We start from the raw sequence: 469,404 nt of genomic DNA, 5'->3' as shown, positions 1-469,404 counted from the left end.
GTGCCGTGACTGTCCAAAGATAATCGTAAGTGTCCTCACAGTGATTGCTGCCAGCTCCCTCAGTGCTTGTGGGTGTATTCCATCATGGCCCATGGATTTGCGCATGTCCAGCTTGTTTTAATGCCTAACCTGAGCCTCCTCCACTGACGGTAAGTCTTTATTGCTCCATTTGACAGTGAACAGATCCCAAACTTTGAAAATGAACTACTCTCAGCCAGCTACAACTGCACTTAGTGCTGCCGCTAATCTGTTTGTATGCACCCTCCATTCGCTCACAATTAAGTCATTCCCCAAGCTCTGAGGACAGTAGACATTGCAACAATAATTTAGCTCACTTATTTAAATAAGTTAAAATTTCAGGGCATGTTGCAGGTGGTAATGCTAGCTTGATTTTTTCCCTGTCACTGTTTTTTTCCAACAACTTGACCCTAAAAATCAAAATAAAGCCCTCTTAGAGAGCTTAGTGTTTCTGTCTGAAATGTGAGCACAGGACCGAAGCCTTCCCGTACGTTTGCAGGAGACACCGCGCTGTGGGGCCATTCCTGAAACAACCTGCAGCAACTCTAGAGACTTACTTTCCTCCGAGGAATACTTTACTTCCTTTGAGAGCTAAGCACATGTGCTTAGCATACGCAGGGCACCTTAATGAGCAAAACAACTCCCTGGTGTAGTCTTCCATTGCTAAGCACTGAGCCAGCCATGCTCACGCTGGGAGCTGGCGGTGCAGGGTGCGCTGGCAGATCCGAGCCAGCCACGTTGAATATACATGAACGAGGTAAATGGCTGCTCCTCTTCACCAGCCTGTGGTGGAGCGATTAAGCAGTAAACCAAGCGCTCGCTGCCTTGCCATCTCACAACTTGGAGCATTTGTAGGCTCTTGATAAAGAACTGCATTGCAGAGCTCATCACGCGGGCTTCTTCAACTCAGAGGGGGCGAGTTTCTTTAAATTTGTCTCTCTCCCCATCCTCCAGCCTTGGCTGGGCAGCAGTGCAGCCCTGCTCTCTGAGGCTTGAAACACGTTTGTACAGCGACAAAGCCAGCATTTGAAATGAAAAAGTGTTGAGGCAGGAGTCCCTCACGCCGTGTGACCTGGAAGGGGAAGACTGGCCAGGCACCGAAACACAGAGCCCGGGGAGCTGGCAGGGTCCCTGTGGTTGCTGTGGCAGGAGAACAGGGAAGGGAGAGGTCTTCACCAAGTGGTGGGTGGGCTGTGTCAAAGCTTAGCTCTGCCTTGGGTGTCTACAAACTGCTTGTGGGGCAATTCGTTCTCAAACGAGTGAAGCACAGGTAGAAGGAGGCCTCTGAGAGGCAGTCTGGAGCAGCAGCAGTGGCATTTTCTGTGTCTTGGGCTTAGGGCTTCAAGCAGACGTTCAGAAAGGATCTTTAAAAATATCACAGCACCGTAGTACTAGTATTTGTTTGCACATTAATACAAAGACACAACATAGTTTCTGCTTAATTAAAGCCCAAAAAATCTACCATGTAAACTGACCTTTTAGTAAAAAGAAATTAATTATCCCTTCACTTACACATTCTAAATCTGAATCTTAAATGCTTTGACTTCTTTGACTGTGCGGTCTGAAGAATGCGTTTCTTCCTGATACAAACAAACCAAGAAGAGCTTGACCTTGCATCTGTGGCATGCCTGAAACATATTTCAGAAGCACCACATCCTGAAAAAGAAGAATATTTTAATAGGGCACAAGTTACTCAAATGCAATGCTGCCTGCTATGTTTCAGATGTGCTGGACAGCTTTGGGCAATTGCTTCATCTCGGTGCCCTGGTGTATGCATATGTCAAGCGGAGATTGCACAGCCTCCTTCAGAAAGCATTTTGACACATCTGGATGACAAATTCCACGAGAACTGAACAGCATCGCCTCTAATCGGCGTTTGCATGTAAGAAAATTGAAAATGCATGAAATTAGATGCTAAAAAAATACAGTGGTTTTTAAGATCTACCCACAAAACTGGGGTATTACTTCTCCAGTCTTGAATTGCCCACCACCCTGTGGCAGTCAGCAACACAGGAAATCTGTGTCCTGCTTCCAGGATCAGGATTAGTTGAGCTGCACAAAGCTAAATCAGTTCCTCATACGATGGGAGTGAAAAAAACTTCAACAGTTTTCCTAACTGGACACAAAGGAGCCAGGTTCAGCCAAACAGTTGTCATTTTGTGTACACACAGCACAATTCCCCTGGATCCACAAGGACCTTGTGTTTGCACGTTGTGGTGGAGTGTTGTTGCCTCACATCCTTTCAGAGGAATGACCAAGAGAGTGGAAAAAGCTCGAGCATAGCTCAGGCATCTGGCTTTTTGGGGAAACGGTTCCTTGGGAACTGAGCACCATGGGAGAGCATCATTTAACACTGTGCAGCTGCCTGGAGCGGAGATTTGCCTCCTGCCTGGCAGCTCCTGCTCCCTTTCCTTCCACCTGCCCCAGCCTGGCACAGGTCAGTCTCTCCCATCTGCCCCCACCAAGCCTCCTCCAGGGCACGAGGCCACACACCGAATTCTCAGAGCAGCAGCTCCACGCGCCCCTTCCCATCCAGTACCCAGCATTTCCTCCCCGTCCTGCCAGGAGCCCCCGGGTGCCCCTCGCTGCTCCAGCAGGACACGAGTGGTGACCACCACCACTGCACAGCAGCTGCTGTTGTGTGCCGGTGCTACTCCACGATTCGATTCTCCCCACTGAAAGGACCCTGCCCAAGTGTTCAACAGCCCGTCGGTGCTTGGTGCTGAGTGCACGCGATGTTAAATGGAAGAAGAGCTAGAAAATGTTATGAGAAACTTCCAAAGCTCTGGCACAGCTGTTTGATCCTTTGACAAACAGCAGACAGATTACACTCTCTCATTTCCTACAGGGAGAACGAACATCAGGATTACAGAAATGAAGTAGTTTCACAAGGAGCAGTCCCAACCAAGCAAACAGAGATTTGCAGCAATGATTAGGACAAAATGCACAGAATGAAATGTACAGGATTAGTTTAAGTGGATGGATGCCGGGATTGCAGTGATTGCAGGTGGCATTTTTACAGTGCTCTAATTTCCTTTAGATTAAAGAACAAACAGCTGTTGAAGCTGACCCCCTTGGTTCACACACAAGTGCCAGCAGCTCCACGCTTTTGGGAGCAGAAGACCCATCACGATGTCCTCCCACCTCATATCACTTTAGGAACCAGTCTTCAGGGGTGGCAGATGAAGAATTGCCTCGCTGATGCAAACTACACTTCCAGCACTGCCAGCGTAAAGGGCTGCTGATGCAGTGCCTTCCATGCTGCAATCCTTGCTTGCTATCCACTGTGCCTGCCCACCAGTGACATGGCACACACATCAGCATGTTCGCTATTTACTGCAAGAGCTAAGGGGAGAGATGCAGAGATGCTTGAATGGTTTGGCCCAAGCAGCAGGAGGAGTGGAGGGCAGCTGGGCGAGCTCCTGTCACCAGTACCTGGCACAGACAAACCAAAAGCTGTGGTGCAAACCAATCCTGACTTAAATCCCTGTGCATCCTGCTCTCGTGCACCTTCTCTGTGTACCATTGATCGCTCTTCTGCCTGCTTGACATTTTGCTGGCTAATGAACAATGTGCCTGGCCTTTTCCTAAGGAAGACTGAGCAGCACAGCCCTATCCTACTATATCATGCAATGGCAAAAGGAGACACTATCACAGACTAATTTAGAAACATCCAAGTGTCTCTGGCTGCAGCAGCATAGCCTCCGTTCACATAAAGGGTTCTACTTTATAGAGGAGCAGCCTTGAGGAGCAGAGCTACAGAAAGGCTTAATGACTCATCTAGTGACAGACTGCATCTTCAGAATGCAGATTTTTGGTTTTGAGTGCCTTTGGGTCAGCATTCAGGGCTGGCAGTCATCACTGGGCTGCCCAGCGAGGAGTCTGTCATCACCACAGACTGTGCTTGTATCATTGCTTGTTAGGTAAGGGCATGTGAATACTGATCAGGAAGGAGTATATTTACTCTGCAAGTGAAATAGCTACTGCGAAGGAAAACTGGAGAAATGACTATATCACCTTGTGAAGAATCAGTTTATTAATATGTACACATCGGTATCTTCCAAGATGATTATGAAGGGGCAAATGAAACAGGAAACTGTTGGTTTTGGACCAGCAGTTTCTTTAGAGCAAAACAAGCAAAAATTAAATTGAGGAAAACAGTAGCCAACAGTACAGTTAATAAAATAACATACTGTATTCAAGTGAAAAAAAAGTGAATTCGCCTGAGGAATAAAGACTACCCATTCATGCCAAGAAAATCGTGTGCAATACAGCTCCCTAATTCAAAGTGCAGGCAGTGTATGCCATCAAAGTCTTTCTAACAAGCAGATCCTATTCTTTCTCCAAAGGGAGAGAAAGAAAAGGCTGGAGAGGCTTCATCAAAAGCATCACTAACTCAGAGATAACCCATTCAGTACATGCCAGGATTGCTCATTCCTGTGTGCCTCACTATGACTCAGAGCTTCAAAACGCAAGGGACCTTCCTGAGGGGCCTGTCATTCGTGGAGGCATCACCTGCAAAAATCGCGGTGTGGGGGAGGAAGGCAGATAAAGCAAAGGGGGGAGAAAAAAAACACACAACAACAACTCCAAGCAAAGCCTCAAGGTTCGAAAGCACAAACCATGGATGTTATGTGTCTGGTGCTTTGAAAACCCCAAAACTTAAAGAAAGAAATAAAGAAATTGAACGTGTGAATGCAAGGATTCCCACAAGTGATGTCTTTGCTTGTGAATACGCAGGCCTTCTCGCACGTGGCACAACAAGCATTGAACGCAGAGCTGGCTGTGTCCACGAGCCTCTGGAGTGAGACCCTGAGGCGTGCCAAGGCTGTAGCTTTATCACTTCTGCTGCTCAGCGAAGCATGGCCATGATGGAGAGCGAACGTCAGAGTGGGAGCACCGTGACCGTGGGGCACCGTCACACGTGGGGACAGACCACAGCTCTGGCAGCTGGGACACAGTAACTCTCACCATGGCCACCACCGTCCCACTGGCTCTTACAAACGTGTCCCCGTGTGAAAGTCCCCTCAGGAGGTGACCTTTCTCTGTCAGCTTTGGTGTCCCCCTCAAAAAAAAGATTGCTACGAAGAGCCCCCAGGTGAATGGAAAGAAGTCTCAGAAGGCCCTGCCATACCAGGGCCCATTGGAAGCAGCAGTGACACGAGGAAGCTCGCTCCCTTCGCCCTTGGCCTCCCTCACTCCCTCGCTCGGTTGCAGGCCGTGCTGTCCAGCCAGGCTCTCACACTCGGCCCCCTTCCTGTCCCTGTCCGAGTGAGGCCCTGCACAGGAAAATGGAAACTCTGGGTGGCTGCCAGACACGTCTGGGGTGAACCCAGAGCAGCGCTTCCCCCCGCGCTCCTTCCTGTCATGGAAATCTCCTGGAGGGGCCTTTTTGGGTACAGGAAACCATCAGGGCTTCCTGCCGCTCTCTCCTTCTCCCACGGAGAAGCTCTTCAGGTGCACTCGTGCTCCTGAAAGAAAACCCACTGTTCATGTGCTACGTCCCCGGGCCAGGTAGCTGCTGTGGCTCTCAGCAAGTGTCCCAATGGCCGGTAGCGGTGAGTGGGAGCAGAGGTGGATTTCTGGGCTCCTTTGAATCAGCAGTGCTGACACGGCTGTGGAGACAACCTTGGGAATAGCAATAATAATAAAGATAATAACAATAATAAAGATTCTTTCTGCATCCTTCAAGCTTCATTTCTGCTCTGCAATTTTCCCTGAGTACTCGGCAAAACTATTCAGGTGCTTGGACTCTACAGCAAGAAAAAAAGGAGGCTGGGATCATCATTTGTCTCGGGTTAGTATTTATTGGTATTAGTGATTTATCTCCAGACACTGTTTAATCACCAACAACATTTACCCTAGCAATGGGCACATCAGCTACATTATCAATGCGGTAAGGAATTTTTCCTCCTTTAGCTGCCCTGTTCCTCTTGCAGAGACAATAAATAAAGCATTTAAAACCAGCCTTTGGTCCTAATTTATCTCCATAACAACAGCTGTAAACTTGTTTTTCCCGATGGTAAGCACGTGTGCGGCTGGGTCAGCTGGCCAGGCTGACCTGCCCAGGCTCCTGCTGGTGTCTGACAGCCGGCCGCGGCGTTGCACAGCCAGCACTTGGTTGGGGAGCACTGCCCTGTTCCTGCTGGGAATGGCTGAAAATGGAGACACGGGAGGTTTACTCAGCTTACCAAACCCTGGGTTGCAATGCAAGGGGAATGATACCTATAGAGGGGAAGAAGGGAAGAGAAGCAGCTTGTCAGGAGCATGCATCGTGCACACTCATTTGTATAGCAGACTCAGTCTCTCCCTTGCTGAACGTTTGACCCCTCTGATGAGGCATGGGATAAAGAACGGTGAAGTGCAGAAAGGTGTTCCTCCCAGGGGGACGAGCACTGTGCTCTGCTCTCTCACAAAAAGAGATCCAGCAGTTGTGCAGGATGACCCAAATTTCTCTTTTAAAAGATGCATGAAGCTTTAATCTTTTTTTTCCCCCCTGACATTTCATTAAAATTCAGAGCAATGGAGGTGTCTATATTCTGACAGACACTCAGCCTATTTCATTCAAAGATATTCATAAAATATTTCACACACTAAAGATGGCTGTCACTACAAAGAGCAATTCCTACAAAGCAGTAGAAGTTATTAAGTTAGCATGGAAATTTATATATTATTTCACTTTTTTTTTTTTCCTTCCCAGGCTAAAGGTGGTAAAAGAAAAGAAAGTAGTATCGGACAGGAGTGGAAATGACTTCACACTAAATACCTAAGTCTTCATCCTGTAAGTTACCGACAAAATTTAACCTATTCGCTCTTCACATCCACAATGGACCTCTCTGTTTTCAGCCACTGTCTGGATAGTCCTGGAGGCAGGGACAAGGTCTGTGGCTGCCCACCTCCAGCAGCTGAATGCAGAGAAACAGCCACCTTGATGCTGGCTCCCCAGCTGGACCTGGAAAACCTTGTGTCCTGGACCACACTCACAGCGACTCCCGAGGTTACGTAGTTACTGGTTTGCAGACTCACCTAGGGTACCAGGGTAAAGATGGTGCAAATCCACTTTGACTCCGAAGAAGGCAGAACACAAGATTTCCAAGTCCCAGGCAAACGCCCTTAGGTTGTTACAAGGGAGGAGGAAAAAAGCAAAACACAAAAAGCCAAGCTCTTGCCTCCTTATTACAGAGCTACTCTGAAGATTCATAGAGGTGTGTTTTGTGAGGCCTTGAACCAGGCAGCTGTTCAGATCTATTTCCAAGCCCAGGACAAAGTTAGCAGAAGGCATCCATGAATTCACTGCTTCCAATTAGGTCAGTTCATGGCACTCACTCTGTCTGTGGGCAATTTCACCCCTGACATGAGCATCTCCATCATTCCTAATAGCTTCCAGGAACTCTTCAATTCTCCATTGGTTATACACATTACCCGAGCCGCATCCACATTTTCAAATAGTAGAGAGAGGAGCTCTGAACTGGTAAATATATCTAAGTCCAGTCCCTCTGGACTCAACAACCATGGTCAAAAAAAAAAGCCATCTAAAATCCATTACTTTTAAATCTACGTAACTCAATGTAATTGAAATGCAAATCTCAGCAATACATCTTGGCTAAACTAATGAATTTCTCACATGATGATGCCATTCTTACAGAACAGTATTTGACACAAAGCACACAGGTTCTGGGGACCTCAAAATCTACCAGCACTTAAGCTTATGTATGATAAAAATTGCCACATCAAAACATGAGAAATGAATTGCCACTTGCAGCAGGACTTGTCTGATGTATTTAATTTAAATTGTACATCTTTCAGAATCATAAGCATTGCTCATCTAATGGGCTTGTACATATGTCATGGTTTTGGCTGGGATAGAGTTAATTTTCTTCATAGAGGCTCATATGATGCTGTGCTTTGGATTTGTGATGAAAATAGTGGTGATAACATGCTGATGTTTTTAGTTGTTGCTGAGCAGTGGTTGCACAGACAGAGCCAAGGATTTTGCACTGTAAGGTTTAATTAAACAAAAGTAAACCAGCAACTTTTAACATGATTCAGAGATTCTTGGATATATATATATATCTTTATATAAAATATATAAAGATATATAAAGATATCTTTATATAAAATATATAAAGATGCTTGAGTTCCTATTCAAAAGCTATAGGACATTTGGATGTTGGATTGCTCTGTATTATTTATATGGTTATATCTAATATTCTTTTTCTTGTTTTAAGGTCAACACCTGAAAATCTCAAAGGCAAATTCTTTGCACCATATCTTTAAAATGCCAAACCACACTGCACAGCTCAGTCCTATCCAAGACAGCCCCCAAGCTGAGGAGCTAACAAACCAAACAGCCAAGATAGTAAACAAGCAGAAGGAGGGAGTATGGTTACTACATACAAAAAACACAAAGGCAGAATTCCTTAGCTGTTACAGAGCAGCCAGGTGAATCCGAGTGTTGCTTAGAGCAGATCTAGTATATTAACCACTGTGAAATCATCTTTCTTGCCTAGATGGAAAGAGAATTTGCACTGACTGTCATTCAGGGCATTTCGTGAAGAGTACTGCCCAAATTGGAAATAATTTACTGTCATATGGCATTAGAGATGTAGGTGAAAAAGCACAACCTGTGCTGGACAATGCCTGGTGCTCATGATAGAGGACTTTGAAATTGAAGCTGGAATCAGAAAAAGAAAAAGAAAAAGAAAAAAATGTTAAATTATGCAGAGATCCTCAGAGGAAAAATGATAGGAACTACATTTTTCAATAATAGGATATTGATTTTTCAATTAGACTTTAAAGTGCTAGAAAACACTACAAATTCATGTCCTACAAGTGGGTTGTCTACTTGACCTCATGCTCCACAGTTACTTTTTGTGCACACAGTGAGGGAGCAAACAAGAAACAGCAATCCTGACCTGCAGAAAACAAGCTCCCACAGTCACAAGAGTCACACCCACAAAAGAGCTTGTGGATGAAACCATTGCAGTGCTGAGGAGATACTGAATCTACAGAAAAAGAGCCCTTTAGCCAAGATCAATGGAAAGGCTTCCACTGACTTCCCAGCTAATGAATGTTTGTTAGTACGTTCCAAGAGAAACAAGCCAGCTGTTGATCTCTGACTAATGAGATGTTCACGTCTCACAATAGAGGTATTGTATATTCCTCAATATCCACTTTAAAACTTCTGGGACTTTTTTGACATCTGAAAGGCATGAAATAGATCAGGGCAAATTCACCTGTGGTGTAAGCCTATTTATTTCATTCGATTTAGATTAGATTTGAAATTGGTTCCTGCTGGGATTTTAAATGATGATTAAATTTGAAATGTCACTATCAGGCCTCAGAAAAGCGAGTGCTCCTGCACACGTGTACTGCCCAGGGAAGGAAGTGGTTCAGAGCCACTTGGAAAACAGCCATCCATCTTTGTGAAAGAAAATCATTAAACTCTTCAACCAGAAGCTTATCGAGTTACAGGACTTTTAACAGAGTAGTCTTCTCAGTATCATACTTTGTCTCCCTGAGAACAGAAGTTGCCAAATTTCGTTACAAAAGGGATAAGGTGGTTGGACCTTGTGTCCAACGAGCTGTAGCAGCTGTACAACACCTGCAACAACTGCTGCTGGTAGCAGCACGATTGCTCACTTCAGTGCTGCAGCTGGCTGACAAATTCATGGCATGGCTGCAGATGTTGGCAGACAGCTGTTGAGCAGTGCTCGGGGTGGAATACAGTGTGCAGATGTTCTTCTGGCTTGAGTATCTTCAGCCACAGCGTCAACCTCTGTCCACTCTCAGGCAGGCAGCTTTCACTGTAGTGCCTCACTGGTGTTCATCAGTGACACAGGCAGGAAGGCAATGCAGTTGTGACTTGGTTCAGACGGTTGCTCAGCATGACCCAGACTGCAGCTGCATTCTTTGCACGGTGAATTAGTCGCTACTGGGGAGAGGAAAATGCTGAGACCTAATGATTGTCACTCCATGCCCCAAACTTTTAAACATGCTCTACTTTACTAGGAAGTGAAAACAATGATAAAACTTTTTAAAAAATTGATAAAACTCCTGCCTTTACAGCCCTATTAAATCACTGCCCACCCTAACCTTTTGTGACAGCAAGTATTGGAAACTTGGTTTCAGTATCTCCTTTTCCAAATAAAAATTAATTCTCCTTCTTGTGTCAGTAGGCTGTTATGTTTCCCTCCCACTGAAGATTAGATCTGCTTTTGTGTGAACACATTACCCCCAGCTAACGGCATCATGGGTTTGCACTATGCTGCATATTTCAAGTGCCCGGTCATAACCCACCTTGCCTTTTCCATGAAGCTGAAGTATGTGTTGCAGAGCAACTTAATGTACCATAGATTCATGTCTAAGCTTACTGCTTGCTCGTAAGCCACAACAGAGGCGTTTTTTTTCCCTTGCCGAATGTTATTTCATCCTTGCTGAATGCTGAGCAGCTGCAGGCTTTGTTGCTTCTTTGCCAAGTGCTGGGTTGTCAGTAGTGAAAGGTTTTGGAGGCACAACTGCCCATTGCAAAATGGGGAGTCTGAGAAAGAACAAATAATGGGCAGATGGGAATGCTAGGGTGATGGCAGTAGATGGGGAGACCCTGCTTCAGCAAGGTTTGTGGGAATACGTTTTCATAGAATCATAGACTCACAGAATGGTTTGGTTTGGAAAGGACCTTAAAGATCATCCAGTTCTACCCCTCTGCCATGGGCAGGGACGCCACCCACTAGATCAGGTTGCTCAGGGCCTCATCCAACCTGGCCTTGAACATCTCCAGGGATGGGGCATCCACAAAATATATTCAAAATATATTTCAAAACATATTCAAAATATGTTTCAAAGTACAGTCAGGGACTGACAGATTATGGGTTAGTATTTGGACTAGAAGTTTTCAAAAAGCTCTTTGAAGTTGGTGCAATGCTGCTCCCTATAAAAATGAGAGCTTTCTCATGAACCAGGATAGGAGAGTAGCGTGAGGTCAATGCTTAATTCATCTTGAAATGGTGCCCCAGGGAGTATGGAAATAGCCTGGCATGGATAGGTAACTTGTTAGAGGACGTGAAACAGAGGGCAGAGCTGAAAAGGTATTTTCCACAATAGAGTGAGATCTCACATATATCTGTGCTCAAGCTGATAGCATATAATATATCCACACATGATTTGGAAAAGAAAAAAGTTAAAACGTTTTTCTTCCGGTGCTAGAAATCAAGATATTATAGATGGGGGTCAAGAGAAGAACTGTAGAGGGCTGTTAGAGGACTTTGTGATGATGAGCAATTGCATTATGGAACAGAAGATGAAGTGCAGTTTCCCGCTAGAATGTCAGCCCAGTAGTAGCGCCAAAAAAAAGGGGGGGGGGGAGCGGGGCAGGGAGAAAAGAAAAGAGTAGACAGAGTTATCTGGAACAGGATACAAGCCCCAAACAGACAGCTGGGATAAATGGGTGCATCTGTACCCTGACTCCTGTGGGAAGTTCTTAAAGATGGCAAAGTAAATCTGGGTAACGTTTCATAGGAGGACACTCAAATGTGTGGTGCAGCTTTCAGGTGAGGAATAATTAAAGTTACTAAGACTCTTTAATATAGGAAATAAAAAGAGAGACAGAGAGAGAGAACTGTCATCTATAAAAACACAAGTGTTACAGAAGAAACAAATAGGGATATTTGCTGTCCCTTCCAATACAAACAAATGTGGCATCAACAGACACTATCAAGTGTCTAGCTCAAAAACAAACCACAAAGAAGAGTATGATCCTCACACAAAATGGAGACAAGATAATAAACTTGATGAGTAGTACTATGGATGCCACTTCTGGACATTCATTATGGATGTCAAAGCTTCTTTGGGCTCAAAAAAGCATGTGGAAAAACTGGCTGAAGAAAAACCTACCATGTTCTATTATATACAAGTTACCGCCTCTGAGTCAAAGTCCCCACACAGCATTTCTGCCTGTGGCTAGAAATATGTTCTGGGAATTATTGGTCCTGGCTTACCCTGCCCTTTATCCTCTCCTCTATGCATCTGCTGCTGGGCAGGAAGCTTGGTTATGGGTATTTTTGCTCTAACCAAGGAAAGCCTTTCTTCTTCTCTGATTAGTCTAGCCAACAGTAAGCACAGTACAGACCTGTCCTAAGAAGAAAAATAGCGAGATGCATAAATACAATTAAAGAAATCTATTATCCAAGTGCAAGACAAAAGACCACATTGCATCCATGAAGCACCACGTAAGCAGCTTCTGTTTGTATTTCTAATCAGCTCCATTTTCATCTTTCACTTTGGAGTCTCAAACCCATTACTAAATTTCAAATAGGATACTAATCACTGGAACAGGGTAGATGTGTAATTTTTCCAAAATGGGTCAGAAACAAGTACAAAGAAGGTTAGTTGGTGGTGTATATTAATTACTCCTTCTAGTGGCAACCTTATCCAGAAGATGTCACCAAAACACAAGTAGTGCTCAGCATTCCTAGAACAAGGAACGTAAATGGAAGGACTTTGAAACTGTATAACAACGACAGAAAAATCAAGATGGATGTTGAACAAACACCTTAAATAAAATTACTGTTTTTCAGGGAGAAGATTAAACCCTTATATCATCATAGCAAGAAGTCTGGAATATAGAATCCATGTACAAAGGGCAAGTCAGGCACACAAACTATCATGATGTTTTGAGCAGAGATCACATTCTTGTCAAAATTCTTCCCTTAAATTGACAAAACAGAGGCATGGCAGCCAGAAAGCTGATTGCTCTATTTTTCTACCCTCACTAAATCCTGTCACTATTTGTCTTCTCTGCTTCCCCCTTATTGATACCTTCCTTCCATCAGGGACTTGCATAGTAACAATGTGCTATTTCAGCTACTGTTAGGGAGTATATTCACACACATACTGAGTCAATACTTAATTGCTGCAGTATAGTGATCAGCTGCACGCTCCAGAAGATCGTGTTTGCCAACTGGAACTCTGTTTTTGCTATTTGCCCTTGCGCGGTGACTGTAATTTTAAAGTACTGAAGATAGTCTTTGTCTGAATACAAACAAAAATCCAGAAAAAAAAAAAGAAAGAGATTTATAACCTGAAGGAAAGCAAAATGCAGCAAGTAAAAATATTAGTTAACACAAATTCAGAGCTATTGTAGTGGTACCTGTTGTTAGTTAAGGCCAAATCAGTGCTTGGAGCTAAGTCTCTCTTAGCACTTCCAAGAGATTGGTCTAGAATGACAGAAATGTCACTGCTCTAACCTCAAGCAGATAGCAATCAGCCCCTGATATCTGACAAGTAATTATCATTTCGTGTCCTTGTGACAGCCAAGCACAGGAATGAGCCAGCATGGGTCGTGTTAACTATGCTGACTGTGGCTCGGAAGGAGATGCTATTGTGGGAATAGGTAAAGCATAAAGCACATGGATCAGGACAACAGCATGCAGGAATTGCCTGAAATCTTGAAATTTGTGTTTAAAGGTTCTCTTGACCCTCTCTGGCACCAGAAGATAACCCCATGCCACGATTCTTATCCTTCTCTAAGAAGAAACCAAACCAAATCTAGCTGGCAATGACAAAATCCATAGATCCTTTAGGAATGACTGTAAGGACAAGTCATGCTGAGTACCAGTTTCCATGGATATCCCTGATGAAGATGTTCTAGGAGCAATAACAGAGCATGAACCACAGAGCTTTTAAACTCTTTTATTCAGATTTTGTTGGTGACTGCCTAAATGATTTACACCATTTTGAGCATGAAGCTAAAAATAATACTTGGTCTAGTGGTATTTGCACTGTTATAGGAAGAAGTTTTATAAGAAGTGCTGCTAGATAATAGGTGCATAATATGAAGAGTAACAGTCTTATAATTCAAATTGATGGATTTAGCCTAATCTCTAGGAACTTTAACATAATGGAAAGTATGCCCTTTCTCATTTTGGATCAGACAAAACAATGGAATGGGGCCAGGTCTATACTAAAAAAAGTTTGTTACCTTGAAATCTGAAAGAATTTCAGCATGAAGTTCCAGTGTCCTGATGATACCTGTAGTCTAGACAGATTTTGTTATAGGCTTCAAGATTATATACACACTGCTAGGAACAGTCCATTTTCTATAATTAGATTTTCCATCTATCCAATGTAATATGCAAGTCTTCAATAAAAATAAACAATAAAGTCCAAACATCTAGCACCTATTGAACAATAAACGTTTTTCTTTTTCAATTTCTAAAAGTTAAAAAAAAAAAAGCCAGTAATGAGGAGAAATGAGAACTCTTCTTAAAGAGGAATTTATTTGGATTTCAAAAAATGAGTAGTATGCTGAAGAAGTTCACAAAGCAGACAGAGTCCTTAGAAAAAATCAATGCATGGAATCTAGCCTTGTTGCTTGTGTCTGAGCAATTAGAGCACTGGTTTGTTCCCAGTAGAAAAGCAGTTTCCCTAGCAATCTGTGGAAGTTAAAAAACACAGAAACAGAAAAAAAGGTTTAGTGGCATACATGCTTAAAGTAGTAATAAAAATGCAATTGAACTTTACTAACACGTTGAATCCCAAGTCATGACTAACAGATTAAATCTGCATCTAAGACACCACATAGTCCCAAGCTACCCCGTAGCATAGAAACTCGACAAGGAGAGAGGGTCAGGAAGTTAAAAGCAATCCCTGCAGAAGTCAATGGTGTTATAAATGTCATTCTCCAGTGCTAGTGGCGAGCACTTGTCTGGTTCAGAGGGTCCTCTTCAGAAAGGTCTTCCGATTTGCCTCTGTCTGTAACAGGAGTTAGGGTTGGTTTTTCTTAGTGAGAATAAACAGAGGTGGAAAAAGGGGGGTGAGCTGCTGTTTTAATGTAAGCTAGGACTGGAGATCAGGTTCAGTTACTGACAAAGATTCTTCTTTCTGTCACACATTAAGAAGATCGTATAGCTTTATGTAAGGGTAAATTATACATCAAAGTCCAACGCCTGATTAGATATAATTTAGGAAGTCAGGCAATGTGAACAGATATCCAGCCTGACTGGGTGGAACAAAATCAGAATTTCATGCTCTGGAAAGTTCTGTTTACAGATCTACCAGGCAATATGTCACTGGAAATGCACAGCTTTGTTTGTTTTGTTTTGTTTTGTTTTTGACAGAAATCCTCCTCCATCCCATAAAAACAATTCTTGTCCCTTTGTCATAGCCTAAAAGAGAATGCTCAACAGTAAGCACACTTCTCACTAATTTGCTGCAGTTTGTGCAAAACCTTTCTTGCCACAGGCTTGGAAAAGCAGTATGGTTAAGAAATTAGATGTTGAGACCAACCAGAACTGACGTGGTTATCGGCTGGGTGACCGCTGAGATCTCTGCAATTTCTAAATTCAATAAGCTTTCAGTATATACTTCTATGAGCAAAGATATTGCTACAGAGCGATGAAAAAAAGCCAGCAGATGCTGAAATCCACTTTTTTTCTTCTGTTATGTTGCAAATGGATCTGTGTCCTGCTCTCTGTACACATCACACTTGGGTCTGCTGGTAGAGCCAAAGAAGGTCTACCACCCTAACACACACTGTGGGGAAAAAGTGCTTCCATATGTAACAGAGAGTAATCTGAGCTACTGTCAACTAAAAGCAGTTGAAAAGTCACATTTTACTTCACATGCTGATCATTTAGTCTTCTGTATTTTCATCAAGTGCTTAGCAGTATTCACAGGCTGTCATACACATTGCAATTAAAAGAAGACACAGTTATGAGAAAATTACTAGTTCTTTACATCTACTTTTAGTTTCTGAGCTGTTTTCTATGTCGGTAGAGAATACAACATTACATATTGCTCTTTTATCAAATTCCATCAAGTAGCATTTGCTGGTACTGATTTCTTATATCTTAAAACTCTTCACGTTCTAGGAGCTACAGTCATGACATTTCTGCAGCTGGCATACCCACTGTACTGATTATTTAAAAATAGGATGGAAAACGTGATTGCATAAGTGTACCTTCAATTTCCTTCAGAGCCCTCCTCTTGTTGAGGGACCAAGGTTAGGTTAAAGCTGACCTCCTGGCCTCTTCTCTGAATGTTTCTCTGCAGGCAATGGAGCAGAAGTGTCAGTTCAGAAGCAATACCATCGTGGGAATGATGGTTCAGTGCCAAATTTGGCACTGGTGCCAGTGACAGAGATTCAAGCTGACACTAAGACGCAAGGTCTTTTAAATTAGTTTGGCGTCAAACATCCAAAATGTTTGTCATCATTGCCCTGTAATGCAAACAAAACAGCCTGGCAGACACTAAAGGCTGTGGTGTTTTTCTCTGTCAGTCTGGTTTCTCAATGTTCACTTTTCAAATATACGTCCTTTATCTAAGTGCCTTGTTGGAGCTCTCAGAGGATGGAGAGATGGTTCCTACCCATGGTACAATGAGCAGGACTCTGGGTGAGCTTCCCCCTGGTTTGTTTCCTTAGTTGAAACACTGTGTTAGTGATTAGAAACGGCATACTGGAGAGAAAGATATGAAAAATCCGTATTTCTCTGACGAAGAGGGACAATGGCCCAGCCTGTGATGGGATGTGGTTCTTACAGCCACCACCCTGGCAGTGGCACCTCCAGCTCCAACCTTCTGCCTTTAAATGAGGAATTCCTCAGGGGCAGGTATCTCCTCTCAGTGAAGTAAAAGCTTTCTGAACAGCACTGTACCTAATTAGATGCTATTAGTAGGGAAAATGGAAAAGGTTAACTGAGTTTCTATCACCATTTAGATGCTTAAGGACTTGCTGGATAGAGGCTGGATAGCTCTCAGGCTTAACCTGAAGTATATAGTTAAGTACATGTCTGCATGAAGACCTGTATCTTTAGCTGCTCTGAGTCACTGGGTGCATCCTGGTATTTATAACACTTTGTGATACTGAAAACTAGACTGAAACCTTAGTTTCTTTTCCAAGCAAGCCAATGAAGGAACTTTGATTTTAATGATTTTCTGTTAGCATCTATGTAAGATGGGTTTAGATAAATCACAGTAAATAGCAATGCACTAGACAGCCTGTATCTTTAGCCATCTCAATTTACATGTCTTAAAATCAAAAAAAAAAAAAAAAAGAAAAAAAAAAGTAGAAATATGCAGGAATGCGGGATCGTTCCTTTCTCTCTTTGGTAAATGACAGCGCTGTTTCATATTAAACAACAAAAAGAATCAGACTGATCAGCCACCCACACACTTTCTTTGAAGCTCTCATAAATTGGATCAACATTTAGAAAGCACGGCAAGTACTGGCATTTAAGTAATATTATAAAAACAGTCAAGCTGCGATAGTGAATATGTATCCTTCCTTCGTACATTAGCTTCCCTGTGCACACATGATGTTATGAGACACTGCTCAGCAATACAAGAACATGATTTTTATGGGAATTTTGCAAACAGAAATCATATCTTCTTTTATGTACATGAGAAATGCAGTTAATCTCCCTCTCTCCCCAGCACCAGCTATTCACAAAGCTGCTCCCTCTGGTTCTCTAGTGTGCTCTGAGCCCGGCATCTGCATCTCCCAATGCAGGAGGTTAGCCAGGAGCTTCTGTGCACAGCCTACTTCTTGGTCCTCCCACGCCTCCATTTAAACTGGATTGGATCCTGACATGCCTTGGGAATAGCTACAGCTATTGCTGCGCCATATTCTCCCCTCGTCGAAAGTGACGGGCAAGTTCATTGCTTCATTGGTGGTATGTATCCTCTGCTTCCAAAGAAGGACAAATTAAATAGAATGAAACTGTTTTAAGATTTGTTCAAAATGAAGACACAAAGCTGCCTTTTCATCCTTTTTTTTTTTTAATAAACAATGCAGCTCCTTGAAAACAAGCTTGTGTCGTTGTTTTCCCTCAATGATATTTCAAGGAAAAGTTGCTGCGAACAGGCAGTGGCGGTCTGTCATTCTGCTCTTCTGCCTCGGGCTGTTATTTATGGTTTATGTACACACACACAAAAAGATTTAGGATGATCTCTTTATCATAAAGAGGCTGGTCAGATGCATTAATATCCTTTAAAAGAACACCTGGTCTTTAATTTTTACCCTTTTTAATGCCAGTCCCTCCGTAGCACCAGTCTCATCTCCATTCAGAAAGCATTAGTTTTGCTGTTGGGACTCTTTTTTTTTTTTTTTTTTATCCTTGAATTTTCAATAGAGAGGAAAGTTAGCAAGTTATTGTGACCTTGTTCTTATTTCAGCTGAAATCCTCCAAGCCAGCGTGATGAACCCTCGTGAATGCATTGTCCAGGAACGTGCATTGGTGGCCTCCTTCTGAAGCCACCCCACGGCTGGCTCAGAAACTCACCATGTGTGCAAGTCCTAACACAGAACAAAGCATTACCTTGTGCAAGAAATACGTCAGTTTGAGTCTCCAGCCACCTCACATTTGAAGCCAGGATATATAGGTTAGCATAGGATATATAGGTTAGCATAACATATTGCAATCACTTGAATTGTGAGTTTTCCACCAAAGTCCTTGCCATCCCACATGGCGCACGTTGGCTCCTAAAGGAGGGCAACCAGCAAGGTTTTGAGTGTAGGGAAATTGCTTTCTATGGAGACGGGTGCTGAATCAGTCCACAGCTGAAGAAGTTCGCAGGGCTCCCTTTCTTTCAGCTTGCATGCTGATGCCGTTTGTTAGCCTGACTGCTTGCTGCAGCTGTTTGCCAGCGATCACCAGAAGTCATAATTCTGATTTCTTTGGTCTGTATCATCTGACTGCCTCATCTGTGCAGTCTACGGGAGCCAGGCAAACGTGCACTTCCCATGAGGAGCCATGGCACACGAGACTTGCTTCCCCCCTTGTAGCAGTCAGCGTGCTGAATGAAGGGTTCACAGCGTGCAGAAAAGGCTCACCCCAAGGCGGTCAGCGTCTCTGGGCAAGACAGTGCTTCCTCCCCTCCGTCCCAACAGGCACATGGATGCTTTTTGCCTGGGAAGACCTCTCCAAACAACTGTTGCTTGTGAAAGTTAAGGAACAGACCAGGCCAGGGAGCATTTTCTCTTCAAACAGAAGTCACGATGCCCGCAGTGTCATGCTGGATCCTATCTTCTGCCCTCAAGGCAACAACATTTATCCGCTTATTAGGTGGCCCAATAGATTTGGTCTGCTTGGGCTAAGCAGAGACCATGCAATTCATTTCACTCCAAAGTGGAATTTAAAGCAGAGTTTAAAACTGCAGATCCAGAAAATTGATCTTAAAAAATCCACTCAACTCTGCAAAGAGCTCGTAAACCTAAAATTAAAGCTTTAAAATAAATGCAAAAGCCATCATCTCCTGCATTATGTTTCTCAGTTATACCAATTTGAAATTTTCACACTGAGATAATCAGAGCAGCCCAGCTCCGTGTCAGCAATATCACCTACACTAATGCCCTGCAAGCACCGTCACAAACCCTCTCAGGTGGGAGGCCAAGTGCCAGCATCAGCTACTGGACTTGAAATCAATTTTTTCTCTCAAGTGTAACTTCATTGTTGTACTCTACGAATCTATCACTGTGTACAGGGACAGCTGTACACACATTTTACAGAGATAAGTGAGATGAAACCACTGACAACGAATTCACTTTTTGTAGATGCGCAGTACTTCTCCCCTGTGCATCTGTAACACAGTGCAGGACCGGAGCAAAGTAATGCAAAGCAGGAGGAAAGCAAAAGCAAAGAGATATTTAAGACCTGTTATTGTTTCTTGCTCTGGAAGGGAGCTCTGTTTCCCTCTTTTACACTTTGCTGTCTTAGTGAGGGATTGTTCTGAACGCTTTCACCACTGTTGTCTCAAGGGGGTTGACCCAACCCAAGCCATTCGATGATGATGATGATGATGATGATGATGACTATAGTCTTCAGTTTCTCACTGCTGTCACCCATGCAAGCAGCTGGTATTTATATTCCCAGTTCTCTTCTCCCACATCACGAAGGTTTACCTGGTCTTTAAAGTGCCCCCAAATAAGCTGGACTTGGAGGAGCCCCTGTAGTTTCCCAACAACAGGAAAAGTACAGATGAACTACATAATCCTCTGAGTTAATAGATGGAATTAATTATTTCCAATACTGAATCATGTCATATGAATTCACTAACTAAACTGTTACTTGAAATTAGAGGGGAAGAGAAGAAGGAAGAAAAAATGTTTTCAAAATATAGAGATGGCTACAGAGGCCAGCAGTTAGTGCTCTGTTGATAGCAGGCTGAGTTATCTGCATTTATTCTAAAATGTAGCAAAATGTGAATAAGCAAGTTCTAATGTGCTACTGAAGCAGTAGAAAATACCCTATTACAACCTTTTTTAGTCTTATCATTAATAATACGAATATCTTCTTTTTTCCTCATGTTAGACCATTTGAGCCCAACCAGAAATTCTTCGAGGGTCTTCATTCACCACACGAGCTAGCAAACGGCTCTCCCTAGCTCCAGGGTCACAGATCTCAGCTCAGTTCAAGATCACGCTTTTGGCAGAGGTAACCCTCCCAGCAGGCAGGTTTGCTCACCGCTGTGACCATTTGTCGATCCTGGAACAAGCAGAGACGTTTAGGCAGAAGTGCTGTGGTCGTCTTGTTCTAATGCCTTAGTTATCTGGCATGATGCCTGGCATCTTTTGATGCCTCGTTATCTTGTAAAAGCAGAACAGCCGCACACGTGGTGCAGTTTTCCAATGAACGAGTCACAAGACTCTTGGAGATATAGCTGGTGAAAGACTGTTGAAATGCTCTTAGAATTATAATGACAACTTATCAATGCTTGGAACAAAATCATCCTTTTACTGATTAATTCACAGGCTCTGGGAAGAGTGTCTGCTTGTGAAATCTCTTCTGCTTTTTTTTTTTTTAATTATTATTTTTTTACTGGTGATCTGTAAGAAGGGAATGTTAAGAAGAGCACAGCTGTGGACTCCTCTAAATTTAGCTCTGATATCAGACAGCTGTCTTGGGAGACATAAAAAAAAAAAAAGCAAAAGATAAAAGCAAAACATGACTTTTCTCACCAAATAACAACTGCTTTGACATACACAGCTTTGAGAGATGAGCTGCCTGTACATGTCTTCATCTCCAGACCTGTGATCTTTATACTGCGGCTCTGTTGCCCACTGGGTAGCCAGCTGTACAATGTGGGCATCGGACCACCTGTAGCCATGCAGAAAAGGAAGCTCTTTAGGACTCTTCAGCTGAGCAGAGGTTCCCTCGCATTATAGCTAGTAATATAGAAGAGCTCTAGATGAAACTGCACCTGGCTTTTATCAGCAAACAATAGTGAGAGCCTGTATTTCAATCAGTAGCCAGTAATGAAAGATTCCTTTTCCAACTTACTTGACCTCAGGCAAAAAATAAAAATCCAAACCTGTATCGGTCATTAGCAGATATCCAGCTGATGAACAACCATTTTTAGAGATGCCACTCGCTAAAAATTACACTGTAAGAAAATAGAGACGAGCAGAAGAAACTCAATATTAGATACATTTACACATGGAGAACTTCTGTGTCTGACAGACCTGAGTCACACTCTTGGAGGACAGACAACTCTGCATCTTTCCAAAATAAGTTACAGCACAGCTTCTTTCAAACAGAGGAATGACTCAGAGGCACCCACTGTCACCATGTCTGGTGGTGAGTCCATCAGAAGTCACGGTGACACCCCCTCTGGCTTTGAACACTGGACAACAAAAGCCAGAGCAATCTTCACACTTCAGGCTGCAGAACAGCAGGTGCTTTGCATTTGTATTTAATCTGGTACAACCGCACATTTAATATAAGCCCACACAGCTGACACATACCCATATGATAAACCAAAAAAAGCCCCAGAAGCGCTCTCTTCCCCTTCATAGGCCCATGGTAAGGACTATGGTAGCAAGGGTCCGTTCAGAACAGCCCCAAACCCTGACACCTGGTCAGTCCCAACACTTGTTTTGTTTGCAAGTAGATCACCAAGAGAAGAAAAGGACAAAAAGGCATGTTTCTGAGGAGGCAGATTAAGAGCACTAAATCAGTGTTTGCCCTGGTTGGAAGAGGAAGTGTGCCACAAAGATGTCTCAGATTTTATTCATTGCACTCCTACTTGTCTTTTGCATGGGAAAATGTCTCTTGCCCTGAGGTCAATACTACAAGGCAACCCTATGGTTACCACTAGGCTATCAGAAGTCTCTTGCTTTAAGTAGTGCTTTCTGCTTCTGGTCCAGCTACAGCACAGGATGACTGTCCCACCTTTTCTCTCTCTCTTGCTAAGCTCCTGATCCATTTCATTTTGGTCCATTTTAGCAATTGACTTCACTTTCAATTTCAGTTACAAATACCCAACACTACATTTTTGTTTCTTTGCAGAAAACCCTCTGTTTGCTGACCATTATCTATCTAGGGTAAATTGTCTGCAGATGCCCAGTATGTGATTATGAAAGATTAAACAAACAGTATGGGGACAGCTTTAGGAATCCAAAATGCCAGTGCTGACGATGCATACAATCATGGCTTTATTATTGAAGGGAACACAACATCAGTTTGAGTATTGAATGCTGCACAGCCTCAACAGATCTTACAAGCTACAGTGGCTTTGTGCTAGTGTCTCACAGTGGTTCAGGAAATGAGGGAGATGCTTTTCTACCCAGCAATACATAATGGAAAATATATATATATGCAAAAAATAATGTCCTTGATACTTATTACTTCTCTTCGCTACTTACAAATGTGTGATAATTAGTAAATACTGGAAATATATTAGAAGTATTTGAAAATAGCAACACCTCACTAGAAAATCTTACTTGATGATCCTATTCCCTAAATTTGAAGGGCTTCTTTGATTTCTAAATTCCTAGTAATCTTAAATAAAACCAACACCTTTCTCAACACTCAAGCCAGGTCCCTTGAAGGTGAACAGTGCTGTCACAAAATATATATATATTATTAATAATAATCTATGCATTCATAGGTTAGAAAACAAACAAGCAAACAACTCTCACATTTGTAGGATTAGCAACAGTAATTTCTCCCAGACTGGTTTGCTCATTATCTTTTCTGACATCCACACAATATGACAAGATGAGCAAAATCAATTCTGCCTTTTGCTGAGTTATGCAGCAGGTGGTTCTCTTTGGAATGTATTGACTGTCTCCTCATGCTTCATTTGCTTCTTTAGACGTTTTGGCTAGGTGGATTTTATGGATGTCCTTCAGAATAAGAGATATTGGGTGAAAGAATAAGTCTACAGTTGAAGAAAGGAAGGTAGAGGAAGTTGCATTTTCTCTACGGTGACAGAACTCATAGGAAGATAATCTATGCTGACTCAAATGGGGTCACCTACAGCTTTCTTTTTTGGCCTTCCCTTTCCTGAATCTTCTTTACGCAACCTTTGAAAAGTCTATGATACGATGACACCATATTGATAAGAATCACAGAGAACAAAGTGACTTAGTGGGCACTTTCATCTCAAAGCTGTTTCCAAGAAATGGAGGTACATATTGATTAAGATCAAAAATTACACTCTGCCATTTGAACACTGTACAGTTGAGAAGACGGAGGAAGGAATTTGTATTTATATACTAAGATCAATATTGTTTACTTGCACTTTACTCCAAAAGATGTCAGTATGAGTAGGATTTTTATTTTTTTCAATCCCGTTGGATCAGCTTATCTATAAAGAGAGGTGCTCCGGAGTCCAGAGCAAAGGGACTCACGTGGGCAGGGTAGCTCCAGAAACAGTTCTACATCTTGAAAAGATGTTCCCTATGGTTTAAATGGATTTTTTTTTTCTTTTTGGCAATAATTAACCTCAGTAAACTGCAAGAATGAATCAACTCAGTAAAACACTTGGTAAGACAATAGTGATGTGGCATTGCTAATGGGGAAACACATACATTGCATTAAGATATGAAATGTTTTGCACATAATCTGAAACTCACAGCTCACTGCTGACTTCTAATGAGGTTTTGCAATTGTGCCAGAAGTTTCCTCAACAAGGGAGTAACATTCTGAGCTGTTTATAATTTACTAATACATACAACTGTTAGAGACAGCTTCTTCAAAATCTAATATTGTAATATATATTTTGACAATGGTAATCTTGGGATAAACAATACTGAACATAATGTGATTAGTAGATGTAATTTCCATTTGATGTGAATGCAATAACTCTAACTCAAATCTAAACCAGAAAATGAGTAACTATGACGTTTTTGGCCAGCCAGTCCTGGAGATACAGTTAAAGAGAGTACCCATCTCCATTCGGAAATGAACTGAAGCTATTGAAACTAGATCAGTTAGATCCCAAGAAATATCCCTTCCAATAAGGTCCATATAAATAGCTCATACTAATTTAACTGTAAATTACATAGGATGTTTTTGTTAGCAGAATAGGGAAGAACTTTCCAAAGTCTCTGACTATTTCATACTGTATTAGCTAGCATAGGAAGAAGAACTGATTCCCAAATAACGAACATGTTATTATTGCCAAACACCACTCTTGGAAATCAGAGACAACAAGCACCTGGTAGCTTATTGATAGTGTGGTCTAGTCAAAGAGATTTTCTTATCACATTCTTTCTTTCAGTTTTTATTCTTGAGGGTTTTTCTTATATAGCTTTAAGCATGCTACTTAATGTGGCTTCTTCAGCATGTTTTTGGAATTCATTCTAACTTGATAGGTAATAAATCCAATTTATCTGCAGGCTATTTTTTTTTCTGTTAATTTAATGCCATTGATTTCAAAATATCTCCTTCCTATGGGACTGAAACCTCTCAGGTACTCAGGAAAGCTCCTATCAGTGGACAGATAGTGTGTTTTTGCCCACTTTTATAAAGCGTTTTTTTCTCCCAAAACAATCATCCCACATTTCAGACATTTCTGACAGTCCTTCAAGACTTCTTACCCTTTCTGCAATTACTCCAGTTTGCCAATACCAATTCTTTGGAAGTCAGGGATCAGAGTCTGGTCTTCATGCAGCTGTACACAAACTAGCCCTGGCTGAACTCTGCCTAGCCATACCATGCAGCACACATCTGAGGAAGAGAAAAATCTTTATGGGAGATATTGTTTGTTTGTTTGTTTGTTTTTAACATTTTTTTTCTCCAATTTTTCTCAAAGTCTGAAATTGAACAAGAAATTATTACTTTCTTAGGGACATAGTTGCTATTGTGGAGTGAAATTTAAAAAGCCTCAGAATTGAAGGATATGTACTGTAAAACACAAGATGAATATGAGGAATGTACAAAAGGTTTCCAGTGGTGTAAGATGTTTCATTATGCATATGATAACAGATTGCAGGTAGCTGTTCAACCCTAGACATAAAAGGTCCTGTGAGACCAGCAGCAAAAGACAGTTTATCAATTGTCCTGACTATTCATAGCGTAGAAAAGTGACATTAATGACTTTGACAAATTGTTATCTAAGGACACAGTCAAGAACTTTAACCTGGGACCAAAGCCTTACATAAACCTGCAATGTACTCTAAATGTAGGATAAATTAATCTTTATTTAATAAACATGTTGTGTAGTCAAGCACACAGCTCAAGTATCACCTCATTCTTATGCATCACTTATTGAGCTTTACAGCAAACCACAAGCACGGTTAATTAAAAGAAAAAGAGCAGAACCATTTTGTAGGAATTACTTTGAACATTTTCAGGTAACAGATGTGATGTCCCAGCTACTGCTGCCATTCCCAGAGTGCACACCAGAGTCCTCTTGCTAACTGCAGTACACACACGCTGCCACTACTTCTGCCTTGCACTTTATGTTCAGCTTTTTCTCAGCCTCATGGGGCACATTGTGCTGTGTCTCAGGGACCCCATACCTTCTGGTTGGGGACTTGCTGGAAAACAGCTTATGGAAACCACAGGTAGAGAGAGATGGCGCATGCCAGACCTTGTATCGGTGCGGAGTAGAGGTGTGGGTAAGGCATGCCTGCAACCAAAGCACCTCTGACTCCTGGCTCAGACAGAGCCTCCTCCCATCTTCCATTGCTTCTTCTCTCCCGCCATCTTTTTTCAGAAGATGCCTTTTTATTCTTATTTCTCCCCTCCTGTTGTTGTCTCCGCCCCTTCACAAACAGTCATGTGGTGCTTGAAATGAGCAGGTAGAGCATGCATCCATGTGGTGAGCTACTGCGTATCCTTGCATGGCTGAAGAGAAAGAGGGGAAATACACATACTCACCCTCTTGTATAAGGAATATACTCCTTACCTATCCCATGAGAACCAAGATAAAACTCAGATGCTATATAGTTGCACTGCACAGAAATGCAAGAGGCCATTTTGTGCAAGAGCTGCTGTGTATCTCTGAGATTTTCTTTCATGTTTAACATTTAAAATCAGTTAGAAAAATCATTTTGTTGACTCATTTATATCTAAATGTCAGTTGTCATAAAGGCTTTAGCTACTTATTTCACTAAGAAGAGATTCTCTACCTAAGTATTTAAGCTTTCTGTTGCGTTTCTATTAAAAACAGTTGTAACTATAGGACACTAGGGTACTCATTCACGAACGTCTTAAGGGATAAATCCTCTGTTTGAATAATTGCAAATGAAAAGTTAAATCCTGAAATTCAATTGCAGTCTAAGTTTTCACTGAGCGCCAGAATGTTCTAATAACCTAAACATTAGGAAAACTGAAAGATCTACACAGCAGTGTAATTTCCATGGAGAAAGGAAACTTCATATTCAGCACAATCATTTATCTGTTATGACACATCTTGTTTGAATTTTAATTTGCCATTGTTAACCCTATGTTAGGTTTTTTAACAGAATGAAGTGCTTACAAGTAAAAGAAAAAAATAAAAGCTACCGTTTGATCACATAGTAAAGCATGGTCCCATTGCAGCCACTGTGGTAAACAATCAGATGTAAACACGGATAAATTCAGATTTAACCTCCTCTTGCCTGCCTTTAACCCACAGATGATTTGACAATGATTCAGACTGAACAGCTAATAGACAGAAGTTTACGGAATGCTTTCATTAATGCACAACAGTGTCTTCAAACTACACACATCCCAATGTGGGGTCAGAAGTTGAAAAGATATTGAAGTAAGGGAATGGAAACCGATTGTTAATTCTTTTTTTGTAGCAAGAGCAGGAACAATGCTTTGGATGGAAGCATTGGAAGAAATTTATAATCTCCAAGGATGTAGAAAATAGACACACAATAACTCAAATATGGCAACTAACCACTGCATGGCAATTTATTTATTTATTTATTTATTTTTCTCATAAGCAGATAGACCAAGCAGAAATAGTGAGTTCTGGAGAGATGTAAACATGGAGAGAAGACCTGGCTTTAATGACTTTCATTTTGAAGTATTAGACTTTATAATAAAGGTGTTTTATTGGTGATGGATAAGAGTCCAATTCTTACATACAAAGACTCCAAAAGCCCTGAAGATCATTCTAAGGTATTTATTCATTTATAAGCCAGAAAGAGTTCTAGTAGATAGGAGCAGAGAATGCTTTAAATTGATGGGGTGAGGGAAATGGTTGAAAAGACTTGTGATGAAAGAGACCTTAATGGCTCAAGCTTTCAATATTTCACTGATTTTTTTGGGCTTGTGTTAAGAGCCAGAACTTCAGTCTTGCAGTTTAGTTCAAGATAAGGAAAAAAAAGAGAGAAAAAAAAAAACGGCCTTTAAACTCAAATAAACAAAATTCCTACAGATCTTGGAAAGTTTAGAACCAAGACCCACAGGAGTGAGAGCTTTGGATGGGCTTCTAATCATCGCTCTCCATATCTGCAAAACAATAGTAAAAATATTTTGGTTGAGAGAATGACTATATTGTCAACCTGCAAACGGACAGTTTAAGAAAGTCAGATTGGAAAGAGACACAATGTACATGTTTTCTGTCAAGAACACTGCTCTAATTATTTGATTATTGTGAAATAATAAGGTCAGAACCAGATATTTCATTGGAGGGAATGGGAAAATAATGCTACACAGGTCAGGACAGTGGATAATGAACATCCTTCTATTTCTCCATGCATGAACACCTATGGTATACATATCTTTTTTTGATGGCAATTTTTAATAGGGTCTTACAGAAGGGAAAGTATAAAGCAGGCAGGTAAACAACAGAACAGAGCTGAAAGTCTACACATCTGGTTTATACTGGCAAAAGGCCAAGTGACCAAAATAAACTATTATAACTGCAAAATTTAGTTCTGCTTTGTTATTGAGACTGTAGGTACAGAAATATCAGTAACAGAAATGTCAAGATTTGTCTGAATGAAATATGGAGGAGATGCCTGTGTGTGTGAGGACACCCAAAGAAACTGAAGAGAGGAAGGGTTAAAACATTGGCATATAGCAATAGATAACTGAGTATGCAGCAGACAGCAACCAGACTTGTATACCTGGGATGTGTTGCCATCAGAATGCATGTCTGTTTGTGTAGATGAAAACAAGAGGGTGGCAATATCACACGTACCATTCCCACTCCCGTCACCCAAGCAGAAGTCAAGTAACAGCCAGAAAGGTAACCAAAACAAGGAACTAAAGGCAATGGACAGCAACTGTGTGTAAGACTAATGGAAGACAAGATAAACAAGGTCCAGAGTTGAAAGCTCATTCCATGGTAACTGTAGAGTCCTAATGGGCATATCAAATCTATCAGGAAAAAAAAAGAAAAAAGTCTTTTTCTCCTGAGAGATGTGTTCAGGACTTGGAAGGTGAAGTCATCGTTCTTGGTGTTGCTCGCTACTGATCCTGGCCACCTTGTGAGGGTGTGGGTGTGAGACAGTGAGTGGGTCTGATACCTGCTTTTGTTTAAAGTATCTCCGTACTTTACACAGACTCCTTCCACATTAATTTGCTGCAAGATTTCAGTTAATAGAGGATTGTTCTACTGAAAATGAAAGAAGCTACTAGCATCCTTGAACTAGGGAAACCTTTAAAAAGAAGCCCAAAATATCACCTATTTGTCTCATGCCAGGTGAACACACTTCGGTGATAAGACTGAGAAGCCTCTGCTGCTGGAAACACTTGTGCTAATTACTTCCTCCCTTAGTTATCTGTAACAGAAGCATAAAAGAAGTGGAATTGATCTCTAAAGTGCTGTAGCCAAAGAACAACCTTTAAGGAGAAACTACTTTAATTAAACCAAGAAGAGCTGCAGCGTTTCCTCAGGACAAAACTGCACACCCATCCAAAGGAGCGGTGCCTGCAGGACTGCAGAGTTCACAGTAATTAAGAACAGAGATGAGCAGCTCAAATGGGAAGAGACTGAGCAAAGCTTAAGACATGCTGTCACCCACAAAATGATATTAGAGAGGCCAGCTGACAGTTTAATCTGGACAGAGAATACTGACTTGAACTAGAGAGAAAGATCTGGGAGTCACTAACATTCCCCTGGCAGAGAGTCTAAGAACAAGTTTGAACAAAGGATAAGATGCAGAAGAAAGAAGGAAAGCAACCAAGGAAGTAAATTCTCCAAGACTTGAGGAGAGTTGGAGGGGGCACAGTTAAGAGCATCCAGAGGATTGTTCGAAAAGCTGAGGAGACGAGCCAAAAGAATGATAAATTTCTAGATCTCAGGAGAACATACAATTGCCAAAGAGACTTGCTGGATGATGTCAAGGTGCTTGCCGGTCAAACAGGGTGAGAAAGTACAGGATCAGAGATGTGTTCACATAGATCATCCCAAGGGCTGGGCAGGAGCCATCCCGAAGCTTCAGCAACATCTGGCAGCTGGGCAGAAGGCAAGGGGATCAGCTACTGCCTAGTGATTACACAACACACCTCCAGAAAAGGTCAACATTTGCAGCTGTCTGTTATTAAGTAGGCTTCCGCAGAAGTTGTTCCATGTGTATGGATGCCTTAAGGTGTCATCAGGGGATGGGAATGGGGGGCTGGCATTCAAAATGAGAAAACCCATTCAAACAGAAACATTGGTTGATAGCTCAAGAGAGCACTACCTTTCAAGAATAATCTGTACGTTTTTTTACAGCAGTCCTCTTTTCTGCTTAATGCAAAATCTATTAGGCTGCTGCTATGTTTAAATGCAATGCATAAAACATTTCTCCATTTCATTGGAGAAACAGGTATAAATGTGAAACACCCTCAAGAAACCTAAGTAGGAGCAATTCAGCACTTATAGCATTAGTTTTAAATACAGCAGCATGATCAAATGTTGAGAGCTCTGCCACATAAAACTGAGAATGAACAAGCGTATTTCAAAAACTTATTCCATTTATCATTTTTAATTACGTCCTTTAAAGGCTTTTAGAGGTATAGGGCTGTTGAACGTATCCCCAGCAGAGATATAAACACATGAAGAAGTTGAATATTAAGTCATGACAGTGTCTGTAATTCATCACCACAGCAAGACCAAGAAACAAGACTTGACTCTGCCATTAGCACTGATCAGCTGTCTCAGCAAGAAGTATGAAGGCAAATGGGCATGGTATGAGTGTCACTCACAGGATACATTAAGCAACACTGTGTATACATAGCTCTACTACACACAGATTCTAACATACGGTTTTGCAAGCATAACAGAATCATCCAGGTCTAATTGTAGGTACCAAGTTTCTCCATGTGACTAAGTCAAAGTCTTAGACTCCACAAGGAACAAAGAAAATATTATTTCTTTTGAAATGCTACTGGATAGCACAAATATCTACAACATGTGAGTGAGCATCCCCTGCCACATCCGCAGCAGGCTGAAAATTATTTTTGCTCATATCTAATATAAATAAAAATAACCGTACGTTAAATTGATAATGTGAAAATCACCTGTACATAGGCAAAGCCCAAGCAACTGATTGCATTCAGGTCATCAAATGTAAATGAAAGGCCCCTTGGAAAAGGATTTTTTCTATGGGGCTGTGGATAAATACAAGTAAAATACTTTAAAGTACTTGCCTGACAAGTAAAGCAACTCCTATGGAAGTTGTGCTTTCATCCCCAGTAGGTGCTATTGCAGCCTGGGTTGTTCTGTGCAGGTATTTTCAATTTGGGGATTATACATTCTGCAGTTGTGAATGGATGACGTGACCGTCTGGTTCATATTCTGTGTACGACACCGTTAATTTCATGGAAATCAGAATACCCAAGCATTGTAGCTGTGTTATTTTTTTCAAAATGCATTAGTGACAATTACAGATTGAAACAACTCTTGGTTAATGGTTATAAGCTTCTGTTCAGTGCAATCTCGTGCTTTTTTCCTTTCTTCTCTCTATCAAATCTGTGTAACAAAATGGTCCACTTACACTCTGCTGTTAAAGACACTGGCACATCTCTAGGTTTGGCGAGGAAGGAGAGGAAGAGTCCAGAGCAGCCGCAGCTGTTACTGCTTTATGAATACACAGTTACAGAGGTGAAACTGTCACACAAAAGCCCAGATCCCCAACAGTTTTTCCTCCCTTTATTTCTCTCCCCTCATCTTTTCTCCTTTTTGCAGAACGAGCAGTGAAATGGGTGACACCTTTTTTTGCTAGGCCTGTTGCAAGCCAAGTACAAAGCAAACAGGAGGGGAAATGTTGAACATAAAATCTGGAAGTTGCTTTTGTCCAGAAATGTTGATATAATCAGATTGAGGTATTTAAAAAGTCTTAAAATTCTTCCAAACAAAATATTTTGAAATAACAAACAAAAAGTGCCTGGCACTTCTCATTAGATTAAATTGTCACTGGCAAACTCCAGACACTCCTCTTACAGAGCCTCAAATACAAATAGTTACTAATTGCCATTCAGCTTTTGCAAAGGAAAGCCAGAAGACAGCCAATATCAACACTGTAAAATAAAGAAAAAGAAACTAGGGTGGGTTATTTTCCCTCCACTCAGACATTCTGGCCATCTCTTATGTTCACAGAGCTGTCAACTCCCCAAAAAACATCCAACACAGCAAAAACTTTCCCTCATATGTTAATATACATTTTTAAAAGTCATTTATGGGTGGGGAGCACTGGTAGGAAAAAAATAAACACAAACCCAGCAAGAAGAAGGGAACTTGAATACCTTGTCTGATAACAAGAATAAAGTCCCTTCCCATACTGGTGTTCTTGTTTGAGGGATTTTTTTTTCTATATATTGCATATCTGGGAGGGGCTGCATTGGCTTTGGAAGTTTCTGCATTAGGTAAGCACACATCCAACACAAACACCTCAAAAAACAGCTTGTAAGGAGGAACCGCCTCCAAGTGCAGCTCATTTTTATTTCTATCTTGATTTCAGAGAGGGACAGCTGGAAGCCCTGAAGAACAGTCCGGGTTACAGTCTGGCTGGAGATCCAGGCCTTCAGGTGCAAGGGGAAAAGAAACAAGTCCACCGTCAGGACCCACCAAGAGATCAGGTTAGCTGCAGCTTGTTTTCTTACAAGCCACCACCACAAAGCCCTGTGAAGCTGTTAGTGAGGGGCCAGGCCCACAGCAGCCCGTAGCAATCGCAGGGCAACTCCTGGAGGTGCTGAGGTGGCAGCCCCTGGGCACAGCGCGGCTGTGCAGGGCGAATGGCAACTCCAGGGCACTATGCAAAGTCAGCATGAGCTGCTAAGAGCAGAAGTCCCTACTTTCCAGTGTTAGCAGAAGTTGACAGAATCCACGTTACGAGGCGTCTTGGTAAAATCAGGAGAAGAGTCACAGCAGGCTGCCTGCGTGCAGGGAAGGTGCTCTGCTGGCGGGCTGCGCTAACACCTCGGGACATTGCAGCATGTGGGTAGTAGGCAGGGGGATGAACCATGAACCCCTCTCCCAGCCCTTTCCAGTCTCCTAGATGACCCCCCAGGTCACAGCCCCTGTCCCCACCATTTGTCTCCTGCATTATTCACGTGTCTTCACCAATGCTCTTCCATCCCAGGGAGACCCTCTCACTTTCCCCACAACCACCACTTTTATCTCTTACCCACTGACATTTCTTTCCCGTTCCCCTGGGGGTCTCTCCCAGCTCCTGCCCTGCCTTCTCCTGCCCCTCCCGCTGCCTCCTCTCCACCCATGAGCTGATGGCCACAGCCTCATACCCTCTGTGCCTGCAGCAGTGCCCTCAGAAGTGCTCATGTCTACAGTGTTCCTCCTGTCCCCAGCTCCCATTTGTGCCCTCAAACCTCGCTTTTCTCCCCTCAGCCACCCCACTGCTCCTTCCATCCCTTCTGCCATTGGGACTGGGCTTGGTTCATGGCCATGGAGGTGCTGACCTGCTGGCCTGGCCAGCACCCAGGGGCCAAGCAGGGGTTTGGGTCGCTGCTCGTGTCTTCTCCCTCACTATCACAGCGTACTGCAGACCTGGTCTTGCAGACACAGTCTTGCTCTCAACACTCACTATATGAGCAAGGCTCAGGACTGAACTGGCTGTTGGTGGGGCTCCCAAAGCCTTTTTTTGGCCTTTGAGTATCAGCATTTTGCTTCAAGTCTCTAACATTGATGTGGAAAAGGTCTCTTGGCATCATGTGTGGGCAAAAAAACATGGTAAGCTCACAAGAAAAGTGTACAAATTAAAATGGGAGAGCTAGGGTATATTTTTAGTGACCATGTTGCCTCTCACAGATATTCCATGTTGTACATTCAGAGCAAAGTATACTAGTATTCCCTTGTCATAATAAAATACCCGTGCTGTCGCTGGCAGCGATGTTTCCCTTTCCTCAGTAATGGAGACAAGCCACTGCTGGTGCAGCGGCTGCAATTACTTTCTTTAGCTCAGCAGTTTACAACAGTAATTCTCATTAAAGTAAACCTGTGGAAGGTGCCAGACTGCTGGCTCTGCTGAGCACAGCCCTACATGTATCCACAAAATTTGAACTCTAGTTGCTTGTAGCAGCACAAGATTTCTCGCGCTGTCTTCAGCACACATCCTTCCCCACAAGCACTTAGGAAATAAAGAGAACATGTGCTGAGTTTACATGATCAGTGGGATCAATAGGATCATGTAACAAAGGAAATAAAGAGAAAGAGCTCAGCTGGTTCTGTATCTCCCTTCTCTCTCAAGAAGTGAGGTCTGCACTCCAAGTGAAGGTTTAGGTTTGGGGAATGAGCATTCACAATCCTCCTCACAGCCTGTGATGACACATGGCAGCTCACATTTGTACCAAACACAGCTCAAAGGTGGCACTTGTACAAGAAGGAGAAGCTGAGAGTTATCAGTTTTACCTTGGATAAGCCCTGTTTTTATATATTTTTTTATTTTCCTTTAAAAAAATACTTTATGGAATTGTTTCCTTGGTGCATCCAGCCACAGAGCAGCAGCAGAGGAAAACATGGGCTGCAGGAGAGAAGACTTGGGAAGGCGAAACTGGTCTCCATGTATGTGAATGGATAGTCAGTGCCACCCCTGTAATTAATTTAAGTCCTTACAAGCAGGAGAGGTATTTTGCTATTTATATTTGTTTCTCTTTTCCACTAAGAAGGGATGATGTAGGTTACCACCACTCTTTCAGTCTAAATGTCACTTCACAGCCTGAAATAATACGTCTTTTTTTGTTACTGCCTTGTTAGAGCCAATGACTTCAGGGATACCTGTGGCTCATCCTCCACCATCCACCCCTCTTAATTTCAAAACTGGAGACAGCTTTAGCAAGTAAGAGAAAAGTAAGTAAGAAAGTTTCACCTTCTCTGTTAATCAAATGGCAGGCAAAAAGGACATTTTTATCAGACTTGTTTTTTCAAATCTTTAATAACTGGTTGCATATCATATTGGTTTACCATCGGCTGAATATCGTATAGCAGAATTGTGTTGGGGAGGTATTTTAATTTATTTTGGTTTATATTTTATTATCTCCAGTTGGAATGGAGCGTGGCTGGAATCTGATGTCCATACAGATACTGAAAGAAGCTCCTGTTTAAATATTCTATGCCCTGCTGCCTGCATTGTGAGGCCAGAAGCCCATTTTGGTGGGCTCCACAAGCAACAGAGCAGCCAGATGTCTGTCTGAAAGGCCAGCCAGAGGCAGAGGACCCACATGGAGGGGCAGGGGTGACAGGGGCAGTCAGGAGGGAGAGGCAAGGCAGCTAAGGGTCTTTAAGGTATAAACAAATGCACTTGGATCAGGGATTCAGAAGGTAGTGTGACAAACTTAGAGTAAAAGGGCAGAGAAGATGAGCTTGGTGGTTGTCTTAGCTATGTGGGCTTAGGAAGAAAGCCTGTCAGACCAGCTGGGTAGCAGAGCACAGGTATTAGGGAGCTAGACAGTATTCTCTTTTCTTCCAGTACATGGCTGTTCACTTTAAAACCCAGCTTCCTTTTGTAATATGTTGTATTAAAGCTCAAGACTAAAATAAAGGTTATTATTTTGCGTGTTTTTTTTTTTTTTTTTCCACGTGCCCTGCTGACCTGGGTGTCCCCTCGCACTACAGCAGCGTGCCGTGGGGCTAGGCCGCAGCGGGAGGTGGTGTGCTCCAAGGCTCAGTGTGGGTCCTGCAGCTCTAATGCTCCTCACCAACTTGGTTATTAATTGAATCCTGCTGATAACGTGAACTAAGGTGTCATCCTGTTTTGTGCGTACTCTCTTTTTCTTTTTAATTAAAGCGTAGACTCACAGAAGAAGTCTGGGGACATAAAGACCTATGAAATTCATTCCAATGGTTGCATACGTGTGTGACCTAGTTAGCATCTGCAAATCTGTTTAATGCCAAGAACTACATTAGATAATTCAAGCAAAAGCTCACAGGGAGTCACATAATGAGACTGTTCAGATTATTGTTGTGATTAGTCCAGTCCCTTCCCCCTTCTCACTCAGGAATATCATTTAGGCAAGTAGTCATTTTAAGAATATGCAAATGTTGATCGCTAGTTTGCTATGAATCTGGCAAAAAGCCAGTCTTCTGTGAAGCTGGCCACCACAGGCAGCATGACGTTAAATATGCATGACCTTGCATAATGTTGATCCATGGGCTTGCAGGCATCCTGCACCTGTAAAGATTCAAGCCTACCAACTATCAGAGTCCCTATTCTGTATGCAAAGTGTCTCTAGCATCGTAGTTGAATTGCTTAGCATTTCAGTGCTCAATGATCATGTAAACTCAGCACATGTTCATTACTTCTCTCTTCTTTGGTAAGTTCTTGAATAAAAAAGTCGCGTATTTATCCATGGTAAATGCAATACTTTGCTCTTGACAAAAATATATGTATTTCACATGGGGCGGGTGGGAAGATTTCATACTGAAAACATCTTTGTGGTTATATTAAAATTGGATGAGTCCAGTGTTATCAAGACAAGGAGAGTAAAATGCAATAGTTAGTATAAATTATGTATTTGACAGTGAGGAATTAATGATGCATTATTAAGATCAGGGTAGCACTAGGCAATTGCCTGAGGGCATTGTACATAATCAGGAGTCACAGAAAAGTCAACTCTGGCTCAGTGTTATAAATGATAATCTAAAGTAGAACAAAATTTATAAGTCCAATAAAATCAACTTCACCTAGTCTCAATTTACAAATATTTGTCTTGCATATGGGATTGGCAATATGTATTCTTTAAAGAGGTTCTTTAACATTAGACTATAAAGGGCCAAATTCTGATATTTTGAATACCAGAGGAACTCCGTGAATAGTTTTGAATTAAAAATGGAACTTCTAGGATAACAACAACAACAAAATGCTGCCAAGCAATGTCACAGTTATTCTTTTACAACAGAAAGGTCTGCACAGAGCGCTGACTTCCCACTCTGAACCTCATAATTTACTTGTAGCCAAATTTTGCTTCCTCCCTGTGGTTGCTTTACAACATCAGGAGCTCTTCCTTGCCTAAAGGAAACTCTGGTGAGAAGATCAGCAACACCTCCCTGCACCCAACAGAGAGACCTCACAGGGCCATGGGCAACCCGTGGTGTTTTCCAAGGCTAATCAGTGAATTCCTAGCCCTATGGAATGGCCTTCCTCCATACAGCTGAATTTTTTATTAATAAGTACTGTAGTACTTATTATTAACTTACCCTGCACTTCAGGCTGGAGCAGGAGGATGACATTTCCAATGCTCTTACTCCAATGTCATCATCACCGCTGTGTTGTTAGCATGCCGTACCCACTTTGCAATTGCTGTGGCAACAGGTCAGTGGCTGCACAAACAGAAGTGTGCCCTTTTGCAAAGTTTCTGCATATATTTTGTCTTAAATTGAGGGGCAGACTTAGAATAACTCTTATACCTGTAAAAAGTATTGCTTCCTGAATCATATGCTATAGCATATTGCTGTTAAGCAGGCAGTATTTCCAGTGTTTTGGGGAGCTAGCTCTAAACAAACAAAGCCAAAAGAGGACTGGTAGTTTTAAGGTGAATGTGTGTCCTTCAGTGTGGAACATTTGTTGTTAAGTAAATAAACATCTATTTATACCTATTTATAATCAATTGGTAGAGTGATTTCAAGCAATTACTGTTGGTATGACTCAAGCACCCAGGCTGAATTCTAGACAAACAATAAAAGGATTTTTTTTGTAATGCTTGACGGGTTCTTGAGCAGAGTTGGAGGAAAATACAAATCAACTGTTAGCATGATAAAACCATGCACAGTAACTCTACTTCTGGAGCTCTTGATGACTTAGGAGACATTCACACTGGAAAAAGAGATATAAACCAGCATATTGCTGCAGCACTGCTGGCTTTGCATTGTGTGGGACTCCATCCAGTCACGGTGCAGAGGGAGGCTGGAAACGAGCTCACCAGTCTCCATTCCCTTTTCTACTCTTCGGCAATGAAGTATGTGAGAAATACTGATGTGAAGTTTCTGCAGAGACATCAGGCAAAGCTGGATGGACAGATGCACATGCTGACAAATACTTTTTTAGAGGTCAGTATGTGTTCACGAAATCCTTTGCTCTCACATACTCATGCTCTTCCTTTTCCTTCTTCTCAGACAGACTTCAAATGATCCGAAGTCTTGTTTTATTTCTTTCCCCAGTTCTGCTCCTCCTGGCACACCTCTTCCCCCTCTTTTTTGTCACCATCCTTTCTTTCCCTGTTCCAGGACTCTCCAGGGAGCAGTGCTGTGCAGGGCAGAGAGGCTGAGGAGGGAGAGCTGGGCAAGGTGGCTGCAGATGTTCAGTAACCACAGCTCTCCGGCATCACACACACAAGTACATTGCCCCAGATTAATTCTAGCATGATTAACCATTTCAAGAGGACAGTAGTGGAGCACTTCTATGTCTAAATGAGGGTGACTAATATCAGGATATTAGAGGTAGCCATAGAAGCATGGCAGAGACAGAGGAGACCGTGTATCCTTCAGGAGCAGCACCTGGGGGCCAGGTAGGATACCTAAGGATGTCTGATGGCACATGTTTAGCACCTGAATTACACCTTTGGAAGGAGTTGTACCTTAACTACTTCTCAAGGGAAAGAAGTCCACAACACACCAATTATACCCTGCAGTCAAGATTTACACTTCAGAAAAAATCATTTGAGGCTAAGAAACCAGTAAGGAAGCAGACAAATAAAATAATAACCCTGCTTTCATAAAGCATTTATTTTTTTTATTTGAAAACATTATACAGGCATTACATTGCCACAGCCAGTCCATATAGGAGCATGCAAATATCAAAATGAAGAAAGGTTTGTTCAGCTTTTTGATGCAGGATTTGGGGTTGGGATTCTGTTTGCTTGGTTTTGTTTTTGGTTCATGTTCCCATCTGCGGTGTCAAGATTAGTGTGCTTTATTATGGCATTTAACAGTAAAATCCTACCCATGGGGTAAAATTTATATTTGTAGCTAGCTTAGGAATACTAAATGGTTTAAAAAAAAAAGAAAACAATACTACACGCTTGTCAAAATGTTAATAGCACAAGTTAGCAATCTCTACACTATACATTGAAACTTTTTCATATGACACAGTGGTGCAAAATTTTCAATTGCTTGGTCTTTTGTTGTGTTGTTTGGAAAGTTTATAGGTGGAACAAGGACAAGTTCTGTCTCCCAGTGAAGGTTTTCATCCAGTAGCAGAAAATTACATCGGTCTTGCAAAGGGCTGCTCAGTGCCAGCAGTATATCAGGGTTTCAGTCTGTTCAGGCAAGAATCTACACAAAACTAGTGATGTCCTAATGCAACACGGAGAGTAGCTGCCAGTTAGATAGCTGAACCTCTGCTGGTGTGTACTGAGGTCTTGAACTGCAGGAGACAAGCAGGCAGAAGTAATGCTTTCCTTCACTAGACCTCAGCTTTTCAGTCAACACAGTTACTTGTAAAGCTATACTACTGTCTTCCTTTGAGGTCCATTGCTCAGCACACTGGTGCTAATTGAAGTTCACACCTTTCTTAATGGGAGATGCAGAAAGTGAAGCAGCCCCACTCTGCACGTGAAACTCCCCCTGTGCAAGTAACACAGGGGATGGTGGCTGGGTGCAGAGTGCACACCCAAACATTCACAACTTATTTCCGTACAACAGAGCCTTTTAAAATAGACTATAAAAACAGCTCTAGATGGCATGCCGCAGACACCCATGGTTTGCAAACACTTGTGTGTAAAAACTCCCAGTCTGGTGAACTGCCCAGGACATGCCTTCTGCCCAGCTCTTTCTGAGGAGACTCCAACAAACATCTACAAGTTAGTGTCAGAAAAATGAAGAGGGGTAGGCGGAAGGACTACAAACATTTGGCTTGAAAATAAATACTAATAATGAAATAAACCAAAACCATAATGCAAAATGAAGGAACTGTAAACATGGAACAAACACACACACCATCCTCAAAGGTCTCAAGACCAACATGGGGACTAATGTTCAGAGAAAGGTATTTAATTGGTATAAAAGGTAGCAAAAAGACTTAGATGACAGGTGCCCACCAGAGTGCCTCCAAGCACCTGAGAGAGCCGTGGTAATTGTGACCAAAGCCCCTGCTCCTGGGGAAGGTATGAAACCTGCCTCAGGTGGAAGCCCTCCCTGGGCTTGACCCAAGGACGTTTGCTGGCCCACTGTGCACAAGGGCTTCACCCAACCATGCGCTTCCACATGGGTTTCCACCCTGCAAACCTCACCCTGAAGTATCAGGTGATCATTCTTGTGTGGGGGTGTTTTTTGTCTTGTTTTGTTTTCTGTGAATCATGTAGTATTTAGACTTTCCTTAACACCTCCAGAAAAGGTACTGTTGTTTCTCTGTGGGAATCCTCAGAGCTTTAAAAGAAAAAAGAAAAAGCTTGGGAAGATGAAGGAGGATTGAAGGAGCAGGGCTTGATGATCCTTGTGCGTCCCTTCCAACTTAGGATATTCTATAATTCTATGATTCTACGGATGCTAAAGAAGATTAAAAAAAAACTGAAGGCAATGAAAAAAAAAAACAACCTACAATTGTTATGATTTTAAAACCAGGCAATCTTAATAGAAGATTCTGGAATGTTTTGGGGCATGGTTCAACAAGACCCTTCCCTCAGCTGCAGTGGGAGCCTAGCAGGCAGCCTAAACACAATGGGACAGAAATCGACTCTTCTCCTCACCCACAGCAAGAGTAAGATACAACATACATCTGCTGTTCAGTAGCATTTTGGCATTTGTCACTTCACATATATTTTTACACATACTTTTCCCAGTCTGCTTCAGGGAAGTCCCTTCTATATTAAAGCAGAACAGAACTATAAAAGATGGATATTACCTCAGCAGAAATTCATCCTGCTTGGTTGAACTGCAGCCTTTCTAATCTCCAGAGTACAGATTTTTCTTTTTTAAGGAGAAATAGGAAAGTTGTATTTTTCAAACATGAAGACCTACATTTTCACTTTAGACAGACTTCTTCAGCAGAATGACATTCAAATCAAATTCATCTTATATGCCCACAAGCAAAATATTCGTCAGTCCTGCTGTAAACCCCATTTTCAAATACAATGAATATATACATGCTTTTACAGCACTATTGTGTACTTCTTAAACTCCTTTCTTCTAAAGATCCTGAAACATTCTAAAGTAACTTGGTCCTATAGCACCCCTGTGATATAGGTCAAATATCTTTATTCCCTTATATACAGACTGGGAAATGCAGCCACACAGAAGGTAAGTCATGCCCAAGATGATGCAGAGATGTGGCAAATCTGTGAATAAAACCAAGCTCTCCTGGATCCCTTTCCTCTCTGTTAGGTATAAGGCTATCTCCCTTTCCTTAATTTTAAATTAAAAATAGATGGTGGAGGTTGAAATAACCATTTCCTTTTATTGTGCTCTCAGAAGAGCGAACGTACAGGCAGATATGGATTCTCAGGGCTGCAGCTAAGATTTCCCCCCTTCTGATAAGGCTCCTGGAGCAGAAGTGCAGTTGCAGAGCACACCCTTACTACTTTCACATGTCACCAAAAACACAAGAAAACTGCTGAATTATTCTGCTAGTTTTGTAGTTAACGAAAGATAATTGGCTACACCCTGCCGGTATGAATGTCTTTGTGCTACTGAAGCAATACCAGCAGATGGTCCAGTCTTTCTATTCATGAATTCCTCACATAATCTTCCCGATTTTTACAATTTGTGGGTTTTGGTGAAAAACTGTCACATTTCTAAATAGTTATTGTTAGAATAATGAACCACAGGAGACTAAGCAAACTGGAACGGCAGAAGGCGCCCTCGATGCACTGAGTATCTAAAATAAGTGCCCTGATCCACAAGATATGTCATCTTACCATGGAGAGGTACAATACATAGGAAACTAGAAAATGTATTTTTTTTTTACAGATTAAAATTTAAAAAGTAAGAAATCTGTGTTAATCATGACTACAGAGAAATTAACTCCCTGTCACCTGATGCAGAACCTCAGCCGCTAGGAAATCTGCCATGGATCATAGAGAGGTCAATGCTTGAGTACTTCACTTCTGCAAATATAGAAAGGCTAAAATGCTCGCCTTATACCTATTCCTAGAATAGAGACGGATATTGTAAGTTGTCCCTCCTCTGGATTCATGGAACAGATTACCTAGAAAGGGCAACTAGATAGCACAGATGAATTTATTGTCTCCCTCACCAAATCCAAGGTGCTAGCAAAAATGTGTCAGGGGGTTGCCACCGTGAGTAACCCATCTATTCTGTGCAAACAAAGAAATCTTAGAGAGAAATTAACAGTGACTGCACACATGTATTTGCTGTAAAAAGGTGGCTTGTCCACAACTGGTGTGGCTTAGGCATAATATCTCTCAGTGGGTGCAAAAACACCCTTCGGTTAATTTCTTCTCGTAATTTCAGCTTATATATTGAATAGCTTTCCCAGGCAGTTTGACATTAACTGATTCATATACAGCAGTTTGTATGGCAAACATGCTGTTAACATCATAAACGAGGGACTGGCATCTCCTTGCAATGAACACCCTGGAACAATTAATTTTATTTTTATGAGCTTTCCTTATTTGCTACCTTGCAGCTCACCGGTGTAACTGCATCTGGTAAATACCTTTCTCTATGTACAATACAGAGATAATGGATATATGAGCTCCACTGAATCATCAGCAGGTGATCAACGGCCCTGGGTTTAGGCAACTCTAATGTGAGGCTCCTCTTCTGTCTCCTGCCCCAGGCTGGTGTATGTTACCGAAGGCTCCAGCTGGCCGGTGGCTGGCAGGTCTACAACAGGTCCTGAAGGGTTTCGAAATTGCTTGTACACCCGAGGATCTTGGGCTACGTAGGTGGACGTGGAGGAGTAGAGCACCAGCCCAACAAGGATGGTGAAGAATGACAACAAATAAAGTCCTGAAAACTAAGCAGAAAGAAGAGTACAGTCATTAGACATGGCACTGCTCATCCTGAACTCATGAAGACCCATGGACAGAGGTAGGCATAGATCCTTGTTGTGGCATGCACATCACAAAACAAGCCTCCTGTCACCAGGATGGCAAACTTTTGGGGGAACATCTCTTTTTTAAGTTGGTTTGCTCCAATTAAGTCCCCTGTCTTCCATAGCTGGTACCTCCCCATGGCCCAGGCTATTGAGTATTAGGTGGGACGTGGGAAAGCTGGGCTCTGGTCACTGATCCTAACCTGAGTTTGTTGTGCTTTTAGCCAAGTTAACTACCTCTGTGAGTGCAAGTGTCTCTAGCTCCAGTGTGGGGTACCATCATCTTCAGAGTTTTCTGTCAGGTGGCAGCTAAATACAAAGTTAATTACAGCTAAACCATGTTAGTGAAGTATACTATGCCACCCATAATATAAAAATACCAATAAAATAATATAGATAACATTTAAAGCATATACTTTTTTTTTCTTTTAATTACTTTAATAAAGGTCCTTAAGAAGGCCACCAGCAGCTTCTTTTGCTTGTAAACTGAAAGCAGATGACGGAAGATTTAGTGTGAGTTAGAACAGGACAAGATTCATCTGTGAAACATGCTCTGGGTTGACCTCAAGAGGTTTGACAACACTTGTGGAAAGCGGCTAACTGAAAGGTTAAGCATGCATATTTTGGCACAGAGCACCACTAGATCAGAGGTCAGCCTGAATTTTCTGACATGTCCAGACACAGCGTGCCTGGACTGGGAATATAACACAAATAACTATTTTTGGCAATATGTTAGTCCTTATGAGTAAAGGTAAAGCCATGGATTTAAAAGCACAGACAAGTGAATAGGAGCTTTAGATACTGTATGTGTCTCCTGCCATGGGGGACACAAAAATGGCTTTAAGACCATATGACTTGTCTCTTGATCCTAGATTACAAGTTATTCTTTCTTGTATGTTGTGTGTGAGAACCTGTGATGGACAAATTGTCCAGCCAACTTGTTGGTGGGAATATAGAACAGATTTGTAGTCACTGGGACTTTAGAAAGTGCCTGTGTTCTGCATACTTCAACACCAACAATTAGCTGCAACCTGTGATTAACTGCTTCATGCTTCATGACATGCTTCATTTTATTATTTTACATAGAGGTGTCTGAAAATCCGTTCTTTAATCCTAACTTATATGGTGCTATGATGGATGCCCAATTTGTCTCCTTTGGACCATTTCAGCGCGGCACAAAGTGGATTGACCACGCTGTATTATCTTGGCAGAAGCTTTTGAACAATTCTGCTTCTAATATTTAAAGAAATAATTATTGTGGTAAAAGTGAATTTTACTGAATTTACTTAAGTTAACTTAGTACTGATGCTGATTTGGTGCAGTTTAATAGATCTGCAGAACCTGTGTACAGAACCTGAGGAAGCATTTGGCTTTTTTTTTACAGAATCTGAATGATCTTCAAGAACTTTGGACAAATAACACACGGTGACATATGTGGACCTGTTTTTGTTTCCTACAGCTGGTATGCACGCTTTAGAGGGAAAGCACCATAATGGGGAAAGTTTAGAGTATGTCAGAAGGATTGCTGTGTAGGAAGAGTGCTGCTTTTCATCAGTTGTTAATTGTTTTTTTCCAGGAATGTCACCGGGTCTTCACATGTCATCTGGCAGTGTGATACGAGGTAGTCATCCCACTGTCCCATCAGCTGTGAACCCATTGTTGAGTGTTACAGTGAGTCTGCTGAAGGATTCCTCCTGTGTGACGTGGCTCTAAAAAGGCTGGGTTAGGCTTAGATCTCCCCCATGTGGCAATCAAACCAAAGTCAATCATTTCAAAGCATTTTTCCAGTGGATTTTTCCCCCCTTTTCAGTTTAATTTTTCTCTCAGCACTTTCCCCTCCCCTTCATGAACTTGGGTAGCACAAGGCAGCAGTGGGTTAAATTAAGCATAAGCAAAACTGAAGAGCAAATTGTGTCTAGTTTCCCAAACTGGGAACTAGTTCCCTGGTTTCCCATTGTCCCTCCTTTCTACCTTATGCCTGAAATTCTCACCCAGGACAGCCAGCTGGCTTGCTCTACCATATAACCAGAGTGCCAGCCAGATTTGTGATTGCCTTGTGTCCTGCTGCGAGGAATCCGTGGGGCTTCCAACAGCTAAATGTGCCCTTATTCTTGCTCTGGGAGCTGCCCAGCCAAAACCAATTCACTTTCTCTTTATTCCATGGCTTCAGCTCTGCCATATCCCCCTCCTCTTGGCCATACCTCTCATTCTCCTCACTGCGGCTGCCTGCCAGTGGGCTCTTTTGCCTGATAATATTCTCTCCATGGCAGTGTGTCCCCCAGTGGCAGTTCTCCAGCCTGGGAGAAAGGCTTTGGATGTAGCTGGGGGAAAGCTAAACAAAGGCCTGCGAATCATTTGTCTTTGGTATCTGTGCACAGCTATTGCAAAGAGACCTGGATCCTGCCAGCCCTATACCAAGACCAGTCTTTACCTTCCTTTCTTGATTAGAAACGAGTTAAGGCTTCTTTCTGCAGCAGCTCCCCACAACTCTAAAGTAGAAGGGTTGTTAATAAGGTTAATATAGGAATATATACTGTAGGCATAGGAAAAATCTCTGCTTTTTCAATACTCTTTCTGACACAAAGTCCCCTGAAATCGATGGATGTTTTCCTTCTGTTAAAATGGCTGTGAACCCAGCAGCGTGACGGGAGGGTGCAGACAGTTCATCAAATACAAAATCTGTTAGTCACTGTACTGTGTTCTTCAGACTCTCTAGCTGAAATCTTTGTGGTTTATTGAAGATAGTGTTTCCAGCAGGCATACTCTACTGCTACAGCTACACGTAGGTTGTTTTTTTTTCCCATCTTGACCTGCAAACCTCATCTGCTGAGACTCACTATTAATAGACAGAAAAAAAAAAAAAAAGAAAAAAAAAAGAGATTTAAAAACAGCAGGAAGAGCTGCTTCTAAGAAATGAAGTGAGAGATCATTTTGCATTTCTACCCTATGCACAACTGCACTACCAAACTGCAAGCTCTTGGGTAGTGTGCAATTCCTTTCTTTGACTAAAATGTTAGTTGACAATGGGACTGTGCTTCATGTTTCTAACTTATCTCCCACTTTCTACAGAAAAATATTTCCTCTAAGAAAAAATATTTTAAAAATATCCAGATTTGTATGTCTCTCCAAATTCCACCTCCCTCCATGCTACACAGGATACCAGCAAGCTGTTCAACCTCTTGCATCCTGGGATTGCTTTTTTTCCCTTATATGAATTTCTTTTGTGAATGAAAATGATTTTTAGATGACCCTCAGTTTCTTACCCATTTAAAAAAGACAGTAGCACTTGGTTTCTTTTTTTACCTGTTCACTCTACAAAGTAAAGAACCAAACTGTCCCACATCACGTCTATTCAATAGTCCCTAGAAGAGTAGGATTCAGCTACACACCAACAAAGAAAAAATCAGAAAAAATCCTGTCCTTTCACTTAGGATCTTAACAAAGATGGTAGACATAAGAAGACATATAAGAATTTCCAGCTGAGAAACTGAGACATACAAAGACAATTATTCAACCCCAGATCACACAGGAGCATATGGCAGAGTTAGGCAATGAATTCAGCATTCCAGAGTATCAATCTAACTCCTTAATCTACAGACTTTTATATTCGACTGCTTATATATATTACATATTATTCTGCTAGATGAAATCCTCTGACAGTCATATAAGTCACACATGGCTGCACCAACGTGTAAGTTCTCTGCAAGCAAGAATTTATCTTAAAAGTAAATGATATTTACCAATTAACATTTTCCGTGCTAACTTGCTTGTATAATACATTAATTAAACACACTGATACATTGCATTTAGCTTTCAGCCTGGACTGAAGCAGAGATCACCACAAAGTCAGGAACCAGGGACTCCCTGTGTTGCTGCATAATGCCCAGTTTTGCCAAGCAAGAAATATGCATGTAAAGAACAGTGCTTCTGATCACCTGAATCAAAAGAAGGGAGATTAACTTGCTACAAAATAAGGAAGGGAAACAGGGACATCAGCCTCTGAAGGGAAGACAGATCTCCTTTTCCAGAGAAAAACTGTTTAGTTACAATAACATTTCAGATCTTATCACTGACATGAAAACTTACTGAATAGTCAGATCAAATAGTTCGATCAGCACAGCACGTCTCAACATGGCTGCTCTGCTCTGCTCTAAGAGGGTGTCTATAAATGCTTTCCCAGTCACATGTATTCAACAGGGAACACACAAAGGTATTTACAACAATTAAATACTAGAAGGACAAAAAAGATGTTGTCTCTAGACATTATTTAGTACCTGCAGTTAAAAAAGCTTGTACAAAACGACTGTTAAGTTTCAGCATATCCATTTTAGGTGTCTGTCAATTTGAAGAAAAGCATACAAAGCAAAAACTAGACAAATGCAACAAGATAACATGTATATCAAGAGTTGCTCAGTCTATCAAAAAACACATTGATTCTGGGTGAGTGGATGTTTCTGGTATTTATCTAAAAGATATTCCTTAGGGAACCAGTAGTTGAATGCATTCACTCAGCCTGGCTTAGCAGAAAAATTAATGGCATCGGATGGCATAGCTGCAGGAGCAGGGACCTAGCTCCTCACCCTGAGATGTGCTAATGCAACCCTGTGCAACCCTGCCAGAAAACCAGTGCAGCACTAAGCTCTAGCTGACCACAGAAAACACACGGTAAAACCAGTCCTGCTTTCTGTTATCCACGCACAAATTCATTTACATTAAGCAAGAACAAAACCCAAACATTTCTGCAGTGATTTAAAATACATATACATAACTACAGTGCTAGATGCAATTATGGATAGATTTTATAAGGATTATTTGCAACTTCATTTATATATAGTATCTTTGTTCCAAGTGACTCAAAATTGGGCATTTGGGGAATAAGTTAAGCGTTACAAAATTTCTAAAATGAAGAAGAAAAATATAAAGGCACCTGAAAACCTATTTTTCTTTTTAAATCCTGAATGGACTATTAAATCTTTCAAAATTTACCTCCCCACACACACTATTTCCTATTTCCTACTTCTAATTAGTCTCTCTGTGCAAAACTTGTCTTTCATAGACCTGTAAACCTTTATGACTAGAACACTACTAGTATTTCCACTTGAATTTCTTGTGCTTTAAAGTAACCCAGCTTAAAAAACTGGTGCAAAAGGAACTTCTTTATGGGGAGCAAACAGTGCACCTGAGCATCATCTTGAATAGTGATAAGACAATGACGGTAGAGGAAAATACAAAGAAAGAAAAACTGTTCAGAAGACAGCAAATTCCAGTCTAGTTCAGGAGAGAGTAAGGCATTCTTCATTATACAGACCATGATTTTAGGAAGGAAAGCAGGAAGAAAGGGGATATCAGAATCCTTGTATAACAACTAGGAATTGTTGCACTGTCTGCCTCTGCACAGGGAATTTGCAGGCTGGTATTTCTGACTGTCACAGATGTCCACATCCATGTTACCATTGGCACAAGGGCAAAACAACATCTACAGCGACAAAAACAGACAGATGTGAGTCTGCAGAAAAGCCCATGCTGACAAAGGAACTCAATGATTTGCTAATTTTGGTTTTTCACTAAGCTATCATGGTAATGATCATGACCGTTATTACAAATGGTTATGAAAATGCAAATTCTCTTTCACTCGGTCCATTGAACTGGAAATAGTCTGTGAGAGCAGATTTTTCAGCTGTGGCACTCTAATTCCATTTGTATTTCACAACAGCAGCATAGTCTGAATCTCTTGGCAGGTAACACAACTCCCAGCTCCTAACTATGGCAACCTAGCTGTGCTTTGTAAGTCTTAAAAAGGATTTTTTTTGTTGTATGACTAAATGAAAACCTAGAATTACCTAGTTTCATATATTAACTGATAAACCATGAAGTGAAATAACTACATTTTCCCTTATCTTGGCTACAAATTCTCCACATTTTGACAAACATGAAAAAAAAGAAATCAGGCCTATTAATTCTACTTTTAAACCTTCTTAAAAAGCCATCTCCTAAGAACTGCGCTCATGAAGAGGGACAAAAATTTCCATATCGGGGGAATTCATTTAGTCCCATATTCCTGTTGTCATTCTCCATGCTTTCCAGACTGGTATTTCCCATCAATGTTTTATTCCAAGCAGTGGGTCTGTGCAGCCTGATGAACTTTTCTGTTTTCCAAACCAATTCAGCTTGTAATGTACGCTGCACAGCCAATCAAATCCAAGGCCAATGAGGGTTCCCACACCGGCTTATGTCTTTTCCCTCGGGTAATTTCACACATGACTACCTGAGCGGGCTGAGCTAAGGGAGCTAAAACCAAATTTCTCTCATTATCTTTTATATAGCAAACAGACATTTTCACTTGGTTTGATGAATCGATTGAGAGACTGAGCTTCTTTTCACACAGTTTTCTATTTTCACCTCAAATATAGCAAATGAAGTTCACTGTGGCCAAGTGCAGCAGTTGCACTGCAGGATGCACATACTCTCCAGTCAGTAGGAGTACCAGGAAGGGTGAATGCTCAGAGGGCTATGAAGTCACACAGTCCTTCCACTTGCATAGCTGGATATTATAGATATATTACTTTATTAATAGGAATGGGAGGCAGTATCCTTGTCATAGCTCATAGCTCTCTCTGATGATTGCCTCAGCTCAGCCTCACAAAGATCTGACTAAGTTGGCCATAGTCTGGGACTGTGACTCAAACTGTGGCTGACTATTTTTGCTCCATCCTGGAAGGGAGATGTTTCTGTTTACTCCTAATGAGAAGGAAAGGATGATCCCTTTGGGATTCAGGGTTTACCCTGCTCTTTATCAGGACAACAGCCTGCTGGTTCAGCCTGTCACTGCTCTCTGTCTTTGTCTGATTACTGATCCCAGGTGAGAGTTATGGGCAGAATATTTCCTCAGGATTCCCAGACATCTTTCCAAGCGGACTGCAGAAATAAGCTCTAGGCAGGTGATGATACATATTGGTCATCAGCAGAAATTGGGGCTGCAACCCCTATCTTATAAAAACCACATGGCACCAAACACCAAGAAGGATCGTTGTGACCTTCCACACTTGAGCCTTTATATGTAATGCTAGATCCCTCAGCTCTTTAATCTACAGATCTCTAGGGGGACTGAAAATGCTCAGATAAGGTTTAGCATGTCTTATCAGCTCTCAAACTACGTAAGATTGAATGTCCAAGCAGAGATGTTGGTTACCCTGCTGAGAAAGGTAACAAGGGGTGCTGGCTAGCTTCAGTAATGATGCCAACTCCTGGACTGGGAGTCTGTCCACTAGCAGCAAGATTAAATTATTGTCACACTTCAATGACCTCCATCTATTTCCAAGGCAAACTGTGAGGATACAGTCTTAAGTGATGACTTAAGGCCCAATCTTGCCCTCTGAACTCATGCAAAATGAAATTTATAGCTAGTTTCTGCACATATTTTTTCTTTTCTGTCCATTGGCAGTCTAATGAGAAGTTTTTCACTGGGTGAAGGAGGCTTGAGTTGCAGGGCATGTCTCAACCCATCACTGTTGCTCATTCCAGCCATAATCCAAAGCAAGAGACATTGGGTTTGCTTCAACAACAGCACAAACCTGACATCAGACTCGTTGCTATTTGGTTGAAACAAAGAAGCCAAAGGAAGACTGGCCCCTGCCATTTCAAGGATGAAGAAAGGCCATATTTTTCTCTTCCTCCTGCCTGCTTGCATCCTCAGTTTGCTTTAAGTCAGATGAAATGGAAATATTTCCTTAATGTTGTGTGAATTTTTTCTCCTCTGTATACAGATTGTCAGGGCTGTGGGTGCATTCCCCCCACCTGGGGATTTGTCTGCCTGCACTCAGGGTCAGCTCAGCCAGGGTGCATGTGTCCGGCCATGAGAGGCCTCAGCAGAGGCCTAGCCCCATCCTTCGGAGCTGCTGAGAAGCTCTTCCCCTCGGTCATCGCCACTATGCCCATGGCCAGACTCATGCCTCCCTCTGACCTAGGCTTGGCATCCCAGCTTGACCTTGGCGCTGATCAGTTCTTTGTAAGCTGAGGGTGTCTATACAGGAGAAAATGGGGAGATGGTTACCAGAAAACTATCATCACAAAGTCCAGTAAAATTTGGGAAACTTCATAGTTTTCCTGGAATCCATTTGCGGAATAAAACAAACTCATGGTCAGAACTGATCGTATTTAGAAAAATCCTCAGAGGTTGATGCCAGAAGCTGTAAAGCAAATGCTTGTTTTGCACAAATCTGCATGATTTCATGCTTCTCAAATGGCATAATTAGAAAAATGTTATAGTAGAATGTCCTTCCTAAATACATGCCTGTTAGGGCAAAACGTTTGCCTGAAACGTCTTTTCTTGCTTTCCTGGATGCTGGGATATATGGGAATGCTACTTTCTCTTCTGCTTCCCTTTGTTGCCTCCACCATTAGATGTGGAGAAAAAATAAGCCTGTGTTCAGTACCCCTGCAGTACCAGCAGTCTATCTAATTAAAAAGTGCAAGGTAGAATGAGTCCTGCAATGTTTTAATCCTTTCTTATCTATATAGGAAAGACATTTTAATGTGAAGTAAAAACAGTTATATTATAGTGCTCTAATTTCCTGTCAGCATCTTTACTGTGGTATAAAGAGGCTTCAGCTCTGGTTATTTTATATCAATCACTTGGCAAGAATATTTTAAGATAAGCTGGGAGGGGGGGAGCCCACTCTTACAAGAATAAGCCGGCCCACATAGGAAAGGGGTTACTATGTTCATTCCATATGCATAGTAGACCATCAGACCATGACAAATTTAATCAGTCTGTGCAGAAAATCAGTGGTAAGGCAGTTATCCTTTTAAGTCATCTTAATATTAAAAGGAGGAGCACAACAGAAATACTTATAAAAATAAAAGTAATTCACCATCCCCACTATAACCTTTCAATATTTGAAAGATTTATCAGCCATCAGTTGCCACGTGTCTTTTCATTTTTGTGTGTAAATATTTAATAAAGTAGCAGCAGTCTGCTGTACTTGATTCTGTATAAATGTATATGAGGCTAATTGTGTTCAAAACAGAGGTTACAATAATTTATTCAGCTTGGATCCTTTGTCTATATTTTTTCTGCTGAGTCTATCAATATATTCATGTAGTCATGCTCTCCCAGAACGGCATTCTTTTATCTCAGCCATACAAGCAGGGAGCATTCCTGCCCTGAGAAGCAAGGTATATGCAGCTGTGATTACCTTTAACACGAGTAACTATGTAAGCTGTCTGGAGAGAGTATGATACTGCTATTTCTCATCAGGGTGCTGCGTGGTCTGCTGTGTTTGCTGCAGGCAGCACGAGGCAAAACTTCAGGAGCTCCAAAAGCTCTCAACTGAGTCAACTCACCAAACAGGCATACCAGGGAATCAGCATGGAAAGTGTGTCCTAAGCCATCCAATCCAATCCCCCATGGCTGTGTGCAGCTAGGTCATATATTCTATCTGGACAATATGCCCTGTCCTCCTGTAAGCACTATTAGGGCTTTTGTCCTGTCCTCCTAATTTATCTGAAGTCTGTTCTTGAACCTCCCTGCTGCTATAGCCAAAAATCCCTCTCTAATTTCTATTCCACATTTATACCTTCTCAGTTTCTATCCATATGTTCTTATGTTGGCATTGGTCTTTAGCTCAAATAATTTTCCTTTCTTCCTTGTGTATTTATAGATTAATTTGTATATGTTGAATATGTCCTATTTCAGTTTGTCAGGAATCAAAGCTATGCTACATATGACAAACATTTTTTAAGATTTGTATATCCAGTTTGTTTTTAGAGGATACATGGTTAGTCTGCCAAGGCTTTAGACAATACAAGAGAAAGAGGTCTGCTGGCCCTCTTGGGCTGACCAAAAACCTCCATAGCTACAGCTAGCAAAGTGCTGTCCTAGTAAGCAGTGCTGTCCTATGGCATTAGCATTTCCCCATCATTACTAGAAATACCTGGACTGACCCATTTGGAAACAACTACACCACAAATGCATTCAAATTCCTCCCATCTGTTGCCACTGACATAACCTTGAAGTTCATGCGTCATAGCATTCCTCAATGTCATCCAGTTCTTGTCTGATATTTCAATCCTCCTTCCTGCTGAAGGTGCCAAACTATTACTACAGTCACTACATAAGACCAACTCTTTGGGAACTCCATCAGTAAGCTCCTTTTAGCAGACTGTTTCTCCTGGCACATTGCTTTTCCTTTATCCTCATAAGCATGTCTTACCCATCTTACAGTCTTCATAGTGCTAACCCTGTACTTCAGCTTAATTAATAATTTTCTATACCGTACCATACAAAAGCCTCAGAGGTTAGATGTACCATTTGTCTACCCTAGGCCATGGGTCTGAAAGCTTCCAGTTTAGTGGAAAGGGGGAGTTTACTCAAAAAGAAGACGATTTTTGAAGACTTTCTAACAGTGACTAAAATACCCTACTGCTTAGATCGAAAACGTGTAAGTGAAGTCTTCTGACTGATGTTATGTCTGCCTATTGACCCAGTTCCTTGGTTTTATTTTAGGAAACACAAGGTCTTTTTGAGACTTTAAAACTATCTGCAGCATTCACTGATTCGGCTGGCAGGAGGCACAACTGGACTAAGAACTTCAATCTAGTTAATCAAAACATCAGGTTTTCTTCTCCTAAACCAAATAAAAATTCTTGCTACATTGTCAGGAGTTTCTTCAGACTCAAGCAAGTCTCTTCCATGTCCCTGGCCTGGGTTACTGAATCTTGCAAGTTCTTCTATACAGCTATTCCTAGATGAATTCATTCATTTGCCAATTTCACACGTTTTTCTTCGGAGTAGCACATGGACCATGTAGATGCACAGGCATCAGTCCTAACACACTTCCTAAATATTTCTACCTTCTTTCCAAGTCACTTTTGGAAACAAGGAATTACTCATTTCCATATGAAATCTCCAAGTTTATAATACAGGTATTGCATTTAACTCTTACCATTCACTTTCAAATTGATTCCTTCAATCTCTGTCTTTGGCTAACTTCCAGACTCTGTTTTCATGTGCTAAGGTGGAAATAATATTCAATTTGCAGAGTCATAATTTGAAAATCTTTGTAGATTTTTGGTAACTGAACCATATTTAAGCTTTTGAATGCTGCTGCTGCTTTACCAATTCATGACCTTTTTTGGCTTTCTCCTTTGGGCTGCAAATGATTGCTGAGGTATGTAACTCAATACTTTCATTGTAGTTGTCTTCAAAAGTGTGCTTGACTTGGGAAATGCTGAGGTTCTCATTTAGTTTGATTTTTTTTCACAATTAGTTATGAACCTAAGCCTCTTGGGCTTTGCTTTCATATTCGTTGAGTTTTCATTTAGAAACGGTATGTTGTTGGTAAGATCCATCTCATTTAATAGGATGTCTTCATTATGTTTTTCTCTCTGCATTTTTTATTATAATAAAGTAGAAGGCAGTATTAAAAAGAAAAGGTTAGAGGATGCATATGTGGTTGTTGTGGTTTAACCCCAGCAGGCAGATCATCACCACACAGCCACTCGCTCGCTCCCCCCAGGTGGGATGGGGGGAGAGAATCAGAAAGGTAAAAGAGCCAGAACCTGTGAGTTGAGACCAAGACAGCTCAGCAAAAGCTGAGCACAAGCACAGCAGAACAAGGAATCCATTCACTGCTTCCCATCAGCAGGCAGGGGTTCAGCCACCTCCAGGACAGCAGGGCTCACCCCACGGCAAGGCTCCTTGGGAAGACAAACGCCATCACCCCAACGTCCCCCCTGCCTCTTCCTTTCCCCCAGCCGCTATCGCTGAGCTCGGCGCCACACGGTGTGGGACATCCCTGTGGGCAGCCTGGGCCAGCTGTCCTGGCCGTGTCCCCTCCCAGCTCCTGGGGCACCCCCAGCCTCCTCGCTGGCCGGGCAGCACCAGGAGCAGGAGAGGCCTTGGCTCTGTGCGAGTACTGCTCTGCAGCGACTGAAACATCCCTCTGGTATCACTGCTATTTTCATCAAAAATCCAAAACACAGCATCATAGGAGCCTCTACGAAGAAAACATACTCTATCCCAACCAAAACCATGACAGGGGTTGACACAAGTGGTTTTGTTACAACATTTTTTTGTTTTCTGCAGTTCATCCAGACCCTTTTCTTGTTTTCTGTTTTTATGGATTTGTATTACTTCACTCCCCCCGTATTTCCTTTTTCAGCCCCCATGTTCACCAGCACCTTCAAAACACATACAGTTTTGTTAAAGCTTTACCATGCAAAAGTTAACTATTTTCTATAACAGGAGGAATTCTGCTAATATGTCTGCACTTTTGTATTCAGTAGAAATTAAGAACGCTTCACCTTTACTTTCCACTTGACTCATCACTACTTTTTCCAAAACACTATTTATTTCCTTTAGGATGTGAGAATTAATCTTCATAACGTAATCTGTGGTATATTTAAGAGATCTCTGAACAACTTTTCCTTTATATTGAAACCCCAAACTAATTTCAAGTAATTTGAGGTAACTGTTTTTTGGCTCCAAGTGTTCAAAGCCCATTATTATGGTACTTTGCTACTTGCATTTAAGTCAACAATATCCAGTTATTAACTTGAAATGAAAATGATTGATGGATGGAGGCTTTACTGCTAAAGATATTGTTGCATGTCCCACCAGTATAATTCTGCTGCTTCCCTTCAGCTGCTATTGTGCTCATGTGTCTGGAGTGTTGTTCATCCTGAGAGCAAAGGTGGGGACAGAAAAGTCTGGTGGGACTGCCTCTTCTGGCTGCAGACAGCTGTGACTTCAAATTACATACAAAATAGAACAGCACCTAAATTACACACGGCCCCCAGTTCTGTAACCATTTTTCACTAGTTCCCTAAACACTGCTCCTCCTTTTCTACCCCTGCCAACAAAACAGTGAGGACTTGAGGGGCTTCAATATTTATTCTCAGTATTTATTCTGCAAGGTGTTGAAAATCCAAGTCCCATGATAGTGATGTGAATTGCCTTCTTCAAGCAGTTGAAGTATATTTCTGTTTATTTATCCATGCTCAACTCACTCTCCAAAGACAATTCTAGGAGTTCTTGTTCAAGACACTTAAAAAGGACTATTTTATAATAATAACTGAAAGTAAGCATAAGACTGTACAGAGAAATGTCAGTGTTAGAAACTTATAATCCTGTGGTTCCTCTTCATTTTGTATTAAAAAAAATGGAGGAAACTAATAGTTTCTATGCTAGGACATATTTTTCGTCTGAAAAACAACAACTTCACACTATAAGGTAAGTAAACCACTTTCCTAGTGCCTTATAGGTCAGAGCACTTAAGCAGTTCATTGCAAACAAGCCTGACCATCAATTTCAGTAGATTGCCAAGGCACATATACTGGCTCTTTTCTTTCTCTGGGGACTGTCTGTGGACAGGCCGATTTTATACACTTGTTTACTACACTTAACATTTAAATTCTGTTTTCATTCTAAGTATTCTTTTGAGTAGTCAATATCCATTAGGCACTTCACTATCCAATGTAATTAAAGGCAGAACTCAGTCACGTAGCAGTGCTTTTTCTCCCCAACTGGCTGGATCATCAGTTGAAACTACTTCCTTCTTCATTCTGAGATATGTTCTATTGAGTGATTACACGAGTTTCAACTGGCCTCAGACTCCTTTTATACAAATGAAAAGTTACTTCTATATTTACTTTGTGCGGGTAATAAGAAAAAGTACAAATGTGTTGAATTGAAGTGCTCTTTTGAAACGGCAAACAAATCTTCTAACATTTTAATACTTGAGCTATGTAGGGACTTGTGATGCTGAGATATAAAAAGACTTAATTCAAATGTTACACAATAAAAGGGGTGGGGGAGAAAATGGGAGAAGAAAAGAAGCATTATGACCATTTAATCATTGACACAAAAAAGCAAAAACCATTCAGCGAGTTGACAACCAGGTGTGGAGCAGCAAGGCGCAGAACAGTGCTGTTGTCAGTAAACCCTGTTAACCAGGCATTCACTAAGAATATTAAGACATCTAAATTATAAAGTCAAGAGAATAAGAACCCAGGCATGGGTAGGAAGATCAGATCCTTGCCATTATTTTTCTGTAATTATGAACTAGTTCTGGCTAGGAAACCAAATCTTTGTTCTGTAATCAAAGGAAAAAACAAGCAAGCAAACAAACAAAAACCTAAACTAAAATGAGATGAGAAGTAAACACTGAAGCTCTTTCAAGACACCAAATGCTGTTGTTTCTGAAACAAAGTGTGCTTGCTGGAGACAGGCAACTGACGACTGCATCTGTTATGAAGAAGCTTCACTGCAGAAGCCTGGAAGCCCTAAAGGCTCTTCCTTGGGGTTGTAGGCTGCCTAATGCAGAACTGCTTTCTCATGACCGAGATCTTCCAGTCCCAGAACACGTGGCCAAAAAGTTTGGAAACTATGCTCTGCTGCAATCTATTAGATGAGCAGGCAAAACAGCAGTCAAGGTCTGAGAAATGCTACACTGTGTTTCGTACTGAAAATAATTTTTTCCTTTAGCATTTCTGTTTTGATAATTAGATATTTCCAAGAGGAATGAATTTTGCTGGAAAACTCCCAGTTGGTTCTGTTGTGAGCAGTCTTTTTACACGAGAACAATAAAAAATATATAAATATATATATAAATAAATAGATAAATAAAAACAAGCTAAAAGCCCTGAAAACAACCTGCATACTGTGACATTCATGATGAGCTAACAATGCCTGAAAAAATATTCTTGAAATTGAAGCCTCCAACACGCCTTCTGCAATACAAATGCCACTTTTACTCTCTTTTTTGATGGGTCCAAATGAGTGAGTATCCATATTTCACTGTTCCTGGATTGCAACTATTGATTCTATTGCAAGGTGACACTGTGAAGGAAAGAAACACCCTTTAACAATGCAGTATTTTAAGAAAACTGCCATAACAGTGCTATGCTGTTAAACATCTACTGTCAGACCATGCAGTATCTTGGCAGCAGTAATTTCCTTTCCTAGCTTCTACTCCCATGTGTCATTTTACTTCAGAGTTTTTTTATTGCATGGCATCCTGCACACTCAGACAAAGGGTAAGCGGATGTGGCCCTTTACATATGTATACACCCAAGTGTGACTAAAAACACACCTAACACCCTTCGACCTCAAGGTAGCTCTTTGAATACAGATGCCTAACTTCTCCTCTCAGAACTACTTCGTAATTGATTACAATTTGTAGGAGGATATTCAAACAAAGAAGTTAGTAAATTTAAGAACATGTGAAGAAGCAGCTTTCAAAATGGCATTTAGACGAAAGGCATGCACACTGCATAGCTTCACCGGAACCGAGTTGTTGAGAGCGAGTCCCCCCTGTAAGAAATGTCATTGGAAAATCTACACTTAGGTTTCTGCAAATCACCAATGGCACAATTATTTGGCAATGTGATTTATACTTGTTATTATCAAAGGCTCAGAAGCCTTCACCAGTGTAACAGCCTTATGAGATTAAATTCCATTCAAATGGAGGATTTATGGATCATGCAGATGGCATACCTGATTTAACTGGGGAAAATATCCTGACGTATATGGCTGAGGAAGTAATACTGTAAAAGCCGGTTGTTTAGCCTCCACTACCTGCTCTGTTTGAAATAATGATGTACCACTGACCACACCACTGTCAAAGTTTAAAATATGCAGGTGTCAATCCCTTAACAAGTGCAAGCAAAGAAAAGGCTCTTACTGACTCCAGCTTATACTTGCAGATGAGTTAAAAAAGACTGAGAACATTATTTGAAGTATTTGCTCAGCTTGGTCAGATGATTTGAAAAAATCTCTTAGATGTTTATGGTAAAAGTAAAACCACCAAGTAAAAATAAAAGTAATAAACAAAAAATCATCCCACCAAACCAAGTCTACCTCCTGCTCCCAAACCACTAACAGCATAATAAAACCAGGACTGTCTGAAAGCACTGTACTGTCCTTTAGAATTTTTCTTTAGGAGGCAAAGACAAAATGATTCTTTAAACTATGTAGTTGACTATTTGCTTCTTTCAGACTGTTCATACATTGACATGGAGCATATGGAGTCACAACAAGGCATGGTCTTTATCTCCACAGCCATTAAGCTGTGAAGCATTTTTAAGATTATTCTTTGAGGGGCAGACTTTCCTTATTTAGGAAAGTGAATTAAAGCCCACTGAAGTCAGCAGAAAACCTCATACTGGCTTCAGCAATCTTGGATCAGGATAGTAAAGTACACAATTTTAAAGGAAGCTCTTAATACTTATTTCCAGGAAGGGCCGAATTCTCATCTCAGTGAAGTCTACGTAAATCCACAATTCATGGTCATTGCTTAGGATCCACACTGGCAAAAATGAAATTGGAACCTAGTGCACTACTTGTACTCACTCCTCTCCATTATATTAAAAACCACTCTCCTTTATAGCTTGTTTCTAGATGTAATGGGGAGGTTGTCATCTGCTCCCTTCCATTGGAGGGACTCGGCTGTTAGAATAAAGCCATTTCTAGAAGTACCAGTAAGTGAGGTTTCAACTGGCACCACTTCAGATTTCTAGTGATGAAAGTGTTTGGGTATCATGTTTATTTGTGCAGCCAAGTCCTTTCACAATGTTACTTGCCATGATTCTAAATCAAGATATATGACTTCATTGATTTATTATGAAATATATGCATTTTCTTCATTTGGAATTTGTTACTATATGCAGAAATTCTGATTTTTTTATAGCTAAATCTTGGATAAAATAATGAATGATTTTGCCAAGACAGAATATAATTGATGGTGCTTGGCTTGCTAGTTAATGATATAATATAGTGTGACTAGACCTGCTGGTGCAGAGCATAATCAGTATGCATGCTCTAGCTGGTGGAAAACATAAAATAAGCTGCTTAGATTATTTAGTGAGAATGCAATTTGCTTAGAATGACTAAAGCCCAACATATGGCTTGCAAATGAAAAGTATGAACTTCAAAAACTCACTTTAAAATAAAGCTAAGGCTGAGAATAAAACATAAAAATGAATACTTCCCAAGTGAAAAAATAACAAAAGTTATACTAAAGCTCCAGCCCCTTAAGACTGGAGAGTTGGCCCCAAATTTCCCAGAACCTTTAGAGTGTGGGAATAGTATAGTGCTCGGTGCACTATACTACTGCAGCCTCTGACAGGGCAAGATGAATGCTGTGATGGTATAGGTTAAAATAATAATAATTAAAAAAAGATCGCTTTAGGGCTCTGATAGCCTTTGTTTTTCAAAGCATTTAGTTGTGCTTAAGAAAAAGGTGAAATAAGAACAGATATCTAGAGAAGTTTTGACCATCAAAATTGCAAAAAATATATAAATATGGTGAGAATTAAGAAAAAGGATATGGACCTTTATGCTTAAATGCTATTGCAATGGCCAATATTCAGCCACCAAACAGGCTAGATGCCTTTCTCCACCCACTGGAGAACTAAAAAGTGAGTTTTGATTTGGGGGATGCAAATAAACTTAAGAATGAATCAGTACAACCTAGTCAGTATCTAACTTAAGATGAAAGTCATAAATCTTTATGTTTTGATAAAATAACTTTGACAATTAGCATGTTGAATTACGAGCATATTACCAGAGCTGTGTCAAGTTAACATGCTGTATTTCTAGCTTCCACAGGCTGGGGAACTGTTTAATGCACTACAAAGATATTGGCACACAAGATAAAGAATATAAATGCAGCTGTTTACAAACTTCCTGTCCTGTATGTCATGATGTTACAAGTCTGTATAATAAAAAAAATGAAATGATAACTAATCAAAACACTTCAAATGCAATCTTCTCCTCAGTTTGGTTTCAGAGGCTCTAAAGCCCAGTTAAACTAATTTCCTGCGTTTTCCATGGATTTTTCATAGATTTACTGCTATAGGTGCAATAAACCTGTCTCGTAATAAAAGTAGCAGCAGAGAGAAAAAACTGTAACTGTTTCTTGAAAGCCTCATAAAATTATATTCTGTAAGGGGCACTAAACCACTCAGTTGATCCTAATTCAGTATAAAACCATTTGCTTCCCAGTGAAGTAGGACTTTGCCCATCGGTCAGTGCAGCAATAAGCAAAAGGAGCTGTGCATCTGAAGGAGGTCTACAGCTGGGCTGGGAATGAAACAGCTTTTCTGAAGCCAGAAAACAAGGAAGAGTACACAGGCTTAGGAGGGGAATAAATTTTTATCATTTAATGTTAACGCACTAGACTTCATTATTGAGTGCAATATTCACAATTCCACACCGTCACATTAAACAATACCTGATATTAAAGAGAAAGAAAAAGAGGAGGTGATCTGACTGAGGATAAAAATATTAGCTAAAGAAGTGACCACATAACTGAGTGAGCTTTTAGATCTAGATGTTCTCTGAATATAGACTCTCTTTTTGAATTTCTACAATGTGAGTTTGAAGGGCATGAAAGGAGACACTGACTGCTCTGGAAGTTGATACTACATTTCAGGTAAAGGTCTTTCCGTAAAGTCCTAACAAAGGTCTTCTCTTATCAGCAGTTTGGCTGGGAAGAACAGAGGATAGACACACATGAGTTATACAGACTGCAGGATGCATACAAGTCACAAAGGAAAAGCATTGATGAAAAAAGTACATACGGCATTAATATTTACGGAGTAGCATGTCCTGGAGAAAAGGAAAGACAAGAGCATTGCACGAGGTGCTGGCGGGGCCTGTGCTGCTTCTTGAGTGGAAGGCCCTGTCTCAGGAAGGATGAATTCCCAAGGTGCAGAGGAAAACAGAGAGGTGCTCAGGGGAGCAACTAGCCCGTCAAAGGAGGAAAGAATGAAAGACTGTGGCTTGCCCTGACTACACAAGTCGGGTCTGAGAGGGATACTATTGCTCTCTACTGATGAACCAATGAAGTAGAATGCTAAGGAGAGGAGGGGATTCTTCACGCTAAGGATACCTGTGGCGCAAACAATGAGTGGATCTAAACTAGCCACAAGTAAATCTATACTGGAAATATGAAGGTTTCTAACTGTTGGAGCAGTGATGTTCTAAAACATCAAGGAAAGCAGTGGAGGGAAAAACAACAACAACAACAACAACAACAACCAAACCAGAAAATTAAATAGGCTGAATAGGCTGAAGAAAGAGTTCGATAAGAGTTTTGAGGAAATCTGCATGAGAAGATGACCTGTGGGAGAAAGAGATTTTCAAACAGCTTTCTAATCAGCGGAGTAAGGGCCAGAGGAGACCAGACTACTTCAGAGGTGGAACTCAAGGGTTTTATCAGGACAGATGATGAAACCTTGCTTTCAACCGTAAAGGTTTCCAGTTGTGAGCCTTCTCTTCCTGAGCACTTTTTCAGTAGGGGCTCTTAAAGAGAGGCCAACGTGCCACTGTGCTCAAGAGCTGACATGCACTCACACTAGAAAGATAAAGTGTCCATGAGATTGGAAGTTCGTCCTTCTTGTCTCTTCTAATGTACAACAATTAGACACAGGGAAAAAATGAAAGCTTTTATGCACCTTCTGCCTTTCAACTGCCTGAAGTTTAAGGTTTACTTTTGCAAAATTGCCCTTTTTTGTCATGTCTGAGTAACACTGAGCAGAAACCCATCCAACTCATGCTGCCTTTTGAGTTTCTCCCTCTAAAAGAGTTTAATTTTGCTAAAACACCACCACCACTATTTTCAGAATTAAATTTGTCTATCTTTTATTGTGTAATATAAATATTTTTCTTAGAAACACTGGACTAACACCACCTTTTTGTGGACTAATACTACCTATTTTGCTATGTCTATCAAATAATATAATTTAATAAGGAATAATAATTTTCAGCTAATACCTAATTTCAAATACTTTGGATTTGAAGTGTGGGTCAGAACCAAATTGCCATGAGTCAGACATGTAAAGCAGAAGATAATCTTTAAATTTCAGTTTCTATACTTGCTATTCTTCTGTCTGAAGAAAATAAGAAGCAATGGGGAAAAATAATTTTGTTTTGGACTCTTAAGTTTTTAATTTTCTCTGTCTCTTTCAGATTCATTCAGGTGCCATTAGTACCACAAAATCTGATTTGTTTTGGATAGCTAATCAGTATTGTAAGGCTTTCATTTACCTAACACTTCTCAGGGCCACCATTTTAGCTATCAAGTAACCTTCCTCTTATGAATAAATGATGATACAAAGCAGTTGCCTCCAACATCCCGATGCCATTTTCATAGGATGGCCACTGAGGGGATGTTTGTGAATAATGCAGTGCAGTTCCTTGCTACTGGAGACCAAATGTTTGCCTGTACAACACAATGTTTTAAATATTAGACGACCTGAGAGATAAAAATTTAACTTCAACACAAATCTGCCACACATTTTGACTTTTTCACACTAACAGGCGAGCCATCGGTTTGGCTGACTAGAAAAGTGTAATTCATGAACAGTTATGAGACATAATTTCAGAATCAACGTGAAATGAAACAACCCTGTTACTGGTCAAAAAAATTCTGAAGAATTTTTGGAAGAGTCCTTCTCTTCCTGATACTGCCCTGGTCATAGCAGCTGAAAGTTGCCTCTGATCAGTAGAAGGAAATTAGCAATACGAACGCTTATGGACAGGTACACAAACCTGAAAAATCATAAGACTGAATTAGCTCTCTTTAAAATTTGTTATATAAAATATTATATATATATGTATATACAGCATATATATTATACTTTGTATAAAATTAATTATAAAAGTATTTTTTAAATCCGTGTTTTTACTGTGTAGATCTAGCAAAGTTTGGAGATTTCTCTTGTTTCATTGTTCTGCATTACTGTTTCTTCAGGCATACAGCTATTACTCAAACACATCTCTTATTTCCACATACCTTGTAGTGGAAGAGGAATAATCCACAGAAGAGGCTGTACAGGTCAGCTGTGAGTAAGGAGAGGTTGACAGCAGTAGCACTGGTTTTCTTTATGACTACTGGCATAAAGCTGTAGAGGCCAAACATACAGGCACTAAAGCCGACATACAACAAGCCTGCAGAAGAGAAGCAAGAACAAAGAGTGACCTTCCACAGCGTGCAGAAATGACCTGTGTTTTTAGGAAGAAGGCTGTGTTTTTAGGAAAGAATGGAGAATACTTTTTTTAAAACACAGATTCGAATTATTAATATGTGCATATATATATATGTATATGTATGTAGACTAAGAGCATAATTCTAAATACATATGAAAACCAGTGAAAACCATATCCATACAGCAGTGGACATGCAGTCTCCTCTCTGTGGTTCCCATAATAGCAGTGCTGTTTTAAATCAGTCTTATACTACTAACGAGTATCTTACATCCAACATAAATTTGGATGAAATAATGTATCGGACATGTCAAATCTAGTCTTTTAAGAGATGATTGTCCGCAACACCCACTGTGTTCAGCTGAGTTGGAAGGAGCACACGTTTTCTAGGAATGGGCCCACAGGATGAATGTAAAAGTACTTTCACAGGAGTTAATGAGCCGACAGACAAATGCATGACAACAGCATTCAAGTGACAGAGGTCCTAGTCTATTTTGCCCCCAAACTTGACAAATCACTTCACAGTTTTGAACCTCTGTTCTTCTACCACTTTTTTCTGTCTTCCTTAATAAGGCTTTCTGGAGCTGAGACTATTTCTTGCTACATGTTTACAAAGTGCCTCACGCAATTAGATTGTTAGACACTAATATAATAAAAATACATTACAGTAAACATTTAATTTCATTTTAAAAACTAAATGACTTACTGGGAAGGAATTCATTCCTTCAGTTATTGCTTGATAAATCCCAAGACAAATAAATCAATATGAAGTTAAAGAAACAGCAAACACTTCACTCATCTGCTCTCATGCAAATGATAATTCTTAGGCTGATGTATGCTGCAGAATTCCCAGCTGATATATGCACAAGCCTATATTTAGACTCACACCAGCTCTTCAGAGCATGTTGTTATTGACTAAAAGTTGCAGAAAATCTGATTGCCCAAGTTCTGAAAGGAATTAGCAGAAAAAACAAACCAAAACAAAACCCAAAGTCCTTATGATTTGTGTCTGCTTGTTGATCCACTTAGTTAAAAACTCTTTAGAAAAGCCAGCTAAATGACAAAAACAGCAGTTGCAATTTGAGTCCATCAGAAGCATCTGAACTGAAGTGTACATTCACCTGAAACAAATATAGCAGTCATGAAATGTCAGTAGCAATATATCAGTTGCTATGGCATGATAATGAATTTGACTTTATATTCAGAATATGGATAATCACGGCAAGAACTACTTTTATTAACAAGCAGCAAATTTTTAAAGTGTGTATTGCATGTGGATAACTACAGAATCAGTCTTAAGCAGTGCTTGAAAGAGTTGTTGTATGCAACTCTGCAACTCTTCTGCAGTAGGCCAATGACTGCATCAAGTGGAGCACAGTTATTAATAAGAAATTGTTTGCAGACATCACCATTTTATGTCAGCTTTTCTTCCAGGCTTAAATTAAGAATAGATCAGGCACTAAAGCCATTCTGGACTCCAAGTCGACATTCTCAAAGTAAAGTCTGCAAATCACCAGCTGGCCCATCAAATCCCTTCTAGTCATTGTGGATTTAATAGATATATTCAGGTGCTTTGGTGGGTTATGCTCTTAATTATTAGCATTATATTATGGTGCTGTCTTGGTGTTCATATTCCTTGGCAGGCAGCTACATGCACTTCACAGATTGCTTTTCCAAAGGGTATTCCAGTTCCAGTGGAAAATTGCTTAAACTGCATCTGTCCTATCAGAAGTTAATGTAGAGCAGCATTTCATTTATGTCTTAAAACACATATAATACCTACCACCTGGATGGCATCTACTGGTGACAATAAGCAAGCTGGAAATAACATCACTTGATTTTCAGATACTGTTTCTAGAAGACCAGTTTTCAGAATAGCCTTGGGAATCACCACTAGTGCTGAAGTCCCAGGTGATGGCACCTGTTCCTAACCAGGCACTGAGTTATCAGTACTCATGGCTTGGAGCAGATATCGGAAGCAAACAAACTGGGAAGTTAGAAGGTACTTTTGAAATGATCTGCTCATGAGCAGGTCTGTGTTAAAGCCTGATAAACTCATCATTCAAAACTGTATGCTTCGATGCATCGTCCTAAAATGAAGGCTTGATGTGTATGAAGACCATTGCAGGTAGGATTTATTACACCTAACTCTGGACATACACTGAGGCTTGGTGCTCAGTGAGGAGATTTGGAAATTTTACAGTGCAGGTTGTCCAACCTCTTTTAGACAATAATGTTAGCGTAGTATGACTTGTATCATGCCTATTTATTTCTGCTGATGATAAAGGGAGTCTGTTTAACTAAATCAGATATTCACATCCCAGATATCTAAAACTGGTGAAATAAATCCCACCTTTTCTTTCAGTGTTCACTCTGATGGGCAATGTCACCACTTTTGCATGATTGGGTGTGAATGCCTGATAGGTGTCTAAACCGGGCACTTAGGATCATAGGACTGTGGGGCAATTCAGGCTAGACGAGAGCTTGGAGGTCTCTAGTTCAACCCTTGCTCAAACCAGGCTCAGCTGTGAGATCAGACCAAATTGTGCAGTACTTTGCTCAGCCTGGTCTTGAAACTGTTGAGCACGGAGCCTGGACAACCTCTCTGGGCAGCTTGTTCTACTGCCTGCCTGTTCTCAGAGGGAAAGAGATTTTCCTTTTATTCAGTCTGAATTTCTTATTTCAATTTCTGCCCATTGTCTCTCATCCTGCCATACACCAATATGAAGACCTTGGTTCTGTCCTTTTGATAACCTTCTTGTGGGTAGCTCTTCGAAGCTTTCTGTTCTGGAGGCTGAAAAAGCCCCAGTCCCTCAGTCTCTCCTCACCCATCTTAAGACAGGCCATCTTTTCACTAATGGGCAGGAACTCCCCCCATGGACTGCTCTAAAGAGTACCACCAAAATTAACATGTCTGGGGAACTTCTGTTTTAGCTGCTTGAGCATGCTGGTTGAATTTTGCATGTTTTAGATCTGATATTTTTACTCCAAAAGTTATTGTTTCATTGACAGGAAATAGACTCAACTATGATTTTTTTTTTATATTGTCTTCCTAGAATAAAAACTATTCAAAAACATTCAGAGCCTCTGTAACAAAGGACACTTCCTCAGAGAGTCAAACTGGCTTTTCTCTTAAACAAAGTTGATGTTTGTTTATTTGTTATTATTTCATGTGTCATTCTACAACTGTGTCATGGTCTCAAGTGAAACCACTCAATCAGCATGGTACAATCATTCTCCTTTTGGTCAGATTGTCAGCACTTAAACTTTCAAGGATTTAAGCAGAGCTACACTGATTTATACTAGCTGCAAAGATGATACTATGCACCAGGGGAATTTCCAAAATTAAAAACAGGAGGGCCACAGTCTGTTTTAAACATGGTAGACATAACAGATAGACTTTAGATCTCAATATTTGAAAATCATTTGCATTTTACATCAGCTGAAACGTAGTTCATACATTCTTAATGACACAATTATGGCAGATGGCAACAGGCCACCTTGAGTTATTTATCAGGTTGCCTGCTGTGACTTTATCACTACCATTCAGAAGGCTGATGATTTAACTCAGCTGGACTGCGGGCTTGAGTCTGCCGCAGTGGATAACTATTCAGGACAAGGCTGTGAACACCCTGACATAGAGTTGTCAATAACTACTTGACAATCTTGTATTACTGTTGAAGCAACGGAAAGCACACCAAGTAGATGTGCAGGAAGACAGAGAAGAACAAAAAGCTACACATTATTGTTGTCATTTTATCCATGTTTAACTACACCACACTTTCAATTATCATTTTAACAAAACAAGTACATATGATGCTCTTGCTATGATGATCTCCTACTGAAGAGAAGGGACTCTTTGTAATTACTGACTAACTTTTGATGACATTTTGTCATCACAGACCAAGTACGACTTTATTTTAATGGCACATTTCACTAATATTATTACAACAGAACTCCCATGAAAGTATATATGACATTTACATGCATAGTAGATTAATTCACTATGACCATTGCTAGTTTCATCAGTACCAGATTAATTATGTCCCTGAGCTCCTTATCATGAAGTATTAACAAACACTGATGCAGTTATGCTAATGACCACAGATTAAAGAAGGCCAATACACTTATGGGATGCAGCTGAGAGTGTTTCTCCATAGACACGTTAAATTGATGTCATTTAGTTTTACAGCTCAACCATCAAATATCCAAGACTTCTAGGTAGAAAGTTTTGTGAAAGATGCACTCTTTTCATTAAGCTTTAGTGTGATAAGAGGAAATGGTGAAGGAAGTTTAACGAAAACAATGGTGTATCCCATAAATTGTATCTCCAGTCCTCGGGGATTCCCAGATAATCAGTTGCCTTTGCATGCTTCTGAGCCGTTATTTTGACATTCATTATGAGACTAGGTAACAAGCTATTGTCAATGGATTGCCAGAACTTGAATTCCCTGCTATGTGTATCAGCTATTAGCACTCTTTTATTTTTTCTATTGTTGTAAATACTAAAGGAGTGATTATAGGGACTCTCGTTTCCTAAATGTTGATTTGCTTTTAAAGCAAATAATTTGTTGGACTAATTAGGAAGGAGTCTTAGATCATAAACTCAGCTTTGAAACTGAAATAGGAAAATACGATCCACTGCATAGCAAAACACCATAAGAGCTTTATTGTGCTCGATGCTACCTAAACTTGTCTAAAAGACACATCTGCTATATTCCACCAAGACTACTTGGAAAGCAATTAACCATTTGCATACAGAAATGCTCCCCTTGGAAATGAGTTTATGGGGCTATAATACGCACTGCAAGAACTTTTATGGTTTTTGTTAGGTTCCATTTTCTTTCTTTGGCATCCATTGAAAAGGTTTGGCTCTTCATGACTACCTCATTTATTTGTCTCAGTGTTGCACTGAATCTTAGAACAGAACCCTATTATTGTTTTACTTCACGGCTGTCTGAGTAATTATCTTATGACATTCATAAGCACTTCTTCAGTGCTTAACCTAATGGTGCAAGATAAGCATAATATGACATTGGGAGGATGGATTATTTATGAATGGTTATGAGGCAAGTGGTTCAACCTTTGGCAGACACCAGTGGAAAAATCACAAACATTGGCTTCCATGAAATTTTCTTTCTGCTTCCCCAAAGGTGGGTTGTCTCCACACCTCCTTCAGGAGTGGTCTTCAATGAGGTAAAGTGTTTTCTTACCTATTTGCCAATCCCAGGGAACTTTCAAAAGCTCTTTGTGTTCCATGATTGCACTGGAAGAGAAGAGAAGGCAAAATTTGATGGAAGAGAACAGAAGTTAAATTACTTCCACTCATTCAATTCAAATGCTGGACAAAACAACATAAATAACCTTATAACAAAAAATGCAATCAGACTTTGCTAATCCACTCTGGCATTAGCCTTGTTCCTTTGTGTTTGAAAGATCTTAGGGCAGTAATAAGACGTGATAGCATACAATTTGCATTGGTTTATTTCCATCTCTCTGAATATCTGCCCAAAAGTGCCCATCCCTCCACACATTCAATCCTCTTGTCCTCTTAATATTCTGAAAGCTTTTGAACTTTAATGATTAATAATGTAACTGTCTGAGTTATTCACCCTTCAGAGTGGCTCTGCAGAGTCAAATAAATAGGGAGCTGAGTAAATCACTGACATGAGGTGGCAGATATCACAGGCTGGGTTTGAAGAGAGTACTGTGATTTGTTACATGCTGAGACAGTTCAAATAGTCACAGCAATGAAAGTCATGAAACAAAACTAAGGATGGGGCAAGCTGTAAAAGTCCACTTTCAATATCTTGCAACTCTTGTATTTTACATTAACATCAAGATCCCAGATACAGAAAATTCTAAGGTGGCAACAAGCTACCTTCCCAATTCCGTTCTGCTCTTTCCAGTCCAGGGAAGAGTAGGAAGCTCACTCAGCCAACTGTTTTTTTCTGCTCTGTGATTTACAGATAACTGCTGCTGTGCAGAACTCTGCATGTTAGTCTGGGCACTGTTTTTAAAAAGTATAAAACATGGAATTACACAGATCGAAAAACAAAGTACCTAGTACAAAAAGTGGTATGTGGGAGACCAACTCTAATAGTAAAACTACAGGAACTCAGTGATTTCCACATTAATATGGTCTAGAGAGTTGCATCCTGGAAATTCTAATTTGCTTGCTGTTGATGTGTGGCAAATCTAATACTGTAGTAGAATAATGAGATTATTTTGTTTGCAGAATAACTAAATTATAAGTGTCTTTGCATGCATAAGGCATATGTCTCTTTTGTCAGCAGTTCTTGAAAAAATATCATGAAAACAAACTGCAGTGTCTCTTGCTGTGGCAAGCAAATTTTAATATAATTTAAATATGTGAACATTATTTTCACACATTGCATATCCAATACAAAGAAAGTAGAAAACAATATGCTGTGATCTGTGATTCATTATGATCTGTGAAGCAAAGAGGGGTAAGAGCAACTTTGCCATAGGGCTTCATTTAGTGATGCCTGATTCATCAGAGAATGGAACCACTATGATCTTCTAAAGGTTGATGTGACTGGAAGAGGTCCCTAAGAACTGAAAAGAGACAAATGCAATGTTCAGTTTCAAAATAGGGAAGGAATTATAGCCTGGCCAGCCTTACTCTAGACTTTGGGAAGATGATGGAGCAAATGTTCCATTTCCGGGAAATGAATGATGAGGAGATGACTGGGAACAGCCAGCACAGATTTATTAAGAGCAAACCATACCTGACCAAACTTACTGCCTTCTATGATGAGATGATTGGTTCAGTAGATAATGGAGAGGGAACAGACAAGAGGATGGAGTGTAATCTGTCTTTCTTTGCTAAAAAGCTTTCAACATGATTTCTCAAAAGATCCTTAGAGATTGAAGAGATATGGATTGGATTTGAGGACCATCCACAGGGGCAATGGAAAACTATACTCAAAAAGTAGTGATCAACAGATTGAGTCTTCTGTGAACTGGTTGGTGTTTTATGTCTTCATTTACAATCTGGAAGATGGGATGGAATGCACACATACCAAGTTCACAGCGGACAACCCATGGGAGGAGCAGTAGATGTGTTGCCATTCAGAAAGACTAAATAGGCTGGCAGAAACCTCATGAAGTTTAAGAAAAATAAATCTGTACTCCTATACCTGGAATGGAATAACCCCATGCAACACTACAGGTTGGAAGCTGACTGGATAGGAAGCTGCTTTCTAAAAATTAAACTCCGAGTCCTGGTGGACATGAGTCAGCAATGTGTCCTTGCAGTGGAGAAGGCCAACAGCATCCCAGGCTGTGTTGGCAAAGAGTTGAGCCAGAAAGCTGAAGGAATTGATTTTTGTGACAGCAGCTGGAGTACTGTATCCAGTTTGGGGCTCTCCAGAACAAGACAGACATTAACAAATTGGAGGGAGTACAGTAGAACTTCATCACGATGGTCAGGTGGAGCACATGATGTAAGAGGAAATGCTGAAAAAGCGGGGGGTTTTCAGTGTGAAGAAGAGAAGGGTAGCCCAAGGGGAAGGAGGATGGGACAATATACTTGCTGTCTTAAGTACCTAAGGGGTGGTTATAGAAAAGATGGAGTAAGACTTTTCTTGGAGGTGCACAGTAAGAAGATGTGAGATAATGGATACAAGTTGCAACATGGAAAATTCTGATTAGATATAAGGAAAAAAATCTTGGTTAAACACTGGAATGAGTTGCCCAGAGAGACTGTGGCATTTCAATTCTTAGAGATGTTCAAAAAATCAACTGTACAAGTACTCGAGCAACCTGACTTTGAATTTAGCTTTGAGTTGCTCTGTGTAGGGTTTTGAACCTGATGACCATCAGGGATCTATTACAAAGTAAATTATTTTACAATTATGTGATTCCACCAGACAGAATTATGTCAATTTTCTGTGTAGTTACTATATCCCCAACTCTTGTAAACTACTTTTGTTTTGTTTTGACATTCTGTTCCTCCCCACTTTAATCACATTCAGCCCACTAAACCTCACCTTCCACAATGCCTGGGTAGTTAGCCAACACTTTTCTTTACTTCACTGTTGAACTTTCTGATGCCTTAGCACTTCCTTTGCTCTCCGACAGACATTATCTGACTTTATTCTCTGTTATGGTCTAATATCGAGCACACTTGCTAAATGGTTCTAGAAAAAAACAGTGTATTTCTTGAAAGTCCCTTTGGAGACAGATCCCTCTATTAGTGTTGAAACTTGAACTAACATGAGTTACCCATACTTATGTATATATTTTTACACACAAAAGGTAAATACAACAGCTTTTTGCTACTGTATGAATTTGATATCAGTGCATGCCAATACAGGGAAAATTCACTTGTGGATACTATTTTGCCTTTCCTACAGTCAGCATAGTTCTACACATTTTTCAATACCTTCCCTTCTTCAGAATTGTACTGCTTGCTCCCTGTAAACCCCATGAACCTGAGACCTACACCTCCAGATGTATCAGCACAAATATATTCTAAATCTCCACTTTGTGGATGCCAACCAAACTTTGACCAGTGCTTTTCCTAGCATGCTAGTAAATGGTCCTATTTCTGAGATATTCCTTCCCTGGACAACTTCAGTTTATAAGACCTAAAGGTCCTATTTTGTACCAAAGTGGCCAGTAATCTTTCCAAAGAAAGATTCTGCCATTGTAACCTGGGGTGCTGTCTTCTAACAATTGGTATATTTAGTTAGATTTAACCTCTGTGAACTCATAACTATGTGACTGACACCTGTTCATTATTACAATAAGAGATAAGAAAGAGCTGAATTGCTTCATGGAACCAAGTAGCAGGAACATTAGCGGCCTTTTCCAAAATGCAAGCTTTTGCCATCTCATCAAAAAGGTCCATATGTAAGCAAAGTGTGGGCAGGGCTGCAAAAAGTGCCACAATATCACTGGCAGCAAAAAGCTGTACAGGCTGGGGAGAAAAACCTGTTGTCAAGAACTTCTGGGCCAAAGGTTGACTAGAAAAACCTTAGAGGTTTCAGCAATGAAATGGTGTTTTTTTGTTTCCTTCCAGTTGTGTCCTCCATATACAAAGATACCTTGTTCCAGCACCAGCTTCTTACCAGCAAAATAAATCATAGACTGAATTGTGACTATCTTCTTGAGTCAAGGAGGATGGTAATGGTACTATAATTAAAATCAGGAATACGAGACATATATTACTGTTTCAATGCACAGAAAGACAAGAGGACTGTTGTGATACTTTCAGAATCAGCCAGTACCTACCTACCACAAATACTCTAGGTAACAAAAATGCTTTATCCAAAGATACTAGGTGCATTTACATGATCTTGCATTCTCTCTCTCTATATATATATTTTAAAGAACTGTTTGTGTGTCAGGCAGTTAATATAAATCCTTTTAAGTCATGTTTTCAGATCCCACATAAATATAATTAGCTTTCTGGCTAAAGAAACAGAACTAATTAAATGGAATTAATGGGTCATTGTTTTGATGAGTCTCTGTTCTTAGAAGCTGATTAGCTCAGATGTGCAGGTAAGCAACTTGTTTTTGACTGATAATCAAAAGTTATTGTGTGTGACAAGTACCAGTGATGGATCTGTGTAAAATGTGACAATCTTGCACAGTGACTTTTACTACACTCTTATCAGTCACAGTATTGCAACATTGGAAACTACCTCCCAGATCCTAGGCCTGCAGATGAGGTGCTCATTAGGTGCAAGTGGATATAGATATGACTCAGAAGATCCTAAAATCCATGTCATAATCTTCTGAGTACTAAATACTTCAACATGACCAAATTTTTAAGGATGTTTTCATTATATCTGCCATATCATAATGTAATTAATTGCACAGAACAAACCAAACAGCAAAATACCTTCTGAATACACGTTTCCTACCTGTTTAGAAATCTAAGTGATTTTGCAAAAGTGTGAAACAGAACTTAGAGAGTAGTAGAGAGTTTGCTGTTCGTAGACCAGACCAATATGAAGTATTCACTTGTCTTCAGGCAATAAGATGGTAGGATATGTCTGCTACTCCTCCCCCCCGTGTGACTACTTGAGGAAAACAGTGCTTGAAACAGAGTACTAAGCTACAAATTTGTGTAACTGTATTTGTACTCAAATCCAACTATCTCAAATATTAAAAACAATGCAAATTCCAAAATTAGCAGATACCTAGTCTCCACATGAAATGGCTACCTTCGGAGAGAGGGGTACAGTACCTCAAAGGAGACCACAGCTGCACTTATTTGAATGACCTTGGAGCTCAAACCTGCTCACTTACAGCTGAATTCCACTGAAGAAGGAGCCAAAGAGTCCAATCATGCCCAGGAACTCCACTCGACTTAGATTTCGGACGATGTATTCCTCACAAACATTCGAGATGCCGTATAGTGTTGCTCCACCCAATACTAAGAGATCCCCTATTAGTTTATTTTCACCTAGAAATAAACAGGGGGAAAATCAGAATGTCCCAAAACAACGACCTTTTGTCTAGAACTGTTGCGAGTTCTGCCCCATGGGTTAGAATCCTCAGATACTAGGTAGCCCATATCTGGGTCAATAGGCTGAATGCAAATGTTTTTTCATTCAATTATCCCAACAATATCTAGCAGAAGTGAATGGAGAGCATTATCCTTGCCGTGGATAAGAGAATCTGAAGGATAAGAACATGTTGTAAAAACTAAAGAAACCATGTGGTACTCTTTAGTGACTAAAACTTTTTATTATTATCACATATTTTTCCAGATGGAATGGGTCTCAGCTATACAGAACAGTTTGCATCTTATCTTGAAATTTAAGCAAAAACAGATCTAGTATTTGGATAGGAAAACAAGTGAAAAATTCTGTGTACCTGTGAAATGAATGAAGACATCATTACGACCCCACAAGTGACCTCATTCTCACATGAAGCCATTTGACAAGAAAGAGAGAAGGAAGGATGAGGTGTAGACAGGGTGATGATAATGACAGAGATTTTTAAAGGAGGCTCAATTAACATAATAACCTAATGCATAAAATGAACAACAAAATCTATTTTCAGTACCTTCAGGTATATATAATAACGAAAACATTGTGTTATCAAAGAATGTTTGAAACCTTTCTACGTTTTGGAGTCTTTTATTACTTGGGGACAGGGTGAGCTGCAGAGAGATTTGATCAAGATCAAGTTTCAGTTTGAAAACTGAGGCCCAAGTTTTGAAGCCTAATACATGCAATTTCCTCTGTTGAATGATTCCTACAAGAGCTACAGCTTCACAAAGCTGCCAGATATTGTTGCAGAACCAGAGAAATCCAGAAGAACTGGTTATAAAGGATTTTCCTTTGAAAAGGTTCAGTAGGAATCCTGAAACATTAGACTGCATTTCTTTTGAAAGAAACCTTGTTTTCCTGTAAAATGGCTCAATTAATTTACTGATTAACAAAATACACTTTGCAGTAAATAATAATGGAAGGAAAATATTCCTATTGGTTCAAGGTGATCTTTTCAAAATTTTTCTTTGTGGTGTTCTTTTAAACCTTCAATTTTCATTCCAGCTCACAGCTCTGAAATTTCCAGTGAGGAGGAATTTATGAAAGTAAGAACAGTCATAACAGGGCAGACCATAAGGGTTCATTTATTCCGTATCCTGTCTCCAACACTAGCTATAAGCATCAGAAAAGTACATGTTGCTTAGGGACAAATAAGAACAGGGCAAATATTTAACACACTCCTACTCTACGATATCTTTTGACTCAGAGATGTATCCTCTGTGTATTTAGTAAATGCTAGTATTTACTACATTTCTCTTTCATGTACCTCCATTCTCACTGAATTTCTGTTTGCAAGTAATTTGACTAACAGCAGATTTATATTTGACAATTTATCTTTTTAAGATCCGGTACTCTCCTTTTACCCTTTTGCAATCAGCCACAGAAGATGCCCTTAATTTAAAATAAATACTAGCACTTTATAAAACCTCTTCTTACCCCTGATGCATTCCATGTTCCACAGTGGCTCTAATCACCCCTCACTGAGCTCACTCATTTGGTATTTGTTACAACTACTCACTGGCACTTTGGGGAAGTACTGCTGAAAAAGCTTTTGACCTTAGAGTTTGGCTGTGCTGAACTGCTGAGACAAAAATATCATCCTTTGCATGTGCGAGGCAAAGACAACTCTGAGGCTGAGCGTTTTCACACAAACAAGATGGACCCAAGCACCACCTTGTGATGGCTCTCCCCAGACCTCACTCGTGCTTGGTGAGCCTCAAACTTCAGAGCTTTCACAGATGAGAATGCCAAAATCTGGTCAGAGCAGTGGTATGACTAGCCCAGGAGCCACCTCTGGCACGGGGAGCATAGACTGCCTGAGGGAAGTGTAAAGAAATAGGGAAGCACTGAGTGCTTCTCGGCAAATTAGGGATTTTCTGAAATTGAAGTTGCATTAGACCATTGAACTTATTAGATCCTGATGGATTTTTTATTAATTTGTGTAAAGTCTTTTTCAGACCATGTATTTTTGACCTCTGCAACAGCCCGTGGTAGTAACTTATGCAGTGTAAGTATGCACTATTAAAAAGTACTTTGTGCTTTTAGCTTCTCAGCCTGATACCAAAATCATATTGAGAAGCCCATAACTTCTGTATCTCAAAAAATATTTAAGAATCACTCGGTATTTACCTTCTCTATAGCACTGAAGACTTTATGCACCTTTACCATATCCTGTCTCTTTCTTGTCTTTTTTAGGGGTTGAAAAGTCCCACTCTGCCTATGGTCTCTTCATTCTGAAGTCATTATATGCCCTTGAACAGCTTTTTCACCTTTCTCCATTCTATGGGCTTTTTTTTCTGTTCATTTCTTTTTGAGATTAGATGACTGGAGTAAAACATGGTATTCAAAAGGCAAGTGCATCAGTACTTTATACAGTGGCATAACAACATTTTATACTATGTTTTTTGTTTCTTCCCTAGTAATTCTTAGCATCTAGGTTGTCAAATGCTTTTTCTTTGCTTCAAGAGGCTGACTTTGGAATTTTCCCCCAAGACTAACGTATCCTAACAGAGATATTTTCATGGCTATTTTCATAGCTGTAAAATCCACATGCATTTGCTGTTTTTTTTTCTAAGGAAATACATATCAACTTCATAGGGGCACTCTAAAGACATTTAGGGTAATACAGTTTTACTCGACCAATCTAATGGCACAGGTCATTCTTCTGAAGAAACACAAGCGCAAATTGCCAAAACAAGCTTTGCATTATTCATTGTTAGGACATCGGATGTTCTCTGGAAGCAGAGGTCAGACAGTCCAGAGAGGAGTTTATGTTTTGGGGAGTAGTTATTGCACTGAAGTTTAACATAAATAATTTATATTTGAATTATGTTCTCACACAATCGCTTTTCAAACCCTATCTAGGCCACTTTGCCACATTTTCACCTTACCCTGAAGCATTAGAGGTGGTTCTCTTTGCTTTTGATTATAACTACTGATGATTATAACATCTAAAAATCAGACTCCACGTCCCATTTTAGACTAAACACTGATGTTCAGAGACTGTGGTCAGCTAAAGCCCTGAAGTGCTTTGAAAATCTGGATGAAACATTTAGATCCCTGTGACTTAGGCCCCTGTGTACTACAGGAGCACATGTGCCAAGGTATCTTGGGGTAATAGGTCAGAAAAAAATGTTATTTTAAGGTTTACTTGGCATGTAAGGTGACAATGCACCAACTACTTGGTAGTAACTGCTTTGCCCTTCAAGAAATGTGCAAAACACGAGTCAGGGTACAATAAAAAGAGGTAAATTATCGTATATTTACTGAAAGGTGAGACCATGCCTGCAAATTATACCTAATTCTTGCAGACAGTTTGGAAAATACCTGTTAATCTCTTGGTGATGCATTTTAAATCCATGTTTCCTTGCTGTACTGGTTTGCAGGCTAGATTGCTGTATGTGATGGATGCCTAGCAGAGACTTAGGGCACTTCTAATGTAGTAAATACTAGGGTTAACAGGGGCAAACAGGTGTCAACAGTTCTTGTCCTCTAAAATATAGAAATAACAAAAGAATTGAGTGAGGACTAATGCAGATTCATTGTTTTTGGTGTATTCCTTTCTTTTGTTTGCCCAGTCTTGAGAAATATCATATAAATGGCGTGGAACTATTTAATGACGAGTTTCTTGAAATCTTTCCTTTTGCTGCCAGTATTTATTTTATTTGCATTTTTTTAATGCATAGCTTTACCCTTTCAGCCAGCTCAACCAAAACAGTTTAACTATTTTATTCTGTTAAAGAGAATATAGCAATTTGGAAATATACTTTTACATTTTAATAACACCCTTCTGCCACTTAAAAAAGCTGCAGTCTCTGTCATATGTGGCTTTCTACTATATTTCTTCTCTGGGTGTAGAAATAAGCGCACACAAATTTTCATATGTAGGTTCAAATTAAAAGGCAATAAAGTATCTTAGCAGATTTTTCTGGACATATTACATAACAGCTATACCCCTGCTTTAGTAATGAATACGGCAAATAATATCTAATTATTGCAAGTAGACTGCAAAATGTAAGTGTTTTTCATTCTGTTCCTTGTCCACCTTTCTGCTGAAGTCCATTGCCTTACAGGCTACTGCTGAACCACAACTCACGTGCCCTAGCATGTTATTCCCTAAATTATAGGGACACAGGATGTTTCTCCCAGAACCCAGTGTTGAAATCCCAATCCTTCTGAAATCAGTCATTCCTAAGGCAGCTTTGGTTTGCTAATTACAAAGTACAGAGTATATTCTTTCATTTATAGGTTGGACAGAGCTATTTCTGGAGGATTGCAATGAACTAAAAGTCTTCAGAACAGGGATAAAAGTGGGCAGGAAGATATAGTGGGTACTGTCCCAAACTTCCCTGTTTTCTTGAGTAGCATCCTGGCAAATGCAGTTCTTAGAGCACTTGCATTTGTATTCAGAAAGAATTTTAAATCCCAGTGTATTATGTTCAGCTCACTATTCAGTGCTTTTAATTAAGAATGAAAACTGTGCCTAATTGACAATCTCTGAAAAGAATTTCTATCCTTCCCACATCATTTGGGTTGGCCCTAGAAAAATCAATGTGACAGAGGAAGTTGATCAATGAAATCTAACTCTGTCTAGCCTGCATTAATAGCCACACACACATTATTTGTTTGATGCCACACATAAAAAAGAACATTTTGTACACAAGAAGGTGCTTTGCAGTGATTATGCGGGCAAATCCTAAACCTTTACTCTGAGACTGTGTGCATAGCCCAGTTGGTACAGTTAGTATGTAGGTTAGGTGTCTTTTAGTACCTAACCAGTGACCTTGTTTCTGTACAAAATAGGGAGCAAAGTTGAGAGGTAGGCATACACAGTGGACAGGAGAGGTGGTACATTCAAAGATATAGCCAACTTGGAAAAGAAGCAACTGAGGTTTGTAGTCAAACAACTATGTCTAAAGAGAGTGAAGCCACAAGAGTTTAGCATGTCCCCCCAGCCTGCATGAAGGGTGATACGCATTGGAGACACAGGGCAAGTCCGTTTACAATAGTGCTGACTTCTAACTGTTGACCCATTTTTGTTGTCTGTCCATTCCAAAAAAGAATGCCATTCACCCCTGAATGGTGCAGTGCTTTGGATCCATGAACACACAGGATTTCTCTCCAATTTCCCCTTTTCTTTGTCCTGTTCTGAAATGTTCTGATCAACAGTTTTTCTGAACAGAACTTGGTAGTACAACATACCCATCATTACTCACCTGCTCCTTGCTGTCTGCCAACAAGGACATCTGCTCCTGCCATGCAGCCCATGCCCAGAATGCAGACCACGATACCAATGAAATGTACTGCCTTGTATCGTACCAGCAAGAAAAACCAGGAGAGCAGTATCACCACCGGGATGACAAAACAATCTAGGAGCTGTCAAGAAAGAAAAAACAAAACAAAACAAAACAAATCAACCTGCTAACACTTTACCCTAAAATGCTAGGGTAGGTTCCAGAAGACAGGAGCAGGTTATTTATTTAGTAATAGCAGATACCAGATAGAAAATACATTCAAGTGCTTGTGTCATCCAACAGGCAGACAACAAGACTATATTGTTCATGACTATTCCACTAATTCAGGAGAGCTGTTAATATAGCTGTTGTAAGACCCAATAGAACTGCTTTGCTCTTTGTTTCAGGTGCATATTCCAAATCCATGGGAAGGAAATCTGGGCCAGAAGAGCGACACGCTATTTTCCATCTGATCTCCACCTCTGGTGATTAAGGGACAGATACTGAGCACACTTTTCCTGCAGTCTAGACATATGCTTTGATTCAGTCATTTCAGGTCCAATAACCAGGAATGTTCATAACACACAGATTTTTTAAATCTGGCCATCAAGGGATTTCTGCATGCAGAATACTTATGAAAAACCTGTCCCCTGTGGGGACTGTTAGCTCCTTGGAAATATAGTCCCATATGCCTCTAAAGGAAAAAAATAAATAAACACCTTGCCTGCAGTGCAGGAAGCTCAATCTTTTTGCCAACAGACCTTGGGTAAGAGCTTTCTCAAAGAAGTGTTATGAAATACAATCTTTAATGTTTCTTTTCAGAGACACCCAGCAGTAAACCCAGAGAACCAGTGACAAAAAAAGAAACAGAATTAAAGAATTAAAATTACCCGTGATTAAAAAAAAAAAAAAGAGAAAAGAGAAACATAATTTCTAAGATGAAATTGTATTTTAGAAACTACCAATGCATCACCAGGAAACAAAAATCCTGAGTAAGAACCACCCAAAGAAACTTGAATTTAAGAACCCACTTCCCACTGAATCCCACTCCTAAAGGCATACAGATGTTGAGATTCTGTTGACTAACAATGAGATTTAACAAACTGTGTGGCATACGCTACTATTCAATGTCAGTTGATATAGCAGGAACCAGATCTATATGGTTGCATCTTCTTCCTAATGAAAAGGTTTGGCTTAAAAAGTAATGTGTCTATAGTTCTGGGAAACTCTTCTGGATTTTGTGAGCTTAATTTTAGATGATGCAATTGGTTTTTTCTTCTCTTTGGGCCTATTATCTGATGTTTGTTCTCTCAGTGTGATTTGCCACTAAGCACACTAAGTACTATCAAATAATGATCATGCCCCTTTCAACTTCTTTGTCTGTTCATGGGATTATCTGAAGAGAAACATAATTTTGGATGATTTGAAGAATTCAGTTATTAGAAAGTGTACCTCTCTTTACATGAGAGCTACCCACATCATAAGTACTAAATTTAAGAGTTTAGCAAAAAATTTAAAGCTGACTTTCCCTGAAACTTTACTTGAAAAACAAAACTATGCAGTAGAAATGCATTCTTTGAAAAGATTCCCCAGACAATCAGTGCAACAGCCTTCAGAAAAGAAAGGGTTCACGAGCAGGACCACACAAGCTCTCAGGTGGCTCAGGCAGTCCCAAAGCACAGCAGAAGTGATGAGGAAAACTACAAATTGGAAAGGACCAAGCTGAAAGAGTGTTCTGCATTGAAAATGAGAGCTAATGATCTAAAAGGCATGACAAAGCCATTTTACAGTGAAAATTGCCTCCAGTGGTCCTCACAATGCAGTCCTTTACAGACCAAACACAAAAAGGAGCAACGGCTGAAAGACCATCATAAATTGTGAGTTCCTTGGTTTGTACAGGAAATCTGCTTTGCCTCTGAAGAGCATATAATGTATACAGCATACAACAGACCTAACACTCAATATCTTTTCTGTTTTGTAAAAACATACTTGAGAAATATAACTTATACACTAGAAGTTTTTTGTTTGTTTGTTTGTTTTTTTCATAGACAATTTGCAGCCTATTGGAATAGTGTTTCCCTGCTGTGACCTTATCTCTCACTGAGGGCTCTTTACCATCCAGGCCTGGATAAAACAGTGGCCAGCTGAATTCTTCCGACAGCCAAGCAACTGTGGTCTTCTTGGTGGCCACCACTTGCCCTGGGAGGCTCTCCTCTATGGCTGTGCACTTTTTCACACAGAGAGAGGCCGAGTTGCCCTGGTGTGCCTACCTAAGCAGCTCTTATGGCCTACGGCCCAGGTCTGACAAGAGCCCCAAAACCTGGACTTCAAGGACAAGCTTCAGAAATTTGAAAACACAGAGGTGTTTTAAGAAACCACTTATAACCCCTCCACTAACAGTTACTAGCTCCTACTGAAAAGTCAGTAAGTGTCTGCTGGTTTTATTTTGTGCAACCATCACTAGGCCAAACATTTGATTTTGCAAAATCAGGAGCTCCAGTCACTTACAAAAACAGCTTTTAAGAACAGATTTAACAGCTATTAACTACTGTCTTTCAAGAGACACGGAGTGATTCTGTGGATATTTTTAACCCCTAACATCTGGAATATAGCCCTTGTTGACCCTCACACAAAGGACATGGCACTACATGTTCATTGTGGGCAGCAGCTCTGTTCTGGGTTGATTTATCTACTCTGGGCTAAGCACACAAAAAGAACATTTCCTTGTGAATATGAGGTATGCATTAGGGTGCTCGTGTGATTTCCACAGCCAGTTTTAAAAATTGTTTCTACCTGCAGCATGTGTATTTCAACATGCAAATTCCAACTAAGAGTCTTTTTGAGGAAGATTTAAAAAATTCCTCTCATTCCATGAATATTTAAACACACCTATGCTTTCAAGTATAGAAGATGTCTCTTTCAAGCACTAACTTCAAGGGAAGCATGAAAAGAACCTGCAACAAACAGGTAATGCTGACATCAGTGTGAAAACGTACATCCCTTTGGGACTAGTAGTCCAAGGTCTGACCCACAAACTGCTATTTGCAATACTGCAGCATCAGCAGATATAAACAGTGAATGCAGGTAATGTCCATTGACATTACATAGTTCTTGAATTGTGCTTAGTTTATACCTGTAATTAAACAATGGGGTAGACAGAATACCTTAGTACAATATGAGCATCAAAATAACCTAGGGTATATTGCTTAACTACCCTTCAGGTATAGGTTTTCATTTCAGTTCTTCCAGACTGACTTCATTCTTTCTTTTTTCCTCCGATAAACCTGTCTAGCAGGAGAAAAAATGCACATATATGCTACAGACAAAAGATGTGCCATCATGGATTACCTGATGTGTGATAAGGCTTTCTTATGCTCTTTGTTGCTTTTTCTTTTGTTTGTTATTAGTCTTTTCAGCTATTAGTAAAATACATTATACCTAATTGCTATTTTTCCAACTATAAAGCTTTTATAATAACTAAGATAAATTATGCTTTGCTTGAATTTCATTCACAGTACATAAAGGTCAGTCATTTACCAATATTTCACTAGGAATCATCTTCTGTATTTTCCTTCTTTTTAATTGCTTATTCAAAGGTACTGAATATACCCTGTCATTATGTTAAATTAATGAGTGACCTGATTTTAGTCAAAAATACTATTTTAATCACACAAGTTTTCAGATCTCACTGAACTAAAGGAAAACATGCTTCCTATTTTGCCATTGAAATACATTAAAACTGAAATCAAAGTGTGGTGCAGACAGCTTGAACATTCTGTACAAGGAAAAGCAGAACAGCTCTTTGCTTTGACCCTGCCATATTTTTCTGTGGTTTCCTTTACTAAGAGCTCTGAATTGGGTCACTTCAGAAGGCAGGATATAATAATCTATAATCTATTGATATATCATTCTACTGCAACTACCTTTTATTATAAAAATGTTGTGTTGCTTTAGAGATTGGAGTCTTATTTGATTCTAAAAGATATCACAGTGCCTCTGAGGCTGTTGATACACAACATCAAAATTATTTTCTCTGATTATTTGTTTGTTAAAGTACACTCACTTCATTATACTTGTGACTCACACACAAATACTCTCTTGCTAACGATAAATACCCAGTCTCTGATCTCACAAATTCAGCATGTGCCTGCACGTACAGAGCAAGAACGTGCTGCTAGTGGTTGGAAAGGAGAGCTGGCAAGCTTTAGAGAAAAGGTCTGTAGTACAGAGGGTGAACTGCTGACCTGCAGCAATATCAAAAAAGAAAAAAGCTGGTCAGCAAGCTTCCTGTGGGAGCAGCTGAGCTGAATCTTCCTTTTTAAACATTCATTATTTTTTTTCCTCTGGTTATAAGCCCTTTTTTTTTTTCACATTAGGGGTTTCTCATTAGTGCTGCCCTCAAACTAATCATGCAGAGAATCAGCTGCACCCTCCATTCAGCTGGCTCTCCAGAGCAGCGAGATCAATGAAATCAGTGTCACAACCGCCCAGCTTTGTATTGTCAAGTAGATGTGATGGCTACTCAAATGCAGTATGAGAACTGGTAAGTTTAATACAACAGCAAGTGCTATATCCAGGAAGAGATGCACCTTCTGACACATATTTTGCTTTTCAGTCAAAAGAAGAAACGGTTTGCCATCCACTCCAGCAGTCTCTCTGTTCCAGTTTTCCCACTGCTTTCACAATACCACACTGTCTTGATTTCACTCTATGTTACACGTGCACAGAACCAGCTGAGACATGAAGCCTCATGGAGCTGGCTGCCAGCTGCCAGGGGAACTGCTCAGCAATTATGCTGACCTGAAACCAAAACCTTTTGTGAGGAAGGTGTGGATACTGGTGATGTTTCTGACAGATTTATTTTAAGCAATTCAAATAAAGAGCGAGCATTGTTTTTACCTTTTGTTTTCTGTTGTGTTTCTACCCGTTATTACAACTTTACTGCTTTCCTGAATGGTTTTATATAACTACAGAATTAATTTTAAAAGTGTTAATGCTTTCATTAAGCCAAAACATAGGATACTGTCAGTAGATAGATTGGTGAAAGAAACCATTAACAATGTCATTTGTTTACAAAAAATGTAAAAAAGGTTTATTTTCACGACATGGAAGAAACAAAAGCCATAAGACTGCTCCCAGTCTGAAGCCTCTTTAAATTAATATTTGGCCCACAAGATCTCTTAACTAGTTTTCTTTGGGCCACATGACTGGTGTTTCTATAACTGTTCTCATCAGTTCCTTTAATTCTTTTCCAGGATTTTCTCTTTTTCCATGCAGACAGTGAAACTCCCTCAAGACTTTCACTAGTGAAAGAATTTCACCTACACCTGCCTTGCATGCACCAATACCTGAGATGAGGATTATTATGGCTCCAGCTTTTTGTGTACATAAGAGGAATTCATTGAGGTCTTGCAGTCATTTTAAGTAAAGAGCGGTGGTCACATCCAACCCACAGTTCCTCTACTATTGATCCTTTATGTGCACCCTCTTTACCACCAACATGAATAATCTCATCTTGACTCATTATTATGTATATATTAGGACACACCTCTTCATCCTTTCCTCTCATAACATGCACTCTAGCTATGCTTATGCAAGATCTGCTCAAATACCACAGTGAAGGAAGAGTACAAAAAAACTGGCTACTGAAATGGCATTTCCTTTATCCAACTTCCTCCTTTGACTGTAGCCACCACTGGCAGAAGAAGCCATTTTAATTCTAAGAAGCCATTCTCTCATTCTAAGACAGCAGACAGCTGCCCCAGCAGTCACATACTTCTGCAGAAAAAAAAGTCTTCTGCTTTGCTTCCCTCCAAGTAAGAAGACTGAATATGGGCTTTGAAAGCCATTTTCTCAAGGTTACTTATTAGAAACTTCTCTGTGTCACCAGTTGCTGTAAGCTATGCAGAGGATTAGATCCTGACATGGCCTAGGAAAAATCATGGATGTCTCCCACAGCAAATACTCTGCTTTTGTATTTCACATGCAAGAATATGCAAAATAGGCACAGAACGCCAAAATCTCTGTTTTTGTAATGGGCACAGCTTCACTGACTTTAATGAGATTTTGCATATTTATGTTAGTGAAAAGCATGGCTTGGGGTGAAAGGCAGGAGCTCTGGATACCTAGAGTTAAGCTTACTCCAAAACCATGTAGAGAGACTGAAGGGGGCTGGTCTGTGAGCTATGGGTTTATAACAGTTAAAAGAAAAGACAGAACAACAACTCAAAATATGATAAAAAACAAATGCAAGATACACCCCACAGACCCTCACAGTATAAATGTATGGTAGGCACAACACCATTCTGCAAACCTGATTAGCATTGCACTATTCCTTCACTGCCCTGAAGCAAAACAGGAAAATATGGTCAATCTCACATGCATGGGATGCGGGGAGGAAGGGAGGGAGTGGAATTTCTCTCTGTTACTGCGATATTTCACATTAGTGAGCGCTGGGCAAGGTGGATCAACAGCTTCAATATCACAAATCCCCTGCTCATCACCTCCCAGATTTGCTTCAAAATTATCTCAAACCTTCTGCCTCAACGCACATTGAGTCCCTGGGGACCGAGAACAAAGCAAAGCCTATTGCCAACCAGCACTTCTATAATAAGCACCTACCGCTGACTTCTTTCCTTTTCTGGTGGCAGTTGTTGAGGTATGAAAACTGCCACAGGTAATTGGAAGTATGATGTACTGCTGAGGCTCACAGTGATCTAAGAGTAGCTGAGAACATCAGCACCGAAGTTTTATCGTCTGTCTCTTGGTGTCTGTAAATCCCAGCTTTTACTACCTTTGTTTTCATCATGCCAATCAAAAGCTTGAATGCCCAAGGAAAAAATTACCACATAAATCACTGTTTGGAAACATTGCCCTGTCTTTGACAATGCCTTTTTTCTGTGACACTGGATGCATATTCCACAGTTCCACTTTGAAAGACATTGCACAAATAGTCTGGATGATGTCGCAACACAGAAAAAGGATTACAGTACCACTAGACAGACCAACACAACAGTGTAATATGCAGGTGGATAGAATAGTGTATTTGCAGAAAGGAGAACTAATTACTGTGAGGACAAAGAGAGAGAAGGGAGAGGACAGTCTTCCTCATAATGCAGCCTGATACGATGAGAAAACTCTTATATGGAAGCCATGGTTACAAATGTTGAAGTCAAAGTCCAAGCATAGTTTCAAAAAATAAAATAAAATATCTAGATCTAAATAATTGCAAGAACTTCAGAATCTTTTAATTCCCTCTGGGGTAACTAATTTTATTTTCTGCATAAAAGATGTCTCTAACAGTAGTTATAACATCCTTCTAAAATAGTTATTAAACCTTCCACAGGCCTACATCAGAGTTGTGTTAAAAACAGTTAGGTCAAATGTGGAAGGCATTACCAGAGGCAGTGCTGGAACGTAGGTGTATAGTTTTAAAATAAATCTACAGGATCTAGTTCTAGTATACAAGGGACTGTTTACTGCACTTCTGCAACTGCTACTACTGATGTTCAAGAAGACTGCAAAATCTAGTGCAAGTTAGATCAACTGCATCAAAGAGAAAATAAAAATAAAAGTTTTTGGCTACCTGGGAATCAGGACAAATGCACCCAAGGGCATTAAGTGTGGCCGATCCCTGGCAATTATTGAACTATGTGTTTTTGGAAGTCTAAGTTAATCCCTGGACAAACTGCTTCACCTTTTACATGGTGTATAATTAGTCTTCTTTAAAGCACACTTTAGAAAACAGTCTTCACTTACCAGGTTGGTGTTCTGAGCATTTTCCTGGATGTGGGATGGTTGAGTTTTAGTCCCCCCCAGGTGAGATGGAATTAACTCAAGCCCCTTATGTCAGCTACTGTTTTAACAGATATGACTATATGTAAACAGTGGCTCTACCCTTGTAATTTGGAAAGCGCTCCAGACTTTTTGTAAGCACTTGAGGCATGCTAAGATCATCTCTAATAAATTGAGTTCTTCAGGCTACTTTGATGCAGGAATACTTAGCTTTTGAATTTTAAAATGGGGGCAGGTGTTTAGGTAGCAAGATCCATCAATACAGAAGCACTCTACGTGTGCAATGAATGAACATGAAGCTACGAAGAAAGAGCAACCTGAGAGATTCAAATGCAAGTTTTCACGTCCCAAGAACATGCTCTCAGCACCATGTTAGTATACACCGATCAAGGAATGCTAGCTGTCCACAGCATTTTAGATATATAAAAAATTAGGTACCTAAAGGGTACCTTGGATTTTATCCTTAGCTGAAACCTTGGAGTCTGAAATTAACAATGGATTGGTATTCAATTTGATTATTTTATGTCACAGTTTATAAGTGAGGGGTTTTGTTTGTTTGTTTGTTTTTTGTTTGTTTGTTTTTTAAGGAAAATTTTGCATTTCTAGGCTGTACAGTTCTGTTTTCATCTCATGGTGGAGCTGAGTGCCACATTCTCAGACAATAATTATAGAGTAACCAAGGATTTGAAATAAACAGAAGTACATCCAAAAGCAAAGGTCAGGTACCATGTAAATCTCTGACTTATGCCTGTGTATCCTTGCTTGCTGTGGTTCTGAAGGAAACTGGTGAAAGACTTATAAGAAACTTTATCAGAAAATTCTGTTTTCCCAACTCAAAATCTCTTAAAGTAAAATTTAAAGTAAAGTTTAGGAAAGATTTGGGTGCAAAATAGCAGGTAGAAGTAGAGCACCATTTTCAGTCTTTTTCTGCAACCATGATGAGATAATGTCTAGGGATGGAGGGGGCAGGGTTGTGAGATGGAGTTAAAACCAGAAATATTGACACTACTGAGTTCAGAGCTACTTGGCTAACAAAGTTGTTGAGTGCTTGGAGTTATACAGTGAAAGCAGAATTGCAAAACAATTGCAATAAAGGTATATTTTTACAGTTAAACTTTTAAATCTTTGGCTTGTAGCTGGGAGCAGCTTGATGTTTTGTGCCTAAAAGCACCACAAGTCCAGTACATTCACATGTTAGTTTTGGATGATGGAGCAGAGATATCATGTGGAAAAGGTATATGCTGTAAAATTGATTTCCTGCTGAAATGGTCCATGTACCACCACTATAAAAACACTGCAAAATTTCTCATTTATAAATTTCAATCTGTTAATAAGTCTAAAAAATTAAGAACTCTTATTTTCTCCCCATCAAAAAAAACTTGGTGCCTGAGAGCATTTAAGGCCTCCTACATAGTGCTCTGGCAGGATGAGGTCTTTCAGAAGATCCTTTCAATAGCGTGGTCTTGTTTGCTTCTTCAGAAACCAGATTCTAGGAGCAGCTGGCTATTTTACATCTTTTACTTTCCATTTCATACCAGTTAGACTAATGTTGTTTCAGGCTGAATAATCTCCTGAGCTCCTTCTGTTTCATCGCCAGGTGAAATAGGGCCTTGTTTGTCTACAACTCACCAAACATGTGATTCAACATTTTAACGTGTTAGCTCATACTCTAACCATTCTGACCATGTCTTGAGGTTTCTCTATACTTAGAAGCCCATCCAAATTATGGCATGAAGTGAGTTTAAAATGCAGCATATATTCCTGACTCACTCCACGTGTATTTGAGCAATCAAGGACAGCTGTGGGAAAAGGAGACTTTGCACTCCTCACTCCTGGAAAAACACCTGATGACATTTGATCTTCTACCTCTTCCCTCTTTCAAGCCATAGGGGAAAGAGAACCGAGTTCTCTTGCAAACTTTATGTGGAAGAGGTCTAAATAGGAGACGAAGCTGCCTGTATCGTATGACAGTTCTCATCTTCCATCCTTCCTCTCTCTCAGGGGCTCATTTCAGCTAACAAATTCAGCTGAGACACTGGTAATGCCCTTAAACTGTCCTTTCATGGATGCAGCCAGACAGACCTCTGAAACACGCTTGTTGGTGGCTGCAGGAGATGGGATTTAATGACCTAGATTGCCTTGCTGAGGCCATTATTCCTACATGCTATGAGTGAACATGCAAAAGAAGCAGTTCAGCTTTTGCTTTTCTATTGGAGGCTTTTAGTAGCTATAAAATCAGACAGTATTCAGTTGGATTTATGTTTTAATCTGTACTGACTAATCTGATGCAGAACAGTGTTAAAAGTGTTATTAAATTGTCTGGGAATGTTTCAAAGAATTCTCAAACCATGATTCCGATGGTAGAGGCATTTGTGAATATTTAGATTAGATCTTAGATTCAGATTCCTTGGATTTATAGTTTTCTTCTGGTTTTGCTTCTTATTCAGATAAACATGCTCAGTGTTTTCCAATATCACTTGTTCAACTGTGGAAGAGATATATTCCTAATTAGCTTTGGTTTTGCAGAACTTTGAGTGCTGCTCCATTATTTTACTGGCTCTAAAGCAAACTTCAGGCAAGTAAGGTGTAAAATAACCTGAACACTATCTAGGGTTACCCAGTGATTTAGAGATAATGTAAAAAGGGAGTATGTTTGTTTTAGAACAAGTAGCAATGAAGTATGTAATGATTTCCCAGGACAGACAATTTCCATTTTCTTAAAAATGTTTCTATTATTCACTTCTGCATTTCCAAGGGAAGAAGACTCAGTCTTTGGTGCCTGCATTTAAAATATACAGGTTAGATTTTTGGAGAAGTCTCTACCCTAGTTTTTGTTCACTGCATGTACATTTTTTTAAGGGAAGGTACACTTTTGATAGCTGCAATTAAGCAGTTATATAACATAATACACCAAACTGCTTGTGTAAGACTTCTTCATCACATCTACATTAATTTTACTTAATGACAAGTTTTACACTCAGACCTGATTACCAAATTCTAAAAGAAGTTATTGTATTGTTTCCAAGTACAATAGAAATGAGAAGAAAACACCACATCTTCCTATCTGAAAATACTTCCTTGAAGGAACAAATTAAGAAGGTTAGGTCAAAAATGTGAATATGTGTGGTTTAGCACAGCCCAATAACATGAAAGCCAGTGAGTTTTTGTACAGTTTGGAAAATACTGAGTAATAAAACTAGTGCAATATGAAAAAATGTCTTGTGAGATGTCATTAAAAAGCACAGAGAAGACACAGGAAGGAACCAGCTGTCAGTGTACTGAAGCCAATGGAAGCGGAAACATTGATCACATCGAGCCTGTTATATTACCTCAAAAAGAGAAAATCCTTTGTGTACTTACCTGTACGCTAGTAAGAGTGGTGTACTGATAAGCTTTGACAACCAGGTAATTGGCTTCTATATCTATTATCCCTAGGATCATGTACTTCCACCATCTCCTTTTCAAAATTGCCAGCAAGTTTTCTTCTCCTGTGGTTAAAAAAATAAAAGAAAGAGAGAAAAGAAGAATTATGTAAAAGAGTTAGGTTTATATGCACAAAGTACCTGCATGTCAAGAGAAATTATCTAGAAGGTATCTTGCATTTACAACATGTAGCTGAAAAGCACTATATATTACTAGGTACAGCAAGGAGGTGAAAACTAACACACCCTGCTTGTCTTGCAGAAATGAAAACAGCCAGCTTGGGAAAGTACGTTGCGAAGGCCAGACTGTCGCTTCATTTGAGATGTAAACAACGTCAAGAAAAACAAGGGCAACTCGGGCAGGCTGTAGAAGTGTTCTTAGTTTTACTTTTATACACACATATATATACACACGTATAAAACGCTAAAGAATAGAGCTGTTATTACCTACACTTATACTTTCCACACATACTGGTAAATGCTGTATTACACATGATGCTTCTTGCCAGAAGTGGGAGATTACCAGTATTTGTAACTATGATGGGATATGAGGGCAGGCCAGCAATAGCAAAACTTTTGGGCAGATGACAGATCCTGATCAAAGGATAGCTACTAAGATCCTAGGGGTCCAAAGTATCGGACTTGTTTGGAGAAAGGCTGTGCTGAGAAGGACAGACTCTGCATGACAGGTTTCTCTGCTCCCAGGACCAGCTTCTGAAGGAGGCAGGTTTGCTCTGTGGTGCCTTGCATGGGAGCCCTGCCAATCACCCAAGACTTAATTTCCACCATGTGAAGACTGACAGTACAATACAGCCTGCAGATCAAACCCACAACTTTCAAAAGGTCAAAGCAGTCCTCACGCTAGGCTAGGGATTATTATCGCTCTCAGTGAAAAAGAAGCCAGCTCATTAGTGAGGGTGGGCAAACCTGGTACTTATTTGCATGACAGTACGCTCCAGTCACGATGGGACCCTGCTGTGAAAGGGGCTGGGCAAACTGATTGTTAGTGAGCACGGTAAGATTTTATGTCTTTGAGAGTGTGCAGCCCTAACAGGGATCTAAGTGGGCTTGACCTGTGCTGTGAAAGAACCAGAAACAGAATTTGAACTGTCCTGAAAGTTTAAAAAGAAATCCACTATCTTGAGAATTTTTCCTTTTGCTGCAGCCTTTCCAAGTGTCTGTGATCATCAAAACGAGCTGTGGAAAATACAGAAGAAAGGGAACATTATTGTCAATTGGCACCAAAACTTGCTCAGGCTTCCCAATTCTCCCTCATCATTTTCCACCATTACAAGTGTGTTCGTTCTTGGGTTCAAACAGAACCTGGTGGTATGTGTACTGTGAGACTGTAAGAAATGGCAGGCTCTCCAGAGCACAGGATTATCTCAAATCTCATGAATGCAAACAAAGAAAAATGGATAATTACTTCAGAAATTCATTCAAAATATGAGCTGGTAAAGCTTGGCTCCACCGACTGACTCGAATGGATATTTACCTGAATAAAGCATCTGAATCATCTGATGTTTGTTCATTAACAGACACTCACATATATCCACACATCTAGTGGAATATCATTAGGCAACAACCTAATTATTACAGTGATAATGACACTGAATGCACAACTGTAAATGCTAAAAAGCTTTATTTCCTGTCCTTCCTTCTTTCCTGCCTTTTTTCTCTTTTTCTCCTTCTTTCTCTCTCTCAATAAGTTGAAACAAGATGGTGAGTAGGCTAATTATTTAAGACCCTAAATAAGAATGAGTCAGTACATTCAAGTGTATCACACTCTCCTGTTACCGCCAACTCACAGGAGAACTTTCACTAAAAAGAAATTCCCACCTCTTTTTTGCACAGTGGTTCAGGAACAATGCATTTCAGGCATGAATTATGACTAAATTTGTGTATTTGTTATGATGATTTGAGCAAGCAGAAAGAGGAACGTTTTAGATCTTATTTTTCAGAACATTTAGGGACGTATTTTCAAAAAAAGCATTTGAGATTAGATGTCCTAACTCCTACTAAAATCAGTGTAAAACATGCAGATAAATCCTTCCCAGGTACTGAAACTCTCTCTCTAATTTTTATGCTGCCTAGATAACACCTTTAAAATACCAACTGAAAAACACCAACACAATGGAAAGGCATTTCAGAGCAAATTTTGAGAATGCTTGAAATACAAAGACATCAAACTACTGGGCAGTACAGAGCTCTCAGTGTCACAGCAGTCTTTATTCCAACAGCAAAAATCCCACTTAAGTCTGGTTTTGATACTTAGCCCCCTACCTACAAAGCAGACAGAAGAAGCAGGCTCAAGCTCTGCGCCTGGCATTAGGCTTCCTGAGCAAGGACTAAGGACAAATCTCAGGGAAACTGTGGTGCCTTCGGTTTGTCAGTGCTTTCCTTCTCCAGATTCAGCTTCCAACCACAGGTCACTGTACTTTTCAGATGTAGCCAAATAAGTTAGCTATGAAAAGCAACGTATAGACATAAGTTCTGGCTAAAGGTTAAAGTCAGAGTTTCCAGAGGTGGAAATTAAGTGATCTGCAACTTTAACTGACATTCATAATTCTCCCTTTTGTTTTCTCAACCCTTGCTGGGCTAATGACAGAAGTAAGAAAAATATTTGGCAAGTGGTATTCTATCTTTGATATAAAGCCCTGGGATGTTCCCAACTGCAAAAGATCAGGTTGAGCTGAGAAGGCTCTGCAGAACAAAAAGCACTGACAAAATGAATTTATGCAGGCACCGTGCAGCTCTGGTGAACATTGGTTTAGCTTCACAGCAAGTGTCTTTGTCTCACCCAGTGGAAAGCAGAGAGATGTACAGGCGTTCAGTATGACAGAAGTAAAATAGAGAATTTGTTCCTGGAAAAAAATCTTGTGCACAAGCTGCATCTTTCTCTGTGGAACACACTTTGTCTTTGCTTCCATTCGCAGGCTGCATTTCCTTCTACTTGGCACGTGAGAAAGGTCTGGTTTCTGACCTGGGTCCCTTTGTTGTTGTTGTTATTATTATCATTACTATTATTATTATTTATTATTATCTTCTAGCATGTTTAACACATTGTTAATTTGGGGGCTGTTACTTGTCTACTCGCCTCTATTTCTTTGGCATTGCCATCAAAATTCATAGAGGCAATGAATTTCTCTTAAAGTGGGAGGCTTTCTGTGAAGAGAGTAGGGGAAAGATGAACATCTGTAGTGGGTTTCAATCCAAAGCTATGGACAAATCAAGGAAGAGGTGAGTGGAGTCCTGGTTTTGAGATGGGGCTGAAATAAAGCCACCATATTGACATGTCACACTTCTACAAGAGAGATGAAGTAGAAGGCAATGATGCAAGACAGCCTGGAGAAGGTGCGGGCTGCCAGCAGGAGAGGACCTCTGGACAATCATCACAGATGGCATCTTCTGTGAATACAGTGACAACACAGAGAAGGGAAATGGGATAGCAGTTAGGTAGATAAGCCTTTACTTAACTTGCAGAGACTCAAAAGAGAACCAGAGGGCATCAAGAGGTTCATTCAAAAGTCTACAGCCCAAGTAGGAATAAACATCACCTTTGCCTTAGACCCAAACAAAGAGGGGAAAAAAAAACACCACACCATTCAATTACAAACAAAACAAAAAGAGGCATTCTCTCTCTCTCTTTTCCTTGATGACAAATCAAAGCAAGTTCATTAATTGGGTATTATGAGTTGTAAGCATTGTAGGACAGAAGGACCAAATGTAGATGCCTAAATCTGAACTAGCTGGTAAGGCATTTTAAAGCATTATTCACCTGACATATTCCAGCTGGATTGTTTAGGATGAGATAACCAGTGTTTTGAAAACAAACATCTCTCCCACTGAATGTAAAGGCATGAGAGATTATGTCAGATTGTGTGTTTTTGTTATTATCTCAATAGGGCTGTGACTAAGGCTTCCAGCCAGTCATATAAACAATAAAACAGACGGGTGCAGGTTAGCTTAAAGGCAACACTTACAGCAAGCCAACAGAACATATTGGTGTTGGTGAACATGCATTTATGTGGGTGCACAGAGTAATGCCATCTAGAAAGTGCCATTTTGTGATAGAGATCGCCTTTCAAAAAACAAAAACAAAGCCCTAACTTCTGTCAGTGCTTGAGCTTTTGAGAATTTGAGCCTTCATATTCAGTCTAATCCAAATGTACTGTAAAGTTAAAAGCAAACTGCATATTAAGAACGTTTTTAGATTCAGAGGTCTAACATACTGTTAACACAGAGAAATACAAACCCTCTCCTTTGTTCTTTTGAGAAGGACAGGTTTGGTTTTCTTTTGTTTGTTTTGTTTTTGTTTTTTACTAATTTTGCAGTGAACCACACTCTTGACAGTTATATATATACAGAGGAGCTTTAGTGTTTGAAAAAAAAGCTACAGCTTTGCCTCTGCTGGCTCAAATTAAAAATCAACAAATAAGCTGCTTTGTAGAAGAGATGATTTTACATCATATAATAAGGATTTACCCCTGGGGGTTTACAAAATTAAAAATAAATTAGAGAGAAAATTAAAAGAGGCTTTAGCTGTGCAGCATCTACCAAAAATGCATATATACATGTGCAAAAACCTTTTCGCATTCACCCACACAGCCACAGAGGTACAATAATAAAAAAAAACAACAGCCATTAAGACAGCAAATTCCCAATTATTTGTATATGGGCTTGGGACACAGGTGGAATAACAGCACTGCCAGACCAGAATATAAGCATATTGCTTCTCTTTCATCTGCTGCAGTCTCTCCCTTTTAATTCAGATGACAACTTGCTATTTAGATCAGATCATCAAAGGCACTATGCTCTCCTTCTGCATTACAGCACGGAGCTCAGCAGAAGAGATCTAAATGTATGCAGGAGACTTGCGAGGGGGAAGACAAAGTAGGTGTGCAGAGAGGGAACTCTGCCTGGCATCCTGTTTCTCTGCTGCCCTACCAGGAGTGCCAGAGTCAGGCAGTAAAGAGGCAGAAGTCTCATGGAGGATGAAGATTAGAGCAGAATGTACTTACCATCATCATTGCTTTGAAAAGCAATCTCAGTTAGAAAGTACAGTTATGGGATAATTGTTTCTTTTCCATTTTCACACATTACAGCAAGTCTTGCAGATAAGGAACTTGACCAGTACCAGCACTGCTTCTCCACAGACTTTGTAGTCATCCAGCCCTGCTGCAGGACAAGGGAAGAGAGGCAAATGGGGCAATGCCCTGCAGGGGTAATAGGGATCTACTTTGCTTTACTACATTGTCTAAACATAAGGAAGCACTTCTTCACTGTGCAGGTGATGGGGCAGTGGCACAGGTAACCCAGAAATTGGAATCTCGCTCCTTGGAGTTCTTCAAAAGCCACCCAGACATGGTCCTGGGCATCCTGCTCTAGGTGTCCCTGCTCGAGCAGGGGGTTGGACCGGGTGACCTCCAGAGGTCCCTTCTGACCTCAACCATCCCGTGATGCTGTGACAGGACCAAGAGGCTCCCATGCCTGAAAAACAAAACCTTGCTTGTCTTCTGCTTTGCTGAGATGCTGGTTCAGTAGATGCAAAGCCTGTTGTAGATGGCTTTCAGCTCTCCATAAAGGTCAAAAGAAGTGTCCCTCTTCTGTGAGATTTTAAATCCTTGACCCAGAATAGTTTCTTATTTCCTTATATCTATCTGTATTACTGATGACTACTTTATGGTAGTACTGTTGCCTGAAGGCAAACCACTACTACTGCTTAATTATTCACACAACAGAGAAAATGTCCTCTTACAAGGATGCTCCTCTGATCTTCCTTCACAAAGCACCTAAGTATACTCCATTCACTGCATTTGTTCTATACCATGTTTTCAGCAAACCTTTGGAGAGCCTAAATAACCTTAGCTCTTTCTGCCTCCTCTGAATACTCAATCTCATCCAGCCTGATCTTATCCAGAGCTCCTTTCTGCTTCCTCTCCTGCAGTGAGAGAGGTGCAGCTGCCCCGTGTTGTGGCCGCAGGCAGCTCGCAGACCTCCAGCTACTGTCCACCACTCCTGCTGCTTGCCCGGTGCTGCTGCTCGCGGTGGTGGGGCTGCACAGTGAGCCAGACCAAAGAACTGCTGACAAACTGCCACCAAAGCTGTGGGTGCGCCCAGTGAGCTTTCAGGTTTTCCTGTCATACATACTGAAGGAAATCTGCAACAGATGGTGCTGCTGAGGTGGGACGCAATCACAGGACACCAGCTGGCTGCAGACCCAGCACCAGGGGACAGCTATGCCATGGGAACGTGTCTTCACCTTTGTCTGGAGTAAATCTCATTTACCAGTCACAAACAGAACTAGCTCATCGTAAGTGTTCAGATTTGCTGTTTCCCTTTAGACATTCTGCACATTAGGCTGGAGAGGTTTTGGCTACATCAGAAAGAGAGACAGAACTGGCACTTCTCCTTTTGCCTCAGCCCTGCATGTAAATCACAGTAACTGAAGTCAGATCTAGGAACTTGAACATGCATTTTCACAAAATACGATTTATTTTTGATGCCTTGATTTTGATCCAGCCCAAGCTCTGTAGCTAGATCTGATAATCTTCAGATGTTTTCTTATTTCAGAAGATTACAAGCGTCAGGGACTGACCGCAGCCCTCATTCCCCATTCCCCTGCACCCCTTGGGGGGAGGAGGTGGAAGAGGGTGGATGGGTGGAAGGTGTTTTTAGTCTGCTTCTAGTTTCTCACTGCTCTGGTCTGTTAGTAATAGGCAATAAATTACATTAATCTCCCTATGATGAGTTTGTTTTGCCTGTGACAATAATTGTTGAGCGATCTCCCTGTCCTTATATCAGCCCTTGAGCCCTTTTCATCGTATTTTCTCCCCCTTTCCCTTTGAGGAGGGGGAGTGAGAGAGTGGGTGTGGATGTGGTGGAGCTTGGCTGCCCAGCTGGGTAGAACCACCACAACAGCCTGTGATGAGAACCATGCTGAACCTGAGGAAAGCTCTGAAAAGCACATTGTTTCAAAAGGAATGGGCCTCCAAGCACTCAGCCCTTTAAAATGTCAAGATGTTTAATGACCTCCAAGATGCTTCTAGTACACAAACTTTTCACTTAAGTTGTTTAACCTCCTAGCCTAAACTTGGGTAAGCACCCTTCTTGACCTGGCAGCTTGCTTCCTGGGAGAGGCACTTGCACTGACTTAACGCAGGGGTACACAAGTGCTCTGACAAGCTGGAGCCTTTCCTCAAACCTGAGCTTTCGTGAGGTCATTATGTCCCTGTGCATGATATTTTCAAAACTGATTTCTGATCCACAGTACTCTTGGATTTAAGTTAACTCTGAGCTAACATTCTGGTCTGCCAGATTTCAGGGTTAAACCTGGCTCTGTCTCACACAGAAATACTTCAAAACAAACCTATTTCTTTACCCTGTAAGCTCTGCAGTCAGGCACTTTTTTGATTGTTTAGCCTATTTTATCTAGTGTGAAGCTACTTATAGCACTGCAAAGAAAGCATTTGAAAAGAAAAAAAAATATCTCACTTTCAAATATACCAGAGTGTTAGTGAAGGTAAAGAAATCTGTATACATCTCTGTGTCTTATTTATAAATGTGTAATTTGCATGAATAATTTATCCTCCTGGATGATCTTAGACGTATTAATCATATTCATAAGACTTACTCAAAGTCAAATAATCTTAAAAGAAATAATGTTCATTGTTTAAGGTAGAGGAATCAGTTATGATGGATAGGCTTTCTTTTTCTTCCCCTTTTATCAACTCATTACGAAAGGTTGGTCCAGCCATATACCCACTCTGTGACATTTGTCCCTCTGCAGAAAGATATGAATAATGGATTATCTACTTATTATTCATGATTTCTATGAAGTTTATTCCCCAAAGCATGAGATTTCCCTGAGATAGTCAGAAACAAAAGACAGAATGCCAATTGGCGTTATTATTAACCAGCCATAGATCAAGCAGATCCAACAGAACTTGAATTCTTAGCCTGTCTTTAAAGGCGTAAGGAAATCAAGGAGTGTGTATCTTTCTCAGCTCCCCATCAATAACATTTGAAAACAGTAATCCAAAATAATTTGACACAGACAGAGTGCAAAGCTGTTAGTTCCTACAGTTTTACTATGAAAAGGGAACTGAGCAGGAAAAGAAAACCTAACACCACTGCCATAAAGAAAAGGCTTGGAGGTGAACTCATTATTAGACACCAGAGAGCGGTCTCTGTATCTTAGGCAGCAACTCACTCAGCCCTGAGACATAAACCCCTAAGATATCAGGTGATGCTGGGGCTCCCAGAGCTGCTGCTTTGCAGCAGGGGCTGGCATGACGTATGGGCAAGGACTGTACAGAGCATGTGGTACACAAGAAAAAGAACCTGCTCTCATGGACTAAGAAACCTAGAGAGCTACTAAGAAAGAAACCTTTCTGATGATGAATACCAGAAGGACAGTACTATAATAGGCTGCCCAGGGAAGTGGTTGAGTCACCATCCCTGGAGGTCTTTAAAAGACGTTTAGACGTTGAGCTTAGGGATATGGTTTAGTGGAGGACTTGTTAGTGTTAGGTCAGAGGTTGGACTAGGTGATCTTGGAGGTCTCTTCCAACCTAGATGATTCTGTGATTCTGTAAAGAGGAAGAAGGCTACTGGTGAGTAAGTGAAAATGGGAGCATTATCTGTCGTGGTATGAGCACTGAGGGCACATAGGCATTCTGGTACGGTGACAGTTCTTGTTAGTTTAGCAGTAGTGTTGAGGGACTTTAAAGCAGAATAGGATGGGACATGGATGTTAGACGCGCTGTTGGCAGAATTAAAACTTTATCTGGAGTCAATAGTGTTAACTGAAAGTATGTAAAATGCTATTTTTTGCACCATTTCATGTCATTGCCCTGGGCCAAGGGCAGAACTGCAGAGTTCAGAATACATTAGGGCTGGGTATCTCAAGATGAATTTGACTTTACAGATGGTCAAAGATCTCTAGAGGTATTTCGGTATTCTTCTGTGTTAAAAGGCTGCCAACATGCACCCAGTCCTCTATGGAATATCTATTTGCAGTAGCAGCTGTTGATGGTTGGACCAGATGATCTTGAAGGTCTTTTCCAACCTTAAAGATTCTATGATTCTAAGAGCTAGCAGAATTATTCCCATTCCGGGACTTTCTTCACTCCATTGTTTTTGAACTGTAATAAGGTTTGCTAAACTTCCAAATTAAATATTAAATATTATCCCTGGAGGAATACAAAACCTTTGGGAATGTGTCACCATCATGGGTTATATTAAGAGCCTCACATCAGAACCACCACAGATTATTCAAGAAACTCTGCAGATCACACACAAAACAGAAAATGTAGGAGTGTAAAGCAATTGCACAGCTGGATACTTTCCCATCTCCAAGGGTGACCAGTCACAGAGGCTCAAGAAAAGCACACAAGACACACCAACTCTTTCACCGTTGGCCACAGCATGATCGCCTTGTTTAATTCATGGTAGAAATTACAAAATGCACCACAGAGGAGTAAACCCAGCTAAGAAGAGAGAAAATGCAGGCACGGGGATATAGAAATGCCTGAAACCCGATGACTATAAATAACACCCAGAGCTGGCACATTCAATAATTTGCCTATTTCTTGATACTTTCAGGATTTGTGCACACCAGATATCGCAATGCCATGTCTATAATTATCAAAACTACTTTAAAAAAAGCTGTTTAGATCCTATGTATCATGACCATCTTCTGAGACATGTTACTAAAAGCATAAAACTTCACAGAACCATGCTGATTTATTGTCATAAGGCATCACATAACTACCCAGCTAGGCAATTATAGGCAATTCATCTGAAGAACTATCTATTCTTTATCACATAATCCTGAATAAATTACCCAGAATGATGATTAAGATTAGAAATCAGGCCAGATTATTTTTGATGGGAAGCTGTTTGGAGCAGGTGATATTTTGTTGTATCTGCAGTGTACCTAAAACAATGGGGTCTTCACAGGACCTCTGGAAATCTAACAATCTTGAATATTGAATAATCAGATAAAAAAAAATAAATCAGCATTATACATCCACGTATTAACATCAAGGAGAAAGCAATCTGGGATACAACAGAAACAATGAAGAGCAGCCCTCCATCCTGGGTAAAGAGAGCGTAAAGCTTACATTTCTATGCATATGGAAACAGATAATGAGGATTCGGATGTGAAAGCATTTGTAGAGTGACATGACAGCTAACAGTGTTGTGAGCACATATTACTGTCTGCCACCCCTGTCCATGCACAGGCATGCTAATACAGCCCAAATGTGGCTCTGCTACAATGGATAGATCAAAATCAGAAAGTTTCAGTCCACCACCTATAGCACAGTTTCACTGGATGATCTGATAGTCCTTTCTGCAGCAGTGTACAGACACACACATCACCTCAACATCCCTTGTCTCATCAGGACATGCACATTGAGAGAAGCCTTGCAGTACAGTGCTTTGTTTTGATTCCTTCTGCCAGCATAGACAACCCAACATTAACTAGGCCAACAAAGAACTTTCTTCTCTTGGTATGGCCACATCCACACCCAGGCATTGCCTGAACATCAGTTCTGCATCTCCACGTGGGGTGCACTTCTTAATTCCTGAGCTTGAAGATCTGGGCTGAAAAACTACAGCTGTGTCATTTCTGACAAGAAAATCATAACTTTTCCATGATTCAAACTCTGCAACAAGACAACTTATAGGTTTATGAAGCACTTCTAGCACATGTATATTCAAAGTAGTACATTTTCTTGTATTTATTGCCAGCTTTCACATGCACAGTTGTCAGAACTAGCACATAAGTGCAGTCCTACCCAGGAAGGTGGGGAGTTGAGTTGTGGACACTGATGAAATTCAATTCAGACCCTGTAAAATGCTCTAGATAGAACATTAAATGTTAATTAAATGCTGAGTGTCTATCAGCTTAGCTTCTGTAAATTGGTCAAAGCAGCTTTGTAGCAGGGACTGAAACTCACCTGGTCTTGTTTTTAAGCAAAATAATGACTGGCATACAAAGTGAAAACCAAGGTCTTGTACAGACAAAGGAAATTTCATGTCCCTGCCTAGCAAAGTCTTAAGCTATTTTATGAAGTCTGAAAAATGTAGAATCTAATTATTGTAGCTGTGTAACTGAAATAATGAGGAGATTGAGACTAGGACTGATAAGCATTTAGATGCTACACTAATAAGCTGGAGGTCTGCAGTCCATCAAAAGTCTAGCAAAAAATTACCTGCACTGGGATGTACAAGCTGCGAAATACTCATTCAGTGCTATTACAACCTGAACTAAGCACCTAGTGCTGATGATGACTGAAGATCGTGCAAAAGCCTAAGGTATCCAAAAAGAAATTAACTGTATATAACGTATTATTTTTCTGTGGTAGAAGATGATAGCCAACAAGAGCATGATAGAGAATTCCAGGGTCTCATTAAATATATAGAATAAAAATGATGTGTAGTTCAGATCCTCCGGTATTACATTTCAGGAGTGCTAAATTCACTGTGCTGCTGCTGCTTAAAGAATGAAAAACTAGAATTACGCTTGCTGCTTGCTATACTACCACAACAAAGACAAGTAATTCATAACACTATTAAACTGAACTTCATATCTTGGAAGAGGTAAGAGATAAGAAATAACTTGGAAGAGTTAAGAGATAAGCAGGTGCTTCCCAGAATGGTGGTTTTGGGCCCCTTTGGGTTCAGTCCCAGGAGAGGTTGGGGCAAGAAGAGATCAGTGGGGAAGGGAGCTGCTAGAAGAAGTGGCCAATACCCACATTTTGCCTTCAGGGTGAATGCAAGTAGATCACAATGGTGTCTAAAGATCCTCCCTGAAATAATCAGCACTCACTGACTCTGAAACTTTAAAGCACTTTCTGTAAATTCTGCTGCAATATGTGATACTGCATCATATGGAATTCAGCAGAGCGCACTAAAAGTTAAATGTCTTCCACTCCTCCCCACCAAGAATTCAGGAGAAAGCATATTGGAAAACACTGCTGAGGGATGCAAGAACTTGACACAGCAGCTGTGAAGAGTGACTGGTCCTCTCTTGTCCCAGCTGACTGCCACAAAACTCAAAAAATCATAGCAATGAAAAAGCAGAGATAGTTGCAACAAGCAACCTTATTACAGAAGTGTTTCCTTTACAAGAATGCTGATTTTTAAGCAAATTGCTGAATACCTATCATGTTGTCTGAGCTTTAACAGTAATTGACACAGAAGTCTTTCCACAACACTGAGAAATAACACCTAATTATAAATGAGGCCAACGTGTTTTTTTTTTTTTTTTTTTTTAAGGACTGGAATCATAAAATCATAGACTAAGGTGTTAGTAAGATATTTTGGCTGATAACTGCTACCTGAGGTTCTATAATGTGAAACTGCAGGGCTACAGTAGGAGGAACTTGCATCATGCACAATTAATATTCATGCTGAAATTCCAGCAACTGATGAGGCACCCAACCATTAACATGTGAATTATGACCACATATCCCAACTACAAGATACCCTTTCACATATCCAGCTTGTTGCATTTATGCTGGTATCACCAATGACCATTTCTTCAGCAGCATGTTTTCATATGCTTACACACATGCATATCTGACTCAGACACTATTGATGTTCTTTGACAATTTCATCAGCCCAGTTGTGTATGTTAAACAAGACTCACCATTTTATTCCCTTCCTCTTATTTCACAGTCCAAGTCCAGAGGCAGTTCAGTCATGCAACAACTGCTCAGCACATAAAAGTTCAGACAATGCACCTCCATAGAACAAGCTGCTGACACAAGCGACAGAGCACTGAGGGCTGCAAAGTGCAGAGACAGAGCCTTTTTGATATTTTATATATGAGAGTGCTGTACTGATGCATCTAATATTGAGCAATGTATCAGTACAATGCTTCGAGAAGAGGAAACCATTCCAAAAGTAGGGGTCACCTTACCAATTCCGTTTCTCATGGAAAACTCATCAAGACCAGCAGGATGAAGGTATATCACACAAGATCAGACAGTCAGAAAGCATGAGCAGGCTGTCTGACCCTCTCAGAGAAGAGATGCTACCTCAATTTCAGTGTTGGAAGACTCAAACTTCATCATAAAGGAGATGATGGATAAGTATGAATTCTTGTTTGCCAGCAACAGTAAAACAGCCTCATACTGTGAGAGAAGTGGAATAGTAAGCTTTCAGGAAATGCAGTTAATATAATCATTCTCATAAAACACTGGGTGGCGTCTAGCATCAAGAAAAGCTTCATGTTGTAAAGAAAAGCTGGATGGAATTTTTTTATGGAAGACAAATCACAGGTGATGAACCTGCATGCGAACTTGATGGAAAAGGAGGTAACAGCTGCAGCTGATCACTGAACTACTGAAGGGAAAGCTGAGGGTTCTGCAAGCCCATCAAGCAAGAATGAATATCCTGTAACTGTTCCTCTTCTTTGATACTTAAATGCACATTCGTACTTTTTAAATTTATGACCTTGATATTCTGCAGCCATGTGCCTAGTGTGCATAGCCTGGGCAAGGATGAGTTATATCTGCTTTGTCCTGTATGCTAATGCCTCCACGAAGTGCATGACAGTAGGGAAGCTGAGCTATCTGTGATGTTTCCAGCTTACAGATCTATAAATTGTAAAACGTGGCTCAGCCCTTTCAGCCAACTTTACCACTGACAGTGAGATAAGCTATGTAACATGAGCACAGGTTTTTACGGGAAATTTATGCAGGACAGCTCAGATCAATTAGATTCTTTTGGATGTTCACACAATTGTGGGTTTCTAGTTGCAAGCACTTGGCTGAACACTTCTAGTGAGAAACTCCGAAAAAGCAATCAAAATGTGACTACACAAAGCTGACCATGCTGGACAGATGGCGAAGGAAGAGGAACGGCATGAAGGTAGTACTGGAACATAGCAATGCTGCTTGGACATACGCATACACCTGCTAAAACCATATGTGCAGTACCTGCATAAGAGGACGGTGCTTATCCACCTTGTAAGCAGTAACACAAAGCTTACACAAGAACCAAGAACACATTGCAGAAGCCTGTGAGTCACCATGATTTATAGGCTCATCATGAGATCTCTGTCAATCCCCAGGCAAACACTGTAGACAACTGTGGCCACAAGCCCACACTACTAGGAGGCTTCAAAAAGCCTTTAATTTAGCTTTCCACTCTCCATTTTTCCCCTCTAGCTATCAAGGTTTTCATGGAAAACCATAGAGAACCTTCCCACGTTCTTACAGAACGGATCAATTGATCACTGTGCTCTTTGCCATTTTGCATGTTCATGCAATAATGTGCACATATCTCCAGGAATTCCAGCCTGGCAAATATTCATGATTTGCATAAAAGACCTATGCTACTCTCTTAAATGAGCTACAAGACAGCTCCAATGGGATGATTTAGGCCTGTTTATGAGGTTAATAATAATTTGCTTTGGTTTAGGGATGTAGATTTAGCTTTGTTTTCTAGACAGGGATAAATAACAAGCCATTCTTAGTTCAGTGACGTATTCTGTTGTGACAGCAAAGACTACAGAGCTCTCCTGACAACCTCTGCTTCTATTTTTTGGTCTCTCCTTACACCTTGCTCTAATTAATATAGCTGAAGAGGAATACATAATATTTTTGCATAAAAACACACAAGTCCTCCTCTAAGAGATGATAAGTTACTTTAGAAAGAATGGGTCAGTATAGTTCACTTACATTACAGCCATGATATTACATAATTAGATATCTCACATTTACATTTGTATCCATGCCCATTACAGGTAGCTTCCTGGAAAAATAGCTTGAAACAAGCAAACAAACAAACAAAACCCTCAAAAATGTTGGTCCAGGAAAGCATAACCTCAAAAGTAACCAAGATTTACATAAACATGTACTTCACAACCATAACCACTTTGATTTATGCACTAGAACGTACACACCACACAAATGATAGCACACACATATTCTGTTGTATGTTAGTTTAGGCAAGATATTGAACTACACAGGCTCATCTACTGCCAAATTCTGAATTTCTTAAATGTATAAAATCCATAGTACCTATTCAGGTCTGCTACACATCTCCTCTATAGGATTCCTTTTTCAAAATAAATTATTGCATTTACATCTGGTTATCAGGTTATATATCTTGCAAATAGGAAAGGCTGAAACAATCTTCCTAGGATCTGGACCTCTGCATCAATTTCACCAGTCAAAAAGCAATAAAATTTGCTTAGATGAAATTAACATTTTTTAAAATGAAAATTAATGGTATCTCCAGTGAGGAGAAAATGTAAAAATGTTTTCAGTTGAATTCTCATCTATTTGTTTTAGAAGTTTGAGATTTTATTTTGATTTTTAGTTAATGTATTTTTCATGCTTTTATTATTTATATACTTTTTAAACATTTCATAGCAGGTCAGGAGCAGCAATGTGGACTGAGGGACTCATGGTCTGATACTAGCGATATATAATCTATCAATATAATAGTTGAAATACTTATTTTTATTTCATGATCACTATTTTTTATTATCATAGAAACACTTTGACTTCAAAAAGAAGATAAGAAGCCCTTAAGAGGTATGAAAATATGCTAAAATTGAATAAAATGATATTGCAACTAATCAATAGTCAGTATGTATGGCGTATGTTCTGTGATGAGACTTTACATTCTCAGCTCTTGCTACAAACCTTCTGCCTTATAGTGTGCAGTCCTCTATGAGAAGAAGGGTTTGAGGCGGATGGCTAGTGATACTAGCCATTTACAACATTATTTTTTTATCATTCTTACTCTGTGATACCATAGAGATCTTCACCTACCGCACATGTAGCTTTAGGTAAAGAATTAAGACTAGCTGTTGGAAAGAGCCCTCTTTTGAAAGAGAGTCTGACACCAACAGGCCTTTAACTGCTCTTGCAATTGGAGTATTTTGTGACTTGGAAACACACATACAGATGTCTCCCAGTGTTGGTTTGATTTGCACTCTGGAAAATCCCAGCACTTGAATCCAAAATATCCCTCCAAATAATTATGCTCTCTCCCTCTTTTTTCCACTTCCATTGCATATTACTACCCTCCTTTCTACACTTTCTCCTGCATTCCCTTTGCAGCTTTACCTTTGCCTTGCCAACATATTTTGTTAGATCCAAGTATGAAAGCATCCTATATCCCTGTGTCTGCCCTGGCATTCAGCTGGAAGCTGTTCAGGACAGCACCTTCCACCATGCTGCCATATGACAACGTTCAGCAAGTGGCACAAGCCTTCAGCCAGACATTTTACCTCCTGCACTATTTCCTAGCATGTTGCTTTATGGTCACACTTATCTGCCTCCAACAGAAAACAGCAGGGACAATGACATGCAACTTCTGCAAGAAAAGCAAAATCTCCCCTTGCTTCTGCAAAGCGAAAGTACACTGTGCTTTTTATTCAAGGGAATAAATGCAACACATATTTCCTGGCCTGGTGTACACCATATATGCCCATATTTTCATGCAAATATTTATTGTTTTCCTAGTCCCCTCAAAAGTCATTTCAGATCACATTTTTTTTTTTGTCTTTCAACAAAAGATAGTGGGATTTATGCTAAGTGCTGGTTGGTGTTAGCAGAAACTATGAATTACACCCCGCACAATATGATTATTCATTTAATCTTACACACACACAGCAACATATGCACCTTTACTCTCCTCATATTTGGTGTATTTCTGTCCTCTTGCAACAATGCTCATTCATTGTACAAGTGTTGGTGTAGCGCATGAGTGAAGGAGTGCGGTGACAAAACACACAGCATCCCTTCCTCCTCTGGGGCTCTTTCAGCTCCCCTCTGCATCCCTCTTTCCTCCCCTTATTGCTGTGCAGATGATCCTCTCTCTACTGACACTTAACAACAATCCAGGGCCCTTTCAAAAAATCAACTGAAAAATAAAGTTTTACAGCCAGTGGAGGTCAAATGACTCAGCCACTGGCAATATTGTTAGCATCAAGAGTGCCACAAAAGCTTCTGCTAACTCTGTGACCCCTAACTTCCTCACCCATGCTGCTGCTGCTCTTGAAAGCCAGAGGAAGACACTGAGACCTAGCAATAAAGCAATAAACACAACTGTAGGAATTAGGACTTTGTTATGTCATTTTAAGAGCACTTTCACAGATACATGTGCTTATACTCACCCCAGCACAATATATCAGTAGGTGCTTAAAAATCAAGATATGGACAGGCAACACTTCTCCTACCAACTGAAATGATTTTCTCCCAGCTGACTTCAGATGGGATGACATGTTGCTGTTTATTACTCTGGCATAAACTCACAGACGCTCCCTTGGATTTAAACTTCATCTATGTTTTTGAGGGAAGGATCGGACAAGTACTTTTGGACAAACTCCATTGCAAGCCTGCCTCTCCCTTGTCTGTAGAAGAGAAAATGTGAACTGAAAAAGAAGCTGTAGGGCTGGTGAGCTGCAGCTGGGACTGGAGCCAGGAGAATCAAGACAGGGAAGAGGTTCCTGCATAACCATGGGGTACCCAAACATTAATCCAAAATGCCTTCCTTATTTTTATTCTTCACATTTCTACTTCTGTAAAAGACGGAGGGTTTTCCTTCTCCTTTAATCACCGTTTCATGCTGTAACATGAAAACCTAGAAAAGTGTGGTTTCACACATACCTTATTTAGATACGAGTGAAAGGAGGTAAAGGATAACACCTCTGATTTGAAAAGTGACTCAGAGAGACTCAACTACATTTCAAATACTGCAACACATGAATACCACAATATTTTGATAGCCAGCACTGTAACTTCCCCATATTAGGTGACTGCACGGTTTCATATCTAACCACTGCTGCTTTGCAGTCATGTTTTGCTTGAGGCCAATCTGGACATGAGGAAAATGAACAGGCGGGAGCCCCAGTTCCCAGGCGTATGGTCTAAAAAGTAAAGATTGCTCGTTGTACTGGTCTGATCACATGGCAATGAAACCCTGATTGGAAAAATGCATGCAATCAAACCTCCTGCCAGGTGAATTTCTCAGGTCATCTGTCTTATAAATATTTGAATAAACACATTCCAATTTTTCCTTTGCCTTGGTTTAGCATCTCCTCGCACAAAAGCTGTCCCTGTGGAAATCTGTCCCTCCAGGATTTCCAGCAATGGCTGCCTGAAAAAGCCATCAGCCTGAACCCTTTCCATGTCTAGGAATTGAAAAGCTTTTTTGCTGTTTCTTGCAATAGGTATATGTACTCTTGGAATACAATGTTGTCAGCCCAGTGCTTGCTCTGACAAGGGTTTGATCTGGATGTCTCCTGCTCTTCCTCACCGCAAGGTCCACTGCTGCCTGCTGAAGCTGCTGGTCCACCTGCCCTGTAAGTAGCCTCTTGTGTCTACTCTCCCATCCATCCCTTCCCTGTTTTTTTTTTTTTTTTAATTTTTTTTTTACTAAAACCTCAGAAATTGCCCTCTTCTCATACGCATATTTAATTCCTCACTCTTAGACCTGCAAGGCAGATGACTAAGGAGGGATGCAGGCATCCCCCCTCACCCACCTGCATGTCCATCACTCCAATGGAACACAGAGATTGACAAAGTCAAAAAGTGCCTTCCCAAATATTGCTATGCTTACCTTATATTTTTACATCTAACTTACCTCCTTGACCATCAGCGTGGGCTTCAAGGTGCAATTCAGCTGAACTGCCGGCATTTATATACAAGCTGCTAGTATAGCTTGGTCACTCTTTGGGGAGGGACAAGTCAGCCCTAACCATAAGAGTCATATTTAAGGAGGGAAAAGATTGTGATGGGTGTGTTAGTTTTCCTTAATAATATCTTTCAAGAAACACAATAATAGTGCTCTAAAAATCCTTCATATTTCAAATTCTCACCAACTATATAACTGAGTCAGAGCATTAGCCAAAGTTTGAGCTGCTCATCATCTCTGCTATGTTCGTTTACCTGCTTTTGGGCTTGACACTGGATAATATGGGCTAATCCAACAACACTTCGTTTGATATGGTAAAGGCCTGATTCTTTAAAGACATTCCACATCCTCTTTTTTTGCCCACCTATTGCCTGGAGGTATTCAAACGGCATGTAAATGTGGTGCTTAGGGATATGGTTTAGTGGTAGACATGGCAGTGTTAGGTTAATGGTTGGACTTGATGATCTTAGAGGTCTTTTCCAACCTAAATGATTCTATGATTCCATGATATTTCCAGTGTTTGGTCTATTATAACCTAAAAAAGGCAAGCAAACGGCAGTTGGACCAGAAAACACCCCAGGTCACATTTTCCCACTGGGATTCACAGCCACGTACGGTCCTATTGAGCAGCATGGTGTGACACATAGGTCCCCTCTGAAAAACATTTATCCGAACCCTTAGGAACTCTTGTAATCTGCTCCTTATTTACCAGCTGCCTACATCAGGCAGGTGGGCTAATGTTGCAGGCATCAGCAGTGTTCGTGGTTACTAAAGGCGGTTGTTTAGGGTCCGTAAATTAATTCAGTAGAAAAGGATAACATTGTTTTGGACTTAAGGCTGACATTCACCTCTCCTCTTGTGATAAAGAACACAGTAACTCTGTAGAAGACAGTTAACAGCCTCTCTTTATGATTTATGGAAAACAAACTTATTTTAAGATGTGTGATATCATAAAAACCTTTCAATAAAATGCACATCAGAATACGTAATGAAGATTGAATGAAAAGCAATAGAACATTTATCTAGTTATATCTTTAAAATTAAAGTGCTAGCTTTACTGAATAAATATATACAGAATATACAGAATCGCTGAGCCTGGGCAGGAGTGTTAATTATTTTTACTGCTATTAGTCTGCAGTGCCATTTATATGACCAAGGAGTAACTTCTGGCCTTCTGCAGAGCATCATACTAATTCATCTCACTTTTATGACCATGGCAACGTCACTGACATCTGCTGTGTTCCTTTCAAGAACGTGAGCCCTAGTAAATGGTAACATTGGGAACAAGTGGAGCAGAGGTGCCAGGCATGTGTGTTGGTCAGGAAAGTAGGTAGCAGCTTAAGAGTGGGATTCAACAGGGTGGCTGGCCATGAAGAGAAGTGTACAATCAGTCACGTATGCAGGTAACACAAGAAGCCCCATATTTTCAAGCATCAGCACTATTTTACCCGTGAATGAATGGAAGAGAAAGACTAATTGGAGCATATGCAAGCAACCATGACAGGTATCATCTCCATATTACAACTTTTTCCACTTAAAACATATTTTGCAATGCGGCTAAGTATTTCTTTACTGTGTATTTTCCCAGTGCCCTTAGCATCATTAGGAGGAATGCCAAGACTAATGGCAATTCTGTCTCTGCAAAAAAAAAAACACTTAAAACTCACCCGGGCAGCAATGGGCCTTTATGCAGTGACTGCATGCACTGAAGCATTCAGCACAGGGAGATGTAGCCTGCAGCAGTAAAAGCACATACTCTTTTTCAGTATGCCAAGTGCAGGACTGTACAAATATGTATTAACAGCAAGTTGTAGTAACTTACCGTTTATTTTCTACTCTTGTTCCCCTTTCCCTGAGATGCTGTGATGCAGGCTATGCCACACACTGGGCAGGAGAGATTTTTTGCTGGTGCCTGGCAGACTAACTCAGGGCAAAAATCAAGAAGTGACCTTTTTCTATTATACAGCTGGTTATGTGTCCTGGATTAAAACACATAGGAGGCAGTAACATATATGCTGTTGTACGTGGATAGATATGGGGGCAGTGATCGCACCCTATCTGAAGACTTGGTGTCCCTGCCCTGACATTCACACCACTGAGATGTATGGGGGGAAGCAGGCTTCTGAGGCACCTTTACCTTTTTTCCCTGGGGGTTTGTTTGAAGGAAATAGGAAAGCGATCCCACATTGGTTACAGCACAGAATATAAAACTGAATGGGGGAGAAAATGAGCTAATCTCTGTCCTTACCTCATCTTTTACAAGCAAGAATTAAAAACTCATTTAGATTATTTCACGTTTGGACTTCATGCTGAAAAGAAGGCAAGTAAATTGCATCTGGCAGGTCAAGGTTCCCATCCCCCAGCCCCCAAAATCACCAACCCAAATGTCACTTGTCTGTGTGAGTTCTCACAGAAGGCAAACCTTATGTTACATTCCCAGTGTCCATGCATTTCTGCTGCCCCTAAATAGCTGGATCCCCAGAACTGCTGCTTGCCAGATTTTGGTTCTCTTCCAGCGCCGAAAGGCAGAGGGTAGGAGATGTCCTGCTGCTACTCTCCTTTCATTTAGAAAATGGAGAGGTTGTCTGGCTGCCAACCTGTCAGTGCAAATAAGTCCCCTCTGTAGACCTTATCAGATGAATCTCAATGCAAAAACTTTTTACATATGAATTGCTTCCCAAGGAATGCCTGACTCCTTTCAGAACAAATAAAGAAAGGAACAAAATAAAGGAAATGAAAAAGTAAAGGACCTGCACTGAAAGGTCACTTCAAAGGAACAAAAGTCCACATGGCTTCTTTTTCCTGTTTTCTTTCTTTCTTCACGCTTTGCCTTCCAGCATCTACATGCTGCTCACCTAACTGCAAAGGACTTAGTCACCACAAGCCTCATCAGTGCACAATTAATTACACCTGTTAATCAGAACGGAAAGACCAAAGGAACTAGAGTGCCCAGCAGATCAGTAATGGATCACAGTGCTCTCATCAGAGCCAGAAGTCTATTGACAGCCTAGGTGAGCAAAGACAAAAACAGCTAACAGCTACCAGATTTTTCAGCAGCACAGGCAGACTGACTAGCTGAAGGGTGAGTTTCTGTGTGTAGGAGAGGCAGAGCTTATCTTGGAAAATCACCAGTGCTGTAAATGGTAGCCAGGACTGTTGATTACATTAAATCAATATTGTTAGTTACATTATTAAATATTAATCTGAGATATAAAAAACTGAGGGTTCTTCTGTCTCTGCCAAAGACATCTGGCATAATCTTATGCAAATCACTCAATTTCAGTTCGTCTCAAATTCCCATCTGTAACACTGAGATAATAATGCTTCCCATCTCCCACCTTCTGCAGGTCTGCCTCCCCAGGCAGGCTCCCTGGCTTCCTCTCACATTACGTGTGTATAGCCTCCCGGAGGCTGGGACCTCTAGAGGCCACTGTAATGTTACAGATGAAGAGACATAGCAAGGAGATGTCACACAGCTTGCACAGAAACTCAAGAGTCTCACATGCTCTTGCTGGTCGCAAAGGGGAAACAGCTTGGACTAGAAGAGCAAAAGGAGAGATTGGAGTGTGTTAGATAAATTGTATGTCTTAAAATCAGCTGACACTGAAGAGCACTGTCCTCAGATGCTTAGAAGTGCTGTTGACACAGTCACTGAATTATTATCAGTTCTCTCTGAGAATTCATAGAGTGTAAGCGAAGCTAATACAAGGAAGGGCGATGCTGACACATCTGTCAAAAACAAACCATGTAGGACCAAGCTTATTTCTATCTCAGGGAAAGAAGTGTTACGGGCAAGAGAGAAACAACAGATGTCACATATAGATGTCAGCAAGGCTCCCGACAATATTACCGTGCCACCGCAGGTCTCTTCCAGCACCTGCTTTTGACAATACTGTGCTGAAGGTGCAAGAGAAGCAGAGGGAGAAACATGGGAAATCCTAATTCCTGTTACAGCCAACACAATGCTCTCACCCAGGTCAGTGCACCCAGTTCCACTCTGTATTTCCTACCTTGTCAGTTCATTCCTTCCTCCTTCAGTGCTTCATTATCTTGAAGAAATTTTCTAGAGCTCTGAGTATGAACTGGGATCATCTGTGTTTGATGAACACCATCCGCCTGCTCCAAGTAGGTATTCCAGGCACACAGTCCAGTAAACCACTCTCAGTACCAAGCCTCAGAGTCAGGGCACCTTGTAGCAAGACTGGGCCATTAGATAATGAAGTCCAGCAGCCACAAAGCGAGTACCAGTACAGTCCCCACAATTACAGCTGTGACTGTGTTAACCAGCCTTTGTCCCAATATGGGGATTCTGATCAAGTGTTAAGCGAACTTCATTTTGCTGAAGTGAAATGGGTGAGCACCAGTAGGTAATCCAAAAGGACTGGTGCACCTGCCCTGAGTACATGCATCAAACGAACAGGTAACACTGTTAGGCTTCATCATATTGTTTTTCTCGTTAGAAAAGTCAACCTGAGGTAATACTGGGCCAACGTTAGTGAAAGCACACATAAATGCTTCCTGCGTGTGAGCCAAAAGGATTTTGAACAGGGCTAAGAAAAGGTAAAAACCAAGATTGTTGTTAAGAGTGAGATAGAAATGAGGGAAAGAAAAACTTCAGTAATAATTACTTGGAATAATGAATAGGAAAGACTGCAGTCCTCAGCAGTTAAATGTGTGCTGGAGTGCTCTTCTGAACCGGGGACAGGTATGTGTGAAAGAACATAGATGACACATGGGATTAAAACACGTGGGATGCCTAAACTCCTGACTGGAGTTAAGCACATGCTTAAATGGTTTGCTGAATTGAGATGAGCTGATGAAAGGGGATCCCAGGACATAATAACTGAAGGACAGGGAAAAGTTAAGTCTAAGCAGATATACAGAAATCATGTTCTTCATGCTCTTGACAGATTCCTGTGCCATGTTCACTTTTGTCCTCAGAAGTACAATTCTGTGATAATAGAAAAATAAAAAGCAGGACCACACTCTGCTCACTTTGGGCTCAGTGAAAAGCACCTGCACACCAGTCCTTCAGGTGCCAATAATTTGGATCCCTTTTCCTGGCTGGATGGTGAGCCAGGTGAAGTGATGGTGGCCCAGCAGAAGGCCACTGAGGAGGCAGTGCCAGCACTGGTTGCAGCGTGGCATGGTGTGGCTGAGCTATTTGACCACTCAGCAGTACCACTGCATCCATCTTCAGGCTTAGATTGCAGCTTGCCTGGAGGGCAGACTTGGACTTCCTCGTGTTTCTCTAATGGGTATTGGGCGAATAATAACAGATATAAGTAATAACAGGAAATTGCTACTACTGAATATGGTGCTGTTGAGTTTCACAACTGATTGAAGTCTATCACCAAGTCCAACATGAAGCCAGATTTTACCACTATTAAAGCCTGAAACACAAAATGGAAGCTACTGTATAGAGAGCAACCAGGTTGACAGGTTACTGTCTAAGGAACGAAGTCTCGTATTATTATGCAAAAAATCAACCTTTCTTTAAGTTCATCTAATTTGTTCTGTTTCTCTGAAAATATTGCCATTTGTGTTTTTCTATTTGATCTTCATTCCCCTTTTAAGGCTGGCCTACTACTTCCTGGTGGTTTATGCTAATTTATTGAACTGTATTTTATTTAGGTAATAGTTTAATGAATTCTTTAAGAGGATAATGACTGATACAGACCATGAGGCTGTGTGGAGATTAGCTTTCTGTGGAAGTCATATGCTCACACTGACCTACCCCATGGCAGAGAAACTGCCCAAGGAGATGCAAGCTTGGAAAGCTATGGAGAGCAGTAACACTACAACAATGCCTTAGGATGCTGAGCACTGCAGTTCTCTGGAATCCTGTTCTCCAGGATTTTCTGATCTCATGGTGCATTTGTAGTCACAGATTATTAAGAATGATGTAGAGAAAGGAAACAAGAAAAGGGGCACTGTTGATGTGTTACTGTTACCTTCTTTACTATGGGCAGCCCTGTCCATTACAATAGATCTGAGGCTGAACAGAATTAAGCAAGCTGATGGCTGTTATACAATCACCGCCAGCTTGGCATCCACTGGGACTTCAGAAATCTGTATGTAAGAGATCTAAATCATAAAAGAAAGATTAGTTTTCATTAAATCTATGCTAACATGGCAATTTCAATGGCTAATTATTTTCTAGCATGTTTGCCATAGGCATCACACAGAATTTATGTTATATCTTCCAGCCAAGAGTCTCACAAACACATATGGCAAGCTTTGTACGTGTTATTAGGTTTTATCTGCAGGAGAGGATGGATAATAACAAAGGTTTCAGAAATAGCTATTGATGGGGGGGTGCTAAAACACTCAAAAGTAAGAGTATGAGTTCTTGTAGGTCAGTGAAAGAAAATTTTGGCCACCATTACCAGTAGTTGAAAAAAAGCCTGAGTGCAGGACCTGAACTTCAGCTTTAACTGGAAAGTCCCAGTTATTTGATGACTCCACAGCAGACAGAGTCTGGCTGTTCCTAGTCCTCCGCAAGGGGCAATGAACTTCTCTTCTTTGGGGAGCTTCTATAAAGGAAATAGGGGAGACGCAGGACTGATATCTCACCCAGGGGAAAGTCAGTAAGAATGAGAAAGGTTGCGGTGTGCCTACACCGACATGAAACTATGGTTCTTCCCATGTGTGGGGGACCCTCTAACTGGGAAACTGTTGTGACACTGTCTTTGTAGGAAGGTGACTTTCAATGCAAAGGCTGTGCCACATGGACTCACCTGAGCTCATGGTTTGTTAAGAAATGAATACTTACTTTGGGTGTATTTGGAAGAAAAAGGCCATAAGAAGAGCAGTACCAAAACCATGCATTGACAAGCCTCGGTCCTGCAAATACACCCTTCTGGGATGTGATGGCAGCAGTGCAGAGGAGAAGGCATCTGTGTTCCTTTGGAAGGCATTGACCACTGCTCTGGATCTCTTCCTCGCAGCCAAGAGAGCAGCAGGCACCCTCACATCAGGACGACAGCTAGCAGCCATGCTGATCCAGCCCCGTTTTTGTGAGCACACCTTCCCGCAGCTGCTCCATCTGCACTTGTTGGACTGCCTGCTTGGCTCTGCCCACTGCAGCGCCAGGACTTGCTGCCCACCGGTGAGGTCCCCGAGCGCTGTGGTGGGAAAGCATCAACTTGAAGGGACTTCACTGAAGTCAATGGGATTGCAACAGATGTACCTCAGAACCAGTCTTATTTCTACCACTCACTATATTTAGCAGATAGTATATTATTTTCTGTATTGTTTTCAGTTTGCCTCAGTCCTACCTGTAGGGGTAACTAATTAGATGCACTTGCAAATGCTGGGCCAGACTTTCAGCCAGCCCTTTAAGACCTAAAGGGTTATTCCTGCCTAATAAAATCTTCTTTCTGTATAGAAAATGACAACTTTCAATCTGCTCAAGTGACTCCAGGAGTAATCCTGACTTGGATATCAGCTGTTTTGCTGCTTTCTATCAAGACAAACAACAGAACCAGAGACCACTTTTGCAACTAAGGACTAATGCAATTTCCCCCCAGGTTCTGTTGTTCTGTTCAGTGTAATGCTTCCTTACCATGTATTAAATTTTTCAACAGATTGACTTCTATTAGGGGTGTCTGCCAGCTAACTGCTACCCCTAACACAGCATCTGTATGCTCTGTGTCAGCCTTTAATCAGTTCCCCAGTCCATCATGACAGCATATCATCAGTTCTTGTACCCAAGACATCATAAGCAGCATCTGAAATTGGAGGAACCTTACCAATACCCTGTGTTAAACATAAGCAGTGAGATCCAGAAAACGTTTTACATTTTTTCCCTCCACCACCTCCTTGTTCCCCCCAGCCTGAAACGTGAGGCAAAGCGATAGCCAAGCAGGTCTCCTGTGGGACTGCAGCCCTTAATTGGGAATGGGACTGCTTGCCTTCATGGCTGTTCTCTGGGGAGAGAAAACCCCAATTCAACTCTTGCTTCTCCCTGAGTGAGCCACAAAGAAAATGGAGCCAGGCTAAACAACAATAGCTTCAATCAGCCACACACGCACTAAACAAAGGGATTTTTTTTTTATTTTTTATTTTTGCTGCACAGCCAGAAGAGGAGGGGTCTGATTGGCATTCAGGCTTTGCAGCATCTCACTGTGGGAGAGAGGTCTTCTGCAGTCATTACTCTCCTATGGTGCTTGTTATTGACAGCACTTTCCACTGACTCTGGCAGAGAACAAAAGTATCCCTCTCAGTAATATCATTCACTTCCCCCGATTGCTGTTCCTGCTTTCTGTGCTTCATCCAGAGCACATGTGCAGCTGAGACAGAGTGATCATGGTGACCTCCTCTGAATATGCATAAATGCTAAGAATCTTCTCTCTCTCTCTTTTTTTTTTTTTTTTTTTTCCTTTGCTGCCATGGCTCACTGAAGCAATAGCTTGGCCAGCAGTTTGCTTGTGAAAGAATGCAGTACTTTGCAACTGTTAGCCCACAGATGGTCAACTTCTGGTTCTGGCATCCAGACCTTGTATTTAGTGTCACACATAATTTAGAAAGCATATAGTTAAATCTGATGAGACACTGATGTTCAAATAATGTGCACCTGCTTTTATTTTCTTACAGCCGTTTGGGAGATGGTCAATGAGCTGAGCACGAAGTAGAAGCAATTTAAGGGAAAAGAAGATTAATGCTACCAAATGATTTTTTAGAATTTAGCTCTCTAGTGCTTGGCAGTTGCACCCTTCATGACTGAAGTGTACTGGATGTAAACATAAAGATCAGGCTTTATTCCCACCATAGCATGTAGATACAACTCTGCCAAACTTCTGTAGGCTATGCAAATGAAAAGGGTGGATTCACCATCTCCATTCTTTTAAAATCCCAATGGGGTTTGCTCCCCTGAGAGCAAACACAATTAACTTTTGCTCATAATTGTTAGTCACAATGCACACAATTTGCTTTTTGCCCTTTATCTTATGGTCTTATTTTAAAGCAGTTTCCTTATCCATGAAATGTTAAAGGCTCACTTTTTGGTTTTAACAGAAATTGACTGGTACATTATTTTGACTTTAGGATCAGAATTTTTCAAATTAAATATGAATCACTGAATGGTTGAGGTTGGAAGGGACCTCTGGAGGTCACCAGGTTCAACGCCTCTCCTCTAGCAGGGACACCTACAGCAGGATGCCCAGGACCATGCCCAGAAGGCTTTTGAAGAAAGCGGTTAAAATACCAGAAGAAACACTATGGCAGAATACAGAGATAGGTCTGCTGAGGCCTCTTTGCTTTTCTAGGGATTGATGGGATGAAGACAACAGAAATAAACGGTGCCATTAGACCTGCCTCTGTATGCATTGTCTTGCTGTTGTAACACACTTGTCTGATAAGTGTGTTTGCACAGGATTTGCTTCAAGGACCTTATAGCACAGAAATAAGATTTCAAATAATCACAAAGTTTTAAGAAATCAGTAAGTCAGTTAGGTATTTGAGAAGGTAATGGTACATTCATAATTCATGCTCTGTCTTTGCAGGGTTCAAATCATTCTTAATTCATTTTTATATTGCCCTTATCCTCCTCTTATCAGAGATGTTCCTAAATTTTTTATGTTCATTTAATTTGTATTTGTATTTGTATTTTTACTAGCAAGCTCACGTTATTTTCTGGACACAGGCTCCTTGGCTGTTCTAGCTGGAATAACATTTCCAAATGACTGTAATCACCAGTGCCACTGATAAACAGAGCTGCAACAACTTCACTCTTCATAGGTCTGTGATGCTGATTGCTTGCAACAGGTCTCCTGTAAACACCACCAAACACTCAATTCTCAGCCAATAGAAATCACTGTAGCTGAATTAAGGTAAGTGTTGATTTATACTACTTATTTTACACTGGTCTTGAAGTCCTAAACACAAATCCCCCTGGGAGCAGCCAGAATAACAGAATTTTCCTCTGCAGAAACATTAAAAAAAAAAGGTTTCTTTTATAGCTTGTTTGTCATTGCTTTTGAATCAAAACCTTGGAGCTTTTATAATGAGAAGGTGTTTAACAGAATCAAACATAAGCATATCACAGCACAGAGCAGGGATTAAGGATCAGAAATCATCCCTGATTAGTGTTATTGCTAGTACCTGACCCATGTCCTAGAGAAATGAAAACACTCTGCTGCCCAGTAACAGAAAGAGAACAAAGCAGGCAGAGGAATAAAAGGAGGGGGGAAAAGGAGCATTTGTTGTGGTTTGTCTCAGGAAATAGAGGTTAGAAATTGATCAGCAGTGAGATCTTTAGTGAGCTTTTGGCAAACCTGCTAAAAGCCCCAGTTAGTTAGATGGGGAAAAAACAACCAAACAAAAAAGAGCTTTGCTTGTTCTATGAACAGTTCAATGAAAGATGTATTGGTGGCAGAGCTTTACACTGCAGAAAGAAGTGAGGATCTGATCCTGCACCTGTGACCCCAGGAGAGAGCTGTCCTCTCAGAGTCAGCATTGCAAGGGCAAGGTCTAGATCAGATGCCTAACAGTGGTAGCATTAGCCATTGCTTCTGGAAGACTTGGGAGCTTGGAAGAAAAATAAAAGAGGAAAAAAAAAAGACATAAAAATAAACATAAAGTAACAGACACAATCTTCACAGATAGGAGTGTTAATTACCAGTACTAAAACTGATTTATAACTTTACTAGAGAATTCAGTATGGATTCTTCTTTAACTGCTATGCTGCCATAGAAATTTCTGTGGTCACATGGCATTTCCTCTGCTTTGTAGCAAATTGGGGAAAGAAAGGAAGGAACGGAAGGAAGGAAGGAAGAGCTGAGTTCTGCAAACAAACCCTGGGAAGTGATGAGAAATTAAATACTTAATGCTTTAGTCCAATGTTGAGTATATGACCAAAATGTGTGAGATGCCATACCATGCATGACTACATAGTACTTGACTTGAAAGAATGTGCTTGCAATTTATATTTATGTAAAAAGGATGTATTACAATGCAAAAAGTTTAGAAAACAATTACTTTGTGATGACACTGCACTCTGATGTGTATCTAATTCTCACTATTTTGATATATCTCATGATTTAAATAGGTAATAAACAGACTTTTTTTAAAAAATGTGACCAACTTCAGAAAAGAGCAAAAAGACATTCAGTATTGAAGATCAACATCTGAAATTTCAGTTTGTTTGTTTGTTTTTAAAAGGTATTTGGGACTGAAGAAAATTTAAAGTGTTTTGATTTGTTAGTTTGATGATATGTTTTCAAATAGAATTGCATTATTCTTAGAAATTAAATCATTTCACATTCAGAACCAAGTTTCATTTTCAAAAACGTTGTAATGGTATTTTTGGACTTCTACAGAATTAGTGTGAAATATTTGACAAAAAAACGACAAAATCCTAAATTTCTTTGTGAAACACTGCATGCACAAAAACCTACCTTAGTTCTATCTACCATATTTCATATTCATTCAATATATAGTTTCTGGTATCAATTCATTTTGCTTCTGTTTGAACACCAACTAAACCTGAAGATATGCACTCACTCTATGCAGCAAAACCTGAAAATTTGGCTTATGCTCATTCTAAAATATATTATTCTTAGAAATCAAGGTTTGTTTTAGTTTTATTCTGGTGTTTGGTTTTATTTATTTGTTTGTTGTTGTTTTTTGTTTCTTTCAAAGTCAATAGTATGGTATTTGAATATTTAAAGCTGACAAACCTAGTACTGTAAACACAACAGACATAAAAGTTCTCTATTTCGCCAGGCTGTAAATAAAAGTTGCTACAGAAATTAATTAGGCCTTGAAGTTTATAAGCGAGGCATAAATAAGCGTTGCCTTCCTAGAAATAGTGACCTTTGGGAGTACTGAGAATGACCTTTATACTATCAATAAACTTTCTGTACAGTAATAATTTTTGAGGGGGGACTAAACTCTGTACACACCCAAATTCCTTTGAATGGAAACAAAGCTGAAGTCCAGACTTTGTTCTTCAATTCATATTTTAATTAAAGAACTCAATGAAATACAGACAAGTGAAAAATATTTTGTGTATACACATACATATAAATTAAATCCTGTCTGTAATCTAACAAACAATGCAAACCAACCAGATCTATAAAATACTTCTTCTACTATACAGCTGCAAAAGTTTTTTTTTTTTTTACCAGAAGGAGATGAAAAAATCGCTATTTAAAGCAACACTTGCTTATATCTTCAAGCGCAATTTTTCATTTGAATTGTTTCTTGTCACAGCTGGTTGTATTCAAACACACAAGTAAATTAAACAGGTGAACAGAAGTAACTCAGCTTCCAAAAACGACTATGTGCAAATTGTTCCTGTAATTACTGTTAACTGCAAAAAAAAAAGGGGGAGGAGAGGGGAGGCAGAGGGGAAGGTGATTTTGAAATCAAGGGTCAGGACTATTTGTTGCACAATGAAAAAACAATCCTTATGGGATAAGTCTGATATTTCTATGATGAACCTGACTAAGCCAAATCTCTGAGTAATCTCTGTGGTCAGAGCAGCTACAGAATATTTATATAAACATCTGAATAACAGCTCTTGATAAGGCTGTTAAAAAAAAAAAAAAAGAAACAAATATAAGGCTTTTTTTTTCCTTTATTTATTTATTTCCTAAAATGGGGCAGTTTTCTCTGCTGAATGTGTGATTAATGGACCTGTCACTAAAAGGTGAAGGCAGGATTTTGGTTAAGAATATGTGGAACCAGGACTGGGCTCAGCCTTGGGAACAGCTTTCCTGCTTCCACAATGCAGGATCCTCCTCGTGCATACATCAGACAGAAGATGAAGTCTTTTCCTAATATGAGTAACCCGAGCTGATACCAGCCTTCACGCAGGAAGAGTGCAAGAAACGGGAAAGACAGGGCATTACTGAATTTGACATAGGAAAGCTTACCCAGCAATGAAGGCATTTTCTTCCTGTCTTCCATGCTGGGGAGCAGTAGATGTAGCTACGAAGTTCTGGGGAACTATTTTAATGCAAAAAATTTGGATTCATACCTGTACTGCCTTAATGCCCCATAATGGCCACGGTTTTGCTTATGTGGTGTTAACGTGCTTTCCCGACCCATGATGTGAAGAACTATATTGTGCATGATTTTCTGGTTATATTACATTATAGAAATTTGCACTGCATTAACACAGAAACAAAGTGCTTCAGAGCATTATTTGAATAGGCCTTCCCTTTGTATTTCAGACATATTGCATTCATTGTTGTTAGCTTACCACATATTGATAAATTTTGGGGATATTTCCCACTGTTTTGTCAAACAAGCACTACTGATATTTATTGCAAAAACAAATGCATTTTATTTTCTTTCAGTATTTATCCATTATATGAGCAACATTCGTTAGATGCCTATGATCTAAATTTAAATAGGTATAGCAATGTTTATTGCTTTAGTCTTGGAGAGCTTTAACCGATGGGACAGCTGTAAATGGAAAACCACCCAAAGAAACTTATGCCTGGTTTAACTAAGTGTGTCCAACGAACCACTCCAGAGCAAGAGGAAATGTTTTTTTCTCTGTGCTCATAAAAAAATCATAGTGTATTAAGCAGCTATACTACATCTGAAATCCAAAAGGAGCCTGCCAAACTGCAAACCACTAATAATCCTAAAGGGAAGTTTCAGAATTTTCTTTGTAATGCAAATATGCGTGAACTACATGTCAATAGTAACTGCCTTTTTCAGTCTGTCCCTTCCTGTTTGTAACAGCATCACATCTGTTTCAATTAGAGCAATAGCTTTCACAGAATACCTGTATGAGAAATGCAGCTGGTTTTACTGAGCGTTTTGTCTTGGAAAGCCTAAATGGGCTGGTTTATTTTGCTCTATATTTCATCTCCGCTCCCCCACTACTCTGTATCCCTCAGCGCAGAGTAATTGCACAACATAACAAGCTCATGGAGAGAACTCATTGGCTCTCACTCAGCCACAATTTGTTGACTTTTGTATTAGTGTGCACAAGGAAACTCTGCCAGAAATGCCCCAAAACAATTAGGGCATTGGCTGTATCAGGAAGCCCCGAGGCATTACAAGATATCTTAGCATGACACCAATTTATGGATGCTTCAGTTGTAATGAACCAGAAATAGAAGCGAAAACTAAACAATTTAAAAATATTTAAGCTTTTGGAGCATGCTCTGAGATAAGGAAATTTGTATAATATTTTCCCAGTAGCAGAGTACTCTATGACTCAAGAAAGGGCTTGTTTCTTGAGAAACTCTAGAAACTGCTCTAAAGTTAAATGCTCCCATACAAAAGCCAAAAAACAGGACTAAGCTTCGAAGCAGCAGGGGACTTAACCCCCATTCAGGACTCCACAAGACCTAAGAAACTCTAGGTAACCAAGTTGAATTCCAAAAGACAAGCTGTCAAACAAAATCTCAAATAAGCACTAAAAGAGGCTGAACAGCAGACACCACAGCAGAGGAAGAAATGTAATGAAGTGCAAGCATCCAGCAAATGCATTGAAGTCAAAAGTTCAACTTTACCTCACAATTTATGCTATGATAATCCTGCATCATGATGCGTTCAGAAGCGTAGTAGCATCATGGACAAATATTTTTATGTTTTGAATTTGGCTTTCTACTTTTTCTGATGCAAGTATCAAACCCTGACTGAAGAAAGAGATGGATGTTCTTACAAAACACATACCAGTAGTTTCACACACCCAAACAAAATTAAACAACAGACCAGGGAGTTCTGCAAGGCCCTCAAGAATAGAAGATATCAGGAAGAAGGAGCATCATGAAAGCATTTATGCAACTGAGCAATAACCTCAAAAGTCAGAAATCTAAAAGACAGCTTCTATGTTCTTTGATATTAATATTTATCATGACCTTGTGAAAAATACTGTAAAAATGGTGCTCTTAAGTACAACAGAAATTGAATTCTCACACAGATCTGAGTTTTTTATGGGAGATTTAGAAGTATTCCTGAGGGGGCTATGATGGAAACTGTTAAATAAATGACCGAAGATGAAAGTTGACTGCTTGTTTCTTCAGAGAGCCCTTTTCTTGAATAAAAGTTTTAAGAAAGTTCTCACTGTTGAAATTTCCAGTGAAACAGATAGAAGAACTGGAATGTTTAGTGGCAAATATGGCTTTAGCTTAAAAAGGATTAACAGAGAAAATAATTAGAAATTGCCCAGATTTTGAGACCATCTCCTCCATGTGGGTAAACTAGATTTACTACCTAAATATGAGTTTTGTGCTTAATGTTATCTCACCCAGAGCTCTGGGGAAGAGCGGAAAAGACCTGGGTGCTTAGGAAGGCCCTATGTGAGCTTACCTTGCCTTGGCTGTCTTATTTCCACTCGTCAACTTCAGCAACCTAAGGATGGACCAGCCTGTAGATATATGCAGAGCCAGGGGCAGTACAGACTGAGAAAGTTGAGCACACCCATACAGAGTTTCATTTCAGGCTGCTTAATTACATTTCATTTTATTTTGTTTGGAAGATGAATATTGACCATTTTGCTTGCAGTTAGTTTCTGGCCTATTTCACTCTTTTAAATTCCTGCTGACCAGCACGCTTCCTCTGGCTTTAACACTACACCCTGTTTTTTTGCAAAAAAAAAAAACCAACGTGTTCTCACTGGAGTTAAACAATGGAATTACCGTTGGACCAGCTGACTTACGCTGGAGGTCCATATACAGCAGAAAACATCATTAGATGATGGTGTAGTCCAACTGGGTAAGATGCTGGAGACACAGAGTGACACACAGAGGGAGTAACCATTCAGACTCCTCTCCACAGGGCACAGAAACAACCTCAAAATTTGTTTGCAAGGCACAGGGTCTATGCCCCTCAACTGTGGGACATTTCTCCTCTCTACTCATCAAGGTACTGTACCTGACAAACAAGTTGAATCTTCTCTTCCCCCAAATATTGTCGTGCTCATAGACAAATATGAAGTCTACAAACCAGCATGAAATAAATGCATGGCAGAAAGGAGCTGATCTTAATAATCCTCTACTGAGAACACCGTAATGCTGTTAGAAGAACACCTTTGATTTGCAGAAATGTGCCACAGACTGATAGTCCCCAAACTCTTTGAATCTTTCTTGCTATTGCCTAATTTACACCTGTATTAGCACAGAAGTTAGTGGAGTCAGATTAAAGAAATGTGAGAAGGATGGAAGCTTTATGACCTTGTTTTCTACTAGAGAACTCTCTAAAGAGAGCATGGGAATAAGTACCCACAGGAGAGGAAAAGCTTTAGGATCCCCTACTTCTGTTCACAAAGAGCACTCACTAGAGAGACTGAAATGCTTGTGTTTCTACAGTGCCCTTAAGCATTATTACTTATTATCATTTATGTGAATACAAGCTGTGTTCACAGCAATAAAATAAGGATAAGCTTGGGTAGTATTAATAGCCCAACTAATTACAGTGCTATAAAAGGTTTATAGGTGATATAAATTTCAATATTATTACTACCATACCATGACATGGCTTTATCTAAAGGAAGGTGTTACAAAGCTTATCTCCATGCGCTCTGTTTTGGCTCTAATTCACAAAGAATTATTAAAGACAAAAGGATATGGGAACACTCTCACCTGGCTACAAGGCCAACTCAGGATGTCTAATCCTGCAGTTACAGTAAAAAAACATTATCTCTCCGGATTCCTGTTTACGGATGGAAAAGACCAAATTTTTTTTTTATTTTTTATTTTACTAATTTCCATGGTCATTTAAAATTCCAGCAGCATTCCTTCAGCTGTGCCCATCCTTGTCAGACATCAAGAACAGTCTGAGGTATTCAACTGGAAAATTAAAAACTCTCTAATCTTCTACTTTGGTAATTTCTTGTTAATAAGGAGACATGACCCTTCTATTATCTAGACTCTGGGAATAGCAGAAGATCTGTTCGGGCTAGATACACACCAGCCTTCATGATACTGCTTTGTGGAATACTTCACTGGTTCTAGGTCATATTATAGATACGTTCAGAAATCTCAGAAATATGCTATTTGTTTTTAGCAAAGCCAGAAATCTTCCTAGAGATTCTGGCAGCCCCTTGAGTAAAAGAAGGCAAGAGAAGGCAAAATATTATGGAAGTAAATGTCTAGGTTTATAAATGATGTAAGAAGAAAGGATCTGAATTTGTTCAACATTAGTCCCCTTTTCCTATCAAAACAGAGCTGTATAAACTGTGTAGTTGCTATTTCTTCAGAAGGGGAAGTCGTCTTCTAGCAGGTTAACTACAGTTGCAGTGGGACACTGGAACCAAACAGAAAGAGAAAAATGGAAACACAGGAGTGCCTCTTTATCGGGTGGCTTTTCTTCCAAGTTACTGTGATACTTGAGCTTCCTAACGTGATGAATTTAACAAGGCAACTGGGAACAGCAGGGAAGGAGGGGCTGCTCACTTACTGGAGCCAAAAGACAAAAGGCAGACTGCCAAGGCCAGGCATAAAAATATTGATGGTGATCATCCACCATCAAGAAATGAGGATTCATCTGTTACTGGAAGGAATACATTGCCACATACTGCTGCTGGGTGAGAGGGTGAGGTGCTAAAGCCGTCACAGCTGGTTTTAGAAACAAACAACTGTGCCTGTTGTTGGGCATCAGGCCACTGAAGACTGAAAGGACCTTGGCTAAATTGAATTGAAAGTGTGTGTCATCCAGTGCATAGCTGGGTCCACATGAGCCTTTCCAAGGCCAAGGCTGAAAGATCCACAGAAGCTTTTGGTATGGGATTCCAGCTGAAGTGCCCGGTGACCATAGTATCTATGCAGGAAAGCTTACAGACCCATCTGCGTTATCCATTTTCAAACCAAAGACTGACTTCCAAATCATCCTTTTAAAGATGCTTATATGGTTAATCAAAAGCTGGGAACAGATAGTAGGATGGTATTTGGGAATTTGTTGTTTCAGTTTTGGGGAAAGGGTCTGCTTTCTGTTTTTTACAGAAGGGGCTTCTGTAAAGGGAAAACCTGCCTCAGTAACCTGCTGCAGTTCTGTAAGGGTGCCAATAAGTGTGCAGCTACAAGGAATTGAATGGACACAGCATATTTGGATTTTAAAAAGTCTTTGACAGGGTTTCACACCACAGGTTGTTAAAGAAACAGCTGCCACAGGACTGGTGGGAAAGTGCTCTTCTGACTGCATACGTCCATTGATCACTTTTCATGCCGGAGAAGTGGAGCTAAGAAGGTACAAATAGGCCCAACTAATCATTAGAGGGATGGAGCAGCTGCTTTAAGAGGAGTGATCAGATGAGATGGAACTCTTCAAACAGGAGAGAAGAATGGTGATGAGTGAAAGTACATTTATATGCAGCATATGGTGAATTTTTGGAACTTGCTGCCACAGGAAGGTATGAAGAAAAACAGTACCAAGAAGTTCAAAATGGATTAGACAAATTCCTGGGCATTGGGTCCATGCTAAAGAATTCAGGCCCTGATATTAATCTAACATCCACGATGCAACAACTGTGGCAGATATGAGGGAAAAAAAGACCACAGAAATCTCATGCACCCCCTAAAGAGGTGTCTCTTTATGCCACTTCTGAGACAAGGTGGACCTGAGGTGGACCATGGGGTTGACCCAGCTGGGTTTGCAGTATGTTCTTAAGAGACATTTGTCTGAAGTGGCAAACAGCATCTTGTCCTCTTTCATACTCTGTACTTGCTGTCAGTAGGCTTTCTTCCTTTTCCAAGCGGAGGGAGCGGAGAGCCACCATGACTAAGCAGGCCATGTGTTGTGTGCCAGTTTTGGTGGCATGGGTCCCCTCTGCACTCAGAGAAGACTGTACAGTAAGTACATCACACTTCTAGAAGCCGGGATCGGTGGGCAAGCCGCCATGTACCGCGTATAATACCAGCAGCACTGTTTCTTATATTTTCCTTTCTCGTTTGTCACTACTTTCTCTTGCTCTGGCCAAGAAGAACATAGGCAAATATAGTTTCTTCTTAAGAGCAGCAAACTACTAAATTTATCAGTCAGGCATGTTCTATTCTCAGCACAGCCAGCCAGATTTTTTTTTTCAAAATTTCTTTGAATTAGATATTCTAAATTTGCGAGTTTTGGGAATCACACTATGATGAACATACTAAACTTGAGATTAAAAAAAAATGAGTAAGAGATTCCATGTTTGAAAACTTTCTTTACAGCTACGTAAAAACATACTTCTTGTAAAACTTGGAGGAGATATTCTTGTTTGACAAAACTATATGAGAGTTTTAAGAAAAAATACACTTCGTCATAACTCTCTTTAAATTACAAAAGTATTCTATAAAAGTTGGCAACATGACTTTATATGAAGCACAATCTTTGTAAATTTGCTTCACTGCCTCTGCTGATTTTCTTTCCTGTCCACAGCAGAAAAACAAGAATAAGATTATACTTTAAATAACTTGTTCAGTGTTACACACTGAATCAAATTTATAAGTAGAATTTTGACACTTTAAATGTGTTGTTTAATATATATGAACATATGGGGTCTAAAATAAAATAGCTTTTAAAGGCACTCAGCTACCACAGTAATGGATGGATGGACAGATATATAATTTGTGTGCTTTTGATGTGATTTACTGCCTTCAAGGAACCTGTGCTCTACAGCTCTGAAACTACAAATTCCCTAAGACTCTGTGCTTGACTGAACTCTAACCACAAGGGGCATACCTTCCAAACATAACTTTATTGGTTTCATTTCCATGGCAGCAGCTGTGAAAAGGCTATCCCACTCAAACTAACCACAGCAATAGTCGTGATGAAATGTTTGATCATCACAACTCTATAAATTACTGTTTATATTTACTTGTAGTTCAAAAAGATAGAGATACATTTTCGTCTTCCTTATTAAAGCACATAACTCAAAAGCTGACTGGAATCTTCTACATTAATGAAATTCCTGACTTGAAAGGAGTGTTTTTTTCCTCAATATTCACCTATTAGAAATATTCTCAGCTTAAACCTAAACCAAATTCTTTTGAAATTTCATTCAACTACTGTCTCTATTTTAGATATGGATATAATCAATTACAGATATAATAAAAATGCAACTCTGTAACTGAGAAAGCTTCTTGTTCCAAAATGTAGCTTCTTTTTCTTTTTCTCTTGCTCTTCACTACATATCTCTTCCCTATATTACGACTGTTTCAGACAAAGCCCCTGAGAGATGGTGTAAGAATTTGGTCTTATTGTATCATTTCCATTGATAGCAGAGTGTCTTGTACAACCCACTATCACAGCTCTGATGTTCATTTCATTTCTCTTACTAAAAATAGTAAACAAGTTGCCTCCTTATGAAACCATATTAGAATAAAAATTGTTACTGACACGCTAACATGAAGTAGGTGGAAAAGAAGCTAAAGCCTGACTCAGAAACAAATGCATCACTCAAGGATAAATTCAAAGATGTGATCAGTTGAGAACCATTTTCCATCTATAGGTAATATTTGGAATAAATGATAAAAATGTTTATAGAATAAGGCAGGGAAGCAGGGATTTGTGCCTAACATTACAAAAAGACTCAATAAAAAAGGAAATCAGAACATCAGAAATACGAAGAGAAAAAGCTTTGGATGGCACTGATAGTAGAGACAAGCAGCATAAAAATAATTTTGGTATGATGGGGAAAATTGGAATCAGCAGGGAATTCCCCTGATCACAAACTCAACACAAGGCTTTCAAATTAAGCAGAGGATAAGAGCTGCTGTTCTCCAGGCATGCTGACTCACTCATCTTTCTGTAAGCCTGCATCCATGTTTTGGTCTCAACTCCCACTGCTTATTACAGCCTTGCAGTCTTGATTTATGTGCCTGTTTTTCTGTTCATGAAAACTGTTCATAGATTTCTCTGTATTGGTCTTCAAATTGCCCAGAAGGCAACATGAAGATCATACTGTATTTACGTTCTGAACTTAAAAAAATAAACCACTTTCTGCTGCACTTTGCTTTTTGCCTGGTCCATTCAAGTCCATGATAACCCTAAATTCCACCTTCACCCTTGTGGTCATTTCTTTTTCAGCCTCTATTTCATTTTGTCATTTCAGCTGGAACTGGACAGGATCAAAATGCAAATTTTCTCTTCTTCCCTGAGGGTGTCAAGGAGTTAGAAAGGGGTGTCATCAACTCTTGCCCTTAATTTGAGCTGTTGCCAAAAAAAGTCACAAATCTGTAGTTTGGATAAGGATGGTCTACTCTGTAATAGCATAAAAATCATATCTGACTGTCCAAAGAGCCAGCCACCACTCTTCCATCTGGAGACAGTGCCATCAGCAAATTCAGACATCCAGAGCAGAAGGTATCACAGTCTGCACCTGGTCATTGAGTCTAATGGAGGTAAATCACAGATACATCATGGAATCAGACTTCTACTTCCAAGTGTTGGAACTGAAATCCTTCCTGTTCCCCTAGGCCGTTTCACCACTTTTTCACATGAGAAAATTTCCATTTACACTGCTTAGTAATATCACAGAACTTTTGTGACTTTGGTGTCATTCTGAATTGGGGAAATGGTGATCAGATCTCTAGGAAATGTTCTTGAGGAACTCAACGTTCTTGAGCATTTAAGTGCTCCTATTTTCAGTTCTTTTCCACAGCAGTTCCCTAACAGCATCCTTTTGCCAATCTAACTGGAAAAAAATCTCAAACAACCCTTTTCAACAGAGGTGATTTCTGCTATACACATATTATCTCTAGAAGACATTTTTCAAACACTAGTTTATAAAACTGAAAAGTGTTAAAACCTTCACTGGTGACTGTTGATGCAGTGGTTCAATTGAGGGGCACAATATTCCCTCCAATTTTAACTCAGGAGGTGTTTTTATTTATACATATATTTTTTTGATCATATAATTATCACCAGATGCTATAATTTTGGAAGAAAGTGAGGAAAAAGAACCCTTTCTCCCAATCATTTATAGCTCTGAAATAGTTATAATCAGTGTATCAGAACAGTTATTGTCTTTGCTTTGAAGTTAGCAATATTAATAGGTAATAGAAATATTTTTAAATGAAGAAATTGTGTTACTAAATTCCTTGAAAGGGGATCGTCTATTCCTGAATACCACTTTGCAGCTAATCTGTTGGTATGTGGTATTATTTTCAGATGAAAAACACTATCAGTAATTTGCTCAAAACTCTTCACTAATGATATAAATATCATCTTGTACAACTATTCTTGAACTTCCATTCTGATAAATTTGAAGCTTTGTCTATGAGATTGCAAAAGGCAATGACCATCATCAGTGCTATTGATCCTGTTGACCGTTACTTCCTAATTCTACAGCTTTTTAGTCCTGCCAATAAGCTCTCTCTCAGTACCCAGGTTTTCATGAAAAAATCTGCTTCTTTTCAGTGTTGCTTACTTCTATAACCAACAATATGTTCAGTCCATTACATACTGATAAATCCACGACAGATTAAGTCCACAAAATATTAAACACAATTCAAGGAAGTACAAAATAAAAGAAACATTGGGAAACATTAATAGTGTGGTAGATTTTAAAAAAAATGAAGAAATTTACTCAGGCAGATTTTCTTTCAGTATTGTCATTAACAGAAGATGATAGGCTGATCCCTCACCAATGCAGGATTAGCAGAAATTATGGAAATAAACACAAGCCTCACTGAAAGTATGAGAAGAAATGCCTCTGTAATGAATGTGACAGACACAGTTGAAAACGAATTGCCATTTTTATTCCACTTTTCAAAATATTAGGAAATAAGGAGATGACATTTCATCACATTACTGACAAAATATGAAATATATTAACAACGATTAAAAAAATGAGCCTTTTGAGAAAAGTGAGAAAGAAAGTTGAATGAACCTTACAATTTGCACTAAGCAGCTTCCATTTAGGAATGAATTGCTGCTGTACTGTCAAATGTGTACATAACAAATAGAAGGCAACTGTGAAACTTTTAGGAAGATACATCTTGTTTAAATTTGAAAGAAGTGATTTTATTTCTTGTGTAAACTGGCTTGTGTTTATTTGACTGTTTAATTTAGAATTTCAGGTGCATATACTTATAAACACCCCTTTAAATGCTTGTTGTGTACATTTGCTTAGAAATAAGTATTGATGCAAAAGTGTGCTTTTCTATACAAGGTCGTTGACACAGAAGGTCTACATTTTAGACCTTCCTCCTTTTTCCATGGAGAGGTCTGTTACAGTCTTTGCTGCTTGACAAATGAAACAAGCACCATGCTTTTATATCAAGATCCTTTTTATATCTGGATTATTTTAAAGAAAAAGTAACCACCTGTAAAGACGATGTCTACACAGATTTAGGCATGGATGCAATCATTTTAAACACGCATACTGAGGTACAAACTATGTATGAAATAAGTCAGCCCAACTAGAAATGTTTCTATCATCAAAGCTCAGTTTATGGCGCAATTCTTTCACAGGCACTTGTGCACGTGTCCAAACCTCTGTGTTACCTAGTATCTTGCATTTATCTCAGAGTCCTGCACTAGAAAATGTTTTAGTGAATGTGATCTCTATTTTGAGAAAGGATCTTATTCAACAGCCATTACGTTATTGTCAAAATACTACTATAAATACTATAGTCATTTGTCTTCTTAAAGGCAGGTTGCTCTGGGATATGACTTAAATTTTCTCACACTGAAAAGCGTATTACTTTTCTGCAGTGTGCAACACCTTTTAAAGAAAAAATAACTCTACTTTTTATTTTAAATTAGTTTTATTTCACTACATACTTCAAATAAATATTCTCCTGATAAAGATGAATTATTTTATACTTTCTAAGCAAATAACCATACAAAACCTGCACACATTCAAAATCCTCACTAAATTCAAAGTGACTGGATTCCACATTTCCAATACTCCATTTACCAGACAAAAAAGCAGGTGTTTCTGTGAGTGCAGATCTCAGACCACCACACACTGCTGACCCATGAGCTTCCCAAGTATTATTATCCATGCAATTTCAATGTTAAAGCTGCCATGTGGGCAGCAAAGTTATTTATTTATTTATTTATTTGTTATTGCCTATCATTATCAGACTAGAACAGTGAGAAACTAAAAGCAAGCTAAAATCACCTTCCCCCATCCACCCTCTTCTACATCCTACCCCCGAGCAGCACAGGGGAATGGGGGCTGCGGTCAGTCCATGACACTTTGTCTCCACCGCTCCTTCATGGTCACTCTCTGCCCCTGCTCCACGCGAGGTCCCTCCCACGGGATGCCGTCCTGCCCGAACTGAGCCTGCGGGGGCTGCCCACAGGCAGCAGCTCTCCAAGCACTGCTCCCACACGGCTCCGTACCACGGGGTCCATCCCCCAGGAGCAAACTGCTCCAGCACGAGTCCCCCACAGGCGGCAGCTCCCCCCAGACCCCCTGCTCCTGCGTGGGCTCCTCTCCACGGGCTGCAGCTCCGGCCCGGGGCCTGCTCCTGCGGGGGCTCTCCATGGGCCGCAGCCTCCTCCAGGCCACATCCACCTGCTCCACCGGGGGCTCCTCCACGGGCTGCAGCGTGGAGATCTGCTCCGTGTGGGACCCATGGGCTGCAGGGGGACAGCCTGCTCCACCAGGGGCCTCTCCACAGGCCGCAGGGGAACTGCTGCTGCGTGCCTGGAGCACCTCCTGCCCTCCTGCTGCACTGACCTGGCGGGCTGCAGGGCTGGTTCTCACTTCTCTCTCTCCCAGCTGCTGTTGCTCAGCAGGTTTTTTCCCCCATTTCTTCAATCTGTTCTCCCAGAGGCCCACCCAGCATCGCTCCCTGGATCAGCTCTGGCCAGCAGCAGGTCCCTTTTGGAGCCAGCTGGAGCTGGCTGTGATCTGACCTGGGGCAGCTGCTGGGCTCTGCCCGCGGAGGTTACCCCTGCAGCCCGCCGGCGACCAAAACCTTGCCATGTAAACCCAATACATGATCATACATGTTTGTTTGTTTGTTTTTGTATATGTGTATATATTTGTGTGCATGTATATTTTGTTATGTGTGTTTATGGAAAAGCTCTTAGGCTCTGGCACTCCATAAGGGAAAATTACTATAGTTCTTTAAAATGGAGCCAAACTACTTAGATGCCAAACAGGAAAAAAGGGCACTAGTTAATTGTTCTTCTTGCACGCCAATTGGCTGAAATTTTAATAGGACACTCAAGAACATATTCAAACAAAACATTTCAAAAAGCAATGAAAACAAACAGAATATATCATGTTTATATTATTGTTGGAGTAAATCAGGGCAGATCCATTTAATTGAAGTAATGACAGTTCACCTTTACCCTGGGCTTTAAAACCTCCTTTACAATTAAACAAAACAAAACCGGGTATCAGATCACAGACAGAGAATCAGAGAAAGATAGATAAATTATATCGTTTAAATATTCTAGCACCTGCACAGAAGCTAGTTCATGAATATTTAACTCAGAAAAGGTACAGATGCTTAGTTGTCCATTGAAACCTCATTTGCTCCATTTCTGTAACAGTTTCAAAAATATCCCTGTGAATTGACTGTCACTACCCTATTACTGAAAACTAAAGGATAAACGCCCTTCTGAGATATGCACATGATCTCTGCCTCCCCCATGTATTTGGAGAGCTCACTACTGCTGTCAGCAGAGCTCCCACCTTCCCTCAAAGAGCCCTCCTCCCATCAGGGGAAATGTGTGCAAGAAATGGATGAGGCTGCTAGACAGCGTATATTATCTTTCTCCTTTTTAATGCTAAATCAGGAAAAGATAATGTCGAGAGAGGCTCTAACAGAGCCGGCTGCTAACGACCTTGTGCTGAGAGGGAGCACCTTCACAGCTGTATTCAGCAGCCACCTGTAGCTAAAGGGTTTGTGAACCAAAATTTCAGCCAAAGGATGACCTAAGCCAAGATTTGAGTCCCCAGGTCCCTGAATTTTCATCATCTTCCAGAAATGGCTCTGTGCTCCTGCCTGTTCTCACCAGCTTGTGAGCAGAAGGGAGAGAATACAGCACAACTGCAGCTTATACCTAGAGTGCTGAATTTGTAAACAATTTTTCAGATGAAGCTGCAATTATTATTATAGCACTGTTATGTAGAAAAGCAACAGGAATTTGAAGTAACAGCATGATAATGGCCAACAGCTCAGCTAAATAAAAAGGAAAAAATGCTTACAAAATGGTGGAAACAGGGTATTTGTACTTTTTTTACCTGAACAATGCATTTAGTTGTAACAATAATTATATGGATTACACTGATAATAATGGAGATGGAGGAAGAGGAAATTATGAGTTGTGTTATGGCTTGGTATTAAATATGAACTGTAAGAATAAGCTGAAAATTGAGCTTTCTCCCACTGACGTAACTTTTTTTCCTGGATTCATACTGCCTTCCAGTCCTTATTTTAGATAAGGCAGTTTACTTAGATAAAGTTTTATCGTTGTGACTGTGAGTTACCTGAAGCATCACATATGCTCTCTGCTCTTTTCTTTGACCCAGTACCATCTTGCTAACAGAAACTAATAAAATCCAGAAAAGAAAATGGAGAGGTGGGCTATTTTCTGTGTATGAGAAATACACTGCATTTTCCAAACCTCCAGAAAAGATGTGATCTTCATAGGAACTTTGCTGTGAGAACTGTGTACAGTTTACAACTGGGCTCTGCAAAATGGGATGCTGCTGAGTCTTTGATTTAATGAAAACTTAGGAAGGCAATCCAATTCACTGCAGGGGCTGCTTTGTTCTTTCATTATGACTCTTTTTTAATGAGAAAGACGATCGCAAGGATAAACTCGATTCCTCTGAATTTTTACACTAATTACATACAAAGCACCATTCTTGCAGAGCAGGACTTATCTCCTTCAGGCAATACAGTTATCATCTTGTAACCACACTTCAAATCTCCCGTATGAACGCTGGAGCTACGTGCGCTGCATGTGGATTTGACTACCCTGGCTAGCTGCTTGAATTGATGAATGTTTAAAGATTCCATAAATCACAGGCAAATACTGATACTGCGTGAAATGGGAGAGATGACCCTTGCATTCTGCTTACAGCTGTAGGATCAAGGGTACACTATTTTATCAGAACCATTAACTTTCCTCATTGTAGTGGGAAGGGATGGATGGTTTTGTAAACAGCACTTGAGATGTTTATGTATTAAGGGGGGAAAAAAGAGTCAAATCCATATACTAACACTACAAAGGACAGTTACCTCTTAATTCTACATAAAATAGACTGTTATGCTCTGTTTGTGATTCAGTTCACATCCTTAAGAGACAATTTATTATTTGACAAACTGTAAGGCAATCTTGTCTAGATAGGGTGCTGCTTTATCATCAAATAAAATTACCACGAATGACATTCACCCCTGCACAATACTGTGATACTACAGGACAAATTTCCAAGCTCAGTGTGTGCCCACTGCCATGGTACTCAAGCACTTCCAGGAATGTACTGAGAAACACCTGGCTTTCTACACGCTCAGAAGCCTTCATTCTTTAACCTATATCATCTGTGCCCGTATTTGGATCTGTGGCACAAATATGAGTACGTGTTACCACAGCTGCTGAGATGGGAACACAAATCAAGGAGCTGAGAAGTGCAAGTGTTCAAATGGCACTTTCTAAGAGCTTCCTCGAGCCTGCCTACTCATGCCTCCAGTGACAAGGTTTCTCTTCTCAAACAGGTACCCACAGACTTGCGTGCAGATTAGCATCATGTTTGAAAGGCTGGCATGGTTCCTGGAAAAGTGTGCAAGGAGGGAGCTTCACAGGCACAGCAACAAATCCTAAATCCTGATCCAAGCCTAAATGCTTGCAAATATATGTTTCGAGTTTGCCCGAAGACTACGATTTTGGTGCTGGAATAAACATGAAAAGCATCACAATGTAAAACGCTACAGTATCATCAGTGTTTTGATTCTGTTAAATCCCACTAGCTACCTGTGATGTTGCAGCTGTAAGCTGAATAAATGCATCACCTCCCATTTTATTGCATCTCTGCTTTCTATTTATGGACTTACTGGCAAGGAATGGCCACATCTGGCTAAATGTTCCTAAACAGGAACCTGTATGTACATTTACCTCCAGGGCAAAACTGCTTCATTATCAAGTAGTACATTCAGTATAGACATTTCTTCACAGTGATGGTGCAGCATCTTGATGCAAACATGGTCTATCGCCCAGGACTTCAGCCAGCCTAAAGCCCCTTTTATGCTCACTGCACTTAGTGCCTGTAAGGTTTGCTTTCATAAACTACGTACCAGTCTTTGAATCATGGTGCAAATCTGCATGCTCTTTCTAGAAGAAACTGGTTGATGGCATAAACCCGGTAGCCAGAAACATGAACGTGTCTGAACTTCCTGAACTGAGTGTGACTGGTGCTTCTCACCGCCTAATCTAAATCCTCCAGGGATTTTGTTATGAGGAGAGGTACCCCTAGTTCATATGCAACCTTAGTAGAAATTCATTTATCTCTGTAGACAGGACCTTCCATTTCCTCATTTAGGTTTAGAGGGTGGTAAGAGATTTCTTTTTCCTCTTGGCTAAGTCAGCAGACAGGAAAAATGAGGTGATCAATGCCCTTTTGCCCAACACTTCTTCTGTCTTTGATGGCACAAAGAATACTTCTTTGACCAGCAGAGCTATTTTGAAAGCAAACCAGTAAAATAAGAGGCATCTCTGGACTCTGAATGGGCTGCACCAGGAACCACGGGTTACTACTACAGAGAATGCTACAGCATGGATGCTTGATTAGACCTGGCCTTCATGGCTTTGGGGTCACCGCGAGTGGGTTAGTGTTTGCATCATTAAACCATGGCACACTGAGTTCATGCTTAACTGCTGCTACCTGCATCCTAAAGGAAAAGTACTGTCCAATTTTCAGTTTATATGTGCTGTGGGATGTACACGATTTATTTGAATATGATGCAAGAGGATAGACTGTGCTGCTTTCTCTAGGAGTAGCAGAAAGGTACACATTTTGTAACATGGCCTGCATGCTGTGGGTTTGGATAGCAGGTGCCTAACCTAACAGTGAGGAGGCAGGACTGAGAAATTAAAATATGAGAAAGAGATGGCTGAGGTTTCTTTTGTGGCATTACCTGCTGACACCTTTTCACTACATTTGGGGCTAGGATTCACCTCCATGTTTATTCGTAAGTTGTTAAACAGCTGACAAAGCAGAACGCACCTGATGAAAATGAAAACTGACTAAGCCCTGAGAGGCCTGGTCCCTTGTGTAGGTGGACAGAAACAGCAGAACCAAAGCAGAAAGCTTCTGCATGTTGGTTAGTGGAACAAGGCAGCTGACAATGAAAAACCCTAAGGGTAAAAAAAATAAAAAATACAAATAAAAAAAATAAAAAAACCACACCCAACATCTCCACTAGGAACAGCAAAACAAAACAACAAAGGACAGAAAGGTCAAGTTTATTGTTTTTAACCCTGCCTTCTTATCATCAGCTTGGTCTATTGGTTTTTACCCTTTCTTCCTTCCTGAGATGCATCACCAGAGGAATGGCCAGCAGGTCAAGGGAGGTGATTGTCCCTGTCTGCTCTGCTCTTGTGAGGCCCCACATGGGTCCTGCATCTAGGTCTGGGGCCCCCAGCACATGAAGGATGTGAAGCATTTAGAGCAGGTCCAGAGGAGGGTCACGAGGTTGTTCAGAGGGCTGGAGCACCTCTCCTATGAAGAAAGGCTGAGAGAGCTGGGGATGTTCAGCCTGGAGAAGAGAAGGCTCCAGGCAGACCTTACAGCAGCTTTTCAATACTTATGAGGGTTTATAAAAAAGATGAAGAGCGACTTTTTGCTGGGGCAGATAATGACAGGACAAGGGGGAATGGCTTTAAACTAAAAGAGGGTAGATTTAAATTAGATATAAGGAAGAAATCCTTCACTCAGAGGGTGGTGAGGCCCTGGCACAGGTTGCCCAGTGAAGCTGTGGGTGCCCCATCCCTGGAGGTGTTCAAGGCCAGGCTGGATGGGGCTTTGGGCAGCCTGGTCTGGTGGGAGGTGTCCCTGCCTATAGCAGGGGGTTGGAATTAGATGGTCTTTACGGTCCCTTCCAACCCAAACCATTTTGTGATTCTGTGGTTCCTACCAACAGTGTGGAATAAATCATACTCTGTTGAAATTGTATCTCTTTCTGTATTATGGCTGAAGAATGCAATAAGACTTAATTGGACTAAGAGGGGAAATTCTGTGGTTTTGGGAAACTGTCAAAAAGAATAGGATCCCAAGGTCCTCTGAAGACTACACATACAGGAAAAGTTTAACACCTCTCCGAATTGTAACCAACTACAGAGTAGAACAATAAAGGCTCATGCAGTGGAGAGGGCAGTACCATTCAGCATTTCACAGCAGGAGATTTCAAAAATAATCACTTGGAAATAGAGAGAAAATTTAAACAGAAACAAAATAATTATGCAAATGGCACTGAACAGAAAACTGGATCTATTCATACTGTTTTTTTCTAGTTAGGTAGCTCTGGTGCCCATGATGTGATAGGAAAACCCCAAACACACAGCAAGTCATACTTCTTGCTCCTGTGCATGCTATCCAAAACAGAAAATTGCAGGTTACAAAAAAATCTTCTCTGCAATTTTTACTGTCTGTAAATCACCAGAGTTTTATTTTAATTTCTTCCAAAGTGCAGAATTCCCTCTGAATATGAAAAGGGCTCTTCAAAGCCTAGACAAAAGGACTGTTTGGCTGACCATTTCCATAATAAACATACCCCACACAGTTTGGCATCCCTAATTAGAAGCCCAGAGTAATTAGGAGAAAGTACACTGCAGACTACAAAGCTCCACACAATAGGGAGAATATGCAGTACAGAGAATACCAAAGACCAGAATGTCACAATTTTTCCTCATCCCAAGCCATGCTCATTGTGATGCTCCTTTTTTACAACTTGGTTATCCTGGTCCCTTGCAGCAAGAGGGCCAGGAGGAGCTATACCAGCTTGATACTTGCTTCCCCCAGGTTTCAAGGGGAATACGATGTCTGCAACGTGTTTGCAAGCCTGAGCATGGGCTGGGTCCCGGCATCACCACCACCTTCTCCTGAGGGACTGAGGGCCACTTCTGTCATCAGCAGAGAGGGCCATGAGACAGCAAGTCTGGAGCTGTGCAGGTTTTGTTCAACACTGGGGGCATAAACAAGCTCTTTGTTCTACAGCAGAGGCACGAACGTGCTGAGGAAATGGAACGACGATGAAATGTATCTTTTCTCATCAAAATCACTCCCTGTCATCCTAAGTGAACAGGAAGTCCCATATTTCTGAAGGCGTCTCATTGAACATGCTGACAGGATCGATGCTTTTCTAGAAGACTTTTCATCTCAATGGTACAGCACATATTGCCCGAAGTACTTTATATCTAATATAGTTTGATCAGGTTAAGTCATGTACTCTCCTTGTTTCCCACATATGTTTTTATCTGCAGTCAACAAACTAGGTGTTAATATTGAAGAAATTCTGGTATGTCTACCAAAGTTAACTGCATAATACCAGCTTCAGCTTTGAGTTAATATAACATTGCTAGTGGAATGAAATTGAGTTAAAAAAGAGACATTTATCCCTTTATCATTCAATAGATAGCTGACAACCTCTTCAGTAAAACAGAGCAATGCCTATATAGTGTTATACTTGCTTTCAAGTTGCCTGATTCAGTTTTTCTGGGGAAGTAGGAAGGATATTAGGGTAGAGTTGTTTGTTTTTTTGTTGCTGTTGTTCTGTTTTGTTTTGATTTGGTGGTGTGTTGTTTTTTTCATGTATCTAAAAGGGGATACATGTTTGAATAGCAGGTAAATCAGGATATGATTGAGATACTAAGGTCATAAACAAATCCAAGATAGAAATGCATTAAAAATGATATTCCAGTGACATGACTGCAATCCTTAATAGTCTCAAGGGATTCTGTAACTGACTTAGGGGCACAGATCAGATCTGATTATGTGTCAAATCCGAGACATTACAGTTACTCTAGTGAAAATCGTATTTGCATCGATATATGCTATAACCTCATTGCTTAGTCTAGAAGCAGAACTCATCCAGACATACAGAGATTCATAAAACCTTTTCTGAACTAGCAAATTATTGCCAGCTCTAAATAATGGTGGCCTGAAAATACAGCGTAACCTGTTGCACTGAAATTAAAGGAGCAGTTGCACTGTGGAGCGCTACTCGTGCAGAACTTGGCCCTTAAGGCTTTATGTTCCCCTTCTGTCCAAAACACATCCATACTGCTCCCTCATCCCTTGCGTTCTAGAATAACAAAAAACAGCAGTTTCACATTTTCTCTTTTTTCTTTAAATGAGGTCTAGTAGATGTGTTGTATTCATTTGTAGCATATGTGAGGTGGCTTTTAGAAGTAATTTATTTTTGGTTGCAAGCTGCTGATGCTTGCACCCATGTTGACTGTTAGTAATTAACACCTTCTGGTCCACTATGGACAATTTCCTGCTTACTGCTTTTTAAGGTGCTAAAACTAATCTCCACCAGTTCTGTGTCCCATAGCTCCATTTCACTGAGAGAAATCTTTTCTTCCTGATAGCTAAGGCTTTTCTTTTCCTCATTTAGTAATAATATACAACCCAAAGGGCTATCTGGAAGTGTCCTGACAAGATTTTGCTAAGCAGAATCCTCTGTTGACAAGGGGACTGAGCTGAGATAATATGTGTTAAAACCTTCTTCTCAAATCAGAGGTGTTACCATGGACAAATACAGGTTTTGGCTGTAAAAACAACAGGCATGAGAGGAAGTTACCTCAAGAGTAAGAACTGAGGGTTTCATTATTATTCTTTTTTTTTTTTTTTGGCATATCAGCCAGATAAAACATAATGATATTCATTGCCTGATAATGCTGCATAAGTGACATTAATTATATAGCAATGTTTTTATACAAAAAAAACCCACAACCAAACAACAATAAAAAACTCCTGAATAATTATTATATTCGGACCCCAGCGTCTCAACACTAGTGCATTAATGAGCATTTAACTGGAAGCTATAGATGGTACATAATGTATTTGTGGATAAGTGGCTACCGGCATCTATGCATGTGTGAGTGTGTGCACACCTAGCTGTGAAGAACTTCTGCACTCACATCTTCAGGAAAATAATACATTCAACTTCAATTTACATATAATATTTTTTTAAAATAAGCTCAAAAATATCCAGAATAAAAAAAGATAATTATCTAGATACCAGACACATCATTTAACAGAAACTTCAGAGCTCCTTATGTCTCAGAAAATTATAGTTTTCAGTCCTACAGTGAATTGAGCTTTTTTTGGCCACCACAAGTGACTGCTTCTCAGTGAGTACATTTCTGCAAAACCTCAGAGGTTAAGAAAGCAAGCAAAGAAAAAGACAAAGGGATGCAGTTATTTTTGACTACCAGCCAACTTATGATGGTCTGATTTCTGAAGGACAAAGAGGGTAATTTAAAAAATCTTAAATCTTGCATGCAGAGTAGGAGAACAGCACTTTAAAAAAAAAAAAAAAAAACAAAAAAAATGAAAAAAGTCTTCTGATGTTCCTGGCACTCAGAACAGAATCAGCCCATATAAAATTAATATAATTATTATGTGATTTCCATCTGCTAACGAAGCCAAACGATTAGAGCTGCTAGAAAAACTGCCTTAGTGGAACAAACACAGATAATGAATTTGAATAAATACACAAGCAAAAACACAATGTCAAGCTCAATCATTTGGCAATATTAAATGCTGAGTAAATGAGTTGGCTGTGTATTGCTCTACCATTCAGCAGAAATGTTATGGTGAGTGATTGGATCAAGGAGTTCATTGCCTCTCTGGTCTTTTTTCTGGATTTTTTGGACCCTACACCAAACCATCTCTCTGTTTTTGACAGCTCCTTTTCCAGACTATTCCACTGGTCCCCATTATGTTGCACTCTGGTTGTTTGTACACTCTGTGTTTAACTGCAGGCCTGTTCAAACATCTTCTCCAACCATTCTCACTCATCCAAAGCATGTTTTTGACCTGTCCCTAAGACTTTCCCATTCAATTCCCAAACCTATTGTACTGGAACAACAGAGATCTCCAACAAACTCTCTTTAATCAATCACTATATTATAAACAGAGATAGAAAATTATTTGTAAAAATTAAATAGATCCTTTCTTACAAGTATGTTTATATGTGTACAACATAGTGCTTGATAGTGGGTTTGAAATGTCAATATATACTGGTGTCAAACAGCACTGTAACCAAAGCCCTGTAATGCACAGCAGATTTCTAGCCTATATATTATCTCACAAGACAGCATTTTCAAAAAAGCAAAATCTATTTAAAAGTCATTGGGACTTGGCTTCCACAAAATCTAAATCAGTCCCGAGGAAGACATTTCTGGGATAGAACTTGCGAACAGCTAGGCAATCCTACATTCAGAAAAATTATTTTTAAACTCAGTTCTCCAGAAAGATGCTACTAATACACATTTTAAGCCTTTTGCAGAGAAAAGCACGTGGTGATGCTTCCCCCTACACAAATTGAAATTCCAAGACAGTGAAACACTGCCTGAGCAATCTTTCCTTATGTAAGAGCTGACATTTCCTCAGCAGACTGGCCTCTGCTGTTTCTGAAAAATGTCAATGGAGACCAAGTTTTGTAAAACTCAAGCTGTAATACATGTAAGCACTTTGTGTTGCAGGACAGTGGTATATTTTTAATTTATTTTTATTTATTTATTTATTTATTTTCATGGAAGTGAAACCCTTACTGTTTTGGAACTTCATATGTTACAGTCTTGTATCAGATACCACACTGATGGAGGAACTTAAGCTTCAGAGTTGTTCCCAAATCATTTAAAGATGTAACATCAAAGACTGATTCAAAATATTTGCTCCTGTAAGAAAATGTGAACCCCTCAGTATGCTGATAGATGTACTGGAGCCTAATACATGTTCTATCTTTTCCTTGACAGAGCCCTTCCCTCTTTATGTCAGGAGAGCGCAATCACAATAGTAAATGATATTTTTGCTCTTTTATTTTGTTTCTAATCCATGTGTTCTGCAAAGGTGAATAAATAAAACAATTATGAAAAAATGAGTGGGTAAGAAATGTACTTAAATGCATTCACCTCCCACACCTCATCTAGACATGAAATCTCAGAGAAAGGAGGGATGGGCAGGAAAGGCACAAAAAAAATGTATTATATATAGGCTGTCAAACGGAGGATCATTTGACATATGGTACTGAAGTGCACTTGAATGCATTTCTCATTTTGGCAGCCAGATCACTTATACGAGCCCTGTCCCACAACAGTGGCAGGGCCGTAGAGCTTCTCTGCCCACTCAGCATTTCACAGAGACAGCATCCCAAATTCCCTCCTTTCATCTCCTACTTCCAAAACACTAAAATCTGGATGCTATTTTTTGCTAATAGTGAACTACTGAGCTGCCTTGATGAGCAACTAGAATGAACAAGCTCTTCTTTGCTTGCATCTGAGCTCTCCTTAACCTATGTAGCTTGTAAAGCATACTATTCCCCAGCAAGATATGCAGTCATCTAAAACGGACCCTGAATGTGTGGTTGTGGTATCACAGTGGCAAGCCTAAGAGGAGTATTGCCATAAAAATAGTTAGGATGTGAAAAGTACTGATGTTTGGTTTTTTGCTTATAGGTAGAAGCCCTATCCTCGAATCTAGCCCTAATCATGAATCTCCTAATTCATAATTTGTTAGTGAAGATCTGTTTGTTTTTTTTTAGTTTATCTAATAGGTATTACTAGGCAATATAAATATGTTACAAATGTTAATGGGATATGTGTCTAAATCACGGTTAAATATAACTCATTTATTATTTTTCTGCAAAAGCTTTATCTTCACTGTCTTATACAAAACAGTTATGCGTTTCAGAGATGGACACTTACCTTGTCTGACAGCTAGTGTTGTCGTGTAGACCAAGAATAGAAGGATATAATTGAGGAAGCTCTGAAAAACAGGTGTGTTGGCATGGAAATCTTCTGACAAATACTTGCTCGTGAGGCCAATGCCACAGATAAGGAGGGAGAGTACCTGGCCAAGAGCCACAGACAGCAAGAGATCCCTAAAAGGAATGAGAAAAACACAGACCTTAAACACTGAGCCTTCTCATGCTCATCCTCCTCCAGAATCATGGTTGAAAGTGTTAAGACACAGAAGAAACACGATGCTTCAGTCAGTGAGGTATCTGCTGGGTGTAGTGATGTAACGTTCCATTATTTCTGCACTTATCACTGGCTTCAACATCCCCCAAGCACACAAGCTTTTACTCACATATTAAACAACAGCAGATGGTAAATCTCTACCATTTAATTTCACATTTCACTAAGGATAAATGATAGTTTAAATGCAACCAAAATACAGCACCTTTTTCTTCAAGCCTCTTCCTTAATAGAGAGACCCAGGAGTATCATTCAGCTAAAGCTGGAATTACAGCTCCTCCAGGACTTAGTAGCCAGAGAAAAAAAAGCAGAGGAAGGATTTTATCGTGTTCCACCATCAACATGAATTTACTGCGCAACTTCATTGCCCTCATTTCATTTCCATTTCATTGTATAAACTGTTCTTTCCACCCACTATGCAAATGTACATATCTTTTCTTTTGTCTTCGTTACCGCTTACTTTCCTTTCTGTTTGGAGAAAGTGGAAGGTTCTGCTTTTTTCGTTCCTGTCTCCTTCTGGTTCTTAAACCTGTATTTCCTGATTTGGCTTCTTGCTTTAATCTGTTTTTCTTGACCTTGATCTCCAGTCTCTGCTGTTCTCCTATCTAATGTTCCACATTCTCTCTCCCCACAGGTCTCTAATAGTTTTTCCCTTTGTACATGTTCTCTGTCTTCATATAATTTTCTCCTCCTTACTCAAGAAACTGCTGTATCTGAAAGCCCACTCTTTTATGGTACATATTCTTTTTATGTCCTTTCTTCAATCTTTTCTGTGATAACCTTTTCCATTCCAAGTATCTGTTTCTTGTACTCTTCCATCAGAACTGTACAGCCATATTCAGCACAAACAACCCTCCTTTTCTTATTTGTTTTTAGTCACAGGATATCCACAGCACAGGCATATATGTGCTTTTAAATTACCCTTTTCCCAGATTCACTGTTGGTCAGTACTTCTGTGCTGATCAAGCCTGTTCCACCACCACCCTTGTTCCATGCAAATGCACAAAATGCATCACGTTGGTATGGAGCAGGAGCAATAACAACTGCTGCCAAGGCCTGGAAAAGGACATTAGAAGGGGACAGTTAGTCCAAGTCCTCCTGGCTGCTGCTGTCACTGTCATCAACCTCCAGAAGAGACTGTAGGTTTCTCAGGAAACCCAGGAAGGAGAAGGGAAGCACGTTCTGCACATGTCTCATTAGATCCTCATACGAAGAAAAAGGCATTAGGCAATCCTAAGGATGTAAAGGAAAGAGGGGGGCTCTCTGCTCAGCTGTAGCAATATTTCATATTTCATGTGTGTTCTCTTCTGCCAGCCCATAAAAAAACATTGCTTCAAGGCTGCTTTGCTTTCCCTGACAGATTTCCCTGACCTCAGCTGTGAGTATTTGGCAGCGATGAGCATGTGTGCTCCAGCAACAACTTCCCTTGTAAACTCAAGTGTCAAATTTGTTTCCCTTTTTCTCATAAACAATCCTCCCACTAATGTGTCTCAGTGTCAGTCATGGCGTGATTCAACCAAGCAGACACTGGAAAGCACAGGAGGCTGGGTAGTTATATTCATCTAACATACCTCGCTGACAAACAGTCTGACACAGATAGTAAGAGAACAAACTTTATTGTGCTAAATCCCGTGTTTTGACGGGAGACTGCTGGATAAGTAGAAACTATGATTCCACAACTACTGCCTCCACTTTTACATTACCTACTCTACTGCAAAACATAACCGTGGGAAATAAACACACTCAACAGAGACGACATCCGACACTAAGACATGAATGCTGTGGAAGCGTTGGATCCTCAGCTCCTGCCACTACCTGCAATGCTCTTGATGTGGAGTAAGAAATTTGAATAGTGACTGCAATTTAAATCCACATACTAACCTTGTAAACTTGTATATAATTCTTCAACCAGTTGGGTAGATACTGGTTTTTATGTTTTTGTCCTACAGGGAAGGTTCATGCAGTGCTATCCTCTTGCCTACTACTATTTTTGTAGTTTTATTTCATTAATAAATTGAATTTTTGCAAATTTGTATCTCTAAGTGTGTTCCCTGCTTCGCACAGGATGCAGGTGGTTATTAACAGTCCTCTATATCTCAGCCATGCCCGTTAGCAAACGTTGTATTACATCCATTGTAGTACTGCCTCTATTCTGGAAAGAAGCATCTTGGATCCTACTTGGATTTACAGAAAACTAAATATATCCTCACTTAATCATTCATGAAATGATTTTTCCAATAATATATTCCTTGCTCCATATGGCAGCTGGCTGTTGGACATCACTTATTACTTTTTTAGGGGATCAAAAATTCCACTCACTATTGTATTTGTAGACAATGTAGACAAAAAGTAATTAGGAATTCAGCAAAAGCAGCCATGGACAAGAATCAACACTACGAACCTGAACACCTCCAAGTTTGTAGATAAAGTTTGTTTGTGGACCAGCATACAGTCTCTGTGGCTTGAGAGAGCATTTAAGTAAAAATTGTCTTTTGAACTAGAGTTTAAAAAATATAGGAAATTATTTATCAGAGAACCATGGAAGTAGCCCTGCAAATTCCACTGACTTTCAAAACATCAGCTACATAAATGACATTGAATACATATATATTGCTTGCCTCTAGTTTTTGTGCACACTTGATTTTTTTTTTTTTTATTGTTTGAGAAAACTCATTCTGAAATCAAGCAGTTGTGTTCCTTCTCTGGTCAGAACTTAGTGGAATATTTCACACGTGGTATATGACACAGAAGTACACATTTCTTCTTTTGTCTCTTCAGCATGAAGAGAAGCATAATTTAGATATTTAAACAGAATTAACTCAAAGGTCCTCAGATATCAAGCAAGGATTACACATTTTATACAGTGTCATTATTTCTAAGACTGTGCCCACATTAACTCTTCTGCCATACTTGAAGACAGCTCCACTACTGACGTGAATGCCATGCAGAGGAGTTGGTATGTTCCTCTCCCCTCATCAGTGTAGGCCACAACTGATGCTAACTACTACCATGAAAAACAGGTGAAATGAATAAGTAAGAGAAACCAAAACATAAGATTAATAAAATGTGAATGAAAGAGAACAACTCATCTCTCTCCAAGCAGAAAAGCAGAAACAAATCTCAATTTACTGGTTTTAACTAGTGACAATGTCAGACAGAGCAACAAAGAATAATGTAACATTTGGATAACCCTAAAAACCAACATAAGATGCCTGAATTGTACAGAAAATGCATGATAGCATTATCTGTGTTCCATTTTTCCTGCCAGCAACGATCTAATAATACAAGAGTCTTAGCTCCCAAGTCTTTAATACCTGTACAAGAATAATAACATACCCGTTCTTTTTTTAAGAAGAATGAATTAGCAAACATTGAAAAGAAGCTTTCAACGTCTGTGGAAAACCTACTACTTCCTTCAGACAGAGGAAAAAGCAACTAACCCACTGCTGTCACCTCTGGTACTCACCAGACAGTATCTCTCCTAAATATCATGCTGGCTATTTCAACACTATTATATTATATATCCAACATATCTGCATCAGTTTTCCCTGTTGGTTTTAATACTCTTCACCACTCAAAGTCAGGCACAAAGAGGGTGATTTCTTTCCTAAGCCTTTGGTCTGTCACGTTGGCTTTGGCAGTATTTTCATTTACTGACGAAGTGCCATTCACTCACGCCTTGAAGAAAAGTTATGTGGTTTGAGGGCATTCAAAGAAAGTACTGAAAAGACTCACTACAGAAAGCTTCGTAACATTGAGGTTTTCTACCTGTTGGAGGCCAATTTTGCAATAGTTGAGTGTTGATCTCCCACTAGGATCAACAGCCAAGTCCCAAGCCAAGTTAAAACAGGGGAAAATCTTCAGCTTAGCTCTGAACTTCGATCTCATGAACTCATGACACTCACTTACTGATACAGAGCAAATAAAAGACATTCTTCTGTCTGACATCAATTTAAGACCTGTTCCTTTAATTTTTGCTGGCACTTGAATTAACATTCTGTATCAGAACCAATCAAATCAATTTCAGTTTAGCCACTATTGCTAGATAATGCCTAGCACTTGCTACTGAGTCAGACATGTATTTTGAAGTAAGAAGTAGGTCAGAATTGCTCCTCGGCTGCCAGATGTCACACTGCTAGGCATCTATCATGGGTGTTTCATGATACGCTAGCAGAGATTAAACAATACTTCTTTATAGCCTCTTTAGAAATAGTGCCAGAAGATAAAGCCTCATCTTTGCATTGGGAGCCATTTAATTCTGTTTAAACGCCTGGGCTGGTAGCTGCTGTGCATTACTTTTACTTGCTCCTCCAGGCATATGGAAATGTCTATCAGTTGAGTTGCTCTGTGTTTATCAGCCATGGTAACACCACAAACTTCTGGAGGCAGATATTCTCATATCTAAAAACCTCTGAAGTTTGTGCTCGGTTCCTAGCACATACACGCTGGCATGAAATAAGGTACTAAATACATACCATCAGGTTCTCCAGTAATTATTTTTCATGAGGTTAGAACCCCATTAGCTTTGACTTGGCTTTGATTGCCAGTCTATTTCCATGTCCTCCCCAAAATATTAAAACACCATTTATAACACAAAATCAATGCAGTACAACGTTCAGAACAGGCCACACAACCACGGTTGCTGTATGCTGGATAAATCAGTGACTTGCAAAGAGTGACTATGTGATTTAAACATCTGGGGCTGTTTTATTCCTACGCTAAATCCTGTGCTAAATCTGATACTCTCCATGTCAGATTTCTTTTAACTTAATTGCTTTCCCTCCTCTCTTTTGTACTTTATTTGATCTCTTTCCACTGATAGGTCCCCACTGCATCAGTTAAAAGGTACCTTAGAGGGTAAAGAAAAGAGGCAACCAGTACTTTTAATCTCTAGCATGAGGTGTGTTAATCCTTCAGCATGCCACAGGTTCCAGCAGACAACAGATTAGCAGTCTATTTCTTGAGCTGAGATTTCACTAGACAAACACATCTGTACAAGCTGCTCTATAGCACTGCTAGAGCAGGCCTGCAGGCGGGACGACGCTTTCTGCGTGATGATAATGACTGCTATACATAGTTATCTTTCCAAATGTTCCAAGCGTGTATTTAAAAAAAGAAAAGACAGACACACTTCATTTAGAGACTGATTGCTCTTATGCCATAGCTAAGTTGATGATATCTGTCACAGGACTGTGATTTTACCAGGCTTTTTCACTTGAGTGCATTTTAGTGTGTTTATATAAAAGTAAAGGAAAAAATAAAACAAGGTCTTAAAAACTTTACTTTGATTCACAGCGAGCTGAGCTTATGCCCCTATGAGAATCAGGTCAAATTTATTTACATGCTTAAAGTTGGATACGGAATCTCAAACACCCATCAGTAGAAATGTTGGCACACATTACTGTAGGAAAAGATGGAAAAGCACACATCTAAAACTCGAACTCCGAAACCCCCAGGATCCAGCTGCTTCTTCTGCAGCTCAAGTTCCAGCACCATAATGCATTTGAATGGCTGCCTAACGAGGATATGGACGTTGCTTCCACATTTTGCTGTTTGCAGTTAATGCACATAGGCAGCTTGTAAAAGAATAAATTAACAAGATTTGCTAAAACCTTTTCCAGGAGAATCGATTGAGATCTCATTGAAAGCTAAAGCTTCAGATTTTTTTAATAAGTCTTAAGCATGTGAAGCCTCCTATTTGTCCGGCATTGCTCTGGAATTGATTGCACACAGAGAACAAGACTCTGCACTAATTTTGCACAGAAACTTATCTTTTCTTATTTTCCCATCATTCTGAAATGTCTGTTACACAGGTGAAAAAATCTATATGTTAGCATGTGCAAACCTTCCCTCTTCTCTACCTCTTTTAATAACGTAAAGACTGCAGCAACGATCTTCAATTAATGTATTAAAGCATCTGCATGACGCTTTATAGTAATTTACAGAAGTAGCCACAATATTCTATAATAAAAGTTCATGGCACTAAAGAGCAAGTTCTTCCACATATACACTGATAATAACTCTATTGGCACATGTACATTTATTCTATTAGTCAACTGCTCCTATAATGTACATTCTCCATGATCATACTGGATAATGTCTCAAGAAAACATAATAGTCTTGAAGACCAACACAAAAGATTTATCTGTTTTTAATACATTTCTGGCATAAAAGAACAAATCAGCCTAAAATATTTTCAGAATATAGGCATCAAGCATCATTGAAGAGTGAAATGCCAAAGCTTGAATCCCAGCTAAACCCATATAGTGAACTAGAATATAAGTAAGTCTATTGACCTACAAATCAGAGAGTGAAACCCATGCAAGACCAAGCCTATCCATCACTTAATTCCCACTGAGTCATTATTTTGAAATCTTCAGTCGCATTTAAATGATGTACAGGCTGTATACTTGATCTCAGCACAAAGGGTGAAATTTATCGATGGTTAGTTGCAAAGTACCTCAAGCTCCCACTAACGCTCAAAAGAAATGCAGATTCCTTGCAGTATCTTGAGCGGATTAGCTCTTTATTTTCCAAACATGACCACTTTAATCTCTTTACAAGAGGACAGCACTGTAGACTCCATGCAGCTCCAATCTTCAGGCTGGTCTGAAAAGCTCCAGGCCTTGAAAACCTAGGCCTATTTTTCTCAGTGAAGAAAAGCCAGTAGAGGAGTAAAAAGCTAACCAAGAGTTCCTCATCTCCTCATCTGTTTTCTGCTCTGTATCCTCAAAATAAAAAATACTTTTTTTTTTTTTAAACCCAAGGCTTTGAGCCCTTCCAAGTGGCCCAGAAGTTCAAAACTCATTCTTTTCATTACGTTACTAAGTTTAAAGTCTTTATGCCTTAAGATGGGGAGAGAAGTTCTGTGCCTTGTTACTGTCTTCCTCTCTTCCCACATCCCCAGTTGAACACCTTCTTACTTGCATTACAACTCTGGACAACAAGAACCAAATCTTCTAGATACCTTCCCCATTGAAAAGCAGCTCTATATTGCACAGTGTTGGTTGTGTCTCTAAGTTCCTCATCATCCATTACATTTCTGCAAAGTCGCTGTCTCAGATGGGCTCCAAAGGAGGGAAATGCGATTACAAGAAGGACATCGAAGTGCTCAAGCGAGTCCAGAGAAGGGCAACGAAGCTGGGGAGGGGTCTGGAGAACAAGTCTTACGAGGAGCGGCTAAGGGAGCTGGGATTGTTCAGCCTGGAGAAGAGGAGGCTCAGGGGCGACCTTATCGCACTCTACAGGTACCTTAAAGGAGGCTGTAGCGAGGTAGGGGTTGGTCTATTCTCCCACGTGCCTGGTGACAGGACGAGGGGGAATGGGTTAAAGTTGTGCCAGGGGAGATTTAGGTTGGATATTAGGGAACTTCTTTACGGAAAGGGTTGTTAGGCATTGGAATGGGCTGCCCAGGGAAGTGGTTGAGTCACCATCCCTGGAGGTCTTTAAAAGACGTTTAGATGTAGAGCTTAGTGATATGGTTTAGTGGAGGACTTGTTAGTGTTAGGTCAGAGGTTGGACTTGGTGGTCTTGAAGGTTTCTTCCAACCTAGATGACTCTGTGATTCTTTACATCAGTGGCCCTGGTGAGAGGGCTGTTGGGATGGCAAGGCACAATAGGCAAAGGAGAGCCCCAGCATGAAACTGAAGCATGCAGGACATGCCGTGAGGAGCAAGGAACAGCCAGACAGACCTGGTCAGGTGGATGGGACTTCCCAAGAGCTGGAGAAGCCCAAGTGGTCACCAAGCCAACTGGAAGGACAAACTAGGCAGGAGGAAAGCACATTTTTTATTTTTTACCTTTTCGCTTCCCTATTTCAGTGTTTTTTTCTTTTTGTTGTTTTGTTTTGCTATTTTTCATTCCTTATTTTTATTTGAATACAAGCTGGCTTGAATTTTAGAGCCTTTTGGGGGAGCTCACTAAAATTCAAAGTCTAGGTATATCTATTTCAAAGCAGTGGCTGACTCAGGCTCTGCTTCTTTTAGGTGACAGCTTGAGGAGCCGGCATAGATTGGGTTCTGATAAAAAGAAAGCAGAATCATATATTCAACAAGTCTCAAGAGTCTCTAGAGCAGCTGCTTAACATGAGATTTTACCTAATAAATTTCCCGAGTCTTGTGTATTGTCAACTACAGCAATTCTTGATAATGCATTTCATTTATTATAAGATTTTATACAAGTTCACACACGCACTCACAACTACTTGTGTTTTATAACTCTTTAATAATAAAGGAATTGGAAATGCTTTAAGACTATTCTTATAAAACTTACTCCTTCATTTAATATTTAGAAATACACTGCTGAGACAGTCTGTTGCAGTGACTGCAAGTGCAAACGAGGGTCTTCTCATTTTTTAATACAAAACACATTTTAAAATAGCAAAGGAAAGTGCAGAGAGAAAATTTTCAGGCAGTTATTTTGATGGAGCCCAGTAGTAAATCATTAGAAGCAAATTTGTGTTGGTTTTGTTTGTTTGTTTGCTCGTTCTTTGAATGCAACTTGCTAATAGTCAGCTTCATTCACCAGTCATACAACAAAGAAAGAAAAAGGAAATTTATCCTAAGAATATGCCTCAATTTTGAAACAGACAGCTGGCTTCCAACTAGCAATTTCCTAGTGCTTTTCCAGCTACAAATCACAGAAGGACATTGGGAACCATGGGCTTTTTCCCTTTAAAGATGAAGGTCTCTCCATATACGCTCTTGGCAACTTCCCAGTCTAGAGAGTACTGGATAGACTGAAAATATTCCAATCTTTCTGATGCAATCAAAAATATAATTACAGATGGCCATGGCCATACAATAAAAAAATTCTATTTCAGGCTATTCTGGCAAATAAACAGACTGAAGCTAACTGCAGCCTATTAACTTCTATAAATTGGTACAATGTACCCCCATATGACTACAGACATTACCACTCCTAAATCTAAAGATTTGGTCTAGGCCAGAATAATAAATGACAAAATTATCTTTCCACGTGAAAGCTGACAAAAACAGTTACAAACACTAATTGATGACTACAGTACTTTTAAACAAGTAACTCTTCTGCCATAATCTTCCAGAAATTAATTCAAAAAGTGAGATTTGCAATCTGTTTATAAATAGAATCCAGGAATCAAGTATGGGTTATGGTGAGCTGCAGTTTCCCAGGCTAGAACTCCAAGTAAAATATGAGAGCTGCTGCAAATACTACGTTTTAGCCTATGAAAACTAGTCAGAGTCACTGGGCTGCTGGAAAAGTTTGATCACCATTATTTTTATAATTCAGGAATAAAGCTTGTAAATAGATGGCTTTATATGGGAAAGATTTGCTCTTACTCTGTTCCAAATGTACCAGTTTGAGCTTTCAGTTGTTAGAGGAAATTGGGATGTGGAAGGACTGACAGCTCTCTCTCTTGGAGAAAATGAAGTTCTCTGTCACATTTTATTAGTTCATCTCACTTGCAGTGGTTTTTATGCCTAAGGCGCAGGACATTACAAATACAGTGATGAATATTTTTAGATAATGTGAGAAACAGTTTTAAAAGTTTCAGTTCAGTTAAGATCATCATTAGCTCCTAGTTTTCTCACAGGAGCTCGTAGCCCACAGTAATAGACCTGGATGATTCCCAGCATCAAGAAAAATAGCTCACTAGTGCCCTAAGAAGTACAACATCACTTCTTATTGCTCTCTTGCCATTACTGTACAGTGCTAATACAGTTTAAACTGATGGGAGTTTATGGACTAAGTCTTACAGCTATTGAGAGACAGTTGATAAAGCAGCAGGTGAAAAGCATTACAGTTCTTGCCGTACCCCTGCCACTGATAAGCCAACCTTGATTGAGTGCTTTGATTCAAAACAAGTTAAATGACTCAAGATTCCTCAGGTGCCAAATGCTAGTGTAACTTAATTCAGCGTTGCCAAAAACAAGAAATAAGGGCTTGGGAAATTAGGTTGAGTTCCCAGAAAACTGCATATATGTGAGTCAGTATGACGGTATGAAGGATGATGTCAGATTCTTCCTGATGCTCCTGAAAATTGCAAAAGTTTTTCCTAAATTTCTGTCCCTGTAAAATGCCCCACTATGAACGCACGTACACCTGAGGACTGGCTGTGCATCTACAATTAGGTGCCTGAAGTGATTACACTTTATTTGTTTCTCCAATAAAAATAAGCAGGTTAAAAAAATAGTAGGTATGAATATTGAAGGTGCAAAGGTACATCTGTAAAGGTGATAGATAGCTTTCGGATACACAGAACTACTAGTTTAATTAGTGCAAGATAGAGATATATATATTTTTTTTTACATCAGCATATCTGCAAACTGCAGATATTAAATTACAATGACTTCATTCTAGAGAGCATTTAATATCTAATGTAAAAATATAATTTAAAAATTGAAATTATTTGTCTTTTGAAAAATCTTTTCCTTGGCTAAAACTAAACATACTTAGTTCCTCAGACCACAACTGTTTTTATTTATTTTATTTATTGCAATTTTATGGAAGTTATTGGTAGCATTTTCAAAACACAGAAAAGTTGAAAAATCCCTGCTTCAGTGGGACACATTTTCTCCCCAAATAGATATGCGCATTTCCCATAAATCTGAATGTTTTTACTGTAAATTCCAGCTATCTACATGCTTAAAACAAGTAAAATAAATTTTAAGAAAAAATGCCCTTAAATTGGCCCCTTAATTGTATCACTGGTGCTGAAGTATGAAAGATATTCACATTAGCATTTCACCTGCGATGGCACTAAGCTGCTACACACTTTCCCAAATCTCCAGCTACTTCAAAGGAGAGATGCCTGTGTGCCTGTGGCTCATTATGACTTCAACTTTTCGAGGCCTTGACTTTCTTTCACGATCTCCCATCTGTGGGTTGCTGCTGCCTCACTTTGCAGCCCCTCAAGCAGCAGTAATGCTCAAAGTTGCTTGCTCATGGATAATATGACAAATGCAAGGACATTAAAATTTCATGCATTTTTTTTCCAACAGTTTTTTAATGCATGGAAGCCAGGATTTTTCCCTTTTTGGTGAACATCCTCCTCTACATTCTTCTTGCCTGTGAAGACTGCATACTTATTTTCATAGCAGCACAACTTCGCTAAGGATGAACTGGAAATGCCCTTGTCAGACCTAGCTCTAATCTGGCACCAAATAAATATGCCACAGGAGGTAGAAGACATGAGTTCAAGCTCTTCAGAACAAGCTGACCACTGGAGCTTCTTAGGCAAGCACTTCAAGGGTTAGGCTGTTTCACAAAGCTGGGTACCTTCTTCTGGACAAGACGCTTGTATGCTAGCTCCAAAGGGTCTCCTGAGGCACAGCAGGAGGCTCTGGAAAGTGAATACCAATTTTAAGTAGGTAACTACCCCAGGGCTGCAGCAGTGTGGGATTTCAGTAGGCTACATCCTTCCTGGCCTAGCCGGTTTCCCTTAATAGGGAATTAGAGTGCTTAACTCAGGTTTACAAATTCTGCTGCAAGAGTTATGACATAAAAATTACAGTAAAAAAGCTCAACATCAGCATCTCTAAATCCCTCCGCGGATCTGGTAAAAGTCAGTATTTTAGGGAATCAACTAATTTTGGATGTCCTGCTTACAGGACGTGAAAGGTGTTACTGGCTTTTCCTAAAAACAAGGTCCTTTTAAGGAGTTTCAAGCTGGGTGTCCAGAGCTGATGCAGTGATAACCCACAGGATCTTTCACAGGTCCTCTCTGCCTTCCTACTTCTGCAGTTCCCCAGGCCTCCAAGAAAGGAACCACTCGGTGACAGGGGCCACTATAAAGTCACTGTCCTCAAAGGATAACGGAGTGCAGGTACTTCTCCCACTCCGTGCTTTTGCTGTTCACTCACTACTCAGCCATGATGGCCAATACACAGCCAAAACTACATGGGAGGCCCAAACTTCTGCATCTGTTTTTAAATTTATATTCTATATAATTCAAAAAGGAAAAACATTATTTTTAGCAGAAGTTACAATCGAAGAGAATTCATCTCCCGCTAAATGAGAAGTCCAGCTATTTGCAACATAGTGCTCTTCATTTGTAAGTATGAGATGGTTCTGGTTTACTGCTCCTCCCTTGGGCTCCAAGATATCTCTCTCCTTTCCTCTTCCTTTCCATTCAATGGAACAGCATGATGGTCTCTGTCAACCACACAGACCTTACACACAATGGTGGAATAGACTCAGTTAAAATGAATAAATAAATAAATAAATAAATAAATAAAATTGAGAGTAATCTGGGAAAGTGTCACCTGCAGATTTTCAGAGGGTCAGAACAGAAATTCATGGCCTACAGGATCCTTCTGCAGTGCCAAATGCATTACCAAAGCCACTGATCACCTAAAGGATAGGAACAATGACTCACATAAAGCAAGATAAAACCTGTGAAGCAAAGTGAGCCATAAGGTCCTCTCACAGGAGATAAACCAGGTCTGACATTTTGGCAGGGTACTTACCTGCCTGTACTCACTGCTTCCAAGATTGCTTTACAATTTCTCTGCAATATTAGCACCTGTACTTTAGATATGCAATGAAAGAAAACATCAATCACATTCAGTAGACTTTTTTTACCGGGATAGGGGTACATTTTTGCCTTCCAGGCACTGAGCAGAGGAGTAACACACAGGTGATAGATAGTGGGCCTGTGACCAGGCCACTGCAGCTCTCCCAGGTGTGTGGCTGATACACCACCTCCCTCCCACACACTGCGTGGTGGCGGGCCAAAACATACTGCCGAGCCAGCAGAAAATGGACCAGAATCAAGGTCCAGCTGCAGTACCATTTTCTGCTGGTTCAGGAGTGAGTTTTGGCCTGCTACCATGGACTAGAAAACAGTCTGCACAAGCCCCCATATGTCTAGGGGAGGAGCCCTCTGAAGAAGTCCATCCCCATGAGGACGGCCCAGGGAGATGGTCTTCCAGCCAGGACACCTCTCCAAAGCTACAGCCTCTCAAAACCTCCATAAACTGCCCTCTGGCACCACACGGCTTTCCTTCAGCAGGTCGCAACCTTCAGCTGACAAGCTGACTTTATTTCCCTCCTCAGCACAGTTTGGATCAGGCTTGGTGCGAGGACAGCAGGGGGTCAAGCTGACAGTTGAAATGAAGAGTGTGAGGGAAAAATCAGGTATTAAATAATTTTCTGTGCATGCCTGGCATCTGAGACACTCTGTACTAGAGCTTTACACAGCTACTGGTACAAAAATACATAAAAAAAAAAAAAACCTACCATTAGCATTAAAAAGAAGAGGAAGTATTTCTGTGCTATTCAATAGCAGTTGCTCTCCAGAAATCACCTGTGTGAAAGAGGATTGTCAGGCTGCAGTTATAACTAAGAATGAAATCCCAGCCTTAACTCTGGATTTCCTTGCCTTTCTGAATTGAAGTTCGCCATTAAATAGGATTTCACTGTAACAATATGCATTTCATTTTCCATTGATTTTTTTTCTTAGAAAAAAATAAAAGAGACAGAGAGACGGCAGAAATTCTCTGCTAAGCTTCATGAGTGAATCAAATGTCATACCTATCATATACAGCACACATACTGGTTTAATGAATTATATTCAGGCAGGCCGTTCTGCAACACAAATATAGGTACCTTGAACATCGTTATGGAACAACATGCATTGGTTAATTATGTTTGGAGTAGATTTTCTTAAAAGGGCAGTATAGGGCTTTAAAGCAACTAAATACTTCATTGATGTAAAAAAAATAAATTACCTTTTCATTTCAGTCATTAGTTTACTTATGGATTAAACTAGAACGTTAACTAAATTGCAGCTAAATTACTCTGTATAGGTCAAATGCTTTTGTTTATAAAACGCAGTGTGAACACACAGACCCACGTTTACACCCGAGTTGGGCAGGTGAAACTCATCCAGGTGGTCTCACCTCTGGTGACCCGAGGCAGAGATGGGCTCACTGTGACTTGGGAGTGGGCTTTCCTAAGGCCACCACACTGACACCTGAGTGCACTCCCCAGGAATGTGGCTGCAGGTCAAAACATCACCATGTCTGCTCAAGCAAGAGCGGGGAAATCCAGAAGAATGAAAAGTTGTTGAGGCTTCTGCAATACAATGAATATAATTTACCCAACAGGGTGTTGATCTGCTTTTTCAGACTCTGTTCTGCATAAATATTTCCTTGGGATGATGGATGGAAAGGAAAGGACACCATAGAAGACTGTTTGCAGCTGCAAAAACATCTTTACCCATGAAAACCAAATTTGGCATGACAAGGGCCCTTCAAATGTTCAGCTTTACACGAAATTAATGAAATCAGTTTTCATTGTGACCATTTTCCTATTGCTCCCTAAGCCTGACCACTAGGCCAAGTGCCTGGTCAGACAGCAGAGAGCTTCATAGGGGAAATTATCTGAACAAACAGTGGTAGTCAGTGAGAATGTTTTGGTATCACTGGTTGTCACAGCAGATCACACTGCTGTTACAGCTTCCTCACTGCATGCATCTGACTGTGTAAAGGTAGATAGCATATGGCCTTTCAAACATCAGAGAAATCTGAGATCCACATACTATTTTTGCAGTTTTTCTGTTTATGCTGTTGGAAAATAGCACACTTCACCAGTGTGCACTGTAACAACATGATGTACAGAATATCATCATTATTAAATTAAGGTGTGCATATAAATATTTTCATGCTCTTCTAATATGATTATGTATAGACAGGCCTGCTTGAGAGATATCATGGGACCAGATAAGAGACATTAATCTTGTAATTAATTGCATGTTTGCATTTAATTTCTATGCTTTTATTATTTAGTACCTGTGTCAACCACTTAATTTGCCTGCAAATCATTTTCTTATATAATATTAATGAAAAATACTATACTGAAATTCATCAAACTAAGGAAATTAGAGATTAGGAAGGCTCATTATATCATTAATTTATCCTCTTCTAACTTAAAACAGTTCAAGAGCTATGGCTTCAGTACCATTTGCAGCAGAACAGACTATGTTTTCTTACAGTAAGTCATCAGAATTAAAAATCTCATTTCCATTGTGGAACAAACTACTTATTGGACTCTAAACTTCATTTCTTTCTTCAAAAAATTTATTTGAGAAGAAATAATAATGACAATAACATTCATTTCAACACAGACATTGCACAAAGGTCAATGTTTTTTATCTCTGTACCTACAACATTCTGAGCAAATGAACATCATGAGATTTATATGATAAACATACAGATTTGTCTGCCCAACCTGCTCAGAACAATTCATGCCTAAATATGAAGACGCTTGGGGTATTGAGGGACTGCTGACTGAGCACAGGGAAAGATCAAATCAATGAGAGGCATAAAAGTAATTGGATGCATCCTTGGGTTAGTTTAATCTAAGTTTAGGGCACTCATGGACTACCTGGTTGGGAAGGTGCACGGCTGCATTTTGGAAGGAATATCTGAGAGTGAGAATGGCTGGGAATTGGCACTGTTGCAAGCAGGCAACGCAACTGCCCAAACCAGAACAACCTAGCTACAAGATCCTTGGGAACAGAGTACATCTTGCTGCAGATGAATGTGGGGGAACACCAGCAAGCCTCACACAACCCCAGGTGCAAAGCCTTACCTTGAGCCTGTGACTTGATCAGAGGGAACTCTGCCTGTGATAGACGCTGAGAAATTGCAAAGTGGACCCACAGTGAGGCCAACCTGCCTGCTGAGTTTGTGCCATACCAGTGTCAAGCAGTTTAAAAAAAAAAAAAACAAACAAACACAAACATGACCCTGCAGCTTCTGACCCTCCAGCAAGCATCTGTTAGGGCTTTCTATTGTGTCTGACTATTTCTGCAAAGCCAGACAGAAGAAGTACACCAGTAGTCCAGCCTGGGTTGTGGGATACAAATTATGGACCTTGGTCCAATGATCTTACTCTTGCAGTGGGGATCCAGAAAAGCAGGCAGAGCTGTAGGTTTTTCTCTCCAGGGTCTGTTCCCAGTTCTGCCATAGAACTACTGTGGATATCTGAGGAAATGGCCTCAAGCTGCACCAGGGGAGGCTTCGATTGGATATCAGGAAGAATTTATTCACAGAAAGGGTTGTTTGGTCTCTCCAGGGAAGCGGTGGAATTGCCATCCCTGGAGGTATTTAAGAAGACATAGAGGTGGTGCTTAGAGACATGGTTTAGTGGTGGACTTGGTACTGTTAGATTGATGGTTGGACTTGATGATCTTTAGGGTCTTTTCCAACCTAAGTGATTCTGTGATTCTATCTGCAGCTCTCTTTGCTTCAATTTACTCTCCAGTAATGACTGTTCTGTCCAGGTCATAAAATCTCAGAGAAAAGATTCTACTGTCATACACTAAAACAGCACCTACCAGAAAACCTTCCTTTATGTAGGAAGCAGAATAAGAACTGAGAGGTGACACAAAATAGCTTCAACAAGAAAACCCTGTGGAACACGTCCACTAGTGCTGGTGTTTCCACCTCTCCTAACTCCTTGTGAGTAAGACCTTCCCATTCCTTAAATAAAAGTATATTATATTGTCTTTTTGTAACTGTAGTTTATTTTTCACAGTTTTCTTGAAACTGCCGAAGCCTTTAACTGTCCTTGTGTCCATTTTCAGTCAACCTTGCGTTCTGTGGCAGCTTTTGGTTCTTTGTAATAAAAATGCTTTCATTGCCCAGCTATATTGATTTTCAGTTTCCTGAAGCTTTGTGCTTTCCTTCTCCTAAAGTTTTGCTGACCCAGCTTAGGCTGAGTCTCACACTCCATTTCCCCCTCTCCTGACTGAAGAAACTGTTCTAACTGGTAGAAGCTCATCAAGCATTTAAAAATCATGCCTGTTGAGCTCAACCCTCCTGTTTTGTTCATTCTTTTCATCTCTTCCTTCTTCCTCCTGATGTATCAGGCCAGGAATTGAATGCAATTCCAAAAATGTGTTTTAAAAGTAAAGCTTTACCTTGGTGAATCTGTTCTGCAGACAATTAGGCAGCTACATATGTGATCTATACACATGGGGCTTTAGAGGTAATTTTTTTCTTACCGATATGCATGTACTGAGATCAGAATGTAACGCACAGAAGAAATTTACACTGATAAAATTCAGAGATGGCATGTCCAATCTCAGTAGAGGTGAACCTCATGCTAAGTTTCTGTTTCTTTTTTCAATCAGTTGAAAAAGGACACAGAGAAACCCAGATGCTTTAAGGGGAAATCAGAGTTAGGCTTGAAAGCCTCAGCAGCTAAACATTCTCATTTACCGTTGAGAATTCCCCGGAGATAATGACAACTCAGATTTCCAGTGTAAGCACCTTTTTGTTTCATTACTGAGCAAACATCAAGTATAATTTCATACCCAACGTATGCAGGGTTCACAATTTGAGAAGAAAATCCCAGAGAGGAAAGCTTCATACATCAACTAACTTCACATCTAGTACCAATAAGTAACATTTCCATATTTTCATATTCAGTAGGTTTTCACTGACCACCTGCTAGTGACTTATTTCAAGCTCTCCTCCTGTACCTACTACCTCAGAACTTTCAACGTTCAATGTAATATTTAGTCCTAAAGTCATTTTTGAGAAGAGTAAATCATCACAGCATAGATGCAGACAAAACAAAAGGCAACATCCAAATTATTCTTACATTACATTGTTTTTACATAATTTCTGCCTATTAGTTCCTTAAGAAGTCTGTCATATGCCTGTTTGTATTCATTTTTCAGACAAACTATTCTAGCATTCAGGCAGCTTCACATCAAACAGCTAACTTGAACTTTATCGTATATTTACAAAAATATATGGTTTGTTAATTTTCATGCTGTGCTATTAAAACTAAAATGGAAACAATCCATTCAGGCAGTCTAAGCCTGCGTATATCACGGACCAAAACACTCTATGCAGTAACTTGAAGATCAAAATCAGTACTTCTTGTACAAGAACCTCTTTCAGAAAGTCTGACTTCAGGGCATAGAATCACAGAATGGTTTGTGTTGGAAGGGACCTTAAAGACCATCCAGTTCCAATCCCCCTGCCATGGGCAGTGATGTCCCCCACCACACCAGGTTGCTCAAAACCCCATCCAGCCTGGCCTTGAACACTTGTGATGGGGCATCCATAGCTTTCTCTGGGCAACCTGTGCCAGTGCCTTACCACCCTCTGAGTAAAGAATTTCCTTCTAACATGTAATCTAAACCTTCCTGCTTTTAGTTTAAAGAGCCATTACTCTTTGTTGTGTCACTATACTCCCTAACAAAGAGTCCCTCCCCAGCTTTCCTGTAGGCCCCCTTTAGGCACTGGAAGGCCGCTATAAGGTTTCCCTGGAGCCTTCTCTTCTCCAGGCTGAACAACTCCCTCAGCCTGTGTTCACAGGAGAGGTGGTCCAGCCCCTTGACCTTTCAAATTCCTAATTAAGTTGTTTCAAAAAAATATTATTCGCACTTTATTTCTAGCCTGAATTGTTGTAGCTTCAGCTTTCCGCCACCAGACCGTACTATGTTTTTTTGTCAGCTATTACACCAAAATAAATTAAAACAGAAAAAAAAGAATCTACCAGTAAACTTTAAGTTTAGTTGAAAGATGGGAAAATATAGTTCAAAATACACTGAAATGAAATTAGCTTCTCAGAAGACCTTTCAGAGGTATGAGGTTGCCCATGTAACCAATTGTGCTTGGTGTTAACTGGCATCCTGGCTAAGCTGCCTCTGGTTGGGAAGCTACCACAGAATGCATTTTTGCAGACAAAGATATTTCGTATGTATTTGTCTGTTACAATTCCAGCTAACACACAGTAGAGGGAAACTCAAATACAATTACTGCAGGTACTTATTTAAGCCTTTTTTTTTTTTTTTGAGTAGCTTGAGCTCTATCTAAGTTCCAACAAAAGAACATAGCTATAACAAGTTAAAATGTCAGCAGGGATCCACATGACCATTTAGTTTGACCTCCAGCACAACACAGGCGATGAAGCTTCTCAGGATTAATTCCTGTTTGAAACAGAGTACATATTTCATAAAGGCATCCAATATTTTTCTAAAAACATCCAGCGAAGTCAGGAGTCCTGACAAGTTGCTCCGGAGATTAATTACCTCATTATTAAAAATCCGTGTCTATTATTTCTAGGATTAATTTGTCCAGTGTCCTCTCTTATTATACCACAGTTTCCTAAAGTTCTATTACCAACTTTTGCTTAACATATGTAAAACTCGTCACATCACCCTGTAGTCTTATTTTTGTTTAATTAAACAGGCCAAGTTTCTTCAGCCTTTCATTAAATAGCGTGCTTCCGTTTAGTGTTCTTGTGACTTTCCTCTTGAATTTCTATAGTTTATCAGTTTATCATTATTCTTCAGTCTTGAACAACAGAACTGGAAGCAGGGTCCCCAAACTAGTCACACCATAAACAGAATGAGTGCTAAGAATATTTCATTGTTCACATACTTAAAAATCTCTTTTGCACCACACAACCGTAATAGGATGTTATACCCTGCTCATTACACACTTAATGTCTCAGCTTCTTCTAGGACATTCTAGGATACAGTCAGCCATCCTATTGGCATGGCCTACATCATTTATTCCTACATATGGTCCTTCTACTAGGCCTCATACAAACTCCTGCATTTTTGCATTTTATCCATAGCAATCAGGGCAGCCCACTTGGTACAGCACCTTGTTCTTTAAATTATTTATCATCTTCTTTAACTTTGCAAACTTTAACCTGCAAACTTTATCTGGAATGATTTTCTTTTTTTGTTTCCTCATCCGCTGACAATAATGTTAAGTAGCATGCAATTCATCATCCTGTTTGTTCAAGAAATACATTTAGGTTTAGGAACTGTCACTAAACCAGTTTTAGAGCCCCATGTAACATGTGTACAATGTTGATTTTGGATCATTCAATTTTCTTAATCAAAAAGTTGTGTAATACCAAGTTGAAAAGACTGGTAAGAGTTGAAATACACAACTTCAAACTGTCCCTAAACTAGAAACCTCTTCAAAAAAGGCATTAAATTATTTTGACAAAAAGTATTCATCATAAACCCACATTGATTAGAACTGATTACTTTAACCTTTCCTTAACATTTGATTAATCAGATTCCAAATCTGCTGTAATTTCACATCAGTGGCAAGGACAATGAATATCTGGATCATCTGTTTGGCCTTTACTAAAGTAGCACAAGGCTAGTTTTCCTGTTCTCTGGAACCTCCTCACTGCAAATCAGCATTAGAGACACTGAGATCTCCTCTGGATGCAGATAGTATTGCCTTGCTGATTTACTAGTATCCACCTTCAGTTTTATATCTTTTTAATTTAATGTTGGAACAGAAAAGTATATCATCGTATATAATACCTCATCTTTCTCAGAATCCCTCTACTTTTCTGATTTCTCTCTTGAAACAAAATGAATTAATTCTCCCTTCCTCCCAAAGACAACACGAACAACAAACCCCAAGCAAAGCGAAATCAATTCATAGAACCATAGAATATCCTGAGTTGGAAAGGACCCACAAGGATCATCGAGTCCGACTTCTGGCTCCACACAGGACCACCCAAAAATCAGACCATGTGTCTGAGAGCATTGTCCAAACACTTCTTGAACTCCATCAGGCCTGAGGCTGTAACCACTGCCCCAGGGATCGTCTTGGTGAAGAACCTTTCCCTAACACCCAGCCTGACCCTCCCCTGTCCCAGCTCCATGCCGTTCCCTCGGGTCCTGTCGCAGTCCCCAGAGAGCAGAGCTCAGCGCCTGCCCCTCCGCTCCCCTCGTGAGGGAGCTGCAGGCCGCCATGAGGCCTCCCCTCAGCCTGCTCTGCTCTGGGCCGAACAAACCAAGTTCTCCTCCTGCCTTACACCTCAGCTCCCCACATACATTTTCTACAGTACATAGGTTTTGCTGCACACAAATTCCTATCTCCTTTCCTTTTCTTTCATTCTTTATGCATTTTAAGTCTTTTTCTTGATTTTTTAATGTAGTCATAAAAGGATGACTGACTAGAAGGTAGAATATTTTGGGTGTTCATTTAAGAAATGCTATGAAACACTTTTCTGAAAAACTAAAAAGGGAACACCAGAGAAATATCTAAAGAATTCTTGCACTCAATCAGAGAAATCCATTCAAACGCAAGTAATGCTGGGACTGATGGCATTTCTCAGCTCCATTAAATATCAGTAAACTTTCAACCCCTAGAAAACTTCACTGTAGTAGAAATGAAATTTCATTTCACTGTTACCGACCTGTCCTGATCTTTCACTGTGCTGACTAAATATTGTTTTCCAAAAACCAAATGGCATAGGGGTGAATATTTTGCTATACTGATCAATGGGGACTGTGCTTCTATAGCTCAGACTTTGAAGCTTTTAAAGACATGCAAGAATAATATTTTTTAACAGTTCCCCATAGCATGTAAAGAATGTTTTAACTGTGAGAAAGCCTATGAGAGTTACATGAGTCTAATTGATCTGCCGTGGTAATAAAACACTCGTTTTCTGTTGGCAAACCAGAGGTTCTGCACCTGAATATGCTAGAAGTCTGTACTTCTTTAAATCTATTACAAATGGAAAAATTCACCTTTGCACAAAGAACCAGCATAATTAAATTAAAGATACTGTTTGGACCATCAGAGAAGGACTTAAAAGGAAATTAATTGCTACAAAGTACTTTTGGGACTCTTCATGCTATTGAATGAAATCTTGGCTTCACTAAAATCAATAAAAGAGAAATCAATACTGATTATTGAACGATGTTTTTAGCTCCTTATTATGACCCACATTGCCTTTTGAATGTCATTGTAACAACAGCTAGCTTCAAATTAAAATCACTCTCCCTGTTGCCTCACTGAAATAACGGTTGTATTATTCTTCAGTGATACAAGGGAATAAAACTTATCCTCACTATTAAAAAGGCTGGTACTTTATCAAACAAAAATGTGTGTTGATTCTGGTTTACTTTTTTCCTGTAAAAAAAAAAAGGCTTCTATTTTGATCTTTGAGAAAGAGCGTGTAGTGAAAATGTATAGTCTATATCTTTTTATTCAGAAAGCTGCAGAATCATAGAAACATTGATTCAAAAAGAGCTCTGGAAGTCATCTAATCCCACCTCCTGCTCAAAGCAGGACTATCACCAACTGATCAGATCAGCCGTGGCTCTGCTTCTCCTAGATTTAAAAGCCTCCACAGATGGAGATCCCTTAACTTCTCTGGATAACCTGTTCCTATACTACAGTACCCTCTTGGCAGAGATGTGATCTCTAATGTCCAGTCCAAATCTACCAAGCCATAACTTCACATAGAAGCTCGAGTGAGTCAATGTGCTAGAACCAAATAAGGTGCTTCATGCCACAGGACACAGCTTGTCCCACCCATGCTGAGGTAGTGGGAATTAAAAAACACTCAACTTCTTAGCAGAAAGTACTTGTTTGTGTGTTTTTGTTTTTTTTTTTTCACTGGATTTTTCCATAAAAAACTATCTTATGATTCAGTAGTACGCATTATTTAGCATGCATAATACAAAGGACTGTCAGTCCGTGTTTCTCTCCTTAACAACTACTGGATCTAAGCACTATACTTCCATACTTCCCAGTCAATGCTACACTACGGATAAGGTGCAGAGCTGGGCTCCATGTTTGTTCTAAAAAAATGGCTTAAAAGACCGACAGCCTTTTTATTTCATTCAGATATCGATGAATAATATCAATTTCTTCAACTGCCAGGCAGAAAATTACAGATGGTCACCTTCTGATACACGGGTATGTGTGGGTCATAGCTTAAAAGTTATAGCTTACTTGCCTTACTCATGCAAATAAATGCTCTTGACATAAGTGAATAAGTATGGCCCTATACATGCCTTATTCTCTATTTTTGTCACTCTTAGTTCAGCTTGCTGGCATGCACTAAAGGAAAGAAATAACATGCCAAGATGTGGAAACCCATAATCTTGATAAAGAGGATGTTGTTCAGCCTCTATGGGAAGTTTAGCTGCTGGAAATAAAAAGGAAAAAAAGCTTCTTTATTCCTTTTTTATTTTTTTTTTCAAACTGTGCCTGTTACAAGGCTATACAAGGCTACCAGTAAACGGATAAAAAAATGGCAAGGAAATGAACCAAAGGGCACCCATGCAAGTCTTATAATGCTATTATTTAGAATGTAATTAGAATTATTTCTATTCCTGATTTGAGCAGTCCCAGGAAGCAAATTTCCCCTCTTAACACTCTCAGCTTATTGTAGGGCTAGATATACACACAATGAATTTTTCATTGCAGCCTGGGTTGATAGGCCTTCCTCAGCATTGCTTCCTGCTAATTTTTTTCCTCCTTTTGCAATAATCACTTCTTCAGACAGTCCACAGAGCTGAACAGAAATAATATAAAGGATATGCTTGCAGGGTGAATTAACCAAACATTTAAATCTTTATTTATCATAGAAAAGGGTGTTGAAGATGAAGGCAACAAGAATTATGAAAGGACATTAAAATAGATGTGATGAAAGGAGGACACAGCTCAGCCATCCCTGCCACATTGCTTCCAGGAAAAACCTCCAGCACTGGATGGGTCCTCTCCTGTCTTGTCAGGTAATCTGCTCCAAACCCGTTCTCAGCTTAGGAACTTTAACTTAAGGAACTTTTCCACTTCGTGCATATCATTATGAAAAGGGCCAAGACCCACTTTTTCTAGAAGGATATACAACGTGTTCCTGCTTTTCTTCATCCTCTTGACCTTGCATCTATCTCTAAAAGTAAACATGAAGTGACATGACATAGGGGGAAAGATAACTGATTAACCGTGTCCTGGATGAATGACTGGCAGCAGTCACAGAATCACAGAATGGCTGAGGCTGGAAGGGACCTTCGGAGATCCTCTAATCCAACCCCCCTGCCAAGCAGGCCCACCTAGAGCACGTGGCACAGGATCGCACCCAGGTTCTGAATATCTCCAGAGGAGGACACTCCACAGTCTCTCAGGGCAACCTGTACCAGGGCTCTCTCACCCTCATGATAAAGAAGGGTTTTCTCATATTCAGCTGCAACTTCCTGTGTTTCAGTTTTTGCCCCTTGCCTCTTGTCCTGTCACCGGGCACCACTGAAGAGTCTGAGATTTCAGTCAATGAAGTGCACTTACACATACGAAGTCTATCACCCAGATTTACTCTTTAAGTGTGATCTAAATGGCATCTAGGCTTTCTGACTTTGCTTAGCACTTCAAAAGAACGCTGTAGTCCACCTTAGAAAAAGCAAAGAGACTTGTGAGGTAATTGCCAGTTGGCAACTTGGGAGAATCAGCAAATGAAACAGGACTGCTCCCTGCGCAATATGAATCCTACGCAGCCATGAAGCCCTCTCTTTTCAGTTAGCAACAATAGCTCTTTGTGTGGAACACAGCAATATTTCAGTGAGCAAAACTATGAATTTTCCTTTTGCTCTTGGTGAAAGGTAATGATTTTACTGGATGAATATGCCTTTGACATTTTAATGTTTAAGGGAAGGAGGTATTTGCATCTACCCCCTATTTGCATATACTGTTCCCCAGGTTTCTTCCTGTTTCATGCCATGCTCTGCCATCCCCTGTCCTCAGGCAATTCTTGGCACCTTTCTCTTGTCTCTCCATAGTCAGTCTTCCCACGTTGTGATCCACCCATCAAAGCAAGGCTTTCTGGTCTGAAAAGGGAATCTTTCCACTTAGGAGAAGGATGGTAATTATGTTAAATGAATGTTAACTTCTTGCTAATGAATACATTAAATCTCTCCTAAACATTTCTGGTAAAAGAAACAAGCAAAGAAACAGAAAAACAATCAGGCATACCATTCATTTACCAGAAGTATTAATTACAAGTAATTAGAAAAAAGTGATTCATTTTTGAAGTATATAAGACTCCTAAAAAGAAATACAGAGGTTTCAGCAATAGATGAATAGATGCATCTGTACCAAGTGGATAACAGTGTGTAAAATAAAACATTGCATACACAAAGGCTTTAATTTTGAAGGATGACATTTCCAAAAATAAAAAATAAAAATCCAACCTTGACTTTAAAATTTCTAGCAATAGCAATCTACATCCACCATAAACTGTATCGATATCTGATTGCTTTCACTGTTCAAAAGATGCATCTAATTTCTAGTTTGCGTTTTCCCTCACTTACCTGCTCGTGGATATTGTCCACCCTTGCTAGCCCAAAGATTTCCCTACCATTTACTTCCTGCTCTCTAGGTCTCTGCTTACAGGTAGCCCTTAAGTAGGTTATCGTCTTTTCTCCCTATGGCTTCTCCCTTTCAGCATGTATTGGGTACAAGAGAGAGGTAAGAAAAAAAAAATATTCCTTTTTTTCCCCCTTTGAATGCTGTTGCAAGTTCCCACAGAATTTTAGTAACATCTGCTATATTTAGACTATGAATTTCTACAGCTGCTGAATCTAGGCAAGAGCTAAACTGAGTGCACTGAATTCATCAAATCTTTCCTTTTAATATAACATATAACATATAAATAATCTTTCTTCTGGGTCTTTTCTGAATCACCTCTACTGTATATCAAAAGCCTGTCTGAGCTGTTGCTGCTGACCCCCAAAGCCCAGCTCCCTGTAGATATAGGTGACACTGAGATTCACAGCCTGGCCTCCAGTTCTGGTCCTCAGCAATAGCTCACTTTCACTGAAATCCCTCATGCTCTTACGTGTGAGACGAGGAGGATGGGAGTCCCAAGTTTCCTGACCTGTAAAGCACTCACTCAACACACACCTTTTCTCCTTTTTTACCACCAGACCACCCTATCTGGAAGGCCTTGGCCCAATTTTTGTTTTGCATGCGTAACATTTTTAATCCACTAGAACACCAAACATTTTCAGCAACGGTTGAAACATAAATAGGTATTAATAGCTTCACCTTATTAAAATCCATTACCCACCTCTGATGTGCAACTATTGAACAGCACTCAGGAGCACTACAAAGCCAATTAGGAGAGAAAAATACAGACTATGCAAAACTGAAACTGATAGGGAATTCAGCTAGCGAGGCTGTAATGAATAACAGCCCCTCATGGCTCAGCCTCTGTGGTGTCTTCAGTGACGGAGAAGGAGGCTGTATAACTCCTCAAAAGGTGGCACCAAGGCACCCCTACTCACGTGTACCAATGAACCTTTAATGGCTGTTCTCATTTTATTGAATGTGAATTATATTGCTGCATGTGAATTACATTGATACACACCAAACAATAATGGTTTATGTTCTAATATTCTTGTACTTCAATTTCTATGTACAGGAGAGAAAAATAAATGAGGAGACTGGAGGAAAATTGCACTTAAAAAACAAATTTGTCAAACTAAATTCCTTTATTATAATACACTGCTGCAGCATAATTTTGCCTTGGATGTGACACAAAATAAAATACCCCTGCATGGCACTGCAAAGGGGAAGGAGGCGATCATTTTATTGGCTCTGCAAGTCCTTAGGGCTTTATTCATTGCATGAAGAACCTGCTTTAAAATGGCATCACCCTCTTCCTCAGAGGTCCTGGTAGGAACAGTAAATCTCTTTTACTAAAGTGCAAGATGAATTCCCAAAGGTGTTAGAGACAGTTCAGAAAATGTTGCAGTCTACAGTAGCATATATATATATATATAGTTAAGTTCTTAAAGTACACATGCAGCAAAATATTATACAGCTTTCATCATACATTCATATACGTATACTCTAAAAATTGAAAAGAAATGTGGAAAACAGTTAAGTAATGGCAAATGCAAAAAGGAGGGAAATGGAAACATCTGTAGAAGCCTTTATATCATTGATGGTTATTTTAACCTCACCATTTATCTTAACAAAAATGTTTTGTATTGTAAATGAAGTGTGTGTTTCCAAACTATATTTAAATGTACCAGAGCCAGATTCAATCAGGTTGCTCACAGCACTGCCATGCATGGCACTGTGATATCCATTTGGAAACCTTTATTCTGTCCTGACTGCTCAGAGAGAATAGAAAGGCATTATCTGACATAAAGAAAGAGATCTACATTTGATCCTCAATAAATCTGAAGGAATAGGGTTTCTCTTCATGGTTCATTGCCTTTATCTGTGAGGTTGGTTTTCCTACATGCAGTTTTATTTGTTCAGCAGTTTAGGATGAAAGAAACACTTTAAAACCATCCTTAGAGAAAGATGCACACAGTCCCTGAAAGGCTTCTCCTGTCATATTCTCTGCCCCAGAGAAGGAATGAAGTCTGCAGGATGAAGATTTGCTTTGGAGTCTCACTGCATCGGGCCATCCTCCTTTGATAATTTACCAGCATCAGGCTGCATACTTTGAAATAGTTTCCGAAAACTGCACATACTTGATGAGTGATCACAAAAGAGTTTATTTACAATCTTGGCTGTCAACGCTCCCGTCTTCTTGCTGCGGTATCATCCCTTTCATGTTGCAGAGGGACACTGTTTTGAGAAGATCACATAAACATCCCTGGGCTTTTGTCAGCTAAAATACTTGTTTTCACTTTTTTTTTTTTCACTTGTTTCTGCTTTTTTACTCCTCAGCTTACCTGCCTTCCCCACAATCAGTTACTGTCAACTTGGCTACTTTGAAGTTCTGTAGTCAAAGCCCTGAAGACATGAACAAATATTTGTATATGCTATCAATGAAATTCAATTCTACTTTTTTTGACTGTTATTTATCAAATTCTTTCCCTTACGCTAATGTAATTTCTCTGCTAATGTTGTGGGTTTTTTTTTTGTTGTTGTCTTGTTTTTCCACCCCCCCAATCTTTTACAGTCTCATGATTTTTTTGGTTATACATCTCTGCTAGACATTGTATACAATACGTATATGGGTGTGCATGTATTTCTACATATCTATGCACACTAGATATCTAAATTCAATTTATCTTCCCATTTCTTACAGTAAATCTCATTATTAAAAAGACCAACATGAATCTCTATTCACTCTTGGACCAAAAAAAGAGAAAAAAATAACTAAATATAGAAGAAAACATAACTCTCAGTTGAAATATGCCAATAGATGAAAATATGGTCTTAAAGTTTCACTTTAATAATTAGAACTGTTTGTTAAAAAAAGCCTTTAATTTCATACTCTGAAGGAGATGACTGTGATAAATGCTATGTGTAGTTTACACATTGATAAAACTTTGCTGTTCTCTAGGGCACCCTCAGGGCAGTATAAGGATGGATTTCGATGGACAGCCAGGGTGCATTCATGTTGGTGGCTAGCATATCTCCTAACCAGCTGCCTTCCTTTTCACAGTTTATAAAGCAGAACACTGTAGGCCAGGTTATCAGGCTTCACATGTACAGAGCCCACGACTAGGTGCATGATCTCAACTTCATCCAACTCAAAAATCCTATCGTCTTTCTTTTATTGACCATTAACTGACCTTGCGAGATATGAGTTATATGCTGTGCACGGAAAGGATTAATGTAATGATACTTCGTTCACACACTGCAAGTGTGTGTGTATGTTCTGTGATGGACATGCAGGTGGCTCTAGACCTGTGGCTGCCTTTTTATTGAAAATAGAGTCCGTATCAAATTCCCCCCATTTGTTAAGCAGGACAGTCTTAGGGTCTTTAGCATCACCAATGCATGTTCAAAAGGGAAAGATTTGAATAAAATCACAGATTTTTCTCTTTTTGCCTGGAACAAGGGAGCACAACTTCCCTGATGACCTGTCCTATTAGCAAGCACTGAAACTCTCTGTTAAGCCACAGAGGCTCTGCTGACACACCAGGGCAGACTTTGTTCATTAGCTCTGCCTTGGGTACAAAGCAAGCAGGAATAATTCCCTCAGCTGGGCAGTGAGGGTAGCTGAGGGTCTTGGGAGAAATCTTTTGGATCAGAAAGTATAAGGCGGCAAAGATATACAGTAAGGATGATGTAGACCTCCAAAGGCCTAAGGAATTATATATACACGTCTAATAAACAGGGTGAGACAAAACTGAATGCTCATTTTCAAACTACAGCTCAGTTGTAGTACACTTCTCACCCAGCTCATGCTAAGTTGGACACCCACCTCCTTGTTCATCTGCAAAGCTCTCTAGATCACCCCAGTTCTGCATTTAGGTTATCCCAGAGGGCCCTAATTTACTAGTTGCCTGCTTGCAGTCTGCTAAGCTAAAGGTTAGAGCACACATCTATGATGTGACAGAGTGGAGCGTGATCCCTCCTCAGCCTTGCTGCACCATCCCTCCTGGACACAGGCATCCTATTGCATGATGCAGAATTAAAGGTATATATAGGAAAAACAATAACAACGACAGCTCAGAAAGTGATAGAAGGTCAGGTTATCCCTTTGGGTGCACTAAAATTTCTTTCACACGTGGGTTTATGGGATTTCTAAGTCATATTTGAGATTCCTTTTAATGTGACCACTCTAACCCTTCCTCTTCACAGGTGGCATTGCATGTACCTTAAGTTATTCTATAGAAGAATAATATACCAGAAGCAATGAGTACTAAGAGACCTTAAATTTTGTCTTGTTGGTATATTACACAATAAATCCTATTTGCACATTCAGAGCACTATACATAGCTGTGCAAAACAAAAAAAACGGCAGTTTGAAATATACCTGAGGCAAAAAGATTTAACTTTAGAAATCCAGTATTATGACAGTTGTGCATAGTGGCTTCATTCAACTCACTTTTTAAAGCTATGCCCTTCATTTTGTCTGTGAGTGGCCAGCTTGCTTTAGAAGAAACTGAGCACCAGCTCTATTCTTTTCTCTAGCCCTTTATCTAGCTAAATCAAGAACTAATTCTACATCTGTTCTGCTACATCTTTTGGCCAATTTTGCAACTGATGTGATACAATTAAGCAATAAGACATGGCAGGAGTATATCCACTGGTTTCACTATCATACCACAGATGGCAGGATAAAACATTAAATTATAACCTTTCAAGAAGTGCAGAGAAATTGTTTGAATTTCTTATGTTATTATTATGAAGTGGAACCTACTATACTTTGAAAAAATTAGGAAGACTAGAAGTTTGTATAATATACCTTAGCTATGGGCGTGATGACTGGTTCAACTGTTTCAGAACAGGCAGTCAGTGAGCTCTTTTTTTTTTCCTGTAGTGCCCAGCTTAGCTTTCAGGAATTGCTGCACAAATCCTTGACTTGCACCTTCTCTGAAAGGCCCACCAGAAAGTCCCACATTGGGCACATGAGACTCAAGGCACACACAACTGTCAATAATCAGGTTTTAAATTCCTACTACGTGTTTCAGCTAAAGCATTAATGATGGAAAGTCAACGGCTTCACAGGACATGGTATTTTGGTTGATCTTTCTTTTTTATTTCTGTGGGCTACTGCTATGCGGTGGTGAGACCACCATCACTGCCCTTAGGGGGTGCAGGAGGGGTCTGGCTGCAGCCAGAGGGGAGGAACTGGAGCTTTCCTGGCTGGGGCGGCTCGCTGGGCAATAACACAACTTCAGGGAGAGGGAACCCCATGCGAAAACTTCACCTCAGTCAATTCACAGTGACAGCAAGACAACAGTTTTGCTTGTGGAAGGGACACATAGGTGGGCTGGATGCGCATGCCTTGCCCCACGTTGCCTGTGGGAGCGTGGACTTGCTCCACAGGCTGTGTTCGGTGTCAGAGCACAGCCAGTGAGCAACCCTTAAACGTGCCACCACACAAGTAACCACAGAGAGCAGGCAATGACAACGTGAAAGCATAGTCCCTTAAAGTCTTCTGAGACCAAAATTTTAGCATGTTTGCTCTCATCCAGAACCTCAGCTCCTCTCCACTTGCTTCAGTTTCTTCTTAAAGCAGCTATTTTTCCTGGCCTTGTCAGCTTCTGATATGCTTTCTGACAGAAATTCCTCCCTACTTCCAGTTTAGCATTACATCTGTTTTTATTGCCTTTTAAACACAGCTATCATTACATTTCTAAAGCCCATACTCTCTGAGGGCCTGAGATTCATGACCGACATACATTGCCACAATTCACAATGAACTTTAAGAAAGCCTGCTGTATTTTTTCCAGGGGCTTTGCAGGCGGGCAATGGAAGTGGACCCATTTTCTTCCCCCACCTGGTGGTTTCCTATAGCATCTACAGCAGCTCTGACACTTGCAACTCAAGAGCCTCATCCACTCTCCAAGGCAGCTGAATTTTCTCACCACATCCCCCCTAGAAAATCTTACAATAGCACAGAAGATGGCATTTGCCAACACCAAGATAAAATATCCTGATGATAAGCCAGATTGTACTCAGGCATTCAGAGTAGCCAGAAGAAAAGAAAAGAAGAAAAAAAAAAAAAAGCACACCCAAGAGACGTTCCTTTTCAGGATCTCACAGGCAAAGAAAGCTCCAGCAGTCAATGTCGAAATGCCTGCTTTGGAGAGCTGGCATGTAGGCAGGCATGGGGGAGGGCCCTGACTTCTAACGAAAAGAAGTAAATAAACAACAAATGCAACAACGCTATGAAAAGCATAATTTTTGTAGTATAGGAAAAAAATATTAAACATTCATTATAATTTAGAAAGTAAAGCTCATTTTTCCAGATACAATAGGAGCTGGCCAAACACATGAATTTGGAACACCAAACTGGTCATTTTCAGCACATGGACTAAAAGCACAGTCTAATCCGATAGCTACAGATGGAAAGAAACCCTGAGCAGCTATAGTCAATCTAAGGCCTTCTTCAGACAAATTCTGAAAAGCCACTTCACATCCTTCCATACTATACAAAGTGACAGGATATACACCCCAAAATACACGCAATGCATGATATTTTTATTTGCTAATTTTGGCTTCTGTTCTTATTTTAATCCAATCTTAATTCCTGTTCTTAACTTAATCCAATCCACGCAACACCTGCAGCAAATTTGTGACTAGACTTTTATTTTCTGGTGGTGATGGTGATGAAGAACCATGTTGGCTGCCCATCCCAGTTAGAGCACTGCCTCAGAACAGGGTTGCTCTTTGTTCAGTACTGCTCTGCCAGCTCTTGACCCCTGTTTCTGCACCCGTCAGTGTCGATACAGTCTGTCCAAAATTACTGACTGCAGCTCTCCGCCCCCTTATACTGTTTTTGCATGGCTGTAGCTTCATTGATGTTGACAGACTCCTCCCAGTTTTCATAAGCAGAAACCAGGGGACAGTCCTGTCAGTTATGGACCAAATACACAGAGTACAAATATAATTACTCATCTGACAACAGTGGAAAAGCATCAGATCATGCAAACAGAGAATTTGGTCCTCCATATGAAGTTATCTCATAACTGTAATGAAACATCTGTCCAGATTCTAGTAGGCTTTGATTTGGACTCTCATTGCATTGAATAAATGGATAGTATTGTCCTAAGTCTGCGATCTCCTTACATTTCAAGTCCTAATTTTCTATCTGCCAAAAAAGCCAGCAGACACGGAAGATTAATTTCACAGGAGTCAGAGAAATGTTCACTCTGAGCACTTCTGTCTCACACTTTTTTCATATTTTTTTTTTCAGGGACTACTCAGACAGCCATTTCATCTACCCTAATATCCACACTGCCTTCAGAAGAGGATGAAGAAGAGAGATTAAAATAGCCAAGTAAGAAGGCATTGCAAAATGAACCTAGAATCCATTGGGCAATGTGTATTCAAGAACACGGGATAAGATTCTTGCAATTTTACTACTAAAGAGAAAATAACCTTAATTAAGGTTATGTCTTTTCCCAGCCTACCCAGACTCCCCTGCAGTAGTGGCTGAGATGCTACCCGCCCTGTTAGGGACAGTTTCTCAGTGAGCTCGTTCCAGTTATGCTCAGTCTGGCCTTTACTCTGCTGGTGTGGTGCACACTGCTGCCATATCTTACATCTGCCATCCTCAGATACACTTGTGGCTTGGATGGAATAAAAGTGACCACAGTTGGACCTCTTCCTTGCTGGAATTATGAATAAGAACAGGTCTCCCACCCCAGTATGATTCTGGAAGGGCTGTGCATGCTTTTTCTGGTTATTATTTAATGAAGAGCAGCACATTTTTTGGTGAAAATTTACCTAATCTTAATTTGCAGTAGAGAATATGCCTGTATTAGACAGGAGAACTGGAAAGGAGGTGCAGAATGTGTGAAGTAGCCAGTGCTTACACTGAAAAGCAGCAGGAAAAGCCTTGCACATAACAAATTTAACATTTGGCACCACTTAATTAATTTTCTTATCCTAGCTAACTGCAGTCAAAAGTGGAGTACAGGCATCTGCAGATGCTCTAAGCGCAGGCTTGAAGTAAGAGCAGTTACTATGAAGTGGAGCTGTGCAGGCTCTGAAAACAATTTGTCCAAGAGCTATTGATGACAGAGTTCTTGTTGCAGAGCTGAGGCTCTTATTCTTCATGTGAAATTAAAGTATTTTACTTGTGATATCAAGCAGAGCTTTGAAAATACAAGTTTCAATTCACAAACATAGTGTCTTTTAAATTTTGTTTCCACCAGAAACTCATTTCATCTGTGCATCTAATATTATCAAATATCTTTCCTGATCTTTCATAAATAAATACTTAGATTTACCATTGCAAAACCCAATCTGATATAGCTAAAGGGATTATCAAGACCTCAAAAGAGATTGATCATTTACCATAAAATACATTAATTTTTTGATGATCATTTAATGAAAAGACAAATAAACAGAATAAACTGGGTCTGATCTCCTCCTCTGCTTTCAGAAGCGAAGCATGCCTTCCAGTATATCTTACCCAGGTTGTATGAAGAAACACTTCCCCAAAGCACTGTGTTCCCCTTTCGCTTAGGAGAAGTTCCCTCATGGATCATCCAGGGCAAATGAATTAGATGTGTATAGAAAAGAGAAACAGATACAGGCAATCTTCTTTAGAGCACTCTCTGTCTTGAGACAACAGATTCTTAACCAGATATTGCTGCCCAAGGACATAACTGCTTTAACGCAATCTTCAGCTTAGACTCCATTCTTTCCCTGCTGTCACAAAGAAAGGATGGACATGTACAGCACATGGTGGTGGAAAACTGGGTTTGCAGGAACAGTGTGAAAGGGCCAGAGATGTTCAGATAAAGCAGTATTTTGAAAGCTAGGAGCCTTTGGGACAAATCTCATCATACAGACAAGAGAGCAATGCCTGAATACTTCGCTGCTTATTTCCTACCCACCAAAAAAATACAGAAGGGAGATATTACCTTCATGTTCAATTTACTGAACCTAAACATCACTGTGTTTAATTTCAAAAATAAAATTATCTAGTGGATTATTCCAACTGAATTCAGGAACAATTCTTTTTACAACCAAAATTTAATTTTTGATAAACTTATTATTTCCTTCCTTTCCAGTGCTATGTGTCTCTGATTTGTACACTTAAGTATCTCAAGTCTCCACAGCCAGAATCAATGGGATTTGAAGGCTTCATCCAATACCTACAAGCTGGGCGTGTAGCTAATACACAGGAAAGGAAAAGGAATAAGGAAGGATGCGGTCAATTATCCATGCTGCCAGGAGCATGGATGCTCCCACTTCTTTAGGGCAGAATCCAAGAGTTTCCAGTATTTCCATAACAGGATTTGCTTTACCAATTGTCATTAATAAGAGATCATTTGAGAACTGAAGCTTTCTAGGGTCAATCCTGCTCAGACTCCTACAATGGAAAGATTATCATCATCTTCAGTAAGAGTGGAATTAAGTCTTCTATTGACATAAACATATTTATTCTGCTGAAAACTTCTTTCTTTCCAATCATATGTTTGTCTAGAGCACGAGTAAATATTTTATTACATGAAAAACCTCCCAACAACAACAAAAAAGTTCTTAATAAGATGTGACCTGCACTTGATTTGCTATGAGAATGCTGATGTGTGTATATACATTTCAAACATTTTTGCTGTTGAAAATGAGCATACATGGTCCCCATACAAATATGCACACCATGATACCTATCAAGATTATTACATAAGAAACAAAATATCAAACAGAAACAGACTTCCATTTGTGCCTAATTCAAATGGTTCTTGATTCCTCAGATTTCTCATTTGCGTCACTGTTGGTTTTGGTTTTCCCTGAATATGAGAATGCTGACCCAGGATTGCTTGGTTCCTCTCCTTTGCCATTTTACATGCTGATTTTTGCTCCTTATATGTGGGAAAAGGAATAGGTATGGCATTGCACTGGATTTTGAGTCCAGACTTAGGCCAGACCCTTTGACGTTTCAGTGGGAGCAAGGACAGAGTTGAGCACGTGCCGCTGCTGTGAGTTTGAGATGCCAAATGCCTGGCAGCTGAAACACCTGCTGCTTCTCCAACCCGTCAGCACCCTCTCACCTCAGGGGAGTCCCTCCTGCCCAGCCATGCCCCAGGTTGGAAACCCTAGGTCTGCTGCTGGGCTCTGCTCCTCATGGGCTGGAGGGCAACCAGCTCCTCAGCTCTGCTGTGGTACCCAAGCGGCCCTGGCTACGCCATGACTAAGCCACACTATAAATGCTTGAACTCAAATATCATTTTTTTCTGTTTTTCCCCAGAACCCTGCATCTGGATGACTCAACAGCAGCAGACTGTGGTGCTCCGAGTTGCCTTAAAACTTGTGGTCCTCTGCTCCACTTGGGAGGGCCAGAGAATGAGAGGAAGAAATGGGCCCCCCAGCCTCCCCAAAGGCAGCTTGCACCATCCCTGGGTGACACACGGCTCAGCTGGAGGGTCACTGGACATCTGTAAGTCTTCCCGGTGTGCGCTAGATGCCACTGTGCAGACTGCTTTTAGTAGCCAAACAGCCACTGACTCCTCAGGCAGCCACACTCTGCCTATTACAGGTCCATCGTTGCCACTTGGATGGAAGTTCAACACGCTTGGCCTAGCAAAGCTCCTGTGAGTTAAGGACAGGACTATCATCATTTTATGGACAGGAAACTGTGGTGGAATTGCTTGATTTTCCTGTTTTTTGGCTATGGTAAGGCTGACAGAGCATGGACTTCAGCAGCAGTCACCTGTGCTCACACCAGGCTAAAGTCCCAAGGAGGAGACTTGTTGCCTCCCTCCAACTACTGCTGCTGAAGCCAGATAAGGATGGGAGATCAACAGGGAATCAGAGCAGAGAGGACAGGCAACAATAGCCGCAATACTAGTGACAACAGCAACATTACCAAATACCAAGTTGCAAATAAATTCAAGTGAGGTTCCCATGGCCAACCTCAGTTTTTCAACCTCATTTCACCTGCCGAGCCTCCTGGGGTGTCTTCTGCTCAGAAGCCACCCCAGCAGGTCTCACGGCCAGGCAAACTTTACACTTCGGGCACATCTGCATGGTCCTTCAAGAGCAAAACTTTCTGGTGATAAGGACGGGGAGGCAGCAGGAGCGATCTCCTCAGAAGTCTAGAGAATCTGCATCACTCAAGGTTTTTAAGAGTAAATTGGTAATTGTAAAGTACAATAAGGTCTTCCCTGAGCCTTCTTTTCTCCAGGCTAAACAACCCCAGCTCCCTCAGCTGCTCCTCATAAAACTTGTTCTCCAGACCCCTCACCAGCTTCGTTGTGCCTCTCTGGACACACTCCAGCACCTTGATGTCCTTCTGGTAGTGAGGGGCCCAAAACTGAACACAGTACTCGAGGTGCGGCCTCACCAGAGCTGAGTAGAGGGACACTCACTTCCCCAGTACTGCTGGCTACACTATTTCTGACACAAGCCAGGATGCTGTTGGCCTTCTTGGCCACCTGAGCACACTGCTGGCTCATATTCAGCCGACTATCAACCAACACCCCCAGGTCCCTTTCCAACTAGCAGCTTTCCAGCTACTCTTCCGCCAGCCTGCAGCGTTGCATAGAGTTGTGTCCCAAGTGCAGGACCCGGCACTTGGCCCTGTTGAACTTCATACAGTTGGCCTCAGACCATTGGTCCAGCCTATCCAGATCCCTCTGCAGAGCCTTCCTACCCTCAAGCAGATTGACGGCCCAATTTGGTGTCGTCTGCAATCTTACTGAGGGTGCACTCAATCCCCTCATCCAGATCGTTGATAAAGATACTGAAGAGAACACAATATCTTCCAGCCTTACCTTGCTTTGGTTCAGGGAACAGTTATGCAGTTCCTCCTCACTGCAGACACACAGAAGGCTCTGACCCAGACACAGCAGCTTCTCGCAGATGAATCCAACCACCCCAGACACCTTCTAGCATCCCAACCCCTCTGTTTCCACCACTGTGTGGCACTTTCTCAGTAAACTACTCTGGACAGACATGCTAAGCAGTGTACATCTCCTTGTCCTATGCTTGCTACAGTCAGTAGTAGAGCATTCTCACCGCTAGCTGCGGGCTATGCAACATCTCATTTATAGTCTCTAATTCAGCTCATTGGGAACAGCTGATTATTGTTGCTGAGTGACCCGGTGCCACCAGTACCGCAAGGGCCATACCATTCCTTCCAGCTGCTGGAGCAGAGTACATGAGCCCTGGCTGGAGGGAGCAGCTTTAAAAATGCCACGTGCTGACTTCTGCTTTCAACCCCTCAGCACAATTTAAGCTCTTTCTGAGCACAATTTAGGCTCTTGTCTGAGGACAACCCAGAGAAGACCACTATGTGTTAACCCAATGCTGAGAAATGTGGCAGCACCCCAGCATCAGCTGTGAGCATTTGCCTACCTGTGCTGCCTTTTTTTTTTTTTTTTTTTTAAAGCTCACCCTGCCAAGTGAGCTCATTTGCAAATTCTGTTTTTACAGCAGATTTTACTGGCTTTCTGAAGCTGAGCAAATAAAATTAAGGACTCTCTGACAGAAGCAGGTTTCATCCCTCGAACAAGCTGTATGAAATAGGAAACAACTGCAGATTCTAAATTGAGGTCTTCCTTGAGGTCTAAATCAATTAACCACAAGGTCTGTCAGGGTTAAATCTACATTACAAAAGATTCAGCTACGATAAATACTTCTGTCAGCCCTTTGCTTTCCCAAACAGTGAGCTTTAAAAGTTACTGTTGTGGCCATGCTTGTTTTCAGTTCTACTTTTTTGAAATAGCACTTCTTTCTGGTGGTGCAATGAACTACTCTGCTCCACCTCTGCGGCACTTTCCTTACCTCTGCTTTTTTCTCCATAAAGCCCACAAGCAGCTTCTATTGGTGCAAATGGATGTTTCCATGCCTGAGTGGAAGACTCGGATGGCTTGCCTCTTCCTACCTGCCAAACCTCTTGTCGAATCATTTTGTGCCACTGGGAATGCCCTGGTGTCCTGGTTTCAGTTAGGACAGAGTTAATTTTCCTCCTAGTAGCTGGCAGGGTGCTATGTTTTGGATTAGGATGAGAAGAGCGCTGATAACATGCTGATGTTTTAATTGTTGCAGAGCAGTGCTTACACCAAGCCAAGGACTTTCCAGCTTCTCGCTCTGTCCTGCCAGCGAACAGGCTGGGGGTGCAGCAGGAGCTGGGAGGGGACAGGCCCAGGACAGCTGACCCAAACTGGCCAAAGGGGTATTCCATACCATCTGACGTCATGCTGAACAATATATAGGGGTGGCTAGCCGGGGTGGGAGGGCCGGCTCCTCGGGGATAGGCTGGGCATCGGTCAACGGGTGGTGAGCAATTGCACTGTGCATCACTTGTTTCGTACACATTATTGTTAGTAATACTATCATCATTATTATTATTTTCCTGTCTTAATAAACTGTCTTTATCTCAACCCACAGGCTTCACTTTCCCATTTCTCTCCCCATCCCAGAGAGGGAGGGGGGAGGGTGAATGAATGGCTGTGTGGTGTTTAGCTGCTGGCCAGGTTAAACCACAACACCTGGATTGCCCCCTTCCCCTCCTAGACCCAGTGGAGCAAGCAGACATTTGACAGAGCCCAGAAGCTGGCTGATGCTCTGTAATCACAGCTGGAAGGTCACTGGTGCGGTGTGGTTCATCCTGAACTGTCCTACCCACTCGCAGGGAGACCCACATTTCAATGATGCTCCACACTCTTGGAGCTAGTCACAACATCTCAAGCTGGCAGACAGCATCGTTTGAGGACTTGAAGGGCACAGAAGCCTTTGGTTGTGCCACAACTTCCCAGCCTCACAAAAAAATTCATTAGTTGTCTATATCCAAAGCCTCCAAGTTGTCACAACAGGGTTTAAATCTGCACTCTGGAATAATTACTGCGTAATTGGTAATTTTTTTCAGATGATTATTAAAGCTTTTACCTGAGTGTTGTTTATTTTGTGGATTAACATATTCTGTTTAGTTGGTGTCAAGTATTTTTGTTGCACGTTTATCAGCTATTGCTTGCTGCCAGCTGAGTAATTCTGTAAATGAGATTTGTATATACTCTCCCATGTAAGTAAATCTACACACTAAAGTGTCATCCCATTAAAGTTATCTACCTCTTGCTAGCTAGCTAGTCTGTGTGCGCGTACCCGTCTGACATTTAGGCCATAAACAGCTCTTGACTCTCAACAGGGGATTGTGGAAAAATACAAAGAAACCTGTGGCAATGCATGTAGTAATTTTTAAACCCATAGAAGAAAGAAGGCAAAGGAAACAGGGAAAGCCTGTCAGCAAATATTCTTGAGTAAAACAGAGAGCAAGAGATGGAGTAGCTACTGGAACAGTTACCGGTTTTCTTATTCTACAGTATTTCTAACACCAAGCATTCAAATTAGGCGTTAGACCTCCCAAAACCAAAAGACTGGCTACAAAAATCAAGAAGCTTTAAACAAAAATATTCAATCTGTTATTATTATTATTTTCTCCACCTTTTGAAAGTTTTATGGTTAAATTTTTCAAGCTTTATTCTGAAAACATGAAGAGTCCAAACATGACCATGAATCTTTTAACGATTACTCTTGGGACTTAAACAGAAATGCTAAGTATTCTGACACAATAAAATTGTGGTCACTGATAGAAATGGCTATTATGGCGCCTTTTTTTTTTTTCCTTAATGCCAAAGATAGATCTTCTATACACTAAGTACATTTCAGGAGGGTACAAGTACCTTCTAAAGGTATGCTGGGGTATAAAGTTAATCCATGGAAACAAACAGAATTTCCCAAAGGCAGCAGGGCTGTTGCAGTATAAAAAAGGCATTGAGGTGTGGGATGAAATGAAGAATGTGGGTAAACTAACATAAATTCAGGATGTCATTGCATACGGAATTTGGTCATTATTCCAGCTGAAAAAATATGAAATCAATTAGACAAGGTACACTTAGAAATCCTACTGAAGACAAAAGATGTGTAGGAATTACACATTTATGCTTAAGAATAACTTTATACATAGATCATTGACTGATACTCCTTAAATACCATTTGACACCTTCCTGATCAAGCTTCACAGAGTTTTTGAGCAATTCTCCTCAAAGATGAAAGGCCTGGCATTACTTTCTCAGGCTAGCATTGATTTTTAGAAGCTTAATATTGCAACAGTAACATTTATAGTATTTACATCTTTCATGTTATTTGCTAAAATTTATTTAGGAGACAGCTTATAAAGCTTGGTGATGAGTTTGTGGGTCATTGATTTGAGCCCTATTGTAAAATCTTTAATTCCAAATATACAAAAAAGGATTTTTTTTTTTTAAAAAAAGGCAAAAAAATCTGTCAGGTTCCTAGTAAGTTTTCCAAACTTTCTTAAAAATAAGGATGTAGATATTTTCATTTTTAAAAAAGAAAGCTAAGATCTCCTTTGAATCCAAGTATTCCAGGAGCTTTTAAAAAATAAATAAATAAACTCACCTCCCTACAATAATTATTATAAATACCTCTGTCAAAATATGGCAAGTTGTAAATTGTAGAACACGTTCTACTAACATGCAAAGATACTGAATGACTGCTTTCCTGTCTAGAATTAAACTGTTTATTTTTATGCCGTTGGACAAATTGAAAAGCTATCTGCTACAGCAAGTCTCTAAAATGAGTAATTTTATTACATTGACTCAAGAGATGAGAAAGCAGCAGCATACTAACTCATCTGATCTAGGATGCTCCAAAAATATGCAACTAGCATCTGCCAAAAATTCAGAGAAATCCTGGTAGAGGTTGGAGAGAGATGTAAAAGATTTGTTACTGTCGTGCACTGGCAAATGTCCCATTAATACATGCTGTTCACTTTTCTGTGTCTCTGCTGTCTTTTTTTGTTTGTTTGTTTAAAGAAAAAAAGTTTTCTTTACAACATTCTTTACAAAAGTTTTCTTTACACAACCAAAATTTACTCTTGGTTCTACACCAAATGTCCTGAGTATACAAGGTTCAATTATCCACAGCATGTGTGGGCACAATTACTGATTTATTTATTTTTTTAATAAGTGAGAGAATACTATTACAAATCATTAAGAATAAGAAAATCATCAAGAATAAGAAAACATTCTTTAGTTAACACAGGTGTATCAAGTCACCAAAACATACTGGGTCTCTGGTGGAATCATAGATCCTCAAGAAGGTACCTTCAATATCAGGCAGTATTCATTGCAATTAAGTTCCAGTGAGGGATTAAAGTTAAGTCCATTTTTAAGTGTTTTCCTGAGCAGGAAAGATCTATCAAATCAGGATTGTTGGGGAAAAAAAAAAAAAAAGAAATTTTTGATAAGTTATAAAATTATTGCTGATCAGATAAACAACTTACAGATGTAGCACAGATAAATGTAATAGTTTACACTCACCTGCAATGAATGTGCTGATGTATGCTTTAAGATCATCCATGCATAAACAATATAGCTGTTAAATCATTAATGTACGTATATATTGGAAAAAATATTGAAGGTGGAGATGCAATGCTCCTTAATGATCATGCAATCCAGCTTTTCTATTGGAAAAATTCCCGGTTTCAACACTCAACTAACACAGGTCTTTTGATGATAAGGAAAAAAGCGTGACAATCTGCAGGTAGTCAGAAAGAACCATATTTATTCCCTAGACAATGTCAAGACATTTAAATTTGGGGAGAAAGACTGAAATCTCTAAATTTTCACACAGAGAATAATTGCAAAATATTCAATTCTGAACCCACGGGAATGTTTAAATATGTATTTTGTAAGATAATATTGTAATATCCACTAAGGTAATTTTATAGATTAAATGTGCTGACTGAATCTCAAGGAATGATTGGAGTAATTTATTTCCGAAACTTTAAATACAATTGACATATTTCTACAAAATGTTCCAGTCACTTGAATAGGAGTTATCTAATGGTAAACTCTTTCATGAGCAGATGTGCTGTCAGTTGCAGAAGGGACCGAGATGGTTTGCACAGCAGGGGAGGAGCATAAAGCCAGCATATGCAAACCTCAAGTCTGACCATGCTGGAGTGTCCCTAGGCACAGGCACAATGAAATAGGTTTTAGGAAATTCTGTAATAGCCTGCTTGAAAACAAGCACTGCCAAACAAACAAACAAGCAAACAAACAAAAAATCATTCGCGCCTCACACACCCAGAGCTCAAAATCAACGTAATCCAAAATTTCCAATGGCAGTCTATCAGTTCTCCCCGACTACTGAAAGCACTGTTCTGAGTGCCTTCTGTAGCGTAACCAACTTTTACGAAAGCGTTACTCTGTGTATTACTGCATGGCAATACTTAAATCAATACCTCTTATCCGCCAGTGCTAGCCACAGCAGATGAGCCCCATCTGGGAAGACGCTGCAAGGACTGAGGGCTGGACTTTGTACAAGCCTTTGGCTCCAGGCTGCAATGCACATTAGCCATAGAAATGGCTAGGAGCCCAGGCAAAACAGAACAGCCTCCCACCTTCTTCTCAATCACCATTTCAATCACAGAGCAATCACCAGCATATGCTGCAAGCACTTCCATGTCATTTCAAACTTGGCTCAGCATCTAATAGCTTAATTAGGACCAGAAAAGCTGCTATAGATCAATCACAAGAAATGCTAGCATTGAGTTTCACAGCTCCTTCCAGCAGCTGCCTGCTTTATTGTACTTTGGCGTACTTGCACCTTGGAGTCCATACATTCAGTAAGGACACGCAGGTTAAGGCCAAAGAAAACCTTGCACAGCACTGGGCTTGCCCGGCATGGGAAAGAGCTGGTTTGAATCATGTTCTCTTATTTGCATTTATATTCTGGCATGTAAATTTCAGCCCCAGAATGGGCAAGACTCAGATGAGGAGCACCATCCTCTCAGGAAAGATGCCTGTGTCTAGCCAGGTGATGGGGCAAAGTGTTTCTTTGCAAAAACATTTCTGAGAGAGAGGCTCATTTTCAAAACTGTAACCTGCAATGACCACAGTTTCAATCAGACTTTCAAGCTACTCCTGTAACAGCTTTGATAATTCTAGCGCTCGCTGTAATTTTATTCACTGATTGATCCATTTAGAGTCCAGACTTGCTTCTCTAAGGACTGACTGTACTATAGGCTTCTCTTTTTGAACATTGTTATAGCTGTATCTTGCTTTTTTGTCCTTATTTAAGTGAACATACCTGAAGAACTAACTTGCTACGCTGCTGACCTTGAAGAGGGCTTCTGCAAAACCATTTCATTTAAAAGAAAGGAAAGAGAAAGATTGGCAATCTGAAAATCACCCCTACAAAATAAATATTAATTAAAAAATACCTCAACACCTGATGACATTAAAGAAATCCAAATGAGTGGATTTTTTTTTTTAGGTTGGATGTTAGGAAGTACTTCTTTACCGAAAGGGTTATTAAGCATTGGAACGGGCTGCCCAGGGAGGTGGTGGAGTCGCCATCCCTGGAGGTCTTTAAAAGACGTTTAGATGTAGAGCTTAGCGATATGGTTTAGTGGAGTACTTAGTGTTAGGTCGGAGGTTGGACTCGATGATCTTGAGGTCTCTTCCAACCTAGAAATCTGTGTCTGTGTCTGTCTGTGTCTGTGTCTGAGTGCTTTAAAACTACCAGATGTCACTTGTTAGTGTACTTCTGAACTCAGGTCAATGTAGAGGTGTATCATTTATTTATCATGTATTTAATTGCGTGTGGAGGTTTGAACTAGAAGAAGCCCTTTTAAATGGAGTGCAAGACTAAACCAAGACTAGGAGTGCATTCAGTCAGACAAAAAAAAAATTAAGAAAAATTCTTCAAAAATAATATCTGTTGGAGAACAAACTTATTTTCATTGCTGCCGTGTGAAATGCAACTAAACTACTTTCTTTTCTTTTGGCTAAGTGCGTTGCTATATAACGAAGAAATGCAAGTCTGTATATAGGCCCCAGCTCAACACAATATCCAAGTTCGTACCTAGATGATAGCGACACATTAGAAAATCTACTAACCGGATGTCAGAGGCTTCATGCAACCAACCAAAGACAACGATGACTATACATTGTATGTATACATACACACACAAACACACATGCCAGATTATTCAGTGTTTTCCTGTTGGTGCTATTTGCACACCTAATTGTAGCATTAGTCATTTTAACATTTTCATTACACTTTCGAATGCAGACTGGGCTGCAGTCATGTAAGTCATACAGCTCCTACAGGAAAAATGTGGTTTATGGGACCGCTGTCTCTAGTGTACAGTTTAATAATGTTAAAAAGATACCAACATAAAAGTAATGGGTACATTTTTCATGAAGGGAGCATTACATTTCCACTTAATGGGGGTTTAAGCAGTTATTTCTCTATTATTACTATACTGCTAAACCTAATGCTCAGTAGCCCACTGTACGATTTGAAGGAGAATCCAAATTACTATCAGTGCTAATGATAAATATCCTCAGAGAGTAAATAACTTCTGAATGTGGTGGCAGTCCTAATCTGACTGATTGCATTTCAGCTAGTGTAGTGAAATACTTTTTTAGTGAAATTTTTAGTGAAATTTCTTCACAGATATCTATTTGCCATTTCACATTGCCTCCTCTTTCTTCACCGTTCACATTTCTTGTCTTAAAATACTCTCCCTAAAATATTAAATATATCTTTTGAACACATCTGCTTTGGATCAGCCACAGCGAACATAAAAGGGTCTGAGTTTGGGTTCAGTGTTCTGGTTGAGAGCACAGGCAGGCAAATAATGCAACCGCCAGAAGGAAGGGGCTGTAATGTGCAGGCAGGGATGTGGAGGAGCAGACACTTGGGAAGGGAAAGCAAGGCAACAGAAGCTTTCCGCACATTAATTTGCAAAGATTTACTACCTAGGTCACCGCGTACACAGCCTGTAGTTCCTCACCTATGTTTGTAAATAGCTTTTCAAGGTTTTTCATGACAACATGACAAATATTTCTCCCAAATTTGCATTCTCTGGAGGATGACTTGAAGGTTCTTTTGAACATATAGAATAACACTTCCCCCACTTTTTGTTCAATATTTGCTTTTATCTGACTTGTTTTCATGCATCATATTTCACAATATTGATAGATATAATTTGTCCATCACTGACTTAATCACAAAAATTTCCTTCAGTGCCTTGGCCCAACATAACATTGTCTGGGATCCAGCTGTGCACGATCACAGAAAGCCTTTACCCACGTTGCTCATGGGCAGAGCTGTACCCATGAATAGTTAAACATTCATATATGGGTTTATATACTTGTCTCATTACTAACAAAATAGAAAGGTTTTATTGAGTAAAACATGATCTATGATTTACAAAAATGTCAGAAACGAACTTTTTAAACAATCATTGAAAGATATATTCCATTCCAGGTAAGCAGATAGCAATTTGATTGCAGGTTAATGTGACTTAAAACTTCCCAAGCCTGAGTTTCTTACTGCACGTTACCTTTGCTGATTTCTGATAAAAGATCCAGGGTTAATGCCAGTGCCCTTAAACTGGCACAAAAGACATGTACGATCACCATGTTACGTAAAAGCTGCCTTAAGAAGCAAAAAGATTCTACCCACAAATTTCAGCTGGCCTCTTTCCCTTGACTTGCCTGTACCGGGCTCTAGAGGAAGGCATGAAGTTCCCTGCAGGCTTGAGAAGAGTGAAGAAAGGAGGCGTATATTGTGCCCAAAATGTACAGTTAAAAATCTGAGAAGGAAGATGGGCAGTGAAGTTGTACTAACTGTACAGCCCTATTCAATAAATGTATCATACTCCTGCCTTATATTTCCCACTTCTTAAAATTAACATTTTTATATGGGAATTTAAGAGAATCCCCAAGGCACTTGAGGGATTAGCCATTGTTCATTTTTTATTAAGTTATAAAAAGAAAATAAAACGATCTTTGTGGCCATTTCAAGATGCTTCAGACAGGCTGTAAAGCAAGGGGTCCCTTGAGCTATTCCTTTGTCTAATGGACCATTTGTTTTCTGTGGTATTTTTCTTCATAGCATGGAGCATACAGCTCAGATCCCCTTTAATTCATCTTGACTAAACCATAAGTCAGTCCCTGCACTGTGACAGAGTCATGGGAAGAACAAATCATTGCAGAAAACAAGTGATAATTATGTTGCAGCATAGTTACTGGTTTGGATGTCAAGTTACAACCCACTCCCCAAATGTCCTTCTGCTGCTTGCCATACATGTTCCTACAATAAAATCAAAGACCTTCAAGTCCCACCAGAGCGCTTGAAAAGCTGGCAAGCCATGCCAGACTGCCTGCAAACTTTACGGGGTCCATGAGGCAGGCAGCAATGATAAGATGACACTATCTGTAAGGGATAAGGATGAGAATTTCCTCTGTAAACCAGACACGCACAACACCTGTCCAAACTCAGCTCTAACCTAAGGGTCAGGCTTTTAGGAACTGTTTAGGCTTGTAAGACAGTCCTCCCACTGAGAGAAAGGATGACAGCAAGGACGAACCTACAATGACCGATGCTACTGCATTACCTACCATGCCACTAGGTGCTGGTGGAATAAGGAAAGAGGAAAGTGGAATAAAAAAGTCAAGCTCTTGGACTTGTGAGAGAGTTGTGCCCATGGATGTTGGAAATAGCCCAGCTATGGACTTAAAATCAAGTAAAATGACAAAACCTACAATCTAAAAAGAGCAACCCTTTGGTCATGTCACTCTGTCTATGGCATTACTCTGTCTTCAGTGGGAAGGAACCAGAAGATAGTGGGGGCTGCTGGCATGTCTGTCCCCTGCAAATCCTGTCCCTGCAGTCCTCCTCATCACAGCTCAGTCAGCCTTTGCCTCACCTAAAGTTCAAAATGATGATGCCGCTTGTAACCCTGAGAGAAAACCCAGCTACATAAAAATATACAAGCAAGAGATGCTGTTGCCAAGCATTTTATACAATTTTACAGTAAATGACAATTCTAAAATATTCTACAATATTATGTCTGTGCTGGTGTAAATCTTCATTCACATAGCGCAAATTATATTGCATGCTCTTTGGTCTTATAAGCTATTTGCAGTGTTAAACAAAGATTGGAGCAGCTCTGAATTTAAAAAAAAAAAGAAATGAAAAGGAAAAGGAAAAGGAAAAGGAAAAGGAAAGGGAAAGGGAAAGGGAAAGGGAACGGGAACGGGAACGGGAACGGGAAAGGGAAAGGGAAAGGGAAAGGGAAAGGGAAAACCAACTTTCAGTCAGGAGTTCCACAAAGACCTGGGATACTGGAGACTGTTCAAGACATTTCCATCATTTGCCATCACTCTTTGTAGACACTTCTCATCCAGTCCTGGGAGCAGTGCGATAGGAAGCTGGCACAGCTATGCCACCTGACAGGCTGAGAAACACTTGCTGCCAAATCAGTCACCAGTAGCCCTGGGGAGAGATGACTTTTCCTCCATTTTATACCATACTGTGTCTGTGCCTAAACGTTCAGACAGCAATGGCAATTTTTTTTCGCCATGCACCCTACCTAGCAAGTGCCGACCAGCAATGTCTGTCTGATCAGAAAGGGTACAACTATTAATCAAAACAAAAGTGTATCAGGCCAGCTGACAGCAAGACAGGAGGAAAGAGCAATGTCTCAACCATGAAATAACACAGCAAGAAGTTTTATGTATGGCTTCATTTGCTAAAGTCCTTTTGCCCGTTGACATTTAGATCTTTTTCTCTAGCTTAATTTCTTATAACATGAGAACGTGTCTTCAAGTTTCAGGATCAAGGGGAATGTGTACTCTTCGTGCTCAGTTCAATTTGTTAACCTTCTCTCCTGTGGATGCAGTTGTACTAATACGTGTTATTTTCTTTTTTTTTGTATACTAAGAGCTGGTACAAAATGTCTTTGTTGTGGTATAGCTGCATTCACATAAGCAACACAAACAATTTAACCATATCTGTAATACATGTTGCTGGTATGAACAAAGTTTTGTAATGACAATGAAAAGGAATAGAACACAACCTTTTATTTTTAAACCAGGACCACTTTAATAGTTAGTCAAGACCTCACAAAGTAATTAACTACATGGGAAATAACTGGCATATTAACTTGAAAAAAATACTTCCAAACAGACTTACTTTCTATGGTAATTCCCCTATGACAAAGTTATTAGAAAGATGGGAAAAGAAGGAGCTGGGCTAACGCTATTTCTAGATGTGCATAATCTTCTATATCTCAGAGCTGAGGGGAAAAAAAAAAAAGAGCTGCAGAGAAAAAAAAATAAAGAAAACGAATCCTTAGACTTCCTGTCTCCTCTCAGAGGTAAAGCCTGCAGGGCTTTGACATATTTCTAATATTTCTCCTCAAGGTTGCCAAAGGCCAGCTGGTTCGCTGCATGGGGACCACCGCATCCTCATCTGTACCCATACCCCCTGCGCATCCCTGCGCCGATCGGCCCACTGCTGCCAGCTCCTCTCCTCTGCAGCTCCACAGCTTGCAGGCAGAGACCCACATCATCTGCACACTGATGGCTTTGCAGAGGGAAGACAGGGTTTGCCCTTGCATTTGTAAAGCATATAAAAAGCTTGGTGAAATATTCAAGGAGGAGGAAAACCTTTGAACTCAGTCACATTCTGGGCTAGGCACAGTAGGAGTAACCTGGTGTCTCTCCATAATCAGTCACCGTTTGCTGAGGGCCCCTCGCCTTGAGGTGAGTTACTATGAGATGGCATTTCAGACAGAGCAGCTCAAATACAGATGAGTAACAGCTTAAGTATTTGATTACAAAATTGGAAATAGCTGCAAAAAGGGAAAAACAGCAAGACTCATAACAGAGATCAACCTGAAACTCAGATACAATGCCAGTGGCTGTGCAGGTTGCTTTCTTGGGGCTTGTCTCTGTAGGGAACTACTCTCAGCATATACTCCAATTTTCCAAATGTAACCTTCGAGAACCAACACCTTCCCTTGGTCTCCATTTATCAGTTAAAGCCTACTTGGTGGAGTGAGTGCTCAGTTTCATGAACCTTCTAGGCATATCTGGGTCCCTGACTTCTCCCTTGCTCCTATTCAACTCCTTCATGTGAGCGTATGGTGTCATCCTCTGACAGACAAAATGCAAGGGAAATATTGTTTGACTTGACCAAAACAAAACCACTCAGAAACTCTTTTGGATGCAAATGATTCCTTTTCAACTTGCTTTCCTGTCTATGAGGCTTGGTTTCATCCAACATCTGTCTCTCTTCCCCATGCAATGTAAATACATCACTTGAGGCTCATCTGGAAACTGTAACCAGCTCTCCTCAAAGCCATTTTTGTACAAATGCATCACAGTCCTGTCAGCGTACCTTACAAAATGTAAGCCTTAGGAACTGCTTATACACATCTTATACACATATGCACATTTTATTGACTGAACTGTTTCCAGTTTGTCCCTAGAACTGCAAAAACTCGAAATGTGGCACCAACACGCATCTGAGCCTGGTGGTATGGGGACCAAGCAATTCTCTCCCTTCCTCTACGCACTAAGAGTGCTAGGGGACTCAGCACAAGTTTGAATGCTTCTTCCAAAATACCTTTTTTTTTTTCTTTTTAATTTAATTGAAAGGGAGAAATATTCCAAGACAGTTTTCTCATTGATTCTCCCTAAAGGTCCCTTTCTTACGTTGTTTCATAAAGCCAAAGGACATCATGATGTAGCGTAGCACCTGCGGAGTATCAAACATGACCTGTGATCCTTTTCTGAAAATTTCATTTTTTGCAAATTACATCTTTTGGGGATTTTATTTGTGCATGTCCTTATATTGAAGTCTTTTTGCTTTGTGAGGTCTGCTCACAATTTAGGGATTTTTTTTTTTTAACCTCAAGTTAATTGACCAACAATTAACTGGAGCTCTTTAGTGTCTTTGAAAAAGGAAGCCAGAATTCCCCCCAAACATTTGTTATGGGCTACAAATATTTGCAGTTTGGCTTAATCTGATCCCTAAGGTAAACCACAAATGTTTGTCGTACACATTTTAAGATTGCTCTAATTCACGGGACACAGAGGGGTTTCACTTTCTGGAGAAGCTCAGCATTGATGGGGGTTGCTCTTTGGCTTTTGGTACTGTGTTTTTGGTTAAAAACACTGGAAGCAACTTCAGAAATGCTAGCTCTTGAGCCTATGTTTACGCTGCTTCAGTACCATTATTTTTTCATTTAAAGCAAGCTGGAATTTAACTGTAATAGATCCTATATCTACCCAAAGATAATTCTAAGGAACTTAGATACTAAAATAAAAATATCTATAAATATTAGGCACCTGAGTAGTGCAAGATACAGGGAGTATTTTTAGGAGTACCAATGAAACAGAATACATCATGTATATAAACAACCAAAGAAGTATTTTGTGATTTGTATTATTTGATTATAAGCAACTTGTAGTAATGGTTTATGAACCCTCATCCTAATACTCTCTACAATTTCACAACCTCAAAGCCAGAATATATGCAACCTCCTCTTCCACTTGAATTTCATTAGCATGTGAAATATGCTAATAGATCCATTCAGTTTACATGTATGTTTATTTACTTGATTGGAGTAAGGCATCATGTATATTACAGCAATTAACTTTTATCATGTTACAGACTAGAATTGCAAGCAGTTCTTTCTCTATCCTGACATGAACAGACACTCCTTTCTCAAGAAAGTCATCTAAAAGGGTTCATACCAATTTTTTGCTTTCCTTTTAGCCCATCAAAAGTCTGCTACTTCATCTATAGCTAATGTATAAAGTAACTTTTTCAAGTTAAGAAGCAAAACAGACTTACTGAATGAAGTAACTGGACATAAAGTGCATAAAGTGAGAGCAGAGCCTGCAATCATCTCACTAATTACTTATAAAAAATTTTATATCATCATTCTGCAATAATATGGGCCCATAAGAGGTGCAAAGGCAAAGGTGTTTCCAACTGCAAGGCAAACACTGTAAGCAGCTTCTTTTACAGTCCCTGGAAGTTCCTGCTATAACCAAACATTAATATCCCTTCCAAGGAACATACTAATGCCTCCTTAAACAAGCTATTAAATTCAGACGAAAAATGTTCTGGTCCTGGAGTTTTATTATTGTTCACATTTAGTATAGCTTCAAAGAATTTTCCCTCCATGATTTATCACAAGGAGTTTGTCAGTGTTTGAAGATCTCCCACTTCAAGATATGTTTGAATAACTTTTGGTGGGATATCTGAAATACCCATGTTTTTAGCCATAACCAGGCAAATTTAGCAAATGTGTCTGTTTGACAGACATACCTGCATTTATAAATGCATGTTATTATATTGAATGTAACAGAACCTTTGACAAAATTTGATATAAATGGTAAAAAAAAGGCAGTGCCTGTAACACGGTATTATTCTGCTAATTTCAGGAAATCAGATAAACTTTGTGCATTAATACAATGAACAATAAAAACAGTTTTCCATTTGTAATGGTTTGTTTTGCTTCTAATATTTATAAGCAACTGCCATGTAAACATTTTAAATTTTCTAAATAAATATTTTAAAAAAATAATATACAAACTCAAATCAACAAAGGAGTATCCTATGGTCTATTTGCTTTTATAAAAAACATTTGTTTGCAGATGTTTAAGATTATTGGTATATCCTTTGTTATGATCAGGAACAAATAAGCCAGTAGTTTAAAAAAAAAAAAGATTTGACTTAATTTACTGAGACATGAACCAAATCCTCAGAAATGTCTACAGCTGAAACATGTTGCAGACCCACTTCACAATAAGTGATCTATACCAAAATCTGTGTGACCAGTGTGCCTGCCCATCACCAATTCTGTGATACTGCTCCTCTTGCCTTCCCCCTGTCCAGTCCCACAGCACTGCAATCTTTGGAAATAAGCATTAAGGTCAGACATCTGCTGGTACAGAACTCAACTGCCATGCTGCATGTTTTTTTTTGGTGCACCAGACAGGGACATCACAATCCCATACTGCCTGTCTTTGCAGATCAGAAAAAGGGGGACACTGAGAGGGTTATTAATGGGGTTGGACAAGTAGACCCACATTCTAACTCTTCACTCCCCTCTCACATACATGCATACATCCTGGTGCTCAGCACAGGAAGGGCTATTTCTTCACAATCTGTAAGGCTCTGGGGATCAATGTAGAAGGCTCACTAATATTAATATGGGATAGTCTGAAAACAACCACAAAGCCGAGCTCTCTATGATAACGTCTATGGAACATTTCCATGATGGTATTGACATCTGTGCATTCTTGCGTCTGCTTTCTTCATATTTCTAAAGACAGTCCGATGGAAGATGGTGAGTTATAGCTCCATCAGCTGAAGAATGGTAGTGGCATGTGCTTTCAATACGCTGAAAGACAGATGGAGAAATCTGGTGCCAAGGCTGATGACAAATATCCACCTCTTATGACAAAATAACTGCTTGCTGTATTGTATATGACCTTTATGAGACCCAGAGAAAGAACCTCAGAGATGGATGGTAGAAAGCAACAAGCAGTCTAAGTTGTTTAACTCATACTGCACAGTTCTTTTTTAAACCTACAATACTTACTGGAAGATGAAGGCTGTGCAGTTTGGGGCCATTGCTGCGATGAAGACTATGCTGCAATAGTCTTTAGTGTTTTCAGGACAATGCCCACATATTCTTTGATGGGTTGACAAGATCAGGGATTTCATAAACCATATATGATAATGACAGCAGTGGCAGAACCTTCTATCGACACACAGTCATGCTTATCATAAAGGCTGTGGAGCCTGAAAGGGCGCATGGGGGTCCTGTGGCTGCTCCTTACACTGTTAATGCTGATGAAGCTTTCTGGCTCTGCAGAAATGAAAATCAGCAGAATGTAAGATGGAGAAGTTTGCTTGGAAGCTTCTGTAGGATCTGGAAAGGCCATAGCACTCTCAATCATGAGTTGTAAAGAAAATATAGACATGTCATTTTTCTTAAGTGAGAACATCTGGAGATGTCCAATATAATTACTTTTTTCCTAGCAATGAAGCATAAGGTTAAGCTGTGCAGCTTCAAAGCCAACACGAGTAATTTGTTCAGCCCATAAGAACTGAACATCCAGATGTAACAAACAACACGATGGGGAAGGGATTCTCAAACGACTCCACAAAACAAATAAGGTACAAAAGGCACATTTAAGAAGTGATTCTTTCCCCGGTTACTTTCATTTACTAGGCCAAGATAAGCAACGACAGCTACCAGGCTGAAGAGCAAATACAGACGTACTGCTTTGTTTCTGGCAAGTGAAAAGCACTAACTGCCCCCGACTGATGTACAAGTAAAACCTGCAGTTTTCCCTGAAGCAGAGGGAACCTCTGCGAGGCAAAAATTCACAGATTTCCACTAGGACCCACCTGATCTCACTGTACTCAGGCATCCCACAGACTCCCCTACGCAGCCCAGCCACAGGCAGCAGCGGGCTCCGGCCTGTGCCGGGTGTGGCGCCCGGTGCAGGGGAGGCTGCTGCAGGCCCGTGCCCCCACATCCAGCCAGCAGCAAGGTGGATGCACAATGTACACACAACATCATATAAACATACATATGTGGCCAGCAGCGCCCCAGCACAGATCAAGGTGACAGCATTGACACAAAGATGAATGGCACTTACAGCCTGGCTGGACAAGTGCATTGACGAGCTGCTTGTTTATACGTGACCAGTCCCTTTACACACTTTTCCTCTACTTGTCCACTTTTCCATTTCCATAATGTGCCCACACCCCTGGCAGCGAACCCTCAGTCTGTGGTGATCTAAGGACAGGGTCTCCTGCAGGCTCATGGTAGTGGGAGTCACCCCTGGCCTGTGGGACTAATGCCCTGGGGTGCTCGTGTCCCTGACTGGGTTATTGGGGTGCCCCTGCCTGGAGAGTCCCTCTGCTCCTTCCTCTGTGCCCAGGCAGCTGAGCCTTTAACCAGCCACAGTTAACCATGTGGTGTCCAGGGAGGCTGTGAAGGACGAATTTTTGCCATCAACATTTTGCAGCTTCAGCATAAGACTAGATTAACACCTGAGTTCTGAAAGCTCCCCCGGAAGATGAACTTGCAAGGAACAGTGGCCAGCATGGAGGCAAGGAGGTGACATCCACTCATACCAAGTAAGCACAGCACAGGACAAGCAGTGAGCATGCAGCTGGGACAGCAGGGACATGGAGGGGCTGCAGATACATGGCAGCATGTCCAGAAGCAAATTTCAAGTGTATGTGAGCTCTTAGTTCAAGAGTTTTGCCCAAAAAAACTAAATCCATTAAAAAAAAATACAGTTCATGAAAACAAAAACAGCTTTAACCAAAACATACCAACAGGTTGTACAAGCCTTCCCCCCCCAAAAAAAAAAAAAGAGAGAAAAAGCAAAAACAGAAGGTCTGTCAGCATGTCTAAGCTATCAGCAACTTCCCTTCATTAAATCTAATTGGTACACATTAGCAATTTCAATTGACGCATGCAAAGAAAAGCAATTTCACATGGGTGATGGGAGCCTCTAGCCAGTCTGGAGTAGAGGCTGATTCCTCTGTCTATTTACACCCCACTTTGAAATGTAAAAACTGATTGCTGGTAACATCAGCCTTCCTGTAGGAGCTGGGCCAACTCCATACTGGTGGCAAAAAAATGCAAATTCTGCATGTACTTTGGATTTTAAGAGGCACTTGTTCTTCACCAACGCTTGGCTGATGGGACAATCTGAGATACATTAATAGCTGCTGGTTGACTATTCACAAACCAATCATGCAAGTAGATTGGAAATAACTTCTTTAAAAGCAAACTTTTGAAAATATTGGGTTGGTATATAGACTACGCATGTTATATTTCTAGAGGGAAAAAACCCTGCATGTTCAGACAATAAATTATTTTTTGAAATTAATGAACTTATATGAAAAGTATTATCAAGAATCAGCTAAAATTGGTGACCATACAGTAAAGAATTAATAACATTAAAATGTTGATACTGCTGATAGAATCATTAATGTTGGAAAAGACCTCCAAGATTACCTGGTCCAACCATGCCCCTACCACCAATATCACCCACTAAACCATGTCCCTATGCACCAGGGACTGTCCGGTTGATTTCCATTTGTGGGTTTGACGCTGCTGTCTGGTTTACAGCCACGGCTGGGTCCCACGCTGTGTTCCGGACTATGGGCACGGCTCTGCTCCACGCGGCTGCCTGCCTGACGCTCCTGCCTTCGCCCCACACCACCACTGTGCCACTGGGAAGGCCCAGGCCCCCTGTCGCTGTATGGCTGAGGGGGCGGCCTGTTCCCCGCCTCGTTGCGGTGCCAGTGGTACCGCAAGTGTCTGTGGGCTGCGCACCAGAGGTCCCTTGGGCACTGGTGTCAGTTGTGCCGCAGGCGCTGTCCCTCTGCCCATGACACTTCTCGTTAGGTGCATTCCTTCTCGGTGCTTCCTTGGACTGCATTGCTGTCTTCTCACACCGAGGAGGCCTGCCGCTCACCTTCCTGCTTCTGGTCTTCTTCCTGCCACACAAGCCGGCTGTCAGGGTGCCTAGAAGCTCAGCAAGTGGTGGGCCAGCTGCAGGGGTCCTGTTTTATAGGGCCCAGAGCAAGGGCAGGGCAGTGGTGGCCACTGTGACCTCAGCAAGCCTCTGTGATGGAGTGGCCCACGCGTGGCCAAAGGCGGCTGTGTTGGGAGCGGCCTGGAAGATGCCCTCACGTGGAAGAAGGAGGAGGGTTGGGGGGCCTGAGGGCCCCTTTTCTGGGGCTGGCTCCCCCGGGCCATTTGGCTTGCCAGAGAGAAAGGCTGCCCCTCGGCCACAGGGACTGCCCTCCACCTCCCATCCTGTGCTCTGGGTTTAGTTTTAACACTGGCCTTTAGGTAATTAAAATTAATTTACGGAAAAGAACAGAAGCAAGGTGCATCTTCAGCCCTAATTCCCATGTGCGCTTTCTGCTCTGAGTGAAGAATTTCTTCATCACATCTAATCTAAATCTCCCCTCCATTCGTTCAAAGCCATTATTCCTTGTTCCATCGCTACACTCCCTGATGGAGTCCCTCTCCAGCTTTCTTTTAGGCCAGTGTTATGGGTTAGGTTAGGTGGCAAAGCTGCAGGACCTTGCAAATTGCAGCCTTATCTACCTTGTTGCGCATGTTCCACGTGACCTTTTCCAGCTCAGGCTCTAGCCTCTAATCGGTGTAACATACAATCATAGAAACATTAAGGTTGGAAAAGACCTCCAAGATCATCTGGTCCAACCATAGCCCTACCACCAATGTCACCCACTAAACCATGTCCCTAAGCACCATGTCCAACCTTTCCTTAAACACCCCCAGGGACGGTGACTCCACCACCTCCCTGGGCAACCCATTCCAATGCCTGACTGCTCTTTCTGAGAAGAACTGTCTCCTCATTTCCCACCTGAACCTCCCCTGGTGCAACTTGAGTCCGTTCCCTCTTGTCCTATCGCTAGTTATCTGCGAGAAGAGGCCGACCCCCAGCTAACCACAACTTCCTTTCATTTGTGCATATGGAGAATATTGGTTCAGGAAATTATTCCAGCATGTGCTTAAATCTCTCTGAAGTGAACTCTGAATTGAAGTGCACGCCCAGAGTTAACTGAATATTTTGCAGCCTTTCTAGGTACGGGAGCGGAACTGGGGCCATAATCTTTAACTATATGATCCTATATTCTTCCAGTGCTATGACATTTCTTACAGGACAATCAGCATCTCTCTCTGCCGTGTGTACTCTTTGGCTGGCATCAAGATAAGCATAATTTATGAAAGTAATCTCACCCCACAGTGGATTTTACTTCCAGGTCATTTTACAAATTAATGAAAATTGGAGCGGTACTGAAAGTTGGCTACGTGCATACCCCACTTTAACTTGCACCTCCTGAGTTATTGCAGCTTTACAGACAGGGCTCCAGGACCCATCTATCAGCCCATCTGAACTGGGAACTGCTACTGTCAAAAGATCCATGGGTACCCCACTCCTGAGAGAAATGGTGTCTGGATCCATGCACTGCAACAGCTTGTGCGATAACAGCTTTCCTTTTGGGGAATTGTGAATGTCTGCAGTCGCTTTTCTGCCATCTACCCCTTTTCACACTAGTTTTCAATCACTGCCATCTCAGCAACAGCATGTATCACTGCTGGCCTTTGTTTTAGAAAGCTGATTTCCATTCTCCAACACCCCCACCTCCCAACTGACGTCTCAGCAACAATGATCCTACTCAGAAGCACAGTATTCTGCAAGACCTGTACATATGTGTAGATACACATATATAGAAATCACTGACAATTATGAGAGAACCAAATATACTCAAATAGATCAACACTATAGTTGTATTTGCCTTTTGTGCAGATAAATGATGAATTCATATTTGTGGAAGCAAAGCCACCGGCTGCTTAACAAAGCAACTCAGCACACTAACACGTGAGGAACCAGCCGCAGCACTCCTTGAACGTGGCCTGCTGCTGTGGCCAGCTGACAAAGGCACGATGGCACTTGCAGGTCCATGGGGTGACCACCACGAGTATGCCGCACTGTTATGCAGATTGCAGGCGGCAGCAGTGATCCCAGGGTTTCCCAGTGCGAGAGGGCTTTCAGACAAGCGCAAGAGGGGATGCTTTCCCAGGCTGATATACTGACCACTGGTGGGTTCGCACTAACAAATAGTATTCTTGGGGATCTGACTTAATCTTTGCTTCTCTGGCTGGAGCTATACAAAAAGCAAACAAAGAAAACAAAGAAAGATTTAAGTAGCATGTGCCCTGCCACCATTCATCCCACTCAGGGGCTGCTATCGAGCTTAACTAATAAGTATAATCAGCTCTGAACATTAACTTCTGAATCTTTTGGCAAAAGCTTTCAACTGCTCTTAAGATGAGGCAGAATACAGGTTAGGGGTGAAGGCTCCTTCTCCCTCGGCACCCCCTCTCTCACCTCCGGGCAGGTCTTGGACCAGTCCCAAGAACAGTGCTGGCATGGAGCTGCTCTTTTCTTATGCCGCAACCATGCATGAATACAGGCCAGATACAAAGAGCACATTGTATCAGCTTTGTTGGGGATGTTGTAGCCTCTCTTTCCCCCGACAAGTTATCCTCCCGAACCAGGCAGCCCACTGCAGCTGCACGGGAAGGCTGCAGTACAGAAGGAATATTTTACAAGTTCCAAAAATAATTCTTGTGAGAAGTGAGAAGTTCTGTTTGAATCCTGACAGAGTAACAGACAGGCTGAGGCTGGATGGAGCACAAATAAATCAGAGAAATAATGACAAAGGCAAACCTGCAGTGCTGTGCTATTGAAAATTAGAGGACCTAGACAAGGTAGAATAACTCCAGTCTGTGGGAGAATTGTGCATTTTTTCTCTCCTACACAGGGCAAGGGAAGGGAAGAGAGAGAGAAAAGAAAAGGGAAAGGGAAAGGAAGGAGCAAAGAAGTCATGATAATCAGAGATCTTTGAATTATACCTGAACCCAAAGCACACTGGACAAGTGCTAACTTTCTGATGAAGTCCTCGAAGCATGCTGATAAACAGGCTTGAGGAAATGAAGAGCACTGCTGTTAAATGAAAACGAGAGGCAATCAGCACATCAGAGTCGCAGACCCAATACATTTAATATCAGCATCCCAAACCAAATGTATTCAAGATACAGAGATCACTTCTGAAAAATTGGAAAGCTGTTCCTCACACTTCAATAGGTAATTGTACAGCAGCAGACCACTCTGTAAAGAGCTGCTGGGCTCGTACTGCTATTACTATTTGGAAAAGTTGGTCATAGATTCTGTAATGTTGACAGTGACTTTCCTTGAATTGTATGTTCTGGAGTTCAGATTTCCATTATGTTTTCATTGCAGTGAAATTAAATTAAAACTGATCAAATGATAGCTGAGGATTACATCCTATTTTAAGAGTCTGTTCTTTCACTTTGAGCTAAAATGAAACATTGCCAAGGGCTGGCAGAAAAATAGCAAAGGAAGAACATGATTAAAAAGGAAAGCATTATTACAAAGACAAATGGCACATTTCGCATGTCAGCTATTAAATATACTTACAGACTGTATAAAAATAATACACTCAACTACTGAAAAGGTGTTTTCAGGCAGGGCTATAGGATTACAAGGAGGTACTGGCACCATTACAAGGTCAGAGCACTTTACCTCCAGGCAAGGGGAATCAGAGACAGGCTTTGTATTGTACATTGCTGCCAATCAATCGGGGAGAGAGGAAAAGAGCCTCAAATGGCAGCTCTTGCTGAGGTGTCAGGGGCAACACGTCTTCACGTTTCACTCCTCCTGGTAACTCTCGCTGGCATGACCCATATGCCAAGCCTCCGTCTGTGCTGCGCCACACGTGCCCTGTGTCCATCCCCAGTACTGGGTGGGTGGGTGGGTGCAGGGAACAAAAGCCAAAACTGGTCCACAGGGTTGGAAACCTCTCTCTTATGTTTAACAAAGTATGAAGTAGAGATCGCTTGCTTTATTTCCCTGCATTTTGAAGGGCTGTGCATGCAGTTAACTGTTGCTGAGATTTTTGACATCTTCTCCTGTATGCACAGGGGGTGTGAAGGGACTCTGCAGGAACACAACAGATACATGGCTCACATCGAAATGGCTAATGTCAAAGCTCATGGGCATGATAGCTGCACAGCCTCTCAAGACACTCCCTGGATGTGTGAAAGCTCAGCCCAGGCTCCCTCTTGACAAGCATATGTTCTGAGTCAGGCTAGGCTAGTTAATGCTCTGGTCTGTTTGAAAGTCATTAGAAATTAAGCTTTTTAGCTTTTCATTGTTAACTTTTTTTTTTAAAACTGCAAAATATTTCTTAATTGCATTAAAATAATGCAGGATTTTCCACTAATGCTTTTAAAAAGTGCATTAACATCTTGAATGAAAACTCTGCTCCAGGTATTTTCTTTGGGTCTCAAACTCCAGCAGCATTAGAGCATGGTTTGACCTTGGTTTGTTCTGTTTGTTGGGGCATTTAAGCCTGAAAATCAAGGTGACATTTGGGTCAGGTAATGGGCCTATATGAAAACTGCAAAAATAGGCTTTTGTGAGGCAATTTGATTGAGTGAGACTGGAGTGCTTCTGAAAGCATGTGCAGGTGGCACCTCTGGCCACTCGCTCAGGAGAGGGAGACGCCCAGGCCAGCAGTGATGCCTCCACCCAGCGGGGACAGATGACAAAGGGCAGAAATGGGAATCAATTCACTGCAATCCAGCACTGCTGTAACGCAGCCAGTGTCACATCACTAGTTAAGAAAAAAGAAAACCTATTTAGCTGACACTTGCTTTGTGTGCCATTAAGCCAGACTCTGCCTTTGCCCGCACTTGTGCAGTTGGCACGTATGTTAATTCACGAAAGGGTACAGACAGGCACCCGTGCTCCTGCAGCCTTTCCTTTGGTTTCAAAGGGAGCTGGGGCTGGCACAGCCACCCCAAGTCCTTCTTTATTCCCCTTGTAAATGGCTGTCGCTGCGTGCCCAAATGGCACATCCTTTGAAGTTGCAGAGGAAAGGAGGGGGGCACAGGGGTGTTTGCTTTCCTGAGTGAATTAAAGCGGTTCTGAAAGAAGCCGAATTTGCAATTCTGAAAACCAGACTCCTCTATAAGGCAGGCCAAGGCAAGAGCAGCGGGCAGGCGGCGGGCCTTCCCGCACCTTCTCCACAGTGCCCTCGAGAGAAACCCCGGCGAGGCGAGGGCGAAGGCTGGTCCTGCCAAGGGAGGTGGCAGCCCAGAGCCTTGGTGGCTTTTGTCATTTGTACAGCTGTCCTGTAGCAACTGGGCTGCTGCCATGCACCCGCTCGCCACCAGACGTTTAACAGCTGCCTAATAACAACCAGCTTTGCTCATTACACACAGAGGCTGGCTTGAACGAGGAATTCAGAGGAGAAGTACAGATTAAATTACCAGCTCCCTGAACTAGACGGCCTTCACCTAATATTGTTAAAGCCTTATGTGAAATAATACAGGATGAATTGTGAACCTTCTTATTGGTTTCTGGGTAGACAGCTTTAAATGCTAATCGTAGCTAATTAAATTACTTAACTTCATTTGCCTCTGCCAATGGGCCATGTGATAGGGTGACTTTGGAAGACACCGCGCTTGGAGGATGTGGCTCTTGTATTTTACACCAGGGCAATGTTAATCACCAGAAAATGCAATTACCACATTATTGCTAAATCCATATGTATGAAATAAAATGAACTCCAGCAGTGGGGAGACATGAAATATTTGACTCCTTGAATAATGACAAAAAGTGCTATTTAGTCTCCTTGAAACACCCTTAACTTTTGTTTAGTATGTAAGGCCTACAACACAAGACTAATATGTTTATGACCAAACTAATATTTCATTTATTTATTAAAAGTCTGCCACTTATTGCCAAGTCCCAGAGACGTATCCAGACAAACACTTGCTGTTGCTGTCTCAAATTTTCAAAAGCTCCAGGCCAGGAACAAACACCAACACTGAATGTCCTCTGCACAGGAAGGATGCACATTCTGCTTCACCACAAAAGATATTTTTCACGTCTCCATTTGACACCTCGAGAAGCTAAGGCAGAGACATGAAATTGTTTCTCTACAGTTATTGACAGAAGGGGTGTCAGGATCCAGATGGTAATTCATGAGATCTTGGGCCCTACTCTTCTTGCGCTTTTCTCCCCCATCACACTGCTGTCTTTCTACTAATCAATGTCATGTTCAAAACTTGAAAGCTAACCTGTGTCAATGGCCAGATGCACAGCTCCTTTGATCTCTTCTTTGCTAGTCCTTTTAGCTACAGCAGTACAATTAGAGCACCAACACCATCCTGTATTTATACTAGCATTAAAATGCTTCTTGATGTTGATGAAGTCAGGAATAGATATCTTGCACAGATTGTTGGCTAAAACCTGGAATTTTGAAAACAGTGGTGACTAGCCACTGACATTTATCACTCAATTTCCATCACTGCCAACAGCCTTCTAAAGAAAACTCCTTCCATTACAGCCTTGCATATTGGCTGCATCAGTTGGAGCAGCACAACAGGTTGCTCCCCTGTGGGAGTTCCAGTCCCTCTGCCTTCGCCCTGCTCATCTGTGTGGTCATCCCTACAAGCACCTGCATTTTGTTTAACATCGGCATTTGCTTCCACCACTCCGTTTTTACAAATGGGACACTTTTCATACAGCAATTATTCATTCAGCTCACCTCTGGAGCTTCTCCTGCCTGACGAGTCTGGCTTCAGCTGGCTTTGCAGTTACTTGCTCCTTCTGCATGTTTGCTGCAGTGACTCTTGTATGCCCATTACAGCCCCACTTCTGTTAAACAGCTGGCTGTGATGTGAAATGCCTGGGCCTCAAGCTCTGCAAACAATGAGATTAGCACTTGGGCCTTGTTGTGATAGCCGTGTGCAGCAGGATTTGTGATGGTGTAACCCTGTCAGTTTAAGAAAGTAACTTCAAAACCTCACAATCCTCTGTTCCCACACCTCTCCTGGCCCAGGCCAGTGTCTAATTACAATCAGACCTTATACAGCAGCCAAGAAAAAGAGCACGCATCCAGATTAACGCAAGATACAAAAGGAGAATTAACTGCTTCAAGAAGGACAGAACCGATGCTGAAAGCAAAGCTCAGTGAATTGCACAGCAGCAACAGCTGCCAATAGCGCGGTGCTGGGCTCTAGCACCAGTCGCTGCACAGTCACCTGCAAGTGATGGGCTGGCACTCTTTGCAAAGTGTGTGTACATGGCCCTCGGAAAGGGAGCACACATACATCTCCAGCTTTCCCTGTGGGCCGTTTCAGGAGCACAAGCAATTCTCACAATCCATTTCCAGTGGAAAGAAGCAGGCGCAGCACTGGGCTGGTATTACTTTGTGACATCTTACTAGCTAAGAAGATTGTGAAAAAAACTCTTTTTGACAATATGTCACCGCTAGGCACTTTTAATCAAGAGCAAACTGACTACAACGTTCAGCCTGGATTAAAAAGTGCTCTTTCTCCTTAAATAGGCAATCAATCAAAGTGACACAATTACCTGGCCTGAATTAAAACACGTAGTGATTTGTAGTTCAAATGCAGACTACTCCGGAAATACAATTATCCATTTAATACTCAGAACCAAAGCAAAATGCTTCTGAACCCTTAATAAATCTTCAGATGGAAAATTTAACATTCAGCAACATGTTATATTGGTTTTGCTCCCAGTTTTATAAGTACCAATTTGTCTCTTCAAAAAGAAAGAAAAGACTGACAGCATTTCTTAATTGAGTCAGCAGCTTTGCCAAAACGCTCCATACTACTTGTTACCACAGGGGGAAAAAAAAAGACTGGTTCAAACAGAAACAGTTGGGCCAGACAGACTTTGAACATACAGTCTTCGCTGAAAAGGCTAAGGATAAATCCCAAGGTCCTCACACATGGCTGAGGACTGAATAAAAACTTCAATTTCTGGTGTTATTTCATTCACATACAGTGACAGCGTCCCAAGTAGAGTAAGATGGCCTGACTTGTGTTGCAGTGACATTGCTCTATAGAGTGGCAGGAGAAGTTTTGAGTTCCATGCATTAAGGTAATAGTAACACATATGCTAATTCCTTAAAATGTGGTATACAGTATTTCTCCATTATTTCTTGCTTCTATGAATTATAATAGAAAGAACAGTCGTTGTCGTAAATAGTTGTAATTAGGGTAAAAAGAGACTTTCTTTCTTTTCACTTTCTTTCTCCATCAGCTAGAAATGAAAAACATGATCACGCTGACTACTAATAAGCGTTAATAAAGAGATTGACTACACTTAAATTACCAAGCTCAATATAAATGTTAACTTCAGTTACACACCACGGACCATACATCACCATCACAGGAAGACAAGCAGTTTACAAGCTGCAGATTAGAGAATAATGAACCAAATATTATCATGATCAGATGCAGTCCTGAGCCAGAAAACAGTGTTTTTTAATCAGAAATAGGGTTTTAACTGAAAACATTTGAGTAAGTTTATTTTCAAATTTGTAAAATGTTACACTTCTCTGTAGCAGCAATAAAATGATGTCTATTCCTGTAAAGAAAGACTGCGCTTCTGAAGGAAGGAGAAGAGATATCAAAGTGTACTTGTAACATTTTAAGATGTTCTTTACAGTGAAATCTTACCAGGAGGGTCTCTGTTCATCAGGGAGTACTCCTTCATTGTCATGTTATGCCTCTAACGAACGAACACAAATTCGCAAGTGGTGGCAGCCAGGCAAACCAAAAGGGAAAACAGAGCACAACACACCTGTATCTCACATTTGTACCACACCATTTCTGACTAAAATCCCAAATTTAGTTTCATCACCTGCCAGCTCCAGTAAGTGAGAAAGGAGGACAAGAATCTTGGCTGCAGATGAAAGTGAATCAACCACACTCACCCATCCCGCACAGCTCCATGGTATTTGCTTTATCCGGAAAGGATTAGATAGAACACAGCAGCAATGCTGTGACATTATTTGCATCGGTGGCAGCTTAAGTTACTGGGAGAACTGGGCTCAATACTAGCATGTAATTCAAACCAGTACGTTGTATGGAGATTTACAAAACGCAGAGCACTTGACAAATACCCATGTTGGTAACAATGATGAGAGGAATGGGAATCCCGAAGTATTCAGAGATCTGCTTCTGTGGGTGTACAAAAATTCTTAGTTTCAAACAATAGCAGTATGATCAACATGTCTTCCTTTAGATGGGTAATAGGTCCTCCAGTATACACCACACAGTGGCAAAATCTCATTTGACAATCTTCCATCCCATTTCACAAACCAAAGTACGACTTTGGATTTCAGTTTAGCTTTGTAATACATAATTTATCTGAGCTGTAGAAAGGGTATGATATTTCCATTAAAACTTAACTTCCTTCATGTAGAGGACCCATGTAAGACCTCACAGCATACATAAACCTCATGTGGATTAAATGGCAGCTTTAGAGCTGTGGCAAAGTCTTCGGGGCCGAAGTATTTTTGTTATTTGAAGTAACATTCAGCAAGTAAAAGGTAAACTAGTAACTTCAGTGAAATTTTATTCTATTTAGTAAGATATTCTGTAATCCAGTGCTCTGGCAAACATATACACAAAGTAATAATCTTTTCCTTTCCAAATCCAATCCAAAATTACAGCTATGTAATCATAGTCTGAATTCATTGATTCTCTGGAATTAAACAAAACAGTTGGCAGGTATAAGTGCAGAAATAATGGATAGCCAGGTTACTCAAGTGCTAAATAAACAAAACAAATAGGAGATTAGAACAGAGAAGCCAGAATCAAAATAAGAGTGGGTGTTCTGGACTTTCCACTAGCTTTGTCTTGTCTTGTCCTCAATCTCATGCATCTCAAAGAAAATTCAGCAGAAAAGCAAAACCCCCCACACCCGCAGCCTGTCGGTGCGACGGCAGCAGCAGCCACCACCCCTTGCACCCTCTGGCTGTGCGTGGCCTCTTGGGCAACTCCATGGCTTGTCTTCTGCAGCAAGCCACGAGCAGCCTCCCCGGCTGCTTCGTTCTGCTCGGAGGAGATTGCTCTTGTCTCCTGCTGTGGCCACTTGGATTATTTCAGGAAGTTTTTTCCAGCCTGCTGCTGACAAAAGTTAACAGCCATGCTGTCAACTTGAGGAACCGATTGGAAAATCTTCTGCCTAAAAACTAGTGGTTTCTGAAGAGTTGTGAGACTGAAGGAATATGGAGTACAATTATGATGATAATGAAATGTTTCATGAGAACAAAGTCCCTTAAAAGATGACATGACCCCAGCTTTGCCAGTAGCACGTCCTTCTGGTAACCAACAGTGCACGTCCACCTCACAGCCTACAGCAAAATTAAGCTTCAATCTCCTCCTTCCCAGGCAGAAGAGACAGCTACCCAAGCTGCGCACACTGAGTTTCCACAGCGTTCACATCTGCCCCATTAGCAGGGTCTGCGATGGACAGATCTATTCAGACACCATGCCTCTTATTAAATGGGAGGCACGATTGAGCAGAATGGTTATTATGGCTTTAATGAATATCATTGGCATGGTCAAAATTCATTCAGAACCAGAACTAGACTGCATTCTACTTCTCTTAAATTGTGTTTTCATAATAAGTCACTTAATTCTACAGCATCTTTATATACTCCTTTGTAAAAATGAGCAAAACATGTTTTTCCTAATGGACATAAGGCTAGCAAATAGCCTGGAAACTGTCAGTGGAGTGCTATAGAAATGGAGAGATTCAGTAATAATGAAAAAAAACCTGAAAAATTCTAATGCGTATTAACTGCCACTGATAGATCCATTTATGGCTTTGGAAAGCTTTAGAGCAGCCCTGATAAGAAGTATGAATACTCATTCTTAAAAACAACAATCTGACTTCCCGCTCATGAGTTGATGTCAACAGTCATTTCATCAAAGAGACTGAGAGGACCCTTTCTGATATGCTGCCTTAATGCACATCAAGGCTATGCACCGATGGAGGCTGCAGCCTGTGGAAGACCCCTGCCGGAGCAGATTCCGGGCCAGACCTGTAGCCTGTGGAGAGGAGACCATGCAAGAGCAGGTGACCTGGCAGGAGCTGCCGCCCGTGGGGGATCCAGGTTTGGAGCAGTTTGCTCCTGAAGGATGGACCCCGTGGTACGGACCCATATCTGGAGCAGTTCTTGAAGAGCTGCTGCCTGTGGGCAGCCCCCGCTGGATCAGTTCAGCAAGGACTGCATCCCGTGGGAGGGACCCCACAGCACAGGGGACGAGAGTGACCCAGACAGAGCGGCGGCGAAGAAGCGCTATAGACTGACCATAACCCCCAGTCCCCTGTTCCCCTGTGCCACTCGGGGGAGGAGGTGGAAGAGGGTGGATGGGGGGGAAGGTGCTTTTGGTTTCTTTCCTTTTTTTCTCACTTCTCTAGCTTGTTAGTAGCAAGATTTATTGCTTATTATCTCCCTATGCTGAGTCTGTTTTGCCAGTCATGATAATGACTGCGCGATCTCCCTGTCCTTATCTCAACCCTTGAGCCCTTTTCATCGTATTTTCTCCCCGTTCCTCTTTGAGGAGGGGGAGCGAGAGAGCGGTTGTGGTGGAGCTCGGCCGCCCACCCGAGTAAAACCACCACACTCCCTGAATGCAACAACCTCTGACAGGAACAGAGGAACGGCCTCTTTTGGTTTCACATTTCTCATCTGGAAAAGCCTTGAACAGCTCAAATCCAGTTAAATGAATTATGATGAAAAGAAAGCAAACAGCAGTTCTGTAACTTTTCAAAGGTTTCTAAAATGAAAACTTCATTTTTCAGTGGCTATGGTACATCTTTTTTCAGGGTCATGACAGAAAGGACAACAGTTCATGACACAAATTGCTTATAAAAAACAAATCAAGAGCATTTAAATCCCACTCTTGGACAAATTCACAGATTCAGAGTTTACCTAAAATGCAAGTACCTCAAATGCATATACTTCAAATGCGTGTTCTGTATCTTTTTGTTCGGGCATGGGTATTTACCATCAAAGCTTGTCAAAGTATGGAACACATTTCCATGCAAACTTTTAAAAATACTAAAGAAAATTTCACTCAAACATCTGCATTATTTTATTCAAAATTGTTCAGATTTTTTTTTAAATAGCCTTCCTCTTACAGTTTTCAGATTTCTTTTATGCTACAACTGCTGTCATTGTAATAATAACTGTGGATAAGCAAGAATTTAAAAGCCTCAGCCAGCTTTAGGGCAAGGTAGTTGCTGTTCTGCATCAAAGACATTACAGTTTTATCACCGCTGGTGTAATTGCCTTCACTGCTTTCTGTTCTGTTCTCTGCCATAACAGCTGTATGCCTCATCGACCTTCCCTTATTTTCATAAACTGTACCAACCATTTCCCTTTATTTGCTATTCTATTGCTACATTAAAACAATTCAAGAAGATTAACTAGTGAGGAACAGGTTACCTTTACAGAAGTCATGCTATTTTGACCTCATTTTATCTTGATTTTCCAGCTGCTTGATAGCTGTATTTCCTTTCTTTTTCCATTTAATCAGTTTACCAGGTGCTGAAATACAGCCTCCTGGTTTGTAACGCCCTCTATCACCTTCAGCGCCTCTAAAGAACGCCAACGCCAGCTTGCTCTTTGCCAGTGCTCCAATGCATTGTGTTGTATTAATCAGAAGCTCTGTAATTTTACTTGTCAGCGGGAATACTCCTAAGATAAAAGCATCAGAGGCAGGGCTGCTGCTGCCCCAAGTGCCCACGGCAAATGGTACATGAGAGAGCCACCAGCTATCACTAAAATGCACGCAGAAACATGACAGAGAAACCAAGCCCAGACCTGACAGCACAGCCAACCCCTCACCAGCCTGTCGGCATCAACCAGAGCATTGCTTGCTGCTGCTGCTCCCTGTGGTCCAGAGGTAAAGCAGTTCTTGCTGTTGTGTTTGACTGGGCACCTTTCTTGATAACTGAGCTGGCTGTGAGAGCCACGTGTATCATAACAAGGCAGGAGTCTCTGGACAGTGGTGTTGCCACCTGGATGATGGGAACATTTGCGTCTTACAAAAACATGGGCAGAAAAATCCTACACTGCTCGTCATTTTTAGAAGCTACTAAAAATAAGCCCTGCGTGCTGCTGAGGTACTGCTTCTGATGTACGGAAAGAGCAGCCCGTCTGCTGCCGCGAGCGTGCCAGACACCACACCACAGCCTCTGCTCACTTCTCTGCACAAGGCAATGAGGTGAACATGTCTAAGAGAGCAGGGAAAACTTGCTAGGTTGGTAACGGCTTGTAAAGAAAGCTATAAAAAACAGCTGTAAAAAAAAAAATTAAATAAATTTTCCTATTCTTTTCAGCAGTTTAGAAAATTTAAAAGCCTGATCAACCTCTTGCCCCAGCATTAGCTCCCACAGGCAGAGACTGCCAGAGGGGAACACTTCAGCACACCTACTCACAGCTACAGCCTAGAAGTTCAAACCAACTTCATATAAGGTCTTAAATTTGAAACTGCTAGTTAATGTCAAGTTAGAACTGCTGTGAACTGATAGGTAAAAATATGAATAAGTTAAAAAAAAAAAAAAAAAAAAGAAAACCATAAGTGCAGTGGTTTCAGTGGAGTGGTACTGAATTACACGAGCCTGCATATAGCTACTACAAGGTATGTATTAGCTGCCAGGTCTGTCTGGTATTTCTGCAGCCATTAGAGATGGATATTCTAGACAACCATCCAGTGATGTTTAGAAGGGCATGACAAAAATACTGCTGAAAATGATAACAACTTATACTGAACAGCTCTTTCTAAAGTCATCAGCTTAATCCTTTTTTATCCAAAAAGTCCCAATACTGTAAAGCAATAAGCAAACACCGTTCTTTCACTGCACATTCACAGATAGAAGCCATACAGGCTAAGTGAAAGAGAATGAACCAATTAATATGTTTAAACTCTCATCTGTTTTATATTCATAGCTTTTATACATGGTCAAATTTATTCTTCCTTCACTTGTTCTTTTATAAGACCCTAGAGAATGATGCTGACCTTGTGTGTGATATGTCATAGCAGGGTTGTTAACAGTCTTCTTCATTAAATGCGAGTAATGCCTGACTGATTTTCGCAACACAGTGTCTGCATCTAGATATGCAACAGCTCTGTAAAATCAAGTGATGAACAAATGCAACACTACACGGTCAGATGTCTAATATGTAAATACATTTGTTAACTGGACTCTCTAATTTGCTAATAGCGTGCAGGCGATGATGATACAATCAGGAAAAAATCATGCATACTAATTTATTAGGTAGCATACTGTAAAATAACTAGCTTTTTGATAGCATTTCACATGAATGCACTCAAACTCCTTTGAAAGCAACTAACACACAAACAAACAAAAAACCAACCTGAATCTTTGCGTGCCTGAGAGCACATATTCAGCCACAGCTTTATTTAATTTGAGCAATGAAGTGATATACATTTATATCATCAGAAAAAGGTACCAAATATCTTCCTCACCAACCTCTTAGGACAACTGAGAAGTCTCATTTTGAAAAATGATTTCTCTCTTGCAGGGACTTTTTTCACCCACCACTTTGGACTATTAGTAAGCTGCAAACATCAACTGGTGCAAGAGCAGTGAGACGTACCTGGTAAGAATCAGGTAACAAAATGCTCAGCTTTGCTGATTTGAGTCTGCAATTTACATTTTTCAAGTGTAAAGTATCTTTACCAATAACAGGCTTACCGATTACGCCTATAAGCCCATTTAAGTGACTGCCTACCTTGAAAAATCCTCCTTCCCATAGCTGTAAGAGACTTAAAACCTCACTGCAAATCCATAGCAAAGCAAGGTACAGAGAGGAGCAAGGAGATCAGCCACTGATATTAATTCTCCAGAACAGCTACTGGTGAGAAGAGTGAAAAGGCCACTGGGGCATTATGCACTCTCACTGCGGCTCATCTAATTGATCTGTTGGAAACAGAGTATAAACAAGTTCATGATGCACATATTTTTTAAGAAAGCACTTGGAAAACTGATTTAATCTTATGTCTTTGCAATTAAAGCATCTGTACTGCAGACTGATAAAAGTTTACATCAAATGTGGAAGTAAAGTGAACCCTGCCATTTACATTCCCATCTGAGCACCAAAAATGATGCAAGCACATCATTTCTCTAAGTTTGAGGAATGCATGTCAGGGGGCAGGGGAAGAAATTAAGGGATCTTTGGGATGGGAGTGCACACCAAGCACCAGAATCCTTACACTACTGGAAGGGGAGAAACAAATTGCTTGTGGATTCACTTTATTTGATTGATCGGCACCTCAAACATCAATAAGAGTCAAAACTTCAATCCTACACCTTGAATTTTCCCTCTGTGGTTTACATTCACATCTCGGAAGATGGCACTTTGGAAACTTTCTTTGCCGCTGCTTATGTGAAAATTACTGTGAAGGCACCAGTTCAAGAGACAGGCGAAGCAATGTATTGTCATAACTGTGTTTTACTGCAAATATTGTTCTGTGCAGAGAACCTAAGGTGCTTTTTTTTTTTTCTTTGGTAGAGCTGAAGCTAATTTCCCACTGTTGTAAAGACACAATGTTCTCAGGTGATGTGGGCTATGCTGCATAGATGACAGAAGTCTCACGATACCACAGGCTGTTTAAAGCATTAGGTTTTAAAGCACCGGTGTACTCCAGGCACTCTTATTGTATGCTGGGAAAGTACAAGTATTCATCAAAACACAGCAGGAATCAGTTCTAAAGCAGGGTACCTGACATTTAATCCTGCCAATAAAATGCTGCTGGCGAACAGGTTTTAGGGCAGCCGGGTTATCCGATAAAGAGCCCCTTTTGTCCTCTGCTGTCTGTAATTACTACATACCTGTCAGGAATAAGCAGCATGCATCCCGTCCTGCACATGCAGAAGTGCAAATAGTAAAGGGTTTCATAAAGAAAACCCAGCTTAAAAGCAATCACCTAGATTCGGAAGCTACAGGGAAAATAATTTATTGCTACGAATCAGATCAACAAACGTCACCCTACTTAAGTGCAACTCTTCACGGCCCGTAATTCAAAGCGTCGGTAACTGGTAACGCAGTTGCTTAACAGCACCTTCTAGCAGAAACAGAAAAGGCAGAGAAGGATGAAAACAACACAAACACACACTGACTCTTTTGCAGATGCCGTGCATTAGGAGTCTTTGGGTTGTGCCTGTAAGTGGAGGGCTTTCAGAGTCCTTTTCACCTTCACTCTACCAGTGGTCCCAGATTTCTGCAGTGGATAAGGCTGGCTGCAGAGCTGGACTTCTTAGAGCTAGGACAGAGAGCAACAGCCACCAGAGACTCTAAAATGAAAGCATTGAATGTAGAAAAGAGAGGGAAAAAGACACCACTTAAGAACTGGTCAATCTTTTGTGGCCTCACTCTCTATTTCTACTGAACACAACACAGACAACATGAGTATGCTGCAGCCTAGAGAAACTAGAAAAGTGTAGAATAGACATCTCTGTGAAACTCTGCAACTTTGCCATCTTTGTGCTACTGAATGCAGGAGCTTTCAAGGACATAATGAAGTAAAAGCACTCAGCTTATCTAGGATCATTGCTCTTTGCAAGAGTCACCCAGAAATCTGCTTTTGACCTCTAACAGGACCATGAGTCACTTTGTAGCCCCATAAAGGCATGCAAAGTCTGGGGCAACAGGGTGACACTGTGGCGACCGGGCTAATATCAGACAGGACACTAACTCCAGTACAAAATAACAATCTTCAGGATGTTTAGAACATTCAGAAATTTTAGAAACATTTGAAAGCTTTTTATTTATACTTTCAGATATATCAGAATCAATTGTAAGGCTTTCAGTTAGCCTACCTGGTCACTTAGTAATGGCTCACCTTGAGATTTTAACATGAGAGATCCTGGTTCTCAGGAAAAACTAGGCAACAGCACCAGAAAGCTTTCTGTCTTCCATAGCAGACAGAAATTTATGACACAGAAAAACAGAAAACATACTTTAAGAGCACTAGAAAAAATGTCAGTAGTGAAAGATCGATATCCAAAAAAATCTAGTTTATCAGCAAAATAACTGTTGTCTGCTGTCTCTCTCATGCATCCTTTTAACAGAATATCATCAAAACTCAGTCTGTGCCCAGGGCAGGTACTCCCACCCGTGAGGCTCCCTTCCCCAGTCTTCCATGCTCTTTCCTATCATACCCAAGCAATTTTTTACTCTTTGTCCTCCAGATGTGACTGGTTTGAGTCTTGCAAGATGTGGAGAAGCAGCTGTGGTAGAAGAGCTGTGCAAACAGTCAGTATTTCTCACAGTCCTAAGAAAATTCGTTAACTAATAAACTTTCCTTAACACTGCTTAAGGACTCTGAAATTTCCTTTAATAATCACCTGAATTCTCATTTAGTCTAAGGAGGTGTAATTACTGAGATCATGGGATCTAGTTCAGTTTCAAAGTCTGCAGACGACACAAGAGTCTGATTGTGGACACCAACAGAGGTATGAATGTATCAAATCCAGGACTGTCATGGAAACATAAATGTCAGATTCACCAATTTCAAATGTAAGGATGGCTGGGGGTGGGAGAGGGGAGAAGGTGACAGAAGAAGGAGGGCAGGCAAACAAACAAACAAACATTTTAAACCCTGTAAAGAACGTATCTTCAAGTATCCTCAAACCACACAAAAACTCTTGCTTTAACATCCACGTATTACTTTCATGAAGATGTGTTCTCACTTCGAGTTACCTTTCTGGGTAGCAATTTAAACAGATCCCTGGGTAGGCTTTCCGTCAAAGTAGTACACTGAAATATTTTTCCTCAGGTTGACAACATGGGTGGCAAGAATAGTAGCAGGGCTCTGTATGTATCTGTAATTTGATTGCTGAGCAGCCATCCATCACCTACCTGTTTGGCAGAAAGCCCCTCACAAACGAGCTGCATTAATCCGCTCCCGTGACACCTCGCGCTGAGCAGCTCAGCACGGGCTCTGACACTGCTCCAGTTATCTTTGCTGGCTTCTATCACACTTGGCATTTTGTGGATGCTTCTCTGAAATTAATCAGTCAAAAGAATGTGATAAATAGATACGGAGCCTCAATACAGTAATCGGGATAAAAGAATTTGAGGTTTTTACAGGTGGCCTTCAAGACGGTGTAGCTTCTGAAAAAATATTTGAGGTGACTGGACAGTGGTAGTCAGGAGTTAATGAGGCCACGCAGTACCTGCCATGAGCAGAGTATATGCTTTTACTCAAGGAAAAAATGGTGCTGCCTTAGAATGCAACATACAAAAAAATGTTTGGTAATTTATGGGCCCAGAGAATGAGAATACAGAGAGAGAAATAAAAGAGACACAGTGCTAAGTGTATGCGTGCTGCCTGGAGGAGGCCAAAGCTAGAGCTGACCTGCTGCTTAGAGAAAGAATGGCAAATCTCAGGGTAAGGACAACTCACGTCATTTGCTTTTAGTACTGTACTGCTCTTAACCTTAAAAATAATTCTGCATCAGGTTCACTGATAGAAAGAATATATTGCAAAGATGTTATTATGCCCTTTGCATGCTTACGTATTTCTAGCTCAGTCTACAGGGAAAACTGTTATGAAGATGATAGAGTTACAAAAAAAATAAAAATAGAAATCAAAACGTTGGAAGGAACAACATAATGAGTTGGATACCAACCCTACACAAAATTAGCAGTGAATGCTTACTGATCCCAACAGCTTCACCATGGAAATCTGACATTTTCTTGATATAGGAAAGATTTTCACCAGATTTTGTTTTAACTCTTTTGAAGATAATAACAGATGTAAAAACACTATATAAAAACAATTATTTGAGAAAGTCTTAGGAGGATCAGAACGTTAATTTCTACCCAATTTTTAAATTATTGCACTACTTCCCCGTTTCACAGACAAAAAGAATAATTCATATGCAAATAGTCAAGAGCACACTTCTAGTTGTCACTGGATTTCCCCCATCATGATCCATCTGTTTTAGCACATCATCTCCATTTCCATCAAGGCTTTTCTGCACATTCCAGCAGCTTTGATGATTTTGTCTGGCACCTGACAAACTGCAATTATACATATTTTTATGTAAAACACTTTCTCAACGTTTAGCGATTTAAAGTTTAAGGAATGCAAGTGCCTTATAACTTTACAGGTAACAGTCCCCTGATCTCTGTCTAACCAGACAAAGTGTGATTTGAAAACTGTTTCTTCTGATGTACCACAAGAATGGAAGTCTTCCGTTCCAGTATGTTTATCACACACCTTTGTCTCTTTCAATTTCATCAGAATGGTTGGAATAAAATGAAATTCGGACTTCTACTTTTAGTAGACATGACGTTTACAAAGTAATTTCCATTATGCACTCATACTTACATGCTGGTAATTTCAAGAAAAGATCTGTTTTAGATTTAAAATTTCTATGGTTGCTTTCTACTCAAAGTTGTTTTCTTTATTTGAAAACATTTTATTTCTTTCAATCATTTAATACTTTCTAGGCACGCTATAACCATATTTTTAAACTGTAAATCATCTGACTTTGGAAGCTCATCATTCTGAGACTTTCTGCTCAAAAGCCAAGCCTGTAGTCTTGCTACAGGCTTGCATAACTAAATGAGAAATAGGAAGCGTCTGTACATATTCCACATTCCCCTGTCATTGCACCCTGACTCTTGTGTGTCCTCTTTATCCCATTGCCAGCCCCCGTCTACCACACAAGTTGTAGATCCATCTACTGAGCCCTCAGTGGAAAAATACAAATGACTGTGCCAAAGACCAGCTACTCCACAAATTCACACTATAGTTCAAATAAGTGAAGCCATCTGAAATGATCTGTGACATAAACCATGATAGAAATGTTGTTTGACTTCACGTCCCTTCCTTTACTGATCACTTTTGTTAAGATTTATTTCCAGTGAACAACAACATCAGCAACATTTTCATCAAAATCATTAACACACTCATCTGGGAACCAATTTATCTATGATCCATGATTTGCTTTTTATTTCCAGTATATTTATGAAACAGATTTAAGAACACAGTTAAGAACTAATTCTTTGCAAACAAGCCACAGCAATGATGTTTGCAATCAAAGAGTATATCAGAAATTAAATGAGCTATATGAAACAGATATATCAATTTTAAAAGAACAATAAGGATAAACAAAAGGTGAATACACTAGTATTATGATGGCATGAAATACAAAATATTTATATCTAATACGCAGTATATGTGCTATTATCTTGGAATAGCACAAGAATAAAAAAAGAAACAGATTATTTACTGCACATAATAAGGAGTTAACAAAAAAACAGAATCAAGTTTACTTCAGATAGTGGATTCTATTCTTATTGTCATCTGGTTCCCAGCCTGCTAAAGATGTGTGATTTCACTTCAAAGATGGAGCTATTGAAGAAGCAGATGGAAGAGGCACAAACCATTCCCAGCCCCTTATGCCGATGGAAGGTAGACATTTTATGGATGGCTACGCTTGGTTTCACAAGTTCTATGGATGCTGTTGTTATTACTTTCGGGAAAATACTGATCTGCTGACAGCAGCAACCATGCCAGAGCTGACTGTAGATGATGGGAGCCTTTACATTTACTTCAGCAAACTTTGGTTCACGATCCCTGAAACACCAGATACTGAAGGTAAAGATAGAAAAGGTGCGCTACACAGTGTAGCTTGGCAGCATTTCTGGTACACACAGGTATACAGTTGTAAGTTTTACAACGAGATGTTTGAGTTTCTGATACCCAGAAGCAATTTTGGAAGTAACACAGTTGCTATTTCAGAGTGGGGAGAAGAAGGAACAGCCACTGAATTGGAAAGAATGGGAGAAACATCAAACAACTTGAAGACTGGGGGAAAAAAATTACAATTGGCAATGACGCCAATTTGAGAGCATAAAAAGAGTAAGCCCTCCTCAGATCCTAGAAGGGTACTCTGTATTCTGAGAATGAAATGAGGACAGTAAGACCAAAAAGGAGTAAAAGGTCATGCAAGTGCTTAGCATTTGAGACAGGCTGTCTGAGAGGAAGAAGGAGCCACACCAATGCCACAAGGGCAGCAAAGTTTTAGTGGAAAAAATCCACATCAAAGGAGTCTGATTCCTGGGAAGGCTGCTGCTGCTAGTAGAGAAAAAAACAGGAGCCCTCTTAGCATTTTTTGAGGCTTTGCAGCAAACGTATGGACTTGTGCTTGCTCACTTTGTACTGTAAATCACAGTTGAATATGCAGATTGAACGTCTATGAAATTTTATGAAAGGACATCATTTTAAGTTTAAGAATAAATAATCTGGGCTGTATTCCAGTAGATTTGAGTTGTTTATTTTCTGTAAGAAGGAGAGTTTCCTTTAGGGGAAATCAGCCTTGGCCACAATACCCATGTACAAACCTTCTTAGAGGAGTTTGTGCCAAGCCAATCAACTTCATCCACAGCAGCTCCAGGTAATTTGCTGGAGAAAATTAGATTTTTCTGGGACAATAGTGAATATTTTCACATGCTAGAAACTATCCAGCATTGAGCAGAGGTTATTGAAAACCAACTCTAAACTTCAATACAGTTTGCAAATGGCTATAAGAACTGCAAACATTATCGCCTGTGACTGACTTTTTTTTTTTTTTTAAACGTGGAAAGTTTCCCACAGCCTCAAGCAGATATACCGACCCCGTGAACAGACGAAGTCACAGTGTTTAAAGGAGGACTTTCATTCTACGTGAGGTGTCTCAGATTCACAGGCTTGCAGCCAGCCACCCCACAACACTTCTAAGAAACAGCCACCCCCAGCACGCTGCGTGAAGCGCTGCTTTCATGGGTGTTTGTGTGGTCAGCAGGGGTGCTGGCTGCAATGAAACTCCTGCGATTTAAATTGATATCTGTTTTTGAATTTCTATTTGCAGATCCATATGCTGAGACTCACTGAAAACTTGCTAATACATTATCAACACTAATAAGACTAGAGGAGGCACGCTGTAACGGATCCAAGCATTGTATGAGACCTAATTATCCTCTGCGGGTAAGGGCAGGTAAATTCCTCCACTCCTTCATCCATGCATTGTTCTCCATGATGCTTACAGGCAGCCAATAAAAGCACCTGTTCATTGAGCTTTCTGGAAATCTGTGTGTTGCTTTAAGTTCCATTGTTGGCATAAAATTTATTTTATTTTCAGGATCTTTTTAGTCTTGTGCTTTTTGTTCTTTTCAGTATTTGAAAAGTATTTGACACTATAAGCTATTTGTGTCTTTGAAAGACTACCTAGAAGTGGCTCTTCATCATACATTTCAGTGGCATTAATTCAAACAATTTCACCATTAGCACAGTAAAATTCTTTAGAGCAATATACATATATAATTATTTTAGTTAGACTTGTCACAAAAACACAATCAGATCAGCTGTTACTTTAAAACTTTCACTTTGGATTTTTGTTTCTCCTACAAAATATAATTGCTGACGCCTCTGATTTTCCCTAAAAAAGTATGTTACTAGCTTTTTGTTTGGGGAGTAGTTGGAAGAAGACCGTTTTCATTAAAAAGGGACACCATTAGTTCATTTAGTGAAAGTAGGTAAACAACTTTACCCAAATGCTAATAGAGAAGAGTGTTAACGGTACTGCTACTTAGATTGAGAAAACTTGGGGAATGATAGAGGAAATGTATAAAAAACAAACAAAATTTTTCCTTCACCCACCACTTCACATCTGTATCATTACAAAAATATAAAGGGCCTTATGATGGATTCCAGAAATCTTGCACAGAAGCACAATACTCCAGCATATAGAAAATAGAGAAATGTATCTTAATGTATCTTATGTAACTTAATGTATCCTCAGGAAAACAGTTCACAAGTGCCAAAGAGCAATGGGATATTTAAGGATAAGTAAGATATGCTATCCTCTTTTTGTCAACACAGTAGCTGTACAAAAACATCTACATAAACTGTGATCATCTTTCCAATAAACAGATAGGAGACAGACATCACTAGGTTGAAGAGTATAAATTAGCTTTAAACAGTCTAGGTTGTAAAACTGAAAAGCCAAATCCTTAACATCATGCCTCCCCAAAGCAAAATTTAGTTCATTGTTCCCATCCTTTTTTGCTGGCTCCATATGCTGGCTCTCACTTTCCAGATTTCTCATTTTCACTATTGCATGAGCACCATCTATAAATGCATCCTAGAATAAATCTGAAGAAAACTCTCACAGAGCTGTATTTACTGAACTCCAGCACCATCAGCCTAAGCAAGAGAACAAACAACAGCTTTAAAACTTGGGGGCACAACAGGAAAGGAAGGAGGCTGGAGAACGAGCTGCATGGGATTTCAGGAGCATGGGTGCAGGCACTGAGTGGGAACACAGCAGCTTCGCCCTCCACCTTCCCACCCTTGTCCAGTGCATGGTGTGTGCGAGGAACCTGCCTGGTCTCCAGCCTTGCCTTCTTCTCCCTCACCTGCCTGGTCATCACTGGCTGACACTGGGAGAGGAAAACTGGTGAAAATGGGAGAGGGAGGGGGTTACCTCTGTACAGACAAACACATGTGGAGGAGCATGCTGGGCACCTGTGCCAGCCATGCTTGGGGGAAAAAAAAGATTTCATATCCTTACCTCATATCCAGTAATTTTCAGAACTAAACACTGAAAATAAGGCAGAATTTCTCCTTCATGCCTGATTCTAGATGAACGGTTTTGCTCTTTATAGGGACCTCACAGGCTTTTCTCAATTCATATAAAATGCCTTCCTCTCAGGAGCAAAACTGAACAAAACAGAATGAGGACATCTTAAAAGATTGATTTGCCAATAATGTCTTCATTTTGTTTTGGAAACCAAAAGGCACAAGGGTCTCCACAAAGTTTCTGAGTTCAGCTATGACAAGTTTTGCACCTGCAGCAGGTTGAGTTCAGCTGAATTTCACTGATGTTTAGCTATATCTGGTTCCTAAATTACCTCCAAAATTTTAAAGTTACACTGAAAGGGCAGAAAGCATGGTATTAGTTTCAATAATTCATCTTTTCTTCAGTTTCACAAGTGAACAGTACACTTCAGTCTTCAGCTAGACGGGGAAAATCTCAAGAAAAATATTTTGTATTCACTGCATCCTAGTAAAACAACTATTCAGAGAGAGAATCAGTTTTAATTTGTAGTTTATGAAGTACTAACTTTTTTAAAAATGTTTTAGAATCAGCATGCATAGCATGATTATGTAGCAGGTGTAAGTTAAAGCAGGAAACATTTTCTAAATGACAGAACCAGGAGCAGATGCTCAGGATCTCTGCTAATCCATCCCAACAGCAAGCCCCAATGATCCAGCCACAGAAGAGGCCTTCCCCTGCGGGCTGTTTGGTGGCTCTGCTTTCCCAAGGGACTTATCAGTGGGCAGGGTACACTCCAGTAGAACAGAACCAGGTTCCCTCAGGCTGAAAACCACCCCAAATACAGACCCTCAGCCTCTTAAGTACGTGCTCTAACCTGGTAGGCATCTGGTAGGCATCTAAATACATGGAAAGGATCCAGTAAGCACTTACATTTGGGGATACTGGGAAGCCAGCCATGCAGTTCTCAGCTCTGCCTGAATGGTTAATTGGCTTCTCTGATCCAATCTTAACACCTGAATCCATTTCAGTCAAGTCTGAGTTGTTGCAGCTGGCGTTGCACATCACATCCATTGCAGAGGAAAGCCAACGAGCCTTTCTAATAGCTGCAGGAAAACAAGTCTGTATCCTGGATGTTCGTTTTTTTTTCTTTCTTTTTTTTTTTTTTTTCTAACAGAGGACTGTTACCTATTGAAGGCCAGTTAGAAGCAGAGCTACACTACTGCAACACAATTGCCTACTCATCGCTTTTCATTTAAAGAAAGCAACTATACAGAAATCTCAAACACCCACAAGCTGCTTCAAAATTCATTAAAATTCTACAAATGCTCCTTTTGCCTAATTCTAGCATGTTTTACTCCATTGTTCATGGGCATCAATGTTCATTTTAAGTGTTCTATTAATTGGAAAACCAAGCAATCAAAGAAAATGTAATTTTGATTTATGCATTATGGGAGAAAACAGTTTTCATTTCAGCCCTTGATTTAATGTCCAAACAGGCATATTTCTTCAGGAAATGGAATAAAAAGAAAATAAATCTTAATTAAACAAATAAACAAAACCCCTCCAAATCCTGCAGCTTAGCATACCGCAATAAAATGAGGTGATTTTAATGGCAGAAAACCTACAAAACCCAAACAGAAAACTCCAGATAAGAAAAACAAAATTTGAGAGAAATGTTATTCAGCTGCACCAGAAGATTAAAAATCTGCAGCGAACCTAGCAGTGACAGCAGCCATGTACCTCAAACTGTGATGCACTTCAGGCAGAGGAGAACAAGTACTGCTATTTAGGCACGCACAGCTGAATGCCAAAGGCCAGTATTTAAACAACGCCTGCTGGGCTGCCTTCTTCCCTTTCAGTATTTATCAGAGATGCTTCCTCAGATCAGTCAGTGTCCCTTTCCGCTACCTAAGCTTGCTGGAAAGAGGAAAAGACAGCCAGTGCTGCTTGGACATTCAAAGGACAGGGATGCTCTAGATCATTGCTGCTGCTTATGTGGAAGCTTACCAGATCTGACTCAGCCTAAGAGCAGCCTTAGGCACAGGGTAAGCACAACACTGCCTTCACTAAGTAACACATCCCCAGAACAGTGACTTACTTGCCTCTGCTGTCTTATTTGTTGCCTTTCCAGCTGTAGTTCCTGCTGCGAAAGCCAATATATCCAATACAGCAGTACATTTGGATGCCCTAGGTGCCCCTCTGCTACAGCACCATGCCTGAGGTACTGCTGTAGACAATCCTAAAGATTCTGAGGCTTCTTTAAATGAAGTCCTAATTGCACAAATTTAAACATTATGGCTTGTGTAAGGATTAAACACAGGATTCTGTTCAGCACAGATCTAAAATGCTCATTATTTTGGAGTTTTCCATGGAAATGAAAGTATCACACAGGCACTGAACTCACACTGGGGAGGACAGGAGACACCCTTGGATGGCAAGTGGAGGACTCACACAGCTGCAAGCCTTACAGTTACGTTACTGTGAATCCAAAATAACTGCACACAGAGCTATCACGCCAGTCTGGGCTTGGGCCAGCAAAACAAACTAAGCCTTTCCTCCTCCTGAAACCTCACAGGGGTGGGGGACACAAGTGCCACATTGTCCGGCTCTTCAGAAAATGTACGCAGCAGGCAGTAGGTGTGGACTGATGTGCGTGGAGCTGCAGGGGCAGCAGCCAAATCAGCCCAGGACTGAGGAGCCCCTGCCTGGGGGGAGAGCAGAGGAAGGACCACTTCCAGCCCTCCCCTCCACCAGCACATCTTGCAAGTGAGAGCTAAGGGCATGCAGGGTATGGACAGCACGACTGGAAATGTTCATTTAACAGGTTCATTTCCAGGTTTTGAAGATTTCAGTTTCAGTGAACATCTCCAGACTTTTTCCTTCTTTTTCTTCTTCTTTTTTTTAAATCTGCCATGACAACTTTAAATCATCCTTGAGAATCTTTTGCTTGATGATCTATCTCCACAAATTATTTTTAACACTTATTATCCTTTAAAGTGAAATGATTCCTTCATCTCTATTTGCATAGTCTTTTAAAGTGATAAATCCTTTCTTGACAGGTCTTCAACACAATAAATGGAAAAGACAATCAGGCTCAGGTAGTAGCTATCACTCTTTCCTAAAGCATCTGGGTCCTGTTCCTCAAGAAAAACTCATGCAAAGAAAGGGATCTGAGGGCGGAAACAACAGGGAAACCTAGAACATACAAAAACACTTCTGATGCTTTTTTCAGTTTTTGGAAAACCACAGGCATAGCACAAGATCCAGTTAGCCACTCCAAGATCCCATCTTTATTTCCCTCGCTTGTGAAAACATTTGGCAAAGTTTTTTACGGATTCTTCTGTGGGAGACAAATCTTTCGTATGAATATTGGACTGCTTATATCTCCACTGCGCTTGCCAAACTAATACAGCAAAGCATTGCAAGGTTAAATATGTCCTGCTTGGCTGAGCTGCATTCCTATTAGATACTAAAAAGAAGAAAACAAGTGGAATGAAATGAGAATGTATACCAACATGCTGACAGGAGCCTGCAGGTGGAGTAGGTTCACGAGGCAGGACTACCGCAGAATGGTCACAAAGATAAAAAGCCTTCTTCTCCAGCCTCACCTGATCTGTTCAAAATACTTTTCAAGACAAGATGACAGGAACTGTTAATGGTACCTTTTTTCTTTCTTTTTTTTCTTTCTTTCTTTCTTTTTTTTTTTTTTTAATACAGGAAATGCCAAAGGAATGGAGCTCTACAGATGACCTGAAATCACTTCCAAATGGTGTGTGGGAAGGAGCCTGAAAACAAAACAAAAAATGGGGAACCAAGGAATCACCGAATTAGGCAGCAATATAGGAAGAGAAGAAAGAGAAAACAAAGTAGGAGAATAAATCTCCAGTTTCCCTAAGCCTTTTTAGCATAACTATCTTCAAAATTATATATTTTGTATCAAAAACTAGCTGTATGCATCAGTCCCACATACATACATGTCAGGTCAACAAACAGGGCTTGGTCCATCACAACAGGCTGCAAAAATCACAGGCAGTTTCAAAACTGCCAAAGAAAAACTGTTCTCAGCAAGCTCCGTGCCCTCCTGCTGCCACTGTGCCTGTACCTGCCCATCTTTAGGCCCAGGCTTGGCTCGGAGAGCAGTGCTAAAAGCTGGGTGGTGGCAACAGATACTATTTTCCTCCTGCCTCCCTCTCCTTTGCTCAAGTTCAGATCCAGAAGGTCCTTGGGCAGGAGGCTGGATCACTGGTGGCTTGTCCTCTGGCCCTGCCCCAAGCTGTGCCCCTGTTCACATATATATATATATATTATATATATTATATATATATATTAGGTCTTCAACCTAAGGTAAAAATTTCTTCCACAGCAGCTTAATTCCACTCACAGCCTTCCACAGCACAGGACCATGGAGGCTGGTGAAACATCCAATGCACGTGGCCCTGTACAGGCAGCTGTACTGCACGCTCCCTAAAGAGGTCAGTGCTACAGAGAAACATTTACTGCCTTTTGACCGTGTTGAATGACTCTCTCAGGGTAATAAACAAAAATCCCTGCTAGAAATATCAGAGCCATTTGCTTAGCATTTACTGTGGGTGCTAGGAGACAAATGTAGAGTGGGCAGGAGACTGTCCCAAGCCTGTGATTTGGAGAGCTTCTGCCACAAAGACAAAAGTTAAAATGAAAAAAAATATATGCAATAAAACTGTAAATAAAAAAGCAATCCCCAAACCCACAGACTGATCGTTCCCAATAATTGATTCAGAGTGACTACAGCCTTTTGCAGAAACATGGGAGGATATTCAGAAATGCTTCTTAATGCCTCCTACACCGAAACCGTTCCAAGGTTCCCGTCGGTAAGTGGAAAGAGGCAGAAAGCCTTCCGGATATGATTCAGAGCAAAAGCCTAACTCAAGGTGTGATTTGGCCTCCTGCTCCATGCAGCCCACGTGGAGGCTGCGGCTGAGAGGTGGATCTGCTCCTTCCCTTCGCCCTCCTCCCGTACCCTGGCTCTAGTGCTCCTGCGGCCATGGGACAACTCGGACTGACCGCTCACCCAGCAGGATGCTGCAGACCGAGAAAGAGAGCACAAGGTTTATCTTGGGCAAACTGCTTGCTCCAGATCAGCCCATAACACCCAATTGTGAGATTTACAGGTTTTAACCTAATAAAAGTTTTTTGTTGTTGTTGTTAAGCATTTAACACTGCTGTTAAGAAAATACCAGTGAGAGACATTTGTACAATTACTTTTATTTTCTTTAATGTCAAAATGAAAGACTTCAAAATGAATCTTCTCCCACACTTTTGGTTTCTGTGAATCAGCATTTTTCGATTTAAAAAAAAAAAAAAAAAAAACTCTTGCTAGAACATGCCTGGCCAAATTTATTTCAGCCACACAGCTAATTTATGCATGAATACTTCACCTGAAGTGCAGCACAGTGTTTCATAGCTTCTTTACTCAAACACTGATAGGTTGTGTAATGTATTACTTAGGCAAAACCCCATTGATTTATGAGTAAGGATTAAGTGGTATTTCAGCATCCTTATTTGCCAAGGTTACTGTTGTCCTTGCTGTCAGAACTGAAGAGCAGTTGAAGCATTCTCTCCATCCCCCAAAACAACACAAAACTAATCATGCCAAATGAATGAAATGCATCACTGATCCACACATAAGTACGTGCTTCTCTGGGGCAGAATCACCTCTTCACTGTAACAGTATGAACAAATCTAGTTTTAATCAAGAGCTGGTGTCATGAGGCAGCAGAACTTAGGCAAGCAACAAAGTGGAGAAAATTAGTTTTATTAGTATCAACTAACACATATATGAGTTTCAAGTAATCCCAAACAAACTAGAACCAAAAGAGCACTGGGACAGAAACAGTGTTGATATCTGACCTGGCATATTTAAACAGAAGAGAGAACCACTTTACTGATTCCCATATTCTATAAGCATTGCATTAAAATAGCGGAGGAGAAAAAAAAAAAAAGTGTCTCAAAGGTCCTTTTTCTGTATAAAGCCTTGAAAACTGTAACTAAGGTCACATAATCAATATAAAAGTATTGACAGCAAAGTCTCAGCAGTTTTATGCTCTTTGGGCCCTCATTGAATGATACCACAGTTTGCATCACTGGCTCTTTATTACTGAACATGGTGGTGTATAAGCACTTTCCAGCATTTAACAAAATCATAGAATGCTATATATTATCTTGGTTGCATCATAAATTACAGAATGTGCTAAGATATTCTTTAACATTAGCGCATAACAGTACAAGCTAGTGGGTCAACTTGAGAGCTAATAATCAGATATTAGTAACTGAGGCATCTAAAAATTGAAGAGTATCTCCAACGTCTTCCATTCCACATGGGTGGAACTTCAGAATTTTACATTTTAAAAAGTGCCCACTTGCCTATATTGGTAGAGAGACTTTACCAGTAGTCTCTCTCCATAAACTACACAGCATGTATAATCCCTTTTGTATCTAATGCAGCATTTTTGTTGCTCTGCTCTCCCATGCCCAACTCTGTTGCTTGCACAAAAAGAAAATGCATGACATAAGCAGCACATTGTGCTCTGCTGCTGCCCAGGGAATGCTTGAACTCAGAGCAGTTGCCTGCCCATTCATTAAGCATGTGTTCTGCATGTATGGAGAGGAAGGTTAGCCACCAGACAAGGTTAATGAGGGACAGAGAATGCACAGAACTTCGTGTCTTCTATGCACCACATACGCAGCATCAGGCCAAGGACACGCACTCCAAACTTAAAATCGGGAAGAAGCATTCCTGCAATAAAAGCAACTAAAGTAACTACGTCAGTCAAGTAGCTCTCTCCCAGCAAGTCTAGATAAATTCTACGAATTGTCTAAGCTGATCTTATCCATGATAGGTGCTTAAAACTGTCCTAGCATCACTTACACTTCTCTAATTAGGACCTCTTCTTCAGAATATCATTTATGCTCCTTCAGACTCAGTCAGACACACTTACATCCTCTTAATAACATGCAACTTGTGCCACTTCATCCATCAACTCTGAATCCAGCACAGCGACTTACCTACTTCTGAATTTAGATTGTGCTTGGCCTTGAATTTTGTAGTGCAAGCAGCCACTTGTTTCTTGCTGTGGCTCACATGTCTCTCATTTCTTCTTAGAATACAACAGTTTCAGCAAAATAACATAAAAATGTTTGATTTCAAGCACTTCAGTCAACGAGCACCTTCTGCAGAAGAACACTAACATAACACCACTGGAATAAAATAACACCACTTTCACATTAAGACTAACGCTAAAGCCTACTGTTGATCAATGAGAGAAACGTAATTAGTAAGAGTTCGCAGTGTTGCTGAAGTAGCTGTTATTTAGAAGAGCCCTCTATACTTGCAGTTAGGCTTTTGACACACTACTGATTCTGAAATTCAGCAGAACGGAAGAATGAGTGCACCAGAAGAGCTAACAGGCATAGTATGAAATCAGAAGGATTTCATTAGTTGATAACACACCGAGTCTTGCTGCTGCTAAGAGACTTGGCAGCCAGCAAGCCACGTTTACGACCTGAAGCTTTGCAGCACACAGGGAAGGGGCCGGGGGGATGCGCTCTGTAAGAAGCGTGCTGCAATTCTCACGCATATTTTACAAGGCTGTTCCAGGGGGTAATGCAGCGTTGCCAGACATCACAAGTCCGGGCTGATACCACGACAGGTGTCAAATTCCTTCCTTCCAACCTGATAACAAGAACAGGTGTGCATCTCTGCAAGAGATATAATGAACACCAATGCTGCACGATGTCATGGTTTCCTGGTTAGGGTGGTGATCGCAGAAACAGTTGACAAACTTTCCAAAATTATTACTGAAATAAAATTAAAATTAATAAATTAATTTAATTTATTAATAATAAATTATTAATATAATTATTATTAAAAATAATTTATTTAATTTAATTTAATTTAATTAAAATTAATAAAATTAAAATTAATCTGAATGTCTTCAGAAAGTTCATGAGGTAAAGGCTGAAGGTAAATCACAAATATTTTACACCCAAGAGTTAATGAAAGGTAGGAAAAATAGAGAATGGTCTCTACTGTAAGCAAAAGCGTATTCCAGAAATTAGTGATGTGGCCAGGCTCACAATAGCATTTACTCCACTAGCTGCACATCCTTGGAAGTGCAAATGCTAATAATATCTCAAAGCAGCCTTTAAAAGAGAAAAAAACTTTAAATTTCTTTTAGGGCTGTGATTTTTCTCCTTCTGAATCTACACCGTCATATTCAAAATGCACCCCACCTTTCCAATATGGTGCTTCTGAACATGCAAAGACCGCTTTTGATTTTTTAAACATAGACTAACTGTACAGTTAATAAACTGTAAATCTTCTTTTAACAGAGATTCAGTATACAAAATGTGACATTTTGTGGGTTTTTTTGTTTTTTTTTTCCTTTTAATCTTACTGTTTATATTTTTCCAGCACGTCACCCTCATTTTCTTACTTCAGTAATCTACTTATAATTAACACCATAATGTATATCCACTAAAATAGGCTCATAAGTAAAATCAGAAACTTTGGGGATTTTATTCCTTACAAAGCAGCACACAGAATAAAAACTTACATTCCCTAAAGCATGTGAGCCTGGCAATTCCAGCACTATTTTTAATATTTTATTTCTTTGTTCTTCAGGGAGTTCATTTTCTATTCTTTTGAGACACACATGCACTCCAAAAAATATTCCCAACAACCTTCTAATTTTATGCTATTTCTCCTATGTTTTTAATGACCTTTGATCCTATTGCTCATGCAATGTTCACATTTTATTCTGGTGGGATATACAGTGTAAGAAATTCCTCCCCCTTTCCCACACAAGGGCTCTCCATGGTGAACAGGGAGGACAACCTTGTTCAAGGCGGCAGGATTAGCATCCGTGGGACCTTCTTCTGTTTGCTATGTACACCAGGTCACAAAGGAAAAGGTTTGGGGTGACGGGTTGTTAGAGCAATGAACAGTACGTGTCTTCTTCAACCTGACCTTGCTGCCTGGCTTTCCAAATGCCTTCTTAAGGCAGGACCTTGGACAAAGGACAGTTATCTGACAAAGAGATAACAGACTAAGAGAATAGGCACCTTTAACAGAACAGGGAAAGCAACATGAAATACTACAGAAGAGAGAGACAAAATAGTATACTTAATTTCCTGTTATTGGGTTTTGCTATCCTAGTCTGTATCTCACTATTTCTAATTCTCTGGGCTACAATGACATTTTTGGAAAAAAAATTATGCTGCAGCTTAACCAAATACATTATACAGAACCTCCAGTTATCACAGCTCATCAAACAGAGCAGTCATTATGCCCTGGTCCTTCCCGTTTTTGATATACAAGTGGGCACTGCAAACAGAGGAATGACGTATCAGGAAGTGCCAGTGAGTCATCCCAAGATTTCACACCAAAATACCAGGACGGAGATGTAAAGGTCTGTAGTACAGAAAACCTAGAGGCAAAGCTAGTTTGAATTAAACTGACATCTTTTAGACATTTATGCAAGTATAAACTGAAGCAGACTGGGAATTTGAAAAGCAGGTCTGCATTTCTTTACTTGTGAGGGTATATTTAATATGAATTATTTTTTTAGCACCATGAAACCTCAAATTGTTGACAGGGTAGGTGATTCCCTGGGAAATAGCATGCAAAAGGGTAATTATATGACATCTCACCCAATATGACCTTGAGACTCAGCAGCCATGCATCAGTTAACACTGCCCTGTTCAACATTTTTATTTATTTTTTTCTGGTATGTCATATATGGAAAAATTGGCACCTGGACAAGCATCAAAGTCGCCCAAATTGGGGATTAGAGTGAGCTCATCCCATCATGGTAAAAACTAGTCTTTGTTCTCAGTGTGACATCTTGCATTAATAGGAGATCATTTTCTCACAATCACCGCCATTCATCTGGAGTGCAATGGGGTCTGCATCGAACAACTCCTCATTGAATTGCAGAAAACAGGGAAATAACTGCCGAGTTTTCCCGGTTACGCTATTGATATTTAAGTGCTGTTCTCTGTGGGGACGTAACAGCTTAACTCCAAAGAGGCTGTGACCTATTTTCGTAGATTACTGCTGCACTAATGAACAAATTGTTTCTAAAAGGACATAACCACAAAAGTTTTAAGAAAGATGGATGCTCCTGAGAGAACAGGCTGGGTTAGATAAAAATATGTAACTTGGGGGATTAGTTGCTCTAATTCTGTACTGAACGGCAAACTAAATGTTTGTGTACATATCCAGAAACAAACACTTTTGTATTGATTCTGTGTTTTAGCTCTGAATTCTCTCCACTTTCAAGCTATTCTCTCAGCATCTTAGGTTTGAAGGAGATGGAAGGCTGAAGATCTGAAAACATATATAGCACCCATGCACAGCTCTACTGTGGCCATAGAGTGTGATACCAAGAAGTCCCCACTAGCACAAAACATGTTCACAAGACAGTGTCCTCAGGACTGTGTCTAGCAAGCCTAGATGATAAATAATAGATACAACAAAAAGCTTAGATCTTAGACGATATATCATTTTCATTGAGAATCTGCTTTTTCACATGATTTGGCATCAGGGTTGGCAGAACCAGAAGGTCAGCATGATCCCGGGAGCCCATAAATGAATTTAAAATAGCACCCAAGCTCGTTCAGGCTCTGAGAACTTTGTTTTACACAGAACAACTATCAAAGTTGTGTTTGACAGCACAGTTATGTGATACAATTCTTCATCTCTAAGGAATCATACGCAATTTCTCTATTTCTCATCACTGTAGATTGCATTCAAACAGTACTAAGTTGGAATCCAGCTCAGTCGTGTATATGAAAAGCCACTCTCCTCTTTTCAGATCTTGCTATCTGTAAAAACTAACAGGTTACCACTAAGTTTGCAAGCTTAACTTGAGGGAAAATGAGGCCTCTATATACTTCAAACTACTGACTTACTGAGGTAAACCTAAAGCATTAGCACAACAGACAAAACTCTCTGCTGCATGAAAGATTTTCAAAGAACAGCAGAAATGGTTCCGTCTCAGTATGTGACAAAGACCAGATCTGCTCATAAAGCTCAACAAGCTCCTTAATGATCATTTGCAGGTGAACGGCACAGAAGTGCAACAGAGTCCAGCCGTGCCCTCCCCGGGGGTGGAAACTCCACACAATCCATGACTTTTAACAAGCTCATTACATCACAATTTCTTTTCTTTCCCTACTATAACTGGCACAAAATTTCCAAAGCAATTTGCATCCCCAAAAGGATTAAAGGAACAGAAACTAACTATTTTAAAATAAGACAAAAGAATTTCAGCTCCCTGGCTTCAGCCCTGTAGAAGTTCATCTAAGATTGGCATCTGTGCTCGCTCAGTAGCTCATGGATAAAGACAGGCACCTCTAGAGGGTTGTTCATCTCATTTGTTTTACACAGGTGTATCCACTACCACAAAGGACATCCTGCTTCCTCACAGATCTCCTCTGTTTTGACCTGGTAGTCTATCCAGCACTTCAAAATGCTTTCATGGGGAAATTAGTGCTAAACCTAGTGTATTCCCCAAGATCCTGTAGTTGTGTTGAATCAGTACTTTCTAAACAAAAAGCAGTTTGTAAAAACACAAACCAGCTCTCCTGATTTACACTGTTCTTGCCAAGGAACTAAATCAGGAAAACTCTACAAATAGCTTTGTCAAGTAAAACAACTTTAAAAGGGTATTAAAAATTTGGAGACTATTCTCTTCATCTGCATGTTCCAACCATCAGCCCACACCTATTGCTCTGCAACCCCAAAAAAGTCTTGCACAAAGCAGGCACAACCTCTTGGCAAAGCAGCCTGCAATAATTCATGGCCTGTGGATTAATACACTGGTCATATGGTATTCTGTCTGCACTGCTGATCTAAATGCTCCTTTGATCATTTACTGGTTACGAAGGAGCAGGGTGTTCTTTGGAAGCAAACCTTTAGCAACTTTCTCTTGATGGAAATGGATTAGTTTCACTAAATAAAAATGAAGAATGTACAACCTTTATAAGCCACAGGTCTGGAAATGGTTAAGCCCTAGAACACGTTGCCCAAAAGGGCTGTCTGTGCATTCCCGACTTTTGCAGATTTTCTGTTCTTAACCAGGCATGGCTGTGAGCAACCTGCTATGATTTTGACATGAGTCTGACTTTGAGCAGGAGTTTGGACTAGAGACTGCCACAGGTCCCTTTGAGCAAATTTCCATGATAAGTTCTTCCAAACAGAAGTTGCATTTTTTGACACACATTCTCTGATTTGAGTTCATCACTAGTGGACAAAACAGCCACTATTAAAATATTTATTATGTACTTCTTTGCCTTCATCTACATTTAGATCTACCTTCACTGCTGGAGGGATATTAAGAAGACCTTGTAGCGTATGAGAGTCAGAAGAATTAAATTTTGCTTTTCATCCACACAACTTGTGAATGTGCAACAGAATTTCTCTCTCTGAGCTTCACTGTTTGTAAAGAGTATAGTATATTTAACTCTGGGATAGTAAGCTAACATAAGAAAATACACATCTGTATCAATATTGAATCACACATCACTTGTCACAAAAGTGACTTCAGGTAAGGATTTATTGATAATTACCTTGAACACTTGTACCATATATGGGGGTGTTCTGCATAGCCATCATTTTATACTGCCTAGGCTCCTGAAAATAACTCCCAAGATATGTGCGAATTCTGACATACTTTCCCCTAGCTCTGAGCCCTCATACAGACATTGCACAAGGACTGTAAATGTCCTTAAATCTATTACACAAGTAATTACATGACACCAATTGAGTGGGTTTACTCTTGTGTTATTCTCAAAATGTATTTTATTAAACATTTGAAACAACAAATCGAAGTCGTTCTCTTAATCTAGACCCCAAAACAGAGCTTCTAAATATGAGTCATGGCTCATTAGTGATGTGTTAGATAAAATACACTGCTGCTTTTGAGGATGCTGAGAAATCTCTCCATTGTTAGCATTCTACCTGACCTACGCACATTCAAATTTGGTGCCATGAAAGCATCCTCCAGGCGAGGCTGTGCAGGACCACTTATTTTGTTTTGTTTCTTTCTTTACAGTAAAAGGAGTGACCCATTCCTAACAAAATCACTTAGACTTTTTGATCTAACTTCTTTTTATTGTAGTGCTCTAATTAACAGGTAATATCTGTAATCTCTCCTGCTGTTTTATGTGGCATACTATTATCTATAGTTTCTATCATTCATTTTGAGAAACTCAAGTATACTGTAAAATCTTTGGGACAGTTCTGTTTTGTCGTGTTTGTGCTATGAAGCCCTGTTTTTTTCTGGACTTCTAGGTGTAATTGTAATACAAAAGTTAAATAATGTTCCAAATTTTCCATACTGGTCACACTGAAGCTCATAGTTTTCAGCACAGACTCTGGAAGGTTTCTGATTTGTAAGAAACCTGTTAAGAGTTATATGGCATCCCAGATTTTTGTGCTCTTTTCCCGCAGAAAAGGTGGAGAGCATATGTATATATGCTTTTTAATTTAGAATAACTGAATGGAGCTGAGCAGTACAAGCTTTTTTTCCATCCCCCCCCCCTTTTTTTTTAAGCAGCTAGAAATCAGCAACAGATGTTGCACCGGGCTGCTCTTTTGGGCTCCCAGATTTTGGAATGTGTTCTTGCTGAATGTCAGACAAAGGAGAGACATGAGCTATTTTAAGACACCTGTTAAAATCAGTGGAGATAAAAATGTACTTTTAAGGAAAAAATTCCTTAAATCAATTTTTTTCCCCCTCATATTGCATGAAATGCATTGAACCCACAGGTGCCTTCTCTGCACTGACTATATGGAAGAGCCTAAGACAGGAGCTCAAACACAGGTATCTACCTTTGTGCTGATGAATTCCCAAGATTTCTGCTAGTCTCAAGTGGTGTGTTATACCTACTATTAGAATTTGCTAATATAACAAGTGGTTGTCAGCTCACAAAGGTGATGAAATAAAACCTTCCAAAGGTAGCTGAAACACAGAGAAGTTTAGGTTGATTTCGCATCATCCTGGCTTTTAAAAAGTACATTTTCCATTGTTTTTGATACTTCCTTTCAAGCTGCCTGAATTTGCAATTGATTGTTCTTTCTAGCAATCATCTGCTACACAGAAGGAAAACATAGAAGAACTTCAAATAATAAATTGTTTTACAATACCAATGCCTCCATCTCATGAAACAGTAATCCTTTAAGCATTTTCTGACCCAGTTTTCCTATTTCTGTTGTGAATTCCCAAGCTGCAAACAACCTTTGTGACCCTGGACTCTGAATAAAGGGATAATGCCTGGTGGCTCTGGGTGTCCGTTTTGAGATGCATGAAAGGGGACAGATTTTATGTGGCATTTGAGATGAAAACTGATGCATCTGAAATCACTGCTTTCTTCTAAAATGCTAAGGCCACAGTCAGCTCAGCCTCTTGGGACACTTGCGTGCCAAATGTTCCAAAGCATGAGATGCTGAAAGTTATTTTGATTTTGTTCCTGTTTCACTGCACTCTACTTTAAATTGTACATTCAACTACAGTGGTGCAGTGCAGATACTGCTTCCATTGACCAAAACCTTGTTCTCAAAATAACAATACTGATTGTTATTTTGCTTAAAATCTGTTCAGGAAGTTTGAAAAAGCAACATTACAAGCACTTGCAATGCAGTACACAAACATAAATTAAATAAATTACCCGTGTGTTCAAAATCCTACAATTAAAAAACTCTTTATGATAGAGAAAATCTCCCCTTCCATACTGGATTTAATAGCCTAGTGCAACTATGGGTAAAACAAACAATGCAGCAAGAATAAAATAATTTCCACCTTCCTTTAGTTCTTATTACAGAGCTCAGCGTTGTACTATTCATTCATGCCTTGAGGCATGAACTCTGTCAGAACATAAAGAAGGTTTTTTCCTCGTCCTTTTTTGGCCCAGTCCCCTGAGACAGTAACTTCAATAAAAGTTAATGGTAGTCAGCAGGAATGGGCTTTTGTTAATAAATGGTGGAGAAATACAATCCTAAATCTAGTAACTTTGCTGCCAACTAAGCGAAGGAATTAGCACACTGATTCAATATAATCAGAGGAGCCGCACTTAAAATACCAGTCTGCTGGGACCTCCTACCTTCTCCAAAAAAAAACAGCTTTGACCCTAATCTAACTTCTTAAAAGCTTCTCATATTCCTTCTTCCCATAGTTTGTAAGGTAAAATTTAACAGTGAGAAGTTATGTTTTACTTCTTCCATCTCATCTGCTGTTCCCACCAATTTCGTGGCTGTCCTGTTTACTCATTTTGCTCTCACCCAGGTCTGCAGCAATTCCTTCACATGCTACACTTCAGCTTAGTCTCAAGCTCCCTGGCCCATTTATGACTTTCAAAAGTTCGAATTCAAAATAACATCTTGATTCACACCATCTACTCCCTTCCTGTTTTTTTCTTCCTACTTCAATTCCAAGCTTTTGCCTGATCATTCTTGCTACGCTTCCCATAAAGTATCATGACTTACCTATTGCTTCCCTTGTATCCTTCTTTACCCCTGTTAGGTCTGTGATAAATGGCACCTGTTTTACTTATTTAGTTTCCTGCAGGAGTACTTCATGTGGTTGTTCTGCTCCATGAGAGTGGGTTGCAGAAAAGGAGTGTCTCTGCCTGCCTGCACCCAGCTGCAGCACGCTGCGGGCAGTGGAAGTTGCTGGAGGGAGAGGAGAGATGCTCCTTCTCTGAAAGCAACTGGCCACGGTTACCCGTGGAAATCTTCCACTCTACAGGACAGGTAACAGTAAGAAGACAGGGAAGAAGGAGGAAGTAAGGCGAGTATTAGAGGTCTTGTCAAAACAGAGATCTTCCATACATAAAAGAGGAAGAGACTACGGAAACTACTCAAACCAAAAAGTCACTGAAATTAAAAAGATTGATCCTGCAAGGACAGAGAGAGAAGGTTATGTTTTCTTATCCTTATGTTTTAATCTATTTCTATTTCAGAAGTCACCATGTTAACCTCAAAGGAGGTTGTAGCGGGGTGGGAATCAGTCTCTTCTTCCAAGCAACAAGCAACAGGACAAGAGGGAATGGCCTCAAGATGTGCCAGGGGAGGTTTAGGTTGGAAATTAGGAAAAAGTTCTTCCCTGAAAGGGTTGTGAGGCATTGGAAAATTCTACCTTGGAAGTATTTGAGTCACCCCCTTGAGATTTTCAGAAGACATGTAGATGTGGTGCTTAGGGCCATGGTTTAGTGGTAGACTTGGCAGTGCTAGATTAACGGTTGGACTTGATGACCTTAGAGGTCTTTTCCAACCTAAATGATTCTATGATTCTATGTTAACAGTTCTGTTCCGACTAAAAAAAGTTTGTAGTTTTGATAAGAGAGTATGGAAGCTTGGCAGACTGGAAGCTGTTTTGGTGGCTTCAGTGCACTAGCAAAAAATCCATAGAAACAGATCAACAAAAGTCAAGCAATTCTACCTGAAATAATTCACCTTTAGGGTTTCACCAGTCGTTTTTTGCACAAGTTAACTGCACCCTGTTCACTTTTAACATCCACTAATGACATACAGGAGACCTTCCTCATGTTCTCACTGTCTTTCTTGGGTCCGCCATGCTGAGGCTGTATCCAAACACTTATTCTCTCTAGACCATGAATTTCTGCCTATCAATCCCCCTTCCACTGATTTAAGTGGTCACTACCATCTCCTTACTTCAAATCCTTTTTTCAAGACTCTTTTCTACAGTATATAAAGTATATACATGTAGCAATGCAAGGTATGTGTCTTGATCCTTACCATTTTGTATGTTGTTCTGTAGAACACATACCTGTCTAGAATCATATTCACTAGAGCATCCATCATAGCTCCCAGCCACCTCTCCAAAAGAACATAGAGCAGGCCTACTGAAAGGCTGTATAACACCTACCAGTACATGTAGATGTCTCAGATTCTCTTGCATATCCCAAATACCATTATATATTTACATTTAGGCAACTGAATTGAGTCTGTACTGGCAAATAACTGCTCTCTAGGCTTTACTGATCATATTAACAGTCAGCGCAGGCACCCAGTACACACTTTATCACTGAAATGGAAGCATCTTCACCTCAACTTTAATCACACCTGCTGTGTACTCCAGAGTGCAATGGCAGTACTTAGTGCTTTAAGGCCATCACTGAAATTCAATTAAGTAACAACAGGAAAAAAAAATTGCTCATTTTCTGTTTCACTATGCCAAAGTTTACCTGTTGCTCTGAAATCAAGAAGGATATTTTCTAAGAATCTATCCTGTACCTTGCTCATTAGATGAGCACGGTGTGGGGTTTCACCCTCAGTGGAAGGAAACTTCTGATGCTGCCTGCAGAAAAGGAGAAGTTCTTGTACTACAATCCAGTCACTTAGTTTTCTTTGAATGAACAGACTCATTATGTGCAGATGTTTGATGCACCTCTACAGGTTTTTATGGATAAACAAGTCACATTATTATTGTGTTATCTGGCCAGAAAGGAAGTAGGGACAAATGCTATCTGAAACAAATAAACAAACAAAATACCATGTGTTTCTTGAGTTAGAACCTTAGGCAAATCTAAAATACACATGCAAAATCAACAAGATCATACCTAGAGATACTAGATGGCTCCTGTGATGAATAACAATTCATTAGAAAATATGAAACTGATTTTTTTTTTTTACATTGCTGTCTCTATAATATCCTATAATCTGCTGTGGCAATTTTACTACAACATCCGGAAAACCCCTTTAAGCTGTACACTGATAGATCCTCTCAAAGGCAAAGAAAAAAAAAATGAGCGCAAACTATTTCATTATAGCAAGCAAGGAAGCTGAACATCCATGGCAATTTTCTAATTCCATTTGTGTCTTGGATTAAAGACTCATGTGAGTACTTACACTGGCAACTACAGAAAAAAAAAAGGGCAAATTATAAATCGTATCTCAATACTTTTGTCCAGCTACATGACAAAGAGTTCCTTATTTTTCAAACCTTACGGAATCAGAGTGCAAACTCCTCTTTCAGATACTGCTGAAATACAAGTAAGTTAGAGAAAACAGTAACTCAGAAGCATCCCCAGGCACCAGCAAGAAATTAGATCACCACCAGAACTGTAAATTTCCTGATTTTTTGTCAACAAGAGATGTGGTCTAAACAGAAAAACATCATTTGGAGCCAAAAAAACCTCAAACACTGCAAAAGTGGTGCTAGGGTAAGGTATTTGGTGAAGAATACCTTACCTGTCTGGTCTGCAAGGTGGTTTATCAGTACTTTTTTGTTAGCAGGGACATGCATGAGGAAAAGCAGCAGCATTTGCTCCCCACTGCCAAGCCACTGTGGGGCCGGGGGCTCCCCAGGGCTTGGGACCCCCCAGGGCAGAGCCTAGCAGCTGGGGCCTGTCCCACCACCCCATCCAGGAGCTGGGTGTGCTGGTACAGATCCAGCCCAGGCACCTCTACAAGGACAGGACGTGCTGCCAGCCCTCAGACAGGCATTGGGGTCAGGCCTGCTGAAGGGAACAGAGGGACCTTGACCACTGGGGCTTCCCCCCAGTGCTGCTCCAAGGGCCGCCTGCCCTGAGCATGGGTGGGCGAGCGCTCGCTGAGCCCTGCACATCCTCAGCAGCACTGGTATGGTCTGACAGGCCCGAAAAAAAAAGAAATCTCTCGGACAGGAGGAGAGTTTAGGTGACGTTACCCTCAGTATGGACTAAGCTGACAGGGATCGGTACTTCTCTGCTGCACAGAGATGTAAAGTCTCACAAGCACTTACCAAAGACTGGAGTTGTTCACCAGTATTTCTACTCTCGTGCCATCAGCCTCCAAACAAAAAACTCAACAATAACACACAATATGCTTTAAAAACCTCTCTTTTCTACCAGCATAGATTTACAACCCTGACTCCCCTGTGTTTACCCCAAATATACTTTTCTCACTGAACTCTAAACTCTCCTTAACTATATTTTGACACTCATCATGCTGAAATACATTGCTTCTAAACAAGAGAGAGGAGGAACATGCTTTTTCTACTAATAATCAGACGGAACCTGGCAAATCTGAAAAGTCCAGTCAACAGTACATACAAAGTAAGAATGAATTTCGTAACATTATTAAAAGAATAATGCCATGTTATCACAATCGGCACAGAGTTAATATGTTGTGTGCATCTTACATCTGATGCTTAGGTGCATCAGCAAAAGATGAAGAACAGAAATAGAAAAATGCTCTATTATGGTTGTTCAAACCTGCAGCTCTCAGGGCTGGCATTAGGGCATTTTGGTTTGCAGTTCTATTTGTTTGCTTATTTTGGCATGTGATTCACTATAAGACACCACAGAGTACCAAAAAAACCAGCTGTGGTGATGCTGCAGAACAAAAACTACAGACACTTTTAGCAGAGATGAGCCTACATATGATAAAGACAGACATAAAGTGGACATGCTTGAACTTCAGTACAGGACAAACAAACAGCAAATTTATCCACAAACATGTGCATACCTTGCATGGTGAGTTAAACCTACTACCTACCTTCTGGCCACTATGGCATTATAAAAGATGTGCTGTGGATATTGCCGCCTGTGATTACCTCCCAATCACATGCAACAGTCACACAGCCCATCTGCTGAAATACTCCTGCTAACCTATGCCCAACCTCGTAAAGCACTGAAACTGTGGTTCCAGTGAAGGAAATAGATCCAGTAATGCTGTTCAAAATTAAGAAGATGCCTAAACGGCTTTTGGATTTCTTCCTATTAGAGCTTCCTATCATGAGCTAAAAAAAACTCAAATGACTGTTAAATCAAAGCATCCAATGTAAACAGAATTCTACTACATAGTATTTTGTTTTCACAGCACAAGTCATAGCTGAGAAAGATACTAATTACAGAACTAGTGCAGCTGTATTAATTACAGCTGCATTAATTACAGCAAATTTCTGTAATTTAACTAGTTTAGCACTTTAAAGTGTTCAGTTATGATACATGTCAGAACTTTGTACACCTTTTCTCAACGAGTTGGTGAACTTTTAAGTTAGTGCTATCAGGGTTACGCAGTTATCCTTCAAAGGAGATGTTTCATTAATGTTATGTTTTGATCCTCTGTTGTGTTATCAACAGACCTAATGAAATTGGCTAGCAGGAAGACAGAGCTCAGCCTCTTCAAGCTACTGCTTCCTGGAGCCCTTGAATCCTAGGCTTTTGTAGCTTGCTTTGGGCCTGGCCGGACAAGTGTCAGTCTACAACATTTTGCACTACTGGAAAAAAAAAACTCTGTTAAACTGTTAATTTCAACATCAACAGAAGACACAACAGTTTGCCTTTACAAGTACATGAAACAGGGTAGGAGAATGAAAATTTCTGGGTCAAGACTTACCATATCCTGAGGACATTGTTGAGTTTTTAATCAGCCCATGCTTTTATTTAAAACAAAATCCCTGCTGCAATGGAATCACAGAACGGCTGAGGTTGGAAAGGACCTCTGGAGGTCATCTGGTGCATCCCCCAATCCTCAAGCAGGGACACCTAAAGCAGGATGCACAGGACCATGTCCAGGTGGCTTTTGAAGATCTTCAAGATGGGAGACTCCAAAACCTCTCTGGGCAACCTGTGCCAATACTCAACCATGGAGAGATTCCTTACACAAGAAAAGGGTAGAGGAAAAACGAACAGGAGCCAGACCTCTGGACTTGGGTTTTTATGTGTAGTCAGTGCCTTTTGGATTTTTCTTCACATTGTCTGCTGGAGCAGCTCAGCCAGACAGACACTTTCCTTGTAAGTTTAAAAGTATTCAGGTGTTTAAACATCCGCCAGTTTGCCCCATATAAAAGGGAGAAAAAGTAAAGAATAATCAGTAGGATGAAAAATAGCTTTTACCTTCAATAATACCATTTCACTGAAAGGAAAAGACAGAGATAGACCACATCATACTGCATTGATCACACCCTACTACTGGTGGGACACCACAGTCCTATGAGCAAACAAGCTGTCCAGGAAATGGAAGGGTAGAGGAGAAAGACTAAAAAAGGAAAGTTGGGGAAAATGCAATGAACCCATATAGCAGAATGGCACATCTTTCTTTGAAGCTGGGATGCCAGCTAATAGTATGATTTTCTTTTGTGACTCTAGTTCTGAGATACCAAACAGCCAACAGGTTCCTCTTGTCTTTAGCATCTTGAGACTTAGCTGTACACTTGAAGCAGTTAAGATCTTGTAATGCTCTGCATTAATAAAGCAAATGCAGGCAGTATGTTCATAAAAATTTAAATGTTTAAGACTTGTGAATATCTGAACATACATGAATCAACATAAACAATCATCCTTTTTACTTAAAATTGGTGCTTTACATAATTGCATATTTTCAGATGAATTTTTAACTAGACTACAATGAGATGAAAGGTGGAAAATTATAAAGATACACTTGCTCTTAAATAGCATGTAGCCATAACATAATCTAACCATATTTTTGCAGGTTGTGATGACTAATTAAATAAATGTCACTGTCTACAGGAACATATGTTAACAGAAATTCTGTGCATAAGTGTATACATGTACATGTGCTAGTGTGATATCCAAAATCAATTAACAGGTCTCTACTAAAAATATGTCGATACAACATCAGATAACTAAGTAAAATTTATCTTAGGCTTGACTGAAGAAGCAGTGAGGAGCCTGAAGCTGTGGAAATGGAATGAATATATAGGAAATTGTGTTAGCTCCATGTAAATAAAACCTCAGACCAGGAAAAGCTCACCAACAAATACTGTTATTGATATCACTAGAGGCAAACTTTGTCTAACAAAATGATGTAAGTGTGGAAAACCACCCTGTGCTCAAGATGTCTATTGGCCTGAGAGGAAGTGTAAATTGTGAAGCTGAAGACAAGCTACCTGCATGCAGCAAACTCCCTGCATCCTTCACTTACCCTCCCCACACAAAATCCAAAAATACATTCCTTGCACGTCAACCAAAATACAAAATATGGGATATTCAAAAACACATAAAGAGATTCAGATAATCGCTTACATATAGATCTAGATAGGAATTGAGTACTTTGCTCCCTTAATGTATATTGTTATAAGTGGTTTTAATCAGATGACAAGTTAATAACATAGACATCTGTCCACTGTAGCCCTGATTGTCAGCATTAACTACAACACTTAATATTCTACAGATGATCTGCTGTCTGAGCTACGGAGATCAGCTGTTAGCTGCTGACTTGGCTAAGAAGCAGCGGATATGAATATACCACCTGCTGATCTGTTCTATCTTAAATGTAGGTAAAACTGTCATTATCTGCTCAGCAGTGACCCAGAGGTAATACCCATCTATGCTGTCTGATAGCTTTACATTGTTTTAGATTTGAGTTACATTATACTTACGGAAAGATAAGAATAAAAACTCCCTATCCTGATGCACATAAAAACAAATCACGTTTGTAATTTGCGTGTGCAACAATAATGCACAATAACAATATCAGGCTTGTACCACCTAATGCTATGGAAGAAGGAGATAAAATCGTAAGAAAAAATACCAATAGAGAATAGCAAATTGGAAGCAAACACTAGATGCTAAAGTGTTCTCAGTTTAAAAATCTTTGCCTCTTAAAACACATGGCGAGTCAAATGGCATGAACTGCTGCATCTCTCACAGGTTTTAATAAGGCTAACAAACATACGTGGGGTGGCAACAGACAAAAGTCCAGAATCCTGTTCCAACCCCTGGGCTCCTGCTACCACAAACACAATTGCAGTGCCTTCCAAGTTGGCAGCACAAGCAACTTGTTTTTTCCATGCTGTAAATAGCAATTAACTATCCAAGAGTTCTTCATGTCACTCCATTTTGTCAAAAAACACAGAGAACTTCACCTGTTATAACACTCTCCCTAATAAAACCTAAATGTTGCATTCTCAGTCCTTAAAACAGTAACTGGAGCAGAATTTTACCATCAGGAATCAGCAGTGGGATAACGAAGCCTTTGTGAAAAAAGGAAAATGATTAATGCTTGTCAGTCACAATATAAATTGAAGGCCCACAGCTCCAGGAGTAAACAGCCAGGAGCCCACATTATCTGTTCGTGATGCACAGCTGGCTAGGTGATTTATTTTCTACGATCAAAACAATACAGTGACTTTTGGTTTTGTTATAATGATGAAGTCTTCATCATTCAATATCCCAAAGTAGTTCTAGTCTAGCAGTAATCCTGCCCTTTCCCATGAACATTACTTTAGTAGCCATCTTCTTTTTTCTCTTACCTTCTGTTGCTGTTTTCCTGGATCTGATGAAAGTCTTGACACCGACGGCTGTGACATCAAGTCTCAACATCACAACTTCAGCTCCATAGCACTCAGGCTATACCTATTGGTAACTCAAACTGACATTGCTGCCCCAAAGAGATGATATTTTCATGAATGGGGCTTCAAAATCTCTAACTGCTTTTCTGGAAGCTGCTTTTCTGTATCACAGAGAAATACATCTTCACCAAAAAAAATGTTATAAACTCATTAAATGATGTTAAAATTTGTATCTGAAAAACTTAGAGATTCTCTGTTTTGAAATTGCTATGCTCCTAGTGTTTGTTGGCAGGACATACCAGGACCTGAACCCAACTGTATTATTGTGAGTGACACCCGAGACTGCAGAAACTCAAATAAGGCACTACATGGTACAAAACCAACCAACCAAAAAGGGGTGGTTTCACCTAGGGGCATTACCAGTGTGTGCTCCATTTCCAAAATACACCTAAGTTACATACTAAAGAAACTAAAACACAAAGCAGACTGAGAACTGCTACTTATGAGAAGCCACCCAGAGCTGAAGCTGATTTCTACAAACCTATTCCCACAAGTGGATGGTCAAAACCTGTCCCTGGTCATACAGGAGTAAACGCAGGAAGAACAGGCTGAATCCAGTCAGGAAAAGGGTGATGTAGGGTTGCTGAGGATGAGGAGGAGAAATTTGGAGAAGTCAAAAGAGGAGTCTCTCAAATAACTAGATTACCTGCGTAAGAATCATAGCACTCGGATTCTTTAAAAAAAAAAAAAAGTTTCTGACCAAGTACAATTCAATCACAATAGAAAACCAGTCAGAATTTCCTTCTCATATCCAAATCCATGGACTAGCTACAGGTACATTTTCATTTATTCATTTGATATTTGGGTCGCTAATATTTGTTTATTGATATAGAAAAAAGAACCAAATATTAGCACATACTCTCTGAGACTTCTACAAAAATAAGAAAAATCCTGCACTGCCAGCCTTCCTCTCCCATTCTCTCAAACACCCAGCAGCCATGGCATGCAATTACAGGTCAGTACAATGGAGTGTGCAAAACTCTTTATATTGCTGTCACCGGTGAGACTCCAGAGAAATTTAATCTCAGGCAGTCTAAAGAACAGAGAACCAGAGACAGTCAACCAACAAACAATTTCCTATCAATATCAATGCTGTCTCACATCCCAGACGTTTATTAAAAGGCAGAAAAGAAAAAAACTAACAGATTTGGATTTTTGACTGTTATGAATAGCACTAATTTAATGAAAATGGAAGAAAAGATTTAAAAGGTAGTGTTGCTTTTTTTTTTTCCTCAATATAAATGCTGCTGATTCATTAAGGAATATAAGCAGGCAACCAGAGATGAAGCATTCCTACAGTGGGAGTAAATGAACAGGAGCTAAGGTCTAGTAACTACATAAGATACGGAATCATTTCACCTTTACATTTTATGGAACATTTTATGGCTTTGGCATTATACGGGATACTGCTAAAAGGAAAAGAGAAGCAGTTATAACTACTGCTTACTTGAACAACCCAAGTTACATACATAATACTTAAGCCCTTATTTTCTCTTTGCTTATTATCCTGTTGTGACTAAAACTCTCTTAATCTGAATTCACACCAGGGTGTTTGCACAGAGCTTTATATAGAAAAATCATGGCACTACATATTGCACAGACTTTCAAACAATACTAAGAAATGCTTTATTTGTAACAGCAGTAGAAAGCTTTAGTACTCGGCAATTTGCTTGGCAACTTAGAATAATATTTGATGTGGATTTTTTTTTTGAATACCATCATTTTTCTGAAATCAATCCCCCTGTTACTAATTAATATCCAAAACTCTACAAGTACTTTCATCACAGAGTAATGAAATACTCCACAAAGGACTTTTTTCTGCAATAATTATATCAGGGTATTTATTATGGAATAACTATTTCAGAAATTTTCCAACTGAAGACAAATCCCTTTGCTATGACCGTAACTGGAGCTCCCTAGGGAGGATTATTTTTTTGCAATCAAAAATAAATTTTTCAACAATTAAAAACTTTAAGGGACTTGTAGATTCAACTGAAACAACACATAAGACAAACAGGTTATATAAGCTTTTAAGCCACAGAAGAAATGCTACCCTGCAGGAACAAGTGGCGTCAAAACCGTCTTGCGCAGTGCCCAGCCGAAACTCTCCTAAATAGCCCCGTGGGCCAATTCTGTGTGAAAGTGTCTCACTTTATAATGTTTTAATTCATGCCCCAAATTATCAACATCAAGTTGTAACGTACATTAGTCAAAAGGAGCCAGTTTGCGTTGTCTCACTAGCAACTTGAAAAGACCAATTTATAGCACATGAGCTACTGCTATTTTACTTATTTTTTAATACTACTCTAAATAAAAACAAGTAATTTAAGTAATTTTGGACAACAGACTCCAGCTGAGATTTGGGTGACCAGTGGTGTGAAAAGGCCACAGCTGAAATTACTGTGTGTAACCTCCTTCCCTGATTCTGTTTCACATCTCAATATCATTGGAAAGGCTGGAAAGGAAAGAAGTGTTCCCTTCTTCCTCCTCAAAACTTGTTTCTTATGCAGCATTCACTGCTCAGAAGTAAAACACTTCAATAATGACTTCTGCCATAGTGTGTAAAAAGGCACGGGAAGTTCATATAAAGCTATCTAACCTCAACATTAAGAATAATGGAGACAAAGGAAGGGTGAAGTGTTAACGCAAAAGTAATTGACAGCTTAAAAAAAAAAAACTCTCAAGCCTTAATTTGTTACCCACTTAAAAGATAATAAATAAATAAATACATAAATAAAATGGCAATGTACCACTGCAGACTACCGCTAGTCATGAGTCTTAAGTGTAGTGCAGATGCTGCCATATGGCACCGAAGTAATGCAGTTCACACAGGAAAAAAAAAAAAAGTGTTAGATTCAGCAAACTGCACGGAAGTGGTGAAAGGAAAGGGGTCCTAATTTCAGTGAACTGGGAAAAGGTACAGGGCTCACTGGGGATGTCAGTGGCACCGATTCTTCTGCGAAGGAACCAGGATCTGAACTTGGACTTTACAAGAAGGCTCAGCATGATATACATGTAGGCAGCTTCTGCCTCTCCTATTCTACTTTGTAAAATAATTGTACTGCAGTAGTAACTGAATAGCTGATGTCCCATACCTTAAATGCTATGTTAAAAATCACAACCAAGACATACCCCCTCTCCTAATAGGGAAGAGCTCGGACAGCAGGCACTGCACAGGACTCATCCCAGGACTCCATAAGCACCTCTGGAAGGGTAAGGGCTACAGGCTGAAATTTCCTCCCACAGAACCATTCCTGAACCCTCCTCCTTCTAAGGCAGTGTCTTAACAAGTGATATCATCTCAGTCCTCCAGAAATTAAATAATCTGCTGTCCTTTTCACTTTTTGGCAAAGAAGTACAATATATATTCAGCCTGTTTTGATTTCTAAAAGCTCCGATTTGTTGGATGGCTGCTGCAGTGTGGTTACTTTGCTTTAAAATTCAAATAATCAAGGGCAAAAAGGAGACAGGGTAGACAAATGTTGGCTTCAGTTCCATTAACTGGCAGCTCTGAAATTTAGATGTACCTCTATGAGCCCAGGATCCTGAAGTAAGTTTGCTTTCATATCACCACTAAGGCAGCAACTATAGCTCTTAGCCAGATATAAATGAGGGACAAAATATTCAGCTACCATACAACGACTGGTACAGTTTTACCATGGTATAGGAGACAGAGTTGGAAACATCCCATCTGCATTTAAGAACCTCAGTGCAATGCAGGAAGGCAAGAAGGATACTGAACACATTGGCACCAAACAAGGCAAGCAATCCCTGCTTTCAGAGGGGTGAAAGATGAAAGATATTGCACTCTCTTGGTGCAAGTGTTACAAGAGGCTCTTCTTTGTAATCAACACTCCAAAGACTTCTGTTAACTGTCATGATGAGAGCCTCACCACCAGAGCATACCGACTGCACCTCATTTTATATGATTACATGTTCACGTAAGACAAAAAAATAAATCATATACATTGCAACACCATAACTGATGAGGCCAAATAAACAATATGTAGCCAGAAATACATCACTGAAAAATTATGAACATCGAAGTAAAAGAGGAGACAATTCGTCCTTTAGCAGTACAGAAATAGCTTTCAACCTCATTTCAATGAATAACATTAATTTTATTGCTGTTTTGCAACACATTTGATGTTTGACAATTTCATTGCTGAAAACCATACACGTGAAACGTACAGAACAGTAAAACTACTGCTATTAAAAGCCATAATTACTGAAGTCACAATGCCACAATATGTTCATTTTCATGTACGAATTATTTTGCGTGGCCCACATTTTGGAGGTTTGTTAGATGTAGCCAACTCTGAATCAGGCAGTGAGAGTTGAGAAGTACAGCTATAGAGAGAAAGAAAGATGAATCCAAGGATTCATTAATGAAAGACAAAAGAGCAACTCAGAGTAAAACACAAACTCATATATGGTTGTTTCTGTTATTCGTATAGGGATTGAAGAGACTAATTTACAGTCTTCCAAAACTTCATGACCCATTCGTATGAAGTCAGTTGAAATGTGAGAAACATAAGAAAACTACAAACTTTGGCAGATTATCTGTTCTTTACCCTCACAGGCACAAATATTTTGGGGAGACCAAAAATACACGTTGAAGGGTAATTTCTGTGCATGAACATAACCTTTGAACACCGAGTGAAATTTCCAAAAGCAGAAGAGGCATCCAGATGCCTGTCTCTCGGTGAAAGTCAATGGGAACCAAGTACCAGCTAACCATTTATGCTTTATTCTAATGAAATGCAAGAGCTTAATTACAGGTCATCAAGGAGAACCCTCAACCTTCAGACTGACTTCAACAAGGGCAGGAGGAGAACAGCCTAATCAAGCTTTTACGTTATAACTGCCCCACACACACACAAATCAAAAAACTAAAGGGCAAGAGAGAAGGGTTGTGTACAATGCAAACTAATGGGAAAATTAATGACTGTTAATGACCCCAATCAGTACCAGTGGTCATCTGACCAGAGGAATTCTGCCCTCCCCAAATCATTCAAGCACAGCAACGGTAAATTAAATTCTAGCTGCTGCAGTGTGCAAGTGACCTCCCGCTCGGTGACAGCCGTGCTACACTCGAGTGACTGCAGTGAGTACCACAGTGGTTTGCCCTGTGAGAGTACCAGTGCCCTGTATTCACAGGGAAAAGACCGCATTACTCATCTTGGTTTTCAGTACCCAGTCTCTTTCCCTGCAAGCAAGCGAAAGTGGTCAACATCAGACCTCTGTCTCTTGCTTTTCTTGTTTCTGACATCCTATGAGAAAACCACAATGCCTAAGTTCTTGCACTAACACGGAGCCAGCAGTGCCAGCTCTGAACTTCATTCAATAGGCAGGCAGGCTGCTCTAAAGTCCCCACACCAACCAATTTGAGATGCATGAGCTCCTGGCAGCAAAATAATTATTTCCTCAGAGGTTCTTATTGTCTTCAGCACGCCATGAATTCTGTTCAAGTTCAATGTCAATTTATCACTCTACATTACTTGCGGCAGCTGACATCATGGGTGCAATTGTTAAAGAAAAGGGAAATTATTTCTGCCCTTGTATATTTAGATTCCCCTCCCCCAGCCCCAAATAAGCGCAGTGAAGGGAAAAAAGCTTTGAGCAATCTGAAATCACAGAATGCCTCGCTCTGTGAAAGCATTGCCCTTGTCCAGCAAACCTCTCTATCTGCCACAGCTGCACAGTATCGGCTACCAGAGAGAGCAGAAAGGGAATTGAGAAAGTATGACCTGAGCAAGGCAGTATTTTTAGAGTGCACTGTAGTCCTTTCCCTCTAATACGCAACACCTTCTTTGGGCTTCATGCAGCCAGGTGCTGAGCATGCTGGCCACCCTCTTGCAGAGCATGTCAGTGTGTGCTACTTTTTAAGTACAATCTGGCCCAAAATAAGGTGAAGTGAGACCCAAGTATCAGCACCCCACAGGCTTAAGCCCAACAGCCTCAGTGTCATGACGCTGATACACTGCATGATACATCATTTCACATGCAAAAACTTCTTTTTCATTTTATTTCTTAAATAAGAGCATCAGTAAGCAGGGTTAAAATTAATGACATCCCCTCATAAAACAAGGGCCTGTTTCCACAGTGTGCTACTGAATGTCAGTACAGAAGCATTCCACCTTTGTCTGTGATCAATCTCTGAGTTAGAAAGCAACTCAGAGCCACCACTTCAACAGGAAAGAAAAAAAAAAGACAAGATTTTAAATGACCATTTTGAAAGTTAGCATTACAATACTTTTTCCTAAAAGAAAAACTTTTACTTTACTTTTTACTTTAAAGTAATAAAAAAACTAATAATAATAATGAAATGAGTATCAGACAAAGGTGCTTCTGCATAGACTCCAGAAATACTGCATTACGTGTCCTTGCAACCTTGCAGCCTGTTTGATGATATGGAAATCTTCCCAAACGGTGCAAACATGGCAGTGCACGAGATGGAGGGATTAAGAGTGACAAGACTGAATTTTAGTCACCACTAAAAGGGACAACAACACCTATTTAATTGAGCGTGCTGAAGCCTAAATGCCTATGGAAAAGTGCAGCATGCGTAGCACAGCCCAAGAGCAAGCTACTACAGTCCAGCTGGTGGCACCACTCTTCTCACTGGTACCCAGCGACAGCAGAAGAGGCAACAAGGCACCTGTTGAAACACATGAAGCATCTGAATATAAGACGACTCTTTTTTGCTGCAAGAGTGGCCAAACACTGGAATAGGTTGCTGAGAGAGGTTGTGGAGACCTGACATGCCTACTCACGCTCTTAGTAAAATTTGATCAAAGGATTTAAAGTTTCCTTGTTATCTTTCAATACTGTATAATCTCACGAAAAGGACTGAAATCCCCTTCCATTAGGAAATTAACTTCCATGGTTTTCGAAATGGCAAAAATGCTTTGTTACTGACTGCCTAACCCGTCTTTCTGTGGCTTCAAGGCATTTTTTTTTCCTTTTTTGTGCTCACTCTGGGCAGATTCTTAGCAGTTTATCCTGCAAGCAGCAAGTTTTACTACTCCAACAGATGTCCACTCCAACTCCACGTTTAGTATTACTAGCTAAAACACTCAGCTCCTAAGCACTTGAACGCTTGCCATTTTGGATCCTCTAAGACTCGTCCTTCAAGGCAGCCTCCAACACCCCGAACCATCAAAACACTCCTCTGACTTTGTGCCATTTCCTTGTTAACAGCATGTTTTCTGAATTCAGATACTGGGTCAGAGGGACAGCAGCAGTAAAGCTGTAGTGCAATACCCCAACCCAGCCCTAAGCAAGTCCTCCCCGCGTGCTGACAGGGGCAGGGAATGTGAGGAAAGGGCAGAACACAAGGATATGATCAGAAACTCTACTGTAACACAAAAGGGAAGCAGACAGTTGTTACAGGTAAATCTATCTGGCAACTGCGAGGTGCTTCATCTACAGTGCTAACGGCATGCTTCCCACGTGTGGGTTTGCATTTAATCACTGAGATCTTTAATAACATATTGCAAACGCAGAAACATTCTCACTGGGCATCCTGCTATACCCACAAGGCTCCCTGGCACAGTGTGAATATACTGCTTGGCCTCTTCGGCTAATGAACTGACTGAAATTAGCAACAGGTTGGACCGACACTGGAAAGAGAAAGTCCTCCCTGCCAAGAGATTTGAAAGCTACTTGAAAGCTCAGCAGTGGCGATACCCAGGAACTTCTTGTCCTCTTCCAGATCCTGAGGACAGGGTATTGCAACGGCAACGTATTTTTCTCCCCAAATCCGAAAAGCATAACTCATTCCATACTTATCTTTCCTCTATACCCCACCTATTTCTTATCTGTTGTTGTATTTCCGTCCTTTTCTCCTCTTCTGTATCTCCGGTTCCTCATTTCAATACAACTTTCCCAACAAGTTATCACCCCTCGGCAGCACAGTACATTTCAGTCTCACCCTTATCCCCAAGAAAAGTTTCTTCTAGTTTAGATTTTGTCCTCTCTACATCTAAACTGGGCAAACTCTGCGTCTACATAGCCTAAGTCCACAAGGGAGTCCAAACAGGTTGCAGAAGACTGCTCCTGAGTCCTGATGCGTAAGTCTAGCCCTAACACAGTCCACGTAAGCCAGAGCTGTAACCACTGGGTGACTCCTGACCAGCCCAGGACTGGAGCACCTCCAGGATAAACACCACCTAAAAACACTTTCCTGGGAATATGCTGACTGCTATTTCTCAAAGCTCTGCCAAATTCCTCAGTTTGAGAGATTGATAGAAGGCACAAACTGTGCCTCTTCCCTCACAGTTTAGGTTTTACATTCAAACTCTGGAGATAAAAAGTATGTAAAAAGAAATAAATTAATCAGAATTTCTTAAGGCAAACAGCATCCCCTTTCCTCTTGTATTTCAGAGACTGTTAATTTTGGCTTAAGCTTAGAAGACAAAATCAATTAGAAATATGCACTGAGCATTCCACCAAACATGCCATCCCAGGAAGGGCAGGCTTACCCTATGGCATGGCAGCAATGAGCATCGGAGTACAGACCGTCAAACGGGGGAAATGCCAGGACCTCACCACAGGCAGAGATGTCAGCTGCTGCCAACAGCACACCTCCACCCACATTCAGTCCAGCCCACACGTGGCCTCTTCACCTTACACATCTCTGGCTTGGTGGTGATAACCTGGAAGCTTTATCTGCATCTCTGGACTAGTCCCTTATTGTGTCCAAGTTGCTATGTACTCCTCAGTCCCAGAGGTGTAGGATTTTGCTTTGTTATAGAAGAACAAATTCATCCTTTTATGGCATATCTTTTTAGTGGTTACAGAATTAAGCATTGGTACGACAGCATTCTAAAAATGAGCAATAAAATGAAATATAGACAAAACCAAAATACATACATGCTGTTCTACTACTTATTCTTGATATAGTCAAGACTGCGTAGACATTAATTTGAAGATGCATGTTGCGTTACAGAAGAATTTTACCTTGCAGGTGAAAATCAAAATTGCAAACAGATCAGCACTCTTTGAGACTGTGAGTCAGCAAGACCTTATGAAAGGAAAGCAAAGACAAGTCAAGCTTGCAGACCGCTTGAGAACTAGCTGTTTTCTGGAGAATAAATTGTATCTCCACTACCTACAGGAGAAAGAAAAAAAAAGACAAAGATATTGATGACTTAAGTTTATCTGAAAACTTGATGCTTGATCTAATGTAGGGCTGTACTTATTGTTTTTAAAGCCAAGGTTTTGAAATGGAAAGGTCTGTAAGAGGATGACTTCACTGCAGTAAAAAGGAGCTAAAATCTGATCTCCATCGAATACTGACTTTTATGTCTCTTTCCATATATACACTGCATTTCTCTGGCTTTTTTTTCATCCAAATAAGGCTATAAAGTATAAAAAGAAAAATAAAATATTGGATATATATTAAATTTCCAGAACTGCAAGACGTAAGGTGTATAAATAGGTATTCCTGCAAACTCTATTGCTTCTCCTTCTCACCACAGCCTTTGACAGAAAGTTGAAATGCACTTGAAATATGCATTGATATAATATCTTGGTAGTAAAAGAAAAGGTCAAACCAAAGGAAACACCAGGGGAACACATATTTAATTTACTATTTTCACTTTCAAATTAATGTGAGAGTTTCACAAGCAACTTGTATCACTGTAAATCAGCTTTGCACTGCATTTTGTGCAACTGTTTAGTGAATACTTAGGGGGAAAAAGACACAGTTATTTTGACCAGATATTCTCCTAAAGCCCAGTTTAAGACAATTCTGAGATTAAAGAAACTGAAGCTGTTCCGTTTTCAATTTAAAGTTATCTTAAAAAAGGTGTAGGAGAAATCTCGGGCTGTGTGGCTGTAAATACAAGGACTGTTCTAAGCTGGACTGTGTGACAGCTGGCTACACCTATTTCCAACATCTGCCTCTTAGATAAAGTGCAGAAAACAAAATCTCCTGATTACTTATGATTGTTAAAGAAACCATATAATTTGGGGATTGACTAGTCTGTTGGCTTGGCGTTCTGGCCAAAATCCAGCTTCAGTAATTACTCTGAGACACATCTTGTTGCCCTTAAGCTGCATTCGGCAGTATTCACTTGCCTTCATTTTCCTCCCTGTGCTTACACAGAAAATGGTTTAAACTGTGTGCGTGTGTCTGTCTGTCTGTCTGTCAGCTCTCTCAAACGAGAACTTCACTGAAGTTTTACATACATACGGTGAGGCCCTCCTCCAGAATCGTTCCTAGCAAATCCATAAATACAAACAATAAAACCACTTCATATCAATGATCAAAAGTATAATCAGTCTTCCTTAATACAACAGGCAAGTACAGACTGAGAGACAGATCTAGCTGCTGCTGGTGGCCTTGGAATGCTCCCTGACAGACAGGGATTATATTTCTTCTCTGGATAAATGAAAAATAAAACCTTTTTTCTCACCTGCAGTGACATAAGCTACATGCCTCAAATGCAGAATGTGTAATTTAGGATACCTCTGCATGCATTTTTAATGCACTACAGTTGTGTGAAGTCTGCATCATGAAAGATGCAGAAGAAAGACTGATATTATTCACTGTATTTGTTTAGGAGGGATTATTCTTCTGAAAACAGCTTGTTTTTGGTGAACCAAATAGAGACATGTATACGAGTAGGAGAGTAAAAGAGTCAAAGTCATGAATTGGAAGGAGAGAAATACGAAAGCAAGGAGGAAGATGCAGATGGTCAAGAAGCATACCAGAAAGAGACAGAAAAACTCGGTGGGGGGTGGAAAGCTAGGTACAATGGTAGGAAAAGAGCATGTGGGAAGTAGGTCATGACCAGGAGTTCACAAGAGAGCCAAAAGGCACAGCATTTCAAAGAGACTGAACACGATGCCCCACTTGCAGCTACCTTGCAGCTGAGCAGGAACCACAGGGAAAGCTCTCCTCACGGAGTTTTGTCCAAGCTTCTCCATCAAGAGGTGGATTTCTCTCTGTCTGACAAATTGAGACCCCATGTGACTGTTCCAGCCTCTTTTATTAGCACAGATCATTCTTCCGTAATGCTTTAACCTTGGATTTCACCAGGACATTTGAGGGGGCTCTTTCCCTAGCTGCCCTGAGAGCATCCCGGTTCCTTGAGGTCTGTCTGCCAGGGCTCAAGGCCAGCTGCCTGCTGGGGACCACAGACAGCGCTGTGGGGACCCTGTGGCCAGGGCTGATGTCCTGGCCCATTCCTGTCCCACCAGAGGTGTTGGTGCCTAGGGCTCACGGCTGGGGCAGGGCAACAGCCCTGACAGCAAGGTCCTGCCTCTTCAGGCACTTCTGAGAAGTGCCATCTGGAAGATGGGAGAGTTTTAAGCTCTTGCCTTGCACAAAAAAAGAAGGCTTATAAAAGCCCTTTTAAACTCGTCTTGCTTTGAAACAGAACTGCAGGGCATTTTATAATTAGCTACTAACCCAGGGAGGAAATGCTGCTATATATCTAAGCAAACAGAGTTTTTTCATTGAAACAAATAAATAACTATTCAGAAAATATATCAACCAGAATAATCCACCTTTCCCCACTGGTGCGGGATGATTATCCTAATGCCTCAGAATCCGTAGCAGCATGAAAACCTGCGTTACCTACAGACCAAGCAACCTCCATGCTCAGAAACTTCAATGCTAAGTAATGCTCACTATTACTTTGGATGTAACTTTGGAGAAATCTCAGGACAAAGGAGCAGGGGAGAATATTGGATAGGCAAAGAAACATCCAGTTCATAAGGCTTTCAAGCAATACTGTATTTATTACCAATATTTCCTGCAATATGGCAAACACTTCCTGCACACATGGTCCTTGCATGAAGAAGCTCTAAGTCTGTTCTAAAATGGGATATCTTCTCTTGTACGAAACACAAAAGCAAACACAAAAAGAAGCAACCAGGGAAGAAACAATTGCCCTTTCAGATTACAACTGTTTTTTGATGTGGTCATCATTGCATTTTAACAGCAACAAACAAACAGCACTTCACTACTACTAAAAATCCCACGAATATATACTTTAGGATGTGTAATATTTCTTAGAAATATTATTTGCCTTTTATTCCTCTGTCAGTGTGCTCATCACTTCATCAGTCTCCCTCCAATTTCCTTTCAGACATCAAGAGAACACTTCCTGACTTGCACCAGAAAATATGAAACCTTTGAAACAGAAAAGCTCATTTTTCCACTTCATCAGATGCTACTGCTGTTCAAATGCATCTCAAGAAATACTTCCTGTGTTTGTGGTCTGCATGCTCTCACACTTTCCCATGCCAAGAAATCAGCTATAAAAGCCAGACAGAGAATTTCTTCCTCCTCCTGTCCAGTTCGTGTGAAAATCAGCTGGAATCTGCTACTGTGGTTGTTGTGGAAAATCACGTAGAAAGCGGTAAAAAAACAGTGATGCCAGCTTCAGCTAAAGGAATCTCTGTTCTCCTGTGTAGCCCTTTGAGATTTAAAAAGAAAAAAAAAAAAAAAACAAAAGAACCACGCAGCAGCTGTAGCAGAGAGATTTTAAATTATAAGTATAAATCAGGTTCAGAATCCCGTAACCAGCAGCCTGTCTGTGTCTAATATCAGAGGCAGAGGCTCTGGCACTCAGTTATTTTGCTGCTGTTAGCTAGGGATGCTGCCTATAGCAGTTTTACAGGTGCTCAAATAGGTACCTCTATTTGTACCAGTGTATGCCTGCTCACAGCACAGCCTCAACCCCCTCTTTCCCACCACAGGTACCAGGCACTGACAGTTCTGCTGAATGGCACTGGAGATTTTATTTTTATTATTTTTTTTTTTTGCAGAAATTTGACCTCATACACCGGCACTGAAGCCTGGCAGTGTGTGACTCCCTAACTCTGACAAACCTGTTGAGTCATAAGTGCCAAAAATAAAAGACACGACAAGTGGGAGGAGGATGTTCAAAGCCACATCTGCTTGCCACTTGGATGCACTAACCTAGAGAAGGCACTGCAAAGCACGTGCAAGTGCAGTGCAGATGGAAGAAGCAGTCTCAGCATGGAAAACCTCCTCTGGGGAATGCTGATCCCCAGAATGATACTCGGATGATATAGGCTTGTTTTGTGATCTTCAGATATAGAGAAGTTGTATGCATACACACAGAGACATGTTTGCTCATTTACTGAGCACATCCCGGTGGCTAGAGCTCACTAGCCATTCCCTTCAAAGAAATATCTTTCTAATATTATGACAACTTTGTTTTCAGTAAACTTTACATCATACGATCCACATGTAGCGGTCCAGAGCCAATAACTGGGCTGAGTTACACTCCTCCTTCTTGAAAATCACATCTTCCTACGTAGGAAACTTAGACAATTGAGAAGTTATCTGACCTCGTATGCTTCTTTCCTCAAAGCACGCAGCAGGACCCTTGAAAAGTAGGGAAACCAAGGAAGCGTTCCAGAGCTGTTGGCATCAGAAGGGCTCTATGGAGGTGAAAAGGTATTTAATTCTGATGAAGACTGATGCTGTTTTGTACATTCTGGTGGTCATGATAACTATTTTACAGAACTACTGGGCAAAGTTTTAAGTAAGGATTTAAATTGTGCACTAAATTTCATGTTTGGGGGTTTTGCAGTATTTATTTATTTTTCAAGTCAAGAGTTAAAGAAATAAAATCCCATTTGTAAAACTGGAAAACTTGTATTTGTATGTAAATAAAGTTGACAGGACTCAGGACTTGTCCTGATCTAAAAAGAAAATTACTTGCAGACCTGAAAAGCACCCTGGGTTTTGCACAGATGGATAGTTTCAATATTCCTTCTTTAGCCAGCAACATTTGCAGCTACTATAGTATCAAGAGAACAAGAAACATCACCTCCCTTCCACTTATAAACAGAATTAATTTGATTAACTTATTGATTGTATGTTTTATATTCTTCAGACATTGTGAATATTCTTTTTTCTTGTACGGACACTAAACTATTAGAAAAATCTTTTGCTAAATTTATTTGGTGAGATAACAAGCCCTTATTAGAATTAGTTATGTTATTGTAACTAAAGACAAGGGAGGTTCTTCTTTTCCCAAATTTATAGTTTTATAATTGAATATGTCAATTAAGATTTAACCATGATTTAGCAGGCAATAGCTGAAGGTAATTACTGCAAAGTCACTGAGGTAAAGATATGTGCCTTTATTTTTCTTGAAGCTGAATTCACTTTAACTAGCCATTTTGTACAGCAACCATCTTTTTTATGCAACCTTGCTGCTTATTTGCAGGACACTATACAGTAGCAGGGTAACACTACTGTCCTCTATTCTATGGTAAATTTTATCTCCATGGTTTAAAAACAAACTAATAGCAAAAAAAAAAAAAAAGGTTTTATTTGTCCATGCAGAATCCGAACGTAGTTTCCTCTTGTAACTTGGATGCTGAAGGCACCAAATCCAAGTAAAGTTTTTGAAAATCAGGTCTTATTCCTGCAGATAGAAGCTTATGGGCTCTTGTTCCTGCACACAGGGCTCCAAAGTTCTTGGTAGGAGGCACATTTCTGAAGGATCCAGATGACACTCACAAAATTCGTAATTTTTAAGGCCTGATCCTTAGAAGTGGCTTGAGCAAAATACAGTTTGAGAATATGAAATGCTTCCTAGGAAGAAGACCGCATCTCAAATGATTAGATGCCAGGCATCTATTAAACAACATATTGATGCCAACTTGACGGTATCAAATGGGGATGATACATTAATATCATACTGATGATGAAGACAATTTGAGATATGGTATCTGTGGGTTACAATGGGTTATCCATGCACTTCCAAGCTCAAAACTCCCTCTTCCCCTGTCAACATTTTTTAACCGTGGAAAGCAAGAGCAGGAGGAGGAAAAGACTTTCCTATATTACAGGACATCAGTACATGGTTTGTACTTTTTAGAAATGTAACCCTCAGCCAAATTACAGCAAGCTTTCATAAAGCAAGCAAATGGCGTTCCTTCTGCCTCTGTGCCTGTTCAATGCCAAGGTCTCACTGAAAGCTTTAACAGGCTCTGCTGATATGGAGCCTTAATTAAAGTTACAAGAATTATTAAATGACATAAGTATAGTACTCACTACTGCTCCTTCGTAACATGGACACTCACCTAAAATTACCCCAAATTGAAAGAAATCAAAGCTGAAAGAATATATTAAGTATCTGCAACAAGGATTAGATTTGACAGTTTCCACAATTATTCATTCATCACTTATGCTGCAGAACTGCCCTTGTGTTCTCCAGATAAGGATCTTTACAGTGCTGACTCCAAATACAAGGCAAAACATGGGATTATTTTTGCAGCTCTTCAGAGTGGTAAAACTGTATTAGCTGTACTATAGCCAAGTACTATCATAACGGCATGGCAGCATGAAATATAGCAGAAGTACAAAGGCTGCAAGAAGGAAATCAATGGGTATTTAAAACACCATTTAGTTGATTTACCTATAGCATGAAGTACTGTTATTTAAAAATCTCTCATGGAGATGTCTCTTTTCCGAATAAAAGTCTGTACGGAGATTATTTACTAAAAGGCTTTTAAACACTGCCTTTAAAAGCAACACATTAAAATCAATTAAAAGGTTTTATAGAAATACCCATCTTCTCTCTCATTTCCTATTCTCTTGCCAGCGCCATTCCACCCTTTCCGACTCTATCTGCAGCAAACAAGGTATTTGTCTCTGATTCTACGAGTGCAGAATAGACCATATTCCAGCCATTAAAGCATGACATCAGAAACCTTGTGCTAGGCACCACTTAAATGTTCCCAGGTGGGTGTACATCTTCATTTAACTTTAGGCTCCCTTGCATGAATCGAGTTTACCTTGTGTATGTGTTGGGGAGGACATGGACTGAGTCTTGATCAGGTAACGCTTGGCAAGGATTTACATTCTCTCAAAAAAATGAAGAGAGCAACCTGTTGATGTTAATTTAGGACTGGAATCCATCCCATCAAACTTAAACCATGAAATCCCTGTCAGGTCACTAGTAGTACTCACTCATCAATGATGAACAGAGAGAGGCACATTCAGAAGACAAGGACCCACTTTAAGACAGCACGAGATACTCTCTGAGAGGGCCCATCTTTCTCCACCAAGCATAGAGGCAACATGCGTTACCAAAGCCCCAGTATAGAGATGGCCAATGTCAGGCAAACTAAACCCCAGCCTACGTTACGATTAATAATCTATTCTTTACACATAGGTTCATCATCAATGTTAATCCCATGTCCGTGAAACCTAGCAACACTTTATGATCATCCAAGTCTACGAGAAAAAAATTGCAGAAGTACCATAAATCATTCAGGACTCTAAAAGCCATTTTTCAAAAGGGCTACTGCTACTTCAGCTCCCACACACAGAATACAGATGGGTGCAGAAGGTGTAATCTGTTGACTTCCACACTGGCACAGATTTAGTTTCTTACATTTTAGAAACTCACATATATCAATTAAACGTGTACCCAAAATCAGAGTTTAAAAGAATAAAAAAAAAAATGCTAGGGCAATATATCAGTGAAAATGATCCATGTTTTAGCAATTTCCAGGTTGCAGAAGGAACTCAGGCATCTGGTTGTGATGAGCTTGCTTATGTAGCAGAGCCTACTTCAGTGAAACAGAACATGAGTACAAAAAAAAGAAAAAGGACACCCAACTGATGGCTTCATCATCACTGGTGCTTTGAGATAGCCAAAAGGCGAGCAGATGTTTCCCCTCCTTTCCCCCCCCCCCCCCCCCTGTTTTTTAGTTTGACTAGCTTATGGGGGAAGTGATTTTTTCCTCCTCTTTTCCAGCATGAAGATAACTACTCTAAGCAGCAGCTATGTATCTGTAATAACAAAAACAGTTACAATGAAAACTTCAAGCCTCCATCCATCAGCATCAGGAGGCTGAAGGTCAAACAAAGCACGATGCTTTCAGGCACTTCAGCAGAGAAACAAAGAAAGCAAAAGCAAAGGAAAAAGAAGGTGCAAGCTCTGCACTATTTTTCTGCTTAGACAGCCCACGAAAAGCCAGTAGCCAGGGAGTTCTCAAAGGAATAAAATTCAAAATTAATTTCCCATCACAAACTAATTTAACAGTTTCCCTTGTAAATCTCAGCAAACCACTATGTGCTTAGAGTCTGCGTGGTAATTTGAAAGACACGCCATTCTCCATTCACAGACAAGCAGCTGGATTATCTGCTTTAGCAGAAAAATTCCTCTCATTCACAGCCCCAGAGCCTCAATTGGTGCTTCCACCATAAATGATAATTAGAGCAGGGAGAGAGCTACCTCAAGCCAGTGCAACTCTGCTAACTCAATGGAATTTCACTCTTTTATTCCAGATCTTGTATTTGCTCTCGAGCCAGCAGGCACAGAAACGGGTCCCTCACATGTCAGTTTGCTCTTTGGCTCCCATGAGATAGCCATTTTTCCACATTTAAACAAAACAAACAAACAAACAAATAATAATTTAAAAAAAAAAAACACCACCACCTTTGGGGGGAATTCTGTTGTTACTGCAGTTTTCTCTTTCAAAGCAGTCTACAGAATGCTGTTTCACCCTCCTCAGAGGGAGAGACCTCCTGCAGTGGGTCTCGTTTAGGTTTCTGCTCCCAAATGCACAAAGCTCTGTGCTAAAGCCATCGGGGACCCTGCGTTCATGCTGCTAAAGCAACGCTTTGTGATGACATGTTATTTTAACACAAGGGATTTACACCCTCGGTGCGGGCTCCAGGAGCCAACCTTTCGACAGCGGGGATGAAGTGACATAGGGCTGCTGGCAGCCTGTTGGGGGATGCTGGGATGCCCTCGCACAAAGGCATCGCCGCTCCTTCAGGCTGGGGTTTTCTCAATGAACGGGCCAGATTCCAGGCGCCGTTCCCCTGTTGCCTAGCAGAGGGATGCTCATTGAGGATTTACCCGAGGTTTATGTGCCACAAAGCAGAGGACAGAATACTCCCCCGCACAGTGCAGCCCAGCGGTGCATCAAAGAGGGCAGGTCTGCAGCCGTGCTGCTCTCACGTTCCTCCTCTTGCCCGGTGGCACCGGCCGAAGCACACAGTGCTGCTCTCCTCCAAACAACTAGAAAGTGGCATGCCATAACAAGATAACATGCTCCAGACCCGAATTCATATCCTTCATCACTTTCATTAATAATTCTAAAATCACAGCTTTGACAAAGGGTTCAGCATCTCAGAAATCAGAGATACAGAGGACGTTTTAGATCGTCCTTGTCTCCCCCTTCCTCCTACCAGCACAGAATGAGCTCCTCCGTGTGGGCTCCGACGGGCTTTCCAAGAGCTACATCAAAGGATCTCTCTTCTTCCATGAAAGATTAATCCCCATTCCAATAGATATCTCCATCAGGTCCTGTTTCCTGTTACCCAACTTTTTTTGGTCCTAATTATGTCCCAAAACATTAGGTCCCAAACATCTCCTGCTATAGCACAGAAAATAAGCATGACTTTCAGATTTTGTCCCTTAAAAATAAAAATGAGTAGTACACAAGCCTTAGCTACTACATGTTCTTTCACATCCTTTAACTTCTCTACCCCAAAATGAATATAACCTCTTTTCTAAAATCACATTGCAAGACAACAGAGCTAGGACAGAGAAAGACGGTATCACAAAAAACTCATAACAAAGACAGCTAAGAGAAAATGTGATTAAAAAAAATTAAAAGGCAGTGAGCTTTTGGGGACTAAATAAATCTTAGGAGGGCGCAGATCATCTTCAGCGTATTTGGGGGCTGGTTTTTATCCTAAATCAGACAGCAAAAATCAACTTCACACATGGAGAAGTAATATTTTACTTGGCAAGTTTATAAATCTTGTGTTAACCTGATTACTATAATCCAGGAGGAACAGGCAGGTTGAGCCGAAGCTGGTAGGTTTTCATGATATGCCATGTCACCCTGAACAGATATAGAAACATTTAAGAATTATACTCTTTCTGGATTTCTTTATCTCCTTCATGAACTGCACAGCATGCCACTGTTGATTTTTCCTATTTCTGCAGGGCCAAGTTCTATAATCTTTTCTAACACACACTGCAGTGATTTTCATTTTCTGTATACTGAAATCGATCTCTTCAATATTTAATACTGAAATTTCAGGTTCATTAACTGCATTTAATAATAGCTTGTTAACAGTTTTCATTTTGTATAATTAACACTGTGAGTTGTACACTACCCTGAAACTTAAATCTTGATCTTTTTTGCTTGTCTGGGCTCTTTATGAATGTATATGCTAGGGTGTCATATCACAGCCAGACCACTGCATCTGTAGAGGGCTATTCTACCTCTGACAGGAGAGAAATCTCTGTTCCCTTGCTTAAGCAATAAAGATACCAATGCCTCAAAGACACGGAACTGAGATATGGAACAGAGATTTCCCCAAGTTAAGGAGGACGTGGACGTGCTGCAAAGAATGTGAGCTGCAAAGTAGGCAGAGAAATGGATGTGGATGTGCTGCAAAGGACATAAGCTGCAAAGTAGGCAGAGAAATGGACTTGCAGACAAGTTTGGATCTGAAGCTGGACTGAAGCCTTCTGTCCATGTTTATTACTTTTTCCAGGTCAACTTAAAGATGAAAAAGCTCCAGAAGTACTATGTTCATAATACAGTATACTAACTCTCAATTTCACTTCTATTAAATAGGTACAGTTTATTTAAAACTATGTAGGAGGTCATTCTTATTGTGGCAAGTGATTCCAACTGCAAGGAAACTGATGAAAAACAGTGGAACTGTCAGTTGAATTGCTTTTCCCTTTTTTTTTTTTCCCCTTTTTTCTTTTTTTCTTTCTTGAACCATGTGCATTTATGTGGTCAGTTAAAGCAGTAAGTATTTCAGATGTAATCCTAGAATACCTACCCGGCTGAGCTCAGTATTAATTTAAACAGTCGTAACAGCCAAGGGATAATTGTATATAATCAAGCTATGCAAGTAAATGAGGAGGCAGCTTATTTACAGAAACTATTCTGTTGGCAAGAAAGGAAGTATTACCAAAATGAAACTAATAGAGATCTTAGTGCCAATATTATGCATAATTCAACACCCCAATTACATCACGGTTTTATGTTTTCTTGAGCTGCAGAGAGGTGGAAGAGAGTCTCTTCCTTGGCCTTCATAGCCTCTTTTTGTCCTTCACCGTAGCTACTACTCTTCCTTGTCAGTCTGTAATTACAATAAAAATTATAAGCATTTACAAATATCTTTCGTGGATTTTTTTTTTATTTGTTTGCTTTTCCCCTTAAACACCCCAATGCTCCTGATGTAGGGCTATTACTTGCATCCAAGGAGAAAAACAGAAGCAAACCAGGTAAATGCCTTGCTCAAGAGGCAAGGACTGATCATGGGTTAAAACTAAAGAGGCTTTGTTCTACATTCGTATCCCTACCTTGTAATTATCCCACTGCAGCACTAGGCTTGGCAGCTAAAAATAATGTAACAAGGATACATGTGAAGCCAGTCAAAACTGCTCTTCTGCTAGAGCTAGAGGGGATGCTGTCCCAACATGGTTTCCTCTGGGGTTGGAAGATCCACAGCCCCGAGACCAACTCTGGGCCCTGCACGTGGCAACAGAGAAGCAGCTGCCACAAAGGCATTGTTTCCAATCCAGTGGCTATTAGAAGAGAATAGAATAGTTCATTTGGAAGGGACCTACAAAGTTCATCAAGTGCAACTGTCTGCCCACTTCAGGGCTGAACAAATGTTAAAGCATGTTGTCACACTGAACAATCTCCACCACAAATCAAGTCAAATTTTAATGTGAGTTTCTATTTACTTTAATCAGGCGTGTTGCTCTTGTGGGACACACTAATCAGTTACATTAAAGCCACTGGAAAACAGACTCAGCTCACTGCTGTTCCTCAAAGCCCCTTCAAGCGTGCAGATGCTTAAATAGAGCCAGATACTTCCACAAGAGCATGCAAGAGTCAAGGCAGGGCACACAGGCTAGTAATTCCTCCCAGCAGGCACCAAAAAGCAGCTATTTCAGACTCAAAACTGTGAGCTCCTTCCCCCCAGAGACCTGAACATTTGACCTTCACCTAAGAATATTTTCTCTCTGGAAGGTACAAGAAGAGGCGGTCAAGGTGGGGAAAATTAAGGGATGTGTAGGTAAGGGGATGGATGAAGGGAATGGCAGACACACAGGGGACTGAGAAATCACAGAATGGTTTGGGTTGCAAGGGGCCTTAACGATCACCTGGTTTCAACCCCCTGCCATGGGCAGGGCCACCTCCCACCAGACCAGGTTGCCCAAAGCCCCATCCAGCCTGACCTTGAACACCTTCAGGGATGGGGCATCCACAGCTTCTCTGGGCAATCTGTGCCAGTTCCCCACATCCCTCTGAGTAAAGAAAAAAGGGACACCTGATTTTTACATCACCAAAATGGACCACTTAAAGGATAAAAATAAGACAAAATTGCTCCCCAGTGCTGGGACAACAAGATCTCTCCCCCAGGCCTCAGTCAGTCAATCACCAGTCCACCCAGGGGAGTTTGCCTAAGAAAATCCCCAAGAACCTGGCCCATCACTTCCCTGCAGGGAAGCCCTGGCACTGCCACAGACAGAGAAAGAGAAGGATGAAAGAAAGTGTTCAAGACTTTTGCAAGATACAGGGCAACCGAAGACCAGATTTGATTTAGTTTTACCTTTACTTTGGTAGGGGGAGAGGTAACAGCTCCAAAGCCATAACTAGTGGGGTCAAAGATAGTGAATTTGCCATAGGTGAGATGAAACAGAGCTATTTTTCCAGACATAGTTTAGTTACCAACAGTAGTATCTGATGCTCCCCCAGCGCTGAAGTTTCAAAAACAGAACAGGCCAATAGTATGTCCCTATAGTCCTGTAAATAGTATATACCTGTGCCTGAAGAGCGGGAATAAAGCAGTCACCCAAATCAGGATATACAACATGCGTTTGTGTACTCAGATGTATATGTATCCAGGTAGTGTTCATTAAGAAAGACTATCTTGAATCATACTGATCCCTTTACTTAAGGCTAAGAGAGCTTATCAAATGAACAATACGCTATCCCTTTAGAACTTGTTTCTCCTTGTGTTGTCCCCCCCAAAAAAAAAAAGCAATATTAAAGGCACGAGAGGCTTTAATACCTTCAAGAAAAACACTTCTCAGACTTCTAGACAGATTTCATAACCATTTTATTAATGCACAGAAGAAATTAAGATTTCCTTTCACAGTAACGGGGCTTTAGCCTACAGGAAGGCTTTTAAGAATTATTTCTGCTCCCCACTTCAGATTTCTGGCATCATCGTTACATAGTAAACAGCTCCCATTTCTCTCCCATTACCTATGCAAACAGGCTAGCACAGAGCATGGTCTTGCGGTAGCTGGTTTTCATTTCTGCCATCATTATATAAACAGACACAAAAAGCACAGTAATTCCCAGTTCTTATTTGAGGCACAAAGAACTGCAAAGCATAGGCATCAATTGTTTGGTGTAAGCTTTTGCATGAGAAAAACATCCACGCAGACCTCTCAAAGATGACGTCTGCTACATTTCCCAGGCGTGCATGACCCCTGGTCACCTGAAGGTGACAGGCACAGGGATGGCACCCACCAAATCCCTGTCTATTTTGTAGTTGTTTTCCACAGAAGTTGCCTTTGTCTCAGCACAACAGCAGGCCAGCCTGCGCTGCACCCCAGAGGAGACAGGCAAGGCAGAGGATGAAGCTGGACCAGCAGCACATACAGAGTTTATTCCGGCCTTTTTTCATGAGTCAAAAAATATAAATTCCCCATCCAATCTTTTGGGCTAACACCAAACACGAAGGTGCCCGAGGGCGCCTTACAGGCCTGGGCGCTGGACGCGGGCCCTCGGCAGAGGCGACTGATTGCCATGGTAACGGGGGCACCACGTGAGGTGCGTGGCCCCGCTGTTTGGACACAATTAATCCCCCATAACAGACCCTCTTCAGCTGGGATGGGGGAGTCTGCCCACCCTGCTCCTTCCCTCAGGGGAAAAGCTTGCTGCTGTGTTTCCTCTGTGGTTTTGGAGTGCAGCTGCATGTTGGGGGGAAGGAGGAAATGGGAAATGTTGGATATGCAGAAAAGAAAATTGGGGGTGCCATATATTTGGGGATCCAGGTATGAATTAATCTTAAGCATGGCTCTTTTTTCCTTTGCTGCTGCTGTATTTTCTTCATTTGTTTTGTGAGTCTTTCATACAGAGCAGACGTCTCGCCTCCCTCAGCAGCACATCAGCATCAGCGCGTTTGCTAACGTGCTGCTGCTCCATCCACACGGCAAGCCGCAGCACTTGGGAATGCTCCAGAGATAAAGAAACAGGTCCTCCCTCCCTGACAGTTTCTTTCTATGCCACAGAAGTGTACTTAGACATAAAGAGATTAGATGAGATGGGGATTTTTGCTGTGTTGCATCTCTCTGCTCCCAACATCTGGCATTCAAACACCAGCAGAACCAGGCATGGATGCTCCTTCCCCAGCTTCCTCCTTGCTCCTTTTGGCATTAAACCATAAACTACTATATGTTACCCTGTAGCACTTTATTATTATTAGATTGTTTTTAAATCAGCAAGGCTTGTACTCTTACTAATAAAGAGATCTTCCAAGTCTGAATTTGATAACTCAACACTTCCATGGGACATATGGGATATTTTCCCCCTATCAGTCAGACACCAACCTGGACCGTATTTATTTACAAGCTGTTAAAACTTCAACTGAGAGCAAGAGTGTGGCAATACTAACAGTTTGAGCTTCCCCAAAACAAGATGATCCCCAGCAAACAGTGAGCTTCAGCTAGACAATAATCCAGACGACAGAGGGGAATGACGACCTACAGAAACTCATGCACTAGGCATACACCAAAGCAGCAAGGAAGACATCACCACTGTCACGTGGTCAAACTTGTTTCCAGTACTGTTACAAAAAAATACTGGTGCTAATACCCAGATCTGTAAGAAACGACACATGCAGTTCTTCATAGGGACAGAAATACAACTCTGACCTGAATCACAGAAGTGAATCCAACTCAAGTTCCACTCCAGGGATCAGAAAACAGCCACCAACCACCATACACAAAACAACTTGCCAAGAAACTCAAGCACAACCTCGTATTTGCTAAAAAATGTTAGATTGCGATGTCCCAATTTTTAAGAGAAAGTCACGACCAAACAAGCTTCAGGCCTTGATCTGTAATTTCTATTCTCACTTTCATCTTTTTTCAATAGACTCAGAATGAAGAACTGAGTAATGGATATGTTCCCTACCTGGTCTCGTTAATTCCTTATTTCTCTTCAGGAACAGTATACCACCATACCATTTTATGCCCATTATCTTCTACAAGCCCCTTTTTCCTCCTTCGCTCTGCCTGCCAGTGCTTTCAATGCTTCAAACACAACAGCTTCTGGAGCTGGGAGGGTACCGTGCAGTAATACAGAGGAACTGTGCAGCACCTTTCCACAGTAATACTGACAAGCAAAGCTGTAACAGCGTGCTAGGAGGGTGAGTAACGAAGAAACACTTGCAGCAAACCATCTTGTGTGTCAGTGCAATCTGTACACCCAGACAGAACACTGCTGAGACTGCTCCCAGAGGTGACCAAACCGGTGGATGTTTTGTTCTTAAGAAATTCCTCCTGTAACTTATATCGTGGGACTGCTGATCAGAGCACTCCTCCAGAGGCACAGCTTTTTGGAGAGAAAGCACATGGCTGCTGGCTCTAGGGAGCAACAGAAGAGAAAGAGAGAGGCCAGGGAGTGACAATAGGCCTCCTAAGTCACATCAGCCAAACAAAAATAGCTATTCACAGTGCACAGTATACGAGAGTGCTGTAACACGGTGCATGCCATCACAGTAAACGGGATAAACCCCTTCAGCAGCCACTGATCAATTGCTATTTTTTCTAATCATCAGCAGGAGAGAAATTACTGCATACATTTCCAGAGAGACAGAGGTGAGTCATAAAGCCCACAGCAGCCCTGTCACAAATGAGATATAACGACTTTAGACCTGCTGAAAACACACCTGTATTTCACTTACCATGAAAAATAATATCAGAAACAAGGCTCCCTTTTCATCTTCTGGCAATGTGGAAACGTACTGAAAATTTACATTAAGTTTGTGCATAAACGCTCACCCTCACTGAAATAAGCCCTGCCTAAAAAAATCTGATAGAAGGTGTAGCAAGGACTGCTGACCAGACATCTCCATTTAGTGCTGCACCACACCTCTCACACCACCTCTAACAGCACCACACAACAGCAACTGCTTACAGGCTAACAGCACATCTTGTTTTCCCAGCTCCATCCAGGTTCATGCCACTAGATGTCAGGCCTTGTTCTTTATCCTGTCTTTGGGTACAGACAACACAGCTTTCTCCCGGTTTGAGTGAGAAACGCGCTACAGCTGACTGTTTACCAATTGTTGATACCTACCAAGTCTCACCTGGTGTGATGACCGCTTTTCTCAGGAACAGAGGCCAGTTTCTCATCAACACAAGGGCTGTGATAAGGGAGAAGGCAGGACAGCATGGGCAGCAGGAAGCTAAGGACCCTGGCAGCAAGCATTTAGCCCAGGCATAGCAGTACAATACAGATGAGCCCAATTAAAGGATGGTGACCATAGAAAGTGCTATTTTCCCTTCCTTCTTTCCAGTTTGTCTTTTCTCCAATCCCTGTTTCCCCTATTTCCTGTTCCTCTCTCTTCTGCTCACAGTCTTCTTCCTTTTATCAGTCCAGGCACTAGTCTTGTCAGAAGTTAACTAAGGACCCAGCTTTTAGGGCTTTTTGTTTGTCTGTTTTAAAGACCCAATCTTTTTTAGCCATGCTAATTCTCTGTCATGCCTGTGGGTTGGATCCATGCACTGTGAGGTGTGACAGGAGCCAGGTCTGACAGAGCAAAAGCAGAAGGAGCAGCTGGGCAGGAGCAGGGAGGAGACAGAAATGAGTCCTCCCTGTGGCAGTCAATGAAATTGTGACTTAAGAGCAAGCTCATTCCTCCGTCTGAGCTCATGTTACCTTATCCTGTCCTGTAAAAGGCTGACAGGGTGAATCTTCACATCTGGTAACTCACCACCCCCTCCTAACTACTTCTAAGTATTTGCTCGGGGGTGCCTGATCAGGAAAGGAAGCGGTTTCCTTCCCCTGCCCCAGCTTTTTACAGTCTCCTACAAAACCAAATCAATATCTGTGTGTGCACATACATTGATCACATACATCATAAGCATCCCAAACAATAGTGGCAAGATGCAGTTCTCAGGAATTATTGCAGGCCCATCTCCATCACGTGGCTCTGCTCACTCCCCCTGTCAGCAGTTTCACAACCAGCGTGACATGCAGCATGGCAAGCTTCTGCTGGGATCAGCTCTTCACCAAACGATCTCTCTTATGCTGCCATACGCACACCTCCAAAGAAACCAGCATAACACATCTCTGGAAGCAGGAAACAAAGTTAGCTCACTAGCTCCTGTCACACCTTCAAACCCCTGTGATGGCAGCATCATCAGAGTTTAATCTAACCCTACGCTGAGTCTGTTTTGCCCATGTTTGATTTTGTGATCTCCCTGTCCTTATCTCATCCCCTGAGACCTTTTCCATTGTATTTTCTCCCCCTTTTCCTTTGAGAAGGGGGAGTGAGAGAGCAGTTGTGGTGGAGTTCAGCTGCCCAGCAGGGTGAAACCACCACACTAGCCCATGTGTTTGTAGCCACGCAAACAACTGCACACAGAGACAATCCATCCAGAAAAGCAAACCACCAACAACATAAACTTATTTCCACTTTTTTCCCCATCTGGATCAGATCACCAACCCGATTCTCCATGCAAACTGCTCCACCAGCGTTACAAAGCAGTAAGAGGCAGGGGAGGAGAGCAAGACCAAGCAGCCGGCAGCGGGGCAAGGAGTGGTCGCACTACCTGCCACAGCAACCCTCGGCAGCCATAGCCTCAGCCCAAACCAACGCCGGGGCTCTCTGGAGACCTCCCTTGGTCCTCTGTCAGGAGGTAGCTCAGCAACATCAGCTGCCTTTGAGAAGATGTCACCCTATTGCCTCCCAAAGCCTACGTGAACCACGCGCATTGATCATTTTGTTTTCTGGCCAAAGCTTGCCCATAAAGTTTCAGAAACACTAGAGGAACTGCAGCCCAGCTGCTTCCGAGTGCTACTGAGCACTTACACTGTATTTTATAGTGCTGTATAGCATTTTACAAGCATTAAATAATCAACAACTCTTCCAGGTAGTTAAGTTTAATTATCTCATTTTACAGATTCTGAACCAGACCCAGAGAGGTTAAGAGATTTGCCCAAGGCCAAAAAAACAATTGATGTCCAATCCTGGACAGTAAATCAGCAGCTGCTGTATGTAACTTCTCCCCGAGCCTTTCAGAAGACAGGATTTCCCCTCATTGCCTGCTGCAATACAAGCTTTTCCTGAAAGCAGAAAAGGCAAAAGCCCACCCCTCCCTGCCCATCAGTGCAAAGGGTTGGTTGAACTGCTTTCTTCCACCAACTCTCCTGTACCTTTTAGTCAAGCACAGTCAAAAAGATGCAGATCATTACACTCCAGCTACAGCAGCAACAGTGAGTGCAGATCACTAAGTAGTCAGATTAACAGCAGATACAGCAACTCCTGCTAGAAAATAAAGGCCGGCTGGAGGAGAGTTAGTTTTAAGGAGCTTCACCTTACAGACCACTGGGTGAAAGTTCTCTCTATAACTCTGTCAGCTGTTAGAGATTCTTCCACAAACATTTCGTGAGCGTCTGCAGACTGGATTTGAAGGCTGGCCTGAGGTCAACTGATCTCCTTAATTCTCTTCCCTAGAGTTACAGAACCTTTCCAGCTCATCCGAATGAATGAAGGATGATACACCCAAGTACTACCATAACTGCAATGGTAACGCATGACCATATTAGACCAGCCTGCCTCCCTAAAGTCAGTTCTGTGTACCAGTGTGTACTTCACACTGCTAGGCTTCAGCAGGTTGCATCTAAGAGTGATGCTCTGGAAACAAGCAATATTCCTTCCCTTCTTGCCTCGCATCAGTTATCCATTTCATCCAGTCTTTGCAGAAGTGCATGTTATTGCTTCCTAAAACACCACTGCTCCTGAAAGATAAATGCACACATGGCTGCTTCTCAAAGAAAAACATGCAAATATAGGATACTTTTCAGGCGACTGAGTTGTAAGTTAAATTTATAATTTGTTTTCTCTCCTGCTTTGGACCCACTATGCAGGAAGGCAGCCAAAATGTGTCTTAAAGATTGGGTCTGGTCTCACAGCCCTAACCTTGCAAGCATCTTAAGCTGCTGAACAGTCCCTTTGACCAGAGTATGGTCATGACTTTGTTGTTGCTTGACATACGGTATTTTGCTAAAATAGAGCCCACAAACATGTGAAAAAATATAACAAATTGTTAAAGGATGAAGAAAAAACAACAAACTTGAAACTGTAAGATAGTTTGTATACTTCAAAATAAATTGCAGCTAAATACTCTCAAGTGTAACAGTATTTTGGATGTAGTAAGACCATTCATAAATATGAAGAGTGGTTATTGATTCTGTGCGCTCATGTCTCAATACATCTGTAGGTTGTAAATGTATAGGAATAAATCTAATAAATTAATCTACCTGATTAATAATGAGTTCTATAAACATGGTCATGTTTACCAAATCCATAAGCATGAACACTTTCACACATCAAATTTAACAAAAACTTTTCTATGAGATAGAACATGCTAGAATTTATTTATTTGTAACAGATGTTAAACTGGGCAACTTCTGTAATTTGTCTTAAAAGATCTCACATGCTTACACACACAGAAACACAGCTTTTTTTCCAAGTGAATTATTAAGGAATTACTTGATGTCTTAAACTCTGATGTCTTAACCTGTTTAGAACAGGAGAACCTTTGAATCCCAGATATTTTGCTTGGTTGATGGAGATGCAGCACAACTCTTCCACTTCTAGCAACCTTCCAACTACCTGCCTTGCACTGCACCTCACGCTGACCAGTCTGCCTAACTACTCGAGTGCATTCCACCACTTGACAGTTACTCTGTCACCTTTTTATTTAAATGACAGAAAACATGAATTTGCCTTTTCAATACCAGTAGCCAGTACTTTCATACACATACTAAAACCAGCACACCACCTTGTCCCTCTGCTTCTAAACTAAGTCCTCTAAACACCTATTGACATTTACATTCTACTGAATCTCTTCAAAGACATGACCACCCCCCTGCAAAGCAGACCCAAAAAACCACTGAAGTATACTGTCAAAAAAAGTGCTGGTGAGTGCTAAGTCAAAGCAAAGCGGCTTTGGTAGAAGAACCTGAAAAGGAGGCAACAGCCCAAGGTATCCAGGGCCACGCACAGGCGTCGCCCACTATGGAAGGAACTGGGCCTCACTTCTGCAAATACAAATTCCAGAAAAACAGCCCTTTTTCTACAAAGCACCCCTAGCAGTGTGTGTCAGGTATCCCAAATTTGACCGGAAGTTTCCTGTGTAGCTCAGGTAGATTGAGCAGGAAAAGGAGACACTCCAATCAGATCTGTTGTACCTGCCATTACTGAAGAGTTAATTCCCTGGAGACAGAGAGACTGAAACTTCTTGCAGAAGGATGAGCTATCAAGCAGCCAATCTGAAAATGCAGAAGAGAGGTCTACCTGTGACCACTATGTCCCATGGCACAGGAAAACTTGTGCTACTTTGTGGGTACTGGCTTTTTCCCTACCAAGTTAGATGAAGCTTGGAAATATTTTCTGCCTGACAGTATTAATCCTCATTTCCAGCCTGATGAAAATTATATCTACAATATTAAAGTTTTATTTCCTTCAAGTATCAAATCCCATAACCATTAAAATATTTTCCAGCTCCCTGCTCAGCTCATCCCAACCTACTCGCTTTTTGCTGTCCTTGCTCACTTTCAATCTACCTGGAACAGCCCCTACAGGCCTGAATATACTGGCAGCGGGGAGCTAGAAAAACATCATCAAATGTATTTTGTGTCTGTAGGAGAAAGAGAAAAAGAGAGAAGCAACAGGAAAGAAACACCTGCTCTGTTTCATTATGGCTCTCAGCTTCTAGTAAGAAGAGATTTCAGAAAGTAAATAGTCCCATGGTTCTGGAAGCCACACCCAGAAGATGATAGAGACAGAGATATTTAATCTCCGTAAAATATCTGGACTTAGAATAATCACAGCATAATTAATTCGATGTTATTAAGTATTTTCCAGCATTTATCTCATCATCATGGGACAGGTGGAAAAGCACAGAGCCATGCAAAAGAATACTGCATCCTGGGACAGCTGCAGTGGCACCTAGGTGGACAACCTAAGTGGATCCAAATCTGGGTAAACACCAGAAAGCAAAGGGTCGGGTACACCTTATGCCTTACCCCTCCGGGAACATTAGGCTCCTACCTGTCAGTGACTAACCTCACGCTTCCCCTGTCTGTGATTCACAACCTCGAAGGTACTCTTGGTGTTAGACATCCATCCGTCTCCTTTCTTCAAAAAAAGGCAGAGATGTCTCCCTCGCTTTTACCTTATAGCCACAGCATTCCTTTGGCCCATGAACTTCTTTGGCTGAAAGGACTTGAGCTAGCAGCTCCAAGCCTAGTAGTACATTAAGAATTAGGATTTTAGCTATTAGGCTAGAGAGATACAGGAGCTCACTGCTGAAACTCTTCCTCTGAGATGAACTGAATAAAGAGGCATGAGAGCAGGAAGCACAAGCCATGTACCTATCCCCCCACCCCATCGGCAGCTTCACATCAAAATATGTGCCGGTGAGACAAAGTAATGAGAATGAACATGGCACAGAGATTGCACCATTTTAAAACCAACGCAGCCTCATAAGATACGGTAAAGCAGGTTTCTGGACACGCATACAACATTTTCTTTGATAAATGAATACTAGAGAGAGTCAAGTAAGCTAATAGCTGTCACTATAAATATTTCAGATTTCAGTTCTGTTCTGTATTCAGCTAATACTGCTTTACAGGTCACAATTAACATTAGGGCTCCAGAGGTGATATTTATGGTCTTGCCGCTGGACACAAATTACCTCATTTATCTGTATTGGTGATGCAGCAATCTGCTTCACGTACGGTGTGCTTTTGTAAATGAACACCTTGAAGCCTGAAATACCCTGGGAGATGAGCTAGGCAAAAAAGCATCTTCAGGTTCTAAACTTCTAAATTTCTCCCATTTTATACTAGGACAAGACCAAGACTTTCATCCAAAGAGAATCTCACAGGCATCCACGGCAGCCCTCAGGGATGTGGCAAAGCAGAGTTAAATCTGATCTCCTATGTAAGTAGTCCCGTCAACAGATTACTATGAAGTCTTGCTCGCTTTCTATCCAAAAAATCTAGTCTGGACAACAGAAGCTTTCCTGAACACACAGTCTTGAGAAAATCTTATCCTTCTTAACCAGGTTTTGACTCATCTACATTTTCTGACATGAAAAAAAAAAAGTTATAGCAAAAGAGAGGATTCCCCATCCAGCTCTTAAGCCCCTGTGCACCACCACACTCTGTCTCAACTCAGACCTATCTGAAGCTGGAGCACAGCCTCCTGCATTTCTACAGGAAAAGGGAGAGTAAATAACTGACCAGCACACCAATAAGGCACTGAAACTAAGGACTGAAACGACTGCACCTGCTACAAATGGAAGGTTGGCTTAGTAAGTGCCAGTTTTTCACAGTGGTATCAACTTGATGTCATTTTTTGATGGATCTTTATGGTGAGATCTGGTGTCATCTACCCAGTGTAGGAAATCATTTGGCTAACTCTGTGTGTGTACCATGACACGTCTCAGAAAGCAGGCGCTGTCCCTGCAGATGTACAGCACAGCGCTGCTGCACAGGCCCTCTCGCAGAGCACAGAGGCTGTGGGCAATGTCCCCTCCATCTCCTGCCCTTCAGTTCAAACCACACTAGGGAGGATGTGATGCACACACGTCAAACCGCCTACTTGAGTCTTTTGGTGCCTCTGAGAAAAAAGATGGGAAGGGAATATGTATTGAAGCAATGTTTTCTTAAAGCATGAGAGAAACCAAGGCAAAGAAAGCTGAAACGCAAGCCTCAAAACCGGCATGTTTTCAGAAAAAAATCCCTTAGAGACAGATGACAGACATAAATAAGCAGAGACAGGTAGATTAGGTGGTTCACAACATGAATTTCACAACCACCAACACTTACACACTTTACAGTCATAGCAATTTATGAGTCCCCACACAGCTGTTCTCGCAACAAGTGATTTCAGCTGAGTTCAAGCTCAGCTCACAAGCCTTTGAGCATGGGTTTTCTCGCTGTTGGGTTTGGGGGGGTGATTTTTGCAGTTTCTTACACTCAAGCTTCTTCAGCAAGTTCATTTTCCTAAGCTTTCTTGGTAATTAGCCCTAATCAGTATTCAAGTGCTGATTTGTAAGGCTATCTGCTGACTTAAAGGAAGGGAACACCTCAGTAATAGCCCCAGTGTTTCCCTCTGCCTGCAGAAACAGCAGCGATAAGGACAGAGACTCCAGCCATCTCAAAGGAGAGGGAGCCACAAAGAGCCCTTCTGATCACTGCTGGCATCTGGCCTTCCCCTCATTAGCACATTAAAGCTGCTCTGTCCATCCCATAAGAGCCACTCTGTCCATTCCTCCAGCTTCCTCTATGGAGCCATTTACAACGCTGCTCTTTTGAAACCCCCCTGGTTCAAGAGGCAGTAACCCCTTCCCAAAGCCTGCGGTACAGCCAGTGTCAGAAATTCCCACTTACCAACAGGCACCCAGTAAGTACAGGCCTTCTGAATGCTGGAGGTAGACAGATGAAACCCACGTAGCCAAGTCGAACGTCCTAGGAAAAGTCTCTTCCCAATCATCACGTGGGCTTTTGATTTTAGATGACAGCGCACTCACCGTATTCAATCCCCACACTTCAAACAATTCCCATTTCAGACTGGGACTGACAAGGCTTGCATCTCGCAAGGTACAAATTCCCAGGAACAAAAGAAAGGCGGGGGGAACAGAGCTGTGGGACATTAATTCTGAAACCTGGTACGAAACCATGCTCAGACACTTTGAAACTGTACTTGAACAGACTTCCAGCACCTGTTACAGCAGCAACATGAAAGCGTTATCTCATCTTCATTCCTAACTCAAAGCATTTTAAACGTGTGCTATGGCATGCCAATAAGTGTGCATTCACAGAAGTAAGTTGTTTGGAGGGGGTGAGGAAAAGCATCTTTTCCTCCCTTTATACAGGTATTGCCCTTTTGCACCCAAATTATTGGGATCGTAGCTAATCCACAGAGGTCTATTGGTTTCAAAACGGTGATTACAAATAAACTAATGAGAACAGGAAACACTGGACATTTTTTTATTGCTTGAATTTTATACTGCTCTGCTCTGAAAGGGTGCTTTCCAAAGGCAGATATGACCTCCCACTCCCTCCACCAAAAAGAATAAAATTAACTGGTACAAGAATGCCAACCTAGTTGCTTTATCTACGCTCTGAACTCATTTTCTTTGACTTACTTTGAAATGGTATAAATATTTTTATCTAAAAGGAGAGCTACAGCTGTTTGAATTGAGCTCAGATTCATTCTTCTACAGCTACCGTTACTCTGGGTAGACTTTGAGAAGTTATTTGTACTTTATAAAAGCAAAAGTCTCCAAGGAAGCCAATCCTTTTGTTTTGAAGAAGAAAGCGAAGTAACTGAAGGTTATGAATACTCACTCTTACTGGGATTCCAGAAATTATATATTTGATCTTTGACTTGCTTTTCATTAAGGAAAAAATGCTATAAATTATTTGGTTTGTTTGCCTCTCTGATCAGTCAACTGAAAGATGTTACTGCTTTAGGGCAATGAAATATGTTGCCTCAATTTCTTTTTTTTTTTAGTACATAAACTCCCTCTATCAGATTTACTATGTGGGTATGCATTATTAGAAGGAAAAAAATCACTGGGTTATAGCTTTTGAAACTTGCAATGTAATTTAAACAGCTCTCATCTCTGAAGAGTTAGTAGCCTTACACACAGTTCAAGTTCAAAGTTAGTCAGCTAGCGGGCCAAATTCTTCCTCAGCTCCCTTACAAGGGATGAATTGGGCCCATAACATACTAAAAAGGCAAAATTTTACTCAGACTGTACCTGAACAGCCGGGCTTTCTGATGAGAAGAATCAAATGATACCTAAATTGCTTTTATTCATTGCATTTTCTTCATTTTGGCAATAAAATAAATCATTGCCTCGTTTAATGAATTGTGTTTATTAACAGCACTATTTTTTCTTCCTTCTTTTAAGAAAGGTAGTGGTAATTAGACCTACAGTGGTTTTATGGCCAAGGCTGAAATTTATCTGATAAAGTGAATAAGTGGGCAGAGAAGTAGAGGGAGACTAACACTGCTCCAGAGAAAGCTTCCACCATTCATGAGAGCAGAGAACAAACACAGCCACAAAGCTATGGAAAGGATGGCACGGCACTGAGTGCCTGAAATCACACTTAACTCCATTTCCTGATAGCAAGTTAACTATGTCTCTAATATTCTGATCTGAGTTTTAGGAAACTTTTGAAAACTGCAAAGTCCCATTTACAAATAGCAAAAAAAAGTACACAAAGACATCCTTGCAACAACAAGATAAGCCACGGCTAGATTTTATCGCGACTATTCCTCGCAAATGTACTAGAAGACAGAGGCAGGCAACCCCAGGAAAATGTACATGCCATCCAGCTTTCTAGAGAAGTCCTTGCCAGGGGAAGCAGCACAATAACAGGGACGTTAGACGTGACTTTGGAGACCTGAGTTCATTGACTTGGCTGTAGTATTTGCTGTTTCCCAGAGCAGTCCTATTTACTTAGGTTCAATAACTTTGACATAGTGTCTAGAGGTTCTCACTCATTTTTCTTGCAAGAACTTCATTTTCACTCCTTGTCCTGTTGTGTAGGACTACAAAGATCCTGTCCACGTATAAGCAGCTAACCCATTTTTTGGCTTACTTTTAGATAAATAATTTGCAAGAATCCCCCAAGAAGACCATTTAGCAACCTATTCCCCCCAAGATTCAACTATGTTTATGCTCCATCCAATTCCCCTCTGGTGATAACCAGCCTTTTCAACATGAGATTGTTTTGTAAATTAGTGAAAAAGGCTTCTGGGACCACAGGGAATGTTTTATGGGGGGAAGGAGAAGGGTGATTCTCTGCTCTTCGCCCTGCGGGTCACTCGCGTACAAGGAAGGGAGACAAGCCACCACGCGGTGCTAGAACACAGGCAGACAGAACAAACTGCTCTCCAAAATGCACAAGTGCTGGAGAGGTGGCACAGAGAGTCACCGAGCTCTAACCAGGATGGTTTTCACCTTTTTGCCTTGCTTCCTGCTAGAGGTGGGAGGCAACGTGGAGCAGGTGAGTCACCGCTTATGGAGTGGTCTTCTACAAGCAAAGTTGGTGGAGTCCAATTCTGGCTTCCCAGAGGCTGGGGGAAACAAGCAAGCACTCAAGCAGCCAACGTAATTCTTTCCCTCCCCTGCACTATACCAGGGCAAGGTCAGCCAGGGACAGCCACTGAGCAAATGCCACAAAACAGGTATAGGGCAGGGCCCCGCAGCTGGGCTTCATGGACCGCAGGTGTGAGTCATGGGTCCAAGGACATATTTTCAGTATGTAATCGCCACGTTTCCCCTTAATGCAATGGCCATTCAGTCATCCTCTCAGACTTCAAGGATAACAGCTTGCTCAGAATACAGCTGGTCCTTTTTACTGTTACTGTCAGCTCAGAACTGATATCCAAACTATTCCAGTAAACCCCACAGCTTCGTTGGCATCTCCAGCCCTCTTTGATTCTGACCCTTCGGTTTTGTGTTTTACTTTTTCTGTCATGGCCAACTTTTCAGAGCGCAGCGTTTGCTCTGATCACCAAATTACATCTTTGAAGCCAACCAGCTCTGCTTTCAGCACATTACTTCTCTCTCAAACACCTCTGAGGGGTTCCTCCAGGTTTTGGAATCCACTGAGTGAACAGGGAGGAGAGGTTGGAAGGTGAAGCTAAAATAAGTTTTCATAGCTTGTAAAGCAATTTTAAGAGAAGCCTTGGCAGGCAGTTCAGGAATCACCCAGTGCCTGGGTGACTGAACTGCTACTACATATAAAGTGAGAGAGAAACGATGCTCAGTTCCTGCCAGTGTCTGCCCCATTCTCCTGCTATGTTTCCTCTCTGACCGTACCAGTTGCAAACAGGTTTCCAGCAACCCCAGCTGATGTCAACCTGTTATTTCATCTGTCTGTCTGTCCTAGGAACCCCTACTTCGGCAAAAAAAAAAAAAAAAAAAAAGAAGCTTAACTGAATGAGTCTACCAGTAACCTTTCACAAACAGGTCTCAATCAAATGGTGCACACAAAGTAAAGGCAGCACAGAGACAGTGCTACACTTCTCCAGTAGAGAAACACTAATTGCAGAAGCCAATACTTGGGCTCCCATTTAGAAACATAAAATCGCAGAATGGTTTGGGTTGGAAGGGATCTTAAAGCCCACCCAGTCCCAACCCCCTGCCATGGGCAGGGACACCTCCCACCAGACCAGGTTGCCCAAAGCCCCATCCAGCCTGGCCTTGAACACCTCCAGGGATGGGGCACCCACAGCTTCTCTGGGCAACCTGTGCCAGGGCCTCACCACCCTCCAAGTAAAGAATTTCTTCCATACATCTAATCTAAATCTCCCCTCTTTCAGTTTAAAACCGTTACCCCTTGTCCTGTCACTACACACCCTGATAAACTTCTTTGTGTGTATTGCACACGTATTTCTTCCTTTCCCCTTACACATTTGCATGGTATTGTTTTCATAGAAGATGAAAATATAAACACTGTGTCAGGTTTCCTTTCACTGTACCAACAGAACTACTGTGTGAAAGCCACAATAATACACAGGGCAGAGTCCTTAGTTCCTATGTAAATTTGAAGGAAACCTCACTTGGGCAAAACTTCCCTTGATACAGACTTGGGGATGGGCTAAGGAGTCTCTGAAACAAAGAAAAGTCTGCCTTAATACTCCACAATAATAAGTCTTCTACTTCCATAAATCACGTAAATTTGGCAAAAAATGTCACTATTTCAGGTCTGAGGTAGGGAAACGAGCATGCTGGTAAAAATGTGGCTGGGCAGCAGCCACTTTTCATTGGGGTTCTCCTCGGCATGATGGGAGGTCTAGATTGTGAATAGGAACAGAGATTCAAACTTCACCTTTTCTCCTTCCACAAAACGCTAGATATCATCATTTTAATCACATATATGTACCAACAAATACTGATTTGACTCTTGATATATGGCCAAGAGTCATATATAAGTATAGGCACAATAACTCCTTGAACTCCTTGCTTTAATCCATCTCTCCCCAGCCATGAGGATTGCAGCTGCTGGGATGGCTCCCCAGGGATCGCTGTGACTGCCCTCGGACACGGCTACCTATTGCTTCTCTACTGATCCCCTCTCCACATCTTCATACATCTCCTGCCGCCCTTGTCTTACTTCAGGACTGACAGACACCCCAGGTACGACTGAGTGGAAGGAGAATGGGATTCTGCAAGGACTTCCAGCATGGCACAGGCATTTGGGCTGAGGAATGGAGGGGATTTTACTACACCGGCAGTTGCAGACACACACATTTGAGAAAACGAGTAACTGAGTTTGTCTGAGCTGAAGCAGTTCCTAGTTGTTTCAACTATTTTTCAACCCTTCGCATGCTCAGTTTACAAAGGATAAAGATTTTCTCCCCTACCGATGCTTCTGAGATCATCCTAGAGTGGTAACAGGTAATTAATTGCATATAATAGCAATCAAACGAATACCTTCAGGTACTTAGAACAGAGATAGAAACGATGATAGTTTCCTAATGTTTTAAAGCCTGAAAGAGTCAAGGAGCTTCACTTCCAAAGCTAGTACACCCAGGTGGAAGAGCAGATGCTTTTTCTTAGCAGCTCCTCCGTACCGCGTGTACCCAAAACTAGAGAGGTTGCAAAGATGTCGACACCGGTGTGCACCATCCCAGCGGTGCTCACCGGCAAAAGTCACCGGGCAAAAGTGGTGGCTTCAGCTGGAGCTCGGAGCGGCGTCGGCTGGCTTTTCGGGCAGGAGCTCGGAGGCTCCCTCCGGAGAAGCGCAACCGGTTAGGCTGCGGTGAAAACCCCAGCCCCGGCCAAACGCCGCGCAGAAGAACCAAGCCGCAAAGCGGCGAGCACAAAGCCCCGCGGCACGCCGAGGCTCCCTGCGTGCCGTCGTGCGGCCGGGGCACCCCCCCTGCCGCCAGCCCCCCGCCCCGCGGCCCCCGCCGCTCCAGCGGCGCCTCCGCGCCCGCAGCCGGGACCACCGGCGGGGGCCCCCCGCTCCTGCCGCCTCGCCCCCCGGCGGCGCAGGCTGGTGAGAAGCCGGGCAACAAAACCACCGGCCGGGGAGGCTCGGAGAGGCTGGGCTGCCACCGGGGCTCGCCCCGCAACTTGCGGGCGACCTCCCCGGGCTGCGGCTCGGGGCTCGCCGGCCCCCCTCGCCTCACCTGTTCAGCACTTTCCTGATCCTCTGGCGCACGCTGGAGGAGGAGGAGGCGGAGATGCCGCCCCTGCCGCCGCCTCCTCCGTCGGCCGGCAGGTTCTCGATGGTGGCCACGACATGGTTGGGCTGCGGCGGGGGGCGCGGCGGCGGCGGCGGCTGCGGCGGCGGCGGGTGGCGGTGGTGGCGGTGGCGCTCCGGGGACAGCATCGCGGCGGGGCTGCGCCTCAGCGGCCGGCGGGGCGCATCCCGGCGGCACCGGGGAGGGAGGAGACGGGGATGGAGGAGAGCGGGGAGGGAGGCGGGGAGGAGAGGAGGGAGGAGAGGGAGGGCGCTGCTGCCGCCGCCGGCGGCTCCGGACCCTCGCCCGCTCCTCCCTCACTGGGCTGCCATGCAGCGAGGGGCGGGCTGCCGCCGCCAGCCAGTGCCGCGCACGGGCTACCAAGTGGCGGCACTTGGCGACCCCCCCCCCTCCTCCTCCTCCTCCTGCCGCCGCCGCTCGCCCCCTTTGTTCCCCGCCCGCCGCGGCGGAGCCCCCGGGGCCGTGGGTGGCTGCGCCCGCCCCTGCGCTGCGCCACCGGGGCCGCCAGGGGGCGACGGCGGCAGCGCCGCCACCCCCGGTACCGGCGGCGCCCAGCCCCGGGGGGCACCGGCAGCCGGGACCCCGCGGGCCCGGCCCCCTGTCTATAGGCACCCGTCCTTTTGCCAACAGCAGTTTTTAACATCTCGGTTTACTCCGGGTTCCTCGGCAGCCCCGGTCTAACAGGTCCGCAGGGGAGGCCCGCCGGAGCGTGGTGCCGTACCCGAGGAACGCTTCTGAAGACGGGGATCGCTCGCTCCAAATCCTCCGGAGTTCGTTCTCGGCTCTGGGCGGAAAGCCAGCCATCTTCAGCACCGCGGTTTAATCAGATTAGGCTACTGAGAGATTCTCCTCTCTCCTTTCCCCCCCTGCATGTTTCCATAAGTGGGGGAAGATAAGGTTGGCGCTGCCTGACGGCCCCTGGAAGGGACAGAGTCCCAAAAACCTGCCCATCTCCACCAGCCAAAGCACCCGCGGGATGCCACGAGCCGCAGCCTCAGTCACCCCGTATCACCCTCTCCAGCTCCCCTAGCACGTACCCATAAATGTTTTCGTCCCTACTGTTGAGTCGTACCGGCTCTCCAAATCTGTGCTTGGTGGCAACAGCAAATATTTTCTGAGAATGTTTGCGGTGAGACAACGCTGAGATAAGAAGCGCGTTTGCTTCTTTCTGCTCGGTGGCTGCTTCAGGCTAATCCAGCAGCTGGACGGAGCGGAACAATATTGTTTGAGCAGCTCCATTCCTAACATTTCAACCACGTGGATGTACACCTGCAGCCCAGCTTGGGATCTGCTGATTAGCAGGGGGTCTCCTGGAAGCTCCTGTCGTCGGGACAGTCAGCTCGTTTGCTGCTTTTTACTGATGCAGAGGGAAACCGCAGGTCCATGGGCAGATGCCCCTGCTGCCGTCATGACCGATGGATTTCTTGCACACACAGATCTGTCACAAATGCAGCCCCAAACTTTTGCTCTGTGTCCAACTGTCCAACAAAATTCTTTCAAATTGCTTTCGTTTTGTCTCACTATCACGCTGCATGCGTAGCATCACGTGGTTTTGTGCATCTAACGTTGCAGCTTAGCCATGCAGGCCTTTTTTCCTTGATTAGCCGAAATTACTGGGAGGAACAATTATACTGAATTCATTCTGTTTAGTAATATCAGCAGACCGACTGCATCGTGCAATCAGATTGAGAGCAGTGTATTTTAACATTTTAATAATTACTCAAGATGATGTTCATGTGGCTAAATAGCCCTTGCGGTCTAGCACTCTTGGCCTGATTTCAAAGACAGTGCTAAGCATGTTCAGTTCCCATTACAGCTGTTCCTCAGCTCAATGACATGCAGCTATGGCACGTCTGGCATCTTCATTACTATAACACCCAAATTAATCTTACTGAAAGATAAGGATAGGTTTTGGATAATTGTGAAAATATACATTTTGTCAAGCATCTCACCCTATTGATTAACAGGTGAACACGCTAGACGTTAGTCCTACGACCTTTCTTTGTGGCTTATGTTGAAGAAGTGTTTTACCTTCTACCATGAAGACCATTTTTGAGTCTAGGTTTTCCAAAATTATAACACGAGTTTAGGCCCAAGCTGGCAGCCTTTCTGGTCACCTCCATAAATAAAAGAAAAGCACCTTTCCATGTCCAGCTGAGTTCACAGGGGACTGAGCCCTTTTTTCTTTTGAGTTTTTGCCCATAAACATGTGCGGGGGTCTGACCTGTAGGTGTGCCACTCGAGGCCCACTCGAGACCTGGCAGGCCTTGCAGAAGAACCAGAGGCTGAACAATAACTAGAGGGACAACGCAGCACCAGGAAAAGTTATAAGCAGAGTAGAAATGGCAACAAATGAGAAATCTTTTTTAAGACACGCATACCCACCTCCAGATAGGTTGAGCATTCTTCCCTGGGTGTGGGGACTTGGGCTCTCAGCTAAGCCAAATTCTAGACAGAGTTAAAACTCAGTCCTTCCTATTCCAGCTGAGTCTGCTGGAATTGCTGAAACTGCTCTTCCGCAATACTGCCAGCATCCCTTGGTCTTTAGCTAATGAACAGCTGCAAGAAAAGAAATCCAAATTCCTGTGGTTGCAGCACTCCCCAGCTGTGGAGCAGATGTGGGCATTGTACTCACAAGGCTGTTTGACTTGTCCTGGGGACTCAGGTGGGCAGCGTGTCTGTCCCATCACATCTTTTCAGGGTGGGATAACTGAGGTACTGAAGCAGCTCTAGCCAATACTGGACATGGTCTGTCACTTCTCAGGCAAGCACCAAGAGGAAGACTCGTACTCTCTTTCATCTGTTTCAATGACTATTCTGTATTTTATTTGGTTTATAAAAAAATCATACTTTAATTTGTTAATATTTAGTCATTTATATTTTATATAACAATTTCTATCAAACATTTTATTCGATGTAAACATTGCTTGATTATTAATTAATCAAATATTACATTTGCATTTGATTTTCTGCCTGGATTGAAATAGTTGCAGCTGGAGGGCATGAGAAGGCCTTTGGCTGGCATGTTCTCCAGCTGCATCACCTGGATCAGCATTAACTCAGAGCGGGGATTCGTCCCACTTGTCTTTGTGTGGTGTTCTAGGGAAGTATTCATACTTGTGGTGAGTTTGGGGTCAGTGCTGTCCTGAGGCTGTACAAATAAGCAGGGCCTCACAAGTCAGCTGCTTGGCAGATGAGAAGCCAGCAGTGTTGCATCCAAGTGTCGCGTGTTTACTCGTATGCGGATGTGATGGATGAACGGCCGTGGAAAAGCAACATATCTGTCGGGAGCCTGAGCACACAGCCCACATACGGTTCCTAGACAGCAGCTCTGCATCTAACGAAACAGGAGGAGGAGAACATGGAGGCACGCGCACGAAGCCACTTCTCCCTCCCTCCTCACTCCCTCGTGGCACAGGCAAGGCGAGACACAACGTGCGGATCACAGGAAGATGTGGAAGGCTCTGGGTGACGATGCCTATTTTTCACATCCACCACAACAATATTTTGTGTTTCTCATTAGTTGCAGAAGGGAATATACCAAACTGACTGTAATAATTTTAGCTCTTGTAGGAGAATATTTACACACACACACAGCATTACTTTGCAATACCATTGCTGCCTGAGACCAAGCAGCTGAATCCATATAAAAAAAGATAAATTATACAATACAGAAAGGGTAAAATTAAATTGAATTTATTAGATTCTATCACCTTGGTTGAGCAACAAAGACACAATAAAAAACGCAATAAATAATCTGTGACTGCCTTAGCTTACAATTGGACAGGCTTCACAACGGGTTCAGAAATGAACCATCTGGGCTAGCTCCATTTCTCCTGAGGAGGACAGGGAGAGCTCCCATCTCACATCTGTTTGCCTGTGCTTCAAGATTTCTCTTGCTTCACTGCTGCAGCTATAATTTCAGCAGAGCATGTAGTAGCCATGTAGTCACCAGTAGCTTTTGGATGGTTGTAGACATTTACCTACTTGCCCTTTCCCTAATTCGGCATCAAAATAAATGAATCCTGCAGAGGTTAATTAAGAAGTCTATTAACTTCCCTGCTTTGCTGATAGCATAGGTCACTCACAGACTCAAAACCTCAGGCTAGAAAGAAAGCTGAATCTCAAAAGAAAGAAACAGCAGCACATCCTCAGAAAGCTGCAGGGAGGCAGACAGTTATTTCCCTTGTTGATAGTCAATACCAAAAAAGCGAGGGGGAAGAAGTCCCTAATCTGCCAGCAAAAAAGAAATGAACTCTTAATTGTGTTGTGCTATTTTTGTGCAGCCCAATAGCATTTTCAATCTACTTGTTCTTTTCAGCAAACCACATTACAATTATTTTTATTTATTTTATTGTGTGCTTCTTCTCCTTCCTCATTACATAATTAAATGTCAACCTAAAGTACTCTCTAATTTAAGTGTCTCTACTTGTCCAGAACTAACAAGTTTTTAAAAAACCCTGTGTTAGTTTTGTTTTTGTTGTTGTTTGTTTATGAAACAATAAACCCTTTCCAACCTGTTACTGCTCATCAATCAGAAAACATGATACACAGCTGTGAAAAATCAAATCAATTTCTTCTGAGATTGAAGAAACAAGTCTGGAGAAGTCCTTTTTCAGGAGGAATAGGACAATTCTACATTATTATTTCTTTACTTGCCTTTAAGATGCACACACAAATGCAGACAACTCCATCTCACAAATGCTGTTTGTTTGTGCTGTCATCCCCCCAGCTGATGCACGCACTTGCGAAACCCTGATGTGTGAAAGGGGCATCCTCCCCTGGCATGGCCAGGCTGCAAAGGAGAGCAGTCTCTGAAAAGAGACTTGGGCAGCTGCTAGGAGGCACGCCTTAACTTGGAATACATTTTGGGGACTACACAATAGATGTAGCCATCCTGCTTGTCCAGGATCACCCATCTGTTTTCCTGCCTTAGGAATGAATCTTGCCAATGCTGCTCCCACATGCAGAGCTATCCACGTGTCTAGTCCCTTTTGTGTGAGGTAGGAGTGCTAGCCTGACTCCCTGAAGTGGGGAGGGAGACACATTTCACAGCAGAGGTAGTTTTTTAGTCTATTTGCAAGCTAGGTAATCAACAGCCTAACAAGGCAAGGGAAGGCTGGCTTTACAACAGCAAAGTTGCCTTTAGACTAAGAGCTGTTTTACTGCTCCCGTTTCATTATACACTTTCAATACTGAGATAACTCAGTGAAATGTAACAGCCTGTGATGGGTAAGAGGTTGTATAAGGTGATCTTAAGGTCCTTCCGGCCATCTACTCTCCAAGTAAGCAGCATCCAAGCAAACACTTGAGGTGAGCAGACAAAGACATACTTCCAGACTCCAGGCCAAAGTGACACAGCAGTTTTGCCGGACAAGAATTAAAGTTAGAAAAAGGATTTTAACATCTGAAACAATTCACCTCAGGAGAAGAACAAGAGTGTATTTTGTCAGGGAGAAAGGCCATTATGTAGACTATGGAGGAACTGAAGAGACTTATCAAACAGAAAATGTGCTAATACCTATCAACTATCTTATTGTTATTGTAATATATTTCATTGACAGACTTTTGTCCTAGTTAATAACACTTTGCTGTCAGAGGCCTCTTGGTTTCTAATTACTGCTGCCATAGCTCCCAGAGGTAAGAAAATGGCAGGGATGAAACCTAAATTAAACCTGCTGGAGAAGCAAAGTGAGACCCACAGGACTGCAGCCCCAGCCCGGACCAAACATGAGATGCAATGGTCCTCCCTGCCTCCGGGCCTCCATCTCAGCCTCCCTCCCCGGGGCTGTGGTCAGAAGCACAAAGCTAAAGAGATGGTGCATGAGGCGAGAGCACAAGGGGGCAGGGTTTCAAGAAGTAATCAGGATGGTGCTGGCATGTTTAACTTTTCCCTCTTCATTTTATCTTCCCGTTACAGACATTTAAAATTGTACTGCTGTGACCATGTCTGCGTCTTTGCTGGCACTGCTTGCCCTTCATGCTTAATTCAAACTTCTCATGTCTTTGCTCTCTGGCCTTGTGTACATTGAGTCCCACCTGCCTTGGCTCCTGCTGCACAGAGCTGCCTTCTCTGAGCTGATCCACACATCCGTGACAACTCAGCAACGTTTTAATTAGTTCTATAGGGGGAGGAAGAGGGCTGGCCTTTGCACTGTCTTCCCTTCTGCCTTTTTTTTTTTCTTTTTTTTTTTTTTTTTGGTACAGTGTTTGTATCTGCTGTATTGAAGCTGTAGACTGTAGGAAGCAAAAATGGCTTTCTGTCATTTCTAGCTTCCTGAGGCTGCCTGGAACTGCCAGACTCTTGGTTAGACCTTGAGACCGCCCTGGAGTTAGGATATGCAGGAGTATACACTCCATTTTTCTGGTATGATGATACTCTAAAGGCACTACATCACAACATCTTTATGGCACAGCCTATGACAAGAAGTGCTAGATACTTAATTAATTCAGTCAAGCAGCAGCACAGGCTCCCTAGAATGGACAGTCTCCATTCTTGGAGGTTTTCAACCCAACTGGAAAAAGCCCAGAGTGACCTGTTTTCACCTCATAGCTCACCCTGCCATGAGCAGGAGGTTAGACCAGAGACTTCCTGAGCTCCCTCCCAAGGAGAGCCATCCTACAGTCCTGTGAGTTATCATTTTAGTTGTGCTGAATTGTGCTTCAACAGCATGTTTTTTGTTGCTGTTGTTGTTGATTTTTTGTTTGTTTGTTTTGTGTGTGTGTGTGTGGTTTTTTAAGGACAAAGCTGAAAAAAAAAAGGATGAGGATGAGGATGTATAAAGTGGCTTATTGCCACATAGAATTATATGAAAGTGAAAATATAATTAACATAAATAAAGAAAAAAACGAGTGTTTGACCAACACAAATTATTTATGACTGTAATATATTGATAGAAATAGTTGAGATTCATCTCTCCTGTAATTTTTCTTGCTCACCTGCAAGAGCAGATGATCACTTCTTGGGATTATTGCCTCAGTTGAGATTCACAATGTATATGCATGAATAGCCATTTAGAGGTAACTGCTAATAACAACAGAGAAAAATCAGAATACTTCCTTCAGGAGCAACACTGTTTAGGGATATTTTTTATTTTTTTCCAGTGTTTCTCTGTCTGGTAAATTTCTGAAAAAAATCTTAAGCTTTAAAAAAAAAAAAGACTGATCTCCAGATACTAGCAAGTTCTCCTTGACAAAGTGTAAAGTGCCTTTCCATGTTATATTTTTTCATTTGTCACTCTGTTTTGTAGGCCTCATTAGCAAAATACAACTGTAATTCTGCAAGGGAGTGAGAGCAGAGATTGTTGTTGAGCCAAGTTCAAAAGCCAGTCTTCTGAAGGAATTAAAAATAAAGACAAAATACTTTGGGGGGGGAGAGGGGCGCAAGGAAATTACACCTGCTAGTCACACTTTGCAAATAAGTCAATATTTTTTTGTGATTAATGGAAGTTATCATCAAGTTCAAGGCTTTATTTAATTGTTATTTATTATTTTAGTTCTGAAGTACTGAAATGTCATCAGCAGACATGATTAATAGGACAAATTGTGCTTAGGAAGATTTTACCTAATGAGGTCATTATGTCATCAGCAGTGTTCAAGAGAAAGATGGATAAATGGGAAGTCGAATTATTTCAGTGTTTAATCCTGCTTGATTCCAGAGGTTAGATTGATGATCAGAGAAGTTAAGTCCCACAGTACCCTCTACAGTAAGTTTTACAGTCTAAGAATATGCTAATGGTTAATAAAGGATTCTCTGAATGAACACAGAATTTTGAAAAGAGATATGGAAAACGGGGTCTGTGGGAAAAAGCATTGGATCAAATTCAGCTCTTGTACTTTCACTGACTGCCATGCTAGCACCTTTTTACTTGTTCCTCTTAACTTGTTCTTAGAGCAATTTCAGCTAACTTCCAGGTTAAACAACAGACGCAGGACTTAGACGGAAATTTTACCTGTTTTCAGCTGGATGCCTTTTGCTTCATATGCAGAAATTGCTCTGGCAAACATCTTTTTTCTTCTTCCTTTGCACATTTGTACCTAACTGCAAAGCAGTAGTCCTGCCCTGCTCTGCACTTAGGATGAAGAGCAGAGGAATAGGACGAAGAACGTGCTTGTCCTGATGTACACACAACCAGGACTTGCTCCTTACTACACTGGAATAAATAAACATGTATATCGTATTCTGGAGAGTATTTATACTGTCATGCCAACTAAAGCAAGAGCTATCCTCTGCAATAAGAACTACTTAGTAAGCAGATATAATGCCTGTGTTGAAGTAAAAGAAAGTAAATCCCACAATAATATGCCCCTGCACATACTGTGAAATCCTTTCCAAGGAAGCAGGGCCTAGATAGCAGAGCTTAAATCCAGTCAAGGCGACTATGACTGCTTTTCGGCTTTCTCTGACTCAGTAACCCAGAAATACTGGAGACAAAGTACCAACTGGTGCTAGACGTGCAAAACATTTCACAGCTGGACTTGAGGGCTGACTCGTACCCACTAAGATGTATTGCCTGACAGCTAATCCTGTGAACTGATGCCTACTGTCCTATGAAGAGCCTGCCAGGTATTGCAGATCCGTCTGCTTCCTGAGCTATTCCTCCCTTTCCTTGGACAAGCACAGACTGCACTTGCACAGTCAGATTCAGCTCTCTCCACCTCAACCTATCCAAAGAATTTCTCAGTAAGAAAAATGGGCAGCAAAACTAATGTTACTGCAGGGAAAGTGTCCTTCTAAAGTGTATGAAATAGACTGAGACATTTCAAATTTTACTTCAACGAATTTTAATAAATAATGGTGGAGATCTGTGATACAAAACCAGGGCTCACCCTATGCTTGAGACTCTCTGAAATTGTTCAGGAGCTGTTGAACAACAGCTGGTGCAGCCTCACCTCAAGTACCATGTGCGGGTTTGGGCGCCACAGTATAAGAAGGACATAAACCTTTAAAGAGTTTCCAAAGGAGGGCTACAAAGATGGTGAAGGGTCAGGAGGGCAAGACATATGAGGAGCGGCTGAGGTCCCTTGGTTCGTTCAGCCCAGAGCAGAGCAGGCTGAGGGGAGGCCTCATGGCAGCCTGCAGCTCCCTCACGAGGGGAGCAGAGGGGCCGGCGCTGAGCTCTGCTCTCTGGGGACAGCGACAGGACCCGAGGCAATGGCATGAAGCTGGGACAGGGGAGGGTCAGGCTGGGTGTTAGGGAGAGGTTCTGCACCCAGAGGGTGGTCAGGCACTGGGACAGGTTCCCCAGGGAATTGGTCATGGCACCAAGCCTGACAGAGTTCAGGAAGTGTTTGGACAACACTCTCAGACACATGGTCTGATTTTTGGGTGGTCCTGTGTGGAGCCAGGAGTTGGACTCAATGATCTTTGTGGGTCCCTTCCAATATATTCTATGATTCTGTGATTCTGGGCAAGGAAGAGCAGAGCATTCTCAGTACTGTGGCCTAGGAGCAAAAAAACTATGAGGCCTTGGCAGTATGGCATCTGCCAGTCAGGTAGTGTCAGCTGCTTGGCGCTTTGTGTTAAAAGAGTGCTGATTTTTCTGATCTCCAAAATCCCCTAAATCATTGATGCAATGGCTCCTCATGGAGTACTTATTTATTCCAGATGATGATCTTCTGGATCCCAGAAAGTTGAATGTCCAAACCATGCCTCATGACAAGACAGCAGCTTGTGCATTCACACTGAGCTGGTGGTAAACAGTGTACAAAAGCTGTAGTGAACCAAAGCAATATGAGGAATATTATCATAACTGATTATGGTATTTCCACCTGCTGGGCCAGCTATTGGACAAGGACTCCCTGTGGGTGACATTCATTCCTGTACGAAGGGATTACCACAAGAAATTATATGCTCTAGTCATGTTACTTAAACTTAAAAATACTGTACAAGTAAAATGAAAACTATGTGCTGGTTCTTCCCAAGAGGCTGGACTTCAGACATAGTGAGACACTCTCTCCTTGCTTTGTAGACTGCTTTGAGGCTCCCGTACTCAGAGGAAGTATTTACACTGAACATGTTTGATGATAATGCAGCAGTAATCTGTGCACAGAACAAGGTAGAAATCTTTACAGGCTGCAGCTGTAAGGTTATGCCACCAGCTTTCTGAAAGGTCTTGAGGGTTTAAGAGCTACATTAGAGCAACAAAACATACCCAGAAAATGCCAGTGTGACCATTCCATAGGCTGTCAGCATGAAACGTGAAGACCCCCTGAGCGTACTCTGGAAGCCAAACTATATTTTTTCACAAGTCCTACCATGTCCCTGAAGGTCATCACCGCTGATGTTTCAGACACAGGGAGCTCTTTCAGAGCCTATCATGGTGTTTTGAGATGCTTCTGCAGCAGATGAAAAGGTTCCTCCAGCAGAGGGAATTGTCTGTGTATAGTAAAAATTAATGATGAGAAGTGACAGTTAAATGGGCAATGCTTATCAGATGGAAAATACAAGATTATAACCATCATCACTGCTGTCAAATTTCCTACTCCCCAAACCCACCATGCATTTTGCCTGTTTCTGCTACCTCTGTGCCTTGTTCTCTCCCTTGTCCCATAATTTCTTGTGCTCTTTGCAGCATGCAATATGATATTAGCAAGCTCCATTTTGGTCCAGCAAACCTATACTTTGACTTTCTTCCCTTACATTGTGATTTTGCCAGCATTAGATAAGTGTGTTTGTTAAAGAATAATCATGACTGGCATTCATGGCAGGAGCAGAACTGATGCAAGATAAATCAATATGAACATGGGTGACACCAGCTTCAGTACATTTATCATAGTAATTTATATAAGTCTAAATCAATTTAATTAAACCAGCTTACTTTTCTGGTAGAGACAAGGCCTTACAGTGTGCCAAATTTAATCCATTGACTGGATTAAAATAATAAAAAGGGGATAGCTGGTGACTCTCATGTTCAAGCCAATGAGTGGCTGGTAATGTCACAGAGAAGGAGCCATATGAAGATAGTTGAAGGTGGTCTTAAAAGAAGAAAATTATTTAGAATGAAGAAATCTCCCGTATAGTGCATGTGCATCAGACAAACGTGACTACTCTGACCAAGTTCAAGTAGACTATCATTTGCAAGTTTCTTTAGTGTCATGGGGTATTTTGGGACACACTGGTCCCAGCCATAAACAAAATGTTCTCCCTGGCTGAAATGTTCATAGAATAAAATGGTAGGCTATTGAGCCCTTCCCAAGGAGAATATTTTGCTCAACTGGGTCCAGTGTCATTTTTATCAAACCCAGTTTTATAGAGCTCATCAGCTGTAACAAGTCAAGGAGTGACTTCATCATCCCCTCTTTCTATTACAGAGACAAGCTTTTAGGAAACATAATTTTCAAGCCCCTCCATTACAGTTGTATAGTGAAGATGACTTATTGTCGTGTCATTATTCCTGGGAGTCCATATGGATGCACTGGGACCACTCTATAGCTGACATCAGACTTTAAAGTTGTGTTACTAACTTAGAATTTTCCCCTGTAACAAGTTCAGGGATTTTAATGCACAGATCATATGTGAATGCAAACATATTTGCTCTATTATTCCCCACTTCCCAAAAGAAGGCCTTATATGCACAGTCCATTTTCAGAGCACATAGAGTTTGTATGAACAAGATGGAACTTATCTTGTAGATGTGGCTTTCTGTTGTTCATATTCCCTCCCTTCCCCACTCCAAAACAGTGTGAGGATCTTAGATGCTTTGATGACTGTCATTTCTTTTAAAACAAACTATTGAAGATTGTATACATAAAGTTTTTCTTTCTGGGTAAGAACTAACTTTCACCAGACACTGGTTTCCCAGAAAAGGAAGGAAGGAAGGAAGGAAGGAAGGAAGGAAGGGAGGAAGGGAGGAGGGAAGGAAGGAAATAAAAGGACAAAAACTATTCCAAACTCAATAATAACTGTCCCTAAAAAAAATAAAATTGCTTGGTTTTTTTGTTTGTTTGTTTTTTTCTGTCTGAGATCAGGTAGATTTCTCTTCAGCACACAAACATTCTCATGTGACTACTTGCATTCTTCTGATCTCTGAAACTCAAGGGGTCTAATTTTATTTGGTCTACTTACTCCTGTCTGGTTTCTGACTCTGCTTTTTTTCACCAGGGTCTGCCTAGTGTCTAAGGAGCAAATCATGGCAAATTGCTCCTGTCTTATCTAGCTAATTGCTACACCAACACGATGAGCAAAAGCAGAAGAAGCAAGATGGGAATTTGAACAACAGTAATACAAAATGTTTGGTAAAACAGACATAAGAGGATAAAGAAAAGACAGAACTGGGAAATCTTCAGTGTTGCACTCATATTACATTCCTTCCTACCATGTTCAATTATTCTTTTCACTGTTTGCAGAACTGACTGTCATAGTGCTTCCTCAGGACTACCCTCTATCCTTTACCCCACAAATAAGTACATTTAATTAGTGCATGGAGACTCCTGAATTATGGGCCACTACTATTGCAATAGTAGTGTGATACTTTTCTCCATCCTCCTCTAGCAATAATTTTTGTTCTGTCCTATTTGCTTTTCTCATCCTTCTTGGCAATGCGCAGTTTAGGACAAAATGGTCTTGTCTATCATAGCAAAATCACACGTAAATACTGTTGGCTTGAGTCTTAAGTGTTACGTGTTTCAAACTTTACCAGGCTTTTACCCTGATTGGTGGAAAAGGGAAGTTTCCTACTGAGCATTTTCCACTACCAAAATAAATAAATAAATAAATAAATAAATAAATTTGTATTTGGAGCTTTCTTATAGTAATTTGCTGGCTAGTTATAGTTAGGCAGTGTAACATAGTATAGTATGGCATAGCATAGCATAGAACAGTATAGCATAGCATAGCGTAACATAGTATAGCATAGTAGTATAGTAATAGCAGTACAGTAATTTGGTGGCCAGCAAAAAGTTAGACTTTTAGAGCTGTCAGAAGACTAACCTCAAAGTACACAGATGGATATCACCCTGTATAGCAACGAGATTACTGAGACCTGAATACGTTCCTTCACAGCCAGCTGGGGCGTAGGAAATAATGAGTCTGAATTTATGGAGCACCATCTCTTGCTCCAGTCTGGATTGCTGTAATAGGCCCAAATATTAGGGCTCTTGACAATAGCTAAGAAAACACAGCTGCAGCACAGATTGGTCCAGCTGAGCTCTGAGAATTTGAACTGTTAAGTTCACCCCCAAATCTGCATCTCCTGCACAGGTAAGCTGAATTTAATTATAAGGGTCATTTTCAAAGAACAAGGGGATAGTTAAAATTGGACTCCTATTTTGTGGCTTTATGAGACAAAGTCTTTTGTGGTGGTACCAGCAAGGGGAGCTGAGCAAGCAGTAGTGTGTGGGGAGCTGCCCCTTACTGCTGGTTCTGCTGCTGTGGAAGACTTCATCTTATGACCTCAGCTGAGGTAAGGTCTGGGTTTCACCAGATGAATAAGGCAAAGGTAAAGTCTGCTGTGATCCTGTCACTTGTATTCTTCAGACTTCCACTCATCTGGTCAACAAAGAGCAGCACTAAATTAAATACTTGAATATTAAGGTAGATTAAGTGACCTAATTTGCAGAAGCGTAGCTCCTACTGGTATCACATTCAGCCAAATTTCTGGAATTAGTTCCACAGTACATTGATTCAGATTTGTCTTCATGCAGAACTACGGTGAAAAGGAACTTCGTATTTGTGTCTACTTGAGGAAAACCCCGTCTGTAGCCTGATATTACAGTACTTAGATTATCTCTGCATCTTTACCTGTAAAAAGATAATTACACTGCCCAACTTTCTAAAGAGCCTTCGTGTCTCCAGATAAACTATACTACGGACAGGAACTACATGAATTATTCAGGATAAATTAAATTAATGAAATTCAGCTGCTTTTGTTTCTTTTTTCTGTGCTGAGTTCAGAGCTTGCAGTAGTCTCAAAATATGCTGAAAGCAGAGCACTGATAGCTCACAGCTCTGCTGAAAATATTTTCTTCATTGTCAGAAAATATATTAATTTAATTATTGACTAGCCCATTTGTGAAAGAGCTACTGAAGCATGACCAGCTTACTACAGCATTTTCTCTAACCATAGGCTGCCACAGGGAGTGAAGAATGAAAAGTCAATGCAATCTCTGCAAGACAGCAAGATGGATTTATGAGGAATTACCAGCTAGTTTATAAGGAAAAAATGGTCACCTGGTCAACAATCCAGAATTGTAAGGAAAAGTCTTGCATCATACAGGAAGAACCTAGGCAGAACATATATAATGTCTCTCCGTGAAGCCTTAAATCCTTTGCAACAATGCTTTTGGGCTAGCTGTGCTCCTGCTCTGGGGCTCAATAAACAGCCACTCTCCCTTCCTCTGTTCCCAAGATGTCAGGAGATGCCTCCTGGGTGAAGTTCTGCAATTTGCACCCTAGAATTTGGGGTGCAGAACTGCCAGCACTGGAGCATGTGTAGGTCTCCTTCTGGCAGCCTGCAGCAACAGCTTAACTAAAATAAAAATATGATTTATTATGCCAAAAAGCTGCACAACTCTTGCTAGAATGAATTTAAAAGAATTGTGCCTTATCCATTGGTTTTGTACTCATACTTAACTTTCCTAGCTGGAGCTTAGGCAGACCTGGCATTCTTCCCCAGTATGGAGAACTGGAAACTATCCATCACACTTGCAGCCTAGTTCCCCTGATTTATTTGTTTTTTAACATATCTTTAGCTTGTCAGCTGTTCCTGGCTCACATAATCCCCTGCCCTTTTCTAGCATTTCTGAGGTGCTAGGGGGCCTTTGAAAGCAGACTCAGCTACCGAGGAGTCTCCCAGCCTGGCTTGGCTAGAGCCAGACATTGTTATCCTCACTTCTTTGAAGCTGCATACCTGAGGCTGGCTTAACCCCATCATTATTTTACTTCTCCTTGCTCAGATCTGTAACAAGCCCTTTATTGCTTGCTTCCAATTAACTCTATGCATTCAGGCAAGTGGCAATAGTAAGTGTGGCGAGGGGGCTGAAGGAGGTCTATAACATTAATAAAAGGATCATGCAGGCGTTTTTCCAGTCTGTCCCACTTTGTTGCCATAGGCTTTCACGTGATATTGAAAACAAGGATCATTGCCTAGAGCCTATAACAAACAACCTGTCACCACCTGGTTTCTGTTTATTTTAATTAACAAAGGACTAATTCCTGGCTGGCACACAGCAGAGAGAAAAGCTTGGGGGAGACCAGGCTTGTGCCGTGCCACCCCCTTGCTGCTGCTGCAGTGGGGCTGGACTGAGCCCTAGTGCCACACAGTCCCCAAGCCATGGGGCACAGCCAAGGGCTCCTGTCCTAGGGGGAGTGCAGGGGACTCATAATTCATCGGGAAGTACATACCTGCCCACCAGCCAAGCCAGCAGGTTTATTTTTCCAGAGCCAGACCTCAGAGGCATGCTGTGCTGTGAAAGTGGCCAAGGGCGGAAGGGAGGGAGGAAAGGGCAGCAGCTGCTTGAGACAAGGTTTTGGCAGCCACAGAGAGCATCCGCTGCTCCTGCATCCACCTGGAGCTGTGGACAGCACACCTAAAATCTGGAGGGGAAAGATGAGGTTCAGGGGAGCCCCAGCTGTCTGTACTTGTTGCCTTCCCCCCTTCCTCTTCTGGGTGCAGGAGAGCTTCAGATGAAAAGCAGCTGTGGTTTGGAGTAACCTTACTGAACCACTGCAAACAGGCAGACTGCCAGGGAGAGGTTTCCTTTCAGAGCCCACTCAGGCAGGAGTGCTGCCTTCCCACAGCAGGGCAGCATGGGGCTGTGACACAGGGGTGGTGGAGGCATGGGGTGCACCGCCAGGAGAAGCCACGCCTTGCCCTGCAAAAGGCTTTGCAGCATGTCACCCCATGGCAGTCAAGCTGCTTCTTGTTGCTGGGCTGTGGCATGACTCACAACATCTAACACCAGCTGCTAGCCACAGGCTTGTATGTACAGTGGTGCAGCTCTCTGCTGAGCAGTGACAGAGGGCTTTGGTAGCGGGGCGCAATTACAGCCTGTATGTTTTCCTTTGTTCTGGTCTATGGGAGACCTCTCTGAAGCCTGCCTGGCACCTCAGCCACGCTAAGGGCATTATATTTTTGGAAACATGATTTTATTTTTAAACTTCCCAATAAATCTCAGACACTAGGAATGTGTCTAGGAAACTCACTTGATATTCCAATTTTATGAGGTGAAATATAAGCAAAATGGTGAGCACGTATGGATGCTCTCAGTTAGCTAGGTGGTAAGTTAAGGGTGTTTTCTAGTCTCCTGGTTTCCTGTGCAGTAAGCACAGTGCAATACGTGAGTTCCCTGCTCTCATTATCTGACTGCCTCCAAAAATAGGTTCCTGCATATTTCACCCACCAGAAAACTCAGAGAAAAAAATACGTCTTTTTTTTTTTTTTTTAACCACTTGTGCCTGAAGCCATGCAGCACTCTGAGCAGCTACTAAGCAGCTTTCATGCTTTCTCCTGCTTCACAAGGAATCAGCTACATAAACGTCAGGGCCCTGAGGGCACCTACAGGCTTTGCTGGTCCTGACCAGCCTTCGCTGGGGCCTCCTGGGCCCAGGACCCCATTTCAGCTCAGCCCAGGATGTCAGTCCCTGCCCTGCGATGCTGCAGCAGGCCTAGGTGTACATTGCAACCCCTGGGTTGTATATTGGGGCCTAGTCTCTGCCCTGTCTCTGGCCCCATCTCCTTCGGCTCCTGCCAGCAGCCCCTGGATGGACCCTGGCCCTGGTTCATCACTTTCCATGTTGGGGGGCTGCCGATGGACCTGTTACAGTCCCCAGCTCTGCCCACCATGGTCAGACCCTGTGGTCAGTGAGGGCACGGCCTGCACTGCGGCCAGCTTCGGCTCCCAGCTCGTCCCCCTTTGGAGGGGGCTTGTCCCCTCTCCAGTTTTCTGATCTCTTCCTTGTACTCAGGGAGCAAGGCTGGTGCTCCAGCCGTGAGCTTGCAGGGGCCAAGCAGAGGGGAAAAACTGCTCCCCTGGCTAGTTGCCCTCTGGCTAGTGCAGCCCAGCATGAGGTTAGCTGCCAAATGAACCCAGGTCAGCCAGGACTGCCAAGATCTTCACGACTTCTCTGCCCTTCCGCTTACCCTCCTATGAACTTTCTCCAGTTGATCCCCTCTTTCCTAAAGGAAAAGAATGTTTAAAAATAACCTGTGGAGCAGGTTATATATACCTTTGAGACATATTGTAGAAGACATCACTTCATGGATACTGCGGGGACATGGATGATCCTGTGAAGGCTCGAGTTACCCTGCACGTGAAGTAAATTAATTGTATCTTCTAGTGAGCTGATCACAAAATGGACACAAAGCTCAGAAAAAGGTTACAGAATGCAAACATTATAGTCATAGTGATGACTGCTGTTATGACAAGTCAGCTTGTTACTACTATTTTTTCCCAAGTATAGAAATGTTGGTATTTCTGTCCTAAAAAATAAAAATAAAAAAAGCTGTACACATTACAGAAAGTAAAGCTGAAGCCAGACCTCCAGACCTTTCTTGCATTTTATTATTTGTTAAAATAATGTTTGTTAGAAGCAATACTGTGACATATATACTGTATATATGACAATATAAATATTGTCTAAACTGCATTGTTAACTTTCTCTTCCTTTCTTTCTTCCTTTCATCATTTTTGTTTCCTTCTGATGCTTTCTTTTATTTTTCCAAATCATTGGACGTAACCAGCCATTCTCTTGGTTAATCTAAGTTTCTGAAATAACTATTAAAAAAGTTTTTTTTCCCAGTAAACGAATAAATGAAATGCTGAATCACTTCTAAGAATACCACTACTGTATTTCATACTCAGCAATGAAAGATTAAAAAAGGGCACAAAGAAAATTTTTTTTAAAGTTAGCAATAAAAATATAGTTTAAAAAAACTTGTGGAACAACAAAAAAAATGTGTATATAAACATATACAAGAACATGTAACTACAAAATGTCTGCTAATGTTAATGATAAACAGGAAACAGACATATGGAGTATTATTCCAGTCCTTCATTCTCCCTATGTGAGTTAATTTTTTTCTTCAAAAAGAATTTATCAAGCACAAAGCATATACTCAATTTCTCTTTGATTACCCAGTTTTTCCCACTGATACTGAGTCGGAGTATCAAGCGGATACCAAGCGGAACAATTCCAAATTATGACGTGAAATGTGGACAAACAGAGAGAGAGAGCAATTGTGACCAAAATCTTAGAACTTCAGTTTCATGTTTGCAAAATCTTGTCTTTTCTGAGCCTTACTGTGAGGGTGCAATTCAGCTAACATAACCACAGCCATGCAGGGCTGTTCAAGATGCCATAGGGTATCGCACAGGTCTCTAGCTGCTGGTCCAAAGTGTGTGTGTTAGGCAAGTTTTGTGCCACGGCTTTCAGCCTTGCACAGATGTGTTGTGTACCTGAAATGGCATGACTTCCCTCTGCTCAAGCACTCAGACTGCTCCCCTAGATCTTGATCTTGTGCAAACGTGAGTGACAGCCACACAAAACTCCCCATATCAAAGGCCTGATAAAGAGCAAGAAGCTTATGTCTCTCAGAATACCTTCCATAGAAGCAAATGATTCCAATGTTGCCACGAGGTGCAAAAGGACAAGGATGCATTATGCAGTAGATAAACATAGTGAAAAACAGCCCCAGAGAGACAGCACATTACACATTTGCACACAGCTAAGAACAGATCCCAGCCTTAGCCCAGCGCTCCTTTGAAGAAGAGGAAGGTCACATTGCTCCTGTGGGAGCATGAGCCACACCAGCATGTTAAGCACTACAGAAAATCCCAGAGAAGCGGGTCAACAAGACAAGGAAATGCAACCCTGATGTCTGTTTTATCTGCTAGGGGGGTGAGGGGGGGATGCTGTTGCTGGTTGCAAATGAAAACCCGTTTTAGTACATCAGTACTCTCTGGAGAGTTTATTGTATTCACCCATCATTATCAGTTAGTTACATGTCCTGGCATACATCGTGTGTGCTTCGGAAAGCTCAGATTCTTGACAGTCCCTGAATTCCTAGCAGTTAAAACTATCTGATGCCCCGTGGGATGGCTGGGTTTGCGATACTCTTCAGCAGTCACAAGTATTCCTCTTTGGCATTCCGTGGAACACTGACGGGATGAGCTATCACAGTTAAATAAAAGAAAATATTGGCACATATTAGGAAATGAAGGTAAGACACGAGCTTTCCTACAGAAAGCTCATCTGCTTGACTTTGAAATCCCACAACTTCAAAGAGACTGAGTAGGAATGACAAACTGGATATATCCTTTCCTACAAAAGAAAAGGACACACCTGTATTTCCTAAGCCATTAGAATCCAAATTGTGAGTACCATCAGAAGCAAAGGATGTGCAGTCTGTTAATTATAGATTAGATTTAGTGACACAACACTCTTACTTGGGAATACTTATGTCACTGACAGAGATTAATGCTGTCTTTAGCAAGCTAATTTATTGGATGCCAGCTTTTGTTATAATCCATCCTGTTGTGCTTAAAAGATCTCCAGCCTTGCAGCAAACCTGTTGATGGGCATTACTGACAAGCCCCTGCGAGGGGCTCAGACCATTGCAACCCACTGCTGTGTCTGCCCAGCGGCTGTGTGTCCAATGGGGTACCAGCCTCACGTGGCTGCCTGCTGGAAGAGAAACTCAGTAGTGGAGAGGCAGCATATGTTTCAAACAGCAGCACAGAAACAGAGGGAGCACAAATTCATTTTCCCTTCCCTTCCCTTCCCTGCCCTGCCCTGCCCTGCCCTTCCCATCCTCATCCTCATCCTCATCCCCATCTTCATCTTTCTTTGTTTTTTACCTTTTCTTTTGCTTTTTCTTCCTTTCCTTTTTCTGTATTTGCCTCTTGAGTACATAGATAAAACAAGAGATTTATGAAGCATGAGGTCCTTCTTTTAACAGTTTTGAGAGATGAATATGACATAAGCAAAATAATTACTTTCTCAAGTTTAATGGGCTCAAATCTGGCTGATTACATTTTTGAAGCTACATTTCAATAAAACTCTGATCAGATCAGCCATTTTCCATAGCTAGTATTTTTGTCCTGTGTGTTATTTTAAGCTTATCATTACCATGGGACTTGAATTCATTTGGAACTCATTAATAATCAGTATAATCCATTTTCATTAGAAATTTCTTACTGGAGCAACTGTTTGTGATGTAAAATACAATTCCCATGAAGTGACCATCTTTGTAGATACACAGCTGGTGCTGTTGGATTAATATATAATTTTATGTTAAACTATTTTTTCCACAAATAATAAAAGCCATTAATATATTCTTTGCATAGTGAATAAAAGATCAGAAAGATGAAAGGTACAAGTGGAAACAGGATCATTTTCTTGGTTACCAGAATCCCCCTTTCTTTGTGTGGTACACTGGAGAGATTTTATCTTGCTTTTACATGCATCTTTCACCGCACAATGTACTTTTCTTCCCTGTATAATAGAGCTCACAATGAGAAACACTGACATGCCCGACCAAGACAGAGTCCTTCCCAACATTAGCACAATGGCTGGCAGTTCATCATGTCTGAAGAGACGATTTCGCAAATCAAAGATGCTTGAAAGCTGGTGAAAGAGAGGGTTAAGAAAAAAAAGAGCACTTTCTACTTGGATCACGGATGGCAATCTTCTCTGTTTTTCTCTAAACCTTCACTAAACAAACATATCTATGTCTTGACACTCTTCACAAGTCGCAGTTTTTGTAGAGACACTTGTACACAGGCTGACAAAGCTGTGCACAAGTATTCACGGCGCTCTCAAGGGGTGTCAGTAAGATATGCTTCCCTGAACAATGATGCACTGTTGAGAGGGGGAAGAGATTTTAAGTAGCTTTGAAAGAATGTGGAACAATTTCCTTGTTTTCTCCCTCCTCTGTGCATGTTACTATCCCACCATGTGACAAAAAAACAAGCATAGTATCTCTGGCTAACTTTGGTGAAGCAGAGATTTAAGTAAGAGCCTTTTCTATAGCCACACTTCTGATAACTTCTGAATTCTTTCCTGAGAGGCAAGGAGGAGACTGGTCATGGCGATGGGGAGCTGATCCTCATACTGGAAGGAGGAGGAAGACAGGGACAAGGGCATGTACCATAGGCAATTCATTGTCTGTTTTGTTGTTCAGCTTGACTCTACCTCAAAGACGGCAAGCATCTCTTTGCAAAAGTTTCTTTCAAATGTGTGCAATCATTGGTAACGTTTCTGTTTCAGCAGGCCATTTTCTCAAGAAACTCATGACTGCCTCACTTTCAAATAATTTCAACTATTCCTTCTACCTGGATGGCTAGATAGAATAGAAGCCTGCCACTGTGTCATTAAAATTGGCTTTAGATATTGGCACAATCCACGGGTAAATAAATGGCTGCTGTAGCGACGGCTGTACCAAAGCAGCACTGGCTGTGTTCCAGGCAAAGGGCTGCAACCCACCTGCCCAAATGCGATGCGCAAAGCTCTCTGCAAAGAGGTCCTCTACAGCCCTCTTCAGCCCATGGCTAAGAGTCTTGCCTTTATTCAGTGGGCATTTCCACTGAGTTCATCTCTAATAAGTCTCCCCTTAAAAACACCAGTTTCTCCCTGCGTACCACGGTGGAAACCTCACTGACACCTTGGGTGGGGGCCGCTGCCCTGTGGGAAACCACCAGGAGGAGTCAGCGCCTGCCTGGTGACAGTGCCCTGGGACCTCCCCTCAGTTTTCTGCATGAAGAGACGAAGCTCAAAGTAAAGCAAAGAGTTTCCTCAGACTCTTTCACGGCTCAGAAGCACTGTGAGGAAAGAGACCTTCATCCTCCTAATGAGCAATTGTGTTCAGAGTAAATGCACTCCTCGAAGGGTGTTAATGCTTTCATCACCACTGGCTAATGAGCCTGAACTTGCACCTTGTACCAGATACTAATCAGATTCCTCTTTCTGTGCTCTCTAAAGCAGTGCAATTTGGTCTGCCAGCTAGCAGTGATACTGTTTAAAAATAACCTCACATGGGTGTTCCTATTCAGTATTTCTGTCACAACAGTTGCTAAAGGTCCAGGCCCAGGCAAGACTAGGGCCCGTTTTAAAACGCATTACATTCTTAATTTCTTTTAAGGTTGTCCTTAACTTATTCCACTTACAAAATCAAAAATAGTAAAGTGTCTTAATTGAAAAACAACTTTTTCTTGTACAATTTAATTTCATTTTTTTCCTCAAAATTTCAAAATACTTAGGTCCTTTTTTCTTTCTTTCCTTTTTTTTTTTTTTTTGTAATCATTTGCATAATCCACAATACTTTCAGCACTTTCTTACTTTGCATAAATGAATTTCATTTCTTGTTCACCTCATCATTTTCAGAGGAATTCTTTTCTGCTTTACTGGACTTAAATTAATCCTCTGGAGGAAGCATGGTCATGACATGGCCAGCATCAAAATCTGCATAATGAAAGCATTTTTTTCCATTTAAATTGGCACTCAAGAAGATCACTGCTCATTAGCAGACTTTAGATCTTTTATTTCATTTTAAGTGAGAAAGACAAGCATTCTTCCCCTAATATAAATTTCTTGCATAAAAATTTATTCAGTTATTCAGTAATCTTTAAATTTACTGCAGTGCAAGTTAGGTGCCTAAATACTTTTAAAAAAACAAGTCTATGTGATTTGTAGAGGATTAACTTCACTAGCAAGACTATCAAAATTGCCATACTTGATCAGACTAGTGATCTGTCTGGTTTGGTTTCTCTCTGAGGTCAAAACCAGTTTTGGGAAGATGACTAAATAATGGATGGATGTGGAATCACTTGTTATAAAGGGAAATTTCTTCTTAATTCCAGGCACTCAGCAGCTGCTTTTGCTGGTGACAATCTTAGATGAGGTTTAATACATAATCTGTACTAGCACTTATGAATGGGAAGAGTGCTTAGTATAATATATATATCTTGTAGGTCCTTTCCAACCTTGTGTTTCTATGATTCTATGATTCTCTCCATCATAGCTGAAAAGTCCTGGCAGTCAGGCGATGTCCCTGGTGAGTGGAAAAAGGGAAACATCATGCCCCTACTCTTCAACAATTAAAGAATTGAACAAAGAGCACTACTCTTCAACAATTAAAACAATAAGGAGACATTTCTTCTCAGAAAGAGTGGTCATGCATTGGAATGGGTTGCCCAGGGAAGCGGTTGAGTCACCGTCCCTGGGGGTGTTCAAGGAAAGGTTGGACGTGGTGCTTAGGGACATGGTTTAGTGGGTGACATTGGTGGTAGGGGGTTGGTTGGACCAGATGATCTTGGAGGTCTTTTCCAACCTTAATTTTTCTATGATTCTACCTCTCTCTCTGTGGAGAGAAAGAGCACTTCTTGCTCTTGGGCCCATAACACAGCTGCAGGATGGTGCAGCTTGAGCTCCTCATGCCCATGTAGCCTTGGTCAGGCTTGGGCAGCTGGAGGCTGCCTGCTGTTGGCTTGTCTCTCTGGCCTTGCTTCAGGCTCTGAGATACCTGTCCTGCATGACTCAACTCAGCCTTCCCCAACGCTTCTGATTTAATCATCCCAGGCAATCTGCAGTCTGCACTGACCTTTTCCATTCTGTCCTGTCACATTTTCTCCCCAAGTACATGTTTTACTGGTTTTGGTCCAGTTGCTAAAAATAATATTCTCTTTCTTTATAAGCTGAAGATTTTTCTTTTGACTTTGCTTGCAAGTCACTGTTTCTATTTGAATATTTTATAGGATCAATGAGGAACGGTATCTGCTTGCCTTTTGTGAAGTTCCATGTGTTAATGGAAAGCTGCTTTTGTCTGCTAAATACGATGATAAAGAAATTTGAACACTTGGAAGAAAGTGTTGGTGCACCTACCTCTCCTGCATAGATGTGTATTTTCCAATCACTGACTATTTCTTTGCCATTGCTATGATGTAGAAGGAATCAACTGAACACAGGGAGCTTCTGACAACAAAGAATGCATTTCAGAAACAACATTGAATGTTATATTTAATTTGGTAACATTTGTGAAAGACTTTTTTTTTTTAATTACTTTCCTAGTTAGTATGTATTATTCCAAAATACATGCCTTTGATTTTAGAAATTGTCAGAGGAAGTGAATAATTTTGCCACAATTGTTAAATGTCTTGCTTGTCTTATGTATTCAGTGCCAAATAAAAAAATCTGTTTATGCAAAATTTATTCATGCTAAGTGTTGAAGAAGATTTATATGCTAGAAAAGTGGAAGACATAGTGATCTTTTAATTGAAAAACACATTTTAAAAAAAAAAACTTCTTATATGTTTTAAAGTATAATTTTTTTTATTCCTTCTTCCGTCAGTATTCCCCTCATTCATTGAACTGTCCTGGAATATAAACATAGGAACCAATAAGTGCTTTTGACCTGAGATCACCATTATTTTCTAATTTATCAAAAGTTTTTCAAATGAGATGCCTTGACTGGTCAGATGTATAGCTGAATAGAATTCATCCTTTTTGGAAAATGTATCCTATTTATTCTGATATCTTTTAAGAACTGTATTTGTGAAGGCACTCACATTTTCTGCACTCACGGACAAGGCAGATGGAGTGGGGTGGGAGGAGAGGAGACAGTGTCACTCCATCATTTGGACACTGAAAGGGTAGAGAGGGGGGAGCTGAATTTGGTTCCTGTGCCTGGTGCTCTTTCATTATGTTGCAGTTACTGGAGGAAATGGTTAATGCCTGTAGGCAAAGTATAACTTGGACCTAAATCTTCCATTTCCTTGGTGATCGTGCTTGGGCTGGGCAAGAGGGGAGCAGCCATGCTATTGAAAGACAGGACCTTGCTCAGCCCTGTGGCTGAATGTTGATAAGGCATCCAAAAACTGCACGGTGCTGACCTGGGGATGGAGGCACCTGATGAACAGAGAGGTGCAAGATTCTGGGTACAGCCTCGTGCTCAGCATTTTCTCTCCACTGGCCTAGAGCTGCCTCCCTCTGACAGTGTCATCCTGAGATGCTCCTGTTCAGGCTGCTGCTTCCTTAGTTCAATAAATTTCACTGGCTGAGAATAAAGAAGTAGCCTTCTACCAGCTCTGTGGTTTTCAGCCAGAAGAAAACAACCTGACCATTTCACATCATTGTGAAGAGCAGATCCTTGGACCATAGGGGTGCAAGAAGGATAGTATACTGTAAAACAATACAAAAAAACATGCTGCAGAAAAGTTATGGTAGAGCTAGACCTTCTACAGTCTGGGTGGAAATGCCTTCATCTCCCTAAGTTCAGCTGGTCATAGTAATTGGAAGCTGGAAAAGGAACATGTTACAGAGCAGCCAACTATAGCATGTCTCTATTTTTTTTCCTTCTATTTGTTTTAGGTTTTCAAATAAAAACAGAGCATGCTCTTCATCCCAGGAGCTTTCACTCTAATGGGCTGTTAATGAGCTATCAATTACTTATGCAAAAGAAAATACACACATATGCACATATTCCTCACCTGAAGGTTTGCCGTGTTTAAATGTTGGGGATCATCCTTCTCACCTGAGTCTCCAGCCCCGCGTGCATCTTTGCATTCACCCTGTTACAAGGTCTGGCCTGTAGTACCATAAGACTGCAGACCTGAGGCTCATGGACTCATGCTCTGCTCTCATGCAACACTGGCAGTTCTTACCGAGCACTTGCAGTGCATCACTCAATCCTCAAGCCCTCTTGTGAAGGACACTAGCTGATAATCTTATTTCTGAAGGCAGTCTCCTTCTTGACTGTGGATTCTTGAATTGCAAGGTCTAAAAAGCATTTCTGTCCATTCACAACAGGACCAGGAAGCTAAACTTCCACCCAGCCTTTGTCATCCTCAATTAGGATTGATCACTGTCGTGAGATTGACCTTGTAATGAAACTGGTGGCCTTGGCACAGGCAATACAAAACCTCTTGCTCATCCCAAGTTTGGAAACCACTTGCTGAACTCCAATTTCCTCATGAATGAGGAGCCCTCAGAAAGACCCAGTGCAGTCACTGCCTCCCAGATGGCACAAAAGTGTTTGTGGGACCCAGCAATGTCAGGGCACTGCTGGCTGAGTGCAGGGCTTGGGCTACTCTGGGCTTTCCTTTCCTCAGGGTCCTCCCCTACACCTCCCTGTGAATTTCAGTCCCCGTTAGCCCTATAGCGCTCTCCCCAGGGTGGCCTCCAGCCTGGGGATCAACATTTTCCCATCACCCACCTTCTCCCTGCCCCATCTCCTCCCCTGCCTGTCGCCTTGCAGAGTTCCCAGCAGGGCAGCACACAGGAGTGCTGCAAGTGGCAGTGGGGAAAAAAAAAAAAAAAAAAAAAAAAAAAAAAACAGAAAATGAAAAACAGAAAATGAAAAACTGTGCAGACAGGAAGAGTTGTGTTAAGAAACACAGTCCTTCCCTGGTCGTTTTGTTTTGTATGTGACTAGACCGTGTAAAACAAGTTTAACACCCTGAAAATAGCCAGGCTACTAAGGGTTAAGGTATTTATGAACTTGTTAAGAGATGGAAACATTATGCACCCTTCATGATGTTTAATTTTAACTGCCACACTAGAGAGAGCCTTTGATTACATTATCAGTTTATTCTCATTGACTGTTAGTTGTTGTAGCTCCTTTTTTTCACAGCTCTATTTCTGTGTTACAAAATATATTTCTCCTAAGTGACTGGAAATGGAGGATTTTAATTAGCCAAGCTTTTCATGCAGAGGATTCCAACCGCTGCAATCATGGGTACGCATAGGGTTAAGTATCAGTCTAAAAGATTAATGACTTAACTGGAATCATTGTATCACAGACACAGAAAATAAATCCCCTTCCCAGGGAGCCATTGAGGAAGGGACCCGCACAAACCAATAACAACTGTTTGCGCTGCTGTTCGCACCCACAAACAGCAGTGAGAAGACAAAAATCATTGCAGGGATCAAAGTCCCGGAGCTCCTTGGCCAGAGCTGGGCTGAACCAGGAGGTGCACTGCCTACCCGCAGGCGGTCAGAGCTTGTGCCCTCAGCTGGCTTTCTCAGCACAGGAAAGCAGCACGTGTGCTTTGGTGCCAGGCTTCTGCCCAAGAGAATACCCTGTGCGGCTGCTGCTGCAGGGAAACCAGCACTGGGTTTCACCCCTGGCACCAGTTTGAAGCTCTGGTTTGGATTCCTAGAGGCTGCTGCTGGGATCTGCAAGACGTGGACCTGGGGCTTCAGAGCCCCAGCCACACAGGTACTGAGGGAGAAAATGCACCAAATTTACAGCAGCTCTGAACTATGAAATTTCCAAATTCTCCTTAACAGAAAAAAAAAAAAAAAAAGCCAATATGACCCCATTTTTCCTGCACTCTTTCAGCTTCCTCGCGACAACGTTCCCCCCAAACCAACTGGGACCAGGACACGGTGCAGCAAAAGATGTGGCTGTTAGCTGACAGTGGAGTACGGAGAACGTGCACCAGCAAAACGGGCAGAAATCTCTCCTGGAGCACAAACACGTGGCAGTTACCAGTACAGCACACTGAATATTACATAAACGTTAGGCTGCATGTGTTTTAAGGTTTGCCTGTCCATGGATAAGGAAATTAATCTGATGTTTAGATTAGATTCGTGTCTACACACTGTAAGTGCGGATTTAGTGGCTTTTTGGCCAGAAACAAGAGAGAACTTGATCAAAATCACAAGCTTTAAGATGTTCTCTCTTCTCCAGGACTAAGTCCTCAAGTCGTTAATTGTTAAAGAGGCAAAACTTTGTCTGCGTGAGGACAGAGTAATACTGCCTGTGGAAAAATGTATCTTTGGCTGGGTGGGTGAGGCCCCCCCAGAAAGTGCTGCCTCACTATGAGCATTGACCTGCTTAGGAAAAAAAGATGTATAAAAATAAGCTCTCCAGGGCAAGAACTGCATCATTACACCACTTTCATTTTCCAGTGAAAGACTTTGTTCTGTGATTTTGCAAAAGCAGCTCTCAGTAGCAGGAGCCATCTTTATTCTAGTGGGCTGAGGGGCACGAAATCTCCTGATCCTCAAGAAAGTCCCTGTACACCAGTACTACAGACACACTGAAAACCCCACTGGCTTCAAAAATACCAGGCTGTGAAAACAAGGGACTGGAAAGAAGAGACAACGTGACAGTTGTCTGGACAACTTTAATTCAGCCCACCTGCACAAAGGTGTTATGGCTCAGTCTCACACAGCCTTTCTCCCTTGGTCCCCAGCACTGTGAGGTGCATGGGATAAGGTAAGGCGCTCATCGAGCAGCTGGTCAATATTTTATTGTATTTCCTTTTTTCTGCAGTTTGTATCCCCAGGCCTTGTCTACTGCAAACTTTTCAAACCAGCTCTGAATAAAGATGCGTCTATTTTCCCCTGGCCTTTTCTATAGCCTTCATCATCATTACTTCTGACTGCCTCAGACGCTGGCTTATTTTCACTGCCTTGTAGATACTGCCTCCTTTGGAGGACTGAGGCACTGAGAGATCAAGGTCTGGATGTTGTGTGCCGGACTGAGACAGCTGAACCTACTTTCCCTTGAGTAGCACGCTCAAGAGCACATTAGCTGTTCCAGACATTGCTCCCATCTACTTGAGCTGCAGGTATTATCAGAATGGATAATTCTGCCAGGAAAAAAAAAATATAAAAAAAAAGAAAGAAAATGGAAAAGGTAAAGAGAAAAAGAGCTCCAAGCTGGTCCCATAGAAAACTGGGAACCCCAAACTCAAGTCAACGTGTGTAAGCACACACAGTGCAGTGACTAAAAGAAATGATCAGAGGATGCTTCTAGAGCAGCCAGACTCCAGCAGGTACCGCTACACTATGGTCAGCCTGTAACAAAAGCTCTGCCGGGTGCCAGCTACTGTTATGTGCTGGGGAACACCAGGCTTGGGGGCGTCAGGAATTTCTCCTGTCCCGATGCGGCGCACAGCTTTTGCTTCCCAAGAACAGAGCCTATGCAGAAGACTTGCCCCACCACACAGCCCAGCACAGCTGCCTGCTCCTGCCACAAGTGGCACGTCTCTTCGTCAGGCCCCACCAACAGGGGATCTGCCTCACCTTGCATCACCTCGTGTGGGGAGGGGTCCCGCTGGGACGTCCTTGGGGTCCCAATTCTCCTGTACGGTCTCCCGAAGTAACGAGCTGTGAGAAGAATTCTTTTTATAGAAAGTTACGCAGAGGAGCTACACAAGCTCTTTGATTCTGCTTTTGCAACCCACAATATACAACTTTCTTCCTGATACTGTATGATCTTCAGTTACCACACAAAAATAAATTATCTGCAGGAGAATAAGGGCAAGCTGAAAACTTATTTATCACCCAACCATTATAATGTGGTTGATGATCAAACAACCTGTGAAGCTGAGATAATTTTCTTCATCTTCAAGTAGCCACTGGAAAGCCTCATTACATGCCTGAAGTTGCATTGCTTAGCAACAGCATTTCAGAAATTCGAGTTATCAGCATGATCGCTAATAAGACAGTAAGCTGCAAAAGAATTCTGAATAAACTAAATGCATTTGCATTTCAAAATAAATGAGAGTAAATGTCAGATTGTGTTTCGGAGTAGACGAACTCTTCTTAGCAGAGATACATTGCATTTACTCAAGAACTTTTACAATATAGACAAATCCGAAATGTTTCTTAAATATAGCATATTTGTGCGTTTCGCATATTTTACTACTCTTCTAATGTTAGCTGTAGCTAAAGAAATCTGCTTTCAGAAAAACATGCTGTCAAAGCATGGCACACACAAGGACAATTAGAAGTGGTATTTTCCACAGCAGAACACAGCTATGAACAGGAGTTTCTGAAAGATGAAGACACAATTAGCCTGCTGCAATTCCCAGGATCCATTTGAAGGATAGTTTGGTTTATCTAACCATATTTGAGAACACTTACTAAACAAATACTCACAGAAGAAATTTGAAAAACCTTCTTGATCTCACTGTAAAAACAGACGGATAAGGGTAGCATAGTTCACAAAAACAGAGCGAGCCTGGGACTTTTCTGTAACCCTGGATTTCTGCTGAAACATACAGAAAACAGAGCTATAGGGCTGACTGGTGAAAGCAAAGCAAACCGTAGTCCAAGCCTATTGGCGACACATTGCCTTTCTCACCTGTTCATAATGTTGAGCTGATCAGCAACCAAGAACAACAGTACCTGGCAGCAGCTGTGAAGCAGCTGATTTGAATTTGGCCACATTTTGTCTCCAGGGAATTCACTGGAAATGTTTTCTTCACTCATTCGTTCACAGGCATAGATCTGGGGGGGGCGGGGGGAACAAACTCTTATTCCTGTTCCCTCTGCATGCAAGTTCACCTTGAAGGCAGAGGAGAACCATTGCCTTACCTACCCACCTGTAGTTACTCCTACTGACATCTTCTCTAGCCAGCATATGTATGTGCATACAGGCATGTCTAAAAGTTGTCACATCCCACCTGTGTGAAACCTCCTCTGTGGCTGCTGGGGAAGCCTCCAGCCAGCTACGACTCATTGCTTCCACATGTTCTCACTGAGCGAGGGAAGGTGAAGTTTTTCCAACAGCATCACTGGGGACAAGGAGAGCCAAGCACAACAGTGACAACTCTGAGAGCAGGATGCACAAGAATGGCCTCAAAAAACTACTAAGGGTGTGAGGGGAAGCTTGCAGAAGGGAGAAGATGCTGGGATGAAGGTGGCCTATGAGCCTGGGTTACCTAACCCACTACAGCAGCCTGTGAGGTGACCTTTGGGGCACCTCCTTTCTCTCAGACCTCCTTGCATTATGCGGGACACAGGATGAGCCTTATTTGCCTGAACAAGTTGAAACTCTCAGCCTTATTTAGTAAACACTACTCTGTTAATTGTTAATTAGGCCTGAATTACTAGGTTCATCATGAGTTTATTCACTGTGGTTAATCTCAATGATTTTGCGAGTTAACTTTCCTTCTGAGGTACAAAGAAATAGAGCTGGATAGTCAGGTCTTACTGCTGGAAGGCTGACACACAGTGAAATTAATTGGAGTGCTCAGTCGGAGAGGTGTAGGAGGTGACATTTCAGAGCAATACGTACCGCTCCCGTGTCCAGAGCACGGCTCATCCCCATCAGGTTGGCAGCTGCAAGTCCTCGGCACTTCTCCAGTCAAGCTCCGGGGCCTCAAGCTTTGCAGTTAAGGCTTAGCTATGAAAAGTTTGTCTTCAGAGACTTGACTTAAATGAGAGTGTCAGATAAGCTGTAAGTGTTGCAAAAGACAAGGCTGCCGACCCTACCTGGATCACAAGGCCCCTTTTGCATTCATGATGGTGAGATCTTATCCCTTCAGCATTATAAGATCTGTACTTGTAGAGTCTGTGTTTTTTTTTTTTTAATTCTACCCAAAACATTAGATATTTCCCTTCCAACTTCCTCTCAAGAAGAGGGCAAGACTCATCCTTTAGGCTCTCTTTTAGTATTAGTTGTCAGCATATAAGGGCAAAAATTCCAAGCCAAGTTTTCTCTAGTCTAGAGGTCAGTCAGTGGGAGAGCTCTTTTACCTGCAAGGGAAGAGCATGAATCCAAATGACAGGCAAACAGATCTGAAGGAGAGAAAAAGAGCTTGACCTTGTGAAAGAGACAGAGGTAAGGCTGTTTGGATACGTCAGAAACACAAAGATGCACAGCTTAAATGTGCCATGCTTCTTTCAAAGAGTTTTCTCAGAACTCCTTTTGTAAAGTACAGCGTTCTTGTTTTGCTGTGTTATTTGGGTCTTTTCTAACCTAAAGTCCTAGCCTGAAGTTATTTCTCCCTGCAAGCAGATGTTATTTTAATTTTACGTTTTTAGGAAAAAAAGTCAATACATGTGAAGCGGTATTTCACCTCATTTCAAGGCCTACTGTTGGAAATAGTTTGGGAAATTCTGAATACTGTGAAGCCTCTTGTATTTTGACACCCACATGTAGCTCTTCTGGCCTACAAAATAAGCTAAGAATGGAAAATAGCTCATTGTAAACCTCAGTCATATTTAATGCTGAAAATAAAACATGTAGACAACCTTATAATTCTTATAAATAATGATTCTACAGTCCAGGGCAATAAATGTGAAAACTATGGTTTATGATAATGTATTCCGCAGTGACAGTAGAAAAATAGGTCATGATTTTGAAAAGGAGGGAAGATATCTATCATGTTGAACATACAAACAGGAAATTCAAAGTAGTTTCAGGGGGAGAACAAGGCAGTCAGTCCATGGCATTGTTCTCCTGACTCTCCGTGTCCCCAAGCACATGTGAATCAAGAGCTTGTCGTGGCCACTGTGCGGGGAGGGTGGGCACAGGCATGCATTCCAAGGCCCGTCATATTTTGTGTTAGGAGATATCTATATATCTGCATCCCAGAACATTGATCTGGATGGCATTAACCAAAGCATGTGAGGAGGAGAGGAGAGGAGAGGAGAGGAGAGGAGAGGAGTATGCGTAGGGTGTGGGGGAGGGCTCATTTCCACTGAACTTGGGCAGGATGCCAAGCCTGTGTTTTAATAAATATTTGACTCAAATCCTCTCCCAACCAGTCAAAGGCAAAGGTTCCTTCATTTAACTGGTCTTCCAAATTGTCAGTGTTTGATTTACTTTATTCTGATACTTTTAATTTTTCGGTGCTAATGGATTCATATGTCTTATCCCCCTTATCAGTAAGTTACAAAAGAGGAATTCACCGAATCTTGCTTTATTTTGTCTTTGTTCTGCCTTTTTGCCTACCACACTTTCTTTAGCAGCAGCTTTTAACAGAGAAAAATCTGCTCAGACTTTCCTTTCTCTCAGTCTTGTTTATCTTTACCCAGTGTTCCTGAAAGCACACTGCTTATTCAGTATCTCAGGAACAGACTGCTTCTGCAGACTGATCTCTACATCAGCTCCCACTAATTGGCCTCCAACAGCCAGTTCAGTGGAAGTCTTGCATCTGAACACTGATTTTGAAATAAAAAGGTTAATGGCAAAGTCAACTAAGGCCCATTTGTTACAAAAATAAGTAAACTGATTTGACTTTATTTGACTTTGCATCAAATAGATGCCTATAAAAAGGCCAATAATAAATGTGCATCCTAAAAATAGTTCCAGAAGCACTGAAAAGTTCTTTTCTGATGAGGAAAGAAGGGTCTCAGCTCACCGGTAGTGGATATATAGAGCCTGGTTGTCTTAGGCAGTACTTTGGGCTTTCTTTGCACATAAGCTTGAGAAAAGAGTGCTTCCAGAGGGAAGCAGACACTTTTTGTTCTGCAATAGCAGTGTCTGCTCTTCCTTTTGCAATGAAATAACTGACGTCTGTATCATTCACCCCATGAGTTACTTCTGTATAGAGATACATATTAAGAGCCTGAAGGTATTCTTGCAAAGCTGACCTGGCAGAAATTTTCAGTGAAAAATTTTATAGAGGTAATATTGCTGAAAAGAAAGATCTGTCACACTCCGGGATCATGTGTGCTTGAATCATGGTCTTGTTTTCCCTTCACGCTTGTAGACAGACACAAGTCTTAATACAGAAAAAATAGTTCCTGGATTTTTTGTTTAATTGTTTTGTTAATAACAGCCAGTGTTATTGGTTTGATACAGATTGTAAGAATCTCACTTTCTTTCTTTCTTTCTTTCTTTCTTTCTTTCTTTCTTTCTTTCTTTCTTTCTTTCTTTTTCTTTCTTTCTTTTTCCAAATTTTAAGCAAAGGCTACTATGGGAAATATATATTTACCTGACAACCAGATGAAGCAGACTTTTCCAATCTTCAGTTACTGGTAGGATGGGAACAGCTCACAGTTCTCTTTGACTGTGAAAGTTTCCATTTCACCTAAAAGTAGGAGTTGGTGTGTGTGTGTCACAGGAGACCTACAGATTTCTTTGACTATTGTGGAGCTTGAAAATTCTGTGAAATCGAGCATTTATGATGATGAAGCTATACCATCCCCACCACCCTAAGGAAATGAGAGATTTTCTTAGAAAATACCTTAGAAAGGAAAGACATCCAATTTTTGGACATTATAGATGTGTGTCCTGATGCACCAGGAGAGGAGGGAATTGTCTGCAGAGTTCAAGATCCAGCAGAAAGGGCAGAAGAAAGGCTTCCTGCACACTGTGGTTTCCCACGCTGTGATTTTTTCCTGCTAATGGCAGAGATAAGGTACTTACTCAAACAAAGGCTTTGACTTTACATAGTGTAATGCATGCAACACCTCTCTGCAAAAAAGGGCCTTCAGAGAGAGGGACTTCAGGTTTCAGTTGTCAAAAGTACTAGGAATCCTGTTTTCATTTAATTCTTCTTCTAAACAGAGGGGCAAGTGAGACCCTGGAGTACAGTGTAAATATACATATATACATATATAAGTTTTTATTTGGTATATATTAAAAAACATAATAAAGAGTTATTTGCATTCCTGAGGAGAGAGGAAAGGAGAAAAATAAAAAGGTCTCCAGCATAAAGTGCAATTTTGAGTGTTTCCTACACAAACAACACTAAATGCTCAGAATCATCTCTCTCACCCCATTCATTAAAGCAGGCTCTCTTCCTCACCTAATTCCAGAAGTATCTATGTGGCTTGGCTCAGCTTGGATTTTAATTCTAGGTGTCTACCTTTGAAGTGTCCGAGTAAAAGTGAGAAAGAAGCCCTCAACTCCCCTATGCCCAGGACACTGCCTAAAGGTTTTCCAGCAGGAGCTGGTGAGCAGACCCTCTCCAGCATGCCAGTTCACAGCAGCAGTCCCTTCAGATGTTCTTTCCATCTGCTCTTATGTACCTTCATGCACCCCACAGTGTTGTCTGAAATGGCTCCAAGGAGGAAAACAGGCAGGTGCACCGGTCTTTTATAATGGGAACTCCCAAAGGAGGAAGGAGATGGAGGAAAGAAATCCTGCAGGGCAGACTTCTCAAAGACTTCTGTGTTCTTCCAGTCTAGCAGGGGGAAGGAAACTGGCCTGAAGTCAGTCTGGGAATTTACTGACTCCAGGCAGTAACAGCAGTCAATCTGGCATTATGGTTATATATATATATATATGTGTATATATATATATATATATATATATAATGGTTATATATATATATATATATGTATATATATATATATATATAGTGTTTTTCACAGCTGCAAAATGAATGCTGGGTGATTTCAAATTTCTTAGAAGCTGGCCTTTAGATATTCTCTAGCAGTAGAACTCACCCTGACTTCTATTAGCTCAGCTTTAATCTATTTAAAACCTAAGCTAAAGAAAATTCTCTTAAACAATATACATAATATATGGATGCCATAACAGTAGCTTTAAAAATAAATGTTTGCTGCTTTACATTAATGTCGTGACAGTTGGGTAGGGATGTCTAAGTTTAAGTGCAGAGCTATGCAGCTGAGACGCAGTATAAAAATCTGACTGGCTTCCATGGAAGATATTATCTTTGCCAAAAGACCTTAACAGAGAATCACCTCATATTTTTCTTTCAAAAGTTATCCTAAAAGGCTCTATGGTGAACCTGAACATGGCTGCTAAGGAAAGATGCTAATAATTTTGGCTTCCATGGCTTTCTCATGGGTATCCTGTAGTTTGACTAATAATGCCTCCAGGGATCTTGGTGTGGCTGCATGGATTTCCCACACAATATATGGGTATTGATTTTTTTATTATTATTATTTTGTTTTCAGGGTGTGGATGGCTTTAGTTGTTAATCTTTGCAAATTCCCACTGACCTCTCATCCGTGCGCGGTTCTCTTCCTTACAGCTGGTTCAGTCTGCCTCCCCTGTCTGTCCTTTTGCAGCAACAGGAAGATTTTTAAAGGTGTTTTGGAAAGGGAGTTTTGGTGGCAGGTCCAGTCCCAATAAAAAAAGAATCTCCCTTTGTTTCCCTGATGGTTTTTGTTTGTTTGTTTGTGTGTGTTGGGGTTTTTGTTTGTTTGTTTGCTTTGCTTTGTTTTTCCCAGGGAAGGCAGCTTTCTGACCACTAAGAAAAATAAGAGCGCGGGGTCTTTTGTGTGTAGTGGACAAAATACTACAGCTAAAGGAAATGTAATTCCTGTGACAGCAGCTGGTATCTTCTTGTTTCGCACCTTCCTCCGTTTCTCTCTCAAACCAAATAAGTGCTTTTTCATTTACATTCGCTTCATCCCTGCACATCACTGCGCAGTTCATCGTTTCAGCTGCGCTCCTGGATGCATTTTGGGGCAGTGCTTTCTTTCCTCTCCAAAACACGTTTTCAGCCTCCTGCACGCAGCGGTCTGTGCCGCAGCCGTGTGATTCAGCAGGCGGCCCCCCAGGATTCAGCAGCCCCCCCCCAGGGCAGCCTCACGCTGCCCGCAGACCCCAAATCCAAGGGCTCGGGCTCCCATTTCCTGACGCGGCTGCCTGCGGGGGAGACCCTGGAGCTCCATCTTCTGGTCAGCCTGAAACGAAGCTGCTGGGCCCAGCTTGGGCCCCAGGAGAGCTGGAGGTGGCCACGGCAGGTTTCTGGCAGCCCCTGGTTTTGTGGGCAGGATGGCAGCCCCTGGAACCTGACAGAGCCCTGCAGGGTAAATGATGGGCCCAGGCTGCCAGCTTGAAAAATAAAAATAAAAAATAAAAAAACCCACCTTGCACTCCTTTTTTCCCAGGGAAAAACAAAGCTTCTGCAAGGTGTTTGAAAAATACAGCTACAGCTACAAGGCAGATAAGACTTCAGCAAAAAGCCCTTTTAATTATTTTGCTGCCGACGGTGGTGCCTTGGTTGGGTAGGGTACTTGCAAACCCGTTGCTGGGAGCCTGAAAATCGGCGTGAGCAGGTTTCCCCAAGCCGAGCAGAAGCACACATAAATATCTTCAATTGTGCTTTCAAGCCTGCTGGATGTTGTCTGTGCTTTGGATTCACTGAGGTGCGGGTGATTTAAGCATGCCTGGCCAGCAGTGACAGGCAGTTTCTCTTTGTTGCAGGAGAGGCTGAAACACTTCAGACTGGAGTTTTGCCTTGATCTCCCGTACTCAGCAACCCGACTTTCTGTTTGGATTTCAAAGCCATGGCATTAATTATTTCTTCTGGACCACTTCTCCAAGGCCAGGGTAAGTGCAGCCAGCGCTGGTAAATAAGCTAGAGGGAAGGAGGGGGAAGCCAATCTTCAGAGCATCCTGACGGTGCCTTGGTCACCTTTGGTCCCTAGCACGGTTTTCCTGATTGCATCCCAGAGAGGAGCACTGGACCAGGATGGTCCTCTTCATGCACGCAAGGGCCAGCAGACACCGAGGACAGTCAGCCCCATGGATTCTCAAGCATTTGAGCATATTTGCTCCACGGCTCCAGGTCTTTAGGGGTACCCTGCCCTGTGCCCTCTGCCTGAGGTACCACACGGGAGCGTGGCAGCAGTGCTGGCGGGCCTGATGGGGAGCAAGAAGAACCAGGAGATCTGTAGGAAACTTTGTGTGATGAAGGCAGAAATACACTCAGTTCTCCCTTTGGGACATGCTTGGAGAAACACATTTTCATGACTACCTGACAGCAATGACTGTATTAAGTTTTCAAGACTACAGTAGAATTGCCAAATACTGAAACAGGAACAGCCAAAAAAGAAGGTGACTGCCCAGAGGAGTTTAATATCTTAGAACAAGAGGACAGTTGGATATAAAATGGGCAACTGTAAGTGGAGAGATGCTATGTCCTTACTAGGCTAAGCAGGGATGTTTGCAGCTGCTGAAGAAAAATGAAAATATTTATTTAAAATATTTGCCTTTCATAGGGGCTGGATGGGAAAAGGGAGGTGGCCTCAATGTAATTAAAGGAAATATGGATCCCAAATTCCAGTGAATCCTAGAAAAGCTTAAGTTACTCGTGAGACCACGTAATCCAACCTCCTGTTCAAACCAGAGCCAACGCCAAAGCTGCATTGCAGTCCCAAGGTAGCTCCAGTCGAGTGTTGAACATCTCCAGGGTTGGAGACGCCCTGTCTCGCCCAGGCTCCAGTTTCAGCATGAGACCCTCTCACTGAGGTGTCTGAGTTTTGGTTGAAAGTTTCTTTCATCTAGCTTGTGACTAATACCTTGGATTCTTTCCCTGTATATCACTGAGAAGTCTGTCTGTGGCTTCTCTGCTGCCCACCATCAATTTGTTGGCAAAGTTCAGAAAGCAATTCTTCATTCAAATGAAAGGAATGGCACCAGAGGAGTTGCAGTAGCTAGGGTAACAATTGTATCATCAATGTAAAATGCTTTTTTTTTTTTTTTTCCCCTTTATCTAGAAAATACCTCCACTTCCACTCACCAGCCTGGAAGTACTAAAACTCCTCCACATAGAGAGCTGACCTTGATCTGGGTCTAGAAAATCCTCTTGCATTGCTGTGACTTGAGCACTTCAGATACTTACCAGGCTGACCTGCAGGAGAAATTAGGATGCAAATGGGAGCCCCTGCTTATAATGCATTTCATTTACAACAGGTGCACACGGTATTTATTGGGGATATTATTCTGATTTAACATGATCAAGTTATCTTACATCAAGTATTTGCAGAAACAGAAGTTTCTGCAGATTTCAGAAATCTGCAGTTATGTCTGAAGGCCAAATGATGGGAGGCTTTTGCAAAGAATTCCTGAACTGCATTTGTGCAAAAATACTAAACAAGTGCTGGACATGTTCAAAAATTTAACCTGTGTGGACACTACACCACAAGATTTTCCTTTCAAAAAAAGGAAGAAAAAGAAAAAAGGGAAACAGGTCTTTACAAATACCATCATACCTTGAAGTTGTCAAGAAGCTATTGAAAGCTCTAGGTCCTAACAAGACACACAAGTTCATCCAGGAACTGAGACACAAAGCCCATTCTCTCTTTTTTGTAAACAAGATGCAAGGAGTAGATTTTCCTTCCTCCTAATTTTCAACAACTTTGCCCCCAAATCGGAAGCAGCTAAGCTGGTCAAGTTTCACCGAAACACATCCTGGTTTAACAAACCATTCCTTTAATGCTCAGCTTCTCCTATAGCAAACTGTGCGTATAGCATGCCTGAGCAGCTGAGCTTACAACTCAGTGCTGGAAAAAAAAGTGGAGCAACTTTTCTAGACCCATTTGAAAAATAGGTCTGTGTCCTTCAGAAATTTTGTCTTTTGTCTATTTTGCTCAGCATTGAAGGAAGTGTACGTGAGTGGCCCCAGCATAGGGTATGACCTGTAAGCACAGCCTTGCTGTAGATGTTATTAATAAAATGTTCTTATTTTCCCAGCACCCTCAGGACTATGGGATAGCTAAGGCCTGGACTAAATATTGCTTAAAGGAGGGGATATGAGTACTCTTCCCCTTTTCTTGAGATACTTACCAAAGGGTGCAGTCATCAGTCCTACATGTAGCTGCACACAAAGATTAAACTCCTTAACTGAATTAATAGTAGGCTCCCAACTAAACCAGAAGTTTTCTTTTTCCCTCTCAAAGGCTCACAGTTGCTCAATAGGCTGGAGAACACCAATAAGCCACAGGTTGCTGGGTGCAATGGGGAGATGTGGGATGGTCTTCTTCTGCCTCCCCAGATGGAGCCATGGCTCCAGCTCCAGGTGCCAGCGTCAGGAGGAGCACCCAGCCACATGAAGGGCTTGTCACTGCTCTGCTCAGGGGTCCCCCTTTCTGCTATGCTGACACTCAGGTCTTGCCACAAAGACCAGAACTCTCACCTCTCTATTCATTCCCTGTCATCCATAGGACGTAAAATATTTTTTTTCTTCTTTCTGCTTTGCTTATTCTTGTAGTAAATTAAAGTTAAAAAATCACATGCTTGCCATTCCATATATTATTTAAAACATAATTTTTTTCAATCGAGTTTGTATATTGTAAGTAAATTTGAAAAACAGCATGCCTTGCTTGAAATCCCATTTCTGGGACTTTCAAAAGCAATACCAGCAGTTTCGGTTACAATTCTTTTAATTATTTTTTGCTTTGATTAAGACAAATATATTTCCCAGAGTTATATGTTTGCACAAAAAATACAAAATAAAGAAAGATCCTATATCAACAAAATGACACAAGTTTTGCAAATTACCCAGACTGCAAATATTTATCACTTGAACATCTGTCAGAGCTGTACTCCCTGGAGATATTTCTACCAAATTTTTACTCAAAGTAGATGGAAAGTGAGGAAGAGAGCTTAGGGGCGAAATTATACAGCATGAGAATTACAGTCTGAGCAGGTGTCTAAAGTACAAGGGTATTAATTTTGTCTGCTAGTCTTTCCTAAATAGCGCTCAAGGTTTCCTCTGTTTTTTAAGCTTCATTCCTCTGTTGCCTCAACTCAAGAGGTTCAAGTGGGAAGGGACGCTGGCTATTTCCAAGCATAACTTCAAACAGACCTGAAACCAACATTTTATTTTGGTGGAGCCCAGATAACAGACAAGCACAATATTACTTTTTATATGAAAAATTCCTCCTCTTATCACAACTTGAGAAGGCGTGCGTGCGCCTGGGAAGCAGCTGCTCGAGGAGCAAGTCTGTGTCCACTCCTTAAAACTCCCCACCCCAAGAGATCCACCTGACACCCGGCTGGCATCCACCTCTTGCACAAACTTTAGCTGCAGTCCCTAAAGGCAAAATAGCAATTAACTAACAGGTTTCCACCCCACACAGTAAGAACTCTCAGTTGAACAACGTACTCGAAAAGCCTCCTAGATGCTGCCCCCTCCACCAGCTGCAGCTCGAGATGCTCTTCCAGCTCTCGGGGGGTGGAGTGTGTAAGCACGGTGTGCCAGGTCTTCTGAGACAAACGTGTTTAATAGGCTTAGGGAGATTTCTCAGTTCTGCTATAATAAGAAGCTAAGGGTGGCTGCCCGCGGTCAGACCCAAGGCAGCCCAGCGGGGTGTCTCGGAAATGGTGGGGATGGCCATGGGAAGAATACTTACCAATTTTGGACTTTGTGTTTACAGTCAGGGTATCCATACCTAACCAAAGCAGCGGTCTCCATCCACCTTTACTCCCACAGCAGCTGTTTGATTTTATCACAGTGTCAATATACCATGTTAAAACCACAATGTTATGAACAGGACTATCTGATATTTCCCAGACTTCCTTGAAGACCTTGCAGCACATTCTCCACAGCTTTGAAATTTGCTACATTTATGGAATATTTTTTCCCCTGTATGTCACTACAGCCTCTTGGAGAAGGGGAGCTGCCTAAAGCACCCTAACACTGATGGTTTCATCTTTGCTGTCAGTATGGGAAGCTTCTAGGTACTGAGGGCAACCAAGGCTCTACATTGAATTCTGAAAAGTGGTTGTTGGCTGTCCCCAAAAGGCCTGAGTTTCTGGAGGAAGAGGCTCAGCACTTTTTTAAAAAAATCACATTTATTTCAGGCTGGGTCCCTGAGAGCATGAGTATGCCTTGGCAGCTCGTTTTTGCAAGTGAGGGCTTTTTGGATGCCAGCTCAGCATTGCGCTTGATGTAAAAAATAGTACGATGCACTACTCATGGAAAGACTTTGCCCCCCTTTTTTTCCTATTTATTTATTTATTAGGGTGTGGGGGTACTTGATCTGCAGCTTTTGTGTGGCCAGAAAAAAATTAATTCCTTTTTTATTTAGATTTCTGACCTACCTCCAAACTTAACACCTTGCTAAACCCATCCCCACTCACACCTGTTTGTTGATAAAAAAATATGTAACTGAGCAGTTTGCTTTGAACCTGTTTTTTCTATTTTTTTCTCTTTAATATTACTAACTTTCATTTTTTTTGCATGCTTGCAGATTCTGCAGCACAGAATGTCCTCCTGTCGTCCTTGCTTGTGATGTTAAAAACCTGCTCCATCCCTTTGCAAGTGACTTTCTTCTATCGGCCTGCAAACAACAAAAGAGGCTTTAAAGATAAAAGGGAGAGGAAGCCAGCTTCTCTTTTTAATAGCCTGGGGACAGGACACCATCCCCTCACGCAGGAGAGTTTGACTGCAGAAGCCTGGAGATGATTGAATTGAGCTCACACATATAATGTCTTGTTCCCACAGGACAGCCCCAGGTGGACTTTCAGCACCAGCCTGTGCTAAAACAGACATAAAAAACCTCAAACATGATCTGGAATCAATATGATATTATTCTTCCCTTCTTTTGCTTCCCACTTCACCGCTGTCAGCCTGGCAGCGCAGTGACCTTCGCAGTCACCTCTGCAGAGATCCCGCTCCCTCCTGGGCAGCAGCGGATGCTCCCCCTGGGTCGGGCAGCATACACCTCACATCTGAACGTTTGTGTCTCCTGCTTCGTGCTGTTGCTGGCTGAACGTGGAATAGCCAGAATCGTGTGCATTAAAAAATGGTACAGGTTTAAACTGGAGGGTGAAGTTTTGAATGCTCCTTTGTTTCCTCAGTGTGCTACAGCTCTATTTGTTTCCAACAACCATCATAAAATTTCCTCTTTTTAGAGGGGTGCTGGTGCCCCCTATGTTCATATTCACTCCTTCAGCTTTAGCACATCTTTCTTCACAAATATTCTTTCTTAAAATCCTGGAAGTTCACTCAACACACGATGCCCTCTAACATTTTGAAGCCAATATTCAAAGCAATTTTCTTAAAAAAAATCACTTTAATGCAACAAGCTACTATTTGGCTCTTTAGAAGTAATCTTCTTAGACTGATAATTTGATTTATTAAAGAAGAACATGTTATTACATTGTCTAGGAACACTGCAATTCTGCATCAATAAAACTGCAGCCTATTCTTCATGGGGAGAACAAGGCGAGCCTACTGAAAATAAACAAACGATTTTTTTAAATTTTTTTTTTGAAAGTATTGTTCTAAGTAACTCAAAGCAACAGTGGTTATTCAGTACTCGTATACAGAGGAAATTGAAGGTGCAGGATGATACAATCATCTTGCAGTTTTAATTTCCTGCATAAAAATAAACTGTGTACAGATTAGAGAGATCAGACAACATTCAAAAGATTCCTGATTCAAGAGGTGTAATGATCACAGTAAGCTGACATGAGGCCCTGAAGAGTAAGACTGTGAACAACTTAAGGTCAGAACAACGTGATGATAGGTCAGGACATCATGGGCCTGTTGTCAGATGATACATTCTGGCCATGGAGATGTGTGTTAGCTGAGCCTCCTGGTAGTACCGTGATAAAAGTGAGTAACAGTAGGTTATGTCTCCCATTCGCTGAGTTAATGTCAAAGTCGGTGTTATCTGCTGGTGGATGTCTTATTGTAAAAGAGCTGTGACCCATGCTTTCTAGTTGCTGGCTGTTTTCAGAACTGTACTTGAAGGTGGAATTGATCCCTCCACATTGGCTGGCAAAAAAGCTAAAGACTTGAGGAGGAGCCGTTCTCTTCAAACAAAGCAAGAGCTGATCTTTCAGGATACGGTGACTCTACCCATGCAGGTTTCCCAAACATGCCCTCTTTTTTCCTTCTCAAAACTTTGTCCAAGCAGAACTAGGTCACCTCTAACGTCTGTCTTCTGCCCGGCAGCACCAGCACTTGCCAGGAACATGGGGCTCGTTGCCCCTGGGCTTGGGTTGTGCCCGGAGAGGTGCTGGAGGGGAAGGTGGCAGCCCAAGGCCATCAAGCAGTTCACTCTGGTCCCATTAACACTACAGATGCACTGTGAAGAAACATGACTCCAGATGCAAAAGCAAGACAACTTTTTTTATATTTTGCCTGCATATGTATGTTTAATACGCTACAGGTATTGACAGTGAAGGAGATTCTGCTCTTAAGATGGTGAAATAGGCAAACAATTAACAAGTCAAATGTTGCTACCAGCAGATCCATTTCTGTTTGTTGTTCCAAGGTCTGGGACCAGATTCCTGGCATTGCTAGGTGCCTAAAGATGCAACGAGCTGTTACTGAACAAAAGGGGAATCAACACCAAGGTGATTTGAAATTCTAATCAGAATGATCATGACTACATTGGCAAGTTCCTGAAAACTGGAAAAGGTGGGTGGGTCCTCAGCTCATAAACAGCAACACAGTGAGCAGCAGTGACTATGGTAGCTCAGATAGGTTTTGGCACAGCACATGTAGTGGGTGAGCTTTGCTTAAATGGCATTTACGCTTTTCTAAGGCAAAAGAAAATAAAAACCTAAGATCTCCAGACACACAGTTGTACTACATTTCCAGGGCTTTTTAAAATGCAATAAGAAAATCTTGAACTCATGTAAAGAAAGGTGCCGCGATAACTCAATACAGAAGAACAGCTTTTCTGTTGTGGTCACTGCATGTTTTGGAGCATGGCACGTCATCAGTATTGGCTATCTATCTGCCTTGCACGTTTTCTGAAAGAGTGGACATGGGGTATCTGTGCTCAGCATGCTTGATGTGCTCCGTTAGCAGTGCCTTGGCGCATCACAGCCTGAGGCATGGCACCAACCTGAAGCCAGGGCAGGGCTCACACGGGCCCCCGCTTGTCTTTTGTCTCCTTAGTGCATTATGTGAAAGAATTAACTTCATGAATTAAACCTAAGACTTTCTGAGACTTGGATGCTCTCTTGTTCCTGATACGTAGCATTAAGTAGTTTAACACAGCCGTTACTGTAATGTATAGATGCCTTGCTGAGGGCTGAAAACATCACGTAAAAGGAGCTTTCTAACAGCTTGTATATTTTTCAGAGCTGATAGTTCCTTTCTTCTGAATATATATATATCCCATATATAACTCTCTGCCCTTGTAGTTTACCACTGCCCTCTCAGTTAACAGCATAGCATGGCAAAAAGCCAATGTTGGCATGGAGGGTAGAGCACTCTAAGAGGTAAAAGTGTTGCATTTGGATTGCAACTAGCATTGCAACTTTGCTATCCAACTTTGAGTCCATCCCCCAGGAGCAAACTGCTCCAGCACGGGTCCCCCACGGGTGGGCGGCAGCTCCCCCCAGACCCCCTGCTCCTGCGTGGGCTCCTCTCCACGGGCTGCAGCTCCGGCCCGCGGCCTGCTCCTGCGGGGGCTCTCCATGGGCCGCAGCCTCCTCCAGGCCACATCCACCTGCTCCCCCGGGGGCTCCTCCACGGGCTGCAGCGTGGAGATCTGCTCCATGTGGGACCCATGGGCTGCAGGGGGACAGCCTGCTCCACCAGGGGCCTCTCCACAGGCCACAGGGGAACTGCTGCTGCGTGCCTGGAGCACCTCCTGCCCTCCTGCTGCATTGACCCGGGGGTCTGCAGGGCTGCTTCTCTCACACTTTCTAACTCCTCTCTCCCAGCTGCTGTTGCTCAGCAGTTTTTTTTTGGTGTGTTTTTTGTTTGTTTGTATTTTATTTTATTTTATTTTATATTTTATTTTATTTTAATTTTCCCCCCCTTCTTCAGTCTGCTCTCCCAGAGGCCCACCCAGCATTGCTCCCTGGCTTGGCTCTGGCCAGCAGCAGGTCCCTTTCGGAGCCATCTGGAGCTGGCTCTGGTCTGACCTGGGGCAGCTGCTGGGCTCTGCTCACAGAGGCCACCCCTGCAGCAGTCCTGCTACCAAAACCTTGCCAGCATAAACCCAATACAGGGCGAGCAGGAAGCAATAGCTCAGTAATACTGAGCTGGTTATATTGCACAACCCTTGTGGTATTAATCAGATCACTTTGCATACATACAACATATGCAATGCAGCTTATGCAGCTTAGCTGGTGCCAGTATGAGAAGTTTTATATTTTTACTATCATGCTTATGCACTTTTAAATTCAAACCTGAGATGATGCATAAACAGAAAATTGATTTTCTTTCCTCTTTCCATTGAAATGAAGCCCCCCAAAATCTCATCTTACAGCATTGCCTCCACAAGTATTTTAAAGACTTGCTATGAATAGAACCATGCACTCCCTTTTAAAGTAAGCCAACTCCTCCCATTTATTTGGAAAAATAAATCCAAAACCAAAACAACCACAAAATGTCATTTGGGAGCAGGGGAGGGGCACGTGGCCAGGTGGAGGCTTCCAGCTCACGCAGGAGACGTGGGGTTTTGCAGAGGTGAGGATGAGGCAATGGGTGGTGGCAGGGAGATGTGGCCATACCTGGGAAGGGCCCAGCAGACACCACCCTCACCTCAGCCTTCCACTGAGGTGGACCAGCCAGGCTGCGCCCAGCTCCTTTCAGGGCACCAGCAGTCGGAGAACTGAGCCAATAAAGTCTTTGGAGAAATGTCTTGAATTGCTTTGAGCTGGAGGAGCTGCAGGCTTTCAAGGCAGAGCTTGCCCTAGCCAGCCAGTTAAATAAAACATGGTCAGACGTAGCTGCATGGAGAGAATTACAAACCAGTGAACATTATCATGGATGCTGTTTAATGTCTCCACAATATACTTGCACAGAGAGGCTCATGCAAACCATATAGAGCTTCAATAAAAAAGCCAGGAGGCAAGAAATGTTCTTGGCACCGTTAGGCAGCCTGGGGGGAATCCTGCCAGAGCAGTGCCACCATCACTAGTGCCGTGCGTGCCCCTGGCTGATGCCCAAGCAATCTGTGGGCAGTGAGCTGAGCCCACACAGCACCTGCAGAGCGGAGCAGGCACCTGCAAGCGCCTGAGATGGTCTGTGGGACTTGCAGGGGGTGCTGGATGGAGCTTGAGGGAAATTACAGGTGTTTCCACCAAGCAAAACTACTTTAAAATACATAAGCTATTCATGTTTGCAAATTAAGTCTCTGAAATTCCAACCTCAGCACTTCCTCTCCAAAACGAAAAGCATGCAATGTTCCTGATTTGACGGTGCCCACATCAAAATGCTTGGCCTCTTCTCTGAAGCCTTCCTTCACCAGCTGGTGAGACTGATTTCTTGTACCTGTAATCCACCACTTAGAGCAGTCGAGTCCTTTCACGGTTTCCTTTTTTCTCACTAATTCTGTCTCAGACTTTCCACCAATTTCCAAGTGCAAAGAACAATCACAGAATCACAGAATGGTTTGGGTTGGAAGGGATCTTAAAGCCCATCCAGTTCCACCACCCCACCCCCACTTCCATGGGCAGGGACACCTCCCACCAGACCAGGCTGCCCAAAGCCCCATCCAGCCTGGCCTTGAACACCTCCAGGGATGGAGCATCCACAGCTTCTCTGGGCAACCTGTGCCAGGGCCTCACCACCCTCTGAGTGAAGAATTTCCTACTTACATCTAGTCTAAATCTACCCTCTTTCAGTTTAAAACCAATACTAGTTGTCCTGTCACAGTACAGGCCCTGGTAAAAATTGTTCCTCCTTCTTTCCTTAAAAGTCCCCTTTAGGTACCGGAAGGACACTATGGGATCTCCCAAAGCCTTCTCTTCTCCAGGCTGAAAAACACCAGCTCTCTCAGCCTTTCCTTTACACCTGAGAGCTGCCTGTTCTGAGCACTGAATTACCACAGCCCAACTTTGAAAGTGAGACAAGGCAGGGACAAAGCACTGGAAAAGGACTTGTAAAACCCAACCCACCCTGTGCTTTGCCATTGACCCACAGGGTGACCACAGCCTCCCTCGCCCCTCTGTGCTCGAGTCTCCCCATCCTGATGACAAAGTGCTCGTTTTAAAGTGCCTAAGAACTACAAAGGGAAAGCCAGGCAAGCCCCTGAGTAACCTGGTCTGACCTTGAAACTTGGGCAGGAGCTTGGACTTGATGTCTTGTCATGCTTTTCTGCAATCCTGTCACTCTCGTCACTGTCATGTGCTGCTTCCTTCAGTGCCACCACACCATTGAGCACTGGGACCAGCACAGAACTTAGCTCTGCATCAAAGACTGCTGTTTCTCTGATATCTAAGTACCCTCCTGGGATCCTGACTGATTCCAACACCACGACTGCTCTGTCACAATAGAAATATGAGATTTTACTTGGAATTCCGCTTTAAACACTGTACATTGCAGAATGGCTCATGAAATCAGTTTGACAAAAGTATCCTGGCACTGGCAGAGAGGGACCCTCTGAAAAGCCCTTTTCAGATACTTTTGTGTTCTCAAAATTATGAGGCACCCCACCAACAGAGGCAACTTTTGTAGAATTACAGAATCCAAAGTCCAAAAGCTGGGAAGCATTTACCTTTGATAGCTGACTCAGAAATATTCCATTAAAATTACAGTAAACACCTGCAGCCAAGAAGAGAAACAAGTGTTATCAGTCTGTTTATCAGCCACCAGACCTCTAGCATTCACGTGAGCTATATTACAAAACTGTGATACTAGTTATGTTTTTAGCTCAAGTAAACAGTCCCATAAACAAGGTTTTCTAAGTGATCAATCCATTAGAGCCTTCTGTTGCGTTTTTGTTGCAGGGTGAGGCACACGGTATTTTTGCAGGCCAGGGAGACATGGACAGAAAAGAGCAGTACTGAAAACTGAGTGGCTTGACACAGCAGGAAAGCACATGCCACATTAAAGCAGCAAGGCTTGTCCAGGAGATGAAACGGCCCCTGCTTGTGCTAGCATTCAGCCAGTTAGATAGTGCAGCAAAAACCTCAAGGCAAACTGTTTCATTAAACATTAATTTCTGAAGTGCTTCAAAGTTAAGGTTGAGGCATGCTTCTGTGTAATATGTAATATTATTCATCATCTAAAAAAGTTGTTTTGGGTGCAATTAAGGAATAATCCTAAGGCTCTCCGTGGATTAATTCAACAGAATTCAGTGAGATCCTGCATCATTTAACAAAGATGAACATACAGCAGAGGAAGTGCTTGCAAGTCTCTGTTTAAATTTGACAGATCTGAGGAAAAAAAAAGCAGTGCAGAGGTTTAAAGCATGTCCTTTGATTCGTTTTAGCATTTCGAGCTTATCAAAGCAGCTTAGCTCCTAGAAGATGGCTACAAGCCGTTTAGTCATTCATGGTGTGGGGAAAGTTGGACAAATGGTAACCCTCCTGACAGAGCTAGTCATGAAGTTTTGCACAGCATGAGCTGGAACTTGCCTCATTCTCTAATTCCTTGCTAGCTCCTGCGCTGAAGCTGCTGCTGTTGCATTAAATGCTCAGGAGCATCAAGGAGAACCTCCTTCCAGGCAAGTGCCCCGTGAGCAGAGCACTGCGGGGGCTGTGACCCAGGGGAGGTCACAGCATCACGGGATGGTCGAGGTCAGAAAGGCCCTCTGGAGGTCATTTGGTCCAACCCCTGCTCAAGCAGGGACACCTAAAGCAGGTTGCCAAGGATCACGTCCAGGCAGCTTTTGAAGATCTCCGACGGAGCCCACAGCCTCTCTGGGCAACCTGCATCAGTGCCCAGTCACCTTTCTGTGTTGGTTGCATGGAAGCCAGCACACTGAAGCACAGAGCCTGTCCCTGTGTCCCCAGCGCCCCAAAGGCGCTGGCTGGGCAGCACGTTCCTGGCAAAGCAGGTTAAAGCCTACCTGCATGCTGTACAGTTGGTCAGTGCATGTTCGTAACAAGAAGTCCTAAAATGCACTACAGTTTCAGGAACAGTTCTGTAGGCCTGTTGCCTTCAACGACTGTACTATTGAACATCTCCCCAAACTCCCTGCTGCAAAGCAGCTATTTCATAATCTCATCTGCCTCCTTTACTGCACACATCAACTACAGTGCATCACCAGAAGGGGAAAAGGAAAAGATGCAGAAACCTGAATGATTGAAGAGAGTAATAGTTATTGTAAATGTGGGCTATCATTTATGACTGTGGCAAGTGAGGATTAATTTTCCACCGTACTGCCAGCTGTAATGTTCTTTGGTATTGAAATTACAAACTAACTGCATTATGGATGGAGAGCCACTGGCACCGACTCTGTTAAAAACTAGCTGAGACAGGAGAGCCCAGCAGCACCACGTTAGCAGTGCTCTGGAGCCAGCTCCAGTTCAGAAGCTAATATTTGCCTTTATGAGCAGGTTGTATCCATGCAAGTAGGCCCTCCTACAACTCAACCTTGTAGCCAATGTGATAAAAAGCCATACAACTTTCTCTGCATTCACTGCCCACTGGTAAAATGTTTTTTTTGGTATCTAAAGTACACCAAATATACTTAATAACATTACAGTTTTCTTATCAGGAGCTTACATATGTAAGAAACAGCATGCCAATATCACTGGAAAAGGGAAAAAATGACAGATATGTTAAGAGGCAACGGAAAAGTCTCCATCATGAAGTAACGACAGAGTAAAGAATGGTTCTCTGTCAGCAGCTGGGGTTTTGAAACTAAAGTGTTAATTTGCAGACTTACTGAAAACTCACCACTATCAGCACCCAGCGTGCTCTTACACTGTTACAAGCAGAGTGAGCCAACCAGTCCCAATTGTTTTCTGTATCATCTATCCTGTATCATCTATCACTTTCCTCTAGATTAAACAATGAGCAATGTAAGTGAACATAGAAGTGCCATACACTGAGGGATCACCTGTGTGTCAAGTTTTTGAAGGATGGAGACCCCGCAATTTCTCTGCACAACCTGCTTTAGTATTTGACAACCCTCACAGTAAAAGATTTTTCCTCATGTTTAAATGGATTCTCCTGCAGTCGGTTTGTGCCTGTTGCCTCTCAGCCTGCTGCTAAGCTGTTCTTATTCTCCCACCCACCCCCACCACATATTTAGACACATTGCTAGATCCCTGCCAAGCCTTCTCTTCTCCAGGCTGAAGAGCCCCAGCCTGTTCTCATTTGTAGCAGGGGTGTGCTGCTGGCTCATGGCCACTGTGACTCAGTGCTTCTCCAAACCCTGCCCAAGCACTGGCTTCCCACAGCATCACTCAGATCATGGAGGTATCTTCCACACCCTCACTCAACCCTGCTCCAAGCCAGAGAAGTGGCAGAAGTCCAGCACAGCTCATGGTTCAGGACTGACTCAGGAGCAGGGAGAAGAAGCAAGCTTTTTATTAGCCAGGAACAAATTTAGCAAGTTCCCAGGACCAAGAGTTTTACAGTAAATGCTTTTATTATGGAAGCTTTCGTAATAGCTTCTTAAAAATTGGGAGTGGTTAATAAAAAACTTGTCCAGTTCTTACAGTATAGCAAATAATTTAAGAATAGCATAGAAGAGCATGAAATGTAAAGTTCCCTACTTCTCCAGAGTGGTGTAACAACATGAATAAGGCTACAGCTCCCCAGTCAGAACTATAAAAGTATTCATGTATCACCATAGGCTGTAGAAAGATTATAGTCTTTTATTGATTTTCTTGTTTTACAGATTCAGATTTAACTTTCAATAATAAAACTCAATAAATTGATTCCCTAACCATAAAAACTTGTTTTGTTTTACACAGTATGTACAAGTACCCGGAGACTACAGCCATACAGACATCACAGCTGGACCACAGACCTTCACACGGAACAAGCTGGGGAGAGGTGCTCACTGCAGCGACATACATTCAGAGATCAAGTTGTGGATATGCACAGTGCATTTGGCACAGCTCACTGAAGATTGCCCACACAGGGACAGTAAAAATGATCCCAACTCAGTGATACATGGATTAGTTCAACTACATTAATTCCACGAGGAACACTTACTCACAATTAAACTAGCCATCAGAAGAGATTTGATTAGATTTGATTAAGTTGAATCAAATGCAGCTGAACTAATCATTTTTTAGTTTCATTAAGCATCCCTCTGTAGACAAATCCTAGACCATGAGGTCTGTCTACAATATAAAACACGTCTTTTTAGTTGAGATACGCAGGAGTCTGAGGACCAGTGGCAGCTCAGGTATTAAGTATTCTTTGGCAGTTTGATGCAAATATAAAAAATAGATTACCTTTGAGAACTAAACTAAGCTTTTCCCATTTGATATCTTTACTGCCAGCACCAGAACTGCTTTAGCAACACAGTAAGATGTATACATGGTAATTTCTACACCACCTTACATTTTGATAAAATCAAATTCATAACGCAGTTAAACTTTAATACTCAAGATTCCCCTCCAACAGGCTCACCATTCACCACAAAAAATTTAAGTTTAACATTCAGTGAGAACACTTTCCTGCAGTAATGACAAAACCTAGGAAACATTGCATGATCGCTCCTCTGCTCTGCAATACAGTAACAGTGAACATTGGAGACCTGCAAAGGGCATTCCAGCTCATAGGGAATGTTATTTAACGTCAGAAGTGTTAGCTGATTAAACATCCCTACTTCCTTCATGAGACAAAACAGAACTCTTGTAAGTGCAATCTGATCTTGGTATGACAAAAAACACAACTAAGTTTATGCAGTCTTATAACTTTTTTTTTTTTTTTTTAAAATCAAGCTACAACAGTTAAAATACTGTTTCACAAAGAAGCAAACATTCATTTAAAATCTCACAGCTCCCTTTGAAAAAGGGAGGGTTTTCCTTCTAGTGACATACCTATCCCAAAGGAGATAAAGCCAGGCTCATTTTGAAGAGGGGAAAAAACCCACACACTTCCAGAATGAAGCATCACAGTTCCACAGCCTGCAGGGCAGAAGGCTGAAATATTAATGTTTGTCTCCAGTAATACAGCTCTGAAGATATTGCTTTGTTCGAATGCTGCTATGAAGACTTAATTTCAGATTACTCTCAATACTAGGAGCACAACTAGAATAGGACATTCCACGATGAAGACTCTAGCTAGTGTTTCTATTTAAGTTATCTCAGTTGAGATAGTGTAGAGCAGCTTCATTTGATCTTATTTCCTGTCTGCTGCAGACTTCTGTCCAAGCTTCTAATGCACAGGTCAGGACAAACCTAATAAAGCATTTAAGCAGACTCCCCTGCTGGGTACACAAGCACAATAAGCAAGTGGCATTAGCCATGGTAGTGGACCCGTACATTTTCAGATTTTTCAGCAAGTGATACCAGAGCCTTAGCTAGTTTGTCACCTCAGGCTAGAATTTTATGTGGAAACATATATAAACAATACATAGTACTGTTTATGCCTAAGGAAAACTGACCTGATGGTAGGAGAAGCTTCACTCAAGACTGTGGGAATACTATGCATTTATCTCAAAAAAAAAAAAAGCACAGGATGGGTATCAAGCAGACTGTTTAATCCACTTACCACAGAAGTGACATTCTTTTTCTTATGGAACCTCTTCCATATTTCTAGAGCTTGATACCTACTGCTGGCTTAGCCCTGACAGCTAAATAGCAGCCTATTCATATAGTTAACAGAACCAATGTTGACCTCTGAAATTCACGTATTACATAGTAAATACATAGTAAGCCAAGTGATTAAGTTCTGAAATCCTGACCATGAATAATTAAAAAAATATAAAGCTGATGCACATGAGAGTTCTTCCTCAGATTTAAGGATGTCCAGAGACAGAATTCTTGTTTACATTGTCCTCTGAGTTTGACACAACCAAATTCTTACATGCTCTTTTGGTCACTACGACATCAAAGTGAGGTTAATTCAGCTTTGAACAGCTTTGCTTGCAGTAACTCATTTTCATCAAGCAAACCTGTGAATCTCCCCTTCCCCATATATTCTCACGCATTCACACAGACTCTTTAGAAAGGTAAGACACTTTATTGAATTTGTTGATAAATTAAGAAAGGACTATGAACCAGACTTATGGGTCACAGGTGCTTGTAAACAGACATCAATCCCTTTCTGTGGAAAGCATGACTCAAGTATGCTCAGCCAAAAGTCACTTTCCCCAGCGTTGCTCACAGGCTGCATAGCGATGGAGGGCAGAGAAAAAGTCTTCATAGCTGATGTTCTGGTGGGAAGGCAAAGAACTGAGAAAGCAAGTTAGAAAAAGTTAAAATAAGCTTTTATAAACATGATTCACACGGCCAGTCAGGAATACCACTACTGAAAGCAAACTTTAACTTTTTCAGGTTACTAAGACAATTCTCAATACTGTAATTGCCACACAGTTCCCTAATTCGCTGCCAGTATTGTGTCACCCTCTGAATTAAAAAAGCCTATCCATTAAGGTACATGCAGCACTTCCAATTTGTGCAAGAGCTGGAGAAGCAAAGGTCTTTCCACATGTTTTTAAGTGTCCTGTAAGTGCTCTCTGAGAGCATGTATGAGACATACAGCACCTACAGTCAGTTTAGTTATTGCCAAAGATGCAAAGCAATCCAGAGGCATTATCTTATATTCTTGCATTATCCAATCAGGGAGATTATAAAGGAAATAGAAACCTGCATAGGACTCAAAAATCCATGTAAGGAACCCCAACAGAACATGAACCGAGTTGTTCAGACTAGAAGGTGGCAGAAGTTGTTCATTAAACCTGAGAAGTAAAGCTTGCTATTGCCTAATGATGACTGATATAGCAACAAAGCCTGGAAGTATGACAGGTTCTCATTTAACAGTTCTTAAATCCTCATATCAAACTCTGGACAACTTTGTTCAGACATATTTCCTCTTACAGCTATTTCTGAAAGGTAGGTCATGTATTAAAGACTTTAGTGAGATATTTCAACCTGTTCCCACAAGAATTATAAGCAACTCACATGATCTCTGTCAGTCTGATGTGCCATGGAAGGAACCCTAATGTGCTGTCCACAGGACCAAACTTCAAGACTAAATCAGGATCTGGAAATCCTTTTGTACCTGTAAGAACAAATTAAATTAGGTTTTGTCAAATTCACCAGATTTTTATTTATTTTAAGTCCTAAAGCATCTGCTTTTTAATTGAATGCATTGTTATTGTTGTTTTTTTTTTTTTTTTTTTTTTAATAAAATAAGGCTCCTGAGGAGTCAATAATTAAGAGATCAAGAGAACAGACTGTTCTTGCACAACCTGAACAGAACTACCTGGGCAAAAGCTTAGCCAGTCACTGCAGGCCCAGATGGACTTTTTATGTCAGGAAGTTTAAGACATGGTAAGGCAGCGATATGAACAGTTGGATTGTTTTGAACAACAGCAAACCGTAATACTGCTGTTAAAACCAACCTGTTCTAGTTTTGTCTCAAACTTGATTTTAGTAGCACAAAACATACTGCACCCTGACCCATACTTACTACAGTCTTAATGTGGATTTGCTGTCAAGTACAGTAAAAGGACCACTAACAAAAAAACCTCAGAGATTCCATTGAAAAAAGACATTGATATCAGACTGTCAAGAGAACATCTTGTAATAAATATCCTGTCAGACCCACAGCCTTAGATTTCTCAGTATTTAGCTAGACATGCAATTTAAAAAATAACTTTTACAACAAAGTTTCAGGTGACATCTTTCTGGTTAGATGAGCAAGCAAAAAAAACACGTTATCTTGTTCTTCCTGTTAGTAAGCAGACAGCATGATCCACCCCAGGGCAGGACTAGATGGGGCTGAAGGAGTTCACTAGGTGCCCACGTTCTTACTACTCATACCTTAAGACCCCAGTCACTATTGCTCAACTACTCTAATCCCAACTCCGATGACCTCGTTATCTCTACCCAGGCTCTGGAACTGTGCATACAAAAAGCTACATTTCATTCCCCCCAAAAGTTAAGACCAAATACTGTGGTTTGATACACAGTGAAGTCTCCCCAAGATAAGTGAAGATAATTAAATCTTTAGTAGCTTGCTGTCTTGCTTAACGTAAGAGCTTCCTACTGATCTTCTGAGGTTGAAGACAGTGGCCAAATGACATCATCCATGTTCCATACACTTCTGCCATGCCTAAGCTACTCCAGACCAACTCTGACCGACAGGCAATAAGCTTAGAAAAGTCTTAGTCCAGCTTTCTCTACTAATTCTAGCAAGTTGCTTAAGACAACGTGTGGAAAACAGTTTAATACCAAGGGGGAACCAAAAAAGTTGATCTTCATGCACCTACCCAGCTCACCTGAAAAAGCGTTCCAGCATTTGTAGCTCTACTTTGCTACAATGCTGCAACTAATCACAATTATTGCATGGTATTTCTTGTTATCCCTCCCATTATCCATTTATTTCACAAATTAACTGCAAATTGCTTAGATTGCATAATTTCTGCCTTCAGCAGATGAAAAGCTTAATGCTGTCTTCCCACTCTGAACTTCAGATGTTATCTGCCAATTTTCTCACTTCTTTTAAAGCAATCAAGAACCTTATACAAGCCTAAATTTACTCAGAGGAACTTAACACTGGAAGAACAAAACAGGGAATTAAGGTCCCATCTGATTTCCCCCCGGTTTTGAAACTGAAGCTGGAGATTTCAAAAAAGTTTGCATCCTCCCTTGTCACTGAATCACTGCAATAGTGAACTTTCTGCCAGAGGTAAATAAGCTATTTTCCCAAGTGTGTGCGTTTCTAATGAAGTATTTAGATACAAGAATGCCTTGTGCCACCACTCAGAGCTTATTTCAAAGAGAAAAGTATAAAGCAGAAGCTGCTGATTTGTTGGGAAGCTAGTATGTTAGTCTGAAACAGCTCGGCAGGGAAGCAGTGAATACTTAAAGTGGGGATTCTGGTGGAAGCAGACAGCTTTACTCATCAGCTGATTCAGAAGCTGAGTACTCCTCAGCCGGCCAGTTCAGCAGCAGGATCTTCAACACTGCAATGCCTTTTCAAACAGGAAAAGGCCTTCAGCGAGCCCAGTTAATTCTAATATTTCCTTCTGGTTCCTATCTGAAGAAGGAAAATGAGAATGGACACTGTAGTATCACTGTCAGAACAGCCTATTAAAACACAGAACTGTGCTTTCCACCCTGCATCCGTTTCCCTGCCTGCAAATATCAACACTACAGATACTTGCATGTGGCAACATCCTCAGAGCTGCTAAGGTTAAAGTGCTGTTCAAGTTTAGCACACAAAAGACAGAAGGATTTGAGAGCAGAATCTGAACAAAAAGCCAAAAGACTTGGACAACCAAGGGACAGGAATCTGGCAACATCCCTTCTAGATCAGGAGTTCCGTAAGGAAAATGTGAAAGAATTTGTAAAGTTGATAGCGCCACCCTTCTCTCTCCACATAGATTTTCTAGGGCAACTTGAACAACTTTGTAATCATATTCCTTACTGGGGAGGTAGACAGCAAGCAGACAATGCTATAATGCAGTGGCACCTGCTTTTCTGATAAAAAGCTGCTTAGCTGAGGCATTGCTCAGAACAAAGTAGACTTACAGTGGAGAAAACCCAGGCTGTAAGAATTGGAATAAGAACGGATAAAGAACCCCAAATTTCCACGTGACAACCCAGAACCACACCATTTAAGAACCAGACTTCAATAACAGCATCCTAAACATGAGAAATTATAATTTAAATACCTGGTAATATAGTTTATTTTAAGATCTGAAAAAAACCCAAAGATTTACAGAAGTCACCATGACCCCTAAGAACATAGCTACTCAAATACTGCTTTTCAGAATTCCCTCTCAACTGTGATCAGCAACTCAGACCTTCGCATCCCATACCTTGGGATTAAGGATGCACAGGAGCTAAGCCTGACTACAACTAAAACAAGCAGTTTCATCAGCTAACTTGGTCATCGAAGAATAGTTCTTCCAACTGTCCTAAACATTAAAACCAAGCAAATTAATAAGCAGGACTATAGATACTATCCTTAGTTACAAGCCACAGGTTAAGCTGCCTATTTTGAGAAGTTTACAGTTTTGACAGACTAAAAATCAAGATTTCTTTTCCTGTGTTCAGCTATCATGCATTAGGTGAACAACAGATCTGCTTGATTTTTAAGGCTATGCAGACTAGACCTAGTGCTTTTAAGATATGCAGACACTTGAAGTACAAGAATAGAAGATCAGAAACAAGTGTTTGAGAAGCTTCAGTTCAGCAGCATCGGCCAAAACACATACATGGGCATCACTGGCACCAGTTCTTCACAATGAGCAACTGTTTTAGGGAAGCAATTATTCCCTTCCTTAAGTCACCTTTGGGGTATAATAGGCATCTAAGACATCTACACTACTCCCTGAGGTGTCATATTAAACACCTGTTTAAACACTCCATTACAGTGAGGAAGTATCATGCAGTATGCTGAAGGGATAGAATTTAGTTTGACATTAAGATTAAAAGCATCTCAACTCCCACTGCAGTCAATCTGCCCACCAATCCGGCTGACCAATTATTTGAGAACAACAAAAAAATCTCATCAGACTTCAGTTAATGGAAGCCACACTGTAACAGCGTGCCTGCAGACATCCAAGTTCAAGTGTGCCAACTGAAACTCAAACCCTGCCAGGCTAGTCAGTCACAATTAACATGCATGGATCTTCTAGGAAAGAAGATGAAGTATTCCAGCTCTGTAGCGTGACTAGGAATTTGAAGGCTTTATCTAAACCGCTCCTCCTTCACGCGAGATGAGGGCAGCCCTGCCCTTTCCACAACTATTGCATGCAGCCATGCACCTCAGTGCAGAGTCAGTAATCTGCGTGGATTAGTAATGGAAGTAACTAATTTGAGTTACACAGAAGCAAAAGATCAGCAAGTGCACTACCATTTGCACCCAGGGCACTAGTTTGGCAGCTATAACAGCTTTAATTCCTCTAACTAAATTTAGAAAGAGACTCACACAGGCATGCAGCTTGCTATCTTCCAAGAAAGTAACCTTAGGTATAAATCTAGTTTCAACTATCTCAGCAGTACTTTTTTCAGAAAGTTCATTACAGAATTTACAAGCTCTGTGGGATGTTCTGTAAAGATCAGACTCCCAATTTAGCTTAGGGTTTCCTTTCAGGCTCTTTATTTAAACAGAAAGCAGCAACAAAACGTCAAGAAATGTTTAGCGTAAGTCAGAAAGCAATGCTTACCATGGTAAGAACACACATTAACATCCCCTCCTCCCCACAGACCATGTCATACTTACTACTTAACAAGTTGTTTAACTCATTCACGTCCAGGTCTGTATATGTTCTTTGCTGCTGTGCTACCAACTGACAAAAGTTCTGAGCAGCTTTTATTATGTCTGCTTTTCCATCTTCTGGAGACAGCACCTTCAATGTAGATTGGCAATTTAAAACTGAAAGTACAAAACACAGTTTAAAAGCAACAGAAATATGGTTGCTTTGAATGTGCTTTAAATATTCACAGGATATACGACTGAAAGTAACTTGGTTTACTTCATACATTGTACAACTAGTCAGAAGCATACATCATCCAGCTATTACAGAAACGGGTAAGAAACATCTAGATTTGCTGTATTACTAAAAAGCAAGCTTGAAGCAACTATTTTGAGGAGTCTTGTGAGATGCAGTTTAATTAAAGTTGGTCTTGAAACGCAGAGGCTGTTCCAAGGAATTTACATTGGTTTTTATCATGTTGTCAGGCAAAGCAGTAAGAACAGGCTGCATAGCTACTGACTTGAGGGTGGCAAGCAATGCAGGAAGACTTGCAGTTCAGTGAAGAAAAAGCAAATCTAATTCTTCTCCTATATGAGGAAGGTGTTTTAACAGCTACTTTGAACATTCATGTGACAGTATGATTACTTCAAGGCCCTCCCTGTATATGATAAGAGGATTTCCATAGCACTCCACTTGATGCAAGAGTTGCAATATTGATCTAAGATTACTACAGAGAAGCTAAGTAATACTACCAGAATTTATCCATTGGCCTGTAATTATGACTAATTTAAGAGGATATTTCACAACAACCTTATCCACCTCTACACTATTGTGAAGCAGGAGTCCTCTCACACAACACAACTTTCACCACAGTGCGTTCTGATACAGTACCTAGGAGGCAGACTTAAAGGAAGCTGAGGACTACAATGCACCAGTGTACTAAACCCAGCTTGAGGTAACTGGGTTAAATACTAGCACTGTTACTGTTTGTATCTGTGCACACAGACTGATACAAAACATACCACAGTTATTAACCAGATACTTAAAAACCAGCATTTCTTAAAACTGCAAAATCTGACTACAAAAGACAGAATACAGTCCTCAGAACACTCAAAAAAGCTCTATCAACGGTCACCACAATAAAATAATTTTCTTGAAAACATTTGATTTGTCATACAGAGAAATAGTCTTTAACATCACATCAGTACTGATAAAAGACGCTTAGCTTTACTTTTGGCAAGAAATGAAAAATTGTTTCCTATTACAAACTGGACAGAAGCCAGTTTGTTTGAAGTAGGAAGCATCTGGTCTGGCCATGGAGCCTTCTGTGTAAGAATGAAAGATTCTAAAGAGAACAGAAGACACCTCTGCTTTTCGTGACTTCCAGTACAAAAAAATTCCCGAGATTTAAATGTACCCTTTCAGTCAGGAAGTCTGAGAAGTCTTTCACTAGTTCATTTGAACTGGACATGAATATCCCAACTGAGATAAGTGCAGCTAAGCATGCTAGAGTTTAAGACATTAACAGCAGGTCTACTCTACTCTCTTCTGGTTATTTCAGTCTTCACAGGAATAAAAAGAACACTAAACACAGATGTTTCCATGTAAATGCCAGCATCTTAGCCTAAGGTGCTTACAAAGGTAACTTAATACTACAACTTTGGACTTCACATTGCCCTGTAAGCTCTCGTAGGGGAAGCAAAACTCTGCCAGTAGCACCTTAAATGCAGTTTAATGTACTACAGCTGGCAAGGTGTAGTAGAAAAACTTAAAGAAAAAAGAAAACTATGTAATATGATTGTCTTAAATCTGTTATTAAAACTTACGCTCTGCTTAAATATGATGAATTGTAGTTAGAAAAGCTGTAAATATCAGCCTATCCCTCTGAGGCACAGTGCTAATTTAAAAGTAATTTAATACATTTTACATGGACCTCTAGTGTGTATGCCTATCAGCATACCTTATTAAAGTGAATACTTACAACAGATAGTATTCAATAAGGAGCATTCACCTTGAAATATATTCCTGTTTTCTACTTCCTGCAAAAACTACTATCAAGAGATTATTTTTTAAGCCCTTTCCCTTCCTGGTTACCCGCTAATATGACAACCGATGATACTGCTCTTCCCTTCCTTCCTCCCAACTTTGATGTATGAGCATAAGTTTGGCAAGGTGAAAGTACATGCACTGTAGCCTAACATCAATTCCCTTACACTAGCTCTAGTGCTTTTTTCAACTCTCAGCAAGAGAATTTCTCACTCTAACCATGAGAAGTTGAGCTACACTGATACATTAAAGCGTGTGGCACAATAGCCAGGCTAAAGGGAAGATCCACCTAGGCAGTAATGATTGCTAGGAGCAGGGAAGAACAACACCTCACTATTAGTTACGAACAAGCAATCACAATGAAAGTTTAATACTAGCTCAGGAAGGCTGTACATGTTCTGATAATCAGTAGGTTATGAAAGACGAGGTCATAGTACAGAGAAACATACTTAAGTAATAGCAGTTATGATTTATATACAACTATTTAAAGTCATACCAATTCCCTGCCCAGCCACAATCCACCTTACCTTGATCAGCTCTCTCTTGATTTGCAAATTCCATGGTGTATTTGGAACAATCTAGTCCTAAGAGTTCCTGCTGCTGTTTTAAAATTTCATCCATCAGTCTTGAATTATTCCTCTTGAAAATACCTTTAAAAAAAAAAAGTTGCATGTCAGCCACCTTCTGTAAAGTACTACAAAAACAACTCTGATACTGTGAAGGAAGAAAAAAGAATCGGGCAGTCAATGCTGGTTTCTAACTGGATTTCACAAGTACGGTTAAGAATCCAAAGCAAATGCTACTGCACGTGACTAATTTCAGCGACCTTGCAAGAGCATATGCAGGGAGACAACTCTCATGTGCTTTTGTTCCTCTTTTACCCAGTCTGGTTTAAGCAGCAAGCTGCAATTGCATAACAGATAGTTTAAGAATCACTTCACTGTCCTTGGTATGCTGAGCACCAGTTTGATAGCAATACCCTACCACCACAGGAAGATCGAGTCACCATAACACCAATTTTTTTTTCCACCACCCCACACTGCCAGGGATTTCCTATCGACATCAGCTACCGCTTACTGCCACATCATTAAGGCCACGGGCTATCAAAGCAAGTCACCACAAAGCAAGCCAGAAGACTAAATCAGTGTGTCAGGTGACATTGCCAAAGCCACAGATTTCCTAATATGAGAATTTCACAAGCTACATATTGCGAGGAGTAATGCAGTCCCCAAGGCCTTCTTAATACTTGTACACTTACTGTAGATGCATTTTGAACACAAGAAACTACAAAAACTTGGTTAGGCAAGCATACTTGGATTTCTGTTCTGGAGTAAATTTTAGCTTTTAATAGTGATGCCACGCAACTACTTCTAACTACAAGCCACAGTTAAGTGTTAAAGCTTAAATATTTACAATGCAAGAGTGTGGCTAAGCATATTTACTTAGGAACTGATAATGCTTTCATCACTTGGCGTTCGGGGCTGTTACTAAGAGCTTAAGTTTCATTCGGGGATCCTATGTCAAGGACTTCTGCTGACCAGTCTAAAAGCATGCAGACAATCAGCTTACCACTCAAGAAACATGTAATTTGTACCCAACTTCCCGGTCATGCTTATGATTTAATCACCTCAACCTGATTCTGGGATTAGAAACTGTTCCACCAGCAGTTTCCACATCGGTAGTGGGCCAAACAGCAAAGAAGCTTTGGGTTAAGACCATGATACATCAGGAGTTAGCTTGCAACATGAAGACATACAACACGTTTAATATACTAGTGAGCTCGTGGGTTTATATAGACTTCATTACAGGTTCTAACAGGTGGTTAATGCACGTGTTTTTCTTCACACCCTGGCCAATTCCTGCAAAAAATAAAACTTACTTTGTTACACATCTTAGGGATGCCTGTAACCGATTTCACATCCTGAAAGATGAGCAGATCTCAATAAGACAGCAATCTTGACAAACACATGCGTCAGGCAACACTTTCACTGATGTTGAATTCATCACAATTGTTATACTTTGTGCTCCTGCTTACTAGTGTATATTCATAAATATTAGATGCTGAGATTGCTTTATGCAATACTGCTTGATAGGACTACTTGGATGAGCCTGCTTTGTGCATTAGCACTGAACATCTTCCTTACTCTTCAGGTCAGCAGTAGCACAGCTACAGCACTGCTAATTCAGGGCCATCTTCAGGAAGAATCTGTACAAAGCTGTGTGCGCCTCACACCCATAAGTCACTTGGTTTCCAGCTGCTCCAAGACCAAAATGTAACCTTCTATATTCACAAAAAGAGTTGGCAAAATCAGGGAAAGCTCCTGATCTGGGAAACAGCTGCTGTTTCCTTCCCCACCCAACACTAACATCACCAATTCTTTTCTCATGAGAAGGTACTGCTATTCCAGTCACAGACTGGTGGGCCAGATTTAAGGATCCACTCTTCAGCTCTGAAGTAAATGAAGACACTGAGGAGAACAGACAGGAGAACAGACTAAGGTGCCTACTGAGCTCCGAAACAAAGAAGTCCTGCACACAGTACATGCTGAAGACATGCCACATGCATCAATGAGCTCTAGCTGATAATTACCAGCATTTCACTTCTACTCTCATTTAGCTCATCCATCTCTTTAGTTGTTCAAATCTGGATCCTATTTTGTTCTTGGAATAGCAGGTAAGCTGTAGCCTGTTGTAGCTGTATTGTGCATTTGTAGCATACCTTTTGAGAAAGACCTCCGCATCAAGTGCCAACTGATCCACCAGCCTCAACACAGCTGCAGTTTGCCTGCAGAGATGACCCCAAAGCACATCAGAGGGATTTTATTTAAAGGATTTCATTTAAAACCAACAGCGTCTGGGAACTTTACTCTGTCAGTTTTCTCACTCAACACACAAGAGACTGTTTCTTACGACTGCACAGGATAGCGAAGATGTAGGCAGCAGCACACATGGACCAAACTCACATTTGACTTGAAAGTTATTTATGTGGTAGTAGTTCAGATACGCACTCCCTTCCCTTACCATATCTCCAAAATTCAATTTGTCTACAAAGGTGAATTTTTTTAAATTTAATTTGAAAATATATTCTAGCTAGTTCTGAAGACGCTGTTGCTAACTTATGCATGATAAACATAGTGAAAAAGCGTGAGTGTAGCAATTCAGTAACACAACTCAAGTGTCCCAAGGCAGTCAAGTACGCCTTCATTTAATACTATCTCCCAATTTTGTTCAGTCTTCCATACAAGCTGAAAGTGAGTCCATAATATAATTTTAATAGGAAAGTTAGTTTGATGAGAGATCTAATAATTTTTACTAATACTATAACTGTTTACTGTTAAGCAGGGAAGATTTCAGCACTACCAGGGTTTCGGATATAGAACAAACATTAGATTTTCACTATTCCTAATTAGAAATAATTCTTGTTTCTGAAAAGCGTGCTAGAGGAGTGTGTATATTCCAGCAAGTTAAGTGTTTTAAGAATTATGTATATTTAAGCACTACTGCTCCCAAAGCAAAAGAATATAAAACTTCATTTTTTTTCCTTATTTTATGCTTTTAAAACAAATACCGAGAATGCATTAGCTATTTCTAGGTATAGTTCTTCTTTCTACAACACAAGCTGCAAGCCCACTACTGATCATTGGTTCCCAGCCACACTACAGCTGAGGCAAACCAGAAGCACTTGGGCTTTCTGCCGTAGCCCTGCCATTACACAGGTCTTCTCTGTGACACCCCTTGGGCTCTGTTCTAGAGTAGTCACAAGCCCTGCCATTCGCCATCAGCTGTGGTGCTGCAGCATAGAGACCGTCGGTTAGAGACCGACGAACACAGATCACCAAGGTGTGCCAGTGCAGCAGAGGCAGGGCATAGAACTGGGGGAACCCCCGGGACCAAAGGAGCACCGGGTGGCATCAGCCACTCGTCCAGCTGGACGACCACAGCCACCACCTGCTCATGGCTTGGTAGCCCCATGGGGTTCACCACTCTCAGTTGCCCTGCTATTTAAAGCAGCACAGTCTGGTAAGACACAGGAGAAGAAGAGTCTCTTCCCTACAAGAGAACCTTACTAAAGCTCAGCGTAAGGAAGAACACATCTCCATGGCGTTTCAGTCGCTTGCTTTTTCTCAACTCTCTTCCAGTGCCAACAGTCATCCAGTAACAAGCCTGTCTGAAGCACTGAACTGTTAACAGCTCGAGAAACATCAGATCTCAACCCAATTCAAATGCAAGAAGCTGTTATAACCCATGAACAGCTTCTGCCTACATCCCCATGTTGGATCATGCTGGCTGCAGTTATTGGAAGAAAGCGGGGTTTGTGTCATTAGACCTCACAGGACACTAAGAGCTAGGAAACGCCTTCGGCTCTTCTATTCCAAGAATCCAGAAAAAAACAGAAGCCACGTTTGAAACTAGCTGAAGTCACTTTAGTTTCACCTATATTGAAGCCACTGAAGCCATAGCTAACCAAGCAGGAAGAATTCAGAGCAGCACTAGGCAACCACTCCTCCCAGATTTCTTCTGGAAGGGACGTGCTGTGCCTGGACAACAAGAGCTCACCAGCAGCCAAAAGATTACTGCGTCCATACTACCCAGGCCTATAAGACGATCACCTTGTACAGATTAGCATTAGACCGTACTACATATGTTGTCTGAAGAACCCGCCAACTGAACACCGAAACAGTTGCTCAATGTGAAGTTTCACATGGTTAGAGGACCCACAGCAGGAACTACACAACGCTGGTATCTCACAAGCGTTCCAGTGACACAAAGCCACGACGCACTTGTCTCCCCCATCTAGGTGAGCACACTGAGTACACGAATAGTTTTATGCGTTGATCACATCTACTCAACTACCAAAGAGTCTGGAGGAGCCTAGAAGTCTAGACTGCAGCTAATAAAAAATTAGTTGGTTTCCTACTGTACTTCATTCTTTCAAAGAATTTCTAAAAGAAAATTGGTCAGAAGTAAAAGCTCACTGGAGAGCTAAATCCAGTATAAAGAAACTCAAGTTCTCAACACAGTAAGTAGTACTACAGGCTTTAACAAGACTTCAGGCAGAAGCATCTCTTCAGGAGCTCTAAGTATTGAAATGCCAAGACTCCGCATGCCCCCTGAAAATGCTCTAGACTTGTCCCAGACTATTTCAGGAAAGCTTCTGATAACAGAAACAACACTCAAGGAACATCTCATGACTAGCAAATAACTTTAACAGGAGAAGGTATGTAATGCCAGTCAAAGGCTACCCAGCAGGTTAGCTCAGCTGCTGCTACAGCCTTCTGACTGCGGGAGAGCTGCATTATTTCCTCCGAGATAAGATCTTGACTAGCATAGATGGATTTCTACCAAGTAATAGGACTGGGAATGCAGAAGTCCACAAAAATAAATCCTTGATCAAAAACCTATTTAAATCAAGATTTAGCCAATCTGAATTTGATAACCAAGGCGCACACTGTAGCATGAGCCTTGTTAGTGCTTTGTTTTGTTGCATAGTCAGGAAGTATTTTGAAAACTGGGAGAAAGCAAAAGGCCTCTAAACACCAGAGACAACACAAGAATGCCATCTTAGGCCCTGCTTGGGAAAAGCGTCTGGTTTGCACACCACAAGACATATCACACCACATTTATTACAGCACAAGACAGCTATTTGTATTACAGTTCTCTTGCATTATGCAAGGACTCGTACTCCAGTCTTCTGGAATACTGATTTTTGCAGATTCAGAGAAGACAGCCAGGTACCCAGTAAGGTTCCCCAAGTGTTATTCGGTGTCTCTGTGCCATACTGGGTTCTCTTGCCATTGTCCTTGAGACTCAGCTAACCGCAGCCAAGCTGCCCTTAGAGTTACTAGTGCAGCTGCTGCAACACACCGGGGTCAGCTGGGATGCAGTTACTTAGTTTGAAGAGCTATGAATATGAAAACAATCTTCTTTTTAGTCAGTTTGTCAAAAATACAGAAAGTCACTACTATAAACACACAACCAGCTTATCTGCTATTTCTTCTTCTCGGAAGAATGCCACACTTCCCCCTTTTTCCCATAGGCGATCCAATTAAGGTCACATTTTTAATTTAAGCCTTCTGCAGGAAGCTGACAAAACAGTTCCTTCCAGAGGACACAGCCATGGAAGAGCACTCTTGTAAACAAAGTTTCCTGCTTCAACGAGAAAAATCTCACTACTACAAGGATGCAGTGAAGGAAGAAACAAAGCACACTCCACTCCACCTAATTAAGAAGCAGAGCCCTGGTCATCATATCGTCTTCGTGGCCAGTATCAGTGGTGACAACACTCCTTTCCTGGGTGGTCAAGGGCTGGTACAGCTGTACGAGCACAGCCCCTCACTGCAGCAGCTCAGCACACCGCAGCTAAGTCCCACCACCTGAGAAGATGAAAACGAGCAAAGCATAACCAAGGTTCAACCTCTGCTACTGAGGGGAGCACACGGTACATGACTTTTTCCAGTTTCACTTACTAGTGTTACTGCTGAGGGTTCCATCCATCCGTCGCCTACCATTCAGAACTGGATTTAGCAACAAGGCTGCGAGGCACTACAACGCCCTACTTAGCCATAAGCCCATCTGGAAGCGCTCGATGCTCAATCCAGGCACCGTAAGGGGCTTAGCACAGAGAGAAAGGCTAATACCCGCTATCACCAACAGCCCGAGTACACTCGAGCCACGTGAGTGACTACTTGCTCAGAGCTCACTCTGACACCGTTTTAAAAGGCTCAAATTCCTTTTGCTGTGCAAAGCACAGATATGGCTGCTATCCCACAAAATGCAGCGAAAGCCTGCGAAGAACATGGATGTGTAATAGCCGGCTAGTCTCATCAAATCTGAGAGTTTGGCAAAAGCTAATGATTTAAAACCACTTCATTGCTGTGGATTAAGGCTTGCCTTCATCAATTATGTACCAACAAATTGGAACTCAAGGTGCTAATTAAACCAGCATATCGAAGGGACTAACAGAATTAGCTACGGAAAAATATTATTTCCTGAGCTGAAAGTCATGAGATCACACCTGCATTTTCAAATTTTAAGGATATCAACAAAACTTACACCCATGCTTAAGTTGCATGCTAGGAGCTAATATATGCGAACAGCAAGCAAACTCTATACAAAATAATTTGTTTCTGAACTGCTGACAAAGACAATTGTTCTGCAAGGTTACTTCAACTGCAATCCTCTTCAGAGGTCATAACCTCATCATTTCTGGCCATCATCTGTACAGTCCTCTAACAGTCAGTCCTGGATCTGACTGGATCTCAGCACGTGTTCTGGAGAAGCAGAAGTAGCTTTTCCACAGTGAAAACATACATGATAGAAGTTCTGACGTCTCCTTTCCAGACAGGATCTCAGTGACAGTGCCTGCTTAAGCATTTGCGAGTGTCATCTCCCTGCTCAGCGCTTTTCACTTTGCAATCATTCAAATCTGAAAAGCGAGAGCACTAAGAAATGTGATTCCCAGCTGGATCTGTTCCTCAGGTCAGCTCACGTACATATTTGCACAGTACAATGCAGAGATCTGAAGAGATTAAGTGTACAGAAGCAACAGGCAATATTGCAGATAGTTGGAGGTTTGGCAGAAAATATAGGGACCCCATACACTCAAGTCTCTCTCCTCAGGCCACAACGGAAACTCCTACTCTTGTTTACTATCAATATCAGGTCTGCTCCACTTAGCCTGGTTGAACGCTTTCCAAGCTGAGAGCAAAAACATCAACACATAAATGGCTTTTCAAAAGGCACTGCCTTCTCTGTCCTTGAGAAGGCACACAAACGTTTTATAACATTGCTTGGCTTCCAAATGAGGAAGCAAGTATTCTCCCACTGAAACACAATGTAACCAAGTTCTGCAAGGGCCCTACACAGGTCAGTTTAAATTGGTAAGTGACTAGTGTTAAGCCCAGTTACTTATGAAGATCTCAGAAAGTTTGGTGAAAGTCAAGCCACTTGAGTCTTGTATTATGTGTGAAGGACCAGACACGAAACAAGAGCTATCAGTGGCAGTCATTAAAACTGAAAACAAAACACACAGAAGCCTATGCTCAGGGAAAGGCCTCCACAGATGCCTTTGCTCCCTTGATCACAACAGATACCACCTATTTTGGTAGGATGCACAGCTGAGCTTCTCCTGAAAGATGACTACAAGACAAGTGTTACAGACAGTACCTCTACCCTGCCATAAATATACAGAGCTGGTCTAATTTGCATGACATCTCTAGATGGCCATCAGAAGGGGCTCAAAACAACAGCTGAACATTGGTGTGTGACAGTCTCACCACTGACACTAAGCGCACCGAGACCTTCAGCGTGAAGCTCTCTCCTCTAGAGAGGACAGGAGCATAGGAGGCTGTCCATCTCTTGGATTATCAGCTCTTCAGAGCTGAAAGCTTGCCTAGTCTCAGTTGCGGATTATCCCTCAGCAGCTGGGCAGGAAGTTCAGCTAAGGAAATCTTGAATACGGTTGGTTTCATCTTCTCAACAGGAAACAGCATGAGGATGACTTTTCCATGATTGCTGCACAGAATCTGAGCAATCTGCTTGCTCAGATTGCTTCTGAGAAGAAACTCATATCTAACCTTTATGATTCTGAGTGATGTGGAATCAAGGTATCTACAAGAGTGCGACAGCCTTACAACTAAGACCAAGTAACAAATGAAATCACAGATCAGACACGAACAACACCAGAGCTTTCGCATGTGCTTACCCAGAGCTAACTCAAGCTTCATGTACCACAGGTGCTTATGCTGAACGCGGACCATTTCTTTCAGTTCACCCCACCAGCAGGCTGTACCCATCCAAGTTGAACTACCCGTCAATACTGTCTCTTCACAGGAGAATCAATGCGTGAAAACAGGTGGCTACTGACACCCACACCCAGTCCTGGATGTCCATACCCTGCTCAAACTGAACCTGTAGGGGCACGAAGCCCTCTGCTCTCCACCAGCACACCCCAACGGGCACGGCACCCGGGTGCCCGGGGCTCTGGCCAGCTCGGGGCCGGGGCACCCCCCGCACTCACCGTTATGGTCGTAGACGCTGACGTAGGAGATGCCCACCGCCATGCACCACACCACCAGGCTGGCCATGTCCGCGTAGCTCGGCTCCTCCTCGGTCACCACCAGCCCCACGTGCACCGGCAGCTTGCGCAGCGCCCTCCCGTCGGGCCGCCAGCGCTGCCGGCTCAGCGCCGCTCCGCGGGGCCCCCTCCTCCTCCCCCCGCCGCCGCATTCCCGTCGCGGCGCGGGGCCGGCCGGCCGCAGGGCGAGCGCGGCGGGGGCGAGCAGGGCGCAGGAGGCGGCGACGACGGCGGCGGCGGCGCGCGGCGCGGCGAGCAGGGCGCGCTGCAGGCAGAGCAGGGCGCGCAGCAGGGCGTGCAGCGCGCGCCACGCCAGGCCCCCCGCGCCGCTCATGGGGGCGCGCGCGGCGGCGCCAACGGCCGCGCCAACGGCCCCAACGGTAACGGCGCGAGGCGGCCCGGGCCGGGAGGGGCAGGGGAAGGCCGGGGGGGGTGCCGCCGCCTCAGGAGCGGGCCGCCGCCCGCCCCGCCATCGCCTTAATGAGCCCGAGGCCCCCGCCCGGCCGCCGCCACCACCCGCGCCGCCATATCCCGGCCCCCGCCCGGCCCCTTTCCCTCTCACCCCCACACGCGCCCGCACGCCGTTGGCCGCCCGGCCCGGCCGCGTCACTTCCGCCCACGGGGAGCGAGTGACGTGGCGCTGCGGGAAGGGGAGGGGAGGGGAGGGGGGCGTGGCCTATGGGTGACGGGCGTGGTCTGCGGGCAGTGGGTTGGGCCCGCGGCTGGTGGGCGGGGCTTAAGGGCGAGGGGCGTGGCCTACGGGTGCGGGAGGGAGGCGGCGGCCAGGTGCGCCCGGCAGCCATCATGGCGGCGCCCCCGCCCCACGGGGAGGCCATCTTGTGGTGGCCCCGGGGAGCTGTCCACGGCAGGCAGCCGGCATGGAGCCTCTACCTAGGAGAATTACATCTCCTGCGTGAACCCCGAATTTTCTGAAGCCTCCCTGCCTTGCCTTGAAACAACCCCTAGACCAAAAGCCCTGGAGGCACAAACTCAGTTCCTCACAAGCAAAACACGGAGCTGGAGCTATCGAGTTGTGCTCCCAAGCAGATGGAAAGGCTAAAATGACACAAGCAGGCACCTAAAGTGCTGCTCTACTAAAACACTCCATCAGTACAAAATAAAATGATAAATCCCATGCCATAAAAATGTTTTGCTGGGAAAGTAAATCACCTCAGGCAATATCCAACAAAGAGCAATACCCAACAGAAATAACATTGAAACTGCTAGGGGTGCGTGTGCCGTTCCATAAACATCTGTATCTTTTATCTACCATCAGCATAGCTGCTGACACATTCAAAAGTTAAACTGTAAAGCTAAATTAACTTTCATCTCTTTGTTTAAGTAGCACAGCTTAATGTTTGGGTGCCTAAGAAACCCAAGCATCAGTTGCGTTTGCCTCGGTGCTGTAACTAACTAGCTGCACTCTGACATCTGACAAAACAGACTTTATGAATGTGAATGATTATTCGGTTACTGAATGCCAGCAGAAGATAAAGAATAATAGAAACTGTTTGCTTTGAAAAGTAATTTGCTGGTGTTATTGCTCCTTACTTATCAGCTGAGATTTATGAACTGCCAGGAAGCCCCTTAGATTACTGTTTGTAATTCACTGTTTTTAGTGGTCTTGGTATTCCAATTTTGTTTAATTTTCAAGCGCTTTGGGAACCGCTTGATAATATTTGCACATACATCAGAGCTGATGCATACACCGTGAAGCCCTTTTGTGTTGCAAAAGCCTGGAAGGTTCCCACCAGCGAAAGGGGGCACTTGCAGTGTGTGCTGCCACGTGAACCCCAAAGTATTATACATACAACAACTTGAGCTATACGGTAGTCAATTAGCTATTCAGTTACCAAAATAAACTATTGGAATAACTTTGTCTCATTGGACCTTACCCTAATATTTGGCAGAGGTAGAAAGTTATTTCCTGAGAATATCCCTTTTTCTGTTTACAATAATAGAAATGGGTCAAACTCACCGCAGTGTTTTTATGCATCGCTATTAATTAACTTTGGAACAAGTACTAAATCTCATTAACCAGGACCGATTCTTCTGTTTGTTGTAGTTGCCAGATGAGCTTTCTGTGCTCTGCCTGGAGCTCAGTTAATTTAGTCTAATGCCATTTAAAATAGTCTAAAATAAATAAAAGAGGCAACTATTTCTGGAAAACTGAAATTCATTTTTCAAAAGCAAGGATCTCTAAACAATCCTGAGAAATTACCCACGTCAGTGTAATTCTCCATCTTGAACTGAGTTTAAATGTGCTGAATGCCAGACTACAGGTAATAGCATCTTGCAGTATTGCAGGATTTTATTTATGGGGTTTTTATGCAACTCTAAGAATGCTCTACTATAAAAAGGTCCATACAGAGTTACAGAGTGCTTTTCTAAGAGATTGTTATTGTATTCTTATTTCCCTCAAGCTACAGAGTACTAATGGCATTGAAAAACGGCCAATTCTTTTACAATTTTCAGTTTACAATGGCATCGTTATTATAGCCCTTCTGTCACCAACTATTAACATTTATAGTATGAATTAAAGAGGAAAATTTAATGGCAGCCCAGCAGGCTGGTAGTCAGTAGTGATACTGGCGGTGGGCAGCTCTAGACAGCTTTCAGATTCACCATAGACTAACTGCGGGGTTAATCGAGTTCATAATCATAGTAATCATCATCTGTGTTTACTGCAACGCTGGCAGCCTCATTGAGTTTCATTTTCTTTCTGTCCTCTTTGCCTTTTTCCATGGAAGACAGATTATCTTCACAGTGCTGCAGAATCTTTTTGGAAGACATCCAGCTTTCTCCTCGGCTTTCTGCTGGTGCCGCACACTGCCCTCCCCTGACATCCGTTCCTTTGGCCGTCAGCACTCTTCTGGTTCTGAGAAGGTCACAGGTGCAATTCCAAGGGTTTCCATCTAAATAGAGATGCCGGAGGCGAGGTAAATACTCCAAGACTTTGCGATCCAAGGCAGATATCTTGTTGTTCCGTAAATTTAAAACCTGAAGCTGTTTCAAGTCTTTCAGTTCTTGTTCTCCAATGTCCTCTATGTCATTTCCCTTTAGATCCAATCTAGCAAGGGTATCTGGAAGTCTGAATAAAAATAAAACAACACAAATCTTTTATGTTCATTATATTGATTCTGCTTGTCCAAGCACATAATAAATAAAGCTATCACTAACAAAAATGTAGTCTTTTGAAAAAAAAAAAAAGTAGTGGTCCTGAAATGTTAATATTCTTTTTTTTTTTTTTTTCTATTCTAAAGTTGTTGGAATACAATCTATGGACACTTGAGCTGTTTTCCCAAATTAATTCAGTTCTGAACTGTACATGTTTGTGCAGCTGAGCTAAACAGCAATTTTAGTCCAGCCATACAATAACAAAAGTTTTTAAAGTCTAGTTTATTTACGATCTTCTGTTTTTCTCCTGCTCTAGTCAGTGGAAGCTGTTTAACAGAAAAGCCATTTAATTGGTGTGGAATGTTTTTAATAAATTCAATTTGATGTTAACTTAAAATCATTTTACTAGTGTAGTATGCAAGGAGACGAGATTAAGAGTCATGGTTAGAGACTTTAAGGAAATTTACTCAATATAACCGTAAGGCAAATTATAAATAATAACACCAAGAACCATTTAGAGTTGAACAGCAGTGTCCCACAACCAGTAAAGGCTGAGGTGCGTTTATCTCAATGTAATGATTTGAGATACCTTTGAAAATTAGAGGGTACACCGTGACCCTCACTGGCAGGTTTTTGTGAAGCTGAGTTTGACCTCTTGGGCTGAAAGGCAACTGCCATATTTGTGCTAATCTCACAACTTCATTGGGAATATTTCAAGAGTAAGGCAGTTCTGTATTGTGCTGTATTTCCTAGGTGAGATGAGGATTTCACATGTTGAAATTCTCACACATCTGAGTCATTGCACAGAACCTGGTCTTACTGGTGCTTGTGGCTGCAATAAACCTGTTTTGAAACCTAACCGCAGTCAATGATAATAGTTGCTCAATGTGACAAAAGGAGGTAGTCTGGGGTGAAATCCTAGAGCCAATAATGTCAAAGGCAGTAGGATATCATTTGAGATATTTATCCAGACAGATTACAGTCTAAAACCTGTACAGTCTAAACCTGTAAAGGCTTTGCAGCTCTATTGTTTGACTTCAGCTTCTGTTGATCTTAGGAAATAACTACATCAGAGCATGTGATGAATGATCCTGCTTCTGGCAGAGAAGCCGTGTGCATTCAGCAGCTGACCATGGCAGCCATACCACTGCCACTCCAGGGAATATCATCAGTCTCTTCCCTGCGTTCTGACCACTCCCTGCAAGATTTTCTGGAGCATGGGCTCTTCTGTATGAGTCATGAAATACTTGGACATGTTATGGATGTAAGTTCTGATAATTTCATGTCATTATTTCCTTTTCAGAATAAAATGAAATAACTTTTTTTTTCCTAATTCCCACTAAACAACCACTAAGACCTATTAACTGTGGCACACTAACTATATTCTTTAACCTGTGACACAAGTGACTGGTAGTTCTCACATAACTATCAGAGTAATACTTTTATTTATGCGTGTCCTTGCAACTAACTGGTGATCAACAGGTAGATGCGTGGACACACACAATTAAATTAGGTACATAAATTTTACTTCTTGTCATTTTTTCCCACTTCATGTTTATAGCCTCCCCTTGAAATTTGTGTTCATTGCTGAGTTGAAAATAAAAGACCCAATATCTCCCCAAAAGCTGCACTGTTTAAAGGCTAATAGAGGACTCCTTCCTGTTAATTCTTGTGACTACGAGGGTTGTAAAATAAGATGGATTAGACAATACTAATGTAACTAGAAAGCATTAAACATTCCTGTCAAGGCAGACTGAAATCAAATATTTATATACCACTAAATCACTTTCTGATTATAAAGCTTCAACCAAATAGATTCAAATGCTAAAGGACCTCGTTCTAAGCAAATTGAAATTTTACTGCATTATTTATTTGGGCCAGTTAAACCTGTCCACAAGCCATAAAAATAAAATTTACTAGTGCGGTTGTGTTAAAGAAGCTGATGTTAATGGAATTACATTACTATTTTTATGCCATCTTATTGCGCAGTTTTTTTGAAATAACAAAATTGCCACTTTATATCAGAGCAGCCTCCATTTGGTTTAACACACCACCACTGATAATGGCCGGGACCATCACTCAGATGAATGTGAGAGAACCTGTGAGCAAGGCATTAAGGAATCCAGTGTGCCCAAGGGATGTTTCTTCTGTGCTACTTTGACTGGAATTTTGCTTATAGCCTGAAGCAGGACAGTTATAAGCCTTCCAAATACCTTGTAATGTGTGAATTTAATGAAGTTGGGAATGATAATATCCACTGAAGAAATACATTCTTTTTGACCAGACTCGGCTCCTGAAATCTTAATACTCTAACAATAATAAACTCAGAGTGGGTTGCTGGAAACATCAGCGTTTAAATTGCCATCTTTCTTTTTTACTGAATGCTCTATTTATTTTGTGTTATGGGAGAAGACAAATGTAAGCAGCAGTGTAACTAATCTGTAATCACTGTTATACTCTGCTAGCAGATTCCTCCTATTCATGTGTTGATTAAACAAAGTGGTCTTACTGGCAGTGAGAGATGTGAAAGGAGGAGGATCACCGGGGGCCACAGATGTAATGAAAACAGCTGCAGTACTATGCTGAGACTGCTAGCAAAAGTGCTTATTAGTGCCAGCTATGGCAGTGGGTTTATGGTATGGATGGGCTTCTACTATGACCGGGTCTGAATGCAGATTTTTTCTCAGTTTGGCCCTCATTCTCCTAATGTAAGGGGGGAAGAGATGACACCTGTGAAGCAGCTATCCTCAGAGTCACTTACCTCAGTGGGATAGAAATCAGGAGATTCTGTTCCAGTGCCAGGTTAGAAAGCTGTGCACACTGCTGAAGAGCTCCTGCCTCAAACGTGCTGACAGCATTGTTGTCAAGAAACAAGTGTTTGAGGTCTTGTAGTCCTTGGAAGTCCTGCGCTGTCACCCTCTGAATCAGGTTATTGCTGCAGTCAAGTTTCTGCAGCCTGCCTGGCAGCCTGGGTGGCATAGCCTGGAGCTGGTTCTTAGACAGCTCCAGCGTTGTTAAGTTAGAAAGAAGCTGGGCACCATCTACTGATGTAAGCTGATTTTCTGAAAGGAAGAACTCAGTCAGGTTTTCTAGGTGTTTCATGTCTCGAAGTCTTACTGCTTTGAGCCGGTTTTTCTCTAATTTTAGTGACAGCAAGGACTTAGGTAGGTCAAGAGGCACTTTTGTCAGAAAGTTGCCACTTAAACTGAGAAACTGTAGATTTTGGAAAGATGCAAAAAAGCTGGGTGGGAAAGAGTTTAGTTTATTATCAGCCATGCTCAGATGCTGCAGCCTAGGAAGCTTGAGTGGTGCAGACACAGATTCCATGTTGTTGCCGTCCAGAATCAGACTTTGTAAATTGCAGAGGGAAGAAAACACACTCAAAGGCAGAGTCGCAATCAAGTTGTTCCGGATATCAAGCACCCTTAGTTTCATCAAACCTTCAAAATCCGATGCATGCAAAGTGGTGATGGAATTATCAGCGAGTTTTAAAATCTCAAGGCCGGATGGGAGGAAGGTGGGTATTTGCTTTAGCTGATTTTTGTAGAGTTCCAGGGACTTCAAAGTGTTCAGGGCTTTGAAAGTGTTGTTTTCTATCGATTCTGTGCCACTGCACGACAGGACCAGCTCTTCAAGGGCCGACATTCTTCTGAAGTCAGTAATCTTAAAGAGATAAAAATAATTCATGTGACAGACAATATTTATGAATCTCCTCACTGATTACTTCTTCTGGGTGCTCTGACCATTGCTAGCTTATATTCTTAAAGAATGAGAAACTAAGAGAAACGGAGCAGTAATGGTAGAGGTGTCACTGTAGGTACCTGCAGTTTGACAGTATATTTACTTAACGTTTCTAGAATTGTGTGAAGTCCATCTTGTGTCTAGTTTTGAGCAAAGACACAAGCCTGAAGAAGGAATATTCCTTTTATTTCTGCCTGGCAGATACCTATGTCAAATGGGTAGCTAAATGTCAGCAGTGGCAGAGGTCCTTACAGGGGGTAGATGGTTGCTACATGTTCACTGCGCTCAGCAGAGCTTGCTGGTGCATGTCTGGGTTCATCACACAGCCATTTCTCTATATCACTACTGCAGCACATATTCCCCAGGTATGTGGATATCATCTCTTCTCCCTACTATGAATTTTTGGCAGGAAACTAAAATCTGACACCTGTATTTCTTCATTCCTTCCGCTCTCTCTCCTGTTCCTTCAAGTAAAAACTTCACAATTGGAGATGACCAAACCAAACATGTCAGATCAGTTTGGTCTGAAAATCACGTGCATGGAACAGATTGCTTTTACAGCAACTTGGTTTTTGTTACTTAGTAGTAAACAGATGCTTTGTGGTGGTAAATGAAACTCAGATGTTGACTGGGACCATAATATATAGGGGCATAGTGATTTTTTCATTGCTTTTGTGCTTTGTTGGAACCTGCTTGCTTATCAAGCTTGCCATCTTGTGTCTCAAGTTAAGAAACAAACCTAAATGAACCTGGCAGCCTCCTCTAAGCCAAGAAATGAAGAAACATGGAGTGAGGGTAAGTAAAGGAGTTGTCAGAACACACCAGTTACTTTAACAGTAATTCTTTGAAATTTTCAGAGATGCTGCTCATTGACCTAGGTGCTTGATTTTTAAAAAGGCATTTATATGGGAATCACTGAAAGCTCAGAGCAAAATGAGCAGCTGTTCTGCAAGGGAGAGGCAGGAAGGAGTATTCTTCAGTTAGTTTTCCTTCAGGTGTCTGGTAAACATCTCTCTGCAGATCTCAGTACACACCAGTAACAGATGTTAAACTAACACTACAGTCTGCATCCTATGTCCCTCAGCGCTCATTAGGTACCAACACATTTACTCTCATTGAATAATACTACAAACATGTTCTACAGCATAATCCCTCATCCCAATGAGGAATCTACAAGGAAAGCAGTACAAATCCTTTTGGAGCTTAGGTACTGTGTAGTAGTTTTGTTTTACAATCCTCACTGAACACGTTTGACTATCATACTTGTGTATCTTGAAACAGCTGAAGAAAGTGCCTGTTAAAAGGTTCCTTCATTTATCCAATTCCTGCCTGTTTTCTGAGGTGTATCTCTTTACCTTACCTACAAACTCCCCATTTTAACTTCTGTTAAAATTAGAGCCCACACAGCTGTGAAAGAGGAATTCATTTTGAATTTCATTTTCATTTTCATTCAGTTTTCATTTTGCTTTGGTATCCCCAGGTGTCACTAGATTCTAGCTACATTCAGGCTGTCTTGTAAAGTCATTTCTGAGCACTGCAAGATTTTGATGCAGTTACTGGGAAAATATAGATATGGAGCTTCTACTGATGCAGGTTTCTCCATCAGTTACACTTGATTTCAGTAAGGGAATTTACTTCTATTAAAAAAAAAATCTCAAGAGTAAATAACAAAGCTGGCCATTTCATGATCTCCTATAATTGCAGTTTTGTAATATATATGCTCATTGATTTGCTATAAAGCAATTGTAGAATCATGTGCCCAGTTTTGGTCACAGCTGGGAGGCTAATCTTGCAAACATTCATCATGAGAAGTCCGATAGGAATGAACTGCATTACTCGAGAGCAGAAAGGAATATGCATACATAAGTGATAAAAAAGTCTTAAGGAAATTGAAACAAATATAAACCTTTGTAGGTTCAACACATTTTCTACTATTAGTTCAAAAGCAGTATTTCCTGCTTTTCCTCAGCTGATCGCTGTACATCTATATCTATAAGAAGCTTAATTTTCATCTTATTAAGTGGCAGAGAGCTATGCGAAGGTCAACGTACAGACATTCATTCTGTGATGGAGGATTTAGCCTTCTTAATGTGGATTACTATAATTTCTATTTTCCACCTATTTGGTAGGCTTTGCCAGGCTTTGTGGCAGTGCTGTTTTGAGACTTAAACATTTATCCATGCTGTTGCAAACCAGTCTTTCTAATCTGAATCAAGACATATTTGAAAGATTATTAGCCCCCTTTTTGCTGCAAAATGATGTTTTATTCTCTAACTAGACTGTCAGTAAAATGATGGTAATAGGGTTTTACATTTTAAAAATATCTCCTGAAAATGGATCTAAGAGACTGCTGTTGTAATAGAAACTCGTTCATAATTTTCTCATTTTATATATTTTTTTGACTTTTTTTTTTCCTTTTTGAATTTTTGTGGACTGGGATTTTTAAAAATGGTTCCTTAAAGCAATCCCCTGTTGCGGGGGTTAAAACAATTTATTTTAGCAGATTAAAAAAAAAAAAAGTATTAATATAGTTAGAAATAACATAAATGTTAAAGTGAGCATAAAAAGGTTGTATTTGCTCTTCAGATCAAGGATAAGGCAGAAATTATTGAAAAAAAAAAGATGCTAGAAGTAGTCTAATTTTGTTACTACAAGCTGTGTTTGTAACAAATCCAAGGTTGCAAAAATACCAAAAGCAAAAATCCCAGCCAGTTTTTTCAATGATGATCAATCCTGTCAAGAAAAAAAAATGTAAAGTTGATCTGGATAAAACAGATCTGCTTTTTTCTTCCTTTTCTTCAAAACATAGTGGTTTAACATATAAATGTATCTTCTTTTAATTTATTTACCATTTTAATATTAACCAGTGCAAAGTAATGTCCAAAAGTAATTGGTGCTCAGTTAGAAAGAATATTTGTTTATTCTCCTGAGGCTGCTAATTGCCAAACCATATAAAAGCCTGTTAGAGGTCAGCTGTGAAAAGTCTAGGCTTACATTCAATTTCTTTTTAAAAATATTTTATTTTCTCTAAGTTGAGACAATTGAAGCAATTAAAAAGGAAGGAAAAAAAATCCACACACTATAGAGTTCCTTTAGCACTTCCAGACACTTAGTTTACAAGCAGAAATCAAAACCTGTTCCTACAAACACTATTATGTGTGCCAACGGAATTGTTCAGCTGAGTTTATTAAGTGTATGCATTTATGATGTCAGGACCTCAAATGCATGATTTGTCTCATGGAGAGAAAACTGAAAAATATAATCACAGACCCATTTAATCTTAAGTAAAGAATCTCCATAATTACAGGCAGCTAGCGTAAAAAGGACTTATTTCCTTTCAGTGATAGAAGTAAGGCATACTGATTGTTCAGTTAAATCAACGTATAAAGAGAAAAACTCTCTCCTTAGATGGTTTTACACACCATTTGTTCTGAGCAGTCATAAAACATTTTTTTCTATTTCTCTGTTCACTTATAACCAACATTTAAATGCTTTTTCACAAATATCTGCCTTCTTTAGTCAGACCCTAAGACTGCTTTAGTAGTGACTGATGGTTTTACAACAGGTGTGGGCAACCAGCCTGAGAAAGGAAAAACGGCTCATCTTCATTATTTCAGAAAGAAAATAATACTTTTCTTTTGCACAGAAGATATATGTTCTGATAATAATTAATTCAATAAACTATTAGTTTAACAAGAGTACATTGATATAGCTAAATCACACCAATGAACTTTGACTCTTTTAGGTACGTGAGCTACAGTAAGAAAACCACAGGTATCAGTAACAGCTAGAAGAGAAGTAAACTCTTCCCCAGGGTTAAATAGCAGAATTACTCAGGCTGTTTCTCACTGGGCAGCAGGTGTCCCAGATGTTGCTTTCAGCTGCCTTCTAGCCCATTTTATTCAATCCTGAGAGCAAAATCAAAGATGCATTTCAGAGCAGTTCAGGATATGTTCTTTGTAAGAGGACAAGTACACTTAAGAGCAAATGTATCTCTTTCAAACAACATTTCTCATCATTGTAGTAAATTGATACACAGCAGTTACGCATAATATAGGTAGTTACATTTCCCTTGTGTCTATCTATAGAAAAAAAATAATTGTATTAAATAAATAGGGTGAGAAACAGAAAAGCACTGCTCTGGAGTCCAGTGCAGATGGAACATAAGCTGGTAATGACTTTAATAATTCAGTGACGCCTCAAGAAACCTAGAATAAACATTTTCAGGAACACAGTTGGCAGCTTCAATTAGAAGCTATTGTTTATATGGGTTTTAGATAGGCCTAGCATTGCTTTTATAAACATCTCACAGTCTGCCTTGGAGTCTAACAATGCATGACTGAGTCCTGATTACTAACTTTGCTGTCATTTCTAGTAGAAGTTTTGCTTGAAATTTGCAATGCAAGCAGGGGAAGAAACCCTCACTTTCATCCTAGCTATATAAAACCTTTCCCTTCACTACGGAAAAGCATGACGTTTTATCAAGAGCAGCAAAAGCTTTCAGCAAATTAAAAAATAACTCTTGCACTCAATAGTTATTTGACCCTATAAAAAGAAGTCAACATTTGGCTCCTTGTTGTGAATTACTGCTTTTTGAGTTGCATATAAAAAACCTTTGTGGCAGCATGAACTGGTGCTTAGGGACCACAGGATAATGAAAACACTAGGAATACATATTTACATATATTTATAAAGGTAAACCAAAAACAGATCTTGCACCATTTTATCGGTTTTTAGAACCTGGAATAAGATTCTCCCTTCTCTTCAAAGTCATCACCACCTGGGAAACGCATCTTTCAGTTACAGTGCACTATATAAAGTATTCGTACTGGATTTCTTCCTACCTGGAGTTGTTTAATTTTGCTGTGGCTGATGTAGAGTCTTCTGGTAGTGGAAGGAATCTCTCGGGGGATCTCTGTAGCTCTGTAGCATTGCACTGACTGGGCAGAGTCACAGCTGCATCTTCTCGGGCAAGTGGTACTCAGACCACTGTGAAAAGAAAACAAAAAGACTAACATGTAAGATAAATGCATCTTCCAGAACAGGAGCTCCGAAATTGTCTCAGCAACATATAGTGTGAATTAAGCACCAAAGTCCTTTTATACCATGAAAACTGATAAAAGGATATTATGACTGTGTATTTTATCCCAGTGAAAAAACAGCAAAAACAATACGGTAATTTGCCTGGGTTAAAATGTTGGCAGGCATTACAAAGAGTGAGAAACTTAAACAGTGATAAGGTGACTTCACATTTGCAGGTATGCGAAATTAGTGTTATTTATTACCTGACATCTAATCTGCAAACATCCATATTATCTCCAGTTTCCTAGTTTTGTTAAATGTGCCACCACAGAATTAGTGGAGAAAAGATAAAGAGCTGTTTTATAGTGGGGCTGTAAAACCTGTGTATCTTCTGTGACCCAGCATCAGAAACTGTGAAAAATAACTACAACCGACACAGAAGCTTTTTCACTCTTCTTTGTGCATTGTTCAGACCAAACAAACAAACAAACAAATGAAAAAATAACAACCCACGCAGCTATTCAGCTATTATTTTAAAACTAAAACATTCTGTTGGCTTTCTGGATGTCTGTGGTACAGCCGCAGGTTGGTATGCAATTTTTTAAAGATTGTACAAAAACCTAAATTACCCATGTTCCTGTAATTCACATAAATCAAAGTGTAATTATTCTTGTATTTGAAAATTACAAACGTGGAACATTTGAAAACATTTCCTATAAATCGAGTGGTGGATGATCAATAAAATAAGACCACGCACCTCATGATAGATGTAGATCACTAAGGTTCCCCTCAGTTTTCTCTCTACTTATTACTGCTTTTCTTATATATCTATTAGCTCTGCCAGCTAGAGATGTAAAGTTTTGAAAGGCTGACATTTTGGCATAAGATAATTTTAGGAACCTTCAATGTGTTTTTTATTTTTCATTTTATTTTTTTTTCTCCTTTGTATTCAGCAGTTTACAACTCACCAAGCAGTGCACCTAGGAAACCCTTCTGTCTTATCACTCTGATCTCCTTTGTTTTGTTATCTGTTTCCTTCCATCCTCTCCATCATATTTTCAGTGATCCTATTTCCTGATTTCAGAACTAGTCTGGTTATTTTTCTGAACAGACGATGATGCCAAGTCGATTTGACAAAGGGATACCTAACCTGGGGACAGTCCTCAATGGGAATGCCTATTTGATGCTGCTGGTTTTACACCAGACAATTGCCATATTCCTTACTGGAAATCCTTCCTTTCTCCTTTATCCTCTATACTGCAAGGACAGAACTGCAACCCAGCGTCTGCTAAACCAAGCAGCAAGAGCAGAAAACCTATTCCTAAAACAATGCGTTGAACTGGCATGTGTAACAATCTATGCAGAAAAATCCTGCCTGACTTGTGCCATAGTGATCAGGTGAGCAAAAATGAGTGGGCAAGCAGGATTAGCAATGGTGTTTTCAAACAAACATTTTAACATATCTTGATGTAGGGTTTGGTAGTTGTTTTTATTGTTGTTGTTGTTCATTTAGTTTTGTTGTCTTCTAAAAGAATCAGAATACCTAGACAAAAGTGTAAAACCTTTCAGCATGCTGACAATTACTTGTGGTATATTTTAGCATGTCCTGGAACTGTCTTTGATCCTTTTCTTTCCACTCACTAGAGTTTAAATGGTGAGCTCTGTAGGACAGTAATGTTCAGGATCTTACGTAGGTATTTGTGTTCCTCAAAAATGCCTTCAAAAAGCAAATGCTTTTTGCTCCAAAGGGTCAAAGGAAATGCAGATAGAGCTCTAGAGAACTGCAGATTCAGACTAAAAATTCCTTTAAATAAGAACCATGTGTTGCATCCTTCCCTATTTTGTAAATTGGAAACAACTCAACTGGTTAGAAGTTACGGCTGTAGTTACAAGGCTGCACCACAGGAAGGTGCAATAATCTTCACGTTTTCGAGTAGCATCTCTATCCTTGGTCTTTTCAAACAAATAGAAGGAAACTTCATTGGTTTAATAGTTTGTGTGATATTAACAATGATTTAATCAAGAATAACATTCTGCATCCATTAATTTTTTGTATGTCTGCTTTCAGCAGCAAGGTATTTTGAAGTGATAGCTATGAAAGATGGTCCTATTACATTTGTTTTGTGCAAATTCTGCCTTTGCTTTTGTACAAAACTGTGAGCTGTGGTTTTTTTTGTATTGATTCTAGGCAATCTGATGGTAAGAAAGCTGATGAAGAGGCACAGGTGCATGTGAGTGCAAGACTAACAGGAATATGGGAACTACACAAAAAGGTGAATGACCATTCCAGGATCTCTAGTGTGGAAGGAGCACTGCTGGCTCTGTGAGTGGACATGAAGAACATAAATCGCTCTCAACAGTTTTCATGCAAACTCTCCATACCTTTCAATGGGGATTCCTGTGCAGAGTAGAGTTAACAGAAGTTGGAAGATCTTTCAGTTTTGCTGCTTTTATTTCAGATCTGAAGAAGTGCTCATGTGACTTTAAAATTTTGTTGCTGTTGTTGTTGTTTTCCAAATATACCAATTACCCTAATGAAAATAAGATTATCTTTTTGCACAAATTTTACCTCATACAAGATTTCAGCTTCCACAGTACTGGTGTTCGGGCCTTTTCTTTCTTCACCAAAGTCAGAGGTTAGACAAAAGCACACGTACAAATGTTAAGATGTAATTTTTATATGTTTAACGTAAGATTACCTTTAGAAAATCAAATAAAACTAAGGCAACATTAAAATTAGAAGAAAAAATTGCAAAACTATTTTAGAAGTTTAGAAATTTCTGAATTAAGATAGTTCATAAAAGCTGAAGGTGGATCCTTCGTAATGTGCTTGATGGTACAAACTGCACAAGCAAATGTGCAGTCCTACCACAAAGGACACAGGGAAGCCGAGCTCTTACAATTAGCATGGTCCTTGCCTTTGGAAAGGAGATATTGCAGGAAAAGACCAGTTTAAGACCTGCAGAGGGCATGGGTAGGAGCTTAGTCCCCGAGGGATATCACACTCACACGTAGTTTGGCAACTGGGAGCTGCTAAGTGATGGCGTATGCTTGAAAGAATCCTTGGCATATTTAGCTGCCATATGCTACCAAGCGCCTGCTATGGAGTACGTGTGAATTTATAATTATTTTTTCTGGAGGTTTTTAACTTGGATTTGGACCAGTTTTCCATAGGGACAACAAATGGCATTTGTCTGCTGCAAAGGTTGCCTTCAATCAAATTCTTCTTGCCAGAGTGGATAGGCCTGCTAAGAGAAACAATCGTAACGTTTTTAAAAACATTATGCTTCCCTTGATCATCTGTTGAAATAATTTCAACTGCTTTCCAGGATTGTTTCTTAAACAAAGAGCCTCAGAGTGTTAGACTGTATTAAGAATGTCAGCCTAGACACGTTGTAGGCAAATGATTTATATCTAATTGATGTAAGGATTATACATTTATCAACACCAATTTTGTGTTTCTTCCTACAAAATAAACCTGCAAGTAGAGTTTTGCAAAGACAAACAGAAGCCTGTCTGAAAAAGGTGTCTCAATCTTCTTCATAAGCCAAGATTTTTTGTGGAAATATTTATCATCTGCTTTCACAGTGTGTGGAGAATATGCTTTCTAACTCCAGGCAAGTTCATCTTCATACACCGGGAACAGCTGCTGAATGACTTAAAGCAGATTTTTCCTCCATACTGTAAGTAGGTAGCTTTCTTTTTCCTCTTCTACACTGGCTACATAGAGCAGATGAAAGTGATAACTCCTTTGAATTTCTCACATTTTGCCTGTCTGTGGCACTTGTGCATTCCAGAGAAACTAGCACAGTGAAGCCTATTGAAAAGGAATAAAACTTTCTTAAACAAAAGTCCACATATCCAAGAGTTTTAGTTACTGCTGGTTTTGTGATAGCACTGAGGAATGTCAACCAAGATCAGGTGTAGCTGTGGCAGACACCCCAAACAACAAACAAGCATCCACCTGGAGGAGGCCAGATTAAATAATTTCATAAACATATCCCATTAATGCTGCCATAGTTAGCCTTCAAAGTATCCTTACTAATGGCATGCTTTTGCTGCCATCAAGAGCAGTGATCATAAAACCACAGATTACTATGTTGACAGTTTTCTTGATATTACTGTTTTTACTAGTAATGATATTCCAAGTTAGTCCCAAAAGAAATGAATAATGGGGAATAAAGAGGGCAGATAAAATTGTTGAATCCATTCTCAACTTAGAATTTAAATACATGGGTCTTCTGTATAGGAACGTTTATGTAAGATCTGTAATTACTCTATTTGAAACTGTGATCTTGCAGTGCCACCTAAAAATAGAGAGGCAGGGATGGATTGTGCAATTGATACCGGAACCACAGAAATTCTCTTTCAAGGGCTTTGCTCATTCAAAACTGTTTCAGATCAGTAGTTAACAATGGTGACCTGCAAGGGCTTCTCACAGGCCTGCATGAAGTGAGCTAGTACTCGCTCTCCTGGTTCCTGTGGATATCTTTAGCCTTTAAGAAGAGTCTGCTAGTGACTGCTCATCAAACAGAACCAGAATGGAGCTTAAATTGTGTAAAAATTGTCTGCTGTTGAAACTGTCAGACATGGAGGAGTCTGAAAGAGCAGTTTCCTAAATTATACCCACTGTGTGCACAAAAAGAGGGCTTCATTCTTCCACACTGTAAAAGTCAAATATTTTTAGCATATGCTTTACTGATTTTTAAAAATAAAACAGAAATTCAGGATGACAAGAGTTAAGCTTAAATGGATATGTAGAAATAAGCATGGGAAGAAGACCTCAGTAAGCACTGTAAAAAAGAAAAGCTGGTCCAAAGAAGTGACTTGTGGAAGTTGCCTTGTGTAAAGAGAGACCAAAAAGGAGTGAATGTGCCCTCAAAATAGTTGTGAGTGAATTGTTGCTTGCATGGAATCACTGCACAGACTGTAGAAGGCAGCCAAATATGAACTCCCAAATCCTGAAGAGAAGGAATTGTCTAAAGCATAAAAATCTAAAAGGCTTCAGTTTTGTTAGCAGAAAATTTCTGTAATGACAACAAAAAAATCTCTCTCTCTTTAAGTTTCAGTGTGTCTGGGTAATTTCATCCTCTGTAGCATGCTTTAGAAAAGCACTTTCCAATCACCTAGCCTAACTCCATTTTTAGAATATGAAATCCTTGCTTTATCATCTCAAATTTTCTCCCACACTTCAATACTGCAAAATATTCTTTGGTTTTGGTGTTTCCTCTTTGGTGTCTCTGCTTGTAACTGTACAACCAGCCAGACAATCAAGCCACTCACTGCTTCAGCACTAACCACACAAAAGTTGGCCTTGACATGTGCACACACTGTAGCCCAGCGTGCACAGCTGGGCAGCTGCAATTACAGAGGTTTGCAGGTGAGCTGACCCTCATGTGCAAACACACAGGTTTTTGTTGTAAATTCTTTGCTCAGAGGCTAGGTCTAACCAAAGATTTGTAGAGTATCTCACACAACAGTTTCCCAGTCTTGGCATGGACACTGGGTATCAAATATACAGCAAGGAAGATGCTGGTCAGAGTATTGCTTATTTCTTTTCCTTTTGATTTGGGTATTGCTTTGCTTTGTCTTGTAGGAAAATGTGCCCTCCCCATGCTGAGGGTCATTTACTCTTTGAGCACAAAGTAATTTTTCAGATAATTCATCAGGTACTCCAGTGATCAGTCAAAATATATCGATTCAAATTTATAAAATACTGTTTGTACTCAAATATGCTTAATAGCGGAGTAACACAGAAACTTCACATTCTCTATGCTCTACCTTGTCTAAAATAATTGAAATTATGTGCATTAATTACATACGAAGAAATTAGACTGTGATAAGCTTCACCCAGCTATGCCACATGATAGGTAAGTTCAAACGAGCAGATCAGGAAACTTTCAGTGAAGTCCTTTTGACATAAAAAAGTATTTATTTATTTATTTATTTATTTTGACAAAATTTCCTGCAACTATTTGAGAGTTAGAAACATTTCTTGGGTGTAGCAGAGCTGTGTCCACACATCAAGGATTCTTACTGCCAGATCAGTTGACTCAAACGATCGCTATTCTTTAAATATTCTTTGATTATTTTGTTGGTGTTATCACGGTGGTATATACCACAGTTTACTTAAAATCAATTTAATCTAATTGAAGGCCAAAACTGCTAAGCTTTCTTAGGTTCAATCACATAATGACTGCACGGCTTGCTTACAGAACAGAGTTGTGTGGGTGCTTTTGGCAGACATTTCAAGGGTAACTGGAATTGATCAGAATTTTCTAAGGCTCTTAAAAGTATAGTTTTGAGATAAATTATTCTCGTGTTTACCATTATATCAGTGATATCTGCTTTTATTTTCAACCCCCTCTTCACACAGTATTTCTGGTGAGAAACATAAATAGTTCCTAATGTTAACTACATTTACTAAGATTTCATGTCACAACTGCAGATTTTCTTAACTATATATAGCATTCCTTCTCATTTATCCACAGTTCAGCAAGTATTAGACAGCTATTATCCTACAGGTAGGTCTCTAAAGAGTCATATTTGAGAAGCTAATCTTTGAGTGAAAGAAGCAGAGACAAAACTTTGTTTGACTTGTGAAATGTAAGGACTTGCAAAACAAAGGTAGCACTGATGAGGGATGAAAGAATTCAAATTAATGACTACAAAACTCTGATACCACTGTAGATAAACGCAATTTAAGATAGACCAACCCTAAGCTGAAGGGAAAGGACATTAAAAAGCAGAGAGTGTGTGATTCTTTAAGAGAGATAATCATACATAAACTAGATCAACTATAAGTCTTTAAAGGCGGTATTTGCTATAGATACGTTGCATAGTAACTACGGGACACTTCCTTCTCAAGATAAGCAGGTGCTTTTTAAATACATGATTGAGATACATGAGCAGAAAATTCTTATGCTTAGCTAAGTTACAAAGGCAATTAATGTAATGCAATTCTACGGTGTGGTACCTACCAGAATCAAAGCCAAAGCTGACAAATAAAACTGATAGTCCTGAAACAATATATTTTCTTCTGTGACTGAACTAATTTAAACAATGTGATAGTTTAGCTTTTGATACAGCAAATGCTTTGGTTCTCCCTCAGACCTTGCTGGTATAAAGTCAAAATTGCCGTGGAGAACGAACGTTACAACGAAGGTCGAACAAATGCTGTGCTAAACTTGGCTCATTACGAAGCACTTGGGCGACAGTCTAATATTTAGACACTGAAACCCTTTGCTCAGAGAGAATCCAGATAGCCCAATTTACTGAGCCAGTAGATTTCTTTCTGTGGGTTCATCTGATAGGATTTGTAGCTTTTGTTTCCATCATGGATGGGCTTAACAGTAAGAGTACCCCTCGTAGGTTCCCAGTTCGTTACTACCTCAAATTACAGTGCAGGCAATCTGAACAGTAAAGGGAAAACGAGCAGGTTTGTAATAACAATCTGTAAGCTTCTTGTCAAGCCTGCGATATCAGATCCCAGAGGAGATGTGATACGTACTGCTAGTGGTGAAGGGCTTTTATCCAGCTCTCCTGAAAGCACAGACTGTTGGAAGTACAATCCCTTCCTGCTTTAACATCTCTTTGTGTTCCATGTGAGCAGTCTAACCATTGAGCTGTAAAGTGCTATCCTTCTGTCTCTCTGTGTCGCAATCAGGTATTTATGCAAAGCGGAGCAATGACAGACGCTCAGGCCACCTTACACCAGGGAGCAGTGCATGCAGGATCCTGTTGCCATCACCATTTTGTTGGTATCTGCCGCAGCTGGGGCAGTCCCGCTCCTCTGCTGACTGAAGGGCCCCTGTGCTTCCCCTGTGTTGTGTTGGCACAGCAGTTTCTGGGGCTGTGTTGTAGGCAGGATTAGTGTCCTGACCCGGGTTTAAATGATCCCTTTTCTCTTCTGAGGTGCAAATTTAGTGTGAGAGATCTCTACGAGACCTGCTAATGAAGCTCCCTCTGAAATCAACATCAGGATCAATCAGAACATTTACAAGGAAGCCAGGTGTCACTAGAGTGAATGGCTCAAAAAGTGTTGTGGTACCCATGTAGTGTATGCTTATTCCCTGAAATGTCTTTCTTTTTCAGAAGCAGAATGAGCTAGCAAATGCAAATACCTTTCCTATTGGTATAACCGCATTTGCCAATTCACCTAGCGATGCACAGGTGCGTGTGACACTCCTTTTTGTACAACACTTTCAGGTTTACCTCTCTGCACCGCCTGAACGGCCATTGTGCAACTGCACATCTAGCTGCGAGGTTCGGCCCTAATAAAAGTGCTCGTGAAAACTGTGGTGAGGAAGGACTTCCCCGCCTAAAGGATGGGGTGAACGTATGCGTTTTAGTAACTTTATTGGCACGCCAGCTATCGGTACTACAGTCTGTGGAGCCCGAAGGAGGTGTAACTTGCGAAAGGAGAAATAGGAGGGCCGCGAGGTGCCGTGACAGGAACGCGCTGCCGGCTCCGCCCCGCCACATCCCGGGGCCTCCCGCTCCGGAGGCGGGGCGCGGCCGCCATCGTGCGCTCGGCGCTCGGCCGGTGCCGCCTGGCAGCGCCGCGGCGCTTGCGCGTGGGGCTCCCTCCTCTCGCCGCGCTGCGTGGCGGCGCCGCCAGCTCCGGGCCCGCCGCCGCCGCTCGGCGCTGGGGGGCGGCCGGGGCCGGGCCGGGCCGGGCAGGGCGAGGCGGGGCGAGGCCGTGCGAGGCGCGGGGCCGGCGGGATGTCGGCGGCGGGTGGCGGTGGAGGCTCCTGCGGGCCGGGCGGCGCGGCCTGCGGCGGTGTTGGGGGGGCGGGCGGCGCGGCCCCGGTGCCGTCGCCTTCGCCGGGCGGCGGGGTGTCCATGTTCCGCTGGCTGGAGGTGCTGGAGAAGGAGTTCGACAAGGCCTTCGTGGACGTGGACCTGCTGCTGGGCGAGATCGACCCCGACCAGGCCGACATCACCTACGAGGGGCGGCAGAAGATGACCAGCCTCAGCTCCTGCTTCGCCCAGCTCTGCCACAAGGCGCAGACCGTGTCCCAGATCAACCACAAGCTGGAGGTGAGGGGCTGCGGGGCGCCCGGCCCGGGTGGGGTGGGGTGGGGTGGGGTGGGGTTGACCTTCTGGCCCAGGGGTTCCTCAGGCCCTCTGGTTTGGGCTGCTGCGGTGTGGGCGTGAGGCTGTGCCTGCCAAAAATCAAGTTCTCTGATGTTGGAAGGAGCCGTGTGGAGCAACAGATGCCTCCGACTGGTCCTACGTTTGCGTTAGGTCCCTGGGGAGTTTGGTAAGGCTGCATGAAAGGGGACAAGGATATATTTTTAAGATGTCTAAAGCTTAGTCACCCGTTTAAATGAGGATATTATGCCTGTTTGCAGGTGAATGGAACAGAAAAATGGGTTTGGGATAGACTTGGCAGGTCCTCCTGTCCCCTCATGCTCCAAGGCAGATCAGATAGGTCTCTGCTGAACTTGGTGTCCTTAAACAGTGGAGATCACGTATCCTGTGAGGAGAATAATGGCCATCCGTACTGCTGGGAAGTCTTTATGTCTAAACCAGCGTTTCAGTAAGGCTGGGAAGGAAGAAGCATTCGCAGGAGCCAAGCTGGCTGGTGCTGATGTTGCTCAAGAGGCTCTGGGTCCTGTGACTTATGCAAGAACCAGCGTGCTCTGGAAGGAGATTCTGGGGAATCTTACAGCCTTTTTGTAACTACAGCAACCTGAGGCTTCCCTGTTTTTGTAGGTTTGGTTGCCATCTGTCGTGTCCTTAACAGTTGTGGATGTTAGCTGCTCTCTTGTCTTTTAACATTTTACAGGACCGTGTTGATAAGTCTTCTCCGAGTTATGTTTTTCCTGGGCTAAAAATCCCCATTTTTTCCAGTAACTCCTGTAGGCTGTGCTGTTTATTACTTTCAGTAGTTTTTTCTTTGAAATATATGGGAGCGAAGGGAAAAACTTCTAAGTTAAACCATGACAAGCCATAAATGTCAGTTCTTCCAGTCCTTTGTATTTGAGTTTTACAGTAAAGGAACTGAAGCGTTTTCAGACAGTGACTTGCTCTTCGGAAGGTTTGCCTTGTGGTAGGAAGTGAAGTAAATGGGCTTTGGTTTTAATCTGATCTCTTCCTTGTATGAGAACCTTGTTATGCAAACTATCCATAGAGTTTAGCTGAGAATTGGTTTTATTTCTTGGTAGGATAAAGATGCCATTAAACAAGCAGCTTTGTTCATTGCAGTCTTTATTTCACCAGAGTACTTATTGTAGTGATGTTTACAGCATTCTTTATGTTGCTGTGTCGTCATAGATGCTTTAGTATTCAGCTTGCATGCATACTGTCAAGCTGTACAGTGCACTTAATTGTACCAGCATAGTAAAATAAAATGTAAGAGTTGATAGTGAACAATCAGTGTTTATTGCATGCTGCACAGGGAAGGTGGGTATTGTGTACAGACTTGTGAAACAGATGAGTTTTCAGGTTATTTTAAGAGAATGAGTTGGTACTTGGTAAATATTTCTTTGAAACATTGTTTCAAGCGTAAGTATTTTTGAAAGGAAATGATAAAACTCAGATCCTGAAAGATATTTTGGTATCTAATTAAAATCATCAGGGGACTGGGCATCGAAACAACAATTGTCTATGCTTTAATCTTGGACGAGTCGAAGAGCAAAGGAGCACAGTTTAAATAGCGTGATTATTGTATATGGCTGAGAGAGAACTAAAGGTTTGATAAAAACTGGTACTGAGAAGCCAGAGCTGGTGACTAAAAAACCTTTTATCTTGTGAATTATTTTTGTTCCTGATACTAGTATTGGGCTTCATACCTGTAAAGCAATTTTTATTTCAAATAGGCCTTTAGAAGGTCATAGTATTGTCTTGAAGGTTGTTCATTTTAGGATCTCATGATTATTAGAGTCATAAATTTGAAATGGAAACTGCCATTTCAAAATGCTCTGTTGAGAACGAGTGTTTTCACATGCTGCACAGACATTGGGTCAGAAACCTCAGTGTCCAAAATGAAGGACACAGTTACCTATTTTGAAAGAAGCCGCTACATTAATACTGAAGTTTAGGATGCGATCCTTAGCTTTACTTTTAATGGTACAAGTTACTGTATTTCATGACTTTTAAAACTGCAATTATTTCTTAATAGCTGTCAGATGTCATTTTATAGTGCTTGTGTGTTTTTATATGAAGCTTTCATCACGTTCATAACTGTCATTAGTCATAGCTTATGTAGGTACAGGTACTTGCCAAGCCAATGAGTTAAAACTGTCTTTGGAAACATGCCTTTGTTTGGACGAAAATAATCCTTTGATATGTCGGTGACTGGTAAGAGCTAAGACCTTACTCCTGCTGCTACGCTTGCACGCTGTCACCTTACTGAATGAGTGATACTATTTTCTAAAGGAAAACTAAGTTAATAAAAATTACCAACATTATTCTGTTGATTGTGAGTTCTGTTTCCTTAAGCAGGATTGTCTGGTCTCTTACAGACAAGAAAATACAAATGCGGTTTCAGACCTTGCTTTATCAATTTAATCAGCTAAATATGTGTTCTCTGATTGATACAACTGCTTTTAAGAGATGCAGGGTAGTTTGGTGCAAAAATGCTCTGGCATGATTGGTATGTATACCTACTGCTAGAGAGAGGAGTTTAGGTAAAATACCGTGTGAGGGATGTTTCGGGACAGGGAAAGAAGCCTTCCAGGCAGCCCGTAGTTTTCAGAGAGGGAGTTATACGCGGCCAGTTGAGAGGTAAGTTACTTTTGGAAGGAACCTGACGGCGTGCAGATGCACAGCAGATGTATGCAGATAAGCTTGCTTGGGCTTTAGAGTGATGAAAGGTGATAATCATACTGCTGTGCTAATAACATTTATGGTCCTAAATTCATTAAACTAAAGGGAAGGAGGGTTTGTTTTCTTAGTTTTTCCTGCTGGTCCCAGTGGGGCAGAGTTGAATTAAGTAACTTACCGGAGAGGAAAAGAGGAACGAAGAGGAGCGTTGGGTGATGGAAGCCCCTGTCTTTTCGTGAGACCAGCTTGACTTCCCTTGCATGGCATACAGCGTGCTAAACGAACGAAGGAGCGTATGTTGATGAAGGACAGTAAGGGCCTCAGGCTGTTAGAACAAAAGGAGGTGACAGCCATTTTGAAAGAGATTTTTGTTGTGCTCTGTCTCCCAGAGTTATCATCAGCAGATGCAGGCTGGCAGGCAGTGTGAGGTTTCAGGAGATTTTTAATTGAGGGGAAGTTCATGGGAATTGTTTCTCGTGTTTGACCGTTGTTTGAGCTGAAAGAAATACGGTGCTGACTGACGCTGTTTAAACGGTCCTTTCAGAAAATAAAAGTTCTGTAGATGTAAAAAGTAGTAGGTTAAGAGGCCAGTGCAAACGGAGCTTGACGTTGGTACTTTGGCTGCCAATCTGATTCTGTAATGTTAAATGAACGAGCTAGAATGGAATGTCTGCTAGAGCACACCCTGTGTCTTGGCACTTGGGTGAGCCCTTGTACGTGCTGGGGTTTGGGAAAACAGTTAAGAATATGTTTTAGGTTATTTGCATGTTTAGTTTTATGTCCTTGATGAACTTGGAATCGGGTTTAGGGAACTTCTTCCTTTGAGCTGAATTCTTCTGTAACTTGTTGCTATATCAGCTAAAGCATATGTAGTGCATGTAGGTAATACAAAGATACCTATAAAATGCCAAGTCACCTATATTTATTTCTATTTTACTCATATATTATGTGTGTGGTGGTTTTTCACACAGTGTGCAAGTCCGTCTTAGGGAGCACGCTGCAGAACTGTACCTGCTTGGTTGATTAGGAGTACTTTTTAAACACGGTAGGAGCACATACCTTCTTTTGAGGTCCTTTAATCCTTATCCCCGTTTTGTCTTGTAACAAGAAATGCCTCTGTGTGAAATGCCAAGATGTTTCTTGGCCCCGTGACAGATGTGCCTATAAAACTGGGAACACACTTACAATACTTTAGAAAAGGAAATTTTATTTTTTTCAAATGTTCTAAAAATGTCCAGTATTTTACTGAATTGTTATTTTATTTATAACACGTTTACCTTTGAAATTTTTTCTCTTTTGGAATTTAAATCTGTTGTTTCTAAATGGAATGTGGTCTGTTGTGAATGAGACTTGATCCAGCTCATTTTGTATTTTAGAATTTGACTGATTTTCAGATGTTCAGCTAGTGGAAATGCAGTATTTACATAAATTTTTCAGCAGGTTTATATTATAAATTGTCATAGTTTTGATACATATGTATGGGTTTTTTTTTTTGTTCGTTTGTTTTTTCTCATAATAATTACACCTTTCTAAAGGGATGACCTGCACTTTGTATTTTCCTGTATCAGGAGCCCTGGCATTCTAGAAGCTTAACTACCTTACTTTATTTTCAGTCAGCGTGTAGTAAAGTGCAACTGTATTTTCTTCTGTTCTCATTTATTTGGAGTTGCCAAAGAGTGAGCAATAGGGAACTAGCGATTTAGTTCAGAATTCTTAGTTTTATTTACTGAATTATGCTGCATAGCTAGCCTGACTTCCAAAATTATGGCAATCATAAAGCTACCAATATGACTTCTAAAAACAGATTTATGTATTCTTCATAAGCAATTAGAGGCATGGACAGCCTGAAAAAAGGCTTTGTGAGGCAGTCAGGAATTTGATGCTGGCAGCAAAGTGTACTGGCAGTGATTACATAAAAGCACTGGTCTGTGCTCCTGCAAGTAGGTACAATCAGAATGATTCAGTCAAATACAAAGGAAAACAGTGGCAAGAAACAGTACCTAAAGGCAAGGAAAACCAAAATAATAGTAGGAAGTAATAGTATGGTGCTGCAGTACCAGCTATTTTAATGATAGAAATGAAAAAGATCAGTGATTAGCATATAAACCTTAGCTGATGTATCAATCTACATAAAAATGGAAAACAAATTTTAAGATGTTTTACATGTGTTATGGAGTTATCAATTGTTTAATTGTTGGGAGGAAAAGTGTGCAAGTAATTACAAATCTGGAAGGGTTTTCAGCAAAGAAGATAATTAATATCCACGTTGTTTTGCATCCTTCTGATTTGCTGACCGCTGTTCTGAATGACTCGTCAGGACCACAGTGGGATCTGGGAAGTGGAGCAATGTGTTTGTAGGTGTCTCTTACAGTTTGCTTTCTGTATGGGATCTATTAAGGACGGATAAAATGATCTATAACTAATTTCTGCATTCAGTTTTTCACTGCGTTTTTGCCAACACTAGCTGTAAGTGTACACTCAAGGGAGAACTGATTTCTTTTTTTCCATTTGCTTTTGGCTGTAGTCTTTATTTAGGGAGTTCATAGTTAAAAATTTTGGTGTTAGTATTCTTATTAGCCATATGATAAAGAACTTTTTGTACATTTTTTAGTTAAAGCTTTAAATTTAAGTCACGTGTCCTTTTTGGGGGGGGGGTCACAAAAATAATGCAATGAAGACTTAATTTCATTACAGAATCTGTAAATACAGGCTATTAAAGTAATTTGAAGCAGGCTACTCATTTTCACTGACAAGTGGTAAGTTGGTTTCGTTGCAGTTGGGGTTTTGAAGTCAACGAGGGTTATCATTCCGAAGTGTCTCTTTTATTCAGAAACTCATTTTGTACAGTGTCATCACTTCGGCTTTGCAAGGAGCACAGTGAGAGCAGTAAGGCTCTGATCTGTTTCATGGTTTCTGTTTCAAACAAGTCCTATAAACGTGATAGGGTTGCGTGAAACGTTGCGGCGAGTGGTGCCTAGTAGGAAGGAAGAACCAAACAGCCAGGCCTGAGGCCGGGGCAGAGCAGGCTTGTCTTTCAGGGAGCTGTAGGCTAAGCGGATTTCAGCGTTGAAGTGACACTGGTGGAATAAAGGAGAAAATGGTTTCTTCCAGCAATTAGAGAAACACAATACTCAAAGAGCTTCAAACACGCCACATCTAGGGGCTGCTGCCAAAGTCAGGGGTCCCCAGGAAAACTGATTAGCGTGTCGGCTGCGTGTTTCGTGAACGTCTGCCACAGGCTCTTCTGCTGCTGAACCACGAGCACTTGTGTATCTGGTGTCTGTGAGTATGTTTAGGCCTCCGGCTGTAGGAGCTACAGCTGTCATGTCTTGGAAATTTGATTTCTATCCTGCAGTTGTGTAATGTTACGGGAACACTTAGCAATAATGGTTTCATTGTTTGTAAAACATCAAGTTTTTTTAACTTACTTTTGCCTTAAAGCAACACTTCTGTCTGTTTAAAAAAAAAAAAAAAGCATTACATCTTGATATTTCTATTCCTTTTTTGTGCTTATCTTAAGGCAGAAGATGAAGAGTAGTTGCAGTGTTTGCTTCATTGTCCTAGATCCTTCAGCTTTTAAATCAGAAGGTTAATACTCCTGGTCAGGAGTGAATGTTTAAATACATAAACACATATGTTGGTAAACGTTCTGGAGTCTAGCATAAATTACATGAGGACATGCTGCTGGAAAAAATAAAAGCATCTCATACTTATATTTCTATTGATTTGGTTTTGATCTATTTCTATTGATTTGGTTTTGATCCCACAGCAAGATTCATCAACGGGGACCTCTCTTGTAATCTTAGCTATTGTAAAAGGTGCACCCGTAGGTGTTTGATTAGTAACAGAATCAGTGAAACTAGTGAAATCTCACTTTCTGCTGACTTTTCCAGAAAGCTGGTGTTTTGTTAGGTGTTTTTTTTCTTTTTTTTTTTTTTTTCCCCAAATGCAAACAGCAAGCACACTCCTAAGTCACTAAGACCTTCTGATTCAGGTACCCCTGGTTCTCTTCCATGATCCGTGTTTCCTCACTGCACCATCCTTTGTCTATGTATGTTTTTGGTTTGTTGTCTAGAACAGAGGCAGCAGCACAGTTTACCAGCTCAGAAGTGCACGGATGCTGCTTTGCCACCTGGCTGTGAGTTCTCGTCTGTGGGTGGGTTAAAGAAATGAGCTAAGGTCCTGCTTTTCCCTGAGAGAGGGCACTGATCAGTCGCTCTTCCTTGCTGTTTCGGGTAAGATTTACGTGCAGTAGGAACTTTGATCATAACACACCTGTACCCCTCTGATGAATTTGTTCTGAACCTCAAAAATAGATTCAGCTCAAATCAGCAGAGAAGGAGGGTGGAATAGGGAGAATTAGCCATATGGATAAAATGGCTGCACAAGGCTGCCTTGTATAGGAAACAAAGACAGAAAAGAGATGTTACCAGTCTTTGTGTTTCTTTCTTGCTAGTCTGCTTGGTTTTGACATTTCTCAAAGTCCCGACTGCTGGAATTTAGTGCTACTATGATGGGAAAAAAATCTTCCTTTAAAAAAGAAAGTTATCAGGCATTTATGAATTTAAAAGAAGCTTGCTATGAGAATAGAGTAGGTACACCCCAAAGGCTAGAAATTAAAAGAAAATGAAAAAATTGTTGAAAGAATATTTGTTACCTTAAAAGCATTTAATGAGTGCTTGGCTTATGACTTTTGGTCGCTTGGAGGTTAGTTACACAATGGAAGTTCTTCTATGTAACTAGCTTTCCTTTGCCAAAAATCGTTTTTTTCCTAATGTGGCTGTTGTGCCTAGTCACTTTTGAAATACTTAAAAGATTCTTAATATGAGCTAGAAATTGAGGCACTGAAAAGTGCATTATTACAGGCCTCCAAAAGCACTTCTTATATAGAGAGAATTCAGGCCTTTCTCTCATTTTTATTGATTGTGGTAAATAATGCCACTGCCTTGCCCTGATCATATTCAGGCCTCTAAGATGGCTTTCCAATTCATCCAGGCTCTGCTTTGAGTTCTCATGTGTTGGCAATGGGTAAGTCTTAGATATTTCTCTGTATCTATTAACTCAAACACAACTCTTGTTCGTTCTGCAGAAGTTATTGGGATGATAGCTCAGAAAATGAAAGAGCTTTTCCCGAAGCTAAGAACATTGCTGCTGGTTTTTCTGACAACGCCAGCTCTCTGCTTGCCGCCTGCCCTAACATTTACGTAAAATTTTGTAATTCTGTGTACGCTCCCTGTGATGCTTTGAATCTAGGAGCCCCTGATATTGTCATCTTCTCGTTCTTCATTCAAGCACCGATGATTACAAAAAACTTGTGGTTTTAGCGTGCCATCTGTCTGCTTCCTGTTGTGCAGTTCTATACACAAATGTCTCTGTACTTCTCTTTCATGTCGAATTTATTCATCGTTTCCTTCTCATATTTACTTTGTAAGTTGTCTGGGGCAAGGCTCACGTTTTTGGTATGTGTAATGCTTAGTATAGGCTCTCTGAGGATGGCTCTGAGATCTTACAGAAATAAATAAATTTTGGTTATTATTCTAACACTTTTCTGTGAAAAATGTACAAGTAGATGAATGAATTCTTTTTTGGGTCTGACCAACATATGAAAAAATTACAGGATATGATATAAAGTAATCAGAAGAGCTCTGTGACGGTTGTTTTGTTTCTAAGACTCGTAAGTTCTCTGCCTCCAAATGAAAACCACAAGTTAAGCCTCCATGATAGTAAATGCAGTCCATCCTAGCATGTAAACTGAAATTATTATATGGACAGCTTAATATACATATTTAGCATAAGACCATTTATATCGAATGCAATTTTTTGATAACTCATAACTGCTTAAACAAGGAATATGAACTGTTGATTAAAAATAGAAGGTCATTGTGTCTGCACTGTTTTGTTGAGAGGTTCTTTTTTTAACTTGTAATAGTATCTTTGAATGCTCTGTGGAATAAGTGAATTTGTTGCTTAACGCCATGATTTATTTTCTTTTCTCCCCTATGGGGGGGAAAAAATAGTAATTTAAAAGTTCTTCAGTTATTTCAAGTTAAATTTGGTTGTGATTCTCATAGGTGTAGGATCTCTGAAGTACGAAACACATGGTAAATGGCAGAATACGCCCCAGAATTAAGTATTGAGTTAGCAAGTTAGCATTTTCAAACTATTCTTCTGTTATCATCTGTGTTTGGAAGTGTTTTGATTGTTTGGAAGACGAATACTCTGTTTTAATGTTTGGTTGATTTGACCAAGATCTGCAATTCACTTGAATTGCAGGGTTTTGTTTTCTTAGAGTTTAAAAGGAGATTGATTATAGACCAACAAGATAGTAATCTGAAGCAATTGCTCTTTCTGAAATAGCATGTGCTTTCTGGTACTTTGGGTAGGAACAGAACAAACAAAAATGCTTTTGGATTTACCATTCTTCTCCCCACCTCAGTCTTCAAGGTTTGCTTGTTTTATTCACAGCAGTGAGGAGGAAAAGGTTAGAAACCGAGGAGTAATTCTGGTATAACTGGCTGTGTGAGTGAGTAGGAGGGTTGCAGTAGGAACGGTAAATAGAAAGCAATGACGAGTAATGCTGTGATTAAATTAAACGAGTAGTTGCTGTGATTAAACCATACTTCCAAGAGCCACAGCCCAGTCCTACTGTACGTTGCTTAGGGTTTGGACTCACAAGTGAGTTAGTGGAGAAAAACTAAAATGTTGCCTTGCTGTCGATAAATACCGTGTAACAGTTGCTAATCTGCACTTTAGTATACCATATTAAATAAAGAGGATTTTGTGCCTTGGTGGAGGAGGATATTGTATTTTCTGCCATGAATATGAGTAGTTAGTGCAATTTTAGAAACTTTTGGCTGTAAATTAATTCCTCCTCTATTTGCACTCTCCTTCAGTGTCACTGGGACTCAGAAGGGCGTCTTCTACCTTTGCGTGGTGTGTGGTATTGGTGTTATAAAACTAACATCTTTGTTTGTCTGTGGCCTTGATAGACTGTGTATTTGCTCTACGGGGTTAGTAGCAGATGACTCAAGTGTCTCTTCCAGTCAAGGTGGGAATGATGCATAGCATTTCATTCCTAATATTACAAATGTAGCTTTTGAAGGCACATAATTTTTGGAAGATCAAATCATAGACTTTTAAGTTTGTGAGCTTTTGAATTAAATTGTGTATGATTCCTGCTTCTGTCTTAGGCGCTTCTTGCAATAATAGTGTAATGAAACGTTTTAGAAGTTCTAAAAATTATTGCCACGTAATAATTTTTGTGTCTTTGAGTGAATTTGTTGAGCATTACAGTGTCACCACATTTGTTACTGTAAGGGGCACGTGCTTTGTACAGTCACTTGCAAGACTGATGATGGATCATCCTTGCTGTGTATTTTTTAGTGGAAATAATGTTTTCTGTATTTGATTAGATATTCATGTTTAGAGCATTTTTATAGTGCTTACTTTGTGAAAATCCTTTGGTTTGAAATTGTGTAACATTAACTTCAGAATAAGAGTCATGTTGTGTCAATCTAGAAATATTTAACAATAAAAACAGTTACTCTGATAATAATGCAGATAGAAAATGAGCAGCAGGGTGGTGTTTTTTAGGATTTACCATGTGTGTACTTTAGCAGTAGTCCTTAATTATGGATTGGGGATTTTAAAAAAATTTAATGTGGCTACAGCTCCTAATGTTATTTTGGGAATGTAAACTAAAAACAGGTTTTAATTTATACCACTGGCTTCACATGCCACATAAAGTAAATATTTGAAGGTTTGAAGGAATTGCCGTTTGCTTAGAGCCCCTTCCCCTATTTCTTCTCCTGGCTGAATCACCAAGTTAGCGTTCAAGGACGAAATGAAGTCGAACATCCTGCCCTCCCCGCAAGCTCTGCCCTCGACGGTTCCCCAACAGAAGTTTCTGTTCTCTGTCTGTTGCTTGGTGGCTTCTCCTCAGCTCTCCCAGCCGTGAAGCTGAGGGGTACCCATGGGCGGTCGCCTGTTACCGCTGCCCCCAGCTGGCTTTCGGCAGCTTCGAGGGCAGCCTTGGGTGACCTGCTTGATGCACAGTACGCTTGTAGGTAGGTGTATGGAGAGATGTGTGGTGTCTCTCCTCTGACAGCCTTGTTGGAGAGAACATCCAGGAAGTTGCTGATGCAAGGATTGGTACAGTTGCATCTGCAGCATTAACTTATCCTGGTTTTGCTGACGGAGATTGAAACCCGATCGTTACGGGGGCTGGCAGCACCTGGCTGTGTGGAGCCCCGGCCCCCTGCAGCGAGCGGTACTCTCGGAGCAAGTGAATATATCAGTCGATGGGTCTTGTTTGTGCTCCTCGTTTTGTCTCCTGCCTCTGCCCCGTCTCCAGTTTTCCTGGGTGCCTTCCAGAAGGGAACTGCTGATTTTCCGGTGGGCTTTCCACGTGATTCTTTTATAACGTAATTGAGGGAACAGGGAATTTAAAACCAGTGCTGGTAGGAGTCCTGTGAAGGCCCCTCATTATGTGTCATACAGGAAATATCTTCGAGTATTAGAAACAGATTTCTCTGATTATATTAAGTTGATCTCGAGAGTTAGGTGAACTGGCCAAGCTGAGAAAGGCAGGATTTCTGTGAAATAATGTGAAGATTCATGATCCTTCATAGAAGTAGATCATAGGATTTGAAACCAGCTTATTATATTTCCTTTTGGGTGTGATTCGTACCTGCATCTGTTCCTGGAATAGGTTTATGACCTTCTATAATGTGTAAATAGATAATTTCAGTGATGTGAACTTGTACCATTTCTCCTTTTGCTTTTTATTAAAACAACAAGATAGGATTTTAAATTCTAGGTCACATACAGAGTACTCCGTGGTTTGTTTGTTTGTTTGTTTTTTATTGTGAGTTTAACAGTCTCTTTGTGATCTCTTTGGAGGATCATCCATGTTGTAAAACCGGTAGCCATCATTCTTGCTCTTTTTGTAATTTGCACAGAGATGCAAACATGCTGCTTTTCTAGATCTCTGCTTTGTCCCTTATAAGCCAGGTGAGGCTGGACAAAATTGGACTGTGATTTATCTGCTCCACTATTTTCTGCTTATCCAGACATTCTGAATTAGAACACCTGAGTTTGTTTGTGTGGGAGGGTGAAATGTAACAAAAGTTACGTTAGCTATGTATTAGTACCCATACGAAAGGAGCATCTTAAAAGATACAGTAATATCATCATGCACTATATAATAATTAAAAGTAATATTGCTGTACATTATATGAAATTATGACTGAGTCAAACTGTGCCTTCCTTATTAAGGTCTTAGTTATCTGCTGTATTATCACCTCTTATACTGGTGACATCCTTTTGCTACTTGAGTTCAGGTGTGTGCTGCCTTTGCCTGGGGGCAAATAATCCACAGCAGAGAGACTTGAGGCATGGCTGTTTACTGGGGAGAATGATAAGGTTTTGTAAGTAACCCACTTCTCTAAAGTAAAGTGGCCTTAAAGTATTTCAGATATTATTTCACTTTTAAAATGCTATTTGAACTTAGACACACAGACACAGACACAGATTTCTAGGTTGGAAGAGACCTCAAGATCATCGAGTCCAACCTCCGAGGTTAAGGCAAGTAGCTGTAAGTACTTTACCAGGCAAGTAGCCTGGTAAAAATGTAAACTCGTTCTTTTATTCCAGATACAAATACTACATGTAAACTGTATTTAAAATGTTTCAGAACTTTTTTTTTTTTTTTTTTAGTTAATAGCTATTTGTGATTTTCTACAAACGTTTTTAGGGGCATGTTAATTCATGGTTCCTGGTTTGCCTACCTAATTGACTATTTCAGCTCAGTTGTTGGTAATAGACCAATTGTAAATTGGGTTGATTGATTTCTGCACTGCATTAATAATTGCCATTTTACTTTGATCATTTTTTTCCAGTAAGATTTAGTCATATGAAAATGTAAGTTGTGTTTACATTGCTGTGGTTGTGAATCCCGTTGTGGTTTTAATGCCATTGCCTTGTGTCAGAGTGGACATCAGGATGAGATGCCATTGCCTGTATCGGAAAAACTCAGCCACTGGTATTGTCAGGAGTATGGTGGTTTGGTGCTTGGTCTGTGGATGAATGAACGTGGTGGCAGCTGAGGAGGAGAAAAGCCTGCAGGTGATATAGTGCTTAAATAGGGCTAGAGAGGAACTCGTGACAGCATGAACGCCTATCTGTGTTACAGCATTTAGCTGTAAAACGTGCCAGCAAACTATGTATTTATGTATCACAGTTCCGATGAGCGCATTTAATCATTGTTCTAATTACTATGATGGATTATATCTTCCAGGCACAATTAGTGGATCTGAAGTCTGAACTGACGGAAACACAGGCAGAGAAAGCAGTATTGGAAAAGGAAGTCCATGATCAGCTTCTGCAACTCCATGCTGTTCAGCTTCAGCTACACGCCAAAACTGGTCAGAGTGTTGATTCTGGGGCTATTAAAGCAAAACTGGTGAGTATGGCGGCTTGAATGGAGGATTGTATCCTCTTCCTTCTCCTGGCTGAAGTTCTTTCTTGAAAGTTATGAATAAGCTGATTACAAATTTTCATGTTAAAAATGTTGGAGAGAGTTGGTTTTTCTTTTTTTTAAGTAGAACTTACGATTGGTTGCTAGGAACCATTAAAAATCTAAATAACATCAGAATAATGAATAAGAACTTAAGTTGTTTTACATAAACCTTTTCTAAGGGGGTTGTTAAAGTAAAAAAATATATATTTTTTGTTAGGTTATAATGCTTTTATGTAGGCAGAATTTGCAAAGACAGATAGCTTCCAGTGTAAAACTACAACCAAATCTTCACGTGTCGTAAAAAAGCCTAAAAAGGGATACGTCTTCTGTTCTTGTTGTAGGTATATTCTGATAAGAGTAAGAATGGGATTGTTTTGCTCTCCACCATTGCTACGTTCAGCAGACTTATCACAAAAGGACTCAGTAGACCAGTGATAATCTTGTGAAATGTGTTTCTGAGAAACTTAGACCTTTTAAAAATGCACCAGAAGATAACCGTAACCAATTATGCAATTAGTTGACACTGATTGATATCCAGAGTATAGTATGCCTACTAGCTGCAGCACAGATTCAAGCTCTAATACTGAGACTTCTTAAATTAAAAAGTGAAGTAATGCTGCGTAGATTGTGGTTTACAACTCTTGTCATAATTCAAAGTCTAGCTGTTTTTAAAATTGCTTTGTAGGTTGGTTCCAAATATCTAGTCCCAACAGCTGTGGAACGTTAGATTAGTCTCCTCTGCTATATTTGCCCTCTTAATTAATGTATAATAAAACACAGTAAAAGATTGTCAGGTTTAAAATCCACCTAGGTGCATCACTAAGTAACAGGGCTAACCCAAATTCTTTCAGTTTCAGATCTAAAATCTATCTGAATTATAGTTATGTTCTTAGGTCTACATACTTTCTTTCATGCTCAGTATAAAGAGTAATGTTTTCTGGATTGTCTGATCATCATTTATTCTGTATTGAAATATAACGTAAGTATGAACTGTTATTAATTGGACCTGAAAATAAGAATTAGTTAAATACAGCCCACATATTGTAAGTGTTGGCCTTCAGGTTTACATGAAGCAAAATTTTTAGCCAGCCCAAATTCCGAATAATTTTGGTCCCTAAATTCCATTAATGAGACTTGATTTTCAGAGTGATGTAATCACACTTCAAACGTTTGTATCCCCTTACTTTGTTACAAGCAGTTTCTAAAGATACGTTAAATTTCCATAAAAGTGACATCAGTTTCAGACAACAATAAGTAAATTTTTCTTGTATTGCCTCAGATTTTATCCATGTTGAAGTTGAATTTATTAACATCATAGGCTATTATTCTCTTTAATTCCATATAGTTACTCCTTTTTTATAAACATCAAGTCTAATCTTTTAAGTTTGTTTTACTTCGCCTTTAGCATTTTTATAGTTTCAATGGAGAGAAATTCACCTTTAAACTGTTGTAGATACAGAAAGCTATAAAGCTCTGGCAGCTTGAACAAGCAAAATTGAACTTGCTTAAATGACAATAAAATGGGAAGTCTGAGTTTTAGGTAAATAAAAACTGTCACGCCGACCTTCTGGCAGTCAGAAGCCTCTAGGCCAAAGAGGGACTGTGTCAACAGAATAGGCGATGGGGAAGTAAAGTTCTGGAGAAGTTAACTACCTGCTTTCCTTGTTAAGAACCACTCTTCTTTTGTGTGTAAATTCTTAACATAAATGTATATTCTACAAGCTGTAAGATTGTACATGACGATGAACAAAGACATTTTCAAATGTTCCAGATTGCTAGATAATTGATTGCATCATGTGGTTTAGTTTGAATCCCTTTTTAGGTGTGGTAGGTAGGCTTAGTCCAGGCACAATAACTCTTTCTTTGTAAGAGAATGAAGTTTCCTAAGTTTTTAGGATTTTTTTTCATCTTCAGCAGTTCATATACCTTTATTGCTGTCTCTCCCCATCCTGTATGTCACTCTTGCAATATGTATTTAGTCATCCTTTCTGAAAGGAAAAATTCCCTTGCCTGTGTCATGCACTGTATTATAGAAAGTATTTTCAGTGATACTTTCAGAGAAGTGCTCTGTAAATTATTTACCCATTAGTTGAGTACAGCCAAGAAGTAAATCTGCCTTATTCTATTTGAAGATAATTTTTTCCTCTCAGTCAAATATTACAATACTAATCATGTTATCTTGCTGTTCCTGGTAGAGATCCGTGGTATTTTAGGAGAAAGCATTGTTTTCAATACTACAATGAAGCAAGGATTTTTTTAAAAATGATTTTACTGAAAAATATCAAAATTTTTTCTAAGTACAGTTACAGCAATGTGTGTGTTTTTTGTGTCTTCTAATAAAATGCATAGTCTGCTAGTGAATTTCTTTTGGAATAAGTCATTTATGTTACTGCATTTTCTTAAAGTTCCTGTTACCTGTTTCTCTAATTATGGAACTCTTTTCTTCTGTCTTAAGTCTGTCCTTTCTGTGGATGAAATGGTAAGTATGCTGATTGCCCTTTTTTTGTTGTTGTTATGCTTAAGTGGTTTTGCTTTATGTAAAATTTTATATTGTTGGCCTCAGAAACTGGCAAAACAGATCTGTCTTGTTCTTTCTTCCTGTCAGTTGGCAAGATGCTGTGCAAAGAACTTTCTTTGTGTTTTCTTTTGTTTTTCTTTTCTAGCTTAAGTACCCGCTTTCCTATGTCCGTATGTATTTATTATTGTTAGAGCAAATTTAGGACGATACCTTGAATTTGATATTCTGAAAGATTGTTTTGGCAACATCTCCAAACAATTTTATGGCATTACACAATTTCTGAAGTATAATTATAGTAAACATCAAGCAATATATACTGTGAAATGTTTTATATATATATATTTTAAATCCTGTCTATTTTTCCTTGTTTTCACTTTTCTCAGTTCTTTTTATGGGCATAATTTAATCTAATTTTCTGACCAGTTTAACAGCCTAAGGCATATAAACTCAGTAATACATAGATACGAAGAAAAAGTGATGCAAAGTTAACTTCTATCTTTCAGTCTTTCCCAGTGGTAGACTTGACAATTTTTGAACAGCTTCTCTACTTTTATTACATTGTATACCTAACTAACATTGCTCAGTGTTTGTCCTTTGAAAAGCCACAGGTTAGCTGTGGTTAGCGGTAAGCCTTGATCTTCAGCATGGCAGTTGCTTTTTTATTACCAGTGGAAAATAGAGTTCTTTCTATTTTGCAGGACCTATGCAAAACTATGAGCACTAGAAAGCATGAAATCTGATTCTTTAAATTTCTCATTATTTTAATCCTATTTGGAGACTTTTACCACATCTCGTAGCAGTTGCTCAGAAGAAGAGATGTCCTTTCAGTACATCTTCAGACATCTGTATTCCAAACCTCTTCGTGTGGTGATCAGTTGGAGACAGTCCAGAGGGAGTGGCTTCTAGGTGTAATTTTCCTCCTAGGTCACAGAACAATAGTCACAGTAATGGAGAGAATAGGAAGGTTCTTGGGGACTACATTGTTCCTTATATTTTAGATATAATGTTTAAAATGCACTACTAAAAGTGATTCCAACTAGGAAAGTAACTTTTTTTTTGTTTAAATTTGATTTAGATGGTGAATCAAATTCAGAGCTGTGATGAGTGTTTTTAGGCTGCCTAATTAATGACATCTAATGAAAATGTAATAATGTGGATAATGCGCGTTCATACGTCTGTCTCAAATTCTAGTCTTTTAATTTTTTATACTTGTCAAATAGAAGAAGTCCTAAAAGAGAGTACTTCCACAAGTAATGGGCCTGTTCAATTCTGAGCACCTGGATGCAATCCTGGCAATGTGTATATAACTAACATAAATTCTATAGGAACACCGTAGCTGTAGACAGACTTTCCAGCTACTATAAAACTAGTATTAAGTCTGAACTGTGACACTTCTTACAGCTTAAGTATGTGTCAGAGGCAACGCAGTGTCTGCACTCTTGAATTCTTGTAATTGCCCTCTGGCTAGTGGCAGTAAACGTAAGTTAAAATAGCCCAAGACTTACTACAGCAGAGAGACTTGGTATAATTTTAGAAACTCCTATTCTTCAAATGTAGATGAGCCAGAATTCTTGGCTTATGAGTGTGTTCTGCAGTTCATAAAGAGATTTGTTGAAAAATAACAGGAGTCATCTCACAAGACAACCCCAAACCCAAAAGACAGACCTGGTGTGGCTTTGCGTGGCAGGTTTTCTAATGTACATATCGAGTCAAGCCTAATGTGGAACTGGGTTGATAAAAGAATTGCAGGAAGTGGAGAGGTAACAATTTCAAGCAATCTTTGTTTCACCCCTCCTGAGCAGTGTGCTAGGCATTTCCTGGCCAGTATGTACGTATGTGTAATGTGCTTCATTCATCCAACCTGATACAGGTATTTAACAGGTGAGACAGAAATAGAGTCTATGAAATTGACAGTTGTCTTTGCAGGCATTTGTAGCTCTTTGCCAGATATCTGCTGTGAAAATACCTTTCTTTGGTTTATGTGTGACAACCTACCTTAATCTCAAACGTGGTAATTCCAGCCATACCCATGGTTTTGTTACTCTCATTTGGAATAGTGAATAAGGATATTCACTGTTTCATAACAGATTTGTCTTGCCAGTTCTGTAAAATGTTGTTTGTCCTGTTGCTTCTTTAGTTGCACCTTGTGATTTTAATGGTGTAATTAATACAAGTACAACGAACACTTTTTAGGTACCCTGAATATCTTCAAAAACTTGTTACGGTGGACTTAGTATTTATTGCTTATTCAGATGGCAACCGTAATTTAAAAGGGAATAGTAACAGATTCTATGTCTGTATAGTTTTCCTAGTTTGATTTGTTGTTTTTTTTTTCCCCCCACTTTCTAAAAAGGATATAAAGCAAGATATAAAAGATACAAGTAATCAAATGAGCTCTTTGTGTAGTAGATTTTGTAGAATAGTAATCTGAGTCGACCATACTAACTCCTTTTAGCTCCAGTGCTCTGGATTTTAGAAAAGATAATGGTTATGTGTTATCTGTACATTTGTGATGGAGCGCTATGGAAGTAATTTATATTTCAATAATTCCTTTTTCATGTCAAAAAAAAAGCAATGAGGAAGGATAGATTTCTTAATGTGTTTTGTGTTTGGTTCATTATTATTATTATTAAGGATGTTATTTTGCATTAATCTCTCTTCTAATTTCATAGGGCATGCATCGGCATGTGTAAAATCTCTGGCTTTATTTATTTTTATTTTTTTTTGTGGTCTTGAGAGTCTAATTTGGAAATACCCCTGGCTGGGCGTTTCTTGGTTGTTTGCATGAAAAATAATTGTCATTTTAAGGACTTACAGATCATTTGATCATATTGAAATAGTTATAGAATATTACCAGCTTGAAATGTATAGTGGTTGTATATTTTTTTATTATTTTAAAAATAATCTGTTCTTTCTCATTGTACAAATACCCCATTTGAACACAGGAAAAAGCAAGGATGCTATTCAGACTATGTAACACTTTGCTACCTATTTGTGAGAGGGAGAAGCAGTGTTACTAATTTCAGTCCTTGGACTTGAAGCTAGTATATGCATTTTGTACAGGAGTTGTAAGCAGGATAAAAATCATGATGGGAGCACAAAGTTGAGCTCAAGGCCAACTCTCCCCAGAGGGGAGTAAGCAAACCAGTAGCTGCAGTGACAGAGTTGCTTCTTTCACTTCTTTTCCTGCATGTCCTATAGTCAGAATTATTTCACGTTGGTTTACAGAAGCAGTAAGTACTCTTTTCATTGTCAACTTTGATAAAAGCTTTTCAATTTCTTATTTATTTTAAGGAGAGAGAACTTGAAGCTAGCAAGAAAGAAAAAGTGAAAGAAGCTCAGCTGGAAGCTGAGGTGAAATTGCTGAGGAAGGAGAATGAAGCTCTTCGTCGACACATAGCTGTGCTTCAGGCTGAGGTTTATGGAGCAAGATTGGCAGCCAAGTACTTAGATAAGGAACTAGCTGGAAGGTATGTAAAATCAATCCATGTCCCTAGCATAGGGTTTTGTTGTTGTTACAAGTTTTTTTTTAATACTGCAAAGCATAAAGCTTCAGTGAGTCTTGATTTATGCCTAACATTTCTTAACACTGTGGCAATATCAATGAACGTATATAGAAATCACAGTTTTGGAAGGGTTAGACATAAATGCTGTAGGTTTCGTGACCACCTATTATTGAATAGAAATTGGGCTTTTTCTTGTTCACTATCTTCTTCGCTGCAACCAGCATCTTCTATTAGCATTTGTTAACTTCTCTTTTCCTAGGCTTTGGATTGTCCATGTTGATAAGTATTACCAATTCTGTTTTCTTAGGGATTAATATAATAGTGACCACAATGAAGTCAGTCAAAAATCTTGTTAGTCTTCAGAAGTTTTAAAGGATTTAGGCTCTCCCTTCCCACTAAATAATCTCGTTTCAAAGTCTTCATTACGACATTTTTAAGAATGAGTTAGTCCTGGTTTATTTTATAAACCTTTGTCTCGTTAGCTTTTTAAATCATTAGCAGGGAGATAAATGCATAGAGGTATGCTTTGGCAAGAAGAGAATCTGTGATTATCTAAAGTATACATGTAGTGGTCTTTAACTTACACAGTAACATACAGCTCTGACAGCTCAAGCATGCAGTGCAGGTACAGTAATGTCAGTTATGCTTGTTTAAATTTGTCAGTGTATGACTGCAATATTTCTATGACATAACTGTGATAATGAGCTGTAGATAACTATAATAAACTTAACAGTATTTAATCATCGTCAGTGTTAGCAGCATAATGTTATAATTACGCTCAGATTTCTGAGCTCTCCAGCCCACCAGGGTCTGCAAGGCTCCGTGGAGCCCACGCTTAGGGCATGGAGGTACCCGAGGCATCCTCAGCTTATCCAGGCAGATTGTTCATTGTCCGTGATAAGGCAGTTTTGGTCTGACTGAACGTAACCAATCACTTTGGCCCTGTTCTGCAGCTGTCTTAACCACATTCTTGCATTATTCATCCAATTGCTCACTAACTTGCTAGCTATGTTTGTGTAGCAATTAAGCAATAAATTACTTTTTAATAGTGCTTATCGTAAGATAAATACTTTATGCTGGATCTGGACTGGTCGTTTGGATCCTTTCTTGTGGGTCTGAGACCCTTGCTGCCATTAGAGCTAGATTTAAGTTTCCTCTTATAAAAAGTACATTATTTATTCCACTTCATCAAAATGTGCCTCTATTATGATTTAATGAAAAACAAGATAGCCTTGTAAGGCTTCTGAGAACAAGGCTTGGTCCCTTTGGTCATGGAGTGAGCCCAGCCAATTACTTCTGTTATTTGCAGCTTTGTGTTCATTTTGTCTGACACAGAAATGGTCACTTTTGCAACCCTGTTTGTTCTCTTTCTTTGCATCCCCAGAGGCAGATCCAAAATTAAGAGTTAGTAGGAAAAGTCTCACGTTTGCAGTTAATTCAACAAAAGGAAGGAACCAAAAATCCCTCACTTTCCAAAGTAGAGCCACGCACTTTTTATTTTTTAATTAAGTTTTCTGGATGCTGTGGGTGAAACAAATCTTCTTAAGTGCTTTAAATTTTAGGGAGAACTTGTATGTACACATGTGTTTAACATACTCAGCACTGTCACAATTCCATGCAGCTACTGCACTTGCACTAGTTGCTGAATGGCTGCGTGCTGTAGCCACGTGAAGGATGAGTTGTACAATGCACTGATTTTCAGGTGTAATATAGCATGTTGTTTATTCTCTTTGTTGTTATGTAGAGTTCAGCAGATTCAGTTACTGGGCCGCGATATGAAGGGACCTGCTCATGACAAACTCTGGAATCAGCTCGAAGCAGAAATACACCTTCACCGTCACAAAACTGTTATTAGAGCTTGTCGAGGTCGGAATGATCTGAAACGACCAATGCAAGCACCACCAGGACATGTAAGTTGAAAGGCGAGTCTGTGATTTCTGCTGTCTGTGGAAAAAAGATAGCAGTTTCTTCATTTTTGTTTGTTTTCACTTCAAATACTGAATTATTTTAACTGTCCCTTTAACATATGTATTTCTTTTACCATCAGAAAATGGTTTGAGTTGAAAGGAACCTTCAAAGTTCATCTCGTCCAAGACTTCTGCCTTCTCTTCTCTAGGCTAAACAACCCCAACTCTCCTCACAGGAGAGGTGTTTCAGCCCTCTGAACATTTTTGTGGCCCTCCTTTAGACCTGCTCTAATAGACTCATGTCTTTCTTGTTCTGGGAAGCTCAGAGCTGGATATGTTAAAGGATAGTTCCATCCTGAATAGCATGTTTCCATAAATGACCGTGAAAGATAGTAAAATTCTGTTGACTTATGTAGGAATATGCAGCCCTTTTGAAAATTATGCTGTGTGTGTATAGATTTGAATTTAACTGTGTAATTTTTGTTAGGTAAATTTGAAAATAAGGGGCTAAATTACTTGGGGAAACTGTGAAGAATAATAATTTTAGGATTAGATTGAACTGAAATTCATCTTTTATTTCTTTTAAGGCCAGATAAATTGACACTCTATAAAATTTTGGTTTTGTTTTTTTCCCCTCCAAAAGATACTTTTTAAAATAAAATTTTTAAAAGCGTGTGTGACTATGGCATAGACCTTGCCTTACCTAGCCTGGCACATGAGCTGTTATCCCCAGTTTTCAGTGCATAAAATGGAACACTTTGAGGAAAGGGCATTACTTTGGTCTGTTCTAAATACCTTAGTTGGTCAGATGGATCTTACTACTTATGTTCTTAATAGCATATAAAATATTGGTGGACAAATATGCATGTGTATGATTTTAAGGGTATGAATAATAGCAACAGCAGCTTAACAAAAGAAGAACAAATACCATGATTTACTTAGCCTCTTTTTTAGTTTAGAGTTGAATAGCTTGTGGAACGGTGTGTTTTTAATCTAACAAAAATAAAGTTGAGTGAGGAACCTTTCCTTTGGGACTGTATTACATCTACCCTTTGATTAGCTTTAAATTACTGTTTGTCATATAACTTTTCAGCAGTGATCAGCATTCCTTTATGTAGTCCATTTATATTTTTAATTTGGCAGATTTCCTTCTTTTGAAGTTAAACTCTGTGTTGTGCATCACTCAGCACTGAAATAATTGAAATAATTGTTCTTGTCAAGAATGCATAGTGAGAAACCTTTTCTGACTTCATTGTCTGTAAAGGGGCACTGAAGTTTGTCCTGCCTGCATGGAGCTAATCTAAAACTCTGCTGCCGATACACTGTCTTTCTACAATTAAAAAACAAACGAACAAAAAGAATGCATCACATCTATATTTACACTATGTATGTATTTTTTATCAAACTAGGATCCAGATGCCTTAAAGAAGAGTCAAGGTGTTGGTCCAATCCGAAAAGTTTTGCTAGTTAAAGAAGACCATGAAGGACTAGGAATTTCAATCACAGTAAATGCTTGCATTTATTTTCTATGGCACACAAGAAGCAATTTAAATTTGTATTTGTACTTTGTAAAATATTTGGAACAGTAAGTGTATTGTTAGAATGTAACAAAAGAAAAAGAATAGGGCTGCGTTATGTAAATTCGTAGGTATAATTATGTGACTTAAAGAATACAACTCATTTTGATAGATTTTGAGGTTGTCAATTGCTAGTTTATGTAAAACGTACGGTTTCAACTCATGTTTAAGGTTTGGGCCCTATAGCAGATTAGCCAGTAATGAATTTCTAGTATCATAAGTCTGTAGAAGAGCAGAAACAGTCTGAGAACTAACTAACTTACAAAGCTTAGCTGTTGTAATTATAGGATGGTTTTGTGTGTTTTTTTCTTGTTTTGTTACTGGCATTTCACACCTAACAAAAGCTGTGTTAACTTTTTACACCAGAGTTTGAAAATTCAGACTAATACTCTTTTATTCTAAATACTGATTTTTTTTTTCTTGCAAGTCAATATGGGGTCTGGTTTTTAATGAGGTTTTGATGTTGTCTTGAGCTTGTCTGTGATCTAAAATACTTTTATTATTATTCAGAACAGTCTCCTTTTACTCTGAGTATATATTTGAAATTAGGCCATTCTTTCTGGGGGAGAAGAATTAAGAGAAGCATCTCATACCATCTTCTTAAGCATTCTTTTTGTCCAGAGCATGCTTTTTAATGTTCTATAATAAAAGATGAAATAAGCACTGTAAGAGCGACTGTTGGAATGCTGATTTTATGCTTACGTACATTTCAGGTAATTAAAATCCACTTTTCCCATAGGGTGGGAAGGAGCATGGTGTTCCAATACTGATCTCTGAAATCCATCCTGGACAACCTGCTGATCGATGTGGAGGACTGCATGTTGGTGATGCCATTCTGGCAGTGAATGGAGTTAATCTAAGAGATGCCAAACATAAAGAAGCTGTAACTATCCTTTCCCAACAGGTCAGTTGGGACCTGTTATCCACAGGCACATTTATGTGCTTCCTTTGTTCTGCCTACTGATTTACCTTGGATTTAATGTTTTCAGTCAAGCAAAGTATTATGCAAACCTACAGTGATTCCTGAAGCTCTGTCACCTTACGCTGAATCCTCTTGTGTCTTGCAATCTAGGAGAAAAAGGCTGGGTCAGTACTGATTGAGTTAAACCTCTAGTGACCGATGATCCTTCAGTAAGGCTAATGGAAATCTTGTTGTCGGGAAATAGTGATGCCTGTTTTACTCTTTTATGAGTGGACAGCTGCAGCTAAACAATGTTTCTGATGCGCTGTGTGGTCTAGAATCATCTTGCTGCACTGTTTCCCATTTTCAGACAACTTGTAGGTTTAAATTTGTCAGAAAGCTTGCTCTTAGTTCCTGTTTAAAGAATTTACTGTTTAAATGCACTGGTACATAATGAAAAATTCAGGTAACTTTGGTAAATCTTAGCTGTAGAGCTGCACTTCTTAAATCATTAAAGCTTAATTCAGGTACGTGCCCAAAATATTCAGCACAACTGTTCAGTAAAATCTACTTGTTTAAGTAATCCAGCTCATTTTTGTAAACCCGTTACGTAGTGGTGTATTAAAGTAAATTTGTAATTTTGATTACGTTCTAGAGAGGAGAGATTGAATTTGAAGTAGTGTACGTTGCTCCAGAAGTTGATTCGGATGATGAAAATGTAGAATATGAGGATGAGAGTGGACACCGCTATCGTTTATATCTTGAGGAATTGGAAGAAGGTGCGAATTCAAGTTCTAATAGGAAAGAGGCAATTGTGGATGTCAAACCCTCACAAGGTAAACTTTCTAAAAAGCGTTACGCAATTTAACTCTGAAGTCTCACTATACAAACCAATTTCTGGAAAACACTGTTTTTATATTGTAAAATTAAACTTCTTCTAATTCAGTTGACCTGCTAGTAGGTTTTCAGCTCTATTGGTTGGTCCTTTACTCATTGGTCTGTTTTACTTAGATAGAACTTCTGCTGTTTTTTTTTTTTTCTGATCATCTTTTCCCAATTATTTGTATCTTTTCACAACTCTGCTTTAGGAGTAGTTAATTCCCCTTAAGCCATTATTTTGTTGGTGACTTCGAGTATGTTTTTTTAGATCAGAGGCATGTAGAAACAGTTCCTGTTTTCCTGTCATACTGTGTTTTAACAAAAGCTTATTAGCTTGTATTTTTAGTAATTATTTCAGTAAACCTTCCAGTTTCTGAAATAAAACCTACTAATCTGTGATTCCTAAGACTGCTGCTCTTCCTTAAATGTATTTTTTTTAACTTGCAGTGTTTGATAAGAAACCAGGTATTGATGGACATGAAAATGGAGACCTGAGGAATTCAGTTGAAGCTCCGTTAGAAGACGCTGCACCCAAATTAAGCCGTTCTGCTGAGTCTTTATCCTAAAAAAAAAAGAAAAAAAAAACACACAACTGGACAGATCCCATCTTTGGGAACAATTGATAATCAGTAGTGACTGTTCCAAGTTGCATATACAAGTGTAGGTTGTAAAAGGAAGATTAAAAGTCAAAGGGACCTGTATTACTGTTGCCTGGATAAAAGGCAGTTACCTCAGGGCTTCATTGTGAGCAATTCTAAATGTGGAAAACTGTCTTTTGCGTGACACACAATAGTTACTTAACACACGGCATGTTAAATGAATTTCCTTTTAATAATAAGTACCAAAGCATGGGATTTCTAAAAATGATAACCTCAATACCTTCAACTTTTAATCTCATTGATGTCCCCGAGGAAGGAGAATAAGATGTGGCCATCTTCATTTGAAACTGTTTTAAAGGGAGAACAACGTTCAGTCTGTTGTGAAACAAGCTTTGACTCGAGAAGGTGGGGGGGTGGGAATTGTACTGTTGCATACCTGAGTTTTCCACTTTGGATTTTTGAGCTGTAACTTCAAAAACAAACAAACAAAATCGTTTTCTGAGAATAGCAAAAAAACAGATTTTACTTGAGCAAAGACCATCAAAACCATAATTGGACAGTGGAGTACTTGTTAATCGTGATCCTTCAGCCCATGATAATTTTATGGGTGAGATTTTTGGTATTATTGTTTTAATTAATTCACTGCCAAATGAAACTTGCTCTAAAAGTATTTAGACAGAGTATTACAGGGTTTTACAAGCAAAATTTGCTTAAAAAGCACTCACAGTTGTGTGCCCTTTGGCATTTTTTTCCCAAGCATCATCAATTTAGCATACGTTCTTGAATGGATGTGGTTTCTGCCCATGTGGAGTTGTCTGAGTTGGTCATTATTAGCTTGAATTTAGGAAATGCTCAGTGTTTTTAATAAGTACTGGACATACTCATTTCACATTAAAATCTTTAAAGAAGTGAAAGTAAAGTGCACAGTGCTTTATAGGAAGTACGATCATACAGTGTCTGGCCCTATCTGTTAATTTTGGCAGTTGTATTAACCTGTAATTGTCTTATTGTTGAAACAAAACATTATTCCTTTTGTAAGAGCAGTGTATCTCAAAATAGCTTTTAATTGGTGTACATCTAAAGGTTTGTGGCATGGTTGCAGATGGGAATGTCGAGCATGGCTTCTTGACCAGTTTCTTATACTCCTGTATATCTGTAGATATACAAGAGCTGAACTTGGAGATCTTTAAGTGCAACACTCTCCATATGCAAACTTTTGCATTGCGATAACACTTATTGTTTCAGCCTGCAAAGGCAGCTTTCCTGTTAACTGCTCTTCAGGCTGTTGAACTGTAATGTGAAAAGAGTTTGCACTTTGAGAGTGGAGCTTATGTGAGAAGGCATCTTTGCAAGTGTTAGTGTGTAGGGTAGACATATATAGGAAAAAAACTCAAAGGCCTTTAGAGTAATATCAATTAATTTTACATTCAAAATTGTGATGTAGAACACAGTTACTTGTTTCTCCTAGGAGCACTATATATATGTTTATAGAAAAAACATAAAAATGTATATACTTTATTCGAAGATTTTGCTATTTATAAATCCCCTAACTTTGCTATTTACAGGATCGTTTTGTGTGCGTCTATGCATGAGTTCCATTCACTCAGTGGAATTACATTATTTGGTTCATTTTTTGTAACAGTCCTTATCATATGGCATATTGTTAAAGGCTTTAAGAATAGTCAAAGTTGTACAGTTTTCAGCACACAGAAACTAGTATTGAAAAATAAATCCCTGTAAAGAAGAAACAGGTCCCCAGACATGTTTCTTTCTTTGAAGCTTCAGAAATTTTAGGACACGTTGGCTACATATTAGCAGATAAATCCACTGCCATAACTCTGAATCCAGGTTTCTGTTTTTCCCACAGTTAGTAGGTGCACTAAGTAAGTGCATCCCACAGTAAGTAGAGTGAACTCTGAAACGGTCTGTGGCCTGGGACGTTCTGTGTCCTCTGTGGTAGAGAGGATACTTCAAAGCCAGGTAGTGATCTTGTCTTTGAAGATCATAGCTGTATGAAATTTTGATGCGGTTGTAGGAAACGAGGCTGGTCCAGCTAGTCTGATAACTTAAAAAATAATTTGCCTGTACAGTTTCCATGTATCTGAGGGAAAGATTACATTTTTTATTTATTTGTTCTCACTTCCTGGCATGCCTCATTTTCTACTTAGTCTTTTGATCTGTTTCAGCCTGAAGTGGGAGAATGTTTCTGGAGTTACTTTCTTGACATTCCTTGTCCACCTGTTTCTTATGATGCTATGCGCTTTTCTTTATCGTCTGGAAGTTGCTGGATCCTTTCTCTGTTACCTTGTCTATTTTTGACCCGTATATGAGATCAACAGAAGGAACAATTGCTGAGGAAAATGACTAGGAGTAGACAAATCAGGTAGCAGTAAATTATCACAGTACTTCCTTCCCTGCAGTTTTTATAATCTTTGTTTAGAAAGCCCTGAATGGGAAGACTTTGCTCAGACACTACAGCATGGCTGTACTCCACACTTCCTACCAGCAGATTTAACATACTGATTTACTGTAGTCATGCTGAGATGCTTTGAGATTAATATTTAAACTGAGAAAAGTTTTGCAAGTTGAGATTTCCAGATTCAATGGACAAATGTGTATTTCCCCCTTTGTCAGAAACTGGAAGACTGCTGATTCCCAGAGGTTGAATGAATTAGACTCGGAAGAATTTCCGAGGCAAGTCAGTATTCAGACTTCATTTTTATTTTTTAAAGTGTAAAACAGTTTACTGGTGTGTGTGTGTATATATATTTTTACTTCAAAAATAAAATAATATTCTAAAGAGACCGGTGCAATTTTTTAGTAGATAATTCCTTGCCTATTAAAAAAAAAAAAAACACTTCATTGAGACAATTGTATTTTAAGCTAAAGGTAGACAGTGCTTGTCGGCATCTGGGACCAATGTTAATTAAGAGCATGCAAGTTAAGGAAAGTGCTTAATGGCAATAAATTTAATTCTGATCAAAGATCATATGTAGTATTTCTTTGTAAAAGTGTATTTGTGACAATGAAGGTGGTTTGTATCCATCTCAATATATGTTAATCAACAGTTATATTAAATGAAATACAAGTATTGTATGTGTCCAGACATCCATACAAGATTACTCTCATTCCTTTAGGAGGTATAACGTTTCGCAACAAATGTATTATATCCGGCTAAGCTGAATATATTTTTATTAGCCTGTAAATATTATTCTGCGTTTCAGTGACTTCTGTACCGAATTCGGAATATTTCATTTTCTTCTGTTTTTATATATAAAACATAGATACCTAACCCTGTGTGTGATCTTTCTGTTACGCACGTAATCCACACGCAGGCAAAAAGTTGACAAATGAGGAAAAAAAAACTGCATAATGTGAAGTTGACACTAATCTGGTCTTGGCCAGCAATGGTTAATAATAAATTACATTTTAAGAGTGAGAGTTACAGGACGTGTCTCAAGAACCTTTTACTTGAGAAGCATTTCCTGCTGAATGCTTTTCAGTAAAAGAAAAAAATGCAAAATTTGCAGTGTTACTCTGGCTGTGTAATAATACCATAAATATTCTGTAGCCTGTGGCTAAAAGCTACAAAGTCCGAAACCTGTCAAAGGATTAAGTCATTTGGGTAAAATTGTGGAAACTGCCTTTTTTTTTTTTTCATTTTAGTTTGCTCTGCATTAGGAGTAATAGGCATATTCTGTGTGTGGGTTGTTTGTTTCTTTTTTTACTGAAGTTACAAAACATTTGTTCTTAGTCCTGATATTAAAATCTTTTTGCTCAGATTAAGAAGTCTGGTTTGTGTTAAGATTTTTATTTTTTTTTTTAATAATCTCTCACCTATACTTAGTGGTCTTCCTGCCTTAAAGAAGCAAGTTCATCCAGAGCTGGAGACCAAACAGAGAGCTCAAATAACAGATAATGGTATGGTAGTTGCGGTGAGAGTGTAATTATGGCAGTACTTACAGATGTATTGAGAATGTGTAAATAGAGAGACCATAGGGGTAGGAACCATCTCAGTAGACAAGTCTGAGTCATCTTGGATGAAACGATGGGTAATGCACAATTGGTGAGAACTAGAACTGTAATACTTTGTTTTTTAACCTCTAATTTTTAAAGGGTTTAGGTATGGGTGGCAAGTAGATGTAAGGAACAGGGAAAGGAGAGAAAACTTAATGTTGCTGAGGTGTAATAAAGCAAGAAGAGGATTAGAGGTCACTATGAATGAAGATGGAAACAGATGGAAAGAGAAGTAAAGATATTTTTATGCCAGCTGGGGTGAAGGAAGACTGTTCAGAAATGTTTTGGTGACTGAGTGCCCAGCTGAATGACCTGGCTGCTGCCTGGGACTGCAGTGAACAGGTCCTCTGCGTTATTCTCTTTTTCAGAGATCCATACGTGACAGAAGAGGAACGCATCATGACTCAAGATATGAGTATAAATTGACTTTTTGCTGGCTAGAACCTCAGCCCAATGACTTGAAAATAAAATTACCTAAATTATTTCAAACGTGCCTTTTGTTCAGGCTGTGTCTTTTCCAGTATGATGTGTTTTCCAGTTCTTTTGAAACTGGATGTGTCGTGGTTCGAGTGGAATCCAGGCACTAAGGGGCAAACTTTTTACTGTCTTTGAAGGAAAAATGCTCAACTTTTTTTTTCTTTGTTCTGATCAAGGCAGTTTTTCCTTCATATGCTGAAGAGTAGCCTTGCCTTATTTGCTTGTGTACTGCTGGTGAAGTAATTTAATGTCTGCTCCTGATGCCCCCACTTACGCTGCACTGGTTATAAACAGGGCTTTGAGGCCAAATGGATAAGTAAGGCTAAGCAATATTTTTCAAGAGTTTTCCCTTCTTAATAGAAAGCTTAAGTCACCTGGGTAAATTTTTCACACACTACTTTTGTTACAAGCATCTAACTCAATCGGCTGTTGAAACTATCTGGTGTCTATTTGTCAGCCTTCTGCTGAGGCATGTTTTTGCACAGCTGTGCCCAAGAAGCTCGAACTCTCTGCAGCAGGTTTTTGCTTTTAACTTTCCACTGAAGATTGTGATCATGTTTCCCTCAAACAGTTTTTGGCACTTCGTATTTCTTTGTTTCCTTTCTGAAATGTAAAAGCATTGCTCTTAATCTTTGCAGGCAGCAAGCTGTGAACTACAGCCTGATCCATCTCCCTAGCATTTCCCTTCACCAGTTGTGTAGCCATCAGCTCTCTGCTGACTGGTTTTCCATGGCTCAGACTTGAGCAGGAGGGTGTAAAAACAAGCAAAGCTAAACTACAGACATTCACAGACATGTGATTACCCATAAGAAAATGCCAGAAATCAGGGAGGCTCGGGAGACACCTGGTAATTTTTCAGTTAAGTCTTCACATTGTTAACAAAACTCCTCTTGATTAAATCTCAAATTTCCAATCAAGTATCTCAGTACTTGAAAGAATAACACTTCTGTAAAATGGAATAGAGCAGAATGACAATTTAATGATATTTGGTATTGTCCAAGTGTTTATCATCGTTTTATTTGGGGAACGAAAGGATTAATGTTCAGGCTGCTGATCCAGAGTAGATAATTATCCTGTTCACTGGGCTTACACTTCTGGAAATGTTTGCTCTGAATGCTTTTCCTTCCAACAAGAAATGGGATGTCCCAGTTCAATCCCTCTTGGAACAACCCGTGGGGAGTGTGCTGCTGTTGGCCTTCCATTTGCTAATGGCAGGTGATTTTCTTTCTGTGTTCTGGGTTTCATGCCAGGTTTTTCCTGGTTTAGCCTTGTGGTCAAAGGAGGTGCCTGTCTCCTGCAGTTTCTGATTTTGTGTGGGTCTGTTTCCAGGCTGGGTGAAAAAGGTGACATCTCTGGAGTGAATAAGTATGGACACAGAGGAGTTGCATCTTACACTGCAGCATGTCTGCTGTGACAGCCTCGCTGGAACAGGTTGCCCAGCGAGGCTGTGGAGTCTCCCTCCTCGGAGACCTTCAACAGCCACCTGGACGTGGTCCTGGGCATCCTGCTCTAGGTGGCCCTGCTTGTGCTGGGGCTTGGGCCAGACGGGCTCCAGAAGTCCCTGCCAACTTAAACCACTCTGTGATCTCCTGGGGAATGTTTCTGAGGAGTCTTTAGGCTGTGAAGCTGTATGTGGTGAATTTGTTTAGTTCTTAAGTGGTGTCTTTCATCAGAACAGGATGTGCTCGTTTTGTTCTACTGACACAAGGAGTAAGTACTAAGATGACTTGTGAGATGTTACACATCAGGCTCCTCATTAGATTTTATATGCCCATTGTATTGGTTGGTTGTCTCTTTTTCATTTTGGTGATCTTGGTAGCTTCAACTCCTGGTTAAGCTTTAGATGCTGGTTGCAAGTGTGCAAGCTGTTGTGTTCTCTGTTTTGACGCTTGTTTTGCAGTGCTGCTGTGGGTTGCCCGTACTGATCCTGTTGTGAGAGCAGAGCCTTTGGGCTACCTCTGCGAAGGCATCACCAATTCCCCCCAGTGTTTCATTTATATTCTTCACGGTTGTGTCTATCCCTTTATGAAAGGTTTCCTGGTGGGAGTTATGGCTTAAACACTTCAATGCACCTCAGCTGCTGGGCATTGGCAACTTTGGGTTTGAAGCTGGTGACTGGACTTTTTATAGAAGGGTTTTTTTATAGAAGGTTTTTGTATAGTTGCCAAATGAGTGTTACTGAAGAGTTTCCTATTGATTTGATCTTTCTTTTTGCCTATTTTGTTAGCACCTGACCTGTCAAACTCACAATGGAAGTGAGGTGTCATAAGAAAACTCAGGGAGCTAGCAGAAATTTTTCAAATTCATTGTGCTCTTAAGGTGATTAATCTGGATTCAGGTAACCCGTTGCTAACTTTGAAACTGATTTTATTTTAAAATGAAAGTCACAAACACCTGGAATAGAATAATTCAGTTGAAGGGGACCTACAAAGATTAAGTCCCACCTGCTAGACCACTTCAGGGCTAACCAAAAGTTACAGCATGCTATTGAGGGCATTGTCCAAATGCCTCTTGAACACTGACAGGCACGGGGCATCAAACACCTCTCCAGGAAGCCTGTTCCAGTGTTTGCCCACACTCACAGTAAAGAAATTTTCCTTAATGTCCTGTCTGAACCTCCCATTGCACAGCTTTGTGCCATTTCTATATTGGCAAGACTGTTAAGTCTTACAGTAACTTAAAGTAGTTGTCTTGAGTGCTCTAATTAAATATGAAAGTGCAGTTTGGGCTACCTCAGTTTTATGCTGTTGTCAAAATCAAAACTTGTCTATTACTTGGTAATTCTAATTTGTGACCAGAATCCTACCCATTTTTAGTGCTAAGTATTTGCACTTTTATTTAGAACCAGAAGGGGGCAGCAGCTTCCTTCAAATCTTCAGCATTCACGAGACTGGGAGAAACATTATTTCTTCAAACTTCAAAATTGTATTTATTTATTTATTTGTTTGTTTTGTAATTGTTGTTCTTTATACTATTTCTAGTAACGTTTACTCTTAAAAGAGCAAACATCCAGTGTAGCTAGCATCCTGTTGCAAGCGCTTTTCAGGCGACACAACTTACAGTAACCATTGTTCTCTACATCTGTGCAGTATACATACAAGCAAACTTGAATACACACACACACACACACACACACAAAATTATAATTTCATATAGCTCTGGATTCATGATTTGTTAAAGACTGCTTAAATATCTCCACCTACTACTTTAAAAATGAGTGCTTTCTTACAAGCACACATACAAGCAGTGAAAGTTTTGTTCCGTGTTTGTGGGTGGATTAAATATCTCCAAAAGAAGAGGCCAAGAGCATTGATAAAACACAAAATGACTTATTGGGTCGGTCTGTAGACTCTCCTGCCTGCACTTTGCCAGTGCCTTTCAATTATGGTGTGCAACCAGCCTCATCACATTCCTGGCACCTTTGCTGGGACAGAGGCTGCCCATCACGTCCAAACGTGTTGAGATTTGGCAATGAGGAGAAGCAAAAAAAGGGAGAAGAACATTACATTTTGCTCTTGTCTAGTTTCAGACTGAAGGTTGTTTTTTTGTTTGTTTGTTTTGGTCAGGAAAAGAGAGATCTGTCCACACTGACCCACCCATCATGTTTTCTCTACCACTATTGCTTTCCAGTGACTGCCAAATGGTAGACCAGTTCCCAAACATGTCTGTCATTAACCAGGTGATCAGTGAACTTATCAGCCAAATGTTCTTTTGCATAAAATATTTATGTCCTTGATGCTGGTCCTTAGATAGTGAAGTGACTGTACTATAATCAGGGGGGATAAAGTGTGACTTAATCTGTTGGAAAGTTAACTATGAACTACGGACTCTAAAGGGGTATCTTTATGATGCCATATCCCAGGCATGTGTAAGATAATAGAAAAGTTATGGCAGCATTGTTACCAAAATTATCGGCGGCTTTGTGTTGCAAGTGTCAAAAAGGATGTGTCCTGTCTTTTGTGACACAGTTCTGTATGCACTTAGGTACATACGGAAGAGAAAGTAAGAGCTGTCCACAACCTTTTTACATCCACATATGACTCTGATGTTCCCATGTTACAGGCCTACTTTATCCAGGTCGCCAGATTCAAATTTTATAAAACTGTCTGTCAGAGCAGATGGTGTCACTTAAGGATAAAAAGCTTAGCCATAGATGTGAAGAAAAGCCGCCTCTTCAAGTAAGGTCTGCTAGCACGTCTTAGGCTTTATCACCTATGTCTTCTCTCCTTGCATGACAGAGAGCTTTTAACAGGTTTGTGATTGGTGTTCTCAAAGACCTTTACGTTTTTGGGTGGGTTTGATTAGTTGATACAGCTCTGGACAAGCAGCAGCATATCCATCTGTCTCAGTTTGTCCATCTGTGGAATGGGTTTCCTGGGCCACAGAAGCTTAGACGTGCAAAATACATTTGGGAAGGCTGAAGGTTCTCGTATGTGCCCAAGGCATCAAATTGTTCAGACCAATGGCTTGGTAGTGGCTAATGTAACTTGCTGTCTTTCTACAGCCTTCTTTTATGGCCAGTGTCACCATCTTCTCTGCTGTCTGTCACTCCTCATGTAGCTCTTTGGGAGACTTCTGATAAGCTCCCTGTAGTGCGTCAGGCTTCGGCCACTGCTGGATGTTTCTGTATTGTTTGTGTTAAATTGTTGCTAGTATTTCTTTGATGGCTAGAACTTTGGCATTATTTCTTGTCTACCTACTAGAGAAAAAGCGTATTTTTTTATGGTCTATTATTGTCTGTTAATATCTGATCCAACTGAGAGAACTTTGCAGTCTGAGTAACTTGTTATTTTGCAGATTTTCTCACTTCTTTTGCTAGCTCAGACTCACAATAGGAGTCTGATATATGATGGATATTCAGAGTTATTGTTCATCTTCAGGTGGGCAGATAATGCAGATCTTTAAGGGAGCTTTTCCAATCAGGTCTGTTAAAAAGTGTGTATCTACCCAAAATTATGGATTCCTGAGGTCAGTTCTGGATAGTGGTCAGGACATGGGAGCCTTAATTACAGTAGTGTGTCACCTACGTGGGTTTATATTTTTGGTTATGCTGAAAAATGATGTTGTGCTGTAACTTAATCAAGTTGTCTCCTTCCTGAATTTCTCTTTCGGATACCTCTGTCTGAATAAAAGTAAGTGGGTTGATAATCTCTTGTCACGTGGACTCTTGGTAGCGGTGTTGCTAGTGGCTAAATAAATAATGAATCCAACTCAGCCCGAGACAACAGCTTACTGAATAACCTCTGCATACAGTAAATGGAGAATGTTTTTCAGGACTTACTTTTTCAGGACTTAATGTGATGCCAAGCCTAAACAAATATGGTGAAATTTGAATGAAAATCCTCCAAATTCTCATGTCCAGACTACACAATGAGATAACACAGAAAGGCAGATGTTAGGCGTCCTCCTTATCGTTTACAACACGAGTTTTCCCCAACTAAGGATGTCTCTCCTCTTGTCTTTATCTAGTTTAGAAACACTTTGATCCCTTCTTGTATGCCCTTTGTAGCTGGTAGGACTGTACCAAGGGGCTTCAAAAAAAAAAAAAAAAAAAAGGAAGCTATCAGGAATGGTTTCTATTTTGAGTTTCAAAGTTATCGTGCAGTAATGGCACCTTCCCTTTAAATTAGCATGCTCCTTGAAACTTATTCAGTCTTCAGTAATTCATAGGCATTGCCACTGCTCCTTTATAGTGTTGTTTGTCTTGTTAACACCACGCAGCTATGGCAGGGTATTTTTTGGTATAGGTGTCAGGTTCAACAGTACTGACGAGGTTCAAATGAAAAGATAAATTCTGCTCATTTACCCCATACTATACTATTGCAGAAGGGATTGGAGGTCAGTACAGGCTTACATCATCACTGACATTGGAAAGAAGAGAGCAGAATGGACTTACTATTATGGAAAATACAGAAAAAAGGAATGCAGCAACATGACCTTGTCATTCCTACAGTCCAGACTGATTGCAGGCTAAAGGGAACTGTTTGGACCCACACTCACTGACCAAACCTAACCTGGTTTGGAGAGAGGATTAATGGAAGAACACTGATGGATTTTTACATGGTTTTCAGTAGATGCTTGACCCTGCAGGACTTCTGTGAGACCTCTGGCTCATTTCTTAGAGGTCACAAACCTCTTGTTCAGAGGTAATTGCTTTTTGTTACTCACCCCCGCTGAAATGAATTTGAGCTGCATGGAGAGAAAGTACTGGCTTTGACAAAAACAACCTAGCACAAACAAACAAACAAAAAAACCCGTCTGGCTTTAGCAAAAGCCAGGACACAGACAAATAATTACATTTTGTTTAATGTTTATTAAGTACCTCGGTGTTGACTTTTTATGCACAGTTTTGAAGGTGTTGCTGCAACGCAACACTACTGTTTTAAGGTCAAAAGGTATTAGTGTAACTTAGTGCAAATAGTGTAATTTGTTATGGCAATTGCACTTTGCTGTGGTTTTTAGGTTCTTCAGAGGTACTGGGTGAGTGAGGTCTCATGCTGAATGGCAGCAGGAGTCACCACCTGTGTTACACAGACACAAAATGGAGGCTGTCTGTGGGCGGGTCACAACAGCGATGGCCTGGGGGCTCCCTTATCACCTCTCCAGAGGCAAGGGCTCTGCCACGTACTGACACTGGGCACCTGGCTGCTCTGCACTGCAGGTTAGATAGATCATATGAGCATTGTAAGGCCTCTGCTGCCTTCTCCATGTGCTGCGTGGCCACAGGCCCATTTTCCTCCCATGCAGTAGAGAAGCGTCCCGCAGCAGCTCAGCTGGCAGTGTCCCAAACGCCTGGCAATGACAGGGTGGCACTGGGGAGGGCACAGCAATCTGTGCCATACATCTGCACGGGAGAGAAGACTCCAGCACCACAGAAAAAAAAACAAATCGTACCTGGCAATGAGGGTGACACACCAAGCACTTAATCAGTCAGGTAGCTCCTGTCATGGGGCCTACAGCCTGACATTCCCGTCCTGTGCAGGGAAAGTTTGTGCCACAGACTGGCCACCACAGATATCTGCACAGAGTGGGGAGCTGCCGAATGATGGTCAATAATGGGGATAATCTGAAGAAAGTCTGTATTAAAATTCAGTCTTCCTGGGGTTTAGCCAGGCCAGTACTGCAGACAAGCTGTGGGATTCACAACCTGCTTGTAATGGCTGGGATCCAACCTCGTGGTTTTTGTTTTTTAAGAACGAAGCAGGGATCCCTCCCTTACGAGCACACAGCTGTGAGGGCTAGTGCTGGGGTCACCACAGTTAGTTCAGTGGTCGCAATGCTCCTGAGATGCGGGCATGTAGGCTACATACACATTTGTGTATTTGTTGTGGTGTTTGGAGAATTTTTATTGATTTATTTGTTTCTTTGGGGGTGGTGGTGGTGGGTCTTTTTTAATTCAAGTCACCATCTTTTGCACTGTCTTACCTCAGGAATCTTTCTTCAGTTCCTTCAGTTAGAGACAAGCAGTGACAATGTGTGACCCTGTTCATAGCACAGCCAGAGGCTTGCTATCAACGGCGACTGGAACAGGTAGACCCTTAGGGCTGTGACCAGTTAATATTTAACCTTCTTGTGAACTCTGGCATGGTTTTACTGTTCCAGCCTACTGGCAGCACCTGCTCAGGAAAGGAGTTTGGTACTGAATCACTGCTGAAAGTCTTCGTTAACCAGATGGTCAGTCTCATAAAGAGGCTAGACTCTGCTCTGCCACAATCTCTAGCGACTTTGGAGGGAGACCCAGTGCAAATGCAGCCCTTCCTACTGTGTTAATGTTTTGAAACAGGGCTTGTTCTAACCTTCGTTGTGGAAGGAAGATTTTTAATTATGTGGCGTTTGCTAAGTCTGACTGTGTTATACCTGCAGCTGGTTTTGGCTGTGAAAACAGGCTGAGGCGGACAAGCCGGAGGAGCCATTCTGAGGCGGAGCATGAGGACGAGCCACCACTGCTGGGAGATTCGGGCAGTGCCTTTCCTTCCTACACCAGGGTTTAGTATCTCCACCACCATCAGAATGGAGAGACTACACAGGTAGGAAATTATGTGCATATCTGCTGCTAGGGTCACCAAAAACTGTTTCCCAGGCTGAGGGGGAGAATGACAGTATGACACTTGTAGCATGCCGCAGATGCAGAACACATGTAGCAGAGGCATGCCAAAAGGTTATTATAATACAAGCCATGGCATCGATTGCCTGCTGCTGATGCACTGCTGATGCACTGCTGCATTATGTTGATGCCTCATTAGGTGGGGAATAGCTCCAATTACTGAGCTCTGCTTGTTTGTGAAGTGACAAGTCAGGCTAATTAGCTGTGTGGGTGGAGTATTGGTTACAGGCTCACTGTGGGGGGGGCATCCTCATCCTCTCCTGTTATGTGCTTCCAGCAGCAGGGTTGGGCGCAGAAGTTTGTTCGTGGGCGCTTCTTCTCTAGAGATTATGGACAGAGAAGCCAGGCTAAATGGGGCACCGAGATAATCTTTTTTTAGCCTGTCATACTGAGAACGTAAATTGCAGCCTCGCAACTGGCACTTTTGCAGGGAGTAAGGAACACTTATTTCTCACCCTGCAGGATATGTGACAAGAGTGGGTGTGCAGTGATGATAAAGTCACCAAGTTAAGTACCAGGCCTGTGTGACTGATTTACAAATACCAGTGTGCTTTATTTACATAGACATGTAAACAACAGAAGGTAAACAACACCGCCCAGCTCGGTCTAACAAACAGGCTGCTGCTGCTTCGCTTCAGAACCTGAGGTGTTTTATACATTTCACAGAAACTGTATTGACAGTGAACACAGGAGGACTACAAGGTTAGCTTGACTCTTTCTTCTTTGCACAGGAATTGCATGCACTGTGCATCGGCGTGACAGAACTGCACCACTGAGGCCACGAAACAAGCATACATGAAGAACCCACTAAGAGCTTTTCTTAAGGTCAGATATGGCATGAGTTAGCAAGATTTGTATGTAGTGTCAGTACAGCTGTTCTATATTCTTACAGCACTTTCCATCCCAGGATCTGAAAGCACTTTACGAGCAAACAGCAAATCTTTGCTGCATCCTTTGCAAACGATCCTGTTTACACGTAAGAAAACAGAGGGCCTTGAAATGGTGACTTTCCCAGCGCTCACGTTTTAGTGGTCTAATTTCCTAGCCCTGTGCCTTAAATATAGCACCGTTCTTCCTTCCCAGAAGTATATCACTTCTTGATATTTTAGGACACACTTTCGAAGTTAAGGTAAGGCTCCAAGTGCTGCAAGTAGAAGGGCAGCGGGTGGTCCCAGTCACCACTGAAGCTGTTTAGCTTCAATGACGCCTCTGCTGAAAGAGGAGCCAACTACTGTGCAACACATTGCACCCATCCCCAAGCTTTTTCAAGTTTGTCCAAAAACAGAATTCATGATAACATCTGCTGCAAAAGAAAAACTATTTGAAAACAACTGTGCCGATCTGCTGTCTTGCAAATTTAAATGCAACAGTAAGCCATACACACGCTGTGTTTTACTTTGACTAAATATTTCAAATGGAAATGTTACACTAAATTTGTAAGACAGAAAAATACCCAGTGGAGTAATTAAGAGTTCAGAAGCTATGCTGCTTTGTGTCAAGGAATGAGTTTCCTTATAGTTCAGCAGCAACAGCATCAGCTAGGGCTTGAACAGGATTTAATTCTTAGCTGTAAATTCACATTTTGTTTCCACACACATTTCTTGAAAAAAACATATTGGCAGGTGTTGTTATTTTTTTTTATTGCAGATGTGTCTGCAAAGTGATCACCATGGCTTGAATCCAATGCTGGTTCCACTTTTCTACCTGTTTTTGACATGAATAGCAAGTTAGGCTCAGCTCATATACTAGATCAAATTCAAGCATCTAACAACTGCTGCTAAAAAGCAGCTGGGCAGGTGAGATTGAACATGATATTTAAATGCTCAGCTGCCTTCTCTTGTGCACTTCATGCTTCAAGTAGTTTTACTTCTACCCTCCCAAGAGCTATAGTGATGCCCTATCTTCAGTTTTCATAGGAAAGAAACTGAAGCACCACAACCTTAAGATACAACAACCTTAAGATACACAACCTTAAGATACACCATATACAGCTGTCAGTACAACCGCATATAAAATAGAGGGAGAAAGAGTTTTGTTTTTTTTTTTTTTCTTAAACAGGCATTTCTGCAGTAATGTTTTTTTTTTCTCCTTTCAATTCCACAGGTGAAAAGGAAACTTAATTCTCCTTAAATAAAAGCTATGTACAAATTGCACACATTGCAAACGGAGCGCTGAGATCAGTTAAAGAAAATAAGATATACAGTCTTCACTGATAACATCTCTCTTGCTATAAACAGTGATAAACAGCATATGCTTTCTTCAGATGTCAGAACCCAGCAAGACTGCAATATTATGTACACAGGGTTTGTTTGCCTTCTGCCTTCCACAGCAGAATCCTTTAAAACTCTGTCTTCACTTCGGAAGCTGTGCAGCGACATTCCTGTGCACCACGTCTCTCTTGCTCAGCACATCACAAGAGAGCTGTCATTGCTGTCTGGCTTATTGGTTTTAGGCAGTCTCTGGGGGTTGAGTAACCCTCGCTCCCTAGTGAAATCGTCTGAGGTTTCTGGTAGTCCGTACTGTAGCTCACGGAGGTCAGAATACTGTTAACTTTAGGTTTATCATAGTTTATTACACTCTGGGGTGTCTGATAGTCTCCGTTCCTTGTATCGGTTTTGCATGAGCTAGAGAAACTGCCGGCAGAGAGGGAATGCTTCTGCGACGAGATTACAGGTACGTTGTAGCCGTTTTCAGAGGGGAAATTATTTTCTCTGGTGACGTGCCGCTCTATGATCGGGGTGGCGTATTCCGGTTCTTGGCTGGTCAGGGGCAGCGCGTATTCGTGCCGGTTAGCTCTGAGCGGACAGTGGTAGTGGTTTTCAAACTCTGCACTCCCCCTCCTTCCCTCCTCTTCAGTGTCCATGGGTCTGAAAGTAGATCCTTTCCGTGTTACTGTTCCAGTTCCAATCATGAGAGGCTGCTGATAATCTAAAAAGAAGTATGAGCTGCTCAATAGTACATAGGTGGATTATTTTACGTAGTAGATGGCAGAAAATGGTTATTATATTGAATCTGTGATTATCAGAGATGTGAGGAAATGGTGCCCCAGGTCTGTCTCTGTAATCTCCTTCAGAGCCCAAGCACTGCAGAGCTTGGCAGAAGCTGCTCTGCAGAGGAGCTTCAATCTGCCAGCCCTTGCCTCTCTCCCTGCCTGCCTTTCCCCACCTACCCCCCCAAATACATTATCATCGTTTCTGGAGTATACTCCAAAACCCTAAAAAAAGACAGAAGTTAACAAAATATCACCAGCAAGCCAGAGAGAGGACTTTGCACGAAGTTCCACGAAGGAGAAGTTCTCAAAGCACGCGTTCGTTCCACTTTGGGAATAATTAAGATGCCTGGAGGATTCTTAACGAGCACAAGTGCCGGCTCTATTTAAAAGGAATCTCACAGTAGCTGACTGACAGGGAAGATAAAGTTAGGCGGAATGGCAGCCAAGAGAGTCAAGGGAAGTGTGAAATGTGTGAAGTCAGATCAGAGCTGAAGCGTGCGCACGAGGGGGGCAAGCCATAAGGCGGGCAACAGGAGTGGCGCGGCTGGGGGAACGGGATGGTTAACCCCACCGAGGGGATGGTTAACCCCACCGAGAGGGCAGAACTGCACTGGCCACGGGGAAAGGACCTGAGCAGGAACACAAAGTGAGATCCGGGGAATGCAGCCTCCTCATGAAGTGCATATTCACACCTCTAGTCAGAGGATACCAGGCTGCCGTGTAGGAGAAAGATCTGAGCTAACCAGGTTTTCAAAACATCATGGAAAATTGTCACGAGGAAATTCAACCTTCTAACTTTTTCACTTTGGTGCTAGTGAAAATCGCTTCCTGATAGATACGGTGGCCTGAACAGCTCCAGTAAGTGACACTGATAAAGTATTGTATTTTGGCGCAGGCGTGAAGAAAGTTAGCTCAGTTTCTGTTTTGGCATCATAGTTCATCTGACATGAGCGTCAAATTCAATCCCATATGTCCTGTGAAAGATTTTTCTGGCAGTTCCTGGCTACTTCCCAAACTTCAGCATGTAGGGTGAAGGTGTTAGGATATGTCACTAAGTGATGCAGCTCTCGCCAGCATTGCTGCTGCTACTCTGAGTAATCTCACTCGCTCAGCAAGAAGCGTCCCCACTTGCTCTGGGCTGCCATGAGAAGCAGCAAACAGCAGGGAATTTCGAGGGGAAGAACTTCATGTGGGATGGTGCCCTACATGCAAGTTTTGCGTGCCCTCTGCAATTTAATTAGGAAATAGCATTTGCTGCACATTTCTGGGCTGTGCTCACAGTTTTTATTTCGTGTTTCTTATTTTTAAGGCGGCTGTAGGTGAAATGCAAAGCCTTGGGAGCTGTCAGGACAGAAGGAGAGGTATGAATTTTCACACTGCAGGAGGAAAGGCTGGGGAGAGCAGAGGCTCCCTGCACACAGCCAGGGTAGCTGGATAACCATGAGTTATAAGGAACCTTTGCTCACACCCTTTCCTTCATGAAATAAAACTGCTTTTTAGGTCTCTGCATATTTATATTGAAAGTTTCTGTAAAGCACTCAAACTGTCTTTGACAGATATCCAGGGGTAGCACCATATGGAATTACAATGATCATTCTTTTTTTTTTTTTTTTTGTCTTTTAATGCATTTCTCTCTGAGAAACACATTGGAGAAATCCTAAGAAATTCCTAATGTCTGAAGGCTGGAAACAGAAAATTAATTTTTCAGGAAGATTGCTGATGACTGCTATCATAAAATGGCTGGTTGGCCTAGCCTTTCCAGACAGAGAAAAACAGTCAGGGATAAGATGTGCTAAGAGGATGAGTTAAAAACCCACCCGTTTGCGATACAAATAGTACTGATGCAGGGATCTGCTCTATCCAGACAGTGACCTGAGTGACCTGGAGCCAAGGCAGAACAGGAGAGGAGCACTGTGGTGTTCTTTTCTGCTCCCTCATCTACCCACTGCTACTTCAGGAGGCCTCATCTCCAAACTAGTTCAGGCACCAGGACCGCTGCACACATATCTCAGCACGACGTCCAGCTGGGCGTGAAATCCCACCACAAACCAACTAAGCAATTTTTCTATTTGATCAGCAGCAAGAGGCATTATACTTTGTACCGCTGCCAGAGATGTTTGAGTTTAAGCAGAAACATAGAAATTAGTCAGCAAAGTCAAACTACTCTGCACACTCTTGCACTGCGTCTCTGCCTGAGTGCCTTCCACGCTTACCTTGAATTGTAAGTATTTCAGAGTGAGGGATTTTTTTGCCAAAACCTACAAGAAAAAAAATCCTATAAAAGAGAAGTTTCAGCTAGTGTTCCCCCCCAGTGCTGCTTCACTATATGTCTGGGATAAAAAGAGATAAATCTGTTCCTTGGCCTCAGCTTTCGTGGAAATTGGAGCTTCTAATATTGCTGGTCTGTCGCTCCTTGTTAGCTGCTCTGTGCACAAAATAAAGTGAGTGTATCAGAGGGGGAGCAACTGTTACCTGCCATGTCACTTGTGACCAGATCTAGTTTTTGCGGTGTCTCCTTCTCATTACTATAGCTAATGGTAAATTCAGTTGACTGATGTCGGGTGAAGGGCTGCTTGATTTGTTTCCAACAACCTGTGATAAAGAAATAAAAATAGAAGACATCAGAAAGTTAAATGCTTAAAATCAGAAGGCTTATCAGAAAGTTAAATTGTTGTTGTACTCATTGCTGTCAAAAAAAAAAAAAAAAGCCCCCTAAATTTGGAGGGTGAGAAAGTGAATTATCAGCTGAGATTTTCAAGTAAAAATTAAGCTATATAGAGGATTTTTCTCATTTGTCTTTCTTGTCAAGAAGGGCTTAAACTCTGTAGGTGCCTATATTTATATCTTAACAAGGTGTATCAATAAAATACAAGCTTTAAACAGCTGCATTATTTATGTAGAAAAAATAATGCTTGACTTTTTTTTTTTCCCCTCAGTAGCATGGTATAGCTTCTGTTTACTTGATACCTCATCACCTGCACTTATCAATTAATTTGTTCTCACAACATCCTCGTGAGGCAGAAGAGAGAACATCCACAGTGTCAGTTCCTTGCCTGGTGCCTGTAACGTGAGGTTTATGGAGGTGATGTGAGGTTTATGGAGAGGTGGGGTCAGCTCCCAGCTTGCTAAGTCCCAAGCCTGGTTCACAGTGTTTAGGAGCTTGATTTACGGAGCACATACTCTACAAATGAACTGAGTGGGTAAGAGGCTATCTTCAATTTCATGGGATTTGTCCTCATTAGCAAGTGAGAAAGGATTATGATGTGACCTTGAAAAATCATATTAGCAAATATGATGTTAAGTACAAATTAATTTTCTAATGAGGGTGAGCTCAAATGGGTAACACAGTCCCTTTCCCTGTCGTCAGCACCTGCCGAGAGATGAAATTTTGGAGCTGAGCTGTTGCAAGAAATGTGTCAAGAGACACGCGAATGGCTTAGTGGTTTCTTTTCTTTATGGAAAGCTAAGATTCAGAAGGATATTCCTCTGCAGAGTTGGCCTACCAGGAAAAACAGCTAAACCCCAACTTCCAGGCTGAGAAGAGACCCTACCCTAGAAAGCATAACTGAGCAAGACAAAGTATGTTACTTCACCAGGGTTTTGCAGGCATCTCCTAAAGCAGAGTCCTCAAGCCAATTTTCTGCTCAGATTTTACATGTGAAGTACAGATCAGTTTTGATAGGCTTCGTAAATACAGTCCCAATCAGGGAGGGCAGCAAGATGGAAACACTAAAGCCATAAAAAATTTATTAGCCCTTGCTCTCTTGGAGAACAGCAATCCCCTCTGCTGTGGGGAAAAAGAGGAAAGTAGCAATTTTCTGCAAAATAGGTGTTTTGGAGGAGGGAAGGAAAGGGAGGGCACCTGGGAGCACTCTTATATGCTAATTTATGCGCTTTGTATAATAGATCTTTTGCTAATTGCCTTTCTGTCATAGAAACCAAATTACATTGTTTCTCTGGGCACTGTGCTAGGATGACACAAGTGGGACTATCGCTTGCCATTTCCCTCATATGAAATAGTGAATTTGAATGAGGAAACGTGGCTGTTCTTTGAGAAGCATTTCACGTGTAATTGCATAAAACCCTTCCCATTGACCTGGCAGACACGACAGAACAGGGCAAAGCTCGCCATTCTCCACTAACCTGATTTCTGAGCATTGGAAAATCCATAAGAAAGTCCTTTGGCTTCTTGCCTGCGAGAAGAGGAAAGCATTTATAAACTTCTGCACTCACAGCATTTCATCTTCACTCCTTTGCTTCAGCAGAGAATCTGTGTTTAGCAGCTGAGAACAACTGTTCACTTTTAGTTTCTGGAGGATGGCGTTTATTAGGCTGCAAGGCATGCAAACCAGGATTTTGACGCTCAGTTATTTCCCCATCTGTATGTACGTCCTGAGTGCTGCTGTTCAAGTTCCTTCTGTCTGGCACTCGTTGAGCTGATGTGTGCATGTCCTTATCTGTCACTCTAGGTTATATTTGGGGTCTGCTCTTCTGAATTCTTTGACTAGTTTGTAGATTTTACTGGAAATTCAGGGCAGAGCTGAGTGCTGCTAGCGAGGAAGCAGCATCGCTGGAGCTTTGCTTATACTTCCAAATCCCTACCTGCTGACAGATGCATTTCCCTGTTCTGCATTCGAAGGCAGGTTTGTAGGAAAGGACAGCTAGTGGGACCCAAAGCTAGCAATGCTTCTTCCAATCTGCTGACTTGTGAAATGAAGTGGCTTAGTTTTATCTGCTTATCTCAGTGTATGTGTGCAACTCCTTATAGATCGGCTGCAATTTCAGCCTGCACGGTTAAGTGCCCTCAGTGACCAGGAAGCAGAAACACAACAGGAGAGAAATGAGGGAAAATGCTTCAGATAGCTCTAATGTTCCCCTTACTGATTTTTTGCTCTGGTTCGGTGTGCAAACTGTTCCATCTTTTACTTCACTACATCTTAGCACTTGTGGGTATACGTAGGCTGAAGGGACCAGCCAGTTGCATTGACTGTAAATTGGGGGGTGCAGTTGTGATTTAGTTCACCTTTGGTTTCGTCTGACTGGGGGCTGATTGAGAAGTACAATTTACAGAGACACAGCGTGAGTTCTATTTGGAAGGAAGACTTCCAAAAGATATCAATTTCCAGTTTCCTGGTAAAGAGGCTCTGGAAAGAGGGCATGTAGTCGGAAGCACCAGCTAGGTAGCCACAAATACCTCCAATGACAAAAGACAGTATCTTACTTTCGTAGGGCTGCACAGATACAAATTCCAGAGAACAGGAACAGACACAGCACTATGAGGATTGGGACAATTATAGCTGTAAGCTTTAAGCCTGCATGAAGAAATAAATGGATAAAAGTTAAAAAGGCAAATTACTCTGAAGCTAGATATTTTTTACTGCACAGAATACAGCAAAAGGCAGATAATCTTGCAGGAATGCTCCTTGCGAGAGGGCATGAAGATGTAAAATCATAAAACTGCAAAACTGCTCCTCAGCCATCCTCAGTTGCCATGTACATATGTGGAACAGTGCTGAGGCAGAAGAGTTAAATGCATTTCTCAAGGCTGACACTTGGTTTACTATCTATACACATCCTTAAAAAGAGCAGCTCTTTCTTATTACATGCTAGGTAACTTTTTTAAAAGGCCCCTTACAGCAACACAGTTTTCAGTTGCTTATGAAGCTGCTAAATAAAGCTGCAATTTTCTATGCCAAGTATCTGGCTCCCGCTGAACTGGTTGAAACATTTCAGTCAAAATAGTTCAAAGATTTCCAAGACTGGAGATAGGGAAAAATGTTTTGCTCGTGTTAAACAAAAATGGTTTAGAGCAGGGATTTGGGAATTATCTGTGGGGTGGCTTTTGTGTCAGGAGAGTGCATTTCGCTATTCCTGCAGACACTTACAAGGCTTTGAGAATAAGGCAGTGCACATGTCCACAGGGTATTTACGATTTAGCAGATAAAATCTCTAAAGATCCCTTTTCCAGTGAAGATGGATACAGTTTACCCATATCACTGCACAGATGAACTGAGCTTTTTCTTGGCAAGAGAAATGAAGTTTCAAATCTTTTTTCTTGCGGTGATCACTTCTTTCAACCAGTTTGTTCAGAGAGAGAGCACTACAACCATCAGCTACCTGACGGGTAGCAGTGTTTGGTGTGGTGGGTCTCAATTCCTGCCTGGCTACGGATCCACCAGATAGTCTAAACAACAAATTTTATTTGTTTGCTTTATTAAGATCTAAGGAACTACCTCCACAACGTTAACGGATAAAGATTGCAAATTAAGGCACTGAGGGAGAGGTATGAGAATGTAGCTTGTCTGAGACCCATGAACATAAGCATTATGAAAGAATGTTCAATTACACAATTGTGCACTACTGTACAGTGCTTGGTGCTGGGGACCTGCTCTGGGAGGAGTTATGGTTGATCTGGGAGGAGTTAAGGTAACACTTTTGTGAGACCACTATCTCGTATATTACAAAAATTAGAAAATAGAGGGAGAGAGTGAAGAAGACGAGAGCTCCTCCAAAAATGCTAATGACTGCTCAGCATAGTCCACTGAGCCTGCCAAGCACGGCAAATAACCAACATGACAGGGAAAAGAAAGCATGATATTTCCCACATCAAGGAAATTAAGGCTTTCAATTTCTTTCTGTGCCTCAAGACAAAAACAAGCCATGTTCCTCCCTATTCTCTCAGTAGTTGATCTTTTAAAAAGTCTGAAGGGAAAGTAAAAGTTTTGATTTGTGGGAAAGTTTAAAGTTTACTCAGGCTGGGATGAAGACATGATGTATTGTAGAGAAAATGTAGTGATGGGTAGCATTACCTAAATTGGTTTCTTCTGATGGGATGGGCTCTGTAACAGTTCTGTCTTCTTTTCCAAGGGAGGTTTCGGTGCTCTGACTTGTTTTTTGCCACATTGAATGCGTAAATGAACTGTTCACTGCAACAGAGAGCAGAGGATCAGTTGTGTCGTGGTAGCACAGCACACTTTTGGGGCACTGTGCCTGGGAAGCACTGCTTACCCCATACCTTGCATTATTCGACAGCCGATCAGCTCAAGCTTCAGTGCTATGCGTTGGTTCCAAGTCTGAGGGATGATCCGCACATAGCGGGCCACTATCGGGGGGATGAAATTATTACGTACGATGTCACCAGAATTGGAGTTGCCTTGGAATATCTGCAACAAAATGCAAGCAGGTTATTTGCTGTGTTTTAAATGTCTTTCTCAAAAATGCTCCTGACTTCCACCTTCAATCATTTTCATTATCCAAAACCAAGTATATCGATCATCTGGGGTGTAGCCACAAGACTTTTGGAAATGGGAGCTCTGAAAAGAAACAGTCTTTTTAGTTCTGACAGATGATCACATTTTCCTATTAACTTGAGGAAGAAAGATTATCATTCTTTTCAATTCTGTGTAATTTCTAGTTAATGTATGCTGGTATAATGCTATCATCTTTTATTTAATAGCACTGCAGTGCCCTTCCTTGGGCAATGGGGGATACAAATGTAAAAAGAAAAATAACCCAACCAAAGTATATATTTATTTAAAGTGAAATATTTTTAGACATTTTAGTAAATTCCTCAGCTTTCTGTACCAAGACTGAAGACTGACTATTAACTATGTAGCTGTATCTCTTTCTTTCTGTACTTATACAGTGTTTCCCAGGATCAGTTCAGCCTGCATACAGAACAGTAGCCCTTGTAAAATTAGTTCTTGGAGATGTTTCGGCATGGCCTATGAGAATTTAAGAGCCTGATCAGATAGGGAAGCAAGCTCAGCATATCTTAGATAAGACAGCAGGCCACACAGAGTTCAGATGGGACAGGTTTTGTCATGCTCTGTAGCTGAAACATCATATATAATAATACTTTCATAATTTTATTTGTAAATAACAATTAACAGTGGAAAACTGCAAAACAGCAGATTTTAAATGGCTAGCCTTCACAAAATTCACCTGTTACTAGGTTGACTTTTCACTTTTTGGGCCAACATCCCCTAAGTTTAACATTTATCACTTAAAAAATCTTAAGCCAATTAACATTGTGCAGTGACATTCCTTTCTGTACAAGCTAAGAAAATCAGAGCTATTGGAAATCTCACCAAAGCTATTGGAAATCTCACCTGTTCTCACAGGTCTCACAAGTTTCTAAAAACTATAGTCAAGAGTGAGGACCAGGTAAAGCCTTACCCTGGAACAAGCTGAGCTCCCCCAGAAAGGATTAGTGAAGATCTGGAAATGTGGGAGCAGAGGGGCTTTTGGAACATGAATTTTTCACAGAAACGTGTTTGCATACCGACTCGTGCAGCACACCCGCTGCTTGCAGGAGCCAGTTGCACTGCCTTTATCAGTTCATTGTTGAAATCATTCAGAGTCTGACAGCTGTTGTGTGTACAGGTTTTTTTGGTTTATGAGCATTTATTTTAAGTGCAGTTACATTGGTTCCTACAGACTTTTGTCAGAAGAGTCATGCCTGTGGTGGGTAGGAAGTGGGGCAGTCCCCAATACTACCCGAAGAGAAGCTCAGTCTGCAGGTGCAGCTCCACCAGCAGAGCTGTGCTTCTCCCCGTGCCGGCTGTTTTGCTTTTCTGTGTTTTGTTTTGCACCATCCTGGTGCATCTGAAGCTGAATCTCAGCTTTGCTGATGCAGTACAACTGCTGAGCTGAGCTAAATACTTGTCCAAATAGCCTCTTGTACAGCTTCAATTACACTTTTTTAAAAATAAAAATACTACACACACTCACATGCCTCTGTATGTATATCTCACAACTTCAGCAAGCCCTGGATAGATTCCTTGTTTCAACAAGCTCACTATCTACTCCGTAGCTGTAAATTACTCTGGTGAAGGCTGTCCAAGTCCAGACAAGTTTGAAACTCCTAATCTTTCTTGACAGTGAAAGCCTGTCTTTCAGTGTCAAAGCAGCATATACATTTTTTCTCTGTGCTTTTCCCAATTTCTCTTACCTTTTCTTCATTGCTTAGAATTCCTTTGTAAGTTCTCCATTTCGAGTTGTTATTTTTGTAGTTCATTATAAACGTCTTTACATAAAAGTTAAAATTCAGTGTAGTGGATCCAGAACCAGTGGTTTTAATTCCTAGTAACAGAATGCAGAAGACATTTTCAAGTTAGGTTTCCTTCTCAAAGGAAGATTTTCAAATGCAAACACGCAAGAAAAACCAATTCAGAGACCTTTGCCTTCAAAGCCTTAATTTACTTTTCAGACTATGTTTGGAATTCAAGGGTCGTCACTGAGTTTAAAAGTTGGGGCAAGAATGGAAATCATCACTGAACTGTGAATTTCAAAAAAACAGAGCTTTAAACAGAACCTGAGTTAATGACTCCAAAAATGGTAATTGTTTGTTTTGATATTATGGTCCATATCAGCAGTCTTTACACTTTCAGCAGCAACTTTAATTTACCTTTTTTATCGCTAAACCAGGAGTTGAAAACAGGAATCTCTTTCACCGGGGCCATTATTTCAAATTCTGTGACTTTGAAACCTTTCTTATTGATTCAAGAAATGCATTCTCAACAGATCCTAAGCAATCATTTACCATACATCCAGATTCTACTGGTCACTGTGTAAATATTTTGTTCTGAGCCTACAGCATCCTTACAGATCATGCATGCATTAAAGTGAGTCCAATCCTATATTAGTATAGGAAGACCAGTCCTGTGAATTTCTGTGATTTCTTTAATATGAAAACAATATTCCTTGATACATAGCATTTAATGACATTTATTGAAAGAAAGATTGCATTAGTGCATTATTAGCTTTTCAACTTTCTCCAGCAGAAAATCCAGCTTCTAATAATCGGTGTGATCTACCTGTTATTCTCTTCTTCTCTCCCAAGTCTATCTCTAGCCATTCACGATTACTGCTGTGGTTAGAGGCCCAAGCCAGTCCCTGGACTTGAAGCCAAGCCTTGTCAGGAGACCACTGGAATAGTTGTCCAAATTCGTTGGTCTCCTCCCAGTAGGAAGACGCAGTGATCTGGCTCTTGGAGAGGAATGCTTCATCCAGACTGAGAGATTTATTGCAGCCTAGGAGTCCCAACACAGACAGACATAAGCAGTCATTTTGTGTTTTCACAGCATATTTTTACATTAGGCTAGCAACATATGAAGACCGCCCACAACAGCCAAGTCAGATGTTGCCTAATCTGGTGCTAACCTGATGCTGTCCATTAACTGTGGTGTTTGCCAGTCAATTTATAGTGGATAATGCAGTACTGGGATGGAGTCCCTCTCCTTTACCAACTCAGCTCCTACACACACGACACCTTCTGACTACATCTGTTATTTTTAATTTGCCCTTTTGTTTTTTAATCTCTGAATATTTTTTTATTGTTGTTCATGTGAAGACTTCTTATATTTATTTATTTTTTTCCTTCTGAAACATAATATTTATGTTTAGAGTTTGGCATTAACTAATTTTGCTGTACAAAGCCTTTTTTAAGATGAAGGCACTGTACCAAAAAGAACACTTTACTGTAAATATTTCATGATTTTCACCCGCAGTGAGGGCTAGGAAAGTTACTCATTAGAGAAGCTCCTTGATACTGCTGCCAAGAGGTGATATCATGAAGGTAATAGCTGCAGGTAAGTATTATAAAATCCACCAAAGAACCCACAAAATTCTACACATCAAGGTTCCTCAGAAAGAACAGGCCAATGTGATATGGTTTCAATGAAGTTAAAAATAATTTCCTGGCAATTTCAAAGGCCTATATATGTTCAACAATTTTCAGTGGAACAGTAAATGATTTTATCTAAGATGACTGAAATATAACTCGAATGAATGAGCACGAACTTTTCCCCCCTCTTTGCTGTGTTTTATGTAAATTAACAGCTTGACAGATTAAAGATGCTTTTGCTTCTTTGAAACTCATAAACAAAGGTAGCTCTGTGTAAGTTCAGTGTAAATATATTTTCATTCCTCTGTATGTTTTAGTTCTGGTATAATGAAGATGGAACTTATAAATATCTGAAGAAAAACTGCTTTCATTTTCTGCCACCTAAAGTACATAAAAATAGAATTATCTGATTGCCATTTTTCATACGCTAGCACTAGAAATGTAGCATCAGAATACTATTTCTGTTTCTCATCTATGTGCATATGACCCATTCCTATTCTGTTTTCTTTCTAGCTCACTTCATATCCCCTCAATTTTTTATCCAACTTGCCAATTTAAAAAATTGTTGTCCTAAAATATCCTTACTGGACACAATCTAACATTCTTTACATTCTGATTGCTTTTCAAAACTTTTAGGAAAATACTTAAATAGAAAGGTAAAATGTGAATATCTAAAAAGGAAGGCGTTATTCTTACCATTTGAAGTAAATATAAACCGCTTATCTGACAACGAACCACTGTAAGAAAAGAAAAAGTAATTCAGCCTTTCAGGAACCAGCCATAGGAGTGCCAGAACATGGGCGGCTTCACTGTGGCACAAAATCACTTTTTATCTAGCAAAATATCTCTGGCCAGATATCTGCTTACTTTGCTGCTTGACTACCTACCTCCTAAGAGCACTCTTGTGCATTTCATGCTGTGTGTTCAGGTCACTAACAGCAGTTTTGATCATTTGCTGTGCCTTAAGGTGACTGACTCCCCATCTCACCAGCCGTTTACTCTTCCTGTGCACTTCTGCTTGACTCCTCTGCACAGGACCTTTATCGATGCTGCAAAATCCTTCACCTCCTGCTCCTCAAACCAGCAAAATAAAAGCACACAAAAGAAGCCAGGAGCTGGAAAGCCAACAGGGACTCGCATTACCTACAATGCCTGCTCCAGTGTGGGGCTAAATGCTCTTCTCCCGTCCGTTTAGAGTAACTTCACTGAAATCAGTGAATTTCTATTGGCATAGTCCACATCTAGTTTGAAGAAAATCTAGCCTTAAGTTATGTTTTGTTGTGACCAAGCTACATTAGCTCTGGCCATTCCCACGTTAGCTAAACGTGCGTACCAGTCAGACAATGCAAACTGCTGCTTGTTTTAATCTGGTTCAGATTAAATGGATTATGTTCTGATTAACAGTTTGCTTCTGTTATAACCACGTCCAACAGCTCTTATCAGGAGTTGTTCTTTTGGCTCTGTTAACAGCAGCACATCTGTGGCTTCCCTTTCGTCCCTCCTTGTAACAGACTACTTTACTTCCAGAGCAAAGCCATTCCTTGGGCCACCCTGCACAGCGCAGACCACCATGAAATAACCGTAGCAAGGGAAAGCTGTGCACTCCTTGTCCATCCACGGAGCCACTTTCCTTTCTGATTCCCACTGAGATATCCCTGAGATAGTTTTCCAAAAGTGATCCCTTTGACTGGCTGCATATTAAAAATGAAAGCATGGATTTTAACCTGAAATTCATTCTGATTTCCTGAGAATCTGGCCCCTTCAATGCTGCTCCAAGTGGCTGCATGCATCAGGTGCCCCTTTTTAAAAATTGTGGCCAGTGCAACTGAGCAGAGCGGTAAAACAACTGCACTTCAGCATCAAGACAGCTCCCCTTCAGGCTGCCCTTTGTTGTCAGCAAGGAAAATTTCCCTGAAGGTTACCTATAAGAGTCCAACAGTCTATAGCCTAGCAGTGGTGCACACAGCCATATGTTTAGAGAGTCCTGCAAATGGGGAAGTGGAAAGTGGTCCTGTGTCAAGGTCAATAAAAACACTGCTTCTTTTTGTCGCTGGGGGAAAGTTAATGCCTACAGGCAAACAAAATCCTTCAGGGATGACGGAGGGCGAGGAGAGTAGCTACCGAGGAGAGTAGCTACGATGAGAAATTCAGCCCCTCCCTCCCACATCTTCCCCCCAGGCGATCCTCACGGGCCATCAGATGTGCTCTGCTTGCTACAAGCCAATTTGGAACTACAGCCAAAACTATTTTTGCTTTCTTAGTGAATACAAAGTAATCCAAGAGAAGAAAGGAAAAGGAAAACATGCGGTGATCAGTAAAACCTCCCCAAAATAGAAATCACAGCACTCTTCAAATACTTATTTATATTTATACACTATCCTTTCATAATAGAAAAGTCACTGAGGTCCCTTTCAAACTACAGGTCTGCAATTTTAGCAATGAAAGGGAGGAGGTTAGCATTACCAAGATCTATAAAGCTATAAAATCAAACTGAAATATTTCTGCTATAATTCTGCAAGTCACCGAAGAGGACAAACTAATTCAGTAAGTGGTAATTCATCAGTTTTGTAATGTGACAGGTGGCATTTGTCACACAAATTTCACTTTGTCCTTTAAGGAATGGCATCACCCTGTGCTCCTCATTTTCCTGGCAACCTTCAGGATCCTGCCTAGCCAACAGCACCAGTGACAGCATGGCAGACCTGTGCTGGTGCCTCTGAAAACCAAAAAAAAAAGGATGCTGCTTCACATGATAAATGTGTGTAAATCTCAGATCCATTTTTTCCAGAGTCAGTCCCAAGGAAGCTTCTTATAAGCAGCGTGGGTTAACACCACATCACATATTTCACAATTCATGAGCGTGTGGGCTCTTCAATTTTCAAAGACAAATGATTTCACATGTGCAGATGTACAGTTACAGGCCTCCACAGGCAGCTCACATTACAAAATTAAAACCCCATATATTTGTACTCGGGTAGCAGAACTGTCCAATAAATCCAGCCACTTGATCTTCATTATATCATTTGTGGGTTCAGGTCCACACATGGGGCATGAGAGCTGAAAATCTTGTAGATAACAGGGCATAACAAGCACACTGAAAAATAAAGTCAGGGAGGCCAAGGTCAGGTCTTAAGGGCTGGCAAGTGAGTGATTCATAATTCTGCTGTTACATTATAATACAGATATGTAACAGCCCAATGCACACAAGCAGCGGCTTTGGATGAGGTCAGTTTCAGCTCAAGTCACTAAATAATTTAAATCTTTAATACTGAAATCCACTATAAATGAGATTTTAAAACCTTGAGTAAGCTTTCATTTAAGGGAGTACAAAGAGCTGTGATGACACTGCTGTCTAAGCACCGTTCTTTCCTTGCTGATGCTGGCTCTTCGAAGGAACATATTGCAGCACAGAGGTACCTGAGGATGGGGAAACTAGGCAGCTTTGGAAATACATATCATAAAAGCCTTTTTAAAGCATGAAATGCACTGGTTCATTTTCTTAGCAAACATGCCCACTGTTTCTAGGAACACATTTCCATTTGAAATACAATGATTTCCCTGCATCCTCTGATGTACCTCTCCCAGAGTAATGGGATCACACCAGCAGTTCATCTGCTCCTGGGATTTCCCCAGCTGCTGCCAGGAGCAGCAGAAGCATCCTGTGAATGGCTGTGCTCACCCTCCTACTTTTCTAAAAATCACGCCATCTCACTTGTAGGGTTCCCATTATAAGCCCATTCACGTTTGGCTGCCTGAATAATCTGCAGAGAGATCTGTGTGGCTCCTCCGGGCAAACCAGTCCCTTTGAGAAATGCATCGTCCTCAAGGAGTGCCTCTTCTGCCCCGGGATGCAGGAGATTTAGGGTGACAACGTTCCTCATTAGGGTGCTCTGTATAAGCGTGATGAATCTGAGCCTGGGTGGCTCGTTTCAGCCTGGGAGCACACGTCTCGGCTCTCGCTTGAGTCAGTGGGAGTTGTACCACTCGGTGTAACAGAGACGAAGACGCGTCTCTGTGAGCACCTTCATTACTCATGTGAAATGTATAAGACATTATGTGAGTAGCAGCGTTAAAAGGACACTTGGCGGTTAAGTTCACGGGTTAATTATGCAAACAGTGTTTTCCCCCAGCACATGTACATTTGCTGTCTTCTACGCTTCATTCGTTGCTCACTAACTCTTGTACTGTGAAAAAATACAAGTGGGAATCCCAGCTGTCTTTCATTATAACATTTTATGTGCTACTGTCTGAGTTACTCCTTGGATTCTCAAGGATCACACACACACACACAAATGTATATAAATGGTTCTACGACATCTTTAGCTACAGCACCAAATATTTAATTTCTAAGGGTTTCACAAAGCTGGTATGTGTGACAGAAAGAATTTGCTTTGTTTGCTGTATGGGAAGGCTCAGTGCCTGAGCTGAGCTCTCAGTCCTGCTTTGCTTCAGACAAAATTAAAGTATTTTTCTGTATATTTTAGCTATCAAGCAACATGTTTAAGAAAATAGAAAATATTTAGGCTTTAGAGGCCTTCTGCTAGAGGTCAATGTGCTACCAGCGATCTACATGCTACCCACTTTGTGTATTCCAGTGCCAATATTCAAAGCCTTTCAACCTATACTTAAGGTTAAGAAGAGCAACACACCAGATGAATGCTTATGTTTTCTATAGGTTCACATGCTAATGTGGCCAGGATCGCTGGGATCAAGACTTAAAAATTAAACATTTGATTACATAATTTGCTCATCAGCTGGCAGAAGTGAGATGCATACATGCAGAGCTTTAAATTAGTTTCAGTTTTGACACCACTATGTTTCGTGGTGATCCTGTAGCTGGTTTGCCTTTTTCTGTTTCACTGAGAGAAGGGAAACACAGAATGCATACAAAATGGCTGATATGGTACTGTAGTTTTTTGTTGTTGTAGTTCTTGTTTCAAAATAAAAAAGTCATATTGCCTTAGCTCTTTTAGTCTATGGGACTGAAGATATTTCCCTTTCCACAAGAAAAAATGGATCTTGCAAAATCCAGATAACATTTTAAAATTAAAAAATATGAACCAACAGGAATGACGGAGGCAGTTGCTAGAAGGGTTTACTGTACTGGATAGAGATTAGAGGATTTATTTCTACTTCAACAACAGCACAATTAAAAGTCAGAAGATAAGTGGTAAGTATAACACCCTTGCTATAAATATTCTAAATGAGAAGAATTCTGAACATGTCAAAAGCACAACGTTTAAGAAGGTATTCACTGAATCCCCTATGGCTCAATGGCACTTTTTATTTATTCATTCTTCCTAGGGTTTTTTTAAACTCTAACATGAATTTAGCATGATTTATTAGCACATCGATTAAAGGTGTTTGTTGCAGAACATCATACTTTCATGTATCTGCTAACAAGGTAATTTGCAAATGTGTTTTGGAAGGAAAAGCAAAAAGAGAAAGAAAATACAGCCCTGTGCTGTATAAAGCCACATAAACTTGGAACGTTCTCCTACAATCTGCGCCAACACCATTTTAATACAGCCATAGAAACAAACCCCAAAAGCCCCAAGACCCACACCTAACATCTTCTCCTTCCCCAGAAAACCATCGGTGTGGTGTCCCACCTGCTTCTGCTGACCTGCTCAGTGCATTATGCTCCAGGGATCGCCCCCAGAGCCGGCGGCGGGTGCCAGCGGTACTCACTCGTGCGAGGGGACGCCGTTGGCGACGACGCCTTCGTAGTGGCTGATGCCCTTCTGCTGGGTGACGCTGATCTGCCCACCCAGCTCGTCTGCGATGATGCCCGCGTGTATTGCCGACTTGCACAGCAGCGACGTCTGAAAGGCAGAAGGCATCACACCAAAACACTCAGGGGATGGGGCTGACAAAGCAGTAATGCTCCCACTCCCAACCCACTCTAAGTGTTGGAGCAATAAACAGCCTGCACAGGCATAGTAGCAGTAAGAATTGTGTGTGTGGGACCCACAACAGGAATCTTTGAAACAAAATACATCTGTTTCCAACAGACAATTTTTGTTTTCAAATGAGAAAGCTAATAATCTGGTTCTGGGAAGGTGCTGTAAGGTTTTAACCTAATAAATAGTTGGCCTGCCTCAGGAAAACAAAGTCAAAGGCAACACAACCAGCCTTCTTTGCAAAGGGAAAATTAGAATTACTTCCTGAACTTACCTGAAGGCAGATCTGTCTATTATTGTGTACTGCCTTAGGATTTGTGGCATGGTATGCATTGGGAAATTCAGCTGTGTGTCATTCACATCCACCACTTTCCAAGCTGGGGCGCCTGACTGTCCCCTCCAGGGAGGGCTGGGTGCACTGGGGACCCAGGGGCAGCAGGGCACATGGAGCCCTGAAGGTCCTTCCCATCAGAAAGCTGAATCCCGTGTTCATGGTCGAGGGAAATTTTCTTTCAAAAATTCCTCCACCTAGATAAGATCTGCATGAGGTCATGCCATGTGCTGCTTTTCTTTTCTAATCACCCTGTACAGCAGGAATAACTCAGCTAATTAGAAGGCGATGTGGCATTTCTTTGTTTTTTCAGCTCTGCCATTCTCCGGGATGGGGCGTTGTGCTTGAGTAACTGGATGAACAGGTTGAACATGAACACTGGTATTTTGGAAACTCAGCAACTGCTTTACCTGTGACATGGTGGGATTTTACTTCAGTGGAAGGATTAAGCTTACTCCACTGTGAAAGATGCAAAGATTTCAGAGGCATGAAGGGAGGGAGGTGAGGGGCACAAAAAAGGCAGAGCAATGTGTGATACGAACTGCGGGTAAAACCACTCAGGCAACTTCATTTTAAAGATCAAGCAGTTAATAAAGAATGATCCAAGGGGTTTCTAGTTATCAGTGGGATGTGATTAAGCAGAGTATAGTATTTATTTCATCTCAGAGCAGATTCCTGGGATACTGCAAACAGAATCTTAAAGAAAACCCACAAGTTACTGAAATGCTTTTTATTCCTGCAAGAGATAACTTTAGAAAAGAAATGCACACGGACTCCAAACAAGTAAAAGATGAAGTCATAGGAATATTTAGTACATTGAGGAGCACTGCCTCAAGAGGGAAAAATCCTGTGCAGCCAAAAAGCCAGAAAACTATAGTAAGTTTAGTCGACAATCAGTGGACTTTGTTCTCACACGATTGATTAGTCTGTTTGAAAAGCGTCTCGGTGTGCTTGTACACTGATAACATACCAATATACTGATAGTAAAAGGTATATCTAACACAGATGGGAAGAATTATTGACAAAAGCCAAGCAGCAAAAATTGAAACCAAGTTGCACTATGCAACCGAGCAATAGATTCTCTCTTCTTTTCTTTTTTTATATTTTTTCCCTCATTATCCTGAATACTTACATCTCTGTATCCTTCTCCTATATTCCCAGAAATGTCACCTGCAACGTCTCTGCAGCCAGCAGGACAGTATCTGCTGTAGTAAAAGAACAGAGGCTTGCTTAAAAACTGGACTGTAATGATGATACCCAGAAACAAACCCATGCAAAAGAGATGCTCTCAAACCCACAGATATTTTAGCAGTAAGTCCTGGCTCATCACATATCATTGACTATAGAGGGTAAATGAAAGTGGCCCTGAATAGACTGCACATAGCAGCACACAAAGAATCAAAACAGCAGTTTTCCAAGTGCATTTTTGTTCAATTCTGTTGTTCTAGAAATGCTATTATGCACGCTTGCAGCCCAGCCCAGATAAGAAGCCTGCATGCACATCCAGGCAGTAACCAGCAAAGTACAATTTATTACCATTTCAAATCCTATCAAGGAGCCAAGAAATTATAGCTTGTCCTCAGATAATCTTTTATCAGCTGGGGCGTGATCTGCTCTCAGGAGATGCAATGGAATTCAAGGCTACTTTGAATTTCAAAGTGGAAACTCTTTTTACATATACCATACGTATGTATGCCCAAATGAGAATTGCTGAGAGCTCTGTAACTCAGCAGAGGAACTTGTTTTCCTGGGCTGCAGACTTCCATTCTGCACTACTGCTTCTCATAGCCAGGCCTGACACTATTACAGCATTGTAGCTCAAAAAAAAAAAAAAAATCATTTCTCCAGACAACTAAGACTGTATATGTCTTATGTGACATTTTACAGCAATTAGACCAGATGCCAGAAAAGTAAATGACCGCACAGAGATGTAAAACTTCTTTACCTGTATTCAGTCTTTGTGTAGTGGTTTGCTCGTTCCAAACATGTGATTAGATCTGTGAAAAGTGTACAAATGTCAATACCAGCCAGAGGACAAGGAAATATAGAACAACATTTGGCTAAACGAGAAATTGCATTTGAAGACCTCTCTGTGTAATACTTGCACAACTTTATTAGAAGTAAAACAACAGCTAAGGTTTTCCCTCACTCTTTTCATCTCCCTCTTCCACTCATGCTTTACACCCCTTCATCAAAGATATGCAGATCCCCAGAATATTAAATGTAGGATTTGTATCTTAACCTCTACAATCTCTTCATCCTATCACAGTGTGGTAAAAGCCCAGAATGCAGAAGGTATTTTCTTTTTCACCGGGCCTGTACTGAAAATTATCTAGGCAAGATTTCAGCAGCTGTTAGATCTGCTTAATGTTACAATTGCTTCTTGCACACATGCTATTAAAAATATGATGGTTCATGCTAATAAGATACCAGAAATATTTAGGACCAAACATTTGGGACAAAGTTTATGTGTAGGGAAGATAATGAAATAGGAAGGACAATGCTGCTTATCCTTCAGAAACAGTACTTTACCTGGATGATCACTACTGGCATAGGACAACAGAAAGCCTCGCCCTGACACGTGGGATCCACTCTCAAAGTGAATAGTCGCTTCGTTGCTGTCCAGAATGATTTCTTTGGGGACAGGCATCATATTACCACAGTAGGGCCCTACAGACAGAACGAAGATTTCAGAGTTTAGATGAGATAGTTAGGCTGGAGTACTCTTGTGATTAGCAGAGTTTCATAACATCCTCATTCTCCTTCAGTATAATCCAAATGTTGACAAAAGGGTTTGAACTTCAGTCCTTTATGGGTATGAGCTCCAACGTTACCCTGACAAAGAATGGCAAGAATCCAATCGTCTCTTCGTGGCATAAATTCTAGTATTAAGATCTCTCATTGCATAAGCCTCAAGAGAATGATTAATGCTCTTCCACCTTTGAAGTACAGTGTTCTTAAAAGCAGCAGTAACTCATTAGAGAAAGAATAAAGAGAACATTTAAAGGCAATCCAAGGGATCTACACAGGGTGTGTTAGATAAACTCTCCAGATGCATACAGCTGAGGCTGCTTCAGCATAGCAGCTATTCAGAAAAGGTTAAGATCACAAACAGCATATCTGGTCTTAAGGGATGTGTGTGCACGAGTCATGTTGTACAACAAAGCAGTACTGCTTTGCTCAGAAAATTTCTGCATTTATTTGCCTTTTAAAAACATCATCAGTCCATTGAAACATATAGTTCAAGTTTCCAGAGTTTTAGATAAAATAAAGAGGAAGAGGAAGGGGAAGGGAGCAGGAAAAGGAGACACGAGTCTTGCACTTACGTTGAATTAAATAAGAGTTTTATAGCTACCAACTGCAATACCTTGGAGCACTCCTCAGGACACTCCTTTGTTGCCACAGCAGGCATGCCTGGGACTCTTTGTGACTACATTTGCTCCTTCAGAAGTCAGTTCCTGAGGGGAGCTTGCTTTTGAAATCACCATAGTCTTTGCTCTTCTGTCACCACGCCTGGGTGCAAACACTTGTCCCTGGCTGCCCTCAGATGTAGAAAATCATAAGCAGTTTGGGTCTGCTTCTTTGAATTTATGGGGATGCTTACAATATAAACAATTATATAAGAGGTTTTGTAAAATGACAAACATTTCTTTTTCTAAGAGAAAAAGCAAACAAGACCCTTTAAAAGCCCTCAGACCACCTTTCTCTTGAAGTATATGACAGCTTTTGTATACTAAAGCAAGTCCTTAGGATGAAAAATGATCCCTTTGATTTTTCCTGGACAATCTCATTTTCTTGGTGGTGGACACCTTATGGTAACTTGGAACTGACTTCTGTGATACAAGAAGTTACAGTCAAAGTGCAGCACAAATTTTATTGGTAGTACCCTTCCAAACAGGCTCCTAAAAGCCTCTTCATTTTGTTTGATACTCTTTGGGGGTGGGGAGGTGTCTTTCCCAAATAGTTCACCAACTTTATAGCAACTACAAGATCAGCCCATAGAGTAGCCCAGTCAGAGGCAATGACAGCCAGCTGACAGCAGAGTGGGACAAATTAAAGGAGGAACTCTGTCTTTTGGCTTGTAAAAATTATAAGGCAAAGCCAGGCAGGCAGAGAAACAAGTGACAATTGTGACATTTCCCTCGAGTACTCCTGTGTTGAAAATGACTCACGACTTAGTCAGAGAAAACAATGTCTATAAAAAGGGTTAAACAAATTGCTTAGGAAATGAACTTATCAAAAAGACAGCATTTGACACTGTGTCATACCAGACAACTGCACGAGTGATTTATTTGAGAAGGTCTTTTGTGTCAGATTGCAGTGGGAGAAGTAAAGTGCTAACTTAAAATTTTACATTTTTTTCCAGAGTGGAGAAAGAGGGAAAAAAAAGGAGGAAGAAGAAAGGAAGTCATTGTGTTTCTTCAAAATAGCGAGACTGAGAAAGCTTTAATCTTTTTCTTCTCTCAGGGACTGACTACATGTTTTCTCACCAAGGCTCTTTGGCTTTTTCCCTTGCAGCGATTCGCAGTGACCTATCAACTCTGTAGGTATAATTTAGATCGCTGACTCACTCAACCGCACACTGGCTGGAGCAGGATTGTGTGTCTCCTTCAGCAGCAAGTCTACATGTGTCCCAGGTAATTATACAAACAAATCACATGTAACAATAAAAAATGATAAAATAACATAAAAAAGTCTAGACTTATAGAGTTGTATAATATGAAAGCCAGTAATTCAGATACAATCAGCTTAAGAAATCAGCATGCAATGCCTGAAGAGAAGTTTCTACTGTTAAGTATTAAATCCAATATGGGTTACAAAGCTGTCGTTATCTCACAGTTATGCCAAGAGCAGGTCTGGTGTACCCAGGGACTCCAATGGGTAGCTCAAATCTAAGGGAACCCAGGACTAACTACTTCAAGGATATAAAAGCAAAAAACAGAATCCACTGCAGGGATTAATGTTTTTCCAAAGGTTTATCAGTTATCTATCTGCATAGATTTGGAAAAAAAAAAAAAGGCATTTATTAACACCAGAGAACATTTACTTGTTCTTTGTTCCAAACAGATGAAGCCTTGCAAAATATTTCGACACAGCTCTTCTCAAGAATTCAGTTAACATCAACAATACACAACCAAGTCTTCAGCCTTCCATGAGATCCAGTAAAGCTTAATTCCAGGCTACCAAATACAGAAATTAGCACTTAGAGCTAAGGTTTAGAAAAAAAGTATAAGCATTACCTCACATTTCTAACTGCTGTTTTTGGAGATAGTTTTGCCTTTACTACATGAAAGAACAACAGATGTGCAGTCAGTTTTTAGGAAAAGGTGTTATTCCTCACTCTTATAATGATCAATGTTGACCAATGTAAGCATATTTAATTTACTGAATAATATGGTTTTCTGTTTATCAGCTTCTCTCCATTTTGCCCTGTTTTTGCAGAGTGGCCTTTTTGACCTCTGATTCTCATTTTCCTCTCAGTCAATTCATTACACATTGAGTGTCTTTCAAGAAATTCCCCAGGTAATAACTGGTAGTGCTTAGGAAATAACTCTTCAGGGTCAAGACAGTTCTTTGGGTTCAGTTTTGACAGAGAATTTTATGCTTTGATCCATTTTCTAATTTTCTTCAGAAAAATATGATTGTTCTTAACCACGTGTACGCTTTCCTGTGCACTTGCATACAGTAGTTCTCCATCTACTTTAATGTTGAAAAGGCAGAAAAAGGTTACTCTCCCACGCTTCCAACGTTTCAGCTCAGAGTGTGCCTGAGTTAGACGCACTTTCCCTACACATAGTAACACCCAGCATAGTTGTTCTCCATTGACTTACCTAGTCTCCCTTCAACGTACTTACTGTAGGATTTCATAGACATTAGAAGATTAAAACCACTGAGCATATGCAGTGATTGGACTTAATCTGAAAACTGTCTGTCTTAGGCAGTATTTTTGAATTGCAATTGAAGTGACAAGATCACATGTCAAAAATACAGCTTTAGCATCTACTTTTAAGACTCATATGTGCTCCCTGTTTTCTCTGTCCATTCCACCTAGGATCTGTTGACTTCTCCAGGCTGTCTATATGAATAACTGAACAACCTCAGTGGGGAGGAGTGATGAAGGTGCAAGCCTTGGTTTGTGCCTGTATACAAGGGAGGAGCTGATTTAAAGAGCTCTGTTAACTTTTACTGCAGCATTTTGACCTGACTCTGGACAAAAATTTTATTTCTAAGCTTGGGACTAAGCCAGAAGATTTTAAGATCCCTTTTAAAAACCACCAGATCCCGTTATCAGTTTTTAATCTTCTGATGTTAGTTGCGAGGTGGGTTGCTTTGCATATTCGGCTCGACAAACGAGTCACCGACGCTGATCTCTCTCCCTGTTTCCTGTTTAAGTGACTCTGTTGGATGTCTGCTAGGTAAGACATCTAAGTCTAAGTAAGCAGGATTATTTGGTTTGTTTACTAAGAACAAAGAAAGGATTTTGATTTAATAAACAGATGTGTTACATGTCATGAAACTGAGTAGGTGTTCTCCACATTTCAGTGTTACTATATCTGCATGCCAGGGCCTTTTCTTCTTTCGGTGTCTCACTAATGAGCTGACCCAAGTGTAGTTCCGTCTGTTCACTCCAGATTCATTAATATATATGTATTTTTTTAAATTCTGCAAGAGAGCTATTAGGGGCTTATGGATTTTGAATGTACCTATTTTAATATTCTCTATAATTAAATTAACATTTAATGCCTTTCCTCCAGAACTCCTGATCTGTTGATATGGTTTAGGTGGCTTAAATGAAATACTCCTATTTTGAAATTATTGTCTCCGAGCAGTATTAACATCCTGCGAAATACACAGTAAATTGTCTCATGGATATCCTTTGGCTGGCTTGTCTGGAGACTGAAGAGATTATTTTATGCTTTGTTTATTTTTAAAATTTTAGCAATAGTCTACTGCTTTTGTCTTTTTCATAATAGTGTTGTCTTGCAAATCTGACCATCTTTACAATATTGTCTCCTTTTATGAAGTCTAGTTTACTTCTACTGTCAGCCAGTCTCTGGCATATTTCCTGAGATTACTTTGTTGAGTTGTGCTCCTTTATTCTTTCTACTTCTCTCAAGAAGCACTGTGACTAGAGGACTCACTTCTCTCACACCGACTGGCAGTGCCTACATGGTGCTCGTTTCTGTAGCATTTGCTACTTTCTGCTTTTGCTGTAAGGCTTTTTTCTTTCTTTTAAAATCAATTCTTTTTGTCTTTACCTATTGCACGTCTGGGTCATTCCGCTTTCAAATTCCTCAACTTCATTTAAAACTTCCACTTTGATATTTGAAGAGATCATTAGGAAACTCAGTTTAGATATAAACTCATAAAGATCTATGGTTCAACAGGGAATCTTCTCCCTTTCTGCTTTCTGTCTTTAACATTAGACTTGCAGAGCAACACATCTTATGAACAATGTGTGCAATGATCCTAGGGTTATGCTTCTCCAGAACTATCATTTCCTACGGAGTTTGCATGGGAAAAAATGTTTGAAATTTTCATCCTTCCTTTTGTCAAACAAAATGGCTTGGAAGTACCTCAATAGTCAGGTAAGAACAGGGGATGCGATGAACATGGATTATGCTTGCTTTACTTCAGAGATAAAAACTCAGCCAGTGTGCAAGTCTTTCACAAACAGCTCACAAAACTGCAAGGATCTGTTGTATGAAAACATATGCATTCTTGAAGTTTGTCTCCATCCCACATTCACAGAAATGCTTCACTTTCATAAGAAGTAGCTGAGCATAACCAGTAGCTCTTCCTCTCCTATTACCAAGAAAGAGAGAAGAAGAGAAGCCTCTTCTTCGCTCCAAACCTGTGATGAACAAGCGCAGGGGTAACCAGCACCACCCTCAAGGATGTGCCACGAGATGAAAAGTGCAGGTCCACGTCCTTCTCTGCAGGACATGGGGAAGGTGGTGTTAACGCTCAGTAGATATGAGTTGATAGGGTAGTCACACTCATTAGTCAGGATGAGACAGCCTAGTTATTCAACATTTAACTCTGTGCAACACAGTCTGACCTCAGAATGAGTGTAAGTAGTTCTCGTTTTAAGAAAAACATATATAACTTTCAGTTAACATCTAAAAGGTTGCCAAAGATTGTGATAAAGGAGAGAAAAAGGCATCCAAGTAGAGTCAGGCTGGAGAAGTAATTACAGTTTAAAAACGGAGGATCTGGGCCACCTGCTCCCACAGTCTGTAGGTCTGCCTGCTTGACCCCAAGTGAGATCTCCCCTTTTACTGTGGCTTTAGCTAAATCCAAAGACAGAAGCATAGCAACAGCTAGGAACCTTTAGTAAAGAGCTGTACCTGTTTAACAACAGCAACAAAATAAAACCCAGAAAAATACACAATACAATTTATGCATCTAAAGGGACTAAAAGTCATTTGATAAAAGAAAAGCAGGCTTTCTTTGCTTTATAAGTAAATCTTTCCAAAACTAAAACCTTGGGCTTCTGTAACCCCTCAGGTGAAACCCAACTGTTAAAAAGAGTTTTGACTGTTAAGAAACCGCTTAACTTGATCTTCAGTGAGAACTTGTCTGGGCATTTCACTGGATTTCCTGAAATACCAGAAACAATACTGTAATAACAAGTTTCCTTTGAGGGGTGAAAAAGAAACCTGGGCACACCCTTTATTCAAGCAAGACACTTATTACAATCTATAATAAGGAAAGACTGGTTCGATGAATCGCCTTCAGCCACGATGACAGGTATGAGGCATTGGAAGGCACTTGGTTCTCCTACACACCTGCACACACACACACACACACATGCACACTCACTCTCAACAGCCATCAGACACTCACACATCAGTAAATGCTCAATTTCCCTAACAACGCTTAGAGACTGGCTGCGGAGAGGAGAAAGCATTTTCAGTAATTTCTCTTGCTATTTCACACTAGTTACTGACTGCAAATTATGCAAGAACAAGTTAACTGCACTAACTCTCCAAATTATTACTAGTCACTCAGCAGATCTGACATCCACCCCAGAGGAACACATCAACCTCCTACTGACTGCAAGTGAATGGAGAACTAAGTAGGCACTTATCTGTTCTTTAATCTCTTTCCAGTCAAGACTGATGATCATCTCACAAAATTAAAGGAGAAGATGCTAAACCACTAGATGGGGAAAGAGTGAAGATAGCAAGCAAAAAGGGTCAAAAGAAATACAGGAATCTGATAAAGTCGTGAAAAGAAGCTGACTAAAAGCAATTCCTGTTGAACTTTAAAAACATGTATGTTAATACGTTCATAAGCAGTGCAGCAATGGCTGCTGTGTTCTTGAGAACTACAGGGACCACATCTTGTTTTCACATATCCCTTTAACTAATTAAAAAATCAAAAGCTCTTTTCAGAGCTCAGTATTTTTAATATGCTCAGCTAATGCAATTAACTGTAGAAGAAAGGCATTTCAGTAGAGGCTGCACCTTGTCCATACTGTGAGATCATGCTTTATATTATCATCTATTCTAGATTCCTTTTGTGGGAGAAAAATAAATAAACAAACAAACACCACCCTATTTTCATCCAGTGCAAAGACATGCCTTTGAAAAGGGACATTATAATGAATTTAATTCTCCTAGAGACAACATGTGCAAAGATGTGTTAACATTGCAAGATTTGTCAGACAAAGGTGACTCAGTTTCACCAAGACTGGTGTTAGACTACCTTTGCCGACTGATGATTAATGTTTTCACATCTAAGTCTGGATACAAAGCTAGCAGTTTGAAAGAAAAGACTTGTTACAGGGTCGTTCCTCCGGTTAGCATAGAGGAAAATAGCGTGCAGAATAATAACCCTGAAATACAGTGTTCAGCCACTTTATGTCTCCAATTTTAGAGCTTCATTAAGATTACTTAATGACTATCTTTTGATGGCAATATCATAGAAATAAAAAGGCAATGGCTGCCTTCACAGGTTCATCAAAGCTGAGAAGCATCAAAGGTGAGAAGAGCTGTAGCGTAAAGTTTGTGTTCCAGCTGAGCAGGGAGGCTTTAGTAAATCAGTGTACACAACACTATGTGCTTTTCCAGGAAGGAATTAAATCCATAGTACTCTTGGGGTCAGACTACAAAATTAGAGGAATGCCCTGAACTTAAATAAAACTCTCAAATTAGTGTTCTGCTGTCTAATCTGTAGTCACAGGCATACTAAAGTGAAAAAATCACCTGGCTAACATAAATCCATGAATCCACTCATTTGTGTATAACAGCTTCCCTTTAGGGTATGAAACATAAATATCCTGAATGTGAACCGAGTTGCTCCTTGTGTATTCCATTAATCCCAGAAGAAGTTTATAACGATGAATGAATCAGAGTTATATATAAGACTTGTGGAAGAAATCTGAAATGAAAGAATATTTTGTCATCTGAAGACTTGTTTACGCTAATGTTGTGTTTACATGCATATAGTTTGGTGCTTTGCCTCCGACCAATTTTCTAAGCTTCAGATACACTCCTGAACAGGAGACTGTATGCATACTGATGTTGCCTCTTTTGTATTCTGTGGAATTTAAGAGACCAGAATAGTATTTAAACCATATTCCCCTTTGGACCTTATTTTCTGATAATTGCACACCTCAAAGAGCAGAGGCTGTCTGGCTAATTTGAAGTATGAATAATATTCAAAGTGCCAGGCTTCATACTTAGCTTTTTGGATTTTCCTTTTTAAACTCAGGTCAAATACAGACATCCCCAAGCATTCAAACATTAGTTTTTAATTGTTCAGATGTTTTCAATGCCTGCAAAACATTTTTAATTCTCCGTTATCTTATTAAGGAATTTCAGTGGCAAAGCTCAATATCTTCTTGGCTGAAGGGAAGATGCTGACCTGCTTGTAAATTATTGTGAAGAGGGAAGAAATGTGGAGAGGAGATCTGGGCTGAGAACAGCTACCGAAAATGACACACAATAAGACTGACTGTACTTAGCCATGCCTACTCCCAGAGCTTCTTCTGCTTACACAAATGCATATTGAATCCCAGAACTATACCAAAACTGTTGTAACAACTCACTTAGAGAAGTCCTAATCTCATTTGTAAATTCCCATGCCTTTTAAAACACAAATGGTGTTGTGAATTTATGCATACAGTCCTATTTCCTCACTGCATGGATTCACCTGAAAGTAAAGCGAAGTCTCTGTACGTAGGCTAGTACAAAAGTCTACAGCAAGCTGCAGACCAGAAAAACCATTGCAGATAACATGTCTGCTTAAGCCACAAAACTTGTTTAATCAGATATAAGTAAAATCTGCTAATTGTGCAGTTCATTACTGAGAATGCAAATTATAGTCCACATGCATCAGACATTACCAATCAGGTATGAAAATGGGTGTGGGAATACTTGAAAGAAATTCATTACATGGATGTGATTGCATAATATACCAGTATTCTGTTTATAGGCTGAATAACTGCATGACTGAACTATGTGAAGATGCCTTGGGGCTGGTGTGTAAGGAGCCAAAATTTCAATCAGCATTTAAGCTTCATTTTTCACTTCAAAAAACAATATATTGATTTATCCTTGTTTCCTAGATAAGCCTTTGATTAGAAATGTTAAGATAATATCAGTAAAAATTATTCAAAGTTATGATAATGCAGTACTAAACACGTAGCACTTACCAAGTACAGACAGCTGTAGCTACTTAGCCAAGTACAGACAATACGCTTCAGGTGAACAGAATTCGTTACTTACAGGTAAACGAACATAAACATAAATACAAAAATCCAAGCACACACAAACAGAAATGTTCCTTATGCCTCAAATCAGGCTGTACGCAAGGCTTAGATATGAGCATGTCAGGGTTCACTCTTGTCGAAGGCTGTTTCAAAATGTAATACCTCCCTCCTGATGAACAATAATTACCTTTACCTTCGTTTGTGAGAGAAGCTTTAATACCTCACCTGATCTTATCTTACCAGATGAGTTATAGGCCTATCATGCTCATGAATGAAAGGCAATCATCCCTCTTTACTATTATGAGTCCTGAGCCTGGGAGAACCACACACTTCACTGAGACAAGCAATGAGCTGGGTGACCTTGAAAACCTGCAAAAGCTCTGTGTAGCTTATCTCTTCATTCGCTTTTTCCACTGAACCTGTTCTGCTTGTAATGTCCAGCATAGCACATTCAACTGCAGCTGACTGGAGGGCTAAAGCCTGCTCCCAGCTGGCAAAATCTTACAAACTTGTTATTCCCCAGTTTATTCCAGTATTACAGAACTCCTTGCAGCTCCATGTCTTTGGATTTAAATCTGACTTCTGCAAAAGAGCTCACTGTCCTGAAAATCTGTTTGACTCTTCTAGAGAACAAAAGTCTCGGCAACAACTGACTGGGAAAACTGATTTGAAGAAGGCCTCAGGTTCTCTTAGGAGGACTTTGTGCTATTGTTTTAAGTACACACTTAAAGTAAAACACTTAAAACACACAAAATAAAACACACTTAAATAGCATATTCAATCACCTATCCTCTTGTGCAAAGCTCTTACACAAGTGCAGCCTGGCTGTACACGTTTAATATCTGCAAGTATTAAAGCCTGTAGGTTAGCAAAGGCTATCAGTGTCTAACAGCTCGCAATAATAAAGGTTATCTCCTCTCCTCTCCAAGGTCTCGACAGACTAGGAAATAGAGAGATGCAAGACAGTGGGCTCCAACTTCTCACCTCTGTGTAGTTAGTGAGCTAGCTCTTTCTTGACCCGAGAAGTATGTACTGCTGATATAGATCCATGCGTTCACTGTATCACAACCATGATAAAGCTCCACAGGCCTTAGAGCTCCATAGGCCTGAGGGCAGAGCCCTGTAGATGGGTGTGCCAGAGGAGGGCACGAGCCCCAGAGGACGTGCAGCCCCCCCGCAGCACTCCTAGCCTTGTCAGCACATGAGGTGTGAGAGCAATGGCTCTGCATGCCCGGAACAAAACACTTGAATATGGAAAGGAGGAGGAAAGATAAAAGGGTAACATTCCTTGTGCTTTGCTGAGCTGGGATTGACTCACACTTCTCATAGTTCATGTATTTACCATTGCCTTATCTTTTACATACCATGGACTGTTGAAGAACTCAGGATGGTAAGGTAGCTGGATTCACATTTCTGTGATTCAATGTCCAGGTCTCCAATTTTTAAGATCAAGCGTTTTCCCTGAGGTACTTGGATTTTCTTTTCACAAAGAGTGTAGTTTGGGTATGTCCCAGGATAGTTCTTGGATGCCAGGGTCCCACTGTCTTGATACGTCACCGCGTGCCCACATCCATCCCCTGCAGAAGGAGAAGAAACAATGAAGAAAACCAAAACGTATTCCTCAATAAAAAAATCTGTAATGAAATAAAATCTGTAATAAAATGCTGACCACAAAATCATCTTATATGCACTCTGCCTTCTAAGAAAATGTTTTGTAATGCTCCACCTCAGTTATGCAGTTGTTGGAAAACAGGTAATTAAAATAAATGGAGTCATATTTATCTTGTAAAGCAGTAGAAAAGAGGGTTGGAAACACTCATGAATTAAGATGTATTTGACAGTCCTATATAAACAGTCTTTCTGGTTTTGTTTTACAGCCAAACCCTACCGAAACCTTAAAGACGCAATTTCACATGTAATAGGTAGGATCACTCCTTGAAGAGTTTTCTCTCAATTATCGTTCCGTATTTTATTTCCACAGAAAGAGCCATTAGGGAGAGGGTAACTGAATCATGCATGAAAGCACAGACATGACTTAACTGCATACTATCACAGACCTGACTCATCTTACTTTCCTGATGGTTTTCTTGCTCCACTTGCACAGTGCAAAAAGCACTGGGGACAAGGCAAACACAAAAAGGTGGGACGAGTATTAGCAGCCCTACACACAGGCTACTTCACAGCAGCATGCCTGGAAATATCAGTGCTGCTGCCTCCTTGCTAACAGGTTGAGGGTTGGTGCTTGCCTGCTCTAGCCCGGGAAGAATGCTGCCACTGGCAAAGTTTTTTGTGGCCATGTGTAGGAGTGAGCTCAGCTTTGGGGACTTTCCTTGGTGGAGAAGCATCTGAGGAGCAGCTGCAGCAGAACATATGACAACAGGAAAAGGCACATGGAAATACTGGGGGGATGTGGGGGCTGACATGGAAAACAGGATGCATCCACGGAGGGGAAGGAAGCAGGTATCAGATAAGAGACCTTGACTACTAAAGGAAGCAATTTTTAGTGAACTATTTAAAAGTATACTAGTAATGTGAAATCTATATATTGAAGCTAAAGTCATTTCATTCTGCTGAATCTTTCAAATAATGAAAACTATCTCAACAGTGGAATTGGTGCAATATCTATGTAGCAGTCCTCAGGTTTAGGTCAGTTAGGGCACAGACACTCTTTTCATAGGAGTCTTATATTCTGTTACCCTTTATCACTACAAAATTGATACTAATCCTAAAAGTGTTAAAACAGAGAATCCCAAAGAGCTGGGAATTCATGTTTACTTTACCCAGAATTTTACTTTCAGGGATGTTTTGGTTAAATTGTTTTGACCTGGCCATTTTAATTACTACCTGAATTTCCTTCCACAATCACATGGAGGAACATACTTAAGATTTGGTAAGATTGTTTAAAGGTAAACAACTAGAAATGAAGTATTGATAAGGAAATGTACCATACTGGGGACTGGGGGGAAAGTGGCATGCTGTGCAAAGATAAGCTCCAAGCTATCAAACTTTGACTAACTACTATATAATTACACTGCCATTTCATGCAACTCACTCAACTGCTTTTTCACAGGCAAGAGCATTTATTTTGAAGCTTTACCATTATTTCTAGCTTTGTTGCCTGCTATTTAATTCTGTCAAAGGTTCATGCTTGGAATAGAGGTGAATAGAAGACAGATCCAAAATTGTATCACCACAAAACACATTAAATATGTTTTTTCAGATCTTTATGTTCATATGCTTGAAAAAATAGCTGTTGTTAAAGTTTGTTATCCTAGCTCTATTGATTTTAGAACACATAGGAAAATGCTAAAGATGAAAGGCAAACTGGTCTCTTGAGAAAATCATCTTTTTAATGGAAACTTTCTGCATCAGGAATTAAAATGTAAGAAGCAACACAGCACATAGGCTGTCAAGTTTCTTGATCCAGAGAGAAGTCTGGGGAGGTCCAGGCAGCATAAAAACAGATCACTTCCAGGAGAAAACAGGACAATCCTGCTGCCAGTGTAGCAAAAAAGAGTTGCCCATGGCTTTTTTTTTTTTTTTTTAACCACATTTCTAACTGTAAGCATTTATTTTAATTGGGCTTATGAAAGTAAAGTGACTGCAGTCTGTAGTCTTGGTTTGCTACTTGTACTCATTGGGGAGGGAAAAGGGAAAACAAAAGGAAAAGAAAGTTATACATCCACAGCAGAATGTCATGGGGATGAACTCCTTAGAACTAAAAATCCAGTGTTTGCATTGCCTTCATCTCACTGGGTCACATTCTGGCCTGTGTCACCTCAGTAAAATCCCAAGGATCCTCTATGGTACAACTCTCCTAAAAAAGCTGAAGAGATGTCACTCTCATGGTGAGACGCTGACAACTGTACAGGTCACAGAGCACTGTATTTCTGCAGAAAGTGTACAGGCAAAACTGTAGAGACCTCAGCTTGCCATCCCCCTCTTTCGAGGTTATACAAGGTCTGGTCCCCAGGGAAACTCCCTTCTAAAAATCTGTCTGTGAGTCAGCATTCAAATGTATTAAGACCAGAACATCTTTAGAACTAAGAAAGCGTATTTGCTATTTTCCAACTTTTCACTCGTGCGATGTAGATAGCACAGTCATTCAAGCACTCCAGCTGATGAGAGGCAAGCACAGCATCATCTTGCACCTGTAACATCCCTCACTGCCTCTGCTCTGCCTGCTCCCTCAAAGGAATAGGTCACGGCAAAAGCTCATCTGCCAAAAGAACTGAAGCAATGTCCAAAAAGTCAGGCCAAGTCCTAGTAACTATCCCTTCTGACTCCAGCTCTACATTTTGAATTTCACAGCCGGATTACAAGAGGGAAAAAAAAAGTTACAATGAAATTTACTGGAAAATGCACTCCAGGGAAGGAGTCTGAAGGTATAGGGGCAAGGCAGAATAAAATTCAGGATCTGCTAATTCAAATAGATTTAATGACTAAATGCAGAAAAAAATGTATAATGTATAACTCCACTATAAACCAAAGGCTCAGAAATGGAGGCAAACTGAAAGGAATTCAAGATGTATCCCTGTACTCCTGTTCATATTTTCAAATAAAAAATGTGAATAAGGCTATCATTAGTTTTGTTCTTATTGGTATTTTTTACATGAAATTTTGTTTTTCAGTAGAAATGCATTGGCCAAACCTCAAATACATTGAGTTTTAAATCCAACTGCTTGTCCTTATTAAAACTACAGTTCCAGTTTCTCATGTCACATTCTTTCCTATAGGCACAGCTCTTCTGGCTGGAAAGATGTGTATTTAACCGGTCAGTTCAATGTAGGGTTTCTTGTTAACACCCAGTTTTCATTTAGCTTTGCTTTTGGGTGCTGTTTTCTATCACCCCATCTGGCAAGAAGTTGATGGCCTTGCCTCAGACATCCAGGTTTCATTGCTTCCCACTGGACTCGAGATAAGCAAAATATTTGAGCACAAGGTATTCAGCAGCCAGAAAGTCTAAACATGCTTAGATTTAATAAAATCTCTCCTCAGCACCAGAAGTTACTAAAAGCACATCAAACATGCTTTGTAAACTGTGTTCCCACGGGCATTTGAATCGAGATCAAGATCGCAGCCTCTGGATTGAGGGCGCCCGCCTGTTGGCCTACGCTCAGGTTGTACAAAAGATCACACAACGTTGGAATTAAGACTGTTTACCATGAAGATAAAAATAGTCTCCTGTGGGAGATGATGGAAATACCTCCCCCAGGACTGGGAGGCACAACCAGCACCTTCTGCTGCAGAAGCAGGTCCCCCTGCTTGCCCTTTGCCTTTGCTGAGAGTAACGCGTACGTGTAAAATCCAGCCTCGGCTCCCCCAGAGGACATCAAGACGTGGGCCACGCTACCTCTGTGGAGAGGGCGAGGGGATGTGCTGATGGGTGGTAGCATTTCTTCCACTTGGATGCCTGCATGGTGGATGTGCGTGGGACAAGGTGAAGGGAGTATCCCCAGGGAAGCCATGTCTGGGCTGGGCCTGGCCATGGTGGCCGGCTCATGAGCAGGAGGGTCCCCTGCCCCAGAGGGACATCAGTGATGAAACCCGTGCTCATGAATGAGACCCAGCACCATGAGCTGCCCCAGGAACTGTGGCTGGGAAGGGGATGCCTTTCACTAAATGGTGGCAGTCCCAGAAGCAGCAGAGCTGAAGAGCTCTGAAAATAACACCGGTTCCTCACGGCACCTTCCTGCCATCCTAAATCACCTGGATGCCTCCCTGCTCCTGTCTCTTCCCAAAGGCCAGCTTGTGGGCTGAGCCCCTCTTGCCCCTGGGCTTACCCACCCGTGGCCCACACACACAGGAGGTGCACACAGTGCCTTTGTCCATGGGCTCGGAGCACTGCCCCCTGCACTAGGGAAGAGGTTACTGTTCTCAAATGCCTGCTGTAGGAAGGTTTCATGCGCTGCAGCTTTTATTGAACGATGTTTATACCGCCAACTACAAAATCGTTACAAGGCATGATATCAAAGCATGTTTTCAGAAGCGCTGCTACAATGTCCTGGCAGAAAACAGCTGCCTTTTTCATCCTTCTGATTCACATTCACTAAGCAATTAATAACCGGCTTGGCCTCGCTCCAGTGCTAAATACGTTCTATTCCCAAGCGTGCTCAGGCACACGGCTGGGCCCGCATGCTCCGCCGCCCCTCTGGGCGCAAAAATTTCTCTCCCGGTTACTGACTCCCAATGCCACCCTGCCCTTGGCTGCCTTCTCACCGCAATGAAGACCCCCAAACCAGCCTTATTTCCCTCTCTGCCTCATCTCTCCCTGTCTGGCTGCCTGCCTTTTCCGCCTTCACAGAGATGCTCGGGGCAAATTGAGCACCATCTCCCCACCTTCCCCTGCCCATATGGAGTCCTGGGTGCAGAGCTGCTGGCCTGTCCTCTTCCTTCCCATTCCTCCTGCTCCTGAGAGCATGGAGCTTCTCTGCCAGTTCCTATATTCCGGGTTCAGCCAAAAATCAGCATTTTCTGAAGAGCTACAGCCTGTAGCAGCCAAAGCAAAGAAAATGTCACTGAACTGAGCACGGGGCTTTGTCGATAATCCCCACATGGAGACATGAGATTCAGCTCATCTTCCATGTTGCTTTCCCTGAGGTAATAACCCCAACTTATTAAAAGATGCAGTAATAACTGTCAAGAAAGAGTTCTGTGCCCATGTTTGAAAGATTTGAGTTATGCATAAAAGCAGATGAATATCTAAATAAGAAATCAAATCTTTCCAGTCAGACCTGTGCCCTCCCTGATCACATGGGATAGGAGAAAAGACCAGGAGAAAAACAAGATTTGTTGCCAGATGCCACCCAAACCACTGATGCAGTCTTAACAACATATTAATTTTCCATACATCTGCTACGACCGTTGTCACTTACAGAAGCATGCACACTGCAAATGAAAGTGGGTTTGTGCTTTCACCACTCTGTGAGTGATCAAGTGAGGCTCGGAGTTAAGCACTTCACCTCTAACCTCTCCACCAACAAACCTGAGTGAGGAGTGCTAGCTCTTTACTGGGCCGTTACAATGGAAGAGAGAGGTCACCACAGAATCAAGACCTAAACCTGTCACTTTTCCAGAGAACAACAAAAATCTCAGACCTCTTTGCTTTTCCTGGCAATGGGCTCAAGCGGCTAACAAAAACACAGGGCAACATCGTGGGCCTGAGGCATTTCTGTGTGGGTGAGCATCGCCAGCCCTCCACACTGCCTCCCTGGTGGCGTTGACACCCAGATGCCATTGACGCCAGTGGAGCAGCTGGCTGAGTCCTGTCTGCAAAAAAGTATATAAAAATCCACAGCAGTGTTTTCTTTTTTTCAGAAGTCCAGCTTCAGATTCTTCACAGCATTTTGTGGAGACTGCAAAGAGAATTTCAAATGATGAAAGAAACTACGGGAAATTAAGGCAAGTCTATAATCATCTGAAAAAACAATGACCGCAATCTTCCATGGCCTTTAAATCAGTCTTAATCTTTTCAAGGAAAGAAATCCCCCGCTTTGCAGTATGCCCTATTGCAGATGGAATAATAAATATGGTGTAAACTTTTTCTTTGAATTGCATTCTCATTTGTTTGACTCCATAGGGTCCCCAGGAAACATTTTAACCCCTGTGCTGCAGCTGTCCCTCACAACACTCATTTTGCTGCCAAAGCTAACCAAGCGGGAGGTGGGGAGTGCTGGGAGGGGGGCTGAGGGCAGGAAGGGAAGGTAGAGCAGCAGAAGAAACAAAGGAACATTGTAGAGTGCTGATTTCGTAGCCCAAATTATTTACTTACTGACTTCAAAGGGATGCAAAAGGAGAAGGAGGTCAAACAAACCACAGCGTGTTTTTCCCTCCTCCTCACAGACATTATTTACTGTAATGTCTCTCTTAAAGTAGGAATGAGAATGCAGCAAATGATCTCAAATTGGTTCCACAGCAGTTCTATAAATCACAGAATCCTCCCATGCGCCCAGCTGTGATCGCCCCCCCAGGCATTTGGCAGTGGCTAGGGGCTGGCTTTCCCCTTGGCTTTCCTGCAACCAGCCTCGGGGGATGCCCTGTCTCAGACATGTAAGAAGTCATTCTGGTAACCAGTTGGATTGCCATCATCAAGTATATTTAAAAAACAACAACAACAAAACTGACAACCATTTTTATATTCCTTATATAACAAAGTAGCTTCCAACCATATTACCATTTTTCAAAATTAGGTAGTTTTTTTAGCAACAGTTAGCAGTAGCTAGGGAAATCCTTATAGCTGTGCTGACCTACATGGCAGTACTTCAATGGATTGCCACAAACAACGTGGGCAGCCTTTACTACCCCAGAAAGCTCTCACATTTGCAGAAGTTTGCAGAGATGAAAGTCTCTCAAGACCGGAGCTTTCATTTATTTAGCTGCTAAAATGTAAAAAGAAAGCAGAAATCTCCTTTTGAGCAATTTCTTCTATCAACAGGAAACCATTTTTCAGTAAAGAGGCAACTTTATACTTAGCATTCAGGCTCGCAACCTTAACAAGGAATAGAATAAGTTTCACTTAAACTAACACAAATGTGAACTAGAAACTCACACGCTGAAACCCTTCCAGTTTCTCTGTATACATGAAGATTTGATTACTTTTGTCACTTAAACAATTAACTTTCTGGAGACCAGCCATGTCCTCTGAATATACATCTTGGGTACTTGTGTCATGATGAAGCCTAGCACTACCTGGCTACAACTATGCATGAGAGTAAGTGACAAGAAAACTCAGATTACCCTAGAAATTACAGTACCAGAAAGAGAAAACTGCAGCTACAGCCTTGATAGTGCCTTTCCTATAAATTATTTATGAAGACGCAGGATTAAGAAGTTGCTGCATTCCGTAAAGAACAAGATCGTGCAACATGTAAGGGACAAGGTTTATACAAAAATTAAAATAGCATCATACAGTTCTCTTGCTTTGCTTCTATCGAATACTCAGAAGTAGTAGCAAAAGAGGCTTGCCTTTGCTTTTCAGGACGACTATCTGGTTCCATCACAATCTGTGAAAGACAAACAGTACCAGAGTACATGTCAAAAATAAGCATGTTTTAGTCACTGCTTCCAGGACTTAGGCAGTGTACCCAAATGTAGTCCTACAGAGAAGCGAGTTTCAGCACTGGAATTTGCTTTTCAGCATTCTAAATACAGCAATCTTGAGCCTGTGGGTGTGAGAAACTTCTCTATGCCTTTTAACTGCTGCAACAAAAAAGATTTTTACTTATTTATTTATTTATTCACTGCATAGCTGCATATAATATTTATCAATGCCTTTCTTTTACGAATGTGGCATATTGCTGTGACTCATCACCTCAACACTTTATTACACTGTGAGTTTTGGGGAACAGATGTGAGAATGGATCTACATATTTATGGATGCTTCAGGGGAATCACAAGTGTAGGGTTCCATTTTTCAAGATAGAAGTTGGTTTTTTATTTCCCAACAAACATCTGCCCACCTGAAAATACATGGACCCCACATTAAAGTGTCCATCCTCAAATGCAGAGATGCTGAGAAGGCACAAGCACTTGGTTCACTGCCCAAGCACTGGTTGTAGCTGCACACTGAGAAGGAACCTCGGAGGACTGTTAGTAAGTGGGAATGTGGTCATGCTCCTCCACCAGCCACTCATGTAGAGTGGACCTTGGGGAAGCTCCAGGACTGTAATGGCTATGGGGAATAAATATCCCACAAGCAGGCATTTATTTCCTATCCCTCTGCCCACAATACTGCAGCAGTGCAGCAGGGACAAAGTGGGAAACGGAGCTCCCACTACCCCATGCTGGCCCCACTGGGTTTGGTGGGGCTCTTCTACTATCAGGGCACCTTCTCTGATTCCCCTAACGTGGGGCAAATATGCAGTTGGATTTCTATTAAGGGCTTTTCAGGCAAAGTAGGAAATGCTAATCTTAACTGAGAGACATATCATATATATGCAAATTGGTTGCTCTACTTTCTCCATCTGTTTTTTTTTTTTTTTTTCTCCTAGGTTTTTCTCTTTGCTATGCTTTACTGGAGATTAACTTACAGTATATTGCACTGAACTAGGACTGTGTGGGAAACATATGCTGCAAGCTCAGGGCCAAACTCGAATATTGGGTAGCACAGAAATAGGAATATTCACAGCCATGGTAAGTACTGGCAAACCCACAGGGACAGGAAACTCGGAGACACCAGGTTAAAAAGAGGCTGAAGCAGAGCTGTTCCAGTTAAGGTAGCAGGTGGGAAGGCAAGATTTCACAACAACTTTAATTTGGGTAAGAGCAAATGTCTGAACGTGATAGGACGAAACCCCACCACCACCACCTTTTGTTTTTAATATGCAGCTCCCTTGTTAGTGTGATACAAGCCAGGAAAGACTGATATTTATCATTGATTAAGGTGGGTCGATTTTCTTAAAATCATACCTGTCCTGACTTACTAGCACAATCACACATTCACTTCCTTTTGCTTGTATGACTAGATTGAATATGTGATTTGTTGTGATATGTGATTGAAAGGACAACAGAAAGCACACTACTTCTGTCAAAGCAAATTATGTAAATCCTACTTTATCCACGAGGTATAAGTTACTAAATATCTCAAGAGAAAATTGGTTTGTGAGGGAAAATAATTGCCATTTATTCACAAGACTCAATTTTCTGCTTTGCCTTTTGACTTGTTTAACTTACAGGAAACCAGCTCTTTCTACCATAATTATTGCATTCAAACAGTAAGTGGTCCCCTACAACTCTAGCAGAAATGGCAGCAAAACTGAACTAAGACACATCTACGATCAAAGATGTACATCAGGCTTCTGACCTGGAGCACTGAAGGTGAGAAACGTTTTCTTTCAGCATTCCCATGCTACTAGCCTGCCTGATACTCATCATCAAGGCATTAACCAGAACGGTACACTCAGCATCTCAGTAAAACATGAAATGTTGTGGTCTCCCTGGTTTGCTGTGGTTACATCTAGTTGGTGTGAACTGTATTTCAAATTTTAAACATAAAAATTTTACCAGCCATGGTATTATGTAAGTACTACATTACTGGTTGTGACACTGTGTATGAACCACAGCACCATTTCTTCCACTTTCAGTCTTCTGTGACTTGTTAATATGAGATTGTGTAAAATGTATTTGCAAATAGAAGTGAAAAACAATGCACAAGAGAGTGTTTTTATACCACTCTGTGTACACTACTTACACTGCAACTCCATATTTTCTTTTTATTTGACTGGATTTTTTTTTATTTATGCATTTATTTTTGATTAGCCCCAGTCTTGTTCTCCTGTTTTCAAACAGTGTATGGCAGAAAGGTACGCAATTTTTCACTCACCTTAAGAGTGAATACTTCAGTGCAACTGCTCAGACACTAATTTATTTTGATAAAACATTATTTTGCTTTCCACCCAGAGAACAAAGGGAACTAATTTCTTCTAAAAAAGAGGAGATTCATTTTCAAAGCACAAGCATTAGCACTTGCTGAAAATCAGTAAGTTCTCAGGTACGTGTTTTATGGACAAGTTTAACTATACTTCTTCTACCTGTGATAAAATACTAATAGATCAGCAAAAGCTGACTCCTTGGGCTTGAAAATGTTGACAGTTCTGACTGCCCAGGTTCTCATCATTCGTGACGCAACACTTCATATTACAGCTTACCTGCAGAAATTCTGTTTTAAAACACTCAGTGTGGGCACACAGACTATGGCTCCAAGGCATTTCAACTTTAATTCTTCCTTCCCTGACATGGAAAGCGTGGGATAATACAAAACCCTGGCTTTGGGAGCAAGCTGAGACAATGTGGATGGAGGGCAATGTCTCTGGTGTTAGCTCTGGAACTTGCTGCTAAATCCTCCCAGTGGAGGGGCACCCTCAGGATCTTTGAATTTACTTCACAGGTTTGGATATATTTTTTCATACTCAGAGGATAAAATTGACTAATTTTTTATTCCAAGCTTGTTTTGCAAAGGAAGAATGTCTGACTGTTAAGTCAAAGCAATCCTCCACCACGGTACTGGTATGGCACCTGAGTAAAATAGATGTCAGTGGTTTCAAGAAGCTGCACGTTTCTACTCTGTGCAGCTGCAACAACAAGGCTCAGCCACGTAACAAAGTGATTCTGTTTGGATAGATGAAGAAACCCACCTATGTTTCCAGTGTTTTGAGGTCTCTCCTTACTACTCCATGAAGAAAAGGTTTGTTTCATTTCTTACAGGACACATGGGCCTTTGTATAGCACGAGAGATCACATCCAGAACTCCCCATGTGTTTTTGTAATTTGAAATAAAGCAAATAAACACAATTTTTATTCAGTAGACATGAACATCTGGAAGATGACATCAACATGACTTCCAACTGTAATGTCAAAGCGTTAGACTGAAATCCAATACTGTTGAACAATTTGCGGTGGGAATGCCAGAAACTTGAACATCGCAGATTAAAACTGTGATGGAAACAAGGTTTCTGCGGCAGCTGAGGGAAGGAGCAACATTTTGGAGCTCTGCTAAAGGTGGGGTGGAGGAATAATACAACAAACTTGTAACTGCCTGATGAAATTACTACAATTACAGTAGCAGCTTGAGCCTAAATGTGATACTAAATACCAAAACAAAGAACCTGCTCTGGAGGAAGCTATGGATCTGCCTTTCTAGCTTTGACCTGCTCTGCCTTCCCCATTTATTCTCCTGTCTTTCTTCAGGGTGTTTAAAAACACCTTTACTGGAGCTCCTTGGAGATGAGCAGAGAGAATATGGGCTGAATGGGCTTGTGCTTTCCTCTGCCTACGCAGAGCAGCGGCGTGGGGCTGTTGTACAGGCAGCTGCTGCGGCCAGGCAGCAACCCCATCCCACCAGGGAAATGGAAATAACGAGCAAGGTCGCTCTGAGACTGGAAGTGCTAGTCAGCAAGGATGAGAAAGTCCCATCACCACCAAACTAAACCTTTCTATCTTGGAAGGAAACTCCTGAGAGGCGTGTCCTAGCTCTTTCTAAAGAAGAGGCAGGCAAAGAGGGAATGCTTACCTTTCTAGTAGTGCTCTCAGCTCGTGGGCTTAATTACACAGCATAAAAAATTCTAACTACTGGCAGCCTCCCTATGTGCAAGTGTCTAGTAGACCTCGGAAACATGGCTTTAGCATTCACACATTTTTCACAGACAAAACGGGTTTAATTAGATAATTCATAATTTTTGCTTTCAGAATAAATGAAGATATCTTCATACTCTTAAAATTAGTCAAGACATTACTTTTTTTTTTTTTTTAATTTAACATATTATTATTTTTATTTTAACATCACTAGTGGATTGTCCCAGTTTGAAGTTTCCTAATCCCAGTGGTAATTCTAATTAAGCCTTCTGGGGAAGCTGTGTGCTTATTCTTATGCACTGCTATTAAGATTTTTTTTTATTTATTTTTCTTTTTTATTGCAGATAGTTGGGATCCAATGCCATTCCACTGAATTCAGTCAGAAGGATTTTATTTTGATTTTGTCTGGCTTGTTTTGTTCTTAACAGATGGTGCAAACCCATGTGTTGACGAGTACATGCCACAGGAGAGCATCTGATACGATATAGCCAGCCCCAAACCTCCAGCAATGTCTACACTGAGGACTTCAGCGCACACCACCAGTCAGGAGCACGCTTCTCAGCATGGTGTGTTGTCTCAGGTGAACTTTCTAAACTGTCATACTTCTGGTGCCCAAAATGGCTTTGAGAAGGTACCTCAGCTATCTCTATGTAGTGTAAGCATCCTCAAACATGGTGTTTTTAAAGCTATTTTTTACTGTGCAAAACACATAGCTCCAGTGGACTATAGGTGGCATGGTCTCATAAATACAAATTAATGTATTTTTGCATATGCAAATCAACATATAATTTGTATGAAATATTATTCAACAGCCATGCATGTTATGTGCATGTGCAGATAGCTCAGGGAAGAGCTTTCCCAAGGCATCTTTTTCCTCCCTCCTTTGCCAGTGAGACTCCCAGAGGCCTCCCTGTCTCTGATTTCATTTGAAATATGTCCTCTGGTAACCTAAAGAGAAGTACATATAAAGGGCTTACAGCTATTTATAGCAAAGCCTGTGCAACTAAAAACATGGCAGTTTTCATGTAGTGGGTATACACAGCACTTATGAACTGCAACCGGAAAACTGTTGCCTCCGTCTTCAGCGATTCTAGTCAGCATTCACAACGTGACACAGAGGGAGCCAAGGAAGGAAGTAGACATAAGGACAAAATGCAAACAAACTGAAAAATTTACCAATCGGTTATATGTAGAAACTGTGGAGGGTGTGGGGTGTGTGCATACAAGAAAGATTCATCTTTATCTGCATTGCAAACTGCTGGAAATGGGTATGCAGACTGGATTAGCATTATCACACCAATATTCTTCAGTACGTGTTTTGTGCAAGTCCCTGAGAACAGGCATATTCTCTCATAATTACTGCATACACTGTTACCACATTAAGTAACAGCCTTGACTCAAAAGCCTACTGCCCCTAAGTTCTCCCAATTTATGCGAAAAAGCTGAGCATTGGCTGCAACCGTCAACAGACCCAGAAACACTGCAACCAAAGTTCACATTTGGATGCTGATCTGCAAATCCCACATTAGCTAGTGTCACTGTCGTGCCTTATTTGATGTGAAAATAAATGAGTTATACCAAGAGTGGTGGCTTCAGTCTTGCTCTTAATAGAGTGAAATCCCCCTTGCCTATATGCCTTCCTACAAATAACCAACCCACAGATTGGTTTTAAATCCAACTGGCCAGAATTTGCTTAAGAAATGTAATAGAAGATTACTTAAAACTCTGAAGAAGGAAGACTCAGATTTGACTCTGATTTAAGTACCTGCTGCCCAAAATTACATCTTTCAGTCTCCTGCTCAGTGAGACCAGAAGACTGGAGAATGGTGAAAGGCAAAGGTAACATGTTGAGATCTGCCTCCCTTCTACCTTGGTCTTGACCTGCTGGAAGGAGACCTTGAGAAGGGACACCAGGACATGGTTGTGTGAGGCTGGGCAGGTAGGGAACAAGGTATAATCTGTGGTTGTCAGCAAAGAACTGGCAAGTGAAACCACAAGAGAAGTCAAGATCAGCATACAGCATAATTAAAATGTGCTTATTTTCTCTTTTATTATAAATCCCACAGTTATTTTATCACTCATGCACAGTCATAGGTATGACATTTGTCCCCAGGTAAGATGTACTAAGCTCACAAATATGTTTTAATTAAAAGCAGTTCCCTAATCACTTGGCCTTTCCTGTCATCAGTCTATGAACAACAAAATGCTGTGTTTCATAGATGTCCTCAGACAATGTACATCTTTAACATGAGCAGAAAAAGAGCTGACACAGAGGCTCTGCACAGTCACCTCAGTATGAGCTACACTATGAAGCAACAATGTCGCAATGAAAAAGGGGCCTTTCCCCAATTTAAGACTTAAAAGAACAGAAGATATGATGGCAGCTTCATCCCTGTTTTGTAGCATCCCTCAGGATAGACTGAAAAGACACGTGAACTTGTTATCTGTAGGTTCTGGTCAGGAAAAAAAGCAGATTGCACAGCCAGTTCATTAGATGACAGAAAACTGCGCTACTTTATTTAATATATATATATATTTAAATGAATATATTTAAACTGGTGCATCTGTCTGTGAACCAGCTGGTGGGAGACACCAGTGGTGACAAGATTCAGAATTAGCTGAAACTCAGGCCTGATTCACTCTGGCACTTCTCGTGCTCCATTACAACTTTTAAGTCAAGTCAAGAAGCTTGTGTAACAGGAAGTTTGTCTCCACTTATCCTTATCTCCTCTCTCCACTGGTGCGGCTGCAGAACACTTAGCCCCTAATTTATAGGGCAATATCAATAAACAAACAAGTAGAATAATGCCCCCCCCTAAGGAGAAAGGGAAGATTTGGGTCAAAATCTCTTCCGCTCTCTAGACACGGGGCAGGCTATCTTGTAAAACTGAGTTTAGCAATACGTTTTACCTGGTTGTCTTAGGACTTGTGTTTCTGTGCTGTTGGTTTGATAGTAGAAACATTTTGAACGTAAGAAACAACGTAGGCGCCTTTACCACCCAGTTTTGGAATACAGACAAGGAGTTGGAGTCATGCTTAATTGCTGCTTAAGTGCCACTGCATGCACTAAAACCCCCAGAAATCTCAGCAAACTTACTGACTCTCCAAATGACTTTGTCCTTGAGGTCATCATGACAAAACATCGGTGCAAGAGGAGGCAAAAAAAACACACCACCACAACAGAACATGGATGGATAGAGGGGAAGTTTTTTGTTCCATCCCTGTTTCCCAGAACATATCAAATTGGAGTCTCAAAATCAGGAAATATATATTGAGGATAGAACAGCAAAGTTTCAAGAGGAAAAAAAAAAAAAGCTATTGCATGAAGCTGATAAGTGGAAAGGTCACTCTGCTCATACCAATTTTTCCCTTCAGTGGAGATTTGTATCAGAAATCCCCACTACTAGGAAGTTAGGGGAAAAAAAAGGTATAAATCAGCATAAACAAAATGCTTTGTGGCAGTGCCTGGATGCTACGCTAACCCACAGCACCGGGTGTTGGAATTTGCAGCCAGATTTGATACGGGGACTATCGGTTTACCTGAAATGTGCTGTCAGGCTCATTACTACGCCTAACTTCCAGCACTAACTATTTTAGCAGTAGCTGGCAGTGAACTCCTCTAAGATGGATGCACCGGGCCGGGCAGTGCCACAGCCAGGAGCTCGCAATTCCCCCGCAGCAAAAGCCAGCCGTCCTCGCAATTCACACAAGAAGCCCAACTGCGAGCCGCACGCAAACAGAGGGCAAACAGAGCAGCTCCCGGGCCCTCGTTTCACCAAGCTGCGGGATCCCAGCGAAATCCCAGCCAAACTTTGTCTCGGCCAGAGCAGGCGCTGCTCTTCCCTGCGAGGCTGCAGGTGAGCAGCCCGGGCTGCGGGGCGGGGGCAGCCGGCACCGGGAATGGGCTCCGGCCCCTGCAGCAGCCCCATCCCCATCTTCATCCCCATCCTCATCCTCATCCCATCCCATCCCCGCCGTCAGTGCCAGATCAGAGCCGGTGCCGAGCCCGGGCGCCCCCGGGGCCGCAGGCGCCGCGCCTCCAACTTGCCGGGGACTTTTCCCCGCTGCCGTGACTTCGGGAAAAGAAAAGAAGAGGAGACCCACGAGGAACCCCCCCCCCGACTAACGGAGGACGAGGGAAGCGGGAGGACGCGCTCGCCCTCAGGCCGGTTACCGCCGTAATCTCGCAGCTCCTCAGAGCGGGGATAAAGGCGGCGGGGATTAACCGGGTCAGCTGCGCGCAGCCCACGGTCCCCCCCGGACCCCCGGCGCCCCCTGGACCCTCTCCCCGGGGCGAAGGCAGCTGCCAGCTCCCGGGAGGGGGGCGAACACCCCCGGCCGCCCCTTGCCCCCGGACTCACCCAGCTTCTCCGCCCGCAGCCAGAGCGGGGCCGAGGCTCCCAGCAGCAGCGAGAACAGCAGCGAGGGGGCGGTCCGCGCCCCCCCGGCGGGGCTCATGGCTCCGGCACAACTTCCCCGCTTCCCTCCCGCTCCTTTCTCTTCCTCTCCTCCTCCTCCTCCTCCACCTCCTCCTCCTCCTCCTCCTAGCCGGGGCGGCCCCGGGGCCGGCCCGCCTGTCCGCCGAGGTGGGCGGCCGCCCCCCCGCATCCCTCTGCCGCAGGTGCTGAGCAGGAGCAGGGGCCGCCCGGGTGCCCCCCCCCGAGCCGCGCTGCAGCGCTGCCGCCGTCTGCCCGGGCTGGGGGTGGAGAGAGGAAGCGGGAGAAGGGGCAGCGCCGCCCTTCCCATCGGGCTGCCGCCTCCTCCTCCTCCTCCTCCTCCTCCTCCTCCTCCTCCTCCTCCTCCTCCCGCCAGCCCCGCTGCCCCCTCCCGGGGCTGCTTCTCCCCCCTGCCGGTGCTTTTCGCCGCCTACAAGCTAACCCCCCCCGACCTGCCCGGCCCCAGGGGGGGACCTGTGGCACAGGTGGGGGGCGGCCCCGTGCGCTGCTGAGGCGGCTGCTGGCCCCCCAGAAGCAGCCCACTTGCAACCCACCTGGAGTCCTAGACAGCCGGTGGTTACTAGCTCCTACAGTACTTTAGGGAAGGTCAAGCCTATAACCTTTATACCAGCTGAGCTCGTGTTTCGCAAATGGTAGTGTCTGTTTTTTAACTTCCTAACTGGCGCGTTATACATATGTTACCAGGCACGTTTTTTACCCAGTACATTACATTCTTATATACATGAATTTAACACAGATTTTTAGTACTCAAGACTTACCCCTTCCTTACAAAGGAGGGTTTGAAGTCTAGACTTAAACATTAGACCTGGCGCAAGGCAGAGTGTTCATGACTGCAGCAATTTTGAAGAATTCTCACTGGACCTCATCAGCGAGTGCCAGCGTTGGGGTGGCTGAACCATGGAGGCTGTGGTGGGTGCCTCGCCTAGAGGAGCTGAAGGCTGAGAGAATTTGGAAGAGGGCTGTGTTCATGTGGATGCAAGGGGCCTGTTCCTGGATTCGTCTTGCAGATCATCAGGAACAGATCCATACAAATGAGAGAGATTATGGATGGAAAGGGGCAAGAAAGCCCAACTCTGTGACAGCCTCAAGTCTGAACTGAAAAATAACACAGAACTGGTAAACCCGGTAATGCAGAATTGAGCAGCCTGGTCTAGTGGGAGGTGTCCCTGCCCATGGCAGGGGGTTGGAACAGGATGGCCTTTAAGGTCCCTTCTAACCCAAACCAATCTGTGGTCCTATGATTCTAAAACCATTGTGGTTATAGAAAATAGCTTCTCCTATACCAAATATTGTTTTAAAACCTACGGATGAGACTCAACAGAATGAAAACACCAGGGAGAGGAAACAAATAACACAGTGATACATCCTCTGCAGCATCTACTTTTGAATGAGTTGCAGTTACTGAAAAGCAATATAACAACATCCTAGCATACATTGGTTTATATCAGTTTTGGTGGGCCATCAAAACCAGTGACTCACACATGGATTTGTACTGGGAATTACACTGATTTGCATTCCATCGACTGAGAGCTAGAATATGTTCTTTCATAATAGGGCCAGGCTTTAGTTGCAATTATATTTGTTAAGTGCTATGACAAATATATGCAAAAAACCACCCTGCAAAGTCAATTTCAAGTCACCTCAGGGATGCAGTGTTGCAATAAACCAGGTCTGGTGATCTTGTGTAATTTAATAAGCAAAAACCCCTGCCATGATGCTTGCAGATAATATTGCCGGTACCGAGCTCTCAGCAGACCCTGGTAGTTGATACAGGCAGGTAAGCAGCCTTAGAAGGCCAAAGAAGTGTTTGCCTGTCACCTTTTGCCTGTCACACCTGTCAGGGAGAAGGAAGGTGGGTTGGCAGATGCCGGGAAAGGAAGCTTTCTCCTTCTCCCGGGCAATGGAGGCTTGGCAATACCCTCTGGGAAGGATAGCTAGAGGATAATTTGCTTCATGGTTATTTTTATTCCAGCAATTTGTGGAGGAACAATAAGTCACGCCCTGGAGACTAGGGTTATAAAATACCTGGGAGCGGTATTTGTTTTCCTTTCATGACTGCTGAAGGAGTTTGCTGTGCAGGAGAGCACTTGCAGAAGGAAGGGCAGGCAGCCTGTCTCCTCGGTCTTCCCATGGCCCTGGGCTCCAGCCACGTGTTTCCTGTTGCGAATGTGCTCAGTGCTCAGGTGGAAGGAAACTCCACACCTCTTCCAGAAGGTGTTGGAAGCGCAGGTTTCCTATCGACTTCAGCACGGTAATGAATAACGCAATCAGTGCTGAAGCTTCTGTATTATTTATTTTGCTATTAAATTCACATTACTTTATCATGCCCTCTCTCTGTCAGTTTTCAATATGCTGTAGGCAAGGAACTTACTGTCAGCTCCCAAGATTAAATAATCATTAAGATGAATGAAGTAGTACATAGCTCTCAAAGCTATTATTCAGGGACTTGTGTAACCCCCATCACATTACTACATAGGTTTATGCATACTTTTTCAAACTTCCCTTTGTGAGAAGGAGAATTAAAACCAGCTTTTACATAAATGCAGTTTTAAAGGCAAGGACTTTGAATCAAGGCAAAAGATTTATTCAGAAAGAAAGCATACATGGAGCCTGGCTAACATCTTTTGAGGATGCCACTCAGTGGGTGCTTCACAACATGAAAACTCCCCAGCGGATCACTTCTTGAGAGCTTAATGCAACTGATGTTGTTCACTAACACTGACTTAACTTCGGAGAGACAGGATTTACCCAGTGATGTGGGCAAGCTGCTTTTTTAGCATGAGGACACTCTTTTCCTTTACAGTTAGTTTTTCCAAGGATGTTAGGAGCATTTTGTGTCTTTACCGTAACTGGTAATTAACTGAGTCACCTACAACTGGATAGTGTATCTCATCTGCTATTCCTTATATGTATACCTTTACTGTGCAGGCACCCACCAATGAGCATCCACAGATGTCCAGTCCCAGGATGAACAGCAAGACAGAACTTCAGAACAAAATCAGCACAAAACACTTTAGAAGGTGGTGGGCTGGGGACATACTCAAGTTAAAATCATAGACTTCTACAGTCTCTGTGGCTTCATGAATTTACCTGCTTATCTATATTTGGTACATACTATTACATGCTTGTATATAACACACTGAAAGAGCTGCTTCCAAGCAGACCTAAAGCATCTGATGAGGCCTTGTGTGCCCTCTGGGCTTGAGTTAGGCTGGTAGCTTTTTCTGGGGGAGGAGGCAGAGGAAGAAAGAGAAATGCACAGCACTGAGGAGTTTCCCTAAGCTTATCTTGCAAGCTTGACACTGTATACATACTTTCTTTCAAAAGCATCATACAGTTGTTCTAGGGGGAAAAGAAAAGGCAAAGAACTAATTTACAAAGAGAGGTTTAAGTTTCAGCTTAGTGGAGCAATCTTGCTTTTGTATGGCTAACAGGGAAGTTCCCATTCCTCAGAAGTTTAAGCGCTTTCTTTGCTGACTGTGCAGGAGAAGGGGGAGGAATCATGCAGCACAATGAAGTGTAGCAGACCCGAGGTCACAAATCACAAAGTGCAGGGACAATTCTAGACATTGTGAGGTATGTTAATCTCGTCATTTAGCAGAAAGATAGCTTGCAGATTGAGAGGCCTCTGAACGGTCTTTATACATGGGGCACGTTTTGCATTTGCATTGGTGCAGAGCAAATAGTCATAGAGCTGCAGGATAAAGCTGAGAACAAAATACTCTAATCCCTGTGTTTCCAGGTGCTGCCTTCTGCTGGAAGTGTACTTTATGGTTGCATTAAAAAAATCAGGAGAGGAAACGTATAAAGAAAAAGCCTGAGATGTGGCTAGATTCAGGATTTGTGTATGACATCCGGGGAGACCTCCTTGTTAAAAATGGTTAGGCTACAGCAAAATCAGTGCCATTTCATGACGCAGCTTAGAAAGTCCAGCAAGAGACATAACTGAGATATTCCAGATACACAGAGTACTTACTGCATACAATATCCCAGTAACAGTGGAAGGCTAAGGCCATGCTCACAGAGCAGCAAAGACTTTTTGACCTGTACGCCACTGCCCCGCTTTAAGGGCTGCATACCCTTAAACCAGTTGGAGGGGGCTGATCTCCAGTACTTCCCTGGGCTTCTGGATATTCATGTAACTGTCACTGCTGAAAAAAAAAAAAAAAAAAAAATCTCTATCATCTGTGGCAGACTGCAGGACTGAGCTCCCCCTGACAGAGCCAGACATGGCTCAGGTGAAGCTCAGGTTCCCTTCTTGCTCCGTGCAAGCGTAGATCTCCAGGTGTGAAAATGCATGCTTGCACAGAGGTGAAGGATTTAGGAAAACATCTCTTTTCAAATAGTTCTAAGCAAATAACTCAAATGCTACCGCAACCGGGTGCTTCATTACTTGAAGGGAAACATGAAGCAAAAATCAGATGGGAGAAAACAGAGAGGAGAAACAGCCTAACTGGCATGGGTATGGGCCCCTGTACCCACACTGAGCTGGAGCCATAGCAGCAGCATCGTGCCACGACACCGGGAGCAGAAACCATGGTGGAGGGACCAAGAATATTCTCTGACCATAGGAACACCGAAGAAGAAAGTGGGGGCAATTTGGGTAACAGCCTCCAGGAGAGAAAACCCAACTCTAGCAGGCCTCAGGACATTTTTTCATTACTTTCAGCAGCAGAGATGTTGCCCAGGCGGGAGCGGCAGCAGCAGCAGCAGGGCTCTTCCCAGCAGTGGCCCAGGGTGAGCCTGTGCTAATTGGATGCTAAGGAGGATACGGGGCCTCATTCACTGCAACAACAGTTGGGTGTAGCTCTAATGAGAGCCGTACAGGAGATGAATGTGCACCCTTCATCACTTTAATTACTGTAACCTACCCAATCTTGTCACCTTTTATGATGCAATTATGAGATCAAGCTCAAGAGTAATCGCTTGTCCCACTGCCACACATTTTGCAGTTTCTCACTGATGCTTGGCAGTCTTGTGTCATCATTTTTCTTACTTTCAGACAAAATGAAATCAAGTTTCTAATCATCCTGGTTTTGAAGATAATCAACCAAACGTGCCATGCTGTCGTTTTTAATCCTGTCAAGAAATATGGGACAGAATGTTCCTTTTCATTTAAACATATTGTTTTAAGGTTGCCTTGAAAAATATTATGATCTAAAGATTCATGACATTCTTTGTCAAAACAGAGCCTACTATTTTATAACTTGCTAGTTGGCAGTACCCTTGATCGATTTGTCAGAGACAAGGCTCTCATTGTGTTTTATGGATGTTTAAAATAATTTTCCTGTTTCTATAAGGTATTAGCTCTCACACATTTAAAACATTACAACTTTTCCCCTTTAATCCATAGGTAGTATGTAATTTTAAACTATAGCATGATTTTGAGGGGGAGTTCACAGCTGAATCTGCATAGTCTGCATTTTTTCTCCATGAGAAACAAGTAGTCTTAGTAGTTACTCATATTTATGAGGCTACATCCAAGGAAAAGCAGGGAATTACTTCTGCAAAATATGAAGCAATCCAGTGGTCACTTACAGGAATGACCAATTGCATTTGAATCACATGCCTTTTTAATAAAGACAGTAATTAGTCTAGCTATATTCTTCCAATTCTTACCAAACAAAAGTGTGGAGTAATGGATGGTGAATGTGAGTAAGCAGGGCTTAACCATTTTTCATATTGTATGTGTGACTCTTACTCTCATATGTACCATAGAGGGTAGCTTACGTGCTGTTTTATTGACCACTATACCTCCAGCTATACAAATAAGAGCTTAGAGACCTGAAGACAAATACAAGCATGACCTGAACGATTGACTGATATAGCTGAAATCAGTCATTTTACAACAGACCTAGCCCATCTATTCAATT

The 469,404-nt window shown here is 41.1% G+C and overlaps 5 protein-coding genes across 13 annotated transcripts; 2 read left to right on the top strand and 3 right to left on the bottom strand.

The window, feature by feature from the left end:
* Positions 1-42,307: 42,307 nt before the first annotated feature.
* On the bottom strand, positions 42,308-286,412 carry SLC35F1 (solute carrier family 35 member F1). Its single transcript, XM_050709838.1, has 8 exons — positions 286,210-286,412; positions 145,035-145,210; positions 90,520-90,647; positions 79,348-79,507; positions 73,884-74,040; positions 68,813-68,865; positions 63,409-63,563; positions 42,308-42,532 (listed from the first exon to the last, which is right to left on the bottom strand). The coding sequence occupies exons 1-8, from the start codon at positions 286,410-286,412 to the stop codon at positions 42,308-42,310; spliced, it is 1,257 nt and encodes a 418-aa protein (XP_050565795.1).
* A 53,028-nt stretch (positions 286,413-339,440) lies between these two features.
* NUS1 (NUS1 dehydrodolichyl diphosphate synthase subunit) lies at positions 339,441-356,124 on the bottom strand. Its single transcript, XM_035538659.1, has 5 exons — positions 355,719-356,124; positions 347,227-347,349; positions 344,680-344,832; positions 340,404-340,503; positions 339,441-339,674 (listed from the first exon to the last, which is right to left on the bottom strand). Exons 1-5 carry the CDS (start codon positions 356,107-356,109, stop codon positions 339,584-339,586), a joined length of 858 nt encoding a protein of 285 aa, XP_035394552.1. The 5' UTR covers positions 356,110-356,124; the 3' UTR covers positions 339,441-339,583.
* On the top strand, positions 356,049-371,385 carry LOC118243996 (uncharacterized). Of its 7 annotated transcripts, none has more exons than XM_035538660.2 (6): positions 356,049-356,155; positions 358,530-358,714; positions 359,950-360,156; positions 362,257-362,409; positions 368,920-369,053; positions 369,844-371,385. In XM_035538660.2, exons 3-6 carry the CDS (start codon positions 359,974-359,976, stop codon positions 369,980-369,982), a joined length of 609 nt encoding a protein of 202 aa, XP_035394553.1. In that variant the 5' UTR covers positions 356,049-356,155; positions 358,530-358,714; positions 359,950-359,973; the 3' UTR covers positions 369,983-371,385. The 7 variants fall into 7 exon arrangements, 2 of the variants coding, with proteins under 2 accessions (XP_035394553.1, XP_035394554.1); XM_035538661.2 differs by having other exon boundaries at positions 356,066-356,155; positions 358,526-358,714; XR_004777419.2 differs by lacking the exon at positions 362,257-362,409 and having other exon boundaries at positions 368,925-369,053.
* A 4,979-nt stretch (positions 371,386-376,364) lies between these two features.
* On the top strand, positions 376,365-405,125 carry GOPC (golgi associated PDZ and coiled-coil motif containing). The gene is made up of 8 exons (XM_035538634.2): positions 376,365-376,697; positions 389,725-389,889; positions 395,759-395,934; positions 397,715-397,880; positions 399,287-399,382; positions 400,194-400,358; positions 401,011-401,191; positions 401,682-405,125. The coding sequence occupies exons 1-8, from the start codon at positions 376,380-376,382 to the stop codon at positions 401,798-401,800; spliced, it is 1,386 nt and encodes a 461-aa protein (XP_035394527.1). The 5' UTR covers positions 376,365-376,379; the 3' UTR covers positions 401,801-405,125.
* Positions 405,126-414,957: 9,832 nt separating this feature from the next.
* DCBLD1 (discoidin, CUB and LCCL domain containing 1) lies at positions 414,958-463,773 on the bottom strand. Of its 3 annotated transcripts, none has more exons than XM_035538983.2 (16): positions 463,436-463,772; positions 447,371-447,583; positions 436,817-436,954; positions 436,230-436,281; positions 435,417-435,489; positions 433,742-433,875; positions 428,747-428,787; positions 427,242-427,457; positions 426,377-426,507; positions 424,439-424,586; positions 424,233-424,349; positions 422,645-422,735; positions 421,567-421,616; positions 419,896-420,015; positions 419,637-419,681; positions 414,969-417,359 (listed from the first exon to the last, which is right to left on the bottom strand). In XM_035538983.2, the coding sequence occupies exons 1-16, from the start codon at positions 463,680-463,682 to the stop codon at positions 416,842-416,844; spliced, it is 2,334 nt and encodes a 777-aa protein (XP_035394876.2). In that variant the 5' UTR covers positions 463,683-463,772; the 3' UTR covers positions 414,969-416,841. The 3 variants fall into 3 exon arrangements, with proteins under 3 accessions (XP_035394878.2, XP_035394876.2, XP_035394877.2); XM_035538984.2 differs by having other exon boundaries at positions 414,999-417,359; positions 435,417-435,486; positions 463,436-463,773; XM_035538985.2 differs by lacking the exon at positions 419,637-419,681 and having other exon boundaries at positions 414,958-417,359; positions 463,436-463,769.
* Positions 463,774-469,404: the final 5,631 nt, after the last annotated feature.

Source organism: Cygnus atratus, chromosome 3, assembly GCF_013377495.2.
Source record: "Cygnus atratus isolate AKBS03 ecotype Queensland, Australia chromosome 3, CAtr_DNAZoo_HiC_assembly, whole genome shotgun sequence".
Lineage (NCBI taxonomy): Eukaryota > Metazoa > Chordata > Aves > Anseriformes > Anatidae > Cygnus > Cygnus atratus.
This window is presented reverse-complemented; position numbering and strand designations above follow the sequence as displayed.

What these genes read in the sequence shown, in the direction of transcription:
- SLC35F1 (XM_050709838.1), bottom strand. Translation starts at nt 286,412, where the DNA reads ATGCTGTCCCCGGAGCGCCACCGCCACCACCGCCACCCGCCGCCGCCG. An exon ending in TCCCTGGGATTGGCAAATAG is followed by an intron (nt 63,564 to 68,812) that starts GTAAGAAAACAC and finishes TCTCTTCTGCAG; the next exon opens with GCTTGTTGTATGTCGGCTTT. An exon ending in TATTCCTCTTCCACTACAAG is followed by an intron (nt 42,533 to 63,408) that starts GTATGTGGAAAT and finishes CTTTCTGCTTAG; the next exon opens with TTTTCAGGACTTTATTTGTT.
- NUS1 (XM_035538659.1), bottom strand. Translation starts at nt 356,109, where the DNA reads ATGAGCGGCGCGGGGGGCCTGGCGTGGCGCGCGCTGCACGCCCTGCTG. An exon ending in TCAAGAGAGAGCTGATCAAG is followed by an intron (nt 344,833 to 347,226) that starts GTAAGGTGGATT and finishes TTGTACTTTCAG; the next exon opens with TTTTAAATTGCCAATCTACA. An exon ending in ATCAGACTGACAGAGATCAT is followed by an intron (nt 339,675 to 340,403) that starts GTGAGTTGCTTA and finishes TTGCTTTCTCAG; the next exon opens with TTCTTTGCCTTCCCACCAGA.
- LOC118243996 (XM_035538660.2), top strand. Translation starts at nt 359,974, where the DNA reads ATGAATGATCCTGCTTCTGGCAGAGAAGCCGTGTGCATTCAGCAGCTG. An exon ending in TACTTGGACATGTTATGGAT is followed by an intron (nt 360,157 to 362,256) that starts GTAAGTTCTGAT and finishes TGTAAATTGCAG; the next exon opens with AGGGAAGAAAACACACTCAA. An exon ending in ACTTGTGCCATAGTGATCAG is followed by an intron (nt 369,054 to 369,843) that starts GTGAGCAAAAAT and finishes TATTGATTCTAG; the next exon opens with GCAATCTGATGGTAAGAAAG.
- GOPC (XM_035538634.2), top strand. Translation starts at nt 376,380, where the DNA reads ATGTCGGCGGCGGGTGGCGGTGGAGGCTCCTGCGGGCCGGGCGGCGCG. An exon ending in GATAAGGAACTAGCTGGAAG is followed by an intron (nt 395,935 to 397,714) that starts GTATGTAAAATC and finishes GTTGTTATGTAG; the next exon opens with AGTTCAGCAGATTCAGTTAC. An exon ending in GACTAGGAATTTCAATCACA is followed by an intron (nt 399,383 to 400,193) that starts GTAAATGCTTGC and finishes CTTTTCCCATAG; the next exon opens with GGTGGGAAGGAGCATGGTGT.
- DCBLD1 (XM_035538983.2), bottom strand. Translation starts at nt 463,682, where the DNA reads ATGCGGGGGGGCGGCCGCCCACCTCGGCGGACAGGCGGGCCGGCCCCG. An exon ending in CGGCTGTCGAATAATGCAAG is followed by an intron (nt 424,350 to 424,438) that starts GTATGGGGTAAG and finishes TCTCTGTTGCAG; the next exon opens with TGAACAGTTCATTTACGCAT. An exon ending in ATCAGAAGAAACCAATTTAG is followed by an intron (nt 422,736 to 424,232) that starts GTAATGCTACCC and finishes TTCTTCATGCAG; the next exon opens with GCTTAAAGCTTACAGCTATA.